The following is a 542,712-nucleotide window of genomic DNA, read 5'->3' as shown; positions in this document are numbered from 1 at the left end:
ATACAAGGTAGCCAGGCCCCTTAGAACGAAAAGGCCCAGTGAAGTTTCGGAGATGCTCGATGATATTTACAAAGCCGGACCTTTGCGTTATCCGAGTATATTCCAATGAGACAACGGCTCTGAATTCAAATCAGACGTGACAAAGCTGTTAGAATCCAAAGGTGTTGAGATAAAGCGGGAAACTACAAAGTACCATCACACGTTCACGGCGTTCGTCGAATCGTATAATAAGGTGCTCGCAGAAAGATTGTTCAAGCCTCAAGATGTACAAGAGCTGGTCACTGATGAACAACATAGTACATGGGTTAAACACCTGTACAATATCGTGAAAATCATGAACAATAGTAAGACGGCTATGATAGATATAAAACCTTCAAAGGCCATTAAACTAGATGACGTACCACTTGCGAAAAGCGAGGAATATCCTGAGGAAAAGCCTTCACGCGACGATGGCCTATACTTGTATCTCCTACAACCCGGCGAGGAACATGGGGATTCGAAAAGACGTGCAACTGATGCCTATTGGAGTAAGAAAACATACAGGCTCGATCGTATCGTAACCGGTACATGCCTCCTATATTATTTGAGAGATAGGCCCTCGCGCAGTTTCGTTTCAGAGGAATTAATGTTAAATCCCGAGGACGTCGATAATACCCCCAGACCATGTGAAAGAATGGTAATATTTCACGATTTTTTGTGTGTTATGAACACACAAAACATATACACATTATGACATATCGATATCATACAACCCTTCGAATAACTCGCGCGTAGCATCATCTGGTAAGGTGAAATGATTGCGCCATGAGTTTTCTATACCAAGCTTATCATCCCTGAACCTATTCCATGTATGTACGGCGTTGGGATCGTCACATATTGGATGCCTCTCTATCATATCAGGATACATCTCCCGTAGGGTGCGGACTTGATCATTTAATGATCTACGTTGGCAACGAATTATATAGTGGGAATGTTGGACTTTTTTCCCACATTCATTAGGGTTATTTTTGTCTATCACGCAAATTACATTATCATAGGGATAACCTGGAGGTACATATCTATCACGAAGCCCCGCATTTTCCAATATTCGGAGATCAAGCTGATGTTCTCTCTCATGAAGATCCTCAATTGATACTTGTGAGCGTAATCTTCCATACTACAATGGTTGCGGATGGTATCCGAGGTGTCCTTTCTATATTCTAATGCCTGGACTACTTCCTTAGCCCGAATCCAAGGGCGGCTGTTGATAGTTACGGTATGTAGCTGAGTATTATTAAATTCAACAAGACAAGACATTTTTTATTTTAAACAATGGTTCCAACCAGGGTCCAGATCATTAGGACAGACATGAATCCGAAAACATACATGGTGTTCCTATGGATCCTTTCTCTCTCCAGAACATCACGAAGCTCTTCCTGGAGGGCCTCTAATTGAGATTCCAGATAATGAATGCAATCCATTTCTTTATGACAATTTTCCAATTGCCTTTCTAAGGTTCTGATATATGACATATTTATTCTAGAACAGTCCAAGCCCTGGGATGCTCAAGCCTGATCCAGAGACATGCGTGCTTGGACTTTTTGAGTTGATTCTTTATAGGCTCCCAGTCGTTAATTATGTTGGTTTCTTCATCCACCAGCTTCAAATCAGATCGTTCGTGTGGGTACCAGAGAAACAACTGCTTTTTCTGTCGTCTTAAATTCTTCGGTAGTGCCGTGTAACTCTGAGTTATGATCCACAACGAGTGCTTCTTGTGCCGACCGCTGATTGCGAGTTCAAGTAAGGGTTGCCTAAGTTTATCCAGGTCTTCGTTTGCAATGATATCGTCTGCGATGAAGAGCGTTCTCTCACCGGCGAGGATATTCGACAATCGCTCTAGCCAATCGAACAGATTATCTCGTGGCTCTATCAAAAAAAACAAAATCACCCCCCCCCCCCCCCCCCCCAAATCGATGGTCTTTCCAGATAGGTGGTGTTCCATTTTATGGTTGGGCACAAAACTACTATGTTTTCAAAATGTCCCCGATACTCGTTCTCGAGCAAGTCCAGTACTCTTTGCGTTTTTCCGCATCCCGTCGGTCCTGTGAATATTGTAGTGCATGGATCTCTAACAATACCAAGAGTCATTTTATTCTTCGTATATACCACGTGGTATATACGAAATTTGCATGTGCTTACTTAGGTGGCATCATGGAACGCTTATACCAGCCTTGTTTTATCGCATAGTCATCGAACAAGATCGCACCAGTCATATATCCAGCGAGCTTTAGTCCATCCTCTAGATCCATCTTCGCACCTGGTCGAGAAACACCTAATGCTTTTTTGGCACCCAGTGCCAAGACGATGGTGTAGGATACTAGTCTGACAGACTTCCACAGGGAATGTATAAATTCCTTTTGATACTCTTTACTGCTCATCCTTTATTGTATTAGCGCATGTGAAAAATATCAATCTCTGGCTGGGCTTAGGGTTTTGAAGATTTTTGCTGAACCACTGGTGGAGGCTGGGTACCCGCGGGCTTTTTGCGGAAAATATAATATGCCCCTCCAACACAGGCGAGTATAGCAACGATGCCTCCACCAATGTATACACCATTGTTTGACTATACAGAACTGGTTTTGACTGGAGGTTGTACAGCACCCTCTTGTTGCCTTAGTTCTTCCTTTCTCTTCTTCATCAGTGCAGCTAACTTGTGACCTTAAGCGACCCTCCCAGGATGCTTTACTGGTTTTGTTATTACCCTCTCTTGCGGTTTTTCAGTGCTCATTTCTTTATAAGACGCGAGACTTATAAAATCTTCTTTATGATGGAAGGCTTGTATCATTCACCAATTCCCTCGATTCGGGGGAACCCTGTTTAGACATCTGCGTGTGGTTAATCGTATGGGCAGCTACCAACAGAGGCGCGAGGAATCGACCAAAGGCTGTGTACAGGACTATACCCAAGTCAGTCATGTTCTCCCTAACAATAGGATCGTTTTCTAAATCATGACGAAGAGTCTCGGGACTATCAAGCGGTACAACATTACTTATTACTTTCGTATGTAGGTTTATCGCGTAACTTTGTAGGGCTCTGGCAGTCTTCTGCCCCTTCTCCACCAGCTCGCGTTCAGTAAAATCATTATAAATTTTCTCAAGAACCTCAGGTGATGCCTTATCGATGAACGCCTCAGTATATTGAAGGTGTTGCTTTAACTTTCGAGCATCTTTGAGAGCTTGGTGCTTATCTATAGGTTGATCAAAAGCCTCTGCTGGTGTATCTACAACATCATCGAATATTTCAGATAATGAAGACATACTATTTATTATCCGGCGGTACCTATAGAGGAAGGTAAGTATTAAGATGTATGGGAGCAATATCGCGATCAGTAGTAATACATCCTCAATTTTTTTTTCTTCAACCGATAATGACCTCTGGCCAGTGAACTGATTTGATCTGCTTGTACTACCCGCTTATCATCAGCTCTATTCAGAGCAATTTTTGTGACTTCCTGGGTGTATATATCGTGACCTTTGTTTTGTATACAACGCCAACTCTTGTTTATGTCGATGCCTTCTTTCAGACAGTGCTGATAATCTTCGAAGGTGATACATTTTTTGGTCACGGCCCTCTTCACGCCCTTGGCCTTACGACCTCCGCCCTCTTTCGTTAAGGCTTTATAGGCGTAGGCCTTAGGTATCAATGTGATGAAATGTGTTATAATTTTGCCGCCTAGCTCATCTTTCATTAAGCCGACGACTTTCTTGTTTTTGCCGATTGGGAGAGGTCTGTTGTCATCTTTGCTATAGGCACTTGTGTCAAAACGTGTCTCTACATCATCGGCAATATCGCAATAAAAGTCCTCCGTTCTGATGTGATAGACGAAGGAATCGGTATCCATATAGCAAATCAGCAGCTTGCTGCCGTACTTTGGCTTCATATAGTCGTAGTGGAACTCATACATGACGGTTTTTGATTTATCCAAGATAGCTTAACCAATATACACGGGCTTGTTCATTTTGATTCCCGTTCTACCCATTTCAACACCCATGAGGTTCTCACTGAAATATTTTCCGCCTCTGAAATTTGGCTGCATTACTAACTTCGTATAGGAAGCTTCATTCGTAACTAGCTTGATGTTGCGATGGTTCCTGATATTCTCCATAGTTTTCTCAAAGACCTAGAGGTTCATCAGCTTGTAAAAGTCCTTCTCAAAGTCGTTCTTGGCGGCAGTTCTCAGCCTCATGTTATGGTCTATATATGGCTTAAGCCAGGCACTATGTTTGAATTGAATAGCATGGTGGACCTTTTTAAGCTCGAGTCCGTGTTTCAAGGCTTGATTTAAGGCTGCGATATGTACCACGTATTTCCGCTTATTTTCGAGATTTGGTATTAGTTTCTCGACACTGTGAACCACCCCTTTCGCTCCGGCAGGAAGGGGAGTTCGTTGTGCTTGTCGTGTACGCTCTTTGGGTAATCGATATCAACCTCCAGGAGGTACCCATGCTTGTTATCAGATACCAGCTTCTCGATCTTCTTTTTATTGATTACCTCTACATTTGATATCCATTTGAAGCCATGGGTTGGAAGGGGCTGCTGCATTGCCCAACCGTATAAATTGTTGGCGTCAAGGTACTGCAAATAGGATGACTCAATCTCCGGGTCGTATTGGTCCCCCATGTACCTGTTGTTGGCTTTGGCATATCGATATACAGCCTGGGTTATACCACCTTGAATACCCTTTTCAAACATCAGGAGCATGTCAGGATCCGTTAAGAGCTCCAGCTTGATCTCGGTGTATTTCAACGCTGCTTTCCAGGCCAAGCCTGGTGCGGAATAAAAATGAGCAGGATCGAGTTTGCATTGATCCAAGCACACTCCTCGAAAAGTCTTAAACACGTCGGCTAGTAGCAGGACGTCTGTAGTGAGGTACATATCATGATAGTCACCCATGGTAGTCTCAGTACCCTTCGGAGTGATGAAATACCAAACTTTTTAAGCATGTTCGTAGTCGTTGTCACTGATTCCTTTCATGTTCAGCTTGCTATAGAAAGCCTCCCTGGGAGGTAGATCAGTCTCCTCGAATCGTCGCCAACCATTCATGTATTCGTAGGGATAGGGACATCAGTCTGAAGAAATCATCACCGTCTATGAACCTTGCCATGGCCGGTACGTTTGCCTTTACCTGATCCTTGTTTAACATCTTCGTGGTATCAGAGTTGCGATTTTTGCACCAAAAGCTTGCTACATACTCATCATCGATGTTCTTAAATTCCAAGCATGTATCAGCGCACTGCAGGCATTTCATGCCTGCCGTGTTCGTACCAATAAGGTTACTTGCCAATTTCTCCAAGCTTGATGCATGAACCGACAACTATCGATGAAACTGATATCGATCTTCTTGTACGTTTCGCCGTTGCCATATCCCATGCCTGCAATGGGTACGGTGATTTTTACATTGAAGCTGATGTACTTCTCGGTATTCTCGGCAATACAACCTATATCCTGGGTGTCATATTTTTTGTCCAATTCACGGATGAATAAGTGCGCGTCATAGCCACTTAAATTGTGAAATATCACGGGTACGTGATTGGGTATCTTATACTTGAGGTTACATGTGTTATGGGCGGGACCTCTGCAGATCCCTGTGTAATGGCAGTGGTCTCGAACTTTGCGGTTCTTCGGATCATATGGCTTCATGCATATGTGACAGGTCTAAGCAGAATCATATGCATTTTTCTGCTCCTCCGTCAGTTCCGTCATGGGCTTCTGGGGAAACAGCGAGTAAAAACTTTTTACCTGGTCTTCCAGGTGCTGAACGAAGAGCTCTACACACCCCTCACCCCTGCACTTGTATAGCGGATCAGGGACCTCTCCATAAGAAAATGTTGATTATGTGGCCCACCCGCATGGTATATGTTTATTCAGCGTCTTAGTCTTCGTATCCCGAGCATTCTCTTTCATCGGTATCAGCAAGCTTTCAAAGTATGCGTATATCACGAACGGAACCATAAATTGCTGCTGACCACCTTGGTAGTAAACCCACTTTTCCTTTTCACTTGGCATCGTGATTTTGACCGCTTCGTTATCTTTACAGTAGGTATAGTGGTTATCCCGAGATTCTATCGTTTGGAACCCCTGCAAGCAACTCAGACAAAAATGCATTTTCCCAAGATTCTTCGATACCTTGCTACCCAATAATCTCGAAATATTTTTGATGGTTGTATAATGATTTTTCTTATTATCGGTAAGCAATAGTAGATTAGCCTGCTTCTCTCTTTCATTAAATGTTGATCGCCGCAAGATAATAAAACTCTTCCCTGTTGTATATAGAACGTTCATGGCAATGTCGGGATTGTTTCTTTCAAATTTGATGATATCTTCGATGGATGTTGGAAACTCTATATTCTGCCAGTTGTATCGATCCGCATAAGACCGCAGCTTGCTTATGCGTTCTGGATTATATTTTATTTCCTCATGATGCAGCGCTGCTATGATACTCCACTTGAAACACTCTTCATCATTGTTCTGTGGATTAATGGTAGCCTTCTTAGTGGCTATCCACTTTGGTGCTTCAATGTATGAGGAGCCTCTCGTAAGCTTGAGCTTGTGGAAGTCCACGTCAGGATGTAGGATGCAGCCGATGCTAAACCCAGATTTGGGTAATGCGGGATTTTCTACATGTGTTCTGATTTGGGTAAACATCGTTTCCATCAATTCATCCACGATGGTGCCTTGAAATATTGATATCATATTGCTGTGGAATACCTTTTCTTCTTCTATAAACTCGTTAGTACCATTGATTGACTTTTTCCATAGGATCCAGAGGTAGCACTGGATTTTCGCAGATCCCATGTCTTCCACTTGGTCTTCAATGAGTGTTTTTACATTTGATCGAACCATGCCCAGGTATCCATCAATATCTGTTCCATCAATACCAGCTATACGATAACTCTTGAATGTTTTGTGAAATGCATTTTTATGCTCCTGAGGCGTAAAATCTTGGTTCGGTTGCTCTGAAGCATGGTCCTCCCTCGCTTCTTCCTCGACCTTGCCAACCAGTGTCTTCTTAGCACCATCATATAGTGAAAGTATTCGTGTTTTTATCGATTTAAATGTTTCCCTTATTGGTTTCTTGATACTATCTGGTACATGTGATAGTAGCCACTCTGACCACTCTCACAGCTTACTATTAACTACTGGACGAGTCCTCGTCAGCTTCTGGCGTTCAAACTCGTTCATTTCCTCAAACGTAGGAATATAAGGCTCTATCTTGCTTCTAATAGGTCGGGATCAAAAATATCCATGGCTTGTGGTGAGAATGGGGTAGACTCCGTGCTTTTGGGGATTTTTGAGTTCATTGAAGAGAAATGTTTTACACTTGTGTTTCCAGAGACGTGTTTCGAATGGAAGAAAAGTTATCGGAGGAAAGAGAATAAATTTTACTGCTAAGTGACCATAGATTTCACTGTAGGTTTCAAGCCCTTTTATATGAAATCAGTTGTGTTTACCGTGGGAGGTAATCTTCGAACGCCAGACTGGCCTGTCGTTAAACAGTCCGTAGAATTGATCACTGCGTGCGACCTAAGAACTATTGACACCGTGACATAGTCCATCCCGTCTAAAGACAGAGGTGTTTTAAGTTGGATAAGAACATGCATAATGGCTGCTAAAGAGCGCTGAAAAAGGATCTTTCGCTTTCCTTCTCTCTAAGTTTAATTTAGCTGCGTATAATTGTTTTTTAGTCTGTTGCTGTATGACTTTCGTGATTTTGTCCTTTTTTCAATTTCGTTAGCGATATAATTAGCTAGCTAGCTTCTTCGGCTGTGTCTATGACATTTGTCGGGCGTTTGACTTTTAGAGAAAAACCCCTTTTATTTACCTCTCTACTAAAGAAAACGGATTCGTTATCAATGAAATGACTTGATACACCATGATGTTTAAAACATTTTTTAATAGATATATAGCTAGCTATATATTTGCTAGCTATATATTAACTTTTTACAGTCAGGGTGTAAACACCTCTAGCTAATTAGGCAGCATGACCTCATTTAGGTATAGGAATTGTAGCTGGATATTTACAGTGGCACCGTTTTAATTGTGCAATTGCATAGAAAATTGGTATATATTCAAATGGACATTATTTAAAATCTATTAATGGTAGGGCTTTGAAATTTTGGTCATAGTCAGATAAATAAGTGGACTTCATGAAAATTATATTACTTTTCAAAATAGCTGACTCTCCTAGCAACAAGGCCAAATACCATAGTAACAGGAAAAGACACATTTTTAGTGTTTTTAGATAGATGTTGTGTTTAACAGAGCATTTTATTGTTTCTGAAAGTGAATTTCTCTTTTGATATGAATCACTTCAATAAACTCATATTCAATTGATTTATTGTAACATTATATGTCTCAATCATGTCAACCTCAGAGGCGTCATTATTTATTTCATAATTTCCTGCCCTCTGTCACGTTTAAAATAAACCTGTTCGTTTAGTAATTTTTTGTGGGACAGGTTGTCCTTTCTAGTCGAACCATTTAACTTTGTTGTTGAATCGTTGGAATTAGGAAATAATTGTTTGAGTCAGTCGTGCATTTTTTAAATTTAGGTGAGATGCAATGAAACGGCATATTTCATTCTATGCTAGTGATTCCGTTTTGTACTTTAAGCGACAAAGTTCAAGAAAAATCTAATTTGTTAAGTCAAACTTACATAGTTCCTTAATTTCACCCTGCAATAACTTTTCCTTGCTGAATACACCTAAACAATTTGCCATTTTTTGCCCACTTTCACCAATAAATATTTTTTCAAGCCACTTTTCACTGACTTGGTTCTCGTTTTTGTTCATATTTTCGAAATGCTCTGACAACATTATTGATTTGAGTTTCTTTTTTTTCGATTTTGCGGTTTAAATTTTTGAGCATATACATTAATGCACTATTCCTATTAGAGCACTATTTTCAGCCAGTTCTAATAGAATTTTAAAAATGGCTAATTTCTGTTGATAATGGCCATTCTTCAGATGAGAATAATCTTAATTTATCACCGTCATCTTGTTTTTCCTTTGCTGGTGAGCTGCTAATAAGTGGAGTTCCAATGTTCAACACTATTGAGGAAATTGCCATATTTTTTTGACAAATTTAATGGCATGTATATGTAAACATTTCCTAAAATATGCTAACCATTCTCACTGAATATATTCTCTTTTAGAAAAATAAGTGGCCATGTTAAAAATAATCAGAGTAACCTACATAGCGAATGTCAAATGAATAATATTATATGAAATGTTTTAATAAATACAGTACAGTCTGAATGTATAAACTACCGCGGACGCGAAAGTTGCATGAATAGTTACACAGAACAATAGCATTGCGTGAGCTTTTGTTTTCTTAAGAAAATAATTGCCTCGCTGATAAACAATGACCCCACTTGATCGATTGTTTAATCACAATATGTTGCAAGATCAATTTTAGCAATCTATTTTGCGCAAACTCTTTTGAAATTTTTAATTGCAGTAATTAAACATTTTTTTAGATCGCGTTTTAAAAGTTTAAAAACGAAAAGTGGGGATAGAAATGTTTTTTTAGATCGCATTTTAAAAGTTTATAAACGAAAAGCGGCGATAGAAATGTTTTTTTTAAATTGCATTTTAGAAGTTTAAAATCAAAAAGCGGCGATAGAATGTTTTTTAAGTCGCATTATAAAAGTTTCAAATCGAAAAGCAGCGAAAGAAGTGTTTTTTTAAATCGCATTTTAAAAGTTTAAAATCAAAAAGCGGCAATAGAAATGTTATTTTAGATCGCATTTTAAAAGTATGTATATAAGCGAAAAGCGGCATTTAATAGTTATGAACAATGCTTCTTGTATGTTTCTTAAATTAAACACGCTGGAATCTTTTTAAGTAATTAAGTTAACAATACATTCTCGCGCAATGTATTATAAAACTTGGTGAAAGATTTTTATTATTTAATTACTTCACGCTAATACTTAAGGGAATAGCTTATAAATACATTTACACAATGCATCTTGCTATTACAAGAAATATAATTGCTCCGATATTTCTTCGCAAGCGCTTTATTTTTTAACACGCCAATATAAACTTGCTAAATACTTAAGGGATTTAATTATAACAGAAGACAAACGTCCTCCATGCAAAGGTTAACATTAGCGTGTACGCGGTAGATTACATTCAGACTGTACTGTATGTTGAAATTGGGACATATTCTGATTGACTATTATTTACAAATAAAAATCTAATAACAGTAGTTTAGTTAGGCGAGGTGATATAGTTTAATTAGGCGACCTGCAGTCTAACTAGGCGAATGAAAACTTACTGTTGTAAATACGTTGAAATCATCGGGTTTCGCACTACAATTTTTATGTGAATCAAATCTGTCTAATTTGCAGCCAATTTTGACCAATTATCGTCTTATTTACATCGCGCATTGGCAAATTTATGGCCCCAACCTCATGTGGCAATCTTTGTTGTTTTAAAAATGTGCTTCAGCCATCCATACCACAGGATGTGAGAGTCAAATAGAAACGTTACATAACAAACAAAGTAATTGTTACCCATCCATCAAAACAACAACATTATTTTTAAATTATTGCTTAATTTACTATTGTCACCTAAATAGGTGACACTTAACCTAATTAGCTTATATATTTCATTTTAACATAATTCTTACCTCAAACTCCTCAAACATATCGAGGCACAAATGACAATTTTGGAATCATGGTTGCGTACGGTATCCATTCTAAAAAAAGATTTTTTTGATTTTTTTTTGGAGTGTGTGAAAAGCTATTAAATATTGTCATGTCTTAACTAGGTTACATGGCCTAACTAGTCTACCATGAGTTGCCTAACTAGGTGGTGTGCCCTAATTAGCCTACCCTCAACTAATCAGTTTATCTTGTTTAAGTTATCAGTTACATGATTTCAGCGATTTTGTTTTTACAGTATTATGGTACTTTTTTTTACGTCCATGCACCAATATTTACAAAATATAACCTTGAATTTTATATACCCCTGAAATTCACTTTCTGCTCCTTAAGGGCCAAAAAATATACCATGTCATAAATTGAAAGTTATTAATTTGTCACAACAAGTTTTCAGTCTAAATTTTTAAATAAAACGGAGTGTGCCTGCAGTATATAATCTACGATTATACAGAGTTATATGTGCATGACTTTTACAAAGGTGTTTGTGATTACTGTTGGTAAACACTTCTATACCACTAGAGAATGTTCGGCTCACGCAGGTCTTTTTAATAAACAATGTAATGTTGAAATTTATTCTGATGCTTCTTTTAACCCTTTCATCATGATGTCTTATCAGCGATTTCTCCATCTGATCCACCACTTGGGTACTAAAGAAAAATTATATTTCTGGGGTATTGGCAGGGCTTCGGAGTCTCAGTTCCTTGATTTCTACTATAAATTCTCAAAACAGAACAAAAAAATATTATCAAAATCATATTTGGTTTAATATATTAACATTCCAAAACAGAGTTCAGACCAAGAAAAATTTATGCAAATAGATTGATGAAATTCTTCATTTTGTCCAACTTATTGGGTCACATTCCCCGCAACTATAGAAAGCTGCTGAATGGGCAGAAGATTAAAGGCTATCAAAAGCCTGTCATGTTTGCTATGCTTGTGGTTTGCAAACTGTCATGGGAAAACCTCTGAAAACGCCTGTATGTAATTCATGCCCTTTGGAAGCTGGATTGCCATTTGCATAGTTGTGGATAGTTCTTTGTTATGCAGTATTTTTATACCTGAATATGCTGACCGATACATGACTATGGCTACATTTTCTAGTCTTTCAAGGTAATAAAAAAAGAAGATTTCACCTTATGGTGTTTCTTATGGTGTCATTGTGCAACACGTGATCCACAATTATTTTTTGAAAGCTGAAAATTTTACAGTTTTTGGAAGAACAGCTTGGTTTGCAATAAAAAATTTCGGGGTAAACTTGTATAAGCCCTTTATGTTTACTCACAAAATTTAATTGCAAACCAACAAGCAAATTCCAAGTTATGGGATCATCAAAAAATTAAAAGGCCTGGGACAAGCAAGTGAGTGTGATTTTGGCAAAAAAATGTTACATCAATTCACAATGCCTTAACAGGTCAAAAATTACTGATGAAAGAAAATGTCAAAATTTGCTATTACTCAAATATGACATCATAATTTATGCAGCATAAGTAAATCTGAAATTCTATAAAAAATTACTGACACAAAATGATTGATTAGAAAGGCTGAAATGTTATTTTTATCTTCAGCTCTGTCTCATCATTTTCTTCTTTTTTCTTTGTATACAGGCATATCAATAAGGGGAGAGTGATCGCACTTGTCCACGCGAAACTCACCCAATTCTGTGAAATAGGAAACTAGCTGAGCCATTAATTTATCCCCCAATTCCGCAAAAGGTTTGTCTGGCTGAGCAATATCAATTCATCTCACATGGAAATCAATGTTATCTTTTCTTATTATTTTCAGTTAAAAATAACCAAATGATATAATTGAGATAAGTTAAAATAGACAACAAAGATTTTGTAATAAAATATGCGTTTAAAGAAATTATTCTATTTATTCAGGTTGCTCGCCCAGTCTAAATTTTTGTGACCTTGGGTGAGCGATTTGTTATTGGGTGTTATTTTCTTATTGATAGGCTTGCGATATTGTATTTTTTCTTTTTTCTCAAACATTCAGCTAGTTGATCAGTTATAACTATAGGAAAAAGTGGGGAAAAAAGTTCGAAATTATCAGGAGTTTTACTTAAAAAATGCGAGGAATGTCAGGAAAATCGAGGTATACCTTTGAGTGGACACCACCCATCATCTCCTGACCTTTTGACTATTACTGATTTTGCAGTACGTGTATAATTGTGACTATGTTCACACATTGCGGATAGATGTCGTTTCAAAATGATTTTTGTTGCAGGTAGGCCTCGCATTCACACGTTTTGAAGCTATCCAGTATGCGAAACAAAATGATTCCTTTCTGCTATAAAAAGTGAAATGATCCCAGTCTTCTGTTTTTCAAAAAACATGTTCACACATCATTTCAGAACAAAACAATTTCTAAATAAACCTATCCGCAGTGGTTTATTTAAATTACCTTTGTTATAAATTTGAAAAAGTGTAAGCCAACACAATTATCCCTTGTATGGAATAAGATTTTAAACTGAAAATATGCAGAAAATATGTTGTAAAAATTATAAAGGAACTTTGTGGAAACATAATAATAATTGTATAAGTAATCCTGCACATTATCTTCCCAAGTGCTGCAAAGATGATGGCGTTTTATAGTGTACAATGTACAACTTTCCTTAATTTTATGTGCTTTGTTTTACATAATTTTTTTTTTTTTTAGATAATATATGTAAAATGGGTGAAAGTGCATTTGATGAAGAGTTTTTATTTTCGAATTTTGACTCTGCTAATGAAGATGATACAACCGACCATCCAGGTGGAGGTTTGAAATCTTGTACAGCGACAATGACTAAAGAATTAGGAACGTCTGATAATACAGGTGCTCAAGATAAATACATATCGGAGCTTGAAGAACAAAATGCGAAATTAAAGTCTATCATCAAAAGAATGCTCGGTCCACAAATGTTTTCTCGGAGTGAGAGTATTTTGCCTCCTGCTTTAAATGAAGATGGTGAAATTGATTTAATTCAGAAGTTGGAAGACGACATTCATTCAAAACCGTTTGCTATTGTCATGTTTCTAAACAACGATGTCTCAACTGTACATCGTAAGGAGATTGACGAAATGATGAAAAATGTCAGCGAAAAGCCTGCCACACAAGAGGTCCTAATGGCTCAAAAGTTGCAGGCCCAAAACTCAGCCGTGCCTGTCAAAGCTTTTACTGCAAATTACAAAGGCAGAAGGTGCAATCCTTCAAAAAACAAAGACGCAGAAGATCCCTACATATTGTGTGCATGCCAATATTTTAAAAGTTTTTTTATCGATCGCATGGGTGCACCGTTATTAGAAAATAATCCAGGTGTTACTGATCTTTGGGATGTGCCTTTGTATCAGCAAATATTTTTAAAGGCATTGCCTATTCTTGAAGAAGCATTGAATGTCCGCGTCAAGCAAATAAAACAATGTTTTAACTGTGGCGGTGAACACCATTTGAACGATTGCACCCTACCAAAGGACATGCAACGAATTAACCTGAGCCGAAAGCAACACAGTGCCAGCAAGTTTAATTCTCCAGGTCGCGATTCCCGATACCACATTAACGATGAGGACGTTGATGAACGCTTTAAGCATTTTAAACCAGGACAGATCAGTGTTGGTTTAGAGGAGGCTCTTGGCATTTCCCTGGATACTCAGCTGCCACCTTATATATACATGATGAGAAAGTTAGGTTACCCACCTGGCTGGTTAAAGCCATCTGATGAGGGGTTAAAAATGTATGGTGCGGAAGGTAATATTATTGAAGAGCCTGGCATTGAAGAAGGTGAAATAAAACCCATAAATATACCAGATGTTGTAAACTATCCTGGTTTCAATGCAGCGATGCCTGAAGGTATATGTAGATTATAGTTGCTTGAGGTTGATGTTATGAAATCTCAGTATGTAGACAAGGTCTATGGAAACGAGATTTACTCTGAAGTCACACTTTGCTCTTTTGAAATGTTTTTAAAATCTCTTCGTTCCTAAGATATTTAGATTCAGAGATTTTTTGTCTGACCATATCACATCATTATTGATGACGCTAACATTTAGACGCGACAAACTTTCGATTGATTCTGAATATCGGCAAAAAAATTTCGGTCAACTTTTTGGCCGAAAGATGTCGCACCGAAACGTTCTGATTAATAAACAACGTTTTATCCAACCATATAAAATTTTTTTCCATGTTAAAGTCTATGTCACTAAATTTTGTGATCTTTGGCGCCTTACGCAAAATTTAGTTCATAATAATTCGTGGCAATTCTCTTGATTTTTTTTGTTTTATGCTGCCGCGAAATATTTAATCTTGTCGATAGGTTTAAGATGAGGAGTGGACTATTTATTGCAAATGGCGCTACGCAGTAAATAGTTATTTGCTTATTTCCTTAAAATTTTTAACGAAATTCTAGAGCATGACAGTATTCAAACTTTTCAGTCATATTTAAAGTGTACTATGTTTTCGCTATCCGCGCAAATCAATTCTTGTGGAAATGTACTTGTAAATATAATCTTTTTCGGTAATTAAGTTTGTTAGCTAATTTGACTTGCTGTTTGGTCCACATCTCATTATACAAATCACAAATCAATTTTAGCATTTTTAATTGATGGAGATGTCATTTTTTTGTCTGCTGTTTAGCTATCATACTAGCCAGGCGCTAAATCCAAAAAATTAACATAACACATTTTGTTTCTTCCAAGTTCAAACGAATGCAGGTGCAAAATTTGGTTTTGTTTTTAAATGGGAGTTTTTTTTTTATTTTGCAGGTGTACAAGACGTGTCGCGTGACATGGGAATGCCACCATTTCAACCAGAAAGCGCCGATCTCGATATAGCAAGAAAACGTGCGAAAATCCTTGGCTACTCCGAAAGAGAACCTCTCGCTAAACGATTAAAATATGATGACGCTCTAGATATGGAAGTTGAAAACGAGAATGGATATTTCGCCAACGGTAAGCCGCCGTTGCCGCTTATTGAAGTGACGGCCGACACGATAAAGCCACCGTCACCGGAAAATACGCTAGTATCGGAGGATGTTATCATTAAGGCAGAGCCTGTCGATGATGACGCAATTAACGCCGAAAATGGTACAATTGCTACGTCATCAAGCGAGAAAGACAATGAGAGTAAGAAAGATACAACCACTCCTGCCCGACGTACTAGTGTGAGCAACATAGATGAAACGACGTATCGGCATTGGTTCATGCATCCGCCGTTGACAAGTGTCGGTATTACGTACGTCATGTATACTCCTCCACCGACGTGCAAAGGTGTTGTTGATTTCAATAATTTACCAAAGAATCCTATATTAGATTTGGACAGAGAGCCTTGGAGGACTGCAAGCGCTAGTTGGTACGATCCCTTATATGGTGATCTTGCCGCTCCTACTGGTACTTATGACTCCATCAGGACATTACTCAAAGAAACAAAACGAGAAAAGCGAAAACCTTTGATATAGTGTATTCCATATTTTTGTATTTTTTTTAACCCAAAACAGTATTGTTATAATTTATCTGCTTCTTGAATTTAGTTAGTCTTTAACATTTTTTTCCAGTACTTTCTTTTTACACATAATCTACTGAAGTGCGTCTGTTTCAACAGAAAAAGTATGCAGAAGAATGTCGGCGTCTCGATGTTCTCTAATTTCATGTAAATAGCCGGGGTACATGAAACATGAAAACATGAAGAAGAAAAAACTTTTACAATTTTAATTTAAATAAAGAACACTCAAAACAGCCCGTTGTTAATACCAGGTTGTACGCTTATTACAGGTAAACCGTGTCACACATGAGTAAAAGGCGTAATACCATTTTTCAAAACAACTTTATCACAACCATTTAAACACAGGAAACATCGTTAGCCCATCGTTACTCTGTCCGGCTAAAAAAATTACTTTGCGAAGTTTTCATGGCAGTAATAAAATGTGTAGTTACCGAAATATATTTAGCATCATAAAAATTATTAAATAAGAAATTTGTTGTAGCTAGCTAAAAACTGCATTTGGCTACTTTCACTTTTTAGCCAGAGGTAGCTCAAAAGAGCTAGCTAGCTACACACAATAAATATTGATATACTAAACTAAATAAAAACTTTAAAAGAATGAGAATAAATACAGCTAGCTAGCTTCAGCAGAATACTGCCTCGGAATCTACGTTCCTATTAAAATCCTAAAGTTGGTTTGTTTAAGATTTATAGCTACATGGCCAGAAAACTTAATAACATATACATGAGAATGCGTTAACCCTGGCATTCTTTTAAGGTGAAGCTAAGTGCTTTAAAGAAAATGGGAAAAGGTGGAGAAAAGATTAAGTGTGTAAAACCAATCTGTACTCGTGGCCTCGTGTTTGCGATATTTTGGTTATTTTCATGGACGCCCCGGTCAAAAATTAAACGCAATGTTGCGTAAACACGTGAAACGAATGAGGTTTCTGCTAGGTTAATGAAATTAAAGTCCGGCGCAAAAAAGCTTAATACTCAGGAATGATGCTCCGGAGGAATGGTTGGAGTGGCTAGGTTGAAAATGTCGACTTTTTGCAGTGACGAAATTCATGGCAAAAAGATGTATCAAAAGTTTGGTAGGACGATGAAAAAGTTACGAAAAAAACAAATGCTATGATTGTTTTAGCATTGGTCAGGCGTGGTTAGAGGGAAGCAGCTATGCGCAGCACCATTTTGCGTGACAGACAGACGTACCCGGATATTATAATATAGATAATGTAACGACTCGGACGTTTATTAAATTTCTGAGATTTTGAGAGGGCGTTTATTGTAGACAGGCGTTAAATGCAGACGAGACTCTCCCTCAGCATCCAAAATTATCAGAAAGAGAAAAAGTCATGGGGATAAGGTTGATTCTGCTCATGTTATTTTATGGAATAAAGAATTCTTATTTCTTGCCGAACATGAACAAAAATTGTTTTCCTGTAATAAGGTAAAATGAAAAATCATACGGGAAAATTATTTTACGTTATTTAACAATTACAAGCAAGCTAAAGTAAAAAAAATTACGGCCGACAAAAAATTAGGCCAAACTCCCAGGCGCCTACTGCTGAATTAGTTCGGTCAATTCCTTGCCTCGTCGTTACAATGATACAATTAAGTGTTATCACTAGATAGTTTTTGTATTTTATTCCTTTTTTTTGCGGCCTTTTAACGCCTGAACACTCCATATTACGCCATGATATAAAATGCCCTTACACAGCTTTCCACAATATTGTATATTTTTTTCAGTTTTAGCATGTTACAACAGCTTCAGTTGTATAATTGTTTGAGGATGTGTAAGCATTCTTCAACCTCGTGCCCAGAGCGTTTTCCCATTTTAATGAATTTTATAGCGGCAAAATTCATTGTGGCCCACTCTGTATTAACGGCTTAGGAGGCACCCCAGTGGGCACTTCAACATTGAATCGACGTTAAAAAGACGTCGTGTGCCCGCTGAGACAAGACCCTGCAGACGAGGTTGAGCATTCTTTGAAATACACTTCTGTCCACGTTTGATGTGAAACAAGAGCAAGAACTATCCATTATGACCGAGGCATCAAAAGTTAAAAAATTTATTTTAGAATTGTCGAAATAAAATGTTCATAAAATTTTAATAAAGAAACGGATGATTTAAAATTGTGAAATTGAAAAATTAAATGCGGCTTGAGTGTAACTAGTACGCAAAGCTTAAGCACCGTTTAAACTAGGCACTAATTAACGCTACTAAAGCTAAATAAACGCTAGAACTATTTTCTGTGGAATTTTCCTTCTTTATATTTTATATTTGATAAGGGTGGAGTAGAGTTGAGTTGTGGGGTAAAGTCCTTTGATGTATGGCGCTAGTTAGCGCCATAGATCAAACCCAGTAAACACGAGACGTCTTAAACACGTCTTAAAAACGTCTTTTGAAGACCAGATGAGACGTCTCTAAGACGTCTTTGACCCGTCTAAAAGCGTAACGCCTAAATACGTCTTTGAGATACGTAAATAAGACGTCTTTTGCGACGTGTTAAAGACGTTTTAAAGACGTTTTTGAGACGTTCCCGTAGGTACCAAAACGTCTTAAAAACGTCTTTAATTTAGCCTCTTTTAAAAGTTATACAGTCAAGCCAGGCCTGCTTCAAATAATTTCAGCCCTTGCGTATTAGGAATTTAGTAATCTTAATTCTAATGGAGATGTGACAAACCAAAACAAAAAAAAGGGTTAAGAAAACGATGATGAAGAACTTAATAGAAACTTGATATTTATATCATTTATATAAATAAACAGTTTAATAAGAATAAAATAATATCACATACAAGCTTTTTTATAAGCAACAACAACGAAAACAAATGCATTATATACTTTCGGAAACTTTTCTTGTTCTAAAAGATGAATGTTCAATGAGCAACAGATAAGCAACAATCGAGCATTTGAAGCTGTTTTGCTTATAAAAAAGCGTGCATGTAAACACAAACTATACAGTGTAATACAACAAAATTATAATTGTTGACCATGAACAATAACAGTTAGTATCTTTGAAGTTTGTCTTGAACAACAGCGTCGATTTATTTTCGCCAATCACTAACACTTCGGTCTGAGCTCTGCTTGTAAAATATATCTGTGCACATATTGTGCACGTTGGATAATGTGTTTATTCTTTGAAGATATATTCCAAACAACCCTTTAATAAAATGAATTTCAGTAACTACACCAATATATAAAGTAGCTACTGTTTTTTTTTCAAGAACAAACTTAAGAGGTCTAAAACTTTAGAACATGTGCAATTAAAGGGGAAGGGATAGTGAAGCTAAAACTAAGCATTTAAAGTATTATTTTCCCAAGTATTGATGAAAGCTCCCCTTGATTTCAAACCGGCTTAAAATAAGTGGTAAGCATAATCTTCCGCGTGAGGATCAAAAATCGCGAGAAAGTACAAAAAATATCTAAGATACTTACTTTTAATCAGCAAAATATTTTCTTTATTGTCCATTCATATCTCGGATAAATACAGCCTTTTTTGCTTTAGTATTTACTTGTTGTGTTATGGAGCAAATTATTCTTTTTTGTTGAAAAGTAAACATCAAATGCATCATTTGTTGAAATAGAACGATGTTCCTTACAAGTTTATTCTATGCGGTCTTTCGAACGGTGTTTTCATTGTAAAATGTATCCTTTTTTGGACAAATTTAATTCGAATTTTTGGCTACCTCTGTATAAAAAATTCTGAAATATCAAAAACGTTTATTTCTACGCCAATTATTGCAAATGGGCAAAGAAATAACGTAGTTATTTGTTTCTTGTGAAATTATCTTTAAAACGAAAAGAAATGATGACATTCATTTCGAACGAGATTATACTTGTCTTACAGAGACCAAATAAAGACGTCTTTGAGACGTTTATTCCCAACGTGATTTTACTGGTCTTACAGAAACCAAATGAAGACGTCTTTGAGGCGTTTCTTTCGAACGAGATTTACTGGTCTTACAGAGACCAAATAAAGACGTCTTTGAGACGTTTCTTTAAAACGAGATATAACTGGTCTAACGGAGACCAAATAAAGACGACTTTAAGACGTTTCTTTAAAACGAGATATAACTGGTCTAACGGAGACCAAATAAAAACGTCTTTAAGACGTTTCTTTTGAACGAGATTTTACTCGTATTATAAACACGTCTTTAAGACGTCTTTTTCTGGTCGAGAGACGTCCGAACGAGCTAGAGACGAGAAAAGACGTCTTTAAGACGTCTTTGTGTTTACTGGGAAGGACTGTTTTTATAATTGAGAATGTTTTTTTAGAAAATTTTCACATTCTGAAAACATTTATGGTTTGTAGAACTATTTGGTTGTAATTATAAAATGATTATTCAATGAAATAGCAAAAGTATTTCTATTAACCAATTTTTTTATTTTTGTTGTTAGATTTAAAAGGGCGACAAGCATAAACAGCATTTATTGGCAAATTTTAATTTTCTCGGATTTTAACAAAAAACATGCTTCTCCTGCCTCATTTCTCTGATTCTGATTTAATAATTTCTTTTTAATCTGCTTATCATCCAACAGCGAACACAGCAGACCAAGATGGTTTAACCTTGTCTCCAGAGCTGTTTGAGATAAACCTGGTCCTAATTCTTAAACAGTGACAATGTTGATTTTAAAGATCAGACCAACTGGCTTGATCTGATTTTACATGACAAAAAAGCCCTGAACAAAGACTAAGAATATTTTTATATTGAAAATATTCATATAGAGTTGATAAATTGCATATCTTTCTTCAATATGATGCCATTTTTTGTGTGTATTAACAAAAATGATTAAACAAGAACTTGAAAACATTAAATAATGTGACGAAAACTTTTTTTATAATTTTATACTACTAAACTAGGATTCCGACTTTATCATTCAAAACTGGTATTATGTTGTGGAAAAGGGATTTAAAACATGATATTGTTGTTGGCCATGACAGGTATTTTTTAAGTTCAAAGAAGTTTAAACGAAGGTTATAAAATGCAGTTACTACTATAGTCCGTGAAATATTCACGCTGAAACTAATTGTAAACAATAAAGATGGGCGACACTGTGCACACATGTTTTGTATCAGAAAAAAGTATTTAAAGAATACAATTTGGCAAGAAACTTTTATGGCTTCAATTAGTTTTAACTACTTTATTCGGAGAAACTTTCGCGAGAAAAACTTTTGCGAATTTTGCGTTTTTTGGCCTTTTTGCGAAACTTTGCCTCGCTAAACTTTCAAAAATGGCCATTCGCGAAAGTTTATTCAGTACAAACTTTCTAAATTGTCGATTCGCGAAAGTTTATCCACTAAAATTTAAAAAAAAATTGCTGGTTTTAAAAGTTATTTTTTGACTCGCCCTCCCCATAAAAGATAGAGACAACTGACGCTGGGAACGAGATTGGAATAAACTTAGAAATAAACAAAAGCGATGATGTTTCAAATGTATGTATGGCTTTTAACCGAGTTACTGGCGAAGAAGACGATGACGACGATGCGTGGGAGCTGGAACAAGACGAGCCTAGAAATGTGTTTTATCTGTTTTGTGATTTTGACGATGAACCCATTTTGTATAGAGTTTTTACATACCATTAGAAGGAAAATTACATCGTTAAAAAACACTTTTCTATCATAGAAAATATAGGTTACTTTTTTTATAAGAACATAAAAAATCACGAATCGCGAAAGTTTATCTCGCCAAAACTTTTCAATTTCAGATTTCGCAAAAGTTTATCCGGGAAAATTTTTTAGTTTGTGGTTCGCAAAAATTTATCTAAAAAATTTCGCAAGTTTTTGGACTCGCAAAAGTTTCTCCGAATAAAGTAGTTAACTCTCAGTCCAAATGTACTAGCATGTAACTACGTGCTACATGCTCATGGTGTGGTGATCGTTGTTTGAATATTTTATAATCCGAGTTAAATATATAAAATATAAAAGAAAATATATATATATATATATAATTTTTCAAGTTATTACAGTTTGAATATTTGTGTTGAAAATGTATAATTTTCCTCAAAATTGATGTAATCATGCTAATAGTCCCTCTCCGCAGGCATATTCGATGCGTAGTTTAGATAGAAAGCGTGTAAATTGCGCTAGTCAAACTTTTGAACAAGTCTGCTCTACGGAATAATCCACGTCAGGCCCCACAAAGGCCCTGAAATTGGAGAAATGGCCATGTTGGCGTCAGCAACAATTAGCGTATTTTAAAAGTTGAATTTAACTAAATAAACTGAGATCTTAAGTCCGCTGTAAACGTTGACAAGTTCAAATTTTGTGGATGTAATATAGAAACAACCCTAATAACTACTTTTGGGGACGAGCTTCAAAATGAGTTCACTTTGTGAATAAATTTTGTCAGCAATTGTAGTTACATGAAAGACAGGAATGTATATTACAATACCGCTATTTTTTTGAATCAACATGCATGACAAACAAAAGTCCTGCTTCGAGAGCTATGCACAAGTGAAATATCGTTTTATTTATTATCCGTTTAAAGTCGTTTTATTTCTATTTTTACTTTATAGAGAAGTAATTTGACTATTGTGCACAACCTCGCTCCCAGGGCATTTTGCCTTGTATAACGGCTCAGGGACCACAATACCCTGGGGATGAGGATGTATTGTTCAGTAATATTTTAAACAGGACTGAAGTTTTACTTACCACCACCTAAATCTGTGAAAGGATCACTGTAATTTCTCAATATATAGCGATACCACATAAATCTAGAAACAAAAAACTTTTTTTTTTTTTTTTTTTTTTTTCACTTTTAATGTGTTATTGACAAATTATAAATAAGCAAAGTAGATACAATGTGACTGATTAGGTCCCCTTTAAAAACATTTTGAGTTCAGTGGCGTATCCACAAGGGAATATTCTACATTAAATCACTCGTTTGTTAATGACGTAGGGGCAGTCATAACATTGAGTGCTGTTGGTAATTCGATACCCATCATCATTTCCACTCCTTGCAATACTCTATTCACTGGATTTGCGCGTATGGCATCCATTGTTTGATTTTTAAACATCTCCGCCATTTTTCTTTCATGAGGCTTCACTTTGAATCTTTCCATTGCATCATAATCCAGTATAGCAAACTCCGCTTGTCGGATTTTCAGCAATGCGTCTACTGTTTGATCTAAATTAAAAACAAATTTGGTTAGTGAATGTAACAAAAATATATATTCGTTTTTTGTAGCGCAGGGACAGAATGCTAGAAGATGCAGTTACATTAGAAACGACTGAACAGCTAAAATATGACGGGGCAAGGTCTTGCTGTTACAGCTGACTTTAGTATGTGAACCAAAAAGACCATCCCAAAGACTAAGCAAAAAGTTTGCGCAGTTTAAAATTTACGTCTGTGACATCAACCTGTGCAGCGATTACTAGGTCCTATTGTCCAAGGTAAATTGCCTATGGATGGGATGAAAAAGTAAAGTTTCAAAATCAATTGTTTTCTCCGCCAAATAGACCTTAGAACAGCGGCTTTTGTCTCATGAATTTATAAAGAGCAATGATTGAAAAATTCTCGGATTTTATTAATATTAGCAAAAGTAGTTATCGGAATTCTTATGTTTTTGGCTTATTCTCCCATCAAAATTATTTGGTTTTTTGTTGGATTTTTACAAAGTGATGCCCATTCCAGATAAACTGTCGTTAAAGTCCCGAAGCTTAATAGAATCCTACCATTTAGAGCTAAGACATTTGGTTTTATCCCTAAGTAAAACCTTTACACATCGTACTGCTGTAGCTACGTGAAAGTGCGTGAAAGTGCATTCTTAGAGAAACACAAACCTGCTTAATAACACATAGACTACTTACTCTTAAGGAACTTCATGATCGCTCTTGCGTTGTTAACACTTGGATCATCGTATGTTACTGATATATGTCCTGGCAGAGCTGTATTATTTAGGAATTCAGCAGCTGTATATGGTGTAGCTGACATCCTACCCACTGGTCGATAGATGCCATCGAAATTTATTTGACTTTGCTGTTGTCTAAGCCACCAAATCTTGTCCACCATGCCATGATGCATGAAGAATTCTGGAACTGTAGCAGATTGGAAGCTGCACATTGTGCCTCCTATTGATAAACATAGAAAACTTGTTAATACAAAAGAGATGTCCGTAGCGCTAGAAACACAGTATAGAAACAGTGGATACTAACACATGATAACGACACAAAGTATGCAGTCTTGTAAGATAAAGAAAAATACATTGATCAAAAATTATTCAGATGTTTCATAACTTTTTATGTTTGTTTTCTGTTCCTGACCTGAAGGTAGACTTTTGTCTGGAACGGAATTAAATTAAGACATTTGTAAAAACCTACCGATCAAACAGTGAACAGTGTCGTGCATATTTACTCTGACAAAAATTTCGAAATCGGGGAATGGAGCATCAGAAGCCAGTAAGCTTTGGACAATATGTGCATTAGGAGTACGTCCTCTTAAATCTCTGCGCAAACATTCTCCATTTGGTATTCTCCAGCCCCCAAGTTGACCAAACTTGCCATTCATAACACAGTTCGTTATACTAGCAGCAAAGTATTAAATCATTAGAATTTTGGAATAAAATTTCGTAGACTAGTATTTTACAAGTACACATACAATCTACGTAAAAAGTAGAGGTTAAAATTCGAAAATTGTCCGATCAGTAATAATTTAATTTCGATAGTAGACACACGCTTTAAAAGTTCTGAAATTCACTTGTTAATGCTTATACAGTTAATTAACAACTAAGGTTCTTTGGTTAGATCTAACATTTTAAAAACACTGATTATTGATGACGTCAATATTTTTTAAATTTCCAAGTTTTGGTCTATGTAAACACTTTTATTACATAGTTCATATTATCCCTAAGCATATTTTATTGTGATTAAGAATGTCATAAAACTTAGGATCAGTCCTAAATTACAAATAGTGTTTCATATATACGGAAACAATTTTTGTCAGAAACAATACACAAGATAACGATTTCTGAAGAATTAAAAAAAGAACACAAAAAGTTAAATAAACACGAAAAGGTTATTACCTATCAGATCGTCCTCCCAATCCATCAGGTCTATTTCCAAACAAATACATTGGATTAAAAGGGTCATGTGACATCAAGCTCCAATCCCAATATGGTACTGTGACACGGCAGTCGATTTCTTTTAACATGTTTTCCAAAATAAGTATGAACCAGCGATGCCATGGAAAGAATTGTGAAGCCTCGTGAATTCCATCAAAGAAATGCCTATGTTAGAAATAGATATTCTGTTTTTTTAGATCTATAAAAACGCGTTATTTTCACAAAAAATAAAAAAAAAAAAATAAAAAAAAATAAGGATTTTCGATAATATCTCTCAAATGAAAATTCAGTGTTTTTATTGCGATCTATTGTTATACTTAACTTGTTTTAAAATTAACAAAATATCTTTTTTCCTTTCTGCACTGAAACACCCACCGAGAAAAAAATAACACTGGCACCAACCTGGAATGGATGTTGATAAAGTTCTCGTATCGCACTCTGTAGGCTGGATCGCTTGTTAGTTTAATGTACGTATCAATAAATCTTGTTCTGTCTTTCACCGTCATTGAATTGGCTTCTTCTCGTACACGCTGGCAATGTACAATGTGACCGTTGACACATTGACATCGGCGATGACATACGTCATGCCAAGAACTTGAGCTAGAACCATTACAATATAAGTAATAAGCTATAAAGGAAAAGAAGAAATGGTAAGAGAAACAATTATTGCGGTCATATTTACATGGTATATATTTTTATCATTAAATATTATAACCTCACCATTACTTTTCTTATATGCTCGTAAAACCTTTTTCAACTTAATTTTAGGTATACATAATTTTTTTAAAGTCTATCCGCGATGCAATTATTTCACTTTTATCAAGACTGATGTAGCTATCTTCTTTAAGTTAATTTTTATAAGTCGCTTTTACAACAATTACCTTATAGGGAGAATGTTTAATATTTTCCGCAATATAATTTCTTACCAGCTGGCAAAAGATTATTCACCCACTTCCATGCTTCATAAGATTCAAAGGCGAAATGATATTGCTGATTGTTGTTTCCACTGGAAGATTTAATTTTATCAATGTTGTCCCCATGTACTGTCTTTCCGTTACTGAATACAAACCTCTTAACATTATGAGTTTCCAATCTATCTACTACTGAGTTTAGAAGCACGCGATCAGCATCGTTTCCTACCACCCCATTGGTTACTGCCACTAAAACTCTTTTTGTGTTTGGACGCGTAAAGGTAGAGTTGCTAAGAAATAGTTCTTCTGCTCTTGCTAAAGCTTTTCCGAGAAATGCAGAACTATTTCCTGCATAAGATGTGCTAAAAATAAAAAGAACGTGAATTACATGGGATTGTCAGTGTTATTAAGACAATTCGAATACAAGAAATTGTCAGGACAAAACTGCTTTACCTTGCTTTGAGTATTGACAACTGTATTCCTATTCTGTTAGTGTACGTATCAAACGTAAAATGTGTTTTAACTTGACTGCTGAAAGTGATTAGCCCCACTCGAGTTGTTCCTGGTGAAACACTGAAAAAGTCGAGGAATTTCTTTAACAACCTCATCGACATAACATAATCCAGCTTTCCAATGCATGCTGATTCATCGACTACAAACAACAGATCAATTGGTGGTGGCAACACTAAAAATGAAGTTATTGGAAATCACGTTATAAAAAGCGGTCGGGTGGTTTGATTTTATTATTATTATTATTTATAACAAAATGTAAACAAAAAAAAAACATTTAAGAGTACATAACACTTTTCTTTAAACGAAAAGCATCTAATGTAACATTCGAGTCCCATTAAAAGCCAGTTTATATGATAACGCCAGAGCGAGGTGATAAACAAAGACATTTCTATTAAGACTTGGTAAATACAGTAAATTGCTATATACATACCTTCGCTACGGCTTCGTAACCCAAGATTGAGAAAATTTGCTTTAACATCTTTCATTAAATTTTCATACGGGTTTTCGCCGGCTTGTAAACCTAGAACGACAACAATAATAAAGTAAATTCAATATGTTGTCAAGGGAACAGCTTGTTGGTTTGGTTAAAAAAAGGTAAAGTTTGTCTTAAACTGAAGACGCACGGTTTATTCTTTGATCAAAATAAACACTTAAGTCTACTTTTTTTTGGTTAAATAAAATACATTTTCTAAACAATTTGAAAGTACCGAGTTCCTAAGGAGAATTAACGTAGCTAGCTGATAATATTTTCGCGCAAATTTTTTGCACTTCTTTCTCCTTTCGATTTTTCACCAGCTGTGTAAGTAAATCTTTACCTTGTCAGATCAAAGAAAATGATGATGTAATATTACAAAAATAGAAGATGAAAATATACTTCATAACTCCATCACTTAATAAGTAGCAAACTTTTATAACATTTAATTACTTCAAGGATGAATTCATATCCTTTCTATAATTAAGTAATTCCATTAAGTAATTACATTCATTAACCCAGCTTTGATCTTTAATTAAAAATACACAAATTAATTATGGTAAACAAGGTGCTACAGAAATTGGTTGTATCATTGTAATTTTTTTTTACTGATCGGTCTATCTGCAAAAAACTAACTGATTCAATGACAATGTGGGTGATAGCTATTTAAATCAATTAATAGTAGACCGCGTTGTAGCTTGGACAACAGCTAGTTAACAATAACATATAGAAACTGCCTAAATGCAGTTAAAAGACGTAATGTGGAGTATGCTAATGAAGGTTTGTTTCTAAAGGTAAAAACCCTACATGGTTTTAAAGTTTACATCGGAAATGAATTATCTGTTAGCTTTTTTTATTTTTTTTCAGCTTTAAGACCTCTGTAAAGCAGTTGACAATTTGTTGGGTTATTTGCGTGTTGCTTGAACTTAAAATCTGTATTCTCCCACGTATGGTATAATTGATTTTCTGGTATTTTTGGTTTCGGTAGAATATGATCCATATACGAATCTCAACTCTTAATAATTATTTCTCCTTTTTTTGCACATAGGCTGAGACAAAGACAAAGACACAATCAACTTAAAAATATGCATCAAAAAATTATAATAAAATATTCCATTGTAGTTTTTCTTGCCAAAACATACCATTCACAGCCAAAATGAGATCAAGTTTCCAGACTTATTTTGACTGTGCAAAGAATATATCTTTGTAAAAATTTGTTAACTGCATTTTCATATTGTCTATGCTGACAAGAATCTCATAACTTAAAAAAAACCCACAAAGCTACAATAATATAAGGCAGTATATTATCATAGTAAAATAAAGCTATTGCATACACACGAAGACAAAACAGAAAGTAAATTATCAACTCACCAGCAAACAAACAGGCCAAAAATATAATTGTCCACATTGTCTTGACCAACAGATGATAGAGCTGAATCAAAGATCAAAAGTAATATATATATTTTATGTGTATAAGCAGCCAGCTGCTTTTTTTGTATTTAAGCAATGTAATATCATTACGATCTTGTTTGGCCATTTTATACAGACCCTTTTAACGTGGGTTGACATTATGTAACAGCCTATAATTTCAGTAATCGTTGAAAAATTTAATAATTAGGTATAAACGACCTCGTGCTCTTCTCATTAGTTGCATAATTAGAAAATAGTTAAATTTCCTTGTTTTGTCAGATAACAATAACATCTTGTTGTTTTGTTTTCAGGTGTATATGTATTTGTTGGGTGTTTTTTTTCAATTATTGGCAAACATGTAGAATGACCTGTTTTGATTGATTCCAGCTATCAGAAGCGGTTTATCCATTGTGTTTTCCTACCATAAATATATATTTATACATATATCGTTCGAATTTTATTACAGTTTTTGTCAAATTGCAGTAATGGCTATGGAGCGTAAATCTCTCATGTCGGCCTTGATATTTTGCATGGAATTGGATATTGTATGAATTAAAAAGGTGATCGTAAAATAAACAATTTGTAACTGTTTCGATAAGTTTCTAAAATAATCTATTGATAGCCTGAAGTCGTTTTAGGTATTTCAGAGTTTTAAAAAGTAGGTTCTTTCCCATGATAGCATGTACGTTATTACTGACTGCTAGTAATAGCTAACTCTTTTTCTAATACCCAAAAACAAAGGGACTTAGATGTATGGACAAAAAAGCTATACTTTTTTCAGTTTGGCTCAAAAGTTAAATCAAAAACATTTAAACAAAAAAAGAAAGATATGAACTGCCTAAGAACTTAACCCTATTATACCTGAGCTTTTTTGGCCCTTGTAACCTGCGGGGGGGGGGGCACAAAGTGCCCGCGAGCCATAAATCCTGAATCACTTGTGTTTAAGTGATGAAACTTGGCTCAATTGGAGAATGTCTTAGTACAAACTCAATCCAGGTAAAAAAGTAATTTGATGACGTCATTGGGATCCGAAATGACGTCAATTTGCTGGATCGATATTTCCTTCAAATTTGGTCCGCTTTTTGTCCCGAGTAACCATATATCACCTTAGCAACACCTTGGTTACCTCTTAGTAACCAACATACATGTAAACAATTATATAACCAATACAACATCTTATAACATTCTTACATGAATGTCAACGGTTTTCAAGATTCCAAAAAAATTTACCCCCGTCCAAAAAAGCAATACCCCCAGCAAAGTACAAAATGTTTTCAAATTTTTTTTTATCAGAAGCAATAATAAAAGTTAGGAATAGTCACAAAATTTTAGCACTTAATCACATGCGTATCTAAAGTTGTGCCTAGTCCTCCCCTCCACCCCCCCCCCCCCCCCCTTCCCCCGGTATAATAGGGTTAAACATGTTTTCACTTTTAAATAATTTTCTTTTAAGTAACCATTGAACGTCAAAATAAAACAAAACAGGAAAAGAAGGTCATAGCAAGTAGTCGACATACGATAAAAAAGTTATGGAAATCATTTACCAATAATCTTTAATTAGAACAGTTATTCTTTGTTATTTGAACTATTTTCCAGTTCACTTTTGTCTATTATAAAATGTGTACAACGAATTCATGTATTACCTCAATGTGTTCACTCAATGGAAATCCTTAAACTCTAAAGCACATCTGTGTGCTAACTATCATGATACTGTGCCTACCACATCACGCTCCATCAAATAAAACGTGATTTGGAAGTACTGAGTGGAAGTTAATGTGAAACTTTATTTTTATTTTTGTTAGCTCTGCTTCGACTATTAGTTCTTATCGACCCAAGTAATACATTAAAGAATAACAAGGAAGATCCAAATAATATTCATAGTTTTACCCTGGAGACAGATTTTTGTGGCTCTGTGGAAAGGTATAATGTAAGCAAAAAATAAAATAAATAGTAATTCATCTCTACAAAACAGTAAGGTGGGAAATTCACTTATCTTTCTTTTAAGATATTTTTATAAATAAAATTTCATGCTATAAAGTTACGAGCATTGCCCTGCTTAACATTATACTGAAGCGTAATCACGGACTAATCATTTCAATCAACAGGGTAGTAGCTGCAAACAATGGAGTGTTGGAAATATGATACTTCCGGTGATTCTTTTTATGGATTGACACTTCTTTTTTATTAGATAAAAAAATTAATCCATTCATGTCATTGTTACAAAATTTCGGAGTAAGCAAACAAATTTAACTTGTTATCGTAGGATATCCTGATTATCAATTAGATTGCTTTGTCGTATCGTTCTTTTGCAACTGCATCGTTAAAGTGTTTTTGTTTCAAAATACTTTATATCCTCCCTAAAAAATTCAGCTATAAATAATTTTTTAAGGCGACGTAAGTTTGGTCCGACTAAAATTAAGGCAAACAAAATTTAACGTTAGGAAAGTAATTTATTTCAAACTCTTTTTTTCATGCGTCAATGAAGTAATGGGTTCAAAGAAAGTCAACCTTAAAGCGTTCAGTATGTGCGCTAATTGGACTTAATTCTTAAACGTCTAATGGAGACGTCGATGACTAATTAACGCACTTGCTCTGGCGCATGTAAATATAAAAAAAATTATATTTTAACGAAAATCAGCGTGAACGCACTTTTGTATAAAGAAGATGGTTATATTCTCCGTACTGTCCTTGCTTTACAAGAAAATCCCGATCCTAAAATCTGGTCCGTTTTCTTTTTTGGTTTTCCATCTTCTTTTAATTCGCTTTATGAAAATCCATAATGTCCTCCTCGATGTTGTTGGACGTATTTTATCAATGAAATGAATTAAATTAGCGTTAATTTTACTTATAATGGCAACGTCTTCGCGCTTAGCTAATACTCGATATCATTAACCCCTAAAGTCAGAAATAAGCGCGAAAAAAAACAGCCTTAGTGAATTTCCAGAGAGTGACAAAAATTTAGGCCGGCCAAAAATTGCTAGTCGATTAAATTTTGAGCTGACTTTGATTTTGGCAATAAGATACTAAAATAATCATGAGTCGGCATCACATGCATTGTTTTTTTAATAGAAACTGACAATACAGTGAAAACTGCATATAGTAGACAGCTGTTATCTGACACCTTCCTACAACGGACGTCGGTTTAACCTACCTTACCCTTAAAACTAACCTTTGTATAGCGGACACGGCCAACAACGGGTCGTATAAAACAATTCCTGCAAGGAAAACAAATTAAGTTTATCCATAATTTACTTAGGACAAATTTAAAATGTAAAATCGTCTTCGATAAAGAAAGCAGAATTCTAAACTAATTTGTAAACTTTGGGCTTTTTACTCTTTTTTAATGCACAATAGCATACTTACAATATATAATGTCAAAGCGAACCCTAGACACACTCATTTTGTAATTAATTTAAATATTGTACCCTGGTACCCAAGTGCGGGTTTTTGAAACTAGATAAGTCAGTAAAAACCTATACGAGATCCGATGGTGTCCGCTACAGAAATGTTTCGTTTCAAAATTCTGACCAAACTTATTTTTTTTTCTTTTAAAAATTATACTACTTCATCTACAATGTTTTCGCAAGCAAATAGGTTAGGTACACATCTACCAGCAGCACTTTCCAAAAACGCGTCTAACACACAATGGTCAATGCGAGGGCTCCTGGAGGCTTGTAAAATAGAAGAATATAACCATGCGTACACCAGCAAGAAGTAGATTGTACAAATTTACTTGCAGGGTAATGCTTCACACTACACTATATCTAGTTTGTATAGATATTGTATGACACTCGCTGTACCTGTCTAGACTCGTGAGACAAATAATTTACCTTAGAAATTTGCCTGATACAGTTCGGCTTTTATTTATAAATGATTTCGCTATGTTATTGATATGAATTTTATGCTTTAGTAATTCGCAAAAAAGCCTATAGCTAGGGCGCAAGAGTTATTATACAGTATTCTTTTCAATTAACGGACACTCTAAAAGGCGGATACTAGCGGACACTTTGTCCATGCACCGGTCGTTTTTTGGTCAAAGTTTCATATAAAACTTTCTAATTAGCGGACACTCAATTAGCGGACACTCTGATTAGCGGACAATTTTTTTGCACGGAATGGCAACTGTAGGCTTTTTTCTCTCCAATTAGCGGACAGTGCAAAAAATTAGCGAGCAGCATACACAAATAATGAAAACAAGAAATGTCGGCTTTTACAGCCTCCCTTTTCTTCACAAGCCAGTCAATCAACTTTTGTTGTCCATAAAACTTATATATAACTGGTATTTCCAGACCATATTTACTTCCACGATTAACCCTCTTTCCACAAACCTTAGCTGTAATCGAAGTGTTTGGGACTTTCAAGAACATGAAACATCTTTTTGATATGTTTTGTGGCATGTGTCCAACAATGCTTTCGTTTTGTAAAAAATCAGTTCTTATTGATAGATAAATAAACTTGAAAGATTTCAATATAGAAGAAAGAACTTCTTTATTCTCATTTAAAGACAGACTTGAAATTATTCGAGTCAAGAACTTAGCAACAATCTATTAAAAAATTTTTCTCCAAGTAAAGTTTTTTTAAAAAATCTTTTCGTTAATTTAGTTGATATTGTGATGTTGATATTTGTTTGCTATTTTTAAAAAAAGTTACATTACGTTCAATTTACTTGTTTTCTTCTTTTTTCGTGTCCAGCACGGTACCCGCTAATTTTTTAAGTTACACATTTCGTAAACAAAATCGCATTTTCTTCAAAATTTGAGCTTAGATTGCAAAACTTTCCAAAAGCCGGACACCTCTAATTAGCGGACACTTTGTTCATGCACCAACGGTGTCCGCTAATTAGAGAGAATACTGTATTCAGAAAGAAGAGGACACTTAGAACGGACGGACCGTCCGCTTTGTGGAAATCCATCTAAAGAAGGATTTCCACAAAGCGTTTGAGGGATAGTATTCAGAATGCTTATAACCTATTTTTCTAACCCCCAAACGGCTTAGGTCTTCATCTTCGTTAGCTAAAACTATCCCAACATCTATATCTTCTCTCCCTAAATCGAGAAATTAGGCCAGGCAATCCAAGCTCAGTTAACGTATCTAAAAGAGTCGTTTTGGGGTGATTATTTTGCTAACTTAGCTCGCTAATAGTTTGTCACCTACCATTTTTAGATCTCTGTGTATATTTTTCTTGAATTAATTTTCATCGAATGTATCCTAGTCGAATCGAATGAAATTATTGAATAATCGAATGAGTTTATCGCACTAGGAAACAAGTTTATAGCATAATCCAACACACAAATATAATCGGATGAATTTACCGTATAACCACACAGGTTCATTGAATAATGCAATAGCCTTTTCACATAATCGCACTGATTTATCAAATATGCGTTCACATAAGCCCGTGTCGCGTAGAATGTTTTCACGAGGAGCGACATTTTGCTTTTCGTTTTTTTTTCGCGTTTATTTATTCCAACCCCCTGGCTGCATAAATTATAATTTGTTAAAATAACAATGAAATATAATTATATGTGACGTTCTGGTTATATAATAATTAAGCCCGCATGGTCTGTGATAAAATTTCTAGCGCTCTTTCTCTTCTTTGCAAAAGTCTTCACAAAAAAGCTTCGGAAGAATTTTTTCATACGCAAGTTAGTCTCCAGTCCGTTTGTTTGTTTTAATTGTACAAGGGTGGAAGGCTATGTTTTAAGTTTATCTAGTTAGGCATCTTTGCGACAAACCTAATTATGTTACCAGGGGGTGGGTAAAATTGACAAACTCTGATTTTTTAAAAAAAGCAGCAATGAACCCTCTCCTTTCTTATTATCTTTTGTGAAAACATAACTTTGTTAATGTACAATACGTAGATAATTGTAGTATGAAACAAAATAGAAGTTTCGATGCCTATATCTCCCACGAGAAGGCAATCTGGTTAATCTCTCGCACGAAACTAAAGGCCGGTTTCCACTCATTCGCTTTAGTCGCGCGACTCTAGCAAATAGATATCTGAGCATGCGCAAAATCTATTTTTGAACATTTACGCAACCTTCTGTTGGTCGCGCGAATGGTCGCCAGAAGTTCAAACTTTTTGAACTACCAAGCGAATAAAAAATATTTCAACTAATCAGAAGCCGCTATTTATTAAGAATTCAAAACATTGAAATCATAATGGCAGATTTGCCGAAAAAGAATTCTCTATCAAATAGTCGCATGTCATTTACAAGCAGGTGGTATTCTGCTTTTGTTTTCCTCTCCAAACAAATCTTGCGCACCCAAAATCGTCTGGCTTACTTCTTCTTAGCATATTTTTGTCTGAATCGTCTTCTCAAAAGCAAAATAATTATAATTTGCCTTCCAGTAAAAGCCACCTGCATTTATAATTTAGAAAAATACTTTATTGCGTGTTTGACGTGCTTGTTCCGATATTCAGCCATTTTTGTTTATGTTTGTTGTCAAGTTGAAACTACATTGCTTGGTCGCGCTATTCGCGCGGCTCATTCGCGCTACCAAAGAATTTCAACTTATCAGAAAGTAGAACGTTTTTGCGATAACGACGCGAAAATACAGCGTTTTTATCTTGGAAATTCTCTATTTACGTTGATTATTTAAAAAAAGTTGCGAAGTGTATCAACTTTGAAGTGCATTTTGTCAGGGGTAAGGTTTTTCTATTTTTTCTAATTTTTGTTGTTTCCACTTTGCAAAGGATAGTATTTTAATATTCACGAGTGTCAAACGCATTTTTGGTTGTTAAATATTTTTTGAGAGGTCAATTTGTCAAAAATAGGTTATTTTAGCCCGTTTTAACTATGTTTTGATAGTGCATTTGCCAGGGCAATTTCTTTTTAGTTTTTAATAGGTTTAGATTTTCTACAGAGCTTACGTGCTATATTAATGGAATCATTGACTGTCAGTGAAAAAATGTAAAGTATTTTTAAGAAAATGCACCTCAAAGAAAATATAAATCTGATTTATATTTTCATATATTTTCACATGCGAAGTCGTTCTACCGTAAGAAAACACCCTGTTTTTCGATTTTATTGGAATAATGCATCCTGTAATGCTCTGACAGGGCTACTTTTTCCAGGAATTTATTTTAAATTTGTGTATTATTTGATTTTGAGTTTAATTGCAGCTCATTTTAATATTATAAAAGCCCAGGTTTTCAGGGGGGGGGGGGCGGTTTCTCCCCCCCCCCTGACGGTTTTTTTTTAATAACTCCTGATTGCTTTCTTATATGGCTATGATACTTACTGAGTTTCAACATTTATCTATTAGACACCTGCATGCTAAATTTTTAGGTCCCATACCTTTCAGAGGCTTTGATATTGGCCATTACTCGAAACTATCCCTAAAATCTCTATGAAATCTTTATAATGGGGAAAATATAATAACTCCTGTTAGGATTATCCTTAAACTTGAAACTTGCAGCACAACTTTTTTTCATCAAGAAGAATCATTTTAATTAATTTTGACACGTAATTTCACCCGAAAATCGAAAAAAAAACGGGTTTTCGGACAATTTTTGGCAATTTTTTATCCGATCCATGTAAAAACCGTAAGATATGTTAAAAAATTTTATTTATTTTTCAGAAACTTCAAACAGAATGTAAAAATTCGCTCTAGAACAAAAGTAATTATATTTTAAGCAGATAGTGGCATTTTTAACAATTTTCAAGCTTCTGATGACAGAAAATGTGCTGATGCAAGCAAAAATTTATTGCCGCCATTTTATTCCTTTTATGACGTACTATAAGTGTGCCTAGTTTGATTCAATTTGAACAATCCTATGAAAAGTTATTGAGGAATCAGCCCCCCCCCCCCCCCCCCTCCGGTCATAGTATGTTCTAAAAAACCCGGACCGAATAGGGTTAAACAATTAATTTTTCTCTTGGATATGTGTCTCAAAAACAAAAACACCTGCTAAAGTGAGCTTTGTTCCAAGTCAGATTCAAGGACTGGTTGTTCTTTAACATAGGATAAAAAGATACACCTTATGAAATAATTCGTTAATGAAATATTCTTATCCTTAACTTTAAACCCGCATAACTTATGACCACAAATTGTTTATAAATTCGGGGGAAAAAATGATATATTTAATCTTTCGTCAATGAGATTAAATTTTAAGTTCATGCACAATATAGTTAATTTGCCACTTAAATCGCCTTTTCGTAAAATGTCTCAGAAAAGGACACTTTTTACCAAAGTTGAAAAAGAACACCGACTTATATATTCCTGACATAACTTACACCAATATTAGAAGGAACTGTTCAAGTATTAAAATATTGGAATACCTTGACGTACCTTTTAGTTCACTATAGTTGTCACTGTTTCATACCAACTGTGGTATTAGACCCACAAGCATGATTTTTTGTGTGCGTGATTGCGTTTGGTACACTACTTCTGTTCACTTTTGTTTAATTGGGAATAATAATAATAATAAAAATAAGATTACAACGTTGTGGTTATTCTCACTTAAAAGCTCGAGAGAGAAATGCAAGCCTGCCAAAAGGAGTTTCTACGAAAAAATAAAACGTTTGTCGAATTTCATTTGCTTATTAGAAATATGTCGTGTAGTTAGTACATTTCAAAAGAGGTAAACTTGAAGGACAGATATTATTAGTAAAAGCACCCAGTGAAATATAAAACTTGAAACGCTTTAATTGGTTCATATTTTGTAGTTTGTTCGACATGCTATAAATGTTGAAACAAAATTTAAGTACAATCTATCTCGCTGAGAAATAATTTTGCATCACAAAGTGCACAGTGTCAATTTAAAAAGCATTTCGCTTAAGCATTTTGCTGAATGATATCGCCTTACTTTTTTACACCAGTATTTTCGAAGCAAAAGTCAGCAGATACGTGACTCATTACAATTCCGCATGAATCTAGCTGAAAATATTCCGTTGGAGTTATTGACGAAAAAAACCCCAGGCGATATTGAATTTGTATTTGGTTCATGTAATAACGTCATGAAATTTGTTAAGCAACTTTTTAATCATTCAAAGAGAACAGACGTCAAAAATTATCCTAATGTCAATTCAACCTGTTGCCAATTTAAACAATGCCTAATGGGTGCCATGTAAACAATGTTTGTAAAAGAAAATAGCAAATGAAAACATTAATGCGGGAGGCTGTAAATTTCATTATGTAATACTAGACGTTAGCCCGTGGAAAATCCACGGGTTCGCCGTCCTTTTTATATCGCATTGCGTGCTTCCCGCTATTGCGTAATACTGATTGATCTTGATTTTGTTAGCTCGCGTTTTTGAAAATATAAGTATGTATATATTAGTGGACAATAATCTTAAGATTAAAAATACATTATGATATTCTGTTTAATGTATTCCTTTATAGTTTGCTTGAAGAGAAGTGTTAAAATACAGAATAAAACTGTTTGATTCATAAAAGAAAAGTGCTTTTAAATTGAAAGAATGGCAAGAAAGCCATGGAGGGTCATCGTAATAAAGGAACAACAATTTTTAGTTTTTCTTGCATACTTTTTTTTCTATATATATTATGTTATGTAACTTTATCACTAAATATTAATAAACAAATATGTACAAACGTAACTTCAATTTTGTTGGGCATTTAATACAACAACAAAAAACTATATTTTCTTTTATCTCGAAGCAACCTCCATCAATGAAGTTAAGAAGAAAAACGCCATGACGTCACTTTATTATTTATGATGACGTCAGCGTCAGTACAAGGCACAATCGAAATGCTTAGAATTTCATTGTCCTTTTTAAAAGCCGTCGATTTTAACACGTCCGAAGTTAGCAATGAGAACACATTCTTGGACGGCTTTCGAGCGCCAATGAAATTCGTGTCAATCACGAATTGAACCATACGCCATCTCAATATAGATTATGCTAACGCTAAATTTGTTTTTCGCAACTCTAATGGCGTTGTCTCTTTGAAGTTACAACACGGCTTCTTGTGATGTTCATGCGTTTGATGTGTAGTTTAAACGAAGCATGCTCTATTTGACTTTTGTTTATCACGAAGAACACGTGATTCTATCGCTCATGCGATTGGTTGAAAATTGCTCGGGGTTATTACTATTATCTAGAAGCAAATCTTCTGTTTCGATGTGTTTAGTTTTGCTAGCATCGCACTCGCTAGTTTCTTTCTTCCACTTCATACGACGATTTTGATACCAAGTTTTTACCTAAGTTAAGATTTTATCTGTAAGCATACCATATTATACAAAACAGACTTGTTTACAACGAGAATAAATTCAATTCATTAAGAGGTTTATTCAAGTTTATATACCTAGTCTTGGTCCCAAGGTGTTATTGCGCATTTACACCTGTTTGAAAGGTAAAGTAGCTTATGCTTTGCTTATGAAAGCCAGAAAAAAGAAATCGTATTTCGCTACAACATTTAACATGTCAACAAGAGCTTTTGTTTCTATATGACATAATGTGAAATTAAAGGCAATCACCTTGAAAAAATCACCTTTCGGATGTATGCAAATGTCATAACTAGTATACCTGTGTTTGATTCAATCCCAGTCTGTCTGCTAACTTGGTTCGTTGTGGAGTTGATAAATATTTATGTTCACTGAATTCTCGTTCTAGAATCAAAAGTTGAAGTTCGGAAAACACTGTACGTGGTTTTCGACATTTGCGCCCACTTGCTGTGCGAAGAGTGGATTTCAACCGGAAGTAAATAGGAAGCTGATTTAATGAAGGATTGTTACCTATGAGGAAAGAAGATAGGATTAGCATGACACAAATAAACAATCGTATATTGATAAAGTAATAAAATCTTCATCCAAAATAAAATCCATAAGGAATAAATTCAGCAAAACTTTTGCGAATATGTAAGATATGGCCAAATTTCCAAAAGTTTATTGTAGCGAAATTTTGTATCAACATCAATTCGCGCCTTATGCTGGTGAAAGTTTCTATACTTTGTAAACAAGTTGTTGTTTTTTAATTCTTTCGCTATTAAAAATACGGAGACAGAAAATGTTATATTCTTAATAAAGGATAAAAAACGAAATCTGCGGTGCATGTTTAAACATAGAAAAAGGGAAAGTAATCCCTAAAAGATTTTGAAAATTTTCCAATTTTTTCTAAATAGTCTTTATTGTAACGCCCTTTAGCTAATAATTTCTAGTCTTTTTATTTTGCATAGGTAAATATTGAAATTGAAACGACGACATCAGTAGAATGAAAACGAAAGAAAACAAAACGAAACTAACAAGCAGAGCGATAAAAAAACTTCTTAAAAAAATGAAAAATTGTAGCATTAAAGTCAGGCCTTAAGACTTTATAAAGCTCGTTTTAAACATAAAACTAATCAAAGCAGGCTTGACACGCTTCAGCTGAAACAAGTCACAGTTTTAACTCCAAATTACCTATTTTCCGATGCTTATTTTTAAATTTGTTAAAGTGTGAATACTTTGATTTACAACAAACAAAAAGAATTTATTTGTGTGGATGTATACTGTGTTATCCATCTCATGAGAAACATTCTTGTCACTTTTCGATCTTAAATTCGAGGGTAAATCTATTAAAAAAATGACAATTATATTCTTGATGGGTATTTTTCCATCTGGTGATGTGTTGTATTCCCTGATTTTATAGTTTTTTCTACGAACTTATAGACAATGTACCATAACATTAAAGTAAGGATAACAACCTATTTATTAGTAGCAATAAAATCTCAAGAACACCGATTCACGTATTCGTTCCACACTTGACCGGAAGTCAACTAACATTAAGTGAAAGTTAATTTCTCACGGATTGTAAAAGTCACAACGTTTGTCCCATGCAATGACAAATTCTTTTTTTGTTATCACGCTTTAGGACATAATGGTGGGACTAGTTACAGTAATAATTTTAAAAATGGTGTTTAAAACGTGCTCGCACGTAATTTTTAAAAATAATAATTTAAAATTAAGAACTTAGATTTTATTTTAAGTTAAACGCATGGAAGTATTAACAACTATTGGCGTAGCAGAAAATTAATTTGTAAAATAGTTAAAATCATTTCAGATTGTGAAAATAATTTGACTTCTGGAATCCATATGTCACCAGCCTTTTTTGTGCCTGGCCACATTAGCTTATATTTTGCATTGTTTTGAAATTATTTATTACTTCTGCTGCCTTGTGTATTTTTTAAGCAAGTTTTATTATTCCTTCGACAAATCGTGAAATTTTAATTAGGCAACGCATGAAAGTTATTCAACCTCTTTGGTAAAACCTGTTTTTCTTACAGATTTTGCCAATGGGTAATTTGTTTGTAACTTAAATTAAGAAGTTGTACGTAATTGACAAGGCGTGAAACGAATGTTTCTCATCTCAGGAGAGGAGGTTATGCAATAGCTGACGCTGGTTAAAATTAGAAAGGGTCAAAACTGTCAAAGTAGCTATATTACCTCAAGTAGAAACTTACGTCCTATGGCAAACCTTTTCCAGCATTCAGATCCAGCATAAGAATGCAAATAAAGCGACTTTGCGTTTCTAAATCGCAAATTAAAAGGTCTACCTTAATGGTAATAACTTTCGCAGCTACTTAATTTCACGGGTCAAAAAATATCGTATCTAGCGGATATTAATTCTCGCGGATGAATGTTTAAAAGGATAACGAGTAGCTATTAATTTTTGCGAGTTGGAGATAATATTAAATACTTGCAAAAGACTTTCAAACATTCACAAAAAAAAATTACACTTCTAATTGTTATGGGTATTTTGGAGAAAAGCTATGAGACAAGTCAGACAAAAGAGACCAGATTTTTATAAGAATCAGAAATTCTTTACTAAGTTCTATAGTAGGCAGAAAAGCATTTGCAAAATCATATATATTAGGATTTGATAATCTCGACATTATGCTTTAAACTTTAGCACCGTCTAAATTATCGCGTGTTGGCATTAGAGCTTGTTTTCAATTATTTTACAAACAAGTTTTTCGACAATTAATGTAGGTGGAATTAATAACCCAAGTAAATTAACAGGCGATAACAAATTAAAATAGTTAAAAGAACGGAGTATTAGCTATCTATAACGAAAGGGTGTTTTTCGCGTTACTTTTCATGATTTTGTGAAAGCCAGCGTATTTTTCACAATTTTTCAGATGACTAAACATTCTCATAGCTTGTCTGGAACGTTTTGTGATTTTACTATTAAGAAAAACATTCCATGATAACGCTCGCATATTTTATGCGAGTAACTATCGTAGAACGACAATATATATGTTACGGGGAATAATGAAATGGGAATCACGTGTTTTCCCAGATATCATGTATATTGGTTAGGGTAAGGGTTATTATGCGTAATAACTGCTCAATTTGCGTAATTCATAAGTTTACCACCATGACCAACACATAAGTTCTAAGAGACAGTTTAAAAATCTTTTCTCTTTAGATTTAATTTTGTTATTGTTAGTTATTGTTTTGTGACATCGAAAGTATATGTTCATTCTACTAAGCCCAGCCCCCTTTTAATAAACTGCCACCCTCATGGTTTCATGTCTGACAAAAAAAGCCCCTGGTAGCTTAATGAGTTTTTACAATCAAGTCTTATCAATTAAAATCATCTCGCCTAAAGAAAAATTTAATGTCATGCAAATATTATATCAGGCAGACAGAAGAAATGTTTATTATTAGGTCAATTATCGTCGGCTTAAATTTCCACTTTTTTGAAAGTCACTAGTCCTACACCATGAATGCAAATACAGAAATTTTAAACAAACTGTGTAACTCTTGGTATTTTGCTCTATCTTTCTGAAAAAGAAAATTGGATTTAATCTGACGTTTCTATTAGAAAGAGTAGTGTCTAAAGCTTATTTCAGACTTACACACTTTGAGTTACGGAGTCTGATTAATTTTACCAATTTTTCTATATCTACCTATAGTACCATTAGTCTATTTTTCCAGACACTTTCTAAGACTAAGTACCACCCTATCATTTCCTACACTCACAATAACAACAATCGCTTTTTGTGAGGATAAAATGAAATCATTTATAGCTACCTTAGCAAACCTATGTCCTACATGATATAAATAAAACCTTACATACTATAGCAGCTTTAAAACACACAGGAGTGTATTTAATGTCTGCATACATTTACATACATAATGAGGTCAATAAAATCTCATATCTCTTTTATTATGTTGAAAATAGACAGACTTTATATATATATACAATATATATATAAAAACAGAAAGTATTATTTCTTATTTTTTAGAGCCTCTTCGATTATCTACTATATCTTTTTATGTGAAAGATAAACAAAAACTAACTCTGACTAAAACAAAATAATAATAGCCATATATTATTTATTTATTTATACTATTTATTTCTTCTTTCAGTGCAAGTAAATAACTCACTGGAAGTGCTAATCCTAATATATATTCAAAGGGATAAACACAGAGGAGGGTGAATGTAAGTAAAGTGTTTAGCTAGACAGATACGCTTAAGAAATTGTAAAAGAAACATCTCCAACTACAACAACATAAACAACAACAACAACAATAACAATAATTATTAAAACTTGAACAACACCGTAGAAATAGTACACCATAATGACAACCCGTATTTTTAACGTGCCTTGCGTATAGATCCATAGTGTATAGTCTAATACTTGGTGCCTGTCTGCCAGCCAAAGGTGCCAGCTGCCGACATGTCAATTCACGTGCATTTTTCAACATGTCAATTCACGTGGACTTGATTATCCGACATGTGGATTTTTCCACGGGCTTGTAGCGAGTTTCTTAAATTTACACAAACATTTTCTGAAACGTTCTTATTAATATGCTCTTTTGAAGAAAAAAGGCATTTGTTGCCTGTATAAATATTTAAGGATCAAAGGCAGAATTAATAAAAAAAAAAGATTTTCTATTTTCATTCAGAGTGTACTTAGACATTTTTCTTTCTCCCGCAATTGAAAGTAGTTAATGTTAAGAAAATTTCAGATTTTAGAAATTCCTAGCAGAATATTAAATCACGAACTCTTGATATACCATACCTTCGTATTCTCGTTCACCAATGCAACCATGCGTTAAATTTCCATTTTGAAAAGCTGCATAAGATTGATCTATAGGGTACACATTACCATATGGCTGCGTTGGACCACCCTTATTCTGCAGTAAGATATCCTCAATTCGAAAGGAAGGCGATGGTCTATCTGAAGGTGTGGTAGGGCTGTAAGGTGATATTCCTCCATTCTGATACTCCTGGAGATGATTTCCTTGATATTGAAGATGTTGCTGAAATTGTTGATATTCCGGTTGCATATGATAACTAAACTCTGGTTGACAATACATCATCAGTTTTTTTTATTTGATTTATTTGCTTTTAACAATCTTTTAATAATTACTATTTAATTCGTTTCAACTCAATAGGAATCAGTTTTGATAATGATGTAGTTAATGTGTTAACTTGCATATAATACCTTTTCTTCTCCTTTATATTTTTCACTTCTTTTCCTAAATCGCGTTTGTCAATAAATGACTTAATTACTTTTAGATGAAACGGGAAAATGACATTCTATAAATATCGCTTTCTTTTTTAAACATTAATTATTTGCGATCAATAAGTCAATAAAAATATTCCTCTGTTGACTTTACAATAAAACAAAAAGATTAACACGGCTTACAAAATGACTTGATGTTTATTTGATGTCAGCAGAGGGCCTATTTTCTCATAAGTAAGCTTAAACTCGCCAACCAAAACCTGCAACTTTTAGCATTCAATGATATAGCTATTTTCAACCGCCGAAACATCGTGCAAAGTTAGATAACATGTTTCAACAAAAATAGATGCATTCTACTGTCAAGAAAGTTATATTTGACAAACAAAAGTAAAGAGAAAGGTCATGGATGACAGTTTGCGTGTAATTTTTTCGTTTCGTAGACAAACAAAAGCGTACGGATCAAAAGAAAAAGAAAGAATACTCAATGAAAAGATATAATAGTTTGTTTATTTACCAAGAGTTAAACGTCATTATTTTCAGTATTGATGGACTGATATCTTTTTGAGAACTGACAGTCGATTATGTTTGTTATAAATTAACGTTTCTTTAGCATTTATCATGAGGCAGAAATTATAATTCAATACACATGCGTTTGTAAATGTTTACTAAATTCCCGCGTCAATCATTTTAAAATACTTTTATAAGCAATCAGGTATAGTAATTAGGCTTAAAACACCAAATAAATTTATGCTTGACCGATTTGAATAATTGAAATCAACATGAAATTGATTACTTCCATTGAACAATGGGATTAAATATAAAAAAAATTGATAGGCAGCTCTCCCTATACGATATTACATGTGGAATAGAAGCAGTTCTTTATCAATTATGTTTATAAAAACGTGTGAAAAAAACTCATGGCTTTGTTAGTCTTGCATCATAAAGGTTTGAAAACATTCTATAGTTCCCTAGAAAACTTTTCTTGCTATCGTTGGCAAGACCGAAAAATACTAACATCAAGGGCCCAGTCAAGCATGCTTAACCTCATGTCAGAAAACTAAAAATTTAGATGGAGACAGTATTTCAGGAATTTCAATTATGCGCTTAAAATCTTAAAGACCAGTGTTATGACCATGTGTCGATATTTTTTTCTGTTTAGTGTTTCTTCTCTATGAATCAATATGCACTGAATAAATTATAGTAATACGACGAGTCAGTCCGTCTGTCTGCGACAAGCGAAGTAGAATTTTATTGGATACTAATTTAAATTTACCGTAACGAGCGCTTTCATATAAGTTATTGTACGGTAAAGTCACAGGCAATTAACGTTTTCTATTTCGTTCAAAAGTTTTAATTGATTATTGATTATCCAAACATGGACAAAACAGTCAAACTGTCAATGCTCTGCAGCCGGCAGGCTGCAAAGTCGCTACATGTGCACACAAGTAGACCAGGCACAGAGCGTTGAAAAGTTGCTAGTTACATTCTTTAGCACGCCCGCACACCTATAAAATTCACGTCGGGGACTACGAAGGCCCCGAAATTCGTGATTAATGGCCTTGCTGATGTCAGCAACAATTAGCACATTTTAAGAAATTTGACAAGTTCAAGATGTGTGAATCTAATATAGAATGAGCCTACGCAATTACTTGTGGTGGTGAACTGCAAAATTTGTTGTCTGGTCCCAATATATTGTGACCACGATTGTAGTTTGTTAATACAACGAGTCCGTTCATCTGTGACCGGCAAAGTTAATTATATTTAAAACCACAGGAAAAGTAACTGCTTTGTTGTCACGGGCAATTAAATATTCTTATTGTTGTTGTCGATTTCGTTAAAAAAGTTTGATTTTATTTTACAAAAAAACCTGTGTGAAAAGAAGCACATAAAATTTTAGGTAGATTTTTCCGCGGGTTTATATTACTAGTCGATAATTACTATGTACCATGTGAATACAATTGTTGTAACTTAGATTGTAACCTAAGGTGATATCAGATGCTATATTTTCTTACTTCTCTAACACAAGCTTTTGTCCATGCACAGTTACGGGCACGGGCTTGTGCGTATAGGAGGTTTATTCAGGGTTGAGTTGGCAAAAAATAAAAGTCTAAAATTTCAAAATTTTCTACTGTCGCGTAAGCCTCAACTGAGGTAGGACCTTAAAATATAAAGAAACAGACGGCTTATATTGAATTTCGCTGCCACGTTTTAAACTTCTCAATATTTAGAATCGTCTTAGGACTAAGTTATTAAAGGTCATTCTCTTGAATCATGCTGATTGTGGCTGACGTTAACCCGTGGAAGAATCCACGGGGTCGCCCGTCCTTTATCTATCGAAATTTGTGTTTCCGTAACAGAGACACAGACCAACAGACCCACGAATAGACAGACGGAATACGGCAATTATTAAAGAGATATAATTAAACCTGACTATAGCGCATACTTAAAGATAACCGTAGTTAACTTTCTATCTACATAGATCTTTTGGTTTGAGAATATATTCGGCTTTTGTTTATTGAAAAACTTCATTGTGTAAAAAACGTGATAAAGACAAGTTCACATTTCAAATGGCAAAATTCTGCTAAAAGACACTTTCACAATATATTTCCTTGCATGCATCTTATCTTTTATTATAATAGAAGAACCGAACCTTAGCAATCCTTTCGAACTTAGTGACGACGTAAACGTCCCCAACTCTGCGCCAAAAGAACCGACAATTGACGTGGAAATGGCCATTTACTCAGACAAAAATTTAGTTAGAGGAAAAAGATTTTGTGATATCGAATTTTTTTTCATTCTATTTCCCGTCTTCAACCTCATTCTTAAAATAATAGACCCCTTCATATACTAGCCTCCTTGTAATTGTAACTCCCCCTCTCCCCCTCAGAGATGTCTTTAATTAATAGAAGACTGATTTTATATCAGAAGAAATATGGTGAATCAGATTTTTTTTAAACGCTTTTAAGTTATATTTAGACCCAAGTGGTTATTACTATCCAAATATTTGGTTAATATATTTGGAAAGCCGTTCAATTTTTATTTTAGTTAGAGACCATTAAGTTTGTCGTCTTTTAAATTCAACTCTTTTTGGTTCGTCCTATCCTATGTACATTTACGTTAACAATAAATTTTTCATCAAATATACGTATTACCGTACCATAACCTTTCCTTTTACCCTGATTAACCTCATATGCTATATTTTATATGGCCTTGTTTTCAACTTTTATTCGAAATTATGGGATTTTGCTCGAAAAGGCCTCAAAGCTCCGAAAGTTTATACTGTGTCTTTTATATTTAACAGTATTTGACAAGTGTCAGTTCTATCATTGGACTTTTAACGGCAGAGAAAAATCTCTATAAGAATACGTGTCTACTATAAAATGAAGACTTGACATTCTTTTCTGCTTTATTAGAGGTCTTACAACAGAAGGACAGCGCCCTATATCCGAAAAAGAAAGTATTATTACTATTTCTTTGTGTATTTTTTTTTCAGTTTTGATACAGCCATAGTTTTTTTCATGTCGTCACTTTCGTTTAATTTTTCGTAATCAATTTTAGCGCGCTTTTTCTATAAAAGGGTTTTATGAAAAGTTATTAACAACGCCGTTGTAAAAAGCACCGTTCTTGTTTGGAATATTCCCTATTGTGAAGATGGGAAGTTGGAAATATATGTGCTTTCATGATATAAATTACTTAATTCGTCCATCGTTAAGCTTTTTGTAATAGACAGATATCGGATAACAAAACAAACAACCTTCTATGTTACAAAGTTATGACAACGTCATTGACATATGACGGTGTCTTTTCAAAATACTATATCTCATACTTGAGTACAGAAAATTCAGTTTTAAATTTGTCCAGTAAAGATATAATACTGTTCTGTCAATTACACAGTCGCACTTGCATTTTCAACTAATCAGAAATTTTCTCATGACGTAAAAAAATATGGATCGGATCAAATTGTTAACATCTCACACTATACTTAGGCCGTATTTAGTCAAAGTAATTTGAAAAAAATGTCAGACGTTTTTTTATTTTGGAAGGATAGTTTAATAAGAACGTACGTGAGCCTTGACATTTATAACCAATATTTACACCCAGATCTCGGTATAGTTACGGGAAATAGCAAAAGACGCTTCTTTGTTTAATGGTGTCATGCGTAAAGAGTAAACAAATTTTAAGAATTATGTACAGGGTACAAATTCGCTACATCAACGAAATATGTACATATAAAATTTGGAGAATTTGGACATTATTAAGAGAGGGATTTTACAGCACAGTGTCAAATATTGTTACCCTGGTAACCATATTCGGCCGACGTTTGACTTTTATTGTTTTACTCACATTTTTGTCCTTAAACAATCTGTTGATCTTCTAGTTTTGGAAATAATTAGGGGGCGTTATATGCGTTTTACTGGATTTGTGACGAGCTATTTACCTGTACTACGTGCCCGAACTCGATGTTTCTCAACGGTTTGCCTGTAGTGAGGGCTCAAACTGACGTGCGACGTTACTGTCATAGTGGCTTAGCTTTTTTGTCGTCTCTCCTAATTCTTGTTCATTTTGGAAAAATTTAAGCCGAGAAGCTCCCTTGTCAAAAAAGTGAACCTTTGATAGCTGTGTATGGAATGACCAATTTTCACTGTCCGATTAGCAGCAGCTACTATGGAGCCTTTCAAAACAATGCAATAAAAAATAATGGACTGTTTTATTTTAAAAAAAAAAAGTTGAGAAAATTAACCCTATAAACACCATTGCTGCCAAAACTCTTAGAAAAAATAATTAGCCCTTTTATATATTACTATTGTGTGGTCGGAAAAAAGGGTTTATTTAGGGGCCGGAGTATTGGAGTTAAATTAGATAAATTTAATTATTGAAGCTATAAGTAATATATGGCAAAGATTTATTTCACACATTCGTAGAAATGTGTGATTTTGTATGGGCTGCGTTCTGTCATGGTGGTAACGAAAAGTTGAAAGGGGCGCAAATAGTATCAAAATCAAAGCCACCACAAACCGCGCGCGCGTAAGTAGACATTTCTATGATTCTCAACCGACCGTCCAATCACATCAATTTTACTCGACTGACCACTGGCATGCAGCACGCATTCATCTCCAGCGAAGGAATCGATTGGGGAGAAAGAAGTTTCCTCATTGAGAAGAATTTAATGCTACCTGAAGCACCCATTAAATTCTGAAGCACCCATTAAATTTATTTGATATACTTGAAAATACTCTGACCGTACTTGTTGAATATTATAATCATTAGCTAGTGTTATTGTCTTGTGTTGCTATTGTTGCACACTTCCCTTCTGTCTGTTACAAACGCAATCAACGTTTATATATACGATTAGCTATATTTCACTTGTTTGGTGTTAAGTTCGTAAATACAGTGGTTACTTGGTTAATCATACAATCATTGATATCTGCGAAAATGACAACTGCACAGGCCTATCACCGGGTATGTATGGGTATTTTCTATTGTAACCATAGAAACGATAACAAGCATGACAACTGTAATAGGAACTTCTTATTTGAAATTTACTTAAGAATTTTTGATCATTCATTGTATTTTTATTTGAAATATTTTTTGTTTTGTTTCCTGATAGTAGATTGTTACTGCAATTTGTTGATATGTGCATCAAAATTGCTATTGCTTTGCTGTGGAGATGTGGAAACTAGTCCCGGACCTACTTTTTTCATCAAGTCTGTTATTGGTTTATTTAATCAAGGTGATCCCAGGTTTGGTGAAACTGCTGGTGTACAGTGTATGTGCAATTCCCTATCAGCTATTTGTTGGTCAACCATAAAAAAAATTTCAATTTGGAAGGGATTTGACTTGGACAGCATTTTAGAATATGGAAATATTAATTTCAAAAAGTTAGGGTTGAATCGGTCAATAGAGTTCCAAGAGTTACCTTCAGTATTAGAGATTGCAGCTTTCAATGTTGATATCACCTACCTTGCCAGATTTTCAGTGTTGTTAAGTGATGATGATTATTTTGAAGCTCATAAGATAATGCCTCCATGCACAATCGGTAGTGGATTAATTTTCAATACATGTGGTTATAGCTCAGCGATTATATGGGATAAAAATTTCATTTATCTATTTGATCCTCATAGTAGAGATCAAGAAGGCCAATGCTGCCAAAACGGTTTTTCAGTTCTTTTGAAGTTTAAAAGTTTTTGTCAGGTACATAAGTATATAAGTGACTTTTATAGAGATAATTCCAATGATTTCAGAAATACCCAATGTGATATCCAGTATGTGCAAATCTTGATTAACGGAAATGTGGTGAAAGAGGTAAAGATTTTTCTCGAAAGGTTTCGTGGAAATCTACGAAAGCGTAAATGTATTGAGCTCTCTGAAAGTGCTTCTGATAGAACATCCCCAAGTTATGCATCTATGTTGAAGAAAACGCGAGTTAAATATCAAAATAAAATAGGCACCCAAGAGCATGATGCCATGTTAAAACAGCAACGAGATAAATATCAAAGCGAAATGGGCACCCAAGAGCACAAATCCAAATTGAAACAGAAGCGAGATTCACAACGAGATAAATATCAAAGCAAAATAGGTAGTCCTGAACATCTGAAAAAGTTAAAGCGAAATTGTGATTTCCATCAAATACAAAAATCTCAGGGAATGAGCACGTTGAAAAGAATTGAAAATTTTAAAAAGGCTATAAAAGAAGGACCAGTATTTATATGTATTGTATGCAATCGTTGTCTTTATAGAAAATCTGTAGTTGTCTTTTATAATGATAATTACAAAATTGACACAACTGACCTTGTATGTTATGTTTCAAGCAGTGATGGGAGTGCTTATATTTGTTTGACTTGCCATAAGAAGTTGCTGAAATCTGAAATTCCTGCACAGGCTGTTTGTAACAAGTTAGACATGTTTGATTCTCCTGATGAATTAGAAACACTTAATAGGTTGGAAAAGACCATTATTGCTAGACGAATATTGTTCAAAAAGATAACAATTATGCCGAAAAGTCAATCTCCCAAGCTAAAAGGAACTATTTGCAATGTCCCTATTAATTGTCAAACTATTGTTGGTACACTTCCACATGGAGGTGACAGTAACGGTATAGTTATGATTAAATTGAAGCGTAAACTTTCATTTCGTGGACATGTATATTTTGAAGCTGTCAACCCACAGTCTGTGAAATTGGCTTTGCTTTACTTGAAACAGAACAACCCATTGTATTCTGATATAACCATTGATGAAAGCTTGATTCCGTCTTCACTGGTAGATATACGTGACCCTGTAGAAACAGAATGTACTTCAGAAAGCAATGATCATGAACTTGAAGAAGTTGAAAATCCACTAAATGCTCATAGGTTTAATGCAAATGAAAGTATGATGTTGTCAAATGTACCACAAGCCGAGGATATTAGCATAGCACCAGGAGAAGGTGAAATACCATTTTCAATGATGAATGATCAATTTTGTGAGGAATTAGCCCATCCTTATCTTTTCCCAACTGGTAAGTTTGGCTACAAAGTTGAACGTGATATCAAGCTTAGTCCAACAAAGTATTTTAATCAGCGGCTGTTGAATTATAAACAAAAATTTGCCTCAAACTCTGATTACATTTTTTATGTGTTGTCCACTCTGCAACAACTCAATATGAGTAGTCAAATCAATATTGCTGTGAAAAAGGTTAAGACAGATTCTCTCACAGCTGGTATGTTGTCCAAAAATTTCTCTGAAACAGTGCAGTCTTGTATTGCTGAAGATAAAGGTTTTCAATTTATGAGTCCTATCAAAGGTACCCCAGCATATTGGTAGCGATTTCTCTCGGAAGTTCTAGCAATGGTTAAGAAACTCGGTCTCCCAACATTTTTTATGACATTGACCTGTGCGGATTTAAGATGGAATGAATTGATTTCTATCATAGCAAAATTGAATAGTGAGAATCTGACTGATGAGGAAATAATCAACCTAACATACTTTGAAAGATGTAGATTTTTGAACTTGAATCCTGTTCTACTTGCCAGGCATTTTCAGTATCGTGTTGAGCTTTTTTTTAAGGAAATTGTAGTTGATGGACCTCTTGGTAAGGTTAAATACTGTGCAATTCGTGTAGAGTTTCAGATTCGTGGAAGTCCTCATATTCATTCTTTTTTGTGGGTGTTGAATGCTCCTGTTTTGACTGAAAACAATATTGATAAATACATACAATTCGTAGATGCAATTATTAAAGCATATGTACCAGATCGTGAACATGAACGTGAATTATTTGACTTAGTAAGAACTTATCAGGTGCACTATCATTCTAAGTCTTGTCGAAAGTATACAAATGAAACATGTCGGTATCATTTTGGTCTTTTTTTTTCCGAAAGGACTATTGTTGCTTTGCCACTGTCAAAAGATATAGATCCAGATGAACGTAGTGAAATTTTGAAGAATAAGGAAGTCATATTAAATAAGGTTAAAGACTATATTGACACAAAGTTGAATCCAAAAAAGAAAAATATTTTGAATCCCAATCAAGAGAATTTCGAGATTACTCCAACAATATCAGAAATATTAGATGAACTTGATATTCCAGAAAGTGAATACTATAATGCTTTGAGTATTTCTAACGATAACGACTTTCAACTTTATTTGAAGAGGCCGCCTGATTCGTGTTTCATAAATAATTACTTTGATGAAGGTCTTCTAGCATGGGAAGCAAATATTGATATTCAACCTGTCTTCAACCACTACAAGGCTGTGACATATATGTGTGCATATTTCTCAAAATGTGAAGATGAGACTTCTCAGGCCATGAAACAAGCAGCGAAAGAAGCTTTCAATTCAAATAAATCCTATACTGAGCAAATGAAATTAATTGCACAGGTTTTCACTACAAAAAGGGAATGTTCTGTTCAAGAAGCTGTATATTTAATAATGCCAGAACTTTGGCTCAGGAAAACATTTCCAAAAGTTGTATTTTCCAACACCAACCTCCCAGAAAAGCGCTATAGAATGTGTCGCAGTAAACATGAAATTGATAAACTTCCTGAAGATAGTACTGACATATTTAAAAGAAATATGCTAGATCGGTATGTCGATAGACCCAACCCAACATTTGCAAAAGGAAAATATGCCATTCTTGATCAATTTTGCTACGCACAATTTCTTGCAAATTATTACCTTGCTGGAAGGTTTGATGATGAAAATGATAGCCAGCCAACTGTATTACGTGATGACAACATAGAAAGGAACATATATAACAAATTGGTTCCCTGCAATATTGCCATTAATGTCATCCAATGAAAAATTGAAGTGTCGTAAAGTTAAACAAGTGTTACGATTATATACACCAAATAAACATAAATACCCTGAGTTATATGCACATCATTTGCTAATGTTATACTATCCATTTCGAAATGAATGTGACTTGAAATCTGCTTCTGGTAGTTATGTTGAAAAACTCAACGAACCTGGTGTATTATCAATCATAAATGAACATAAGCAAACATTTGAGCCATTTAGTGATCTAATTGACACTGCCTTATCAAACTTGCGTACAGACTTGCTTACAAATCAAGATGCTTTTACTGCTCATGAAAATGATGAAGTTCAAGATGAAATGATTGAAACAATAGATGAGATTGTGGATGATGAAAATGTTGTTGCAGATGCTGTACTTTTTGACAGTGAAATCAATGTTTCAACAAATAGTTCAAAATTCCTGAGCGATGCAGAATTGAATCCCATGATTTCATCCTTGAATTACAAACAAAGACAAGTGTTCGATTTAGTATATGACTGGGCTTGCAGGTATATAAAAAACTTATCGGCAATAAGAAAAGTAGAAGTTACACCATTGTATATTTTTTTGACTGGCGCTGGTGGCTGCGGAAAGTCACATCTAATTAAAACCATATATCGAACAATGTCCAAGGTACTTTCATATAAATCTAAGGACCTGAACAAACCCAAAGTTTTTCTTGTGGCTCCTACTGGTGTTGCTGCAATTAATAACCGATTAAGTTGCAGAATTTCAAAAGGAAAGCAAATTTCAAAAATAATGCTGCAACCGACATTCAAATAAGCAGAGGAACGAAAATTCAAGTTGAAAAAGCATCTTTTCCTCACTGCAAGCTTTCGAATCTATTTCACCAAAACTTAAAATTAAAGACATCAAGTTGAATTCGTATGATCGGCAAGAAGTTACTGTCATAGGATACATTGACAAAAAAGGTAAATTAAATTTACATGCGAGTAAGCTATGCCTCATTTTGCCTGCTCGACAACTGAACAAGTGAAGACCACACCCACACAAAGTTGCATGAAAATTGTATCAATTAAGAACACAACCTCTCCTCCTTTTCCCCCACTTGAAAATCCATTGTCAGCGTATTATTATTGTTATATAGATTGCTACGAAAGAAACTTCAGAGAAGGATCTTCACGGAAGATGGAAGTGTACTTATTCGACGAATCCGATGTAATTCCATTGACCTTATGGAATGACTTTATAGATAGTGTCAAAACTGGACCATACCAAATTTCCAATGCAATCGTTCGTGTATTACATGATGATGACAAGGTGCTCGCTACGGGTCCGGAAACAATATTCGAAGTAACAACAACAAAAATTCATTTTGAAACCTGCGCCAAAGTTATATCGCCAAGCAAAGTTTCCTCTTACTGATGTTGCGATTGTCAACCGACAACTCAAATGTCACAAGTGTGGTAAGGACTTTAATCACCTTACTCCCGACTGCGAATTTGTAAAATGCGTATGCTGTGTTATTTCACGTTCTTCGCAACTGAAGGTGAACCGCATAGCTAAGGTCACTACCCAGGATAATAAGGAGGAAATCACAATATTCCAACCACAGCTCTTCGAGTATGCGCTAAAGTACAAGCTTGATGGAAATAACGAGGAAGCTTTGACAATTGCTCTTTTAAAAGATTCCGAGACATCCTTCATAATTGACAGACATAATATCTGTATTTGTTTTTTGTAAACTTTTCCATATGTTGACAGGGTGTTGAAAAAAACTACCCAAGAACGAACGCATTTTTAATTTTTGTTATTTTTATAGTTACTTTGGTATATTATTTGTAAGCTACCATTGTATGTTCTATTAAAAAATAGTGCGTAGCGACTTCATAGACAGTGTCAAATCTGGTCATACCAAATTTCAAATTTTGATCGTTCGTGTATTTGTATTTCTCTTTTATTAACTTTATATTATTTGCAAGCTACCATTTTACTTCAGTATATTATTTGCAAGCTACCATTTTATGTTTGAAAAATAGTATGCAGGTCATGCACAAAAATAAAATCTTGTTGATTGTTTTTTTCTGAAAATTTTGTCACGGTAAGGGGCTGTTTATATGAGCCCGTTTGGCGGGTTGGCTCGCTTACCGAGATCTCACACTTTCCCTATTTTCCTTATACTTTATTTCATTTGTTTATGTTCAACCAGGCTGGCTCGGTAGGCGGGATCTCATTTCTCACAACCGAACCCCCTCCCTCCCCCTGTAAGCGAGATGAACTTTTTCTCATATAAACACTTCATTCAGCTCACTTGCTGGGCCAGAAATTTCATGCCTACGTAATCAATTTCTTCTGTTATTAATATTTCAGTTATAGCTTCTGTGTTGTTTAATATTTTTATTGTTCTAAGATTATCAGAGCCCGCCTACAGGACAGGTTTTTTCACCACAATTTAAAAACCAGCCCGGCAAGTGAGTCAGCTCATTTACCGAGCCATCCCACCTCCATATAAACAGACCCTTAAGAGAACATTTGGTAATAAGAGTCGAATTTACTACATTGAAAACAACCTTGAACCCAGGGTAATTTTTTCCTGAAAATTGCTTCATAAGTGTGAATCAGAGGCTTAACACATTGGTACTCAAATATTTCGTTTATTTCAAATCAGCTGAGCACAAGGACGAAAATAGGTAGCTTTTAGACTTTTAGATTCACCCTCTGATTTGTTTACCAGACTAGTTTGCGGAAATATTTTTTAAATCGGTTGTTTTGTAAGCTGCGCTGGTTGAGCCAAACTCAAACAAATTTTTGAGCACAATGTTGAATTCTAGTTTTAAGCCCGTGGATTCAATTCACTTTGTCACTATATTTGGGAGTTTGAAACATAGTGTCTTGTGGTTGCACAACAGTAGATTTTAAGTTGATTATTCGGCATTTTTTTGTTTGTTTGTTTTTTCATGTATTTTTTATTACATAGTTCACTCAACCTCGATCCCAGGACGTGTTGACAAAAAAAAGCCTACTTCCTTCAGGTAAGAAGTCATGAGAACGAGATTGGTAGTTCTCTGACAAACGATAATAAACCTTTAGATAAGTGGGCGGGGATCACGACAGAAAATGTCCAAATGGGGAAAAATTTTTAAAGTTATCAATGAACAAATTTTTTTTTGATCTGAAGGTCCATATCTCCCACTACTGCTTTCTTTTTCATGTTATTTGTGATCAGTTTATATGGCCGGAAAAAACAAATACCCCTATGAATAGAATATTGTTCAAGTGGAGTATGCTTTGTGGAAACCAGTATATATCGCGAGGATGGAGAATTGAAACATTCTGATTGGTTACAGTGTCTAAAAATTATGGGTACTGGGGACAAAGTTGAATGATATCTCTATATCGAACCATCCACCTGGCATTATAACTTTCGAAGTGAGCGCACATATTTTCACACACTCCACCTAAATATTTTCACACCCTAATACAGAACGACAGCTGTTGTTTTTGAACATCTGAGCTTGAAGCATGTTGCAAACAACAATACAAAAGATTTACAAAAAATTGATGCTAACCCCAACCAATGTTGAGAAATCCGAACGCTAGAAGACAAAACATTTTTCTGCCGTCATTTACTGACCACATTCACCGATTGACTGCTTCTATTATATTGTAGTTTTTCTACCCGATTCTCGATTCTCAACAACTTGAGAATTCTGTACAGAAAATTTAACAAGACATAATAGACCCAGAGGAACGCAGTAAAGTCCGGGTCTATCAGTAGGCTATGTTCGAAATGGAGTCAAACAAAAGCAAGCAATGTTTTCGTACGCATGTAGTAAGTAGCAAGTGAAGTAGCAAATGTTTTGTGTGATGAGCCATAACTTTTTCGCAAGGATCTAATCGTGCTATTCAGTTTATATCACATAGCCTAAAACTGCTATATGTGATTTGTGTGAGTGTTCAAACCGCTCCGGTTTCTTGTTGCTTTTCACTCACACCTTGTGTGGGTGAGAACGCAACGAAAGGAACAACAACTGTCAATAACGCGCTATATTAACCAAAAGTTTTTGTTTATGGACGTGTTTTTTCTTGACTGTGCGAAAAAGTTGTAAAATGAAAAATAGCAAAATCACAAAATATTTAATAACTTTGGTTAAAACCGTTATTAGATCAAGAAAACTCACTGGGTTGGAGTTTGTAGAGATACTATTGGTCCTACAAGGTCAATTTTGAAAATTAGGAGTGTGTCGCGATAATATTGGTCATTTTGAGTTTTTGCTCGTGATTTACTCATTTTTTCGAAAAAATAGTAAAATTGTATTTTTAAAGCATCTTTGACATCTTGGAAACCAGTAAAAACTGTGATGAGTAAAATTTATTCAGAAATGAGTAAGTAATGAGCGATTTAGTCACAAGCCTAACTTTTTCGAAAACATGCAATAATCACTCTTAAAACATTATAGCGATTTGAAAATTTGGCAGAATAAATTGTCTGACTATGCTTTTTTCATTCAAATCAAAGTTGGCAACAGAATTAATGAGTACTTCGAGATAAATGTGGTCTTTGAATAAATAATTTTTGGTGAATTATAACTTTGAAATTTTCATTAAATAACAATTTAGAAATTTGGATAAATAATAATTAGGAACATATAATACTTATTTACAATGATAAATTTTCCTTCAAAAGAGTGAATTATGATGTTATTGGTCTTTAAAATTCATAAAATCTAGGTTCAATATCCTACACTAGAAGCGAAAAACAGGACGTAGATAATTTCAATGAAATAATAAGAATCAGTTATACGATTCAATATTCAAATTCGATATAGGGTGTGCAAATCTTTAGTATAGTATTCTGTTTATGACTTATTTAAGAGTAATTTGAGATTAACTTAGTCCAAGGCAAAATTGTAAAAATTTACGATGCTCTTAAAACAAGTTCCACATAGATATCCTTTGGCATACAAAGGCTGTCATGATCAATATCAACGAAAGCTTCAAACACTTCAACAGGATCACAAAGAACATCTCCAGGAACTATGCTGAATCTTTTCAAAGCCATATTGCGAGACCTGTCAGACTTCAGATAGTTTCCTCTCAAGAAACACTCGTCAGAATTAATGGAGTGTCCGTAACGATCCCTCATTACATCGGTTGCAACTCCTTTTTCAATCACTTTAATAAAATAAATTGGCTCACAGGAGTTAAATGAGATTACGGCAATAAAGCATGGAATCGAAACAAATTCAAAAATGTGTTGACCACGATCTTGTTCTTCATCCAGGTAACAGTCATCATCGTTTTCTACGGATTCCTCAACTTTATCCATTTGACTCTCATCAGGACCATCTACTCTCAAACATGCATCAAACTCTAAATTTAAACAGTTACCACAATCACATAAGAATTCTTTCATATATACAGAATTCTCATTAGGCTTGTATTCAAACAGATGCATTGCCATACAACCATCGATCTTCCGTTCAACTCTCGCCATGCGCTTTTTGTCATCTTGCTTTTGACTGACGACTGTGTAACTCATTCTGGGATCTTTCCGGATATCGAGATAGTCACGAATCGCTTGGCTGTCGACAAACCAAACGTCCAAACCAATGATGTCTCGTCTTAATATAGATTTAACTCCGAAGGCGGACATGGCATCAATTAGCCCTTTACCGTGACCTGCTGCTCCGTACAGACGAATTATGCGTACATCGTACTTGTTGGCAAGAGAATGGTATGAATGAAAAGCCCATTTATTTTTATATTGAGTGGGAGCGTTATCGCTTTTAATGATAACTGTTTCATTTCGGATTTCCCAACGATCAGAAATATCCTCAAGGACTTCAAAAACGAAAGATGGGTCGTGAGTTGTATCGTCACTCAAATGATACACAAATTTGTTTACTCCGGGTTCAACAATGGAACAATGTAAGGCGTACTGTTTCCCAGAAAAATGCGCTTCTTGTACCTCGTGTTTGGTTTTGATGGCAATGTTCTCTGAAAAATCCATTGTTTTTTTGCGTATAGCAGCGTTTTTTTGTTGTTTTCTTATTATCGTGTAGCTTTATATAGTATACCCAAAATAATGAAACCAGTAGATATTTATTCTATTCGAATTTCGTGAAATCTCGCATCAAATGAGGGTGTTCATTGTCTTGAAATGATTGTTTTGATTTACTGTATGTTGACAATGTTATAATGTTCGAAATTGACTCGTGTTGTGTGCTCTCCAGCCGTATCTCAGTTATCGAAAAATAGTCACAACTTTTAATATGATTCAATTTATTTTCATCTCTTTCTCTAAGTTTGTGCCTTAATATTTTATACCAAATTTTATTATTGTATATTTTATATTTTAATAAATACATTTTAATTATTTATCATCATAGTGTTGTGTGAGTGTTCAAACCGCTTCAGTTCTTGTTGTTTTTACAGAGACATTAGAAATTCGATTGACAATATTTTATGTTAAAACTTGGACACCATGTGTATGTGTACAAATTAAAACAACATTTTACGACGTTTCGGGTGTCATACACCCATTTTCAAGTAAAATAAAAATGATACAACAGGTCTATATAAACAAGAACGTTGCCATAGATACAAGATATAAACATAATCAATACAATATTTAAGTATAAAGTATGTGTACAATACGAATGTGTGATCAAACCGAACGGTTTTCTTGTTTACATTGCTTTTATGTTCTTACTTTACCCGTGTATAATTTATTGAAACAAAAATCTTTATAAATTAGCAAAGTGGAAACGAAATACAATTTTACAGCGACCGAACAGTGGAGTGGCGCTTTTTAACGGAAACATTTATCTCCTGTAGATAAAATGGTCTTCAAGATCACCGCAAAACTCACCATGACAACTTCATGTTAAGTCAACTTGTTGTAAATGGTTGCGAGAAAAATATCACAGCGAAAACATTATTACATTTTGATGACAATAAGTAGTCGTAGTACTTTTATCTGTCAACCTCGACCCCAGGACCTGTTGTATGGCAAGTCAAACTTAATTATAAAGAAAGTCAACATGTTCGGCGTATTAGATTGCATTACAGCTGTTATTATAAAACTACGTAAAAAAATTAAGGTGTTCGTCTGTAAAAGTTAGAAAAGTAATGCTTTAAAATACTACCTTAATTCCCAGCATTGGTTAGAAAGAGATAACGCCACATGCAGAGAACTGTCAAAATACTAGAGAGTAGTGTTTGAATCATAGAAGAGACGAAGAGGGGCCATTGCCTGCAATACACCAGGAATCTGAGCTTTCAAATATTTTCGCAGGTTAAATTTTTGCATTAAGCAATAATTGAAAATTTATATAAAAAAATCATTCATGATTGTCTAGTGCGTTTAGCCCAGGCTCAAACAAACCTTTTAACGGTGTGACCATAGATTCAAGTTTTTCTAAAGATATTTTGAACGTCATTGACACTGTGAGTGACGAATAAATTTTAGGGAATACTTGGATTCCTGAAAGATTCAAATGTCCACAGACAGGTAAAGCCTGACATTCTTATAAGAGTTTGACTTGAAAGGAAGAGTCTAAAACGTGGTCAGTATAGTTGGCGCAAAATGTACCCATATCTGTTTCCCCGTTCAATCTAACAGGAAAGGTTCTGAAAAATGTCAGAACAGAAATGGTCAAGAAGGCAATGATAATTGCCCTACTTAGGCCGGGACAACCCTAGTTTCCCTATCTGCTAGAACAAAGAATAGCGTAACAACTTCTGCTTCCACAGGTTCCAAGCCTTTTAACAAAACATCTAAATCAATCACATACCCTAGTCATATACCAGGCCCGGCGGAGCAATTTTTAAAGTGAAGGGGCTAAATTATTTAGTGTCAAAGGAGGCCCGATCATGATTGGGGCCAACGGGCTAGGAAACTTTTGGCCCCCTAGGCTAAAACATTCTTCAAATTCCGAAATATTGCGCTCGAAAGCCGTCATAAAATGCAGGAGATTATATATAGAATTATAGAAGCGCCATATTTTATGCAAGATATATTTTCAAAATAAGCAATAGTAACATCGAAGCAAAATAAAGATAATGCAGAGAAAGGTTATAGTATATAACAACTCCCAGTTCTCCTTTGTACATTTTCCGAATACTCACTTTCTGTTGTCGTCCGATTCAACAAATGCGTTTGCAATTTGACGAGGTCTAGTTTGTCAGTCCTATCTTTGTGGAAATTGAGAATCGAGATGGATTTAAAACGAGCTGAAAGCATTGTTGATCTCAAACAGAGCATATGTATATATTGATCAATTAATAATTGATTAAAACACATGATAACCTTATAAAGAAACATCACCTCTTAGCAAAAAAGTGGGGGGAATATAGGTCTGGAATATAGGACAATGAATGTGTATAAATCGGTATTATCGGCCTATCAAAGTCCTATTAGGAGAGTTCCTTGGAAAACTTAAAAAAATCTGCCAACGAATGGCAGGAATGAAAAATCGGTCACCCCACAGTTCACGGTACATTCGACTAGATCTACAAGGGGCAATTATTTACGACGTTCTTAAATGTGGACACTGGAACTGGAAATCCACTTTGAAGAGACACCATTCAAATCATATCATATAAAATCCGGGCGAAATACAGAGAAAACTCCTTCAATAAGCTTTGGAAGAGGAAGAAGCAACAGTCACACCGCCGAAAGTCTGATTCGAACCATGGCTGAAAGCACTAGGAAGTCTTGAATGATCACTTGAGATAAATTCAGCAACTTACGTCCAATGGAGTTCAGATTTTATAGCAGAAAATTTGCGAAATTTTATAGTGCCCCCCACCCTGCCCTACAAAGCTTATTGAAGACATTTTATCATTTTAGGATCGTACAAAGATCGACCAAAAAATAACAGATCATATCAAATATCATACTAAATATTACTCAAGAAGATAAACAACGATTCACGTTTTAGAACATATGTTGTATTAACCTCCTTTGATAAAAAACAAGATTTAATCAGCTAGTCATAACACGGCCAATATTAATAAATACTAGTAACAGTAAGGAGAACTTACCCAGCAGGCACACGACGTCGTACAGACGTCTGTTGCTAGTCGCTGCTACGTTGCGATGTCGGCCACGTCGTTGCAACGTCGCTTCGACGTCGTAATTTCCGACGTCGTATTTTGACCATAAACTGACGTCGATCCAACGTCAGGATTTCCGACGGCGCATATCGACCATAAAACGACGTCGATTCTATGTTAGGTTATCATGTCGGATTTATACTTCAACACGACGATGTAACAACGTCGCACCAACGTAAGATTCGATAACTCTTTCAGGGAAAAAGTATTCTTAAAATTTTCTTAGAAAAATAAAGGGTTTTTGCAAATGCAAGAGCTGACTGACTTTTGGAGATTGTACGAAGGTACTCTTTTATTTTACACATTCGTAGAAATGTGTGATTTGGTATGGGCTGCGTTCTGTCATGGTGGTAACGAAAAGTTGAAAGGGGCGCGAATAGTATCAAAATCAAAGCCACCACAAACCGCGCGCGCGTAAGTAGACATTTCTATGATTCTCAACCGACCGTCCAATCACATCAATTTTACTCGACCGACCACTGGCATGCAGCACGCATTCATCTCCAGCGAAGGAATCGATTGGGGAGAAAGAAGTTTCCTCATTGAGAAGAATTTAGTGCTACCTGAAGCACCCATTAAATTCTGAAGCACCCATTAAATTTATTTGATATACTTGAAAATACTCTGACCGTACTTGTTGAATATTATAATCATTAGCTAGTGTTATTGTCTTGTGCTGCATTTGCTGCGCACTTTGTCTTGTGTTGCTATTGTTGCACACTTCCCTTCTGTCTGTTACCAACGCAATCAACGTTTATAAATACGATTAGCTATATTTCACTTGTTTGGTGTTAAGTTCGTAAATACAGTGGTTACTTGTTTAATCATACAATCATTGATATCTGCGAAAATGACAACTGCACAGGCCTATCACCGGGTATGTATGCGTATTTTCTATTGTAACCATAGAAACGATAACAAGCATGACAACTGTAATAGGAACTTCTTATTTGAAATTTACTTGAGAATTTTTGATCATTCATTGTATTTTTATTTGAAATATTTTTTGTTTTGTTTCCTGATAGTAGATTGTTACTGCAATTTGTTGATATGTGCATCAAAATTGCTATTGCTTTGCTATGGAGATGTGGAAACTAATCCAGGACCTACTTTTTTCATCAAGTCTGTTATTGGTTCATTTAATCAAGGTGATCCCAGGTTTGGTGAGACTGCTGGTGTACATTGTATGTGCAATTCCCTATCAGCTATTTGTTGGTTAACCATAAAAAAAATTTCAATTTGGAAGGGATTTGACTTGGACAGCATTTTAGAATATGGAAATACTAATTTCAAAAAGTTAGGGTTGAATCGGCCAATAGAGTTTCAAGAGTTACCTTCAGTATTAGAGATTGCAGGTTTCAATGTTGATATCACCTACCTTGCCAGATTTTCAGTGTTGTTAAGTGATGATGATTATTTTGAAGCTCATAAGATAATGCCTCCATGCACAATCGGTAATGGATTAATTTTCAATACATGTGGTTATAGCTCAGCGATTATATGGGATAAAAATTTCATTTATCTATTTGATTCTCATAGTAGAGATCAAGAAGGTCAATGCTGCCAAAACGGTTTTTCAGTTCTTTTGAAGTTTAAAAGTTTTTGTCAGGTACATAAGTATATAAGTGACTTTTAAAGAGATAATTCCAATGATTTCAGAAATACCCAATGTGATATCCAGTATGTGCAAATCTTGATTAAGGGAAATGTGGTGAAAGAGGTAAAGATTTTTCTCGAAAGGTTTCGTGGAAATCTACGAAAGCGTAAATGTATTGAGCTCTCTGAAAGTGCTTCTGATAGAACATCCCCAAGTTATGCATCTATGTTGAAGAAAAGGCGAGTTAAATATCAAAATAAAATAGGCACCCAAGAGCATGATGCCATGTTGAAACAGCAACGAGATAAATATCAAAGCGAAATGGGCACCCAAGAGCACAAAGCCAAATTGAAGCAGAAGCGAGATTCACAACGAGATAAATATCAAAGCAAAATAGGTAGTCATGAACATCTGAAAAAATTAAAGTGAAATTGTGATTTCCATCAAATACAAAAATCTCAGGAAATGAGCACGTTGAAAAGAATTGAAAATTTTAAAAAGGCTATAAAAGAAAGACCAGTATTTATATGTATTGTATGCAATCGTTGTCTTTATAGAAAATCTGTAGTTGTCTTTTATAATGATAATTACAAAATTGACACAACTGACCTTGTATGTTATGTTTCAAGCAGTGATGGGAGTGCTTATATTTGTTTGACTTGCCATAAGAAGTTGCTGAAATCTGAAATTCCTGCACAGGCTGTTTGTAACAAGTTAGACATGTTTGATTCTCCTGATGAATTAGAAACACTTAATAGGTTGGAAAAGACCATTATTGCTAGACGAATATTGTTCAAAAAGATAACAAATATGCCGAAAGGTCAATCTCCCAAGCTAAAAGGAACTATTTACAATGTCCCTATTAATTGTCAAACTATTGTTAGTACACTTCCACATGGAGCTGACAGTAACAGTATAGTTATGATTAAATTAAAGCGTAAACTTTCATTTCGTGGACATGTATATTTTGAAGCTGTCAACCCACAGTCTGTGAAATTGGCTTTGCTTTACTTGAAACAGAACAACCCATTGTATTCTGATATAACCATTGATGAAAGCTTGATTCCGTCTTCACTGGTAGATTTACGTGACCCTGTAGAAACAGAATGTACTTCAGAAAACAATGATCATGAACTTGAAGAAGTTGAAAATCCACTAAATGCTCATAGGTTTAATGTAAATGAAAGTATGATGTTGTCAAATGTACCACAAGCCGAGGATATTAGCATAGCACCAGGAGAAGGTGAAATACCATTTTCAATGATGAATGATCAATTTTGTGAGGAATTAGCTCATCCTTATCTTTTCCCAACTGGTAAGTTTGGCTACAAAGTTGAACGTGATATCAAGCTTAGTCCAACAAAGTATTTTAATCAGCGGCTGTTGAATTATAAAGAAAAATTTGCCTCAAACTCTGATTACATTTTTTATGTGTTGTCCACTCTGCAACAACTCAATATGAGTAGTCAAATCAATATTGCTGTGAAAAAGGTTAAGACAGATTCTCTCACGGCTGGTATGTTGTCCAAAAATTTCTCTGAAACAGTGCAGTCTTGTATTGCTGAAGATAAAGGTTTTCAATTTATGAGTCCTATCAAAGGTACCCCAGCATATTGGAAGCGATTTCTCTCGGAAGTTCTAGCAATGGTTAAGCAACTCGGTCTCCCAACATTTTTATGACATTGAGCTGTGCGGATTTAAGATGGAATGAATTGATTTCTATCATAGCAAAATTGAATAGTGAGAATCTGTCTGATGAGGAAATAATCAACCTAACATACTTTGAAAGATGTAGATTTTTATACTTGAATCCTGTTCTACTTGCCAGGCATTTTCAGTATCGTGTTGAGCTTTTTTTTTAAGGAAATTGTAGTTGATGGACCTCTTGGTAAGGTTAAATACTGTGCAATTCGTGTAGAGTTTCAGATTCGTGGAAGTCCTCATATTCATTCCTTTTTGAGGGTGTTGAATGCTCCTGTTTTGACTGAAAACAATATTGATAAATACATACAATTCGTAGATGCAATTATTAAAGCATATGTACCAGATCGTGAACATTAACGTGAATTATTTGACTTTGTAACAACTTATCAGGTGCACTCTCATTCTAAATCTTGTCGAAAGTATACAAATGAAACATGTCGGTATCATTTTGGTCGTTTTTTTTCCGAAAGGACTATTGTTGCTTTGCCACTGTCAAAAGATATAGATCCAGATGAACGTAGTGAAATTTTGAAGAATAAGGAAGTCATATTGAATAAGGTTAAAGACTATATTGACACAAAGTTGAATCCAAAAAAGAAAAATATTTTGAATCCCAATCAAGAGAATTTCGAGATTACTCCAACAATATCAGAAATATTAGATGAACTTGATATTCCAGAAAGTGAATATTATAATGCTTTGAGTATTTCTAACGATAACGACTTTCAACTTTATTTGAAGAGGCCGCCTGATTCGTGTTTCATAAATAATTACTTTGATGAAGGTCTTCTAGCATGGGAAGCAAATATTGATATTCAACCTGTCTTCAACCACTACAAGGCTGTGACATATATGTGTGCATATTTCTCAAAATGTGAAGATGAGACTTCTCAGGCCATGAAACAAGCAGCGAAAGAAGCTTTCAATTCAAATAAATCCTATACTGAGCAAATAAAATTAATTGCAAAGGTTTTCACTACAAAAAGGGAATGTTCTATTCAAGAAGCTGTATATTTAATAATGCCAGAACTTTGGCTCAGGAAAACATTTCCAAAAGTTGTATTTGCCAACACCAACCTCCCAGAAAAGCGCTATAGAATGTGTCGCAGTAAACATGAAATTGATGAACTTCCTGAAGATAGTACTGACATATTTAAAAGAAATATGCTAGATCGGTATGTCGATAGACCCAACCCAACATTTGCAAAAGGAAAATATGCCATTCTTGATCAATTTTGCTACGCACAATTTCTTGCAAATTATTACCTTGCTGGAAGGTTTGATGATGAAAATGATAGCCAGCCAACTGTATTACGTGATGACAACATAGAAAGGAACCATATAACAAATTGGTTCCCTGCAATATTGCCATTAATGTCATCCAATGAAAAATTGAAGTGTCGTAAAGTTAAACAAGCGTTACGATTATATACAATAAACATAAATACCCTGAGTTATATGCACATCATTTGCTAATGTTATACTATCCATTTCGAAATGAATGTGACTTGAAATCTGCTTCTGGTAGTTATGTTGAAAAACTCAACGAACCTGGTGTATTATCAATCATAAATGAACATAAGCAAACATTTGAGCCATTTAGTAATCTAATTGACACTGCCTTATCAAACTTGCGTACAGACTTGCTTACAAATCAAGATGCTTTTACTGCTCATCAAAATGATGAAGTTCAAGATGAAATGATTGAAACAATAGATGAGATTGTGGATGATGAAAATGTTGTTGCAGATGCTGTACTTTTTGACAGTGAAATCAATGTTTCAACAAATAGTTCAGAATTCCTGAGCGATGCAGAATTGAATCCCATGATTTCATCCTTGAATTACAAACAAAGACAAGTGTTCGATTTAGTATATGACTGGGCTTGCAGGTATATAAAAAACTTATCGGCAATAAGAAAAGTAGAAGTTACACCATTGTATATTTTTTTGACTGGCGCTGGTGGCTGCGGAAAGTCACATCTAATTAAAACCATATATCAAGCAATGTCAGGTACTTTTATATAAATCTAAGGACCTGAACAAACCCAAAGTTTTTCTTGTGGCTCCTACTGGTGTTGCTGCAATTAATATCAATGGTACTACTATTCATACAGCTTTTGGAATACCTGTTGGTCATTTTGGAAAGAATTTGCCACGTTTAAATGACAAAAGGAGGAGTACTTTACGGAACAAACTTAGTGAGCTGAAGGCCATTATTGTTGATGAAATTTCTATGGTATCAAACTTGCAGTTATTTTATATTCATCTACGTTTAATTGAAATATTTGCATGTCGTGAAGAGATTCCATTTGCCGGCATTACAGTGATAGCATGTGGTGATTTATATCAACTGCCACCTGTTCAACAACGACCTGTGTATGCTGATTATAAAAGTGACTGGCTCAACTTGGTGCATCTATGGAAGCTTTTCGAATTTGCTGAGCTTACAGAGGTAATGAGACAAAAAGGTGATAATGTATTAATAGATTTATTAAATAATGTGAGAATCGGCAAACTTGATAAAAAAAACGAGGAATTATTGAAGAATAGAGTAATTTCTCCAAATGATTCTGATTATCCTGCAAATGCACTCCATATCTTTGCAGAAAATGCTCCTGCCAAAGTACACAACAATATTATGCTAGAATCTGTTGATGCATTCTGTTTTACTATACAATCCATTGATCAACTTCCAAAGAATGTTGCGAAAGGCATTATTGAAAAAGCATTGAATCGCAATCAAAGTGAAACCGGGGATCTTGCTACTGAATTAAAAATCAAAGTTGGTGCAAGAGTAATGCTTACAGTCAATCTTGATATTGCTGACAGACTGATCAATGGCCAAATAGGTACTGTCAAGCATGTAAAAGCAGACAATGCAAACAAAGTTTCGAAGATATACGTGTTATTTGATGACCCCAAGGCAGGCAACGAGGCCATATTTAAAAGCAATTGTTCAAATAGATGGGTACCAATCGAGAGAGCAGAAGCAAATATCAAACTGAAAACCAGCAAAGATACATCACCTGTAATCAAACGTACTCAGTTCCCACTAATGCTATCGTGGGCATGCACTGTACACAAAGTTCAAGGTTTAACACTGGATAAAGTTGTTATTAGCTTTGATTTGGAGAAGCAGCGTTCATTTAATAATGGCCAGATGTATGTTGCACTAAGCAGAGTTACATCTTTGAATGGTATGTGTTTGACAGGAAAATTTTCTAGGTCTGCTGTCAAATGCAATTCTCGTGCTACTTTGGAGTATGATAGACTACGAAATGAGTGTGTTTTTCAGCAGATTCAAAAATTCTCTGCCCCATCACATGATGTATTATAGCACTGTTGAACACAAGATCGTTATCTCGGCATGCTGTTGACATATCTTTCGATGCAGCGCTTACATTGCATGATATAATATGCCTAACAGAAACACAATTAAATCCTGGCCAAGATACTGAAAGTATCGATAATTATTTGGTAAATTTCAGTCCACTTCATAATTGTAACACTGACAAGTTTCAAAGCATTTCACTTCTTTTCAGAAGAAGCATACATGTACAAAATCATCAGTTTGGTCAAGGTGTTACAATGTTTTCGTTTACTAAGACATCATTTTCAGCTGAGACTTTTAATGCATTGGTTATCTATCGAAAATGTAATGATGCCTTAGAACTTTTTTATGATGCCCTATCTCGCGCAGTTCAAAATACCAATGTACATTTCATTCTTGGAGATTTCAATATCAATGCACAGGCTCAACCACAAAGATTATCAGATGTTATGCATGATTTCACTCAAATTGTTACCGAACCTACCCATTTAGCTGGAGCCACTCTTGATCATGTTTATATAAAGAACAGTGTTGTGTTATCATATGATGTGAAATGTTTTGTAAAATGTGTACACTTTTCTGATCATGATGCTGTCAACTTTAGTATAGCAAAGAAGCTTTTAAGCCTGGTTGCCCACCACATGAACATTGTTGCCTTTATCTCAGTTTCATCTCAGCAGAAGTAAAACTTAGCCCATCCATCGTCCAGCTAAAATCGAATATATTTTCATCGTTAGGCAATGATGATATGTTTTATATTTTTTCAATTTTTCCAGGTTTAATGTTTGTATATATTTATTGCATATTTTTCTTTGTACATGCTATAGCTTTGTAATTTTATTTATGACTATATCTGTATAGTACGTGACTTTGTACTGAGAAAAAGTAAATAAACTATTTTTCAGTCAGTCTGCAATAAGAATGTAAAAATTTTTATAGGCACTAGGAATATATGTTGGTATTGTTAAAGGCTGTGGAATGTCAAAGAGACTAATCGAGAAATGCATCGACTCTGTTGTTTAGAAGTGTTAATTAAGGGTGATGAATATCTGGTGAGTGGTATTCTTTTCACTTTATACACACGTCAAAACGCCAATAATCGGGTGAATGCGCGGAAAGTAAAGTACATACTGTAATAACTCTTACTATCTCATCTCATTTTTTCAGAAATGAACATTATCACGTAAAAAAGAGTGACATCAAGAAATCAAACCAAGTCCACGAACCAGAACTTCATACGAAACTCTTCAATTCAATTGGGAATGAACAGACAGTAAGTTTAATTTCGTGTTTCATTTTTCGGAACTCCTTACTTTTAAAAAATGTATCACTTTCAAGGATATAAGAAATCTAAAAATTGGGCTCTTGAGACGCAAACACGCAAGATAAACGATGTCTATTTTTGATTCATATGCGGTTGTTCTATAAGTAGACTATCACACTCGAAATTTATGGAAGTACTGCAATGTGATTCGTTCCACGATTTGTCTCTCTTTATAGCTTTTTGGAGCATCAATGTAGCTTACAAAATGCATTACTACGTATTGATTTGGAACGAATACGAAATTCAAAAAGAACATTGTTGGTAAGAAATTTTTGCAGATATCGTTTATAACTTTGTTATGGTTTCTGAATAACGTGCAAACTTCAATCGTTTTTAGATGGAGCAATTGCCTAGAAGTACGAATTTCGATACATTTCGATACAATTGATAGCTCGTAATGTTCATTCGCAACGTATAGAAGTGCGAATTTCGATACAACTGATAGCTCGTAATGTTCATTCGCAACGTATAGAAGTGAGAATTTCGATACAACTGATAGCTCGTAATGTTCATTCGCAACGTATAGAAGTGAGAATTTCGATACAACTAATAACTCGTAATGTTCCTTCACAACGTATAGAAGTGGCATTTCGATACAACTGATAGCTCGTAATGTTCATTTGCAACGTATAGAGTTGCGAACTTCGATACAACTGATAGCTCGTAATGTTCATTCGCAACGTATATAAATGCAAATTTCTGTACAACTGATAGCTCGTAATGTTCGTTCGCAACGCATAGAAGAAGTACGAACTTCGATACGATTGATAGGTCGTAATACTATTTCATTCCTAATCTCAGCTCGAAAAAAACTCAACAACTTCTTTTACGAAATGTTCAGTAGAACATAAAGATGATGCTTCCGGAATTAAAAAATCGACCCGTGGAGACCATTGACTTTGTTTTACATTTGTGAATATATAATATACATACACTTCATTTGAACTGTGTCGTTTTGACTGAATGATTGCCCCTTGCAAATTGCTTTGCCAATTGCGAGAGAACCTAAACGATTTTATATTAACAAGTGTGAATAATTACAGGAAAAACCTAGGAATATGAAAGTCTTTTGCCCGCAAACGTGGGAATAAACTTTCGCAGATGACGTCTTTTGATAATTTCGCGGGAATAAATTTTCGCGTGTAACGCATTTCAAAGAATTTTCTCGGCAGAAAAATGGCAAATGTTTTACATTTCTCACTACTTAGTGCGTTATTTGCAACGTAAACAAAACAGCTCTGACACCGGTCTAAGAAGGCGCAGATCACCCTAGTCAGTTCAACCACGGTTCAACTCTAATATAAGGTGCGTCATTCTCCTAACTAGACATGTTTGAAAGTTCCTGTACCCCTCACTTGTCTTTCTACATATACATTGCTTCTACATAGTATCGAGAAAAAAAGAGTTTAGAAAACAAGTTTTCGTACAATTTCCTGATCAGCAAAAAACAGTTTTTTTAGTTATTAGAGTTTCCTCATTTTCTATACCCTTCATCAATCTAATTAGCATAAAATTTAGAAAACCTACTGTGAGATAAATTTCTTTCTGACGAGGAATTTTCCATTTACAGGCAAAAAACACAGTTTCTATTCCCTGGGTCGTTTGTTCTTATCACGTGAGCTCCTCCTTGTGTTCGTAGTCAATTTGTATTCAAGGAGGTATATTCAACACTATATTTGTTTTGATAGTGAAAAGTAGTATAAAGTTGAATTGTAGCTGTTCGCACGAATTCCACTAGGCGAATATTTCGCCTAGTGGAATTCCACCTTTAGCAAGTAGTTCCGAATTTTTCCAGCTGCCACGTTTCATTCTTTATTTTGCCGAAATGCATCCTGGTTGAAAGGTTCTTGAATTTGATTGGTTGGTGTTTTTCTAATTGTGTTGGATTTTTTAAAAAATTCACGCACGCACATGTTCTACTGAAGTGAAGTGCGAAAATGGCTCAAAGAAAAGGTAGTCTTTTTTTTCAGTCAGTTGCCGATATGATTTTTGATTTGATTTTTTAAGGTTAATTCCTTCTCCTTGGATTTAATAAATTTTAAATTTCATTTTTAGGTCAAGGTAGTTCAACAAACAATGGTGGGGGGGGGGGGGGGAATCTTATAAAAAAGGTGAGATATTTTTGCTTTTGGTCACTGCTTTTTCGAAGGATACATCACTTTTCCCTGCTATGGCTATAACGTTTTAACCTCGAATTTTCAGTATTTTATTGTCCTTTTCCCTTTTCTCTCTCAATGTCCCAAAAGGTACAATATTGATTGGTATAAAGTTCTTGTGTCACCAGAATTCTGCCAGAAATTTTTTCTACAAAAAATAAACACGAGAAGATTTCTCATTTTGATACAGTTCTATTCATACAAGTTCACTTATATATTTTATTAAATTCTATCTACATGAATAATGGTGAATGAATAGAAGTTTCTCTTTTTTACAAATAAGAAAAACCTTGTCACTGTTTTCTCTCTTTTCAAGGAACATTTTGCAAAGTTCTAGCCAGCTACCACTTTTAGTAAAATTTCATTTTAAATTTCAAATTAGATGAGAGCTTGACAGCTTACGTTCATGCGGTGTCACCAATTAAGAAAAGCAGAAATGGCAAAGTCGAGTACTTTAATCTAAAGTTGCAGACAGTCTCCAGCACGTATGATTCAGTGATGTACAATAAAGATGTAAAGTCGACGTTAGATGAAGCTCAACAATCAAAATCACCGATTAAGTTGCAGAATTTTAAAAGGAAAGCAAATTTCAAAAATAATGCTGCAACCGACATTCAAATAAGCAGAGGAACAAAAATTCAAGTTCTTGAAAAAGCATCTTTTCCTCACTGCAAGCTTTGAAATCTATTTCACCAAAACTTAAAATTAAAGACATCAAGTTGAATTCGTATGATCGGCAAGAAGTTACTGTCATAGGATACATTGACAAAAAAGGTAAATTAAATTTACATGCGAGTAAGCTATGCCTCATTTTGCCTGCTCGACAACTGAACAAGTGAAGACCACACCCACACAAAGTTGCCTGAAAATTGTATCAATTCTCCCCCACTTGAAAATCCATTGTCAGCGTATTATTATTGTTATATAGATTGCTACGAAACAAACTTCAGAGAAGGATCTTCACGGAAGATGGAAGAGTACTTATTCGACGAATCCGATGTAATTTCATTGACCTTATGGAATGACTTTATAGATAGTGTCAAAACTGGACCATACCAAATTTCCAATGCAATCGTTCGTGTATTACATGATGATGACAAGGTGCACGCTACGGGTCCGGAAACAATATTCGAAGTAACAACAAAAAAATTCATTTTGAAACCTGCGCCAAAGTTATATCGCCAAGCAAAGTTTCCTATTGCTGATGTTGTGATTGTCAACCGACAACTCAAATGTCACAAGTGTGGTAAGGACGTTAATCACCTTACTCCCGACTGCGAATTTGTAAAGTGCGTATGCGGTGTTATTTCACGTTCTTCTCAACTGAAGGTGAACCGCATAGCTAAGGTCACTACCCAGGATAATAAGGAGGAAATCACAATACTCCAACCACAGCTCTTCGATTATGCGCTGAAGTAGCTTGATGGAAAGAACGAGGAAGCTTTGACAATTGCTCTTTTAAAAGATTCCGAGACATCCTTCATAATTGACAGACATGATATCTGTATTTGTTTTTTGTAAACTTTTCCATATGTTGACAGGGTGTTGAAAAAAACTACCCAAGAACGAACACATTTTCAATTTTTGTTATTTTCATAGTTACTTTGGTATATTATTTGTAAGCTACCATTGTATGTTCTATTAAAAAATAGTGCGTAGCGACTTCATAGACAGTGTCAAATCTGGTCATACCAAATTTCAAATGTTGATCGTTCGTGTATTTGTATTTCTCTTTTATTAACTTTATATTATTTGCAAGCTACCATTTTACTTCAGTATATTATTTGCAAGCTACCATTTTATGTTTAAAAAATAGTATGCAGGTCATGCACAAAAATAAAATCTTGTTGATTGTTTTTTTCTGAAAATTTTGTCACGGTAAGGGGCTGTTTATATGAGCCCGTTTGGCGGGTTGGCTCGCTTACCGAGATCTCACACTTTCCCTATTTTCCTTATACTTTATTTCATTTGTTTATGTTCAACCAGGCTGGCTCGGTAGGCGGGATCTCATTTCTCACAACCGAACCCCCTCCCTCCCCCTGTAAGCGAGATGAACTTTTTCTCATATAAACACTTCATTCAGCTCACTTGCTGGGCCAGAAATTTCATGCCTACGTAATCAATTTCTTCTGTTATTAATATTTCAGTTATAGCTTCTGTATTGTTTAATATTTTTATTGTTCTAAGATTATCAGAGCCCGCCTACAGGACAGGTTTTTTCACCACAATTTAAAAACCAGCCCGGCAAGTGAGTCAGCTCATTTACCGAGCCATCCCACCTCCATATAAACAGACCCTTAAGAGAACATTTGGTAATAAGAGTCGAATTTACTACATTGAAAACAACCTTGAACCCAGGGTAATTTTTTCCTGAAAATTGCTTCATAAGTGTGAATCAGAGGCTTAACACATTGGTACTCAAATATTTCGTTTATTTCAAATCAGCTGAGCACAAGGACGAAAATAGGTAGCTTTTAGACTTTTAGATTCACCCTCTGATTTGTTTACCAGACTAGTTTGCGGAAATATTTTTTAAATCGGTTGTTTTGTAAGCTGCGCTGGTTGAGCCAAACTCAAACAAATTTTTGAGCACAATGTTGAATTCTAGTTTTAAGCCCGTGGATTCAATTCACTTTGTCACTATATTTGGGAGTTTGAAACATAGTGTCTTGTGGTTGCACAACAGTAGATTTTAAGTTGATTATTCGGCATTTTTTTGTTTGTTTGTTTTTTCATGTATTTTTTATTACATAGTTCACTCAACCTCGATCCCAGGACGTGTTGACAAAAAAAAGCCTACTTCCTTCAGGTAAGAAGTCATGAGAACGAGATTGGTAGTTCTCTGACAAACGATAATAAACCTTTAGATAAGTGGGCGGGGATCACGACAGAAAATGTCCAAATGGGGAAAAATTTTTAAAGTTATCAATGAACAAATTTTTTTTTGATCTGAAGGTCCATATCTCCCACTACTGCTTTCTTTTTCATGTTATTTGTGATCAGTTTATATGGCCGGAAAAAACAAATACCCCTATGAATAGAATATTGTTCAAGTGGAGTATGCTTTGTGGAAACCAGTATATATCGCGAGGATGGAGAATTGAAACATTCTGATTGGTTACAGTGTCTAAAAATTATGGGTACTGGGGACAAAGTTGAATGATATCTCTATATCGAACCATCCACCTGGCATTATAACTTTCGAAGTGAGCGCACATATTTTCACACACTCCACCTAAATATTTTCACACCCTAATACAGAACGACAGCTGTTGTTTTTGAACATCTGAGCTTGAAGCATGTTGCAAACAACAATACAAAAGATTTACAAAAAATTGATGCTAACCCCAACCAATGTTGAGAAATCCGAACGCTAGAAGACAAAACATTTTTCTGCCGTCATTTACTGACCACATTCACCGATTGACTGCTTCTATTATATTGTAGTTTTTCTACCCGATTCTCGATTCTCAACAACTTGAGAATTCTGTACAGAAAATTTAACAAGACATAATAGACCCAGAGGAACGCAGTAAAGTCCGGGTCTATCAGTAGGCTATGTTCGAAATGGAGTCAAACAAAAGCAAGCAATGTTTTCGTACGCATGTAGTAAGTAGCAAGTGAAGTAGCAAATGTTTTGTGTACTGAGCCATAACTTTTTCGCAAGGATCTAATCGTGCTATTCAGTTTATATCACATAGCCTAAAACTGCTATATGTGATTTGTGTGAGTGTTCAAACCGCTCCGGTTTCTTGTTGCTTTTCACTCACACCTTGTGTGGGTGAGAACGCAACGAAAGGAACAACAACTGTCAATAACGCGCTATATTAACCAAAAGTTTTTGTTTATGGACGTGTTTTTTCTTGACTGTGCGAAAAAGTTGTAAAATGAAAAATAGCAAAATCACAAAATATTTAATAACTTTGGTTAAAACCGTTATTAGATCAAGAAAACTCACTGGGTTGGAGTTTGTAGAGATACTATTGGTCCTACAAGGTCAATTTTGAAAATTAGGAGTGTGTCGCGATAATATTGGTCATTTTGAGTTTTTGCTCGTGATTTACTCATTTTTTCGAAAAAATAGTAAAATTGTATTTTTAAAGCATCTTTGACATCTTGGAAACCAGTAAAAACTGTGATGAGTAAAATTTATTCAGAAATGAGTAAGTAATGAGCGATTTAGTCACAAGCCTAACTTTTTCGAAAACATGCAATAATCACTCTTAAAACATTATAGCGATTTGAAAATTTGGCAGAATAAATTGTCTGACTATGCTTTTTTCATTCAAATCAAAGTTGGCAACAGAATTAATGAGTACTTCGAGATAAATGTGGTCTTTGAATAAATAATTTTTGGTGAATTATAACTTTGAAATTTTCATTAAATAACAATTTAGAAATTTGGATAAATAATAATTAGGAACATATAATACTTATTTACAATGATAAATTTTCCTTCAAAAGAGTGAATTATGATGTTATTGGTCTTTAAAATTCATAAAATCTAGGTTCAATATCCTACACTAGAAGCGAAAAACAGGACGTAGATAATTTCAATGAAATAATAAGAATCAGTTATACGATTCAATATTCAAATTCGATATAGGGTGTGCAAATCTTTAGTATAGTATTCTGTTTATGACTTATTTAAGAGTAATTTGAGATTAACTTAGTCCAAGGCAAAATTGTAAAAATTTACGATGCTCTTAAAACAAGTTCCACATAGATATCCTTTGGCATACAAAGGCTGTCATGATCAATATCAACGAAAGCTTCAAACACTTCAACAGGATCACAAAGAACATCTCCAGGAACTATGCTGAATCTTTTCAAAGCCATATTGCGAGACCTGTCAGACTTCAGATAGTTTCCTCTCAAGAAACACTCGTCAGAATTAATGGAGTGTCCGTAACGATCCCTCATTACATCGGTTGCAACTCCTTTTTCAATCACTTTAATAAAATAAATTGGCTCACAGGAGTTAAATGAGATTACGGCAATAAAGCATGGAATCGAAACAAATTCAAAAATGTGTTGACCACGATCTTGTTCTTCATCCAGGTAACAGTCATCATCGTTTTCTACGGATTCCTCAACTTTATCCATTTGACTCTCATCAGGACCATCTACTCTCAAACATGCATCAAACTCTAAATTTAAACAGTTACCACAATCACATAAGAATTCTTTCATATATACAGAATTCTCATTAGGCTTGTATTCAAACAGATGCATTGCCATACAACCATCGATCTTCCGTTCAACTCTCGCCATGCGCTTTTTGTCATCTTGCTTTTGACTGACGACTGTGTAACTCATTCTGGGATCTTTCCGGATATCGAGATAGTCACGAATCGCTTGGCTGTCGACAAACCAAACGTCCAAACCAATGATGTCTCGTCTTAATATAGATTTAACTCCGAAGGCGGACATGGCATCAATTAGCCCTTTACCGTGACCTGCTGCTCCGTACAGACGAATTATGCGTACATCGTACTTGTTGGCAAGAGAATGGTATGAATGAAAAGCCCATTTATTTTTATATTGAGTGGGAGCGTTATCGCTTTTAATGATAACTGTTTCATTTCGGATTTCCCAACGATCAGAAATATCCTCAAGGACTTCAAAAACGAAAGATGGGTCGTGAGTTGTATCGTCACTCAAATGATACACAAATTTGTTTACTCCGGGTTCAACAATGGAACAATGTAAGGCGTACTGTTTCCCAGAAAAATGCGCTTCTTGTACCTCGTGTTTGGTTTTGATGGCAATGTTCTCTGAAAAATCCATTGTTTTTTTGCGTATAGCAGCGTTTTTTTGTTGTTTTCTTATTATCGTGTAGCTTTATATAGTATACCCAAAATAATGAAACCAGTAGATATTTATTCTATTCGAATTTCGTGAAATCTCGCATCAAATGAGGGTGTTCATTGTCTTGAAATGATTGTTTTGATTTACTGTATGTTGACAATGTTATAATGTTCGAAATTGACTCGTGTTGTGTGCTCTCCAGCCGTATCTCAGTTATCGAAAAATAGTCACAACTTTTAATATGATTCAATTTATTTTCATCTCTTTCTCTAAGTTTGTGCCTTAATATTTTATACCAAATTTTATTATTGTATATTTTATATTTTAATAAATACATTTTAATTATTTATCATCATAGTGTTGTGTGAGTGTTCAAACCGCTTCAGTTCTTGTTGTTTTTACAGAGACATTAGAAATTCGATTGACAATATTTTATGTTAAAACTTGGACACCATGTGTATGTGTACAAATTAAAACAACATTTTACGACGTTTCGGGTGTCATACACCCATTTTCAAGTAAAATAAAAATGATACAACAGGTCTATATAAACAAGAACGTTGCCATAGATACAAGATATAAACATAATCAATACAATATTTAAGTATAAAGTATGTGTACAATACGAATGTGTGATCAAACCGAACGGTTTTCTTGTTTACATTGCTTTTATGTTCTTACTTTACCCGTGTATAATTTATTGAAACAAAAATCTTTATAAATTAGCAAAGTGGAAACGAAATACAATTTTACAGCGACCGAACAGTGGAGTGGCGCTTTTTAACGGAAACATTTATCTCCTGTAGATAAAATGGTCTTCAAGATCACCGCAAAACTCACCATGACAACTTCATGTTAAGTCAACTTGTTGTAAATGGTTGCGAGAAAAATATCACAGCGAAAACATTATTACATTTTGATGACAATAAGTAGTCGTAGTACTTTTATCTGTCAACCTCGACCCCAGGACCTGTTGTATGGCAAGTCAAACTTAATTATAAAGAAAGTCAACATGTTCGGCGTATTAGATTGCATTACAGCTGTTATTATAAAACTACGTAAAAAAATTAAGGTGTTCGTCTGTAAAAGTTAGAAAAGTAATGCTTTAAAATACTACCTTAATTCCCAGCATTGGTTAGAAAGAGATAACGCCACATGCAGAGAACTGTCAAAATACTAGAGAGTAGTGTTTGAATCATAGAAGAGACGAAGAGGGGCCATTGCCTGCAATACACCAGGAATCTGAGCTTTCAAATATTTTCGCAGGTTAAATTTTTGCATTAAGCAATAATTGAAAATTTATATAAAAAAATCATTCATGATTGTCTAGTGCGTTTAGCCCAGGCTCAAACAAACCTTTTAACGGTGTGACCATAGATTCAAGTTTTTCTAAAGATATTTTGAACGTCATTGACACTGTGAGTGACGAATAAATTTTAGGGAATACTTGGATTCCTGAAAGATTCAAATGTCCACAGACAGGTAAAGCCTGACATTCTTATAAGAGTTTGACTTGAAAGGAAGAGTCTAAAACGTGGTCAGTATAGTTGGCGCAAAATGTACCCATATCTGTTTCCCCGTTCAATCTAACAGGAAAGGTTCTGAAAAATGTCAGAACAGAAATGGTCAAGAAGGCAATGATAATTGCCCTACTTAGGCCGGGACAACCCTAGTTTCCCTATCTGCTAGAACAAAGAATAGCGTAACAACTTCTGCTTCCACAGGTTCCAAGCCTTTTAACAAAACATCTAAATCAATCACATACCCTAGTCATATACCAGGCCCGGCGGAGCAATTTTTAAAGTGAAGGGGCTAAATTATTTAGTGTCAAAGGAGGCCCGATCATGATTGGGGCCAACGGGCTAGGAAACTTTTGGCCCCCTAGGCTAAAACATTCTTCAAATTCCGAAATATTGCGCTCGAAAGCCGTCATAAAATGCAGGAGATTATATATAGAATTATAGAAGCGCCATATTTTATGTAAGATATATTTTCAAAATAAGCAATAGTGACATCAAAGCAAAATAAAGATAATGCAGAGAAAGGCTATAGTATATAACAACTCCCAGTTCTCCTTTGTACATTTTCCGAATACTCGCTTTCTGTTGTCGTCCGATTGAACAAATGCGTTTGCAATTTGACGAGGTATAGTTTGTCAGTCCTATCTTTGTGGAAATTGATAATCGAGATGGATTAAAAACAAGCTGAAAGCATTGTTGATCTCAAACAGAGCATATGTATATATTGATCAATTAATAATTGATTAAAACACATGATAACCTTATAAAGAAACATCACCTCTTAGCAAAAAAGTGGGGGGAATATAGGTCTGGAATATAGGACAATGAATGTGTATAAATCGGTATTATCGGCCTATCAAATTCCTATTAGGAGAGTTCCTTGGAAAACTTCAAGAAATTTGCCAATGAATGGCAGGAATGAAAAATCGGTCACCCCAGAGTTCACGGTATATTCGACTAGATATACTTTGTACAAGTACAAGGGCAACTATTAACGACGTTCTTAAATGTGGACACTAGAACTAGAAATCCACTTTGAAGAGACACCATTCACATTATATTATACAAAATCCGGGCGAAATACAGAGAAAAATCCTTCAATAAGCTTTGGAAGAGGAAGAAGCAACAGTCACACCGCCGAAAGTCTGATTCGAACCATGGCTGAAAGCACTAGGAAGTCTTGAATGATTACTTGAGATAAATTCAGCAACTTACGTCCAATGGAGTTCAGATTTTATAGCAGAAAATTTGAGAAATTTTATAGTGCCCCCCACCCTGCCCTACAAAGCTTATTGAAGACATTTTATCATTTTAGGATCGTACAAAGATCGACCAAAAAAGTAACAGATCATATCAAATATCATACTAAATATTACTCAAGAAGATAAACAACGATTCACGTTTTAGAACATATGTTGTATTAACCTCCTTTGATAAAAAACAAGAATTAATCAGCTAGTCATAACACGGCCAATATTAATAAATACTAATAACAGTAAGGAGAACTTACCCAGCAGGCACACGACGTCGTACAGACGTCTGTTGCTAGTCGCTGCTACGTTGCGACGGCCACGTCGTTACAACGTCGCTTCGACGTCGTAATTTCCGACGTCGTATTTTGACCATAAACTGACGTCGATCCAACGTAAGGATTTCCGACGTCGCATATCGACGATATAACGACGTCGATTCGATGTTAGGTTATCATGTCGGATTTATACTTTAACACGACGATGTACCAACGTCGCACCAACGTAAGATTCGATAACTCTTTCAGGGAAAAATATTCTTAAAATTTTCTTAGAAAAATAAAGGGTTTTTGCAAATGCAAGAGCTGACTGACTTTTGGAGATTGTACGAGGGTACTCTTTTATTATAATTTTATTTTAAGAGAGAAAGCGTAAAAGTTTCCAGTTCAAATTTGTAATAGATGTGACCAAACCATGTGATAATAATTATGCAATTTGATTTGTTAAAACATCGTACTTTCAAACGCGGAAATATTCGAACGGAAAAGAAGTCGCTTCGAGTTTAAAAATAAACACAACGTTTTTCTCTTTACCAAAGAAAGTTGAAGTTGCAAACGTTTTGAAATATATTTGTTGAAACGACGTGATATATGTGTCCATTTCTTTCGCGCTAAAATCGTTGTGTGTTAATTTCAAGTATTTGTTGTTGGTAAAGTATTGTGGACTCTATTTTTACGAACATATAGAAGAAAAGAAAGAAAGTGGAAATATTTCAAAATATTTTGAGAAGGATCTGACAAGCAGTAAGTTTTTTTACTTCCCTGTGTTACCCTGAATACTTATATGAAATACAGTGTGTACATATTTCAAGTTTTTTTGGTCATTATTTCGCATATGCTATAGAAAACTTTCTGCATTTTTGGTTTATGAAAAAAGCGAAAAAAGGAATTGAGAAGATTCCCGTTTTAAGAAGAAGAAGCCGTAAGTAATTCTAGTTGGCACATCAATTGAAAACTGTAAAATCTGTTTTTCTTAAATATGTTTTTCTTTGAACACCTAGCTTTGCAAATACACAACTTGTCATTTCCCAGAAATTTTCTTATATAAAAAGCGTGTATCTTTGCTCTGTGACAAATTCTACTTGCAATTTATATCACTAGTTAGATCATAATACCTTTATTTTCTTTCAATAGCAAATAGAAGAAAAAGTCGATGAAAAGTCGTTTCGATAATGAAGACGCACGTGAAAAGTGCAGAGGTGATGAATAATGTTTATGCATGAGAACATAAAGTTATTGTAAATATTTATGAATTATCAAATGCCTTCTGATACTAGTGTAATTTAACGATTATAAAAAAAACAATTTTAAAAATCACTTTTTGTTTTAAAGAACCTCTTTGTTACGTTTGTTAACATCGCAGCTAAGTCGCTGTAACGTCGGTTAACTTCGCAGTTATACGTCTGTAAAAGGTCGGTAGACGTCTATACAACGTAGCCACGACGTCGATAGGACGTTGTGCTCTGACGTCTACAGACGTCGAAGTCCGACGTCTACGCGACTTTCCATTCTGACGTTGAGCGGACATCGTACCGACGTAAAACTCGACGTCGCTACGACGTCTCTGCGATGTTGGTGTCAACTCTATCTCGACAATAAATGTAGTCCTTTACCAGCTAAATAAGTTTAAAGAAACAAGTAAAAAATAAATAAATAAATAAGATTGTTTAAGAACCAAAGTAAAAAGCTGTGAATATTGAATAATTAATTAAATTCTCAATTAAATCATTTGTACTGTTAAATTAAGTTCGGGGCAGGTGTACAATCCGTTATATAAGAAATTGTGCTCGAGTAGGTGCGAAAGAACACGATTGAAAACACGTTCAAGTAAGGTAAGACCAACTACAATCCTGTTTATAACTTTTTGGGTTTTTTATCGTCATTTCTCGAAATTGCGAAACAGTGTTACATATCAAACGCTCTGTAGCTTTTATACTGCTCACGTAAGTTCTGCTCATGTAGATGTGTAGATCAGATACACAATGCTAAAAATTTAAGTAAAAAAAAGTATGCATTATGGAACAAGTGCCGACCCGCTCCGCAAAATTAGTAAAATAGATCATGCTGACGTCAACAACAATCAGCATAGTAAAAAGTTTGAGTCTAACCGAATAACTTAAGATCAGTTTCTGAACATTGACAAGTGATTTATAAAGATATAAAGTGCGTTTGTCATCGAAAGGGCCAAAACGCATTCATACGATTCATTCGTACAATATCTGAAGTTTGATATGTATTCTGATAACCGAGATTATAAGAATATAAAGGCTGAGATTTGCCAACACCAAGAACACAACACCAATGATATCCAGGGCGCATTAATTTTTCAAGCTGCCTTTTATTTCTATTCAGGTTTACACCTGTTAACAAACCATTCGTTCTCGAGACAAGACCTCTTTAAAAGAACTCTGGGGCTGAGCATACCAATCATTCTCAGTTAAGAACATATCTAAAAACAATTTAGTCTCAATATAATTAATTTACAAAATCTTTTTTGCGCCCGTTCAGCAGACACAAGTTGAACACATTGTTTACTGTAACATCAAGTGGATACTTGATGTTAAAATTAATTCTTTCACAAAACATAGGCGTATTGATTATTACAAGTTTAATGTTTTTTCAACAAACCCCTTTTGGACTTTGAACCTGACCATTATACCTCAAAATCAAAATGGTGCAATTAAATCGTCATATACTTTGCGCAACATATAAAGAGATTTTTAAAAATAAATTGCGGTACATTTATAAATATTGCATATTCTCAATTTCTTTTGAAGAAATATTTATTTTATTATCTTCTCAACAATGTTTGGCGAAAAACTACATCTGCAGATAAGTTTGGTTTGGTTAATTTCAGTGATAGCACATTGCAAGACCGTTTCGCCCCATTTTCCCCTCATTTACGCTTGTTTCACAGTAAGGGGGTTAAGTGAGATCAACAGGCACGTTTAGGCTTTAGCACTATAAATCGCTTAAAAATCAATTAAAAAACCCAGAAATACGCAAGCTATAAGTTTTCAATCAGCATGTATTTTCGAACGTTGGAGCCTCAATTATTATGTATTTTTGCACTTAGCGGAATATTACAGGTAACTCAAACACTGGATAACTCGAATTTTATTTTCTTGAACCATTTTTCTGGGTCCCTTGAATTTTCGTTAATATCTTCTTCTAAAAGAACTCCAGTTAACTCGAACTTGGATAACTCGAACATTTGTTTACTGGACTCATTTTTCTCCCCCCTCCCCCCCCCCCCCCCCCCTGTGGCTAATCTCGTCGGACAATTCCATGTTGAAAATAATTCAATTTAGGAGAAACTTGCACCTTTTCCCGCTGTTGCCCACCTCTTGAAAAAATTGTCTTAAGTTAAAGACAACAAGGAACTAACCAGCTTAACCCTAGTGCAACAGAAACTTTATTTTTCAACTAGAAATGTGTTTTATAATAGACACAAAAAAACAATTATGTATCTTGATATTGATAATGCTTTATTTTTCTCAAGAAATAATTCTTTTAAATACACGACCAATATCTGTCACCAAAAGCAAATATAGATAACTGTTGAAATCTTATCATAGAATTCAAAACATCGAGAAAAGAGTAGTATAAATTTGGGAGTTAAACAAAAATAAAAGTTACCTTTTGAACACGAATTAATTACAAAATTTACTATTTTGAATTATTTTATATAAACTTTTTCTAGTTATTTTCGTCATGGGTGCAGCACTGGGCTCACTTGCTCAAAGCAAAAGCACAAGTTTTAAAGCATCGAGAAAACGGTTACCATTTAGCAAGGATGAGATTCATCTGCTTCGCGAACAATGGACAGTGATGATGAACGACGTGAATGCAAATGGGATCATGTTATTCACAGCGTAAGTATGATATCCTAACAATTCTCTATTACTTCTCCATGAAATTTTTGGATAGAAATGGACACTTCCACAACCACTACCACCGCTGTACTTTTGTTTATAAAACCAAGCGCAGTAATCTGTATATAATGAAATGTTATTATAACTTGTGATCCAACTCTCCGCCTTTAAACTAAAAATGATAGCTGCGTCTAACGGCAGGCAAATTTCCGTGATCATTTCTGACCCTGATCATTTCCGTGATCATTTCTCGTGTAATATTACTATAATCATTTTATTGTCATACGGTATTCCGTTCAGAAGATTTATAAGGGGAGACAGATGATACCGAGTCCTAAAGATCCCTGCACTAATAGGAATTAAAAAACTCTTAGTGTTTATTAGAATATTTGTTTTACTAGATTCAAACATTTTCATGGTCGCTGTTTATTTCTTGTTATAACTCTGCTACACATGCATATGCATATAGCTGTATTAATTTTTCCAAAAAAAATTAACTTAATGTTCAACTACAAAAATGTAAGCTGTGTTTCTTTAGGTTGTTTTCTATCAATGGCGCTTTAATGACAAAATTCTCGTTCTCCGATGCATACAGATTTGACGGTAAAAAGACTTATGATGACGAAAGGTTGTTGCAGCATGTTAATGGAGTTTTTCGTACGTTTGATATTATCATAACTTCGTTACTAAACGGAACTTACTATGATCAGTTAAAGATGATGCAAAGCATTGGTAACGTTCATTGCAAGAATAACGTAAAGCTGCTTCATTTGCAGGTATTCTTTCTCATTCCTCGTATTCGCTCCTACATTAGCCAATGCGCAAATAAAATCTGATCAATCCAATTTATCTTTCTTGTTGAATTCCCTTTACATCCTTGTTTCTTGTTATTTTAAGTTACAGTATACCTCAAATGGTTACAGTTGAATTAAAATTCTCCTAAAATCTCCTAAATTTTGTATGTATTTCTTCCGCCAAGCGAAGAAATCTCCCAAAAAGTAGATAAATCCCTTCTTAATTCTTCTAAATATTCTTTAAAAAAGTAGGTGTAAAATTATTGGGAAACTTGCATTTAGTTTAAGTTTAATCTGTTGATACATTAAACACGTTACTTTTAAGTCGAATCTGTTCATATTTAATACACGTCAATATGAGCATGTATTTTCTTTTTTGAAAAATACGTGCTTTCATAAATCTGCTTAAAGTAGAGTATTGTCGGTACAACTTAACACGTCTGAAATTATGATTTTTTACAGAACTAGGTAAAACATTTTATTTGAAAAACATTTAGAAGATAATTCTTCTGAAGCATAAAACTAAATTTTAAGTCACATTATTTTTGTTAGTTATGGACAACATAGTTATAAAATAGTAGGCACCTAAAACATAACCATTTATTCTAGGATTTCAAAAAAGCACTCCTTCAAACTATATCAAAAGAATTAAAAGGCGATTTTGATGACAGAGCTTTGCAAGCTTGGTCAAGGCTAACTGATGATATTATTGATCATATGGAACTGAATCCGATAGAAAATGAAGATCAGGAAGCATGTAACACATCGGATGTACTAAACCACAGCATTAACGTACTTAGACAATAATAATGACATTGTAACGTATACTTCTTGATAGTGGACGATACGTGTTGATCGCACCGTTGTGTTATGAGAAATTTGCAAAGAGCATATGAACGCATGTTCGAAGTAATCACGACCATAATTATGGAAGCAATTTTATACAATACAAACGTTTTTGAGAAGCTGTAGAACCTGCGTATTCCTTATTGATGTAATAAATTATTGATTTTTTAGAAACGCCTATTAAATTTAATTCATGAGAGACGGCCTTCATAGGTTGTTTTGTAATATTTAAAATGGGAAACCTTTCATATCTAGTGTTATGACACAGAACTATGCGTAAAAAATGTATTTTGCAGTAATTATAAATAATTTCTGCGAAAGACATGTTTTTATATCGGACGCTCGTTGTTGTGCTGCAGCAATAAAGGAATAAATACCCTATTATATTTTTAACAAGACATTTTTTTCTTTTTTACAGCTTGGTTAAAATAGGGAAAAACACAAAAATATACAGCTAAAAGTCTACAAATATTTGCCTTATGAAAAAACACCCTTTGCGAAATAGATAACTCTTTCCGCGTTAAATTTTCACATTTACACATTTTCTATCAACACATGAAAGTATAAAGTGCGCGTTTTGTTTTCTTCTTTCCACAGACACAAAAATACAACTAGTACGGGTTAAAAATTGCATGTAAAAATGCCATGTTGAACTGAACTGATCTAACAATATATTTACCTCTTGTATTTTATAGATTAAAACATTCAAAGGGGCTACGGAATGGCTGTTGGTTTTCGACTTTAGTGACTTACACGAAAGTCGAGCTGATGGCAGTGAAAAACAAAAATGGCTATTTTTTATGTATGTAATTTACAGACTCGAACATATAGATATATCTAAAATTTTTATCTTCTCCAGCCTTGAGTCTTGCTGAAATATTTCTTTGTAGTACACTTTTCGAAAAAAAAAATATTGAACCAGCGAGCAAAATGCACTGGTCTGTTCATTGCGCAAAACGCGTTTGCCGGATTTTTAATATGTGCGCGGGATATACGGAATGTGAGCATTATAACCGGTTCGAAGCCCCTTTAATAAAACTGATAAAAAATAGAAATAATACGTTTGTTGGTTCAATGGACGATCTTTATCCAATGGCAAGAAAAGGCAGCTAGCCATAATGTTCTTCTTAAATAGAAATTTTCGCTTGCGAACCAAGGGGATAATATTATAATGCTTTACCAATGTTTACATTTTCGCCGTTTCTGATCGGCTCCGAGAAAACAAATTACGCAGCTACCATATTTTTTTGATTTTATTGTTGTTCTCGGCATTTGATTGGCGCTGCGTCTTTTAAACTTGCGGACCAAGCTTCAGCAGTTTATAGCTGAAACTTTGTCATATGGCTAAGAAAAGAGTTTGGGGCAACATGTATGCACTAGATACGTATATATAATTATTATTCGTAATAAGCCATGGGATGAATGCTACAAACTATGTCTACCTTAATGTAGTACCTTATCTATAAATCATGTTATTCACACAAAACCTTAGGTCAAACAAATTTTTGAGGTGGTTTTTGGCACATTACGTCGAAGTAAAGCTCTCTTGGATGTTAAGGAAAACGTGATTTTAAAAGTTATATTGATACAGTTCTCATAAGCCAAAAAATACGTTTCAGAAACGTGTCAATGTGCTGCCCCACCTGATTTTCTATGAAAACCATGTCTTTATCACAGGCCTATTACGTCCGAACAGCTACGTGTGAGCCATTATGTTTACCACCATTAAAAAGAACATAAAATTTGCTGACCAGCGGTGGGTCACTTTTTATCAGACTATAAAAAACAACTGAGAAACAGCTTATCAAAGTTACATTTCTGCACTCGCACCTTATTATCATCGAGCAGGGCTTTAGTTTTGTATTAGCGAAAAACGACATTATGAAATATCCCATTATAAAATATCTCAACAAATATCACGTCCGGATAGTTTGATTTGGGAGCCTAAGTTTTTTTTTATTATCTTGCTTCCAAGATGCCTCACAGTCAATTTGTAGTTTATATATAACATGGAATGTAACAATGAAACTTTTCTTGGGTATTGTTTAACTCCCTCTTCAACTGTTCGGAAAGTTTGCTTTCATAGTAACAACTATATGCTGACCTTAGCATTTTTGTGTCAAATGCAAGAAATTGGCCTTCGTTTTGACAAACAAACAAAAAAATTGCTTTGGAAATATGTCCCGTTGCTTTTAAGCGAATACGTCAAGCTTATGCAAAAGCTTGTAAGGAGTCAATAACTTTCGTACAAAGTCTAACAGATACATGTCTTCAGGAGTTATTTATTTTAATACTCTTTAATTTTATTTACTCTTTCATTTTATTGGAATTACATGTAATGATTACAGAAGGCGCAAATTAGGAAAGTGAAAGTTCCCAATTTCTCTGGTTGAAAACAGACTTACAATAATTAACTAATTAATATTAGAAGAAAGATTTAGTGTTGCGCTACGGGTGCAGTAATAGAAAATATGACGAACTCCCAATGCCATTTCGGCAAAGTACACGCAATGTGGAGAAGAAAATTATAAATCTGAAGTAGTTTTAGTGCTTCATTTCATACACACGTGTGAACAAGTGTTTACATCGCGAATAATTAGTCCGGTTAAAGAAAAGGGTCATTTTAACATGACCCCGTGACTGGCAAAAAAATTCACACAGAAGGAAAATAATACAATGTAAAGACTTGTATTATTTTGCGTAATGGCAGCGTTTTACATTCCCACTTAAAAATAAAAGTTCAAAGTAATTGTGAAGATCGCGTGGACGTTGTTGTGTTTCAGAAACATCGGAAAGATGGCAGCCGAGGAGTGTGTTTATTGTTCCATTGCATCTCATATGGTTGCACAGGTAAGGAAAAAAAGAACACGAATAGCTAAACGGCAGTATTTTAGTGAATATCTTGTATTCCACACTGAGGAATGGCATATATCGTTCGATGACAGATTAAACGCGCTTTATGGCTCGTTTCCATATCAGAGCAAATCCCGTAAGATTAGAGATTGTGTGCGCACGGAGTAGCGAAAAATTTTGTGGGCTTTAGGCTTTGTTTTGCCATTCTTGTGGTAAACTATTTATTTGCTTTTGCTCTTTCTTTTCAGATGCAAACATTTTGATCTTTTAAAGTATCCTGGTTAATTAGCCTGTGGGAAAATCCAGTTGTTCCGGGAAGCGAATAGAGATATATTTTAATGTCGTCCTCAATGATTCAATTTACTAACGTTTTATTTCACAAATTAATCTATTGACTCTTAATTAAAAAAATGGCTAGCATCACGTGCTTTCCACAAACGGTTTAGAAGATATCGACATATCAGGTTTTTGACATCGTCATCAACCCGTCGGGTTTTAAAACAAGTGCATCGATTAGCCTTGCAAAATTGCCTTGATTTTGGTGGCCTCGAATTATCCACGCAGGAGATGAAATCATTTATTTAAATCTATTTTCCAGCTATTAGGCCTTTAACTTAAAAGTCCAAATACCTAACTTTGAATTTCTTTATTTTTACGTTAAAATGAAAGAAGTTAAAATTAAAAAAGCACTTAGCGATAACAATTCAAGAGAGGAAGAAATATTAAACATGCGCAAGAGATCAGTAACAAATTACATTCGACACCATATGATTATTCTTCCATCAATGACAACTCTGTTTCTTGTTAACTTTGCTTTAATTTCTTTCTTGTTTCTCACAGTAAGTTATCAAGTGAGAAATAAATGACGAAAAAACAGCCTTTGTCTAAATATTATTTTTCCTTTAACACATAGCATTCTATTTATAGGGGATTTAAGCACCTCTACATTGGACTTTGTAATAAAAACACTGAACATCAAGGTTAATCGATCGATGGTTTAAAAGTACAGTATACAAATTGGAATGTGTATCAATTTGCTTGCAAATTATCTTGCATAATTAAGTCATTTTCATAATAACTTTTAAGACTTAAACTAAGCTTACTAATGAACTGTCAACTGTAATAACTTTACACAATTATCTATATTTTTAAATTTTTCTGTATGATTTTCGATATGATGAATAAGAGGTCAGAATATAAAAGTTTTAGTCAAATTTGTTAACTTTCAAATATATTACGTCACGGTGATTTTATAATTAGCGCATACAATGCAATTATTACCCAATTAAAACATTACACCCCTCAAATAAGAATTTTGTATCTTAAAGTCTGTCTGTCTGTCTGTCGCAATAGCGAGAAGCACGCAATGTGGTATAAAAAGGACGGGCGGACCCGTGGATTTTCCACGGGCTAACAACTAGTAATTAAATAATTTCTTCACGATTTATTGAAATTTAATCGTGCTATCGAAGCTAGGTTGCATAAACTTTCGCTTATTCCTCAAATTCAAATCAGTCAGGACCTGTAAAGGGGAATGTAATGCATGCTTTCTGCCAATATGCTTTGTAATAACTTCAGCGTCCTGTTATCACTTTTAAATAGGTTCAGCACAGTAAGAAAATATTTGGTATGACACCAAGTCTGTTGTGATGGTAACTTATCAGTTAACTGATAGATGCCCAGAAAAAACGAATAAATAAAGTAAATATAAAGTATACTCTTCAATTAGTGGATACCATCGGTGTATGACCAAAGTGTCCGCTAATTGGAAATGTCCGCCCTTTGGAAAGTTATACATTTTAAGTCGCAAATTAGAAAATAAAGTCGATTTTTGTATCACAAAGAAAAAATCACAAATGATAACTTAATATTAACATAATTATAACGAACCAAACTTTCAATCTTTACAGATCTTTAAGTCTTTCACACAAATTTATTTGTTGCTTTCTTGGATGATAAAGTGACGACATTAAAAGTAAGCTGGACACAAAATGTTTGCACATAAATCGATTGCAACGCTTTTTTTCTTAATCCACCATTTTGGCCCTTTTTAGGTTGGGAAGTATAACGTCATTGTATTGTTTTAAACACAATATTCCGCAAAAATGCTAACAGATATTTGTACCAACTTTGTGTTGTACCATTCATCACTTTCGCAGTGGTGAATTTTTTATCCCTACCTCGTACCCCGGCCACTCTTCAGAGCGTCCAAAAAGCACGAACTGAAAGGGTTAATGCGCTACGCAAAGAAAAGCAAAAATTGATTGTTAAAAGAATAAAGTCGGTGACTAAAGTCGAATAGAGGCGGTGGCCAATTTGACTGAGTCAAAATTTGGTCACTTTTTATTGACTTCTTTACTACTACGCTATAAGAAATAACCTGGAATATCCTTTTTAACACTTCCAAATTCATTTTTAGCCCTGGTATAATTTGATAATATAGGAGATTTAACGGGGTGCAGGTTTGGAATATTAAATTACGGATGTAGCTTACAAACGTTCAGAAAATATCAATATTGTGGTTTTGTTTACAAAATTTTTGTTTTATCGGAAATAAGAAAGGTTAGGTTTTGATGTTGCTAAGTTACGAAGCCAAAAAGATGTACACTTAGGCTTTTTCACGTAAACATGGTTTTTCTTAATTTATCAAGGCTCTTCTACGCCTATGATATTTTGATGCGACGGAGGAGGAACAACTTTATAAGCAGAGAAGCGTCGTTTTCGTAAATAGGGGGTTTTTTATTCGAGTTATGAAATGTAGCTAATCTAATTTCCACAGAAATCTAAAAATAAAAAAAAACAAAAAAATACACTGCCACAGCAAAAAAAAATAAAAAAAATGGGTGCACATTTTAACAAAAAAGTTGAATAGAGAGGTAATTCTAAATCAGAAGTATTAAGGCAAGTATAGCTATTGGCATATTTTTTAAGGTTGTTTCTGAATGCTTGATGAAAGACTTTTTTGATGGTGTTATTTTCGTGAGATGGTAATTTTTCAAAAAGAAAATATAATAAAATAAACACACACCAATTTTTTTTCACCCTACGTTTTAAAATGGCTTCTTTTTCCGAACGCATGGTCGCAGACTTCTCGTTTTCGCACCATTATATTTAGCATAAATTAAATTCAAAAAGGTTCCCGGTTTTTTTTTCTAATAACGTCGTTATGAAATTATTTGTAATTATATATAATCATTCAAAAAAACGCATATTTTTTTCTTTCTGTCGTCATAATTCGCTAATCAGTAATTGATACAAAAAAATCCGGGAACCTTTTGTGCATAATTTATTCAGCTTTTCATTACCGAAAATTTGAATGAGCCAATAGGAAGCTTTCGGAAAAAGAGAGCACAAACGTAAAGGCATGTATGCGAAAATTTACTAACGAGATATTTGTTTTTAAAGATTTTCGTAGGTGTTATAAAAATGTGTGAACTGAGTATGCAGAAAGATGATAGAAGTGCGAACTTTTTCTTTATGCTAAATATGCTTGTACGCGTTCAGAATTATTAATAGACAGAAGTCAGGTTTACAAGAGACAGCTCATATGCATATTCCTTAACTTTGATTTTTTTTAATTCGATAGTGAAAGTAAACTATCTAAAAAATATTATTATGCATATTTTCATACGGGAGTTCCATATTATGCATAATGTTTACAAAAATATGCTCAACTCATTTTGCACATATTTTTTCAAAGGGGTGAAGGATATAACACCTCTAAAAAGGCTTTTCCAGAAAAAAGGGATGTTCCAAATATTTTCATAGAATATAAAATATGTCATTGAAAAGAGATTTTTTTTTCTGTATGTCATAAATTTTTTGCAAAAAACCTAAAAAAAAAATTGTTTCCTTTACCTTAAGAAGAAAGCCTATTTGAAAAAATGGAACTTATTCTGCATATTGTCTTCCTCCACAAACGTTGACACAAATTTTTCAAAAATTATCCTCTTTGCTATATACCTAATAGCTAGTGTCCTCAACTTGTCCGTAAAACGATTTTTATATGCTCCAGGTTTTATGGTTAGCTATAGCTAGGACAGTTAAAATTCTTTAAAAATCACCTTACGTTTCAGTTCTGTAACTCCCTCGCTAGCAACTCCCTTAATAATTTTTTAGTCTCTCCCTGATTAAAAATCACCCAAAACAACCACCCTGCACCAGGGCTATTACGCAGCGTATATCCAAATATCATCGTAGAAGGGGCCTGTGAATTTTTCACTAGACAGATATAACTTTAAAATATCGCGTAACCAAACTGTATGCCCGTATTAAAGTACTAATATAGGCCATATGATTCAAATATGAAAATGCAAGAATTACGAGGTACGCGACCAGTTAGACAGGTGGGACCATAGGTAATACGCGTAAGACAAAATCTCTATACATAAATGAAACATTGATGCGGAAGTGACAAGAATTTATTTGTCATGCAACATCTCCTTTGTCGCTTTGTTATACAACACGTGCTTCCATTGAACTCGTAAAAGCAAATGTTATACAAAAGTTCATCAACTTATGTGACCGCAGTATATCAGGGGAAGAAATGTGGTGAGGTGATATTAGATTGTATAGATTAGGAAATATGGAACACAAACGAGTCCTGTTAATTGTATTCCATAGTGGTATTTGGGTGTTTTTTATATGCACTAAAGATGGTAGTTTTACTGAAAAGCTTCTACCTTTTAGCTTGCTTTTTTTTGTTTATTCTCCACCCAATTCTGTAAATGCTATGTAGGAAACCGTACTGCCATATCTAACAGTTATAATACACTCTTTTTTCTGACAAGTTGAAATGTTCCAAGTACGATAAAAATAAAAAATAAGCCATAAAAAGGGAATTAGTGCAAGCACGCAAATCCTACCATGAGACACGCTATTCTACATATGATAAAGATAAAGTGCTATTACTAACGTTTCCTAATATGTTCAATTTAGTAAGAACGCAACTAAAACAATCTTCTAACATAAAAACGAAAACTTGAAGTCACATAGTTTTGCGTAAACATCAGCACAGGAGTTACCATCATTATTGTCCAGATACGCGTCAAACAAAGTTTCAGCATAGTGCAGCCTTAATTCTTGTCCTTTAAATACTGCATGGCTTGATGAGTTGAATATCAAGAAAGGAGAAAATGCATTGTATCCTGGTATGGAGTGATAACCGTGTTTTATATGAAAACTTGGGTTGGGGTAGATGAAGTTGTTATCAAAATCGGTAATGGCCACACCCACACTGTCTCTGTTGTCATAATTTGTTAATTCATCGCACCCCCAGTAGGTCAGATTCAATCCTGCAAGACATGTCACACCGCTTCCACCTACACGTTGCAATTTTATTCCGGACAAAACTCCATTATTTGGTACATGAAACGTTCCGAATTGGTTTGCAAATGCCCCAAAACAGACGTTTCGCTTTAACAAAATCCAATTTTCTATAAGAACATTAAAATTGTTGTTATTATCCACCTCATATCAGTATGACGTTTCATTTGGCTGTGTCAAGGTATTGAAGCTTAACAGAAGTAATAGCAGAAGTGAAAAAGTATAGAGTGAAAAGATCTCAAATAAATCCACAAACCTTTACATTCACATCTGTATCCTTTGGGATCATTTGTATTCACACATTGTCCATAATAACAGAATGCTTTTGTTGAACATGTGCCGATCTGTAATTTTAAAATAAAGTAAGTAAAAGAATCAAAATGAGTGTAAGTTAGAAAGCATTAAATCAAGTCAACTATCAATAATTAAAATGAATGTTTTGCTTGTGTTTATATTGCTTACATTTTATATATATTTGCTGAAGCTTCACCTATTTTATTATAACAATTACTAGTCGATAACACCCGTTGAAAAATCCACTTAGACAAAAGAACAATCGGTTGTTTAACCCTATTCGGTCCGGGGGGGGGGGCGGATTCCGCCCCCCCCTGACGGTTTTTTTTAATAACTCCTGATTGCTTTGTTATATGGCTATGATACTTACTGAGTTTCAACATTTATCAATTTCCCGATTTTGTCGGATTTTACCCGAAAATCGGAAAAACCCGGATTTTTGGCAATTTTTCATCCGATCCATGTAAAAACCGGAAGATATGTTAAATAACTTTTATTTAGCTTTCAGAAACTTCAAACAGAATGTAAAAATTCGCTCTAGAACAAAAGTAATTATATTTTAAGCAGATAGTGGCATTTTTAACAATTTTCAAGCTTTTGATGACGTCACAGAAAATGTGCTGACGCAAGCAAATATTTTTTGGCGCCATTTTGTTCCTTTTTTGACGTACTATAAGTGTGCCAAGTTTGATTCAATTTGAACAACCCTATGAAAAGTTATTGAGGGGGGGGCGGAATCCGCCCCCCCCCCGGTCATAGTATGTTCGAAAAACCCCGGACCGAATAGGGTTAAGATGTTCTGCTGACGTCGCAGTGCATATACAAAAACAAATTTGGCGAAGATTACTTGATTCGTTGCCTGTAATGAGTAGAGGTTGAGACGCTGATCAAAATATTGTATAGGGTCTATGTTTTCGACGAACGCGAATTTTTAACTGCAAATAGTTATTGTGTTTTATGTTTAAGTATTTATTCCTTTTAGGATCACAAACTTAGATGATTTCCCTTATCATTTTGAAGTTATTTGTGTTATTGCTCTCAAAACTACTATTGTTATATATCCATACCCATACGTGGGGGAGGCTGAAATCTTTTCAGATATGTAGTTTTTTAAGCTGAACACAACTAATACTGAGAAGCATGCTTTCTTTTTATTATGATTGTGATAATTTTATCCTAAATATTTATTCACAAAATTAATTAATCGTGTTATTAAAAAATTGACTTAAGTGTCGCTTTTTATTATTGAATTTCAATGAGGTAGTATGATAGCAACACCGTGAAATATGATTCACTCTTTTTACCCTAAAAAACACACCATTTAGGCATTGCAAGTCGTTACAACGTTGCAATGGTGGAACGTCGTTGTGATTTTTATTTGCAACCTTCATACCGAGTTCGTACAATGTTGCACAGCGATGTGGTGACAAGCTTGAAACAACGCCGAGCTTCGTTAAATATTAAAGTAATTTAGGTGTTTGTTTTGTGTGCAAATCACAATATAAGTAACCATAGCTATATAACAATATAAATTATGTATATTACACCTAGCTAAATTATTTACACGTTTAATTATATTGTTATATAGCTATGGTTATGGTATTATGCGATAATAAATTGCATATACACCCAAACTCGAATTGGTGGAGCTTTATAACAATACACATAACAATATGTGTTTATCATATAACCCTTAGTGTAATTTTCATGTTTTTCAACACTACATTTGTACTAATGATAAAAATACTGTTCGAACAGCCTTTAATTACTGTAAATGCTTATTATTACTTATTTTTTTATAATGAATAATGAATTCTAAAATAAAAAATGGAATCTCTACAATGAGGTAACGGTGTTAACGGCGCTAGAAATCTTGAAACTACAAATAAAAAAGTGCGATATAATTTTATCTACTTTGATGTGACGGGCAAACTTTCGTCGATTTTCTCACGGCTTAACGACTAGTATGAAATATCAACCTTAAGTAAATGTTAGTTTTCCAGGTACAATGTGAATATCTTTGGTTGGCTTCCTTACGTATTTCACGTAACAGTACTTTGGTGCATTGCTGTAGGAAGGAAATATGTATTTGAGCCACAAATATTTACCAAATAATCTTCACGTACCCTTTTATAGCTGGTGATTGATTCCCTTTGTTTCAATGTTTGCATTTCTCCATCTTTATCAGGTGCGTCTTTTTTAACAAACCAACAATCTCCCAATCTCTTCTCTTTATTTTTCAGCCTGAACATGGGGTTGTCACACTCCTTATCTCTCTCACATTCCAACAAACAACTTACCTCAGTTGTCTGTTTTAAATATTTCGTTACACCACCATCAGGGAGTTTGTCATCTCGAGTATACAAACCAGCCCTAACAAAGTTTATTTGAAACACAGCAACAGTAATCTTTAAAACATTTAAAGTCATTTCTTCCTTTGTTAAAATTATTAATTTCAGTTTTGAATAGTAAAAAAAAATTAAGCGACTTGTTATGATAAATTTTTCCCGTTCTAAACCTTATTATAAAATGTGGCCACAGAAATTAAATTTGTTTCATTGTTGTACAATAACCCATAGTTTATTTATGATAACCTTTCAGCCTCAAATTAACAAGATCTCCCCATAAAATCATGTATGATGAAAAATATAGAATTAGCTTTTATTAATTCAAATTGGAAGGTTATCCAAACTCGCTCCCAGAGCTCTTCTAAGCCTATAATATTCTGACTGGACGGCTCTGTAATAGCCCTGCCAGGCTGATGATATATGGGTTTTGATTGGATGCGCCTTTTGAATAGAAACGGCGAACCTGTTAATTTCTCTCACATATTTTTTATTTTGTTTCCATGGTTGTCAGGCGAAATAAAGCTTTTGCAGCGCCTCCGTCAATAAACGCGTGCTGGACCAAACTTCCTGTCGCCACTTCTAATGTCTTAAGCTCCAATGTAGAGCTGTTTTTTTCTTGTAACTTGCAGGTTTATGGTATTAGAAAACGACAAAAATGGATGTTTGGTGAAATGGATTATACACGCGGCGTTAGCCAAAGTCGAGAGACTAAGCAAAAAATCAGTACCGCTTTTTTTACAACCCAAACTAACGCCTACAACATGCAAAAGTGACAAACCACAGACGGAGTTATAGGGAAAGGTTTTACTTATAATTCTGCCTGTTAAAATTTATGTCAGAGTATACGTAGACAAAACCGAATTTATTTATTTCCAACAATGATTTATAGACACGTGTTTTTAAATATATAAGCAACATTTTAAATATTTCAATAGTTACCGAGAATTTCCTCGTTCTGAAATTCATTTAAATTGACGTGACGTTCACTGCACTGTCAGATCTGCTTTCTCAGGATTTCTAAATCACGAATCCAAATAAGTACCCAAAACGACAAGTTAAATTAAAATCGGCAAGTTTACAAACACAGCATCGGGTAATCAGTCAATAACATGATCATTCTTCCAGCTTAGGTCCGCAATCTCATTTTTGTCTGTATCTGCTTTGCGTACGGCTCTTTTGTGCTCTTACACACGTCGTTTGAACATTCGTTTAGTTTCACCGACATAAACAGCATTACAATTCTTACATGGGATTTCGTAGACAATATTACATTAACTCTCTAGACATATTTTGCCTTTTGGATGCGACAGTATGCTTCGTAGCATGTTTTTAGATTGAAACACTGGCTTTATTTTATGATCTTTCAATACCAAACGAAGCATGTTACTTGTCTCTGGTATATATGGCATACACACTGTAGCTACTGGTTCATTTTCTGCATAATCCCCATAACTGTTCTTATCATTCGTCGTTCGGCACTTTTATCATTTGGTCGTAATGATCACCTGACACGTATATTCCCTTCAATTCCTGTCATTCTATTCCGCAGATTACTTCTTCGGAGTAGTATGAATGAATATAATTTAAGTATTAACAATTTTGAACGTCAGTATTCTCTATATTTAAAATAAGTAATAGTAAATTATAAAACTATGTATCTTTCCAATTAATATAGACTCGTCGATAAGGCCGGTGGAGAAATCCACTTAGGCAGAAGGACAATGGGAAAATAGGTTCTTTTAGATGTTTTTGACGTCAGCAGTGCATATACAAAAAAATTGGCAAAGATTACTTTATTCATTGCCCGTGTAATGAGTGGAGGTCGAGACGTTGACCGAATTAATGTATAGAATTATATGTTTTCATATGTTTTCCTGACGTCAGCAAAGACCCCCAAAAGCACAAAAAAATTTTTTAGGAACTTGTATACCCGTTGCCTGTATCATGTATCTTTGACGAACGGTTGCAGAGATGTTGGAGTTTAAAGGTTTTTTGATGACGTCATTAACCCGTCCATTCCAAAGCAGATTTGTGAAACCAGCTTTGGGAAACTTACCTAACTTGGCCGCAGGTGGTCCATAATTACCCACACAGTAAAAAGACACTGACGTCACAACCTCGTTTCCAAGTTAATTGGCCTCAAAGTTTTAAGTGCACTGTAATGGCTTTAATAATTAAAGTTAAGATATTGACGTAAAAGTAGTGATATTAACGTCGCGCCGTAACGGCAGAAAATTTAACATTTAAGACATAACTTTTTTGGCTATATCAAGGGAAAATGAACACATCCACCTTGCCTGTTACACAGACAGACACATTCTCCGTATTTTTATAAGAGATTTTATTTTAGTATTTTAATTAAATTTCCAGAAGTATAAAACATAGATGTAATTTTAAAAAAACGCGGCTAATAATGATAATGGTACGTTGTTGTAGTATCAATCCTCCATTCAGCTTCCCATAATATAGCGATGAAACTCCAAATCCATCAACAGTTGTGTACCCACAACTTATTTATGTCCTTTTTTTAGCGTACAAAGAAACCATACCAAAAAGTTACGATAAAAAGAAAGATGAAAAAGGCGATAAAGATTACACATCACCTGAGGTTTTAGTGGCTACGCATTGGATAGAGAAGTATCTCAAGTGTACCCCAAAAGGGTATTTTGATGCCGCATCAGGATAGAAGAAAGAAATTTCTTGCACTAAATGTAAAATAATGATGACAGTATAGCAATAATAACATGACATTATTATTCTTGGTATTTTTTAAGATGGCAGTAATCTTTTTTTAACTGCATTATTTACTTAGTGTTTTATGAATATTACAATTTTTAAAGAAACCTGGTCCATAATACGTATAAAAATAAATTTAGTCTAAATTCATACAGTGTTACACCTTGAAAAAATTATCCAACGTTACAGTAAACAGAGTAAAGGCATGTTGCCACAGGATGTGACATATATTTGGTCTAACGTCATTGTGGTAAACACTTCACTATTTGGTTAACCAAGTAATGTAGTTCATGAAAAAATGACGACATAAGAAAGATAAAACTATCCAATTTTGTCATTTTTTTTGGAGAAAGACATAATCATCTAAACTTGTTGTAGTTACTTAAAACTTGAAGTACTCAAGTGTTGCATCCTTTTAACAGTGAAAGCAGCAATAAATCCTAAGCTTCCTCGTGATTTTTATTACACTTCACAGAAGTGAGGCAATGGCTGAGTCAAAATGTGCTCCAGATATAAATTGAACTTATAAACAGATCTTTTTTTTACTGACTCCATTTACTGCAGATTTTTTTTGTCGACTTTATTGGTTACCAATAAAAATGCAGCTACATTAAAAAAGAAGTTTTGTCTTTTCTAAATGAATTTAATAAAGTACATTTCTCTTCAAACAGAGAATATTATTTATCAACCAGAGACTTCAAACATATCATCAATATTCGTTCCAGGACAGGCGTAAACTAATTTTAAGCATATGGTGTATTTATAGACATGGACGCACTGCAGCTTTTGATGACGTCATGGAACAAGTTGACAAAAGAAAAAAAATTACTCCACTATTGTTATTCAGAAGTCATTTGTTTCCTTTTTGCTGTCATATTGTATTCGAAAACTCAGACGCAATTCTGCAGTCATTGTTAGAGTCAAAACAGCCGTTGCCTTTCAAAAATTGGGGAAAAAATTGAGTATGGAAAAGGGTAAAATGGAAAGACCCCACATTTTGTCCGAGATTGTAGTGTAATGCCATCTAAATATTTTAAATAAAATTATGATTTATAAAATTATGATTACAAAATTTGATTGGCTGACAATCTAACCATTTCAAAACGTCCATGTGCCACTGTAAGCATTAATGATATCATCAAACAGTCTTTGTAACTCTAAACACTCCTCGTTAGTGTCATTGCAAATTTTGTAGTCATGTTGTTCTTTCCCATTTGAAGTATTGTTTTGTATATAAACTGTCTGATTTTTCATCTCCGCTGTTTTCAATGTGATATATTTCTTTCTATTCGGAACTGGACTTGTTTTTAAACTATCCCCTACAAAAGCCTTTTCAGTCAATCCAATAACATTTTCGATATAACTAGCAACTTCGGGTGATTTAGAACCTTCAGCAAAGCCTGGTTTGTTTATAACTTTGTCATGTGTTTTTTGTATTGTTGGATCAGCAGAATAAAAGTGATTCAAAAGCTGGTATTTCATTCTTGTTTCGCTGCCTTTAACTTTGAGAGCAGGCCATCGTTTTATATTTTTATTTCCATCAACAAACAAATTAAAGCAATGCTGGATTATAATAAATAAAAGCCATATATCTTTATGATACATTCTGTTTTTTTAACAAATTACTTTGTGTTAAAAAAATGTTTCTCAAGAACTGGTTATTCACGAACTATGTCTTCCTTTTATCCAATTTTATTGATAGGACTTGACAATACTAGTGACGGAAACGTCATTGTGGTTGACATAGTGTTAATTCATGAGAAAAATGATACAAAAGCCAGATTATTGAGATACGTTGATTGTAATGATGGACAGAATTATCCAAGTGTTGAGAAGTTTTAACAATAACAAAGGGATCTATTGCATGACTTTTAGCACATTTAGAAGAATACATAAGAATGACAATGTTAAGCATTCTCGACCCCCAGAGCTCATTGAGATAAAAGGTTCTAATCTCAAAGAGCTCTGGGGACGAGAATTAATGTTAGGTATAATGTCTTCTGTTACTATTAGATCAAAAAAAATCTTCGATGCATCTTTTCAAGAATTTAAACATAAGCAAATCATAAATATATTCTAAGATGTAATATTTGAAAACTCGGGATGTGAAACCAATTTGTCTGATATTTTTTGTAAAAAACTAGTCGGTGGCCCGTGGATACATCCTCGGGTTTGCCCGTCCTTTTTTTATTGCCTTTCGTGTATCTCGCTAGTGCGATTACTATTTGCGTGACAGACAGACGTATACGGGTATTATAATATTGACCAGCCGTTAGCCCGTGGCAAAATTCACGGGTTCGTCCGTCCTTTATATTGACCTGTCGCATCAAAGTGAATAAAAACATATTGCATTTGATATTCGTGTTTCCGTAACATCATTTTTTAACTTACCGGGGGGTCCACGCAGAGACAGAAAGACAGAATACGGGTATTATAATACAGATAGTGTAAGTATTGTCTCAGCAAAAGATGAGAAGTTCTTTTCACTTTCGCAAATGATCATTTCAATGATTTTTTGAGAGCATTAACTTTCGAGTAAAGACATGTATTGATTATTGTATGTTCAAGGGAGGTCTTAAAATTGTGTATACAGTTACCTTAAAATACCATTAACGATGAAAGTTCTACATGACATTGAATCGCTTTAAAGAACAATCTGGATGAAGGTGATATAAAAATAGAAAAAAGAAATCTTACAAATGAATATCTAGAATAAACAAAAGTTTGGAAGAATAATTTTAATATATTTTGTGGTATGAAACTTTTGCGATTAGATTAGATAAACTTTTTGTGCGGCCTAATTTTTCGCAATTTAGGCTAAGTATCGCAAAATGTCAAGAGTTCTTTCACGCAAGTTCCTTCCTTATTCGCTAACTTTAAAAAGTTCTTTTTCACAGAAAAAGCAATGCAGGGTTACAAAAATAATGCCTGTGTTGTAACCCCTACTTTTGCAAGAATATTTTCTAACAACAAACTGCTTAAAAATGACTTTCTTCTTTTCAATTTATTTTTAACATTCGTATGTTTACATAACTCCACAGAAACTCCTTAAGCTTTTCCGTGATTGGTAAAATATTGAAATCTTTAAACCACGTGTAAACATATGGGCGTTCACCTTTAATTTCAATAGCAACAACCAGAAGTTATTTGACGTTACATTGTAGAAAAATAGCCACAGACTTTGCAATCACTAGCCGTCGCTTGTTGTATACATTCCGGTCCTTTAAATTATCCTCTTCCGCTGCGCTATTGTGACACCATTTTGTACAGAGTTATACAAAATACAGGTACAATTAATACAAAGACATAGCGCTTTAGAGTGGTTCGTGCGCAGTCTTAAAATCACAGACAAGCGAGTACTGATAATATATCCTATGTTAACAATCGCCGAGATCCATAATAGCTTTGCAGGCTTTTTTACGTCGATGTTGACATGTTTTTCAAGTTCGTCATAAAAATAAAAGCTTCACGTTATCCACACAAATCTCTGACAAAACGAACTCAGGTAAATAATAGTTTGGGAAGGGGGGCATTTTTAAACATCTATTTAGCTCCATTCTATGATGACTTCTGGTGAACAGTTTCGCTTTTTTGGTCACTTGCGACAGAAACGCCAGAAATGCAAAAGTACACCCAAGTTATTAGACTGCACCCATGAGAGTATCGAATGCTGTACGCTTTATTACAGAGTAAATATATGCATTTGTTTGATGACGAAATAATTGGATTGTATAATTATTAGGTTAAAAAAAGCTGTATAATAAAATTGATCCTTTTTATTGAGAAGTACACTTTAATGGTTCTGTCAAGAATTTATAGCTACCCTCAGTGTCCATAAAATCAGCATTCGCCCAATCTTTAAGTCTGGGATTTTTTAAATGATTCAAAATTCATTAGCGAAAACGTGTGAATACCTTTTTGCAGTTTTTGCTGATAATGACAAAACGTACTGATTGTGTGAAAATAGCTAGGAAAGTTTCTGATACATGGCTTACTATTTTAATTTTATTCCAGGCTTAACTTAGTTCTTATGTAATTGCATATAGTCACGTACAAGGTGCAGGTAGAAATGGTAGTTTGGTGGTTTGGATCTAAGTGTGATTACAAGTTCACATCACATTTACACTTGAAGATCCTGACGTTGACAACGAATGTCATAAACGGTTATGTTTCTCTTTCAACTACAGAATAAACCTAATTCTATTCGTGCCAAGTTGTTGCTGCGCTACGAACAGAAAGAATATAAGCAAAGGGTTATTATTTTTAAAAAAACTACTGCGTAGACATACAAAGACAGGTACGCGCTTTTTCGAAGATAATTTTTTCAAAGAAACTGAGTACTTAGATCTTTGGAATTTTTTATAAACTTCCACTAATGGAACTTATTTTCGCAAAATAATTGAAAGACTTTCTTGTATACTCGAGAATATCGCACTTTTAAACGATCTTGAGTTTTGCTGTAAATTGCAGTTGCTCGTTACGGCTTGTTAAACAAGCACAAATGTAAACTAAAAAAAAGAATGACACTCGCAGGCTAAAAACCAGTGTGATTCATAAAATTATTAAGCTACCTAGACTAGAAAGTTACTGGACAAAAATAACACCCCAGCACAATCTAACCAAAATGAAAGAATCATTTTATTTGACCACGCATTTATCTAGAAGTCTTTTAAAACTCCAGTGTCAAATAATAATTTCTGTATACAATATATGATAAGTATTTAAAACTTTTAATGTGTTTTCTAAGTTCTTGTAGTTATACAGGGCGCCTAAATAAAAATATTTTCCATGGAGTTTATAACGGTGGTTTTGAAACTAACACACTTTCGGATTAGTGTTTTATAAATTGTTAAAAAAAATATTGATTTAATTGAACTACATATCAAAATGTAATTACGTAAAATTTATTGGAAAAACTAAAAAAAAACAAATCATGCTCCAATTATTTGACGCAAAAGAATTATCCTTTTTAATCCTAATAAGATATTTTTTTAAACTACATAAACACTTTTTTATTCAACTTGCCAGTATCAAAATGAACTATCCAACTTTTAATCACTTTGGACCCGTTTTTTTAATTCGTAGAGTTATACCAAATTGTTTGCATTCCAACTTGTGATCGTCATTTGTGATTGACTGTTTTAAAATTTAGATTTTAAATGCCAACATGTTTAGGACAAGCAAATAAAGCCCGCTCTTTTTACACCGTAATCAGTGTCGCGGAAGGATTCCGCGCTAAAGATGTGCGGAATATGTACGATGGGTGAAAACTTGATGCCTGGGTATGAACGAAATGAAGTGAAAATTTGAATTTTTGCACGGTGTAGTGACTTACCTCATCTATTTTAATCTTACCCTTTACATCACTGTCTCAAAAAGCACAAAATGATATATTAATTAAAAATCGCAATATTAACAGATTTTTGTAAATATTAACCCCCGTACACATTGTGGCCCGTTCCTTTGATAAGTGCAACATAATATTCCAGCCAAAGCAGCATGTTTGATGGACGATCACATGTATTGGTTGCCATTATGAAGGTTTCTATTTTCAGAAATTAGTAACATACAGTTGAAGGAAACTAGTACTTCAGACAGTGGGATGAGTCTTTCTTGCGTCAGATGTAGTTACCTTTCACTTGTGTGCACACCTTTGAACGTTTAAGGTGTATTGATAGGATTGCATCTGTTCTGCGCAGGATGCAACAACAGTCTCTGAAACCTGTGATGCTTTTACACCAGATAAAATTTCTCTTTCATCTTTTTTCGCAAAATTGCTATGACGGGATAACGATAGTTTGTAATCTGTATTTTTACTTTATTTACCCTATCCAAGATGGCGCAAAAGTGTGAATTCTATTCGCAGATAAAAAATACAAAAATTCCTAAAAAATGTCACATGTTAATTCAATAAATAGTTAGAAAAAGGTGCAAAGAAAAGTGGTATTGAATATTTCTCTAGCGAATAATCTTGTGTTAACGTTTGTTTATTTTCCCGCTTCTGTTTGTTTTTTTTCTCTCCTCGCGCAAAAAAATGAGCAGTACTTTCGAAAAGGAAGGAAGCTAAAAATGACATGTCATGTTGACTTAGACGTTAATGTAAACAAAAAGCAGCAAGAAAAAACACGAATAAATATTTCAGAAGAATTTAACTGTTATCATATGAAGGGATTATAATCTATACGTCAAAACGTTGTTACTTGTGACAGCCTGCCAAAATTATCAACATATTATAAAACACAGATAACAACATTTTTGCGCTTTTTATAAGCACTAATGAGTTAGCTTAAATGTATTCTACCCATCACTTCCAAGTGTTGTGAATTACTCCAGTAAACTGAGCTTCAAAATTTCACAGCATTTTGAAGCCTTTAGAAAGTTCTTGAACATTTTCTTGGAACTTTTTACTACTAAAAGTCTGGAATACTATAATTTTATTTTAAATTTTTGACAAGCTTTGCAGTGGACGCAATCATGCGAATAATGATTAGAAAAATCTTTAAAAACTGCTCCATCCAATAAACTATGCTAGTATTTCGTTGAAAAGCACTTTTAAAGATATAAAATAGGAGGTCAAGCCTAAAAATGTCGGAATGTTCTAGAAGGATTCTGGATAATATCTCTAGATAAACAACACCATAGTTCTTAGATTTTTATGAGGAAGCGGAGTTTCTCATCTGATACTTACGGAGCCAATGTACTCACATAAACTACATAAAATAACCTAATAGTATTTTTTTTCCTAGACACCGCGGTACATGGGGCAAGGGGTCGAGGGTCACTCTGCTTAAGAAGTAACAATATGTGGTTTAAATTCGGGCTTAGATCACAATTTACAATTCACCCATCACTTGTCTAATTAATATGAAATTGTTTTTTCTCTGTTTTTTTTTTATGCATCTGTATTTTTACACATCTTTACATCTACCTTTCAGTAACGCATTAAAATAATGCTCAGTTTCCGGTAACTAAATAAATAGCGACTAGTGGTTTGAAAGTGGTTCAAAAAATTTCGCAATGAGGCACGTAACTGTATCGGAGACTAAATCTATGGGGAAATATTGCTATTTTGTAAATTGCATCTTTGAATGAGTAGGAATAAAAACACTTCTAGATCTTTCAAGAGGTTACATCACTGTTTTTGTTTCTGTTCCGTATTGGTAAGTTTGTCTGACGTAGCAAATAAACACATGACAGTGGCGATAAAAATATGAATGTGCAATATTTAACACTAGAATATTGTCAAGATTATTTAACAATGCCATTCATTGATCAGAAGTCTTCATATCTGATACCATTTTCTGTGGCTACATCTAACTAAAGCGACTGACTTCAAACTATACACCTCGCCTCGAAGATAAGCTTGATCACGTGGTTTAAGTGGTGTGATGCTGTGGTTTTTCAACGATTCTTTTTCGAAATCTTCTGTTTTAACCCGAATCTAGACTGGACGATATTTGCAACCATTTCTGTGACGAAAAGTAGAAACCAATTCAACTTTTCCTCATGACGAAAATCGCGACCAATCAAATTCGAGTATTGATAACGATTGACGTAAAAATCGTCCCGTGAAGATTCGCCTTTACGACACCCTTAATATTAGTTGTGGTAACTTCGTACCACAAAAACTGTCGTCAGTATAAGCTGGTGAACAAGGAGCCCGTATAATAGTATCGTTGTCATAACTTTTGGCATAAAAAGAAAAAAAAACGCCGTTAGCTGTTTTTAAACCCTCAAATATTTATAAATAATTTCTTTTTCTCACCGTCCTCGAAAATCAGTTCAACAGTCGAAAGTGCAACACAAAGTGTTAGCAACAATCTATTGATTTTGGATGTAACGATCTTGTAATCAATAGGACGGATTAATTAAAATGAAAACAACAAGTCATTCGGCTTAATGTTATTTAAAAGAACTTGCCAATATCCAATGTAGTCGTGCAGTTGTGTTATTGACAATGTCAACTCAGAAGAGTGAACAAGTCTTCGGCACGTGATAGGATGTATTGTTTTTAAAAATATTGACGTCACTAAGGAAAACTGTTTAAAAATCAGGGGGTTGTCATTGAGTTGTGGACAGATATAAAAGGGATGTAAAAATAATTAAAAAAGGAAATCAAAGATATCAACTACAGAACTAATAAGAAACTAAAAAAAAATTGGGTTGATAATATGTACAAGATGAAGAATGTTGGACAACAATATTTATTTTTAATTCTTTTAAATCACACCTGGATGCATGCGGATACTTTTGTTATTCGAAATAACGAACACCAGTACACTACCTCTAAAACAATTACAACTAAACTCTTTAATTTCTTGAAGAGTACAAATGACATCATAAATCTGCCATCGTACGAAAGAACAGAAGTTATGAAGGAACACGCAGAAGAAGGAGCTGTAGATAACTCAGCACCATCATCTGCCCTACCTTCCTTAGACACACTGGTAAGGAAGGAAATTACGAGTACGTTATGTAAAGGCTGCGCATATAGTAAACAAGACGCGAGTTATACACCGACCTTAAGGATGACTACAAGTCTCAAAGCGGGAGTAAAACGTGAGCGTGAGGAAAGTTCATATGATGGCTATAATTTTGAACTGTGCAACGACACTTCTGAGGAGTGCTTTGAGTTACAAAGCCTGTTTGATGAAGTCATTGATGCGTACAGTGGCATTATAACTGACGCTCGTGACGATTCTCCCAACTCACAATTGAGATGGATATAAACTCATTACATCATAAATAGTAATTTATTTATTGACTGCTTGTAAAAATATGTCCATATGTATATTTAATATACCATATTTTCTTTTGAAGCTTAAATATTAAAAAAGAGGTTTTGCTTTGACACCAAGTTCGCAGAAAATACAGAGCACCACTGCATATACGGGTTAGAAAAAAAAAGCTTGTTGTACAATGCTTTCACTTGTGCGATTGCGAAATATATAGGATGGACCAAATTATCTTACGCAGGCTCACGGATGGATTTATTACTTTATTATTTTTTAATTATTTATTTATCTTATTTTGTGCACTGGAAAACATTTTTTATTGTACCCTGCACATTTCATTAGATTTCAAACAAATATAATAACTTTCTCAATGGGCACTAAGAAAAAAGGAATACTCCTAGAGGGCACCAAAAGAAAGCTAGCCAAGCTGATTAAACCTACAAGAAAGAAAACGCTGAAAAAATAATTGTATAGTTTTTATTCTGCTGTTGTTTTTTATATCTTAAACCTCTACAATTTGGAAACTATTTCGTAGCGTGCTTTAACTCAAATCATCAGTCCTATCACTTTTTATATTCGTGGAAAAATTCAAAATGTCTCGGAAACGAAATGATTTCCAATTAAGCGATAAATAATAATTAACACGGAGTCGGGTTATTATCCAAAGCATGGTGACGTATTTAAAATGTGACAACATCTAAATGAGAGACCGTCCAAGTGTCACGATTATCTACATCCCCGTCTCAAGGATCTCTTTACTCGTAAATTAATCAAAAAGACAAAAAGTCCTGGGATCAAGGTTTACGTAACTATATTTTGCGTTTATGATGTTAGTTAATTAGGTACGCGAGAATATTACATTTGTAACTGTCCAGTAAATATTTGTGTAGGGCTTCTTTTGCAACGTCCATGTTTTTGTTCTATCTTCGTTACACTGGTTACCGTTCTATATTTAGTTCATTACCTTTGTAGGCGTGGTTTTGTACTCAATGTCGGTGGAGACAAGAACGTCAACAATGTTAAGACTTCCCGTACATGCGAAAATGTCATGGAAGTTTTTAACAGCCGGAACCAACAAAGTTTTATCCTAAACTTATCACGGTATTATCCTACAAACATCAAAATCGATCCAAACCAATTTTTTTTTTCTGGACATCTTTCACACGACAAAAATAATAAATGTCCTGGTAATTAGGTTGATCAGCTTCGCGGCTTTATTTCATTAATAGATTACACAGACAAGATCCATCAAAAGGGTGGTGAATTTGTAGTGTATTGTCATTTACATTTTTCAGGGGGGAATATGATTTAAACTACAAGTTCGTGATTTTGTAGCCTGTCACGGAAAAAAGTTCCTTTGTATCAACCGACAATAACGAGTAAACATATTTTCACCGTTAATTTGATGACGTAATTACATGACATGCTCTTCTCGAAAAGGACTATGGTAAAAAAAATTTCAGACTTTATATGACTTAACGTTGTCACTAGTTCACCCTTTGGTGTATGTTATGGTACAGCCTAGTCCCAAAGGGATTCTTTCTATATGACTGTAAGATCGTAATGACATTGGTTTTTTTTATCTTAAGACAAACTTTAGCAGGATGCGTTATGTTGTACATTTTTCTAAAACACTAACTTTGTTTTTCATTGCTCCGGGCCTGATTTCTGCATTTTGTTGGTCAGACGCATGAGAGTTGTAATAATAGTTTATTGTGTTTAATTTTAAGAAGTAAGATAAGTGGATTTTTCTGAAAAGACTTTTTTAGCTCTATTTAGTCAAGGCATATTTGTTTTTGCGCAATGAACTAACCATAGTTAGCAAATAAAAACACATTTTCTCAGTTTTTAAAGACAAATATGAGTTTCGTGTACAAATAATTTTTTTGCTTCATTTTGCCAAAAGATGCTACAGATGGATTTCACATTTTCGGCTTTAATTATTTTCTTTTCAAAATAACTGTAACAATAGCCATCGGTGAATTTACTATAGATGTCTCAATGAGTTTTGAGGGGAATACTTCAAAATTTTAAAAGTAAAGCATATTTTTTTACAGTAAATCCTCGATTAAGCAGGGCTTACTTAATACTATTTTTTTTTTAGTGATATTTTATTCAAAATGATACCATGTTGCTATGATTGGTAACCAATCCCCAAAATGTCCCAGAAGTAGCGTTTGCAGTGGAAAAAATATAGATTTGTGTTACTATTGCACCTTGACACATATCTCTTATAGACGCAGATATAAAATGAGCGGAATTACCCTGTGAACAAGGTTAATGGTAACAAATAAAATTAGAAATTTTTTGGTACACGCGCAGGTAAAAACCAAAACGATTTTTTAAAAAATCCAGAATATATTTGCTTTATTTTGTAGCTAGTATTACAACAAGAAGCACGGTAAATTTGAATTTGTTAGACGGAATACCCTACCCTAAGTGAGTTTGGCCAGCGCTCAAAATAGTGAAATGCGCAGAAAATGCATTAAAAATTTATACTAAATTAACGAGTTTTTAAGCGGCTAGAGAACTCTATAAAATGTACGCACTAAAATTCCTGAGTTTTAAGGTTACCAGAGTTCACGATCGTAAGTAAATCTTTCCCTTCCTGCTTACACGGATTTAACGTTTTTTATAGAACCCAGTTGATAACAACTTTGAGGCAGATGTTTTGCCGAATAAGTTATAAGAACAATTACAGTACACTCCCGATAACTCGAACCCCCAATAACTAGATTTTCCAGTAACTCGAACTATTTTTGAATTCCCGTTGAACCTTCACTAATACTTTCTCGCAAAAATCACTCGATAACTCGAACCCCCAATAACTCGAACATTCGTTAAGTCGAACCATTTTTCCTGTCACCTGGACAGAAATTCCCCCGATAAACTCGAACTTCAGAGAAAAAATGAAAACAATCTTAGTAAAAAGTAACTACTTTTCTTTCAATAATATAAGTTGTTCTTCCAAAATTGACAAAAACTTTTTCTCCTGTAAATTGTAAAATGCACGGAACTAGTAAACCCTCGCCATCGCCAAGGTTTATTCTTTTTCCAGTTACTTTAGTTGTGCAACTCGCTGGAGAATGACTTCGTAAGAAATAAAATATGGTCTTTCCGAAACGCCCTGACTTTCCTTTTTTTTAAATGTCCAACTGTAGTTCCATTACTAATTTTTAAACGAACTGCGTACTTATCAACAGGATTTTCCGGCTCGCATTGGTTTCCAAGTATTCACCCAACTCTGGTGTCCATATCTCTTTATACATGGATCAGGCAGTTATACGCTCTTTGAAAGCTTATTATAAGTCTTTAGTATTGCAAAGGCTCGCTGAGCTATTGATAAAGGAAAAGGTCTTTCCGTCTTTTCGATTTTAGACGCCATGAAAATGCTCCATCTTGCATGGCATAAAGTGAAAACCTCCACCGTCGTTAATTGTTTGAAAAGCAGGAATTTCGAAAAATCAGCAGGCATCTGCCCAGTCTGATGACGATGACCCTTTTAAATACCTTTAAAATCAGATTAAAAAACTTGGTGATTTTTACCCTCCAGATACAACAGTTGAAGATATCATTTCTGCAGACCAAAACGTGAGAAGTACAGAACCTTTACTATCAGATGAAGAGTTCATAGAAGAGGTGATGAATGCAGGGAATGGAGATGATGGTGATGAGGATGATGATGATAAGGATGTTCTGTTGGACCCAGTTTGCCCAAAAGTTAGTGATATTCAGGAGGCATTGCAAGTGCTACATGACTACATGCCCTTCACTCTATGCGGTGAAGATATTCAACAAAAGCTCAATGCAATCTCAATTTTAATTGACAGAGACGTTACCGCTACAATGAAACAGAGCTACATTAGAACTTTTTTTCAGTGATGTATAACTATGACTGCATACTTTTCTTGTTAGAACATAAAAGAAAAAAACTTTTAATAACTCGAACTATTTTCACTTATCGGCCGAAGTCCGAGTTATCGAAATTTTTTTTGGTCCCTTAGAGGTTCGAGTTAGCGGGAGTGTACTGTATTATAAAATAATTATTTCTGCCTTATATTACCACACATATGTTTTTTCAATTTTTGAAGAACACGAAAAAACATTTAAAGTTAAAAAAATGTAAAAAATAAACACACCCAGTCTCACTTGAAATTTAAACGTTCAAAAAAAAAAAACGTTTAAACAAAAACATGTATTTGTTGTAATATGTGGATAGCAGATTTTCAACAACCTCACCTCCATATGCCTCTTTATAGCGTAGCGTTTTTTGGAGCCTTAGTCGGTTTGTTTAAATACATGATAAGTTACGTAGAAGATTTGTTCAATACATGTGAACGAAATACTGAAGTTATCAGCAATTGCAAAAGTGCAACCTCAAGCAGCTTCTTCTGCTTCTATATCTGGATACAGGCATAAATTCCATTATTATTTTTGAACAATGGTATTTTAGACATGTTTCAACCAGTAGAAGAATTTAATTTGCACAAAATTGACTGGAGCCTTGTGTAATTGAAGGATATGTAACGATGTGAGAGAATAGTGTAGTCCTTTCCGGTGAAAATAGGAAGTTTTATAATTTGATAAACGTTGTTAGGTTTAAAAAATGGAATATGAATTTTCAAAAATTGTCACCGACGAACTTACGAAAGAAAGAAAGCATCAAAACTTATGATGACATATCAACTGCTTCGACAAGCCAGCAAGTTTAGTCAAAGGTGTCCAGGGAAAGGAATGTATTCTATTTAAACAAGCTAAAAGATGTGACGACACCATTATCACAACATGAAGGAAAATTGAATGAAATTGCAATGTCGTCAACCTAGTGCTTTTTAGCTGGTTAACAACTCTACCATAAATATGTCGACAGTATTTATCTACGTTATTGATGGATCATTTAAAAAGTTTCACTCATTTGTACATGGTGGCAAACAAAATTCGATTAAGCATGCATAGTCATGTGATGTTGGTGGTTTTGTAAATATTCCTCCCTTATTGCAGTAGGTATTCAGAGATATACGATGCAAACCTCGCCTAATTCCCCTGATTACTGAATCAAATGATTTTCAACGTCCAGTAGTTACAGGCGCAGAGCAAGCTAGAGCAGATTTAAGTGATTAAAGTTTTTGGGAAGGAGGACAACGAGCATTCTTAGATGTAAGGCTACCCTAAGTCATCGACGCCAAACAATGTCATCCTTATTTGCTTCAAAAGAAAAAGAGAAAAATGGGCTTACAACAGACGCATCATAGATGTCAATCACGGGACGTTTACACCATTGATATTCAGCATCAACGGTGATATGTGTCGATACAAGTGTTTTTGGATCCAGACTAGCCGACATGATCGCAGAAAAAGGAGATGAAACAAAGGGAATAGTAGTGGCTTGACTGGTAAGCAAAATATCGTTTGGTTTAGTGCGTTCGGCAATTATATGGTTGCAAAAGTTATACTGTCTTTGTGGGATGACGACATCATCTTCATAACGAACGAGTTGGCTATTATCCGTAAAAATTGAAATGTTAAATCATTATTCTAGTTTTTGTTGTGTCGTTATGTAATGTCAACTAACAATCAAAAATGCAAAATGCCCTGGGAACGAGGTTGATGCAAAGCAGAACGAAAAAAACAATTTCGTTACGTTTGCCTTAAGTGACTAACTTAAGGCAAACGGAATTGGTAGAATAGACAAAAGGTTGTGTTTAAGTAGAAACCTGCCTTAATTGCGCCCCGCCGAAGGGGCGCACATTTAGTGGACCGCGGGTATATAGTGTTTGTTTTATGTATGGGAGAAGTTTTTTTCTTACTCTCAACTTCGCGGGGGAACTTCGGCTCGAACATCCAACCTAGGTTTGATATAACACAACCTGTGTGTTTGGTACCATCAAGACAAAAATAACACTGATCGAGCAAAACTTATCTTGTCTCGGTTTCTTTGTTGTCTCTGAAGATTTGACTGCCATAAAAAATATTAATCGAGATTCTTTTGTTATGTTAATTTAAAGCTTTGTAATATTGTCTCGTTTAATATGCTTAAATGTCACTGCAGCCCACGTGAATTTATCTTCAAGAAAAGGTTTGTTTTTCTTTGTCCAAGTTGTTTCGAAACTTCTTAACAGTAAGTAGAAGGATTACTTATATTTTATATGAAATTAAACTCAGAACGGTTTATGGCGTTGATCCAAAGGCCGCAATTTATAAATGCATCACAATTTAAAGTCAATCAAGAACAGAACATTCCGTGTATGGCCATGACTAAAACTGCTTGCATTTTGTTGGTCTTCCCTTCCCGATGGTCTGGCTTGTCGTAATAGCTTTAATGATGTAGCTAGGGAGCTAAATACTTATTTTTAAATTCTTGCATTTTATAAGTTAATAGTCGTAAAACTACTCTCACTTGTACTACAGCTATCAAGCTAGAACTGCACAAAATAGTGCTTTCATTAGAGTCCCTTTTTTCAGAAGCAACAAAAAACTTTTATCCTGCCCTGTGTAATTTTATCAACGAGGGTGCTGATAAGCCACATACACCGTATAAAGTATAGGCGTTTTGGGTGAGTAAAATAACTTCTAAAGGAACCTTTGTGAGGCTGCTATCATGTATATTCTTGCGGTCAGAATGTTCTCCCTCGTTGCTATCCGATGGAGAACAAAGTGGACTTTTCACGGTCAAACCTTCAAAGTAGCAACCTTACTTAAACAGAATTTACAAGTAAAACGTCGTTAAAATGTCGCAAAATGGCAAAAATTAAGCAGTATCTAAAACATATTAAAGATTTGACTATAAAAAAAAAAATAATTCCTTGAAAAATCCAGTATTGTATTTATGAAGATTTCACCACAAAAACATTAATTACGGCATTTGTACCCCATTTCATAATGGCTGCCCGTGATTGGTTGACACGAATCAGACCGCAAGAATATATATAAAAAGATATTTGTTGAATCATGAAAAAATATTGTTGTTCATTGCACGGAACAGTCAAGTTGAACTGATAAATTAACCATTAACATAACATAGTTAGCCCTTGCAGTACAACTAGACGCTACCCACAGTATGTTACAGGTTTCTTTGTTTTCTTCCCTTTTTTATGTTTTTTCTTGAAATTATAAATGATGTTGTTGATTTATCAAATCTGACAAATTTATTAATTGAGTGTCTACCCTTTTTTGTATCAACTTGTTCAATTCAATTCGAAAACAATGACCAATCAATTTCCTCGATAATAAACAATCAAATTTGTAAAATTCAATAAATCAATTTCAACAAAATAAGTCCTGTATTGTCCACAGGTTTGAAAATCTTGTATCGCCTGCTTAATATTATACTTGTTTAACAATGATATCAAAGCCAGCTTGACTAAATTTATATATATATATTTAAATATATAGTATACCTTTTGTGTATCACATGGCATTGATTTGTATCTTTTTAATAAATTCTAACTTTAAATCAGATAAGTAGACAATAATTAAACAACCTAGTATTAATTCAGTTCTGGTAAAATTGTATTCTTCTTTCTCAATTTTAAATATACTTTCTTTTTCAGATCATGTTATGAAACCATGCACCATCAGCAGTTTCGAAAAATCTTCAACGAGAGAAATTTTTAAGGATTTTATTGGTAACTTAACAGAGTAATAATTCATTGAAATTGAAATTGTTCAGAAGTTATTATATATATTCGAATCGTGAAGTTCATACATAGCAATCCTGCATCCTGGAATTTTCGAGATCAGTTATAAAAAAATCCAGTTAAAGTTTTAACTATTGTTTTAGAATATATACTATATATATGTAAAAAAAAAATTATTTTTTATTTATCAAGTTGTATTTTACGCAATAATAATTGAGAATTAGGATACTTATGATGTGTTTATATACCCCATTGTTCTCCGTTTTAAAGTCTACTTCAAATTTCAGAATCTTTTAGGCTAATGACGGAAATCTTCAAGTCGCAGGGCTTCTTATTTAAAAATTTTCCCCTGGGCAATAAGCTTATTCACAAGCCTCTATGCAATTCCGTACTGCATTTCTATCATATTCGTCATATTTGGCGGAAAATGTTTCAGCAGAATAGCTTTCAGACACAATTTGTTATTACAGCACAAGAATTTTTGGAGTTTGGATAAGTCATAAATGTATGCGTAAGTCTTTTGAACGAATTTTAACCAAAAATCAAAAGCAATGATTACGTGAAATTACACAACAAGAAGGCTAGAGGCGTTTAAAGTGTACATATATTTAATCAAGATCTAACTTTATAGATAGAGCCTTAGCCAAATGTGAAAATAACGAAAATAATAAGTTCTAACACTGCAGTTTTTATAGATTTCAAACGTCCACCATTTTCCATTTTAATTTTAAATCCCGTTCTAAATTTGAATGTTTGAAATCGTTATTAGTAATTCGGGGCGCATTAGTGGTAACTATGGCTAGTAATAGTTGGAGAGTCAAAACTCTACTATTCTTATTCATAATGATGATAACGAAATGTTGGGGAGACTGAGATTGAGGTTGTCTCTTCGTCTACCGTTGAAGAAAACAAAAACAAAAAACGAAAACAAGTCGCGGGAAAAGATGGCGGGAAATATTGTAATGAACCAAAGTCCTATCTTTTCTCTTTCTTTTTTAAATCTAATTTGAGATTCAGTGGAAGTATTTCTAAAGTCTATTTTAAGATTAAAATGGTTGCAATATTCAGTGACTTGTCTCAGATGTTGCTAGTAGCTGCTTAAAACACCACCATATACCTTTTTTTCTGTTGCTCAAGAAACAGATGGGACATTTTAGGATAACTTGATGAAGAAGCGAATTACAAAAGAGAATCTGTGGTGCACATATGGGGATAAAAAATTTTTAATAAAAAATTCTCCTTCCTGTCCTGCCTTTCATAATAGGTTTGTTTGGTATTTAATGTATTTTATATTACAAGGATAACAATAGAGTAAAAGTTTCATAACCCCACGGCATAAAAATTTTCTCATCTGTGATCTACCCCAATGATGCTTAGGCAAAATCATAAAGTTGACTAGCAGGAATTGCCATATCTGCACTGGAGTCTTTGTTTAATCTCATGATAAGCAGTATAAGGTAACACATACATAGTGTTCCGTTAAGCTGGCAAATGTTGCGTATATAAGGGCTTTTTGGAGAAGAGTGTTCCTGGATTCTTGCTTCTGAAAGCAGCTGTGCCCTGCGTATTATAATATAGTCATATTTGTATTTGTAAAGCAATTCTATTTTGTAAGTATATAATATGTATATTTAAAGAGTGTCAAAATGGCCATAACCGAGCCTTAAAGTATTGCCCAGGAATCTGTGATATGCAGTAATTCAATCTTATTCGTATTTTATAAACTAAAATAAACAATTTCCAATAGTGTCATAATATTATTTTTGATGACGTCTAGACAGAGTATTTTTCCTTTAAATTTATCGCTGCCACTGCTTTTTTCAAGAATAACAAATTGTGACAGGATGGCAGTTCCAAATTTTGAAATTTATTTTAAAATTTGCAATTTATTAGAAAGTGAACTATACACCCCAAAACATGTGACCTAAACCCATTTCATAGCAAATTTTAAATGAATAAGAATTTGCTAATACCTCCAACCACATTGATAAAATTGCCCTGTGGGATTTAAAGGCTCCTAGTTTTAACTTCTGGAGTACACCCTGATAATGAGGGTTTCTAATGGTATACTTCCTTAATGTCTAGACAGAATATTTCTTTTGTCACCACTTTTGGTAGATCTTGAGGACATAAGCCCAGTACTACCTGAAACTCAATCATCTGTTTAACTGACTTTATGGTGTTTATATTTATGCTTTTTAAAAAAAGAAAAGAATAGAAAATTATGGATAGTTTATTGGATGTTTATGCTGTTCTTGACTTAAATGAGGCACCAAAAAAACTGAAATCGTATGTATATTATACTTGTTTTTTTTCAACTTGATTTATAGTTTTGATTTTAACATGAACCATTTTCTTTGCACTAGCATTGTTTTGTGTAACACAAAGTAGGTCGACAGGGAGAGTAGATTTCCTGTTTTTTGTGGATATGCTGATATATATATATATATGTTACAATAATTCCTGAGATTGGTTTGTTATATATTTGATTTACTTTTTTGTACTCACAACATTATTTTGTTGGCAACAAAATAATGTTGTGAGTACACTGTAAGCGATAAATATCTATGCAAGCTAACACCTTTACGTAATAGTAATTATCATAAGTTTATTACTGCTGAAAAGTTGCCATTGAAACCTGTTTCACTTGAAAAAGCTGTAATATTCTTTTACTTTATACTAATACATTGTTGTTTTTTATATTTCAGATTTAAAAGCGCTGACGAATTCTATTATTACTTTGCACCACCTCTTCCACCTATTATTGTTTTATTTATTGCATCAAAATCTATACAATGTGAAAATTTTACGTATGATGTTAACCTGGTCTTTGATAACACTGTGGACGACAAACTTATTGGGACTTTAAGTGAAAAACAACTGTCACTCACTTGGAATGGGGTGTGGTCAAAAAAGGAAATGGAATGTTCTGAAAGAATCTTGAAGTCTGTAGGTTCCTTTACAATCTCATTATTTGTGTTGTAAAATTTTCAAGGAGTTACTACTAATGAACAAAAGTGTTCTATTAATTTAGGATCGTGTATTAAAACTGATGGTATCAAACAATTGTGAAAGACATGATGATGAGGGGTTTTCATCACAAGATGTTGATGAGATAAATAACACAAAGGCTTCTGTAACTGATGAACTTATAAAAACTGTTAACATATTTGAAGAAGAATTCAAAGAAAACCAGAAGGCAATCAAAAAATTGCACGCATGTTCACCAGAAAAGAAATCAATTAAACATTTTTTTAAAAGTAAAGGGAATGAGAAAGAAAATAGAAAAAAGGATAAAAACAACATTTTTGACTTTGAAACATCGCCTGAAAAAGGCGATAAGGATTGCATTAGAAAATCCAAACTTGTTATGAGAACATATGGTAAAAGAAATAGCCCGTTCACAAGGTATTATATTTTATGTAGATTTAATTGATTTTCTTCAAATAACTTTTAAAAATTTGAAATTGTGAGCCTTTAGTAATCACATTGGAGCTATGTCCCCAAAAAGTTCTTAAAGTATTTTTCTTTACCTGTTAATATTTTAAATTAATTTGGTTGCAATTATACATCTCGAATCGTTTTTTTCTTTGTGCATTTAATTTTCTTGCACCAAACTTTAGCACACTCATTAAAAGTAATTTCATTTTTTGATTAATTTTTTATGAATTTTAAATCAAACTTAAAATCCCATTATCCCACTTTTGCACACATATTGTAAAGATCTTTTCGCGCACATCAAGATTTCCAGTAGCTAAATTCGCAAAGAATTGTATTTTCATCAGCACATTTGTGTGAAAATTAAGATGCAAAGAAATTTTATAAGTTAAATTATAAGATCAACTAATGCACCTTAACATTCTTTTTTGCTATTTTCAAATCTTAGTAACCGATGCGGTTACTAAGATTTGAAATAATGCACAACCATAATTCAAATTCGTTAATTTGAACGCTGCCTCCGTAGAGTGTACGTTTTTTTTTCACAAGGGTGTTTTCCTAATGATATTTTTTATTTATATAATTTTCAGTTTTTCACACGAATCAAAGAAACAATGTAAAGTGACACCTAAAGAGAACTCTAAGATTTCTAAAATTTTAAAATCACCTAATACAAACACAAAGTCACCAACAACATCAAAGTTATCTCAACTTTTTCACAATCATGGTAAGTATAGCATTGTCAATTTTACTACAACTTAAGAAATTAAACCAAATATGCTTATTTTTAGAAGTATTTTGTGATAAGTGCGTAATGATTACCTTATCTGACCAATAGACCATTTTCTGGGTGATATAATGTTTTTATTTTGCGTTAAGGAAAAACCGTCATTCCTGCAAATAGAAATTTTCAGCAACATATCACAAATTAAATAAATCCATTTATAAAGATATTTAATTTTTGAAAATTGGTGAAACGTTTTTTAAAAAAGAGAATATAGTTCTATTTCTATTAATTTATTTGTCTTTTGGATTGTGTACTTCCATAAAATCTATAAGAATTTAATAAATTTTACCCCATATAGTCCTGCTTTTAAAATACAAGAAGTTGTGCGCATTTATAAAATTCCTTCATAGCTACACTAGCTTAGCTAGCTGTAGAATCCGATAATAAAATTTTGAGTTAATTCAGTTAATTCATAACGCTTCACCGATCCAAAAAAACCAAATTGCTGCACATATGCTATATAATTTGATTGTGTTTGTCTATTTAGCACCATCTTGTCGTTGGGGTCATGCATTTTGTTCAATCGGTGACGACAAAGCTGTTGTACTAGGTGGGCAGGGACCATGTCAGCAAATGTGCGCCGATTCCCTTTGGCTCTTAAATATGAGTACGTACTATGTAGTTCAATCTCGTCCAATGTATGGACATATATACCATATTTCTCCCCCAATGGACATATACTCCGTGTTTGATGCTGCTCACAACTGACTAAAGACATTTTTCTCACTGTTTTATTTGTTACTGTTATTAAGAACATCTACAGTAAACTGCGCGGTAGTGAATTCTTTACTTTACATAGTTCCCTTACATTTCTCTAGTTCAATTTTTATAGGGTTATAAGCTATATAGAGTATATGCGTTACCATGCTAATACACAATACAACAATTTTTCTGCAATTTATTTTAGAGAGCGGCTGCTGGACAAAAAAAACTACTGATAATCCATCTATTGACCGTAGGGTAGGGCACAGTGCTTGTTATGATGATTCAGCAAAACTGTTGTATGTATATGGTGGGTCAAAACACAAGAAATGGTATAATGACGTGCACACTCTTGATGTCAATACATGGACATGGACTAAGGTCGAGGTAATTCATTACTACAGCTGCAGTTTTTAACGCATGGACTTAAAGTAGTTGAAGGTTAGGTTAACAGAATTTAATTTAATAAAATTAGCTTAAATACTACAAGCGAAATGATGTGTCTTGGATGTGTCGAAAAAATTTAAAAAAGTTTGACAACGTTTTAGGTTACGTATGGTTTTTCTTATCGGAAAAAAAAGTTAGCTGAAAAAAATCAGTAAAAGTGTTTACTTAGTAAATTCTTTAGTCACCTGCACAAACTCAGGTTTGTCACGCCTTCTCAAAACTCCTCAATACTTCTTAATTTTTAAAGTCCTAAATTTTCTATAATAGCAGATTTTTCAACATAATGTACAGCTATAATTTCTTCTTCAGTCATTCCATCTTCTCAAATACACCGTCATCCTATCAAAGAAATTTCAAAAATTTTCATCAAAAGTCCTCAGATCTTCTTAAATTTGATTCTATAAAATGAGTGGCAACTCTGAAGGTTAGCCACTTTTTACCGACTAATCATTGAATATATACTTGAGCTTATAAATTGTAAAGTATATGAAAAAAGAAATCGCTACTGAAATATAAACTGAAAATTTATATACTCGTATTTCGAAGGGGTTTGGTTCTTAATACGTTCATAAAAAGGAAAAAAATTGCCAGCAAAAGTCAATTCTGTAAAACGGTTAGAATTTTGTTCGTTAAAAATTGGGTCATTTTTTACCGTTTTATTTTTTACTGGTAGAGGCGAATAGTTAAAAAAATTCGACAACTTTTTCCTAAGCGGAAGCTTATCTTTTAACAGTAACACGGTGGCAGTAGTGGAAGTACTGAACCGATTAAAAATTTAAATATGGCTCCAACTCTTCTCTACATGCGCTAAAAATAACGAAATTAATCCTTTTTTTAGACAATAGGGAAAGCACCAACCCGTGCGTATCATTCTTGTTCCAGTTTTTATGAAGAACTTTTAATATTTGGTGGCGTTTTCCCAAATCCTGATCCAAAACCTGATGGATGTAGCAATGAATTGATCATTTTTGATAAAGGTGAACAGTGGCTAATTAGATACGCTCAAATGTACTAATTTTTGCGATTTTGGACAGTTTCGAGAAGCTACGTTTATGCTAATATTTTTTCCTCTTGGTCACTTCCCTGATCTTTTTACGGATTTTTTGCGCGTAAAAAATAAAATATCAAGTTATATATATATTTATTTCTGAAGAAATTTTTGAATCTCGCAGAAATCAGTCTCCGCAGATGTTAACATGAATTTTTGTGAACGGAGTATTTTTACCAATTTTCGCCTAAATGTTACTTATTTATTAACCAGCTTTTCTGCAAACTTCTACCTAATACAAACGTGTGGAGGTAAAGAAAACGCGAATTTTAACAGGAACAACAAATTTTGCGTAAAAGACTTTAGTGAATTAAAATTAGGCATAAGTTTTTAAATTTGGTTTAGTTTAAATTAAACATCAAATCTATGTGATCTTTTTTCTTTACTGAAGTTAAATTAACCTTTTGTAACGTCCACTACAAATTCCCGCTAAATCAGCTTTTTTGTGTTCATTTTCTCTTTATTTCGCATTTCAGTTAATAAAAGTTGGTACACACCGATTGTGACAGGAGACATACCAAGAGCGAGGTCTGGGTAAGTACAAAATGTTTGCGTTTGTCGAAAACTTGAAAAGTGCTGTTATTTTATTATCTTATCAATACTTGAAATAAACTGGGTGTATATTGAGAATAACTATCATTTTGATGAGCTGTAATTCCAATTTTTTTGCTCTATTTCCAATAAAATTGTTTGGAGTAAACCATGCGAAAAACTCTCTTCCTGTCTGATAAACGTACAAACCAGCTTGCATGATTTCACAAACTGTTTATACGCAAGCTGATGGAAAATCATGTGCTAGAAATCTAAAAAATGCTCTTTCTGCAAATCTCCATTTCTTCTTTGTAGGCATTCCGCATGCATTATTGATAAGAAATTATTTATATTTGGTGGATGGGATGCTCCTAATTGCTACAATGATATGCATATGCTAGATCTTGGTAAAATCTGTTTTGCTATAATTTTTATTAATACTCACAGCTTTCCAACTTGCTGATACCCTGAATAAAGTTTATAATGTAACTGTTACGTTGTTTGTATACTGCATACAACTTAAATGTCCGAAGGTCCAAGAAAATGTTTGGGTAACCAAATTTTGGCAAAATTGTAACAAATAGTTAAACTTTGCCAAAAATGTTTAAATTATTTGGAGTTCGAGTTTTTAAAATTAAACTGTGCAGTAATGACGCATTTTTATTCAGAATGGTCAGTATTACCTTAAAATATTACCCCCTGTTTACGCCTTCAGCGCACGTCACATCGTAAATTTGATTTTCTATAGATACGCACGCTAGATCTCGGACGGTAACTAATAGCGCAATATCCCCAATTTTGCCAAATTTTTTTCTGCTAATTTATGTAAGAATAAGGCGGTTAGGGTGCATCCGTCAGAATTAATGAGTACACATCGCGATGAATTAAACTCCCTTATTAATATCGCAAATTTTTTGTATAGGTATAATGCAGTTTAGCAAACTTGCATGCACAGGACAAGTACCTTCACCAAGAACATGGCACTCTACAACTCTTCTGACAAGCTGCAAATCTCTTTGTGTATATGGTGGTTATGATGGAGAGAAAACACTTAACGACGTGTTCATCTTTAACCAAAGTAAGCATTTTGTTCATATGGCATATCGAAAAATTAATAATCAGCATTACAATGGCGGTGGCCCACGTACTAATTTTGCGTTTTCTAATCTTTTAAAATTACGTTCTCATCTCAATGCTCCAGGCAAAAGATTAACTAGAATAGTTAGAGCTAGCCATCTTTGCTTATGTGCACTTTTTTTATACCGAGGTACAAGCATTTTAGTAGCGCTACCCAAAATTGCTCTTATGGACAGTAGCCAATTTATATTGGTTGGCGGACAACCAATCCTTGCCGAAATGTAGACAAATCCTTTCAGAATAGCCACACAAAGAGACAAAACAAATGAACACAACCCATAAGACACTGTACGATCATACTAAACAATTGCGTCATGGATTTTATATTTAGACGCTAGTGTATGGTTGAAGCATTCTGATCAGATACTCGCTTCTAAAACAGGGCATGCAGCTGTTTTAAAGACTCACCAAAGTGAAGATAAAGATAAAATACTTGTATTTGGCGGGGGTGATAATAACGGAGAATTTTTTGATGAACTCGTTGAAGTGGCATTGTAAATATTATTGCATTTGCTATGGATTTTTATCATGCAAGGATTGCACTGGTGAAAGTGCAATCCTTGAATGATATTGCTTTACCATACCATTTTAACTTTGTAAAATTATTTTTATTCATTTTTAATTATTCATACTGAATGTTCTGAAAATTTCTAAGAGCATACTCTTGTTTTTTTTGTTTGTTTATTGTTGTCAAGGAAAAGGTTATAATATTCAATTCAGCGGATTCAATGATGGATACATTTTTTTTAACCATTGGGAGGAAACTGAAAACAGCTTGTGTCCCAGGTTTCCCTGTAGCTTTTTTTTTTGTCCAAGAGCGTTGTTAGGAAAGTAAAACAATCTAGGGTGTTCACTCCCGTTTGTGTGGTATTCAAGCCTGATGATCATGCCTTTAATATTTAAAATGGCTGAAGTACATTGTTGCTCACATATCTTTTAAATTCCAAAATGTAAACATAAACACCAAAATTTATTTTCTGATGTGTATGTTAAAAAAATAAGAACATCCATAGGTTTTTCTACATTTAAGTTTTCTATGAAAACACTTGCTTTTGTTACTTCTTGTTGCTAAATACAAATTACAATATATTGGTTTCCAATGGCAACTCATTTATTAATTGATTCATTTATAACTTCAATAACATAAATTTTTATTACTCAGACTATAAATTAAATTTATAAGGTATAGAAATATTGACAAATAGAAACATCTTTAAAAAAAATTGCAATTTTTTTACTTTATTTGTACAAATTTTCACGTGGGTTTATATCGAAGAGGCAAAATGTTTTTTTAGCGCGCAATTAATTTAGCGATAGCAAAGGAAAAACAAATTTTGAGGTAAACTTATTTTTGCGATTTAAGACGGAAATCATCAATTTCTTTTGATTTTTTCTTCCCCAAAATTTGTACGAATAAGTTATTGCGTATAAAAGCCAAAAACACTTTCGCTTTGTAATTTTTTTATTGGCCTTTTAGAACAAATCTTTAGTTGGGAATTGTGGTGTTGGTCTTCTTACTTGTGTTTTGTGGTCTTAGAATTATTTATGAGAAATATTTGTAAATTGTGAATTTAAAACCCTGATTTTGTAATCAGCATTTTTTTGATTACATTGAATGATTCATGGTCATCTAATAGCCTATTCATTTTCTATGGTAGAGAAAATTAAAAATTATTATAATTTTCAAATATTTATACAGTATATCTACTTCAGTGCGTGAAACAAAACTGCTCTCAACCACAGGGGTTTTCTAATGACCGTAGCAACAAATCTGTATTAGTTTTAACTACCTTCTATACTCACAGTGGAGGTTAAGATTTCTTTTATATTGACAAGTAAGAAAATGTAGAAATATTTTTTTAACAAGTTACATATTGGCATGCGTACAGAAATTTGTAACAAAAACTTGCCACTGTAAATGATGGGAAAGTTATTTGAAAAATTCAACAGGTTTAAAAGGATAACGCCGGAAAGAAAAGTTTCAACCCTTTCCGCTAGTGGTAGAAGACAATCATTGAACAAGTCAGCTCGACTGACACGAGTTATATCTGATATTAGCGCTTTTCAAAATCAAACAAAGCTTGAGTTACAGGAAGGTTTAAAGAAGAACGCTAAAGAACTAGCCTGGTTTTTTAGTTTATTTGTTGTTTACGTTCTATTCGGTGCTTTCGTGTTTTTTTATATTGAAGAATGTTCTGGTGCATCGATGGCTGATGATGGCAGCACACCGTCTCTTTACGATAAATTGACAAACCCTGGATTTAAATCGCTAAAATCAACATGTTGGTCTTTATTTCGAGAATCTCTTAAAGCTCAAAATATAGATCCAAGTAATTCATCATGGACTATAAATAGTACAGCTTATTTATCATTTTCTGTAGTCTGTGAAACGTTAATAAACGCTTCTATAAATCCAATTGAGACATCCGGTTTGGAACGAACTTGCGTGGTAGATGAATTCCAAATATTAAAGTATGCTGAATTCACAATCTTTACCCTGCTCACGATTGGTAAGGATTTGAAATTTTTAATTTTTGTGAATATCACAGTGTGTTCCCATATACAATTCCCCGAATTATTCGTCATTTTACTGACGTGCTGAGATGTAAAATTTTAAGATTGTCCTTTGCACAAGCACATGAAACCAAGTAGTATAATCTTCATTTGTCCTAAATGAAGATTATACTACCTGAAAAATTAAACAAAAAGACTAAAACATCACGACCTTACTCGGTAAATGAACCTGTACTATATATTTGTATCGCTTCTAAAAAAGTTATACAAAGTTAATCAAGTTATTGAATTTCCGCCCTCGAAGGCGTAGGAAATTCTTTAAAACCGCCGTTTTTTTCTTTCGGAGCATTTTTTGAGAAAAAATCGACCCTGGGATTTTACGTTCCTCTAAGAGGAGGATAGTATTGGTATAACTGACTAACTAGCTAACCCTTTCTCAAATGGTCAATGGCGACTCAGATTTAAACTTCGTACCGTTCTATTATCAACACTCCTTCAAATGTATCTATTTATAATACTTGAAATTTATATTTATAATTTATGTCGAAATTTATATCTCGTTAACCTTTGCAAACGGTGTGAAATGTTAACATATACAGGGTTTGCCAACATTAGGCATACATGTTTTATATAAGAATAGTGTGTGTGACCTCAGCCTCGATAAGCTTTTACGTTTAAGCTTTGTTTTATTGGTATGCTTATTACTCGTTGATTTCAATTTAATTATTTTTACATAGATAATTCAAGGAAGATGGGCATAAAATTTCGAGATACTAGACGAATTTTTTGTTTAGAGGGAAACTGATTTTGTTTTTTTTATCATTTATTACATTTTTTTTACATAGTTTTTGTTTAATCAAATTTTATGCTAAAAATTAGATTTTGTTCAGTCAAATCCTTGCTAAACTCCGCCCTAAAAATGCTTATGAACATTATGCTTGTAAAAGAAGATGCATGTAAGCTTCTTATGAGGCTAAAATAAGAGTTTCATAGCATGCTAAGACCGAGAGAAAAAAGGCAGAGGTGTGTGGAATATGCCAGTGGAATACAATGTTCCAGCGCTCACGTCGAGTCTCTTGCTTGACCTGCTTCAATTGGTCATGGTCAAAATATTATTTACATGTGGTTTAACTCGAGCATCATTACACATTTCTTTTAGCGGTGTTGTCGTAATGATGCGTGTCTAAAAAAATTACGTCGTAACAAATCATCTTTTCTTACGACGAGAAGTACTTTAAAAAGTAAACGGTGTTCCACGTTCACACTGAAAGCATGGATGGCGTTTTAACCTTCCTTCTTCTTGCATTACAGAAGCATTGCTTACTAAGAACATGACCTTCCTCTTTTTCTGTGCTTCATGTTTAACCTTTGTACATTTTTTATTGTACTAGTACACGCGATTTTTCAATTCATTCTATTGAAAACCTTCCTACTATGATATATATCCTCCTCCCCAAACCAAAAAAACAAACAAACACGTTCCAGTTTAGACCAAACGTTTAAACTTGACACGAAATAATGATATCGAGCATGTAAATAGAATTTCATGACATGTAAATACGAAAAACAAATACATTTTAGTACTATTCTTCTAAAAATTTCTCAGCTATTTGCATCCAAACTTTTTGATTTGGGAGACTCTGTTTGAAACTTATCGAGGAAGTGTCCTAAAACACTGAAATCCACAAACTTGTTCTACAAATTTTTTCTCAAATTTCTCAACATTCATCTGCGAATAATCACTTATCGGTGATGCATTTTCATCTTTTAATGGTTGTTCGTGTTAAATAGTGTATTGATGTTGCTGCATCAGATATGCAATTAATTTTTTGTTTGTTTAACTCTATTTGGTCCGTGGTTATTATGACAGGGGGCGGATTCCATCCCCCTCCCCTCCTCAAACTTGGCACACTTTTAGTACTTCACAAAAGGAATAAAATTGCGGCAATAAGTTTTTGCCTGTGTTTTTACATTCTGTTTAAAGTTTCTGAAAGCCACATAATAGTTATTTAACATATTTTCCGGTTTTTCCAGATCATATGAAAAGTTGCCAAAAATTGCCCGAAAATCTGTTTATTTCCGACTTTCAGGTAAAATCCGAAAATCGGGAAATCGGAATAATCATGTCCCCACAACATGTAGAGGGATTCTACTTGAAGAAAGTTGTGTTGTAAGTTTAAGTCCTAAGGATAATCCTAACAAGGAGTTAAAATAAGGTTTTCATAGAAATTTCAGGGGTAGTTTTGAGTAATAGCCAAAATCAAAACCTTTGGTAAGGACCTAAAAATTTGAAATGCAGATGTCTAAATAGATAAATGTTGAAACTCAGTAAGTACCATAGCCAACAACATAGCATATAAAACCGTCAGGGTGGAATCCGCCCCCCGGACTGAATAGGGATAAGACGGCGTGTCTTGATGACAGTTTAAACCATTTATATGATCTTTCCTGGAATCCTTGCTCTTTTTAATAACTAATTTTAATAACTAGTTTTAGTCAAAACTGCGTTTTGAGCCTGCAAATACCTTTATACTTAAAAAAATAAAGGTCGGGCTTAAAACATTCTGTGTAAATCAGACATTAAATAACCAGAATTTTTATAGAGTTTTTCCGTGGATATAGTACAGGAGTATGTTGTTTTATCTATACACGTATGAAAAATTAGGCCTAACATAAAATATTTACGTAAACCTCACCCGTTGGTCATTTAGCCTAAGCAAGACATCCTGATAATGACGTTAGATATTTTCTATATATATTTTTTCTTTTACGGAACTTCTTACTTTCTTCTTTGCATTTTGAAAATAGTTATAATAACCGCAACGCAATTTTTACTTAAAGGAGGCTCAGTTGTAGTTTGGGACGGATCCTTCTTTACAGTCAATTATCAATTTACAGCGCTACCAGGCAGATGCACTAACGGTAGTATGACTATTTTTCCTTCAGGGTATGGCAACACAACACCAGTGACAATTCTCGGAAGGTATCTTTTGATCCTGTACTCAATCATTGGTGTCCCTATTGCTGTTACAATGTATAGTGTCGCTGGCAAGCTTTTAGTTCAAGTTTTCACAGTCATGACCCGCAAGCTTGACGAAAGTCTTGGTTTGGAGTATACAGAAAAAGTAGTTCGAATCAAAGTCCTGGCTGTGTCTCTCTGTGCAATGTTTTTAATTATTTTAATTGGTTGTGGTATCACAACACGTAATGATATGGAAAATTTATCATTTCACAGTAGCATGTACTTCTGGTTTGTCAGTTTGACAACAATAGGGTATGGTGATATACATTTCGACCGAAATAAACATCTACAGTCTCCTCATCTGTTATTATTATCAGCTGGAAATTTATTATTTGGGCTTGGTATTGTAGCAGCTATTATAGAATCCTTTGCTTTGGCGCTTGAAAAAGTTGACCTAGCCAGCATCGACGTAAATGGAGACAGCCAAGACAATGTAAATGAAGCTCCCACAAAACAATATAAGAACATAATAAAAATAGCCAGAAATACCAACATGGTTGCTAATTCTGTCGCTAGTGGTGCCATTGCGTTGGACCTCCCCAATAACAGTGCAAACGGGGGCCAACGCCTAAGTACTGTCAGTAACGTACTTTTACAAAACGGATACGCATATGAAAACTCCCCTTCCGCTTCTTTAGGCATCATTGAAGAAAATGAACCACTGAATGATGACTTAGAAATTGTTAATTTTAGAGACAGCGGTTTTAATTCTTCGGTGAATGGTAGTATACAGAGATTTGAAAATGCCGAGAAAGAAAGGTAGCGAAATATTCACGTAAAAATGTCCTTAGTAATTTTGTAATATAATATAATTTTTATTATTGATACTTATTTTAACTTTCGAATTCTTTCGGGTTAATTCTTTCTCAAAATAAACAGACGTCGATCATTACTTTTTTTAATGGTATTAATTTTCGCGGTAGATATTTTCGCTAATGAAGTAAAAAAGAGTTACCTTTTCTCAATAAAACATTGACCTTTCAATTTAACGAATCCTTTGTTCTGATTTTGGCACCTGCGCTCCAGAATTAAAGATTTATATCGCGGGTAATGGGCCTATAATTTGACGAATTTGCATAAACTCGCGAAAAACAAGAAGGTTGGCACCATTAAGGTATAAAAAGCTCATCTTGTCGCCAGTACGCTTGTACGTGCCGAGTAATGGAAACGAAGTAAGTGAAGTCATTAATTCACCAGACCTATCGTCAATGGTTTTGCTAAGTAGCAAATAATCTGACAGAAAGAAGAAAGGCGAGAATCAAAATTCTAAGTAAGAAAAATCAACATAAATTTTCTGTCAATAAATAGCAATTTTCGCCAGCGGATGTATAGTTACATTTGAAAATAAAAAAACTTTCTGTTCAAACTTAGAACTTTGACAGTCCAAAAAGTGTCCCTTCTTCTCAAACTGGTTCTCCCATTAATAAAGAAACCCTGGGATCCTCCTCCTTAATTTGCCCATATTCATTGAATAAGTTTCTGCAAATTTACGAGTCCGTCTTATATAAACAAATAGGTGCATTTTGCACGTCGCTCACACTAAGCGAAATGTTGCTTTTATGCAAATCAAATCGATATTTTAGACCAATCTCCATCCCAGGGCCGTTGTATCTTTTTTCACATCTGACACCGATACGTGAGCACTAAAAATCAGTGATTTTGAAAACGCTCTTGTCTCGTTTGTCTGAAAATTCTAAATAACAAGCCACGAGTAAATGAGCTTCACTTTCGTTCTCAGTGTCTAGATTTTATCATGTTTGATTAAAAAGGAACTTTTTCCAGTACAAATTTATTTCTCAAAAACTTCAACGTTTGAAAGAAAGTATCTTTTACACTGAATAGTTTAAAAATGTCTACAAATTTTGCTTGTAGCCAAAACAAGTCGTATTATTTAAGACTTTATTGAAGGATAAGAACGTGCTGGATTTAAGAAATTAATCATTTTCTTTTTAGCTATGTATGTAGCTAGCTATACTAGTTGAATTGTTCCCAATCAAAAATTAAATAATATTATTTTGGTCATCAGCTCTTCTGGTTAGTTTGCTCAATAAAACATCTAAAATCTTAACATATTTTAAATCAAAAGGAAAAATATTTATACTTCATAACCACGTATTTCTATACAAATATTTCTATTTGTAATGTGATTCATGCAGTTTTAACTGGTTTCGCATGCAAAGTTACTTACCTATAGCTAACTAGCTGTGCCAGCTTTGTATACTTTATAGCCAGCTAGCTAGATATCTATCTAAATCAGCTGTGAAAATTCTTAATCATTGAACTGTGAACCCTAAACCCAACTGGGTTAAGAGGAAAATACAATTGTGAACCAATCTGGAACATACCTTAACAGGTATAGACTTAATTCAATATGTCGGAGGTGGTAAATGAAAAATAAACGTATCCTTTCCTCCCTGTCACTTGCCGTGAAGAAAACCACCTAAGTACTCCTCACTTTTCCTGTTGCTGTTGCAGACATTGACAAGGATGGGCTGTTTTTGTTTGTTTATAATGAACTTGCATTGAGATTTCACAGAATAGGTCTGTCTTATATGGTTTTTTAAGTTTTATCACTGAGTTTAGGTTCATCTGTTTCATCTCAATGATAAACAGAGGTAGTTCACTTTTCTCAGCTTTAAAAAACTGAAAGAAAGGTTTGGTAAAAAACTTTTATATGTCTCTTACATTTTCCTCACCATTTTAGTTAGTGAATGCTGAATCGATCGGAATTCACTAACAGTCAAATTAAAAAGTCTTTTGACAAAGTGTGGTATAGAATACGCATATGTTTGGAACAGCCTTTATATTCCGATTGTTGAATCTTACTACTTAGCCTGGTTGCCCCAGTATGTTAGTAGTTCCAGGCTAACCCCAACATATATATACAGCTTTGTGCACGCGCAAGATTATATATTTTGAACAAGAGTTTTTTCTTTTGATCAGGTCTTTTATTTAACCCCGTCCCCAGGGCACTTTTTTTATCTATCCGAAAATCAGACGGTGACTTGAAAAAACACAACACGCGCTGGGAAGGAGGTTGGTATTTTATTGCATTAAATTTTAAAAACTAAACATAATTCAGGACTACATCAACCTCGTCCCCAGGACCTCTTTTCGCTTTTTTGATATCGGGGATGGCGCTTCATCCCCGATATCAAAAAAGCAAAAAGAGGTCCTGGGGACGAGGTTGGGACTACATATAATTTACGTTTTTAACGTTTGGTCCTCATAGTATTTTATAAAGTCGTTTGTTAAATGTTAATAGGATCGCTATAGATGTATTGTTGCTCTTGAAAATGTTTTGGGGGAGAGGGCTGATCATACCCAAAGGATTTTTAGGTTTTGCGGCAAATCTTATTCACAGCTTTGTGTGCAGACTTCTTTATGATTGCGCGACAGCCTAAATGTTTAACTTAAGGATATTGTAAAACCAAAGCATTCCTATGGTGTCATAATTTTTTATTTATTTATTTTTTAATTTGTATTTACTGAAGCTGCAATGCTAAAAAATCTTCAGACCTTGATCATTCATCCAGTGACATTTTTCCGTACTATTGCTTTCGTTGCGGAAATTGTGGACGCCCCCTGGTCTCCTTGTTTTATTTTAGGTGGGTTTTCAACATGTGAATTAGAAATTCGTTGGACCCGAATTATAATTTTCGCTTGCGAAATGTATGTATCTATGTATCTGTCGGAATGAAAAAAATTTACATATGTTTTTCGTTTTTACAGTCAAATAGTAACTGGAGCAAGTAGAAGACATATCTTGACTTATCATCAAGCCTCACATATAGTTGAGATGCATTAAAGAGAGTAATTTACAATAGATTAAAGAAAAATATTTACAATACCTCTAGAGTTGTAAAAAAATACAAAAATGTAATACTAAAAATATCGCGAATAATCTAAATCATTAAATAACAAGAAAATGCGTCAACAAGCAATTAGATTTTTCGTCTTCATCTAAGATTGTGTTTTATAATAATGGCCCACGAAAAGATAGTGAGTATCTACTGGTCACTAGTAAGGTTTTTGAAATGTAAATTGAATATCTTGTGTGATATACCTGTGTTTCATTTTTAAAACAGTTTCTAGAAATAAGGCCTTGGGTGCAATGCCATACTTGATTTTACATAAACAACAGGACCTGATGTATGTTCCGTTTATAATGATTCGGCTGTGACAGGTTTTCTTCTTATAATTGCTAAAACAAAAGTACTTTGTAAATCGGGAGTCTCCCACAAAATTCGGCAATAAAATCTAACATGAGGCTGAAATGTACTTATTTTTCGAGCCTTTTTAGCCTTTTTTTTCTTATTTTGTTTCTAGTATTAGAACACAACTTTAAATTCAGTTTCATGTTGTTAAAAAAATAAATAAAAAACCGCGTGCCGTCAGAAAACATAAAATTTTTGTATGTGTGGTTCGGATTTTTTAGTAAGGAATGCGGGGATATACTCTTTTGAATATTTTATAAAAAAACGTGGTTTATGCACCAACCTCGTCTTCGTATAATCCTGGAAACGAAGTTGGCTAAGCACGAAATCATTGAAGTAAATCACCCGTTTGTCTAGAAAATAAATGAATCATTCCGTCTATATCAAGCTATTATAATGATAAAACAATACAGTACAATAAAATTTAAAATTACGTCTCAGAACGGGGGTTAAAGTATAAGAATAATTGGTGGATTGTAAGTGGATTGACGGGGGTTATGGGGTAAATCATTTTTAAAAAAATACGAAACTGAACTATTAAAAATGTTTGAAAATAAATTTACAACCTAATGTATATACATTTTACATTTTTTCTTTTGGTAGCACAAGAAAAAGCTACATAAAAAAATAAGTGGTTACATATGTATAGAAAAACAACTCCCTGAATATTGATTTCGTGTTGTAAACGCTGAACATGCCAACTCACCGGTTATCATAGCAAGTAACATGATCGCGGCGATCGTTATGCATGCTTCAACGTTTTCGCTAGCCGCTGAAAGAATCGTAGCGCAAACAAATTATTTTTAACAAAACCTATGGTTTTTCTTTAAAAATAATTATTTAAACGTTGTAGTTAGGGAAATGTACTTGAAATATGGCAGAAAGTAAAGCAGGAAATACAGAAGAAAGTGTAAAAGAAAGTATAAAAGAAGAAGAAAAAACTTTGCCAAGTTTTGTTTACAAAAACGATACTCCGATCTCACCGCCAAACGTTAGCGCAGATGGAGCTTCCGAATCCGTGAATGATGAGGAAACGCCAGTGGTTCAGAGCGACGAAAGTGTGAGTAATAATTATCAGGATGTCGAAGAATTAGAAGAGTTGCTCATCAAAGAAGTACAGTCAAATAGATGTATTTGGGATATAAAAGCAAAAACGTACAGTCATGGCCAGACCAGACAACAAGCATGGCTAGAGATAGCGAGAAAACTCGGGGAAGATGGTATAGCTATATTTTTTCTAACTTTTTTAAATATTTTTTATTGTGTGTGTCCTGGGAGGTTTTTACAATTTCCGCAATTCGTCTAGCATGCAACCCATATAGCTGGGAGTTTTCTTGAGTGTATCAAGGGGTAATTTCAAACACTTCTGATGTGTTTAACTAAATCCTTTGATCCAAGCTGTATATGGTTCATTTTAATCTGCTCCAAAGTTTGTCTATTTTGGTAGGTAGCAAATATAAACATTCAAAAAAAACATTTATGCTCCAAAATTTGTGAAATAATTTTAAAAAAGACATTAATTATTTTGAATCTTGTGTTTCTATGTCTGAATTTTTGTTTTGATTGTCCTTCTTTTTAATTAACAGAATAAACATGCATCATGTAAACAAATCTGCAAACTTTTTAAATGTTGGCAAGTTACTATGTAACCATAATCATAATTTTTCTTACAACTATGATGTAAGGTTAACCTTATTTAGTCCAAGCTTCTTGAGTGCTCTAAACCCAAATTACTATTAAATTAAATTACTGCATACTGGCTACTCATAAATAAAATATGACTGGGATTGTTAACCCCTTTATTAACAAAGCTTGTATAGATTTACTGGCATTGTATTATGCAATTGATAAGCCTTTTATTAAAATGATGGAATATTACGTTTAAGACCACCCTGCAATGGGCGTGTAATAGAATAATGACCACTAATACTTTCTAGTACATCATAGTTTTTGGTTAATATTGAACTGAATTCTGATAAGCTGTATGGACTGGGAGAATCATTTCCCCGAATTTAGGTCCACATTATGGGTGAAGAACCAAATATATTTCCAATTTTTTTATATGTGGTTTAAAGGCCACGCAGTAGAAATTACTGAGGTCACCTACTCATTCCCAAGTTATTTAGCCCTCAAATTTTAAGTGCACTGTAATGGCTTCATTATATAATTTAAGTTAAGATATTGACGTTAGGGTAGTGATATTGACATTCCACCGTAATGTCAGAAAATTTAACATTTGAGACATAAGTTTTTCCACTTTGCGTGTTACAGACACACGCACACACACACAGTCTCTGTATTATTATAGAAATAAATGTAAACAAAAGTTTTTTAAAATATATATAATAAAAAAAAAAATTGGTTTTATGATGTTGCATGTGTTGCCATGATGACTTTTTGGTTAACAGGCAATCAGAAAAAAAATTGGAACTATTTTCTTTAACCCTTACTCTCAGGTCCTAAACAAACGGACCCCTTCCTCAAACTTTTTTTAGAGGGAAATTTTTCTCCCCCTACCCCTACTATTATTTGAACCTATATTGCAACTTAAGATTAATAAGTAATATCTTTTGGATGCCTGACTAGTACTGTATATACATATATCTATATATATATTTCTCATTTTTTGGTCTAAATACAAATCTCCAACATGTTTTGACTAACTTCTAACACAGTCAGAAAATCTAATATATAAAATCTCCGCAATTATTTGTCAAAGATTCATGGTCCTCTACATTTTCCTGATCAGCCTTCCAAGATCTGAATGATAAAGGCAACAGGTTGGCAAATTATTAGAAAAATAATTTTCGTCTTTTTGCAGGTCTTTGCTGACGTCAGCAAAGTTTTAAAACCTTTATATCTTCTTAGGCATAACCCAAAAGCACATGATTCTATACATTATTTTGATGAGAGTTTTAAGTTCTACGTAATAAAGGCAAATGGTAAACAAAGATTTTTTGTGTGCTGACGGGTCCTTGCAAATGTCATCAAAATTGAAGTGATGCTTCTTTTTCCATTGTTCTCCTTTTTTTTCATGGGCCCCATCGACTAGTGTAGTACATAATAATTGGCTAGACCAAATTGTGAAAACTATTTAAATTTACCCTCGCAAACTTTAAAACCATGGGAATGTGAATGCTTGGTTATAATAAATTAGTGTATAGACAAAGTGACTATTAATTTTTGTTATTATTGTTGTCATTTCTGGGTGGCAGTAACCCTTTTAATATTTGATTTTTTTCACATAACTAGTTATTTTCAAAATATGTATATACAACACTCTTGCTACAATTTTATAGCTATATTATATAATCTATTATCTCTCACTACAAATATTCATTTTCAGTGATTTCTTTCTAAACCGTTTCAAATAATTATTTTCCCCAAATAAATATATGTATAGTTCCAGTGCTTCGTAAATCACAACATTAAATGGTTAATAACTTAAAGGGAACCCGAGGTATAAAATGATGTTCGACTATAGAGCTTAAAAAGTTAGCTAACAAGTCTTTTCAAATTTTTTAAAAAGCTCTTAATATTATCAAGATATTCACATTTAAAGAATTTCAGATTTAATTATGCTGCATGAATTATTTTTCTTTCATCAGTAATCTTAGACCTGTTAAGGGGTGTGTATTCAAACTTTATCAATGCATAGATATTATAAAGGTTAATTGATTGACATTATTTTTTTTTTGACAAAATGACACTTTGTGCTCGCCCCAGGCCTCCTAATTTTTTGCTGACGAACTCATAACTTGGGATCTACATGTCGGTTAGCAATCAAATTTTGTGAGTAAGCATATAGGGCTTATACAAGCTTACCCACAAAATTTGATTGCAAACCAAGTTGCAGATCCTGAGTTATTGAGTCGTCAGCAAAAAAATAAGAGGCCTGGGATGGGCAAGCGAGTGTCATTTTGGCCAAAAAAATTATGGTAATCAATTAACAAGGGATTTTTTCATTCCTTTTTTTAAATATTTATAAAGTTTTATTTTAAATGCTTCACAGACTGCATTTTAAACATTTTGAAAGTATCAATTGTGCATGCAAAATAGTATAAATATAATCCAATTTATAGTGAGGTAGAATGTAGCAAGAAATTCAGGCGTATATCACTGTATATAATACTGTGCAAAATAATTCTTTAAAAAACGTAACTGGAAATATTTTGTTATTCTTTCCGGATCCTAATAGTTATAGACTGTTTGCTGCCCTTAAAAAGAATCCACTAGAAACAAAATCGAATGTGCGTGGAACTTCCAGATTTAAACCTAGCATAGAAGCTTGCGGAGTTATAATGTGCACTTGTAATCAGATAAAACAAACTGAGTATCCTTTCATTGTGCACTTCGCGTGTTTTTGCGACCTCGATCCCAGGGTTTATAAAAAGAGAACCAGCCCTGGGGTCAAGGTGGTGTTGGGGAATCATCGCTTTGGAAAATAAGGGGTGCATATGTATCAGCTTTGAAAGAACAACTGTCGTATCACGGTAAACAAGGGCGGTAAGTAGTTGCAACTATATACTACTAATATCTATGCATTGATAAAGTTTGAATGCACACCCCTTAACAGGTTTAAAATTACTGATGAAAGAAAATGTCTAGATTTGCTATTACTGAAATATGACATCATAATTCATGCAGCATAATTAAATTTGAAATTCTTTAAATGTGAATATCTTGATAAAGAAATGAGCTTTTTAAAAAATTTGAAAAGAATTATTAGCTAACTTTTTAAGCTCTATAATATAAGTCCAACATCATTTTATACCTCGGGTTCCCTTTAAAAAATCTTTGCACTACTGCAAACATGTTTCGTATATATATATATATAAGGGGCACATCAATAATAAGGTGTGCCAAAATATTTTTTCTCTTGATATATTTTTTCAACCATGTTTCATACATCAGAGGATCACCCAAAAATTTTCAAATAGGCAAAAGCGTATTTAGGAAACATATGAATGAGCCAAAAAAAACCTGCAAACCCTTTCAATGTGATTAAATCAAAGTTCATTAAACAGAAATTGATGAAAAATCCTGTGGTTGTAAAAAGTTGGAGTTCGTAAAAGCTGATTTTTTTTTTATTATTATTATATATACATCTTTAACTGGACATTTCTGCTGATTCGGCAACTTGGATGAGAAGTCAAAGTCTTTTTCATAAGGTTTATTCTCCAGAAATAGTTAGAAGATTTGTATATATAAATGAAACAATGAGTTTATAATGCAGTAATAATATTGTAAGTTGCAGTTATTTTGGGTCAATTATTTAAAGTGAATTATCCTATAGGTGGAAATTTTTTCTAAATGACTACAATGATGACTGATGTCATAGCTTTAAAGAAGCTTACATGCTGTCAATGTGTATAATATGATTTTGACTAAAGAACTCTTGTATATGTAGCTACAGTTTTTTTTTTTTTTGAAAACTTTGGAGATTTTCTGAAAATTAGTAGGAGCAGACCCTATATTTAGCAGAAGCTCCTTCAGTATACTAAGTCCCTTTTTTTTAATTTTCCTAATTAAAGGTTAACAATTACTTGTCTGCATGTTTGGTTCAAATATTTACGAATCTGGATGAAAATTCTGACCTCGAATTAAGCTTTTACCTGAATATTCATTTTGAGGGCAAAAACTACTTTTTATTTCATCGCTAATAATTTATGTCAGGTTTTTGTCATTGGGAAATTCTTCATTTTCCCTTAAAATTTTGTCAAAATCTCCGAAGATATGGAATGTTTTTAGTGTTTTCTTCTAAAATTTAATGTCTAAATCTCATAAATTTTCAAACAAATCTCCTAAAATTGCAAAACTCTTAAGTTGTGATCACCCTGATACAGAACGGAATTGCACATTGTACATAGGTACAAGGTAAATTCCCTGTCTTGTGTGGTAGTTTTCACAGTGTTAACATGAAAAACAATCCATATAAACACAATGCTATTCAAATTTCAATAAGGTAAAACCAATTTAAAATCTCGCTTGAAATCTTTTAAATGCTATAAAGACTGTTGTGGTAAACTTTCGTGACTTACGGTATTTTCAATTTTCGACGAAGTAACAAATAATTTTGCAGTTATAAGCCTGACTATTGAGTTTTTATAAACAAATTCATTTCATAAAATTTTATATTTTGGAAGCCAAGTATTACTGAAGTCTGATTAAAACCTCATAAGTTAGAAAGTAAAACAAATAACGTAAAGGTAAACATAACATCTTCAGTTTATTTGTTGTTTTTAACTTATGACATTCTAATCAGACTTCATTAATACTTGTAATTCTTGTGCGTTCTAATTGTTTGCGTTTGTTTAATTTAACATAAACATTTAAAACGCTCAAATATATTGTTCGATATAGTTAAATAAAGCAATTTGACAAATTTCGGTATTAGTGATATAGACGTGCTCCCTTGTGAAACACTTTCACAATTTTATACTTATAACCTTTAAACAATATGGTTCATCACTAATCTAATCCTTTTTGCAAATAAAAATAATTTTCTGCACGATATGTGCATTTTATTTTTGATGTTAAAATTGACTAAATTTTAGGGTTCTTATATACCGAATGATTTAATAAAATCCATGTTTGTGGCTCTACAACATTAGATTTTCTAGGTTTGAACTGACTCATAATTCGTTGTTGTTTTTACCCTCAGCTTCAATCCTGGTCATTTTCAAACTGCACAAAGCCTTCTCAATCCTTCAATAATATTAGCTAACCTTTATACGGAACTGCTTCACATTTTTTTAGAACACCTACTGCGAAAGAAATGGAAAAACTTGCGGGACACGTTAATAAAGTGTTTAAAGAAAAGAACAATGATAGCGCGTTCCGGGCTTAGTGGACATAGTAAATTGCCGAATTGCAAATTTTTTAAAGAGTTGTCTTTTTTATGCGAAATTCTGCCCTTTCCAGCAGTTACGCAAGATCTTGGTAAACCTTTATTTAGCGCTAAACACGTCACGCCGGTAAATACAGTAAATTCAACCAACTTGGTGTCGATATGTCCGCCAGTGCACACCAGTGCGCAGGTGATTCTTAAGAATCCGTGTGTCACGAGTAGTAAAGTGTTGAAAAGACTAGCTCCGCTTCCCACCATCAGTGTTTATAGCAGCCCTTCAGACGTTCCCACTAAGAAGGCTTTCACAGGGTACGATGAAACGCCTGACGCTTTATTTTGTCGTAGTTTAATACCGACATTAAAAAACTTATCACCGAGATCGAATAGATTGGCAAAGATGGAAATCCAAAAAATAATGTTCAAGTACGAGTTTGGTGAAGAATGCAGCACATGAGTTGTTAGTTTTGATTTAAACAGAGACTTCAAAAGATGTGCATGGCTACGGCATATATGTTAATGTAGACATAATATTGACACTTCAGACATCGAGGAACCCATTTTATTGTATTTTATATTCACATATTGCTCAACTTAGAGGGCTTATTTTTTGTAATTTTATCTGTATATGTCAGTGCGAGAATAGGAATAGTACAGGGATAATAAAATAGTATAAAGCACGTTACTAATTGATGCAAGATTTTTCGCAGCAGGTTGTCTCGCAAGTCTTTGATTTAACCTTGTTAGTTGAAGAATTATCTTTTTAACGTCGACACCGCGAATGCCAAAGTGTTAACAAAGCAGACGGTAACATTCTTCTTTGTCAAAATATTGAATTAGAAAAGCTAAAGTGTAAATATAGCAACAAATGGTAGCGGCGTTAAAAATTAGTCTATCGTATCTGTGTTTCAATAAACAGGCTAAAATATATCGTAAAAGTCTTAATTTTTGCGAGGGTTTAATTTTACGAATAGCGCTACCAAAGCATTATGGGATGCCGGGAGCACAAACAAATTTAAACAGTATGGAAAGTGACTGCAGACGTTTGTGTGTACTGTCGACATCACACAATGCTTCACTCCGCGCTATTATCGAGCAAACGTTATTTTCCTGAAATCAAACACTAAGGAGAATGTATTGTTTGCAAAAATGTTCGTGAGTTTTAAATTAGGCGATAAGCCGTCTCTGAAAAATTTAACGAATTTAAAACTTTCGAAAATTAAGACTTTTTTAAGGTAATTTAATAAGCAGTAAATTTATTGAAAGAGGTACTTGTAAGCAAAAGCAAATATGATGCTTAATTAAAACACAGTCGATGCTACACCGGATCTCCGTTGCAAGAGTACCCTGAGTTAAACGCAAGATCTGATATAATGTAAAAAATAAACAGGTTTACAATATTCCGTATAAACAACTTTCTTTTAAATATGTAGTGCCTTTCTGTTTTAAAATATAAATAATATCCTTATACATACCTACTTTTAACAGAAGACTCGTGTAAGAAAATATATTAAATAAATATGTAATAACCAGTGTCTTTTCGTGAATTGATACTAGTTCACTTAGTCTTTGCCAGGCCAAGTTTAATATTGTAAGGAACATCCATATCTTCTAGAAGCAGGACGTTCTCTTCTAGCTTTTCGGTAGCTAGCTATTACTGATGCAATTCGCCACGATTCAACAATTAAAGATAACCGTCGAACACGTCAGGTGTTGCGGTTCAGTGTCACCTGTTTATCATCTTCCGCAAAATGGACTTTCAAATTAGCGCTACCTTTGACCTTTTTAATTCTGGTGAAATAAGTCGTGGATAGTTTTACCCCATGATAATTTTTAATTGTTAGCGATGTGAATCGCTACTATGTTTGTTTTTTAATTTGGTCGATGAAATTGCTCCAGACTGTTAAGCAAATGTTATCTGAGGTACCATGAGGACGCATTCATGCAGTATGATTTTTCTGAGAGAGTAGATTTTTCTTGTTTTTCATGCATTCATGTAACGAAATTAAGTGCTGCGAAGTCAGGTACTCAGTGCTTTAACGTAGAGGTGAAAACCGATGTGAATGATTACACAACGATTCGTGTTGTGTCAAATTCAAACAGCCTCTTAGTGTACCACTAACGATGTCAGCATGGATTAATGAAAAGCAAGAAAAGTCTACTTTGAGAACTCCCCCGCGGTGCAATTTGATAAAAAGAAAGTTCTTTGATTTGTAAAAAGTAAGGAAATAATGAAAAAAAACGTAAATAACTTTTATTGACTGATTGTGGAGCTGTTGGCGATGACATAAACAGCAGAGATTGTGAACAAGCACCAGGAGATAGCATATTGTCCGTTGAAACATATCGCTTTACCGGTGTTGTTATTTTGATAAAACACAAAAGGAAAACTCTCACATTATTTTTTTTCCACCACATTTTCAACACACAAGAACAAAAAATAGAGATTCTGCATTCGCTACCACCGGATGAGTATAACCACGACAAAACTTATACGTTATCCGCTGACACCTGCTACCTGTCTGATAGCTTTGTTATATTTATTAGTATAACATTAACAACCTTTATAAAATCAAATAAAGAGAGAATACAATACTGTAGAAAAATATTTTTCAACGTCAGAAACTCAAGTTCGGGCGAATTTGCAGTTAAGAAATTTTTAGCGCAGTATGAACAAAAATACAACAAATCTTAAATTGTATTTTAAGGTGACAATAAACCTTTAAGTTGACTTCCATGGCAACAGTGTATATATACGACTGAGGAACGATCCTGTAAAATGATTTGTTTAATAATATAAAAATAAACTTAGACTGACAGTCCATGTCTTTCCTTAAACTTTCACTTAAAATTTAGTAGAAAATAAATATCAGATTATGTAAGGAAAAAGCTCTGAGAACAAGATGATTAGTTCCTTATCCAAAATGAAAATGTCTAAACATTGAAAATATTTTTGGGTAAAGTCCAAGCTCCAAGCACAGCACAAAAAGCCCTGGGTAGGAGATTAGGTAAAAGGAATAATATCACATATAGGTTTATTATTGAAATCAATCAAATCATATTTTATTTATTTTCTTCATATCCATTCGATAAAAAGACCTGTTTACAATGTGTAGGAAGGTGAGCCAATTTTATATTGACATGAATACGTAAATTCATCACTTCATACATCTGTAATGGCAGAATCGTAATTCAGTCGAATTGCTTATTTGAAAGTAAAATCAACTGTAAGCGGAATTATTACACGATTTGGCAATAACATTTTCTTTGGTTTGTGAGAAGAATAAAAACACAAAATTTAAACTATTCGAAGCCACTATATACTTTGGCAGCAATGGGGAAGAAAAGCTTTTTTCAAAACCGCGGGAGATTTTCTAAGAAATCCAGTAGAACACCGCGTTTGCGACTTACGAAAGTTATCACCGAAATGCACGAGTTTCAAAATCGTACGGAAAACGAGCTAGTGATCGGAATAAAAACGGAAGCTCGCGAGCTAGCTTGGTTTTTCGGTTTATTTGTCGTCTACGTTCTATTCGGTGCTTTCGTGTTTTTTTATATTGAAGAATGTTCTGGTGCGTCGATGGTTGATGATGGCAGCACACCGTCTCTTTACGATAAATTGACATGGGCAGATTTCAAACATATGAATAAGACTTGTTATATGCTTTACACAGAATCTCTGATTAGTCTAACCAACTTTACATCCACCAGTAACGCAACTCTCTGGAGCAACACAAGTTATAATAGGTTCATTGTCACTTGTTCTGAACTATTAACATCATCTCTACGTCCCATTGTTGCATCAGGTTACCATAGAAATTGCGTAGCAGATGAATTTCAAATATTAAAATATGCAGAATTTACTATTTTTACTCTCCTTACAGTTGGTAAGTATTATTCGCTTGCTGGTGTTATTTCTTTGCTTGTTGTTGTTGTTGTTGTTGTTGTTGTTGTTGTTGTTGTTGTTTTTATTGTTGCAACTCATGTAATTAAATCCGCACCCTTATCCCCAGGGTTTTGTCACCGTTAATACGGAAAAATGCCTTGGGAACGAGGTTATTTACTAAAGAATCTGTCGCACAAGAGATCGATGTCAGATAAATTATAAAAAATAACAAACTTTTGGACCTGAAAATTATAACTAATTTTCCGCAGGATTTTACTGCTCTTTTACAGTACCAAAAAACACAAAAAATAAGCCATTTACCATGATTTATAATCCCTCATCTATCACCAAAATTGTTGGAGTAATTGCAATACTCGCGATTTAGTCATTTTTGGGGTTGTAGAGTCCGAAGACATTTTTTTATTGCGAAGATTTTTTCTAAAACATATGAATACGTCACTGGGAACTGCATGACCTTTCTTAAACCCCACTTCCATATGTATACGTGGTAACAGACATATGTACCAACTTTAGTTGCCACGCGAATGTATTTTGAATGATAACCAAGCGATGCGAAATAGCAAATATGAAAGACAAAGGTTAACAAAATACTTTAAAGATTGAATCATGAAGGTCTGAGTTTAGATTTCCGATGTATTAGCAGAAAATCATTATTTTCATCGTGCTAACCATGTATCTGTTTTGCATTGATACTCACAAGTTAAAAGAGTTTACTACGCTGACTTTTTTAATTTTCCCTAGTTTTTATTCCCTCCTACAGTTGTAAAAAATTCACTTTTTCCGGAATAAATTTTGAAAAAAAATTATTAAAAATTTAAAGCATGCTCTATTTGAAATAAAAACGGATGAGAAATAATCATATATGCAATTGCAATGGAGTCACATAAATTTTCTTCTTTTATAACAATTTCAAAACAAACAAGAAGCCCTGGGGGCTCTAAGAATTTCCGCTCGCTACCAAAATATTTGATGATAACCTACTAATTCGTTGTGTTATCGTGCCAAACATTCGAAGAGTTTTGGTGCATGAAGCTCTGAAGATAAAGCACACAAGTGACATTATATGTTATAACAACCGCAAACAAAACGCAATGTTTCATAATAAACTCACATTTTAAAAGAAATTTCTAACAAAAAATACAGCCTATCATTCGTGGTTGAAAGTCTTGCGGTTGAGACGTTTATGGTCTTAAACGGCATTTAGTTGACAAAAAATCAAAAATTTGATGTGAACAACATTTTCAGCATACTTTCTTTATTAACTGTGCCAATTTTTGTCGAAAATAAAGTAGTTTTAATTTTTGGACAAATTTTGGCCTAGAATGACATTTAAGGTGACAAAAAAACAAAACTTTGATGTCACCATCATGTTCAGCATACTTTGTTTGTTTACTGTGCCAAATTTTGTTGAAAATAAAGTAGTTTTAATTTTTGCACCAATATTGGCCTAAAATGAAATTTAAGGTGACAAGAAACCAAAATTTTGATGTCACCATCATGTTCAGCATACTTTTTTGTTAACTGTGCCAATTCTTGTCAAAAATAAAGTAGTTTTAATTTTTGGACCAATTTTCGCCTAGAATGACATTTAGGTAACAAGAAATCAAAATTTTGATGTCACCATCATGTTCAGCATACCTTGTTTAGTGTGCCAAATTTTGTCCAATTTTGGCCTGAAACATCATTTAGATGATTTCCCAGTACTTAGGGAGCTTGGGTACGAAGTTTTAATCTGTGACGTTTAATTGACCATTTGTGACAGGTTAGTTAGTCAGTTCAATAAGGTTCAATACTATCCTCCTCTCAGATGAACGTGAAATCCCATGGTCGATTTTTTCTCAAAAAATGCTCCGAAAGAAAAAAACGACGGTTTTAAAGAATTTCCTACGCCTTCGGGCGCGGAAATTCAATTATAAACACACAATCTTTGGGTCCTTTGTACCCTTTTATTGTTTCCGGCAAATACAGTTTGTTAATAAAAAAAAAATCGGTAAAATTGTGATCAGTAAAAAATAATTAGGCAACTGAGCTAACTGGTCACGGTTTACCGACTCTTTTTACCGCAAAATAGTAGCTATTCTCCATTAAATCGCCGTAGAAGCGAATGTTACGAGCCGTTGCTTCGATAATCAAACAAAATATATTTATCACATCTCTCTAAATCTTTCTGCTTTCATTTTAGGTTACGGTAACACAACGCCAGTGACAATAATTGGACGGTATATTTTGGTGTTTTATGCGATCATTGGTGTCCCTATTGCTGTTACAATGTATAGTGTCGCTGGCAAACTTTTAGTTCAAGTTTTTACAGTGCTAATCAAGTCTATTGATCGTAAGATTTTAAAACAAGAGTCTGGCCAGAATGTTCTTCGAATAAAAGTATTATTCGCAACTCTCTTGGCAATGACAATAACTTTATTATTAGGGTGCTTAATCACAACACAAGACAACATGGAAAACTGGTCATTTCACACTAGCATTTATTTTTGGTTTATAAGCACAACAACTATAGGTTTCGGCGACATTCATTTTGATCGTAATAAACATCTTCAATCGCCTCACTTCTTAATGTTAGCGGCTGCTAATCTGCTGTTCGGTCTTGGCATTGTGGCTGCTGTTATTGAAGCTTTTGCGTTGGCACTTGAGCGACACGGAGAAGGAATAGGGGCTGAACTAGCGGGACAGAACGTAGAAGATGCATCACTAAGAGGAAGAAGCCGAAATCTTCCGCATTTGCTTAGGATTATAAAAGATACTGATTTTATTGCTAAGACTGTTATGGTAGGAGGCCTCGCACTTGAAATTAATTCTCGAGGAAGATCAGCACGACCTAAAATTAGCCAAGCTTTAACAGTTGGTGGATTCGTGTACGACAATAGCCTGAAAGAGTTGCCTTACGAAATCGATTTGAGCAGTATAGAAGAAGATACTCATGCGGATAAAAGTACCAGCAGTAGCAGCAGTAACACAAGTTATCTTCATGTACAAATAGATACTTAATAAACTACAGATTAGTGCAGTTTGTTTGTTCGTTTTAAAATTGTTGTATTAATGCCTGCATAAATATTCTTATTTTAATATATTGCACCCGTGATTATTACCATGTGTTTGTGGGCGGTGCTTTCCCCGTTCCTATTTCTTACTTGTTGTTTTGAAAACAATTCGTTGGCGTAGCATTGTCACAAAAAAAGAGAATAGTCACGCTAATGAAATACCATCTAAAAGTCTCCTCAGATTCAATACTATCAACAAAAGAACAACCATTGATCAACAGTAGTAATGATTACAAACTTTAGTATTCAAACTTGTTGTTTGCATTACACGTGCACCTAAAAGAAGACTGAGCACTAAAGAACATCAATTGTGTAAGTTGCCTTATACGGCCGGAGTTACCAGACTTTTTTTTCATATAGCTGCAGGAAAAAAAATGAGTTCAAGCCAAGAAGACTTTGTTCGTTTACGCTTCGTTGGAAAAGAATTTCTCGAAGAAAATTTTGATCCGCAATAAAATGCTAATGTACGTATTAGCAACAACGCTACTTCGGTTGGGAAAAAAAAGGTGTAACTCTAAACTGCAAAAGATATTGCTTCCTAGTAATTGATTCATAGCGATCGGGATAATAAATTTATGTTTAGGCGAATAAATTTACTTAAACGTTGAAATTAAAACCATTTGCACTTACTACTTATTAGGATCACGGTTGCAAAAAAAAACTATAATAAAAAGTGGTGAAAATGATGGTTTTATGCTTCTAGAAGAAATGGAAAAGGAAGGCCTTTTTATTAGTAGCAATAATTAATGCCTCGAAGTCAGTAAAAACATGGCAAACCAAAATAATTTACGTCGCGCAGTGCAAAAAGTAGAATTCAATTACATTGTCATTCTCCTAGCATCCGTATAGCTTTTCCACACTGGTTCATCTGTGAAATGTGTGAACTTTATTCTGTTTGATCTCAAGCATACATTATGCCTTCATTGCTTGGTTTTGTTGAAATAAGCCCACCTCACTTGCTTCTAAAAAAAATTATTTGAAAGTTTTTGAGAACTAAAGAAAATCAGGTAATGAAACTAATTAAGAAAGAAATTATTTCTTTTCGTTATTGTTTTAATGTGTAAAGATTTCAACCAATATTCAGTATCCTAGTTTTCATCTTATTTACGTATGTTGCTACGAAGTTTTGGAAATATAATATTTGATTTTGCGCACAAGTATAACGGACAGCTTACAGTCGGAGACTTACGTAAGTACGAAAAGTTATCATACAAAGTTGATCAGAGTATGAAGATGATACGAAAGCTATAAAAGATCGCTGAGAAAGAGAACACCGTTGAGCTATCGTCCGATGAGGAGAAAATAGTAGGAAGTTTGTAAAAAAAAAATTGTGTTTTTATGCTTTGGGGGCTTATATATTATAAAAAAGGCAACAAATTAACACTACATTTAATTACCGGTCATTAATATAACGCGAATTTCATGACTCGTTAATTTCATGGAACAAGGTAATAACGTCTGAGAAAGTTCAATGTTTTATTAATTTTGAATTGGTAATACCAAAAAATACATATTAGCATTTGAATAATTCAGTTTTTACGCTTATAAAATTTACTCTCCTGTAAGAAGATTTTTTGAAAATGCTGATGGTGGATGTTTTGATAACAGGTGATCGAAAAAAAAAAAGCGTTTCAAAAATGTGAAATAAGAATACAATTTTACCATAAACTGAAATAATACCAGGTTACTTTATTATTGTCTCTTCAACCTCTCTTTACCTCTTTGATTTAACAAGTCAAATTTTTGGACTTGAAAAATCGATGGCCCTTTTCGGGAGACTATTTAAAATAGGGAAGTAAGACTTTTTTTTTAAGGAAATTGTGATTTCCCGCCAAACAGGAACAAATTTTAAAACTGTTCTTTTTTTGAGATGTATACATTTTCAAGTTGTAAAAACTGCAGGAGTTTTTGTAAAGGGGTTAGAGATTTTTAAAAATCGAGAATTTTCTAACAAATCTCTGGGGGAGTTTAAGAAAGTTCTTCTAGAAAATTAGGCACTCTGGAAGGACTGGTAATTAACCTGTTAACATGATAGTTAGCCGATGCAGAATAATTATAACTTTTGAGCAGATATATATATATACATTAAATTGGTAGAGATTAAAATGAAGGATCATTTTTGACTTTTGAGAAAATAGAAATTTCTGAGGTTAAATGTTTTAGCCTGGACACAAACAGTCTGTGCTATCTCTATCTATCTAAAATAAGGGATACTAAGGGATCCATTTTATCTTATATAAGAAAAACTACATTATAACGCAACATCAATCTCAACATAACAGAACCTTTAAAACCAAGAGGGCTTTTTACTCCTTAGATTTTAAATATTTTTATAGTGTCACTTAGCAACATGTAACTTTATAACATTGAAGTTATATCCTATCACCTTTTTTATCAATGTGATATTGAAAAGTAATGAAATGACTTATTCATATCAATTGAGATGTGTAGAGAACTGAATTACAAATTGATCAATCATCCAATGGTAAATAAATCAACAAACGATTTGAACTTGTGAAACAAAACTACTTCCTTTGCCGAAGGTACGTTCCGTGGTCATGAATTATTCAATTAACTATTATGAGAAGAAACAATCTCGTTTTTTTTTATCGTGACATGACAGAAGTAAAAATTAAGAGCACATATTTTTATTAGTAGTAAAATAAAATGAGAAATGAGCAAAAAAAAATGGACAGAACCTCTAATTCTAATCAAGCATCTCTAGATTCTCATCGCGTGTCACGAGTTTTATCGGAGATGCGCGAGTACGAGCACAGAACACGTAAAGAATTAATAGCAAGCATCAAAGAGCAGGCCAAAGAACTTGGTTTCTTCTTCACTTTATTTCTTGTTTATGTTTTATTCGGAGCGATTGTGTTCTTTTATGTTGAAGAATGCTCAGGAGCATCAATGGCACAGGATGGAAGCACACCATCTTTAGAAGACACAGAGACTGCTGTTAAGTTTAAAAATTTGACTAGTACTTGTAGCACCTTGTATTACATACTGCATAATCAATCACACGCGGATCAAAAGAACATAACACAGTTCATAGCTGAATGCAAACCAATAGTACAATCTAGCGCTTCTCCTTTTGTAACGAAAGGCTACACCACTTCTTGTAAAGTAGATGAATTCCAAATGCTCAAATATGCTGAATATTGCATTTTTACGTTATTAACTGTCGGTAAGTATGTCTGTATTGTTATGCTTTGATACTGGTTCAAAACTTTATCATTTTACGTTGGATTACTGAACACAAATTGAAAATAATCTTCCTTTAAATGAGGTTAAAAAACATCTTAAGGTCAACATTGCGTTAAATGACGAATTCTTATTCAACCAGGCAATGTTTTTTTACAATATTAAAACAATGCTATGGACAGTAAAACATGGTTAATGGCAAAGTATAATGATATGTGTAGGTTTGTCTGACTTAAAACTGATTCGTTTTATCCGTTATGGATATTTCCATTCCATCCAAGTGTGTTCGTGTAACGACATTTACCTTTAGGTTACGGTAACACGACACCTGTCACCGTCATTGGTAGGTACATCATGATTATGTATGCGATATTTGGTGTACCTATTGCAGTATCAATGTACAGTGTAGCCGGGAAACTTTTGGTACAGATTTTTACTTTTTTGGTCCGATTTTCTGAGCATAAAGTCCTCGGACGACCATCCAGTGAAAAAACCCTCCAAGTAAAAGTTCTGCTCGTCAGTATCTTTACAATGATCGGCATCATGCTACTGGGAAGTTCTATCGCTATGAGAGATGACATGGAAAATTGGACTTTTAGTACTAGCATATATTTTTGGTTCGTAAGTTTGACCACGATTGGATACGGGGATATCCACTTTAATCGGTTGAAGCATTTGGAATCGATACACTTTCTTTTGATTTCGGCTGGAAATCTGCTATTTGGTTTAGGAATTTCTGCAGCAATTATCGAATCCTTTGCATTGGCGTTAGAAAAACGGGAAGATCTTGTTTTAAATGACGATGGCGACCCTGAAGATGTCAATGATGAAATGGAAAGCGTGGAAACCAGTGTTTCAAGTGAAAACATGCTAGATAATAGCACCATGATTACCCTGGTGACAGCAATCGATTCAGAAGATACATTTGAAAGTCATATGCAAGACGATGATGAAATTGATGAAATTATAGAAAATCAGTATGCAAGACTTGCGGAGGAGGGTGCCAGTGAAGAAAAAACCAGTGAGAAGATATCTGACGGAAGGAACATAACAAGGAAGAGGGTTTCTTGGAAGGATGAAAGTAACAAAGAGCTTCCCTCATCAAGAAATGAAGATACTACTATTCAAGAATTTTATCCATCTATGGAATAAAGGGCTAAATGATTGCGGTATCTTCGGAAAATGCAGTGTGCAGTAATCTGAAATTACTGGGAGGTAAAACAAAACATAGTCCTGGTAAATGTCGAAGCATAAGTTAAACATTACAAAGGTAACATATGCTTTAGCTAAATATATAGAATAAAAGCCTTGTTTGGAGAAGTGAACTTCTGGAAAAGGAAATTGCTTTCAAATTTAGGCTAACTAAGAAATATATATCCTAAACGGTTTAGACTTTGTTGTAATCCAGCTAGCATTGTAATATTTGTAAAGACACTATACATAGTTGCACTGGAATGAATTAAAAAAATATTTTTTATCCAGATAAATTGAACTGGATAGTGTATATATTTATGGAAAGCAGTAACTATAAAAACAGGGTTTTTCTTGCTGACTAAAAAGGAATGCCACTTTTGTAATTTAACATAGCGATACTGTTTCGTCAGAAATGAGATTTAGCATATTTTAAATCACATTCCCAGGTTGAGGTGTCGTAGACAGCACAAAAAAGGCTTTATTTTAGGAGGAAAGTGGAGATGGAAGTAGAACCATTGTCCAATACAGCATTAAAAAAATCAAAAACACTGTCGACATGTAAAAATAATGAAACATGTTGAATAAGATCGCCGGTATGCATGATGCCAAAAATCTAATAATTCGATTGGTCGACATCTCATTTTAAGGGGGCATCTCAATTTGTTGGGAAAGCCATTATTAAAATGGTAAACAAAACAATGTAAACAAACAAAAAACGAACATGGATGGCGCGAACATGTTTTGTGAATTAAAACTATAGTTCAAATAAAATGTTTCAAATTAAAAAAAAAAACAGCTTTAAAAATATTTTATCTGTAACTAAAATTTTTTCCATTTTTGTGCAATATAAAATGCCAAGACCTTGGACGTGGCCCTTGTTTCTAGGCTTCTTTTGCCTAGAGCTGGTATAACAACAGTCAAATTCATTATACTTTTTCACCTTTTTCTCCAGCCTTTCTATTCCAACATCAAAACCATACAGTGACGCTAATATAAATTCTTAACTTGTTGTAACTAAATATTTAAGCTGGGGCTTTAAATTCTAACCGCAGCAGACGTAGCATTGCAAAAACATTGAAAAAGGAGAAAAAAGCATACCTTTAAATGGCGTAATCAAGCGCAGCGCTTCTCAGCAGTGATAGTAAGACTTTGGTGTGCTTGTTTGAGGGTGCGCTTATCCACGGGTGTGCTTATTATCGAGTATAAAAAATGCAAGGGAAAGTAAAAGATTAAATGAATAATATTTTCCAACCATGTGTATTGCCCTATAAAGTTCATATAAAGTACAAAGTAAAATTGCTCTGTATGCTCTAAAATGTCTCTTTTCTTTTATCTTCGTCAGTTGTTGAATCATCAGAAATATCCGACATGATATTGTCTTGTTGAAATAAAGTCAAGAGTTAAGCACCCATGCGTAAGCCTTTTCCGTGAATGAAAACTTGATATGTCTCAAAGAAGAAAAATCACAGCGACAATACAATTAAAGTTATGGAAAACACGAAAAGAAACAGAAGAAAGGTTTATATTGTGAAACAGGTAAAATGATAAAAGAGTGGCGAATTTTGTGGATGGAAGCAGTCATTACTGGTGAAAAGTGTTGTACTCCTTAAGCCATTTAGGTTTCTGGAGGAAGAATTAAATTTCCGCGTATAAATTACATATATGTTACAAAAAATTGAAAAAACTATATTCGTAACAAAAATAAAAAAAAAAAATCTTAAAATAAAGTAAAATAAAATAAGTATTTTAAGTGAAACAAAACCTTATTTTTTTTCAATTTAATTGTTTTCGATATCTCATTCCTCTAAAGCCGCTTATATAAAGGGGCGCTTATAAACGGTAATAAACTTTGGAGTAAAATTTGGTGTGCTTTAATACAGGTGCGCTTAACCGAGTACGCTTGATTACGGCATTTTACGGCATTTTACGTTTTGGTGCATGTTTATGATACTTTCTGAGTTAAAAATAAAACTACTAGAGACATAGATGCCAATTTTTAGGCCCGTATCTTTGATGAACTTTAGTTATTGGTCATTACTCAAAACTACTCCCGTAATCTTTTATGAGATCTTTATACTTGAGAAAGTAGAAACATTTTGTTAGAATTACCCTTAACACTTAAAATTCACGTCATTTTTTTATTCCATCCGAGGGAATCACTTTATTAACTTTGCGCACGTGATTAATCTGTTTTTCCTATTTTTTCCGATTTTATCCGAAAATTGAAGTCATCGGATTTTCGCCTGTCGTAATATCCCGGATATCGTTATTTCGTTCATCCGGAGCATAAAGTAGCAATTCTGCTACCATTTTGAACAAATAGGACAATTATTATAGAGACTAGTCATTAGCCTGTGAAAAAATTCACGTAAATTGTTTTCTTCGCATTTGTTAATTTTCCCGTGTCTGTAATATCAGTCATTAGCCTGTGACAGAATTCACGGGTCCGCCAGGCCTCAGGTTTTTCCCTGCGTAGAATCGCTATTTTGTGCAATTTGTATCACGACATCACTCACTTCCTGTGACAGACAAAATACGGCTATTTTATTGAGACAGTACAGTAAGTAATAAACGTACCTGGTCAAGGCACAGAAATCAAAGAGATTATACTGGTATTTAAAGAGAAACACGTTTATACAAAATTAATGTTTTATCGAATAGCTACCTTCTAAAAAAAGAAAACGCGCTAGAAGAGGTGATAATTGAATATAAGGTAAGTTCTGTAAGGTTTATCAAACACTGTCAAACATTGGTGCCACATTGTATCTGAAGAACAAGACAACACAGCAAAAGGCAAGAAAACACTGCTTTTAAAAAGTACATAGGTTTGTTGAATGTCTGGTTAGTAACAAGTGTAGGCTTGTAAGAACTTTGGGAGGGGAGCAATCGCCTAAAAGTAACTTAAGATTCTAAGGTCAGCAATATTTAGACTCTGGTAAGCTATGGTACTAAGTAAAATTGGCATCAAATCTCTCCAGTTCTTTCAAAACTAATAAAAATGAAAAATAATTTTTTTTGAAAATCTTTAAACGGTTAAAATCTTTACTTTAAATTGGGTAGCTCGTTTGAGTTTAATTTCTCAAACTTTTTTCATCACAAAATGTTTTATGATTTAAACTCATCAAATCTGGAAATGTGGCTTGACGAGTATTCACATTCAGGTTTGATGATCATTAAAGATGCTACAAATTGCATCTTTTTTTTTGTTACCTTATTCTACCTGGAAAAATACAAGTGCGACATGCTTACTACTTTGTAGATATTTTGTCCCATTTTCTTTTATTTAACGCCTATAGCAAAGTCAAAAGGCGAAAGCATGTTTTGTATTTAACCCTTTCGTGGAAGTATGTCAGAAGAGCGTGACAGTTCTTAAATTCGCGAAACGGTAAGTTGCTTAATAACAACCACAACAATATCACATTCATCAATGTACTATAAAAATGACAGAGAATGTGGAGTAGATATATATTACTAATTAAACCTGCGAATTATGGTTCCCAAGTGAATTGGATGGGACTAGAATCCACGACTTCTGACTTGCCGGACTCCACAGAAACTGCGACTGCGCTGTAACAGTGCTCGTGAGAGGGAGAAACAATAGAAATTACACAATCATTATAATCGATGGTTCGAAAATGCTTGGTGTTCCATGTTAACCGAATATATCACATCAACCAAAAAGTCTCAGATAATAAACTTCAAAGTTGCAGGACATATTATTGCGCATAGTTCCCGGATAACTTTCCCGCATAGTGCTCTGTAAAAAGTACTAGTTTTACCATTGTCGACAAAAAAACATGCAAATGTTACAACGTCTAACGGTTAAAGAAGCTTGGTGAAAAAAAATAAGAAATAAAACAAGATTGTTTGTTTGTTTTTTTCGCGCTATTTCGAAGTACATGGGAAATCGTTTCTTCATGATATTATTTAAAGTTTAATTTCTTTTTGGAGAAAGACCTTTACAGCCTGAAAACGAAAGTGGCAAAAATGAATACATTATTTAAGTGCTAATGCTTATATAAGCATCATTTATCTCTTTAATAATAGCCGTATTTTGTCTGTCTGTCTGCGGAAACCGCGTCCTGTTGCAGAAACACGAAATGCGATATATAAAGGACGGGCGACCCCGTGGATTTTCCCACGGGTTAACGGCTAGTCTATATTATAATGCCCGTATACGTCTGTCTGTCACGCAAAATGGTAGCTTAGCTGCGCAATAGCGAGAAGCACGCAATGCGGTATAAAAAGGACGGGCGGACCCGTGGATTTTCCACGGGCTAACGACTAGTTCGCGGAAGAATGTTTACTGAACAGCTTAAAAATATACTATTGTTCGAAATTGCAGAACAAAGAAACAATAGTATGTTACAGAACTTTTACTTCTTCCCAAAAAAAACTTTAAGCCTAAAGGCATATTTTTGTAGTTTACTTAAAAACCAACCAACTTAAAAGCACATATGTCCAGCCAACCTCTACGACGTACGTAGTAACGTAAAAGCAGATACAATTCTCTGAGACAAAATAGACATCATCTCCATATAGTTTCCCTCTAGGCCTGTTTTACCTAAAAATACTCCTTCTTCTTGATCTTCGTGAAAAGAAGTTTGTTGTTACTTGTTTTCGGCCTCAGATAATAAGCTGGGAAGAAGATAGCTATGGAAAAGTATATTTCTGGCTAAGCAGAATTTTAATACCAGTGTCTGAGCAAGATAAGTAGAATTTATTTTTCGAAAGTGCTTTCCAAATGGGAAGACATAACATTGTGTATGCGCATATCCCTTGATAAATTAAATAAAATTTAACAAAAAAATCTAAACATGGCATTGATATAAGCATGACGTCGCCATTTTAAACGATTTTTCCCAATACGTTATTGCTCTCACATTTTTAAGGTTATAAGTTATAGATGAGAAAGTTACACTTATCGCCGAAACGTTGTCCACGACTTTACTACCACACAACCTGATCTTATTTGAGTATGAAAAAGATTATAAACGTGACAAATTTAGGAATCCGTTATCCCCCGTAATCACTGAGGTAATTTTTTATCGTCACGAAGATGAGGCGACACTGTATCATATGTTCGCTCTAAGGATTTGAAGCATAAATAGTTCACATAACATCCAAAGTTATGACTTCACAATCTGTAAATTTAACGGCATACCAACTTTGATACCAGGGTTACTACTTTTATTAGGAAACGAAAGAGAGAAGACCTGTGAACGAAATTGTCTACATGCCTGTGTGAGTGACACAATTATAAGACTTGTTTACCTTTCCTTTGACATAAATAATTTGTTTTACGTGTAAAAACGGATATAGACATGTATTACAATCAAAAAAGCTGATTGAATTTCTTTTTATCGAAAGTCGAATCGTTTAAGAGCTTTCCTATCGATTTTAATATAATTCATTTCCCTGCTTGATGTTCTAAGTTGTCTTATATTCAGACGAACAAAAATTATTTTTGTGCAAAGTTGTCCAGTTCTCATATAATCATAGAATCAATCATGTATTTACGATACTATTTTGACGGAAAATTTAAAGCCTTTAAATCAGAATAATTTAAGGATATCAAATGGAGAGATTTGCAACTAAATAAACATGTATTATGATAACAATAAATCAATTCAATAAGAAATTAAACCACCATGTTCACACGTGTGTGTAAACTGCAGAATGCAATAAGTATCGCGCTGTCGCCGAAATGTAAACACTGACTCTTTATAAATAGCTGATCAGATTAAACGGGATGTTTTAAATCGATTTGCACTGGCACAGACAGGATATGGTAAAAACTGTTAAGTCGGCTTTGTGGAAGATTGTAAAAGATTTACAAACAAAAGACAACATAGAAATAGAATTGAAGTATGCCAAACAATATTCTTCTATTCCTTACGGTTATATTCAGTTAAAAGCGTCACGTCAGTAACAACTGCGAATATTTTTGGAGACAAACTGTACGTGAGCGGTGTACGAAAAGAGCGATACGATAAGATCCTGGTACTCATCAATACAAACACAACCTCGTGTGGAGACCAACAACCTATGTAAATAGAAAAGAATGAGTTCCTTCTTGATCAAAAACTTACTCAACCCAGATAAACTTTCAGTAAACAAGAAAACTGCTGAGCATAATGACATGCGCTATGGATTACGTGAGAGAATTTCAAACGCGCCACCGCCGAGGAATGCACATATGTCATCAAAACTTGTTGTGGCAGACATTTTGAAATATCTGAGAAGACATCATATTGTTTACAACCATCAACGATACCAAAGTAGCGTGGATCTGAGTGAAACAAAGGAGATGCAATCTAACGCTTGCAAATGCGATGTGTGTTCGTGCTCGGTTTGCTATGAGTGGTACGTGAAGTGGGAGAAGTATTATTCTCTTCCACGACATGGTTTTTCGATACAACAATCGTGTGTCACCAGTGGTATGCATGCTTAACCCTGTTTATTTTGTGGTGTGTGTGTGGGGATGGGGGAGGAGGGGCGGGTGGTTATTTTACTACCCCTATCGGTTTATTTTTAGTAACTTCTGTTTTATATGAGATATCAGCCAGAATTTTTTTCACTTAGACTCTTTCGCTATTGACGTCTGCAAAAACAATAAAGTTAGCCTTTTTGATGTCCAATCACTTATTCTATTCTGCTTACTTACTGTGACAATTTTTTTAGTCACATCGCAAAAATACCACTTAAAATGCATTCTCACCTTATCTTTTCCAAAAAGTTCTTGCTTTTAAAAAAAAATATCTGTGAACGAGATTATACAGTTTGTAATGTCAATTTTTAGAATCTATCCCTCAGTTTTCACCACCACCAACACAATCATCAAGGTTATCAAAACCCTATGGACTCTATTTCCCATACCCTAGGGGACTTAACGAACCGGATTGTAATACAAACGGTTTTCGTAGAAGACACAGGACGATTTTCTCTGATGAGCAGCTTGAACTGTTGGAAAGAATGTTCAGCCAAACACACTATCCCGACGTACTGATGCGCGAAAAAATTGCACAGATAATAAATTTAACAGAAGAAAAAGTCGAGGTAAGTTAATACAAAAAAAATTATTTTTAAACAAAACCAACGAGTCAATTAGTTTAAGACACTTCCAAAATAGAATCAAATCTATCCGAAAGATAGCCAAAAAAGAATTTAGTGCACTGTCTACACAATTAGAAAAGTTTAAGATCGAAAAAATAGTGGTATTATAATGAAACTAGCTGTAAATCCGTGGAAACATCCACGGGATCGCCCGTCCTTTATATATTGCATTTCTTTTTTCACATTACGGTAAAATATTATTTGGGAGAATATTTTTTCCACTTTAAGTTCTTTCTACATTCTTGACATCGTTACTCTAAATTTACTTTTTTCCCTGTTTTTAATTGGATCATACTTAACCGAACGTTATAGAATTGTTTGTTTATATTTTACCGAATCTTTTGACATTGTTTAATAAAACAAAGTCGATTAATAATCGAAAATGAAAACGATATTTTATATCTTCAATGGTAATTGTAAGATTTGACTACTTTTTATAGGCTATTGTTGTACACAATAAGAATTATAAGCGCTCCAACGTGTTAATCTGTTTACAGCGTACAAATCACCAGCCGCTATCTTTCTTTTAAGAGAGAATTTTAACTCTAAAATCTCTTTCAATATGTTACAACTTAACTAATTCTTCAGTCGGTTGATAAATAAAAACCACCGCAAAAAGGTGCTACCATTTTAAATATTACAATAATTTTGAATAGCTGATTATTAAAATCAGAGGGAGAAGGGGTGTAATTTAAAGGAACATGATTATTTCGTAAAAGTTGTGTGAAAATTATTACTAGCCACCGTTATTTTTACATTTTTTTTTCTACACGAAATTCATAGTTATTATCGACAGAGATCGAGTATAAAAAAAAACAATATTAAAAAAAAAAATTAATAAAATCCAAATTACTTTTGCTTTACCATTGACCTAAAACCAACTCCGAAAAGATCTGGTTTTTATTTTGTTTTCAATAAAGCGATAAGAAAAAATGGGTTACCGTGCGTTTATCTTCGTGGGTTTTAATGCTGAACTTTGCTCCTGAAAAAGAATCGAGCTGCTTTCATTTCCTATTTTCTGAATCGCATTTAGACGATAAAAATTCGATCGGTATAAATTATTCACGTTTCTTTTTACTTCTTTATGCTTTCCCCGCCAAACAATCAACTTTTCGCTCTCTCAAAGCACGTTTGCTGTACCCAATTTTTCATCATACAATAAAAGCATACTAAATTGGCAAGTAAACTAAAATTAAAAACTACTCTTTTAGGTATGGTTCAAAAACAGACGAGCGCGGTGGAGAAAACAAAAGAAAGAAGTTCACGAAACTGAAAAATACAAACGTCAATTTTTAAAAAAATCTGACACAGGCGTTCTAAATTTGGACGGCGAAAGTACGTTATCGCCGTCAACTCCATGCAAAATATTAGGAACATTCATGCCGACACGTTCCAGAAATTATGTTGGCGTGAGAAAAGACAGCGAAGATGTGACAAAAATAAACACGAACGTTTAAACTGGTTTCCAATATGTTTAATATATATTATAAACTAATATTTGTATATATTTACTTCATAAAAGGATTAACCAAAATCGTTTGTTAGTTCCTATAGACCATGAACGTCTGATGGACATTGGATGTATATCTACTCCTCGTTTTATAGAGCTATTTTTTTAATGCCTATTGTGTGGACGTGACAAAACCATGTCGTCATAAGAGAAGATACATTTTATAAAATAAACTTTAATCTATGATTCTCCCATTCTCGTTTCCAGGGCTCGTAAACCTGAAGAGAGTTATCAAAAGATCTGAGGATGAGAATGGATTCAAGGTGACTCAATCCCTTCTAATTACTTTTAGGTTTAAAAAAAGCACATCCTGTCAAAAAATTTTTTTTAGTATTACTGATTACACGCATTTTTGTGTCGTCTTCTCGCATGTTTTCTTGCCACCTTGTTCAAGAATTTCTTGGTTACAATCTTGGTTCTTTTAAAGAAATTTCCGCCACGTGATTAAAACGTTTCAATATTTTGTCAAGTCAATTTCTTTAAATAGTTTTCCGGGGATAGCTATTTTGTTGACAGTATTATCTGAAACATAATGAGATTTTCTAGTATTATTTCAAATCAAAACCTTCAAAACTGTCTAATTCGTTTCAATTCCACCTTATACATTGTATTTGTTGTAATTATTGTTTATTTATCACTTAGAGGTATTAAGATTGCATTCTTGATTAAGTCTATTTTGCAGACCAGAATATGTGTAATTTACAGACCATATTTTTAGAAATTAAACGTACTGATTACTATTAAATTCTCCTAACATAAAAGTTTTCCTTTTTCTTTTTTTGCATTTTTATCAAAGAGTCCGGTTATCTGTACGACTCTATTAGAATAATATTACTGATATATTAACTTGATAATAGAATTGGAGGAATAATTGAACAGATTTTTACTGTTCAAAACCATTTTCTTCCAGCCATAAAGTCCAAAGATATGTACCGTTATTTGCAAATCGTATAAAATAACGTCCAGTATCATTAACGTGACCAAAGTATAATTTTTTATCATCATAATCTTTCATAATACATTGAAGTTTTTTTGTACTAGGTGTCATGCGTCAACCATTCATGGAGCCTGAAATCTTTAGTGTGGGAGGGTATAAAGGGTAAAAAAACATTGCTTATAGGGGATGGGGGGGGGGGGTAATACACTGTGCTGAAGTGAAAGAAGCGGAGTTACCTGAAACTACCCATCGTCTGTCACGAATAGGAGACAGAATTTTTTCAATTAGTTTTTGAAATAACAGCTTTTCTTTCCATTTTAATACCATTATCATATTTTATAAACCCAGCCCTTCCATCTTTTTGCACGTACTAGCATTTAATGTTTTAAAAAGGTTTGTTATTTGCTCTAAAATACATTTTAAACAATTAATAAATTTGACAAAACCACTCCCTTTCCTTTTGCCTTATTCTTAAATTTAATGAAGGACTGGGCAAAAATTCAGAAAGCTTAGAACGAGCTAGTTGGACAAAATATTTATTAAAAAAAATTGGTGAAAATTTGGGAATTTGGGTAAAGGAAGGGGGGGGTAAAGAAATGATATTTGCGGCGAATGCTTTTCATATTTCATGAAAGATAGAAAACATTATTTGTAAATTATTTAATAGTGTTTAAAAATATCGTTGAGAAAAACGTTATAGTGTGGGAATGTGAACAAGAAATGTTAGAACTTTCTTTTTTTTCAAAATCGTTTACGTACAACATTAGGATATTACACACAAAAAATAAACAACAGGTCTTTCACACGGTTTTGTTAGTCTTGGCTCGTATTATTCTCAATTGAATGTAATATTATTTTGAAACAATACTCTGGCATCTATTCGCACTTTTCGTGAAGGTTTTGTGGTCGCAAGGTTTTTGATCTTATAAGCAGTGCTGTGAAATTTGCCGAAACCATTGATGCTCATGTTCGGTGCAGTTAAAACATTCATCCAAGATTAGAAGATGTTGTATGCCAAATTTGTTATGGCTTGAATGTCTTTTCACGCAGGAATAAAGTGATCTGTAACAAAAGTATACTTCCCTGTTTAAAAACCGGGATTTGTCTTGATTGCAACTCAGAAATTATAACCTTGTTAATTCGCTTATTTTTTCCTGCCTTTGCTTTTCACTGCCGTTTTAATGCACCTATGTAAAAGAGTACAGAACTGATAGAGTTTCGTGTGCTACAAAAGAAACCGTTTATAATTTATAATTACGATAATGACGAAAGTATCACAACAAATATTTAGGGAGATTAAAATATCTGTCTGTGTTCTCTCGTGATACCCCTCAGTTCCGAGTGTCTTTTGATGATTCAAACTCGAAAATTTAATGACGTTATTCCCTTTGACGTCAAATTATGTTGCTAAATAATTTCCATATGGTGCCGTATTAATTAGGCGTCACAAGGCTCGCGTAATTATCTTATTCAATATGTGAGGTCAAGCACAACGTTTCAGAGCGCACGACGAAAATGAAGAAAAGGAAATGAACTTGACAACCGCTAAAGTTAAACTTTTATCAAAGCGGAAGGAAAGATTGCATTTTCGTTCTTTATATATCTTTAGCACAACTAACAGGTTTCGTAAATATACTTATACCATCGTGAAATCCACTCATTTCGAATACTTTATCTTGCTAACTGTTATAACAAGTTGCATTTTACTTGTGGCGCAAGGTCCAAATCATTCTACAACAAACCTAAATGACCCGTATATCATTAGCAACCTTGTTTTAAATGGTATCTTTGCCGTTGAAGCAATTTTAAAAATAATAGCCTATGGATTTGTGCTACACAGAGATGCATATCTTCGGAGCAGTTGGAATGTCTTTGACTTTATTGTTGTTGTTAGTGGTATGTAGCTATTGTGTCGAGCATTTGTTTTCTTTTTTGTTATATTTGTTATATTTCAGTCTGGCGAGAATGTTTATTGGTGTCTATATAATTCCCTGTCGTTCGATTATTTTCAATTCTATTCTGTTGATACGTAAATTAGGGAGACTTTGTGTAATACTTTACGAAGAAATATTCTGTGTGGGATTTGCTGCTCGTTTTAAAACACTAACATACGGCCAAAGTATAATCTCGTAAGAGCAAGCCTTCACCTTACCAGTTGAAAGTCATTCTATTGTGCGACCTATCATAAAGTATGGTAACCAAAGCCTAATGACAAGCACTACAGGAAAACTTAAATCATACTTTTTTCCAGGATCAATTTCGGACGTGTTAGTTTTATCTGAAAATGTTGATAAATCGTTCAGTTTAAAGTTCTTGCGGTTATTTCGGATACTGCGACCGTTAAGACTCATCTCAAAATCGGAAAATTTGAAAGTAGTTCTGGACACAATCATCAAATCCTTCGCACATGTCATCCATGTCTTGATGTTTATGCTCCTCATTATACTTCTGTATGCAATCAGTGGTATTGAACTTTTTGGAGGTAATATATTTATGTTTGAGGCTCTATTTAGTTTGTTTACCTTTAGAAAATAATGACCAGTTGAACGCAAAACTATTCTATTAACAGGTATGCTACATACAGCTTGCTTTAACAACACATCTGGAAATCTTATCGAACCTTTAACAATATGCAAGTCATCGGTCAGTTGTTCACAGTTTGGAAATGCATCTTGCGAGGAAAAGTGGCCTGGTATCGAAGGTGGTTTGACATCTTTTGATGGCATCGAATTAGCGATGCTGACGGTACTTCAAGTTGTAACAATGGAAGATTGGGTGTTTATTCTGTATAAGGTATACAAAAAGTTTTATAAAACGTATACAAACATTTTCTTCCTTTAGGATCTATATTTCCAAAAAATTTTTAACGGTAGTTTGAGCGCCTTAATTAATAATGGTAAAATAATTGGCAAACTGCTCCCCAACCTTCTCTTTCTAATACAAGGCAATATCAGGACGGACTCTGTGTGGAACATAAACATGTTATTACCGCTAAACAAATAAAACATTAAGACGCCATGTTATTGTTTATTGTTTTTGTTTTTAAACATTGAGTCAAGACAGATTTAATAACCCATCCTATACAACAGCCCCTTTTGAAACAGCACTGAAACGCAACGCCGCCTAGTGTATAGGATTAATCTCGATCCAAATAAAATCAAGGATTTCTTTCGCACTGTTAAATCTTCAATCCTACAAAGCCTTTTTTGTTTCAGCTGAACGTTGTAATATCACCAATAATCACGTGGACATATTTTGTCTCGCTTATTTTGTTTGGTAGTTACTTTGCTGTCGATTTACTAATGGGCGTATTGGGTAATCAATACCTGCGGACAAAACAGTTTATCAAAAATGTAAACAATTTGAAGAGAATCGAAGAAAAAAGAAATTCGGAGGTTTTAGGTAAGTTCTTTTGTCAGTAGAATTCTACTGCTGAAGAATCTTTATGGTCGTCTTAAATTAACAAAGGAATGACATGTTTTTCTTTGTTGTGTAAACCAACAAAGGAAATAGGTTAAATGTTTGTTTATTTCATTCTAAATTTTAGTGTACGTTTCTACCACATGCACAATTTTTTATATATCAGAAATTTTGCACCTACGCCGGCCTATAATGTTACATTATAATAAGACAATTTCTACAGATGAGTTGCGAAAGTTTACAAATTTCGCGCGTATCCGCAAGAAAAGATGGACCACATAGGCGAAATTGACTATTTACGCTAATTTATAGATTTTTTGGAAATGAGATTAAAAATGCATTTTTTTTTCTCAACCATTATTTTCTCTGCGGAAAAACAGACATTATTTAATTCTTTTTTCTTTACTTAATATTTTTGATTTTCGCGGTCTGTTTTATTTATTTATTTTTTGCTTGTACATATGCGTGCACTGTCCATTGTTCTCGATGCAACATCAAAACATTACGTCACGCCGCAATTCACTTATTAGTTATAACTCTATTAGCTACTTACAGAACATACTACGACTCAAAAAATGTTTTCTACGTTTTCCGCTATTGTTAGTTTGACCACGTTTAGCGTTGTCAAATCAACTAAAAATATATATTGGGGTCACTACGACTTCATGTAAATACCGCTTGCCTTAAGTACAAAGAATGCAAAAATTATGTATGAGTAAATTTGGTTATTATTTTATTTTTTAGACAACGCAATCAGTTTAACGTTCAAGAATGAGCAGCAAAATGACCTGCCACCGCCTACTCGTCAATTGGACATCCAGCATCGCTACCTGTCAACATTGGTTCCTTTGTATTATAGAGCCAAAAAGTTCTGCGTAAAACTCATACAATTGAAGCATTTCTTTTGGGTTGTGACGTTTATTATTGGCATCGATGTAGTAGTGAGTACTACGTACGCCCACATACCAAACAATCCAGACAATGACATCTCTTACATATTCATCAAGGTAGTAATATTCATCGCGTACTTTGCAGAAGGGCTGGTAATTTTTCTTGCAAATGGACCAAAGAAGTCAATGCGGAATGGATACTTTCTGTTCAACTCTGTCATCTTTGTTATCAGCGTTGTCGAGTTGTTGATTTATCTCATTTCACGCTATTTTTACATTGGTTTAAGTGTGATTAGAGCAGTTGGTTTAATCCAAGTATTCCGTCAAACTAGATTCTGGGATCAGCTGTCGGCTATAATTTCATCTTTTGTTGACTCCATTAAAGGGGTCAGTGGATTGGCAGGTTTACTATCCGTAGTTTTAACAAATTACGCGTTGCTTGGAAACCAGCTTTTTGGAAGACCAGACCTAGCGAGAGATAGTGTTGGAACATTCGATAATTTTGGTAGTTCATTACTATTGTCTTTTGTTTTACTGACTGGAGATAACTGGACCACCATCATGGTCGAGAATATGATGTTGTCGTCAAGTCTGGCGCACAAAATTGTAACAGTGATATTTTTTTTATCCTTCGTCGTGGTTGGTAACTTCATACTGATGAATGTGTTTCTTGGAATTATTGTGGATAATTTGGCAAGTGATTTGGAAGAACATGATACCGACGAACCTAAAAAGGTCTCAATAAAAATGGTCGCATGGATTACAACTTTCCTAAACGGAACAAAAGACAAGGTGTCGTCAGGGGAAAACGTCAAAGGAATGTTATGTTGTACACAAGATACTAGTGAAACAAATCATACGAAATCTGATCAGGAAGAAGTGTCAAGCCCACCTACGACAAGCTCTAGTCAAAATTGCGTCGAGAAGAAAAAAGTGCACTTTGATATAAACTCGATAGAAAAACCCAAAATGTCCACAGGAAGAGTAAAAAGACAGAGTTTCGCAATGCGCATGGAAATTGAGAGAAGGGCTCGTGTACGAGCACTGTCACTTTTGCTCGATCCAGAAATTGCAAACCCAATGCCACAGCACAAATCATTGTTTTTATTTAGCGGGCGTAACAAATTTCGAAAGAGCGTATTTGCTATTGTTACAAGTTCAAACTTCACCATACTGGTTTGCTTTGCTGTTGTTTTGAGCAGTTGCGTGATGGCATTCGATGACCCGTTGAATGAAGACAAGCAAGTTATGAAGATCATGGAAATATTTGAGTATGTTTTCACAGGTTTGTAATATTTTTTTTTTTTTGCTCTTAGACATTTCAGGACAAAGTGGTCGGACTATTGCACTTGTAATAGAATTGCCATATCAAGCCACAACCAATAGTAAAACAACAAATACTGGAAATTTTATAAATTGTAGTATCTTGTCATGTAGTACCACCATATGTTTTAGCATTCTTTGTTGTGGAAATAATACTGAAATCGATAGCATATGGCTTTTTGTGTGGACACAGAAACTGCTTCTTACGTGATCCAATGAATGTCGTCGACGCAATTGTTGTTGCCTTCTCCTTGGTCAACATAGGACTTACAGTTGGTGGATACGAAAATCACGTCCATTTAAGAATTCTACGTGTTGTGCGTTTGGTGCGAATATTAAAGATATCGTTGCAACTGAAACGGGTGATCAATTGTTTAATCAGTAGCGTACAGAAGATTGGCTATTTTTTGGTTTTGTATGTGCTGGTTCTTTTCGTGTATTCTGTTGTGGGTATGTTGGTTTTACTTTATCTAGGTTGTTTTTTTACTAAGCACGTAAAGAATTTTTTAAAACTGGCATGTGAAAGTAAGTAAGGGTAACAATTCTCACTTACATTACACTGACTCACAAGATTTTCTAGTAAAGAAAAAACCAACAGGTGTTTGTTAAAAAAAATTGCATTGAAATATTTTTATAGGTGTACATTTGTACCGTGGTGCACTTGGCACGTGTTCTGAACTTTCGATCACTCAAAGAACGGTCTGCGAGAACCAAAATGGCACATGGAGAGCCAGTCAGTTAGCTTTTGACAACATTGGTGATGGAATGTCCACTTTGTTTGTTATTAGTACTATGGATGATTGGTTTCTGTTTTTACAAAAATTAATGAAAATCGAAAACAATATGGACATAGTTGCTATTACCTACATGATCTCATTTATTCTGATTATCAGTTTCGTTATGTTGAACGTGCTAATCGGTTTTGTTATTGTTGTGTTCCATAAAGAGAAGGAAAAAGAAGAAAAGTATAAAGTGCTTGACCGATCATCTAAAGAATGCTTGCTTGCCGCATTGTCAGAGAATCCATTGTCTCAAGATATATTTAAAAATAATCCTTTTAGGCAGACTTTGAACAAGTTTGTCAGCACCAATTGGTTTCAGGGAGTCACTTTTGGATTAATTGTGCTAAATACGATCTTCCTCATGACAAAAAGATATCAACAAGGGGAGACTTTAACGTTGGTACAACATTATGCAAACATTGGGTTCACTTTTTTCTTCACTGTTGAAATAGTGATCAAGTTAATGGCTATGTCATTCAAAACATTTATCAAAGACGAATGGAACGTGTTTGATATTGTTGTTATCGTTGGAAGCTGGATCGATATTGTGTTAAGTGAATTAAACGTCCCATTTTTAAACTTAAGCTTGTTGAGATTGTTTAGAGCTGCTCGTTTGGCAAAAATTGTTGGAAAGGGTGGAAACCTGCGACAGTTGTTCGCAACATTTCTCAAATCAATTCGAAGCGTGCCATCGATAGCTTTTCTGCTAGCAGTGATTTTGTACTTATACGCAATACTAGGAATGGAGGTAGGTAGACTAGCTTCCTAAGTTAAATTCTATATTTTTGTATACTTCTTGAAAATGTTGATAAAATAATTACATTTATAATGATAACAAACCCAGGCTCATATTAATGGGGAACGCATGTGTTTTTTGGGTACTTAAGTTTATTTAAAACGGATATAACTCGTACCACTCTTTAAAACCTAAATTCTACCTTAAAGTCTTTAACAGTCAAATATTAATTGGTAACGTTATGCAGTTAGATTAAACACTTAGAATTCCTGTGTTTCTTTTAGCTATTTGGAAACATACGCTTGGATTCTGAAACAGCCATCAACAAAGATACAAACTTCCAAACATTTCTTAGCGCAATAACAGTGTTAATCCGTGTCACGACACTTGATGCCTGGCATGAGATCATGTTAGTGTGTGCAGACACCATAGCAGAAAATTGTCAAAACAAACCCGGAAATTGCGGCTCGTACGTCAGTTATCCTTACTTTGTATCCTTTGTTTTCATTTGTTCGTATATTATGACAAACTTATTTCTGGCAGTTATTATGGAGAACTTTGTTTATCTCACCAACGACAAGGCGACAGTTGATGTACGTCATATTCAAAGATTTACAGATGCTTGGAGCAGGTACGACAAAACCGGAAGTGGAAAAATAACAGTAGATAAGGTGATTTTATTGTTGCGAGCTTTGGATCCTCCCTTGGGTGTCGGGTGTCTTTGTCCACCGCGTGTGGTGTATGGTTATCTCTTACGCCTAAAAATACCTATTGAAAGAAATAACATTGTGAAGTTTAAAGAGTTACTGTTAACGTTGTTACTACATTCGTTAAAGTTAAAGGGCTCCAATGAATCGATACAGGAAGATATGCAAGAGCTATGGCCTGGCATTGATGATGAGTTTTTAGATAGGCTATTACCAGTTTATTATGACCCAAGAACTTACAACAAATGGGAAAACAGATTTTATGAAATATGTGCTGTAAATGTCATTTCGGAATATTATAAAGTTTATCGAAGCAAGCGTAATGAAATCCGGTTAAAGAAAGATCATCAAATTCAAGTTGGGGAAAGTGTCTTAAAGTGTTCGTCATCTTTTCACTTACATAACCATACTACAAGAATGGAAGAGAATAAAGATGCATTTATAAATGTACTTCGTAGTTGTAGATCCTTTTAACAAATTTTAAGAGTAACTGGATTTTTAGTTTGTTTATTCATGTGTTCGTTTGTTTGCTTGTCCAACTGCCCCTCCTTTTTCTTCACCCTAAACTAAATTTTACCCGATCTTCAATAAAGCGCGCGGAGCTTAATGCATGTCAACGCACTATTTCATACATTTACTGTGTATAATTTCGTCTGCGTTCGTCGCGGTGCAATTTGTTGTGTATCGGTGCAATTACAAATTTAAAATGACGATTTTGAGCGGCAGCGCTCGTTCGACTGGCCACTGTGTAACAGTGTATTTGCTAAGCAAAGTATATACTCTTTATATTAATAAAATAGAGAGAAAAAATTATTAATTGCCAGAAAATAGTCAGGCAGGTAGAAATAAAAAAAGGAAAATTAAAACAAGTAAAAGTTTTGAAACGGGAGCTCTCTGCTTTTTATGCAAGAAATTAAACCACTCAACCACTTGCACCTTCGAGCTAAATTTAGAACTTTAAAGCGTTGTTTTTTCTTTTTTTTAAATCTCCATTTTTGAAAAAAAATTATTGGAACTTCTATCAAGGTTGATTTAAATAATGCTCAAATGTAGGTGATAGCTATCTCATCTGACACCAGAATCATCCAAAAATTCAAATCAATTCTGCCTGTCCGTTTTTTTCATGCTATCTTCCGCGAGTCAATTCGCAGAATCATACAGCCGAGGGAACAGACATACAAGGGTGGTTACGCAGCGTTGATTGTATGTTGTATACTGCGCCTAAAAATTGTTCCACTCTGTGGTGTTTGGTTTCCACAATCCCCTGAAACTTGCATGTCACATTTCATTCTAATTTTTTGTAATCTAATACCTAAAGAGTTAGGAAAGACCACGTCTACATTTCCCGACCCCGAACTTTCCAGGATATTTAAAGTTGGCATACTGTGACAACTGACAACTAGTTCTCCATTCTCAGCTATCTTGTAATGATTCGAATGTGTGATTAAACTGGATAGATTTTCTTGTTCTGATTTTAACGCTGATCCATCTTGGCGTTAATTTATCGATGTTTTCGGTCGAAATTTTTTATGTGACTACGTTACAGAAAGTTTATCCATTTATTGATATCTATATATTATACCCTTATTCCGCGTATTTTACGTTTCAAAATGGTAGCTTATCTTTGTTTGATTTTTTCGCATTTAGAATAATCCAGGGGATTATTAAAGCGAAAACCCTTGTTAAAAAACACCTTTAAGCATTAGTAATAACTCCTGTCTAAGTAAATTTCATTACTTTATGTTAACAGGCGGACAAAAATGCACTAAATAGCGATGCGGAAAATATGTACGACGTACAATCGGAGAAGTCTATATATTGTAATGTTCGCTGTCTGTGTGAACCAAATATGGTAGATGTGAGTTGCGATGAGCGAATTCTCGTGTATTTTCACAGTTTGTAAGTATATGACATGCATTATCTCGCTACCTTTTTTTAATTTCTATTGTATATTTTACCGCATATTGCAACTTTAAAGCGATATATGTTCTTTGTTACTACTTGAACGTAAGTTTTTTTATTTTCGAATGTGAATTGAACCATAAAAGGAATTTCAAATTGTTAGAGCCATATATACATGCACATAAAATCTTGAGCATGATTTTTTTGCATAGTCTTCTACCGTACGCTTTTGTTTATTGTTACGCTTCAATGTTCTTAAACGCTAAAGAAGGAAACTGGTCAAGACCTTTGTTCGAAACATTGCGAATGAAATATAATCCTCAAAATGATGGAAACTTGATGTATAGTTTAAATTTAAAGATGGCAGCCGAAAAATAAGAAGAAAGTTGTATATAACTTATGCTGGCAGATTATTACAACTTCGTATAAAACAAAACAGGATAAAATAAAATTGTAAAATATAAAACAATAAATATATCAAACAATAATTAATTAGGTGAAACATGACTTGGGATACAAGGTGGGGCAGTGTAAGTTCAAATCAGCGTAGGGAAAAGAAAAGAAAAGAACATATTTCTCAGAGACAGTTTCTTATCAACTCCAGTGATAACGACAGTGATGACGAAGAGTGGATACAGCAGTTAGAAAGGGATTACGGTAAACGACAGCTCAAGAAAACGAAATGGACAAGACTTGAGAAGTTATTACTAGCGGCACTCGGTTGTACGCTCATATTTGTGTCTGTTTTACTAACCGCTATGTTTTACTCGCGGTATAAACATGGTGAGACTTTACTCGAATTTACTTTAGGAGGACAGAAATTTTGCAACGAAAAGGGCTGCGTTGAAGCTAGTCATAGAGTTTTTACTTACATGAGTGACGCTTTGGACCCATGCGATAGTTTTTATGATCACGCGTGCGGCTCGTGGCTAAAAAACGAGATACTTCCACCGACACATACAAAATGGACAAGTTTTGGACAAGCGTCGGATCATAACCAACGCAAACTTAAAAGTATATTAGATCGTTTGGAAAAGGGTGCAGAAAATAGTCTCGCTTTACGAAAGGTACGACAGTACTATAAAGCTTGTCTAAGAAAAGACTTCATCGAATCTCACGGCAACGAAACATTGATAGCACTAATTAATGACGTTGGTTCGTGGTCCATAACAAATAGATCAACGTGGAATGAAGAACAATGGAATTTTGATCATTCTTTATCGAAGATTCATCATTTAAAGAGCATGCCTTTATTTTATATGTACGTTGCGCCCGATGACAAGAACTCTAGCAGAAACGTTATTCAGGTAAACACATTAAAATTATTGGAAACCATGCGTAAAGCCATAGTTCAATCTCCAACATATGTCGAGTGGACATTTTCAGCATTATCAAAATATAGCTTCGAGTTTTGCGTTATGTATGTGATATAACTGTTCCGTTTTCTGGAAAAATTTTAGATTGAACAATCCGGTGTTACACTATCAGATGAAAGCATATATAAGAGATCAGCTGAAGATAAGGTTAGCTAATCTACTGCTCGCCTTCAGTGTTAGCAAAGTATTTCAATATGATGTGTTATGTAACCCTTTATAAAATTACATTATTTTTTTCTGAAAGGTATGAAATTGACGCTGATTTTTTTACTTACTGCTCTCACTATAAAATAATGGTAAGCTGTATTCACAAGCTGGTAGAAAATTCCACGAGGGTCGCCCGACGTGCACATATCCAACATCACCATTTCAAATATCCTTCTTATTGGGAGGGGGGTGATTATCATGATTGCAGGCGCTTAAAAGCGATGTTTTTCTAAGTGACTAACTCTGTATTTTTGTTAAGATTGTGAAGGCATACAAGAAACTCATGATGAACGTTGGTCTTCTGCTTGGCGCTGAGAAGGAGAGCACAAAGAAGCAAATGGATGAAATCTTCGAGTTTGAGAAGAAACTTTCGGAGATATACGAAGACAGAGAGAGACTTCAACAAGCTGATCAAATCTATCACAAGATGAATATTGAAGAATTGCAACGTTTGTGTCCTGCTGTGAGTTAGAATGTTTACTTTGTCAATTTTTATTCTTTGGTAAAAGTAGTTCATTGTCCTTCGTTTTGCACAAAATATTTTATTTTGTGTTAACAAAATTATAGAGATTGCCTTGTATACTCCATTATATGTGCTATATCTATGAAGCTTGTACAGAAATGAATATTTTCAACTTGTAAGTGGCTTTAACGCTTTATAATACTGGGTTCATTTTTTTAAGGGGTCTGATAATTTACTTATTATAATAAGAAAAAAAATGGCGGCATCCAAAAATGGGTCAACTTTACAGCTAAAAATAGAGTTATCCAAACATTTTTTGAGAAAAACAAAATTACAAAAACTTAAATAAACCTTTCATGAAAGTGAAAATATAAAGACAAATTCCCTTTTATAAGGATAAAGATGATTCCATAGAGCTTGAAAACCAGATACTTTAAAGAGGTTAGTGTCTGGGGGTTCAAGTAACAGTGTCAATGCGGTCTCCAAAGACTCACTACGATGCTTCGTTCCTTCTTGTGAGAATATTTGTTGCTTCTTCTTGCTAATTCGACATGTAGTGGTTATATAATAGCTGAAAATCCGCCAGAAAACACATTCAAAGAGACAGCATATGCGCCCACGAGCACCAGACCTAAAAGCGACCGCTCTAACAATTACAAGGGCCGTTTTTATCCGCACAAATTACTGCTATAAAATAGGCCGTGTTTTACCCGCCGTGTTAAAAACCATACTTTAAAATAGAAAATAATTGTTGTTGATGTTATTATTTAAGTTAGTAAATGGCGTCACCTTTTGATAATTTTAAGAAAAAAGTAACTACAGGCTACAAATAGTTTATTGGAAATCACATAACAATAAACAAGAGGATGTTACTCCGTCAAATAATGTCATCCGAACATTTTGACGTCATAGAGACGTCACAGTTAATTCGCCATTATGTCATAATGGTATAATGATTATTTTTTCCAGAAAACTGACTCATACAGTTCATCAACAAATCAAAAAATAAATAAATAAATAATAGAACAAAAAATAATTTAAGATGAACAGCTAACTCCAGCAGCGACCATAAAATTTGCAAAAATGTGCGCGACATCTCAATCACGGGGAAAAAATGGGGGGCTGGCGAAACCCACTAACAACTATGAACTACGAGTGAATGTTTTCTGCCTAGCAATGGCATAAAATGATATTCAATTGAGAATGCTGAAAACTTTAGTGGCACTTTTTTAAGATATTTATTGCACAAGTATATTTATGTGCACAAATAGAAAACAGGTTTTGCAGAAGAAATGCTAGAAAGACTTCTAACTTCTTGTTGCATGATTGTCACATAAAAACAAACCAACCAATAAATTTTGTCTTCACTTTTAGATTCCCTGGCTGGATTATCTGAACAGCATGTTTACAGCGCCTGTTAAATCTAGTGAACCGGTTATTGTGTATACGCCAAACTATTTTAAAAACATGTCAGATCTTGTTATACGAACAGAAAGAAGGTATGCACTTCATGTAAATGGCCACACCCACATGTGGCGTGAGAGTATATTCAGACAATGAAATGTTTTTAGAAAGTCAGATCGGGTAAACGTTTTTCCAGTTATATTTTTTGAAAGGTGTTATACACAAACATGTATAAGAACATGCATGCATAAAAATGTGATGGCAGATAGCAATAAAGTATAACCAACTTAGAGTTTGATGTTGTTAAATTCATTTTACCTGTTTTTTTTAAAGAATCATTGCAAATTATATGGTATGGCATCTGATCAAGCCCATTCTACCCTTGCTTTCCCAACAATACCGCAGTGCTGCGATTGAACTGGCTTCTAAGGAGACTGGGATGCAGGGAGGCCAAGATAGTTGGAAGAACTGCGTAACAAAAACAGATTCTGTGCTTGGATTTGCGACTGGATATTTGTTTGTTAGAGAAATGGAAAATGAAGGCAAATACATGAAACACGAGGTATTAATTGGATGATGATAATTAATTGTTATTATCCTATTATTCTCCCCTCTCCCCTCTCCCCCATTCCACCTCCTCCAAACCCCCCTTCCCCCTCCCCATTCCCCCTCCCCACTCCCCAATCCCCCCTCCCCCTCCCCCTCCCCACTCCCCCAATCTCTCCTCCAACTCCCCTAATTCCAAGGTTGGATTTTGAAGGCGAACCGCTGCTTTAGTCCCATAATCGCTCCATATTTTACGAAAAAAAATAACATTTAAAAATGATTTCAGGTTAACGAAATGTTACAGACGATAAAGGAAGAATTCATTTCAAATTTACATTCAGTAAAATGGATGGATGACGTTACAAAGAAACGTGCAGTACAAAAGGTATGTGCCGGTTATATTATATCTCTATGGTTACATAAAACCTCCGTGTTTGACGGGTGCTCACTTTCGGTTAATGTGGTAACTTATGACGCAGGAGCAAAATTTTTGCTTTCTGTAAAGTAGGCCCTGGTGATATGAATTTATAGATTTGAATTATTACTCCTAGGCGCTTGTATAAGACTTTTTACTGAGCGTCTTCGATACTTTTCTGTATCTTTATTATAATACCCGTATGCGTCTGTCTGTCACGCAAAATGGTACTGCAAGTAGCGAGACGCACAAATTGCGGTTTCCACGGGGTCGCCGACTATACTTCTAAATTTATTTTTCTAATGTTTTATTTCATATCTCTGTGTTATAATTTTCGTAATCACTTAAAAAGTTCCTGAAATTGAAACATGGACCACTTTTTGTCTTACCTTTATCTTTTTGTGTTAGGCAACCTCAATTATCAACATGATTGGTTATCCAGAATGGGTCAAATCAATTGAAAAGTTAGACAAATATTACGATGGTGTAAGTTTTTTTGCAGAAACCTCCTTATCGTTTAGCTTTGTCATTGCTTTTTTATGAACAAAGTCCAAATTTTACCTAAATACGAAATTGCAGCAGCTTTCTACGTTGCAAATTATTTCCATTAGGAAAAGTTGGGAAAATTTAACTATTGAGTTTTTTTTATCCATAGCTCGAAATATCTGACAATCCATTATCAAATTTCTTAAATGCAAGACAGTTCTACCATGAAAAGACAATGCAGAGGAGAGGAAAAGCCGTACAAAGGGACGAGTAAGCACTCGCATGTTTTGTGTTGGATATACGACATCTCTTTATTTATTTTTCATTAATCTTGCTAAAAAACCTCCTCCTTGTTTTAGGTGGCATATGGCACCCACTGAAGTTAATGCCTACTACAATTCACCAAATAATTATATAGGTAGGTCATTCATGCGTTTATTCGGTACCGTAACTTTGCGTTTATTAAATTTTTAACCATTTTTACGAACTTTATACTATGCCCCAAAATTTTTGTGATATGCAGATAAATATCGAAACGTAGTACATTCTAATATCAAAGTGATTAACCTATGCAAAGAGTTTATATTTAAAGTCCGTATCATGGAACAAATCGCTCAACGGCCCGGAAGGGTTTGAAAACTTGGGGAATTGGGTCGTGCTGACAAGCAACCTAGGAAACTTGTGGAATGGAGCCGTGCTGACAAACAACCTAGGATCCTTAGTCCTAATTCCCCTGTGAATATTAATATGTGAGTTTGCTAAGTTCGGAGTGTATGTTACACGCATGGAAACGACGTTCTCAATTGCTTGTGATAACGAACTTTCAAATTTTAGCACAGAAAAAAAATGCAGCTAAAGCGTTTTTACCTTACTGAAGCCTACAGCCGCGTCCTTCATAACAGCTTCTGAGGAAAAATGGCCATGTACTTAACGTGTCTGGTAGTTTTTTTCCTAATGGAGATATATATGGTTAAATAACGCTCAAAGATTTCTGGTTGTTGTTCTTATGTTCGCTTTCGAAGAAACTCTGTTGTTAATTTGAATAGTTAAACTGAAATAAGAACGAATTTCAAAAGGGGGTTGTCTAATTTTATCTTCGACTCTAATTTGGTCTGACCATCCTTCAACAATTGTTAGGTCGTTTGTTTTGTTATCACAAGCGTGATCTCGACTCCACCACTATTCCATTTGTTTTCTTTTTCTTTTCTCAGGAAGAGATAAGCTAAAAAAAATCAGCCATGTGTTGTAAGCAACGCAACAGGAATTACAGCGTTTGGTTAGATTTGCGGTATATTCTTTTAAGCTTTCAGTTCCATTCTTTGAAATAATTCATGTTAGCTATATCAGCCTGGAAAAGGGAACCATCTTTGTACTTTTGAATGCAACAAACAGAATACTAAATCTAAAGAAAAATAAATATGGGAATCTTTGTTCGCCTCTGCGGCACGATCCTGCAGCTTGAGTTTTTCTCTTTAAAAAATCGATGTAACTTTAAACAGATGGCATGTTTTTTCTTAGCCTACATGATATCTTATCGTTTTTATTTCATTATCTCTGCTTTTAAACCTACCTTAAAACCTTTTTTTCAACGTTTTCTTAGTTTATAAATAATTTCAATTTATTTATTTTGATATCATAATTCCCTAAACATATTTAATGAGTTATTTAAACGTAAAAAATCTGTGTCTTTTCCGACAATGTTTTACGTCATAGGGCATTGTCGTAAACTGCCCTTCAGATTTAAATCACTAAAAATATTTTCATGGCAATGCACGCGATGAATTTTTTTCAAAGTCTTCCTGATTTGCTTGCTAAAATCATACGGCATTAAAAAACATATGAAAGCTGCTTTAATCTCTATCTTTGTCAAAATGTCAAATTTATTTTAGTATGTGTTTTGTGGTAAAAATTTTTTACGGCAGTCTTAAATATAGCGGCTTGATTACCACAAATCACGCGACGAAAACTAACGGTAGCCCGTTGATAAATCCACGTGTTCGCCCGTCCTTTATATATCGCATTTCGTGTGTGTCTTGCACGACGTTTTTCTTGTGGACAGACAGGCAGAATACCGCTATTATTAATATAAAGACAATACAAGCACATCCTCAGTAGGGGTACACTTGCTGACGTCATCACTAAGATTATGTTTCCTCTTTCATGATTGACAGCGTTGTGTGAAATTTATAAATAATAAACTTTTTATAACTCCCTCAAATGGAATTTCTTATTTCTTGAATATTAAAAAATACATATTGGGATTACTAATTTGATTTAGGCGGTGTTTTATTGGAATAACAGATGTCAGACTTGTGAACATCTGGGTCCTTTGATGTATTTTTTAGATTTGACTTTACCAGATAAAATCACGGAAAACGAATTTAAGTACTAATTTAATAAACCCTTGAAACCCTCCGATGAAAAAAGAATGAAATGAAATTACTAGCAATAAATTTAAAACCACCAACTGAATACTATAATATACCCTTAATTATTTTTTATTTATATATTTTATGTTTTTATTTGATTTCAGCATTTCCTGCTGGGATCCTTCAGCCACCATTCTTTGACCATGGCTACCCGATGTGAGTTTTTTAATAATGTTTGCACAATGTGGCACGCCCATATCTTCTTTACTACTGCATGTCCCAAGATAACATTTATAATTTTAAAAAAAGGTGCAAAAATGCTCAGGGAGATCTTAATTCTATTTCGAACTATTTACTCAATAATGAGTTTAGATAAATTTGAAATCAAATAAAATAGTTCATGGAAAATACCGTTTCCCACTTCTGTTTCATAAAACGTTAAATTTGTAAACACTTTCCAGTTGAGCATAAAAAATTAGTTCCTTCTTTGTGATTTTTAACTAAATTCAACCTCAATCAGTTTAAATATTTAGACGTTTTTAAAGCTATTATTTACTTCTCCTACCACTGCTGGATTTCAAACAGGGATCCAAAAATTGAAAAGGTGTAATAAATCATCCATTCTTCACTGTTTTAATATAAACATGCTCTGTTTTTTCTTTTGTTCTCTGTTGTCCTGCCGATGTGGAATTTCAGGTTCCACATAATAAGCTTGCAATTTCAGAGAAGTGTAGGTATCTATTGCATAAGGAAATTTACTGATGAGACTCTTCTTCCAAATATTGATAAACTTAATGATGCCTGATATTCTTTCAGATCTGTAAACTTTGGATCATTAGGGTTTGTAATGGGACATGAATTGACTCACGGATTTGATTCGCAAGGTAATTTTATGGTTATGGATTACTAATCTTCGATAAAAAACGTTACATTAAATTTTAGAGAGAAAAAATTCTCGCTTTTTATTCTATACTTTTAAGACATCAAACGTTCAATCTTTCAGTTTTACCCACTGTTAAAATTTTTCAAGCTTGCGTGCTTTCTCACGAAATGTAATATAGAAATAGATCAAATAAATTAATTCGAAAGTGAATTTGATGAAATTTGATGAAAAGACTCCAACTACCATGTTTTTAGGACGACATTATGATCAATTTGGTAATATGATAAAATGGTGGACCAACGCAACAACAAAAGCATTTTTAAATCGAACGAAGTGTTTAGAAAACCAATATTCAGCGTTTGGAAGCAAAGTAAATTCTTGTTATATACTTCATCAAAAATAAGTCACGCTGGTAATTTTGTCTTCTCTTTGACTACCATGGCAACATATAGGGAAATGTAGCTTCCATCCTTAAGAAACCTCGAGAATCTAAAACCAATAAACTATGACTACGTAAAAATATGCAACATCATAAACACAAGCTTTCTCGACGCTATTGTATATTAAATATTGCATGTTTTATATTTCCTATGCTGACATTGATCAATGGCATTACTTGAACGAATCGAAATTGCATATGTTTTTTACCTTTTTGTATTTTAGACGAGAGCAAAGCAAACATTAGCTGAAAACATTGCAGATAATGGAGGATTGAAAATTGCATATAATGTAAGTCTGATATAATTAAGGAGTGAAATGTACGTGATACCTTCTCCCTGTTTTATTATTTCGAGACTTTTTATTTGTAGGCGTTCAAAGCAACAGAATACCTCCATGGTGCGGATAAACTTCTTCCTGGATTCAAACTTACTCCAGATCAGCTATTCTTCTTGGGTTTTGCACAGGTAGCTCCTTTGACGATGTATTGGAGAGAATAATTGAAAGTTGAAATTAGTTTAGGTCGCAAAAAAATCGCTGCTTTACTTGATTTGGGTTGAAAAGGAAATTCTGATTTAACTGCGATCGTTAATTAAATCAATAATTCCATACATAAACATCTATGAAAGATGGACTTCTAACCAACTAGGAGATCATGCATTCCCTTAATTTCTGTTTAAACGCCTGAATACTTTAATTTTTTAAAGATAACACAGAAGCTGTTGGCAAGTAGGTATAGATGTACCTACTTACCAACAGCTTACATTTCAAGTTTTATGTTCAATAACGCAAGTTGAAACAATGTAACAATTGCACGATTTCTTATAGGAATAGTGTTTTCCATTTCGATATGAATATTAACTTTTGGGCAAAAATTATTCTCATATTTTCTTGTGCTAAAAGGGCACAATTAAAAGATCTGATGTTGCAAACTGTTGTCAAACTGTTGTGTGCTACCTCATTCATTTGAGAGACAAGTGGATTTTAAAGAGAGGGGGGGGGGGGGGGGGAATAATATTATAAATAAAACTTGTTGTTTTTTGCTATCAGCAAGCAAGACAATTTTAAAATGAGCATATTCTTAACTTTTTTGTCTGATTTTATCTTAATTTTTAGTATAGAGTATATTCTTATAAAAAAGCGTGCATTTCTTATGTATAAAAGAGTATTGCCATCATATTCTTCATTCTATCTTGTTATTATTCGCAGCACAAATATTTCAGCTGCAAAATGTGTTTAAATTTGTAGAATAGATAAATTGACAATGATTTTTATTGTTTTTTAGACATGGTGCACATTGGCCACACAAGAGAAAAAAGAACAGTCTGCTCAATTAAGTATCCATAGCAACGAAAAAACAAGGTTTGTCTCTTATATTGTGCTTTACTATCCTCCACTCTTTATTGTACTGGTCGATATGAAAGACTTTTATGCTCTATATGCGTTACGTAAGAAATATAAGGCTGTTAGGAATAATCTAACTGGATACCACATCAATAGAGATTTTATTATTGGCTAAAGGCCAGTTTCATTTGGAGTTGTTGGCTGTAGTGTTTAGCATTCAGTATTAAAGCATGGTAGCTGAATTTATTTTGTTTTGTTTTTTGTGATTCAGCACCAACGTTTTGAGTTTGCCAACTATAGTCAAAAATACTTTATTGAAAACCGCTTTTAAATTTTGCTTGCTAAGTGAAACCAAACAAGAGGAAATTAAAGATAATGGCTCAGGCTTGTGTTTAACTGGTTTTCTGTCCTCTAAAGCTTTTGTTTATACCAAAAAATCGTTTTGTAGAGTGGATGTCGTGCTATCAAACTCCAAAGAATTTGCTAAAGCCTACAACTGCCCGGTTGGCAGCAAAATGAACCCTGCGGAGAAGTGCAATATATGGTAACAGAAGAATGTCCTCGCAAGGCTTATAATGCTCTGAAGAAACTTGATATTTGTGCACATATTTATAAAATGTAGATTTGTAGTTTTAAAAAATTGTACCAGTAACGAGAAAGTAACGTATTTGCAACGTAATAGGATATTGTATTTATTTTTTTATTATTTAAAATGTAGCAACTTAACATCGCTTACTCTTTCACCTCTCTCCAAATGGCTATTATCATCATATCAACATTTTTAAGATGGCATAGATAGACACTGGAAGAAATTTACCAACCAGACGGAGAAAAATATAATTCTTAAAAAGGATAAAATAAAATATAATAAGAGATTAAATAAAACCACCAAGAATTAAAAATAAATATAAGAAGGGGAAATTTGGAGCACGTACTGAATCATAATATTGATTACTGGGGTTGTGACGTCAGAGATTATTATTGTTGGAAACAAAAGATCATGTTTAATGCTTTATTGGGAACTAATTAGCTAAATTGATAAACATTTTGGGAGGACCAGTGCGCAAATTAAATTTTGTGATGCATTTAAAAGAATGATTGATAAAAAAATTTATATAGTCAACGTGTTGATGTCAACGACTTTTAGTTATAGTCAGTACATCCACAGTCGATAACAAGTTATTAGTAGCTAGTTAATACTCTTAATTGTAAAAATTGGATCTGGCATACTTATAGCATCACACTCTCATCTCTAGTAGTCTGAAAATACATTTCAAATTTGTAATCTTGTTTTGTCTATTGCGATGACAATGCTATTTAGAAGAGGGTTAATCGTCTCCTTAACTGTGGACAAAGAGACTAACGAAATAAACTTGCTTTGAATTATCACAGGAAATTATACGTAATCCAACGTTAGATTTTTAAATTAATCAACAATGAAGAACTACTAAATGTAAAGTGCTTAGCGCCATACACGATAAACAATTTATATAAAAAGTATGAAGCATTAGACTACTCATATAATATCTGAACAGACAAATTCTCCATCGCGTCAGTTGGAATGCTTCAAGGATTAAAATTACATTCTGTTGACAAATTTCCTTACTCTTTGGTAATCCAGTATTGCAATTGAATTTCTCTACTCTTCAAGTTTTACACATGACGAATACCGCCGCGTTATGAAGGAGTTAATCTTTCATTCATATAAATTTGATCGATTTGCTAGAGTATACAATGTGCTGCCAATCTCTCTGCTCACGGGCTTTTTATACTTTTTTTTTTAATTTGCGAACTCAGTATAAAAATAAAGAAGGACTGGGAATGAGATTGGAAGAATTCTTTGGCTATAAACACATTTAACAGCAAGAAGTCTCGTTTCGTTTCTTAATTTTTATTACTGTTGAAGAAAATGTGAAAATGTTCTTCTGGTTTCTCCAACCTCGTCTTTATTAACGATTAAAATGTTTTTTAAAAGCTTAATTACAGTTATGAAAGTTTGAGGAAGAAAGTTTAAACATTTACCAGCAGTGAGTGGAGTAATTTTCTGGGCTAAAAGTCACGCAACTCCGAATATTGTGTTTCTATGGTTGTTTTTAAAGTAGATGTAAATAAGACCTGCAATGCTGCATAAAAAGTTGTGAGACAAGTCGCCCAACATTAGCCCTGATGTTGCATTGATTCCCTGGGAACGAGGTTCTACTATTTACTGTCGTGCATAAGTTCTGAATGTTAGCTTTTAGAAGAAAAAAAAGAAGAGGAAAACTTGAGTGTATTTTTTGTCTAATAGTGTCAAGTCTACCTTAAAATTAAAATAGATGTGCCACCTTTTTTATACTCTTAAAAATGTTGTATTTATAACAAATTTTATTTATATCTTCATTGCATCATCTGATAATATTTCTTGTAAACGCATGAAATTCAGTTCAGTAATAAAATTCTTTAAAAATTGTATACGAAAGATAACCAACACGAATGGTGTATAAATCATTGGGCGTCATGAGTCACGTAGCGATAAGTGGCGATAATGTTGGTTGATAATCGCGCTCGTTTTATATTCACACATGTCACGTAAAAATGGCAATCTTTTTTTTAATCATAGTTTCATTTTGTGAAACTTTGTTTTTTTGTTACTGTAAGATTTTATATTTAAAAAAGTGAAATTAGAGGTTAACTTTTGTTTTGTTTTTTCTTCTGATCATACATTAAGTAACTCCGCTACAGCCGTCCAATTTACGTTACTGGTAGCAATTCGTTCAAAATAATGAAGTAACCAGGTTAGCCATAAAATGAAAATAACATCTAACTTGTATTAGATTAGCTGAATTTAATACGTCTGATATTTATCTTGGTGAAATCAAGCTGTGAGGAAGATTTGTGTGTAATTTAGACACTCCCTCTTTCTTATCACTCAGCAGGGAAGGCGAAAAGATAACGCTAGCTTCTCATCCACTAGTGGGAAGAACAAAGAAAGTAACTTGAAATAAACTTGATTGTTTATATTCTAAAAACGAAAACAAACAAACAAAAGAAGAATGTTATTATTATATAAAATGCGTCTCAAATTATGATAAAGAAGTTTTTGTGAGGAAAAAGGAAAATGAAGACAACGAAACGTTGGAATCCCACAATGTTTATGAACTGAATGAAAAACTCATAATTATGAGTGGAAAACAAAAATATTTATGAAATAAAGAGTTTATAAAATATGCATGCGTAGATGTTCCGTTCTCATTGATTTAAAGAAATGATTTAAAGTTGTTTATCAAAAATATTTCAATCCCCGTCGACTATTAAAATATTTAAATTTCCAGGTAAATACAGTAGTTCGGTGAATTACAATGGTTCGGCAAATTACAATGTTTCAGAAAATAATCGCTTTAATAGTATGCTTGACAATTTAATTCAAGTTAAAATTTCGACTTCTTTTAAACCAACTCACCAATAGATCTTGCACAATAAAACTTGTATCAACTAGGATTTCACCCGCACTAAAACCTGTATCAACCAGGATTTCACTCGCACTAAAACCTGTATCAACCAGGGTTTCACCCGCACTAAAACCTGTATCAACCAGGGTTTCACCCGCACTAAAACCTGTATCAACCAGAATTTCACTCGCACTAAAACCTGTATCGACCAGGGTTTCACTCGTAAAAAACCTGTATCAACCAGCATCTCACTCGCACCAAAACCTGTATAAACCAGGCTTTTACACGCACTAAAACCTGTATAAACCAGGCTTTTACACGCACTAAAACCTGTATAAACCAGGGTTTCATTATTTTTCATCATTTTTCGCATTTGCTCAATCATGTTAAGTATCCGCAGATTCTCTTAACAATTATTTAAGAAGACATTTAAACATTATTCGAGGCACGAAAATCACGATTCTTACAAAAACCGTGCGTAGCGAATGATGGTATTATGATGAGCAGGAATAACTTCAAACAGACACATTCTTCGGGATGATATCATGATTACACTGTGACTGAAAAGAGGAAATTGCAGATTAGTACCCCTACACAAGACGCATATAGTTTGTTTCAATAAAACAAAGAATTTCAAATCAAGAACAAAAAACAGAACTGTCAAAAAAACAAATGTGGGAAGTTTTTCACGGTTGTATTTTTGAAATTTCTGTTAACTGCACATGCGCATGTTACTACTCCGTTTGAATCACGTGCATGAAATCAGATGTATTGTTATCAGCTTTCCGATCAAAGTTATGTTACTAAGTCAATTAGCTCAATAATACCCTACTGAGAGCTTACTCCTTCTCTTTGAGAAGTTGAAGGAAAAAATTGACAGTTACTAAAATTGAAGATTTTTTAGCTGTCATGAAATGCGTGAGGGCAACCTCGATCCCAGGACTTGTACTAAAGTTAAATAAATAGTATTAAACGAGAGAGTTAGTGGAAGGTAAAATTTTATCATGGAAGATCTTTTAAAATTAATTGCTGTTTTCAGGGAAATATTGATTTGATGTAAACGTTTTTTTATAAAAAATATACTGTACAAGATCATACAAGATGAAGTTTAACAGAACGTTAAGAGTATCCTAAGAATATGCTTATTTAGAAATTTCGCTTTAATGATTATGAACGTTTGGTTTTTATTTTGTTAACTCAAAATGAACTTGCGTCCTATCATTGATGTCAAATGCTTTTTCTTGGATTTTATTTGAAGTATTACAAAATGTAGCTATCTGTCTAAACAACAGTACCTTTGAATTTTTTTACTTAAGCTTGCATTCTCACATCTTTCTATCTTAACTGTTAAGAATATACCAGGATGGTTTTTTGCGCAAAAGTTTAGCATATTCTCCTTATTATTCTTTTATATTGTCTTGCTAGAAGTTAGAAGGTGTGCTTGTGCTCGGTTACTTTAATTTTCATTCGTAGTAAACAAGGTAGTGATGAAAACAAAACACTAAAGGGATTGGAAACGAGATGGCTCTAAAACAATAGGTGCTGAATTTCCAAGTTGTGTTTATTTATTTATTTTGGTAAAAACATTTCTCTACTTACATGTCTTATTTTTTACCAGAAACCAAGCCAGCTAAACTTCTACAATGCTCTGCTATTGTGTGGAATAATACCAGGCTTTTAATTAAATGTATAAAAAGAATAATTGGATGTTATACAAAAAAAATGAGATCCCAGCTCGTTCGTTGAAATTATTATGAGATATATAAAAAGCGAAATAAGAAGTCGCCTCCCTCGAGGAAACGAATACACGGTGTGATCGCAGTTTGACTTGATTAGCTCATCTGCTTGACTTGATTAATTCACTTATTTCAAAATAACATCCTGCAGTGAGAGCTATTGGGGTCACTAATTTTAAAACATAGCCTCCACTGTCTTAAGGTTACCATTTTTGACACTACGTTGCTACCTAAAGGCTTTTTAAATCTGGATCAGCTACGATTGTAATCCATAGATACCACGTCAATTTGTTAAGGAAGGGGAAAGGGCTGGCCATCTAGTTTTATAACACTAGCAACAACTGTCTCCGGTGGTATAAGACATTGATAATCCAACATTGATATAAGTTAACTATTTTACTTATCAGTGCAGACGGTTTGTACCTACCCCTGCTGAGGAAAGGCTGGGCTGAATATTAATAAAATTTATCTCCATCTATTGTATTTCTTTTAAAATTTCTTAAAAGGATTAGTGTTCTTTATGCGATGAAGTTAATGCTTCTTATCATCCTTTGATTGATGACAGTTTAAGAATCGCTATTAAAGGATAAATTTGATGGCTTCTCAACGTATTACCAATCAAATGCAGTTAGCGTAAGGTAGGCGATTACTTGTTTACATTTTAACAGGACGGTTTGACCAGCATTGAGTTCACTGGATTACCTTTCACATTTTCAGATTTTTTTCTTGATAGGGGGAAAAGAATGTCTTCAATTTCGTTAAAGTATAGAAAAGTGAAAAAGCATCTGAAATAAACATTAAACAGTTTTTAAGTATCTTTTTGCGCATATCGCCTAAAGTATACATGTTGCATATCTATAGATACATAAATATAATACATATCAGACTTATATATAAATATATATAAATACTTAAACCACGTATATATATATATATATATATATACATACTTACACGACGTAGATATATATATATATACATATATAAGACAAACGATAATCGCCACCTCTTTTTTTAAGCTGTCGATGATTTCAGCCCTCGTATTAAAAGCAGGAAAGATATTAGGCGCCAATTTTTCTCATCAATGGATCAGCTGATATTGCTAGCTCATAATCATATAAATTTCTATACAAGTCTAATATCAGCAGAAACACGTTGAAATAGAGATGTTTATTTTGATACAGATTTGTATTGTAAGCGCACACAAAGTGCAATTAGCGAAAGGAAAGGGAGGGTGTGGATTTTAGTTCAAGTGAGACATACACAGACGTGATGTAAGAGCGAAAATAATGGGTAGATTTAACACGTCTGCTTCTAATAGCCTGTATCATGATATTAGATTATTTGTTTATTTGTTTATTTATTATTTATTTATCCATATTTTTTTTATTTTTTTTATTTTTCATGCCTTTTTTTAAATAATCAAATGTGTTTACTGGAGAATCACTCATTTCGTTATGTTGGAGATTGCGGGAAAAAATCGAAAGAATAGTCAAATATGTCAATAGGAAGAATTATGTAAAGTCACATCTTGCACTTATGAGTAATGTTGTTTTTTTCTCTTCTTCTGTTTTTTTTTTCTTTTTCTAAAAAGGAAAAGAAACAACAATGATCTTTAAAATGTTTTTATGTAAACACTTTGAGGCGTCTTGTATTTGATATTTTATGCATGAAATTTCGATCTAATTCCGTGTATTTAATTCTAAACTTAAATTTTAGTTTTCAAATAATTTTTATCACTTTTGGGAGCAACACTATGTCAGTCGGATGTGTCCTCAACTAATGGAACAATATTCTGCACCTTTATTGAGCACGTCTACAGTAAATTTTAAAGCGATAACTACTCAAGAGAAGTCCACGAGAGAAATAGTACACCAAGAAATGAGAGACGTATCAGCATTTGAAATACTTCATAAACGTCAAACACAGTATAGACAAGATCCTAACATGGGACCAATATGGTGTACTGGTTCATGTTGTAACGCGCATGCGTGTAAACCGTCATTAGGTATTTTGTATTATTTTTTCTTATACTAGCTATCATTCGCAGTGACAGTTAGAACATATTCTTTTGTGTGATTAGCAATCAATCTTGACAAACTTCAATTAGTAAGAATTAAGATATGATAAAGTGTTTATACAAATCTTTTTTTTAATTGTCATTTGAGTTTGATACCGCACGATAAGAAAACTGTCAATTTCTGTTGTTGTTGTTTGTGTTGTTGATGCGTTGAATTGAGTAAGAAAAATTTAGGTTCTAAAGTTCTTTAAAAAAGAAGGAGTTACCACAATTTTAGTCATCCATTTAGGATGACAGAAAAAAAGCATCTTTTGCGTTGATTTTAAAATTTGAAATCATTTTTTGTTTAGTAACACGTCACCCGTCAAATACAAACCATTCAATAACGTCATTAACATCACCGACAGTAAACAGTCGAATTTTACCAACGCTCTCGTCATATTCTGTTTCGCACTCACCACCCTTTCAACCAATAGCAAAATCTTTATGTATGCCACATTTATGTTCAACCACGCCGTCTGGTGGCAGTTTACCCTTTTCAGCTGAGCAAATATCAAAAGTATGCGAGACTCTGGAAGAATGCGGCGATGTGGATCGACTTTCAAGATTTTTATGGTCGCTTCCCAACAACCCCGAAGTGCGCAATTTAATTAATTCGAACGAGACTATTTTACGGTCGCGAGCAGTCGTCGCTTTTCATAACAGTCATTTTCACGAGCTTTATTATATATTAGAACATTTTCGATTTAACAAGAAATCTCACAGTAAGCTCCAAGCTATATGGTTGGAAGCGCACTACTTAGAAGCAGAAAGACTGAGGGGTCGTTCTCTTGGACCTGTCGATAAGTATCGTGTCAGGAAGAGGTTTCCTTTACCACGTACAATATGGGATGGTGAACAGAAAACTCACTGTTTTAAAGAACGTACCAGAAAACTACTGAGAGAGTTCTACCTACAAGATCCATACCCAAGCCCATCAAAGAAACGAGATTTAGCTGACGCAACCCGTCTGACGCCCACCCAAGTTGGGAATTGGTTCAAAAACAGAAGACAAAGAGATAGAGCAGCTGCCGCTAAAAACAAGTAGGTTGTGTTTCAGAAATTTCAGTAGTGTGCCATGAGTTGGGTTGGGGGTCATGTGTTGAGTTGTATGTCATGTGTTGGGTTGGGTTTCATAGGTTGAGTTGAGTGTGTCTTGAGCATGTGTCAAAATTACTTTTTAGCCACTTGACCACCGCAAATAAGTAGAAAAAATACTTTAGGATGAGGATGAATTTGTAGCACTTCTTTGCCTAAATGCCTTTTGATATTTATACCAGAAAAACTTTAAGTGTAATGCGGTTTGTTCTCTAAGTATTAATTTTGTAGCTAGTTTTTCGAAATGTTGTAAAATTTTGTGAATTTTTCTTTCAATACAGGTCACAGAGAAGACAGCTTAATTCATCATCAAATGTTTCCTACGAAGATGATGATAGCGATATTGATGAAATTTTAGATGAAGCAGCATCCGATAGTGAGGAAGGAGATCCGCGGGCTAAAAACACGGTAAACGAAGAAAAATCGAAGCAAAAATCAAGTTTTATGGTTTCAAACATTTTGCAGAAAGACGATACAGATGGTGAAATAAAACTGAAAAATTACTTTGAGAAACATTTAGGTGGTTTCTTATACAGCAGGTAGCAAATATAACCGGTGCAGCGACCGGTGCAGCAAACGAAACTAAAAACAGGGTTTTTACACCAGGTAGTAAATAAAACTAGAAAATCCAGGTGTTACAAACATATAGTAGTATATTTATACGAAAGTTTGGGACGTGTTGATAAAATAGTAATCAAAATCCATAGATATATAAACAATATTCGAAATTATAATTTAATTTAGCATTCTTGGTATTTTTTTATAGCTAGTCTGTCTTCTGTTTCCTTAAACTTACACTTCGTATTTCAAATATAATCAAAAGTTTATTTTTTTCACTTGATAGCTAAATTCTATTTGTCATAAGAAAACGATCGAGCTCCTCTTTGCGATTGTGACACTTCACATGTGCAATGTTTGGCGGGAAAAGACAACGAAACAAACATTACACAGAACGCTCAAAAATAAACGAAAACGTAAAATTTTATAAATAGAAAACGGAAAAGAAGGATTTTTTCAACGCGCTAATAAATTAGTACTAATACCTTTAAACTCCTCATTACACGCTTTTGTATAAGAATATCAGGCTGGAATTTTATGTTGGAAACAATAGGTCGCCTTCGCTAGAGGAAAAAAAAGTTGTTTTCCTTTCTTCCGTTATCAGGACCACAGTAAAATTCTGTCTGCGCATGCTCAAAATATGACATGTTATAAGAATTAAATCTTTCTCTATGCTTGGACGACTGATTTTTACTATTCTCCTTGTATATACTTGCTATTAGAAACTCATTTTCTGTAAAAAGAACTCTTAGTAGAAAGAAATATTGTAGATAAATATTCATAAACAAATAATATAAATATATAAAGCCTGCTGGAAAATCTAAAGATTAATGCTTCCCTTCAACTTCATCCCCTCTTTATTTGCAGCTACTATTCTTGGTGCATTTTTACTTTTAGAACCTTGTCTCCAGGTCTCTTTCGTAGCTGAAACGATCAAAACAAGTATTAGAACGCAAGCAAGCATGTCAACCTCAACCCCGCGACCTTTCTGATAAATTATCCTTTTTCGTCTTCAACGGAGACTTTAAGAATAGTAAATCCAGCTGATTTTTTTTTTAAAATGTGGAAATTTACAAAATAATAGGATATTCTTTATAAGAGAGGTTGCAGTTTTTTTTTTTTACTCCTGTACTGTCACTTTTCAAGATAGTAAAATTCTTTACAACAGAGAAGTATTTGCTATGTTAAAAGATTATAAAATTAGTACTCATCAACCCAAATCCTTCCCTCTTAGAGAGAATAATATTAAACCTAGGCTTTTTGGTATGATGTAGTACCAAGGGGAGAGAGCGGGGGTGAGAATAAAGGTGTTCGCTGGCCGTATACCCTGAACTACTCATGCTTGAGGCATGACATCTGAAAAAGTTATAAAAGCTTATACAAACTTATTCCTGAAGTAGAAAACTAATTTGATGATAACATACGGATTAGAAATGACGTCACATATTTTTTCTAAATATTTATTTTTATTTTTCACGTGTTGGTTATGCTTTGACCTCGTTTCTTGGTTGACTCAACATCTAAATATAAAGAAAAAAAATTTAAAAAAAGTTTTATTCAAAAATAGTAATAATGACGTCTTTTCGGTGGATCGCTATATCCTTCAAATATGGTCTGCATTATATTCACAGCATATTACCTTAACAACACCTTGGTAAACAAAACACACACACGCTTAGGTGGATATCAGCCATTTTCGAGAATCGAGACAAATTATCGAAGTGAAGTTCAAATTTTTTCGTCAACATTTATCTCAAGATTTTTTCATCTTCACTTCTTTAACTTTCGCTAGTTTTGTGTCAGCCTCCATTCAACTCGCAGTGTGAAATAATGTAGGCCAATGCTACAAAGAAGGATAATTTCATCAAAGTCAGTTTCATACCTTGGTTTGAGTCAAATCTGTTAGAAATTGTTTTTTCCCATAAACTGTGAGAATTCAATACAGTTTAACAAAAATTACTGCATCAGAAGCCAAATATTGGTAATGTATTTTTATTTATTGATTTTCTTTGGGATATCATATCATTTTTTAAAATATTCTTTTTGCGCTAATTTAACAGTTAACCCTGACAAAACTTGAACACATGTTTCTTCCAAAACATAACGGTATTTTGCTGATAAATTCACTATGGAAAATACAGCAGGGATAAATTTTTCACTCCGATCCTCGTGCTGAATAAAACTTATTGTTATGGAAATTTTAAATGTTCAATATTTATTAAGTACGATTTATCTCGGAACCAAAAAAATAAAAAACTCTTCGTCACAACGGAAATTTTAGATCACACAATTACAAACAGAGATAACGCATGATCTACAAACTCTCCAGTTAACGAGTTAACTGTCGAGTTACAATGTTTTGATATTTTACTTAAGATTTTCGGACATAGCAACGTAATGAAGGCAACAATGTGAATGATTTTCTTTCCAAGAATGATGACACCTAAAAAAAACTCTTTGTATGAAGCACAAAAGGAGCGTGGAAATGTAAATCAAACAGGTTCTCAACTCCATCAACTTATTACTAGTGCGTATTTGATGTCTTGAAAAGTCCGCAGCGATTAATTTTTTTTTTTGTAAAAAAACGAGACAACTATACCTTCACTTAAAAATTCAAAAAAATGTTTTGTAACGTTTGCTTGAATGAGAATTAATTATTAGTACGTGATAATGGATATCAGTTTCGGCATCACATGAAACAAAATAGTATTAAAATAAGAAAAAGTTATTCATCTCTCCATTTGAAAACAAGGTTATCAATATATTAATTCTTATCAAGGCTTGATTGAGTAACGGATTTTAAATGTCTTATCCGTCAAATGTCATTTGATATGACAGAACGCGATCATCACATTTTCTGTCCATATTATTATAAGTATATATATCTTTAAAAGGTTTGGTTTTATAAAAAAAAAATTGCTTCGTTGCTTATAATTTTTATAATTTGACATTAAATATTTTAAAATATTGTCGATAAAAAAAAAAAATAATAATAATACGCAAGAAATTATTATAGTATTAAAATTTATTTTGGATCCCTACTGACATTATTGCAACATCCTGGAACAAACAAACAAACAAACAAACAAACAAGTCTTAATTTTCTACAAAATTTTGTCTTAATACGAGAGTCCAAAAGGATCAGCTCATAATTAAGCTCCCGCTGACTCGAGATGAACTTTATCTTAACATACCAGCAATGATAAGAATGCAATCAATCTCTTCCCCAGGTCTTTTTACGAGAACAAAACTACTGTTTTCAAAGCACCTTTCCATAGAAAAGAATGGTAACAGTAAGGAAAGTCGAAACCACAGTAAGGCAAAGACAAGGAGGCTGTAGTAATATGATGGCTAATTAAAATGATGAGACAGTCTGCCCATTCAAGGGGCCTGGGTTCTGATTTCTCATCAAGAGTATACGGTTATCTTGTTTGGTTATCTGATGGGTTCCAGCTGTGTCATTGATAGCCTTTTATAATCCGCTCATACCGTTATCTAAATATTCCCAGCGGAAAATCTAAAACTTTATTTATTGTAAATTTATTTATTTATTTATTTAATTTGCAGTTCTAACTTTGTGTTGAGTTTTTGTTTTTGTTTTTATTCTTGACCCAAGTCTCATAATTTCCAGTCAATGGTCATGTCTAGTTTAGCTTCAAATTTTTTTTATAAATGAATTTTAATATCTCCATATGTACTATAGCCCAATTACATGGTTTCCGTTAAATTCTATTTAGATTAGGGACAATAATGTTAAACATCGTATCTGATTTTAAAAGAAGGCGGGGACAGTAATTTACAGACAATGAAATGGGAGGGAATTATACTAGTGGTTATCCAAAAATATTTGTTCCTATATTATCTCACCAAGCCATGTATGTATGGTCATCTTTCCATTGTCTATCTGTTCCACACAGAAAAACTTTAATTTTGAAAATCATCGATGACATATTTTTTAACCATGGGAATGTGAAAGGGTTGAACAATTTATCAGACACTAACAACTGTTTTTAGCGACACCATTTGGTTTATTAATTTCTTGATTAGCAACAACAAAAATCAAAACGTCTCTGCTTCTTGTATATCTATATAGCACTGACTTGATAACCTGGACCTTGCTTTAAACCAACCCCTTATACAACTCCAACTCGATTGCCTACATTCCCATGGGCATGGCATTGTGGATACAATAACTTTTTTTAAATCTAATTTGTATTTTGCTGCGTCAGCTTATTTTCCAGCTTATTCCGCTTTTTCCACCTTTGACTAAAACGAATAATTCTATTGCCGTTCTGTTTACTCGCAAAAATAAAAATAAAATTAAACCAGAAAATCTATCTAAAGTTTATCTACTTTTTATATTTACAATGTTTATTTGACACTCAATTGATTGAATGGCATCTTTTGTTCACCTGGAAACGAAGCATGTAAACATTTTACAAAATAGAACCTCTATAGAACAGTAGTTGCGTACGCGGATAATTAAAGTTTGTAACACCTCATTATAGCATTGAATCTTTTGCAATACACGAGGTCGTATCCCGCAGTGAATCATACAAGGCGATTAAAGGGGAAAAGATATCACTTTCGTGAGCCGGTTTTGAAGGAGGGTCTACTATTGTCCATACACTTAAAACTAAACTTAAACGGATTAGAAGAGATAAGTTTATATCATCTCCTCCCACCATGAGGTTCATCCTTCATCATGATATTGTGATCCCTCATAGCAAATTAGAATCTATTGTGAAACAATTTGTGATTTTGTATAACTTTTAAATAAAGGGTATTAAATTACAAATAACATATAATTTTTGGTCGACCTCTGATAATAGTTGCACTGGCGGTCCATAAATATATGATTTTGGAGAAAGGGATATTTTATATTTATTTAATTACAACATATGTATCTTTTTATCAAGGCTCTTGCATAAATTGCATTGGTTGGCGATAAAAAATACGCAGGACATTTGATAAAAGCGCGGATCATAATATATAACGCGAGTGAGAAGAAAAAATGCGGTCTGCAAGTTATCATTAACAACCTTTTTATTTCCTATATTCGCCGTCCAATTTGCTTTGTGGAATTTCCTCTCAAGAAAATGTGACTCTTCTCGGCCCCCTAAACCATATCAATAAAGTATTTTCGTTAAAAATGGATCACTATCATCGATACCACGTCACTGAAAAACATTTCGAAAGAAAGTTTGAATCAACTTTATAGCTGTCTGTGGGTAGACAGAAAACAATGACACTCTAATATTTTTATTATTCTAATAAGTTTTTAATTGGATACCGATTTCTGTCAATGTGTTTGAATGTCTGAATGTTCAACTGTAAACAGTCTAGTTATGCCTTAACTCTTATCTTCTTTTTGTCTATTTGAGGTTTAATTTAAACAATTTTCTAACTTTAATAGCATTTTTATATAATCTTTACGGTTTTAGTTCCAATTTATTATTGTATATCAGTTATAGAATCAGACGAAGCCACCAACAGTGACATTTTCAAATTAAAACAACTACGTTGCATATTTTTCTTTCTAAATAATAAGAACCGGTTTAAAGTTAATCATTAAGAAATATTCCATGATGATGGTAAATTGTCAAAATTTTAATTAGCCAGCAGCGGGCGACCACTCATATTTCAGCTTGAAATAGCTCCTTAACGGCAGATTGCTATAAAAACAAATATCAATCTCACCGCTAGGACTATTATTGCGTGTAAGGATATACTAACGACACCACTAAGAGTTCCGAAGGTCTGGAGTAAAGGTTGATGCTTTTCTTATCATTTTGTTATCGTCTGTAACATTTCACTTTATTGGTAACGCACCAAACTTCATTGCATTGTAATATGTAAGATATTTATTCGAAATCGACTGCATTCGACGAAATCCATCGTATATCGCCCGCTTAAAACAGCGTCGTAAAAATGGTGATGGGCGGTCGCCTTAATCTCCCTCTTTCCCCAAATAACTTTTTTAAAAATGAATTTTTGACAAAAAAGAACATAATACCTTGGGACCCTTGGGACCAATCTGTTGCACCGATTTTATTAAATGTCAATGCGGTTTCTGATAATGTAAAGATAGCTAATTTTCAAAATCTTTCCCGGACAAAACCATGCTTTGTTTGGAGACTATAAATTTGAAATTTTCGTCAGGTTTAATTCGATACTATAAAAACTGAGAAGCCCTGGGGAGAAAGTTGATCCAACTGACTGATTTAATTTTACGAGGACTCTTTCTATCGTTTTGCTGAGAAAGTCAGGTTTAGAGGTATGAAAATGGAAGGTATAAAAATAAATATATAAAATATATGAAGAAAGAGCTATTGGCGTTAAACTCGTTCTTTAGACGCTATTGTGAGTTTTGCAGGATAAAAAAACTTTGGTTTAAAACATGAATGATCTGTGATAGTTTTATGTCAATATGAATGATCTGTGATAGTTTTATGTCAATATGACGACATTTTGTTAATTAATTGCGTCATTAACGTAGCTACGAGAATTAAACCCTATTTAAACTAGCAGGATTCGATTTTATTTCACTACGAACTCATTTTATTCAATTTTTGGCAGAGATTTTTGCGATGAAATAAAAAGCGAAATTTAAAGCAAAAATTTTTGTTAGAGACGATGCTTTTTTACAAAAATTAACTATCGCGAGCTTTAACAGGGGAAGACAGTTTTTTTACAGGGAGTCAAAATAGTCTGCACAAAAGTTTAACGGTAAAAATAACCTAATAGCATAGATATTTTGTAGAAAAAAGATGCTTAGTCATGCTCAATATTGTCATTAAATATTTTATAGGTGTTTTCAGTAACCTTGATTACCAACGAATAATTAAATAGCTCCGTATGATTTTTTATTCATCTGTTGATTATATATATTTTGATAGTGGTTAACGATTTCAAATTTTAAAAGCATAAAATATTTTTCCTTTTAATCTTAGCAAGGGGCAAGAAATTAATAAGAAGGGCGCAATAAAAACAAGACTAAAAATGAAGTCTGTTATAATATTCTTAGTTAGCTTCCTAATTGTAATCCTTTGCATTTCAAACGACAACAAAATCGACGATGATATTGATGTGGAGGAAATTACTGATGACGAAATCGACGATTTGAAAGATGACGAGGATGAAGTTGATGAAGTTAATGACGAAAAAGATCGTCCAAAACGGTCGCCAGTAACAAGTACCCGCCGTCGAGGAATGCCTGACACTAGACGAAGAGTTACACCTGCAACCACTAGAAGAAGAGCAGCTAGTGGAAATGGAGGTACTCAAGCTCCCCAACCTACGCAAGCATCAAAAGAAAACTCCCTGGTACATTTCTACAGCAGAATTCTCTTGTTATTCGGGTCGCTTGTTGCTTTTGGCTTCGGAGCAAATCTATTTGGAGCTGTATAATGCACATGTTTACCTCTTACTGCACTTAAGTTTTATTCGTTTGTACATTTGTTTATTATGAAACTTTTCATGAAGACTAGCTATTACATATTTGTTTAGTACATAATCCTAACCAATGAAATTGTTAACTTTGACCATTTTCGTATACTTGTACAGTCCCCATATGTTGTCATAATTAATCTTGGCACTTTTGATTGCAAATATAAATTACAGAAATTTTTAATTTCATTTAATTAAGCTTTTTTATATTAAAGCAACACGGTATGATAACTTTTCTAATTTGACGCGTAAATAAAATTTACTTGTCCAAAAAATTTTCGCCCCATGAATTCGCCAAAGAATTACAGCAAAACTGCAACATACTTTTTTGCGGGAAAAACCTAATTTGCGTTCTTGGTTGGCTTTTTTTCGCTCAGTTATTACATTGTCTGTTCTATTTTGGGAATTTGGGTCTTAATTCTGGCTGATCTTCTGGGTTGTTGTTTTTTAAACATTATTTTTTGTCATTTCCATATAGCATTACATAGGTGAAACACCATGGGAAAAGGAAAGATATTCGACAAGACTAAAATGGGACATTTGTTGCATCTTTTCCTTCGTTCTTTTCCATTCTGCTTTCATACCCAAAACTCAACGACACAATATTTTGTTTTTATTGGTCACGTTTTAAGGTCATATAATTAGTTTTGGGGATTTACTCACCTCAAATAACTTTTGTATGTCTTTATGTATGTCTATGTTGATAAAGCTCGACAGAAATATTGTATATCACGAAAGAAATTAATTGGTGGAGATAAAAATATGCTAACATCAGCAATTTTCCTATGACTTCAACCTCAACGAAATACTTTTTGATTTATTACCTTGCAATAACTAAACTATTTTGTTTTTACGTATAGTGAGTAATACCACGGACGTTGAATTTGTTTAGTTTATAGTTTCCTATGTTTTTCTTAGTAAAAAACTATTTTAAACATGCAGAAAATGATTAGAACATACTGAAAAATTGTTGTGCTATACAGTACTACTGCGATATACACAGGTGTCTCACGCATCGTTGATTTGAAGCCATATCTGCAACCTCTTCTACAGAAACACAGAAAAAAGCGACCAAATTTTGTTTACGACATTTTTCATTGATTTATCTTAAATTTAAATGCGATAAACCAATATAATTTGATAGGTACATCAAAGAGTATAATTTCATGTATGTTAAACGTGGATGAAGAAACAAAGCTAAAGATGACTCGATATGTCCTTATGTGAGTTTGCTTTAATTATACAATATCGGGGATAAAAAAACAGGAAATAGCGACGTGGTTTCTCTCAATCTTTAAAGGTCGGTGACTATAGTGTTCATCCTGCCTATTTAACTTCTGAGTATTACTTTCTCCTAACTCACTACAACCCAACGAAGATTTTTTAAGAACATTAAATAAATTATTATCTAGCAAGGAAGTAAGGGGGAGGGGGATCCCTAGTACCCCGCACCTCGGTGCTGCAATGATGTCAGTAAATACATCGCGGCTGTAACAAACTCCTAAGAAGTTTGCTGAAAAATCGATGCAGCTGCTTGTTAATTTGCTGGCAAGGAAATCTGTATTAAGTATAATTTTTCTGTTTCACCTAATAATATGTTGACAACAAATAACATCGACAAAGACAAGACAAATATGTAGACTGAAAAAACATTTTTATTGGATAATTTATTTCCAAATTGCATAGCTGAATTTGTTTTATTGAAATAACTACCTACTTAGCAATTTTTGTTGTTTGCAATTTCAAAAGCAAATGCCACTAGAACATCAGGAAATGTTGAGAATAACCATAGGTAAGGGGGCTAAATAGTCAATCTTCACTTATTGTAAGTCATAAAGTCACAAAAAATATATTTTTCCACAAGTTTTTCATTAAAAAAGTGAACGACGCGCTTTTTTGAAATATATGGCAAAGCATTGTTGCTACGCTAAACTGATTGAGAAAGATGACGCAATGGAAGAATAAAACGGGGGGGGGGGGGGGGGGGAGTTTTAGTCGTTTTATTAAAAAACTAAAATGTAGATTAGAATTGATATGTTCTCTTTAAAAACAATATAATTTAATTTATAAACAATAAAATTTGTTTTTATATCTAATAAATAATTTTATCAAAGAAACAGAACTTTTATAAAGATGAATAGACAAAATAATGTGTCTAAACTATACAGTATCCCTAACTATTACCCCACTGTTGAGTATTCTCGAATGTTTACGTTTATTCGAACGTTTTTGGAAAATTTAATTGATTTTTTTTTCACGTGACCAGTCTATATGACGCCGTATTAGCCGACATCTAAACAAAACAAAACAAGAAAGTTAATATAAAGTGGTAGAAAAAATGTCAATTACTCCTTGTTTTCGTCTGGTAGACGATTTAAATAAAATAGACGAATTCATTCGGTAAGAAAAACATAGATTGGAAAGTTTTTGGATGCAAATGTCCCCGAAGTTTATGTAGCCCAACACAGTGGTCACAAAAATATTGATTCGTTAAGAAATTACAAATCAGCTAGTACCACCGTTACAAAATGTCAAACATCTCGGGCTCAAATAATAACCGACTTGACGTACACAACCAATCGACAGCTCTTAATATTTCCAGTTCCACGCAGTCTTCCACCCTCTCTTCATTTTCTTTCGGAGGAAATTTTAACAATTGTACATTTAATTTTAATACGAACACTCCACCAGCAAAACGACAAAGAATTGAATTTTAAAACTGTTTTGAAATATTCTATTTTTAAAAGTTGTATTGTATTGTTTCTTTTTAAATAAATTGTGGATCAAATGTCTGTGTACATTCGAAATATAAAGAAAGTTACGTGGTTTCCATCTAAGTCTTGTTTTTGGTAAAGAACCCTGGACTCTAAAACTTTTTTTTTCATTAATAGTTATTATGAAATAATCAGACCTCTGTCACTCGCATGGACCTCACTGCGTTCGGTCCATGACGTCATGACCTCTATCTGTATAATAATGCGCCAGTTCCGTGTTTTTGTGACAGACAAAGTTGATATCGTCATTTTCCTTTGATCTTACCGAAATTTTCTTTGAAGTAACCGAAAAATGCATGTCTAATATGTTAAATTTTCTGACGTTACGGTGCGACCTCAATAACACTACTTTAACGTCAATATCCTATATTAAATTAATGAAGCCGTTACAGTGCACTTAAAACTTTGAGGCCAAATAACTTGGAAACGAGGTGGTGACGTCAATGATTTTTTACCGCGTGGGTAACTAGGGACCACCTGGGACCAATTTGGGTAAGTTTCCCAAACCTGGGCCCTTGAATCCGTTTCGGAATGGACGGGTTGATGACGTCATCACGAAACCTACAAACCCTAATATCTCTGCAACCGTTTGTCAAAAGTTCATGTTCCTACACATTTTCTTGATCAGCATTTCAAGATCTATAAATGCATCTATGAATGCAACGGGTGTACGAATTTGTGAAGAATTTTTTTTTGGAACATTTGGTAGGGACTTTGCTGACGTCAGCAAAATTCTTATACCCTATATCTCCTTAGACGTTTGTCAAAAACATACTATACATTATTTTGATCAGCGTTTCAACCTCTACACATTACAGGAAACAAATGACAAAATTTCACCAATTTTCTTTTTGTATATGCACTGCTGACGTTAGCAAAAAATCTAAAGCAACCTATATTTTCATTGTTCTTCTGCGTCTTAGTGGATTTTTCCACGGGCTTTATCGACTAGTCTATATAATAATACGCTTAGTGTGTCTGTGTGTCTGTGACAGGCAAAGTGGATGTCTTCATTTTCCTTTGATGTTGCCGAAAAATGCAACTCTAATATGTCAAATTTTCTGACGTTACGGCGCGACGAAAATAACACTACTTTGACGTCAATATCCTATATTAAATTAATGAAGCCATCACAGTGCACCTAAAACTTTGAGGCCAAATAACTAGGAAACGAGGTGGTGACGTCAATGATTTTTCACCGCGTGGGTAACTAGGGACCACCTAGGACCAGTTTGGGTTATTTTCCCAAACCTGGGTCCCCGAATCCGTTTCGGAATGGACGGGTTGATGACGTCATCAAAAAATCTTCAAACCTTAATATCTCTGAAACTGTTTGTCAAAAGTACATAATCCTATACATTTTCTTGATCAGCTTTTCAAGATCTATACAATGAAGACATTAGATATATAAAATTCTGGAAAAAAATCTTATGTGTGATTGCGGGTCTTTGCTGACATCAGCCAAATTTTCAAACCCTTATATTTCCTTATACGTTCGTCGAAAACCCATGATCCTATACATTTTTCTCATGAGGGTTTTAGCCTCTACACATTACAGGCAACCAATAAACTAAACTTCGCTAATTCTTTTTTGTATCTGCACTGCTGACGTCAGCAAAAAGTCTAAAATAATCAATTTTTACATTGTCCTCCTGCCTAAGTGGATTTTTCCACGGGCTTTATCGACTAGTCTCTTATAATAATACGGAGCTTCTGTCTGTGACTTTTGCAAAGTGGATAAAATTTCTTTGATAAAGTCTATAAAACATCGCCTATAAATTTGTTCTGTAAATTAGCAAACTTTGACGTTAAAGCAATATTGACGTCAAAGGAAATATATTAAGATTAGTGAAGCCATTGCATTGCACTTTTAAATTTAAGGCTTAATAACATGGAAACGGGTGAAAATAACTGACGTCATCTCCTGCGTGGGTAACTAGGGACCACCTAGGACCAATTTGGGTAAGTTTCCCGAACCTGGGTCCACAAATCCGTTTCGGAATGGGTGGGTTGATGACGTCATCAAAAAACCTTTAAACCCTAATATCTCTGCAACCGTTTGTCAAAAGTACATAATCCTATACATTTTCTTGATCAGCGTTTCAAGATCTATACAATAGAGGCAACAGGTATACAAATTTCTAAAAAAAATTTATCGGTTTTGACGGGCCATTGCTGACGTCAGCAAAATCTTTAAATCCTTATATCTCATTAACATCAAAATTTTTATCCTGCTTTAGTGGATTTTCCACAGGCTTTATCGACTAGTATTTCTATATTTCCCCGTATAGACCGGCTAAACGGCTAATAAGCTATTAGTAGTCACGCCAATTATAAAACTGCATTCTATAAAGTAGAACCAATTCTTTTTCTTTCTTTCTAGTTCCTCTTCCTGCTGTGCTATTTCTATGCTTTTTGGTGGTACTACTGATAGTACTAGCAATACTATATTTTACTGTTCTAAAGAAGGATCTATGTCTACACATGGAGGGAAGTGGAGATGTAGAGGAAGGTAAGAACTTAAATGTTATTAAGATTCCATGTTCACTTATAGAAGCACAATACCGTCATTTCTGTCTCCTTCTAAAACATTTTTTAAAAATCGGGTATTAAGGAAACACAGCGCTCGACGATATATTGTCTTGTTTATAGCTAATTGTTTAAAAACAGCCTTAAAAGGTATATGTTGTAATGACCAATACTTTCTCAGTATTGAATGTTTCTTTGTGTTATCTTGATGTGTCTTAGTATTTAGACTTTTTTAACATAAAGAAAATATGACAACAAATCATTTTGCGTGTTTTCTTTTCTGTTGCTACCATATTGGTATTTTAACTAGTGATCAAAATCAAGTCAGTGAATAATTCATTAATCTGCTTCATGTTTAATATTTGATGAGGCGGTTTTATGGTTATGTTGACAAAAATCCACAATTTTATGATGAAAGCTTAATCAATATATGTTTCAAAAAGCTTTTACAAATTTTTTTGCTGTTGATCCAGAACTCTTTACATCCTATTATTATAAACATTTGTTTGTAGGAGAAGATGTCATAGAAACAGGCACAGTGGACACCTCTGCAGAAGATGGGAAAGTACTCCCAGCCGGAAGGAGTACACCAACGTCAGTTGCAGTGGATGGGACAGATGGAGCGAAAGATGGAGAAGGTGGAGAAAATGGAGAAAATGAAGGCGGAGTTCCTACAGTGGAAACCTCTCCTGAAGGTCCCCCAGCAGAACTATCTACTGAAGATCACCTAACTGAACCATCTCTGGAAGATGCTCCACCAGAACTAAATCTCAATTCCCCAGCTAATGCAACATTACCAGGAACTCCAAGTGATAGAATGACTTTAGCTCCTCCTGCTCCTTCAGTTGCGGGTGTAGGAGATAGTGTATCTACTGCAGGTGACCCAGTTGACTTCATCGAATCCGAAGAACCGGAATCGTTGTGCATTGCAGGAAAAATTTTGATTCAATTTACATATATGCCTGCCGCAAATAAAATAAATTTAACAGTTATACGTGCTAGTGATATACCTCCAGTGGAACGTGGGGGTGCCGATAATATACAAGTACATTTATGTGTACTACCAATGAGAAAACAAAGATACAGAACTAAAGCTGTTCCAGCGAGTAAAGGTGTCATTAATATGACTTTCTCATTTATACATATGACTCCAGATCTAGTTGAGAGATGTGCTATTCGTCTTCGTGTTTACAGTACTCAAAGATTTAGCAAAAGATTGATAGGTGAAGTCAAAGTATCGTTAGCTCAAATTGATTTGACAAGTCCCTTAGCAGACGAACAAATTTGGAAAAACCTTTCACCAAAAGGTCTTGTGGTAAGTCAATTTTTAAAAGCTCTTTATAAACTGTTTTTTGCAAACGATAACATTTTCAGGAATTTAAAAAAAGGAGAAACGAGGAATTATTTAAATGTTTATATGAAAATGACGACCTTTATGACGTCACACGCGGTTCACATATTTCAAGCTCTTTTATATCAGACCAACTTGTTTTTTTGCGGTTTTTCGAGATTTTTATCGGGATAGACGACAAAATGAAATTACATTTGCTTTTGGAACTGCTAAAGTTAACAAGACCTTACCAAAATGAAAATAATTTTGTTGTTGTGCTATCCTCCATCTCGGTAAGATAGAAGTTAAAACATCAAAAGTCTGGTAAAACTAAAGTGGCTGTAATAACAGTCTGTGTATTTGGCATTTATATAGGCTTTATATTATGGCATTGACGAAGAGGACGAACCAGACATTGACGACTGGTGACATGACTTGACAGCTAACATACGGAGGTCCACGACCAGTTGCTAGTCCTGGCAATGATGCAGATGCTGGCGTCTGACTAATAAATGCACTTTGACTTTCTTATATTTACTAAATAATGATTTTATTGTAATTATAACACTATAACCCATTTAAATCGAGGCTTAGAATATTTTAGCTATAACATATTCCAAGGGCACTTTGTGGATACCACTTACACCGAGCATAATGTGTAGTGGGATATAACATATAAGTACTTGTGCAATAGAATATTGACCATGAACTTGAATTTGTGTCAGCTACAGAAAACAAATAATAAAAATAAGTACGCGCTTTTACTGTCATTCAAATTAAAATACTGACTTACTCAGGAGTACCGAATAACAGTGTTGTAGGGGGATAAACATTGGTTTAGAAAATGTTGAAAATTAATAATTGGGGGTTAAAACAATTATTGTGGGCGGAAAGTTAGGGTTTGGAAAATAGAATGGATGGACAAATGGATATTTGGAGAAAAGGACTTTATTCAGTTCTATTTAACTGGATAAAGGCCTTTTCTCACTGTCACTGCAGCGCACCGTCTTTTTAATTCTCTTCTTCGTGCTTTTTTTATTCGAAAACGCTGTTTCAATATAATTACAGGCAAAAGTTAATTGGCTGGATGTTTGGAAAAAGTTATTTACTGCTGTAATTATCTCAAAATGTTTATCAAGACACTTCCCTATAAAACATTCACCGCAAAAATCTGATTGGACGAGCATTTAAAGATGCTACAAAACGGCCCAAAGATCTCCGTCATTAATGCTGCTCTCCTCGCACATTCTGAATAAAATTGTATAATAACGAGACCGCTCAGAATATCTAGGTACAAGAAATATACCCACTTTATTGCAACAATATAGACAACCTGTTAATAAATAATTATTTTTTTATGATTTGCTACATTTTTGAAGGCGAATTATACATATCGTGTATATACTTTTCAGTAGACTTTTTTAAACTACGGTCTGCGGAAATATAATCTGTACCAGTAATATCGCAAGTTTGTTTTGGTGAGGAAGCAAGGACAAAACATAGCGTTAAGAACGGAATTAGTACCTCCAACAATATTTTAAAGTCATCGTAGTTGTCTTAACTGGCTTTACAGACAATCATTTAGTATTTTTCTGTGCAGAATAAAGAATAAATTATATCTAGCTAGCTAGCTGGATCAAAAAAGTTTAAGTCTATTTTGTTATTTTTGTTAAAGTTTTTGCAACATGTAACCGTTCCTAGAATTCGTTGAGATTTCTTTAACGATGAAAAAGTAAAATTGACTCAGCAAACGTACATATTATGAATGTATACGGTAGAAATTCCTTCATAGATTATAAGAATACTAGTCGTAAGCCGTGGAAAAATCCATCTTTGGCTCACAAAAGGTGTGAGTATGATAATATAGACTAGTGGTTCGTGGATAAATCCATGGGTCCGCCAGTTTTTTATATATCGAATTCCGTGTGCAACCGTGGTACCATTTGCGTAGAGACAGACAATACATTAAAAATAAATACTTTTATAAAGACTAGCCGTGAGGCCATCAGTCGAAACAGAAAATTAAACCACGCAAAATGTAGAATAAAAAAATTAAAATAGAGAGAGGGTAGGTCATAGAGTTTAAGTTACGCGCAATCATTTTGAACAGACAGAATACGGCATTTACTGTTGAGACTAGCCGGTGTACTTGGTGTCAAACACCAGGTTAAGCCACAAGCAACTGTGTGCATTGATCCAGGTGGAGGGCTTTAATACAGATACAGTATGGCGGAAATCGAGGGAAGTGCGCACACCATTTTAATGTTTTGGATATATCATATTTTATAAAAAAAATAACTCACTAGCAACTTTACCTGAGCCAACCCTACATTTTGCAACCTGTTGTTACCGCATCATAGCAAAAACAAACCGTGACGCACATCTGTGTAATACCCTTCTAATACACAGAAAAACAGCCCATCATTAACCCGGAATAAGTTTTTGTAAAAGTCTTATGTTTAACAAAATAATTTCAGAGTAAAAATAAAAACCCTGTGGTCTTATTAAATCAGTAAACTTTAGACCTCTGCCAACGTTTACAATACAGTGAAAGGCGTAGCTCCCAAACTATATTTAGTATAAGAAAGATTTAAAGTTTTTGTTGAAGCCAACTGTATTTAGCTACTTTACCATTTTGGCTAGAGGTTGCTAAGAGGTAGATATAGCTACAGCCCACAGTTGTAGTTTAGTAAAAATCAGATTGGTAACAGAAAATAAATTAATTCTGGCTAGGATGAATATACCAAATTGAAAGAACCTTAAAAGAATAGCAATTAAATAAGGCTATCTAGCTCGCTTTAGAATGCCCTCTTAAAATATACATTTGCAGCCAAACACTCAATATTGGTTTTGTTAAAGATTAAAATGTGGCTAGAAAACGTGATTATATCTTAACATGTAAAAAACATATAAAAAATATTACAGACATAATAAGCTATCAAAAGATACAACGGTCAACAAAAGAAACCTACCGGCCTCAACACCACAGCGTTCAAAATTGCGTTGTGGCACTGACTAAACGCGGGCAATAAAAAAATCAATAAAAATATATCGCATTTGCTATTTGTAGTTTGAAGTTTTTGTTAGTGCTTAAGCTTAATTCGATTTTGGCTGACAGACAGACAACGGCTATTATCCACCCTCACGTACATAGAGAATATTGACGTTGGCTGTCTTTTTTTATGCGTGAATAAATTGTATGAATTATCAGGAAAGAGAAGATTTACAATTTTTATAAATTTGGCATAAAATATTCTTAGGGGCTGTTCATATGAGAAATATTTCCTCGGGAACCGGGTGAATATTTCAGCATGATTTGTTGGTAACAAACTTTTAACAAAATTTAGTTACGTTCATATGATAAAAAACATTTACCCGCCTACCAAGATCTCGGGTGCGCATAATCGAGATCTTGGTAAGCGGGTAATGCAATTTCCCATATAAACAGAAGTTTCCTCGGTAGGCGAGAAAATTAATGTCGATTCGGTATAATTTTAAAACTTAACAATAGATTCTTATAACAATAAACAATAGAAACTTATCACATAGTATTTTCTCACCCGAGGAAAAGTTTTCTAGCCCATGCCATTTGAACAAAAAGTAAAAATTGTATCATGCTGAAATATTTTCCGCTAACCGAGGAAATATTTCCCGTATAAACAACCCCTCAGACATAGTAATTGAGGTTACTATTTCACAGTTGTTACCTTTTCTTTTACAAACAAATTCTACCCTTAAGATATTTGAATTACATTAAACGAAGTAGTATTTACTAAATTTTCACGTTTTTTTGGAGAAATTTATAATCAGGCATATGCTTCAGCAAGACGCGCAATTTACTTAAGGGGGGGGGGGGTTCACGAAGCAAATTGAGCGGCGAATTCGGCGTATCTGAGCATGCGCAGTTCGATGCAAAATCAAAACAAACAAAATTGCGCATGCTCAGATACAATTCGCCGTCGAATACGCTGTTCAATTCGCTTCGTGAAAATCCCCCTTTAGATAATACTTTTCGTCTGGTTTACATAAAACAACATCATGTGGATTAACGGTGCACACTGCAGGAGGCAAAATGTGGTTACTTTTAGATTCAAACAAAAAATTAAATTTAAGGACGTGTTAGGAAAGAAATTAATTTTAAAATTATAATATTTACTGCAGTTGGTTTAACTTTGACGTCTCAAATGCCACGTCAATTTTTGCCACGTTTAATTTAAATGCATCTGTACAAATTTGGCACATAACGTTAGGGGTAGGTTGTTTTCTCAGTTTGACTGCAAGCAATGATTAATAAAAGCGCGATTGTAACTCTCACGAATGTCTGAAAGAAATTTTTTTTAAGACGAGAGGTTCATATCGTCAGGAATTTATAATATTGCAAGTCAGTAGCTCTAAAATTAATAAACCTTGCCGTTACAAGTGCGCTTCGCTCCCACAACGCAATGTAAGTTCGTGTAAATCTCGCATTATCTGGTGCTAAATATTACACAAAAAAAAGAAATGTGCAAAGTAAAACTGCATCATCAGACATCAAAATATCGCTTTGTGTACAACAGCATGCTTCATACTTATACTATGCCATGTTTCTATTCACGCTTATGGTGTCGATGGATAGCGGCGTGGTGGCCTCAGTGTTAGATAAGAATATTAGGGATATTTAGTTACCACAAATGCGAAATTTACTTCATGGTAAAGGAGAGGAAATAGATAAACACTTTCTCAGTAGCTGGAGAACACAACATTGCTGCTTTATTATACTTTCTAACAATCTATAAATGTTCATAGGATGATACTGTTGGTCCATCATACAATCTAAGTGAGTTATCAAGTGCTGCGAGTTTTGGAGATGTTACATCGGAACCAGAGTTGCTAGTCAACTTACATTATGTAGATTTGGTTGGTCGTCTAACGGTGGAGGTTATAAGAGCTGCAAACCTAAAAAAGAATAACATGCTACTCGCTCCGGGTGCGCTTTTCTTGACACATTTTGTTTTTAATCCACTGTAGAATCTTTTAAGAGTTTGTTTAATTCAATTGGCTTTCGCCTACTACTCCTGTATGTTAAATTCTTCTTTAGATACATTCGTGAAAATTAAAGTCGTCTCTGGCAAAGGTAAGAAGATTGGAAAGAGCAAAACTTCCTTAAGAAATCAATCATCGGATCCTGAATTCAATGAAACATTTGTTTATCCAATGTCACCAGAGGATTTGAAACAGGCCACAATGATGTTTACCGTTTTTGCTGTTGGAAGACGAAGAAGAAAGAAAAGAACAATTATTGGATGGTTTGCATTCGGACTGAACACTTCAGGAACATGTGAGGCAAATCACTGGAAAGAAATGATACAAAATCCAGATTGTGATGTATGTCATTGGCAAGCTCTACAAACAGCTGGATAGTTAGCACGTATAACTGTCGAATTTATTTTATTTGTTTGGTTATTATTTATATCTTTTGTCTTAGAGTTAAAATATTATATTGTAGGGTGTTAAAAGGTTTTTCCTAACGTACACTTTTTGTGTACATTTGTGCTTGGATAAATTAGTGTACAAATATGATAGTGTTATTCATTGAACATGTATATATATTTTCTAATTTTTTATTTTGATTTTTCTGCTAATGACTTTTACTTTTTTTATAATTGAAAATAATAACGCAACATCTTAAAAATTATAAGAAGTTTTTTTTAATTCGCGATTTAGTAGCTGAAAGTAAAAACGACGTATATCCGACTGATAATAAATACTGTGAAATAAAGACGTCTGCAGATATTTGAAAGGCATGTTACGGGAGAAGAAGCCGCAATTTATTCAATGAGAGAAGTTACTAATGTAGTTTTACTTACCGACGCTTTCAGTTCTATGAATTTATCTGCAGTTTTACCCAATATCCTAGTTATACCCGCAGTATTATCAGACCACTAGTCGATGATCCCGTGGAAAAATCCACCTCACCTTTTGACGACCACAGGACATCCGGTTACCCGACCGCGAAGAGAAGAGAAGAGAAGAGAAGAGAAGAGAAGAGAAGAGAAGAGAAGAGAAGAGAAGAGAAGAGAAGAGAAGAGAAGAGAAGAGAAGAGAAGAGAAGAGAAGAGAAGAGAAGAGAAGAGAAGAGAAGAGAAGAGAAGAGAAGAGAAGAGGAGAGAAGAGAAGAGAAGAGAAGAGAAGAGAAGAGAAGAGAAGAGAAGAGAAGAGAAGAGAAGAGAAGAGAAGAGAAGAGAAGAGAAGAGAAGAGAAGAGAAGAGAAGAGAAGAGAAGAGAAGAGAAGAGAAGAGAAGAGAAGAGAAGAGAAGAGAAGAGAAGAAGAGAAGAGAAGAGAAGAGAAGAGAAGAGGAGAGAAGAGGAGAGAAGAGAAGAGGAGAGAAAAAAGAGGAGAGAAGAGAAGAGAAGAGAAGAGAAGAGAAGAGAAGAGAAGAGAAGAGGAGAGAAGAGAAGAGAAGAGAAGAGAAGAGAAGAGAAGAGAAGAGAAGAGAAGAGGAGAGAAGAGAAGAGAAGAGAAGAGAAGAGAAGAGAAGAGAAGAGAAGAGAAGAGAAGAGAAGAGAAGAGAAGAGAAGAGAAGAGAAGAGAAGAGAAGAGAAGAGAAGAGAAGAGAAGAGGAGAGAAGAGAAGAGAAGAGAAGAGAAGAGAAGAGAAGAGAAGAGAGAAGAGAAGAGAAGAGAATAACATGTGAAGAATAATAGAATGTGGTAATAAGCCTTTCCTTCAAGGATAAATACAGATATAGCAAATGTTCTTTTCTCTTCCTTGTAAGTAGCATGAGCAAACAGAAAGCTGTTATTGTGTTCGCCTTACAGGTAATCCGTCAGGTTTTAACTGATTGCTTAAAGCGATTATATCCTCGCAAAATACAATAATGTAACTTATTTTTCAAGTAATCGAAGCAAGATACGCATTCGGCTGATTGGACATACTTGAATACAACTTTTCCACACATTTCTAATTCAATTCTATTCGTGCGGTTCAGACGAACAAAAGCCACGAGAAAGCTGGAAATCAGTCATTCTCCTCCCGTTAATTGAACTATGATGTTAGAAAGCTAGTCTTATCAACGTTGCAATCACCGACTGGTGGCCTTGTAGTAGAGCGTTCTCTTTCAATGCAGGTTCAAAATCCGGTTGAGTCATGTCAGAGATTATAAAAGTGTAAATCCATCCTTTCTGCTCAACATTCAGCATGAGAATTGGATTGACATCACAGGCGGTTGTCTAGTTAAGCGATTGCTATGCTTGCACGACTTTCGTAGACCAAATGGGAGCTTTAAATGCACTAGGACCCCCTTCGCGGGACCCTCGTTGATAGCAGTACCAATAGGAACTGAAAAGGTCATCCTGGGTAAAAGATTTTGATAATAATAATAATAATCGAGCGTGCTATGGATACTAAACTGCGGCGTTTATTAAAGAGCGGCGTTTAAAGATTTGAAGTTTTCTCAATCAAGTAATTAAAAACATGCAGAAAATGATGAGCATATTCTTATATTGAGATGTACAGAGCTACTGTGATAAACGCAGGTGTCGCACGCATCATTGGTTTTAAGCCACACTGTATTTATAATATTTTCTTGCAAGAACAACATGGAGGAAAAGGAGAAAGATTTTTTGTAAAGTTTGTTTAGATGTACGAATTTTAGTTTTTAGTTTTAGTTTTTTACAGACAAAGCAGAAAGAAGATTTTTTAAAAAAAAGATATTAAATTGTGTAGTATAACTTTGTGCATAGTTAACGTGGATGAAGAAACAAAGCTAAAGATGACTCGATATGTCCTTATGTAAGATTCTTTCTCATCGTTTTGTAATGAATTGCGTTTGCAAAGCATCCCGTTTGTAAAGAAAGATTTAGTGTTTGTTCAAAACTTAGGACACACCCATATTTGCAAATGGATAAGAAGTGTACATTTTTGTATCTACAGTGCAAATATTTCTTTCTCTTTTAGTTCCTGTTCTTGCTATACTATCGATATGCCTTTTGCTGGTACTAGTGATAGTTCTAGTGATACTATATTTCACAGTGTTCAAAAAGAACCTTTGTTGCCCGACAAAGGAAGAAGGTAAGTTCTTTAGGTTTAATTAAATCAAACAGTAGACGCTCTCAATATGTGCGCCGAGCATTACACATCATAATGTATAGAAAACCCACGATCTGTGGGAACCTATTATAATACCACGATAAGCTGCAACTTTTGTCAAAAAATCTGTAGATGAAACCGCAAATTTCTAAGTTTTTACTGACAGTGCTACCATTTTCAAATTTATGAATTCGTAATGCAGTGTGGGAAAATAAAGGTATTTTAGGCGGCAAAGGTTACTTACATTGGTAATGAAATCTCAATAATGGTGCATTTACAAGTAGAAATGAACAAGTAATTGATTGCTTAGAATTTTAAGAGTTATTTTAGCTATAAGGAGCAGGAAAGTTTTGCAACTAAGCTAGCTAGGCCTACATATAAATAAATTGAGTTGCATTACATCTAATACCCTTATCATGTTTGAATATTTAATTAAAAAGAAACACCATGTATAGTGGCTGGTTATATGGGCGTATTACTAACTACTGCAGATACATAAAGTATATAAAAGGTAGAGACATAAATTTTCAACTATTTCCTTTTGCAAGGCAACTTTCAACAATAAATTTGATAAAAAAGCACGCAACCATAACTTGAAATTTGAAATAAAATTAAAACTTCACACCCCAAGAATTTCCTGCTGTTAAGGAGCTTTTTACCGTATATATCTTGACAGAAATGTTTTAAAATATTATACACAAGAATATATAAAGAGAAATTGAGCAGATGGTGTTGCAACAACTTTCACAAACAAGAGCTAACTCAGTCATAATTAAATGGCTTCTTTTTTAAAACTACAAATTTAAAGAAACTTTGTAGTGGTAACATGGATTCATAGCTTATTTCAGACTTATTCTTGCCAAATGCATTTTATCGACTCTGTTGCAACATTTGAATTTTCGGCAGGCTAAGAACTTGTTTATAATGTAATACTCGATGGCTGTCTGCGAGCCAGACGGTAGCTTCAAGTACTAATGAACGAATTCTTGTATAACTAGTATAATATATCACTTGCATATATTTACTTAGGAAAACAAATTAATACTTGGTTTTTAACGAATATTAGTGCGCCTATTAAGAACATAATTTAACACAAAAGCATGTGGAACCCAATTTCGGCAATTTATTAGAACCTGAAACATGTTTTACAGCTGTTAACAAACACTAGGCCTGAGTGAGTGACACGTGAAACATGATCCGTAATAATATTTTTTATACATTGCTGCTTTAAAAATGCATCTTTGTTGATGACATGTCAGAATGACTGTCACTCCAACCAATTGGGGACAAAGCAGTAGTAATGCTTGACGTAATGTCGTAATGTTATTTCTTAAAATATTAAAATCAGCCAATTTGTATTTTGTGGTCCTTCTTTTCTTGCCTGTCAGGATGTGCACATAAAACTTTGTAAACATCCGCATCTCACCATCTTAAGGTTTTTTTGAATTCGCCCTAAGTTCTTCTAAAAAATCACTTGATAAGGCATATCTTCATAGTTTAAATATTTACTTCTCGGTGTGACAGTACTTGAGTGAGTAAACAGTAGAATTCAAAAGGAAAAAATGAGCATTTGAAAATGAAAGTTTTTAAATAATGATAGGTGTTTTTCTTTATTTTATGCCTGTTTGCACAATTATTTTTAAATTATTTTTTAAAAATAATTATTTAAAATGATCGTATATTTAAGCCATACTGTTTTTTTAACAAACCTTTTTATTACTCGCCTGGAAGGTGTATACGTTGTTGTATGATATATACATTTTTATAATTTTTAATTTCACCTTGCTACTTTTAAATATTAAACACAGATGAATTTGTTCACATTAAATTTTTTAATTTATTGAGTTCAACAATTTCATAGTTTTTGCATAATTGTAGTTCTGATTTTAGTATTATTTAGTGCATAATTCATAAAATGTTCCCGCAACAATTAGTTGTGCGAAACTGGATAAAACGAATAACTAGTTCCACGACAATTTTTTTCATTACAAAATCAATCATGAAATTAAAGATCATCAATGATCATATAGCATCAGTTTTGGTCTTTACGTCGCCTGCTTTCCAGGACTTACAATATTAGACCTCTCGTATTTAATTTCTTCGATGTTTCGCATTGTCTTCCTTTCTAATTTCAGCTCAATTTTTTACTCTCAAAATAATACATTATACTGATTATGCTACACTTTACTGCAAATAAAATTGTGTCTCTCTGTCTGTAGTCGTGCTAAGATAAAATATTGTACACACGTTGTACACATCTCCTTCATTACAACTTTATCCTTTGAAATGCATTTTGGTTTCTTTTTTGTATATTACATGCTTAATTACATACCAGTAACATCCATTGTATGTTATATTCTATATATCTCCTTTATATACAACATTTTCTTTTCCAATAATGTACACCACTTTTTCTCATATGTTTCCAACTATATCAATATAAATAATACTGGAGCGATTTCCCATCAGTTATTAAAAGTCGCATTAGATAGAAAGTTTATTATTTCCAAATCAATATCACTTTAAGTTGTGTATATTAAAAAAGTAGTTGATATCTTTTTTATGTTAGCATGGGGATAAAAAGAATTGGTAGATTTTTTGATAAACGGGAAGCCCTGTATAATTCTTTTATATAATTTTTTTTACAGGGGAGCCAATTGTAAATCCGCCGCAGGATGGTACACAGACGAATCCTGCAGGACCCGATCAACCACAAATTTCGGTGGATGGGACAGATGGAGCAACAGGTGGGGGAGGTGGAGGAAATGGAGGTGGACTTCCTCCAGTCGTAGGAGGTGGTGTTGATCCTCAACCAGGATCGACAACTATCACCGCTTTAGTCAATGCAACATTGCCAGGAACTCCAAGTGATAGAATGACTTTAGCTCCTCCTGCTCCTTCAGTTGCAGGTGCAGGAGATAGCGTATCTACAGCAGGTGACCCAGTTGGTTTTGATCCGGAAGAAGCAGAACCATTGTGTGTCGCAGGAAAAATTTTGATTCAATTTACATATATGCCTGCCGCAAATAAAATAAATTTAACAGTTATACGTGCTAGTGATATACCTCCAGTGGAACGTGGGGGTGCCGATTATATACAAGTACATTTATGTGTATTACCAATGAGAAAACAAAGATACAGAACTAAAGCTGTTCCAGCGAGTAAAGGTGTCATTAATATGACTTTCTCATTTATACATATGACTCCAGATCTAGTTGAGAAATGTGCTATTCGTCTTCGTGTTTACAGTACTCAAAGATTTAGCAAAAGATTGATAGGTGAAGTCAAAGTATCGTTAGCTCAAATTGATTTGACAAGTCCTTTAGCAGACGAACAAATTTGGAAAAACCTTTCACCAAAAGGTCTTGTGGTAAGTTCCCATAATTTATTCGACATTTCTTCTTACTAATAATATTCAAGTTTGCCTATATGCTGGGCATGCACGCAATATTTTTTACATTGTATCGTTTGAAATTTGCAAAAACTAGAAGATGTCTTAAATAGCTTCTTTTTCAACCTAAAATTTTATGAACGTAACTTTAATCTAAAACGGGTTTTTAACAGACGTGCATATTTTAAATATATAGGCATCTGTTGTGTTTTTATGCATCTGTTGTATTTATTTATAAGTGGGTATCGTGGTATGAAGACACACATAATTTGACTAAGTAAACAAGTTAAATTGGAGTAGAGCTAAACTTGCATTGCCTACCTACTGCTTGATAGCAAGCTGAATTAGATTGCCAGGCAGTATGTTAGCAATGCGCAAAGTAGGACCACTTCAGTTTCATTAAACCATTTATATTCCCTCGTCATAATCGGACTTCAGATCGGGGCGGAGAATTTTCAGTAAAGAATGAACACACAGATGTGCCATGATAAGGCTTAACCCATAAATGTAAAGTTATGCATGTTGGTTTTTGTCCAAGCTCTTACCATTATAACAAGACATTTTGTTTCTACATAGGCTTTATTTTATGGAATTGACGAAGAGGACGAACCGGACATTGACGACTGGTAACACAGTATGAAAAGACAAACAATTGACATATTTATTTTGCTGTAGATAACAGACTTACATAGTTTCACGAGGAGTTGCAACTCCTGGCAATGATGCAGGTGCTGGCGTCTGATCATTTAGTATTTTTTTAAAAATGTTTTTTATTTTAAATTATGAGTACGACTCAGTTTTATTCACTATACCGGATGGATTATAGAACTTAATCTACAACATGCGCGTTTTCAAATATGAAGATAATTTATTCATTGCAGTGTTAACAGCTTCAAATTTTACACCCAATCTCATGATTAGTTCCTTCAATGCTACTCTTGGTAACTTAGTTGGGAGTAAGGTGCGTTGGTAAGTTTTAAGAAAAAAATCTGTTACGGAGGGTCAGAGGGTGTTAATAAATTGAAATCGATGGATTTCCACTACAAGGTCTAAAATAGGGGAGAGGGTCAGTAATAACTTGAGGTGCTTTTTTAATATATTTTTTTGTCTGAAAGTTATATTACTTGTTGCGTAACATGTAATTTTTTGTCTTTAATTTCCTAATTCTAGCGAACTCATTTTTTCAACGTGAATGAGTAGGGTTCTTATACGGGTATTGTAAATTTCTTGATTTTTCTAAGATGAAGGGGCTTTGATAAATGGGTGGTGAAATTTGTGTCACACCACCCCCGTCTCTCTTTCTTACAATTAGATTACCAAGAGTATTATTTAAAAATCAGCTAACCCAATAGAATGAAGAAATTATTTGATAAGTAATGACTATTTCCTTACTATACGTATGTATGCATAGCTGTAATTAAATTATTAAAACTACTTATTTAATGTAAAAAAATACTGTGTTATTTACATTATGCATTAGTTAAACAATATTTACACAATATCACTGCATTTCAACATAAGGCAAAGAGAACACACGGTCCCACCTGACTATGGCGACACCAGATGATCTCAAAGAAAGTATTTGCTAATACAAAGGCTTTTTTTCTCCTTGAAGACATATAGTGTAGGTGAAAAAAATGTTTGAATCAATTAGTTTTCATTGTCATCCGCAACTGTAGTGTTCTAATACCTGACCGATCAACTATGTGACACACACGAATTCTTATATTAAAATATACCGCCATATTTATTTCGTCTCCACGTTCTATATCTACAATTCTCACGGTCGCCGATTATATACAAATACTACATCCTCTTCTTTCTTGATCGAATCCTTCATTACGTCATCGTGTTGTTCATCAATCGAACGTCGTCGTGTTGCTCATCAATCGAACGTCATCGTGTTGTTGATTCATCGTACGTCATCGTGTTGTTGATTCATCGAACGTCATCGTGTTGTTGATTCATCGAACGTCATCGTGTTGTTGATTCATCGAACGTCGTCGTTCCACATAATAAAACATAAACCATCACATGAGTAAATACATGATTAACTTCTTTGAAAAGCGTTTTTTTATTTCACATGCTTCTTATTTACATGTTCGCAAAGCGTGATTAACAAAAGGTGTGAACATAATGTGTGAACTTCTTCATAAATGTTTTGTGTCCAGTATCACTGAATACTGTCCAAATTTCGTGTAACATAAGTTCTGTTATCAACGTCACGTGTTTCTATTGTTTCTTCTTACTTCGTGAAAGATATGATTTCCAAGGATGACTTTTAGTTTGTAAACACTTCTTCTCGTTGTGCTGCTGATGTGTTTCTAGTTTGGTTTCTGGAGTTTTGTCTTCAGTCACTGTTCGTGTTCGCATGTCCAAAATATTTTCTTCATCTGGAACAACTTCATCTGGAACAACATCATCTGGAACAACAGGTATTATTTTAGCAATTCTTCTTGTGTTAGACGTTTGGCAGTTTGTTTGTGTGCACACAGCTTCACTGTCAGAACTAACTAAGCAATCTAGGCCTACTAGTGGAACAGCAATTGTGATGAATTCGCCATTGTATCCTGTGTTGTTGCTTTTCTCAGTCTCTTTAGCTATTTTCTTTTCTCTGTTGTTGTTTTTACTTTCTGTCTTCTCATGTTTCTCTCTGTGTATATCTTCTGTTTGATTCTTCTCTACTTCCTCCTTCCTTTGTAAATATTTTCTTAGATGTACCTTGTTCCTCATGTATCTTCTTCCTTGTGCGTCTTCAATTAACGCACTCTTTTCGTATGATTTGATTACTGTGAATGGTTTAGGTATCCAATTTGTCGATAGTTTGTCTTTCCTCATCATATTTCTCGCTAATACGCTGTCACGTACATTGATGTGATGTTCTTGTACTGTTTTTCTGTTGGTATCAGCATATTCTTTTGTTTTTCTCTTATTTCTTCTGTCTGTTTCGTCAAGTTTCAAATTTTCTGACAAAAACTTGGAATATACAGGAATTTATTTCTGATGTTTCTACCAAACATGACAGTAGCTGGAGGTGTGTTGGTTGTTGCATGAGGTGTAGTTCTGTAGAGTAGGAGAAATTTGTCCAGTTCCTTTCTCCAATCTTTTCCGGCTGCATGAGCACATTGATTTGCTTTTTTCAATGATCTGTTAAATCTTTCAACCTCTCCATTTGCCCATGGTGAATATGGCGTGGTGCTGTGATGTTCAATTCCATTTTCCTTTAGGTAACTCTTAAATTCTTGGGAGATCATTTGTTTCCCATTGTCGGCAATTAACTTCATTGGATATCCAAATAACTTGAATGTTTTATCTAGACCTTTGATAACATGGTCAGTGTCAATCTTTTTTGTTTGTATAACGACAGGATATCTGGATCTGTAGTCTATCAGCACGATTAAGTAGTCCATTGTTGGATATGGACCTTGTATATCAAGTGCTAAGGTATGCCAACTTGTAGGTGGAATTTCAGTCGATTGGGTATGTGTTGGTCTAACTACTGCTGAACTTGTTGCTTGACATGACATACAAGTTCTGATCATTTCTTCAATCTCTTTATCTATCCCAGGCCACCATACTTTTCCTCGTAGAAGTCCTTTGGTTTTGACTATACCAAGGTGATGCTCATGTGCGCTATCTAAGATTCTCTTTCTGAGAGTCTTCGGGATGACTAAACGGTTGCCCTTTAGCACTAAGTTGTCTTTTACTACTAGTTCATTTCGGCAGAGATAGTATTGTTTCATTTCAGGATATTTATTCCATTTCTTCAGTTTAATGTTTACTCTGAGCTTTGCCAATTCCTCGTCTGTTGCAGAATCATCAGCAATTTCTTTTATCGTGACTGCAATTGGCGTAGCATCGATGATTATCGTGTTGACATAATGTTCTGCTTCGTTAGTAAAGTAGTCACTTGTTCTAGGTGCTTCTAAAGGAGACCTGGAGAGAACATCTGATGCGTTGGTTGCTCCTGGTTCATATACAACTTTAAACTTGTATGTAATTTTAATACCCATCGTTGTATACGTGGTGTGGGATTCCCTCTTGATGATAAGATTTTCTCCAGTGGTTTGTGGTCTGTGATAACTGTGAAGTCACGATCGTATAGGTGGTAATGGAATTTTTGTATTCCCCACAACACTGCAAGACTTTCTTGCTCTGTTTGAGAATATCTTTGTTCAGTTTCATTTAAACCTTTAGATGCATATGCTGTTGGCTTGAAGGTGTTGTTCCTTTGCTTCTGTGTCAAAATAGCTCCCAGTCCTATGGGTGATGCATCTACAATTATTTTTGTATCAGCATATGGTTGATAATAGGCCATAACTCGCGAGTTAGTTAGTTCTTTCTTTAACTTGACAAATGAGTTTTCTTGAGCTTCATTCCATTGAAATTCTACATTTTTCTTTGTGAGCTTTCGTAGAGGCTCTGTAAGATCAGCATAATGATGAATGAACTGGGAACAGTAATTAACTAGTCCCAGAAAACTTCTTACTTCTGTGGCATTTGTAGGTCGTTTGGTTTGATTCACAGCATCCACTTTAGATTTATCAGGAAATATTCCTTTGTCGGTCAGTCTGTATCCAGAGAATGTGAGCTCAACTCATTTGCTTGAGTTGACTCGCAGTCCATTGTCGTAGAGTGTTTTCAGTAATTTGTCCAGTCTTGTTGCAGTTTCATCTATGCTTTTTCCCCATAACAGGATATCATCCGAAATTGATTTTGCTCCATCACATCCTGCAATACATTGCTCAATTGTTTTCTGAAATTGTTCAAATGCAGAATTAGCTCCATAGATGAGTCGTTTTGATTGATAACAGCCTTTGTGAATTATAAAGGAGGTAATGTGTCTAGAACTGTCATCAAGCTCTATTTGATGATAACCTTCTCTTAGATCAAGCTTGCAAAAATATTTTGCGTCATTGAGTTCCGGTAGTATCTCATCTAACTTCGGAATTTGATGTCTCTCTCTTATTATAGCTTCGTTTGCTCTTCGCATGTCAATACATAGTCTTATTTTCCCATTTGCTTTGGGTACCACCACTATTGGGTTTATCCAACTAGTTGGTCCATTTACTTTTTCTATGCAGTCATTTTTAACTAATCTGTCTATTTCATCTGATACTGTCTGTCTAGTATGGTATGGCAATCTTCTCACTGGTTGCTGGACTGGTGTGATTGACTCGTCAATGTGAAGTTTAAGCTGGAAATTCTTGAGTTTCCCCATTCCACTGAAAACTTTCTTGTGTCTATCTAAAACTTCTTGTATCTTTGGGTGTAGGACCTCTGAATTACTTGTTTTATCTGTGATGATTTTCTCTGCATTAGACAGTAGCATTTGTACAGGTGTTGTGTCCATGTTATTAATAGATTCAACATTTGGTGGGCCAATTCTGATAAGATCTAGTATCTTCGCACTTTTTAATCCTAATAATGCTCCTCCATCACCTTCGACAACATAGTACTTCAGTTTTGCTATTTTCCCATATGAAGACCTGGTGTTTGCCTTGAATGTTCCTCTGACTTTCAATGGTGTTTTTCCTTGATAAGGATATATTTTTGTAGAACATTTTTCTAGTTTCGGTGCAGGAACAATCTTTTTGAATGTTTTTGAATCCAAAATATTTAAGGTTGATCCACTGTCGACAAGGATTGTTATTGGTGATTCTTGAACCTCTATCTCGAACAATGGTTTATCTTTCGACTTGATGCAGAATACATAACAATCATCTTCGTCACTTGAGTTTGACTCTTCTTCACTTGCATTGTCTTCTGTGGTTCTAACTTTGTGTTTCTGTCTGTCTAATTTTGTTTTACAGCATTTTGCAAAGTGTCCAATGAGACTGCATTTCTTGCATGTTTTCCCTTTTGTTATTCTACAATCTTTGCTAGAGTGTGACGTCATACCACATCTACCACAGGGGTTATTGTTGTAGAACTTTTTTGCTGTCTCTGCTATCGTCACTCTTATTATAGACTTTCTTCCCATTGTTTTTGTTGTAATTTCGTTTGTTTCCGAAATGATTCCTTTTCATCATGGTGTTTACTTCACCTACACTTGATGCGTTTTCTTCAATTTTCTTTGTTTGACTTGCTGACTGTTCTAGAGCTCTTCCTATTCTTAAAAGTTTCTCTAGATTCAAGTCTGTTTCCTGAAGTAACCTTTTGCGAAATTTTGAAGATCGACATTTTGCGATGACTTGATCTCTGATCTCATCATCCAGATTTGTGTACTCACAGTATTGTGCTAACTTCCTCGGTCTGGTAACAAATGCATCAACTGATTCTCCACTTTCTTGCTTTGCTTCGTGGAAAATAATTCTTTCATATGGTACATTCTTCTTGACATTGAATTGATCGTTCAACTTTGTCAATGCTTGTTGAAATGTTGTGGCTTCATCTGAATTGGGTAAAGTGTCAAAGATTTGCTGTACTTCCTCTCCTGCCATGTGCAGAAGTGTGGCTCTTTTTTGACCATCATTTACGATCCCAGACGCCTCAATAAAGTAACTAAAACTCTTTCTCCACTTTTCCCACCGCTGTGCTAAGGTCGATGGCTCCCCTTTTGGGTCAAACTGTCTTAATGCTGGCAACTGTACTGGTATTGCAGCTGTAGCCATTCTGATTTTGACTTTTTATGCTTTTGTTTCGATAACTAATTCTATTAAAACTTGCCTGAACTCGGATCCTCTGCTCGTCCGCAAATTTGTAGTGTTCTAATACCCAGCTGACTAAGATGAACCTAGATTAGTCTGACCGATCAACTATGTGACACACACGAATTCTTATATTAAAATATACTTCCATATTTATTTCGTCTCCACGTTCTATATCTACAATTCTCACGGTCGCCGATTATATACAAATACTACAGCTAATTCTATTAAAACTTGCCTGAACTCGGATCCTCTGCTCGTCCGCAAATTTGTAGTGTTCTAATACCCAGCTGACTAAGATGAACCTAGATTAGTCTGACCGATCAACTATGTGACACACACCAATTCTTATATTAAAATATACTTCCATATTTATTTCGTCTCCACGTTCTATATCTACAATTCTCACGGTCGCCGATTATATACAAATACTACAGCAACACAGAACACTTTTTCCAGTATGAATCTAGGATAAGATTTTTTAAAGGGGATTATAATGTGGACTTTCTACAACGAATGTTTTCGAGCTATCTGCAACAAAATGTTTAGAATGCAAACCATATCCGGATTCCTTGAATTTAGACGGATCAATTTTGAAGCCAACAGTTCCGGTGATCATGTTTGTTTGAAAGAGTAAATCGATGTAGCCGAATTATTTTAGAAGAAAAAAAATTCCCTGATATTGTCCACGAACTACGACATCACAACTAGTTTTATATACTAATTAAGGTTCGAAAATTCTTCAAAAAAATCAATTTATTAAGAAAGATATATAAAACTTTTACATCAATAGAAAGCTGTGAATGAATATTTTATGTTTTTTTTCTCTAAAGTTATTAATGTTTCAGTTTATTTAAATGGTAAAAGACACATCTTTTTTTACGGAAAACTAAAATATTTAATACGTTGTTAGGGTTTTCACGAAATAAAATTATGTAATGCTATAAAACTAGTTTATTGTAGAATATTATAACGATATAGAAATTGAACGTGTAAAGAGTCAACTAAAGGAGGCGATGCGAAGGATATAATCACTGAGAGAAACTTGACAGCTACATAACACAAGAAACCTGATTTTTAAGAAAACCCGTATATTTACAATGATAAAAGATGCTGAAACAGACAAAGAGACTGAGAAAAAGGGTAGAAATTTAAAAGAATACGCTATATACAATTTACAAAACAAAAATAATAACAACTCCACGGAAAGAGTCAGGAATTTTAGTGAATTAGATACCAAACATCGTGTGGAAAAAACTGTTACATTTAGGGTAATATTTAAGAATATCTGTTTTCCTAAATAACTCAATTAGCACTGCATAAAGAGAAAAATTTTACCGCGTTTACTTTTAGCTGCAAATATATGTGAAAAGCTAGCTGCAAATTAGCGGGACAGAAATAGAAGCAGACAATTATTTTTTAAAACATTCTCTATATAATTCTACCAAGCAATCTTTTTTTTTTATTTCACCTTATGTCCATGATTATTTACAAAATTTAGCATAAAATTCACTTGAGACATTATTAGTTTAGATTACAGTAGACTCGTGGTTGTTTGGACAGACACTCATTTGAACTTTCCAATTAATCAAATCTTTTTTCATTACCAGTGGATTTTCTTAAAAAAGTTTAACTTAAAATCTTTCAGTTATTTAGACCTTCAGTTTTTCGAACTTTCGTTTAACTGAACCGATTTTTGAACCCCGTAAATTTGAGTCAGGAGTCTCTTATACTAATTTGTAATCTTAAATTTAGCAATATCATCAAAATGAGACCATTCACATTTCTTTATTCTCTAGTTCGCATAGTTTTTAAGGGTTTTTCTTTCGGATTTATTTTCTTTTCTTAAAGAAGAACGTGTTAAAATTCCGTATCGTGTCATCTTTTTCGTTAATATCCAAAGAGGCTCGTTTCCATAACCATATTGTATGTTAGATACAATATGGTTACCGATAATTGATAATCAATTTTGTTTTAACAAAAACAAACTGCAGGTTCATTAGCTTAATCTGTCTCGATAATGTTACTTTTAAATTAGAATGATGTTCCCGATCCATCATACAATCTGAGTGAGTTATCAAGTGCTGCAAGTTTTGGCGATGTTACATCGGTACCAGAGTTGCTAGTCAGCTTACATTATGTGGATTTGGTTGGTCGACTAACAGTGGAAGTTATAAGAGCTGCAAACTTGAACATTAAAAACAACCCTGTTTTACCTGGTAAGCAGCAAATAAGAAAGTTTACTTGAATAAACTTCTGTTCTCTTTTCCTTTAGGGAATACCTTTTGCTTATATTTATATGTCCTTGCTTTGTTATCAGATACATTCGTGAAAATTAAGGTTGTCTCTGGTGAAGGCAAAAAGATTGGAAAAAGCAAAACTTCCTTAAGAAATCAATCTTCGGATCCTGAATTCAATGAAACATTTGTTTATCCAATGTCACCAGAGGATTTGAAACAGGCCACAATGATGTTTACCGTTTTTGCTGTTGGAAGACGAAGAAGAAAGAAAAGAACAATTATTGGATGGTTTGCATTCGGACTGAACACTTCAGGAACATGTGAGACAAATCACTGGAAAGAAATGATACAAAATCCAGATTGTGATGTATGTCATTGGCAAGCTCTACAAACAGCTGGATAGTTAGCACGTATAACTGTCGAATTTATTTTATTTGTTTTTATTTTTTATATGTACAATTCCTGGAACGTGAACACAGCTATTTCAAAATATTGACTGTATTTCAAGTAACAAAATTTACAGTTTTACACGACTTGTGTTTCCAGGGCACGTTTTATGCCGTTTTTTTTAATTTTTTTGTAAAATTATGTATAAATAGTTTTGTTGTAACATATTACTTATTTTTTATGCTTATGTAAATATATTGAATTACAGTGCCATTGATTAATTCTTTATTTCCACCTTTCAGATTTTTTTATTAAAAGATACAGTAACTGAACCTCTGTGAATAAATTAACGCCTGCGTAGGAGTGTTAATAAACATACAAACTATTTCCACAATATAATAAGATCTAACGTGTACAACAAACGGACTTTGAGTTTTAAATTCTACTGTGTTTGTGAACTGAAAAAATTATTTGCTAGAGCTCTTTTTAAGCCTTTTCTTAAAATTACCGGGGGGATGAAGAGCAACTTCACACTCAGTGCATGGCAGACAACATGGTATATGGTTATTTTTATACTAGGTTTAGTCGGTAACGGTATTGTCATTTTTGTTATCATGAAATCAAAAACTATCCAACGTGATGCACCATTTAATATCTATTTGCTAGCCCTGGCAATCATTGATATGTTGATCTCAATCATATGTGTTCCAACATACGCGCTATCAACGGATGCGTTTTTACATCCATCAGGAGAATATGGTGAAGTACTATGCAAATTAGTAACGGGCTATACCATACCATTCTGGCTTTTAGATGTCTCGGTATTTTTGCTAGTTGCTATAGCAGTTGAAAGACGTAAAGCGATAATCGATTCTTTCTCCACGTTGCAATACCGATCAATAAAGTTAACTTTGTCATATGTGGGAATAGCTTTGTTGATGGGAATTTTAACGCAGGCACCCACTTACTATGGTGCGCATTACGAATCACGTAATGCTACAGTTGGCAACGCATGCAAATATGACTGCGGAAGCACAACCATGGACATACTGCATTACAGTGCTTTCACATTGGAATGTATTGTTCCATCTATAGTGCTCTTTATATGCTTTCGACACATCAAAAAGCATTTGACAAAATTTGAAGGAGAATTACATCATTCTATACCAGATTACTATAAAGCCAAAAATAAAAAATTCATTCCAAATATTGCACATAAAAAGGACACCATAGGAACATTCAAGATAATCGTTATTGTGTTTTTGGTATGTGTCGCCCTGAACGAGATTACTTATGTATTGTTAGAACCCGTATTGAACATTACTAGCCTTCAATGGAACTCAAGTTTGTATCAGGTTACTGTGATGCTACGCTTCTCAAACTCATGTCTTAATCCTATCTTATACAGTTTTCGAAGCAAGTCTTTTCGTAAGAAAGTTCGTGATGTTTTCAACGATATGACGTTGATAAAAATGTTAAAAATACGAAAAGAGAATCAGATTAATATGTATACCAAATTTTCTAATGTAATATAAAAATAACAAAACGAAGATGTGGTAATTTGGAACGCATATATAATCACAGGTTCTGTATACAGTTGACTCCCTCTAATTCAAATCTCTATAATTCGAATCCTTCTATAATTCGAACAAGTGCTCACTCACCGTCAATTTTCCTTAAGAACTCTTATAAAAACTTTCTACAATTCGAATTTCTATAATTCGAAACTTTCTCTAATTCAAACAGTTTTTTAGTTCCCTCATTACGATTCTCTCCCTTATTCGAATTTTAGAGTGTAAACAGGACTTTGACAAATTCGAATTAGGGAGAGACAACTTTAGTTTTGAAAAACATATCGCCTGAACTAGAAGTTAGCACAAAGATACCGTGATTTTGTTTAAACATGGCAGCTTTGTTTTCTATATAAATTTTTCAATTGCTGGCCGAATAATCGTGCTAATTTTTGTGCATTATTAAAGTTTTTTTATTTGCACAAAGCAAGTACGTTCTGTGCAGAATTAACAAAACAATATTGAACTTTACGTTATACCTATTTCAAGTGATAGATTTAAAAACAGCGCATGCAAATTCACTTGTTGCATGGGTTGTTTGTCTACGCGGAAGTTTCACTAAACAACTCGCATAGTTGGGTTGAATGTAGTCCTTGGAGTTAAACATGAGAGGGAAGATTAATTCATTTAAAAATAATCCTTTTACTGTAAAAGTTAATAGCTTTGTTTCGTCCCCAATGATGAAAACGCTGCAATGTTCTACTTTTAGACTGTCTTTCCAATGTACTTAATAAACATAAAAAAATCAGAAGGCAAAATCAAAAACTTTAAAATTTGGCTAGAAAACGGCACATTTAGGTGAAAAAAAAGCTCAATAGAAACTCACAACATAAAAAGCCTCCATTAACAATGATAGTTTGATAAAAGTAGAGCTAGTTGAATTTGGATCACTTAATTCCCCAAAACAATAACTTAAACACTGAAAGGAAAGTGTAGGCAGTAAGGGGAAAATTAATGAAAGCCTGAATTTTAAAAAGTAGATAATCAGCAATCCTTGCAGAGTTCCGAAATAATTGCTCATTTATTATATGTAGGAATATCTACTTATCTCTTTAATAATAGCCGTATTCTATTCAAAAGAACAGCTTTATTTTGGAAAATTCCCTCAGAACCCGATTTTTACAAATTTTGTTTTGGTTGTACGTAGCTTAGTTTCAAAATCACATTTTGCTTTGCAAGTGATGATGTGAGGCTTTCTAAGTCTCCTTTCCATCTTTTTCTCTTTGTCAATTTTTTTCTCTTCTATATACTTTGTACCTACAGGAATATTTTTTCCTGTATATTTTCAAATGTTAAAACGAATAATATATCATCACATTTTCTAGCCATGTATACATCTTAAACAAAACAATTTAAAAAAAATTTGACTACAAACGTTGAATACCGAGGCAGCATCTTGTTGAAGTCAACTATTCTTATATATTCCTATCCTTTTAACGTTTTTATTTGTCTTGTTATATTATTATTATTATTTTTTTATGTTAAAGTTGTGAATATGTAGCTAGCTCTTTTATTAGCTATCTCTGGGCTTAAGAGTAAAAGTAGCAAAATGCAGTTTGGCTAAAAAAATCTTTATCAATAATTCTTATGCTAAGTACCTTTTAATACTGTCATGAAAATTTAAACTAAAATTACTGAGTAGACGTGGTAGCTAGGCTGTTTCCTGTGTTTTTATTTAAACCAAAAGTTGCGATTTAGGTTTTTATGGAAAAGGTATTAAGAATTTTTCCGTGTTTTTTTTCTTTAAACTGGAGTTGTGTTAAAGTTTTTTCAAAAAAGGGTATTACGCCTATACGCATGTGCAACATGGTTTGCCTGTTCTAAATCCTCCGCCCGGTGTTAACAATAAACTTTCCTGTGTTTTTATTTAAGCCGAAGTTGTGATAAAGTTTTTTGGGAAAAAGTAATACATCTTAAAGCTGGGCAACACGGTTTATCTGTGTATACTGAGAAGTCAGCCCGCTATAACGATTAAGTTTTGAATTTTCGCTGGAACTCATTCTGTAAAAGAATTTTTTTTCGCATGATGGGGTAACAACAGGTTGTAAACTGTGGGCTTTTTTTCAGCTAGAGTTGCGAGACAGTTATTTTTTTAAAAAATATGTTACACCCGAAACCTGTAATGGTGGGTCCGCTTCACTCGGTATACCGTACTAAACTGCTTGTGGCTTAACACCGGCGTATTGAGGTGAGCTAGTCTATATCACCATACGTCTGTCTGTCACGTAAAATGGTAACCACAGTAGCGAGACACACAAAATGCGGTAAATAAAGAACGGGTGAACCCGTAGAATTATCTGCGGGCCAACGACTATAATTTAATTTTTTTGAACGTAATAGATACATTTAAACTCACACTAGCTGTTGGTTCAAATTATTGGAAGAACTAAAGATTTTCAAATAGCACAAATATTGCTTGGGTACACCGGGTAGATAGTCACACTTTTTTTATCTAGCTATGAAAAGCTGGACACGCTGTGTGTTTATTGTAGATACAAAATTTTCACAATTATGAGTTAAAATGCTCCATTTATTGCCTATTAAAAGGTGTAACCCTTCTAATGCATTACACCACTGAATTAATTTATGTCTTGTTATCTAATTTATGCGCTCATGAGGATGATGATGAAAGAAATAATACTTATATTTATTTATATTTTAATAAATATGATGTCCAAATGTCAAGAATTAAATACATAAATAAAGACAAATTGGCACCCAGTTTCTCAAGGTAGTTTTTGATTCAGCGCCCCCTTTTATCAGCTTATTCGAGGGGGGCGCTTAATAAGTACTGGGGGCTTAATCGGATCATTACGGTATGGTTAAATCCAGGATGTACTGAAGATAGTGGTAGATATTGAACAGCTCACCACTGTGATATATTATCTCAAGAGTTTCAACACTAATTATAAAGCAATGAACATAAAAAAAGAACAAAAAAGTCTAAACCGAGTATATAGTTTATGTATAACATCCCATAACTTCGGTAAAAACTAAAATATTGGGTATGATATGGTTTCAGATTGGTTTGGTGAAATTGAGCCAAAAATAGTTCTATTATTGTCATACTTTCTAAGTTTCAGAATTTAGCCCCTTTTCAGAGACGCCCAAAAGCCGTTTTTAACAGCATATCAATTTTGATTAAGGTACAGGTTCAGAAAATTTTAAAAACTATTATAACCTCAGAAATGGGTCAGATAAGATCCAACCTAGAATTATGCCAGTAAACGAAAAATTTAGTTCGAATTCGTAGACAACTTTTCAAGTTCTTTCATATGCAATTAACTTTATTTTTCGCGGGAGGTAACCTTTAAAACAGTAATATATATTGAATCGACAAAACAGATCACATGTGGACTTGTCGATTTTAATTTTCAAACCAGCATAATGCTTTTTGATAAAATTTGTGGATTATTTATGTTTTAAACAAAAAAACCTTGTTTTTGTATATCTGTAAGGCGTTTTAAAAACATGTCATTTGGAAAAGTGAAGGCAGAATTTATAAGTAATAGGTGGTTTTTTAGAAATGTTGAGGCCACAAAATGTAAAAGCAAAGCTTTAAAGCCTTTTTCACCCAATATAATATACGAATTTAGTTTCAGTTAACTATTGTTTAAATAAATTTTGTGTAAAAAAAAATAAAAAAGCAACTTTGGGATTCATACAGCAAAATTTTAGTCATCATATAAAAGCAGTAATGCAGACACAGATATAAACTTACAGTAGATGAATATTCTAAAGTTCAGTCAAAATGAATAAAAAATGTAAATGTTAAAATGAAGTTAAATTCCTGCCTACCTACTTTCAGTCAGGCACCTAAAATGACACGTCCATTTGAAAATTATGTAGCTATACTTGCACCTTAGAAAACCAACGAAGTGCTATGGTCAGGTGGGGTAATCATTACCAATTTCCAAGTTTTGCCTACTAGCTACAAGTTTTGCAAACCAAGGCTTGCTAGCCAGTCAATTCAGTAAAATACAGATAACTAAATTGCTTGAATTTCTTCAAGTAAACAGCAGCCTAAATAACATGATGGTATATTTATACATTTAGAAAACAATCAAGGGCAATATGCGAGCAGTTTGTGTGTTGCGTATGAGAGGAATCAAAACAAACTCGCCGCACGTATCTGTTACGTAAATCGCCGAGCTCGCTTAGCTCTGCAAGGTTGTATATAAAACTTTGGCTAATTGAGACTAATCTCATTAAATATTACACACAGAAAAACTGTGTATTGGAGGGTCACGTGACGAGGCTTCCTCCAGGTTCATGTTCGTATCGGCGTCCCGGGGTCAGAAAAGATACAAGACGCCCTGGGGACGAGGTTAAATATCTGCTTAAGTGTTTATTCGTCGCTTAGTTTTGCATAGATATCTGCGCAAGATCTACCACTGTTGTTATCGAGGTTGGTACCAAACAAAGCTTCGCCATAATGTAATCTTATCTCCTGTCTTTTATGAACAGCGTGATTTGGTGCATTGAAAACCACGTATGGAGAGTTGGCGCCGTATCCTGGTATGAAAGAGAAACCATTTCCCTTATCATATTCCATAGAGGGGTAAAGTTTTTTGTTTTGATCATCTGTTATAACAACGCCAATATTTTCCACGGTGAAAGGAGGGCTACCAAAATCACATCCCCACTTTGTTAATGCAATGGCACCGCATGTTACACCGATTCCACCAACATGTACCAATTTTATTCCAGTCATAATTCCATTGTGGGGTATTTCAAATGTCCCAAATTCGCCCGCCTTTGCTCCAAAGCAGACATTGCGTTGTAAAACAATCCATTCACCTAAGAAATATTTTATAAATATTATTGAATGTTTACTGCAGTATTTATATAAACGTAGAATCCTAAGGCTTTCAATGAACATAATTTATTTTTTTGTTTTTAGCTTCTTTGTGTATGCTTTATATTATATTATTTTTTGTTAAATACTTAGCTAACACTAATTTATCCAATTTTAACTACAGTAATTCCTCTTTTTAGCCCCCTTCCTCTATTTTTAATTAGCCCCCCCCCCCCTCACAAAAAAATGAAAAATAAATAAATAAAGTAAAAGTAGTCAAAGAAATTTGATATTATTCGTTGATTTAACGTCATATACAACGATATCCATATGCTGCAGCTTTAAATCAAATTATTATATGCATCGAATATGGTGCTTGTACTGGCTTACTATATCGGCTGCAGAGTGTATCTGACGATGTAAATGATAGCGTGGATCTGTTTGACGTCCCAGAAGAAGAGCGGTGCATGGAAGACGTAGAACTTCTTCTGTTAAATAATGATGATGATAAAACAGATGAAGTTAACATGATGTATTAATGTGAAAAATAGATATTGTGTGTAAAATTCTATTATTTATTTAGCCCCCTCTTCTGAGATTGTTAGTAGATTACTTTTTTTAAAGAAAACATATAATTTTCTTGAAGCATGTACGTCCTATTGCATCAACTTAAACACTTAAGTGCTATACACAGCGTGTATATACCTGTACCAAGAGCCGCAGCCGTCATACAAAACCATGTCTTCTAGCTAGTCTCTTATATTAATACCCGTTTCCGTCTGTTTAAAACGGTCTTTCTTTCAACCGTACAAGTGTACGAGATGGCGAAGTGGAAAAATATGTGGATTTTTTTACAGGCAAACGATTAGCGTACTTAAAAATTTACTTAGTTTGGTCAACTCAAGGAGTTTATTCCATATAATGATCTTTTAAGGCCTTATGTCAGCCGAAATTAGCAGAAAATCCTCCTGATGGTAAACATTCGTGCAGTCCAACTGTTTTTACTATACCTATTAGCAATCCACTAGGATAGCACTATATTTTCAATGCTCACACAATCTCTCCTAGAAAACATCTGGACACAAGACTTCGTTTAGACGTCGAATTTAAATATAGTCTTAACATGTTATATGTTTATATAGTTTATATTCTTGTCTAGTGTGAGTTTGGAGTATCAACCTAACACCGTGCTTTTTTGTTTAAGTGTAGCACTTGGGGAAGGGGGCATATCCGTGAGCTATAAATCCAGAACTACTTATGTGTAAGTGATAAAACTTGGCATACTTGTAGAAAGTGATTTTTTTTGATGACATCATTGGGGTTAGAAATGACGTCACACATGCCTAAAATAGAAGGGTTTTCCCAAATTTTTTAATTCTTAATGGCCTCATTCACTAAATAGCAAAAAGTTGATTTTATTTAAAAAAAAATGAATTTCAATGGTGTCATTGAGATTAAAATTGACGTCATATTTCTACGGAATTTTCTTATCTTAAAAAAAAAAAAAAAAAAATTCTTATCTTAACGATAAAGGTAAAGAAATTCGTTTTTCCAGAAATATTTATTTTTATGACATTGATCTCGGCACATGTTTAGAATATGACATTTATAGACGTTCAAAATAAGAAAATAACATAATGGGATCAGAAATAACGTCATTTCGCTGGATCGATATTTCCTTTAAATCTGGTCTGTATATTATACACATGACTAGTCGATTAGGCCCGTGGAAAAATCCACTTAGGCAGAAAAACAATTGAAAAGTTCTGTCATTTGAATTTTGATGACATCAGCAAATATTTCAGTATATTGAATATGCCTTTTACTAAAAAAAATAATCTGAAAATGCATAAAAAGAAAGTATATAAGTCATAATTTAACAAAAAAGTTCTTAAAATCTAACACAAAATATCAAATGTCAAATCGCATGAAATCCTCCCAACAAAACTTCAGACAAAATATGAAAAACAACGGCGTGCAAGGTGTAAAATCTAGTTAGTAGAAAGTTACAACATTGACAGTCACAACCCAGACAGTTACGACAACAATAATAATAATGTCAGAAATAACACATATCTCAAATATATATGTATACATCTTATTATGTGATTATGTTGAAAACCTTCAATATTTTAATCTGAAATGTCGAAAAGAAAGGCTTGCAACAGTAAACACAGATCTATGAAATAAGTTCTTTAAGCATTTTAAACATTGTCTTTTCCCTAAATGCTTATACAACAATACAACCTGAACAATATCAAAAAGCCAAACTTAAACAAACACAAAACACCTAAAAACAAAAAGTTAAACTTTGAAAAATCATTTATTCGGTTGCATACCATCCTCTCCCGCAAAAATATGCACAAAATGTAAAAATTAACCGGTTAACAAAACAATTTTTTGTCTAATGATCTGTACTGACTTTACCAAACATTTTAACCTGAAATGTCGAAAAAGCAATGAGCAAGGAGTAAATTTCAAATCAACAAAAATCATTATTTTGAAAACATTGTATATATATATGGTCCTTCCTCACAAAAGTTTACAATAAATGTAGAACACAAAGGTTTATGAGGAGCAAATCAAAATATGAACAAAAATCAGTTCAATTGGCATGTTCTATATTGTCTTCAGCCATAAAATCTTCCACAAAATTGATATGAAACCCATCAAATTCAACTCAGAAAAAGCAGTCATTTAAGTGCATACAAAAATACAACTTGTAGAATATCAAATTATTATTTTTAGTATATATATACTTGCATATGGTCCTCCCTCACAACAGTTGAATTTTTGCACTAAATTTGCAACACAAAATACAAATTCTAAATAATTCCTATGGTTTTCCTTTTCCTTTCCTTTCCTTTTCCTTTTAAGTTTAATCAAAATATAAAAGATGAGAGGTGAACGACAAAATCAAAGTTTGCAGAATTTAATTATTTTGGTATATATATGTCTATTGATATATGCCCTTTATAACAATATTTCAATCCAAAATGTGAAAAAGAAAAACAGTTTGCAACAAAATCAGTTATTCTGATGATATTGCATACACTTTTTCTCCACAAAAGTGTAAAAAAAGAATGGTTGTAGGAAATACTTCTGATTCAACAAAAATCAGTATTTGCATCTTGTACTCATTAAATATTACCCAAAATTTCAAAAAACTGTGATTTGGAACGCATCAAATTTATAAATAGAGAGGGATCAGTCATTTCGGTATGTTGCCCGGTAAGAATTTATACAAAATATAAAAAAAAAACAGGTTTTTTCGGTGTTGTACTCCCTCAAAAAAGTTGAAACTTTTCTTAATTGAGACAAAATGCCATAAACAAAAACATTTTAGTCAGAACATCTAGAACAACAAAAATCACTACACTTAAGGTACCAGAATTACTACATGTTAAATAAAAATCGTTTCGTCATATTGCATGTAACCGATGTATATAAGTTTAGTTACACAAAATGTGAAAAATACATTATTTGCATACACAAATTGTGAAAAATACATTATTTGCTTAAAAACAGTCCTTAAACTCTTCTTAAATAATATGTAATACTTTTTTAAAAGTTGTTGTGGCTTGTTAATTTAAGCTTAAAATGTCAATTAAAATAAGTTACAGTCACATTCTTAGCAAAGACCACTAAGATTAGCTTACATGTAAAAAGCAACATAAAACTGAAGCTAACATAAGGTAGCTACAGCAGCTAATAGCTGGTCACTTAAATATAAACTGGAGACTTAGCTAGGTATAAAGAACATGGCTACATATTTATAAATTCCTAGCTACCTAGCTAGTTGTTGTTGGTGTGGTTGATGCTAGCTAACAAACATGTCTCGCATCAATAATATCATCAAAACTTTAAAAAACATAAACAAACCTTTCTATACTTCATTTATATACCATGCCCCTTTTTAAATGCTTTTGTAAAGATTTATTTTGAAGGCAAGAGAAGACAAATGCTTAAAAAGGACAGCCATCTTTTTTGCAAACACAATTTCCGTTACTTTGTGCTAGAACTTCATTTAACAAACCACACAAAACTCGCGGCTTTTCACGACAAAGAAGACATATTTTTTTCGGCAACATCAAAGATTTTTTTCGGCAACATCAAAGGAAAATGACGATATCAACTTTGCCTGTCACTGACAGACGGACACACTCTCCGTATTATTATAAGAGATCTATATATCTCCTTAACAACACCTTAGTAACCTGGTGGTAAAAATACATGTAAAAAATAATTAAATAACCAGTACAAGATGTTACAACACTCACAAAGACATATCAACACTTCTTAAAATTGAAACTATTATTGAAATCAGTTTTTAAAAAAAAAACGTGATGATGCTGTTAAGGGTTTTACAATGCACAGTGTTATCATATATACAATATATACTATTGAAACTAAAAAGTGTAGCTAGTTCTTCAAAGTAATTACCTTTGGAGTGACATCTATATCCTTTCGAATCACAGGTATCCACGCATCTTCCATATCTGCATGGATTTCTTTCTTTACAGACACGACCCAACTAAATTAAAATAAATGCAATAATGTAGTACCATCGTTTATTTACATTTACTGAAATGTTAAACATGAACTTTATATTAAAATATACATGTAAAGTATAGAAAAATATAAAGTTTATTAAAACATGGTAAATTTTCTATTTTTTCTTTCTCATTTTCCTTTGTCCAAATTTATTGATAAATTGTTTGTTTTTTCCTCCCTTATTTTTCTCTATATCACTAATACACGTTGTCTGTTTTTCACACAGACTACAACAACTAACTTTTTAATGGTCTAAAAAATACCCTTTAAGTATTTTATGTTTCCCTAGCATAAAGGCATATTAAGGCAAAGCCAAATATTTATTTATGTGAATTGCTTTATGAATTTCATTGCAGCAAAAGTTACTCACATTTTGTTCATTATTGTTAGTTTCATAATGTATCCATCCAATGGTCTTCTGCAGAACAGTTCCGTTGTCAGCGCTAGTGGAATGGTGTATTCGGCATTTTGAATGATCAAACATGTAGCTGAATGATTTGCACTTTGGATATTGCATGCATGTGATTGAGCAGTGATTAAGATCGATATTCTCAACCAATGAATATGTTGTGTTTGAAAGCAAAACATTTTCATATACTGCATCAAAGAGACCATAAAGTTTGTTGCAAGCATACAATCGTAGGATGTCTCCTTTAACCGTAGACGCTTTGCAAAAAAATATGGCCATAAGATTCCATAAGAACAGCATTGTATCTTTATTTTCCTGTTTGTTTCTTTTCCTTTTTAGCTATTTTGAATTTAGCGTACAGTGCTGCTAACGTTTGTGTTTAAACTAAAATCTATTTTTAATAAAAAATTACAATTGGTGTTTTTCACTAAATTCTAAAGAGATTATTGATGATTTTAAATTTTTTATTCCAATTGGATCTGCTATTTACAAAGTTTACATTGCCATGGTCGATACCAGCAAAACACTGTAAATTTTAAAAATGGTGAATAAGCCCTATGCAAATGTACATATTAAAAAAAAAAATCATTTATGTAAAGAAAAGACGAAATACGTGAATGTCGTACTTCTAGCCAAAAAATAAAACATACGGTTACATTTATAGCAACTTTGCAGAAACAGCATTCCTCAGTCGGCGAGAGGTGCTTTATTGTCGAGTTTATCAAACGGTACGAAACTAGATGAAGCTGCTATGTGTAGGTCTGAATATGAAATAAGGCGGAATATGAATATGGGCGGAATATGAAATAGGGCGGAATGGAATGGCAAATCGAAGAGATAGCGAAACTCAAATTGCGAAGTGAAAACGGAATAAAATTTTAAAGATGCAAAAATGCGCACTGGCTGTTAAAATTTCTTATTAGGGGACCGTCGAGTTCGCCATTGTGTGAATTCGCCCCTATCTTCTGCAACACTGATTGAGATTTTAATGGAAGTCTTATATAATACAGCTATATTTCTGCTGCACATTGGATTGTAATCGTAGCTGATTTTAAATTTTAATCACTTTAAAACAAAATATAACTCAGTGAAGCCACCTGCTTTAACATTGATTATGCGATATCTCTATATTAATAATACCCGTATTTTCTCTGTGCGTAAAAAAGTCGTGCTACGATAGCACGAAATAGCAAACGCAAATATATATTTATAAATTTTGTTTTGTGAATTCGAGTGGTAATATATGGACGGCCGGACCCGTGGATGATAAAAAATACGTATTAATGTTGCAGTGACTTCCTTTACAAGTAGCTACACGTAATCAACCTCGTCTCCAGGGTGTTGTGGCCCCTGAGCCGTTATTTTAACTTCATCAACAAGGCAAAATGCCCTGGGAACGAGGTTGACACTTAATACCATCATGGGAGAATATTTCCGAATGTTGATAAAGTTTCAAAATTACAGCCACGCAAACTTTTTAGATAGAAACTTTTTAAAATAGCCATCCGCAAAAATTTCTGTACAAACTTTTCAAATGATCTATTTGTTCAGCAGTCTCTCATAATCACTTTTTATCTTCCAGGTAACTTCAACTGTTCCATTGGTTATTTTGTGACGAAAATGTAAAAACGAAAAAAAATGTTTATTATCTGAAAGACATAACCTTTTTTTTCAGAGAAAAATTTTAAACATTTTAAACACGAAAGCTTTTTTACTATTTTAGCAAATCGAATCAAAAAATCACGAAGCCTCGCAAATTCGTAAAAAAAATATTTTTATTAAATTTTACCAGTGACAAAATTAGTGCGATCTCCAATAGCTAGTCAGGTTGTCCATCTGTCATATTTTTGTTCAAGAAAAGTGGATATTTTTATTCAAAGCTATAGCTTAAGCGCACGTGTAGATCTTAACATCTATAAAAGGCAATATTGTGAAAGCATAAAACAATTCTCTCACTCTATTTACAGAGCAAAATTTTGTTGCAACAGATAAAGGACATATTGTTTAATATCATCATTATTGAGCCACCTTGAACAGCTTATAGATTCCTTTTTGTTAACTCTCTTAATCTGTTAAGCGGAAAAAAATAAGATTTCTAAAGTTTTAATGTACAAGCTAGGAGTCCAATCTAGCAAAAGATAACGTTTAGTCAAGAAAAATCATAATTTATCTACTTGCTTCTCGAAATGCGTGAAGTGGTGCTTCTGTTGGTAATATGCAGCATTGGTTGTGTGACGTCTTATGGTAGTTTTGAGAAGTCGGAAAGCTCTGCTAAGGAATTTCTCCAAGAAGTTTTAGAGGATTTCACAGAGGAAAAAAACAGCTTGGTAGAAGCATTGCTTAACCGTGAACTTCTCAGATTCAACCGATATATAAAAATATTAAAGCGAGAAAAAAATTCAAATAATAGAAAAAGAAGCACTATGAAATCGAACCCAAAAGGTATTGTTATACCACGACCTGGGAAGAAGGAATTGGTTCCCGATCAACCCGAAAAAATAAAACAAAACGTGCAAGACGAGCCAAACAGATGGTCACGTGAAACCACAATTAAACACGCAGGCACCGCAAAACAAATTAGAAACATTCTGAAAATGTTACGGCAACTTTAAGACATTGTAGATGCCCGCAACAAAGAAAAACAACTACTAAAGTCTTGCCAAAACTTTTGTTGAATAACTGGTAACTTTTACTGGTAACATATTTGTATTAAAAAAGATGTTGATAGATTATTGGAAATCTCTCTCTTTCATGTACACAAATAAGGTCAGATGGAAGTATGTGAATCCAAATATCTTAAAAGCGATGAAATAATTGTAAAAAAAAAACTCTACAGGACTTGACAAACAAGCATTTATCTCGATTCCAGGGCCCGTAGCGTTCATGATAAGAGGATGAAACGCATTCTTATATTAAAAACGCTACATCTGAAATAAAGATTGACAAGCTTTTTTGCTTTTTTAGTATATTCTAAATCACCATCGCGTGATAATTTAGTTTCTATTATTTTAAATTCGTAGACTCTACATATCTCTTCGTGTTTCACAAAAGAGAGAATTCTCGAGAAGGCGGTCTGATTTTGAATTAAGTTACTTTGCCGGATGTTCAATTTTATTTTTCTTCATTTTTTTTCCATTTTTTTCTTATATATTATATATATATACATTTTTTTGTTTTCTTTAAAAACAAAGAAGCATATGTAGCATAAAATTGCATATGAGAGGAAACGATAACCAGAGTCTTTAACAAGGACACGAACGGAGGTTCAGCACAAAAGGTGATAATAGATTAAATCTAAAAGTTGAATTAGTCGGCATATATGAAATACTCTGGGTAACAATAAACTTTATCTCGCGCTCAGCATGTTCACATGTTTAAAGCAGATGACAGGGTAGAAGTTCTCAGCGGCTGTACCATCCTGTTTTGTACTTTTTTAACCTGTTTCTCACAGTGAACAGACAAGCTAAATATTACTGATATTTACGTTTTCAGAGAGGGTCAAAATATATAAGAAGACAACCTATATAAATGTGTGCATACTTTTATGGCTTCATTACAGAATTCGTGATGAAATTAAGCAGTAGAAATACCACAAAAAAAGCTCAAAAATGTACAGGCGCCAATTTCGTTTCAACACTTCTTTGTTAAAAAAAAGGTCGCAATAGTATGAAAAACAGTACTTATTAAGAATTTATTGCAGTAAACTGCATCTTTCCATATGTAAAGATTAATTAAAATATGAACAGAGAAAACAAAGACGTTGGATTAATCCGCCGCAAGTCGTGGCGGACACTATAAAAATCAACCTCGTTCTTACAGATCTTCTGCGCTTGTGATGCGTCCGTGAGAATATTATATCAGTAGAAGAACTCTGGGCTAATGTTGTATGAAACTGTGAACTAAACGTTTCTACTTAGCTTTCAACATGAGAATAGGATTGAGCAATTGCTGTGCTTGCACGGTTTCCGTACCTCAAATAGACGCTTTAAATGCACTAACATCCCCTTCTCAGCACTTTAATTGATAAAAGTAGCAATAGGAACTGAAAAGACTATCCTAGCTAAACAATCTTGAGAAATAACCAGGTAGTCCCTTTACGCATCCGTGCACTTTTAGCTAATAACCTGACTTCCACTAATTGTAAGTATAAAAAGCTATATTCTCAACACACGTATACCGTGTTCATTATTTACAATGTTGTACATTGTTTAACCATATTCTGTCCGTGGTTTTCCGCACATATTATGACTGGGGGAGGGGGCGCGCGGAGTCAAAATACCACTGTGTTGTTAAAATGCAATGCATGCAACACATTTTTTTCAGAAGCAACACATTTTGGTTAAGGTTCGATGTGCTGTATTTTGCAGGCTTGACTGTTGTAAGCGTGAACTTTGTTCAATTTCAGGACATGCTCAAGCATTAAAATACTTTAGGGCACAAAATTTTCGAAGTTTCGCGGTCGGATTCAAAAAACCGCGAAATTAAAATGCCGTTAAAAATACATTTTTGGCCTAGAAAAACCTATTTTTTAAGGCCCAAGAAAAAATACATCGAAAGCCGTTCAGTTTTAGAATATTTTAACGGAAAAAAATTTGGGCTGTAGCATAAAATTTTTGCAAGGCCAAATCAGTATGCATCGAAATTAATAAAAAAGCGAAATATAATATTCCTTGCTTTTTCTATCCTTTTCTTCTCGTTTTTCTTTTTCGGTAGTGTTTTAAAAAAAGTTCTTATGTCCTTTGTTCCCTTGCACTGGCTTCATCATTTTCTTTGTTTGTCTCTTTGGCAATATATCCGACCAACCATATGACAACAAGCGATGGGAAGAAGGTCACACTCAATGGATGGAAAGAAGCAAGATAAGGCAGCATACGAGACATGCTACGACAACCTTCCCGGATGGGGTCCGTTTGTAGATTTCGCCCCTTGGATGTCAGAGGTAAAATCTGAAACTGATATCTGGCCATTCTTGGAAATGACAGACAACGAGCGACAACTCCTGAGATATGGCCCTCACGCATTCAATGATGACAGTGATAACAAAGATGACAAGGTTTTTGAGCCACAACGAAACTTTACCTACGCATTTGCTGAATTTACAGAATAGTTACTATAGATGCATATAATTCTTTGCTTTTATTTCTGGGTTAACTAATTGCGACACATGCAAAGCAAAAAAATCTGAATCGAGAGATTATAATGTCGCGAAATCCATGTTTTTTCTTAAACCGCGAAATAAAAATGCCGCTAATTCCGTAATCATGCTGCAACCGCAAAAGTAAAATTTTTGGAGAAGGTTCTTAAAGTCGATCTTACTTAATCTTGAATCTTCAAACAACAAATTAATAAGTCAACAGTCTCCTTCAATTGTATATTGGTGAATGAAGAATCCACATCAAAGCCACCCATGCAAAAAGTTTTTTTTACTTAGTTGTTCTTATTTGATTCTTAAAAAGGCGATAAACAATACGCTTTGTCGAATTCGACCAATTTGATCATCATGATTTTCTTCATTAACTTGGTATTCAACATTTTTTTAAACGCGTTTAACATTTTACTTTTTTCGATTTTTTGAAATGTTAGTTATGTTAATTAATGCTAATTATATGTGACTAAGTTAGAAATTTCTAATAGTGATCTTAATGCAAGCAAATATTTTTAGTAGCTACAAGACAAACGATTGGCGTTTGTATGTCAGAGTGTCTAGGTGGAAATAATAATAAACTAGTCGTTAGCCCGTGGAAAAATCCACGGGTTCGCCCGTCCTTTTTATACCGCATTGCGTGCGTCTCGCTACATGCGCAGCTAAGCTACCATTTTGCGTGACAGACGGACGGACGGACGGACGGACAGACAGACGTATACGGGTATTATAATATAGATAAGGACGCTTAATTTATATAAATATACATTTTATATGCAGTTGTAAATAATAATATGAATATACAATAACATTTATTAGCATATAATACTCAACAACAAGGGGCTTGGTGAAAAGGTTCAATGCCTTCTACTTGCTCCAGCCATTTAATTATAAACGATACGCGAGCTTTGATTATAGGCGAAATATCTATCTATCGTGATTTTCTTCATTCACTTGATATTCGGTATTTTAAAATTTCAACATTTCACTTTTTTCGATTTATCGAAAGTACCTCTACCGTTTAGCTTCTTCAAATTACATCAAATTTCAGGCCCGGCGGAAGCAGTGCAAAGTTCATGCGGCGGTAGCGAGCGCTGTAAGCCTTCCAGTGGGGGGTTTTAGCGGGCAAAGCCCCCTTAGAAATTTTTTTAGCCTATTTACGAGGCTAAATTGGTTTAAAATGTAACGATTAGTAGTGTATATTACATTGCGCATAAAGAAGAGACTTCAAATGAAACTATAATTTTGAAATTTGAGGAATGCCTGCCTATATACGGTTAAAGTTTGAGATACAAAAGCATCATTGATTATATTTCAAATACATCGGACAAACATCTCCCTATATTCCTCCAGAAAATAGGAATTCACTCAATTTATGCATAGATAGCAAGCTATTTTTAATTGAAATTTCTATTTTGAAAATGAAAATACAAAACTACCGTGCAGATTGTCCGCAAAAAAGCGGAATGTTTTGAGTTGATCGAAAACATCGCCTAATCTATACATCTTTATTTTCTTTTATGAAAGAATTTGCAATTCAATTTGACATTAAAAAGTGATTAAATTAACAATTGCACGTCTTTGAGTATCAAACTTTGTGACCAGACAGGTTTTTTAATTTTGAACTGTGGCATATGTTAACACTTTCGAGTAACCCATGTCGTTCCGTTTTTTTTCCGGACACCCTATATATAAACTAAACACTAAAATGATTGCTAAAAAGATACTTGTGTTTTTTTTGTTTTTACAAGAACGTTTGCTTTTCTTTTGTCAGTTTCTTGAAATTTACCGAAAATTGAAAGACGGTGCTCGGATCCACTCACAAATATATTAGCAACATCAACGAGATCTAACGCATCAGTTCGATCTTTCTGTACGTGTAACATCATGATATGATTCAGACATTTTTGGGTCATTGTACTTTGCATGTACATTTTGGCAAGGCGCAGTGCACTAAACGACCGTTCACTTGTGGCATTTGTCGCTGGGCAAACCAGAATTAATTTTGCGAGACGAAATACTTCAGAGAAAAGTGTTTTTTTTTTTGCCAAATGAAGACTTTTCAAATACTTCACCAGTGAAATTTACATCTGAAGTAATTTTGGGAAAGTCTTCCTCGAACATTGTTAACTGTGACTTCAAAAGAGATCCATCGAAATCGCTGTTGTAAAACTGTAGTACCTCCTCCAACTCGGTAGAGAACGGCCGTTTTCTGGCAGCTTTGAGAATAAGCTCTTGCAACGCAGCATATTTTCGATAATCTTCTTGGTTGAATCTTTCTTTGATGCAATTCACAACATGATCCAGGGCTTCGTAATAGTGCTTGCGGTAGAGATTTTTTGGTTTATCAATTTGAGTTGGCTTGGCAGGTCCACAAACTTTTCGGAGCACCGCGTTTTCTTGAAAGTTTCGGTCCATTTAAGCTGACATTCTCCCAGAAAAGATCAAAATTTTCCTCGCTTCTCAACTTTTCCAATACTTTGATAGTCAAATTGGCACAATCTTGACCCTGTACAGCTGATAGAGTAGAACTTTGAAGTGTTTTACTTAAATTGTCACTATGAGACAAGATAAGTTCTCCCAAATAAACACCAAAAACATAGCGGAATGTTCTCATGTAAGCATCAACACCCCGGATGCGAGCTTCCATTTTGATATCTGAACAATTATTAACAGCCCACTCCCAAAGTGTCCTTATTGCTCAATATGCTTCCTAAGGATTTGGCACGAACTGTCCAGCGAGTTTGACATAACAACGTTGTAGTTTCAATTCGATTCTCGTCGGAGTTGATGGTTACAGCTTCCTTCTTGATGGCATCAAGTTTGGCGTCTCTCTTTGGTGATTTTTTAATCAGCTTTGTAATTTCAAATGTCGTTTCGAGAGCATCCTTCATCACTTTACTGTTCTTTATTGCGTCACCTACTGTTAAGTGGAGTGAGTGTGTGTAGCAACGAGTAAATAAAGCTTTCTCCTCCATGTCTTTGATCTCCTTTGCGACTCCAGATTTCTTTCCCTTCATTGTCGAACATCCATCACGACATTGGCTACGGCATTTGTTCAAAGAAACGTTCATACGCAGCAATATATCTTTAATCACGGCAACGATAGTATCAGCATTGGTGACCTTTAATAAATGCAGTCCAATGAGTTCTTCATGGGCATTCAAATTGTCATCTACCAACCTTATGCATAAAACAAGTTGTTCAGTGTTCGATACATCCGCTGTTTCATCGACCATAACTGCAAAAAACTCTACGTACTTCCAAATTTACGATCTGGAAAACGAAACTGTTTAGGTTGATTCGGATTTTCGCCAATTTCTGGAACGCCTTCAAACTTTCTTTTCGCTATGATTAAAAAATTAAATTCACATTCACATAATTAAGTTTTTACTTCACCATCAACAAGCGAACAAACGTCCACGAACAAAACAAACGAAAGTGTTTTTTTTTGAATGCAATCCAATGATTTCCCATTTATCCTTTTGTTTTATTATTTTTTTTACAATATGCTCTGGCCTCAAATAAATAGCCTTTATAAATTTATTATTTTGTTATAACTTTTGTATATTTCCTATTTCTGAAGCAGATGATAATTTCACCATTTTTCAATTTCTTGTTCATATGTCTTTTTGAAACGAAATTCTTTGATATACCGACAAACCCCTAACAACCCCTTGTGATTTGTTTAAATAACGCGCATTTTATGTGTTGTGTAAAAGAAAAATATTGAAAATGAATTTCCAAAATAAAATTTTGTCAATATATTTATACTCCTATAAAGTGAAAAAAACATATCTTGGCAGCAAAAAAGTCCTGCGGCCAAAGCCGGCGTTGCCGTAATGCTTCTGCCGGGCCTGAATTTGATCAGATCAGATGTACAATGTATTTGCTGTTTACATATTTTAAATCAACAATTAAATTTGACAAAATTGATGATGTATCGCCTGCTTTTTTATTGACTAAATTGTGGACTAATTTAAAGTGTTCAAAACTTGCTCAATAATATTACCTTTATTTTATAATAGTAGCTAGCGTAGTAGCCAGTGATTGTCTAGTAATATACATAGCAAGCTAGTGTGTATTTTCAAGTAAACATGCATAGGTACACGATGTATTGTGTGTGAGGGGGGATAATTACACAGACAAACCTATAATATGATGGGTTAAAAAAGTAAAAACAAACAAGTTAAAATAAAGAAAAAGCTTTTTGGTATAAAACCATCGTCAGTGCATATAAAATGTTACTATGGTACAATTATTCAGTCAGTATATACAAAATAAATAGCATATTGGTACTAATAGATCAAACAAATTTTTTTGCTTTATTTTAACTTGTTTTTTTTTTACTTTTTTAACCCATCAATTTTCATGGCGAATCATACCAAAACCTATAATACTACACAGAGAAGAATTTTAAAGACGTCTCCTGATTAACCTACTTATGTAGGTCACACCTCCTCCCATGTCAGCTTACCCTGGCCTGTATATTTATACGACTATATATATATAAAGTTTTTGTAAATGCTAACTATTATTGAACATTAAGCCTTTCTTCATCAAGATTTGGATAAAAAAATTGCCATACTTATAGTTATTTACAGTTAATTTCGACCCAATATTATCAGAAAACTGTAAATTAATTTTAATCTTACCGTTGGTAAGATTAAAAGATAAGATGGACTGAGTTCTAATTAGCGCTGAAAAATGGACTGAGTTCTAATTAGCGCTGAAACGTAACATCGATGCGCGCAGCTCCATTTAGCCAGGGCCTGCTTTCAGACTGGTTTTTGTGACTAGACAAACAAATGGGTAAATGCAAAAACTGCGGAGGACGATTTTAAGAATGTGTGAAAGCATTCTGGACTCTGTATTAAGGGCAGAAAAGTCACTGGTATTTTTATTGTTGCTCAACTAATTATAGTAAAAAAAAAATAATCAAAAGTAATTAAAACATTGTCTTTCCTGACTTGGCGTTTACGGCTTTCACATTAACTACTCCATTTAGCACCGGGCTAAGTAAACCCGACACACGACCTACAACAAAAAGTAATACTGCTTCATAGCTGTACCGACACAAAAAGCCCGACATTCCCCCACTCAATCACCCAAACTCTCATTATCCTAGCAATCATAATGTGCCATAATAATAATAATATTCCACATTACCGTAATGATAATCCTTATTAATATAGAGATTTATATTTTTCCTGTAGATAAGCTATAACCAACGTAATATGGCATAATATTTTGCATAACTGTAACAATACTCTCTATCGCTGTATAAGTATTACCCCTGTAGGTAGGCCTTAACCAATACAATCACACATAATATTGTAAATAATTGTAATATTACTTTATCGCTAAAAGATGCACAATTCTATGTGAATCTAGTATTATCAACCTCGACCCTATCTTTTCTGACATCATCGGTACATCAAAGAAAGGGATGACTACGTACTAAAAGCTACGATGGGAAGGTCTGCTATAGGCTACAGAACTATCGTTGAGTTAGTATGTATAACTATTTTCAGTTTGTGAAAGTAAAAACGCAAGACTGAAATATCTCGATTATTGTCTAATGTCGTTACGAATTTATTGGAAACACATGATGTACAGAGAAGCGATAAAAAGGATCCACGAGAACGTCGCACAACAATCATTTAGACACGAACCTTTATTTGATTTAAGTGTAAAATTCGAATAGACAATCCCTTTACATAAAATAACGGTGGGTGTTAATTATGAAAGGGGCGTTAAATAGAGAGGGGCGTTTATTACGGTTTTTGATGTTTTAGGGTTGGCGTTATTGGAGAAGGGGCGTTAAATAGAGAGAATATGGTATACTTTATCGGTTAAAATTTCGTCGTGACGAAAGTAACGAAATTTGAAGAAAAAAAATTGTCACTTTTCACCAGCGAAATTTTATAACCGACGAAATGTTTTGACCGACAAAACTTTATAACCGACTAAAAATTTTGACCGACGAGCCATAAAAATGAGTTATTAGGAGGAAAGATAAAAAAACTAAAATTTCAAAAAACATAAGTAAGTTTTCTCTAAGAAAGCGAAGAATGTCTTGAAAATGAAGAAAAAAACACTTCTATTATTATTGATAAGCATTTGTTTTGTCAAATATAAGTAAAAAAACTAAGAAACTGTTTTCTTCTGAAAGGGAATTAAAACTTTTCGTCGGTTAAAAGTGACGAAATTTTATAACCGACGAAAAATTTTGACCGACGAAATTTTAACCGATAAGAGGTACATAAATTAACTTGTACTTTTAGATAACAGCATGGCCAGCGAGTGACAGGTTGGCTTAGCCGGCTGGCTGTACTTTGATTCATATCCCATAAATGTTTCTTTATTTCCAATTAAGCCAGAAAATTAACGTTCTACATAGCTTTAGCTGTAAGTAAGAAAGCAGAGTTTCAATGCTTTTTGTCATGCAATGTTGCCATGCAAGTTTTCCACCCACAAAAATGATTGATAGCCAGCTATCTTTCCATTGGCCTGTTTATTTGCCAGTAGTAGTAGTAGACAGTAGTAGTAGTATTTATTTGCTGCTATATAGATTGTATATACAGTTTATATAATAATTGAACCATCCTTTTAGCTACATGAAATATTTATTATACGACCAAAAAACTTTTTTTAATTTCCATGTGTTGAAATATCTCTCCTAGACATCAGCATGACCCAAATTTAAGTTTAAAAGTGATTTATTTTATTTCCTTGCATTCTGGAATAAAGCTAACCCAGTTTTTTATGTATTGTGCAGGAAATGGCATCCAGAGGAAAAAGTGAGACCGAAAAGTTAAAACATAACTTGGAAGAACAACTAGATCGACTTGTGAATCAGCTCAGTGATTTGGAAGAATGTAAAGAAGACCTTGATGATGGCGAATATGAAGAAACAAAAAAAGAAACACTGGAACAACTTCGTGAGTTTGATGCATCATTAAAAAAGATGATGGCTGGAGACATGACCTTGGTTGACCAGTTTAACGGTATGCAACTGGCAATACAAGCTGCTATTTCTGAAGCATTTAAAACCCCAGAAGTCATACGAATGTTTGCGAAAAAGCAGCCTGATCAGTTAAGGCAAAAACTAGCTCAAATGCAAAGAGATGTTAGTTTGGGAAAACTGACTAATGCATCGTATTGCCAACAAGGTGTAGAGATTTTAACTGCACTGAAAAAACTTGGTGAAACTTTAACACCGACTGAGGTTGAATTTATGCAAAAGAACTCTAATGAAGCTTTGAGCAAGTTTGAGAAAGTTACTGACAATGTTGGCAGCGACAAAGTTTTAAAAATGGCTGGAAGTGAGGTGAAACAAAGTCAAAACTGATCACTATACAACTCAAAGATTTCTTTTTTTGTAACTAAACATTTATGCTCTTTAAATTAATCTATCTAAATTATAAATCATTTAAATTACAATATATAGTACTGTGATCACACTTTTTATTTAATTATACCTTGTTCATTTTTTTGGCAGGACATAAATACAAGAGACATTATCATCATTATCATTAACAGGACAAAATGTTTTGGCTGTTCTGTTAATTGAGATTTATGATTTTTTGAAGGTTTCCATCAATTTTTTAGTGTTTCCTTGTCAGTTTTAACAAAAACTAAGTCAAAGATTTTAAAAATAAGATTGTAATATTACAATACAACTAGTCGGTAGCCAGTGGAAAAGTCCACAGGTTGCCCGTTCATTTTATATCGCATTGTGTGCGTCTACTTGCGGTACCATTCTGCGTGACAGACAGACGCATACGGGTATTATGATATAGATATTTTTTAATAAAGCACATATCATTTTTGTAACTGAAGGATACAATGTTTATTAGCATGTTAAATTTAAGCCATTTCTTGTCATGGTTAGGCCGTCTTTCTAATTCAATTTTTTTTCCTTTAGCAAAATATTGCTACATGATATGTTATTTACGTGCTTGCTTTGTTAACACATCAGCAATAGCAGAGTTCTGAAGTGAATTAGAAAAGCTGCCATTTAAAAAATTCAAAAACAAACAGCAAACAAACAAACTGCTATAATCAGTCAACTAGGGAAACCTCAGAATAATGATCCATGAGTGAAAAAAAATGTAATTCTATAAACTGAGCAGCATGTTGGCTTTGTAGAAATTTTCTTGTGCCTTTTTTTTTACTTACGATGTAAACAAATTTTTGTTGTAATGTTATAATTGTATTTTTTGTGCACTATTATTATGATTTTTTGTCAGGCAATACTTTTTTTCTTGCTTAAAAATAAATACTTATTAAGTTTCTTCTAAACTTTTATTTTTGTTTACTGATTTTTTTCCTGCCCAGTTTAAAAAGTGCAAATTATTTAGAAAATCATTAAGAGCCGAAAATAAGCAATCATCAATTGGTTTCTTGAAAAAAGATTAACACAGGCTAAAAAATTAAAAATCACCCTTTTTTAAGATTTTTCTTTTTAACAAGTTTTGAATATTTAGTGCTTTTTCAATTTCAAGTAAATCCTTATCTCTGCTTAAAACACTAACTAAACCTCTCTAAATTAATTAACAAGCCATATATGTTATATTTTGTTTGTCAGCTTCACCACCTTCCATAAGCAATAAGAAAAATGCTTTTGCATAAATTTTATTTTTCAGAATTTACCTCTTTTGAAAAAACAATTTGAAATTTGAAAAAGAAATGCATTGAGCTATATTTATGACTATGATAGTCTGTGAGTTAAAAAACTTTATTTTGGATCTTGTTTATTTTTTGCTTGTAAGATAGCCATTTCTCTTCAGACCAACTACTATTTATCTTGAAAATTACCTCTAGATTATGTCTGTAAATTGTGTGATTTTTGTTTTAGATATTTTGTACAATGGGTTTAAGAATTATTCTACAACATTCTGTATGGCGCCCTTTTCTTTCCAATATTTCAATAGTCACTACACAAAATTTATTACAAAAAACTATTGTTACAAAAGTTGATAACAAGGTTGGTCAAGAAGTTTATAATGAGGATATAACGGACTTGCCTGTTCAAAACCATGAAAAAGAAAAGACTTTTCAAGAACTTCTTGATGATTCTCGATTAATAAAATTTGGAAGACCTGCTGGAAAATGTGCCATTGGAAAAGTAGTTGAAGTCTGCAATGATGATTTATATATTGATTTTGGTGCAAAATTTGAGGCTGTTGTGAAACGACCTAAACATAATGAAGAATTTTATGTAAAAGGATCTAAAGTTCGTCTGATATTGAATAAGTTTGAAATGACAGGTGCATTTCTTGGTGATAAAAGACACATTACTTTATGCGAAGCAGATGCAGTGTTGCTTGGACCTTATAATGAAGTTTCTGAGTCTGTTTTATAGTAACTATCTTCCTTGGTTTGTGCATGCTCATTTTGTATTACCGTGTTTGAATAAAAACTCCTGGTGAACAACAACAGTGAGCACCCTTTAGACGAGGTACTTATTTAAATAAGGGGCAGAGTGCATAAATATTTTTAAATAAATATAGACAAAGACATTATGTTATATATATGTTATATTGATTTTAGTATGTTTTATAATAAATGCTGATTTACGTTACATTTCATCTGAAAACTTGATTGTATATGGTATTTTTTTCTCGAGTTCTTGAGTCAAATAAGGAACCCCTGCCTATCCCTTCTGAATAAGTTCTCTCTCTTTTTCTTTGGGATTAAATTTTTAAAATACAACCTATAGGCACTTATATTTAGTTGTTTATATATATATTACCTACATAAAAATATATGAATGGTCTGAATTGTAACTTTTGGTAGGAACAAAGTTTTTATGCATTACTGTATTTTGTTAGTTATTAGGTCAAACTAAGGTAATGACAAAAATATGTTCATTCATACTCAATGTAGGGTAATTTATGCATGGCATTTCCCAGCATTTTTGGTTCTAAATTATTTTTTTCTTACAGGAGCTCTTTATGTTCATACCTATAAGTTTGTATTTTAAGAAAAATGTGTTATTTTTAAAATGTATAAGTTACCTAGAGCATAAATGAGTGTAAGAATCTTAGAAGATTAGCAAAATGGGCAACACCCAAAATCTAATTTGTTGCTTGCAATGAGATCTGGTGAAAAAAACCATGATATTTGAACAACAGGATAGCTTATTTTTTGCATGTTGATGAGTGTAATGTTTTTAATCATATATAGGTTCTGATTTAAGTGTATGATAAGCATAATGGTGTGGCTTAGTTCTCCAGATAGTCATTTTGTCATTTTAAAAATTCATGTGATGAGCTTTTTGATAAAGTTTTCCCCAGAAGAGGATTATGAAAACGAATAATGTCTCAACGTTTATTAACATATTTTAAAATCATATTTTTCTAAAAAAAAATGTATAAGTTGTAGAATACTTGAGTTTTTAATCTTTCAAACACATAAAAAATCATCAGGGTATTAGCTAGTCTTTATTTTTACTGACAGAAAGGCAATTTTCAATTTAAAATACGCTGACTTTTCCAATCAAACATTTTTTCCAATGACTTTTTAATTATTTCTCAGAATCTACCTGACAATTTCTTATACTTTATTTGTCGAGCACGCACCAAGCATACGTAAAAAATAAAGACCAATGCTTGCACATTTGGTAAAAACAAGTGAGTTAAAGAACTAAAAATAGCAGGCCAGTTAAAAACAAGATAATGACTGACTGATGTTAAGAAGAATTAACATTGGGAGGGCTGTAGCTAACGCCCTGACCATCAAAGTAGCTGAATTTTCTTGTCCTTTCCAAAAAATATAAAGCTCTAATCAGAATAATTACATGTACAGGTGTTTTTTTTTTTTTTACATTTTTACTTTTGATTCATATTAGCTGCTATGACACTTTGTTTATTATTATATATCATCAAGTGATGTAAATGCAAGCATACAAACTCTTTCATTTTTCCTCACACAATAATGGTAAAGTTAAAGAACTTGATGTGACAATAACAGAGGTAAGAATATTTTGTATGCATGTCTCGTTATTGAAAAATATCTTCAGTTTTATAAACCAAATTTGGTCAAGAATGACTTGCAATTACATGTGCGTGTTTCTATTCCCACACACACTCCTAAAGCTAGCTTTGCTTTAGCTTTAATAAGCACTGAAAAATAATATTTAAAATTTGTTTAAAAAAATATCTAAGTGATGTAAAAAATGGAAAATGCGTTTGGTGTATACCATTATTACTACAAATCAGTTTCACCTAATGAAGAGGTACATACTGGTTTAATACCAGGTAAATTGCAAAATAAGGCTTCACAAGTTGAAATTGACAAAAAATGGTACAATGAAGCCGACATTTGAAGTATTTTTAGCTATTTAAAGAAAAGCTTCTTTTGATTTATTAAAAAAGGTTCATGTTTTAGTGAAGAGTATAAAACCTTTTAAAAGATTATGTTTTATTTGTGTTCTGGTTACATGCAACAGACGTTTTCAAACCTCCCTTTTTTTCGATCACCTGATTGTACATTGTTACTCATTCATCAAAGAAGTTTGTTAACAAATTAAAAAAGAAATGTTGCACAATTTTTCTTGCTGTTACCTTTTATCTGTATTACAATACCTGTATATGTCTGTCTGTTTGTCACGCAAAATGGTACCACAAGTAGTGGGACGCGACAATGTGGTATAAAAGTGATGGCCACCCACTAGTTTTTAAAATTATTGCAATGCACAAAAACAAAGATATTTTTAACAGTTGTTGAGTGGAACAATACAAAGTATAAAGAATGTTTTTGTTTTTGAATTTTCGTTGCTATTCTTGTCACTGCTCGAAAACCTGTTAAAACCGTTGGTCTCTGAAGAACTAGCAAAAACATCTATAAAAAATGACTGAATTATTAGGCAACCTCCATCCAACGAAAATTCAATGTCATCATTTCCATCGTTAGACTGATTGAAATTATTGTCAATGTTATCAGTAATTCCAGCCTTTCTGGAACCATTCTTTTTTTTTTTTTTACAGTAATTGGAGACACTTCAGCATGGGTGACTCTTTTTATTTTCCAATTAGTGGTGAAGATACAATTTTTTTCGTTATCCACTTTTCCCAGCTCTCTTAAATTTTCGTTTTATATGCCCTGCTGACTGAAATATCTTGTATGTATTTCATTTTTTAAAATCAATTTTACAATAGTTATAAACTAAATTTAAATAGACTATACAAAGAAAAAATAATAATTATAATATTAAAAAGTATGAGGCTCAACAATTTAGAGAGTTCAAGTTCAAATTTTGCATGAAAATAAACCCCTACCATAAACAAATCGTTCAAGACATAGATTTTGTCGACATGAATGGTAACATCATTTGCTATACTTCATTGGTGTTCGTAAATAACACTTGTGGATATGATTGATGCAATTATTTATGACACGTCCATAGAACATTCATATCAAATGGACAGTAGGAGAAAGAGAAAGAATGAGAGTATTGAATATCACTCTCTTTTTATTGTCTGAAGGGGCAGATCCACTGAAGTATATTTACTTTCCTACTTGCTACAAATGTTCCCAACTACCTTATTGATTTTCATTAAAATAACTAAAACATTTTTATGAAATCAATTATGCACTATTGGTAAATCAATAAGTAATATATTTTTAACATGTTTTAAGGTATCATTGCAATCATGTAACAAATTATCATTTGCAAAATTACAAAGTTCGGAAAATTAAATAACCAGAACAAATTGTTTATGAAAATATTGAAAAAGGTGGACCAAGAATAGATTCTTGGGGAACTCCAGCAAGAAGGGAGGGAGGAGTGTTAAAACAAGTGTTGAAATAAGTGTTGAATGAATAAAACACAATGCAAATTTAGCAAAGCTTTAGGCATGAAGTTTTGCAATGAGGAGAATATGATTAATCATATCAAACGCCTCTGAAAGATTCATCAGAACAGCACCAACAACACCCTTTTTTCTAACACACTCTTTCATTTTTTGATTATTCTGGGTGCATACTGGGTGTTGGAACCTTTTCTAAACCCTACAAGACAGGGATTAAGCTTATTAGACATAAGAGCATTTACTTGGCACAGGACTGATTTTTAAAAAAAATTTGACAGATCTATAGTTTTGTTTCTCACTGCGATCACACATTTTATATATAGAAATAAACCCAGCAAATTTTAATTCATTTTGGAAAAAATTATTCAAGTCAAATATTGATGATAAAAGTTAAATAAGGTGTTAAAATATCATTAATGGGATAGGAATTCTGCAATGGCTGTTTTCTACTCATTTCTCAAACATTTTGCAGACATTTGCATTTAGATGAGTACTGGAACAATCTAACATGAGCATGGAATATGCTAAACTTTACCTGCCTCAATTTTATACATTTAGTATCATCCCAGCATATTTTGTGACAGTGAAGCTAACGGGACACGGCAACAATTTTCATGCAATTGCAGCAAAAAAATTATTTTGTTGCAATCGCATGAAAATGTTTCACTGTGTCCCCACATCAAATATCCTCATTCTGCAACATTTTTCGCTCAAAATTTTTGTTGCTGCAACAAAAAAAAATTCAAATCAATTTGAATTTTTTTTTTGGTTGCTGCAACAAAATTTTCATGTTGCAATGAGGATCAAGAAATTTCTCATGTCCCCGCACTTTGAGGAGAATTTTTGCAACATTTTTTAATTTAACCAATCAAATTCGTTTAAAAACAAATCAAAACAAAAGTTTTTCAATCACAACAAATTAGAAAAGACTAGACAAGACTTCCACATGGCGGAAGATCAAGCGAAGCAAAAACCTTCGGAAAAAGAAAAAATGAACTTATTAAATTTTATACCGAAAACAAATCGTTGTAACCATGGCCTTGTCCAAATAGATCGTTTGGATTGTTTTTTCTTTGTTTCTTCTTCATCCAGAAGAAGTGTAATAGAAGCGATTATTATACTTCGATTAACTGAGACGGCCATCATTAATCACTGTCACACTTGTTTTGCTTTCATTTTCATAAATTTGGTTTCATGTGCTGGAACTCGTGCGACACGGAAACATCTTTGCATGCGATTGCAACAAAATTTTTTGTTGTTGTAATCACATAAAAATTGTTGCCGTGTCCCCATAGCTTGAATCACAACATCCTTCAGTAAATCTTTTTTTCATCGGTTTGAGTTCGGTACCTGCTTATAAACAATAAAAAGAATAGACAGGGATATAGTGTTAAAAAATGTTTTGATAATTCATCTCCAGATTTCCTTAAACTTTACACAACTTAAAAATTGACTTCACAAAGCACTGTATAAATACGAAACAATAGTTTGTGGAAAAATTAAACGACAATTACAGTGCCGATCGCAAGTAAGTATACACGAGTATTTAACTACAGTACGAGTAATTTCTTTCGTGGGTATTCCACAAGTACGCGACGAGTATAATGAGTATGCCAAAAAATATTCGCACATTTTTACTACTGTATACACACAGTACTCGCTAGCAGACAAATGTGAGCTATTGATAAAAATTATGCTACAACGAATTCCTGTTCCTTATCTTATACTCGCACACATACTCACAAATCATTCACTTATTGTACTCGCATGCGCAAGAGGCTATACTCGAGGGTATGGAGTAGTATACTCGCCGATTACTCGTACTTGTCTTGCACTGTACTCTGCATTTAGTGCACCGTACTTGTATACTTGTGTATAGTTACTCGCAATCTGCACTGTAGACTATAACTCCTTAAAAACGAATTAATGATGGGTTAGAGCAGAGATTAGAGATAGTTGTCGAAGAACACATCTAAAGACTAAATTTTAAATTTTTATTTTTGATGATATTTTGTCAAAAACAACAAAATAACAACTGCCGCCCTGTCTTTTTTATATCTTACTATCTTCTCAGTCCACCACATATGCTGTGTGAGTTGCACAATGTCTGCTCTGTTTCATTCTGCATAATTGTGTAAAGTTGTTAGCACTATAAATGGACGAAAAGCAACACACAAAATGATTCTGTTAAAAAAAAGAAACATTGACTTTTCTTTTAGCAGTAAGTGTGTAAACTTTAATTTTACAATCAATGACAAAAAATATAAAACTTTTTATATAACCTGCACATTATAGGAATTTGTTGGAAATCGTAAAAATCAACTTCCGACTCACATTTTTATGCTGGAGGATAGGTTAATGTGTGAAAAGATGGGTAATGTGCAAGGTTTTTTTTTTAAGTGAACCTTACTATAAAAATATTAAGAATCAGCTTTTATCAATTTAGCTTTAAACAAAACAAATCAAAAAATAATAGCAAACTGTAGAAAACCATAGGAGTATATTAATTTTCCTCTTACCTGTTTAACCTATTTTGAGTTTACTCGTAAATACATTGTTTACTTGGTTTTTCAGGTTATAGATCCTCAGTATGGTTTGTTTACATGGCCATCTGCACCTGTATTGGCACAATTTATTTTTCATAATCAACATCTAGTGACGAAAAAGAATGTATTAGAGGTATGATCTTTAGTTTCACATTTGGACAGCAAATGTATCTCCACAAAGGAATGTGTTAAAGATGTCGAAGATATAAAATACTTTTTTTGAAATTTTCCTTTTACGCAACTGCCCACAATCCTTTAAAATTTTATTGTTAAAATTTGCTAATGTTAAAAGTTAATTTTGTGGGTGATTGAAAAAGCAAGGCATGTGACATTAAAAGTTTATTTTGCAATAAATTTCATGGACCCCAACATGTCCTTGTCTTTGACAATTCTGAAATTTTAAGAATACTTTGGAAATAATGCTAGGGCTTGATAATAAGATACCAATTACATCTTATTTTAGTTATGTACTGAAATTTAATTCTGTGTCATTTAAAACTGATGCTAAATTTTATGAAAACAGCGCTTAAAAATTGTGGCAGCATATGAACTTATCCATGGAGCACCAATGAAAAGATAAATGTAAACAATAATCTGTCCTTTATATTTCCTATTTATTTGGAGGTAGAAGATAAAGTACATCATAATGCTTGAATATAAGCCAAAAACATTTTTTACAAATTGTAATTTTTATAGAGTATTTGCGGTAAAGTACTATGGCTAACTGTAAGAGAATGGAGAACTGATTAATTGACAGGTATTATAAACTTCTGCCAGATAACAGTTCAGAATTACCAAGGTTGACAAAGTTAAGTTCTCCAGTATGAGAGAACTGTTAAACTAATGTTAGGATGTGATTAGCTAATTTTAAAGAGATCTTTTTTCCCTTAATTCTCTCACTGAACTTTGTAGCAGGCTAGCTACTGGCACATGTTTATGCTAGCTTTTAAAGGACTTGTTATTGGTTTTTGGAAGATCCTCGATGCTTTCATCCTTATTTAAACATATCAAGATGTTCCTAATGTCACTTGATAATATCTGTTGGATATTTTTTGAGGCGTGCCTATCGACTGTTGTTACAGGTCATAACATTTATCTAGATAATCCTTCTATGGTTTGGCCTTTTTTTGCTGACAAGGTCACAATTTTATCATCATTTCTCAATTTGGATAGTGTGATTCGTTTCTGTTTCGTCATGTTGTCCTTTTGGAGTTTTGCGTTTTGTAGACTGGCTGCTTCCTCCTTTGACAATACTTTATTTGCCTGTTCCACACTTAACAATTTCTTCAGTTAGTAAACTTATTAGAGTCAGACAATAATTTATCCCTTTTGTTAAGAACATAAGCCACTTTGATATTATTGGAAGTATTTTCTATTTTGCAGAATATTTCTCGCCATGTAATTCCGATGAATCCACTCCTGCAACTACTGGTAACTTGCACGCAGTGGTATTCTCCAACTCCTCTTCGTTTTCACTTTGCAAATAATGTAGTTGTGATGACAACATAAAGAAAATCTAAGATAATTTGAATATCTTTCTTCTAACAATCCCACCTTAACCAACATGGACGGCTTCATATTGCTGTTTAATAACTTTAAAAATATTACCACTTATCAGATATATTGTCACCCTCATTTCGGAAAGCGAATATGCAGAAGTTAATTAATTAATTGATGTGATCCGTTTGATTGATTTCGATCCTCTAATTATCTCCTCAAGTAATAAATAGCCAAGGATGATTTCTATCATTGCCTGTCTATGAACAATAACTCGCTTCTTCATAAAATGATAATATTTATATTTTTCAATGACAATAACTAAATGAATAAGTCGTAATATTTTTAATGGCTGGCTTACTTTTTTATGGTCTGTCTTCTAGGTAATTAAATCTGAATTTCAGGAACACTTGGAACTCATAAGTGAGACAGATTGAAGACTTAGTACTGAAAGAAGCAGCCCATTATCATGTCTGCATGATATGCATATGAATGTCCCTACAAATATACAATGCTTGTTAATATTATATATTTAGATTGGATGTGGAACAGCACTAGCTGGTGTTGTTGCAGCTAAGTTGGGAGCAAATGTTACACTATCTGATGCTAAAAACTGTCGTAATTGTTTGGAAAATTGTAGAAAGTGTTGTCTGAAGAATGACCTTATAGATGTGAAGATTATTCCAATCACTTGGGGAAATGTCACAGAAGATATTTTGCATTTAAACAATGTTGATATTATTGTGGGTTCAGATTGCTTCTATGACAAAAAAGGTTCAAATTATTTAAAGTTTTAAAATTCACCATTTTGTAGTTCAAGGTCTTAACAAACTTTTGTCTGAAACAAAAAGAGCATGTTGATATTTGACACTACCTTTTTTATTAAAAATTTCTAAAAAAGATTGACAGGGATAGTGACGTCTAGTCGCCTTTCACCGAGACCACAAAGTTTGGAATACTAAAACGTCCTCATAATCTCATTTTCAAGTACGTTGCACTGTACACCCAAAATTGTTCATACATTTTTAAGCATGTGATTCTAAATACTCTCACTGTTTAGCAGTTGTTGTGGTTTAAAAATACTATAAAAATTAGCAGTACTAGTAAAAACTGAAAAGCTCATTACTTTCTTATATTTTATTATTCCCCTTTTTAGATTTTGAAGACATCCTCTTTACAATTTCTTTTCTCTTGGAACGAAACCCAAATGCAGTATTTTGGACAACATACCAATTAAGAAAGTAATCTTTCCTTTTCTTTTAAATGTAATTTTTGTAAGACTTGAATTCAACTTTTGAGTGTTTTTTGATAAAAATAAAAGTTAGGAATTTTTTTTTAGTAAATGCACACAAGTATAACTTGAAGTCACGCAAACTCATTTTGATATACATGCTTCTCCTGCTTAAATGTTTATTGATATACTGTTATTGACAAAATTTTGCATAACATTTTACTTCGTCAGCAATTGGAATTTGCTGCAAATTTATTCTTATTTTTTGTTTTTTATCAAGCGTGTCATTTTTATGATTCCAAAGAATTGACGTTTTTAGTTGCAATTATTCCATTGAAGAGTTGTTGATGAAATGGAACCTAAGTAGTCGATCAATACCTCTGGAGGATTTTCATGCAGATGGTGAATATGTTGGTGGTGTTGACATGTCTTCAAATCATGTAATTCAAATGTTCGAGATATGTCGATCGTAATTTGTAAAATTATGCTGCATGAGTATTGTGGTATGCAAAATAAATAGTGCTATATTGTTGATATTATTTCTGTCAACAAATGTCATTTATAGACTTATCTTGATAAATTAAATATGTAATAAATATTTGTGCTACAATATTTTACAGCAACAAATACGTGGGATAATTTGATTTTTTATTCTTTTCATTTGAATTTAATGAAGTGTGAATGCATATCCCTTGACAGATTAAAAACTACTGGTGGCTAAAAATGTAAGGATTTTCTGCATGACATTATTTATATAGAATTATCCATAATTATCTTTGAAATCTTAAACTGCAATGACCACATCACTTCTACTTCGTTCTCACCTCAGGATCCTTTTAGTTTGTATAGTTTGTTTTTAACAAGAGAAGGTTCAAAAGTAAAAGAATGATTTTGCAGTCTACATTTGACACGAATATTTGACACTAAACAAAAAATTATTTTATCCAGGTCTAAAAAGTTCAATTTCTCAGCTTGTTTCTATTAATAAAAAAAATACGATTGTATTTTTCCTAATTTGTTACAGCATGTTTTTTACATTTTTTTTGAAACTAACATATGAGATGTTGAACATTTCATAACATCAATTTGTTGACTTTGCATCTATATTGCAATGCTCGCTGTCTATCTATGAGCCGAAGATGACAGCTATAAGTAGCAATTGGGAAATTTGCATGAATTATTCGGATGGAAAAAATTCTAATGACTTGACCTAGTTGTACATTTTTTATTATCATGCAACCCCTATTTCATTTTGACAAGATATATAAAAACAAAATACTTCATAATGGATATAAACGAGATGAAATCAATTTTAAAAGACTTTTTGTTGCAACATCACAAAAATGACACGTTAGAAATGTTGCTAGCCGATGAACTTGACAAGCATTATTCTATTCATGTAAATGCACTGGAACTATTTGATAACAATATGGTTGCCTCTGCACAACTTTTAAGAGCACCTCTGGAATCATTTCAAGCATTTGATATGGCATTACATTTGACACAGGAAACTGTTTTACAAGAGTACGGGGGTAATCAAACGGAATTAGCAGTGAAAAGAAATTGTCATGTTAGACTGTCAAATCTTCCAATTTGTCCAGAGCTTACAAGAGATAGGATCCCGAAGTGTGAAGATGTTTCATCCTTTCTTGCTGTGACAGGTATATATATATATTTATTCAAAAGTGTATTTGTTGATTTATTTGTTTTTTTGGTTGTTGGTTGATTGAGCGTTATGTTTGTTTGTTGATTGACTTGTTTAAAAAAGAAACGTCTGCATTAGCAAGAATTTACGACCTTTGAAAGACAACAACTTGTCAATTTAAATTTGAATAATCAGTCCTGCTCTAGCATGTTACGCTGTTAACAAAGCTAAGTGTGCCAAAAAAAGCCAGGTGTATTTGTTAGTTTCATTAACTTAATAATATTAGTAGTGTGCATTCCTGAATTTCGACTTCTAGTTCTTTGTGTTGTAGCTATGAAGCTGTGTGTAATAAATAACCGATGCAGAAAAATGATAATTTCTGATCCATACAGTAAAAAAAAAAAAAAAACAATTCAACAATACAGGTAAGAGAAAAAGAATCATACAACACACAACACAGGTCCCCAGTAAAAAAACATACAATTCATTCTATAACCTATTAATATATTTAGATACGATTTATATACCAGAATATTATTCCAACATTTGGCGTGCATGATGTATATTTTATAGATTGAAATTACTTACGTAATTTCAAGTTAACTTTGTTCTTGTTAGAATCTATGTCCGTTATTATTGCCACTCTGTTATATTGACTATTTTTCATATTCTGATATCAAAGTACCATTTCACACAACTGCTTTGTAGGGACAGTCATCAGATGTACTGTGGCAAAACTGCTTGAATATGAGCGCCAGTACATGTGCAACAAATGTCGTCACGTTTTTCATGTACATGCAGACTTTGAGCAAGGTTACCAGTTTGGAAAATCATTGTCATGTCCATCTCCCGAAGTTTGCACGTCTCAAAAGTTTACAGTTCTGGAGGATAACACAAAACGAGCTGGTTCAAAATGTAAGGACTATCAAGAGGTCAAAATCCAAGAACAGGTAAATACTTTAACTTTAGATACAGCTTTTTTAATTCGCTTCTGCACACAGCAAAAGTCTATTGATTCTCATTTTACATTCTACTACTTTCAAACTTAAGTCAAAATAATACCACATGATGAATCATTATTTAGAAAAATAATGTTTAAAAATACCTTGTACAAATTCTTTGACATTTCAAATTAAAATAATTTAATGATGCTAAATCTGTGTTATCTTCGTAAAACTAAACGTGAGTACTAGACAAAAAATTGAAAAGCTGTGGATTAAATGTTCATAAAATTACAGAAAAGAAATAAGGTGATATGATATTCCTTTTTATATACTAAGGTGCAAAAATTGGATGTTGGTAACATTCCTCGCTCAATGTGGGTAATTTTAGAGGACGATCTTGTTGATGCATGCAAACCAGGTGATGAGATTACTGTTTGTGGCGTTATATTAAGAAGATGGAAAAATGTTTATCTAGATGTAAGTACAGCTCAATCACATTGAATATGTTTTAGTTAACTTATTAATATTTACTATGATAATACGACTACCATTTGTCATTAGATAAGTATTGTCATGACAGCTAGTATTTTTTCACCTCGTCATTAGTGGAGCCCCATCTTGAGTATCGCACGTGAAAATGCAAAAAAAAGAACTATTATTTTAGTTGCTTTTTTCTTTTACATTGACACATTGCCATAAGTAAAAACCTTATGACTGTATTAAAACAATTTATGTTTAAAGGGAAATAATAATCATTTTTAAATTATTAACTTAACTATTGTCGTTTTTTATTACGTCGTAGACTAAATGTGAGATTGAATTAGTTGTCAAAGTCAACTCTGTCACCATTAACAATGACCAAAGATCATCTGTCTTCATCACAGATCAATTAAAAAACGAATTTCAATCTTTCTGGAAGAAACAGATGTTATGTCCACTACAAGGCCGCAACAAAATTTTAGCATCGTTTTGCCCCCAAGTGTTTGGCTTGTACATAGTTAAATTGGCAGTGGCTCTTGTTTTGATAGGTGGTGTACAAAGAACGAAAGAAAATGGAACCAGAATTCGAGGAGAATCTCATTTACTTCTAGTCGGTGACCCAGGTAATTTCAGCATTTTTGGGTGGGTGAGACATTTTTGGGTGGATAAATTAGCTGTAGAAATTGGTATCAAATGAAACAGTATAATTTGGATTTTTTATTGTGTATTGAAGTCTATAATTGTCTAGCCTATTGCATAATGTCGGATGTCCAAAAAACACTGAAAGTGCTAGTTATCTCAGAGCAACTTTGTTTACAAACTGGAATCAAATTTTAGTTGCCCTAATGATTTGTCTATGAAGAATATGTTACGTTTAGGTTTTTCCGTTTCTTCAGGTACTGGCAAATCGCAATTCCTGAAATATGCATCTAAATTGATACCACGTTCAGTGTTAACAACAGGCATTGGATCGACAAGTGCCGGGTTAACTGTAACTGCAGTTAAAGATGGTGGAGAGTGGCAGCTTGAGGCTGGAGCACTTGTCTTAGCGGATGGTGGTGTGTGTTGCATTGATGAATTTAACAGTATCAGAGAGCATGACAGAGCAAGTATGCTGGTGTATTGTTGTTACTCTAACTGATCAACAAAGTTGTTTTGGTTCAAATGGTTTACGAACGCAAACCTTTACGAGAGGTTTTCTTCTTTATATTTCATCTTATCATCCATTACCTTTTTTGACAGGTATACATGAAGCAATGGAGCAGCAAACAATCAGTGTTGCTAAAGCAGGCCTTGTCTGCAAACTAAAAACAAGGACGACTATTTTAGCGGCTACGAATCCTAAAGGAAAATATGACCGAAACGAATCTGTTAGTGTTAACGTTGCTTTGGCAAGCCCTCTATTGAGTCGATTCGATATTGTGTTGGTTTTACTTGATTATCAAAATGAGGAATGGGATAAGTAAGTTATCATTGTGTTGTCATACGATTTAAAAAATTTAATCAAAACTATTTTTCAGGCTACTTATGTTGGGCCTAAAATAACTTACATAGGAAGCAAATATAGAGACACCATTGTTATCTTTGTATCAGAGTTCTGTGTTGACAAGCATAGTACCCACTCAATTGTTGTTGCATACCAAGTAAACTGGTTTAGGATCAAAGCTGGCATTTGGGTTATGCTAGTTTAAGTCTGTGACCAAAGTGCTGAGTGAAGGAGTGACCAGATTACGAAAGTAGAGAATCTTTCATAAAATCAAGACCCTGGCCTCTCATTTTAGATTAGAATCAGCACTCTGTAGGCAACAGAGTGCGCCCTGTATCGCACTCTGTTTTCACTATAAAAAAGAATGAAAAAATATTTAGAACTATTTTTTTCCCTATATTTTGGAAGGTTTGCCATATTTGTAACACATTGTTTGCAAGAATTACTTGGTCCCTTCAACATTACGGCTTGGCAGTGAGTTTACCTCCTGCTGCAATATGCTATGACTTTCCAGATTTTTTTGTAGATGTAACGTAGATAGGTTTACCTAAACTGGAACTAGGTCTAATGTAATTGATGTATGAAGTTACAACGATCCTTTGCAGTGAGCAGAATTCCATCTATCTCGCCGAAACTGCAGACATCAGTATTTTTTACTTTATTTTTGTCATTTAATTATGAACGTTAAGAAAGCTAGTACTGATTTTGAAAATTATGGAATACTGTGAATGCTAGTTTTCAATTAGTTTTAAATCTACTTTATAGGATTGTTTCAGACTTTATTTTGTTAAAAAAGAAGCCAGAAAATGGGGTGATATTAGAATCTGGACTTTGGAGCATGGAAAAAATGCAGGCATATATAAGTTACGTAAAATGTTTAAAACCTGCACTTAATGAAGATAGTATACGGTATGTTTACTTCTATTGCAAGTATTGTGTTATGTACAACTAGTTCTGCAACTGACATCACGTTTCTCTAATATATCATAGATTTTATCATATACTTACATCTGCCTTTTAGCATCCTTCAAAGTTATTATCAGGTGCAACGTGCAGCTGATGCAAGGAATGCAGCACGTACAACCATTCGTTTGTTAGAGAGTATGATCAGAATTGCTGAAGCACATGCACGGTTAATGTTACGCAATGAAGTCACAATACAAGATGCTATTGTTACTGTGTGTATAATAGAATCCTCGATGCAAAACACTGCCTTGTTGACTGGTGTTATTAATCCCCTGCATAAATCTTTTCCATTGGTATGTTCAATTTCTTTAAAATTTACAATGGTTTTTATTGTTCGACAGAATACCCAAGTAATTTTTAATTATTTGAAAATAGTTTAGCTACATTTCGTATTTGTTTTAGCCAAATCACACTGAAAATTTAAGTTTCTTTTTTTGTTTTAATGGTTGAAGTTCTGTATGGGAAGTCGTCATAGAGCTGTTAAGTGAAGTACTGTTAGTTTTAACATATGTCTTTTTGTTGTTGCTATCATGTTACATAGCCAGCAGATTTTGCATTATTATTTTTCTCACAGGATACTGATGATGAGTACCATAAGCAGGCTCAAGTGGTTTTAAAAATGTTAAACCTTGTTGATATATTAGAAAAAGTGGAAAAAGACGAGAAAGAGAGAAAGATGCGATTGTTGAATAATGGTGGAAGTGACACGTTACTGGAACATGAAGTGTGTCTAAAACAAAAGGAAAACAATGTATCTGGTGTGTTGAATTCCACGATAGATTTTATTGTTAACAACACCCAAAAAAAAGAATTAGAACAATCTAAAACACAAAGTTTAAAATCAAAAATTGAAACTAACAGGACTAACTCTCAGCATCAAGATAAGGCCCCTGCTTTAAGCGTTAAATCAGACGTTTTTCAAATTACCAATCACTTGAAAGAAAAAAACAAACAACCACCTATTGAAATAACAAAAAACAACTTGATCGATATGTTTCAATTGGAAGATGATAATCTTTTTGGTCAAGTGGTATCAAATACTACGCAAGCATGGAAAACTACCGTTAGTAAAGCAAATCGATTTTCTGAAAGAGCACCAAAATCGATGGGACGGTCAATATTCGAGACAGGGGAGAACTTTGATGATCTAGACTTTTTAGATTCGATTTCAAATGATAGCCAAAGTGCTCTACATACTCCAAATAAACTTCCTGATACTAAAACTACTATCAACTTAAATTTAAATGCCACTAGTAAAGTTGCACGTAAGAGGAAAGGTGGTGAGGTACCTCCTGAGAAGGTTCTTGCTTCTCCCAACAAAGAAATCGGTAATTCATCGAAACAGACTAAATCTTCTACTGTAGACCACAATCATAGAAATAATAGCGCAGCCACACAGGCTGAATATTCTGGGACAGTGGATAATAATAAACACAAAGAAAGGTCTGCTTCAATTAAGGAAAATACCCTTAGTCAGTTAAAACGATTCCAGTTCAGGAAAAGTTCTTAGTTAGTGTATTTTGAGGTTGTTTTTTATATTTTAGTGATGCTATATTATTTATGTTTTATGTTTAAATAATTATACAGCTTTTTTCTTTCTATGGAAGATATTTTATACATGTGAGCGATTCTTGTCAAACATATACGAGTATCAATTAAAAAAATCATTTATTTTTTTCACAAATTTTTAAACACCAGCAATGTCATTTTATTTATATATCGTTTTTATATTTCTTTGTTTACATCTTCATGTAGAATTTCACAAACATTGTCAATCCAAGCTCTATCTGATTAATCAACAGGATAATAATTTTTTGCAGATAACACGTGGTGTAAACTGAGTGGTTTCACGACCTTATCATCTAATAAGTGATGTTCAACTTTTTAGGGCTGACCTACTAAATTAAAATATTAGCCTACGAGCAGAAGACACAGTAACATTTTCTTGTTTCAGCTTGATGGCAGGTAAAGGTTTGATGACGAATTAATCAACAACTTCTCTAGTAATGTGATTATGTTGGTTTTTCTCTCGAAATTTTTTTTTTTAAAGCGCATGGTGACCACTGCCCTGGAATGTCCTGGAATTTAGTTTTTCTCCTGAAATGTCCTGGAATGTCCTGGACTTTTCTTCTTTTTTAAAGATTTTCCTGGAATGTCCTGGAATTTAGTTTGAAGGCTGCATATTAAATTTTTAAGGATCATCAAATTCTTTTTTTAGGCTTTCTTGCTTGATTTCTAGTTTTATCATTGTTTTAGTATTTATCTACCATGGTATATCTATGTTATATTTCACTTGACCTTACCTAACAATTAAGTTTCTTATAGTTTACTTTTTATTTCTGTTTAGAACTAGACTAAGAGAGATTACGAATGATATAATAATGCCAAAGGAAATCAAAATTTTTAGACGACTGGCTAAAAGATCCGAATTACAAGAGCTGGCTTTCAAAAAAATGAAGGCTTTGGAAGATGAAAATACTGCTCGAAAGATATTGCGTCACAAATATGGGCGAAGCAGCTATCAAAAGTCATAAAAAAAGTAAAAAACACACTGAAAGAGAACCTTATTCTTATCTTCTCCCTTTTGTTACTGGTACCAAAATGTAACAGATTCTTCCAAGTTAACATCCTCTTCTGAGCCAACATCCTCTTCTGAGCCAACATCCTCTGATAAAGCAAGTTCCTCAACTAAACCCTGTCAAGGTACTTTAGATTCCATGTTTGAGAGAGATCAAATATTATTTGCAGAAATCCGCTGGGCTATGAAGGTAGTCCAGGCTAACTTTTCCCAACGCTCTTGTGATGGACTCAGTGAACTTTTTCATGTGATGTTTCCTGACAGCCAAATAGCTGAAAAAGTTTCTTGCGGAAGAACCAAAAGTGGCTATCTCATTAACCATGGTCTTGCTCCATATTTCTTAGAAGTCTTGATAGAAGAAGTCAAGAAATCACCTACATATTCGTTATCCTTTGATGAAAGTTTAAACAAAAAGCTACAAAAGGGACAAATGGATATTTTGGTCAGATATTGGGGTAATGAGAAAGATATTTCCATAACAAGGAACATCACTCAGATTTCATGGGTGGTTCAAATGCAGAGCAAATACTCGAATCTTGAATGGGTCCAAATCTCTTGATCCAAGTCTTATGCAAATATCTTCAGATGGACCAAATGTCAACATAAAGTTTCTTATTTTATTTTCTGAAAAACGTGATGATGAACTAGCAGGTCTAGTGAATATCGGAACATGTGGCCTGCATACTGTGCATGGAAGCTTGAAAAATGGCATCAAGAAGTCTGGTTGGGAAATGGGAAAGGTGCTGAAAGCTATGTCAAAGTTGTTAGATGAATCACCTGCCAGAAGGGATCTGTTGACAGAAAAGTTGACAGAAAAAAACATTTATCCACTGCCTTATTGTGGTCACAGGTGGTGTGAAGATGAAAACTGTGCAAATCGAGCAGACACCATATGGCCTGAATTTGTGAAGTTCATCAAACATCTAAATGGTCTTATAAAGTCCAGACAGCCACAGAGGAAATCATTTGCAGCTCTTCAAAAAGCAGTTAAAGATCTCTTGATGCCTACAAAACTCCAGTTGGTAGAGTTCATCGCTTCAAAGCTTAACACATTTCTGAGAGGTTTTCAAACGGATCAACCAATGGTTCCATTCCTATGTGATGTCCTTAAGGAGCTTCTTACTTAAATTATGAAAATGTTTATTCTAACAGGTAAGATCTGGTACAATATACAACAACAAAAGCTATAAATGACAGATACTATGAAAGACAACTCACTAATACTATTTATTTAAAGGATAGATCGAGACAGATCTACAGTACGTCTACAACAACATCTACTTCTACATTGACTTGTGTAAAAGTTACTGTACTGGACTGGTAAATGCCGTTTGTTTATCCTTTATATATTACACTTTTCTTATTTTGCTTGAGAATTGATTATTTATTTAACACCGATCTTTCCTTGCCATTTTTGATTTTTTAATTGATACCTTCAGATACCATCAAAAAGGCTGATACAACAATGAAACTTTTAAAGATCGATGTCTCGGATAAGAACATACATAAGCCCTCTGAAACGATTGATGTTGGTATGGGTGCACAACTTCACATCTCACAATTTTGGAGAAGCAGTGATTTTAAAGGAAGTTCCCTTCGAAACTTTCATCAAGAAACTGTTCTGCTCTTATCCAGTGTGACCAGTCACATGGTAGAGAAATGCCCCCTGAGACACATGATCATTCGATGCTGCAGTTCAATCAATCTCAACAGGCTGGCCATTAGGGATGAAAGAGAAGTTTCAAAGTTAAGGTTTTCCAAGATGTTAGAAAAGTTGCTAATGATGCTAAAGAACAGTTCTCAAAGCTCATTGATGATGTTGTACCTGAACACCAGGAAAAGTTTCTCTCATTTGAAAAGTTTGATCAAAGGCTAGATACATTCTTTGCCCAGTTTCTAAAAACAAAAGGTTTCGAGTCTCTATGGAGTATTTTTAAGCTCGTATTCTGCCTGTATTAAGCTCAAAGAAATACACGACTGTACTTTATCTGTTGTCCTGGAATGCCCTGGAATTTTTTATTTTTTTTTTAATTTTGTCCTGAAATGTCCTGGGTTTTAATTTAAAATGTCCTGGAAAAAAAAGGTAAAATGTCCTGGAATGTCCTGGAATTTGAAAGTTTTTTTGAGTGGTGACCATAAAGCGTTGGTATGATTCGCCATGAAAATTGATGGGTTAAAAAAGTAAAAACAAACAAGTTAAAATAAAGGAAAAGCTTTTTACTTTTTTAACCCATCTTTCTTATTAAGTTTGCCTAATAAGATTCTGATGTACGTTCTTTGATGTAAACCATCACAAACTCGTGAATCTACCAGTCATCTTAATGACTTTTCCAAATTTCTTTTATAACTCATTGCTATCTTATACAAAGATTTTGCTTATGGGAATCATATTCAAAAAGTCTTCTTCTTTGTGCGTGTAAACATGTGAAACCATCATGTGATTCAGTTTGTTGTCTTTTACTGGTTGTATTTGTGGCTCACATCACAAGGAGATGTTTTGCTATCTTATGTTCTGCTATCTTCATGAATTAAGCGTCTGCTGCGTATGTTAGCAGCTCGAAAAATTATTGTTTGAAAATTTATTGGAGTGAGTGGGAGGGGAGTTAGGCGCCCCCCTGCCCATGTCTTTCGGCATTACTAATTGCACTCTTTGCATGTTTGTAAGTTCAACGTGGTACCATTACGCTTGCTTTTTTTATTATTTTTTAGCTGCCATTATAAATTTATGCTGGAATAACAAAACTATTAACTAAGAAGGAGTGAATACGTTTCTAATCATTATTTTGTCTTTTCACTATGGTGGCCGATGAGTGAAAAGCCAAAAAAATATCATATAGAAAGAACAAAAAAACGTATTGGCCGAACTGTGCCAAACAAAAAAAAGAAGCAATATTGCTACATTCTAATTGCATAAAAAAAATTTATTGGACAAACTTTGCTATAATGGCAACCTGTATAGTTCAGCAAACCAAAATCCTTTTTGTAGACTCACATTTTGATTGTGATATTTATAAATGACTTTAAACTCGATCCTGCGACCCGTTGTATCTCTTTTTATATCTGACGACAAGACAAACATTTTCGTCCAAAAAATTTGTTTTACTTAAATTTGGCTTCAGCCACCATTATCATTTTCAGAGACCTTAAACAATGCTTATGAAACGCATTTTTATCTTCGCACATCGATATTTTGCAAATTTGTTCTAGTACTGTACAGAATGTATAAGCCATACATTAGTATGCCCTAGGATACACTTATATATATAGAATACGCCTTCAACAGAATAACGGTGTCTGGACGGGCCATCAAATCTGTACATAAACAACACATGAAGAAAAAAGTTGTTTGTATCTTCAAAAAATAAAGAAATACAATAAAATGAATTATAATGTAACAAGGACACCTTGACTAAACGAGTCACTGGAGGTGAAATAGAAAACTACACTTATTGTTATAGACCAGACGGTGCATTTCATTAAGTCGTTAGCGAATAAATTTTGTGAAAAATTGAGCTTCTTTAAAAATGAAAGATTGGACTATTTTTTCTAATGTATTACAAACTTACATGTAGCCTTGAGAAGCTTTGATATACAATCGGAAAAATATAATAACTCTTGTTAGGATTATCCTTAAAACTTGAAACTTACAACACAACTTTGTTTCACTAAGTAGAATCCTTCTGCCTTTTGTGGACACGTGATCAATCCGATTTCCCGAATTTTACCCGAAAATCCGTTTTTTCCGATTTTTTGCAATTTTTTATGCGAATTATGTAAAAACCTGAAAATATGTGAAATAACTTTTATTTAACTTTCAGAAACTTCAAACAGAATGGGCAGATTCCAATATTCATTACAAATATGATTTTTGATGAAGGTTTAAATAGCTGTTTCAAAGAAATTTCCTGTATATTACATAACTTAGTCATCCATGAATTGATCTTGAGACGCAACTTTAGGATCAAACATAGTGTATCCACATTCTTAAATGTCAAGCACAATCACCTTTTCGGATTTAACATAGAGTGACGTGAAAAGCATTCATCTTTTTGGCATATGATTTTATTTTTATTGCCACAAATTTCCCGGTTGTTGTTTACATATTTTTCAAACAAACTATTAACAAAATCTTCAATCATTAATGAATCACATACCCAAGTAGGCAGAATTAAATTTTACACACTCTCCAAACTTGTTATTTGGTGCTCTTTATTTGCTAGTTTTTTATTAAATTTCTCTGATGGACTATGCATTTGCATTTGTTTTCTAGCATGTCTCTTTCTTGGTTTAAATATCGTTTTAAAATGTTGATAGTCTCATTCAAAACTTTCAGTGGCATTTAGGTACGGTTGCATTTTTCAAATTCAAATTTATTTACAGTCACAAAAGGTATGTTATTCTCCATGATTGCTTTCATATTAGCCCTAATTCCTTTCTCTTTTTCACCAGGTAAAATATTTGTAAAGAAACTATTAACAATCTGTTCGTCAATGAACTTGTTTTTGTCTCGCTTATCTAATTCTTTATCCAATAGAATATATCTATCCAATATTTTACTTTTTTTGCTGTTTTGATTTTTTTCCCATGCAACAATGGAATATTTTATATGTGAGGACAGACAACAGAATTCGTGCTTTTCTAATAAAAGTATGGAATGGTGAAAGAGGTTGCTGCTGATACTCTCTGTGTGTGGTGGGATGTGATGTGGTAGTGTTAACTAATGTGTTATGGGTTGTTCTGCTGGTAACGAGGGATGCAGAAGCAGAATGCATTAGTCTTTGTGTTCTTTGGGACATGTTCTTGACACTTCTTCGTTCTTTAGTTTTAGATAACTATTACCTAACTACCACCTATATGTTTTCTTTAGGAACACCAGACACAGACATGTTTTCGTAATCGAAGCTAAAGCCTTGGAATGAGGACCCGATAAGCAAAACTGAACAACTTAAGGACCTAAACTCGTGTCCTTTAGCTGACTAAGTATATAAAAATATTTGACTTCAGTGGATTGAATCTGTAAAATATTTGACTTCAGTTGACTGAATCTATAAAATGTTTTACTGAATATATAAATAACATTGAATATGGAATCTAAAATATGGAATACTTTTTATACGTTTTTTTTTTCTTAGCATTTTACGGTTAATTTTATCTTGCGTGTGAATATTTTCTGTTTTACTTTTTGTGAACAATCTGAAATACTCGAGCAAAAACTCAGGTTTCTCTTCTCAGGGAATGTTGTCATCGCCTATTCAACTTCTAACTTTAGTGTCTTGCTTACCCCATTATATGTCGCGCCTCAAAAAATACAAATAGTAGTGATACATGCTTTTTACAAGAATTTTAAAAAATCTAACCAGGCTGGTCTTTATTCTTATATCTAAACAATCAACCTATTGTTTTTACATTGAATCCAAGTCTGATATTCTTACAAAAGAAAGAAGCGTGTAGGTGTTCTCTCAAAGTACAAGCTTATAAGGATTGACATACAAAAACATTTGTGCTGATCTTATGTTTAAGCTGTTTTTCTGTTCCTGCTACCGTAACTTTATTTTTATTAACACTAAATTGTAATTATTTACAGTTGTTTATATTTATTTATAAATGTTATTTATATATTTGTTCTCTTTAAAATTTGAAATATGTACAAAATGATAGAAGTAAATAAAAGGGTCCCCTGGAGATTAACTACGTGCAGGAGGTTTTAGTATCGCATTTGTGTCGTGCGAACAAGACTGGTAACGACAGTGCAGTGGACTCTACATTTCAAACTTGCTAGAAACAGGAAAATTTTATCCAGGCTGGGATAGGATGTAGGAAAAGATAAAGGCAAGGGACTAAATATTAGGGATATATTCGCGATAGAGAGTGTTGGAGATGAAGAGTCGATCCAGTCGATAACATTGTTGTTAAAACTGTTTTAAACTGGTTGGTATTTTTGTAATTCCAGGTATTAAATCAGCATCACCGTCAAACCAATGAAGGTCTGGTAATAACGGTTTTCGTAAATTTTCTTGAGCATGATTTATAATATTTCCATCAATGACTCCAGCTACGTCCATTTGTGCCACATAAAATGGTAGACCATTAATGATGCTCATTCCACAGCCAAGTTTTGTAGCTCCTGCCCAAATTAGTTGTTGAAAACAGCCTACCTTTTTATCGTTCATGGATTTAAATGTTTTCCAGTCGTAATTTTTTTCTTGATCATGCCACGTCTTAATAACAGCTTTCCAAGATGGAAATATATTCCCCCACGCCCAACACTCGCCTCCTAATCCGCTTTTGGCCCAACTCGAACTGTCCAGCTTTCCGATGTCAGCCCATTGTTGTGCTTGTGTTGCTAGGTCGTGGTCATACCTAAGTGTGCTAACATTGTGATTTAGACGATATTTGTTATGAAATACCAAACATTCGTCTTGGCAAGTTGGACCACACATGCAATTTATGAGCTGAATGCAGTACAATAACAACAACTGTAGTAAAACTATCATTTTTCTTTCTTTTACGATGCTGTTGCTTTTCTTGCAAAGTTTATCTTGAAAGTCGCTATTTTGATAGCCGCAGCTTATCTAAGAAGGATTTATAATTTCTGCACGCGTGAATGAGTTTTATAACACATTGCGCATGGGTTACGCACCCAACCGTACCTTAGTGTGCACAAAAATGCAACCAAGCGGTAACACAAGAGTTTTTATTAAAATAATACAATTGATGATTTTTGGTAATAAAACGGCATTTTTCAAAAAAAGTTAGCTTCTAATGTAATTGTGGGGGTTTAAAAACAAGTCTAACATTTCGTTGGTCCTGTAATTTCCCTCTCTTCATTAGACATTACAAAACACTGTTAATTTTCTTTAATTCCAATCTTTCTCTTGAAAGAGAAATATTTATATAGATCGGTCTGTTTTATCGTCGTCTCTGACTTTCATCACCAAATATAACAAATGCTGTTTTCACTCAACAAAACAAAAACAAAATTGCGCAAGTTTCGCAAAATCAAAAATGCTATCTTACTTATGGTAAAATACGCGGATTAATAATTCGTTTAAATTTCGCGCAACAATAGTGGACCTATTCGCGCAGTTTTGAATTTGCCAGTAGTGAAATAACTGAAAGGAGAAAGAACATACGCAGTTTTCATCAAGTTGACTATTTTTAACTATTGTCACAATCAAAAGGAGAAAAAAAGCTCTAGGGTCGAGACCGTCTTCATTTAATCGTTATTTTAAATTTACAATTAACTAGTTGGTGGCCCGTGGATAAATCCACGAGTTCGCCCGTCCTTTATTTACACCGCATTGCGCGTGTCTCGCATTGCGGTTACCATTTTCTGCAACGACAGACGTATACGGGTATTATATTATAGTTTTCGCAAATTTTTAGAGAACTTTTTTTATAGAACTGTGGAATTGCGGAAGCGACTGCTCTAATTCATTGGATTAACAACAGGCTCTTGCTTGTGGTTTTATTTTTTTTTCGAAAATAACATTAGGCCTGATGACGATGTTGTGCTGTGCGGATAACCTGGTACTTAAAAACTCAACCTGGTGAAAGAAATCTGTCTATAATCCTGGACATAATTGCTGAGACAAACTCAAATATAGACAAAAGCGTCAAACGATCACTGAACACACGTAAAACAGACAGACAGCGTTTACCAGACGCATTCTTGAACCTCCATGCACAAGGAAATAATTCATCTCATGTCTCACGAAAGGCCACGAAATTCAAAAAAAAAATCACAAATAATTACCATATTATAAGAGTTTGGGATTAACCAAATAATTCTAATCATAGGTCATTGACAAGACGCTCATAATGCGTGAATCTGTAAACTGCATGACAAAACTAATTATAAAGCTTGCTTTTAAAACATAATAAAGCATACTTTTTTTACATAAATACGCGTAAATTAATCTACGCAAGATTTTAAGTTCGCGATTTTGCAAATCAAATTTTTGATATTTCTTAGATTTCGCGTGAATTTATTTTCGCGAATGACCAACTAGCACATGATCTGCATGATTGTTTCTACACAATTTTTTTCTATGAATACTAAAGTCATTATTTCTTTTTTGTTCTAAAAAAATAGACCGATTGTTTTTAACCTGAAATCCAGGTGGTGTCAAAAGTTGGCGAGAACATATTTTCGCGAATGGCAACAGTTGCAATTAAAGCTTTTTGCAAAAAGCTAAAAATTTCCGAAATCAGGGAATTTAATTCTCGGCAAAATCCAATCATTTAGGTAAGGTAAGCATAAAAGAAAACAGCCATTAGGCGGGATTGAGAATTGAACTTCAGAAAAGATATTGGGGTGTGCTTTTTGCTACATGCTACTAAAATGCATTAAATTAATACTAACGCCCTTTAATAAGTAGCTTTCACTAATAATCACTATAAACGGCTTGCTACGATATAAGCTTCCATCTAATAAAACTCCAGTAATCGCCGACATCTAGAAACGCCTCACTTTACTATACGCCTTTCCCATTAAACGTCTATATAGGCTAAACATCACCCTCAAAGACTGTTACCTTCTAATAAACACACCTTTTTAATACTTGCTACCATTTAATAACACCCTTTACAATAACCTCCATCCTTTAATAAACACCCAACTCCTGTAAAAAACGTCTATTTTCCAATCATTGTCGCACCACCAATACACACAAGAGAAAGTATTTTGAGCTATAAACTTTTTTACAGCTTTTAGTGCGAAAAAAATGCAATGAAAAGATAGATAAGCAATCGTACCCAAAATAAAAATAAATGTATAAATGACAACGTGACATGGCTGCGACACTGTAATGCTGGTTTTTAGAAATTCTTATTTTTGTGAATATATATTGGACCTTTTCTTGTCAAATGCTTTCAAAAGTCTTTAAACAATTTTTGTGGATACAGGTGGAAGTTTAAGTTGCTGTTGTCATAGCAACAATTTTTATACTTGTGAATATTTTCTTAGAAGAGCAAACTGAGCTGTTATAAAATCGTTTTCTAAAGATTAAGTTTAAGATGATTTGAATAAAAATGTAACTTTTTTGTATTTGACGTCAAATATATATGACGCGACTATGAACCTCATTGCACACAACAGGAAGTAAAGAACAATGTCAGGGGTAAGTTTTTTACGATTTTTTTATAAACATAGTCAAGGGGGATTTTTTTAAGGATATGCTAAGGATATTGCCCTGCCTTGGTGAATCCTTTTGGTGTGTTTTTTTTTGTTGTGTTAGAGATATTTTTATAGACACAGCCAACTCCTTATACACAAAAGGCTCTATCAACACTAATATACAGTTGTACTTGTGCGATTATACATTTAGGTAGCATATCCGAGCCTGATTTCAAATTTTTACTTGCTAACTCGCTTAAAAATGTTTTGCCTTGGTGTCGTCTTAAGGTTTTAACATATTATCGATCGTTAAACAAGACATATTGCAGTTTGCGAGTACCAACTTTTCTTGTCCTTACGTTGCGAAGTAATATTTCATAATCTAGGTTAGTATAATCATTGAAGAAGCTCCTGGTCAAGAATTCGAAGACAATAGCGAAGAGGATGGCGAAATTAATGAAGAAAAAGTAGAAGAAGAAGTGTCTACTGATGAAGTGGAGGAGAGTGCAACGGTTGCGAGTAGTGATGATGAGTACGACACAGACATTGAAATCGAAGGTACGAGGGATCATTTTTGGATGCTCTTTAAATTATTTTGTTGAAAGAAATGTTCTCGAAAAGCAACATTTACAAACTTTGTTAAGCAAACTTTTCGCAGAATAGCACAACTTCTTATGTTCCGCAAAAATAGCTGTAACCCGACATTCAAATCGTAAATTAACTTTTAAACAAATAAATAATGTTTTTACAGAACAAAAAATTAAACGAATTTCTGCTAATAATTCTGCAAGAATAAACTGCGTATTAGCCTTTTTCAATTTTTTGTGGAAAGAAACGCAAAAGCCTTTTTTTTTCTTTTCATTTTTCCATAAAAAGAAGATACGTGGAGTCAATTTTGCGCATGCTAAAGTTTTGCAGCAAATCTTTATGACTATCCAAAAATTCCTTAAAACGGGACTTTAAGAATGTAGGGATATATATGTTTATTGTAGATAAAAGAGAGACTTACGACGCAACCGGTCGACGAACATATTTTCAAGCATGCACGAAGTTTACCACTACTCCTGTATCCTCCTTTCTGAAGCATATGAGTAAAACAGAACTCAACTTGCAGTATAGAGGTGTTGGATCAAATGGTGCGAAAGCCATATCAGCAGCTCTTGTTGTATGTTATACTTGCAAGTTCAGTGCTATCCTCTATGCTCGAAGTTATGTTCCTTAAAATTGGACTGACTGGATTGATGTAGCTAAGGTAGCTACATCAATCCAGTTGTTATGTTTTTTATCGAAGTTTCTAGCCAAGCATAATGGGTATCCAACTTTTTGTTTGTTTATTTTGTTTGTTTTGTAGGCTAATACCGTGACATTGAAGCTGAACTTAATGGAAAATTTCATCGGTCCAGACGGCGCAAAAGCAGTTAGTGAAATGTTAAAAGAGAATTGCTATATAACAGAACTTGTAAGTTATACTTGTAGGTTATAGGTTTATCGTGCGAATTCGGTGAGTTAAAGGTTAAGTTCCTACTTTAGCACTCATGTAGTCACATCAGTAAACTAACACTATTTAACCAAAGGGCAATCTAGTTACCACAATGACATATGCATCTTAATGTTAATCTTAATGTAATAATGTTACATTTTGACTAGAAAATATCTTGGAGAGCGTGGGTGGGCGGGGCAATTACTTGTCTTATGCATCTATTAACATTACTTTGTATTCAGACAACGTGCAGTCCTATTTTAGAATCTTTCAGCAAACAATATCGGACCAGAAGGATGTCGACGCGTCTGCGACATGCTACAACAAAATATCAATCTTCGAAAAGTCGACATATCCAGAAATAAATTTGGCGACAATGTTGGACAGTATCTCGCTGAAGCTTTCAAGGTAGAAAAGATTTTAGCTACCATGACTTGGCATTCTTCGTGACATCGACTGGAATCTTTCGCTTATCCTTTTCTGCATAAATGATTTGTAAATGATTGACATGTATTATTGTATGAATTTTTACTTTCTATTTTAACGTAAAAAAACAGGAAAAGTTGTATTCTATTACTTTGCAGAACTGTTAACTAGTACAGTAAAAATTGCGTTGAATTCCGAATATTAAGTAGGATTTTACCTTATTTAACCAAAAAACTTAAACAAAACTAACTTGTGTTTTCTAAAATATTTAGAACAACTTTCAAGTTACCTGGTTGGACTTAAGTGACAACGACTTAAGTGAAAAAGCAGGAGCAGCATTGGGACCTGGCGTTAGTAAGTATGAACACGATTTTGTTAGTTATGTTGATTTGAAAATTTATGCATTCCGCGTATTACGTCGTTGTTCAGCGTAAGAAGAAACGCTTCTTTGTGATCTTTACAAGGATCTGCTTACGGCAATGTTCCGATGCTTTGCCATAAAAAGCGTTTGAAAACATTACAGAATTGCTGGAAATAACAAATACTCAGTTTGAATAATCTTTAGAAAAAATGATATCCCTCTTTATTCATGCAACTTTTTTAGATGCTAATGACGCAATGGAATATTTAAATTTAAGCTGGAATCAACTACGTAGGAGAGCAACTCAAGAAATTGCTGCCGGATTAAGGGTAACGGAGAATAGTCCTCCAATTATGTATATAATATTAAAAGATAGTGGATCAGTAGATTCTCGTTCCCATGGCGTCCTGCTTAGAGGCCTTATTGTAAAACTATGTAAACTACGACTTTCGTCATCAAGGAAAAATCTCCTACCATTTGGTTGTAGTATACAGTTAACAATTAGCCTGTACGAAGTAATAATAACGTTTTTGTTTCTAGGCTAATTGTACTTTGAAGTGTTTGGATTTATCTTGGAATGGATTTTCAAACGAAGGGGTGATTGGTATTGGTGACGCATTGAAAGCAAATAATACATTAACCGAACTAGATATCAGGTTTTGTATATTTGAAACTTTACATGGATAGTAACGCTTAAGCATACGTGAGAATTACTTGTGAAGTCTAGCGATTAGCTTAGTTGTATAGTTGTTGTGTATCTGAGGTGGACAATTTTGAGCATTATGATGCATGTTGTTATTGAATGTATGTTTCATCTAGTAACAACCGCATTGGAGTGGATGGAGCCATTATACTTGCAAAAGGTTTAGATGGAAACAATACTTTGGAAATACTAAAGGTGACTGTGTGTATTTTAATAAAGATGAAAAAATGACTCCATTAAGATTCTACTCGCTTTAAGGTCGGTTTCCATTAACATAAAATGTGTCGAGCAACTGTTGTACAGCAGTCACAAAGTTTATTGAAAGCACAAGAGATATTGCACAATAAAAGTTGTCGGATTTTAATGGAAACTAAGCTTTAGGATCGTAGGATTGCAATCAAAAATATTGCTGCATTGTATAAAAAAGTGAAATATAATTCATAGTCTGTTTGTGTTTAGTTGGATGGAAATCCGATCACGTGCAAGGGTGCGCTTGCCTTGCTTGCCTCAGTTAATGACAACTCAGACAGTGCAATCAAAGAACTATGCATGAGGGTAAGCGAGAATTGATGATTCTTTATATGATTGTCTTTCTGCTGCTGTGGTGTCTCAACTTTTCACGTAAAATCTGGTTAACAAATGTCCTCTTTTACGTAAAAATATAAAGGTAGCGTCAACAATCTTAAACGACAAAACAACATACCATCAAGTGGGACAGTGGCCAGTGGCACGGATATTTCTGCTAACCGTCCGAGTTGTCAGAAAGAGGAAAAGAGCCCAGGGGAGGTTGAGGTGGCGCTTGTTTGTAAAAAGCGCTTATGGAGACTTGTTGTGAATTAAACATAGTTTATCTTTTTCAGCAAGAATTTACTGTGTTTTGTAGGGTGTGTTCGTCCATGAAGATTTTATTCAATTATATGAACAAGTTAAAACATCCAAAGATGTAACTGTCTATGCAGCATTTCGTGCGGCGTCACCATTGCAGAAGTTACAGCAGTTTGTAAAAGTAAACAAAGACGACTGGTTAGCTGCTTTTACAGACTATGATGAAAACAGCATATATAGAGTTAGACCTGAGGAGTTTGTTCTTGGCCTACAGGTACAAATAACTATCAATACGCTGATTTGACAATAAAATAATCCATTCAACAAAATATACGTCGACCTCCTACTTTCTATAATAACAAAATGTACAACGTCGGTCAATCATATGTCACGTTGATCTAACGTGTGCAACTTTGGTCTAACACGTGCAATGTTGATTACGCAACTTTAACGTTGAGCAATTGTGTGGAATGTTGGTAAACGTGTTTGGGCACATTTGTTTATGTCTGACAAGGAATTTACTCAAAAACTACCTTTTGTGTTCTGAAATTGACATGTTTTTGTTTCAACTCCGGGCTGGAGTCTTGCATAGACAATTTATCCTTTAGAAACTCGGATTTGAATTCATACTTGAAGAAAAAATTGGACTACTTGGAAAACTGAGTAAAGATTCACACGGTCGCATTAAATATAGGTAGGTAGCCATCTTGTCGACAGAAAAATAATGACACAAAAGCGCGGTGCACTCAGCTAAAAAAATATTTTGTATCAGGAAAGTTAACGTTAAAAAGTTTGGGCATACTGATAAGGACAGGTTTTTATCATAAAGTGGTTAAAGTTTTTATTTTACACATGTTGTTTTTATTTCGTAGGGATGCTCTTCTTGGATTCGCAAAAGAACAACAAGCAACATAATCTTTCATGTCATATTTAAAGAAGAAGAAAAACGTCTATTATTTTTGAGTTGTTTTGTAGCTCACACCACCTCCAGGAACAAACCTTTGCTGCACTCACAATTTCTATATTTCAATTACCTTTAAGGAAAGAAATTTCCGCAAGAAATGTTCGCGAATTAAGGGTGCGAAAATTGCGGATTTCGCAGAAGAAATATTCGCAAGTGAAGGCTACAAGAAAATATTCCGAACAGCAAATGTAGATATTTGTCAAAATTAGAGGACATTTTTTATCTTTTCATTCTCAAAAGTAGGTTTCAGAAAATTTATTTGAGAAAATGTTAATTAATTTAATTTTTAATTTGTTTCGAGGAAAAAATTTTCGCGATTTCAGAATTATTAGTAATTTTCGCAGAATTTATTTTTGCGAAATAGGGCAAAACTTACGCGAATTTTTTTTTTCTTTAAGTCGGGTTCACACCAGTGCAAAAAACGTTATTGTGATGCTAATTCGCATGTCATTCGTATGAATAAGAATTATGTTTTTTTGGTGTAAATAGTTCCCTTATTCGCATGTTATGTTCTTCGCATGTTATTCGTACGAATTAGATAAAAAATAGCATGTGAAATAGCATGTAAAATAATTGATCGGCTCTTCACAATAAAGATTTTGTAAATACGGAATTACACGAGTTACTAAAAACCGGTAGAATAAGAGAGACGGCTACTAAGCCACATGTTGTTAATCCACTGAGCGTTAGTCTGTCCAAAAATAAGAAGAGACTTATTCTTCACCTGAGACATGTCAACAAACACGCGTACAAACAAAAAAACACGTTCGATGATTGAGGAAAATGGTTTCATGTTTAATATTGACATAAAACAAGGCTATTATCACATAGAAATTTCTCCAGAGGATCGGATTTTCTTGGGTGACAAATGGCGAAAAAAGGTATTTTGTGTTTACAGTCCTGCGGTTTGGTCTCTCTTCTACCTCCTTTATTTCACAAAAACAATGCGAGGCCTTGGTTGCAGCTCTACCAATTACAGTTGTGTTACATACTTAATCTGACAATTCTTATCCTAAAATCGAAATCGCATTCTACGCTATTCAGTATTTTCACAATCTGATAGGCTACAACAATCCCTGCGACTACATTTTACCAAGACAATTACGGTTGCACATTTGCACGAATTACATATCCTTTACAAACTTAGAACTTTTAATATCTTTCTCTTAGGATTCTGTGGCTTTTTTAGATTTTCGAAAGTAATCTGAAAAGATGTGACGTTATTTACAAAAAAAGCTTTATGAAACTGTTCGTAGAGAAGATAAAAGCAGATGTCTACAGAGAATAACAATGGTGGTACATCAGTGCTTGCGTAAATGAGATTTGCATAGTGCATAATTTGAGTATATGGAACATGTACATGCTGAGCCCGATTCCTATCTGTTTAGAGAGGTCACAGTTGCATCAAAGAACAAATTCGGAAGCTTTAAAAAGAGGAATAGCCCAATCAGCTACACATCAACCAGAGAAAATGCACTCGGTGCACTGGCATTAATTGGATTGGATAGAACAAGATTCGGACTTCATAGCTTAATGCTGAAGGAGCGGCAAATGCAGACTTCCAAGACCGCCTTTTTAAACGACATGGTAGATGGCGTTTAGAGACAGCCAAATATGGTTATGTGAAGGACAAAGGTTATTTTTGGTTGTGGGCAGCGACAAAAAATAATTGAATTTATTTTCGTAGGTATGGCCAAGGCTGTTCGTCTGTCTATAATATAAGCGGTTTTGTTTTGAATATTTTATGTTATTGATACAATCAGTGTTTATTTAACGGTACTTGTGTATTATCTATAAACTAGGCGATGGCTCGTTGAAAAATGCGTGACAGACAGACAGATGTATACGGGTATTATAATATAGATAAAATATAAAATATATACCGATATAAGTTTATAATAAGGTTATAATTTATAACTATATCTTAGTACCCATATAATTTCTCATATGTTTAAATTATCAGGGGCGGCGCCACTATTTCCAAAGTGGGGGGGGGGGGGGGGGCTTAGGCATAGTGGTAGATTTTGGGATTTTAGTGACAATCAACGAGCGAAGCAAGTTGCCGAAACAGCTGGGGTCCAGGGGCGAAAGCTCTGGAAGCCAACGCATATTTAGAGTCCTAAAACACGTAAAATGGCTATATTTAGCGAGATAGCCTGCAGATTCTCTGGTTGGATAACATCAATTTTCATGCAGTGATAGAGACACTTATTGGCAGAAAATAAAAAATTATTACTTAGCAAAAAAGTGGGGGTCTCAAGCCCCCCCCCCCCCCAGCCTCCCCAGTGACGCCGCTCCTGATTATGGTCATAACTACCATGAAATGTAATATTATACACGTGTATCTCAGCCTTTTAATAAATGGTGACATCAAGTTTTCTTTCTTTTTTAATGGTGGTGCACGAAGTTCTAATTTCAAAAAATGCTTCGGTTGGGATGGTTCCAATCACAGGCACCCGATAAATTTTAAGCAAAAAAACAAAAAATATGGTGGTGCACACGTGTCTCCAAATGAAATTTTAATCAGGGGTTGATGATAAACAGATGCGCCATGCCACGATGAGTCAAGACAAGTGTCCCTTTCTTACTTTTTGACAGAAACGCGACAAACGCATCGTCATCGCAGTGGTTCACATCGAACAAAGTCGACATACACATCCAACGACTGCTTTTTGTGAAACCGATACGTTTTCGGTAGATCGTACTTTAGTTCTGCAACAACTTCCACATTGCAATTCCATTCTTCGGCTTTCTTTATTACATAATCTCTCGTGCTTGTTTTATGAAGCGAATACACAACATCTTGGGCCACATTCACTGCTTGTTGCAAAAAGAACATATCTATACCTGAAAGGATGAAAGAAAGAAACCTTTGCAAAAATTGGTACTAAAAACACTGTAAGATGAAAGAAGATTAGCTAATATAATCTCGGTTTACAACTCCCTCCCTTGTTTAAAAAGAAATCGAGAAAGACTTTAGTTCATAAATTAATGGGAACGCAAATGATTGAACATACAATACAAAGAATGAAAGGCTGATACAAAATCCTGCTACACTTATTACTGTGATGTGAGGTCGTGCTAGGTATCCGGCAACATAAAGTATTTAAATATCTCAGACTATTTAAGATTTTTCAAAAAATTTTCGAACTCGTTTTCATGACTGTAACATGGCAACTGGCAGGTTAATGACGTCACAATATTTTCTTAGTCAGCGCTTAGAGCGCTGCACAACACAAGCAATGAGTAAAAAAAATTCTGAATGTTTTTTTTGTATAAGGACGACGTCATAAAAATTCAAATGAAAGTTCTCTTTTATTATCATTCAGCCTGGTGAACTTTTCCAAGAGCTTTATCAACAAGTTAATATATAATCTTCAAATTAAGATAAAATAATAAGGTATAGTTTAAAAGTTTTTATTCAGAAAGTTGTATTCAAACCTTTGTTATTTTTTGTGCCGAATGGAGGATTCATTACAACCGTGTCAATCATTCTTCGTGACGATAAATATGAGAAGAGTTGTTTGTTTGATAGAACATCGCATTGAAGCAGTTGTATGTTTGAGGTTAACTCGAATTCTTCGATGTTTTCTGCAGCTAACTCTAATGCATCATCATCAATGTCAAAACCAAATGTTTGTGAGGATTCTAGCATCCCGCAACCTGTCAACGAAAAATTAGAACTATATATTATAGATAATATTGTTTGAAAAACATGTATGAAAACAAAATTTGAATAGTGGTCAATAAAAACATTTTTGATAATGGTGCTTTTTCAAATTTAGCTTAAGTATTTGTTACAATGAAATTGCTTTTTTCGTCCAGATTATTGTAAAACAACCTTGTCTGTTAAAAAAAATCCCTCAGTTAGCCCAACATCACAGCCTTCTTATGCAATATTAAATGACTTTTATTGGTTTTTTCAAGTTCTTCTGCAAATTGAAACACGATCGAAATTTCCCTTGTTTTCAAATTATTCTGCAAATCCTGAAGCTCAGCTTAACAAAAAATTAAGAAATCTTTTCGTGTAGTTTTTATATTGTAGAAGATTTATGTAAAGGGAGTAAGGGGGGGGGGGGGGGGGGGATATAAAATCTATAAGGTCCACTTTAGTCTAAACAAGGTTGTTTCATGTGCAATGGTATATTTCTGTCTTCATTGATGCATTTTCTAACAGATTTCAAATTTGACCCGAGTGTGTGTATGCCCTAAAAAAAAAGAAAAATCAACTTTTACCTACAGATAACATTCCACATCCACAGCCAAAATCAGCCACCATTTTATTGCATATGTCATCAAAAGTTTGATCCATTGTATAAATCATGTGTGCTGCAATATGTGGTGAAGTAACATACTGCTCCAATTTAATTTTTGGGTTTTCAAACCCATCTACTTGTTGTAGGTAGCCTTCTAATTCTTTTAATTTCATCACTAAAAACAAAAAAAAAACGCAACCTTTCAACACAAACTACAAAAATTGACACCTGTTTTTTACAAACAACTCTAACAAATTACACATGGAAAACAATACTTAACAACTTTCTAATTTATGTTGGCACTCGACAATTGCAGACACAAATATTGACGTCTAAGTAAAGAAGTCAGGCAAATAACACATCACAACGGCAATTTGTTGCTGATGCATACATATTTCAATAAGAAAGGCTGAACTTGACACACAATTATGATTTCATCTGCATAGAGAAAAACAGGCTTAAAGTTGCTATATAAATAGTTGCTTTACAAAAACGTCAATAACAACAATTATAAAAGATCTCACAACAATAATTTTGTTTACAAAATATATCACCAATCAAATTTATTTTACTGCAATAACTGGAACAAGAAGCATACGGAAAAAAAATGTATTCCCCCCTAACACCACATGTAACATGTATCACATTGAAAAATGGCCCCTCACTTCTCTTTTCTTAAAAAAACACTTCTCTTCTTTGTCAAAACACTTTTCTTCTTTTCTCAAAATCTTCTTTTCCGTTCAAAACACTTGTCTTCCAAAGTGAGAAACTCTTCTCTTCCATGATCTCAAAAAATCCCTAGACCCAATTCTGGTCTGAAATTTGACCTGGATTTTGATAACTCACGTTTTGGAATAAATGACCACCCTCATGCTCAGGGATTTTTGCCTTTTCGAAATATAACAGATGACAGCAAAAAATTCCTGTGGACAAGGGTGAATAAATAGCATACCGGCTCCTGGCCATGAAAAAGTGTTCTTAGTAATTAATAACTCTCCAAAATTTATGTGTAATGGACTATGTACTTCAGATAAAAATACATTGTGGTATTCAGTTTCAGACATTTCAATACACACTTTTTTATAAGAATAAATTCTAACCAGGATGTCATTATTCTTATTTTTTTAACCTAAAATTCCAGCCTGATATTCACATAAAGCACATTTCTTATAAAAAAAGCATGTGATTTGCTTGGTGGACACTACCATGACTTGGAGGACTCTTGGCAGCCATTATTTTACTATTTGTGTCTATTGATGAATAAAATTAATTATTCTGCTGAATTGATTTGTGATATTATTTTATTCATGCACATGCCTCTGTACCTGCTGCAATAAGCTGTTGGCAAATTGAGCATGTGTTCACAAAGTATACTTCTTCTGTTGCAAAAAGTGAAAAAATATACAGATCATGGGTGTAAAATTGCAGACCAGAAATTTAAATTTAGTTGTTAAGGGAAAGTTTAAGGCGACATGAAGAGAAGTGCAAAAAAGTGTCAAAATGAAGAAGAGAAGTGATAATACAGAAGAGAAATGTTTGAATCATAGAAGAGAAGTGTTATAAAATTGGAAGAGAAGTGAGCCATATGGGGACATTGTACAATGTATGCATAAAAACTTGTCGAGAATTTATAAAATTAATAATAAATTTTACAGTGCAGCAGTTACTTGTATTTCGACTAATATGGTTGGTCTCGCTAATTCAGCACAAACACAATATCTTGTTCCTTTACTTGATGGATCAACCCATGCATTCCAAACAGCATTCATTTTCTGGAAATCCTCCTTTATGTCTTTCAACCAGATGCGTGCCTCTAAAATATTCGACTTGTTTGTGCCAGCAGTTTCAAGAAGAGAATCAATTTTTTGTAAAGTTTGTTTTGTTTGCTCAGTGATGTCACTCTTACTTAGTTTGTCGATTACTGCAACTTGTCCAGAAAGATAAACTTTCCCGTCATGGATGACTATTTTACTTGCTCGAGGATCTTCAGTTTCCATACGCTGTATTCTCCTAGACTTTTTCTTGTCATGCAAGAAAAGGCAATATAAGCCAAGAGTGCTAATACTACCAATAACTCCTCCAACAACAGATGCCAAAAAAAGTTTGTTATCCATCTTTATCTATATAAATACTAGAATAATCAATAATACCTGAAATTCTGTGATGTTCATAAGGTATCTTAATTATTTTCAATACTTGATTTTACTGGGAAATAAACATAAATATTTCATCTTTCTATTCAATTTGAACACAATAAGAGAAATTAAAAAAAAACATGGCAAACTCAAACATAAACTGGTAAACTCATATGGGTCTTCTAAGAGGGTTGAATAGTTTGAAAAAAGGGAGTTCTTTTTTTAGCTAGAGTGCAGCCTTCGCCTACTTACGATTAGAACTTAAAAAAATTCTAATATGTTGCAAATTTTGTACTAATATCTTATAATGTTTTCGATATAAACAAGAACCTTTTACTCAAAAAATACTCCTTTATAAAAAAAATTTGTTATACAACAAAAAATCCTGTTGTCTTAAATTATCTAGCTGTTATAATTTACATTGTTGTTTGGGTCTATTTGATATTTGAAATTCCTGATACACACTTAAACCTACGAAAACTGCTGTTTACCAGAACATTTAGAAGAACATCAATACAATCTCTTTAGAAGCTGTGTGAGGTAATTTTTTCTTCTTTTTAATGGTCTTGGTTCTTGAAAAAACTTCTTAAAAATCAGATGGAATGATTGACGGGAAGCTGCAGAGGTTTACTCTGTACCACAAAAAAAAGTGGGGATAAACTTTTGGGGCGAAAATGAAGCAGTAGTGACTATAAACAAAATGCACTAGTTATTTTCAAAGCTGTTGGAGATTGGTAGTAGCCACTATGATTTTTGCGTACACCCTAACAAATAAAAAGGCTGTAAAAATTTATCTTGACAAATCAAAATTTAAAGTTCCCTAGTTTGTGAAGTACCAAGTAAAACTTGGTGTTTTGGTTTTATAAAATTTTGGCATGGGTACTAGCATGTACAGAGGAATCTGTGTACTCATGGTTTGATACTTTCGAACAATTTCTCAAGAAAAAAAAGCATATTTTCAGATAGTTCAATCTTCAACTGTGACAAATAAGGCTTTTCATTTAAGTCAGGCAGTACAATGAAATGACAGAATTTTCAGGTGACAAGCAGCAACAATACATCGGTTACAAGTCTCCCAGGCATAATATGCAGTACCCAATCGAGTGAGAATCTACCCCTGATCGGATAAGACTTACTTAAATTGGGTCAGTATTCTTCTTGCTTAAAATTACTATAAAAAAGTACAGGCTTCTGACAAAATTACTATAAATTTTGTTAACATGAAATCATAAACTTATTTTGCACCGATTCACTAATTAAAAAATATCCCATACTGTAAGTCAGGAGTGTATTTTTCAGTGCAGATTTTTTTCTCCTTCTTGGAAATTCCTTACATTAAATGAAAGCATTGTATAGGAAATTTATTTATGTCAGGTTGTAATCCAGAAATATAAAATAAGGGGCACTATATCCCAAATGGAAATTTGATCAAGGTGGTCTTAGGTATTCTCGGATCTGAGTTAACAAGCTTAAAATATTTCAATTCAGCATCAAAATTTATAAAAACATGCAAGTTTTTATGTTTAAACACTAAGTAAAGTACCAAACATTTGATGATTTTTAAAGAAATGACCACGCAAATCAACTGCAGTGAAGATGTTTAACTGCAGTTAAATATTATGGCCAAACTCCTACTAAATTTAAAAATTTTAAGATACAATGAATCATTTTCTAATGATCATATGGTATTTAAAATTTTCCATCTTATATAATTTTTTCTGATAAATCCATACATATCTGCTATTTGTTTTCTGTTTTCTTTTTTAAAATTTGATAGTGCTAACCCTGATCCGAGAATTATTGGAATCTTATAGATGAATTCTGTTGTGTACATTTTCAGCAGTAAGCTCTTTCAGCTTTGGCATTTAGGTATTCTTTGGCATTTAGGTATTATTTTATCACTAGGAAATTTAAAAAAACCAAAAAAATTCGTTCAAGCTCTTTTGTTTTTAGATAGATAGATAGATCTATCTAAAAACGAAAGAGCTTGAACGAATTTTTTGGCGCCGTAGATTAGTGGTTATAGCTCTCGTACTCTGTGCGGGAGACCGGGGGTTCGATTCCTCTTGACGGCGATTCAACATGGGCGAGTGAATGTTACCATAGCCCCGGGTTAACCCAAGCCATGTGAGGGAAATTGGGAAGATGGCACACTGTGTGGGCCATTGGATGTTGCCGGGAGTTGTCTAGTAGAGCGCAGGCTCTAATTGGGTCTGCATAGCTCAAAATGAGCATTAAATACTCTAGGACTCTCCATCTACGCCATGGCCTCCCCTGGAAATAATAGACAGGGTATATCCCTCGATATTTGTGAGGCTAGCCATGTAAAATATGCACATCTATCTATCTATCTTTGCATGACAGGAAAAAGATGGGGGCACTAGGTGAAGCAAAGTTATTATCAGCCCATTTCTTCACGCAAAGGCATTCTTAGGACTTTAGCTAAATGAATTCAAATAAATCAGAGGGGGTCAATCTGCATTCAATAGTTTATAACCTCAACAATGTTTCTGTGATAAGAAATCCACAGGAAAAGACCTCCCTTCACCAAATCCTAACATCTTTTTTCATGCCACGCAAATTCGAGAGCCAAAGAGCTTAACGCCTGAGAAGTAAACAAATGTCACGTTGTAATCCATGTATTCCTTCACAACGTGTATAAGATGGGGTAGAAGCCCCATATTTTGCAGTGAATATAATAATTTCCTCTAATAAATTGGAAAATTTTGGATAAAATCCAATTGGGTAGCCATTTAACAGCTACAGCAAACGCTGGATTACACCCTGTATATATATTATATATATATATATAAATCTTTTAGAACACATAAAATTAATCTTGTTCGTCAAAAGGGGTTACTGCATCCGTAAAGCTTACCATGAAAAAACGAAAGAGCTTGAACGAATTTTTTTGGTTTTTTTAAATTTCCTAGTGATAAAATTATAGTTCCTCATAAAAAAATCGTGAAAAACACCTGTTAATTTTTGTAGTACTTACCGTTATTAGCAAATTTAGCAGGAAAACAACAAATTGAAAATCAAATTCTGGACTTTTTTAAGGTGAGTCAAGCGAAGTTTCTGAGGTCTCGCGTGCAGAATCGCGTATAGGATTTATGAATTAACCTCACTTTCGGCTCCGCAGATATCAATGAAATTTACAGACCGTAATAAAAGCTTTTAATTTCTGAAAATACTTTTAAATTTTACATTTTAAATATAAAATAATTTACTAAAAAAATAATAAAGATTGAGCCTAAAATTTTCTATTCTATTCTACAACCCTTTTATTTTTGGTAGAAAATTATATTTATCAGTTTGATATATTTTGGTCCTCAATAAATAAAAACACTGATTGTGAGTGAATTACGGTCACAGTTTTGTATCTCAAATTTTCAGCCTTCTGATTGGCTAGAGATGCAGTACGGGTTGTGGTGTACGTAACGTCCGTGAAAGTAAAAAGGCAAACAAAGATGGCAGAAAAGATGTAGCGTATCTGCAAAATTCCACTGGCATCAGGCACAAAAAACGCGAAGTAAGCCGTCTATAGCTAACACACCTGAAGATAGGAATGTAAGCCTTTGTTATTATCGCCTTTAGCTATAACTTTCGAAGTTGATGAAGCTAAATGTGTCGAGAACTGACTAGCCCAATCAACTTCCAGCACCTTCAAATGGCCCACATCCTCACATCAGTTAGGTTAACCTATCATCATCATCATCATTCTTGGCTTAACGTCCGTTTTCCATGCTAGCATGGGTTGGACGAGGTATATTAATGACCCTCTTCCAATCTGATCTAGACTGTGTTAGATCTAAACTCAACTTCTGCTGTATCAAGTCTGTCCTTATAACCTCCTGCCAAGTCTTTCTCAGTCTGCCTCTGGGCTTTGCCCCAGGAACTATCAAGTCTCCACACTTTCTTACCCAATTATCCTCCTCCATTCTTTCCAAGAGCCCCAGCCAATTCAATCTTCTTATCTGGATAACATCTTTAATTCTACGGATACTTATCCTGCTTCTTAGCTCATCTGAACTCTTTCTGTCTCTCAGACTGGCGTTACACATCCACCTAACCATTCTTATATCATTCCTTTTTAAAAGGTCAAGATCTTCCTGCTTCACTGCCCATGCCTCACTACCATACAACATAACACTTCTTACACAGGGCAATGGTAATATTTACTTACACATATGGAATCAACGCCAATATATATCTATATCCATCGACAGCAAAAAGTAATACCAACATCTTGTGGATAGTTCATGTGTATGAAATCTGTACAATAAATGAATTTCCAAAATTACTCAAAATTTATGAATTTTTGTACACACGCTATTTAGTAGGTAAAAAAGCGAAACCACAGAGGGCTAAATGAAATGTAAATCGTAGATTTTTTAGAGGCAAGATCTAAAAGGCACTGGAATTAATCTTTTTAGTAAATAGTTTTTTTTTGATTTATTTCTATGATTACTTCAATTTTTTGCTTTTATGTGTTTATTGTGCTTAATGCGAAATCAAAATAATGAGTTGCACAGAAAGTCATTTAAACAATATATACTCTATTTAATTTTTGGACTACTTATTATTATTGAGATACAAAAGGGTAGAATCTGAACCGAATAAAGGAAAAAAAGTTTTTGGAACCTAGGGGTCATGGACCTGATCCTCACATTATATAGGATAACCTCTATTTGCACATCAATAATTTATATTTTGTTATTTTTGTTTTAGTCTAACATCAGGCACCAGTAGGTATGTGTGAATATGCAGTTCGTGATGGAATTTATTGATTACAACCCGATTGTAAGAAAAACAACCGATTAAAACGTTATGATGGAAGAACAGCAAAATAGCATATTATAAACATGAAAGTCGTTTTTGTTCTATGGTAATAGTTGTTGTGATTGTTATAAATATATATATATAAAAATGAGTAAAATTTGAAAAACCAGAAAAAGACGATTGCTGTAATAATATCTCCTATATAATTTGAAAAAAGTCCGTCTGGGTGTGAGGCAAGGTAAATTATATTTTCTACAATTTTCTTTGCCTAAAGAAACATCTTCTAAAACTATGTTCTGTATTTTGAAACTTCTTTAATTGTCTAAAACAAATCACATGATAAAAGGAAATAATTTCATTAGCTGGGAATTTTGGCAGTTTTACCCTAATTTAAATTTGCTAAAGGTTTTTTAAAATGGACTCTTATTATACGAATTTATGTTTTGCGTTTGAATGACGTTTTTATATGTCGAATATCCCAAATAGAAATTACTATCTGCAAGGAATCTTTTTACTCCTTGATGGTTACTCATGTTTCTAATCAAATATTGGTAGAGCTTAGAGATATTTTATAATTTTGTTGTTTTGTACAACCTATACTCAATTTATTTTGTTTTGTAATTATCTAAAAAATAGAAAGTAACGAGCTAACTATTGAAGACTGTTTACTTTTTGTTCTCATTTTCTTGTAATTTGAGTTATTGTCGTGAGTTTTGTGAAAAATAATACCTTAAAATTTTGTTTTATGGTAAAGAAATATTGTACACGAATTCGTTTTTTTATTCTTAACACCAGCAGGTTTAATGTAGTTATATTTCCGTTTATTAATTCGACCTGTTATCCCCTTTCACAGATATAGTTATTTTTTTAATTTCATAGTTAGTAAGTTAAGTATGGACGCCATAAGTACGGATGAAGTAGAATATAATGCAATGCTGACATCATTAGAAGAAGTTCCAGAGGTGTTAGTTAAAGACATGGAGGTTGCTTCCAATGTTATTATTGACAGTGGTTTAGAAGATACTAATTTCAGTATCACGTCAACAGATCTTGCCAACTCGTGTAGGTGATTAATATACTGTCAACTCCCGAAACTCTAAACAACTCGAAATTTTATGACCTCCAACACTAGCGTCGTTATCATGAGTATTCCTTAAAGATAATACTTACCCGTTAACTCTGACCTCGGGTACCTTGCAAACCGCTCTTAAGCCTACTCTTAGTTATAATGTTCAGTAAATCGAACTGTTCACTGAGGAAGGTAAAATTTACTAAAACGACGAAAAGAAATTATTGTAAACATTTTAAGTGTTAACTTTTCGGTTGGATATAATATATTACATACTTACGCAAAGTTAGTACGCTTTAAGATTATCATGCTAAACTGTATCAAGAATGCATTACCATACATAAAATTGAAGTATGTCCCACTCGACAGTAAAAAGATTAGAGTTAGAGGGAGTTGACTGTAGTTTACATTTTCTTCAAAGGAAGCAATATATATATAAATATTTTTCATATTTTCCCACTTCATATCTTGCGACTAAAAGATGGCAGATTTAAGAATGTTGATACATATTGTCAGTAATGTTAACCCATCGTTCACTACTTTGCTAACGTGATAACAGCTAAACTTTGCGTTGTCACCATATTAAAAGAATTACTGAGTATTGTGTTCTATATCATATTTACCTTGTCATATTTAGCCTATTCAGTGGAGGCAGAGACAGATAAAAAGAAAATCGCATTGGCAAATTTAAATAAATGCCACGAAGCGTTAGATTTGGAGACTTCAATAACAACGGCAATGCTTTCATCTTGTTTTAAAGCGAGCAACGCGATAATAAAAGCAGAGGACACTTGCTTGACAATGACAGCATCTGGTTATTATGATGATGTGTTTTATTGCTCTGTTTTGCAAATAGAAGTAGAGTTTATGTGTGCCGCCTTTTTGAATCTGGTGGATTTCAAGGGTATTTTCATAACGAAGGGCAGTGTTTTATTCAGCAACGCTTAGGTTTAACGAATGACCTGTTACCCTACCATGTCTATACAATGGATGATGTCAACATGGAAAAAATCAGATCTATAAAATTATACCAAACAATGCGCAATTCTGGTAATTCGTATTAAGTAATCGTTATTATAATCTGGTAGAAGAGTGTTTTAAATTTAAGCTAGAATAAAAGAAAGTTGCAAGGCTTTTTTTATTTCCCAATCCATTTTAGAAGTTGATGTATCGCTGCAGTTTCTGCGTATCTTGGACGAATGTGCTTTTCTTAACGCATCATACTTTCCAATAACCAAGTTGCGATTGCTTTGTCAGATTATTGAAATTAGAAACAAACTTTTGCTCTCGTAAATTATAATTTAAAGAGCCGTATCTTTATTTCTTTAGAAAATTGCAACGAAAAAAAGAAGAATGTAACTTCAAGGAATATAAAAGGCAACAAAAATAGTTTTTACAATACTATGAGCTCGATTATGCCAACCATACAATCAGAAAAAGTGAAATGTCTATTTGTTTTTGGTATTACGTTGCACAACAGCCAAAAGTTTGAGGCAAATGAAAATAAAATTGAGAATCGGTACGTATGTAACCTTGCGCGCATGCGATGAAATGATTATACTGAATTATCCTTCTGTTTCCTATTATTTCTGTGTTTTTTTTTTTGTATTTTAGTCACGTTATATGCGATAATAAAGAAATTTGTTCAACACTCCAACCTCAAATTGTCAAATATCGTTCCAAGTCAACATTTTCACAAAGCATACGGAGATGTCTCCTTCAGCAATATCCCTCTGTGATTTCTCTGAACGATCAGTTTTCTATTATTTCATCTTTATCAAACCACCATCGGTGGGACTGGCCTGCTAGTTCCTTACAATTGAAGTATGAACAACGGTTTTCCACATCTATGAAGTACTATCCCGGGTCACCAAGAAACCGGATCATACAAGCATGGTGTTACAGAAATGACCCAGGAAATATAATTGACGCGTGCCTGAACAATTTGTTCGGTTCCAAATGCGAAATTCCGTATTCAAAAAAGAGGTCTGGAGAACCTTATCGGAAACGATATCCTGTTGCAGTAAGGTCAAAACAAGCGGCAACTATAACACCAGCCATTTATCCAAACTTGGCAGATGATTGCGGAACAAATCTTTATAAATATTTCTGTGGTGAATTATTCCGTCATAACCGTCTTCACTAGAGATTAAGAAACGAAAATAAACAAGTTGTTGCTATGGGTGGTTACGACATCTACAGTGGAGACTTTATGGTAACCTTTTCTTTCTCTTAACGTTCAAATTAATTTCAATTTGTTTAAATTTAGCTGTTTTCAACTCTCTATGTAATCGCTATGTACATTTTTCAGCTTCTTGCAATCATTACATAACAATATACGCCAGACATAGACGGACGGTAACAACAGACACGGTTACGAGCTATTAATTTTTTTCCAACTTTTATTTATACTGATTTTTTGCCTTAAAATGTTCTCCATCTATAAATAACATTTTAATGTCCGTTATATTTCTCGAATTTTTAGAATTATGAATACGTTCATGTTACTGCGGTAAAAACGGAAACGACACCGATAATTACATGCCAATGTAAAATCTTTAGTACGTTGCAAGCCTCAATCGATGTTGATCATGGACATTATGCAAATGCGAGAGAGAGGGTCACGTGTTGCCATTGTCGCTTAATGAAGGAATTAATGATATTTGTAGATTTTGACGGTTTAAACGAATCAGCGATTATTCCAGAACATATTAACAAACAGGTGTGTTTTGTTATATTCATTTGTAACTACATTTGTAAGAAATACCGGACAAATTATTGGGTAGCATAAGGGGTCAAATTTTGAAAATAATCTCCTTAATTAACTATATGTGTTGTGTCAATAAGAAACTCTGACAGAAAGGGTTGTTATAAATCTGTGTAAGTCTGTTTTAATTTTTTTTATTTTAAATCTTAGATTGTTCTGGAAGCTCTTGAATGTACGAACGATCAAGTCATTTCACTTCCCGCCAAAACAGGCGTTAAACGTTTTTCTATTGTTGCAGATCAAGTTGAATTTGTTACAGTGTGTAATGTTGACAAGACTCACAAACAAATCGCAACATGTCACTCAACTCAATGTCGTTTATCAAAGAACCAATCAACAAAACGAAATGTAAGAAATTTAACTGATTGTTCATCACTTTGTCAACATCTTAAATTACTAAAAGAAAGTTTTGACGAAGTGCCAACGAGGATGGAGATGGATATCGAGGTTGATGATGGTAACTATGGTGATAGCAGTGATGAAGATGATACTTTACCCTCTGAAAAGGTTGTTAGTTTTACTTATTACAGCCAAACCTATGTACTTATAAAAGCATACTTAAAAAATAATTTTTTGAGGAAACAAAGCAACGTTAAAAATTGAGAAAAAAGTAAAAAAAAAAATCCTTTAAAGTTTAAGCTTGACTTTAGAAAGTAAACATTTTTTGTCAGAATTATTTTGAATCTATGGACATTCGGCATTTTACACACATCTTTTCTTCGTAGTGGGAAGATATATTTGATGTTGCATGTGGGTTATGGACCTTTGGCAAGAATTGTCCTTCTACTCAAATTGTTGATTCCAATCCAGATTCAAACAACTTAAGTATACAATTCTATCAACGAAGTAGAATAGATATTAAAGAACCAGAAGCTTTCCCATTGTTCGTTCCTAGTGCTAATGGAACGTGTACTTGCCAGGTAAATGTTTCAACCATTTAGAAAAACTATTACTCTCTTAGAATTAGTTGATTAAGGTTAATATGTTTTGATACTTAGGCCGGATGGACGTCTGACGAAAATCCAGATGGTCTATTGGAAGAAGTCGGAAAGACTACGCTGTTTTTAAGCTTAGGTAAAAGATTATCAATTTTGAGAAGCCTTTTTCCAAAACGAAGCCATTTTCCATCAAAATAGCCAGATTTACCAATCCAATCTTTTTAGGCGCCGTAGGAGCAAAAGTCTGGAAAAGAAAATGTCTTCAAGGTACATGCATAAGATCATGGGCTGGAGAGGATGAGTGTATATTCAGGCTTTCCGCTCACACGTGTGCCGGATATGAAATTGGTTGGATGTTTGTTGATGCTGTAAATAGCGGAAAACAAACATTTTCAGGATTTACCATGTCCATGAATAAAACGTACAAGCGCCTGTTTCCGACAGGCAAATCTTTTATGTCCAGTCGATCTTTATTGCGTGGTGGTTTGCATGGGCATCGCATATGAAAATCGACTTTCGTATGTCCTGCTCTTGGTGCGGCGGAAAATGCAATTCACTTGCTTGTGATGGAACGAAAATTGGATTAAATTTTAAACAAGCATTTGTTTCACCCATTGAACGCTCCAACGAATCTGAAATTTTGGAAACGAAACTGAGACGATTGGATCGGTGCTTTATTCCCACATCCATGAACAACACTGCAGCATTTTGCAAATTGGCGCGAGACACTTTTCAACAAATGTGTCGATTTATAATTGATGGGGATTATAACCAGATTTCGTCACTTATGTTCAAAGAATATGTGCAGTTACTTGATGATCGAGTTGTACCTTTTATTTCTCGCGTTTTTAACATACAACAGGAAGGTATAGATCGAAACGAACAACTGGCCGCCGCCAAGTTGTTATAGATGCTGTTTACTGATTGTTCCGTTGATGTCATATGTCCTATCGCTTTAGCAAAAAAGCTGAACAGTTTTTTTAGCACTAGCAGTATGGACACTTTGGCGTTTGCCGAAGATGTTAAGACATATTGTCCTGAGATGGCATGGTTAATGATACAATCATTCCTCGTTCATAATGGGACGATTCCCGAGGACACGCTTAGCTTTTTCGTACACGTATGCGAGCGTGTAAAATCTATACATTCTTTTAATACTCCACCTGCACCAACTCAGAAATTAGAAGGTACTTATAACCCGGCGAAGTACGGTCGAGCGTACTACTTTACTGAGAATGGAGAGCAAATAAGAAAAATGCGAAGTTTTTCCATGGATAAAAGGGAAATAAAAGACACCGCAAATGATGACACCCCAGATGTTAGATGTCGGAAGGTGTACCCGGACGTGTCAAAAAAGGGACAACATATCTTTTTTGTGGTTTTGTCCTTATCATGGTCACTGTCTTGGGTTTCACATTATAACAGGAAGTGAAGGAAGAAAAGACGCACTGGCATCATTGTATACCCATTTGGAAAAAGGGCCCAAAACCAGTTTTTACGATTTTGCTTGTGGCTTAAGCGAGTACGCCAAAAATCGAGAATCTGGGTATTTTCAAGACACGCGTTTTTTTCATGACGTGCTCCACGGATTCAGCCATAAATGCTCTCAAGCCTACAACAGTAGCAGGTTAAGTGGAATGAACTCACCGAACACAAGTATCTGTGAACAATTTAACAGCTTTCTGCAAGGAATTAAAGCCTCGGCAAAATTAATGGGACAAGCGCATTTTACGTTTTACGTTCAATTCTTCATACACCAGTGGAACATTAAAGTTTTTAATAGTAGCCGGACTAGAATGAAGATTGGTTACTACGGTGCGTTTGAGTAGACACTGACTAAGAAGATTGTGCAAAACGATATAAAGTAACATTATCAGGTTACAAAAGTGATAAGCCTAAAATCTATTATTAAATATGGTGCGTGATTTTATATAGAAGCCTGAATATTTACAAAAGTAAAAAGTATCCACGTATATTATAATACAATCACTGTACTGGGGCTTCTATCATTGTTTGTTTCATAATTTTGTTGACATAATATCTAACTGTCATGAAATTGTTATTGTCACTGATCTTATCGCCTTGTTCACACTAAGGAGCTAACATCGTTACGACTTTACCAAGATATGTAGTGTGTGTAGGTGTAAAAGGTGTTAATAACTTTTTCTATATATAATGTCAAAGTTCAGGTAACAAAGCTCTTGATATTTAACACAGACTTCTTACTGACTTCAATCAAAGCTGTGTTTAAATACTTAATAAATTCTATTTGAAAATCTGCCTTAGGAATAGAAAAGAAGTGCTTTCAATAAAATTATTTTATATACATAAAATAAAGCAAATATGTTTTTGGTTTACATATATACATGCTTGACTGCATTGGAACAAACATTAATTTAAGTTTTTATAAGTTTCATGTCTAGCTTTTTCATATTCAGTGTTCATGCTGCTACCGAGTATAAGATATATAACAAATAAAAAAATATATATAACTAAGGTAACATATTGTCTTCCTCTATGACCATAGAATGTGCTGCTAAATTTGTATGCCAATCTTTTCGTAGATCCATTTCATGTCTCATTATTCACATCGCAAATGTCATTTCTTCCCAAGCTATATAAATAAGGAAAATATATTATCTAATAATAAATACACAGTTTTACATTGTCAATCACCAAATATGTAAATAATTATTGTGGCGCCGTAGGTTAGTGGTTTTAACTCTCACAATTTGTGTGGGAGACTGGGGCTCAATTTCTCTTGGTAGCGATTTAATTTTGGCAAGAAAATGTTATCACAACTCAAGCCATGTGAGGGAAATTGGGGCATGGCTGCTTTTCCTAAAGTAGGAACCAGCAGTAACCAGCAGTATTTTGAAGTAACCAACAGAGAACCAGCAGTTTTTTAATTAACCACAAGAGAACGTTTAGTTAAGTAGATAAAAACGAAATGAATGCAACTACCGCTTCGAATGCGCAACATGTTACAATGTATACAACAGTTCATGACACGTTTTTTCTGAAATGTTTATGTCTGGTGGGAGTCAGGCTTTATGCAACAGTTGATTAAAAGGGTGAAGGCTTTTTTTAAAAAAGTCTGCGTAACTCAAAATGAGCATTAAATAGATAGATAGATGTGCATATTTTACATGGCTAGCCTCACAAATATCGAGGGATATACCCTGTCTATTATTTCCAGGAGGGGCCATGGCTTAGATGGGGAGTCCTCGAGTATAGTAGTCCTCAAGCCCACGCTCTACCAGACAACTCCTGGCAACATCCAACGGCCCACACAGTGTGCCATCTCTCCAAATTCCCTCGCATGGCTTGGGTTAACCCGGGCCTATGGTAACATTCACTTGCCCATGTTGAATCGCTGTCAAGAGGAATCGAAGCCCGGCCTCCCGCACAGCTATAACCACTAATCTACGGCACCACAAATACTTTAGGACTCCGCATCTATATTACTTCCAGGCCTTTCCTGGAGAAGTAATAGACAGGGTATATCCCTTAAATTTGTGAGGCAAACCATGTAAAATAAGCGCATTTATCTAGTAGGATTAAGTAACACTCATACTTAATAACACCTATGTGTACAAAGTACATGTCCTTTTGAAGTGCATTAGAAAGGCTTTGGAGTACTCTACACTAGAGTGCGTATCATCAGTGAGTGCTGATATTGTAGCTGCAGAGCTACAATAGCACTGATGGCAACATAGCAGCTACATTTTTATGCAAATTGCCATTAAGCTAGCCAAAAGAAAAAGGAAAGTTGGGTTACTATACCCTGTATTGTGTCATCAGCTAGGCTAGAGTAAAGCTAGCTAGCTATAGATTTTGTGTTGTAATTACCTCAACAAAAAATGTTTAGCTACCAAAAAAGGTAAAAAGTAAAGGTACATACATCCTGTTGTATATAGTTAGCATTCCTTGTGACTCCCATAATATTCAGTTTTTTCAGCAAGAACGTTTAAAATCCGAGCCAGAACTGCCTTTACATTCTGCTGCAGCTGTCGCGCCATTATTTTTTCCTAGACGAAAACATTTGCCTTATATGGACACAATTTCACCATATATGGGACAAATCTTGAGATACGAAACTGTGACTGTAACGGTGTGTTGTTGAGATTTGCGGCATCAATCGAGTTGGAGAAAGAGAACGGGTGATGAGGATTATTGTTTGACGGATCCTACCCTGTGTGTTGTTTTCTGTACTTTGGCTAACTAGTATGCCACTCTCTCTTTTGGGATTATTACGCATAAATATATGTATTTAGCTATCAATTTTTATTTGTTTATTTGCCAGTTGTTGTATATAGCTAGGTAGCTAGCTAGCTAGAAAAGAAAAAAAAGAAAAAAAAAAGAAAAAAAGCTAGCTAGAAAAAAAATTTGCTAGAAAAGATTTTTCTAGCAAATTTAATTTTCAAGTTTAATCAGTGAGCAGAGCTCAAGAAAAGAGATGCAAAGAAATAGCTTTACTTCGTTGAGAAAGATGCATATCTGTAGAGCTGTATGTGTAGCCATCTATTCTAAACTAGACTAACAATTTCTTTCTTCATAAACATATATATATGCAGAAATTTTTAAACTTGTGATAAATGAATAAGTTGTCAGGTGATACAGCTTATAAACATATTTTTAAGGTAATAAAGTTTGTAGAGCAACAGTGGAAAAGTTTATTTCTTAAACATGTACAGATTACACACAAAATTTTGTGTGTAATCTTTGCTACAAGCCATACTGTTTCAGTTGTGCCTTAACCTATCAGTAAGAGCCACATTTACACAGGAGATTTTTCAGGCAGTAGTAACAAATTTTAAGAAAGTATTGTAGTAGAAGCTCTGGTACCCAAATCTTATCATTTGGCGGTTCAGGTTCTTAATTGCCACAAGAATTTTTACTTGTCAAGCTTTTTCTATCGCACTGCTCATCTATGAAAATTTTGACCACATAGTTTTTTTTCTTGAATACGATTTGAAGTGTAATGTCAATCGTCATCTTTCTCTGTCTCTATAGTCCTTTTTTTCTACATATAGCCTCTTGCCTAGTAGTGACATTGGCCTTACATGAAGCGACCTATATTTAAGAAGATGATATTTTTATTACAAGAAGTAAAACATTTTTGGCATAGTTACTGCATTCTGTTTGGCAGTATACAATCAATCAATAAGCTAGGATGGTTTTAATCTTGAAGCAACTTTTAATGCTCAGCTTTGTACTTTAGCAACTACAAAAATTTTTTTTTTGATGTTTTGGCTTAACCAGTTTATTTTATCACGTTTCTGGTGCTAAAATTCAAAAAAGAACTAATACATGAATTATTATGTAAAATTGCAATTTTCGTGGTTATCATAAAAGCTTGTGTGCTTTTTGTAAAACACTGCATTCAGAATTTAATGGTGATGTTGCTGCTTTCAGCTTGGAAAAAGTAGAGTAAATTTGGTCGTGAACACAGTCATAAAAGTTTATGGAATGAGTGACAGTAAAAATAAAATTGCTGCTGTCTTGCAACTTCTTAAAATTAAAAATTATAATTAAATATAAACATATTGGCAACAATTTATTTGGTCAAAAAAAATGAATAATTATAATGGTTGAGGGTGTTGCAACAAGTGTATAGGGGTTTTCTTTCTGTAAGAAATTGTGCAACAAAAACATGCAAAATAATTATTTAACAGGCCTGGTTTCTTACACAGTTGATTTCCAGCATTAAAAAATAGAATAAATATAATGAAGGAGAGTTACACAAGTAATAAAACTTGCTGTGTATTCTCTTTTAGCTAATTATTACATTTTTCAACCGCCTCTTTTAAAAAGTTTTTGTCAGCTTCTAGTATAGTAAGAAACTTCTTTATCTGTGTACCCACCACATCCCACATTTTTGTTTGAGGTTATAAAACAAAGATGAACTAACTTTTAAGTATAGATGGTTTTAAGCAATATTTAGTGCTGAGATTATTTATAAATAAGCAACTTTGAGTGCTGGAATAAACTGTATTTGATTATTAAAAAGTGCAAGGAGGCGTTACATCAGATTTGCGAATCATTTACCAAAATAACAACACAAAAATGCTTATACAAGCAACTGTTTTTCGTCACTAGTGACAGTTACTCTTCCATTTATTTTATTTTATTTAGCCTTAAATTTCTTATTTTTAGTTTAGTGTAAAGAAAGTACTTGTTGTGTGTTTTTACATTTAGAGTTGCTTCTATTATACTTTGTTTTTCTGTTGCTTAAAAATCTTAAATCTTTTCAATTTTCTTAGAAAATAGTCGCCTTAAATCTTCTAAAAATATTATTTCAGAAAATATGATGATTTCTTCGAAAAAAAAGTTAAAATTCTCATGGAAATCCTTAAATCTACTTAAAATTAAAACACTTATTTAAAGAAGTATAAACAAAATAAAAAAATATATCTAAAAAGATTGTCTATTTTAAAACTGGTGTTTTGTGCTATTGGTAGTATATAGCTTTCTTTAGTAAAAAAAAATCTTGGAATTGAGCTTTTCTCAATTCCAAGATTGTCAACATAAAAAACTGCACTATAATAATATTGTTAACAAAATAATTTTGTTGGGTAATCTTTCTGGTTCAATTTGAGTTAGGATTTTCTTATGCTTTAGATTGTTTAGTGCTTTCGGAGTTCACAAGTATAATATACCATATGACGTTATATAATAATATTTGTTGTTATTTTTCAGAATATTCAATTACATATCAACATCAGAATCAAGCCAGTGCAATTGCATTTCCAACAATACAGATTTCTTTTGTATATATATATCATACTTTTTCCATATGTTGTTGATAATTCCAAAATGTGAAAAGAAACACTGTCATGAGTTCACCCACAAATTCTGATGATTTTCTGAAGAGTCCTCTTGTAATATGGGTAAGTAGAATTTTTGATCTATACAGACTAGACGTTGTAAAATTTAAAATAAATTTTTTAGTGCATCTCATAGATGTTAATGAGCATCAAAATGTATATAAATACCTTATATAATAGAGAAAGAAACTGATGTGATCATTAGTGAATGTTCATTTATGCATTAGGGGATGCAAGGCACACTTCAAAATTAACCTTTTTAAATAGAGAAATAAAAATATGTTGCTATATGGTAAAATATTTGACATATAAGTTTAACAGTGCATAGTATAGGTTTAATGTATATGGTTTTTATGTATATGGTTTGCAATCTTAGCCTTTTTAATTCAATTTTTTTTGGCTCAGCAATAATTTGCCAATGTCATATGTTATATCATGTTACTGCTTTGTTAACATGTCGACCTTCGCGTTGGTAATTGCGGATTGTCTGTTTAAATTAGAAAGGCTGAACTTCATAAAAGAAATGCTGAACTTAAATTTTAACATTTAAGTTGTTTTTTTTCAATGAAAAGGATATGCTGCACTCATTGCATCGTACTAAAACTTTCTGACATGTTATGTTGATGTTTTAGATTCAATCTTATTTGGATGCTCCAATAACATCAAATGTAGATTTATCAAATGGCGTTCTACTTAACAAAGTTTTAACACTTATGTAAGCACTAAAAATGACATTTCTTCTGTTTTTTTCAAATGTTTTTCTGTTTCTATAGTTCACCTTATGTGCACTTCCATTTTCTGCAATTCTTCTTATTAGATATTATCTGTTCTTTCAGTGACCCAACTGTATTCAGTGGTCTACGTCTCCAGAATGCTGGTATTAATGATATCACTTCGAGGGCACATAACCTAGCAGAAATTTTACATAGCATTAAAAGATTTTATTTGGTATGTTCTTTAATTTTCCCTCTGCTGTGTAAGTAAAACATGAAATTTTCATTTCATACAGGTTTTTATACAGGTTTAAGGATTGTTTTTTTCTTGACTGGAAAAATAAGCATTTTTGTTTGGATATAGTCACTTGTATGTAATTCTTTGTTCAGTTTTTTATAGGCCCACTTATATGTATTTTCTGTCACAGTTGGCAATCGCCAAAACAAATGCTATAGGTTTAACTTTGGTTCATAGTCAGTTGCTGACATGACAACAAAAAAAATGAAAAGGCTGCATCAGATGTGTTAAACCATTTTTTATTTTATTTACATCATGTTTAATTTTGTGATTAAATAAATCTGTTTGACAAATTATATTGATTGGACATTATACAAAAATCTTTTTGAAAAATATGGTGTTATTTTCATTACTTTTATGTATAAATGTAGTGATATGTATAAACGTAGTGATTTATCTGTAACTTAGAATTGCAAGCGTAAGTTTAAACTGTAATCACCAAAAAACTAGAGTGGTTGTTATTTTGTTTCATATATTAGATTTTCTATATGCTGGCAATGTTACTTAACTAAAAGTATTTCTTGCTATCATGAAGTACTTTTTTCAAAGAGGGACTCATTTTGCAATAATTTATTTTTTACACAACCAAATTGTGTTAGATTCCCTTGACAGGATTGTCATCTTGTTGTCAATGACTAAGCTGATGTGTGTAAACTTTGAAACATCTGTTACCACAGAATATCTTTTAATATTTGTTAATTTTTTATGTCCACATCTTTTTTATGATGTTTGTTTATCATTTAAGCCAATACCAATACTTCGTAATTTCAGAGGAGGTGTAAATGTGAGAAAAAATCAATTATGTATCTATTGATGTTTCTAATCAAATTTTAATTTTACTGATATAGGTTTTGTCATTACTATTGATTACGTTTTATCATGCTTCAAGAAGATTTTATTAATAATACATGAATATCCATGAAGCCTCCTCCCAGTAAATTGCTCTTTTGGAATGTTTCACTTGTTGCTACTAAAAAAGAACATTTGCCATTGCAGAAGTCTGAAATTGTTTTCAAATGTTCTTATTAAACATTTTGCAACTGTGTGTATCTCTCTCTGGTCCACACAGTTCTTCATACAGATGTATTATTCTTGAATTCTTACATAAAAATTTAAACAAGATTCTTAAAAAGTAGACCTTAGAATATCCAAGCAATCATTGTTAAAAAAATGAAACGTTGATGGACTTATTTTGTTCTAGCATACAGCATGTACAGCTGTAACCATTTCTAAAGAGTTAATATTAATTATTAAACAAGGATACACTTTATTTTGTTTTGATTCTATTTGAGACTGTTGTTAAAAATTATAATTACACAGAAGCCCCACATGTACTGTTTTTGTTAGCACTAATTTGATAAAAGATAAAAAGACAAAAGCTTTAATGCCTGTGGAATTATTTGTTTCATTGTTGCACCTAGGAGATGAAAAAGATTTACTAATTATGTTTTTATACTTTTTTCAATCAAAGTAATTCCCATATGGAAATTTTTCCTAAAAAAATAAGTTACTTGAATTGCAAGATTTTTGAGCCTATTTTTAAACCTCTCCTTTTTTGTTTTAAAATTTCTATTATGATTGAACAGTGACGAAAGTCTTAATGTTCATCTGCTCGCTAGCATAGTCAAGTCTGATCGATTGCAATTTGAATGTTGTAACCCAATGTTTCTTTGAACTGATCTAAACATATATTTTAAAGCAAAAAAGCTAACTGCGTTATGTTATCTATCTAGGTTAGTCAATGCTTTGGTCTAGTTCCTTTTCTGAAGGCTATCAGACTAATGTGCATCCTTGTAAAACTTCAAAAAAATGTTTATTGTAAAATAAACAATATGATTGTTGGCATGACTCAAATGAGAAAAAATGTCCTTTTATATTCAAAGTGTCTGTTGAATTTTCAATACCTTGGGACCTCGGAAAATTTGACACAAAAAAAAAATTTACGTAACTCTTAATGGGTGGCAATGCAAATATGGTCAACATTATGGCAAAAACCTTAAAATCATCAAAAAACTAGGGAAAAATTGTTATATAATTGTTTTCACGCAATAAAATTTTTTACATGGTTGACTGAACATCATAAATTACTTTGGCAAATGTGGTGAAATTTGGGATGCATGGAAGTAGAGTTTTAAGCAGGACACCTTTTCTTATCAATTGACTTAACAGGGTTGTCACGAAAAGTTGTTTGGACTAAAAGGTGCATTCTTTCAAATTAATAAACCTTTCAGCATTATTTTTTCCAACTTTATTGACATATATTACTTCCTTTCCAATGAAACAAATTACTTTTATTTAATTCTTTTTCTAATGTCTGTTAGTTAAAAAAAACCTTTAGCTTGATGTTTTACAACTCGTTTTCTAGGAGAAACTTCAACAGATAGTTGTTTTGAAGATTCCAGATATTTTGATGCTAGCGAAAGAACCAAACAATGGTAAGGTTATGGAGGAGGTTATGGAAAATCTTTCAGCTCTTTCACATGAATGAATTGTTTAACACCTGTTTGAAATGCATCACATATTTCTTAATATGCGATGCATTTCAAATATCTTGTAGTTTAATTTAGTTTGAGGTGTCGTGCAGCATATTTTTCGACTGGGCCCAAGTTTTTGCCTGGACTAAAATCTCAGTAAAATCTTGAATAATTTTCTGTGTGTCCTTACACCTCTGGATGAAAGACAGGGCTATGATTTCACCCTGAGCCTAAAATTAATAATATTGTGCCCAAACTGATTTTTTTCATCATTTTAATGGCAAATATAAAATCACAGCTTATTGTGGGCTAAATCAAAAACGGAAATCGAACCTGTGGTATAGGCTTAAAAACAAAAAATACTGCAGGCTGTATTTGGTAAAAACTGTTACTTTTGTGAAACATAAGAAATATAAGAATGCAAAAATATTAATAGACTTATTCAAATCAAACTCTCTTGTAGAATTAAGTCACTCTGAAATGAGTACGATCTTATTGTTGATTCTTGGTTGTGCAATACAGGTATGTTAGTTTTTAAGTATGTTGAAAAAACTTTTATTCTTTATGACCAAAGATAATGTTGTTTTATCATATCAATGCTTTAGTTTGGCTAATTAAAAGTGGACATCGTTTCTGAAAATTCCTTAAAACCCCTAGAAAGTTAAAAAAATCTGTAAATCTCATTTCAAATACTTTTTCTTAATATGTTTTTTTTTTTCAGGCCCCTTTTTTTCTAGTTGTTAGATTATGTTTTTTGTTTTTTTCTCTTTTAAATTTCTTTGTTGTCAAACCTTCCTTCGCAAAAGAGTCGGAAAAGCTTTTGAAATTCTGCTTAGGAAAGTTCTCAAATTTTACCACACTTTTCAATTTCCTAAATACAATAAAAATGCTCTTAAAGTTGAAAATAATGTTGAAATAGAATCCTTTGAGAGTTGGGAAAATGTTTTTTTCTCTGACCAGGTAATTTTATATTGGTATAAAAACCAACCCAAACACAATCCGCGTTTTTCGAATTCAAATGAAAAGCAATGTTCAGGCTGCAAGCTTTTTGACAATTTTTTATCAAAGAAAGGTTTTTCAGCTTTGTACAGAAGGTTTCTAAGATGATGTTTGGATTTCTTACACCCACCTCCTGGTTTTCAGATTTGTTGCCTAACCCTGGACAGGAAACAAACATTTTTAAGTGCTAATACTATGTTCAATGCTAAAAATATACCATTTGGTTTTTAGTGTGAAAAGAAAGAGGAATTCATTGAGCATATTAAAGAATTAACTGTTGATGTTCAACGTGGTTTAGTTGCATCTATCCAAGAGGTATTATTTTCGCTCTTTCATATTGGCAATAAGTCTCTTTGTAAAGTGTTTTACATACCTGCTTGTCTTCTTAGATAACAGAAAATTCTGAAAATGTGATACCCTATCGTGCCAGTGAGTTACCAGAGCTTTCCCAAGAGTAAGTGTATGCTTTATTTAAGCCTGTCTAATGACCCTGAACATGTATGCCATGACTATATGGGATTTATAAGATTTGAATGATTTTCTTAATGGCTTTTTTCAAAAGCGATACAAATCAGTGTGTAATCCAGCGTTCTCAGATTATATTCACTACAAAATATGGGACCTTTAGCCCATTTTATGCAAGTGGTGAAGGAATAAGATTTCAATAATGCCTAATAAAACCTTGATGAAATTCCTATTTGGGATTGAGCCTTCCCTATTTTATATTTCTGGATTACACCCTGCAAATAGCTGTGTCAGCCTTCCTCCCTTTTTCCTGGTCTTTTTCACCAAACAATTGTAAAACTTGCCATTCATCAGTAACATTAAGATGTACCATCATTACAATCTCCAATTATACCAACAACTGATGGTAAATGCTCCTCTTTATAAAATTAATACATGAAAAACAGAAAGTGCATGTTACTATTGTGTGATGGTTACCTAGTATGATTGTTAGTCTATATTGTTCTCGAAAATTACTGCTTCAACAAAAATTGGTGCACAGTAAACAAAAAAAGACCCCACACATAACCTTGTATTATTTTTGACTAAAATTGAACCAAGTATTAAATTTCTATTTCCAATTTATATTTATAAAATTCTGGATGTTTAAGCCTGTTTGACTTTTTTATATTATCAACTGGCATATCGATAAACTTAACTAAAGTACAAAATTTATTGCATCAATATTCCTTAATATTTTTTAGGGATCTTGTTAATCTCTCTGAAAGTTTGTATTATCAGTTGCAAAATGTTTTAGAACAAAGAGATGATTATGTTGAGGTAAACAACTTTTTTTCTTATACAAAATTTCAAATAAAAATTATTTTAGGTGTTAAACTCTAATACAAATCCACTATTATAGCTATAGTCAGTTCTAGTAAGTGCTCATTGATATGCAGTAGAGATACTTAATTTGATTTGTTCAAGTTAGCAGCCACAAATATAAAATGAGGATGATTTAACTAATTCTAACTTTGATGTGGATAAGGACAGACACATTGATATTATTGTTGAACTTCTGTCTTCCAGGCCCTGTAAACAAATGCTCATCTTGTCAAAAAAAATTATAATTTAAAAAAATATTAAAAATTATTATATTGAAAAGAAAAATTATTGTCTGAAGAGAGCTTAATGTGATGATTTCATGGAATTTGATAAGAAATTATAATTAACGATAACTATTTATTGATAATCAGATGAAAACATTTTTGCTAAATAGAAATGGATTTGCAATAAGGCCATGCGGCCCTGTCCAGACCAAACTTATTTAGATATGCTTCTTTTGGACGCATTGGTTGCGTTGGGGAAAAGCTATGGGATTATTATTTATATTATGACCAGTGGGAAAAATGTTTGAGGGAAGTTAGATAGCTAGCTGTTGCTTTTGGAATAATTTAGTTGTGGTTGTTTAATTTGCCAACCTTGCAGTTGGGGAAGAGGATGTAATAAGTTAATTTACATGTAGATATGGGGGTATTTTTTGTTTTTGTGTCACTTAAAGCCCTGTTACACAAGCCACACAACATACAATACACTAGTGGAAAGAACAAGTCCTGTTTCATCTAAGTACGTTAGATTCTTTTCAGTAATGTGCCAGGAGTTATGCTTGACCACAGATTTCTTTATATTACACAAAACTGCTGCAGTATCAAAAATATCATATTTAGACACTTTGACACAATATAGCTAGCTTGCACAACTAATTTTCCCACACCAGTTAAATTATAACTTTTTTTTAAAGCTTAATTTTTGTTAACTATAAAATTATCATGTATCTTGAAAAGAGTATTATACATTTTAGGATTAATTGTTTCATTCCTAACGTTTTTTTGTAAGAAGTTTTTTTTCTATAAAGCGCACATCATTCTATATAACAGCAAATGACAGTTCACTTAAGCAATACTTGTGTGACATGTTCTTAAAGCTTGATTGCTACAAAAACAACTGGTCGAACTCAGACGAAAGACCTTGAAAAGTTGTCTAGGAGAAATCTTTGTTATTTTTTTGAAAGATTTTTATTGTTTCTCAAGATATACAGGCTTTTTCAGGAACATTTTAGCACATGCAGCATAAAGCACATGCTGAGTGTCTTAGATGTACCACATTGGTCAGCCTCTTATAAAATTTGGCATTTTGCATGTGCTTTAAAGAGGGAATAAACTTTGACAAAAAATTTTTTTTCCAGGTAAACAAATCCTTTTATTAGTTTTTGATTAGCTGTTTGCTTTAACAATTTTCTTTATACAATAATATGAATACAAATGTTGATGTATTCATTTTAGCTTCTACAGGATTAAAATGTTTGAATTATTACTTTTTTCTAGTTGCTAACATGTGGGTAGAAGTGGTACCTTTTTTATCTACCATAAGAAAGAAAGTGTTTGCAGAAGAAACTTGAACCTTTTGGATAATTCTTAAAAGTTTGTTCTTACATTCCCATGTTTATGAAAACATAAAAAAAACACGAGGTTTAATTGTCAGGAAAATTAGTAACAATTTCTGAGAAAACAAAATTAAAGATTGATTTTCTGATGAATTTAGAGAGTTAAAAACATGTACAATTAATTTTTCTTATGTGTTCATGAATATTAAAATTTAGTAGCTAAAGTAAAATTTTATAGATAAGAAATTTATTAAAATCAACTATTGGTAACACTCAATGCTAAAATTTTTAAAAATAAGCAACTTAGAGTGCTGGGCCTAGAGCTTGTTAAAAAAGTGTATACTTAACTTTTATCTTCAATAAGGTTGAAAGCCTTTCTTATTTTTCTTTACTGGGTTTGTGTCTCCTCAATTTTTGCACAACTCAAACTTATATGTATATTATAAAAGAAAAAATTGCCAATGCCCCAAACCCTTCCTGGTTTTGTTGCCAAGTTTGTTTAGGATAGAAAGTGACACAGACTCTTTCTTTGCAACATGAACTACATGAAAGCACATCCCCTGTTAAACTCTTTGGTTCACTGGTTTGATAACAAACTTTGTTTTTAACAAAAAGTGCTACAGTTTCTTCAAGTAAGAACTACAACAAGCGCGAGTCTTATGAAAGTAAACAACACACAAACAATCCACATGCTCAACCAAAATTGACACCACCTTGCCTTATTCTCTAGATACATGATCTTGTAAAAAATAATGCTGACTAATTCTAAAAATCCAGGTAGTTAACTAGCTAAACTTACTTGATCATTTGAATCTTTTATTTTCTTTCTTTACCTAGAAAATAACCATCTGTTCCCCAAAGTCTCTGAATCGATACATAGTTCCATTCCAAAATAGCTATATAGCTAGTTGTATTTATGCAGTGATGAATTTGTAAGAGATATAATATTAAATTTGGTGATATAATATTACATATAGTTAGCGATAATGTCTAATAGCTATTTAAATTTATTGATTGTTAGCGTTAGTGATGTAACACTTCAAGTAAGTAAAAATTATTGCAATATACTTTGTTATCAAATTTCCTGGAATTGTCACAAGAGACAATTATTTTTCAGAGCTTGCTGATTTTACATATCCTAAGAAGGAAATTTAGCATGCTTGTTATTTGTAGGCAATGCTGGATCTTGCTCTTGTTCATGAAACTGGGGAAGAGATGGATGTTGTTGAGGTATAAGTTTATATCATTCTTATTTTTAGAAAACAGAATATTTCTTTGAAATAATTAGCAATTGCATTGTATTAATTATTCTAGGAGTCACCAAGATTTCGTCCCCGTAATCCACTAAGTCCCCGTACCAGTTTTAGATCAACTAATATCTTACAAGCTAATCGACAGAGAATGCAAACCATACAATCAGAACTGTAAGTCTGGTTTTATTTAGTTATTATATTTCATTTGCTTAATAACTGACTGTAAATATAAATGGTATAAAGAGTCTATAAATTTTGCACTACTATTGTAGAGACGACCGACATGCTTTAGTTGCAGAGCTGAAAGAAGAACTTGAACAGATGAAGTTACAGCTTGATAATATCAGATTGGAGGTAAGATATTTTCTTATTTGTTATTTCTTTGTGTGTTTACTTTTTTACAGCATTTTTTTTTTTGTCTTTTTCTAGAATAAAGAATTAGTGAATGAGGCTGGTTGGGCAAAGTCATACAGAGATGAACTTGATATTGTTAAAGTGCAGGTAACTTTTCCTTTGGCAGTTTCAACAGAAAGACCTCTTCATAAAACAAGACATTTCTTTTCAAAAACAAGTTTTGTAGTAAAAAATTAGAATCTAAACAGTTTGTTACCAATGATATACAGGCAAATAATAAAGGTTTCTCATGAATGTTTTGATATTGGGTTTGTTTATGCTACTTGCAAGATAAGAGTCCATTCTGGCTAGACAATTAACTGTGCGATTATCCACAACATAAAATAAAAGAAACTTAAATAATTTAAACTGACACTTTTCTTATTCTGTCTTTTTTTACCTGGCATTAATATTAGCCTTACTAAGTTTGAGATACCATGTCTTAAGTAATACTGTAATGCATTTTTTCTGTAAATGCTAATATACTATGTCTTGGAAACTGTGGTTAAGAGAGTGTGATGGCCTCAGAGTGTCAATACAGTGAGATGTTCCCTGACAAATATGTCAGGTCAAAAAAAAAAGTTCATAAAACCCTCTGACTTAGTAGCAGGAAATCAATCATCAGACAGCATTTTTTAGAAATTACAAAAAAATTACCAAATTATAAATTCAGTTGAGAGACAAGGTCTGTATATGCAATGTAAATCCAATATTCAGGTGTACACAATTTTTGAACCTCCAAAGAAAAATTTGTTTGATGTTTTCTGTATTTTGAATATTTTTCACTTCATTTTTTGTAGTTGGAAAACACCACTAAAATTCAAAATGAAAATACAAAGTTGAAAGAAAAAGTCAGAGATATGGAATTCTACAAGAAAAGTTACTTGGTAAGTTTCTGCAACAGTTGTGTGTTGTGTGTTTTTTGTTGTTTTTTTAATTTAATGACATGTCTGTGTGCTGAATGTTTTAACTTTTCTAACTGCAGGAAATAAAAGAACAGTCAGATGTACTTTATGAATCCAAACTTGTATTGGAAGAAAAAGTTGCTGGTTCTAATTCTAAAATGTCTCGATTTGGTGAGAAAGATTTATGTTCTGTATAATTCAGATCTTTTGTACATGTTTTGCATCATTAGCAACATACCAATAAGGAACCTTTGTTTGTTATTTTTATATTTTAAAACTCTTGAATGAAAGGGACGTTTTTTCGGATGTCCTTTTGTGAACATTCTTTCTGACAACCTTTTTTATATGGTTGCCCTTTTTTCTGATCACATGATTTTGTAACAAAGTTTTTCCTTTCCTCAGCTCACCTAGAGGAAGAAAACAACAGATTATATGCTCAAGTAAAACTTCTAATGGAAGAGCGACAGGAAGATCAAAATAAAATACGTGATTTGGTGGATGAAGTGGCAAAACTAAGTATTGAAAAACAAGAGAGGTTTGTTAATTTCTTGTCCTGTTAAATATTGCAACTACATTGCCATTTTAAGAAATTTATCCTAACTGGTCCTATACATATTGGGTAAGTTTGAGAAAAATGTGTTGAATTTAGTTTTTCCCAATTATGGTTCAAAACTGTAACCATAGATGGAGATTCCTCCTGATGACACTAACAAGCTGTCTTATTTATTTATTTATTTTTTATTGTAATATGTATCCTCAATTCTGTAGAGCTTAAAGTGCTGGTTAAAAAATGTATAAAATCATGTCCTTTCAATTAACTACTGCAGAAGGTAAAGGATCTTAGTCAATAACTTGTAGGTTCAGAAGCCATCGTGTTGGCTTTGTTTAAAGAACTTAAAGGAATTTTAGTTCCATGTGAACTCTAGTTACCTAATGCAGGAACAAAACATCGTTTTTCTGTACCTCTTGTAAGGATATTGGGTCTCAGTGGAATACATTAAAAAATTGATGTCAATAACTAATCAACATCCTCTTATAATATGAAGCAGTAAAGGAAACACGTTTAAAGTTTGCGAAAACTAAAGTGACAATGTCTTTGCTCTAGGCTAATTAAAAATCAAATAGTATAAATAATCACTATTTTTTCAGCTTGTCTGCGTGTTCAGTTATGAATGCCGAATTAGATGGATTAAAAATGCAAAAACAAGATGATGGTATGTTTTTTAATTTTTTTTTAAATTGACTTATCTTATTACACATAAAATAACTAGTCAACTAACTAATGCGAATTTGCCTTTCGAAAATATAATTATATGATTTCGGGATAATCTTTTTAATTTTTAACCCATGGGAAAGTCATTAAGGAGATCTATGAACATTTCAAATTAGAAAAGGGGGGAAGCATCATCAAGGCGAGATGGAAGGCAGCTGGTATCACAGACACTTTGAAGGAGACTTGCCAACAAAACTAAAATTTGATTAGTTTAAACCCCTTTACTGTATTATAATGTTATATCAGGAAAATAATGATTGCCTATACGTACCCAATTACTGTTGTTCTTTCTTTGCCTTAAATTCATCTAATTTAGAGAAAGGGAATTAAATGTTTGCTTTGTTAAATTTGCGTTAATGACCAGATACAATACTGAAATTTATAAATTTCTGTTAATTTCATGTATCATAATTGATCCCACTTTATTAAGTTGACTACTTATTTTCATGTAATAAGGTATCACAACCTTTCTTTTTTTTCGTTTTTACACCCCTTTCTTTAGTATTAATTTTTTGATTTTGTTTTGTAGGCTTAAACGTGCCTTTGCTTTTGGAATATAATCAGTCTACGTAAGTATTTTGTTGCTTCTTATATGTTTTTATACCTGAATGTTTTCTAATGTAACATATATTCTACTAAATAAACACTTTAGCATTTGGCAAATGTTTTTTTAAAACTTATGTGTGATTTTTCATTCACAGGTCAACAGACATCATGAGACTGGAACGAGAAAATAAACACTTATCAGACTTAGTTGAGAATTTACGAAATACCACAATTGATACTAGATTGCAAGAGTTGCAAAACGATAATACAAACCTTTCAGCCAGCATTGTTGATTATAAAAACATGATAACGAAATTAACTAAGGTAGGCATAACAATAATTGTTGTTGTTGTTTCCATTGTAGTTGTGGTAGAATTAATGTTGAAGCATTAGTTTTGTATCTTGAAGAAGACATTTTTTCACTCGCTTTGCAAGCCTTGAACAGGTGTTTACATGTGGTTCTGAGTTAATGCAAAACACATGACGCTAAAGTTATTCGTTTTGTTTAAACTCACAAGTTTTTTATTTGTTTTTACGTGCTTGCCACAACTTTCTTCTTCTCCAGTGCTGTCTCAACTTTTGCTTGATAAATTAATGCAACAACGTACATACCAAGTAACATAACTATAAACTAATGAAACAAACTCCTTATGTACAAACACCGGTCCTATTGTCTTCTTGTCGCATGTTATTTCCTAAAATAGTGGTTTTTCTTTTTTCTTTTCAAGACCATGGCTTACCCTTTTCTAAGTAAAGTTGTTCAAAAAACAAATGGAATTTTCTTTATTGGAGCTGTCATTGTGGTTTTAAATGCCACTAATACTATAAATTTAGTTTCAATGATTATTTTGGAAAAAAGTGAAATTCTGTAGCAGGCAGGAAGACAAAAATGGACATTGACACACTAACACGCTTTTAACATATTCTTATGAACATGACAGGAAGACAATAATACCTACCAGAAAATGATTTATTTACTTAACATTTTGTTTGGTAATTGTACAGTTTAACAACAAAGTATTTATTTTTGCTTTCAGCAGTGGTAACAATTTACATTAAGATGTAGTGAATAGTTGTATTCTTATAATGATACTTTTTAAAATATTGTTTTTATGGACATTGATTTTTAGTCTGTGGTTGAGCTGAATATATGTAGTATGACTTACGTTATGTGTATAGCAAACTATATTTTTTTAAGTTTAGCGAGTTAACTTTAACAGAACGTCTTTTTAGAATAAATAAAAGTCTAGAAATGTTAATTGTCTTGTTTTGTATCAGTTGTTATATTTTCCACATTATATCAGTCTTGTAAATAAAATAGTCTGTTTTGCCCATTGAAACTAACTTTTCTGTTGGTACTCTTAATTTCTGGGGAAAAAAAATTCACTTTTATTCTCAAGCCTGTCGCTTATATTTTTTATTTAAAAATGTCTGATGCACAGAAGTTTATAATTGTCATTTGATGTTGTTATAATTGTCTTCCAGTATTTGTATATATTATACAGATAGTCTAATGAAATATAATATTTTATATATTCAGTATTATTGTCTTCTTGTGGTTCATACAATACTTTGACATTATGACAATTGACATTAACATTGCTAACTTTAAACGGTTATTAATGAATAGATCTTTTGATTTTCAAAGCCATATAATTTTGATGGTGTATGTCTAAGCCATAAGTTTGCTCAACAATTGATATCTGAATGTCGCATTTGAAAGGTTTCATATTACTAGTATTTGTCCGTTTTCATCTTCATTTTGTGCAACCATTTTTACCGAACCTTTGCTCAGGCTTGTTATTCTTTCAAACTCCATTAACTGGATCAATTGTTATTTGGCTGTTTCCTTCCTAAAATATTATTGCTCAGGCATCCATTTTAGACGTATACATGCACTTGTTTTTTTCTTTCACTAGGCTTTGTTAACTGCAGATGGAAAGACATCAAAATATAAAGTAAAGATTAACTTTTATAATGCTATGGTGTTTTTTAACATTCGCACACAACACAGCACCCTAAATTATAATGCACCTAACATTTAGTTTGTTTTTTATAATGAGATTTAAAATTTAAAAAAGTGTTGCATTTGTAGACTTTAAAAAAAAGACAACCAAAAAAGACTGATTGTAACTTAAACGCTGTTAATACCTTGCTTTATTTCACTAAATGTAGCGACAAATTTAATTAATGTCATTTCCTTAAATTCCCAATTAAGAAGTAAACTTAATTTTAAGGTGCGAGTAAATGCTATTGTAGTTTAAGTGTTAAAGTTGCTGTTAATTTGCTTTTAGATTATTTTATTTTTATATAATACATACACTTTACCCAATATTTAATTCTTATACATTCAGTAAAAAGTATTTTAAAATCAATTTTACATGAAAAATTATTATTCAACACAAATTCGTTTAATTTTGATATTTTAAATTATATATAAAACTAGCTGTAAGCCCATACACATAAATTAGCTTGCCACTACCTGCAGTTTTGGCTCACAGACAGACACAAGCAGTATAATATAGATAATATTACTTCATTAATTTATTTAAATTCAATTTTTTCATAAATTATTATTTGACAATAACTGGCTTCATTCAATGTTTTAAATTACACAGATTATTGCTTAGTTAATTTTAAATTGATTGCTACAAAATTAAACTCCTAATACTAACACTTAAACACAAAGATTAATCCACCATAACCTTGCCAAGTTGTGTCTTAATAAATAATGTTTTTTCTTTTAGAGTCTTCTTTCAGAGCGAAATAACAACCATGAGTTAGGGATGGTGATTGGATCACAGAAGGATAACATCAAAAATCTCCAGGGCACCCTTACGAAGCGTTCTTCTGAGTTAGAACAAACAAATGCCGAATTAGAAAGCTTAGCGAGTGAATTGGCTGTGAAAGGAGTAGTAGTGGATGCTTCTGTTTTAAAGGACGCACTGTAGGTTTTATTTTTTTTTATATGAAGTAATTCCAGTTAGAATAACTACCTCCCATACACATATCGATAATTGTAATTTTACTTAAAAATTTAGATTCAAAAAATGTTTAAAAGTTCAGCTGTATGCTATAGTTACCCATTATGTCTAACTGTATTTTCTGTGTTTTGCATGTATGCATTATTTTTGGTTTTCTTTATAACAACTGTTTATTATATAAAACCATCAAATTTAATTTACTAAAACTCTGATTAAATTCTTTTATTTCTTGACTTCAACAATTTTGTTTTTGTTAGTTCAAATGATGAAGTTTTAAATTCGCAATATATTTCTGGTGATAAAATAGCTGCTGTAAATGGAAAAAAACCTTCAACTATTGTCTCTCTGGAAAAGCAGTAAGTAACGCTAAATTTGTTTAAACGCGATTGAAGTTGGATATCCATCTTGACTTGTTGCTACGTGAAAATAATAAAAATCCAATAAAATAATTGAAAAATCCACTTAATCAGGAAAGTAGACATTTACAGAAATAAAATTTTGAAGATACCAGCAATGAAGACATTACAGTGCAGTTACAAGTTAGAGGCCAAATAACTTGAAAACAGTTGGAAATAACTGATGCCATTTTTCAGTTTGATCAAAAACCTTTTAAACCTCAACATTTCTGTAACTGTTTGTTAAAACCACATGTTCTTATACATTATTTTGATTGGAGATTTCAAGCTTATTATGAATGGCTGACTGATGATGTCCTCAAAAATCCTACAATCTCCTATCTTTTCATTTATCTTTCGCCTGAGTGTATTTTTTTATGGCTCTTACAACTAGTTAGATACATATTTTCGAATATGAAGACAACTGATTTTCATGTTTTTAACAGAGTAAAAGAAGCAAAAGCATGTAATGTAAAGTTGCAGGAAGATCTAGCAATGAAATTGAAAGATGTTACAACCTTAGAATCTAAGTAAGTACAGTGTTAACTTTTAGTTGCCAATTTCAGCAGCGTTGCAAAATGTTAGAATAATAATCATTCTGTTACAATACGGGTTTTAAAAGTGCTCTTGGCAACCAAATTTTTATGTACAGAAAACAAACACTTAAATTGTGTCCATATATTTTTTATGCCCTTCTTTTGCATCCTTTGTATTTTTCTGATGTAATATTTTTTTTATTTTTTTCACAGTTCGATCTTACTAAGTGAACAATTGGATTTTAATTTATGAGTTACCCCTAAGAATTGTTTCAGAAACACCGGTAATACCTGATGGAACTGGAACACTATTTTCTGGAAAATTTTGCAGCCTAAAGTGTATAACTTCCTTATAGAATGATTAGTTCAAAGTGAGTAACTGTGCTCACAAGATGTACTCAAGAAGGGGACACAAAAAACTTATGCTAAATAATGTGAATAAACATTAAGGCGGGTTTCCAATCAAATTAATGTGGTTTAATCGTTCGATGGCAACGTTTTAATTCAAACCCAGCCTCGATCGATGGCGATTTATTCAAATTTATTTCGAAACAATAACACAAATTTGATATGAAATAAGGATATTGAGCATGTACTTAAAATTATATGTCATGAAATTCTAAGTACATGCTCAATATCCTTATATATTATAAATATAATATAAATATTTTTGTTTATCGTATTTATATATACTAGTCGTTAGCCCGTGGAAGATCCATGGGTTCACCCGTCCTTTTTATACTGCATTGCAGACTTCTCGCTATTGCGCAGCTAAGCTACCATTTTGTGTGACAGACAGACAGACATATACAGGTATTATAATATAGATAATATATAAATACGATAAAAAAAAAAATTCATACTAGTCTTCTAAAATTTGCCACCATAGTTTTTGCTTCTAAATTTTCGAGGAAGGGTCCCAAGACACTGAAATCCACAAACTTATTCTACAAATATTGTCTTAAATTTCTCAACATTCATCTGCAAATGATCACTTATTTGTAATACATTTTAATCTTTTAACGCTTGTTCGTGTTAAATATTTTATTGATGATGGTGCATCAAATATGCCATTAAATTTTCACTCAGTTTTTTCCACTTCTCAGTAAAATTCATTTCTTAGTTGGTTTGTTTACATCACATGGGTATTAATCAATCTGATTGGATGAATTTCAATCGATTCACAAAATGTTCTATTTTTAGTAACATCGATACGATCGATGTCGATCTATTTGACCACATTCGTTTGAGTGGAAACCCACCTTTAGTATGGTGGTGGTATTATGACATTGACTGATAAAAATTGTGAACTTTGCTTCTCTTCATCCACAATTCTGATTCTCTGTATGTAGGGTGAAACAGGTTGAAACATATGGAAAGAAGGTCGAGGAACAACTACAACAACGAGAGAAAGATATTGATGAGCTTGAGAGGAGGTTAGAAGAAGTAAATGTAGTAGCAATTGTTACAATGTCTAAAGTACGACTGGGAGTTACGTACCTTTTTTTCTTCAGGTTTGAAAACAAAAAAACTGAAAATAAGACACTTTCACAAAATGCTGTCATTCATAAAGACAAAATTTCTGCTCTTGAAGAAAGGTATTTATTATTCAGTTTTAATTAAATGTGCCATCAGTTCTAATTTATTTTGTGATTAGAAATTCCTCAGTGGTATCTCAACTTCAAATCTTGCAAACATGTGATTTGAATAAAATGTTCATAAATACGATCTGTATTTATGAGATAAGCTGCAATAAAGACCAATATTTCTCAAATGTTTAAAGATTGTGTTTTCATTATGGAAATTATTATTTTGTAAACCTAGAGACTAAATATTTAAATAGGAATTAATAAAGAAAAACAAAAATAAGTGTTTTTAATAATCTCAAAATATAGTCAAACAGTGCGGCTAATTCTGAATTTAGTCACCACAAGTGACCATATTGGTTGTTTTTATATTAGAGTCACACATTTTGAACTTGTCAAAGTTCAATTGTCAATGCTAACAACGGACTTAGACTTCGAACCCTAAGTTTTTTAGTTTAATCCATACTCTTGAAACATGCTGATTGTTGTTGACAGCAACACAACTATTTTTCCTGAATTTTGTAACCTTTGGTGTCGCAACGTGGAATATTTCGTTGTGCCAGCAGGCTAAAGAATTGCACTAGAGAAATTTACCCACTCTACCTGGCCTACGTGTGTACAAAAGTAGAGACTTTGCAGCCTGCTGGCTGCAGAATAGTGACCAGTTCACCCTTTACCCCATGCTTGAAAAATAATGGAAAAGGCTGCCTTCGCTTTCATTAGTTTTGTTGATGATTGTAGATATTTCATGCACTGTTAAGTTATGATCAATTGTCAAACCTAAATTTTTAAACTTTTTTTTATTTTAGGGTCGAACACCTAATGAGCTCAGCCAGCGAGGACACCAAAAAAATAAATAAATCACTGGAACAAAAACTTCAAAGGATTAGTGAACTGGAAACAAAGTACGTTTACAAAGCCTTCACAATGTTTATAGACAATGAATATTCCTGACATATTTGAGTATATTTAAAATTTAGATCAAATGTATTTAATAGGACTATCAGTGTGATTATTCATAAATTCATGAGGCTGTAAAGCTTTTGCAGATTTTAATTTTTCTCCAATAAAACGTGCATGTTTTTGTCTAGGAAGCGAACAACGAAAAGTTTTCGAATATACAAGTGTAAAAAACAATTCTTTAACTCTATTTTTCATTAATTTAAACACAACAGAAAATGACACGCGAGCTCCCTCTTACACTAACATATAGAGAAAAAACAGTACATGTAATATGAAGTTTATGTGTTAGGCACAGTGTCTCTTTTAATAATAAAAACAAAAATGAGAATATCTTTCTCTGAATAAAACAAACATTTGTCGTTTATATTTTAGCCTAACAGTGTGAAGTAAAACTATATACACAGTCTACTTTTAATACCCTTATTATCTGTAGCAAAAAATGTTTTAAAATTCTTAAACTTTTCTTGTTCAGACTCTTCCAAGTGGAAGAAGTTGCAAAAGATCATCAAAGGACTGAAGAACAATTAAAAAAGAAATTGGAACAAAATGAGAAACTGCAAAAAACTGTTGAACATCATGAAGAGGAAAAGAGATCTCTAGAACTACAGTATGCTATTTTTTTGTGTGTGTGAAATGTATACAGATTATTTATGAATGCAGAAATTGAATTGAAATCGTGTTGTTTTGAAAAAAAGTTCAAAGGAAGTGTAAAACTTGAATGTTAAACTATGGTTTTAATCTATTTTACCTATGAAATTAATATATGTATTGTCTATCAAGAAACTTAATTATTGTTTTCTTTTTTAGATTTGAAAAAGCGAAGAGTAGCTGTATGAAATTAGAACATTGTGTTAAATTGAAAGATGAAAGAATCGCTAGTCTCGAGTCAAAGTAGGTTTTATTACACACAAATTAATGAGACCATCTAATACATTTGTGGTGATGCTGTGCATGCTTTGAAATACCAAAGATGCTTACAGTGACAAAAGTCACTGTAAACATCTGAAAAGTATTTCATTAAATGTTTGAATCTCAAGGAAAAGGATAGGATAAACAGTGGAAAATTATTTTTGCAGTGAAGTATATGATGTGATTGTAATTTTTAGTGTGGATAAACTTAGTGAAAATGCTAACAACAAACAGAGTGAACGAATTGACTTGTTGATGCAATCTTTGAATACCAGAGCAAGTGATATTGCAGAACTGGAAAACAAGTATAATCTCTTTATTCTTAAGTACATGAACTATAATAATGACAAGAAGGTTTTCTGTCATTTATTTTGTAGTTATTTATTTTTACTATTTTCAGACTACTCTACCAACGTTTTTAAGTATGTTTTTTATGATAAGCACTTAGTTATAAAGTAAAAAAGCTTGTTTGTATTACTGCACTGCGTCTTATTAAAAATTTCGGTGGAAACAACTTTATATTTTTTTTCAAATAGTTTTATTTCATTGTGTTCCTTTAGAGTTGAGGAGCTGATTCGTCTCAACAATAAACTAAAAACATCAAACCGTTCGAAAAATGACCAGGTACAAAAACTAGAAGACAGGTGGGATTTTGCTTATTCGTTTTCATTAAGTCTGAAGTTACTTTACAAGTAAAGACAAGCTGTTTTAGTCAGTCTGTTTATCCTTTGCAACGAATAATGTTAAATTCGTTAGTTTAATTAGTTAGACTTTTTGCTTATAGAATATTGAATATGTGTAGAAAAACATTACTGCCAAATATTTAAATAAAACAAGGCTTAAATTAATGTTTTTATAATTAGAATATCTGAGCTGGAGGGACAACTTGATGGCAAAAATTCTCAACAGGTACAAGACGACCGCATCAAGGTATTAAATAAACAGTTAACTGAACGAGAAGGACAAATTGATGAGCTTGAAGTAAAGTAAGTATTTGGTCAGCTCTTGACCCAATTGACGATTTAATTTTCTATATCCTCCAAATTTTACACAAAAACTATATTAACAACCTTAGGTTAGATGAGGCAAACAACACCTCAAGTAAATTGTATCGAACGATACAACACCGCGATGAGAAAATCTTGGAACTGGAACAAAAGTAAGTTTTTGCATAACCAACAGCAAGTTATAGCGGTGTTATAGTGGTGTAATTAAAAGAATGCAGAGCAAGAATGACAATTTTTTTATGTTAATCAATTTATCTCTATATTTTGGTACATAAGTTATTGCCATACCCCCTAACAGGTACGAGTTGCCAATGACCAAAAATATCAAGATTTTTTATTGCTGAGAAATATGGCATGATTATTAGCATAATTAAATCTTAAAATCTTTAAAATGCAGAAATATCTTAAGAACAGAAAAAAATTTAAAACGACATGTTAAACAAAATTTTTAACCTTAACAACATAACTTTTGCATCATTCTTTATTCTGCTGTCACCAAGATGTTTAATGGTCAAAAATAATGAAAGGATCGAAGCAAGACAATTCTTGCAATGTGTGAAAATATGTAATGATGAAACAATTTATTTCCAAAAAGGCTTCAAGAAGTGGACGAGTTGGCACATCAACACGAGCTTTTATCACAAAGGCTGGATGATCGATCAAAAAAAATCTTAGATTTAGAGATGCAGTAAGTTATTCTAAGTCCTATGGCATATTTGGATGTATATTGAGTCCCAGTGATATACATTGCAACGCTAATGACCGTCTCTCTTTTAGGCTTGACAAGTTCCAAAATGATAACAACAAGTTAACTCGAACGCTTGCTCAAAAAGAAGAGGAATATGCTACTGCTACAAAAAGGTAAACTAACAGTTCTTGTGTAGGAGAAATAGTTGGAGTCACTGACTACTTAAAGTGGCTTTTGTTTGGATTCTCAATGCTAAGGACCCATCTATTATTATGCTCTGTTAAGTGTCTGGATTTAGCAAGTGAGCAATGCATTCTGATTGGCTTAACACTCTTAATGACGGCCCAATATGAAGCCATATTACCCATCGTCACAACAATGGTAGCTTAAAATGTAAACAAGCACGAGAAACGAATTTCAAGAAGCATTGGAAATGATTTTATATCTAATGCCTACAATAAATTAACCGATTAAAAACATATTACAGTGAAATCTCTCTATAGCGTACACCGTCGAGACCTTACAAATAGAGAGAGGTGTTTGCTACGTAGAAGTTCTTTCCAAATTGCTTCGAAAACCTGCTAGGGGGTGTTAGGGTATAGTAAAATCGACCAAGCGTGCCAATAGGCTAAGTTAGGGAGAAAAAGACGCCTAAAACAATATATATCATGAATAGGTTATATTGCATTCAAAAAAGTGAAGTAGAATCAGACTTACAAAAGTATACTTTTGGCTTTGCGCAGACAATTTAATATTTTGAACTTTAACATATTGTTTTAAGTAAAATATAGACAGACTTCTTACAAGATTTGTTTTATATGACCCATTGTTGTACGTGTCCATCATAAAGAGGTCACTTTTAGGCGGTAGGGTTTTAAAACCTTGAAACGAAGTCTGCCATAACGAAGTGTCCACTATGAACCGTTAGCTACATAAAGGTTTTGTTATTCCTTAGAAACGTGTCCATTGTAAAGAATGTCTGTTATATGGAGATTTCACTGTATGCAACAAAGTATCCAGATTTTTCAAAATAGCTAGTTAACTACCAAGCTAGTTAGATTGCATATGAAAAACGATGACGAGTTATATTTAAAATAATAATTACAGAATGATGAATTTAGAATAACTTCTTAGTTACTCAGTCAGTATAAGAATCATCGAAGCCCATGTTATTTTTGGCTGGCTAGTCAAAAAATTTACTTCAATATTCGCTGTAACTAAACTTAAAGCTGCCATTCAACCTTGGGCAATATTTTACAATATTTATACCTTATAGCCTTGGTACATTAGAAGCTTCCATAACTGATCAAAGTAGCTTAAGTAAATTAATCCAGCTCAAAGATACGAAAATTCAATCGCTAAACGGTACCTTGGACGAAAAAGACGAGGAGATTTTTGACCTGAGAGAAAGGTAAGTAAAATTATTGAGCGTATGACATATCAAAAAGATTAAACAAAATCGTTTGAAAATATTTTGATTGACTTTTTTGGTTGATCCTGCTGCTGTCATTAGTATTGCCATGTTTTTATGCTAAGATATAAATAAACCTAAAGGTATGAATAAAGTCATTAATATACCCCGTTCAACCATGCATGGTAAACAAACCATAAGCCAGAAATAATGATGATATCTCTAGCCGCATAATGCACTTCTTTCCTTTATCACAATGTTATGCTGCGTGCGACTAACCAATATATATTTTGCATGATTTTCAAGACTCTCCAGCATTAAAAATTTTGTTAATTTTTTTAAAAAAATGTCAACATTTGAAATATGCTTCAGAAAGTTAGGGCTAGCAGAATGAAGTCTTTTTTAAAGAAAATTAATTTTTGCAAATTTTGTGAGATTTTCTCAATTTCATTAGTTCTAAAACAGCTTCATTGCAGTTAGGGTGCTTGTAACTTGCTCAGCAAATTACTGTTCGATGAATTAAAACATCGTCTTTAGGTTATCTGATTGTGACAGAGATTTGAAGAAATTAACACATACATTAAAACTACGAGAAGAAAAGCTGGCTCACATGGAGAAGAGTTTTGATAAATTGAAAGAGTTAGAAGGGAAAAATGCAAAATTGTCATCAACTATTGAGCAAAAAGACAATAAGATATGTAACCTTGAAAACAGGTAAATCTTAATTTTGTTTTCTACAAACGTCTTTTAATTCTCAACTTGCATACAATGCTACATCAACGGATTGCAAGGCTCTTGGTATTTTTGATTCTAAATGCTTGAAATAAAATACTGTTTCCAATCAGATCGCTACAAGCTTAATACATGTTACTGTTGTTTATTTGTGTGTTGTTGTTTTCTTTTGCAGTCTTGATCAATTAAATGAGTTTAGTCGTTCAAATAATCGGTTAAAAGAAAACCTTCATGCTAAAGATGAGAAAATTAACACTCTTGAGCAGAGGTATGTACAATCATTAATGTGGTTCCCAACTCAGGTGGCTAACCATAAAAACTTGTGATTATATATGCTCCTGATTCTGTGGAGGATCAATGGTCAAAGTGATTAACTATCTATAATTTTATTAATAAAGTTTTTAATGGAACAGCATAATAACATTTCGTGTTTTGAATTGTATAGGATCGATGATCTGCAAGAAGCTGTAAAAATGAATGAGCGGTTGAATCAACAAGTGAAACAGAAAGAAGAACGAATTGTCTTGCTACAAGAAAGGTAAAATCCTGATAAAAGTTTTTTGGCAATTTAATTTTTATTGTTCCTGCATGTAATCATTCTTTCGAATATTATTAAGTAACTAACATCAGTTGTATGTCGCAAAGGATAGTCCATATAATTAGAGTGTTGCTCTCACTTTTCTTTTATTTAACACCCAATTAATTACAATAACCTCATGCGTGTGTTTAGAGTGGAGGCTTTAGAATCTCAAGTTCATAAGTTAGAACAACAGCGAGATAAAACTAAACAGACCGCCGAATCTGAAATTCAAAAGCTCAGTGCACAGTAAGATATTTCAATCACATCATCGTAAACGTGTTTTGTAGTGTGGTGTTGTTAACTGTTTCATTAATTTATACTTTTTTCATGTCATTAATTTAAACGAGTATCCAGTTATGATTTGAATCTCCATAATTTCTGTATAATTTTTTTATAAAAAAATATTTACTTAATGTATTTGAAAGTAGATAAACAACAAGATGAATAGTCATTTAATTCAAAGACTGATTAACCTTTTTTACGCGTATATATTGGCCTTATCCTATGTAAAATCATTCGCTAAACATCTTGCACATTTTATTTTTTGGTATTGCAAACAAGTGTGGAAAATAAACACAACTGAAAACTTAGCACAAACTAACTAAGCAAATTTTGCCTCATTTGTGAACCGTCATTGCCTCTTATTTTATTGACTGCCTATTTTGTATACCCAATGTTGGCTTATGCTAACTGTACAGATCATAAAACACTATATTTCTTATTTAGAAACCTGGAGCTCAGTGAAGTTAAAGTGAAAAGACAAATGAGTATAATGAGAAGAGAGAAGAAGATTGTTAATTTGGAAACAAAGTAGGAGTGGTTTTGTGTGTCAGAAATAAAACTTTCTATGGACCTACATCCAAATATTAAATGGATAACAGCGATTGCTTCACTTCTTCTAACCCTTAGAGAAAAAATATTTTTTTAAATTTTCAATGCTCTTTCTTCTCTTAGACTAAATGAGTATGCTTCAGAAAAAGAGGAGAAAGAAAGCAGAATTCAAGATTTGCAAGCAAAGTATGTTTTTCTTGATGTTTGATGTAAACAACCTGAAGCATAACTGAATGATTGTGTGTGTGAGAGAGAGAGTGAATGAATGAATGAATGAATGAGTTTATACTCTTGGATGTGTTATAAAGCGATTATTATTATCTTTTCTAGACTGGAAGGTACAATGTCTCAGCTTGGATTAAGGACTGGTGATAAAGACAAAAAATTGTTTGAGATGGAACAAAGGTTTGAATAAATTTTGCTCTTTAGCTGGTAATGAGATTTCAAATGGCAATCATGGACGTACTTTTACATGGTGTAAATAGATTGTGCACCAATTGAAAGAGCAATAAGCAGTATCATTCCAATTAATTAAATGCACTGCAAAGTTAAAATATGATTTTTTCTAAGAACTAGTTAATATATGCAGAAAATTTGAGCATAAAAGTGCAGTATTCTTGGCATGGTAAAGCTTTTATTAAGCAAAATAAAACCCCTCCAATAATTTATATATATCCGTACTTGTAACGCCATTAAAATGTCGAGTTTTCTCATTATCTGCTTAAAATATTCATGCTTTTTTTTTAGGGTAAAAGAACTGCAAGAAACGTACCGTGAAAATCAAAAGTTGTCTCGTGCGTTAACCGAAAAACAAGAAGAGTTAGCAACCATTAAGAAACAGTTAGAAGAGTTTGACGTGAACAACACTAAAACATTACACCAATTGGTTGACAAAGAGGAGAATGTGCGAGAATTGCAGGAACGGCTGGAGGAGACACTAGCTTTGAATAACCGTTTAAATCATAGCGTGAGAAAACAAGAAGAGAAGTTTAAAGCGCTGGAATGTAACTTGCAACAGAACGAAATGAATTTGGAGAAACTGTCTGTTGAAGTTGAAACGAAAGACCGTACCATAGAAAGGAACAAAGAAAGGTATTGTTCACTCGCATGGTTTTATGCTGGTGTTTACAGAAATTTACACATGTTGCCATTATTAGAACTTCAGCCGTTTTTCGATTACAATTATGTTGACTCTTCCTTGCGGAGTTTTTGTTTTTTACTTAAACCAAATTCCAGATATGATCATGAAAATGTCCTAATTTTAATTTCTTTTTTGCTGTCATAATTTATTTCGTTATTATTATTTCATTTTTTTCCTGCAGGCAAGAAGAACTGCAAAAACAACTTTTAGCCAAAGAACAAGAAATCATAGACTTGGATAAACAGTACGTTTAAATAACTTTTGACTGTGAAACATGCTTCATGGTTTGTAGCTGTCGTGTACATCCACAATAATCTTGCTTTTCACAGTTTACCTCTTCAGCTAACTTTCGTCTAGAATATCAACCTTGCAGACTGGAGAAGTTGAGAGAAATCGATTGGTACTTTCAATAAAAGAGAAAGAATCAATTATAACAGACTTACAAGAGAAGTAAGTGTTGGGAATAGTAGTTTGTAATCTTCAAGAAGCTGAAGGATAGCAGGGGATTAGAATTAAGAAAACATAAACCTTTTGCAATTTGAGTGACACTGTTTGAACTTCCAAGCTGTTGTTTTTATACTTTCAGTAGATGAGATACCAGGAGGAATTAGACTTGTTTGTCTGTCATCTTTTCTTAAAAAGCAAGATTTTTCTATTGGTTTTTATATGTTGGTTTATGTCATCAAGATAAATACGTATATATAAATCTATTAAATTCCAGGATTTGAGGATAATATTTTTAAAGATTTGTAATTAAGCTCATACTGTGCTAAAATACTATTGGTGTTTGACTAAACTCTATTTTTTACTTTGAGTTTTTGTCAACACCATCAAAGTTTGTTTAAATGGCACTCTTACTTTATTTGGATTTTGCATTTATTTCACCTTATACTAGGGTACAAGCTATTCCCAGAAACAAAAATGAAGAAATCATTAAAGCTCTTCGGCAAAAGGAAACTGAAGTGGAAGCATTACAGAAGAAGTAGGTTATTGCTTCAACTTGTTTTGTTTTGTTACTATTTTTAAGGAGGATTGTACTTGCTCAAACTTTTCATGTATGTACTTGTCTGTGACGTGATGAAAACCTGCTTTGTAAATAGTTGTTATAGATTTATATATATTTTGCAGAACAAACGATCACGCTAGTGAAAGACATAAAACCAAATTACAACTGCAAGAAAAAGATGGAGTCATAGCTGATCTGGAAAGAAGGTGAGAATTCAAATAAAGGACTTTGTCATATCGTCAGTTTCTAGAGCTGCTGTTGTTTTAAAGAAAAAGTAAAAAATTTAAATCCGCAAGTTCGCTATTTATTTAAGTTTCACGTCACCTCTTGTATACGTTGTCCACGAATAAAAGAGACAAGAAAGGAGAGTAATGGAGTTTGATTGTAGTTTGTTTGTTTTTTTCGTTGTCCCTATACATTGCGATGAATTTAAAACAAAGTCCTCAATTACGTGGATAACAAGCACGTCCAATGTTATCAAGATAGCTCGTGATACGTGAAGCTTTAAAAAAAGCGACAGTGACAGTTTAAAGTGATACAGAGACTTACAGATGCCGGTTACTACTTCTTATTTAGCAGTTGAGAGGGTGTCATAACTATTTCTAGTCTTCTTTTTCTGATTAGAATTGAAGAGCTTCAACTCACTGTCTCTGGTAGTGACAAATTAAACAACGTAGTGAAAGAGAAGAACAATCAGATAACACTCCTGCGACAAAGTTTAGACGAACTGCAAAGCCATACTGCACAGGTTGAAACAAGGTAAGGTATAGAATAAAGTTTAGTTTTTCGCTTTTCATATATTCTAATCTTCAAAATATCACGTGGTCGACCAATCAGAGAGAAAAAACATATTAAACCTTGGTCATAGCATATTTCGTAGAAAAATGCAATATGTCTTACCTACAAAGGCGACACCTACCTCCTGATTATCTTTATTTATATTGAGAAGTAAATTTATATTTATCGGAAGATTTCTATATAAGGTTTTTTGTGTTTATATAGAGTGGAACAGTTATCATCTGATCAAACGAAAGCCACGCATGCCATCAACCAAAAAGAGGAAAGGTTGCGTGTGCTGAAAAGTCAGTTGGAAGAGTATGTCAACAAAAACCATGGGTTGACTAACGATTTGCAGATGAAAGTCGAAGAATTAAAGTCCTTGAAGAAAAGGTATGCTTCTGTCTCGATGATGCAGTTTTAGATCTCGTCTAGATCATACAGCTTCACTTGTCTCGATCACCCAAATTTTATCTCGTCTTGATTATTCGGTTTAGAATGTCATTTCGACTACACAGTTACATACCTTCCCCATGTACATATTTTGTCAATTACTTTTTTTACTTTGTATTCCATTTTGTGTGATAGTTTGGTGGAGATGACGGCGAGAAATAAGGATTTAGAAGAGGTATGTATAATATGTGTGAGAGCCTTCGCCTTTCGTGCGAAAGGTCTTGGCTTTAAACGTTGACTGAGTCATACCAGAGACTAAAAATAGTGTGAATCGATTCTTAGCATGAAGGTTTAGCATGAAAATAGGAGTAATATCTAAGGCAGTTGCCTAGTTCAGCGATTGCTGTGCTTGCACGGCTTTAGTAGCTCAAATGAGAGCTTTAAATACACTAGGACCCCTTTTGCAGGACCCTCGTTGATAACAGTACCATTAGGAACTAAAGGGGCTACCCAATAATTTTTGTCAATCAATTTACTTTCTAGGACATCAATATGTTGGAAAAGGATTTGGAGGAATTAAAGAAAACTGGAAGCTTAAAAAATATAACAAATATTACAGAAAAGATACAATTAACTAAAAGAGCTAGGTAGTTAATTTTTTTTTCTTATCTGATTTTCCCTTGTCATATCGTTGTGTTTGCTTTTTCCTGACTTAAATATTGTTAATTACTAAAACTTAATGATGTAATAAATACAAAGGTAAAACTATTTTCTTTCTGAATTGCCGCAACTTTTTACTAATATTTATATGCTACATTATGTAAAAAAATTTATATGATAGCAAAAAGAGTGCTTGATGTTTGAAAGAATAGGCAGTTACTTTTTTTTGTTACATGCCAAATGAATGCAGTTTTATAGCTACTTCGGCAACATGCATGTATCAAATTCTTACCAATTTACGACCAACTGCTTTATAAATATCTAACTAGTTTGTGTGATACTTTTTATGTTTTTGTTATGTAGGACTGAGCTTCACATTCAGCGTGGACCACCTAAGAAGCTTACTCAACAAGCACAAAAAATTGAAATAAAGATGTAAGTACAGACAAATTAAGATTGGAGAACTGTTACTTCGATGCTCGTGAGAATGTACATATTTTACCATGAACTTAAATTTGAACATGCTCCCATGTGGCAGTGAGATAAATCTTTTATCTCTAAAAAATGTAAATCTAAAAAAATATATAAAGCTTCATGCTATTTTTTGAAATTCAGGTCTCCAAATAATTACGAAGATGGTCACACCCGAGAAACAATAGACAAGTTACAGGAAGGAAATGATTTGCTGGAGAAACAGGTATACGAGTTGTCGCAGCTTGCAACTTGTGCGTACACATCTTATAGTTGACCAACCAATACCACAATGTCCAGTTCATACTTTGTTCGCCAACTCTTGTAATACTTGAAGTTATTGTAACGTTTATTTTAATAAGTCTTCTTTAAAACCGACCAAAATATGAAACCAGTTTAGTACAAGTTTCATCTTCTCTTAAAGGACTAAGTTAAAAAAAAAGAAAAAAATGGCTCACCAGATCCTTTTTGAAAAGAATCTGTGTTAATGTAATTTTATGCTGGTGTTATTTGAAATGAAATGAGACAAGCCTCTGTATGTTTGAACCATTCACGTATTTTTTTCTTAGAAATCTCAACTTACAGATCAGATAAAGAGTTTGTCTTCTCAGAATGCTGCACTGCTAAGCAAGAACGAGACATTAAAGAGTGATTACGACCTTCTCAAAAGTGACTATGAAGGGATACAACAAGAAATGAACGAGGCAAGAGAGCATTTCCAAGAACTCGATGTTTCGGCTACAAAAATAGCTCACAGATGCGAGGTATGATGATCGTCGGTTGAAGTGATTTGTGTTTTGCTTGGTTTAGAATTTTTTCAAGACCCTGTCTTCACTTTGTGTTTAAACTGGGAACTCGACTTTCTTTTCTCACACGTGAATGCACAATTTGATTGTACTGTACTCCAACATTTCAAGTAACTATTTACGAACACATTGCTAAATTTGCGAGTATTTCAAAGGTAACACTTTTTTGTTCACTTTTTTGTGTTTTTAAAGGTGTTAGTTCAACTAAACGCCACACTGGAGGAAGAAAACAAGGCGCTTATGGATCAAGTCAACAAATTGTTAGCGCAGGTATGCTATCATGTTTCATTACATACATTTTAGGCCGAGAAAAGTTGATTTTTTGTTTGCTGTACTCCAGCCTCAATAATTTTTTTAGCTTTTTTTTTTTTTTTGGGGGGGGGGGCATTTTATGAACAAAAAAATCAAATACAATAATTTTTAATTATTTTTTGCCACAATCCATGTAATTGCAAATTGCCCTTTAATTTCATCTTTTCTAGCTCCTTGCACATCTAAGTAGCCATGTTATGAAATTTTAAAATGGGTATTTTTTTGTGATGCTGTATGAGAATAATAATTAAAAGACAAGATACTGAAATGAGTGCAGTAACAAACAGCTGCAACCTGTTTTCACTTCTTATTTAATGCACGAGTGTATTCTGTAAAATAAAAAGAGCTGGGTGACTGTCTTGATGCTTTAACTCTTTTTTTATATCCAGGACGTTGGAAGGTTTATATCAGAAATCGACGAATTTTCAATATCTTCGCAACCACTTGTTTAAGGATACTAAGTCTTGTGCAAAAACGGAAAAAGAAAAATTACAGCAGTTAAAAATTTTTTTTGTGTAAATCCGTACGTTTTGCATAAAGTACGACTTTAAAAAATTAAATAATGGCAATGATACATCGACAGGGAATATTAAGACCTACTTTTATGATTAAAAAAATTGGATAATGTCTACATAAAATGTGTGTCACGTTTGTGACCCACATATGATATGACACATTAATATTTAAAATGCGCGAAAGAATTTCATGAAATATCTCTCCCCATTTCACAAAAAGCCATCATGGCGATGTGAACATTAATAATGATAATGTTAAATTCTGTTGCGGGACACTATAAAAAAGTCACCAAATCTCGGTTCAAATTTTCCATATAAAGCAGCTTTCGAAACAACAAGCAGGTTAATTTAACCTAGCCGGATATGCAACTGTAGCGACAGACTGTGGATGCAATCTGAATTGACTTTAAAGAATGTCTTTTTCAAATATATCTTGATGGGATTCTTATAAAATTTTCTCGACATTTGCGTTAAATTTTCATGAAACTCAACATTTGCATTATTTCAAATCCAAGATACTCAATTAAATAAATACAATAATAAAAACAAATCAATGTGTAGACGGCAGCTTGCAACTATATGCTAGTTTATTTATCTGGTTTTTATTCACTTTAGAATCAAGAGTTGCTAATGACAACACTCCATTCACGGGACCAATACATAGATGAAGAAAGAACGTTCACGTTAGTTAAAACTTCTGCTTTTTTTTAATGATAAACAGCTCTATTTTTTGGTTTAAAACTTCGGTAAATTGTGTTTAAAAAAAGCAAGTAAAAATGTTACAACGATGAGTTCGCAGTTTGTTTACTGTACAATGAGCGCCAGTTATTTTTCGTCGTGCACCTGCTCGTTTGTTGTATGTAGTTTGAGACTTTTTTCCCCTTTCAGTGATCACATTTACGAGCTGGAACGTGAGAGAGAGAAACTTTCTGAAAAAGTGTTTGCCGCTGAGAAAGCTTTACAGGAGTCTGGTAACAAAAAGTAAGTATAGAATTGTTTTATTCTCCAATATCTTTTTTCCCTGCGCGTGAATATTATTGTGCGTTTTGTTTTCTAAACTCGGGTGATATGGAAAACACAAGCTATGAATGGAATTTTAATGTCCTTTTGGTCCACGTTAATGTTTCGTTTATGTTCTTCTATAGACATGTTTGGAACAATGTTTCTTGATAGTAAACTTTCCTCACAGAAAAACATATAATTCCTTATCTTGCCATCACTTCAGACCATTTGATAACCAGAAAAATGTCTGGCTGCGAACACCGTAGTTGCTTACTGTAGCTGCCACTATTAACCTGAAAAACATTAAAAATTTGACGCTTAGCCTTAAGCGGTTATTTTTGTTATCTTTTTTTTACCAATCCAGATAGCACGCTTTAAGATCTTTACCGTAATTCGTTCTGTTGTTTTAAAACGTTTTGTAATACACAGTACGACAGTCGCATGTTATTGATTCCATTTTGAATTTTGTATTCATTTTTTTAGGAAGGGTGTGTTATGGAGAGGAACAAGAAAAATCTTGAAAAAAGCAGGCTTAGCTAAGGTAAACTATTAACAATTAAGACAGTCTTTCATATATAGAATTAGAACTCCTTAGTCTTGTGACTTGTTTAATCTTGAAGTCCTGGGTGGCTGTAATACGGGGATTATTGTATCGGCCATGCCTGAATGTTAGTATTCTCTCCGCCATTAATTGTATATCCAAAAATGTGTGCTGGACCGACGATCACTTCGTTGATTGCGCCGCGAGTATCAGTTGTGTCGCGAGTATCAGTTTTGTTGAAATATGGTTTCTATCGATCTGCTAGCATTCTGTACTGCATGATGCTTATAAAATATTTATTTACGTGCAGAAAAAAGATAGCAATGTGTCTGGAACTTTATCTCCGGAGTATGACAGCAATATGTTCTCCGATTCAAGTACGAGTCCTACTTCCACACCAAGTAGACCAAAATTCACCTCGTATGATTCTGTGCAACCGTCGTCGGTGCGAAGCCCTGTAGGTCCTATTCGCGGTTTGTTATCTCGCAGTCGTCAAGATATCTCGCAAATCGATAACAGTGTGGTGATGAGGAGACCGGCTGCTCTAACATACAGTGGATCTTCTGCTAGTGACACTGCAAATCGACACGCTGCTTTCAACAAGACTAGACCAAAATCTGAGTTCCGTCCCTCGTTCTCAGGTGCTGATTACGAGAGTCCAGTTTCAACTCGCCGTCAGCTACATCGTCCGCGCAGCATGGAGAATATTAGAGCACAAGAGTCAGTGGATACTGAAGATGATTGTGACATCATTCCACTGGATAAAAAAGAGCAACCATTACTGGATAGAAAGAGTAGTTTGCCAATTGAGAGAAAGGATAGTACACTGTCTAGAGGTATGTGATGAATCGATAGTCATGATGGAAAGTCACTATTATAAACACAAGTCTGCTACTAACACTCAGCATTAGAAATCATATCCTATATTTTAACGATTTTTCTTCTTTAGTTTCTCAAAAGCGAGCGGTGGCAAGTAACCCCAACAGTACCTCTTCTACGCCAACTAGTTCGCGCAAATCGAGTGGACCGAACACACCCATACAAAAAGTTCGAGTGACTCAAATGACAACTGCACAGGTGATGAAAGCCTCGCCAGAGACCGTTACAGTGGTAAATTAGTATTGTTGTTTGTTTTTTTAAATTTTTTTTTGTTTTCTTTTTGTTGTTATTTTGACGTAACAGGCCTTTAAATTTGATTTTAAACTTTTGAAACTTTTTTAACATAATTGTAAATGTTCAACTTAAATTGAAGTAACTCTTTTAACGCTTCTTAGGATTATATTGCTCGTCAAGCGTTGGATTTCTCACCTCGTTCCAATCGAAAACAACCACGTGCTTCCACTTTTACGTCCACACCTGTTCCGCGTGATCAAAAATCTCGTAACGGCGATTTTGTAGAGCCTTTGGTGCTCAGCAGAAATAACAGCTTACGTACAGGACGAAGAAGATCCGATCAGAATAGGTCGTTTGATTCTACTGATGATAGTAGAAGCATCACCTCCGGAGGCTCATTGTCCCACCGCTCGAATGAGGAAGTACGTCGGCTTAATCGATCGGAGAGCTTTTCGCCACCAGCTTCAAATGCCCCGTTCGGGACTCGGGAACAAAGATCGTCTTTTAGGAGGTATGAAATTGAGCAGATGGAGCCTAGAGTTCTCCCGAGTACTCGTGGTTCAGATAGCGATGAAGAAACAACGGCTCCACCTCGACCACCAAGGTCTAGTTTGGTGGAGCTTACTGCGCAGCGGTTCGGTGAACGCGCTGCAGTGAAAAAATATGAAACGGGTAGTATTCCATCGCAAGACAAAACAAGTGATTTGAAAAGAACAGATTCAGAGAGGAAGAAAAATCCAAGTTGGTATGAATACGGAAGTGTGTAAATTATTTAAAAAGAAATGGATTGGTATGTTTGTTAACGTGGTGCGAACAGATAGAAAAAGCTCGTAGTTAGTTTTTAAAGTAGTACAGCATTCAATAAGTTGTGTGTGTTTGTCTTTTTGTAAATGATGTCAGGGACAGAGTGGTAGATTTTTTACTTGCACATATATATATATATACATGCACCGTAGATTTTGTAGTACACAAATCTTGCTTGCACTCCAAATCCTCTTCAAAGTGTTTATATTGGAAGTTTTTAGTTGAGCTAGAGAATATTGGTTTATTGGTTATATATTATTTGTTTCTTTTATACTTTTTGGATATCCACTATGCTGGAGCATTAATTCTCGGATTTGTAGAAGTTTGTCAAATTGTTTACATTTGAGTTTTCGTTCGTCTTGAACAGGGCGAACAAATGAATGCACTTCCAGTGTTTTTTAGCAAGTTTTTATTATAACCAAAACAAGGCAAAAGTATTGGTTTTGCTGATCAAAAAAGAATTTAAATCCGCTGAATGGTTCTAATGTTTTTGCATTAATTGTCCTTATGTATTTTGTTTGTTTGTTTGTTTTTTGTTTTTTGATGCAGATACTTCGACAAAATTTTCAAAAATAATTTATCACGTGATCGTTTATAATTTGTGTAGATAGCCTGCTGTAAGTTATTGCTAGACCTTCTGGTAAAAAAAATGTGCTTAATATATTGATATGAAAACAAAATATTTCCTTGTCGGCTTTTTTAATATACTAAATTCTCAAAAATGACTTTTTTCTTTGTGTAGACCAACTCCCCTTTTATTGGAAAATAATTTATTATGGGTTATCTTTCACAACTTTTTGTTAAGTCCCGGGATTCTTAAAAAAGCGCCTTTTCTTAAAGAGATTCCTAAACAATCCACTTAGGCAGAAGAACAAAAAAAAATTTAAAAAGAGGTTGGTAAAACCTGGAATATTTAAAAAAAATGATTTAGTCATGGAAACGGGACTGATAACCATTCTAGTAAGATAGGCAAAATACGGCGCTAAACCAAATAGCTCAGAAGAAACGTGTGCTCCTTCAAGCTCCATCCTTCAAGTGTCACGTGGGGGATTGAGTGAAACAGACTTCTAAGGTTCCTGACAGGAAAGCTAATTCGGAATTTCCAAGACGAAATATGCTGCAAAAACGAGGTAAAACTGGCAATTTCTCGGCAGAATAACTCAAAAGCGAAAAATGGTTTCACTGAAATTTAGATGATATTAAAGCCCACAACAATAAGAAATTGTATAGCACGGGTGCTTTACAATACACCGTTCCCGAGACCATGAGTCATACTTTTTTTAAACTCGTAAAATATGAAAACCATATTTGAATTCAGCATAGTTTGTTTAATTTATGTGTAAAAGTTTAACTTGATACGCCAACAGAAATTGCTATTTTGAGGAGATATATATGCAGTTAAAGTCTTCTTAATGCTCAAGTTACCATGTCCCGCCTCGTTTTTAAAAAGAGATTGGACATGCCACAAATCTTTAAATTAGGGTAGCAGGTTGTTTACTTGCTGCATTGTTTCGATATTTTCTTTGTTTATGACATTTTTGATAAGGAATTCAAATCTGTTGTCCGTTTTTCATAAAACTCAACAGAAAAAGTTGCGGCACACCAAAAGAATAAGTCTCGGGAAAGGAGTATTTCTTATGTTGTTAAAAAACGCGTTTAAAGATTTACCTTTTGAAATTTTAAAAAAGATGTATAAGTATCACATTTTGGCCTGTCTCTACAAAAGATGCCCAATGTAGAAGTTTGAATGACAAGATAACCCTGACGAATAAGTTTGAAGGATACGAGGATGGAAAATGGTTGCAATTGACTTTTATTGCTGTTGTTGGTTGCGACCAGTGCCAGATTACACCATCGAATCTGAAATTTATCATGCGCTACTAACACTGTATTTTGAGAAGAAATTGGTGCTTGAAAAAGGGCGGAACAACCTCGCGAATGAAAACAAAAGCATTTCAGTAACCTCATAGCGTTTTTTGCAATGTTGGAAAAAATAAGTTTTTACTTAGCTCTTCTTAACCTCCATTACAATACATTTACAACAACAAAATAAAATTCACACAACATGCAATATGAACCCCGGCGAGAGAGAGAGTGAAAACTCGATCGTCATTAGAAGAAGAAAAAAACTTTGTATTCTACTATATTGCTTATAGGGCACTGATAATTTTTTATATCATTGTATCATTTAATTGTATAATTTGGTGAAGATGGTTTCGTGGGTATTCTAATGCCTAACAATTTCATCAAAAAGTTTCATCAAATTCTGTTGTGATTGTGAGTTAAAATGTTATCGACTACAAAAGCTATTCATATTTTTTTAACAGTTTTCTTAACAGTCTCTACTTTCGTGTTGTCTTTACTCACACTCTTCTTCGTTTCGCTTTCAGTTTGTGTCGATCTTCCGAAACAGCCTTTAAGCCATTGCTCTGCTTCTCGTCCAAATCTTCCTTTAAGCCATTGTTCCATTTCACGACCAAATCTTCCCTTTAGCCATTGTTCTGCTTCGCGTCCAAATCTTCCTTTGAGCCATTGGTCAACTTCTTTTTTATTATATTCTTCTACTTCTTTGCCATAGCGACCCCGTCGAAGAGGTAATGTCTCTCTTTTATTTCCTATCATATTTCTGTGCTGTCCATTGCTTTCGGCTCGTCCAAATCGACCTATTCGTACAAAAAGTGTCAATTGACTATGACAATTTGGTTTTTCGTTATTTTTTAATAAAATACATTTAAGTAAAGTTACCTTTCAACCATTGACTGCTAGCTACATCATTTCCAAATCCTTTTAAGATCTCTGCGTCAGATTCCCTTCCGAATCGCCCTTTTAACCATTGTTCTATTTCTCGGCCAAATCTACCTTTAAGCCATTGTTCATTCTCTCGGCCAAATCTTCCTTTTAGCCATTGCTCATTCTCTCGGCCAAATCTTCCTTTTAGCCATTGCTCATTCTCTCGACCAAATCTCCCTTTTAGCCATTGATCATTCTCTCGACCAAATCTCCCTTTTAGCCATTGCTCATTTTCTCGACCAAATCTCCCTTTTAGCCATTGCTCATTTTCTCGACCAAAGCGACCTTTTAACCACTGTTCTGCTTCACGTCCAAAGCGACCTTTTAACCACTGTTCAGCTTCACGTCCAAAGCGTCCTTTTAACCACTGTTCAGCTTCACGTCCAAATCTCCCCTTGAGCCACTGCTCACTTTCTCTTCCAAAACGCCCTTTCAGCCATTGATCACTTTCCCTACCGAAACGTCCCTTTAACCATTGCTCCGCTTCTCTTCCAAATCGTCCTTTTAACCATTGATCAGCTTCCCTTCCAAAACGCCCTTTTAGCCATTGATCCAACTCTTTTGGCTCAGTGGCGTGAGAATTTTCTTCTGCACTTATTATATCATCGAGAAGGCTAGCTAATTTTGTTTCTTCGTTGTGAGATTCTTTTTTCTGTAGTTTACCTGTATCTTTCGCTGTTACGTATGACGTGATAAATATGACCGCAAACACCATCGCCTTTGAAGCCATGATTAACATTTATCTACAGAAATAAAATATTCACTTCGTTAGGAAGAATGATCATTATTTATACTTTGAATTCAGAAGTGTAGAAAAAACTAAACGGTGCCAATGCATGTTAGAAGTTTTAAAAGATCGTATAAAACAGCAAACTTCTTGAACTTTTTTATTGCATGAGCAACATATTGTGTATGTTATCCTCCAGATATGTTATACCAAAGACTATGGAAGTGTTTAATTGTTATGCATGATGAGGTTTTATATTGAAGTAAAGATGCATTGCAGTAAAGATGAACATGTATACTCACATCCTTCGAGGATAGTAAACCCTTCTCTCTTGACTTGCTCTATGCTGAGTGAATATATTAGGGTCATAATTTATATAAGGCGAAAATGTATAATAAAAAAATTGATTGTTTTATCCAATTAGTCCCTGTCTTTTCATCTTTTCATTTTCTTATTTGACAAACAAAAGAGAGGGAAAGTGTGCAGATGTTTTTTGAAGTTGAATTAATTAGTTGAACTGACTCTATCTATTGATCAGAATAAATTACACTTTTTTTGATTTTCCTGTTTTTCAACATGCTGATTTTTGTTTATGATATGTTATCGCTTGAAGTTCATTCTCCTCGAAAGTCTCACGTAGATGGTATTTCCTTGTTTCTTTATAAAACTTCATAATTTATAAAGTTAGCTTGAAACATCATTAATTCGAAACATCGACTTTGGGAGTGCTTTCTTTAAAAAGAAACACACTTGTAGTGAAACAATTCTGATTCAGTCCAATTTTTAAAAAAATAAAAAAGTATTTTTAATAATAGTTTAAGCGTGCAACTCAAAGTTTCAAAAGGACTTTAATATACAGCTTTAAACTTAACGCTAAACTATTGTTTTTACGATTATGTCATGTTGTTCAATGTTGTTGGGGAAATTGGTTAAAAATGCTGAATTTCTGTAACATTTTGTCTTAAACCCCTCTTTGTGAACTGTCTTATAAGAAACCGGTAAAAAGTCTACTATCACACGACTTGCTAAAATAATATACCATTTTGCATTAATGGACAAGAGTGCAAAGCGCACAACATGTCAAGCTTCTTGTTGATATTATACTTTCAGCAAATCATGGAGATCTCATGAATTGCGTTTTTTCTTTCTTTCTGCAAAAAGTGGAGACGTTTCTTTCCTGCTACATCGCTGTCGAATTTACATTTGCTTTGAATATAATCGACTATCAGAAAAATATCGTTTTTAAAAAAAATAGCAAATTCGCCCATATCTAAATTTAGTTTTTACTTAAAAAATGGTTTCATTATTTTACGAGCGTAAAAATTGAAAACTCGATTTCCGCAAATATTTAGACAGCATTTTAGATAACTGCATTAAAATTTCAATGATGTATAAGCTTAAATTAGCAGGACAAAATATTTTACTTACCAGATGATAATTTTCTCAAAGTAAAAGTTAATAGAGTGCCAGCACTCACGCAGCAACGACTTCTTGTCAATATATTCACACAGTGTTCCGCCCCAAAAATTACTTCTGCTAAAATAAAGATGTATTTTTATATAATATCTAAAATTGGTACGGAACGGAAACAAAAAAGGGAGGTCTTGTTATCATAGCAAGGTGAAATGTTTCATCTTCTACACGGATAATTAAATTTGCACAATGACTTTTTTTGTTATGGTAATGAAGTCCATTGTAGCAGAGGAGTAATGGAATTACATTGCAGATGGCTGAACTAATTAAAACATTTCAGCTCGTCAAAATTTCTCTTTTTTATCCATTCCTATTTCATAGTTTAATTTGTTTTGTTTTGTTTTTTAAAAAACAAAGAAGTTTATTTTAACTTTTTGTTTTTCACAATTTCCGTCTTTATTGGATTCTCGCTGTATCTTTTTAACGTGTATATATTTCGTTTAGGATATGAAGTTTGGCTCGCTTTTTGTTATTCTTTTTATTTAAATAAACAATTGACTTTAGGATTTCTCACCATGGAGTAAACATAAGGTCCCAGCATTGCATATCTTTAAAACCGAATGGAAAAGAGAGATTACGTAGTACGGTCAAATACAAAGTTTAACAGTTGATGCGAACAAAACAAAATTATATCACTTTTATACGCATAACTGATTTCATTATGTTCAGCGGGAAAATTCTACCATCACAGAATTTAAGCCGTTGCAATTCTAAAACAGTGGAATAGTTGAATGGACAGTCGTAATTACTTCAGAAATTGATTAAGGTAAATCAAACTCTTTACTTGAATTCCCCAAAGTTAAAAAATCAAATATTTAACACATGTTTTTTCATCATTGAACAACGTAATTTTATTTTCAGAATTGGCTTTAATTCTTGAGTAAAATGAAGTTGATTCGTTTCCATGACAGAAACCGTTAAAATTATATATGAAACAAAAGCTGGATCAAAAAATGACGATGGAGGAACTTTGACGTTTAAATAACGATTTGTCTATGACCTTTATACCTTTGCATTTTCGAGAGAAAAAAAGAACAGCAAAAAAAACCTATTCAAATTTTCCAGAACATAAAAATGTCTGAATTCGATTTAAGTGTTTGCAAAAGGACTCTTCTAAAACTTAACCGGTTTTGAAACATTCCGGAATTTGGAGCGTATTTGGGAAAATTCAACTTTTGAAAATTTCGAAATTTTCCCCCACTTGTTGTTGATAATTAATCCCAAATAGTTGATTAACTCGTGGAAACATCCACTTGATTAGATAGGTAAACATTTAGGGATAATCGCAGTTTTTGTTCTTAACTGAAAGCTTGAAAGATCAGGCTTGACTTGACTCATATTTGAAAAAAATAAACAAAACTTAAGCCGGATTTATGTGGCTTAAACCTGATTAAGTTCAGTATTTTTGTTATTATTAAAGACACCTGCGATGAAAAAAAAAAGAATTATAAAAACTAGCTGGTAAGAAAAAAAAGATATTTCATGAACTTGATATAATTTTTCACATCCTTTAAAAAAAGAAATTCAATTTGTGATCCGAATGAAGAAAATCAATTAGTTTACAACCTCATCCCCAGGACTTATTGATAGATCTTACGAAAATTGACTTGTATGTGTTAATAGTGGCAGTAACGGCAACGTGAGCATCACCAATTTTTAGTTTAGTCTTTTTGTTACTCAAATTTTTCCAAACTCTGGATTGTTGCCTACAAATGTTTCACCCTATAGAAGTATTCCCTCTATACTGCGGGCATTTCTATAAAATGGACATTCTGTGAAGCAGAAATTGACCTTAACAAAACAGAATTTTTGTCCACTTCTTTCCAAACATTTTTTTTATAGCAGGCGTGGTTGAATAGTACAAGCTTTTCAATCCTTACCTGACTGTTTTTATTTCCCGAGCCTTTGTTTAAATTTGGAATTTAGCATAGAATTTAATTATTTGTTCAATTTTCAAAGTCTTACAACAACGCCCTGCATTCTTCAATAGAAGTCTTACAACAACGCCCTGCATTCCTCAATAGAAGTCTTACAACAACGCCCTGCATTCTTCTGTTGGGTGGAAATGCAAATCAGAAACCAGGAATAAACTCGTGCGAAGTCAACAATGTGATTAATCATTTATCATCATTAATCATGGCATATATTTTTTGAATGAATAAATCGGAAATTATAGTCTTACGGGCCAAAGGGAGTCCAAGTTTATGTTTTAAGCATTTTAACAGCGGTTGGTTAAACTTTTTCCACTGGATAAACTATTCAAACTCTCACGTAAAACATTTTAAGTAGCAGACAAGATATTTAGCGAAAATCTTTACTAAGATCTCATTATAAGAGACATGCAAAATAGCGATGGGCCTTTTGGACAAAATATTTTCTTTATCGGACTGCTAAATTTGAGAATTCGGACTTGATTTTGACAGATTTCTTTGATGTACTTAGAAGTACAATATTTGATTGTTTATATTCCCCATATTCTCTCACCATGTTGTTAAAAAAAGTTATTGCTTGTAAAGTCATTGTTTAGTCTTCTCTACACACTAACAAAACATCAACGCGAAGAAAACAAGAAAAGGCTAATTATTACTTCTGCAGCGTCAATTTTTTTCAAGAAAAATATTGCAAAAATGAATATTTTAGATTAGTTCAGATTAACGCGTGCCTCCACCTATAAATTTTTTAAAAAGCAGCTTTCTTTAATTATAGCGAAGATCTTTCTCATATACCGTGTTTTATCTGTAAAGTTTTGACATTTATAAAAAATTCTGTTAATAAAAATATCAGGAGAACGTGATAACAACGTAAATATTCCATTTTAGCTTTATTTTTTTGCACATATGACATCAACAACAAGATAAAAATTGTAGACAGCGCCAATCATTGATCGGCTCTTCAAGTTCCGTGGCACGAAAAGCTAAAAAATCATTTCAGCACGCCCCTAATTTTAAGCGTTCGTCACGAAAACCCAAAAAGCATTTTAACACTCCCACATGTTAGACTTTCATAGCACGAAAGCTGTTGAGAAGTATTTCATTTCAATATTAATAACATCCGTATTTTGTCTCGCAAAATAGTACCGCCGTAGCGAAGAAGCGGCAAGCAATAATGTGAGGGTCGAAATATGTGCAACGGCGAATAATATCGTCCATTTTATGATCCCCCTAAATCTTATTTAGACCAGCGAGATGAATTCATCTCAATTACCTAAGTCACGAGATGAAAAGATGATGATGACGATGATGACGAAAAATTTAGTACTAAAAATATCCGAAGATGGCGAATAATTGGGCAAGCAACAATTAAGATCGACGAAAATTTAGACTCACTTTGTTTCGGTCGATACTTCTGTATAAGCTACAGTTTTAGCATTACTATTATTTACCCAGAATAGCCTCTGCAGTTCCCAAGACGGAGGTTAAGCAAAATTTTAAGTATTTTGTGAAGCGACAAATTTGTGACGCATTGAGTTTGTGAAGCGTTGAGTTTGTGAAGCGTCGAGTTTGTTTATCGGGGACACCTATAGCAGAAACTATTTGAGTTCCCAAGGTACACGGCAGAGTGGTATCACTGTTATCCTGCTTCATACAAAAACAACCCTTCCTTCATTATTATCCAAGAAAATAAATGAAGCAATACTTGCTTTTTAGGGTGTAGAAAAAGTACCTAATTTATTTCGTGCTTTTAGAATACACAATAATAACACATTATAACGGAGAAAATGCATATATTCAGTAGGTCGTAATTGTTCAAAGACAACACAATTAAAATTGAAAGAAGGTATAAATCGAGGATTGGAAGTCGAGGATTGAAATTCTGTGATCCTTAAAAAACGACGCGTTATATAACCCAATTATTAAAAAACTTTGGTGTTCCCAGACTGAGAAAATAAAATGATTCCGTTTAAGCTACATATAATATATCTTGTGAAACATAAATTTGCACAAAGTAAATTAGATTAAGAAAATACATTTCATTAAGATTTGTTCGTCGCCTTTTTCATGACGTCAACTACTCGTTATAATTCTCATTCTCTCGTGCCTTGTCGTGGCGTTTCATGTGATCAGCGCTTCATTCCTGCTACAACTGGCGTTTTGATTCTGACACTCTTTGGTGTTTTAACGAAACTCACTTTAGAGGATAAAACATTTTCTGCAGTTACATTAGAAGGTCGAGACATGTCATAAACGGATTCTCTTTCTTTTAAATAATTCTAGAAGAGACAGATCGACATTCAGACTAACTTATTGCTAAAAAAAAGGTGCACAAACTAACAGTCTTACCTTTATCAGGTCCAATTTCTGTGAAAGGTTCAGAGAAGATGCTATATTTCTTTGATCGCATTGAAGAGATAAATTCTCAATAGCTAATGTTATTTCTGCTTTTGTTTCACTCTAAAGCAAAACAAACAAATCCGTAAGAAACCATGACCTAATGCGCATGCGTGAACAAAACTCGAATAAATACATAAAGAAAACAATGTTAGGAAGATTTTTTCATCTTAAATCTGTTGTTAAATGTACAACACTAAACTGTTTTTTTTTACTGTCATTACATGCTTAGCAAAAAAAATATTCCTGAAAAAAAACAACGATGGAACTGCAACTATGTTACATCAACAATTAAAAGAATGCTTACGCGCATTTTGAAACATAACATTACCCAGTAATGTAAACCTTACGTGGTTTAGGTATCTTTGGCGCTTCTTCGATGTAATCGTTTCTAACTTTGCATTTCTCTGTATAAGTCTCTCCAACTTGTTTTTCGACTCTGCAAGTTCTTTGTTACACAACTAAAATAAAAACAACAACGGTTAAACACAAGAAAATTTTTCGCAACGTGAAGTTTTAGTTATAAATGAAGTCTTTCTATGCAACTTGATTTCATTTTAGAAAGATTTTTGGAATTGCATTAGCCATCCTTGAAAATTGAACGATAGGTGTCATAGCGACGTCAGTTTGGCGTTTAGCATACGTATTCTTTTGAGCGGTGAGTCACCACTAATAATAGAAAAACCAAATTATTGAGTTTTGAAAAATGTCCAGGTAGCAGCAGTAAGAATAAAGAGACAATTTTTAATTTAATTAGACGTTTTTCAACAATATTGGCTCAATTTTTAGTGCCTCTCCATATTTTATATTTTTAACTGACATGAAAGTGTCAATGCATATTGACGATACCAAAACACAATAGGATTTTGCACAAAAGTTGTACTTACCAGTAAATTTTGTGATTGTTGTAAAGATAAACCTTGATATTCCTTGACACATGATTCTAACTAAGATATAAAATATTGAAATAATATAAAATCATTGTAAACCCTTCTACTTTATATGTTTGGCGATTTGTAGTGTGTTTAGAAAGTTGCACGATAAATGAGCATTTTCAAGTTCATCATTTTCTAAAACATGCGATTCGCGAAAATTCATCTAGCTGAATTCTACTAAAAAATCACATTCTTGAAAATATATTTACACCCTCATTTAAAAGTTTTTCATTTAAATTCTCGTATTTTTAGTACTGGGAACGTTTTTCTGAAAACATTTTCTCTGAGTAAAATACCATCGTTCGATGTATAGACAGATAAAGTTTTTTAATGCATGAACTAACAATTACTAATTTGTTACTACTAAACATAAGCTGACAAACCTTGATCTTCTATCTAGTCTGGAACTCATAATCTCGCCGAATAATCTGTTTAAATATCTTTAACAATCGTTTACTGTAAATATAAAACACATAAAATAAATGGAAATAACAGAGTTCTATTATCGTTTCTCACATCATGATAACAAAACGTAAAGGAATCAATATAGCAACACTCTGGACTTCTCCTTTTCCTTTCCCTTAACAATACACCATCAAGGTCTAACACAACACAAAACAAAATGCCAAACTGTTTGGCTACTACGATTAGCAAGCTACCCTGATTAACAACCGCTAAACAATATAAACGTAGGATCACAAAAAATATTAACAGCGATCTATATTACATTATATCAGTTATATAAATAATGAAAGTTATATGAAACAAGAACAGTCCCAAAGGACAAGAGCTACTTCCATAGTCACTTTGAGAAATGCTGAGCGTCTTTCTTTCATGGAAACTTAGGAGGTCTGCTTAAAATTTATGAAAAATGGCAAAAAGTTCAAGCCCATTGTTTGTTGCCGTGAAGAATGTGTGCGCTTTTAAAAGGTAAGGTAAGCTTCCAAAACAAGATTTAAGTACAAGCGTTCCTAACCTGTGATTGCAAATTGTTTCTTTTGTTTGAAAGGTGAATATTCGCTTCTTCCAAAGTTTGATATCTCATCATTAACGCTGTTAACATATTGTCTGTTGCTTCAACATAATCTAACAATTAAAACGCAATGCTTTCATCAACCGTATTCTTTGTAAACCTTTTCACTAACGAAGTGAACAGCGATTATGAAAACGACAGCACAATCAAAATGAAAATATTTAGAAGCTTAACAGATAGTTTAATTGTATCCATTTTAGAACTAACTTAGGCTTAACATGGTGGTAAATGTCCAACTCCATTTCATCTGATTAGCATCCAACATGGAAATACAACGCTAATAATTAACCAAGACGTTAGAAACAACAAAAGCCAGATTTAAAGTAAGATATCATTTCGATTGAAGTTTGATTAAAAAACCGAATTTTCCATATGATTACGTATTCAGTTTCATGCCATATTCTCTTATAAAAAAAAAGCTTGTAAAATCCCTTTATGGCGACAACGCATAAACATCAAAGATAAAAAAAATCGTTGAAGGAATGTTGCATGAAAATATTTTAAAAGTATTAAGAAAGTGAAGGACTTTCCAGGACCTGGATTACAACTTCGTAACGCTGCAAAACCCTGCCCATCTATATTATGCAAATTTAAGTGGTATTAAGTACTTTCATGTTAAAATACATATATGCGTACTTAGTGCGACGTAACGTATGGTGGGTTGGAAGAAGGATATCAATCACGGATTTGATACTAAGAATTTAGGTTTATACAGACAGTTTGTTTATTTGAAAATTTTTTTGTAACAAATTATGCTTGAGGTTATCATCCGTGAAAAAAAACAAGCTGATTTTATATAAAGAGCTTCCCTCATACGAAATTAACTTGATTTTTAAAAAACTGGTGAACTGATAGATGTAAATGAAACTGAAAACAACCATACTTTCTGGCAGTACATCGATAACTGAACACAAATACTTCTCGAATATCGCATATCTTCGAAGTTTGTCCTTTAATTTTTCTGTTCTAAAAAAAAAAAGAATCGGGCTTGTAATCCAAGAAAGAAACATGGCAAAAAATAATTTCTAACATACTTAATGTTAATTGGAAGGTTAAGTCAGGTAAGGAGTTTTTAAATTGAAAAATGCTATATAGAGCTTTTATCCATTTTAAAATTAAAATCATTGTTTGGTAAATCACTTAGTTACACAGATTACAGTTACAGATTATCACATTCAGCATTTTTGATGCTTATCCTCACCAGCGCTTATACTGGGGAGGGGAGCGAAGAAGGGGGATTTTAACTCAGCTTTTCATTAAATCATTTTCGACATCTTATTTGTGTTATTAAGTAGTCCATTAAAAAAATCCTGATCTTTTTAGCACTATTACTTACCTTATGCATTGTCCAAATTGGTGTTATGAAGGGTAGTACGTAAGAACCTTTAATAGCCAACTAAATATACTCATAAACCAACATCTCATGAATTTAAATTAATCCGTGTTGAAAATTTGTAAAATTGATGACATCATGAAAAAATAGCTGAAACCAAACATTTTTTAACCCACTCCTCATTCGAATGAAATGCTATGCTACTATTATTATTATTGTTATTATTATTATTACTAAGCCACTTTAATGTTGGGAACACTGTTATCAATTTGAGACCTGTGTTCGGAATGTATATATCACGTATACACTGGCAATGTCCAATTTCCCTGGCATAGGTTGACCCGTAGTCGTGGTCCGAACCACGGACCTTGTGAGCGAACTACATCACTAACAGCCTAAAAGGCCACACTATGTTCCTTCTAAGTTTTATCAACAAAGCTTAAGCCATTTAAAAGTTATAGGGTGAATAAATCGGGGGGTTTTGATGGGGGATTTCTTACAAAAAAAGGATAATGTCAACAGGGTTAAGACTCATTTTACTAATCTCGAGTGTATATCATACCTTAAAACCAAAACATTTAGTTCCTTTTCTAACTTCCCATGTTCTTCTTGTTTCGTTATTTTCAATTTCTGTTCTTTTTGAAGCTTCAGTGCAGCTCTTTGTCGTTTAGCATCGTTTTCTTCTATAAACTTACTAAATTTATCCATTCTATCTTTTAGCTAAAAAACAACAGCAGCATATTTGTTGAATGACTAATTTAAGGGGGTCTAGAAAAAAAGGTGGAAAATTTTAGTTTTATAAAAAAAATATTTTAAGCCCTGGGTGGTGCTGTTATTTTGCTTAAAAAAAAAAATTGATCTGTTCAAGAGTTATAGCACATTTAGTGTAAGTTGTTGATTTCACTTTTCCCTAGCAACGCCCTTAGCGACCAGGTAAACTGATTTATTTCTCCTTTATATAACAATAGCAGTGCCACAATTAATGCCAATTGAAAAGGTTATATCTCCTATGTATCCCGGGTCTTAACGTCATACTTTGTAACATCGTATGTCAGTTAAAACCGTTTGTTTACCAGCCAGCAAGCTAGCTTCTACGGTGGCCCACAAGTGTCACGGAAATTAAAAAACTCCACGGCAAATAAAGAAAGTCCACAGCAAATAAACAAAGTCCACGGCAAATAAAGAAAGTCCACAGCAAATAAAGAAAGTCCACGGCAAATAAAAGTCCACGGCAAATAAAGAAAGTCCACGGCAAATAAAGAAAGTCCACGGCAAATAAAGAAAGTTCACGGCAAATAAACAAAGTCCACGGCAAATAAACAAAGTCCACGCAAATAAAGAAAGTGCACGGCAAATAAAGAAAGTCCACGGCAAATAAAGAAATTTTACGGCAAATAAAGAAAGTTCACAGCAAATAAAGAAAGTTCACGGCAAATAAAGAAATTTCACGGCAAATAAAGAAAGTTCGCAGCAAATAAAGAAATTTCACGGCAAATAAAGAAACTCTGAAAAATCAAATTGATTAAACAAAACAATAAGGTGACTTTGGCGCCTATTTCAGGCTGCACGTGCTGTCTATTGTTGACCCTGTTGGGTTGTTGGTAGGGTGAGGTAGATGTTCACAGAGCTTATTTGTCTTGTGTTGAGAGGCATTAAACCGTGTTTACTTATTCAAGATATGTTATCCTCATCAGGTATGACTTACTTTTAGAAAATGCAGGTTTTTGAGAAATTCCTGCTAGGCTGTATCGCAACGAATGTTTTATATTTTTAGAAGAGTCCACAGAGGACGCCATTTTCGATGAAGAAAATGTAATCAAATATTATTACCACTGTGGTTTTGAGTATGCACAAATCGTTCTCTTACTTGAGAGGAAACACAACTGCATCATAAGCAAAACCCGCTTCTAAGATGCCTTAAAAGTTATGGGCTGTGTAGACGTAATCGCAATGTTGTTAACTCACATCAAAGAATTGAACAAAGAATACGGGAGATTGTTTACGGTCCAGGGTCATGTGGTGGTTATCGTACTGTTTGGCATAGTCTACAAATGGAAGGATGGGATATACCAAGATGTGTTGTATCTAAATTGCTACGTGAGTTGGACAACGAAGGTACTGAATTCAGAAAATCCCACCGTCTTATAGGAGGAAATATTCGAATCCTGGCCCAAACTTCGCCCGTCACATTGACGGATATGATAAACTGAAGCCATATGGTTCCCCCATTCATGGTGCTATCGATGGTTTTAGCAGAAAAATATTATGGTTAAACGTAACAAAATCTAACAATTCGCCAGATAATATAGCATCGATTTTCGTTGATTGCGTTAATAAAAATAAAGGATGTCCAGTTGAACTGATCACCGATTTGGGGACAGAGAACTGTATTCAGCCGCAATTCAAACATTTTTCGTGCCAATCCCGAGTCCCATAGGTACGTCCCGTCTTCAAGAAATCAACGCATTGAATCTCGGTGGTCTCATTCCAGCAAAACACGATCAATTTGGTGGAAGAATTGCTGACATGGAGGCCAATGGAGACCTGGATTTAAGTGACGAATGTTTATGGTATTCGTTTTCTGCATTATTGCAAAAACAACTCAATGATGTTACTGCACACTGGAATACTTATAGAATTATAAAATCTCGACATGACACTGTATCTGGCCGTCCTGATTCAATCTATTATCTTCCAGAGCAATTTGGAGGCATGGAGATGAAATTAGCAGCATCGAATAATCAAATCTCAAATGCACTAGGAGATGTCAAAATGAACGAGGAGGAAAATAACTACACAGATTACTTCAAGTATTTGAGTTTCTAGTTGTGTATTGAAACTTAATAATGCGTATAGCTCAAACTGGGTATGCATAATTTCAACAAAATACAACAGAAAATGATCAGATAAATCGAAAAAAGTGTTAAAAGGTATGAAAAAGATGCTCAAAATAAAAAAATATAAAAATGATAGTAAAAAAAGTCCCATTAGATATTAATGGACATTAAAAAGACTGGCCAGCAAGACTAAACAAACAAACAAACATAAAATATGAAAAAATATAAAATCTGTCTTTAGACACTGTATAAGCTTTCTCCTGTTACCAAACAAAAGGGTTCAACGTGTATGCGTCGTAAATTTTGTTTAGGCGAAAACATAAGTATGAATATAACTTGCAGTTTTTAACATATAAACGATATACCTGTGAAAATTTCTACTTAAATTTGAACAGGCATAAGTGGTATTACCTTAAATATAAATACACAAATTTTTATTCTCTAGAAAAAGATTGACCATAAGAAAAACCTGCAATAAATATCTTCTTGAATTGAACAGGATTTTTTATATGGGCTATAGGAAATGTTATTTCTCGGCTACATGAGCGAACAGTCGTATAGCAAACTTGATGCTTAGGATTTCTAACAAAACATTCATGGCCAAATATAACTTTGATAAAATAAATTGCTGACATCGACAGGCTTATGCTCCTGTCCAGTGATCCAGGAAAGTATTGTTCTGGCCGTAATGGAAACGTTTTCATACAGAACTTTATCAATTCTATCATCTTGGGCTCTGTCATCTTTGATTCTATCACCCTTCCAAGCGATAGGTACATCAGAAACAACTAAATCATTTGTCTCAACTTCTGTCAGAAAATCTTGAAACAAATCATTAAACATTTCCTCACCTTGCCTCTTAGTGGTCTGATCTTCCGCATATTGTGGGCGAAGAATTGATACAATGTAATTCCTATCAATGATATTGTCAGATTTGAATACAAATAAGGACTTGAAAATAGTAGGAAACTGCTTCATGTACTGGTATACATTGAATAGTTCCAATTCCTTAGAAAATTCTTCTAAATAACGCATTGACAGTACTGACAAGTATTGTTCCAATAATTTGATCAGAGTTATGTTGATTAATAAGGCCAGTATACCCATGTTCAATGATAACATCAGTAAAATTTGTTGGAACAGTTTTCAAAGATGACAACATCTCTTTTTCTGCATCAGTTAAATGATTTTCTATTGACAGGTTTTCCCTTTTGAGGTCAAGATCTAATATCATTGAAAAGACATTAGAGTGAAGAAAACATGGCGGTGATGCACCATGAGCTAAATTATATGCTGCCAACTGTCCACAAGCTACAAAATTGCCATTTTGAACATGCAACATGGAATCAACTGGAGCTCCATTAGGGAAAATGTTAATTGCAATTTCATGCATAGCACTAGAGAGAAACACTTTTGATAAAGCACCTTCATCAATGCCAACCTCTCCAGCAAAATGAATCATCAAGCAAAACTTTGCAAGAAAGAAGAAAAAAAATTCACTGAAAACATTCATACACACCGCCAAATCAAAGCACTCCTGATCTACAAACCCCAAATACTACTCCAAATTCGTGTTCTGCAAGTGCTAGAAAGTTATCCCCTTTAAAAAAAAAAAGACTGTATATAATGTCAACTATCGACTATTTAATGTTTGTTAATTTTTCCATTTTGAGCAAAATCATAGAAAGTCTCGCTTGTCCGGAATGTAGTTGTGCTATTACAAGTGTTGACAATTTGTCCTCACGAATGGGTTTTGCACATCAATTGGAAGTATGTTGCAGTGTGTTCGAGTGCAGGAAAACATTTTATACATCTAATGTGTGTAGCAAATTTGATGACAACAAAAACGATGCACAAGGAAGGAAAACATTTGAGGCCAATAGTCGTATGGTAATTAGTTTCCGAGAAATTGGACAAGCACATAATACAATGAAAAATTTTAGTCGCTGTATGAATTTACACTGCATATCAGACACTCCATTTAAAAAATTGCAAGCAGATGTATCCATGGCATTGACAAGGCTGCTAAGAAAAGTATGAAACGTGCTGCAAATGAGATGGTACAAGTTTGCGAGGAAAGCGACCCACCGCGCAAGTGCGTCAAAATTGATGGAGCGTGGCAGCGTCGTGGACATGCTTCCCTGAATGGATTTGTCGTTGGTGTTGTAGATGATAAATGCTTAGACTATGAAGCATTGACAAAATTTTGTATGGGTTGCAGAATGTGGGAAAATAAGAAAAATTCTCAAGATACAATGCTTGGAAAGCATCACATGTGTGCAATATCAACCACACACAGTCCTCTGGAGCAATGGAAGCAGCAGTATTTGGGCGTTCAATAAAAAAGAACAACATTATATATTCTTACTACCTTGGACATGGTGACACTTCGTCTTTTAATCAAGTGGTAAAGTCTGATCCTTATAGAGAATATGGGTTCGTACCTGAAAAGTTGGAATGTGTTGGTCACACCCAAAAGCGAATGGGTACCTGCCTACGAAACTTGGTGAAAAGCCATAAAGGAACAGCAACTCCTCTTAGTGGAAGAAAAAAATTGACGAAAAGTGTTATCAACAGTATGCAGATTTGGTATGGTCTAGCAATAAGGAATAATACTAACAACATTTATGCCATAAGAAAAGCAATTTAGGCAATTTTATTGATTTTGTACTCATAATGATAGTACCTGCTGCAAATATTGGTATGACAAACAACATGGTACATCTAAATATAAGGATAATATCAATATAGACATTTGGATATCTGATCTACTGAGGCCTATATTTACTGCACTTTCTGATGAGTCTTGTCTAAGTGTTTGCATGGTCAAACCCAAAACACGAATGAGAGTTTCAATGCTGTTGCATGGACTCGCTGTCCTAAAATCATTTTTATGGGCAAACAAACTTTAGAAATGGCAATAAACTCTGCAGTGTTACATTATAATGATGGCACTGAAGGTGTTAAAAATGTGTTGAAATCTTTTGAGATATCAGGAATGGTGACAGACTCAAAATCTAATGAGTACAACATTGAACGCATTCAGCGCCAGGAGGTTGAATCAGGCGAAAAATTCAAAAAAAAAGAAGAAAAACCCTTAGAAAAATAAAAAAGGACATGCTGATAAAGAAACTCAAAATGAAAAGCCATCATATATACCAGGAGAGTTTGACTAAGCTAATTCATAATTGCGTGTTTAGAAATTTCATATTTTAGCGGAATTTTTGAGCGCAATTGTTTTGAAATTTTCACAGTATCTTTAACATCATAGAAGAGATCATTTAACGAAGAATCACCATGTATAAACATTATATATTATGAAAATCTAACTATTTACTTTTTCAAACATGAGTTTATTTATTAATGATGAATAAATTATGCATAAATTAAAATTCATTATGAAATTAAAATTTATTTTTCGTTAAATGATAGAATGATATATAACCAGCAAACCTTGAAAAAGTCATGTAAATACCTATAGTAAATTTAAAGATATCGTGTTTCAAAGTTTCCTTACTTTTGAGCAAAGTTATGCCGTAAACCGGGGCTATTGAGGCAAATTTCCGCAGAAATTTTTTTTCAAATTTTTTAGCTGTATTTATCAATTAAACGCCAGATAATATAGCATCGATTTTCGTTGATTGCGTTAATAAAAATAAAGGATGTCCAGTTGAACTGATCACCGATTTGGGGACAGAGAACTGTATTCAGCCGCAATTCAAACATTTTTCGTGCCAATCCCGAGTCCCATAGGTACGTCCCGTCTTCAAGAAATCAACGCATTGAATCTCGGTGGTCTCATTCCAGCAAAACACGATCAATTTGGTGGAAGAATTGCTGACATGGAGGCCAATGGAGACCTGGATTTAAGTGACGAATGTTTATGGTATTCGTTTTCTGCATTATTGCAAAAACAACTCAATGATGTTACTGCACACTGGAATACTTATAGAATTATAAAATCTCGACATGACACTGTATCTGGCCGTCCTGATTCAATCTATTATCTTCCAGAGCAATTTGGAGGCATGGAGATGAAATTAGCAGCATCGAATAATCAAATCTCAAATGCACTAGGAGATGTCAAAATGAACGAGGAGGAAAATAACTACACAGATTACTTCAAGTATTTGAGTTTCTAGTTGTGTATTGAAACTTAATAATGCGTATAGCTCAAACTGGGTATGCATAATTTCAACAAAATACAACAGAAAATGATCAGATAAATCGAAAAAAGTGTTAAAAGGTATGAAAAAGATGCTCAAAATAAAAAAATATAAAAATGATAGTAAAAAAAGTCCCATTAGATATTAATGGACATTAAAAAGACTGGCCAGCAAGACTAAACAAACAAACAAACATAAAATATGAAAAAATATAAAATCTGTCTTTAGACACTGTATAAGCTTTCTCCTGTTACCAAACAAAAGGGTTCAACGTGTATGCGTCGTAAATTTTGTTTAGGCGAAAACATAAGTATGAATATAACTTGCAGTTTTTAACATATAAACGATATACCTGTGAAAATTTCTACTTAAATTTGAACAGGCATAAGTGGTATTACCTTAAATATAAATACACAAATTTTTATTCTCTAGAAAAAGATTGACCATAAGAAAAACCTGCAATAAATATCTTCTTGAATTGAACAGGATTTTTTATATGGGCTATAGGAAATGTTATTTCTCGGCTACATGAGCGAACAGTCGTATAGCAAACTTGATGCTTAGGATTTCTAACAAAACATTCATGGCCAAATATAACTTTGATAAAATAAATTGCTGACATCGACAGGCTTATGCTCCTGTCCAGTGATCCAGGAAAGTATTGTTCTGGCCGTAATGGAAACGTTTTCATACAGAACTTTATCAATTCTATCATCTTGGGCTCTGTCATCTTTGATTCTATCACCCTTCCAAGCGATAGGTACATCAGAAACAACTAAATCATTTGTCTCAACTTCTGTCAGAAAATCTTGAAACAAATCATTAAACATTTCCTCACCTTGCCTCTTAGTGGTCTGATCTTCCGCATATTGTGGGCGAAGAATTGATACAATGTAATTCCTATCAATGATATTGTCAGATTTGAATACAAATAAGGACTTGAAAATAGTAGGAAACTGCTTCATGTACTGGTATACATTGAATAGTTCCAATTCCTTAGAAAATTCTTCTAAATAACGCATTGACAGTACTGACAAGTATTGTTCCAATAATTTGATCAGAGTTATGTTGATTAATAAGGCCAGTATACCCATGTTCAATGATAACATCAGTAAAATTTGTTGGAACAGTTTTCAAAGATGACAACATCTCTTTTTCTGCATCAGTTAAATGATTTTCTATTGACAGGTTTTCCCTTTTGAGGTCAAGATCTAATATCATTGAAAAGACATTAGAGTGAAGAAAACATGGCGGTGATGCACCATGAGCTAAATTATATGCTGCCAACTGTCCACAAGCTACAAAATTGCCATTTTGAACATGCAACATGGAATCAACTGGAGCTCCATTAGGGAAAATGTTAATTGCAATTTCATGCATAGCACTAGAGAGAAACACTTTTGATAAAGCACCTTCATCAATGCCAACCTCTCCAGCAAAATGAATCATCAAGCAAAACTTTGCAAGAAAGAAGAAAAAAAATTCACTGAAAACATTCATACACACCGCCAAATCAAAGCACTCCTGATCTACAAACCCCAAATACTACTCCAAATTCGTGTTCTGCAAGTGCTAGAAAGTTATCCCCTTTAAAAAAAAAAAGACTGTATATAATGTCAACTATCGACTATTTAATGTTTGTTAATTTTTCCATTTTGAGCAAAATCATAGAAAGTCTCGCTTGTCCGGAATGTAGTTGTGCTATTACAAGTGTTGACAATTTGTCCTCACGAATGGGTTTTGCACATCAATTGGAAGTATGTTGCAGTGTGTGCGAGTGCAGGAAAACATTTTATACATCTAATGTGTGTAGCAAATTTGATGACAACAAAAACGATGCACAAGGAAGGAAAACATTTGAGGCCAATAGTCGTATGGTAATTAGTTTCCGAGAAATTGGACAAGCACATAATACAATGAAAAATTTTAGTCGCTGTATGAATTTACACTGCATATCAGACACTCCATTTAAAAAATTGCAAGCAGATGTATCCATGGCATTGACAAGGCTGCTAAGAAAAGTATGAAACGTGCTGCAAATGAGATGGTACAAGTTTGCGAGGAAAGCGACCCACCGCGCAAGTGCGTCAAAATTGATGGAGCGTGGCAGCGTCGTGGACATGCTTCCCTGAATGGATTTGTCGTTGGTGTTGTAGATGATAAATGCTTAGACTATGAAGCATTGACAAAATTTTGTATGGGTTGCAGAATGTGGGAAAATAAGAAAAATTCTCAAGATACAATGCTTGGAAAGCATCACATGTGTGCAATATCAACCACACACAGTCCTCTGGAGCAATGGAAGCAGCAGTATTTGGGCGTTCAATAAAAAAGAACAACATTATATATTCTTACTACCTTGGACATGGTGACACTTCGTCTTTTAATCAAGTGGTAAAGTCTGATCCTTATAGAGAATATGGGTTCGTACCTGAAAAGTTGGAATGTGTTGGTCACACCCAAAAGCGAATGGGTACCTGCCTACGAAACTTGGTGAAAAGCCATAAAGGAACAGCAACTCCTCTTAGTGGAAGAAAAAAATTGACGAAAAGTGTTATCAACAGTATGCAGATTTGGTATGGTCTAGCAATAAGGAATAATACTAACAACATTTATGCCATAAGAAAAGCAATTTAGGCAATTTTATTGATTTTGTACTCATAATGATAGTACCTGCTGCAAATATTGGTATGACAAACAACATGGTACATCTAAATATAAGGATAATATCAATATAGACATTTGGATATCTGATCTACTGAGGCCTATATTTACTGCACTTTCTGATGAGTCTTGTCTAAGTGTTTGCATGGTCAAACCCAAAACACGAATGAGAGTTTCAATGCTGTTGCATGGACTCGCTGTCCCAAAATCATTTTTATGGGCAAACAAACTTTAGAAATGGCAATAAACTCTGCAGTGTTACATTATAATGATGGCACTGAAGGTGTTAAAAATGTGTTGAAATCTTTTGAGATATCAGGAATGGTGACAGACTCAAAATCTAATGAGTACAACATTGAACGCATTCAGCGCCAGGAGGTTGAATCAGGCGAAAAATTCAAAAAAAAAGAAGAAAAACCCTTAGAAAAATAAAAAAGGACATGCTGATAAAGAAACTCAAAATGAAAAGCCATCATATATACCAGGAGAGTTTGACTAAGCTAATTCATAATTGCGTGTTTAGAAATTTCATATTTTAGCGGAATTTTTGAGCGCAATTGTTTTGAAATTTTCACAGTATCTTTAACATCATAGAAGAGATCATTTAACGAAGAATCACCATGTATAAACATTATATATTATGAAAATCTAACTATTTACTTTTTCAAACATGAGTTTATTTATTAATGATGAATAAATTATGCATAAATTAAAATTCATTATGAAATTAAAATTTATTTTTCGTTAAATGATAGAATGATATATAACCAGCAAACCTTGAAAAAGTCATGTAAATACCTATAGTAAATTTAAAGATATCGTGTTTCAAAGTTTCCTTACTTTTGAGCAAAGTTATGCCGTAAACCGGGGCTATTGAGGCAAATTTCCGCAGAAATTTTTTTTCAAATTTTTTAGCTGTATTTATCAATTAAATATATTTTATAGGCCAACAGATCTTTTTGCATGGAAAATAGTTTTTTTCCAGACCTCCCCCCTTGATTGACAAGTGACAACAGGTCGAAAATAAAAATAAGACAGACTTGGTGCTATTTAAAAAGTTTGCTTTAAAGACAATGTATGGTAAAAAAAAATTTTATTCTGAGTTTTTAACAAACACCAATGTTATTGAAGATATTATTTTGGTTTGTCTGTTCAGTATTCATGTTACTGTGGAAAGTTTATCATTTCTTGAACATGATAGTTTAGTAGGCAACGTTTCGGGAGATCCTTCTCCCATCATCGGGAAAAGTAAAATGATGTTGAGCATGCATTCATATAATTGCAGAGGATAGAAATTCATAAAAATTAACCAATCAGAAACGAGCTGATAATTACATATCGCATATCAAGTCCTATACGTAGATTGAACTTACATTGTGATAAACCACAAAAAGATTCTTCTTATTTACAAGTAAAAACAAGTAAAGACAAGATTAATAATTAGTAGATGGCAACTTCTTTTTCCAATCTATATTGTCCAAAATAAACACAACAAATAATTAAGAAATACTGTGTGTCTATTGTCAACTGATGTCTATTTTGAACGAAATTGACAAATTGACATTTTCCCACTTTATTAAATAATAAAATATCCTTTTTTGGCAAAAAACGTAATTAATTTTACGGCATATTTTGTCTCTGTTATTCAGTTTATTGTACTTTCTGAAGTTTCTGTAGTAGACATGTTGCAGTATGGAGCAACCATCTTTTAAGATTTGTTTTTAAATTATTACCATTTAAGAAATTTTTCCACATTAGGCCAAAAAATATTTATATTTGAAATATATCTGTATATGTTGAAATATTTCTACTCACTCTTGTATAGGCAGAAAAAGAAAAGCATTTGAGTGGGAAATTAGAAATTACCAATATGCATGATCAGAAAGTTTTCTTCTTGAACTTTCTCAATCAGAATGTGGCATGGAATTAACTCCTAAAGCTTTAATTAACATTGCCTTTTTAAAAAATTACCTAAGAACAAAACACAAAATCAATTTGGTTTTTCATTCAAAAATCCTACTCTGAAAAGAGTTTAGTACTGAGGAACTGAGAATCAAACATTTAACTTTCTTTGATTACTAAGAATAGAAATTAAGAGAAAACATGTGCCTGACTTATAATGACTTATAATCATATGGCATATATATATCTGTACAAGCTAATGTTATCACTTAATTTATCAATCAATGATACCAAACTTTATCAGGAACTTACAGCTTGCTGTTTTAACCTTAATCTCTCTTTTTGTATACCACATTCATCCATTCTTTTTCTAAATTCAAACTTCTTTTCAAGAAACTCCCTATCTACATCTGCAACATCTGCTTGCCGCTTGAGTAGCAAAGTCTTTTGAAGTGTATTGTATCCAAGTTCCACAAGTTTACTGGCTTTCTATCAAAACAACAATAAAACACATTATATTTTTATCATGATTCAGTAGGGTAGTGAAGAACCTTGGTGTAAAATGATTGTGAGAGAATGTATAAGACATGGATGCTAAATATGCAAGAGGACCAGTATATTAAGTCTGTAAAACGTTACCTTAAAAAAGCAAGACTGGCTCTTCCTGCAATGTTTGCATAAACATATATTTCAGGTGTACAGGTGTAGCCACAAAAATATTCCATTAGTTGGAAATTACTGAACTCCTGTACCTTACCAAAATGAAAATTGTTGTATTTTATTTTTACTTATCAAAACACAATAAAAAACTTCTCCATAATAGTAGCCACAGTTATGTTCAAACTGGTGTGTGCACTACAAATCAATTGGCAAATTGATGTACACCCTCTGTACACAAAAATTATTACTTACTTATTTACTTATAGCAACCAAATAATTTTAGTATAATATAATATGTTTTAGCTTGGAATTAGTTGTACCACAGACTAAATGTCATGATGATACTTCTATTTTATTCACCATAAACTTCAGATAGTTTAAACTTCTTATTTACTATATTTCCACCAAAAAACTACGTCATGTAAATTAAAATACTTTGTCAACCTGTAGGTAAGCTAGGTAACCTGCAAGTAAGTAACCATTTCTTGATTTTCAAAATGGTTAATGTCTTTAGCAAAGTATATTTATATATGGCATATAGCAAAATTGTACAAGTGTACAAGTGTATTAAAAAAAAAATTGTTTTAAACACCAACCTCTTTCACAACAGGAATTTTTTTAATGTTGAGTGCCTTGCTTTCTTCCTCTTCATCCTCCCTGTAAACATCAAAAAATGACTTTTTTTACTGAGCATTATTCAAAAACAAAATCAATTATCAGCTTACCTTAACTGAGTGACAAAAACTCTTTTTCGATCGGGCGCCAGTTCCAACTCATAATGAGTAATATTTCCAGACATTTTAATTTATGTTTATACCATATACTCTAAAAAATTAATCAAAATAGATTTATTGCAAAAAGGTTCAAAAAATTAGTCTGCAAAAAATAAGTTGCATCCAGTATGGTGTCCAAAATGCTGCACATTAGTGACTTTCAGGCAAATAAGAATGGTAAAGGTTGGTCTTTATATATGATAACATAATACAATGTTGCTAATAATATGTTGGTTGCTGTCAGGGGATGTTTTAAAAAAGTCTGGAAAAATACTAGATTCTAGATCTAATCCAGCATTAAACAATCAAATATAGTCCAAATTAAATTTTTGAGAAATTATGTGATGTGTTGCACTTAATTTTTCACAAGAAAGATCACATGTGTGTTTTGATAATGCTTAAATATGTAGAAAACAAATGAGGCATTCAATTCTTTTGAAAATGATTTAATAGGGACCTGATACTAGTCTTTCATAAGCAAACTGATTTGAAAAAACTCAGGAAGTTACAACATATTGTATGTTGTGGTTAAATCTGTACAATATATTGTACAAGTATATACAATTGTGCACAAGTAATTGTGTACGCTAGAAACTATTCTTAATAAGACAAGCTCTTGAGTTCCATTCTGAATTAAAGTAAAAATATTCAAGATAGTGTATACTGTCTATAACGCATAAATGTCTGAATTATGTGATGTTCTTCAATCTTCTTTCTTGCAATCTATCTCTGTTGGCTTGGTCACTGCATTGAGTCTAGAATCTATTACAATACCTATATTTCACCAGTACTAAAACTTTTGCAATTAACAAAATAGGCAGCCTTAACAAAGTTAAGTGTTGTATCTTCAGTCATTCAAAGATTACGTTACGTTTTCAAGAAACATTTTTTGTCATTGTGCTATTTGTTAATTTATTTTCTTGATGACTATCGGCCAGAAGCCAGTTAACTCTTTTTGTCTATGGTCTTAAGTTAGTAGGTACTGTATCACAACTATACATCTTAAACATAAAAATAGGCTTTACAAGTAATTACACTGGGTCTCACATTAAAAATAATAATAATAATTATAATAATAAAATAATAAAATCACAAAAACCTAACAAAAACCTAATCAGTTATTTCAACTGGAGACCACTGAAACAAAAAGAGAACAAAAAACTAACTTACTAAACAGAGGAACCACCTACAACGATCTACAACGACCTAAAACCATCTACAACGATCTACAATGAGCTAAAAACCATCTACAACGGCCTAAAACCATCTACAACGACCTAGAACCAACACATTATATATACATTTGTTGGGGACTTTGTTTTTCATCATGGTGTTGTTGTGACCCAACTACAGACAGCGGCCTAACTTTGGACGCAGGACTGGCCTGTCTTTAGACAGTACAGCCCATCACAAGACGGGTCGGTGCGTTCGCAGTTGGGATGGCCCATCTATTGACGGGCCTGGCCCAACTTTGGACAAATGTATGCAAATTTGTCCTGAGTTGGTACAGGCCCAACTATTGACGAAGGAATCCCCCGCTTTTAAAAACCGGATGGGACAAACTCAACTGTACACAAAGAACTCTTGCAATTTTAGAAAATGTGTCATAAGATGGGACAGGCCTAACTATTGACAAACAATTTCCATGCTTTTAAAGGCTAAAAGCTTTAAAGACTTCAGAACTGCCTTTGTAGACCACTCCTGAAAATAATTGAAAGGGTGTGTTGCTCGAAACTGGTGAGACTCATCACATAAAATATATATTAACACATTTCTTTTAGTCATAGTCATAAGTCTCTTTTTCTTTAATATAAAACAAAATATCTCAGCTAGCTATATACAAAAATATGCCAAAAAAACGTGCAGCAGTTCAGTTTTTTCATTTCATCGGAGTTAGTTTACGTTAAATACAAGGTCTTGATGTGTGCAAAATTTTTCTAACGCCATGTCGCAAGTTGTTCAAGAGATGGACCACTGTGTCAAAAAATGGCCTGTCCCATCTTTAGTGTTCTAAGTTGGGTCAGAATAGTGTCTTTGCAAGCAGCCATGTTTTGAATTAAATGACCTTCTACGTATTATTATGTAGTACTTATATGTAATACCTATATTCAATAAAACATAAACGGAACCTACATAGTTTGAATATATAGTATTTGTTATTTTTAGAAAGAAAAAAATTGCAAAAATTGGCAGAGTAAAAATGTAAACCTCTATATATTATATAGCTCAACAAACAAAATTACGAATATGAGGTGATACACAAAGTTGAAGCTTATCTCGGACCTACATGGGACAAACAAACTGCAAAAAAACAGTGCAAAAAAGTTTTTGTTTTCTTTTTCAAAATTTGATAATGTTAACCCAGATCCGAGAATATATACATGCTGGCCGACTGTGGACTGCCTAAACTCCCCTTGGTTGAAGTAATAGTCTAAATTATTTAGTGACAGTGTTGACAAAGGCTTATAGCTAACTATGTGTCTTTGTTGCCCCTACTTCTACTCTCAAAACATTTTAAAATTTTAATTCCTGTCTGAGGTTAAGTAAAGCTAGCCGTACCTAACAGCCGCACCTTAGCCGTACCTAAGAAAATTCGTAATTAGCAGCTCTGTGTAAGACCACTTGCTTCTAAGCTTAAATTTCGTCTTTTAGGTGAATATCTATGCCGATAAAAATGATGCAAAATGGAGCACTCCATCGTCGAGCCCCAGTAACCCCCAGGGATTCCTTAATGATGAAATACCGATAATAATATATCTTACATGTATTATAATTTTTTAAAATGATTTTAATACAAATACAAAAGAGATTTTTAAAATTGAATGTATGAAAAACATTAGTAAAGTAAGATTGAACATTATTACGCTGCGGACAATATTAGAGCTAGCGCTAAAAGTGACTACAGCTGGCTAAATTTAAATACGGTTGCCAAAATAAGGTACGGCTAGATAATATTAAGGTACGGCTGGGTCTTATCATATAAGAAACAATTTCAAATGCTAAAAACGTTCAATAAAAACGAAATTATGTTAGGTACGGCTAGCCAAAATAAGGTACGGCTGGAAAATATTAAGGTACGGCTGGGTCCTATCATATAAGAAACAACTTTAAATGCTACAAATGTTCAATAAAAACGAAATTATGTTAGGTACGGCTAGCCAAAATAAGGTACGGCTGGACCATATTAAGTTACGGCTGGACCCTATCATATAAGAAACAACTTCAAAAGCTAAAAACGTTCAATAAAAACAAAATTAAGTTAGGTACGGCTAACCAAAATAAGGTACGGCTGGACAATATTAAGGTACGGCTGGGACCTATCATATAAGAAACAACTTCAAATGCTAAAAACGTTCAATAAAAACGATTTTAAATTGTTTGGCAATTGGGTTAAGAGTCACACTGACTGACTTTAAACAGAACTGGCCTGTATCTATCCCAGCTACCTCTAAATCACTCTTTACGACCTTTGATTTTATCGACATCTTTCTTTTACAGTTGTTAGCGTTTCGATATATTGCATCAAGATCGGATAGATCTGTTACAGATTTGGTTCTAGAAATGGAAACGTTAGAGAATGTAAGCAATCAATCTGACACTGATAGTGATATTTATTAAAATATAATTATATATTATCGTGTTCGTATTTGTTAAAACATTTTGTTTCTTAGGTAATATTTAACAGCCATACTTTAATTTTGATCAATGGTAGCCGTACCTAACCTAATTTTGTTTTATGGAACATTTGTAGCATTTAAAGATGTTTCTTATACGATAGGACCTAGCCGTACCTTAATATTTTCCAGCCGTACCTTATTTTAGCTAGCCGTGCCTAACCTAATCTCGTTTTTATGGAACAATTTTAGCATTTGAAGATGTTTCTTATACGATAGGACCTAGCCGTACCTTAATATGGTCTAGCCGTACCTTATTTTAGCTAGCCGTACCTAACCTAATTTCGTTTTTATGGAACATTTGTAGCATTTGAAGATGTTTCTTATACGATAGGACCTAGCCGTACCTTAATATGGTCCAGCCGTAACTTATTTTAGCTAGTCGTACCTAACCTAATTTCGTTTTTATGGAACATTTGTAGCATTTGAAGATGTTTCTTATACGATAGGACCCAGCCGTACCTAATATTTCCCAGCCGTACCTTATTTTAGCTAGCCGTACCTAACCTAATTTCGTTTTTATGGAACATTTGTAGCATTTGAAGATGTTTCTTATACGATAGGACCTAGCCGTACCTTAATATGGTCCAGCCGTACCTTATTTTAGCTAGTCGTACCTAACCTAATTTCGTTTTTATGGAACATTTGTAGCATTTGAAGATGTTTCTTATACGATAGGACCCAGCCGTACCTTAATATTTCCCAGCCGTACCTTATTTTAGCTAGCCGTACCTAACCTAATTTCGTTTTTATGGAACAATTTGAGCATTTGAAAATGTTTCTTATACGATAGGACCTAGCCGTACCTTAATATGGTCCAGCCGTACCTTATTTTAGCTATCCGTACTTAACTTAATTTCGTTTTTATTGTACATATTTTAGCCTTTAAAGTTGTTTCTTATATGATAGGACCCAACCGTAAAATATATGTTGTCTTATAATTTTCATATTTTTCCTCTCTTTTCCTTACCTATCCCCTTTATTTTACTTTACTTGATAAGTCGCATTGAAGTTCACCGATCGTACTAACCACCTTTTTATTGCCAGCCGTACTTAATTTACGGATATATACGGATCGGATAGATCTGTTACAGATTTGGTTCTAGAAATGGAAACGTTAGAGAATGTAAGCAATCAATCTGACACTGATAGTGATATTTATTAAAATATATTTATGGAACATTTGTAGCATTTGAAGATGTTTCTTATACGATAGGACCTAGCCGTACCTTAATATGGTCCAGCCGTACCTTATTTTAGCTAGTCGTACCTAACCTAATTTCGTTTTTATGGAACATTTGTAGCATTTGAAGATGTTTCTTATACGATAGGACCCAGCCGTACCTTAATATTTCCCAGCCGTACCTTATTTTAGCTAGCCGTACCTAACCTAATTTCGTTTTTATGGAACAATTTGAGCATTTGAAGATGTTTCTTATACGATAGGACCTAGCCGTACCTTAATATGGTCCAGCCGTACCTTATTTTAGCTAGCCGTACTTAACTTAATTTCGTTTTTATTGTACATATTTTAGCCTTTAAAGTTGTTTCTTATATGATAGGACCCAACCGTAAAATATATGTTGTCTTATAATTTTCATATTTTTCCTCTCTTTTCCTTACCTATCCCCTTTATTTTACTTTACTTGATAAGTCGCATTGAAGTTCACCGCTCGTACTAACCACCTTTTTATTGCCAGCCGTACTTAATTTGTCGATTTGGGAATCACCTTCCCGCGCTCTCCCCCGTATGGTTTCTATAAGAGCAAGATGTTTCGTTAACATTTTTCGTATTTTGCGGGTTTATTGGCGATTGAGAAACAGAAATTCAGTGACACAACAAATTTACCACTACGATTAGCTCAGTTTTTTCCATTAAAATACATTACCTCACCTTAAAAAGAAAAGTGTAGTTACGTACGGCTAAGGTACGGCTTAGGTACGGCTGTTAGGTACGGCTAGCTTTACCAAGCCCTGTCTGATCCGCAGGGTGATTTACAGTTAGCTATATCAAAATGGCTAAAACATTTTTTTATATACTAGTAAGCCAACAAAATAAGAGAACATACTATTCAAGCAAATTTTCAGCAAAGGTAGCTATAGCTCACTACACAAAAAATTTCCTTCAGCTTTCACACGTTAAACCAGCCGCCATTTATTTTTGTTTACTCGTTTCGAGGCTGATCACATTGATCTTTTATGGAGCGCATAAAGAAAAAAAATTAAAAAAGGTATAAATATTTTAATCGAAAAACAAAAGACCTGAAAATCAACCTCACCCCCCCCCCCCGGCCTATCGCGTCCTGATGTCAAAAAAAAAATACAAGATGCCCTGAGGAGGAGGTTGCCAGAAATGCAAAAAAATCCACAAAATTTAACAATTTAACAAAACACCTCCTCATTGTCAAATATTCGAATTTTTTTCATTACGCCCTTTTTTTTACCTCTCCTCCCGATGATGGCTTAGGTTTTCCCGCGCATGTTTCCTATCACCGCATGATGGACTAAAAACTTAATAAAACTAATCAAATTAGAAAAAGATGTATTTGCATTGGTTATCAATAGCAATCATCATAGTCGACCACGTATTGGTAACACATTAACCATCTCGTCCCCAGAATAGCTCGGGGAACGAGATTGAACACATTAATACAATCCAGGCAAAGTTTTCTTAGCACTCCCAGACCTAAAACTTATGAAACAGTGTATATTTATCTCGTTAAAAGTCTTCCTACAACTACAAATAAAATACAACTAACTTATAAAAACGTTTTTCGTAAAAATATAAACAACGCTCCACGGTTTGTTGTGGAACCAATATATACAAAGGTGAGTTTTACAAATAACCTCACAAGAGGCTTCTCACAAAATTATACAGAAAAGCCATGGTTATCCCTGCATATTATATCTGTCTTTTTTTCTGTCGCATAGCAAGAAAGTTTTTTCCGAGGTTGTACCCTGTGTTCAGGTTAAAAAAGGCTGTCTTTTCGATGGCAAATTAAATTCTGGTAGTTTACTTTGTGAACATAATCTTAGACGCCTTATCTCTTGGATGATGTATACATGCAACTTCGTTCCAAATCTTATTAACTTTACTTTTACCTTGGTGGACTTCAAGATGTAACAACAAACTCAAAAAGAAACAACCGCGCTATTCACAAATAAAGCTTGATTATTTGTAGTTGCACTCCTCCCATTTATGAAGACATGTAGTATTCATTTCTTCGTCTTGCTGTTTCCCACATTACATAAAACTTAAATTTTTATCTGCCAGTTGCATTCAATATTATCTACCTTCTTATCAACCCTCTTTACACCTGCCCTAATTCCGCTATTTCCAACAGACCTACTAACGTAGAGTTTTCTTATGAGGTGTAAAGTGAGCATGCCGCTCGCTTAAAAAAATGCCTTATTCCAGGAAATTAACGAGGTACAGGAGAATTTTAAGAATTTAATTAAACGCGATTTACGTCAACTGACTTTACAAAAAAGCATATTAAATCATCTTTTTTGAGGGGTCATTAACAACCACTTTCTCTTGCTTTCTTCAAAACCTTTGCAACACTGACAATTGGTCAGGACAATACTAATTTTATTTTTGGGTCACAAACAAGGAAAACAAAATAGGCCTGTGTAGGAGAGCTTTGTATTGCTATTATTAGAAAAAAATATTTTTAAATTTAATTATTAGTTTTAAATTAACTAGAAACTTTTTTAAGTTCTGGATATTTAATTTTAAGCCTCGTTTATTTCCTGCAATAAGGTAGATGATGCGCAATCCGAATGAAAAATTTCAGTCCCATGTCAATCAATAATTTTGTTTGCGGAACACTGTTCTTTGTATGTAATTACATACAAAGAACAGTGTTCCGCAAAATTATAAATTATAAGCACGCTTTTTGCCAGATTTGCGTCAGCACAAAAATTTTAAAAATATTTGTAACTTCACATATATATGACCGTGTTTATGAGCTTCGCGATTTTGCTATGTTGCGTTTTTTGTCAACCTCGATCCCAGTGCTTGTTGCACAGGCCCTGGGATCGAGGTTGATTTTTTGTTTGTTTCTTGCTTTTTTAATATTTTTTTTTATTTTGGCGCACCATCTCCGCGAATGACAAACCTGATTGGTTGATAAAAATTTGGCGCGATGAAGCAAAAACAAGGCTGACGGAATTCGTAAGTATAATATTGAAAGTGGGGATTTTGTTGAAAATGGCGACTTTGGCGGTAATTTTTTTTTATATTTTTACTATTTGATAAGCCCATGAAAAACCCAATTAGACATAAGAACAATGGGAAAATATAGTTTGTTATAGGAGTCCTTATGACATTAACAGTGGATATACAAAAAAGCATTAACATTCTAGCTAGCTAGCGTATACTGTCCTAATTACGTGATTATCTAAACAAACAGCTCTTGAGACGATCTGGTAACGCTCCTCACCACAAAACTTATGGTCTTGACTATAGATAAGTTTCAATGTTTACGTTTTTACGGGATTCTTGTGCATGTTGAAGAAACTACATACAAGCTGTATTCTAATTTCAAGATCAAAAGATGCCTCTACTTAAAAATAAAGTTTAGAATGGACTGGTCCATGGCTCACCGCCTGTATTATTTTCCAGACAATTTGCGTAAGAGGTCTGGGTATTATAAACAACATGCGTCATGATGCAAGTTGTCTATAAGCTATAACTAAAAAAAACTTTATAAACATGCCAGTAAACAAGGTTAGCATTTGTGCTGGCAGTCAGGGAAAACAGCCAAATTAGGTTATGTAACCTAATTAAGCCATGCTGATAGCCTAATTAGGATATGAAATCATATTTTTAACTTTTGCAAAAAAAATACGCACATTCTCGTCCATATTACTTGTTGTTTTGATTCTTACCAATGCTGCGCCTAACTCATCAAAATTTCAACAAAAAATAACGACGGGTAGACAAAATATTTATTTCCTGCGAGAATGACCTAATTAGCTTAACTCAACTAACATACCTCTCCTCCTGACTTTTCAAATTCCAGTTCTGCAAAAAATACTAAACCAAAATCTTTTTTGTCCTGTTTGAATGATCTTAATAACTTTTACGAGACTGTACAAGAAAATATGGGTGTCAAGGGTGTCAATTGTAGGTACTATGATGCAGACGAATTTACATTATTAAAGTTAGACAACATGAAAGCTCCTTCTTTTTTTTGCATGAATATAGCATCTCTAAGTCTGCATTTTGATGAGATTTAAGCTCTTCTCCAAAACCTTGAATTTGCTTTCGATATCACTGATATAACTGAAACAAAATTTCATCCCAAGTAATGTTTTACTTTCAAATTATACAATTGGGCACACTCCATGTGATGGAGAAAAAGGGGGAGCATTACTTTATGTATCCAACAGTCTTAATTATACCACTCTTGTTAATCTAGATAAGCTTGCCTATAGGTCACTTGAAGTAGAATCTAAATTTGTTGAAGTCGTTCGCAAAAACCTAAAAAATGTTGTAGGTTGTATCTACAGACATCTAAAAATGCCTGTTGAGATCTTCAACAATAATATTTTAATATAATATAAAAATATGTTTTAATATAATATAAAATCTCTAACACTAATGGGTGACTTCCACATTGATATTATGCAAGTAAATACTAATACTCATGTAACAATTTTCAAGATCAAAAGATGCCTCTACTTAAAAATAAAGTTTAGAATGGACTGGTCCATGGCTCACCGCCTGTATTATTTTCCAGACAATTTGCGTAAGAGGTCTGGGTATTATAAACAACATGCGTCATGATGCAAGTTGTCTATAAGCTATAACTAAAAAAAACTTTATAAACATGCCAGTAAACAAGGTTAGCATTTGTGCTGGCAGTCAGGGAAAACAGCCAAATTAGGTTATGTAACCTAATTAAGCCATGCTGATAGCCTAATTAGGATATGAAATCATATTTTTAACTTTTGCAAAAAAAATACGCACATTCTCGTCCATATTACTTGTTGTTTTGATTCTTACCAATGCTGCGCCTAACTCATCAAAATTTCAACGAAAAATAACGACGGGTAGACAAAATATTTATTTCCTGCGAGAATGACCTAATTAGCTTAACTCAACTAACATACCTCTCCTCCTGACTTTTCAAATTCCAGTTCTGCAAAAAATACTAAACCAAAATCTTTTTTGTCCTGTTTGAATGATCTTAATAACTTTTACGAGACTGTACAAGAAAATATGGGTGTCAAGGGTGTCAATTGTAGGTACTATGATGCAGACGAATTTACATTATTAAAGTTAGACAACATGAAAGCTCCTTCTTTTTTTTGCATGAATATAGCATCTCTAAGTCTGCATTTTGATGAGATTTAAGCTCTTCTCCAAAACCTTGAATTTGCTTTCGATATCACTGATATAACTGAAACAAAATTTCATCCCAAGTAATGTTTTACTTTCAAATTATACAATTGGGCACACTCCATGTGATGGAGAAAAAGGGGGAGCATTACTTTATGTATCCAACAGTCTTAATTATACCACTCTTGTTAATCTAGATAAGCTTGCCTATAGGTCACTTGAAGTAGAATCTAAATTTGTTGAAGTCGTTCGCAAAAACCTAAAAAATGTTGTAGGTTGTATCTACAGACATCTAAAAATGCCTGTTGAGATCTTCAACAATAATATTTTAATATAATATAAAAATATGTTTTAATATAATATAAAATCTCTAACACTAATGGGTGACTTCCACATTGATATTATGCAAGTAAATACTAATACTCATGTAACAAATTTCTTAGATATTATTAATTCATTTGGACTTTTTCCTCATATCGTCTTGCCTACTCGAGTGACTGAGTCAAGTTAAACTATCATAGATAATATTTTCACTACCCTTGATGAATTGAACACTATTTCTGGTAATGTTATAACATGCATCTCTGACCACTTGCCTCAGTTCCTTATTATCAATGGAACTAAATGAAAAGTCTAAGCCACAAAAACTGAAAGTGGTCTAAATTTAACGAAACCAATTTCTTAAATGATGTCTCTGCATTAAATTGAGAAAATGTACTTTGTCCAGGTGATAAAGATGTAAACACATCTTTTAATAATTTCTTCAAAGCCATTGAGGACATTTTGGATATCCATGTTCCATATAAAACTATATCAACAAAATCAAAAACTAAACCACAAAATCCTTGGGTGACCAAAGGTATTCTAAAATCCATGAAAATCTGCTTATAAATCTTTTTTGTGTGCAAAATACTCTATCATTATGGGTAACATCCAAGAATGACATAAAAGTTATCGTCATAGGATTGTATCTTCGATCTTCGTGTCGAACCAGTAAGAAGAATTACTATTCTAATTATTTCAAAGAAACATCCGGAATATTGGTAACATTTGGAAAGGTATAAGGTCCTTAATCACTTCTAGTAGTCACAATGAATCTAATTTAATCTCACTAAACATTAATAAATCTATAAGCACAGATCCCCTAACTGTAGCCAATACTTGCAACAACTTTTTTTCTTCTGTGGCAACAAACCTTCGCAAGAAAATTCCACACACACCTAAAAACTTTAATCAGTTTCTAATAAACAGTGTACCCAACTCAATGTTCCTGTCACCCACCACTCCAGAGGCGATGTTGAAATATTTATCTACTATAAACTCTAAAAACTCCAGTGGTCCATCAAGTATTCCTTATAATATTTGGAGTCTTATTAAAAATGAAATTGCTTGTCCCTTATCTAAAATTATTAATCTCTCATTTACCTTAGGTGTTTTTCCAACTCAACTTACTCAAGTTACTAAAGTCATCCCTATTTAAAAGAAAGAATCTAAAACTTGACTGCACAAACTATAGACCAATCTCATTGTTATCAAATATTGACAAACTTTTTGAGAAACTGATTCATGATAGACTTTAAGCTCCTTAACAAAAACAAGGTCCTATACTCACAACATTTTGGTGCCAGAAAAATTCATTCCACTTCACAAACCTTATTTAACATGATTTAAAAAAATTGCAGACAACCTAGACAAAGGTAACTATTTTTGTGGAATTTTTGTACATCTCCAAAAAGCTTTTGATACTGTTCACCATAAAATCTTATTGAAAAAACTGTTTCATTATGGCGTTAAAGGTAATGTCCTTAATTTATTAAAATCCTATCTTTCTAACTGTGATCAGTTTGTCTCCATTAAAGGTATTTTCTCAAATAAGGTATTTATGAAGCATGGTGTTCCTCAAGACTCTGTACTTGGCCCACTTTTTTTCCTGCTCTATAATAATGACTTACATGAAGCAATAAAATTTTCCTTAGCAGCCCTTAAAATTAGTGTCATCATTCGCCGTAATTGACTACGTAAAAATGAAGATACCGTAGTTGCGTTGGCAAAAAAATGCTGACGTAATTTTGTTGTGAAATTTTTAAATAACAATAATTTTGGTTTTGTTTAAACTACTCTCACTCCTTGTGACTACAAAATAATTACATTCGATTTTCAGTAAGTTAGGCCATTATCACTAACTAAAATCATTCAGGCTGCAGAAATACTGTGGTGTCATTTAATTTTTAATAATAATCGAAAAAATTGTATATCGTATTAAAAAAAAGTCCAGAAGTTCTTTCTCCCACATGACACGGCAGGCAATAAGTTTGTAAGAAGAGATGTTCTGCGAAGACTCTTGTCAATTGGGTCTCTTGTACAGTTTTGCTTCATGTTAAACTGTGCCGGTGACAAGCACTTTTAAAGCATGTCACTGGCGACTTCTGCAATATACAACCTAATGATGCCTTAACCTAAGGAGTTCATCTTGAGACATAAAAAGCCAGTTGGCAGTGAATTATTAACTTAACAAAGTTCACCATCTGGAAGGTATGTCACTTGTACTCCATTCCCATTTATCATCGTCTTAGGAGATCAATGCATCAAATTTATGAGAGGTCTAGCCCTAATAAAAAAGGGAATGACGAAAGTTATTGCAAGCTGAAAAATTTGACTACAAAAAAATATTGCCGACGCAAATCAGTTGAAATGTATCTCACATTGGCAGTTTTATTGCCAATGTAAAAAATTCTAATTTTAAGGACTGCCTAGTTCATCACTTTGCTGACAATACAAGTTTGCTGCATTTTAATCCTTCATTGAAATTCCTTTTCAAAAAAATCAATGTTGATCTTAGATTCCTCTGGCGCTGGCTCAGTGCTAACAAAATATCTAGTAAATGCTAGTAAAACGGAACATATACTCTTTAGACATCTTTCTAAAGCTATTAACTGTGAAGTTAAGCTTTCTATTGGTGGTCAAAAGGTTTTTCCTAGTGAAACTATAAAATATCTTGGTGTACTGCTTGAGATCCCAGATTAATTCAGTTGCAACCAAACTGAAAAAGGTTAATGGAATCATTGCAAAAATAAGACATAATGTGCTGATAGATGTTCTTCTGTCAGTTTTTAATGCTCTTTTCCATTCAAATCTAAATTATTTCCCCCAAGTCTGGTATTAGTCCATAAGTTTGCATGTGAACTGAATCACTGTCCTTTAAAATTCTGCATTACATCTTATGAACTTCGCCAACCATGGAACAAGTGCAAACCAGTATTTAAAGATTAGGCATCCTTAAATTCCAGCTACTGTAAAACTACAAAATTTATTATTTATTTATAATTTATTTCACAACATCTACCTGTTTCTCTGATTCAATTAACTTCTCTCACTCTCATAATACTCGTGCTAACAGCCTTGGCCTTATAAATTTGCTTGATGTTCGTACTTGTGCATTTGGTTTAAAATCCATTAGACATCAAAGTGTCCTATCATGGTTTAGTTTTCAGAATGCCTTACTTGAAATAAGACTTTTGGATCTCCCCTTGCATAGACTTAGTACAAGTTTCACTGTCGGTGAAAATGGTAATATGGTACATCAAGAACGTGAGGCTCAGGATATCATGTCATAGCCAGCCATTGTCAGTGAAAAGAGAAAAGTTACAGAGAAAGGTGAAATCACCTAAGAATAAGGAATAAGACATTCACATAATTTGTCGGTAAATGCTAGCTAGCTAGAGATGAAGAAAATAGATGGGATCATTCAGCAAAGACCAACCAGTTTAATTTGCTTACTCGTTGTTTTATAGACAACTTTCATTTTGAAAACAACGGGTATGTGCACATTTTTGTGTATGTGAAAAAAGTAGCACTCACACAGAGTAAAATAACTGTTAATGATGATAAGGATTTTTGGGTGGCATATGATCCAAGAGGAACTGGAATTAATTTTAAACTATATTCTTCTAATTCTTTTTAAAAAATTTTACTAATTATAGTGAATATTTTTTTTGGATGGATTTCTTTGATTACTGTGGTATGTTGTTTATAATTTCCATCTACAGAAATGCTTTTCGCATGTGCAAAAAAACCACTACTTTTGTTTTGTGAAAAGGTGAAAATAACTAACGTCATCTTATGCATAGGTAACTAGGGACCACCTTTGACCAAAGTGGAACCAATTTTGTTAAACCACACATTTTAAAACAGACAGGTTGATTATGTCATCAAAAACCATCTCTTAAACTGTTTATCAAAAGCACTTATATATAGGATATATACATTTTCTTGATCAGCATTTCGTGCTATGCATTAGATGATGACATGCCAATATTTACAAACAGTTAAACAGATACCAACAGTTATTACACCCTACTGACCATCATTTCGCATGTTTGAACAATTTTTTGAAACTGTGAGAAGGAATAAATCATGCATGTGATTGATCCATTTTTTTTTTGTTTTGTTTTGTTTTTGTTTTGTTTGTTTTTTTTGTTTTTTTTTTGCAAATTGTATTAATACACTACAAACTTTATTCTTTTCGTCTATTCTTTTTTTAAGGAAATCGACATGAATACCACTCCACTCGATGAAGTAACCAAGCCAAAAAAAAATAACAAAAGGCTTTCTGTTGAAAGAATTTATCAGAAAAAAACACAATTAGAACATATTATACACCGCCCAGACTCATATATTGGATCTCCTGAACCATGTAGCCAAAGCATGTGGGTTTGGGATAAAGAAAAACAAGTGATCGTTTCCAGGAATATCACCTACACACCAGGCTTCTACAAAATCTTTGATGAAGTTATTGGTATGTATTCTGCATCTCTGCCTGAAGCTATTATAGATTCTATTAGATTCTAACAATTGATATCCATAGTTAAAATAAAACAATTCAATATTTGCATCTGACCAGCTGTGTAATTCAGGGTTTTTTGAATGATTTGTTTTAATGATTTTTTTTCTTGTGAAGAATAAAACAGTGCTTACAGTCAAACTATTAAAGACAGTGACTCAGGCAAGAAGAAAAAAAGTGAACATAATTCTTGTATAATAACTAAAAGCCATTAGCAAGTGCTTAAAAAATAGTGATGCGACTGCTTTAACGAAGAACAAATAGAAAAACCTACATATTGTTTTCAAAACATTCTTACGTATCATGAAAACAACATGCCAGAAGGTTTTTTTAAATTTTTGCATTTTATTATGTCCAAATTTTGTTCCTAAAAAGTCATAATAACATTAACAGTTGCCGCCATTATCAAACAAAAGCCAATTTGTTTTGTACATATTTTGTTGATTTGTGACATCACACAACAATGGATGCGGATTCAGTCACTTCTTTGTCTTCTCAGAGTTATTTAAATTTTTCGCAAGGTTTGAGTAATAAAGAAACCAGTTAAATTCTAGCAGAAAAACATCCTCATAGAAAAAATAGTTTTAAGTATTTTGACAGAATTTAAAAACAGTGTTAAACAATAAATAAAAATTTTTAGACTGTTTTTGTTTTGCTTTGCTTTCACAAAATTACTTCCAGTGTACTTCATTAAGCATAATCATTGAACTATTGTTTTCAAAACTAGCAGATTATAGCACCAACAATAATTTCCTTATTAATTCATATAATCGGTAATACAAACAGACGGTAGAACAGATGGCAGGTATGAGCATCGTCAAACCGTTATCCAGCTATCACATCACAAGGTAGATAACACTAGGTTGAGGATGGCTAGTGTAAATGTTGGTACTCTGAGAGGTAGAACAGGTGAAGTAGTTGAAATGTTACAACGTAGTTCTGTTGATATGTGTTGTGTTCAGGAAGTCAGCTGGTGAGGAGCTTCAGTAAGATTTGTGGAAGGTATAAGGAGGGCAAGGTATAAGTTTTTTGGATTGGTAATAGTGATGGATATGAAGAAGTTGGTATATTCGTTGCAGAGAAGTGGGTAGAAAAAGTAATAGATGTTATGCGTGTTAATAGTCGTATTATAGTGATAAAGTTTTTGATCGGTAATAGGATTGGTCACAATGGTCATGTTGGGAAGTTATCCGAAGGTTATAGAGGTGTGCATGAAGGCTATGAATTTGGGAGCAGAAATAAGGAAGGGGAGAAATTGCTTGAGTTTGGAATGGCAACGGGCATGGTGGTTCACAACACATCATTCAGTAAGAGACAGAGTAGGCTGATAACATATGAGTCAGGTGGTTGTGAGACACAAATAGATTACTTCCTGGTTAAAAAGTCAGACAAGAAAGTGGTAAAGGACCGTGGGAAGAGTGTGTTTCCCAGCATAGGTTGCTGGTTTGTGATATTATCTTAAAGAGTGTTAAAGAAGCCAAAGGAAAGTACAGGCCCCACCGTAAAGTCTGGAAGCTGAAGGAAGAGATTGTAGCAAGACAATTTATTGCAAAACTTCAGCAGTTAGCCCGCAATGGTCAATGTGATGGTGACAATGTTGAAAGTACTTGGACTACTTTAAAGAATTGTCTTCTAGAAGCTTCTGATGATACCTGTGGGTGGACGAAAGGACCAGCTAAACATAGACCAACCTGGTGGTGGAATAATGAGATTGACCAGTGTATAAAGAAAAAGAGGAAACTTTGGAAAGAGCGGAAGTCAGGTGGTAGTAAAAATATTTACTTAGAAGCTAAGTGTCGTGCTCGTACAGCAGTGTATAAGGCAAAATCAGAAGCAGAGAGAAACAGATTTGCAGATGTGTTAAGAAGGGAAGACTAGCGCAATGAGGTACTCAGGATAGCAAAGCAAATGAAGAAGACTAATCAAGATGTTGTAGGTGAGAAGTGTATACGTAATGATGGTGTTTTGGCTAGCACAGAGGAGGAAAAAAGGGTAACTTGGAAGATTTATTATCAGAGGTTGCTTAACACTGAGTTTGGTTGAGATGAGGATAATTTGTCTGATGATGATGTTGTAGAAGGGCCAGCTATGCAGATCAAGAATGGGTAGTGGAGGCTATTAGGAAATTGAAGATTGGCAAGGCTGCAGGAGTATCAGGTATTGTTGCAGAGATGGTAAAAGCATCTGGATATGTTGGAGCTGAGCTTATTACAAGTCTTGCTAATCAGATTATAAAGGATGGTGCTATTCCGAGTGAGTGGCAGTTGAGTGTAATAGTGAATTGTTTCAAGGGCAAGGGTGATGCATTAGAAAGGGGTAACTATAGAGGTTTAAAATTGGTTGATCAAGTAATTAAAGTTATTGAAAGAGTGATTGATAAGTTACAATTTGGTTTTGTTCCAGGGCGTAGCACTACAGATGCAATATTTTTACTCAGACAGCTTCAGGAAAAGTATTTGGAAAAGAGAAAGAATCTCTATTTTGCCTTTGTAGATTTAGAGAAAGCTTTTGATAGAGTGCCACGTAAAGTTATTTGGTGGGCTATGAGAAAATTAGGTGTGGATAAGTGGCTAGTTATGATGGTACAGTCTATGAACAGCAATGCTAGAAGTCGTGTCAGGATTAACGATTCCCTTAGTGATGAATTTAGTGTAAATATTGGTGTATATCAGGGTTCTGTACTTGTCCTTTGTTGTTTGTTCTAGTCTTAGAAGTGCTGTCGATGGAGTTCAGAACAGGTTGTCCATGGGAGTTGTTGTATGCAGATGATTTGGTTCTCATAGCAGAGTCGATGGAAGAATTAGTTGAAAAGTTTGAGAAGTGGAAGAAAGGACTAGAAGAGAAAGGGATAAGGGTGAACACAGCAAAGTCTGAAGTCATGATTAGTAGCATTGCAGCCAAGTGTGACCTGGTAGTTAGAAAGTGGCCTTGTGGAGTTTGCAGGAAATGGGTTGGTAGTAACTTTTTTTGTCAGACTTGCAAGCATTGGGTACATAAGAAGTGCAGTAGTATTGTTGGAAGGTTAAGAGCTGACATTCAGTTTGTATGCAAGCGTTGCAAAGGTGAAATTATAGAGAATGAAGTATTTCCAGCTTCAATGATGTACAACAGTGGCTCGTTAGAGATAGTTGAGAACTTCTGTTACTTGGTGATATATTGGACAGTGAAGAGGGTGTTGAAAGAAGTGTTACTTGCAGGATAGGTTCTGCTTGGGAAAAGTTCAGAGAGTTGTTGACTAGCAGAGTCTTGTCAATTGAGTTAAAAGGTGGTTGTATGAGGCCTGTGTAAGAAGTGTTATGTTGTACGGTAGTGAGACATGGGCAGTGAAGCAGGAAGATCTTGACCGTTCAGAAAGGAATGATATGAGAATGGTTAGGTGGATGTGTAACGCCAGTCTGAGAGACAGAAAGTTCAGATGAGTTAAGAAGCAGGCTAATTATCCTTAGAATTAAAGATGTTATCCACATATGAAGATTGTATTGGCTGGGGCACTTGGAATGAATGGAGGAGGATAATTTGGTAAGAAAGTGTAGAGACTTAATAGTTCCTGGGGCAAAGCCCAGAGGCAGACTGAGAAAGACTTGGCAGGAGGTTATAAGGACAGACTTAATACAGAGGAAGTTGAGTTTAGATCTAACACAGTCTAGGTCAGATTGGAAGAGGGTCATTAATATACTCTGTCCAACCCATGCTAGCATGGAAAACGGACGTTAAGCCGAGAATGATGATGATGAAATGATACATTTTTTAACTAATAAACTTGTGTCCAAAATTTCATTTATGACAGTGAAACATTATTTTATTCTGCGAAAGATATTTGTTTCAAAACATGATAAATAAAATTACTTTTACACAATCATAAGACACAGTTTATTCTGTTTAGCGTTCCCTCACTTTGTTCATTTAGAATGCATTTGTTGACATCCTCGCAGAATTATGTCACACAAGTTAGTAATTTACCAAGCAGAAAGGCCTCATAGACACTATCATGGCAGCAACTGTAGTACTACTTTGACCTTAAATATCTTGAGAACCAAAACTCACAATATAAAAAAATTAACACAGTTTATATTCACTTTATAATAAACATTTTGAGCAGAAGTTGTTGTCAACCGTTACTTCTCCTTCAAATGGTAGTGTTTGTGTATTAAATATTGCCTGGTGACATCAATTATGGCTGCAGTAGAATGATGGCTGTCTTAGAGGTGGCTTGCAAGGCAAGTTTGATTAACACTTATGGAGCAATTTATTAAGAATTAATGATCCAGTTTTCATAAACTCTTATCGAACATATTTGGATGGTTTGTGTGTTTTTAAGGAGAATGTAAGCTTGTTGCTTGAAACAAAATAAACAAACTTTTTTATTATTCTGGTAAACTTCAGACGTTATGAGTCCAAAGAGCTCAAAGGGCTAAGAAAGGCTTTTAATAAATAGTTGTTGTGGCTGTATTTTCTTTTATCACACATTGGCCAGAGATCAAAATTCTTTTATTTTGGTTTTGAAGCTTGCGCATTGAAAAATTGAAAAAAATGCACCATTGTGAAGTTTTATTTTATTTCAATTTTTTTTTTTTTTTTTAAGTTGTGAAAAACTATGTAACAATTTATATCACATTTTAGTGAATGCTGCTGATAATAAACAAAGAGATTCCAGGATGAATAGCATTAAAATTACTATTGATCAGTAAGTTTTGTTTCTCTCTCCCTACTTCTACTGTTATAAAATAGGAAAGAAAAAATTTTTTTTCTCAAGACAAATTTATTTAGTACTTTATTCAGGTAAATGTCAACCCTCTGAATTAGCCAGAATGTTCAAAATTTTGCTGTCGTGAAAGATTTTAACAATGGCAAAACAAACTAATTAATTTTATTGCGGAGACTGGACATGCCCTTAGCTCGTTTCAAACTTTCGTCAGACAAAACGTTTGATAGATTTCCGTCTTGGTCGGACACCCTCATTTTCAGGTCTCAAAAATATTGAATAGTCCTGGTCCTTTTAATCAAGCCTATCATAGCCAACCTGATCATCCTAGCTAATTCAGTGACTCCTGACTTAGTTAAAAGAACTACAAGACATGAATCTCTTTTGCCTGGCCCCTTTGTCATTGGTAACCAGGTCTTCACAAGAAATCCAGCCATGCAGTTCTTAAATAATGCGAAGCTGAACGCCGACGGAGCATGGATGAAGCAAGTCCGCAAAACTGCACCTACAGGCGGAAAAGACAATTTATCATGGATTTAATTGTAGATAATTTTTTCATTTGACAAAACAATTGGAAACCATAGCATGTCCAAATTTAATGGATTTTTTTTCTTTATGCTGGAAGTGTTATTCAAACAATTTTAAAAACGAAACCAACATGCGGTAAAATTTTTTTTTCTGTATTATGAAAATTACAGTATAGTCATGCATGTAGAAAAGGAAGTTAAGATTAAGAGAGTCGCTATACGTAGACGCTCGATCATCGTGTTTGGGATTCACAATGTAAAACGTCCCCCACTTTTCTACCGCACAATGAATGTGCAACATCGCACGCGTTACTTGATTCAAATATTTCTGAAAAAGACTGATGCGTGGTATGATCTAACAAAGACTTGTTTGACGAAATAAATAAGATTACAAGATAACAAGATTAGTAAGTTGGAAAGAATACTTTATTATTGTGCAGTCTATAAACCACTACGGCAAAATTTTGTCGTTGTGGAGGTCGACCACGACGGCATTCGCGACGGCAAAAGCTAAACGCCGTTGTGGATTCAGAGAGCTGTAAATGTTCATAGTGGCCTTTCAAAGGTGGGGCTTATTTGCCAAGAATAAGTTTGAGGGTGCAGATTTTTTCAAGGGTAATTTGAAATGCGGTCGCTAAATGCTGAACAAAATATTAATTAAATGTGGCCTAGGGTTTGGGAATTATTGGGAAATAAGTATTGGGAATATTGGGAAATAAGTCAAGTATTTAGGATAGTTAATGGTATTTTCTGTGTGGGAATGTGAATGTTTTTGTGGGACATATCATTTTAAAATAGTACAAATGTTAAGGATGTTTTGATTAAGAGAACCTCATAGAGCAATATAGATTGATATTGACACACTAACGTTAACCCATCCCATTGCCAGACTAGTCTTGAAAATTGCTACGGCAACCTGATCCTGGACAGGTTCTGAAAATTTACTAGGACCGCCTTGAATGGCACTTGTGCCTGCCCTGTGGCGTTAAAACTAACAAGATCAATGTTTTTTACACTGGAATAATTTTTCTCTCATTTTTACCTGATCTGACAGTTTTTGTTTTGTTTACCATAAATTATGCAAATTTCATTACCAAAATAACTCCCCCGTTATTGATAGGCCTGCACTATACTAGTTAGTCCAGAGACAACCTTTTTTGAATCAATTTTGTATCAAGCATTGTCAGATGACCATCTGGCAGTCTTCTGACAATGGTTGGTATAAACCATCGTATAAATTGAGTTGGTATAAAATTCTCGTTTCAGAGAGAAAAATATAATCAGTGTTTGGAACAATGGCAAAGGAATTCCAATTGAGATGCACAAAGAAGAAAAGTGTTACGTACCGACTTTGATATTTGGTCACTTGCTTACCTCCAGTAATTATGATGATTCTGAAAAGAAAGTTGTTGGTGGCAGAAATGGATTTGGTGCAAAACTATGCAATATATTTAGCACAAAATTTACTGTTGAAACTGCCAACGGAGGAAAGAAATTTAAACAGGTTTGAGTATTTAACAAGTTTCATATGTGTAAACAAAATATTTTGTCTGTTGTAAGAGAAAGGATTTCTACTGTGCATAAGGTCTGTTTGCTTGTTTTTTAAAAATTGTTTTGCTACTTCCTGAGAGATTCTCATTAGAAATTCCTAATGACATATTCACTTTTTGTTAAAAGTTAATGTAGCCCCAGATATTGTTTTTTAATTATTTGTTTTTCTACCACCTTGATGGCCCCTTCGACCTTCTTTGTTAAAAATTTCAAACTCGCTCCAGTCATTTTCCATGGCACGTGACCCTATTGATCGCACCGCTCAGATTAATGACTTTCATCTGCGGGAATTAATGACTTTATAGCCAAAACAATTTGATGAAGTTAAAATCAATCTGTGTACGAATGATTTGCAACACTTGGTAAAATTATTTTGACAGTTTTGATATATACAATCTTGTTTTAGGCGTTTTAAATATTTTACTAAGGTAAGTAGTACTTTAATATTGTTGAAAAATTGTGTTTTTTAAACAAGTACCTGACCCGAAGTATGCCAAGGATGATCAAATTTTAATTTGTAACTGTTGTTTTTTTTAATGCGTGAGTAAAAAAGAATTAAAAAAACACTCTCCACTGGCCTCTTCCTTTTTCTATATAAATATTTTTTTCTTTTTCTTTTTGTCAGACATGGACCAAAAACATGACAAAACCTGGAGAGTTCAAAATTGTTGATTATTCTGGCACTGATTTCACTTGCATTACATTTTCACCAGATCTGGAAAAATTTAAAATGCAAAGTTTGGATGATGACTCAGTTGCTTTGCTAATGAGACGTGCATATGACATGGCTGGTGTGTGTAGAGGTGTACATGTAACTCTTAATGGGGAAAAGATAAAGGTAAAATATCATGGGTAGTGATTTTACTTTGTTGGGTAGCTCGTTTTGTGTCAATTAGACAGTTTCGATGTTTGTTGCATTTTTCAATACTTGATCTATAGTTTCGTAACGTGTGCAAGAAGGTAATTGCATGGGTTATATTTGTCACTGGTAAAGTTACTTTTCCTCAACAAAGTATTTCTCTATCACTCATTTTACTGTAAGGAAATACTCTAATCAATACTATTCTTGTAATCAATATCATTTATCTTACAAAGTACAACTTGATATGTTTTCAGATTAAAACGTTTAAAGAATATGTCGAACTGTATTTAAAAGGTGCCGCATTGAAAAAAAACTCAGATGAAGAGATTCCACGAGTTGTACATGAAATTGTTAATCCACGTTGGGAGATCTGTGTTACTGTTAGTGACAGTGGATTTCAACAAGCCAGCTTTGTTAACAGTATTGCTACCACAAAGGTAAAAAGAAAATGTGCAAACATTTTCTATCATGGTTTTAACACAATGCCTAATCTTTATATTTTTAATGGAAACCTAGCATAACTATGGATTATTGGTTTTTATGGGTGAGACAGGGGGTTTTAAATCTACTTTTCATGTTGACTTTTTTGTAACTATTTGGACAATTCTTTGGACAATAAAACATATTTTTAACTTGATATTTCACTTATTTATTTCTGTTTTTAATGTAACCCTAAATTCCACATTTATGTAGTGTAAATCTATTAACTTAGGGAGGAACACATATCAATTATCTGTTGGACCAGATGTGTGAAAAATTGATTGCTACTGTGAAGAAAAAGACAGGAAAGGGTGGCTTGGAAATTAAGCCTTTTCAGATCAAATCTCATTTATGGGTGTTTGCAAATACTCTTATTGAAAATCCTACTTTTGATTCTCAAACAAAAGAAAATATGACATTGCGTAAGGAAAGGTTTGGTTCAAAATGTGAATTATCACCAAAATATATTAAGCAGGTTGGCTGATAAATTTTTTTATATTTAATATTTTAGTGTTGTATTGAACTTTAAATTCTTAACCTGTTGTTATATATTCTTTAAGGTTCAAGATTGTGGTGTTCTAGACAACATTATGTCATGGGTGAAATTTAAAACTGAAGCACAACTAAACAAAAAGACTTATGCAACAAAACATAGCAGATTAAGAGGGATTCCAAAACTTGATGATGCAAACAATGCTGGCACAAAAAATTCACGTGATTGTACTTTGATTGTAACTGAAGGAGACTCAGCCAAGGCTTTAGCAATGGCAGGTCTCGGTGTTGTTGGACGAGATAAATATGGTGTTTTCCCGTTGCGTGGTAAACTTTTGAATGTTCGGGATGCAACCCACAAATCGGTATGTATCTATAGAAAGTGCCCACAATTTTATTAACGACATATAGTCATTAAAACAAAGAAAGTGATGGATATGAATATATTTGTGTGCTTTTTTTAAAAAAAATACTGAGAGTTAAATTTTTTAGTTCAATTGTATTGTTTAGTTCAATTTATTTCTTCCTGTTTGGAAACTCCTTTGAGCAAATAAAATACATCGTCTTTTATGGAGTATGGATTTGTTTTTTAGAACCTATATAGAGGTAAATTCAGATGACTTTGATAGCAATCTGATCTTGTTATTTTATATGTCTAAATCTTTAAAACTCTTCTCAGCTTAATATATGACAGCCTTTTAGTTTGGTTCTTGTATTCTGTATGCCTTTAGATTATGGATAATGCTGAGATTGGAAATTTACTTAAAATTATTGGATTGCAATTTGGAAAAAAATATGAAACTGAAAGTGACATGAAATCTTTAAGATATGGCCATTTAATGATAATGGCGGATCAAGATGTTGACGGATCGCATATTAAAGGACTTGTAATTAATTTTATACATGCCAATTGGCCAAGCTTACTGAAGTTACCGTTTTTGGAGGAGTTTATTACACCTATTGTTAAGGTATCAAAAATATTTCTTATCTAATCAAAATATTACGAAATAGCCAGCCCTCCTAGAATGCCCTAGATTTATTTATTTATTTATTTATTTTTTACTTTGGGTTTACCCTTCCAATTTTTTTTTGTCATGGATTTTGAAGCATTTTGTTTAAGAGGTGAAAATTTGGTGACTTTTTATTTTTTTTAGTTAACTTCAGTAAATGTTCCACAATTTTTGCCTTATTTTAAGGTTATGAAATATGTGATGATGCCATCTTAGACAAAATAAGGCATCCATTTTTTTTTTATTTCAGTCCTAAAATCGTTTGAGATGAGTTTTGTCCCTTTTTTCAGATCATTCAAGACTTGTACTAAAATTCAGCATGTCAATATACAAAGTATTTATATTGTATGTCAGTTTTAAATGTGCTTTAAGTCGCAACTTTTTTTCTTTTTCCTAGAAATTCAAATTTTTTCAGACCTAGATTTTATGCGTTGATTTATACACCTATTATTTTTTTTTATCATCTAATGTCTTTTTTAGGTGACAAAAGGAAGTCAGTCTATATCCTTGTTTAGTATTCCAGAATTTGAAGAATGGAAATCGAATACACCTAACTTTAAATCATGGCGTATAAAGTACTACAAAGGTTTGGGAACTTCAACCAGCAAAGAAGGAAAGGAGTATTTTTCCAACATGCAAAGGCATCGAATTGTATTTGAATATGATGGTCCATCAAACGATCAAGCATTGGTTATGGTAAATACATATTTTCGTACCTGTTAGCCAATGCCGATTAAAATGTGTGATAAAACAGAAACATAAAGTTTGGTTTCCATCTAGCGCTAATGAGCAGTCATTAGCGAGAGAATGATAAGCGGCAAATTTTTCTTTAGTAGAATCTAATAAAAAATTATCCGCTTGCTAGCGGTAACTTTTTTGCGAGCGATACCTAGCCTACCTAAATATTCAATTTTCTTCAGTCTTTTTCATATTCATTTCAAGTCTTTTTTTTTCGAAAGTGAACAATATTTTTATATATATTTCATATCTTAAATAGAGAAGTTTTATTGTAATAAAGTGTTTTTTGTGAAAAAATAAGAAGACAAGCTCTCAGTATACAAGAAAACGAAGTGTAAGTGCTTATCTTGCGCATATAGGCTCACGCAACCTTGTTGTTGTTTTTTCAATCAAAGGCGTCACCACTGTGAGCAAATGTTCAAAACAGTTTGGATTCATACTCATGTACCTGTATAATGAAAAGAAGTCATCAATTAAAACCTTCCACTTTTTTTTCTCTAACATATACTTTTTACCTGTAAAAATATTCTTTATCGCCGAGCTGTAGTTCCCTGACAAGATTATTGAAAACTCACTGCTCATCTCTTTTTGTAAATACCACAAGCCCAAAAACGATGTTTTCTCTTTTTCTTTTTCTCTTTATCAAAAATAAAAATCTTCTTCCTATGAATCCATGCTTTCAACTGAATCTTCAAAAATTTGAAGTTAAATAAACATAAGATTAACAATAATTACCGTTAGCTATAACTACGTGGAAACATAAAAAGTTACTGCTAGTTACTGTTCAAAAAAAGTTACTGCTTGTTAGCGCTACTTACCGCTATTTAGCGCTGGGTGGAAACCAAGCTTAACATAAGCTCCACTAAACTGAAAAACACTTGTAAATAAGGATTATTTATTAATGAGATAAAAATGTTTCACGGTTATAACGAGAAGTGGCAACATGGAAAGAAAGCAGCAGTTAAAATTTGCTTGTTGCACTCCACAACTTGTCTCATTGCAGCGCATGAAATTATGCTAACAGCAACATAAATTTGTGTAGTTTAAGATTTTAGATCTAACCAAATAACCTATGTTTAAATTGTAAAATTTGATAAATATAAAATCTGTGCATCTAATAAAGAAATAGCATGAACATTGCAATTTTAGGCTTTCAGCAAGAAGTGTATAAATGACCGAAAAAACTGGCTAAATAACAACATGGAGGAAAGGCGTTTGCGAAAGGAGGCTGGCCTTCCAGAGGCTTACTTGTATGATAAGGGCACTCATTCTGTGACGTATCGAGATTTTGTAAATAAAGAATTGGTGTTGTTTTCAAATTACGATAATGAAAGGTCCATTCCATCATTAGTGGATGGTAGGTGTACCTGTGCTAACGATAACTGTGAAATTTAGACATTGTGGACAAATAATTTTGGTAATTTAAAATACTTTTTCATTAGGTTTGAAGCCTGGCCAACGAAAAGTTTTATACACATGTATGAAGAGGAATGATAAGCATGAAGTGAAAGTGGCGCAGCTGGCTGGTTCAATTGCTGAGCTTTCTGCATACCATCATGGTGAGGTAATGTTGCTTCAAATGTAACTTTTGGTTGTTGAGAATGTTTGAAAATCTTAAGAAAGTATGAATGTTTATTCTGTGTTGTCTATTTTGCTACTACTGATTTTATTTTAGATGAGTTTAATGGGAACAATTATAAATTTGGCGCAAAATTTTGTGGGTAGTAACAATCTAAACATATTAGTTCCACATGGACAGTTTGGTACAAGAAACCTGGGAGGCAAAGATAGTGCTTCTCCTCGTTATATTTGTACAATGATGAGTTCCTTGACAAGACTGTTATTTCCAGTCCCTGACGACAACGTCTTAACATTTCTGTATGAAGATAATTTAAAAATCGAACCTGAATGGTATTGTCCTATTATCCCAATGTGTTTGGTAAATGGTGCAGATGGTATTGGCACAGGTTACGCCACAAAAATACCCAATTTTGATGTGCGTGAAATTGTTGAAAATGTGAAAAGGATGATTGCTGGAGAAGAGCCACAAGAAATGGTACCTGATTTGCGGTTTTGTCAGCATTCTCTTAATATTTTATTTTTCAGCAGTCTTTCACTGTTTTTTCTTCAGAAGTTTTCCCTACTGTCCTAAATTTTGAACTAATTTGTTAGAAAGTTTGCTATTTTTGTCCAGTTAATTTTGAGTGCTTAATTTTTAAAGTCGAAGTATTTTGCCAGTGCATGATTGTGCTCAGTAACCCTCACTTTCTATATTATGAAATGTTTTTCAGATTCCTTCATACAAAAACTTTCTTGGAGAAATAAATTCCTCAGAGCCTGGTAAATACACCTGTTCTGGTAGCATTAATGTGATTGATGAAACTACAATCGAAATAACTGAATTACCTATCAAAACGTGGACACAGTCGTATAAAGAGCAGGTTATGGATGTTTACTTGTATGGAAATGAAAAGATTAAATCTTGTATCACGTGAGTTGTTGATGATTTAAATTTAATGGTATAATTACCAAGCTGTCGTTTTAATGTTGAACTAAACAAGTAGATGTTAAATTCTATCCAGTCCTTAATTTAAGCACTCTACAAATTAGCACTCTTGTTGATAAGTACCCCTTACGAATATCTTAAAATTGCATAGGATGCTTATTTTGTCATTATGTTCGCTATATGATCCAGTCAGTATGTTTTCATTATCTTATTCATAAGAGAACAGAATCTTTCGAAATGCTCAATGTTTTAGTGTTGTGATCGGTTATATCATTCATTAATAAAAAATTATGCTGTCTTTTCGTGATTTATCTTTACTGTGTACTTATTTTAGTGATTACAAAGAATATCATACCGATACTACTGTTAAATTCGTTGTCACAATGACAGAAGAACAACTTTCACAAGCTGAACGTGAAGGTCTTCACAAAAAATTTAAACTAGAATCATCTTTGCATACCACATCCATGGTAAACTATTTCTATAATAAATTTCTCGGTTTGATATCAGAATCTGAGGCCCAAGTCATAGGTAGTGTTGACTGCTAAGTAGCAAAATATTTGATTGAATTCTACAATCCTGGCCAAAATTGGTTGAGAAAAGGCCCAACACATGTGGATTTATTATCTTTTTTTGTTTCTGTGGTCCCATATGTAGAGATTCTCTGTTTTGTTGACATAAACTAGGCGTGCAGGTTTTCACTTATATAATACTAGCTAGTTTCCAGTCCCCCTCTCCCCCATTTCAATGTTGAAGTCATTGTCACAGTTTAAAAAATGCAGCTGGTCACTCAACCCACAGCCAGCCATTGGCTTCAACATTGAAATGCGGGGAGAGGGGGGGGGGATTGCATCTTTGTTTATCTTATATTGCATTGGAAATTTTATCAACAATTTTGGCCAGGATTGTAGATATAATATAAGCTTTTAACATTTTTGTTCTAATAAAAATCTAAATAATCTAATAAAATCCAATGAAAACAAAAGACTAAGTTTTATTAGAATATCGTGCAAAATAGTTGGACAAGTAAAGAGAATGTCAGAAACTAAAGATTTGAGTGGGCACCCTGGTGTTTTGTTAACTAAAAATATCTCAGTACTAGTCGTTAACCCAAGGGACAATTCTAAGGGTTTCTTTCTTCATTTATATATCGCAATTCGTGTATTCGTAGCAGAACTTTTTTTTATGCAAAAAGAGACAATGCGGATATTATTTTTATAGAGCGATTACCCGTATTGTGTCTCTGTGCGAGAAAACACAAAATAGAAAATGCAATATATTTTTATCCACTTTGTTATTAAATTTCAGTGACGGTTGCAGAAGACCTGCAGACACGCAGATTCTTCTGGGGTCTAACAATCTCTATATTAATAGCTGTATTTTGTCTTCTGGCCCAACCGGGTGATGCTAAATTACGCACGAAATCTTTAAACTACAAATCACATGCGTTATATTTTTTATCAACTTTTTTACGAGAGGCTAATTCCCGTGGATTTTTTACTGACTGACGACTAGTCTCCTAAATAATAGCCATATTTTGTGTCTGCTGAATATAGTAGCTTGTATTCTGTGATCTTTAAGCAATTTTTTTAATTGGTATTGTTCACTTCATGCTAACAGACAGACAAGAATGCACGAAATAGCGATGTGGAAAATAAGTGCGCCAGGCGAAACTATGGCGATCCGCAGATTCTTTCACAGACTAACGACAACTATAATGTGCCTCATTGTCTGTCCAAGTTGACGCCTTGCCCTCTTAGCTTCTATACTATGTTACTTACTTCTTATATAACAAAAACGTGTGCTACATTTTTATCTTAGATCCTGTTTGATGAGTACGGGTGTTTAAAGAAATACGATAGCCCTATTGATATTTTAAAGGCGTATTATAAAGTCCGTTTAACTAAATACCAAGAAAGAAAGGAGTTCTTGTTGGGAATGCTGGAAGCAGAATGTGCAAAGTTAGAAAACCAAGCACGATTCATTTTGGAAAAGATAGATGGAAAAGTTGTTATAGGTAAAATTCCTTTTGTGTGGTAATATCGAGTAGCAGGGTTTGTAACATCTGAGAAATGGGGGAAAACACTATATCTGAGAAATGGGGGAAAACACTATATCTGCAGTCTGGGATGTCAGACAAAAAAATCACACAAATATAATAACTATAATTTTTAGTAATCACTGGTCCATAAGGCCCATGGAAAAATTAACTAGGCAGCGAAAAATGGAAAAAAGGACTGTCACTTGAATTCTAATGACGTCAATACACAAAAAAAGTTACCCGTTGCCTCTATTGCAGAGCTTGAAAGGCTGAACAATATAATGTGTGGGTTCAAATGTTTTCGACAAACGCCTAAGGGGATATTAGGGTTTTGAATTTTGCTGACAACAGAAAGACCCGTCAAATTACCAAATTTTTATCGTATAATTCTTGAAACGCTGATTAAGAAAATTTATAAGATCATGTACTTTTGTCACCAGTTACAGAGATGTTAGGGTTCAAAGGTTTTTTGATGACGTCATCAACTCGTGTATTCTAAAAGGGTTTGGGGACCCAGGTTTGGCGAACTTACCCAATTTAGTCCAAGGTTATCTCTAGTTACTCACACGGTGAAAAATGACTGATGTGATCAACTTGTTTTTAAGTTATTTGGCCTCAAAGTTGTAACAGCATTGCAATGGCTTCATTGATTTAAATTAAGGTATTGACGTCGATTAATATTATTTGAGTCATAACTTTTTCGGTGACATCAACACACTTAGTCTATTAGTATAAGGTGACTAGTAGATAAGACCAGTGGAGAAATTCACTTAGGCAGAAGGGCAATGGGAAAGATCTGTTATATAAATTTTAATGACGTTAGCAAATATTTCAGTATATTGCATACTGTCCTTTACCAAAACAAAAATAATCTGAAAATGTAAAAAAAAGAACTTTTGCAATTCCTAATTTAACAAAACTGTTCTTTAAGTCTGTCAAATGTCAAATCGGATTAAACCCTACCCACAAAACCTTACACAAATTATAAAACAACAGCTTCAAAGGTGTAAAATGTAGATGATGGAAAGTTACAACATCGACAATAATAACACTGATAGTTGCAACACCGACTACAACACCGATAATAACAACGTCAGAAATAGCGCATCTCAAATGTGTAAAACTTGCGAATTATGTTAAAAAAACCTATAGTGTTTTAATGTGCAAGAGTAAGCACAAATCAACAAAAATAAATTCTTTCGCTTTTTAAATATTGTCTTTTCCCTAAAAGATCATAAAAAAATATATAAGAAAGCTCCAGCGAGCATAAAAATTAAACGTCTAAAAAATTCCTATGAATTCTAACCTACTTCAAACTCTCGCTTTCAACGTCCACTTTAATAGCTTCTAACTTTACTTTTGTATTTCTACTTTTAACCTTTTTATCTTATTAACTCAATTTTACTTCTACGCTTCGACTTTCTTTGCTTTCACTTTTGCGTTTTTTTCATGACGTAGTAATCGTTACATTTGATTAACGTTCAAAATAAAGACGTTATTATATTAGCAAATCAAGTACCGTTATTTTGATTACGTGATGTAAACAAAGTAAACCCGCGGTGTTTTTTCTGGCAAATTGAACATACATTTTTCGGGGACTTTAGGGGAAAATGAAGATAACCTAATGTTCGGCGATAATTTTTTAAGTACATTAATTTTCTCGTGCTTCAAGTAACAATTTTACGGAAAGTTAAAATTTATTTATTTTACTAAGGTGCTACTTATATAAATTATAAATGTGGGAAATAGTAATACCGATCGATAAAATTAGTACTGATGCAATTCAATGGTCAAGAATGAAAAAAACCCAACACGGCTTAAAACTTCACTCACCAAATGAAACCCACGCCAAATTGTTCCTCTTTTAGGTATATGCATTCTTAAAAATATCCTACCCGTTCTAAAACTTTGAAGATTTGTTATAAGTTGCTTCGACATTTAGAAAACCGTAGCAAGCGTGACGTTGTGACGACATTAGTTGAGAGAGGTTTCCGATCGGATCCGGTTAAGGCTTGGAAAACTCAAATCAATCGGAACGAAATGAACGACGATGAAAGTGATGCACCGGCTACTGATATTGCCAGTTCAACGTCCACGTCAAGTGGTGGCCCAGATTTTGCTTATTTACTGTCCATGGCTATTATGAGTCTGTCAAAAGAGAAGAAAGAGGAGCTATTGCGACAAAGAGATCTAAAGGTAACAACGACATTGTGATTTGTGTTTTTTATATGCTGTATTGTTTATATCGCTTTAAAAACCTAATGTTACGTATCTCCGATGGCCCCGTCCCCCAAATTTTCCTTATTTGGCCATTTCCTTAGCACCTTCGTTTGCAATATCTGCGATTACGAAGTTAACATTCATATTCCGTGGACAAAAATATCGCGTGCTTTTAGTTTGAACTTGTGTTTTATCGGTTATCGTGCATTTAGAAAGAAGAATTAGAAATGTTGCGACAGAAAACACCGAGTGACCTGTGGATGGATGATTTGAATGTTTTTACGGAAGAACTCGAAGTATGTTGAGATTACACATAGAATTGGATAATGTTTTTAGTTTAAATTTGTAATTTCTTTTTTTTACTTATTCAATTAGGATACTTCAGACAATCAAAAAACTTTTACTTATTAAATGATCTTTCTTCAAAGCAGAACTACTTTGTTAACACGTAAAATGTCAAACTCTTTTTTTATTATTCCATCGTGTTTTAGAGAGTGGAAGAACAAGAAAGAGCGGACGAAAAATTGTCAGCAGAATTATCAAAAAAAGGCCATTCCTCCAAATCTGCTCGTGGAAAAACCTCCAAACCCAAAAAAGCAGTTGCAAGCAAGGATATCAAGAAAGCGTTCGAGAAGAAGAAAACTGAATCATCCAAGGAAACTGTTAAGAAAGTGAAGGAGGCGTTTGACTTTGAAAGTGACACAAAGAGCGATACAGCAAGTGTGGCGAGTGTTGAAAGTGGAAGTCAAGAAGTCGAGGTTCTGTCGTTAGCTGATCGACTAAAAAAAAGTATGGTGTTTTCTTCATCTTGTGTCTTAATAGCGTTATGTGACGTTAACAACGCAAAATAAGTCTGATACACTTGATATCCGTGAAGTTGATATTCAATGTTGTTTTTCTTAGATCTTGGTGGAGGTAAAAAGAAGCAGAGTACTTTAAGTTTTGACAAACCGAAAAAGAAAAAGCCAGCAAAAGTGGAATTGTCTGATAGCGAGGATGAAATCGAGGCTTTTAGCGACGACGATGTTGAAAATTTACCGAAAAGGGAAACCCGCAAAAGAAACGAAAAAAAGGTGTTTGTTATAAGAAGTTTTATAAATATTTTTGTCAATGTTAAACCTACTTTTTAATTGTTTTGAGATGGTTATTTTGAAACTAAACAGGTGGGGAAGAAGTGCTATAGGGTTGGCAACATTTCTAGAACCTTTTGGAAATGTCAAAATTACTATTCTAGAAATACATCGAAAGCAGTGATGAGGACGAAAGTAAACATGACGAAGATGATGATGGCGAAGATGACAGTTTTAATCCCGAAAATGATAGTGACAATGACAGCGATTTTACTACAAGTAAATCCACCAAACGTCCATTGGTTGAGAGTGAGGACTCCGACAATTCGGATGTGGCGGCAACACGTGCTTTAATAGAAAAGCTGTCGCCCATGAAAAAGAAGCAAGCTACTGAAGCTAGCACCAAACTTCCTAAACAAGCGCCGAAGAAAAAATTATTGAGTGATGAACACGCTACCGGCTCTTCAGATGAACCTATCACTCTAAAGGACTCTCCAGTGAAGGACACCAAAAAAGCTACTAAGGGAAAAGGAAAGGGGAAAGCTGCAGCTGCTAAAACGAAAAAAGAAGACCCAAAACAGGCTAAGATAAATTTTGGGAAAGGGAAATCAGACGAGGAAAAAAAAAAGGTGAAATACTTATATCTACATAAAGAACATTCCATAATAAAGTACCACAGTAAATCATCATTTCATTAAAATATAACATTTAATTTTAGTCTCCTGTAAAGCCTTCAAAATCTGTCGCCAAGAGACCATTGTCGGTCAGTGATGATGATTCAGACGAGGACGTAAAAGTAACAAAACCAAAAGCGAAGAAGGCGCCATCCAAATCAAAGGTATGATGCAAGATATGCTTTTGTTGTGACCCAAAAACTTTTGTGTTCACTTTAAGATGGCTATAAAAGTTTCTTTTTTTTTTCATGAAATTCAGGCCGCAGCTAAACCTAAAAAAGCACGCAAGAAATTTATGGGTAACGATGATGATGACGATGATGAATCATTCACAGCTGATCCACATGAATCCAACTTAGTTGACGCCCCTAAACCACGTCCACGCACCGGCGGAAGAAATGCTGCGAAGAAAACTTATAAATTCAGTTCCGATGAAGACGACGATGATGACGATGACTTTTGTTTGTAAATTGACAGCCGGTCATTAAGATATCCTTTTCAAATTTGAGCACGGTTATGATACCCATATATTATATATGGTTATGAACATTTCACTTATACTGTTTTAAAAAAAATTGCTTTTAGCCTAAAAATATTTTACAATATTGTAAATAGCATTTTAAAAACTGTAGATATTTCAATATCCAAGGGAAAGGGAAAAATGTTTGAAGGTTTCAGTGGTTGTAACTGTCTTTGTTGTAAAAAAAACTTAAAGAGTTGTTTCGTGAAAATGTTAACATTTTTTATATTGATGGTCATCTGTATCATAGGCCTGTTATTCTGTGTGTACTAACCTTTCGAAACTATTCTATGCTGTTTGTAGGTGCTTTAATTTTTATGTCCAATACTTTTATCTTTTTCAAGTCTTGTTGCACTGTATATATATCACCATTATTGAAAAACATGTATGCAACTTTTTTTTGTTTTTTCTTTAGCCGTATGCTTACGGGCGCCACCACACTGGCTAAAAATGATCGTTTTTTTAGAAATCGTTTTTCTTGCAACGGCTATCTGCCTAAGGGGACATCCATTGAGGATGTCCGCATAGTTTTATCGACCCCTCCCATGTTCTTAACAGACCCCTCCACTTGTCCATGCGGACACAAATTGTGATATTGTAGGTAAAAGCAGAAAAATTCCACTAAGAATTTTTTATTCAAAAAGCTCATCTAAATGGATGACAAAACTTCTTGTATAGTGCTCTATTCTCTCTAAAAAGATAAGTAAACAAGATAGCTGCACAGTTATGAAGCTGTGGAACCAATGTTAAAACGGAGCTGGGTTTTTTTTTTGTTACTGAGGATACACAAAGCCCATTTCTAATCATCAACGTATTGCACACAAATAAAAACTCAAGCCTCGCTTGCCTAGCATTTGCAACAGGTAATGCTAGACTAATTACTAAAAATTGCTTTTATTACTTTTCAGAAACGCAAGGCTGAAATATAATGAATTACAAAAGTTACATCATTTTTTTAAGTTTATAAGGTTTCTAATAAAAGTTAAAAGTTGTACCAGTAAAAGCATGTTTGAATAACACAATATCCCTGCATAAGAGCTAGTTTATGTCAATAAAATATGTACAGCATCAAGAAAACACTTTAAAGCATGCAAGATAAGAAACTCATTAAAGCAACAAAAGGTTGACTTTGCAATTTAGGTAGCAGAACTAATGCTTAGTGCTTGTTTTACAGAGGAAAAATTAAACAGGGTGGCTAAATTGTAGAACCCTCCTGTTTAGTCACTGAGCAGTGAGCTTAATAATAATATGCATATTTTATTTAAACTGATAGCCGAATTGTTATTTTGTGCCAAGGACGCCTGAAAAAGGATGACAGGGAGATATACCATGGGCGAAAATCTAAAGATATCTGCGATAGTCAACCGTTGTTTTATGGGTTGAAGGCTAGTCCAATAGAACACCCTTTGAAATTTCTACAAATCTGAGCAATTTCAGACTGGTTCCGTTGTTACGTGGTGTTGTATATATTCCCAAGATCTTTTGTGCAAATTGACAGACAAAATAAGCATGCGATAAACCGTAGACCAGCCAGCCTATTACAAACTTTAATTTTCAGTGAAGGCATCTTAATTTGATCTTAAAATTAAAATCTAGTTTTTGCATGCAGATTATAATTTACATTATACATCAGTGAAAAAATGCTACCAGATACTTTTTAACCATAACTTGACCTGTCAGGGTGAACTGATAATTAGCCTTTAAATTTAGTTAGCCATTACAGGATAATTGTACGATACATGCAGTAAAATGAGCTGCTTGTGCGGCTAATTATACGGTAGAGATCTGATTTGCTCAAATTTCTGTACTTTTCTTCGATATCGATATTCTAATAGTCATCTACCTAGTTCCATAGCATGTTATGCTTCAATTAAAAGCAAAAAAAAGAACAAGAAACGACTGCGCGTGAAAGATATTTATTTTTAAACTCATAACGGCTAATTAACTGTCTAAATGCAGACTTTGTTGGCACTGCATGGCCTCAGCTTCATCACAACAAACATGACGGCTGTTACTGTATAAAGCGTGGACTAACTGTCCTGTCACATGCTAATTATCAGTTCTCCCTGAATGTTAACTTACTTCTTCTATAGTCTGGCCCATTTTATAATCTTTCGATTTTTCAGATTTTATGCACAAGCGTGGAAATTCCGTCAAAACATAAACATCGAAGCTCGTTTATACCACTAGGATAAAATATTTTATTCTATTGATGTATGAAAAAAGCATCATAGCCAAAATTTGTAGGATTATTATTACAAAAGCTGTATATGCTTCCCTACTACTTTGTGGCTAGCTTCAGGTTGGTAAAAAACAACAAGTAACAATGGCTAGCCCAAAATGGACTTATACCAAACTAAATGGAAACTTGAGAGAAAAGCACAAAATAGCTATCTGTATGTATATATTGTCATCACTTACTACGTAGCTGGTCTGCTATATACGTCCGTGATAGCCAAAATAATAAAAAACATTTTACTAAGATTTACATAGGTGTGATAGTATAGAAAACGTACGAAGCATTTACAGGGCAAGAAGAGATCTTTTTCAAACCTGAGCTATGCAGCTTTACAATGGCAAATTAAACGTCAATTTTACTAACCGCGTCCGAGGTACGCATATCCTGAATTAAATCCCAGAAGATCAGGATTTTGTTCAAGCTTTCAGTCGAAACTAGAAGCTGTGTGTTCCACAGCTAATTAATCAGATACTTTCTCTAAAAAGCTAAAAAGACAACTAAATCAACAAAAAAGAGAATTTAAGGGATGTCTGCTTACAGCCGAACAACCTTCATCAACCACCTTTCCAACTATGTTAAAAGGGTTGTGTCTAAGTTTTGTGGATACAGTCGCTTGGGAATCATCAAATCTCTCCCACTTGATACAAAACTACATCGGATGAAAAGACGCAAAATTTTGTTGCTAGCACTGTATCATATACAAAAATACACCTGATGGAAAGACAAAGAACTTACATGATGATTCTTTGTAAATGAATACGAAGAAACAAAACAAAAAGTGTTGGAAAAAGATTTAGGGTGAGAAAAATTTATCGCCAAAGAGAAGAACAAGACGCACATCAATAAATTGTACAATAACTGTGTTTTGCGAAGAAGGAATAACTTTAGAAAACAAATTACATTCTTTTTCACCTGTTCTATGTTCTTATTTAGAATTAATATTTTAAATTTATTGTTATGATGCCGGCTTGCTTTTAAAGTTAACCTTTTTATATTTATTGCTTTCTTCTTCACTTTCTATAAATCGCAATAAGCAGATGTCGTCATCGGTTTTAATCCCCACTGACACAAAAATTCATTGCCCTAAAAAAAGAAAGAGATAAAAGATCATCGCCATAGGGGAAACTAAGCTTTAAAGAGTTTTTTTGTGAAATACTTTACTTGTGGATCGACTAAAAGAAGACGGTATTTCTAAGATTCAAGACTCATTTCCTATTTAGCTGGCGAGTATATTCGCGGATAAAAGCACCTTTCTGACTGTTGACTCGAAAGACCCAAAAGTGGCATCTGCTAACGATTGCTCAGCAATAAATACCGACGGAAAAGCATTCTAAATAATTACAAAATGGTTGCTAGGGCATTGCTGCAGGGTATTATTTCTTTGGCCATCTCAACCGAAGTTTCTCATACACGCTACTTGCCAACACAGTCCTTAGGAAAATTTGATGGAAATTTTAGAAGTCAATTATTACAAAAAATTCCCTATTTTTTCAGGGAGAACAACCTAATTTTTCAACCTGTGGCTGGCAAGTTACTCTTTTTTTCTCAAATTAGCGGACACAATCATTTGCCTAATTGGTATCCCCCCTTTTTAGTAACTTACAGGGCTGCGTCACGGGCAGCATAACGGCGGAGAAGCAGTGCGAAAGTAAACAGCCCGCTTTGCGTTTTTTTAATTCTTTTTTATGACTTGTGTGTTTTTGTTTTCATTTTGAATAATATTTTTCAGAAATGCATTCTACAACTCCAATATCAACCTGGTGATTCGATCCTTGTAGTAAGGAAATTTTAAGTTGCCCTTTATTTCTTTGTTTTGTGTTGCTTTCATTCGTGTGATATGGCTGGTGGTATGCAATCAATGATGACAAATGCACAAATCAATTTTTCAACACATAAGGGTGAAGATATTTTTATTGTTTTCATGATTGTTATCACCAATTTTTAATAATTATTTAACCCAGAGGAGAGTACACTTAATTTTTTTAAAAGTATTGTGTTCTGACAACCGGCTGCTGGGAGGAAACAATACACAAGTTCACAGTTATAGCAAACCTTTTTTCTTTTATTGAGAATTGAAAAAAGGAAGTAAACTGGAAAGCTGTAACATGAAGAAAAGTGAAGTATATATATTTTTTGTGAAGTATTTTAAAAAGAAAAGCTACTGTTCCGACCGATATTGTCCGGTCGACCCATGTTGCCCGAAAAACGGCAACAACCCATATTAGCCAGAACCCAGATAAAGTAAATATATACATTTTTATCTCTTGATTAATTTTCAGAAAATATATCCTGTGTCAGTGCGAACTGTTGGACCCTGAATAAGACCATTTAATGAAATTTAGAAGGTGGCGCAAATCTCATCCTCATCTAAACCTTTTCAGACAAAATGGGCACACAAGTATCTCCTACCCATATAGTCCTAAGCCTTTTAGGACAACATGGGGTGACATATAGCCTCTACCCATATTGTCCTAAACTTTTTCGGACAACATTGGCAGGCATATAGCCTTTACCCATATTTATATGTCATATGTTTAGGACAAACCTTCTAGCTCAACATGGGCAGGCACAAATCCAATAAAAAACACAAAACAGTGCAAGTTTTTGAATGAATAAAATGCAGGTATATATTATTAATTGTTGAATTTAAAATTGGCTTCAAATAAAGCTTAAAATGCAGTCCAATGAAATTAACCAATACTAAACGTTGTAAAAAGATTATGCCTTTGTTTAGCAATTCCTACTTGGTATTTAAGCCCCATGTCAAAAAATAAATTGTGTTCTATATCTTTTCTTTGCTGGACAAAACATAATATGTACTTACAAAAACATCTCTATAATAGCCATCAAACAATCAAAATGATTCAGACAGGATTTGAACCTGGATTTCCCTGTTAACAGGGCATCCTACCAATTGGATGACTGAATCGTAAGTCAAAATTATCAGACATACAAACTAAACTTACATTTTTTGTGATTACTTCGTGGAAAATAACTCTGAAAAGATTTTTTGTTTATTATATATACAAAATCTTTTGGTGATCACCCCTGAGTGTGTACTTACTTTATGGATGGTCCCTCCTCTATACCAGTCAGGGAAAACTTGATTTAATTGTAGATAAAACCTGTTGTGGGGAATTTCTGTCACGGGGGATCGATAACGGGGATTTCACTGATCAGGTAAATCATTTATTCTGTAAATTACGATTGGTAAAAAGTTATTTGACAAAATGGGGAGTTCACTTCGACGAGCCAACATTCCTTCGAGTGAAATATGGAAACGGTAACAGTTCGTTAAAGCTACATTTTTGATACTTTTTGTGACAGAAGATCGGTTTTTCCAACGTAATAAATAAAGGTCGGTTTTCAGGTCGACATTGCCGAGTACCGACCTAGATGCACAGGGCTGTTTGTTATCTTCCATCCAAAGCAAGTGTTCTTGAAACTGCAGTCGGTTCTAGTTCTTTACATTTCTAATTGAATCAGGACAAAAACGAAGAATATAATGTTGAAATTTGATCTTTTAAAGACACACAACATATCCATTAAGTCATATCTTAAAATTATATGCAGGCAGTTAATCTCTACAATAATAAAAGTATTTCTTCTGTCTGTTTATAATAGTAGTTTATATTTCTGTGATTCTGCAATTTTTGTTAGAAACCCTGGGGTTGTTAAATTTAAAACCAAGTAATATTCAACATCCAAGGCGCAATGATGCACAAAATAGTGTACAGCAAAACATGAGGATCGTGGATTCTTGGAAGAATCCAAGGCTAACAATTAGTATTTTACATAAGATTACAGAAGTCCTTTTATTGCCCCTAAACTTGGAGGCCAGATGGGCAACTAATGAACCACATGGGATTCAAATCCCCAAACTGGGTTACCCAATCTGTTTCAGAATGGATGGGTTAAAAAATGTCATAAAAACCTTTAAAAACTTAAATGGAACTCGAGGTATAAAATGATGTTGGAATTATATTATTGAGCTTAAAAAGTTGGTTAACAATTTTTTTTTTAATTTTCGAAAGATCTTTTTGTTCTCAAGATATTCAGGTTTAAAAAATTTTAGATTTAATTATGCTGCATAGATTATGATGTCCTATTTAAGTAATATCAATTAATTTTCTTCATCACTAATTTTAGACCTGTTAAGGGATGTTAAGTAATGTAAATATTTTGCCAAAATGGCACTTTTTTGCTCGTCCTAGGTCTCTTAATTTTTTGCTGACGATAAATAACATGTTCTAAACCATTTGCAAAAGTACATTATTTTGACCAGTATCTCAAAATCTGCACAGTCTTCGTCTTCCCTGTCTTTTTATTTAAATTTTATTTCTGCAATTATTATATAGCCTGAATTAAGGTAATTACTCCAAAGGTCAACAATCCATTACATATCTTTGTTTTTAATTTCTTTAATTAGTCAATCAAATATATCTTATTTTTCAGTATTTTCCCAATGGCTTTAAAAATTTTTTTTAATTGTACACATCTTTTTATGTACCACGAGCGTGTCATGAATATGATATTTCTTCAAAACCTTGTAGGTGCGACGTGTGTATTCCGTTACTTCCTATTACCTTACTGTGCAATATCAGTAGTAATTAAAACAAAGGATAAATTCTGATTAAAATTAATTATTATCATTGCTTGGAAAATCTGACCAAACCATGTTGTCATAGCTGGTAAAAACAAGGACGAGCCAGTAGGCTAATTAGGCAACATTGTTGTATTTTCAGTCTCTTGAAAATGCTAAATGCACACATTACTATAATATATTTATTTTTATCGAATTTTGATGGTTGTAGCAACCCTCCTCTCCTGTCTAGAAGAAACTGGTAAGTGAGTGGTAAGCATTTTGTTAATGATCTTATCGGACTTCATTAAATATATATGCAATCATTTATTCTTTATGTCAATAAGAATGTGCATATTTGTAATTTTTCATTCTACATTTTGCACATTTCATGAATTCTCATTTAGAAACTTCAATTCCGCAATCTTTTACTACTAACAATATCTTTCATTAAGGTGAAGAATCTGTACCGTTCTCCAAAGCATAATTTTTGACACACACTCCTTCTTTCTGCATTATAGCTTTTCTAATTTTGTGCTACTTATTCCAGGACATTAATGACGCACAAAATTAATAATAACGAAATTAACGCGAAAGATCGTATAACAACTTATAAAAAAGAATTTAATGACTTACAAAAAACATTAAAAAGCGTAAATCAGGAGATATATTTATCTTTAATTTGAGAACAGGTTCATTGACAACCAGTTTCTCTTATTTTCTTCAAAAAATCTGCCATATCAGATTTCCCAGAACTTGACTTAATAGATTTGGTGAGTGAACTATATCAGGACAATACTAATTTTTCAGCGTCAATCTAAATTAGAAGGAGAGCAAATTATGCATGTATGTAAGCTGTGCATTGAAGGGTTTTAAATTAACTAATTATTTTCTTTGCTACCTTGATATTTACGTCATACTTTAATAAGTGGCATTTAATTAACACAATTTTGAAAATTTCCGTCAATTTTGTACCCTGTCAATTTCCTGGAATAAGATAATTTTTAGATTTTTGTACATGCAAGTTTCGAATGCAAGAGACTTATAATAAGTCTCAAGTAGATATGATATATGAATAAAGTCTCACGTTTATATGCGCTAATAGATAGAGAAAGGGGGAGACCAAAGAGTACTTGAGCAAACAAAGGAAGATAGATGTTAAATTTAAGCAAACATTTCTTATAATGCTCACCATCTGTTTGTAAGTGGTAAGAGGAGAATTTCCATGAATTGCTGGGACGCTATTTATGGTGTTTATTTCTTTACATAATTCTGTTGTATGGAATGTATGTTATTAATTCTTTTTCTTCCTTAGAATTTAAATGTATACTTAAAATGATGGATGAAGATGAAGACGTAATTTTAAGCCATTCACCACTTGATAAATACTTGCAAGAAGTAACAGATTTTGATTTTTCTAAATTTCACTTGGAAAATGATCTTTGCTCAGTTCAAGAAGAGTTAAGTAATAATTCTAAAGATAGTTCATATTTGCCATTAAGACTTAAGGAAAAGCTCTTGCAAAAGCAGTTGCATTGCAAAGAATTACTTCAATGTTGCCATTTGCTGTTAAATGTTTCTGGATTAACAGAAGAGGATGAAAGTTTGTTGATGGAGTTAAAAGAAGAGTTGAAAAAGGATCTTTGTAGTTCCGAGCATACATCAAAAAGCAATAATAAAAGTTTCTATTTAGACACCACATGGATATTTTTAGGACTTCTTATTGCAATTTTTACCATTGCCACTGCTTATCTGAGTAGATCTGGACGTTATGAGGATCTGTTTGCAATATTTATGGTTTGTGTAATCATTGTACTTACTACATGGTACTACGTGAAAGACATCAAAAATTTACCAAACAAAATAAAAACTAGAGTTGAAAGGTTTGAAAAAGACGTAAATTTTTACAATAAGCTTCTGGATAAAATTGTTGTGCATTTAAAAGAGGTCGAAGTTATCAACCAAGGTTATGGTGCTTTTAAATCTTCCATATTGTTTACCAAAAGTAAAGGTAAAACTTGTGCAAAACTTCGCACTTGTACTGTAGATAGTCTGGTGTCTTTGTTTACGCAGATTCGGTCATACCAAAGAATAATACTGCAGCAGCCAGACTGCGATTTTCCCTTCGACTACAAGGAAGAATACCTTGCTACGATGCCATTAGATGCATTCTCTGAATTGCTTTATCCCATTGTAGACAACAATCATATAGATTCGGCTCTTGTTCCAATTGATAGAATAAAAACGTTAATATGTTTGTTTCGAGCGCAGCTCAGTGAATTCATTTACAGAGTTATTGTGAGCTTTTATATTGCATATCGTCGATCGAAATCCATTGATTTAAATGTTGCTTATGAGTTGGTATATTCCATGGAAGATATAAATAAAAATTTATCGGAAACCATGAATGTTTTGGATGCAATTTTCAAAATGTCTTTAAAAGCTGTTTATCAACGAAAAATATGTCAGACCCATGCTACACAACAGAAGCACACTGTCAACACTTTGTTGCATTCTTCCCAAGTTCATCTTCATTCTGCTCAGTCTCGAATTGATGAAATAAAGCAGGTCTGCGAGAACAAACCTACACAAGAAAATGTTGAACGATTAGAGCTGATAAAAAGTTTAATAATCCAATATAATATAGCACTGGATAATTCAAAATCATGTGTTGAAGATGTGTTGGAATCTTTTTTACCTAAGCAGGATAAGATGAAGCCAGAAACAAACTTCAATGAAATCGGTGCAACACACACCGATCAAGTGAATTACGTGATGTTTGAGAAACGAGCAGAAGATGGTGATGTCTTGCTGGAAGGCGAGAGCGAGCATGCCAATGTAACAATCAAAAATGACGACGCAAACATTGTAGATGTTGAAAAGATATCGAAGGAACATCGTCAAAGCAGAAGATTGATGAAAGAGTTGAGATCCATCTTGGCTGTTAAAGAGTCTCCCATTGGGTTGGTATCGTTTCCGCTGTGCAAAATAGCAAGTGAAGAATTACAAACAGACTCTGACGATGAATACACGTGTGGCAAAGATGTTGAAAAGATGTATCTTAATGAACAAAAATCAATAAAGCGGCATTATGATTATTTGCCTGATAATGATGCTGATGATAGTGACGAAAATCATACTTTTCAGCAAGATGTGATTAGGATAGGTCTGCCCGTACAATTTTTGAATCTTTCTTCTCGACATGATATAGTGGAAGAGACGTACGGTAGCACTGATGATGAAAATGAAAACGCAGAACAACAGATGGAGCAACGAATGGAAAAAGTTGGAATCGAATCAGAAATATAATACAATTATGCGTAATATTAAATCAAAAATGTCTGCCCTTTTATTTATGCGAGCCTAACCACAACCTGTAACCTATGACAACGTATAATCATTGAAAGATTCCTTTTTTAAACCCACAAGCATATCTTTAGCGGCCTGTTTATTCTTCCTTCCTTTTAACTTATGACGAAAATTGAGAATCTGTAAAAAACCTTAAGCAAAGGTTAACTTATTTATTTTGATTCTATTGAGGCATGTATGGCAACTGTAACCGTACTGTGCAAACATTGTTTCCACGAACCACCTAAAAACTTTAAACTGATTTCTGTTTGTATATTTATTGTGCTATGTTTAGATTAAAAGTATAAACATGGATCGAAACAAAAGTAAGGTGACAGCAGCACGTGGTACACTGGACACGTTGATGGAAATCTCGAATCTACTGAACACAGGACTTGACTCTGAAACGTTGGCCATCTGTATTAAACTTTGCGAAGCTGGTGTCAATCCTGAAGCGCTGGCTGCTGTTTTAAAAGAACTACGAAGAGAAAGTGCAGCTCTTCAATCACAGGAATAAACAGGCAGAATATAGTTTTATCGTTTTGAAAAGAAAAAGGGGTCTGTGATGGTCCTGAAAAATACAAAAACGTTCCAAGACCTTCCATGATGGAAACAAATTATATAATAGACTTGTATATTAAACTTTGTACTTGCCCGACCATAAATGATAAATTTTCGTACGCAACACTTCACAAAATATATTTATAATTGTTGATATGTACTACTATTTTTCTAAGTAGCGTTACATAAAAATTAAAATTGGATTCCAATTTTCATAATCATTTAAAAATGATGATATCGTTTGCCACAATTATGTTATCGTAACTCTTTTATTGTGTAGCTGAAACAAGGGCGACTGTTGCGAAACATTGAAAAAACCTTAAAGTTAGACTAAAAGACATTGGATATCCATCATTCTGTGAGGAGAACAGAGCCTTAATTTTTGGAACTATAAATGTTTCCAAAACATTCTGTGTAGTTATGAATATGATACCTTGCCTCTAAATACCCCATTGTGTTCGAAGACTTTTAAAAGTATGCATATGTCCCACACAAAACCAATCTCTGGTTCTTGTGACTATGCTTTATTATAAACAGATAATCACATGGTCTATATTGGTGTGTGTTACCACATAATAATATCAGGATTCATAAATGGGTGTGCCTCACCGTAATGATAATAACTCATATTAATATCAAGTAATAATAAATACACAGCTCACCTACATGCATCTGTCCGAATTTTTGGCTGACGTGGGTAGCCCGACATCCCTATTTTTAAAAAAAACGCCTGTTGGAATAAGAATAAACCATTGCTCCCACAGCGGGAAAAAAACCTTTCAACTCTCGTAGCCAAATGGTTGTTCTAGGAAAGCGTGTAGCTACAATCTTGGACAAAAGTAGACGAAGGTAGTTTTTCCTCGTTTTTTAAATATGGACAAAAGCATTAAACGGTCAATTCTCTACAGTCGACAGACTGCAGATTTGCTACTTTTATGCACAGGTAAGCCAGCCAGACAGCGTTGAAAAAGTTGCTAGTCACTTTCTCTAGCACGCCCACACACCGAAGTAATCCACCGAAGGTCGTCCGCCCCCAACATTGAAGTGATAATTTTTGTAGCAATATAAACGTATTTCCCGCGTATTATTTTTTCCTCCCAAAACTGACATCTCTATGGCGGACACGTTCAACAATGGGTTATATAAAACAACTATTGTCTATATTTTACTTAAAACAATATATTACAAGTTTAAAATATTAAATCGTCTGCGCCAAGACAAAGCAGAATCTGAAAGTTTTTTGCGAAGACTGATTTACTTGCAACTTGTCCTGGGATCGAAGTTGGGTTTCGCGGTTCGATCCTTAAAACCGCGAATTAAAAATGCCGCAAAAATTTAATTTCGTCATCAACCGCGAAATTAAAAATCCGATGTAAAATTGTTTTCTGAACAGAAAGTGATATGTACACGCGAGACTAGATTCGTACATATACATACATACATGGTATTTGATATATCAAATAATAATGAAATTTTCATGACGCGAATCTTTTATGCAAAAAGTATAACTTAAGACCTCTATGTTAGTTGTAGCAAACACCTTTTTTAGCAGAAACTTTTGTAAGGTCTCGATGGTGTTCGCTACCGAGAGATTTCACTGGTAACTAATTTTCACGAACTACTTAAGGTTGACGCAAACCGATCCGACTTTTCATTCGACTTGAAATTTTTCCATGCTGGATGAAAGTTGACGTTTTCGAACGATTCGATGGATTTTCGAAGGCGTGAAGATATTTCTAATATATATTTAAAGTCCACTATGTCCGTCCGAAACATTTCCCTAAAATCTAATCTATTTTCCACCTTTAACTCTTAAATGATATTTTTAAAATACCCCTTTTTTTCACGCTTCTTCATCCAACTTCTTGTTTTTCCTCTGCATTATTTTTCATCATCAGAATCTGCCAGCTCGTTTAATACTTTATTTGGACAAACTTTTGTGAGAGAAACTTTCGCGATAAAAAAAATCGCGAAATTTTTTGGATAAACTTTCGCGAATGAAGAAATTCGAAAAATTTCGCGAGATTAACTTTTGCGAATAAAGAAACCCGCAAATTTTTGCGAGATAAACTTTCGCGAACAAGGATTTTTCAGTTAGAAAAAACTTCTTAGCATAATCGTCACTTTTTCTAGCCATAATATAAACCTTCAAAAACTCTTATATTTTACAAAGATATTTCGTCATGAAAATCGTCAAATAGATCGAATGCATTGGGATGATGTTCTTCAGGCTCCCATGCTTCCTCCTCATCTTCGTAATCTTCGTTGATATCTCTCTGGCTGCGAAATGAATTAAACTGTTCCTGGAGTAGCAACTGAAAATGTTATAAATTTTCTTTCTCGAGTCGAAATAAGATTTCTAAGATTTTGTGCGTTTTTGGTGAAAAATGATAAAATAGATTACTGGATAAACTTTTGCGAATGAAGAAATTTTCGCGAGATCAATTTTCGCGAAAATGGCGAAAAATCGCAAATTCGCGAAAGTTTCTCTCGCGAAAGTTTCTCCAATTAAAGTACTCTTTTGTGCTTAATTGTAGGGGGGGGGGGGGGGGGTAAAATTGTACTTTTTCGAATTTTTCACCCCTAAAATCATTTTATAATGACCCCCCCCCATTTTATCGAATTTTGAGAATGAGACCCACCTTCTCATTTTATTATCACCCCCATAATAAGTTTGTTGGATATCACAAAGCAGCATCTTTTCTTATAATCAAAACACAACTCTCTTTTGGAAAAAATCTCAAGAACAAATACTATTTACAGGTGAAAAATAACAAATATCAACAAAATGTCAGCACAGTTTATTTCTTAAACATGCCAAAAGCTGTTATCTTTATTTTTAGTTGTTTCACTAGTGTTGTTTATTTATAGTTAGTCGTTTTATCCCCCCTCCCCCCCTCATTTTACAGAAAATTTCGTAATACCCCATTAGGTCATTATATTATGACCCCACACTTTAAGAAATTTTCCCCGGAGTACCCACCCCACCCCCTGCTTATTCGACACCCCCTACAATTAAGCACAAAAGCCTAAAATTACCGTTGCGAGGAAAGTGCTGTCCTACATTTTGAAATTCAAATTACTAAACTCACGTATCGGATGAAAGATGTGTCACAAACGAGAATTTTGATTTCATTTGACATTTAAATTTTTATCCAACATTCAATCCGACCTTCCCATATGCAAGTCGGATGAAAAGTCTCTTTTTGTTCCTTCAAGTCGAAGGGAGGTCTGGGACGAGAAATGCCTTTCCCCCTAGTCGTCACCCTCGGCTTACCGTAATTTTTTACCACAACAAATACACGCGGTTCCAGAGAAAGTTCTTGTTTCACAGGTCGTCAAACTGTTCATGGAGAACACAAAGTCGTTGTATCAAAGGGAACATCATTTTTTGTTGGTAAAACACACTTTTGTACATAATGGCATATGTTTCTTCTTAAGTAAATTTTCTAACTGCTCTTTTTGGATTGAGGTAAGATGATGTAGTGTAGTGGGAACCAGGGAGTTATCACTCATTTCAGTTTGTTTTGTGAGAGGTAGGGGAGCGGGTCATTCAGATTTCAAAAGTCTGTAACGCCAAAACACTGTTTTACATTCTAAAGTGCAAAAAGTCGTTGAGAAAAATTTTGAAAAAAGATTTTTAAACATTTATCTTGACCATTTATTCAGCAAAAGAAAGTGTCACTAAAAAAAAAACGACCCACCGACAAAAACACAAAATTACTCTGTGGCAAGTTGAGTATGGACATCTGCTAAATTGGTGGCTGGTTAAAAGGGTGCTGACTTGCCAAAAATGCCTGTATGTATAAGGGCAAGAACTTTTTGAATAAATTTGTACTTTTTGTCCGAAACTCGCCTGAATTAACAACTAAACACTACTGATTAAACGCATGCATGCCAGTCCATACATGCCATTTTTTCTTCTGTTGCAATGAGCATTCAACACTTACAACATCCTCCTCCTCCACCACCACCAGCACAACAACAGATCTTCAACACGACGTAGTCAACCATCATCCACCACCCAATATTGTGTCTCTCCGTTGCGAGCTAGCTGCCAGTGAAACATTGCCAACAAAGACCACCTATGCCGTCAGATATAGCAGAATGCCAAGCTTTCTTGCAAAATCTGCTAACAGCATCTTCCGCTTTTTTCGTTCCTACTCAATCCGCTTTTCGCTCTTTACCTTCTCGATTATTTTGCTAAACCTTTTCAAAGCAAACATGTTGTTTGTTTTTGTCCCTGTTTGTCACACTTGTTAGTAATTTACCAAAAGAGTTTCTCATCTACAGTGTTATGCATTAACAGCTAATTAAAAACAAATTTACAATACAACAAACTGCAAACACAAAAGACAAGAACCAACACTGATTGAGCACATACAGTCAGTCAAAAATTTATTTAGCCCTATTAGTCTCATAGCAAGCAAATCACTGTTTTTTTATTTTTCAATAAAATCATTTTGTTACTTGTTAAGGTATGACTTCTGGCTCAAACTTTCAAAATGTTGAATCAAATTTGAAAATACCTAATTGGTGGGCTATAAGAAAATTAGGTGTGGATGAGTGGCTAGTTAAGATGGTACAGTCTATGTACATCAATGCTAAAAGTCCTGTTAGGATTACTGATTCACTTAGTGATGAATTTACAGTAGTGTAAATTTTGGTGTATGTACATCAGGTACTTAGTCCTTTGTTGTTTGTTTTAGTCTTAGAAGTGCTGTTGATAGAGTCTAAAACAGGTTGTCCGTGGGAGTCATTGTGTGCAGATGATTTGGTTCTCATAGTGGATTTAATGGAGGTAAGCAGTAGGTTGTATGAGGCCTGTTTACGAAGTGTTATGTTGTTCGGTAGTGAAACATGGGGAGCGAAGCATGAAGATCTTGACCCTTTAGAAATATGGTTAGGTGGATGTGTAATGCCAGTCTGAGAGACAGAGAGAGATCAGATGAGCTAAGAAGCAGGCTAGGTAATTGTTAAGATTCTTCTTGATGTCACAAACTCTTTTGTTTTAACACGGTCCAAAAGTCCACACTTTGGGGGCTTCAAAAGTTGATTGGTTTTATGCCAGAAAAAATAGGAATCAAGAGCAATAAAATCAGCAAAATGCAGCAATATGTAGTTTGGCTAATGTAAAAAACCAAAGTACTATGGCAGAGCACATTGAAGGAGAGTCCTGTTACCTAGCTGATGCATTTGTTACTTAAAACTTACCTAACAAAGTAAGCCAAATGTACTTTAATTGCTTTGGGTTCCAGAATATGAACACAAATTGATAGACGCAATGTATTTCTATTGGAATGAGTAGATACAACACATTCAGTATGCGTAGACTATTTATGCTTTGTCATATGCACAAATATATAATGTATATCCTGCGCGTCAGGATGTGCATTATAGGCAACTTCATGCCCTGAGCTTCAGGTGCATGAGACAGGTGAGATGCACTGAGCGTCAGATGCATCGACATGTCCTGAGCATCAGGCACATGCTAATTATGGTGTTTTTCTTCCATACCCTTAGCGTCAGGTATATGAGAGATGCCCTGAACGTCAGGGGCTTCAATATGCGGCGCCGTAGATTAGTGGTTATAGCTTTCGTACTCTGTGCGGGAGACCGGGGTTCGATTCCTCTTGACGGCGATTCAACATGGGCGAGTGAATGTTACCATAGCCCCGGGTTAACCCAAGCCATGTGAGGGAAATTGGGGAGATGGCACACTGTGTGAACCGTTGGATGTTGCCGGGAGTTGTCTAGTAGAGCGTGGGCCCTACTAATTGGGTCTGCGTAGCTCAAAAATGAGCATTAAATACTCTAGGACTCTCCATCTAAGCCATGGCCCCTCCTGGAAATAATAGACAGGGTATATCCCTCGATATTTGTGAGGCTAGCCATGTAAAATATGCACATCTATCTATCTATCTATCTATCTATCTGCTCTGAGCGTCAGACGCATGTTTCCTATTTACATAATGACTACACTAGAGATGCCCTGAGCGTCAGGTGCATCGGCATGTCCTGAGCATCAGGCACATGCTAATTACTGGTGTTTTTATTCATACCCTGAGCATCAGGTGTATGAGAGATGCCCTGAGCGTCAGGGGCTTTATCATACCCTGAGCGTCAGGCACATGTTTCGACGCCCCAAGCTTCAGACGCATTGACATGTTCTGAGCGCTTCTACATGCTAATTACTGGTGCAATGTTTCTACAATGACTTTTATCAATACATTACTTGCCTAAACAGCTGACGAAGGAGGCCCAACACACCCACCATATAAATTTCAGGCTCCCTATGGACTTGTTGTTTTACCTCTGGACTAAAACCCTAACATAACATGAGCCAAGCAATGAGGCAGAAGCAATGATATTCATTCATGATATTTCGATTTCGACTCAATTCCATTGCACTACGGTGATGAATTGAGTTGGTATCCCATCCACCATTCCTAGGCGTGTTGATGACATAAAATAAAGAAAAATAGGTGAAGAAAATCAATTTATAAAAAAGGTGGGAGGGTGGGTAACTGTAAGCTGTAATTCGCATCTGAAGAACTTGTGCAGTGTGGGATGTTGGATTCTTATATGCAACCATTAATAATCAAGACCTGGGTAGGGTCCGGTTCCTTTGCAGGCAAGTGAGACTAATAACCCTGGCAATCTTTATGATTAGGTCTATAGATAGAAACCACCCTCACTGTGCCAGGCTCTACATGACATGTTCAATGACTACGGTAAATCTAATGTATTTTAACCACAATGCTATAAAGAAATGTATTTCTGTCAGCGCAATTAACATGAGCAAAACTTGCAGTTTAGTTCCATTTTTACTTTTTATTCCTCAAAGCATGCAACAAGGGTAAAAAAAGTTATGAAGATCAGGTGAAACTGGTAGCATGCAGGTACACAATGACAACTTAAAGTCTTTGTTCGATGTTGCCAAGAATTAACTTTTGGGAGAGCATTTGAGACAAAGAATTTTACACATTTTTTCTCTGAATGCCACCACCACAGGCCATTAGCTAAAAAATTTGCATATAAATTCCCATGTTGTGTGTAAGCACCTCAATATTGAATTTCCGGGTAACACCCTGTGTTACATTAAGTGTTAATAACTTCAAGTAGTTGATGTAGATTTACATCCTCTTTTCTCATTTCTCAAGGTCTTCCTACATACATAATCCCACTTGCTTGTAAATAGTTGTGTATGAAACAAGTGTGGAAAACAATATTAGCATTTAACTTTAAACAAAATTGTGCAAAATGCTATTTGTCATATTTCAAGATTTGTACATAATGTTAGGGGCAATAATAATGATAAGAATAGCAATATAAATTTTGTGTGTTATCAAGCTTCATAGGCAATTTTGATGTGAAAAACAGATGCCTTCATAGTAATTTATTGCTGTGCCTGTGAAAATGGGTTTGCATTTTTTATGAGTTTTTATGTATTAAGAACTGATATGTGATTTCTTTTAGATTGATGAAAAGTATGCCATTTCAACTGAAGTTCAAGTCATCAAAAACGAAGACTGTAGTAATTGGTTTGGGATGTCTAAATATGACGTATAAATATTCATTTATTCCTTTTATCTTGTATGTACATAGGGAGGACAAGCAGACAATGTGTAATCAGAAAAAACATTTTTGAATTAAAATGACCCATTAAATAATAATTTAATGAAATTTCTCAGGACAATTAACTTAAGGCTGTATCATATGAAATCTGAAATCCCTACTTGTACGTATATAGACTTTATCCCTCGCACTCTCTGCAAATATGAACACATAATGCAGCTGTACGAGAACTTGTTTGTATTTGTAATAATACTAAATCAGCTTTAGCAACTCTAAAAAAGTGTCAACTCTAAAACTCAGGTAGTTATTATTTTTACACATTTAGTATTTGTTAGCTAAATACTGTCCAAAATTAACCAATACCATCTCAAAGTGAAAAACAATTATATATGGAAAGCAAACGTAAAAAAGAAACAAATATGAAATAAGCCAAAATTATGAAACGAATCATGAATAAAATATAAAAAAATGCAAATTGCTTTAACACATTTTTTTAAAGCACAATTTTTTTTCAACCTTGTTTCAACATTGTGTTTTTTTTTAATGTTCATATTAGGATAGCTCTTAACTAGCTTGCAACACAAAATAAGTTGCTTTGACATTTAAGTAAAGTTTCTCAGAACCTTACAAAAACAACAGAGTGTCCACTCAGAAAAATTAGGAATTTTATATTTAAATGGTCAATCAGAACAGTTTTGACCAAATTATTGGCAAGGATTAATTTTTGAAACTGTTATTAAGAGAAATTTCAGAAATGTCAGGAATGGCAGGAAAATATTGAGTTAATATTGAGTGAATACCATGAGCAGCGCCTGATTAACTTCTTTAATAATATTATTTAATAATTACAATAAGTATATTTTAGTCTTGTACAATTTTCAAAGTTGACAGCAGTTAAAATACAGCAGTTAATTTTGTAGTACTTTTTTTTTTAACCAGTTAAAGAAAAAATGTCACATTTTTTTCTTCCAAAAATTTGTTTACTGCTGTGACCAACCAATGTTATGGATAAATTGCTAAAATCCCTTCAGTTAAAGCAGTGCTATAATAAACAGGCATTTCAGTAGGCAAAAAGACCCTTCCCAAAGCTCCAAAAAACCTAAAATTTGGACCTAAAATATTGATTTCTTCTAAAATTGTTTATGTTGACATCATTGTTTTTTTCAAATAGTAACTTTTTTTGTTTTTTGACAAAAATTGACCATTTCTTCACCATGCAACATGACTAATAAACTATACTTCCATAATTACCACAATTCCAAATGAACAGCCTCCTTGGCATTCAAAAAAAGGCTTGGTTATTAGTATTATCTTTATTTTCTCCTGAATTTTGGCACAATATCCTAAAATATGATATAGTTTTTATTCTTTTTTGGTGTTTTCACCTACAATTTGAGCTTGGAATCTAAATTCTTTTTAAATCTCATAAAATTATAAATTTTTAAATCTGAGTCCACCCTGCTTTTGTTCTCATTGAAAACAAGCTTCTTTTTGTGTGTATATGTAAATTATATTTCAGTCAATTCTCAATATTCTTCATCAATATATCGTGCAACGAATTTTCAAGACATTAACCACTTTAAATGACTTGCAAATATTTGAAGGTTTGTAATCTATATTTTAATGCCTATATACGTCTGTCTGTCACGCAGAATGGTATCTCAAGTAACGAGCGGCACGCAATGCAGTATAAAAAGAATGGGAGCAACTAGTTGATTTTATCAGCGATTATTTCAACGAAGGTTGCTACCAGTTTTCATAGTTCCAAAAGTAAAATTGAAATTTTTTATTATGTTTGTGATCAATGCGTGATCCTTTAAGCTGCAGGGTTTGAGAGGCCTTTAACAGCCTGGGGTCCATTGAAAATACTGGATTTTTCAACTCTTTTACAAGTCCTGGAAAGAAGATTTGTTAAAAAAAAACCCTCAAAATCTCTCACGTTTTTAAGGTTACTTTAGAAACCAAATTCACATAACGTTTTAATCACCACTAGATTTCACTTTTTTCAGAGAATGACATTCTTGTGGCATTGAAGTTTTACAGTTATGGGACCAAAGACTTGGTTTTGTTGCGTAAAGAGCAGGTATGCGCTTATTAAGATATACATTCATAGAAAGCTAACTTTTACAATCTAAAGTAAGTTGCTAGAAAATGATTAAATGCAGTGACGATATATCCTGTTTATTGTTGTCTTCCATCGAATCAAAAAGTAAAAAAAGGAAAGGAATATTGTACAGTATTGTAAACTAACTGTAATTGCTTCACAGAAAAAAGAGAGGGTTGCAGAAAAATGTACATGTATATACTTCTAAAAGCTCTGAAATATTATGTATATGCTTCAACAGAGTTACTTGCTCTTAGAATTCAGCTAAAATTTATACAATTATACAAAATTTTGTGAGTTTTTCCTTGCCAGAGCTAGAATTTCTTTTTTCAGTACAGTACTGTCGATTATTGCCATAAATTATTACCATATAGTCATGTGATAGTAAACTACAATGTTACACATAACACACTAATTTCATTTATTTTTGCTTCATAGTTACTTAAGATGGGATTAAAGATACCACACACAGAGGATTCAGGTACTGTATATAAATTATTCACAAAATCAAGTTTTTTATTTTCATCTTCTTTTCAATCACCAAAGTGTGGCCATTGTTGTCTTATATTTTAGATGGCCATTATGGAAGTTTTATTTTATATCCTGAAAAACTCACTGTAATTGTTGCAATGAAGAAATACATGAGTGATTTTCAGAATGTCACACTGGTATGAACTATATTTTTAGACAGAAAATTTTGCTCTTGATAAAATAATTTTTTCTTTTACAATAAAAACATTTTGTTTTTTTGATTCACATTACTTGATCAGCATAAAGTGATTTGCGTAAGCTGTAAAATGAGTATCAAAGCTTCTTTGATTGACTTAAATATGCTTAAAATCCTTCAATTAATTAAGAATTAAACACAAATCAAAGCCTACACCAGTACAAACTGGTTACTCATTGTCCGAACTGGCAACGACAGATTATACATTACCTGTCATGTGTCTATTTCTTCATGTTTATCACTATAGTCCAACACAGAAGCTTCTAACATTCCCAACAGTGATAACTCACCTGACAGGAAGTCAATACTGGAGAAAATGTAAGATAGGTTTAATTGCTGGTGTACAGTAATTGTTATTAGATTTTTTTCGCAAAGATTAAATTTCATAAATTTACCCAAATTATTGATATTCTATGTTTTGTAGCATTTGCGAATTTTTTTGTTGTCTTACTACGCACTACAAGCATAATACTGTCTGACAATGCGTTTGAAACACTTACCATACAACATTTGGACTATTGCGCAAAATATTTATTTATTACATAATGAAAATCCAATCTCCACGATATGACACGATGGTACACAATATGTGCGCTTTAAAACATTTTTCAGGTCGTAAAGCTAGTCCTTAACTTTTGGTTCTACTTTTTATACAAAACATGTTACATTTCCAATTAGAACTTTTTAAATTTCATGCCCAATGGCTGTAAACAAATCAGACAATATGCCTAATGAAAACAAAACTGTTGTGAAACAAAATATCCGAAAGTGTTGCAATAAATTGTGACATAGCATTTGTACGAAAAAGAAAATTGGTAATTGGATACCAAACTTTACATCAAATACAATTAAATCTAATACCTTTTCGATGCGTGGTAAGTAAAAATTACTCCATTAAGAATTAGATTTAAAATTTCTGGTACCAGGACAACATATTTTTGTAAGTAACCAGTCCTCAGGCTTAGAGGCTTCACATTTTTGAATTTGAAATCTTTTAGTAGGATTTTAAGAAATACAACTTCATACAACAGAAGAAAGAAGTAATGTTTTTGAGTCACTCACATTAATAGAAGTTGCGGTACTGTGCTTCGTACTATTTTAAACGCCCAAAAATCTGTACAAACATTTAAATGTTGTGTCATAACCATAATTCAAAACTCAAAAAAAGTCTTAAAATGTTTTTTTGAGAAAAAGTTTTGTGGCTGAAATTATTAAAAAAACAAATTCCAGGCTAAACTAAATGATCATGTTTCTCATAAAAGAGGTTATGTTTTCCTCCAATTCGAAGCACACAAGATTTTCAAGAGCAAAAAAAATTAAAAGTTATTTCGCTGACGTGAGACTATCGGTAGAATATTGGAAATTTTGCTAGACGGCCTGCGACAGGAACCAGTTGAAGTCTTTATTTTAGTGACTGAACTTTAACGTGAAGAAAAATTGTCATGTTGAGTTACATACTTGACTATTCGTTGGTTGAAAATGGTAATGTAACAATTTAACGTTTATTTTAAGACGTTCCGTAACAGATGATGGTCCAAGTAATGAGTCTTTCAAGCATCCAATCAAATGTAACGCAGGTTCTAGTAACAGTGCAAACTCTGATTCTCTAGAAAGTTTAAAACTAAAGCTTGAAATATACAAAAGAAAAAAGCCTACACCAATACGTGGAACTGAAAGAAATAAGTCTTTAAGAGAGAAGGAATGTTCTGAACAATCAACCGAAAATGTATTTGATACACATAAACCAAAATCTAAAGGGTATTCCTTCCGTGTAAGAAAACACGACGCTTCTATACTTGAGCTGGCGGGTATAGAACGCGAGGAAAACAATGCAAAAGAAAACTTGATACCTACTCCTGGAAGCGAGAATTCTATTGGTTCGAAAAATAACTCACAATTAAGCAGTGCGGAACCTCGTGGTGTGGAAGCGCATGCGCGTGAGGAGAGTACTAGTGACGAGTTTCAAAAAAATGTTCAATTAAAAAGCGCTCAGCCAAGAAAAAGAAAAAGACAAAAAAGATTGACCTTGCAAAAAAGCAAGAAAAGACAGCTTACAAACAATAAGTCACGCCCTTCTGAAAGCAAATCACAGGATGCAGATGAGACGCAAGATTTTAATCGAAAAGAACCACTTATGACAATGGAAAAGCTGTTGAGTAAGAAAAAAAAGAGCTTGGACAATTTACCAGTTGTTGAACTTGATGATATGTCGTATTTGGAGACTGATGTCGATGAAAAGGAGAATGTTGCGCAACAGAACAAAAGGTATATATGTTCCGCACGTGTTTGTGTAATTCTTACACTTTTAAGAAGTGTCGGCGTGTCACGTAAAACGTATTCTTTTTAAATTTCCCGCGGCACTTATTACCCATTTTTTATCGGTTTATTTCCAATAACACGATAAATATCGCCTAAAAATTTAAAAACTTTTTCCCTATTACGAAAAGCTGTGGAAAGTTTTATTCTGTGTGGAATTTTTTGTCCGAGCTAACTAGAAAAAGTTTGAAAATCCTTTTTCTGAAAAATAATTTTTTTTTCGTTTAAACCCTTCTAACATAGGGTTTTATAAAAAAAGACATATTTGCTCCAATAAGTTAAGTTAGGAGGATATAAATTCATAAGACTCGGCCGGCAACAAAATTTCAACGACGAGAAATGAAAAAAATCGTAATTTAAAATAAAGGTGATGATGCCAGCATTAATTCTTTGTTGTCAAATCCCATCTTCTACATTGGTCGGTTAAGCTTTATAGTCATAGCATTTTCATTCAATAATGTAAAATGGCAAAATTACAATTTTAATTGGAGAAACTATCGCGAGAGAAACTTTCGCGAATTCGCGATTTTTTGCCATTTTCGCGAAAGTTTATCTCGCGAAAATGTGCGGGTTTCTTCATTCGCGAAAGTTTATCCAGTAAGCTATTTTATCATTTTTTACCAAAAACACACAAAATACTTAGAAATCTTATTTCAAGAAAGAAAACTTGAAAGAAAAATCCTTGTTCGCAAAAGTTAATCTCGCAAAAATTTATGGGTTTTTTCATTCGCGAAAGTTAATCTCGCAAAATTTTCCAAATTTCTTCATTCGCGAAAGTTTATCCAAAAATTTCGCGATTTTTTTTCTCGCGAAAGTTTCTCCAATTAAAGTACCTTTGTGTTCGTGTTACGTTAACTTTCATTATTATCAGCTCGATTTTCTTCTAGTAAAATCCACGCCTTGACTCTTAAAGAAATAGGCGATCTCGTGTCTTTGTTAGATGATGACATCAAAAACATTTTTACTGGAAATGTAAGTAAGGCTTTACCTCTTAGTCTTGTTCTTCACTCTGACCTATTTTGTAATTTTGAAACTTTGATCAATTTTGCCCTCTATTGCAGTTATCATCCGGCTAAAAAAATGAATATTTGTTTTCAGATATTCAAATTTTCAACTTGGTAATTTTTTATTAATTTTGAATCTCTTGGTGAAAGTTAGGGCAAATCAGGATAAAACAATATGTTTTTATTTTTTAAGGTCCTCAAATCCTAAAAATTGTGCCAAATTTAGCAAAAAAAATTGATTCACGGTGTGGAGTTTTAACATGCTAAAGATTTTATCTCAGCTAAGTTGTGTATATTTGTGTAAGAGACGAGTACCTATGTGGTTGGTTACTCTCACTTTCTAAAAACTCTCTTCGGAACAACCACCCTGTTCAGTCACTCTTTTACAGTGATTTTTCTATAGAAAAGTTTTATTGTTTATATTTTTTAATTAATTTATAATTTAATAAAACTAAATTTTGCTAGAGCTACATTTCGCGGTTTAGAGTGTCTTATAAAATTTTATTCCTGCGAAATGAAGAATACCGATCACCTGCAAAATTTTAGATGTGGAAAGTGGATGCAATTCAAAAAATACAGGACGAGTGTGATGACGAAGAAGAAGGCAGGAATTAACATCTTTTATTTAAAAAATACAATATTAATGAGTATTTTGTTTTGTTTCCTCAAAATTCAATTTCCATAATTTTATTTTCCTTTTCTGAGAGATTCGCAAAAATTTAAAAATGCACGTAATTAACCTCAAAATCTAATTACTTTCCTAGTTTAGGCCCTTTAAAGTAAACCGTCCGAACGTTTCCTTATAGAGTCTCCTGATGGAGAAAAAGGTCATAAATTTACAGAAAACTTTGTTCATTGTAGAGTTTTATTTTGAACTGTGCGTTGTAGATGTATCAATTTCCTTTAGACGCAATGTGAGAGACACGATCAATTTAAAAAAGGTGGGAAAGAAAAAGGTAGTGATGATTTTGACAGTTTTTATGTCCACTTTGCCTATATTTTATGTAACCACTTTGCTTAAAGTTTCCATTTGACATTATAAAGTATATTTTGCTTGTGTGTTGTTAATTTGTGTGATGTTGATAGAAAAAAATTAACGTTCTTTCTTCCGTCCACGAAGATCATCTTAGGACGCCACTTAATATTCTCTTTCGCTCTACAGGTTGTTTGAACATGCAAGTCGCTTTTGGTTTGTTTACAGAAAAACAAGTTGACGTCGTTCTTCAACACCTCATGAAAATGTTCTGTACGTCACATGGAAAGGTAAAACTGTTGCGTCTTCTTCTTTTTCACATGTTTCTAAATAAGAAATGTAAGTAAGTAACGGGAAGTTTAATGTCCTTGGAGATTCTATCCCAACAACTGGCCCTTCCTCGCCTCGAACCGTAAATATGTTACATTCCCGCCAGAGATACGTACATTATTGCTCAACTTTTAAATAAGCCGGTTTGCTGTCAGGAAATAAAACCAATGGGCTGACAACACTGCATTTAAAGTGCGCGTAGTGGAGACTAAAACTAAAACCTTATTATAACAAGCTGACTGTTCTCCCACTCACCATCTCCGCCAAATCTTGTACTGTATAAAGTAGTGTGTGAATTACAACAGTTCCAGCTGCCCTAACGCATATTGCGTCAGAAGATCTTCGTCACTTCATTAATAAGCTTTTTTTCGCGAGATATTTTTGTAATTTCGGCCATTGTAGTTTTATTTTTCCACCTTTACTTTTTAGTATTTTGATTATGTGATGAAGGTTTTATTGCCAGAAACGATGGCTATGATTTATGGAAATATTGCAAACATTTCGAGAGAAGAGGTAAGCTTGTTGTCAAATTCAGAAGTCATACAAAATACGATATGAAAATCTGTTGCCTTCTCTACTAGAGGTTGTGTTACTTCAAGAAAAGAAAGTGTTTGCGGTAAAAACTTCTGCGGTTTTTGGAAAATTTGCAAAAATTTTCTCGCAAAGTGTACCAATTAGAAAATGGTCTCTAAGAATTCCGCTGCTATAGGAAAAAATGTATAAGACTAGTCTAATTGTAAAGTAGAACAACTATTTTCCCAAAAATGCGAAAATTTTGCAGTAAAGCTGAACTTCAAAAGTTTCTTTGGAAAACAATCTTCACCCTTTAAGTTGTATTTATACTTAAATACAATCATTGATTTATTTTTTAGGCTGATCGCATTATTATGGGAATATAGAATGGTAACAAGAGTATATGAAATGTAAATATGTAAATGCTTTGATAAAAACCGAAAATATGCAACACTGTTCTGCTTTTTATTTTCTCTAGGTGGCAAATGTTTTGTCTGATAATGCAACTAAAGAAGCATAGGGGCTTGGAAGTGTAGAAAAAGCGGAAGGGGGAGAGAGTATTCAGCTGCCAGCAGACATCTTCTAAAATATATAAATAAAAGCATTCTTGTCCCCAGGGTCGCTAGAGCCCTGAGCCGTTATTACGGAATTAAAAAGGCAAAATGCCCTGAACACGAGGGAAGAGATAAATTAATTCAAAGGTAGAAACTTTCGCAAGTTGCCCGATTATCGCGAATTTATGGGCATAACAAAAAAGATGAACTATGTATTATAAACTTCCGCGATTTATGGAAATCATGTTTTTCGCGAAATATTTCGCAAAGTTTTTTTTCGCGAATGAACATTTTAAGGTTTTTTTGAAGAATGGTTGTCACGAATTTAGTATTATCTGGAAATCTTCATTTATTTTACGCCTATTTATTTAGATTAATCAAATTTGCTCATATCACAGAGGCTGGCCATTATTTTTATCAACTACAAAAAAGAAAAGTTACTGAGAAAAACTAGAGAAAAATCCTTACTTGAAAGTTTCGCGAAGCGAATAAATCGTTTCTAGTAATTTCGTGGTTATTTATTTTCGCGAATATGAATAAAATTTGCGAAATTTGAAAATTAATTGACTTAAGGTAACATTTTTAAAGAACATGCAAACTAGGGACAAAAAAAAGATAAAGCAAAACTTAACAAAAAATGTTAAAGAAAAAAGTGAATGGTCTGTAAAGAAGTTTGTCACTTTGTGAGAATTTGGTCAATAGTTGCGGCGTTTTTTTGTCTTACAACTAAAGGAAAAAAATGTATGACAAATTTGTTCAACTTACTGCCGAGATATTCTTTTGTTTCAAAGATTAGTTAAACATTCTTTTAAATTTATAAAATTCTGTCAAATAAACGAAGCTATCAAAACCAACTTTTTACCTTTTCATTACTTTTCACTTTAAACAACTTTGAGAAAGTCAAATCGCAGTTTTGAATGTCTGCATGAGATTAGTAACATACTTCGCTTTGCCATAATTTGGTAAGAAAAAAATTTGGAACAAGCACTTGACGTAGATTAAAGGAGCGAATCGAAAATTGTAAATGTTATTCTTGACAATCATACTCAGAAATAAAAGACGTGTTCATTCAGCATCGATCATTTTACAAAAATTTACTTAATCAAAATAATTGGCTAATTTTTTTAATTTGGCGTATACCGTAAATGATCGATTAAGCCCCCACTCCCGAATAACGTCCATCCCGAATAAGCCCGCTCCCCCAAAACCCATTTTGACAAATAAGCCCCCACTCCCGAATACTACTATAAACAATTGATTAAATGGTATTTATTTCGCAGGTTGAGGTATTAATAACACTCGTGGTTATAATATCCAATTCAAAGTTAGGGGGTTTTTCTTTCTTTTCTTTTCCCACTTGTTGAACAATATATTTCCGAATATCTTGCTCCCTGTCAAAGCAAAATACTTTGCTGGAACAACAAGTCCGACTTCCCTTTTTTCTCTTTCCAACCATTATATAAAGATCGATTAGTGTTTGTTTTTACTATTAAAATCGTTATTTTTAGCACACTAGATTTTTGCATAATTTTATAAGCCCCCCTCCCATTTACCCCCTCCCCTACCGAATAAGCCCCCTCCCTCAAAACCCATTTTGGCAAATAAACCCCCGGGGACTTAATCGATCATTTACGGTAGTCAAATATTTTAAATTTAGCATGGATTTGCCGTCAACATGTGTCTTATCTCTGTAATGATTTTACCCTAATAAATATGAATAACAGCGCAGAATTAGACCAATGTCATGTCCATTATGCATTTGCCGTGATAAAATCCATAGTTTAAATCTCAAATCGTTTTAAAAAAAATTAACTGAAAACTTTGTATATTCAGGCAGCTATTTGTTAAAAATTGGTGAATTCAAAATACAAATAAACCTCATCTAAGGATTTACAGAAATCAGTCAGTAAAAGTGCTAACCCCCAAAAAGAAGAAAGTCTGTAGCAATAGGATTTACAGCCCTTGTATTTTCTTCTTCTTCTGGTGGTATAGGACATGAGTGTGAGAAATTTTTTCACGCCTGTCCTAACTATTATCTGAAAAAACATGGATACATGAAACAAATTTCCATAGACATCAACATCACCGTCAGCTACGTGATTGCTTTAATTGTTTAACGCTATCAAGTAGTTAAGAAGTAACATACATCAAGTTGAACAGTTATTCTAATTCTATGTGTCGTGTCAAAAGAAGAAATAGAGTATATTTTTACCTCACCTCACCTGTCTTGTCTTTTCGACTTTCTTGAAGTTTTTTGTCGATTTTCGAACAAAACCTGGTCTCGCAGTAAACGATACTTCGTTAGTCAATGCAAATAAAGAAGTCTAATTCAGGGGAATATAAAAATGCGAAGAAATTCATGTATGAACGTATCAAAGCTGGTTTCGTGTAATGAATGCACGAATGTGTTCATTTTTTTTCTTTGGAGGCAACAAAGGAAGGCTAAATGACTCAATTTTCAAGAAAACAATACCGCGTTTTTATCACTCACCAAATTAAATATACGATAAATTAAACAAGATTTTCGAATCGCCAAAATTAACCCTAAAAATGCCATTTTAGCTCACTATCAAATTTTCCCACATTATTTTGCAAACTATTTAAGCATATTTTTTCACTCTGGACAAAATTCCCATAACTTGTTTTTACGTTTCAAAGAGACTCATCCAATTTTAATGTTTTGTCTTCAACAATAATGCACAGTTTTTGTCTAATTGAGTAATCTGGAATAGACTATATTACAAAAGTACGCACACTTACCTCAATGGTATTGGTTTTCTCGAGGATAAATAATTTCGCAGGTCAAAAAATAATTTGCTATCAATGGATATCAATGCAAAAATTTTTACCGGTATTCATTTTCAGTAATGATTTAATGGTAGAAAAATATTCGATAACGTTTTCATACGTTATCGAATATTTTTCTTGGTCGTTTTTTTATGATTTTGGCGACATCTTTTTTTTTTCTTTGCGTAAATGAAAATCCGCGAAAATTCGTACCAGCTAAAATTGGTACCATTAAGCAAGGGTATTAATGTAAGATTCATATACAGCGAAGGTTAAAAATATCGTGCTTATATGCTGAAATAAAAAAAACAGCTTGATAATCTATATCAATTCAACGAGCTCTTTCAACAATGCAAACACATTTTAACAGACACTGTAACAGATGATAACAAACATTACGAACTAAAAGAAAAAACTATTAATCATCTTCGCTATCCGTGTCTGCTGCCAGTAATACAGCATTGACTGTCTTGTTAGCTTCCTTCTCGTCGCTCCCAAAAAAAATGACACTCTTTTTAGTTCTGTTAGGAGGAGGTGTACTCATCAGCACTTCGTTCTCCTCATCGACCGTTAAATCAATTTTACTAACGTCTTTTGATTGAGTATTATTTCTCAGGATGGAAGTGTTCAACTGCGAGAAAGGTTTTGCTAGATTTTGTCTTTTTCTTTGTGTGGAATTGTGTTCGGGGCTTTTAAGCATGTCTTTGTAAGGAAAGGAGTCTGTAAAGAAATCATTCCCAATATTTTCAGTTGTATTGTCGACAGTGCTAATTTTCGCCCGTTTAGATTTATTGCAAACTATTTCTTCTTCATTCGGAACAGTTTGTTCGGGGCTTTTGCTTATAAGTTTTTCATGTTTTTTTTTTCTAAGATTATTGTCGTTACTAATTGTGTTAGACTTGTGCTTTTGCGAAGAAAATTTTTCCTGCGTTTGTTTCGTGTTGGTAGCGTCCGTTGCAAGTTGACTCTGTTGGGTTTGTGATTCGTTTTCAGAGAGTGTCGCCATTACGAAATTTCCTTCGTACAACTCATCATTGTCCAACGCAAACACAATAGGTTTGCCAGAGTGTTCAAAATGAATAGCTAATGGTTGGTTAACAAATTCACTAAAAGCTAAAATAGCTCGCAGTTCTTTTAAACAAAAAGTCACTTGAGTGTCTATCCCAATTTGGAAGTTGTCGAACTCTTCTGGTACTAAAGTCATTTCTGTATGAACAACTTTTGTAGGGTCCGGTTCATCATCAACAAAATTGCGTACTTTTACAGCCTGCGGGCAAACAGACATCGAGATCTCTTCGCAGCTGTTCGGAAAATTCATCACAGTGTCTAGTAAAACTTTTGACTGTGCTATGATAAGATTTGGGCAAAGTTCCTTCGAAAACACAGCCTGCAAACTTTCACACTCTTGAAAGGTCAAATTGTGTGTTTTCGTGATACCATGTCTGCAATATAACGTGAATACCAGTCTACATTCGTTCGGTTGAAAGGTGATCTTGCACTGTTCCACAGTCTTCTCTATAGTAGGTAATGACTTGAATATCGCTAAACAAGATTTCATTGTGAGTTTACATTTCAGTACTTCTGCAGGGTTCGAGTTTTCAATGTCTTCACAACCTTGGTCGTACTCGTGAAAAAACGCTCTGGAAAAAACAAAACATGCGTATGCTGATCGAGAAGAATTGACAGTGCGTAAAGCTAAACCGTCTTTTAAAGCTTCGAAAAACAATTCGTCACCGATACGTGACAAGCAATGTATTGATCGACCAAATAACTTTACGCATCGTCCTGGTAAAATGCACTTCATGTTTTTATGTTAACTTTTATTTGGTTTAATAACTAAAAGAAGAAATAGTAACAATTTTTAGCGCGAATAAAGCAAAATGATGAATTAAAAGCACAGCAACGACAACAGAGTGGTATAAAAAAGTAACAAAGCAACACAGGAGCGAAAAAGCATAAATAAATTAATTCGAGTTAAAAAATTTTGTTCAGCTACTTCAATCAAATACTTATAGACAATCAAAGTGTAAAATTATAATTTTGATTTCAAAAAACTTTCACTTTTTGAGAGCATAATTTTATTCTCCATCTTGCTCAGCAGGTCACTTAAAGAGACTTTAAAGAAATGAACATTTGTTGAGTGAGTACCATTATTAGAAAAAAAAAGACAGTGGTAAATAAAGATTATAATAAATTATAATCGAAACTTTAAATAAAAAGATATATATTATTCTTTAAGTCTATGCTAAAAAAATCTACAATATATCTGGTTAAAAATCTAACACACTAGAGAAACCCTTCAATTTTATGATTAAAAAAAAAAAACCACATTTTTGAAAAAACTTTTGAATTTAGTTTGTTTCTTAACTATTATAGAGTTGGTCTGAAAATTTATAGACCTGACATTTTTTAAAAAATTAAGTAATTAAGTTAAAAGGTGAAAATACCTATAATCTCAGTCTCGTGTTTCTTAAGATTGTTTTTCTTGTAAAAAAATTGTGTAGTATATACAATGTTAAAAATAAAGCCTAATATTATAATATCAATTGTTATATTCACGTTGTTATTCAAAGCAACTAATTCTGTGATACTACACATCCAAACTTTTCTGTGTAGAGCATCAACGAGATGTCCTTAGCCAGTGGAAAAACCTAGGGGTTTTGGCATTGTACATGTTTCAGTCATCAAATTTATGCCCAGCGTACATATTCCACGTATATCTCTATTATATGCATTTCTAACACAACGCGATTTAACTACCACTTTGAACAGAATACAGCTATAAAGAAGATAATAAAATGTTCTCCACTGAATAACTTCATGAACAAGATAGTGTACAATTTCAGTCTCAAATTAGAACATAACGAAAACATTAATGGAAATTAAAATGTGCGACAAATATATATTAATATATATTTGTCGAATAAATATATATTTTACTATTGTTTTGACAAATCATCGGCGTCCATTAACAAACCTTCATGCTGAGCATGCAAGTCGTCACGAATCATAAGCTCCTTGACAAGTTCTTTATTTTTCAAAGATATATAGTTATGTAGGTCATCAATTATCTCTTGAAGCTCATTTATTGATTTTAAATTCAAAGATTTAATATCCCTGAAATTTGAATGATCAGATGCCAGCAGTTTCTTTTTTTCATGCTCCTCGTGAATTTCCAAAGACTTTAAAATTCGAGTTGATTCTTCCACGGGTTCCAAGGAGTCAGGACTGCGATTTAAAGATGTGTCTGTAACTCTTTCAATGTTTATATCGATAATGTCAAATGAATTTTCATCAGATGCGTCATTAACTACTTCAACTTCAGGTAAATTTTTATCACTTTCGTAACTTTCAACAAATGTTAATTTTAAGTCATGATCTACAGCTAGTCTTGATGGCAGGTTAGTAAAATCTTGGTTGCTACCTTCACTATTGGTTCTTTGTTTTTGTTTTAAAACATTGTCAATACTTAACCAGTCAGTGGTTGGATAAGGTAGTGGTTCTGTATAATAGGCTTCATCATAAGTAAAATCGTCAGAAAACATCTGTTCTGGATCAGGTTGTAACCTATGAGCGTCACAACAAAAACATATAGCCTTCGTGTCTTTGTAATAAGAATACAATTCTGGATAATCTTCCTGACAAGAACAGCAAATGTGGTTTTTTGGAAGTTCACTTTGGCGTTCGTGTTCTCGCCAAGCTCTTTGAATAATCATTGCTTTAGCATTTAGCAATCTAGATTTGTTACAACGGACTACATTGTCATCTTTTAATTCCTGTTCAATTCTGTAATTCTCTATGATTATTTCTCCCTCTTCTACCTGTTGTTTTTGTTGGTTTTTAAAGTCCTTTTCCTCAGAAAGAACAGTTTCATACAGAACATTAATGTATTTTTTCCTCCCAAGGTAACCACGGAAAACTTTCTGTATTTTTACGGCTGCTAATTCTTTTTTTTCCAAACTTATTAACACTCCATGGAATGCAGGTTCTTTTAAACCCTGCAAAACATTATTATTCCTTGATTTTCTTTCTTCTTTCATTTTCTGCATATCTGGTAATTTAAAAGTTAAATCAATGTTTCTTTCGTGCCATGCCGATTCTAATTCCACATATGTTTCTTTATTTGATGTAGCACCATTCATTTTATGTTGCTTTACATTATTTTAACTATCTAAAACAGGAAACAAACCACTTCACTTTCCCAATATTGTAAGTATCTAAGGGAAAGACATGGGTGAAAACAGACTTTTCGATCAATTTTCATGCAATAAAGTAGAAACTGAAAAAAATCATTTTTTACATAAGTTTATACAGCAAAATGTATGTTAACAAACTAACTAATGCAAACAAATTTAACAACTTTTTTGTGCAGACCTAAAGTTACGGTGTTATCAGGCAAGAGATAAGAAAACGAGTGACATTTTAGGATAATTTTTCACATTTACCTAATTTACCTGTATTATTACTGCCTTCCATAACTAATTAGCGTAATTTTATATAATATACATAATTCATGTAAAAAAAGGAAAAAATGGATGAAAAGTATTTCGAATTACATTAAAATAATATCAGGGTTTTTGCCAAGTGCTAGAGAGTACAATATGTTTATTTGATCGTCTTAAGAAATGTTAAAAAAAAAATTTGGTTAAATAAAAATCTAAAAGTGTAGGAGTTTGTATGAGGAAATATATTTTCAGGTAGTTTTATATGTCATTGTAGGAGATTTGTCATTCTGTATGAGATTGTATGATTTTGTATGAGGGTGGGCACCCTGGTATGTGGTGGAACTTGCACTGCGACTTATTTTTAAAAACTTTTGAGAGTTTTGTTACAATTAAACATTCATTATTAAAAATTAAGTATAAAATATTCTTGGTAACCCTATGAATTAACAAGAATGTGATAATATTGATGTTACTGTTATAAAGAAGGCTTTGACAGCAAAGAAGAAATTATCTGTTTTAACGACTTTTATTGCAAAGTTAACAATAAAAAATACAACATTCTATTTGCAATGTATAACACTTTTACTCTCAACTAGGACTGTATCTATACTACATTAATTTTGAATACATATCCTTTTACAGGTCTAAAACTAAACATCATTTTTTACCACAGGATCATCCCTTTAATCAATTAAAAGGGATGATAATCGAGAAAAACTGTACTCAGTACTACATTGACTTTGTGTTCATAAATTAGGGTAAATAGCGAATTTGACCTATACAACCCTTTCTTTCCTTCCCTGTCTGGATGTGCTACACATATACGATTTTAATAAATTAAAAACTCATCTATTAGTCTGCAATCACAAATATGTTTGATTTGGGTCACCTATCTACCCTAACTTAAAAAAACATCTTAAGGGTGGAAATCTTAAATAATAATGTTTACAAATTGAATATCCTCTGCTTTCTATTCCTCTTTTTTACAATCACTAAGGGCAGCTTCATCACAACACCTCACAACCTACAAACAATGTGGATTTCATTCCTACAATGACCACTAGAATACATGGAAACTTTGTTATTAAACTGCTTGCACTTGTACAAGGCCGTCCTCAAAAAATGTTTTTGTCCAGTTACTTGAAAACATTTTTTGAGGACAGCCTACCCCGGGCTTTAGTTTGTAATTATTTATTGCATCACAGGATTGATTTAAAGGAGACAATTGATAACAAGTTGTGTTTAAAATGTTTATTATAGTGTGAATATGAACAGGGTTAATTTTTTTATATTTGTGAGCTTTCGTTCTCAAGATATTATAGTTCAAAGTAGTCACCACCCTTACAATGCGAATGTGGATTTTCTAAAGGTTAATTTACTAACTTTTGTGACACGAGATGTAAACAAACGCAGTGTTAATGAAAGAAGCGAGGGAATGATAAATGAATTAACTGTATCTTATGTGATTGTCTTAGAGTTATATTTTCATATCACACGACATGCATACATATCAGGCAACATCTCAGTGTCAACCTATTTTTCCCTGTTAGATGGACAATTTCTAATTAAAAATACTATGCCACTTTATGAGCAAGCATTTTTTTAATGACTTATACTAGTTTTTTTCTATAAATGGTATAAAATGTTAGCACAGATCATTATTTAAAATTGGATTCGATATTAGCTAAAAATAGGTTTTTTACATTTTCTTAAAATTTATTTGTTTCTTTTTTATAGATGAATTAATTGTCTTGGTTACTCAGTAAAAACACACTTATCGAGAATATTGCATTATGGCACATTTTTAGACAACATCATACGCATGGAACGCAATTTGTAAATTTGGGAAATGGATCGGGATACCAGGTAAGAAGATAATTGAGTAAGGCAGGACAGATAACGCATGCTGGTAGTAATCATAACAAGGTAATCACACCAAAATGCTTGCCCGAGGCAAAGAGGGTAATTTCCTAAGATATGCACGTTTTGGTTGCCCCTCACAAGGTTACATCCTCATGGATCATAATACTGTGAATGGTTTCCAAGTCATGACCCAGATCTCTTCGTGCATGAATTTACATACTCATTTCCTCCATTCATGATGTACAACATTTCACAACTAATTTCTACATTTATCTATCACTAATTATTTAATTGATTAATAATTTAATTTATTAATTATAAACTTACTTAATAATTTATTCTCATGCATGAAGAATATTTATTTCTCTTTCCACTTCAATCATGAAGGTACACTTGCACTTCACTTTAAACTGATAATCACATAAGGTGTCTTCTGCACCCAATAAACATGTGCTATCAATAATCATGAGCTAAAGGTAGAATGCACAAACTGGTCCAGTATCGACCCAGCGTGTGTAATAATGTCAGGATTCATAAAAGGGTGTGCCTCACTGTAATAACAATAAGTGATAATAATATCAAGTAATAATATGATACACAAGCCTCACACACGCATCTGTCCAATGTTTTATGGCTGACTTAGGAAGCCCGACATCCCCAAATTTCCCCAAATTAGTGTGGCTATTTTGTAGGAAAAAGTCAGTCATTAAGAGTACCAGCTTATATGCGTCAACGTTATACATGCATACAAAAAAGCCTAGATACACGTAAAACTTTACAATAGCTATAGAAAGCAAATAACAGTCTATAGCCAAAATAAACACAAGGTACTTGACATATATAAAATCCATATTACAACACAAATTGTGTACGTAAACCACAGGACCTAGTCTAGAAATTATAATTACAGTAAATAACAAATATCACTCTTTGAACTTTTGATAGTCATGTAAAAGTATTGTAAGGTGAGAAGCTAAACTCAGATGGGGACAAGTGATATTGCGATCAAAATTGGTTTTAGAAGGGCAAACATATTCCGAAACTCTTAAAGGACCAAAGAAGGCAAACAAAATATCGCCACAAAGCTTTGTCAAAAATTGTTGATAAATTTTAGCATTTCTTGTAGGTGGGAGGGCATGATTGGCAGTCTCTGGCAGCCTAAAGCATTCTCAGTTCGCAGTGTACCCCTCATTACCTAGTACAATTTTCCCATGTCAGATATCTTTTCGGAAAATCCACAGATTAGACTTAAGTACTGTATCCCGCACAAGTACACTTTAATAGTGGCATACTTGACCCACATTGACATAAAAGTTACATGGAGCTGAAGGTCTGTATAAATAATAACCTGGTTATCAAACCACTTCTCACCCCACGAATGTACCGCTATAACAACCGCAAGTAATTCAAGAAAGGTAATGCTGTAATTGTTGGTGTTGTGAAAAGGGATGAAAAACCATTTCCCATTGTATAAACCGCCTAAACCACTCATGGAGGCATCCGTAAACATGTTTAAACTTCCTGATGTAAGGAATGTTGTTTGGATGACTGCCATCCCGTTCTAACTAGGTGAGAAATTTAGCCACCACTCAATGTTCTTGCAGGATTCCGATGTATTGGAAATGTGATGGTAAAGGCTACTTACAGTAGTAGAAAGGTCAATTAACCTGCCCTAAAAAATGCGACTACATTTGACAACTTTGCATGAAAAAGACAACAATTCTATGAGTGATAGTGGCTTTTTTTTGTGCATTTTTTCTTTCCCCCTCACACTCTTAACAAGGACAAAAAAGCATCAAATTTGTCCTCAGGTAAAAGTATAACGAATTCAGTGGTATCAATTTCAATGCCTAAATAGGTCAGGACGCGGGATGGACCACCAATGTTTTTGGGGGCTAAAGGAACTCCTAAGTAGTTAAAGACCTTTTAAATTAAAGTGATGATATTTTTGAGGAATTACCTTTAATAAAGTGATCTAGATAATGAAGTAGCCACCAAATGACAGCAAGGTAGTGAAGAATCTAGTGAAGTAGGTCCGCAAAGTGATTAAAAGTAAACGGTGACGATCCACCGAAGGGAAGAACAACATCAAAAAAATATCTGCCATGCCATTTGTAACCAAGGAGGTGCCATTCATTTGCGTGAACTGGGCATAACCGGAAGGCATATCAATGCATTGTCAAATGATGAATATGTAACTGAATAAGAGTCCTTAGAAATACCATTGTTAACTAATTATTAATCCTTGTGATGATGAAAGGTCTGAAAATACCTGGATGGAACCATCTTTTTTTTTAGTCGCTGCACCCAATGGGAAGCAATGAAAACTTGGAAGAGAAGGGTAATCAAATGGGCCAACTGTATGTCTTCTATTCAACTCTTTTAAAATAGCCTCATCAACTTTGCTTGCATGTACCATAGAGGATTTGGGAAAAGTTGTCCATGTTCATACCCAAGTTTAAACCCATGGCAGGGAATTCCATGAGACGCGTACGATCGCATGCGCACGCGCCCACACACGCGCAACAGCTATTCAGGCGTGCGATTCAACGCACGCGCTAATTACGCTCTTTACTCGCGTTGAATAAAAAAATTAACGAAGGACTTATAAAAGTTGATTTTCTACAGCGTAGTTAATGTCGCCGCTTCAGGCTATGCTTTAAGCATTTAACTATTAAAAACTGTATTCCAATAATCAATCGTTTTACATAGACAGCTTTAACTGTATCATTAAAAACAGTTTATAACCACTTGTGGTTAAATTAAATTTTTTTTAAAAAGTTAATTAAATGCCGTGTTTTTTCCCTGTGTTTAAATTAAATGTGTTTTTTTCTGCCTATGTGAAATTAAATGTGTGTTGAACATTTTATTTCAAAATTGAATTTAATTTAAAATAAAACCTCAATAAAGAAAAAATGACTCCCATTTTTACCATTGTTATAGATAATAGATAACCTACGTAGAAAATATAACCCTTGGAACAAGGTTGGGGATAAATAGCACTACAAACAAAATGGCAGACCATTGCAATAAGTGCAACGTGTAGCACGTGTCAGCGTCTCTTTGTGACTTCCTACAACGAACCAAGGTGTTTTGTTAATATATTTAGCACTTTTACACCACTTAAAGAACACTCATGGGACTGATAAGAGTGAAATAAACCAGAAAAAAAATCGGAAAAACGCACGCGCAAATTTTCTAAAGTAGATTTACGCGTGCGATGTGTAGCACGCGTGTTTTTTTCTTTGTAGAATTCCCTGCCATGGCTAAAGCCAGAAAGGATAAAGTTGACCGGATTGGGATATGAAACTAATAATTTACCCAACAATAAGACATTTACAGGAGTGGAAACCAAGGACTTAATCGGAAAAAAATTATTGTGCACTTGGCTGAGAGGGCCTAAATGAGCAACGGTGCCATGGGTGGCTTTAAAAACAGTGGGGGCACTTGTGTGGAAAGGGGCATTTATTACAACATGACATGTCTCTATTGAACAGCCAGCACACCCTGGGATATGATGGAAATCTGACCCTGTGGAAGCCGCTTGCAGGAGGATACTGTGAAGCATTCCAAAACTCTGGGACTAACCCACCTGCACTGGAAAACCGGAGGCAATTTGTAGCAAAATGTGCACTCTGACCACAACTGAAACATGTGGAAGAAGTTCATGTGGAGGTGGGGGTTAAAGAGGCATACAACTTAAAGGTAACAATGGAGCCCCTCTCAAGTGTTGGTTAACGAGTAAATCTTCAAGTCGGTCCCATCTCCACAAAGAATCATTAGCTAACTGCAGCCGATGCAGTTTGTCGAAGGCACACACGGCGGAGAAGACATATTGGTTAGCAAACTGGGTGACTAGAGTTTGATAGGTGACCAGCTATGTGGCAAGATGTGGAAAAAAATAAATAAGATAACGTAGATAGTTGCTCCATGCCAGGAACCAAGAGGCAGACCTACCCGAGACATAGTTGAATCATGTTTAAGAAAAATTATGCTGCTAGGCTATTAAGTGTAAATAAGGTTCTCATCCTTGTCAAAAAATTTCATTGTTTGTGCTTATGTTTGATATTCAAGTTATAATGTAGATTGGTAAACTTCAGAAAAAAGAATTCTTTTTAAAGGATGCCCTCTTACGGTTGAACACCCATACATTATGAAAGCAAAAGTTTGTTGGGATAGAAATTGACACAAATTATTTCTTCGTAACAAGAACTATACATGTCAACCCAAAATTGCATATGCAGATAACAGAGAAAAGTAATGATAATTTTTCCAGAAAAACTAAAAAAAAAAACTTTTTTTTAGGCAAATTTTTTGTGTGTCTAAAATGGTGCCATTATGTTTTTTAAAATTCAAATATGTCACTTTCTAGCATTTATTGATGCAAAAAATCAGAAAAAAGGGAAAGGCTTTGGCGTACAGATAGACCCTATTTAATATAGCTATTGATAATCTAATGGTTATTACTCTTGTACTTTGTGTGGGAGACTGGTTCGATTCTCCTTCGGTGATTGTTACCATGTGAACGAAATTGGGGAGATGGCATACTACGTGGATTGTTGGATGTTGCAGGGAGTTGTTTGGCAGGGCGCGGACCCTAATTGAGTCTGCATATAGCTCAAAATGAGCATCAAATACTCTAGAACTCCCCATCTAAGCCATGGCCCCTCTTGAAAATAATAAACAGGGTATATCCCCCCAGTATTTCTGAAGCTAGCCATGCAAAATATGCACATCTACAGGCCTTGCCATGAGTCGCAAGCAATTGCTCGCGCCCACGTAGTGCTCACGTAAATGCTCGTTACCCAAGCATTCTATTGCTCGCGTAAATATTAACATTTTGAGATAAGTGTAAACGATTTTCTCAAGAATTGATTGGTCAAGTGAAATTCCTGCACAAATGCTCAACCTGAAACTGAAAAGATATTTGGCGTGATTATTTTCCACCCATTATGCAAAAGTTCATTCGCCATTTTGTAAAACGCGTGCGATACGGGCATTAAGGTTAATCTTTGTTGCGCATTCATTTTGCAGTAGAAAAGTGGGGGACGTTTTAAATTGTAAACCCCAAACACGATGATCGAGCGTCTACTGGTATAGCGACTCTCTCAATCTTAACTTCCTTTTCTACATGTCCGAAATAGTATGCATGACTATACTGTCGTTTTCATAAATTTATTGTTTATTTTCAGCAAATAGAAAAAAATATGCTTCATTTTCAAATTAAAAAAAAATCTTTATCTGAATGGTTTAAATAAAACTTCAGGTACATAAAATTTATGCAGAAAAAAAAATTATACCGCACGTGGGTTTCGTTTTTAAAATTGTTTGAATAACAGTTGCGGCATAAAGAAAATAATCCATTAAATTTGGATGCTATGGGTTCCAATTGTTTCGTCAAATGAAGAAATTATCTACAATTAAATCCATGATAAATTGTCTGTTCTGCCTGTAAGTGCAGTTTTGCAGACTTGCGTCATCCGTGCTCCGTCGGCGTTCACCTCCGCATTAGTTAAGAACTCCATGGCTGGATTTCTTGTGTAAGACCTGGTTACCAACAACGAAGGGGCCAGGCAAAAGAGATTTATGTCTATGTAGTTTTTTAACTAAGTCAGGAGTCTGTGAATTAGCTAGGATGGTCAGGTTGGCTATGAATAGGCTTGCTCATGGATTTCAAGGACCAGGACAATTCAATAATTCTGAGATCTCAAAGTGTCCGACCAAGACGGAAATCTATCAGACGTTTTAACCGACGAAAGTTCTAAGCGAGCCACAGACATGTCCGACCAAACTGGAAGTGTGACAGGCATTTTAATCACACGGCTGAAACGATTTAGGTGAGTGACAAGGCGCATGCCTCTCCTGAAAAAGATGCCCTGAGAGACTAAATGTAAAGCTTTTTTAGCGAAAAAATATGGCTAGCAAAATTGTGGACACTCTGGCGCGAGCAATTAAATGCTCGGGAGGTTATTTGCTCAGGGCAAGGCCTGATCTATCTATATATCATCTTTTAATAATAGAGAAGTGACCAAAGTGAAAAAGTACACAACCTGAAGGGTTAAATTTTTTGATTTGCTAATAAGTGTCTGCGAAACAAATGTTTATTTTTGCTCAATAGTAATATTATAAAGATTTTGCAAAGTCAGACTTTTTTTGGACCTTTATAAAACACCTTGTTATTACTGGAAAAGGGTTCTTTGTTGGGTAAAGATATGATGAAAATGAACGACAAACAGCATATATATTGTAGATAAAATGGAAATTTTTAAACAAAGAACTAAAATTTTGGAAAAAAAGAAATTTTATAAGGACTCTCAAGCATATGCAGCCAGTGCATAAAAACTGTCATATAATTTTTCTTGGCCTAACTTCAAAACCAGGGGTTTAGTTAATGAAAGTACTACCCATAATGCTGTACTGGCATCACCACATTGCTTGAAATTATTTGCAGACCTGTCTTCAAACACAACAAAAATTCAGAACAGAGATAACATTTGCAGCTAAAAAGAAAGAAGTACAGGAAGATCTTCTTTCACTGTAGATTTTATATTTTCTTAATGTCATCAGCCCCTTTCCCCTTTTATAGCCATAGTCTGTTAAAAAAAGAAAATCATTGTAGACCGCAGCAAACAAAAATATTAAGCAACTGTTGTATAACAGTCACTGTCATGACTTTATTGGGAATACATGTTGTACAACAAAGTGTCACAAGATATGTTGCACAATAACTGTTCTAATAATAACAAACCAAGTTTATTACGGCGCGGCCTATAACTGCATCAAGAGAGAAAAAGAGAGGTTTCTCTCTGCATTGCATGCTTAAATGATCACAAATAATCTAAGTTACAAAGTTAACATATTTAACACTTAGGGATTCATCAACTTGGTATGCCTACAGGTTAAGGTTAAGCTTGTAAAACAGAAAGAGTGTACCTAAAAAGTAAGTTCTTAAAAAAGCCTGTTTTTGTTTATATGTCGCCTCCTGAAATCCTCCACTGTAACTACATCACATGTAAAAAATGCACCAAACTACATCTTCCAGTTATTATGGCAATGACTTCATTTAGCACCGGGCTAAGTGGTCCCGACACACGACGTACAACATAAATTGCACCCTTCATACTTTATCGACATAAAAAATCCAACGGACGTTCATTCACAGTACTCCAACCAAATGGACCCGACAGATGAACCCTCATTGTCCGACATCCACTCTATCGCTACATAACAAATACATATTTTTTCTGTCAATGATCCATAACCAACGTAATATCGCATAATACTGCATAATACCTTCATAATCCATAAAAAATACATATTTTTTTCTGTCGATGGCCATAACCAACGTAATATCGCATAATACTGCATCATACCTTCATAATCCATTACAATTACATAATTTTTCTGTCGATGGCCATACCAACGTAATATCGCATAATACTGCATAATACCTTCATAATACTATCTATCGCTTCATAACAAATACATATTTTTTCTGTCATTAATCCACAACCAACGTAATATCGCATAATACTGCATCATACCTTCATAATCTATTAGAAATACATAATTTTTCTGTCGATGGCCATACCAACATAATATCGCATAATACTGCATAATACCTTCATAATACTATCTATCGCTTCATAACAAATACATATTTTTTCTGTCAATAATCCACAACCAACGTAATATCGCATAATACTGCATCATACCTTCATATTCGATTAAAAATACAAATTTTTTCTGTCGATGGCCATACCAACGTAATATCGCATAATACTGCATAATACCTTCATAATACTATCTATCGCTTCATAACAAATACATATTTTTTCTGTCATTAATCCACAACCAACGTAATATCGCATAATACTGCATCATACCTTCATAATCTATTAGAAATACATAATTTTTCTGTCGATGGCCATACCAACATAATATCGCATAATACTGCATAATACCTTCATAATACTATCTATCGCTTCATAACAAATACATATTTTTTCTGTCAATAATCCACAACCAACGTAATATCGCATAATACTGCATCATACCTTCATATTCGATTAAAAATACAAATTTTTTCTGTCGATGGCCATACCAACGTAATATCGCATAATACTGCATAATACTCTCTATCGTTCCATAACAAATACATATTTTTTCTGTCGATGGCAGTAAAATCATCAGCGTATGCAACCTCTTTCAGCGTGTGCGTTTATTTGAATGTGTACTGAAAGATGCTTTCAACAATGGTATGATTCCAATAACATACGAAGCCATCGACGTCGTATCGCCCTGTGTGGTGCCTTCCCCGAAAGAATCTCCTTTCCGCTTATCACGAATAAACGTGAAGGTACAGCATAACAGTTGTTGATGAACGTAGCAATCATTGGGCATAACTTCGAAATGTTATGCAGCATTACCTTTCTATTAATTGAGTTAAAGGCATTCTCAGCATAGATTAGAAGAACAGCCTCAGTATCATCGTTGTCGAAAATGTCATGCATCGCATGGACGACTGCTTCAACACCAGCATTTTGACCAGTGCAAATTGTAACGAACCTGCTGCTTTAAATACGTCATTTCTAGATATGTTTATCACAATTTTCCCAACTATTCTGCGAAGCACGTACAATATGCTGATTGAATTACCCCAACCTAATAGCGCCGTCACATGAACCCTTATTATCCGACATCTTCACAACACAAGCATATCTCCCTGTAGATAGACCATAACCAACATTATATGGCATGATATTCCACATAACCCTAAGAACACTCTCCATCGCTACATTTACTTAACAGATGCATATTTTCCCCGTAGATAGGCAATAACCAACGTAATATGACATAATATGTCGCATAACTTTAATAATAACTCTTTATCGCTACATAACAAATGCATATTTTTCAAATGCATATGTGTATAGTACTATGCCAAATTACGTTGATTATGTCCTATTTATGGGGAAAATGTCTATCTGTATGTAATTATTTATTTTTTTGCTGTCTCGAACTTTTTTTGGACCCTTTAGTTATTGCAATCTCTTGTAGGCAAAATCACGTTCTACATCTCGAGCTCCGAAACGAAGAGTATCTTGGACAAGTTGAGTAATGGCCGCGACAATAACACAACGATAAATGCACTTTCTAAAGCCATTTAATTAAACATTTGCACAATTGCTTATTTAGATAACCAAAATTCTCATAAATCTAAACAACATCTTCCCGAGGACTTTTTGTCTTTCACCGGCGTTGCGCTTGTAGAGACAACATATCCTGGGATCGAGGCTGAAATCTAAACTTTTAAAAATTATTCTGTCTGTCTGTCTGTCTGTCTGTCTGTCTGTCTGTCTGTCTGTCTGTCTGTCTGTCTGTCTGTCTGTCTGTCTGTCTGTCTGTCTGTCTGTCTGTCTGTCTGTCTGTCTGTCTGTCTGTCTGTCTGTCTGTCTGTCTGTCTGTCTGTCTGTCTGTCTGTCTGTCTGTCTGTCTGTCTGTCTGTCTGTCTGTCTGTCTGTCTGTCTGTCTGTCTGTCTGTCTGTCTGTCTGTCTGTCTGTCTGTCTGTCTGTCTGTCTGTCTGTCTGTCTGTCTGTCTGTCTGTCTGTCTGTCTGTCTGTCTGTCTGTCTGTCTGTCTGTCTGTCTGTCTGTCTGTCTGTCTGTCTGTCTGTCTGTCTGTCTGTCTGTCTGTCTGTCTGTCTGTCTGTCTGTCTGTCTGTCTGTCTGTCTGTCTGTCTGTCTGTCTGTCTGTCTGTCTGTCTGTCTGTCTGTCTGTCTGTCTGTCTGTCTGTCTGTCTAATTTACCAAACTGTAAGTTTAAAATAAAATTAACGTCAAAGAAAAGTATGTTAACATAAGTGAAGCCATTACAGTGCACTTAAAACTTTGAGGCCAAATAACTTGGAAGCGAGGTGGTGACGTCAATGATTTTTCACCGCGTGGGTAATTAGGGACCACCTAGGACCAATAGATCGAGCTATAACTGGAAAAAATGCAAATTATTAGACACGAACGAAGATATAACCAGACGTAAAGGTCTAGCAATTGATGCAATAAACAAAATTAAAGATATCCTAAATAATAAGAAAGTAACGATCAAAATGAAAATGAAAACATTTGATACCTACGTCACGCCAATATTCCTCTACAATGCAGAAATATGGACACTCAACAAGAAAAAAGAACTTGTGATTGATGTATTTCAACGCAAACTTGTACGAACGAATATGTTGAATGTAAAATAGCCGAAAACAATTACAAACGACAAATTGTATCAAAAACAGGAATGAAAAAGTGGAGTCAAATGATTAAAAACAGAAGAATGAGATGGTTAGGACATGTTATAAGGCTACCGGATAACACACCTGTCAAATTGGCCCTTGACTATGCTGAAGAACAGTATGAAAGACCACGTGGAAGACCTATTTCGACATGGCTTTTCATGATGAAGAAACAACTCAGGGAAGAGCATGGCTTCTTTTGGAAAGAGGTATAAACATTGGCTACCGAGACGTATGGCAGAAATATATATATATATACATATATAAAAGAAAACTATATGCACGCATGATGTAAATTTATTTTACGGAACAATGCTTTATGATGATGATGGGACCTTTTTGGGTAAGTTTACAAAACCTGGGTCCCCGAATCAGTTTGGGAATGGACGGGACGGAATGGACGGAAAAACTTTAAAACCCAATATCTCTGCATTTGTCAAAATACATAATCCTATACATTTTCTTGATCAGCGTTTTAAGATCTATATGATGAAGGCAATGGGTGTACAAATCTCTAAAGAAGACGTCAGCAAAAATTTAAAACCTTTATATCTCCTTATGCGTTCATCGAAAACATATGATCCTATACATTATTTTGATCAGCGTTTCAATCTCTACACATTATAGGCAAAGGACAAACTAAATGTCGCAAAGAACGTTTTGTATATGCACTGCTGACGTCAGCAAAACCTAAGTCCTATGTCCACTCATTGACAAGTTCAAGATGTGGGAATCTAATATAGAATGACCCTACGCAATTATTTGTGGTGGCAACCTTCGAAATTCATTGTCTTGTCTCAACATATTGTGACCACCATTGTTGTATTTTAATATTATATCCTCCCTTAACACAACAAAGCAGAGACTTATCATCACCCCATTTTTTTGTTCTATTTCATAAACTTTTTGTCAGTCTTTGATTCTAGCATTAAGAAAGATTTCTTCCTTGAAACCTATAAGTGGGATGTTGCAGTGATAGTTTACAGTGGGTAATATGTAGTCTGTTTTGTTGATTAATAATCACAATTAAGCAATTAGGCATACTAGCCGGCAATATGCGCTTAGTTTAACGAGTTACCAGGCTAAAAGTTCTACGCGAAAAATGTAAACACACTCACGCAAAATTTAGTTAAATTAAAGATGGCGGATTAGTAAACACAACTAAACACAAACAGATAAAATAAATCTTCAACTGTTTAAACTCAAATTTTACTTTTAAATGACGTTGTAAAACCAAAGAATTTTATAAAAATCCAAATTAAATGTTAGTTAGCTATTTATCCTGTGCTGACTTTGTTCAGAAAGGAAATTGTTTAGTTATATATAGGCACTAAACATATATACACAGGAAAGGCTGAGTTGGCTTGGCTTTGGGATGGAGGGATGTAGTAGTCCGTATTACACACATTTTGTGTTGCTTAGAGAATTCTTTTATTATGTGTAAAATTGGCTAGTTACATGTCCTTCTTATGTTTTATTTAGGACATTGCTGTTTAAGAATTAGATTTCTGTGTGTTGAGTGTGATTAAGAAAAATGTCATTTAGACAATGTTTTTTACTACAATGACTGAACCCTTTTTGTCGTGCTTTATACCACAAAATACCACATGTCTTTTAAATTAACTGCAGTATTTAAATTAATATTTTATATATAGTCAAAGAAATTATTTATTTTCATATATACTAGTTAACATAGGTATTTCATTGCTTTATTTTTTTCTTATAATTTGTTAATTTTTTCTAATTTTGACCATATGCATATATTTGTCGCCAATATATTTATAAAAGTTTTGGCGTATGTACAGATAATGTTAGCTTTTAAATATGCTGTTAAACCGTAGAATTAGTATACAAATTCAACATCTAATAAAGCTTAAATAAGTGAATCATAGGATAACTATGTTGTGCTGTATTTTGAATGCTATTATACGCCTTTTATTCCCTAGTCATATTGTGGTTTGTATTTTCATAGAAGAAGTAACTTGAAATTTCGCTTTGCTAATTAAACTATGTTTATTTAACGGAAATATAGCATGCTTTCATCTAAGGTATAGTTTAATTCACCTGCAATCATATTGAAATGTATACAATCACAATAAGCAGTGGGAACATTGATTTGATACCATTTCTGGCAGCATATTTAAAAAGGATTGATTATCTGAGTAAAAACATGTGTTTCCTTCATCAATTTTTGGTTTAAAAAAATTAAAGGTTGTCACACATATTTGCTTTTTGGCACTAAATAAAGATGTGAATTTTGGCTTATGTGTGTGAATTTTGAAATATTTTTTTTAACAGTGATTTGCCTTTTAAGTAGGATGTAATTGACACCTTATTAGGAGATTAGTTTATTTATACTGTGTCAACATATTTAAAAGTTTTTCCTGACCGTATACCTGTTGAAGAAAATTTGATTAGCTAGTCATGAATGTGAATCTCAAATTTTATGTGAGTGATTATAATATGGTGACTAGAACTATGACTTGTATAAATTTTAGCCAGTCATAAATATGAGATCTATCTCCAACAAGTGAGTCCCCCAAGTCAGCAACCCCTCCCGGATCTTCTGAGTGAGCTATTGATTAGTGATTTATAATTATTGTTTACATGAATTCATAAACTTATGCTTATTCACCAATCAAAAAATTGTCACATTCGTCCAGTGCAATGGCTACTTTTATTACAACATGTATATACGTATTTTTTGTTTCCATGGCCAAGGTACTTGTAAACAGGAGCGTTTGTGTAATACACTCAATCATAAAAGTGGGTCATACTACTGCATAATGATGCAAAACTTGTTTAGGTGGTCTAAACTAAAGAATGACTGTTGTGTCCCAATTTTAGTGTGTTTGCATATTTGTTCATTTATGTTGAAATTTAAGTCTACATTTTTGTTTGTTGTTTCAAATTGCATGCCGCATAAGTGATATTGTCTTTACACATGGCATTAAGGCCTGAAGCAGCATGTCCTGTGCTGTTTCAAGCGTGTGTGGAGATGTGAGTAACTGGTACAAAGTAATTGGTTCCTATTCAACCACTTTTTTGTATATTATATATTACTTTTATGGACATTTCTCCCCCTTCCCCCTCTACACTTGATTTTTGTTTCTAAGATGGCCAAGAAGTTTTGAAAGAAATTGAAAGCTGGTAAAAATAAACAAAAATAACTAACAGTTTGGATTTTTTTGCCGTTACAAAAAGTTTGAATTAGAAAGGCTATCTGAAGCAAAAACAGAATTACTTTTTAATGCTATCTTAGTGTATATACCTTATATTATCTCCTCAACCATGATATTTCTCTTTGCAAAATGATTACAGCAGCAAACTTGAAGCGAACATAAAAAACGTGAAAGAGTCTAAGTTGTTTTATGAACTTACTGTATGATGTGTTTATCTCTGAGTTTTTTTATCATGATGAAACAAAGTTTGTTTGGCATGGAGATAAATCATTAAAAAAAGGCTTATCTACCATAAATTTAAAGAATTTTTAAAAAAGTTTTGAACACAGCAGAGGGTGTGTCATACTGGTTAAGCAAGCAGTTGTGCATCTTTTAATGCATTGTTTTCAGTTGTTGAATATACTGTTAACTTGCTGTTTGTATGAGATATCGATAAAAATTTTATATTTGCATTTTACAGTGCACCCATTATAATGTAATATGCTTTTTTTTATTTTATGCTGTGTTTTGTATGACATTTTAACATCTTTCATGTTTTATAGTTAGTAAAATTATTTGCTCCCCTTTTACTACACTTGATTTTTGAAACAATGATCTCATAAATAGTATTCTACAGAAATATATTTTGTTTGTGACTAGTAGATTGGAAATAGTTTTGTATTAATAAAACTTATTACTCATTTTAAATAAACAACATAAAACAAAGAGATAAGTGTCTATATTATTGACAGGATAGCAATACATTTAATGTTTACAGCTTAGGTTCTGTATGTCTCTAGTATTGTATCAAAGGAACATCAATAAGCATTTTAATTAAATGTTATACTATTTAATTAACTTTCAGTGATCTTTTATTACTTTTTTAATTAGTGTCTGATTATCTTTTTGATTGATGACACCATCTTTCTCCTTATGTTAATGAGGTTGTCATATGGTTTATTAAAATATGCGGAAATTTTTTTCAATTTTGTATGAAATATCAAAGGAAAGATAAAACTTGTTGTTTCGTAGAAAGTTTTTGATCTTATCAATACACCTATATATCATATTAAATTATTGCAACAAAGTGATATTTTGTTTTTGTAAATCTCATTATGGTGAATTAACTTTCGAATGCTGATACCTTGTTTCTGTTTTTAGTTTTAAATCCTTCAGCTAAAGACTGAAAATATTAATCTTTCTGTTAGATGGCTGCTAGTGACATTGTGTCACCTCAAGTATGGAAAGTGTCAACAAAACTTTGTGAACCTTGTATAGATGGACAATATGATAAGTGCAGGTGTGATGAAGAACAACCAATGAAGCAAGATATTTACCAACTATATAAAGAGCTTTCTAGTGATAGTCTAGATCAGTGTTACGATACTCCAAAAAGAAAACACTTACACAGCGCGTGTAGTGATTATGCATTTGATAATGAATTTGAAGATAAATATGTTAATGTTGAAAATGCAAGATATTTACCACCTTCAACTACAGATTGGGACAGCATCGATTCCGTGCTAGAAAATGAACTTAATTTAGTGGAAGTGCCAGAGCAAGATATTGAAAAAACACCATTAAGTCAAAGATTGTCACGAAGTTTTCATATGCAAATGGTATTTGTAGATAGCGATGAAAGTGATAAGGACAGTATACCTGATGTAGAAGTTTATTATGATGACGATATTGAGTATTTAAAAAGACGTGGATCACAGGGAAATGATTTTGTGGATAGTGAAAGAAACATAGATTCTCGTGATTCTGGTTATGTCACAGACTTGAGTATAGAACGTGTCACTGACACTCAAACTAGACGTCGTTCCTTGGAACCTGTTGAAGCTTCTACTCGAATATTAGCTTCCTTAAAGTTACATGAAGAGCACGAAATTCAGAAAAAAAAAGAACTTGTGGAACAAAAAAGGAAAGAGGAAGACTATATGACTGAGATCCATCGTAAAAATGTTCATGAATTAAGACAAATAAAAGAAATATTAGAAATGCGTGTAGCTAAGATTAATGCTGAACTAGTAATTGAATTACAAAATCGCGATGAATTAAATTCCCATCACGAGGCATTGCTAATGGATGCTGATGACTTGGCAGAAGCTTGTAGTAACCCAAATACCCCCACAAAAAGTTCTGCACCCGCATCCAACTCTGTTTGCTTGAAAACAAAAAGTAAAAGAGGCTTTTTTTGGAGAAAATAATTTAGAGAAATAATTTAATTTCAGTATATTTACGTGTTGCATTTATCTATGATGTAATTGTTTTTGTTGTTTCTCTCGTTTATTTTAAAAATTAGAAATGTATTGAACCATTAAAAAGGCTCAGCTGAAAGTGAGGATATGTAGCTTTGTCTCAATTTCTGAGAAAATTCATTATTATATAGTCTGGCTATATTTTTTTCCATTAAATCAGGCTTTCTGAGTAACACAATACTGTCTGTTAACACTGCTAATAAAGTTTACTTTAAGAAATTTTGTACTTGTGGCAATTGTTTTTTGCTTAAAAAGTAATAATTATTAGTAACATATTATTTTTAGTCAATTTTTATATCAGCATTCTTTTTATGGAATTTGTTAGAAGAGAAATGAAACGTTATAAGTAATAGATACAGCATATACAAATCTATAAATTTAAATTTTTAAAAAATATCATTAAACATATTATAAAAAATTATATTATATATTAAATATTTATGATTTCTGTATCTAAATTTATTATGAAGATGTCAGCAGTTCTTTAGAATTTGAGTATTTTTTAAGGTAATATTGCACTAATTTTTTTTAAACTTAAAAGGATACATTTCCGTTCACAAGAATAAAATTATTTATTCTTTACAAATTTATTGCAACTCCAGTTACTGCAAAGCAATCAATTTTGAGTATTGTAACAAACCTTTTGAAATTCATGTAAACAATCCTAGGAACACTGAGCTACATCCCAAATTTTACTCATTGAAATAGATAATAAAAGGTAAGTAATATTAGTTGGATTAAGTTGAAAATATTTTAAGGTGCCAATCAAGTGACACTAAACTTAAAATTTATATTTTTTGCAAAGGTAAACACCACAATTATTCAATTCACCATACAGTGTACGTAATTAATTTTTTTCTCAAATTATACAGCAATGTGAATTCCTTTGATCAGTACCTATAATTTTGGGTATGGTAATCAGTGCAAATTAATTTAATGTCAATATCTGCTTAAAACTGTGTGCTTTAGGGAAGGAGTTTCCCTTATTATAATTTCATTGACAATTTTTTCAGGTAAAGTTTTTTTGTATTTAAATATCATCCACAATGATATCACAGTCAAAAAGAAAGTTGTCGGGTTTTATCATCTTGATCAAATTACAAAAGCCAGTGAATTATATATTTATGTACTGTTCAATATCATTTCTTTGAACAAACCTTTCCAATAAATATTTAAACATATTTCTCTTTTTTATAATCTCTCAATGAATCATCAATTTTTCTATTTCATTGCATTAATTTTTAAAATCCGCTTAGAAGCAGCTGGTATTTTTTTACAACCCTTACACTACTTTCTTTTCACAGGAGGAGGGTGAGGTGATTTAGTACTTCTTAGTGTGGGAGGTCTATACTGGTTTAGTTGAAGTTTTACAATAAAAATACTAACCAAGAGGTCTGCTTGGAAAAGTCTGGAAAATACGAATAACAAAAAAATCAGAATTCCACTAGCATCTTAAAATCGTTTTTAATTAATAAACATTGTAATAGTTTCAATTAACCTTATATTCTAGTTTTCTAAAGTGCTCATGTTATTAAAAAAAACAGTTTCTATTTAACTTTGTTGTAACAAATTTGGCTTTTGTTGAAGTGTAAACATCCTTTCAGGCGTCTTTATTTGTTAAAAATTATTTTTTGATGAATATTTATTAGTAATAAAATAGTACAAATACACAAACAAGCAATACAATATTAAAAATTGCATACACTTTAAACGATATGTATTGAAATATTATTCCTCAAATTCAATTGGTCAAAAAATTTATGTATCAAAAGAATGGAGAACAAACATTACAGTGTATCACAAAAACAAAATGTAAAAAAATATGTTCCAAAAAAAAATTCTAAAAATTCAAAATTCACCCTGAGTTGTACATATTGTTGTCCAAGTTAATAATCAATCCTATAAGTTATAAATGTTGTCCTAGAATTCCTTGCTTGTATATATATCATTAATTTTTCAGAGTTCTCATGACACTTCTGAACTATTACATATTACTTACAAATATTTAGTTGGTTAAGGTATCTTTTTGCAGCTCAAAGTATTTGTTGTTCTTTAAAATCAGATATATATGAATTCCTAAAAAATGCTTTTATGAATCGAGACCATACCTAAGTAAACAAATTAAGTGTAAAACAAATATATATTTTAGAAACTGGTTGTATTCAAAGCAAGTATTCTTCTGCAGAAACTAAAAATCGTAACATTCCAAACTGAATAAAAAACCTTTGTTTCCTAATTTATAAAAAATGTAAAAGTGTTGATAATGTTTTGGAGTGGTGTTTATTTTTATTTAGAAAATGAAAAATAATGTATTATAAACCATCACAGCCACCGATGTATCCTTGTTGGAATAATTCATTAAATTGTATTATCCACTTAAAACATAAAATGTAGCAAGCATGAAAGGAGACGATGATGATATAGATACACAAATCAAGCTTGAATTGGATGCATTAGATGAAGCTAGTCTTGCCAGTGAGCCATCTGATGAACAATTTGAGTGTAATTATGAGGAAAACGATTACTTTGATTCGTCATTATCTCAATATTTATCGCTGATCAAACACAATGAAAGGAATGCAGAAGAAAAAGTTTTGATTGCCCAGGATGTTATTGATGCTTTAGACAAAGGTATTTGTTTCACTATATTATATTAGTATACTAAGTAGCAACAGTAAATTAGAAATGAAAAAAGATTTAAATACTTTGCAATAAATTTCATGTTAAAGTTATCCTTAATGGGCTCAGTAAATAACATCAAAGACAAAGACGAAATTAATTCTGTGTTTATGCCAGTTAATTAAATGAGTGGAATATGCTGGGCATTATAGATAAACTTCATGAAAAAATTAGGCTTCTTTGTGAAAAACTATGTAAAAACATGCCTAAGTCGCTCAATCGCAGAATTCCTGTGAAATCTCAATAGTTTAAGGATTAACATGCAAATTTATAGTTTAACAAGACAACAATATGAGAGAAGTTTAGCCACTTCATAAAAAAAGCTTGTTGTGCTACCGTCCTGTGACATCACAAATTAACAAAATAGTAACAAAACACAATGAAGATATTCTTTTTTAAGCAGCAAAAAATTAAAATTTCTTTCCAGCATGCCTAATCTTCAATTATTCGTTACTTTTCTAATTTATGTTTTAACAAATCTTAAAACAAAAATGAGAAAGTGATCTCCAGCCTTGTTAGTTTCGTTTTCAAAAATTTAGTTAACTGCTGATGATTCATTTTTACCAGATGTTCTGAAATCTACAATGAGAAAATGGTATTTGCTCGGACCAATCTAATTTTCACAGGCTAGTGCTTAAATAATCTGGCTTCTACTTTCCTTCCATTTCTTAAGACTTTAATAGAAAAAATTTACTAATATGCAATTTGTATGAGTACACAAAAATTTAGAGTGCGAAAATTAAAGGGTGTTAAATTAAAAGCAGAACAAAATATTAAGGATTGAGAATGCTTTTATCAACCACTCAAAATCTTGGTTATTAAATTTAGTTCTTACTTTCTGTCCCAGTGTCGCTGGATACCGATCAGTTATTAGAAAAAAAACTAAGAGAAACCCTGCATGATGACTATGGAGACAAACTGATAAATATTCACGCTGAGGTATTATGTTTTATACATTTGTAAGTGGAAACACTGTTTTTACTAGAAACTTGTTGTCTGTCATTTACTACTTTTATTAATTCATACCTTCTTGATCAAGATCTTCTGCGTGCTAGTTTCTGCAACCTAGAAGAGAATTTTCATCAAAATAACTTAGCAAATTTTTTTTTCACAAGAATTTTTGGCACAGAAAATTAATTCAAAAATACCATTTCTAATTAAAAAATACTAAAGAATTTGCTCTACATTAATAGCAAACTAACATTGATTTCAATGGTAGACAACCTAAAGGCTAAAATAAACGGTAAGTTTAAATGAACCGTTTAGTTGTAAGAAAAAAACTTATAAGTTTCGTTGCAGGTAATACACCTGTCTACACGTTAAGTTAAAATGTATAAGTTTTTTTAAAAAAACTCTTTTTACAAAGAATACCAAAAAACACGTAAAATATTTCGTTGCGGGTATTGTTATAGCAGCAGCGGGGTAAATGTTAAAAGAAAAAAAGAGGTTATGATTAGAAATTGAAAAATATGCTCAAATCTTTAGTTTAAACAATAGCTCATTAATCATTCTGTTAATTTCAATAGAGAAAACTTAGCTAAAGTTGAACATGTCCAACTTTTAAAAAAACTTATAAAACCAAAAAACATATTTGCTGTGTACACGGTAAGTTTTTTTATCTTACATTTAAACGGTCTGTTTAAACTTACCGTGCATGTTAGCCTTAATACCATAATATATTAATAATAGGTGTAAATGAAAACTAAAAACATGGCAATGAGAAAACCTGAATAATAAAAAAGAGCAAAAAAAAGGAAAATGAATACATGTGCTTAAGCGTAAACATAATCTTGAATTCCACTTTCAATGTTTTTATTACATGATCAATTCAATGTGCTTCTTTATTGGCTTTCAGTAAAATAAAAATAAAACATAATAAAAATTAGCTATACAGACACAATTTTTCGTTTTTTTCCAGATTTGCAAGAATAGCTATCATATAGTTGATGCCATACTGGAGAGCGTGAATTTTATTTAAACAAAGTTGTGTGTACTCATTATTTAGCCAACCTCTACTAATTGTCCTATAAAAGTTAGTTTAGTGTAATGTTAGTGTAAAAGTGATGACATTTCAGATGTTACATGTTGAATGTCAATACAAGTTTTCTAAGTAATATATTTGAAAAAACAAACAAAGCAAAACGTCTGTTATTGATATGTCATTAGGAAGAATATCAAACCTTGAACAAAGTAATTTATCCACTGATTAATTTTAAGACTGTATGAACTAAATACTTATCCAACTTCGTAATATTTCTTTTTCGTGAAAATTATAGAGACAAGCACAAATGCACTAAATTAAGTATATATAAAGTAAAAAACATTCTAAAAGTGCAAATCCACCTAGTCAACAAAAAAAATGCTCAAATGTTCTTAGTCTTACAGAAAGCTCAATATTCTGGCAACTAAAAAATAATAATGAATGTTGTTACTTCAGATGTAAAATTAGGACTCTGTATCCCAGATTCTCCAAAAAGTCACAAAAAATGTCTACTTCTTTCTTATGATATGTAGTATCCATTTGGTTATAAGCATACATTTTACACATATATCTTTCGTTTCTTTTTTTTCTTAGGTTGCCATCGATTTAGAGAAAATTGAACTTCAAGATGAAAAGAACATGAAATTAAAGGTTGATGATAAAACTCCTCTGGCTCTTGATATTATTAGACCTGGTATGATGATAACATGAATAATTTTCAGAGATTTCCAAAGAATTAAATCATTTAGCATTTCACACTTGTCATGTTTCAAAAGAAAGGGCAATTCTAAATTACCCTAAAATCTCCAAAGGAAACCCTAATAAAATAAAAATTTTATATCATGATTAAATAAAGCTACGGCCATAAAATTCAGGATACTGTAAATTAAAAAGAGGCTTACACGATTCAAGGATTCCATTGGGTTTTTTTTAGTTTTTTTTTCTTTATTTCTTTATTTAGACTTGGTTTACATGTATAGAAAAAAAACTAATTTACACCAACTATTGAAAAGTAAAAAACAAAAACACTAACACTGACAATATATTCTTGTGTTTCGTATCATTGCTTTAAACATGTTCAAAGAGGATACATTTCTTATGGACACTGCCAAGATTCCATGCCTGTGCCCCTCTAACGTGGAAAGAGTTTGATTCTTAAAAATTGCAGACCTTTGGGTTTCTAACACTGACTCCTTTCTTGAGCTTATAAAAATAGGACACTTTATCAAACATAGACCACATTAAGCTAGCTAAATGTAGTTTAAAATTTTGGACACTTCTATAACAAAATAACAAGGATTTTTCCAGTGAATTAATTCTTGATTCAATCGAGTCAAATAGTTTAAGTCAATAAGAGAGAAGTCACTGTGTATCACTGATAATGCCTGACTGTATGTACACGTGAGGAGTTGATGAGAACATTTATTACAAAACATCCACCCAAGAGGACAATAGTTAAATTGCTAAAAATATATATGCGTTAAATAAATGAGTGACTTGTAGCAGATTTGGAAAAGCTTTTTGTGAAACATTTTTGCAGTTTGACACTAGAATTCAGAATATCAACTGTTTCTACGGAAGAAGATATACTTTCAGGTTAGTGTTGTGGAATGATTAACTGAAATTTTTTAGGATTTGCAACCATTCCATTCTGACCAAACCATTTAATAATACTCTTTACATCAACATTCAACTTTCTAATTGCATTATCTATAGCTTTATCAAAGACATACAGTGTGTTGTAATCTGCAATGTTACAAAGGGAAGAATGAGAAACAATAAAACATATGTTGTTGATGAAAATATTAAACAAAATAGGGCCTAGTACAGAACCTTGAGGAATTCCTGAAAGCACCTTAAGCCAATCACAAAAAGGACTTCATGTTTTTACCCTTTGCTTTCTATTTTTTAGATAAGAATAAAGAAATCTAACGCTATCAATGCCTAGACCATACGCTTCAAGCTCAGCAATCAATAGGTCTTGAAAAATGAGATCAAAAGCTTTTGACAGACTCCTTTCCAGAGTTGTCCAAGTAACTTTCCCAACTTCACAGCATATTGAGCAAAGCATTTTGAGGACTGTAACCCTTTCTAAATCCACAGAAAACTTTAGTTGGTTTGCGTTAAGTCGCTCGAACACCTTTAACAAGGCTGGTAGCAAACTAGCAGGTCTATAATTGCACTTTTCCATCGACGAGCCTTTTTTGTGGCTGTCTTGGACGCAATCCAAACTTGCATTATTGTCCATCTTAAGCAGTGTAATTTTCATTCCACAATATCTATATATATATAATCCTCATTCAACAGAAAGAAACTTCTGACAGAACATTGAAAGCTAAATGAAAATTGACATGTGATTGCCTGTGTTTTTATTTATCTTAAGTTCACAAAAGTTCGATTTTGATTGCACACAAAAAGTGAGACTAATAAACATTAATTTCTTAAAAGTAAAAAGAGAAGTGACAATTTTTTATTGATGCCTACAGCTTTGATCTCTTCATAATGATATAGTTTATCCTGCATGTTTTTCTGTACCAATTACAAAAGCCACTATTTAGTACTTCATCGAATGCAAACAGACTTTTATGGTAATCCGTATAGAATTTACGAATGCAATTTAAGGAGACCATAAACTTATGAGGAATAAATATGAATAAAATTAAAATTTCTCCTTTTTGCAATTGAACTCTATATATCATGGTTTGTATGGTGTCATTTGCGTACTGGTGTTAGAAAAGACTGCTGAGATTAGACTTGATTTTTAAGAAGAAAATTTTGACAGTTATATTTTAACCATGTTGAAGAATAATTGAGTTAAAATTAGTAATCTAATGTTAGTCAAATATAGTGTTCTCGTTCTGCTTTTAAAGAAGCAAGAGTAAAACCTTCAAAACAAGGTTTTTACTTGATCAACAACAAATCATTAGGGCAATAATTATAGCAATTTGTTTCATTGAAACAAAGCTGTATTGATTTGTAGCTAATCAGCATGGGTTTTTCGAGGAGGCTTTGTTAGTTGCAGTAAGTGTATAAATGCTTTAAGGTTTTTTTACTGTTATGCATTTTTTTTTTTGCAATGAACCAAGCTTCTAAGGGTTGAGATTAAAACTTGAGTGTTATAGCTTAATCCTACTTATTCTAAGAAGCAACCTACAAGAGTTCTTTAAGAAATACCATCTTCTAAAATATGAAAAGCAACTTCTTGGCACTTATAAATTGAATTCAGAATTTGGAGGTTGAAATTATTATTGAAGTTGATTTTAAAAAATGTGTATAATTAGGCTCAGTATAAAATAGAGTCCTCTTTAAAAATATCAGTTCTCACTAAAAAATGCCTAACTTTTAACTAAAAAGTCCTGTCTTCACTATGAAATATGAATTTTTCGTGCATGCCTAATTTTTAGATTTCAAAATAGAATAAGTCCTAAAATACCTATTGTTTCATCTGACAGTCGATGTCATTTGCATATGGCTACTGTAAATTTACATTGTTGTGTGATGTTACCATTAAGGGAGCAATAATTAGATGGTGATGTGGCAAGAACGTTAGAGAATAAAGTAAACGAACTCTATTTATTCTTATTGTATTATAAGAATGTTCTTTTAGTTATGAAAATGTAACTAAAATAATAAACTATGAAACTTAGATTTTAAGATGACGCACGAAGTTGTCTGTTTTTCTACAAGAAAAAGGAAAGCAACCAAGATGTTTATTTATTCTTTGTACCCTTGTCTCCTACTTGAAGCTTCTCTCTCTCGCTTCGGATTAATGTACATGCACATTTTTTATTCTCAAAAAAACATTGTATTGCAATGTTAATCAAGTTATAACTACTCTCAAAATTTGAGGTTTTATTTGTTTTTATACATTAAAAATAATAATAAAGAAAGATTATTCAAAAGAGATGAATAAAATAGGTAACTTGATGATTTGTAACTGTAAAATGATTAGCTTTATCACTTTGGAAACAACAAGGCTAGGAGTATGTACAAAATTGTAGGTCTTTGACTTCCTTTGAGGACTATTTTCAATTTTTTTTGTAATTTGTAGCAACCACGGTTCTCTTCCAGTTCCCCGCAAGGGTAACTTCACCAATTGGGATGTTTTCCTCAATAACTCAACCACCAAGGAGAAAAAAATAAAAAAATATTTGGAATGTTAAAGAGCTTTATTGAATTTTAAAGATAATTATGTTATAACTAAGTTATTACTAAATGCTTGAATTAAAATCATAAAAAAACATTTTTTGATGAGTATTCTCCCTTAAATAAACTTGATTAGCTTAAAATTAAGCAAAACCAAACTGATTGGTTTAGAAAACAAATGCTGCTTATTATTTTAGTTTTATATGATGCTGCAGACATTGAGAAGTTTATAATAACAAGTTTTTTACCAAGTTTTTTTAACATTGATTCTGAAAACATTGATAAAAAATTTTTTTTATTATTTTCATCAATTCTATCTTTTAATGTTCCTACCGCATAGGGTTTCAAAAAAAATTAAAATAAATAATGTTACGTAAATACGAACATCATGGAGTCTTAAGGCCCTAATTCTGTTTTATTACATTTACACAAAATTTGTTTAAACTAGCCATCTTATAGAGGGAATTTTAAGGGGGTTTCCAAAATTGGCCGCAAAAAGCATTGAGGTAGTGGCCACTTTACACAGTAACCTTTGTACCAGAAAATGCATTGCGGGGATCAATCAATAATGGTCGTGATAGAGATGGCTGTCCATCTTGTAAAGGAGAACAAGAAAGGCTGCTTATTCTATGTCATTTAATTCTGTTTTTTGATTTTGTTATTTTGTTGTGTTTTTGTCTAAATTTTAGATGTGCTCGAGGAAACCAGGGAGATAGAAGAAGCAGCACTGGCTAAACTAATTGAATTGCAAAAAAGTCAACTTGAACAAGAAAAACAACGACAGTAAACTTTAAATTGTTCTTATACTGCTCTATTGAATAAGCCTTGTTTTTAATTTTGAATTTTAAATCTTTCAACTGAAGTTACGTAGCGTGCACTGATGCGTTTTTGTAAACTTTGTGGTAAGGACGTCAACTTCCTGATGTCTGAAGGTGACTTTCTTATAGGATGGCTAGGAAAAAGAAATGCAATGAAGATAAAGAATTTCAAAAACTTATTCAAGAAAAAAGAGAGGCTAAGCAGAATGAATTAAAGAAGCTTCAAGAGAGGTTGAAATTAGAACAACAGGTTGATATTTATATATATTTATTGTTTATTATTTAATGTTTCTGTTTGTAACAAATTTATGGACCAAGTGTTCTTATTACTATTACTAATCGATAAGCCTGTGAAAAGTCACTTAGGCAGAAGAACAATGTAAAAGACAGGAGTTTTAAGAATTTTAATGTCGTAGGAAATGCATATATACAAGAAATTATTTTAGAAATTTATTATATCCCGTAGTATTTACTGATAGGACCTTGAAACTGAATAAAATAGTGTATTTGACGTCAGTTAAGAAGATTTATTAAGATTTAAAGGTTTATATATTGCGTTATTAAGTCATCGGTTCCAAATTGAGTGGGTTGACCGACCCAAATTTAGGAAATTGGTTTCATTTTTGCTCCCATGTTATCCCTGGTTATCCCCCTTAGGAGGTGACATCAGTTATTTCGACCTTTCTCAAGTTTTTTGCGTCAAAGTACATTGTAATGGCTTCATTAATTCAAGTTACTGTCACAAACAAATGAAAGTAGTAAAACCCTAAAAATAGATTGTTTCAGGTATAGAGATATCTCTTTTAATAATACCTCTATGTTTCAGGTAATACGAAATATCCTTTCTCCTAAAGTGTGCTATAATTAATTGTTTTTTTTCCTTTTTTTATATAAAAATTATACTAATCGTGAATTTTTACCTTTTTTAAATTTTTCCTAATTTTTTAAATGTTTTGGTCATAACATAATAGAAATTTGTTATCAATTCTTTTTTTTTTAATTTACTTGTAAATTTATTTATCTTTGACCCTAAGTTAGAAATGCATTACAAGTTTGGAACGTAGCTGTGTATTAAGTGTAACCGTTTAACTAGCGAATGATTTCCCAATTAGCTGGAATAAATCCTCGCTTTAGGTTTTTGACTCTATCTCATAGTGGTCATTTTAAATTTTCATTTCTTAGCTGCTGTTTTTTTACCCACAAAAGATGAATGTAAATAAAAATTAGTTGAATCACCTATGAATGACTACACCTTGAATATAAAACTCAAAATACAGTACACCTTAAATAATTATATTGCCTGTGGAGACTAACAGAAGTTATGCAAACATTTTCTAAAAATGAAAGTTTATTATTTTGAGTTAACCACGTGTAAAAACTGGAAGTTTTAGGAAATTAACAAATAAAAGAGCCGTTTCGTTTGGATGAAAACTTGCTTTCATTATTTTATTTTACTATGCAATGCCATGGCTAGATGCAAAATATAAGAAATAAAATAATTGCTTTTTAACATTTTTTTAGACATTAACCAATACCTTGGAGAAGGATCTTGCAGTTGAAGAAACTCGCATTCAGAATTTCCAAAATTCATTGCAGGTAGTTTCTGATTTCGCTGTTTGTCTCATTTAATCAGCTTTCTCTGTAGATTATTACATTCGATTTTTATCTTTTTAGGAGGTAATTGAAAATAATCTGCAGCTGGAAAAGGAACGTTTAAAGTCATTACAAGTAAAGGTGTATTAAAAAAAAAATTATTGGGCTAACAAGTAGTTAATTCTTATGTATCAATGTATTTTTTTGCTCTTTTAGGATGAATTTGATAGAAACGATCACCAGAGAAAACAAAGTGGCGCCATTTTAGTTCAAAAGCATTTCAGGAGATATATGTACGAAAATCTTTTTTGTACTATCTATAGTTCAGCGGTACTGTTTTGTGAAGCTTTGTAGAAGTTACAACACGGTTCTTATGTTTGGGTTTCCAACTTTTTCTATATTTTTGTCAATAATGGGTTTATGGTTTATTATATGTTATGGTTCAAAAACAATTATTAGAAAGGTTTTTTCAAAATACAAATTAATCAAAGTTGAAACACTACGATATGGATATATGTACAACTTTTTACAGTGTTTAAGATCAATCAAATCACTGTTTAAAAGAACACATAACAATCTTAAAGTATCAGTTTAAACTGAAAAATGATTGTTTTGAAACACAGGTTGTAACCACCTGTAATATGATTCAGAATGCTCACAATCTTGTTGGAGTAATGATATTTTATTATCATACTTAATATTTAGAGCGCAGAGGTTATATGGACCAGAACTAGATATCATTAAAAGGAAAAGACTGCAGAAGGAAGAAGAAAAACGAGAACTGCAACGAAAAGACGAAAAGAGAAAGAAAATTGAAGAGGAATGTCAACGAATAGAAAAAATCAGAAGCAAACAGGAAAGACTTAAGAAAGAAAAGGTGGTGAAAAAATTTGAAAGAGGGAAAACATATACTGAACAAAAAATAATTGTTAGGAGAGAAATTGAGAAAGCCTGTACGAAAGATGTCAGTAATGTCAATGTAATCTCTGCCAGGGAAAAATATTGTTGTGTCGATACATACATACCAACCAGTTGTGAAGCACAAGCAAAAGATTGTATTGATATTTTAAACAAAAGAGAAGAAGAGATTGGGAGACAAGATGGATGTAAACTAGGTGAAGATGGATGTAAACTAGGTGAAGATGGATGTAAACTAGGTGAAGATGGATGTAAACTAGGTGAAGATGGATGTAAACTAGATGAAGATGGATGTAAACTAGGTGAAGATGGAAGTAAACTAGGTGAAGATGGATGTAAACTAGGTGAAGATGGATGTAAACTAGGTGAAGATGGAAGTAAACTAGGTGAAGATGGAAGTAAACTAGGTGAAGATGGATGTAAACTAGGTGAAGATGGATGTAAACTAGGTGAAGATGGATGTAAACTAGGTGAAGATGGATGTAAACTAGGTGAAGATGGAAGTAAACTAGGTGAAGATGGATGTAAACTAGGTGAAGATGGATGTAAACTAGGTGAAGATGGATGTAAACTAGGTGAAGATGGAAGTAAACTAGGTGAAGATGGATGTAAACTTGGTGAAGATGGATGTAAACTAGGTGAAGATGGATGTAAACTAGGTGAAGATGGATGTAAACTAGGTGAAGATGGAAGTAAACTAGGTGAAGATGGATGTAAACTAGGTGAAGATGGATGTAAACTAGGTGAAGATGGATGTAAACTAGGTGAAGATGGATGTAAACTAGGTGAAGATGGATGTAAACTAGGTGAAGATGGAAGTAAACTAGGTGAAGATGGAAGTAAACTAGGTGAAGATGGATGTAAACTAGGTGAAGATGGAAGTAAACTAGGTGAAGATGGAAGTAAACTAGATGAAGATGGGTGTAAACTAGGTGAAGATGGATGTAAACTAGGTGAAGATGGATGTAAACTAGGTGAAGATGGATGTAAACTAGGTGAAGATGGAAGTAAACTAGGTGAAGATGGATGTAAACTAGGTGAAGGTGGATGTAAACTAGGTGAAGATGGATGTAAAAGCAACAGTAGTAACTTGGACATGCAAGGTGAAGCTATCGACTGTTATGATAGATGTAACAATTCATTGTGTCTTAATTTAGAAGTAGAAAAAACAGGCTCTTCTGTCAATGAAAGTAATTCTTTGAACATTATTTCTCCAGATATGTCTACTTGTTTTGTAAATGAGATCATTGCATGCAAGGAAAGCGATGACACAAACTTACCTTCAAAACATGAAGATGAAACGATACCCGAGAAAAAATACGTTAGTATGCAGTACTGTTTAGATACTACTTGTAATTGCTCAAACACAGGGGATGTTGGAAATATTACAATTAAAAATAGTGAAATTCAAAATGATGTTATTCAAGCACATTGTACTGAAAAAAATAAACTTGCAGAAGACATTTATATGTCCCGGTACGTCGTAGACAAGAATGCTATCCTTGAAAAAGTAAATGTTCCTCCTTCAGCACAGAAAGGTTGCATAAATTCGGTCAAAGAAAAGTCTCAAGTTGAAACGGATGATCCAAAAGTGACTGCAAGCAAAGAAATAAACAATTACAAAATCATTCAAGAAAATAGAGATGCGGAGAAACATTTAAACATTACCTCAAAAAATACCAAGGAAAGTGACACGTGTCTAAGTAGTTTTCAAGATTCGACATCAAAAGAGGAAATTTCATGTGATATTGACGAAGTTCCCGTCCTGTCACAAATAAAGCATATATTTCATAATTGGATTACTTTTACCTCAGGCATTAGGTATCTTGATGTTATATTTTTATTATAAATTAAAAGTGTTGTGACAACGAATTATTGATAGGTTTTTTTGTTTTAGAACATTGTACGGGATAAATTATGCTGACACGAACTTTAGTGAATTAGTAAGTTTTTGTTGTTGTTGTCGTTGTTGTTATTATTGTTTTTGTTGTTGTTGTCGTTGTTGTTGTTGTTGTTGTTTATTCTTATGCAGGTTATGCTCATACGTCTTGTTTCCTTTTTATTTGCAGAAAAATTTGCAAGTTGTCAAGAAGGAAAATGCATTTAGTATCACAAATCATGAAGAACTGAGATGCTTAGTTCTAAAAAACTCAAAACCGCCATCTTTAAGTGATCTTCACGAAAGTAAACATTTGCAGTTTTTACAACTACAGGTAAATAATATAAATCTGCCAATGATTTCTTTTTAACGTGGAATCATTGTTTATCACCTATTCACTTGAAGCAGATTTTTGATATGATACTCAGGTTTCCTGGTAATTTTATAGATTTGATGAGAAGCTGAAAAAGCTATAAATATTGAAACATTTTTACGTTAGGGAAAACAACAAGAAATATTTGAGGTTATAACAACGGCAACGATTTAGTGCAAACTGGATATTTAGTGCATGTAATGCTTTAAGGGTATTGCATTATTTGAACGTTTGGTGTCTAAGCCTACCACAGAGCATTTTATTAAAATGCTTACATCAGAACCCTGAATTGTTTATTTTGTATAATCTATGCTATGAGAAGCAAAATTAAGATTGTAGTATCAGCTCAGTTGTCATTGGCTTTTCTGCATATCGTTTAGAATTGCCAGCTGACATCACTTTCTGCATTCTTTAAACAACTCACCATTCTTAATTTACAAAACAACAATCTGTCAAGTGTTCGACAATTTGAAGAATTGTCATCTCTTGTGTCATTAAATTTATCAGACAATGTCATAAGTCGCATAAGTAAGTTTTAAATACTGATTTAATGTTGTTTTTCGAAGAGTAGATGTTAATGTCATGCAGTTTTGTGACCAGCAATTTTGTCAACCTACACCGTCGGCATTTTGCTGTATTTAAATTTAAAACTATCCAAAAGAGATAGTGCAAAGTATATTTCCAAAGAGTATTTGGTGCAGATTGGCATTGCCACTAACAAATTCGCCAGGTATTCCCAATACAAGTAGATGAGTAGGTACTGACTTAAAGCCTTTACAGGTAGGTGTTTAGTTTGGCAAGGCCGGATAAACCTGAATTTCAGAGGCTGAATTTGTAGTACCTTTGAGGGATAAGAACGACTAAGTAAGAGCTGGTATTGATTATGTCATTGCTTGCGTTTCCCTGTGTTATTGATTATACTCTTCCTCTGTTCCTTTTTTAGGCGGTTTAAGAAATTGTTGCAAATTGCAGTATCTGAATGTAAACAACAATCAAATCGTATCGATGAAGGTACATTGTTTGTTTGTTGTTGTTGACAGTGTTTTTGTTTTATACTTTGCTTTTTATTTGCTTACTTTCTTATTTTTTATTTAATTTCTGCAACTTTTTGACAATCTGTAAACCCAGGTGATATTTGATAGCCACTAAATTCGCTAGGATGTTTTTTTGACAAGAATGTTTATTGATAGTTACATAATTGTGTTACCTGATACGTTATTAGGTTCTCTTTTTATTATGCCTTCTACTTTACTGCTTCCAAAAAAAGTCCACGCTGTATGTGTCGGAGTTCTATTTCATATTTTGGTTGACATCAAGGTTTTTTTTCCGTTTTAGGGTCTACAGTATTTAAAACATTTAAATGTTTTATCTTGTAAGAATAATATTATCTCCAGTGTGGATGAAATACAGCACTGCTTATTGTTGAGAGAAGTTGACTTCTCTGCAAACAGTGTGACGAAGGTAGTTTCTGATTTGTGATATCAAATATATAAAAAGCAATCTTTTTTGTAACAATTCCTATCTTATACTGTAATAGCTACCTGCTTTCTTAAACAACGTATTGATGTACAAGTTGATATTAGATGACAACAACGTCGCTTCAATAGACAATATTAAAGAGTATTGGTTACCTCACCTTACCGTATTATCTGTTGCTGGTAACAGGTGAGTATTATGAAATTTCTTAGTTTTTTAATTTTTTAATTTTAAGATTAAAATGTGCTTCGTTGTATATGTTCTTGGAATTTCAAGAATAGTTCACCATGAGCGAAAAGTTATAACCCTCCCGAACTTAGATAGATTTTTGTGTATAAGTATTTCTTTGTTTTTTTATTATTAGGTTTTTGTATTTATTGTCTTGCAGTAATTTTCAAGTGAAATACTTGTTTAAATCACAGTAAAGTTTAAAACACCATTCATTCATTCATTCATTCATTTACATATTCATTCATCCGCTCATTCATTCATTCATTCATCCTTTAATTAGTTAATTAATTCATTGATTTTCTTGTTTTTAGCATTCAAAACCTGCCTTCTCTTGAAAACCTTATCCTGTTAAAAGTCATAAATCTAAAGAACAATTTGATATCTGACGCAAATGTATTCTATTCATTAAAACAATGCTGTTTGTTGGAACGCCTGTGTATCGAAGGAAATCCTGTAATAAGTACACCAAATATAAAGTATGTGTTTTTCCCTATTTTCACATGGACTTCAAAAATTAACTATCCCCCCCCTTCTTCCTTTGTTCGCTTAAGTTAGATATGGCCATGCACCTGTTCGTTTAATAGCACGTATATTTGTGACTTTAATACCCTTTTTTCTATGTTTACACTTTCCAAAACTTTCCAAAATATGTCCAAACTTTCACATCTGGCGCGATAAAATTTAATGGATTTTTATTCTTAGGCTGACAATATTTAACATACTGATTTGGTTAAAATATGTAGATAACGAAAAACTTGATATAAACGAGGTAAGCGCATTTTGCTGGGGTAATTTAATAGAAGGGGGCAAAACCCTTTTAGCATTGTTTTGTTCCGAAAGGAAAGAGTAGCAACATAATAATGTTTTTTATATAAGCAATTAAAATTCCAAAATGAGGCTTAAGGATGCTTATGGAAAGTAGTTTTTCAGCCTCAAAATATGCTTAGGTTATGCATTATGGTTAAAAGATTTATTAGAATATGCTTATGAAAAACACTTGGTCAGGCTCAAAATATGCTTATTTGAAAAAGAATATATTGAATTTTATTAATTCTTAATAAGTCTTTGTATTTTGTGAGTAATACTGGTGTACGAAAATTTTTAAACTGTATTGTTGTCACACCTCACGAAACAACAAAACATTAAAACTTGCCAACATTTTCTTAGGCTTCACATAATGCTTAGTATATGCTTAAAGTATAACTACATTTAAACCTACGGATGCTTATAAATGTCATGCTTATAAAAACAACAACATGTATTCTTAAGAAACATAATGACGTCATAGCAAAATAACGTCAGCATATTTTTTTTTATTCCTATCGATTAATTTTTTCTTCTGCTATACTATATTCCTGCTTATAGTTTCATCAACATGACTTACATTATTTACGTTATTTGTTACAAAAAATCGCAGTTTGGATGGAATAGAGTTAAGGAAACCTAGAAGGCCATGTCAACTGTTACTTGTGTTTTAGGTGACAAACATCAATTCATCTTTCACTGCTGGGTGTGTGGAAGAGACGGTAGCTTACACTGCTTTAAAAAAACAACTCGATACAGTGTATGTTTGAATGTTTTTTTAAAAGATTTTAAAACGCTTTCCGTTGTTTGTGTTATTTTTAAATTATTTTATTCTGGTTCGACATTTTTTCTTATTGTAGCTTGACAGAAGTAGATGCGGAAGAAAACATCGAAGAAAATTTTCCAAAACAAGTAATTTGAGTTTATGCTAATTGAGGAGATTGAGGCTTTTTTCTGTCAGGAAATTGAATTTTTCAGAGCCAATCAGAAAAATAAATTCCCCAAAATTTGATTCATCGCAAAAACATGTTTCGCAATTTTTAAAAGTATATTGAATCACAAAAACATTCGGAAAACTTGACGATGATAATATTTCACTTAACCTTTTATTTTGCTATCATTTAGTGCAGTTATATGCTTTTAGTACTATTAAAGACATTTTTAATACCCTTCCAATCACAAACATTATGTTCCACATTTTTTTAATGAGAGCCTACAATCGCAACAAATAAGTTCTGCATATAAAACCTTCCGCTGAAATTTTATTTTGAGGCCACTTTATCACAAAATAAGTTTTTCCCTAGAAAAAATTCTAAATGCAACCTTACAACACACGTCTTTCATACGGTAGGTCACTCTATGGAAAGAGTTGGATAGGCTCTCAGTGTCGCGCTGGAACGTACATCGTGCGTTAAATAAACAAAAAGAAGATAACGAAGCAACCGAGTTGTAAGTTTGAACTGCAAAAAAATCATACGTTTAAAACGCTAAACTAAATGTTTTGTTTTTTATTTTCTCTTATTATCTTTCTAGGATCGTCACTGAAGGCAAAACAGGACTGGCTGAAGTATCTCGAATAGAACAGCATCCCCTTGTTGTACACAATAAGCAGGTAAAATTGTTGTAGATATCGACGGATGCTTAAACTTTCAGATAATAATTACAGCTAGTGTTAGCGTAAAACGATTATTCAATTTTCTGTTTTTAGTTGAAAAACGCACAAATTGAGAAAGAAGAGAAAAAAGAAAAAGCCGCTACTAAAATTCAGGTAATATAACTTAATCGTTGTGACGAATTATTACAAAGTTAACAAAATTATGAATGTATAGTTGCGGGAATATATTTGATAATGTAATCGCTTTTAAATTTGAGTTTGTAAAACGCGTGTTTTACACCTGTAAAAAGTACTGAGTGAGTAATTATGAAAAAGTTTAAATAATAATCAAAATACTTGCTTAATACAGACTGTTCATTATATACCACCATGTGCAGAAATATTTGATAGCAAATGCATTTTTTATTTAGACTGCTTATCGTAGTCACAGGGTTCGTCAAGCTTATTTGTCATTTCTGAACTCGCTATATGCAAAAGAGGAAGATGTTTCGCATTATAGTGAGTTTGATTACGAAGAAGAAATCAACCTTGATGAATTTGAGTTGGACGATCATATGTTGGAATGGAAAGTACCTGCAACTCCACATGCACCTGTAAGGTATGTGAAATATTCTTCTTCTTGTCAAAGAATATTTTTTTTAATTACTCAGTTTAGAGTGAGATAGTTTAAATGATACACATTTCTCAATTTTCCATCTACGCTAAAATTGATCTACCTTAAAGCAGTGATCAAGAAATTATTGCAAATTTAAAAAAAATATCGGTTTATTGATCTCATTCTAAACCAAAGACAGCCATTTGCGAAAATCAATTCTTGAAATGAATATTTTACTCCAGTTGTCTTTCGTTTGTTGCTAGTGTTTGTATTTTTTTTATTTGCGAAAATTAATTTCTCGCGAAAGCTTTGTAAACACTTGATTGGCAAAATAAAATAGAAATTTGCCAGTTGCTTGTTTCTAGCACTTTTGGTAAGTCTTCTGTCAAATAGCAAGTGAGACCATAAGAATGAAGTTGCTTATACAAGTGAGACCATAAGAATGAAGTTGCTTATATAAAACCGTGCACAACAATTTTGTGGTTATCTACCGGGGTAATATAAAACAGTATCATCTCAAATATCAAAGAGTTGTATCTGATCTGTTTTAGTGATTTAGTTTCGCCACATATAAGAAGTGGGTCGGTTACAAAACTCCAGGTAAGAACACTTTTGTGTATCATGTACTTTTGTGTGGTGTGAATTTGGAGAAACAGTCTAATGAATGACAAAAACACCGCTCTTTTTTGTGACTCAAACTATAATGACTATATGGTTCCAATCCATCAGATTGTTTAAAGAATATCAACCACTCTGTGATTGATGGAGATATAACAATTACATAATGTCCCTGCATATATTATTATCTCCCAATTAACTTCCAATGCTGGAGGAGCTGTATGCATGGGCCCTTCTATAACTTCAAAAGAAAGAATCTACTTGCTGCTATTATTAACACGCTTATCACACATCAGAAATCTATTCCAAGAAGACATCTCAAACGCATTTCTTGTTTGAATTTTGTCGCGGCCTCATCAAAGAGTTTTAACTTTGGAAATTAACAATCTATATTATAATACCCGTCTGTCTGTCTGTCTGTCTGTCTGTCTGTCTGTCTGTCTGTCTGTCTGTCTGTCTGTCTGTCTGTCTGTCTGTCTGTCTGTCTGTCTGTCTGTCTGTCTGTCTGTCTGTCTGTCTGTCTGTCTGTCTGTCTGTCTGTCTGTCTGTCTGTCTGTCTAAACTAAACTAAAAGACGCTTCAACTTCATACTTGTTCAGGTGGAAGAAGCATGGAACACACCTGTTTCTTTGAAGACAAACTTGATGACATCTGATGAATCGTCCATGCCGACCATCAGTCCTGAAAGTGATCGCTCTTCAGTCGGTAGTACGCGTAGAACTGAACATATAAGTGAAGAATGGTAAGAAGGCTTAACTTTTGAAATGTTAGCCGAACATTTTGCAGGCTGTTCTGTTAAATTTGTAAAATTAAATTCTATAAAGTGTGGCTTACGTTCTTCAAGTTCAAATTTTATTATAATCATATTTAAATTACACGAAATGCAACTTCTGTTCATTTGTTGAACATTATCCGCGAAAGTAAGAAACCTTGATATTTTGTAATCAAATTAATTTATTAATTGATCTTTTATTAATAGTTTTTGACGTAACGTGAAATTCTAAAAATAACAACTCTTTCTGTTCTGATTGGCTAATATATTGGTTTTATTTTAGGGGGTTTCACAATGAGGTCACTGCAGAACTGATGTTAAAACGTGCAAAGAAAATGGGTGTTGGTAAAAAGAAAAAAGTATTAAGTATGTACCCAGTTGTATCTTGTCGCTCGTAAAAGAATAAAATAATTTTTAAGAGAATTTAATGTCTGGGATGTCTATTTGTAAAGTTCTCTTTTCATAACATGCGTCGTCCCCTCTTTTCGTACCAGTTCTTACTTGTACAAATAGATTATAACCGTATTTCCCCCGGCTGCTTATTAACTTTTTTCGAAATTTGGTGCTGCGGCTATTAAGGGGTAGTGTAAATAAAATATTTTTTTTTCAGAAACACTACAAATTTTCAAAGGTACTCGTTTTATACACTAATGTTATGGCTTTTATTTAAAAAAATCTATATTTAAAACAATATACCTAAATTCTAGTAACTTCCCGGGCGCTCATTTGATAACATGAAAAGAATTTGTTATTTTTCAATAACAGCCCGTCCATTTATGAAATGATTTTTGAACTTCACCCCTTTTGTGGTAAAGGTTTAACACATATCATATCTGCTTTTAACGGTAAAATATTTAGTTTGTGTCCACAAATATTTTCAACTCGTGTCAAAGTCAAGTATCAAATGACTTAACAGTCAATCTTAACAAAACAGCTGCGCATGTAATAGGCGTTTTTAATTCTATTTTCTTAACAAATATTTTTAGATTCAGACCAAAGGTATCAACTTTTTATGAAGAACAAAGATTCATTTATTGGACCTGTTACAACACATAGAAAACAAGGCGTTGGAAAACAAAGCTACTTTCAAGGTGAGTAGTACCTTGCGCGCTATTACGATCAGTTTCACAAACAAAACACAAAGGTCTTAAACAAAAAAACATGCAGTGTCCTAGCTTAAACATGTTGAATCTTGCAATGAATTTTATGAAATGATATTTATTTTTGATATCTTTTCCGTGTTTTCTTTAGTACATGGCTCTCCCACTCCACTGTTTCGTCAATATGAAAGTAAACAGATGACATATAGGTTTGTTATTTAAAATTAACCTTTGCATTTTTATTTATTTTTTGTGGTCTTTATTTTGATATTTCAAATTATCAAGTCTAGTTTATCCAGTCTAGTCATAGAGGTCTAGTTTATCCAGTCTAGTTTGGCCAATTCAAAATAGCAGAGTATTAACCACCACTTATCCTGTTAAACGGTGTTTACTTTTCAAATAATTGTAGTAAAAAACCTAACGCTGCCTCTCCTATGCAACGCTGTAAAAATCTACGTCATCAAAGCTAAGACAGAAATGCTTACTCAGAATTAATGTTTTTGCCATTGCAAAACATTTTCAAAAGACATACATTTTGATCTTAACACAATTTTTTTGCGTTTAGTTGGGTGTGCGATCAAGCAGTACTACATCAAGAAAGAGCAAACGAACTTTTTGGAGACGAGAAAAAAAATGTTTCCGAAGTCTTAACCTCTCGTAGTGCAAAGGAATCCATTAAAAGGTTTGCTATCAACGAATACTTAGTTGCTGCATAAAAGTGGATCTTTACCCAGTTAAGTCTAAAAACATGGGTGTGGCAACCTGCAAATGATCACATGAAAGGATGTTGCCAGCAGTTTCTACCAAAGCTAGTCTTGTTTAGATTTTCAGATAAAATAAGAAAATAACTTTCGAGTATAATCGTAAATTTTGGCAAACAATCATGAAACAGTCAAAAGAGAATTTTGAGTAAAAATGCTGTGCAAACCGTCATTGATGTGCAAAAGTTCAAATAGCATGCAATCCTTGTACACAAAAATTCTGTTATGCTGGTATTTCTTGAAAAAAACTATCCTTTCCAGCCTTTCATCTCGTTTTATCCGTTTAGAGTTGGAAGTGAGCCGATCTTTTTACCACAGCTCGACCCTGCTGTAATTGCAGGCAGAACAGTACCGCTAGTGGTAAGTTAATTTCTCTAAAATCTACTTTGACGCCATAATATTCCTGCAAAAAAAGCTGCTTTCGTCTGTTTAAAGAGATACTGAATAACAGTGGGTTTCCACAGAACCTTGAAAACCTGGGTGTCCATTGTGAGTTTCAAATAAGTCGCACAAAGCAACATATTTGATGAACTTTGCATAGCTCTGTATTAGCAGAAGATTTTTGTTGATAAAAAATTCCTTAAAATGGATTTTTACAATGGTCAGGAATATTTCTGTTTGGTCCGGGAGAAGTCAGGAAAAAGTATAAATGCTTTATCATGGCACATCCGTGTCTCCATCCTCTGCTGAGAATGGTTCACCCGATCGCATCTCGGAGTATAGTCAGTGTACAGCAGACTCTCTAAGTAACGGACACTCCAAAAGGCGGACAATTCTGATTAGGAACAGATTTCATGACACGAGGCGAATTCTAATCATAGCTTTACAGAAAATTCTCCATGATATTTTAAAAATTTGAAAATGGAACAATTCGCCTCGTTTTCTGTTCTTTATGACTTTTTTAACTACAACTTTATTAAAATGGTACTGAAGCTGGATTTCAAGTCTATATACTTCATGGTTTACTGTATTACTGTTATATGTTTTTGTCTGGAACAATTCAAAAACTCCACAAAAACATATATCAATAATAAGCTTTTTTGCAGCAATGGTGTCCGCTAATTGAAAAGTAGAGCTACTTTGTTATTTGCTAAACCCATAGTGGCGTGGCTTTGTCTGTGACACCCAGTGCTTGGGACTGCGGATTGAATTCCAATTGCTGCCAGGAAATATGTTAGCCATTTAAAAAGTAAGCCTTACTTTAATTTCAAGGAATTGTGTTTATTTGTGGCCATAGATTTCGAATGCAAAACTTACATAGGTTAAAACGTCACACGTGTTTTAAGTCCTGATGGAACGTTGGTTGCCACACCCTGGACCGTTTGAAGATAAAATATTTACTTGAGGAGCTTATAAGCTTCATAATTTCAACATGTTGGTTTCAGACAAATTTAAAAACATAATAATTGTCTAACGGTTACGATCGAACATGTGTAGTTGGAAATATAATTTCTTGCTAAGGTACTTTTTAGTCAAGTCTGAAATACACTAAGCTTCATTGTGGCTGCTGTGTAGCTAGACTTTAATATTTTTTTCGCGAGGTTGTTTTTTTTAAGTTATTGTGAATATTAAAAAAATGTTTTAGCAATCTGAAGTTCATAACCCGAAACCACCATCAAAGCGATCATCATCTGGATCAAGTAAGATTATGTTCTGTATTGTCTTTTATTTCGTACAGAGCTTTTCTGCCCGTTCTATGTATGGCATTCCAAAGTCACATTAATAGAGTTAACTTAAGATAACAAGTGTTATCTTAAGATAACTGTATTAATGTGATTTTGGAACGCGTGAATATTCACATTAATGTCCTGATTGTGAGATTTCAATTCGACGAGAAGTGGCCAATAAAAAGCATCCGCACCACGAACCCTTGATCCATTAGCAGGCTTGACCCTGCGTACAAACAGACGAAATAATGCAGGAGATAAGGTATAGACAAATACCAATTTACGGATTAAAAAGTTTATCGAATTTAATTCCTATCTAGCTGTTAAAATTGTTTTTGTTTGGTTTAATGTCGTAGGGATTAATTGAACAAAAGAAATTATTTCTCAACACTGAATCATTACTATGCCGCACAAACAACCATCACACGCAACGATAATTAATTGATTCAGTAAGCGCAATATCCTTTTTCAAAAAATATATTTCGCGTGAATTCACTGGAAATGAAAACACAGGCAACCTGTCGATACCCCTTCCTTACAAAAATCGTGCAAAGATTTTGATCTAAGGATGTCTGTAGATTTTTTTACTTTGGCAATGGTTACTATCTACCTATCTTAACCTAAAAAAAAGAAAAGTAGATATAGTTAAACACACTGAAGAACCTAGAAAACGCTATGGCAGCCAGTACTGTATCTAATCTCAGCTAGTGGCTTTTCACCAAACTTATTTTGCAATCACATGTACTTATCTGAGACCAGGTGTACACTTTTTGTTAGGAAAGTCAGAAATTATCAGCAATTTCAAAAATAATATCGGTAAAAAAGTCAGAAATATCATCATTTTGTTATATAAGTAAAATGTCAAAAATGCTCCGAAGAAATTTTTTACAGTCTATTAGCGATATTCTTACAATGAAATTTACATTGTTGGGGTAATTTAGTTTTTTGAAAATGTGACATTTTGGCCAAAGATAGCCAACAATTGGAGAAACTAGTCGGTCGCCCGTGGATAAATCCACGGGTTCGCCCGTCCCTTATTTACCGCATTTCGTGTCTCGCTACCGTGGTTACCATTTTGCGTGACAGACAGACGTTTACGGTATTATAATATAGAACCAGCCGGGAAACCCGCCGGAATGAGCCACAAGTAGTTGTTGTTGAACGCCCTAAAGAGCGCTTAAAAAAACTGCAAACTGTGCGACACGGTCAGGTGGAGCGCTTTAGTACAGGTATGCAGTATGTCGTAAATCAAGTGAAGCGCATTCACCATTATAGTGTTGCGACTGTAACATATTTTTCAAAAAATAACTTTTCCGTTGAAATAAAAACACAGTTTACAACCGTTGTGACTCCGTCATAGTAAAAACAATCGGTCAATATTATTTTATTTTGCGGAATAAGTTTTTGTAAAAATTAAAAAATTAATCGTGATACCGGGCTAGAAACAGTTCATTGCAACACAGGGCTGACTGGTTAGTCCAGGTAAACAGTGTTGCACATTCGTACGTAGGCGTGATCCCAAGAAAGTTTAAAATAATTGTCACAGTGGACTAACCCCTTAGTATAGGTCATCGCACATGCGCATAGGCGTAACAGCCTTTTTTAAAAAAAAACAGTCTGTTGATAACACTGGGCTAAGCGCTTAGTACAGTTAAACAGAGTTGAACAGGCGTATAGGAGTAATACCTTTTCCCAAAAAAAACTTTATTGCAACTTTGGTTTAAATAAAAACACAGGGAACAGCCTGTCGTTACCCGTCCAGCTAAAACAATCGCTTAGCCATTTTATCTGCAGAAAAAGATTTCAGTAAAATATGTAAAAGTTGTAGCTAGCTACCTAGCTAACTGCATTTAGCATAAGAATTATTGCTTAAGAATATTGTTGTAACCAAACTGCATTTTATACTTTCACTTTTTAAGGAGCTAGCTGCCACAGCCTCAACATATAAATAAATGTTGGCTAGCTAGCTAGCTAGCTAACTAGCTAACCTTCTTTGTTCCTAGCCAAACATCCTAAAACTAGTGCGTTTAAGATCTGTATGTGGCCAAAAAAAGTGACAATATATTTATCCTAAAATTGAAAACAAACAGAAAACAAATATTACAAAAATATAAAGCTTTCAGAAGACAAAAAGGTCAAACAAACCTCATAGCCTGACCATACACGAACATTTTTAAAATAAAAATGGCCTTCGTTCATTCAGCCGCGAAAATCTTGGATCGTTTTTATATGTATGTTAACAATGAAAGTGAATTTTAAGCGCAGATGATTGAAAATGGCGTAGATTAACGATGTACTTTTCATCAAGATCTAATATTCCTTCGGTATAGGTCAGAAAAGCAAAAAAACTTGCAGTCTGTTTGAGAACTTTCTTGCGGATTTAAGATACCGGGTTTGATCCTTCCAATAAAATGAAATTCTGCAAAAAAAAGCCTAACCTAGAATAAGCTCACATGTAAGTAACTGACCTAGCTACTGCTTGACAACCATTAACAGCCATTTTGTTCAGTTATATATCAAATTTTAAAAACGTTTACGTTTTACAACGAAGCCACAATTAAAATCAGTAGTAGAATTTTTTTTTATCTATCGAAAATATGCGTGTTTTAGGAAAGGTTAAGTAAAGGATAGACAATATTTTTCATGCTATTCAACATAATTAACTTGATTAATTTATCTTTATAATAATTTTATAGTTAACGCTCGAAGACATGTGTTGGGTAGCGAATCTAAGTCACATTCGGCGCCGCATCAAAGAACATCAGATGGACGAAACGAGAAGGAGTTACGATGGAAACAAATGGCCTACAGATAACTGATATGCGTAGAAACTTTCGCGGGCAGTAACTTTCGCAAATTTACGTCACGAAATTTTCAAAATCAGCGATTCGAAAAGTTTATGAAAAAAATTAGAGTAAAAATATTTTGAGATTCAACTCCTGAAATTTCAATGTTAACTTTCAGTAATTTACGAAAGTTAGTGCTCGAGAACAATTTATGTTTGCACAATCTTATGACTTATCGCGAAAGTTCGTAGTCAATTCTGCCTAGTCTAATTGTTGCGCGGTCTAAAAAAAGGGCCATGCACAGATATAGGTACCTAATTTCGCAAAATTGCTTTTTTAGTAAGTTAGTTACTTCGTTGGATCAATTTTTGTAGACTTTTCGCGAATTCGCTATTTTAAAAACTCTCATTGTTTACATTTTACGCGAATACTTGGGGTAAGTTACCGAAATTTTACACTCGAGAAAATTAATGTGCTTTGTAAATATTGTATATTTGAATCGGTGTTTTTTTTATTTTTTTTTGCTAAATAAATGATGTTCCCATATTCCTGTTTCAAGTCTTCTTAAATTAAATAACAAAAATATAAAAACAGCTAAATAATTCATTCCAAGTTAGGGCAAAAAATCTGGATGTGGATAGATCCCAATGTAAAAACTCGATCAACCATAATGATGCGACAATGACTGTCGATACTGTTCAGGGATCAAAACATTGCTGCACCGTATGCTGCGTCGCTATCGCTTGATACACGCAACGGTAGTTTATACACCTCTTCGATTGCTTCTTTTAGGATACAGTTCTCAACTAAAAATCCACCTGTTCCTACAACAGCTTCAACTCCATGTTTTTTTAATAATTCTACCGGAAGCATGGTTGATAAGTTTTCAATAATCCCTCTATGTAATGCCCATGTGATTTCCCCCAGCGAACTGTTATAAGTAGTGATATTAGTAGCACTTGCGAGAGAATTGGGTGAATATCTTTCTCCAAATACACAAGGGTCTATTACTAAACAAGTCCGTGTATTAGACTTCGTCTTTCTGAACGTATTTGCTAGGTCTTCAAGTTTCTTAAAAAGGTCTTGCTTTCCCATAGCTGAATTACATTCTAAGTCCAACAACCAAGACTGTACCGTCGAGACAAAATTGTCTAGTACATTTCCACCTAAAAATGATAAGTCCAAATTTATGTTAGATAGGATTGTGGAAAGAAGACCGGTACTCTTCAAGTATGGCAGTTAAACAAAATTTTAAGAAAAAAAACATGTCAAGCAGACCCAGACAAACTTAATATCGCTGTGACAGTGAATTATGGGTACTGACCTGTAAGTGATGCAGCTGTTATTATGACGTCATTATTCTTATAAGGTACGCAATCCAGTGAATGACATTTGTCCCGAATTGCTTTTATAGTGCAAGCGTCATTTTTTAGCATAAACGACAACTGGGAGGATGTACCGATATTTAAGACTAAATAAAAACTTACAAACATACAAAAAAATCTTTCAGGTGAGTATCTTTAGAAAGTGAAAGTCCTGCGAAGTTTTATAATGGGCGACCCGTATATTTTGTTTTTGTTTGTTTGTTAAAAAGCAAGGAGTATATTTAAAACACGATGTGTTTTTAGAGAGACTACAATCATAGACAAAATATAATCAAACAGGACAGCGAATTTTGAATTTAGCCGCCACAGGTGATTACATTGTTTGCTTTTATATTATTCACCCATTTTGAAATTGTTCAACTTCATTGTCAATGTTGACATCGGTCTTTGCATTTCAGATCTTAGGTTGTTTTGCTAAATACATACTCTTAAAACATGCTAGTTGTTGCTGACGTCAAAATTCCGTTGAGCGGACGCGCTGAAAAATGTCAATAATTCATTACCTGGCCTACGTGTGCGCAAATATAGCAACTTTTAGTAGAGGATTGACCGTTCGTGTTTAAAAAATGATGAATAAGCTGTCTATGTTTCATAATTTTGTCCATGATTGTAACTGCGACGACCAAAATTTTGGAAGAGAAGTATCATGAAATAAATATGGGTAAAACCTGGTAGATTTTGATAGAATGAGTCTTTCTGACATAAAGATATAAAAGATTTCAAAGAGCGTACTAGCTTCGTTAGGTGCAGGTGTAGATGAATGTATTGAACACTGCATATCACCGAGCGCTGTATACACAACTGTATCGGTGGCCATGCCATGCAACTTCGTTACCAGACTTCCAGATCGATGACCGACAGAAACAATTCTAGGCAGAAGATGTGCCAATTCTGGTATTCTAAATATGAAGTGTTTTTTAAATTTACAGATAGAATGTGTTCAAATAAACAAATTTTACAGTTCTAAGAAAATAAATTTATAAGACGCACAGCACGCAAATTTTTCCCCAACTGACAGTCCTTTTTTAAATAACGCATAAATAACATCGACGAGATTTCAAAACAAGTGTTCCCACAGTGGGCGTTAAACAAAGATAAAAACAATAGTTATAAGGTGTGTTACGTTTTTGTCCGTTTCCATTCTCCTTGTACAGTGGCCTCGATAAAACGATGCTCGTTATATCTAAGCGTTTGATCTTTCCCTTTCTTAATCCATTTTGCTTATATTTCTTGCGTGTACAATCTCGCACCTTTGGGACGACATTGTTGCTTTATTCGGATTAAAATCGATAATCAACTGTTGGTTATCTGTTTGTTACTAAAAAAAACTACTGGTTCTGTGGTGGTTACTTTAAAATGCTGCTGGTTTTATGGTGGTTACTTTAAAATACTGCTGGTTTTATGGTGCTTACTTTAAAATACTGCTGGTTTTATAGTAGTTACTTTAAAATACTGCTGGTTTTATGATAGTTACTTTAAAATACTGCTGGTTTTATGGTGGTTACTTTAAAATACTGCTGGTTTTATGATAGTTACTTTAAAATACTGCTGGTTTTATGGTGGTTACTTTAAAATACTGCTGGTTTTATGATAGTTACTTCAAAATACTGCTGGTTTTATGATAGTTAATTTAAAAATACTGCTGGTTTTATGGTGGTTAATTTAAAAATACTGCTGGTTTTATGGTGGTTAATTTAAAATACTGCTGGTTTTATGGTGGTTACTTTAAAATACTGCTGGCTCTATGGTAGTTACTTCAAAATACTGCTGGTTTTATGGTGGTTACTTTAAAATACTGCTGGTTCTATGGTAGTTACTTTAAAATACTGCTGGTTTTATGGTGGTTAATTTAAAATACTGCTGGTTTTATTGTAGTTACTTTAAAATACTGCTGGTTTTATGGTAGTTACTTTAAAATACTGCTGGTTTTATGATAGTTACTTTAAAATACTGCTGTTTTTATGGTAGTTACTTTAAAATACTGCTGGTTCTGTGGTAATTAATTTAAAATACTGCTGGTTCTATGGTAGTTACCTGAGAATAGTGCTTGTTCTGTGGTGGTTAATTTAAAATACTGCTGGTTCTATGTTCTTTATTTATAACTATTTATATTTATGTAATACAAAAATCATTTCAAAAAAGTATTCTGTCTCAGAAATATCGAGGATTACAAAGTGATACACTACATGGCACATATTGTTTTAAAGTTTTACATATTAAATGGAGCATGTAAATACAACTGGTTGACAGTCTGTATGCTTTACTCACATTGATGCGATGCGACAAGCTATTTTGGCAGATTATTTATGTAGATTTTCGCAAGAACTTTTTTTGTGGAAGAAAGGAAGACAGCTTAAGAGATATTCAAAACCAAGAGTTACAGTAGTGTCTTTAGGGTAATGTGTGGCGTGAAGATATTAGTGGTCTGTACGAGTGTAAAATTCGCAATTTTTTGATTTGTTTGAGTCAGGTATCTGGTTGTTACAGATGGAATGTCTTTTTGGTCCTCGATTTGCTTAGTTGCCTACTTTGCAACTACACTACCGACATAGTACTGGCATCGTAAACCCTTTAACACTTTGGATCATATTTGCCACTATTGTTTCTGAAAAAACCTCTGGCGCGGTCCAACTGGAAAAATTGTTAATTGTTAAGAAAACTGTGCAGGAGATTAATGTTATTAAAGGCTTGCCGACTTTAGCAACGGTGTGGGTTCTGTTGTCTATCGACGTGTGCTACTTAATTTTTGGACAGAGTGAGATTCGAACCAGCGCACTTCAAACAACCCGGTCTCTAATGACAGCCTCTCTAGGGCTGACACCTTAGATCGCTCGGCCATCCCTTCATGGGAAAAATCATTAATCTAGCTTAGATTTAGCTAACTAATCAATCTTTGTTGACCGTCGCGAATGGTGTAAAGTGTTGGTTTAAAAAGATGTGTAGCTAGCTAGCTCGCTATCAAGAGAACAATGTTCTTTAGTAATAAATTATTAGGCTCAATAACTTTATAACTTTTTAGCTAAAATTCTTTTTAACAAGAATTTTTACAAGTTTTTGTATTGCACACTTACCATGTCACTCGCTGCATTTTTTTAGATAGCCTTTGTAAGACCATCGGCCGGTGCTAGGGTTATTTCTTTTCGCGGTGCTGGTAATTTATGTACAAAAGTCAGTCATCGTTTTCTCCTTGATACATTATTACGAGCTTTTCGGCGCAAAAACATATTTTTTAAAAAAATAAAATAACACAACCAAAACTTCAATGGAACTACCAGGATTTAAAACACCGAAAAAAACAAATAATCCAATCTTCAGAAAAAGTTTAAACAGCTGTATTTTAGAAACATTTTGAAAAAAAACAATGATCCAATTCTGAGAAAAGCTGGTAACGGACGGATAGACGGACGCAGGTCATTTTGTACCAGGTAGGTCCAATAATGAATCAAAATTCAAAAATAAAATCCAAAACAAAAAGGAATAATTTGGCTTACTGTTCTACTTCCCAGCATGCTTTGCTGACGTCAAAATATCCCCAGCTATTCGCGCTATGAGTGGTCATATAAACATATTTTGTTTGTGTTAACAACCAAACTACAAAGTCCATAATTGTACCACACAATGTATATGTATCAGGAAGTTTTTGATTTCTCTTCAACCACAACAATGAAGCAATACCATAGCCAGTTGCTATTTTGCAGAACGACGGACTGCATGGTAGATTTTTCAAGAAATCCTGATGACAACGTTTGTCTTGCCATGTTATAAGACGGCTAACATCAGTAATGGCAGATTGGTACAAACATTTCAATGTTAAGTTTGTGTTACACTTTGGAACATTAACCGGATTCCATAGCACTACGCCATGCATTTGTCCGCATATTCGAATACTAGAGGCTTGGTGACAAGGTATCTTTTCTAAACAGTCATCTAAAGCTTTTAGTATCAGTAAAGGATCTTGTTCATCAAACAGATGTGACATAGGTCGGTTATCCTCGATAATTTTTGCATTGTGAGAACATTTTACGGCACCGAGAACATGCCCATCCTCAACCAAACATGTTTTTACGGAAGTCGTTCCAATGTCTACACCAAGTGTAACCACCATGCTTGTCTAGTATGCTATAACTTAAAGAAACAAACTACAAATCTCTTAGATAATAGATTAAATGTCTTGGTTAGCTTCTCGTTTCAACATAATGAAGATGGTAAGATGCACGATCCTTTTTATAAGAATCAAGGCAACGGAGAAAAAGATTCCTAATTTTAGCCACATTGCTGTTTTTCAACAAAATAGTTTCGAGGCTGGGGGGGGACGTATGTCTGTGTAAGGTTATTAAAGTGCGAATAACAATTTTTTGTTGTCTTTTGAAATGATTTATCATGGAAAACTGAAACATTACCAGTCATAAATTGATATTCTTTACGGAATTATTTTTTCCCTTTCTACAATTTCCCTCATGACACAATTATTAATCTCTTCCCTTCTTTTTTTAAGGTTGACATCTAAACAAAAATTCTACGTGACACAAGGTGAGTTCGTACACCAGTGAATAATCGAGACATTGCTCGTTTACCCCATCAAAATTAAACCTCTAGCGGCGCGACACAAAGCACAGCACGGAAACCTAATAGACAAAGATAGTAAAACATAATTCACATAGAGAATGTGAAAATCAACTGACCTGCATTCTACAACACAAAATTTAATAATTACAATCATGGACAAAATATAATCAAACAATACGACTCATTCTGAGTTTAGCCACAGTTAATTATATTGGTTGTTTCTGTATTAAAGTCGCGCATTTTGAACTTGTTAATATTCACAGCGGACGGTTACATTCAGACTCTTGAAAGATGCTAATTGTCTGACAACGACGTAGATTATTTCGTTGTGCGGGCGCGCTATAGAATACCACTGGTGGATTTTTTACACTCTCTACCTGCGCAACGTGTGCGCAAAAGTAGAGACTTTGCAGTCTGCCGGCTGCAGAGTAGTGACCATTTCACCTTTGTGTTTGAAAAAAGACGAATAAGAACTGTCTTTGTTTTATTAATTTTGTACATGACTGTAAGCACCTTCAAGATTTTATATAGAAGTCACAGATAGCTTTACTTCATTCGGGCTACAGATAAATCAATACTGCCCAACAGCAAAATAGTGTTTCCATTTGCACAAGTAATAATACAAGTAAGACTTTGATTTTCACTGACTGTCAATTTTGGACTTCCGTAAATAACCTGTCTTAGTTAAATGCATGTATAAATCAACTTAAAAGTCTCAATTAACAGCAACTGAGATATATTCTCATTATAATTATTTACAAAAAAGGCGAAAAATAATTCAACTGATGCGTTATGTATCCAACCACAGGATGCAGTTGTGAGCTAGGACAAAACTAAAAACTAAACAAACATCATTCCTAGGTTCCGACATAATTTATAGAGTTTTTCACTTGTGTTAAAGGACTTTGGAAATGATAATTTAAAGCTGGATTTTAAAAATAATGGGAAACATTAAATCAAATAAATGCTGGCAAGCATCGGCTGTTCCAGTTAATGCATGCGCAACATACCATTACAATAACGTATGCTATGAAAACACTTTTCCTAATTTCAAGCCCTTATAGTCTGCTCTCAGCTGAACGAATTGTTGTAACACGCTTTTATCGATGTCAGCCTAAAAAAATTTAAAAAATCCCTTGTATAAATTTTCTTCAACACGGTGACAGTTTCAAATCAATGTTTTTTATAGAAACAAATACACGTCTTTTGTATAAAAAACAATGTTTCTTTATTTGAGGCAAAGATAACACTTCTAAAAACCTGCAAATATTGAGAAAATTAAAAAAGTAAATTTATAGATTGGTTTCTAGCTGGGAAGCATTTTAAAGTTAGAAAACTTAGGGTTAAGTTTTCTAACTTTAAAAGTTAGGGGTGTCTGGCTCTAAACATCCCGAAAGAATTCAAAAATTGTGTTCTTGAAGAGATATGTTTTTCCGCAGGTGATAGCTACTTTCCCATGCTACGAAGTGAAGTAAGGGGATTCAACAATCACTTGCGTAGTAAGGCATAGGGAGTCAACAATCACTCACGTAGTAAAGCATAGGGAGTCAACAATCACTTACGTAGTAAAGTATAGGGAATCAACAATCACTTACGAGTTGTTCGTCACCTCCTACATCTTTTAAATTGTCAGGTTGAACAACTAATAAATTTACCAATGCTAACAACACACTGAACAACTTGTCCAGTAATGGAATCTAAACATGGGATGACTTTAAAATGAAAACGAAGAAACTATGTATAGTTTAAAAGCCCCGCACTGGTCTGACTCACTCACCTTCAATAATTTAATAGTATGTCGATATTCATTAACGTCACAAAGTGCAACCATGGCACCTAGAAATAAACGATTAATTGAAACGTGTAGTAAAACCTCTAGACAGCTTCCAATATAGCTTAGATGGCCAACTAGAACGAAACCATTAAATGTCGAATTCGTACAGAGTTAGAATTAGTCCCATTAAGATGCATATAGCTTCAGTGATGCTAACTTTATTTAGATAAAGAAAAACTTCAAATAGTATATACTTTATCGGCGCTCTTTCATTTCGAATAGCAAAGAATGGTTTTATTACAGACTTCGAAATTCAAAGACTTCCATAACTGTCTAAGAAAATGGACTTCATCACAAATCACTTATTTTGCTAGTTTACCACTCCAAACAAACTTTGTTCGAGGGCTTGATAAGCAGAGTGCTAATATTAGCAAAAATCTTTAGCCTAAAACTTGAAAAATTGTTAGGCGAAGCAACAGTACTAGTTGTTACAATATATCTTGTTTATTTCAATCAATTCAGTTGAAGACTGCAGTAACTTTGATGAGCAGGAAGAGAAAAACTAAAGGTTGCTTTAGTTGCTAGTAAATAAAATATAGAAACACACCCACGTCACTGAAGGTATATTGATACAAGTGATCTAACAGCAATCTGTGAAATCTTGTTCCAAACTCTGTTAACACAACTTCCAGGTTTTTACCGTCCAGTGAATTACGTAGTTCAGGAAGAGCTGACTTCATATACCTGCAGCATTTCGTGCACGCCTAAAGGAAACAACACATAAATACCACCAGTTAAATTTTCGCAAATTAAACTTAATAGCAACAAATCAAAGATCCACTCTTTAAGCAATAGGGAATTATTTACACTATGCAGGATATATTGAAGGTAGTGAAAATGCGGTAACGTCGTCACGTTCAGTCAGTAAAAAATATCAAAGTTAGTTATGGAAGGGAAGAACACTAAAAATGTAAGAACTAAATGGCTAGGTTAATCGTTCATAATATGAACGTTGGATACTATGCTAAAACCACAATGATCGGATCGAGTAACTTCCACCGTGTTTCGATAAAAAATCGCCAGAATTTCCCTTGGTTATTCTCGTTAGCTTTTGATTAACACTATTCTTTGTTATAATCCGAAACTGTAAACCTGTTCGCCGAATCTTTAATGTTTTTAAAAAAGTCCTCAGTTCTTCTCACAACGCACACCTTGAAGTACAGATAATATTTTTAACATCTTTTCACAACATACAGTGGTTTGTGTCACTGCTCCCATTAATTCTTGAGTTTCCGGACGAAAATCAGATTTCTTCTGTTCAGAATTCAATATGAACTTTAGATAATTCACCATACTCTGTAGAATTCTAAAAAGTAGAAAAGATGGCTGTGATTTTGATTTTTGACGATTTTAAATACGAAGAACAATTAAAGCTATATAGATGCTTACAAAAACTCACGATATCGCAAATATTTGAAGTCGTGCTTAGAACGCACGTATTAAAAAATCGGTTTAAAAAGCACGTTTGATATATCAGTATGACTTCCCTGAGGTCGTTGAATATCTCTTTTGAATACTACTGTCTTCTTATAAAGGAAATCAATATCTGAGTAAAATGACGCCCCCTTCGAATAGAAGACGCATCAAAATTCAAAAAAAATAATAAACAATGATCACTTTGGTGTTTTAGATTTTATTTTTAATTACAAGCAAAACATGGTATCTACCTTTCCATTCCTTGGTTAAGTTTCGACTCCAGATTGTCAATCAAAAGCTTTTTCTTTGAAGCACATTCACTGTAAATCGTTGATGAACTAAAACACACAAAATTAAATTTCGACAAAAAACGATGTTGCTAGGAATTTTCGTTAAAATGCGCCGAACTGTTTATATCACAAAATTTCGATAAATTAATTTTGTGTTTTTGATACCATATGAATGAAAAAAATTTTCGTGGAAGAAACTATCGCAAGTCAAATAAAAACTTTCCTAAATGCCTTTGAAATTTTTTTTACGAATTAACTTTGACGATATGTGATGCAGTCGTTTGTTTGTTTATCTAGGGTGCATAATTTCGCAAGTAACAACAGGGCTTTTGTAACCAATCTGTCTCAAAAAATGGTTTAGCCGCATGTAAGACTTATATTCATCGCCCGTGAAGTCATGTACAACCCCTCAAAGTTTAATTTTGTTATATAGATACACCACTAGCTTTCTCTAAAACAGCTTACTTTTAAAAAAGTGGTACGTACGGTATACCAGTTTTCGGATGGATTGGGGAGCCTAAAAGTCATCTTATTTTTACTATTTTTTGTCTCTCAATAAACTGTTAATAACCCCACATCAAACTATAAAGATGAGAGAATGGAAATTCGTTTTTTTACATAATAAAAACTGCAAAATTTAACTTTAGCCGCAACAAATTTTTATAAAAATTATTGGCCGCAATAAACCTTTGCGAATTTAAAGTTACAGTAGATTCCTGCTTATTTGAAACTGTAATTTTTTCGAAATCTCCAGTTATTCGAAAGATTTTCATTCCTCATTAATTTTCAAACCTGATTTCAGCTAAATTTTTGTCAGTTCATTGAACTTCAATTATTCGAATTATCAGTTATCTGAAGCGTCGACCAAATTTTATTCAGCTATTTGAACTTTTTGGGGGCAATTTTTACCTCAACAAACTTTTGAGAAAGGAAAAAAAACTTTCTTTTTTAAAAATACAATATGTACAAAGTAATTTCCTAAAAGTAGGACATTTCTCCATTTCCAGAAAATTGTGACAACCATGGGATTCTCATTTCTTTGTCATCACCTGTATTTATTGACTTTGCTATTTGTTTAAATACGTAAAAAAAATTTGACCTTATCGATAACTGCCCAGCAAGTTAAAATCTTAAAAACGCAGCCGATGAATCAAGGCGTTATCAGTGCATTGAAAGCATTCTATCGTTCTAATGATGTGCAGCGTCAACTTAAGCAAATGATGGGAATCCTAAAATCAACATTCTCGAAGCGATACAAATTTTGGTGAAACCATGAAAATACCGTAATTGTTTCAAGAAGGCATTAACATTAGCTAGCTTAAGAATCGTGGTTTGGTAGACGAAAGCTTCTATGCTGATAAATTTGTTGACATTGATTTTGAGATTTCTACGAGTAAAACAACTATTTTGACCGCTGAAGAAATGTTGAATCCAATCTTAATGACAGTAACGACAACACCGAGGGTGAAGTCAAAAATGACGAACATACTGAAATTCACAATGTGCCACCCACGAGGTCGAACGCTGGTCGCTTTTTGATGAAGATGGTAATGATATAAGAAGAAAACTTAACTTAATAACAAAAAAAAAATGCAAGACATTATTCCGAAAGCAAAAAAGCAAATTCTATTAATCAAACAAAATACTAAAAAAATAATAAAGCTATAAGAAAAAGATTAAGAAGGGGAGAACAGCCCACTTACCCGACATTCCGGAGGACGTAGTCTGTAAAATGTTTTTCAATAAGATGAAAAATTGTGTTGGATTGATAAAGAACATTTAAAAACAACAAATCTGGTGCAACTTTCGGCTCCAGTGGCGGTAAAACTAGAATGGAAGAGAAGTGATTCAACTGAATCTTTCTCCCTGTACACACTTTTAATAAAAACAATCAGAGTACAAACGGAGGAAAAATATTTAGCACGTTCGAGCATACATACATGCATACATACATTGTAAAGTGACTTCAACTGCATACTCGAAATGTTCTTCACCAAGATACTTGAGAAATATTTTAAAAATGCGAAACACGTTATTTGGAAGGTCTGACGGTGATGACAGCTAAAAAAAGTTGGTACGCTTGTGAAGTGAAAAGTGGATGACTTACTTTTATTTACAAGCAAGAGAAGTTATGCTTCAGTGGCGACGCTGAAAACACATACACGGAAATAACCGTAACATTTCAAGTTCTCACTCGTATTGCATATAGGCGATTGCAAAACAATTTTTATTTGTTCAAAATAGGATAAAAAGAAACAAATGTTTGATAACATCCAAAAAGATATCCAGCTTGAAAATGGCAGCACTCCACATAAACGTAAAACCTACGTTCTAAAATTTTTTTTGTAGACACTAACTTTCGTTTATGGTAAAATTGTCGATAACATGACAATGGCTGGTTATATGTGTTTTAGAATTCCATGTATGGTTGGACCGTGTATATTTTTTTTCCTCCAAGAGGTATGTAATGATTATAGCGAGATGTTTTTCACAACTGTTAGGTAACTAATGAATGGTTAACATTTCTACAACAAGAATAATGATTGTGAAACTGACACAAAGATTAAGTTCCACACTTTCTAAAATGTTCAACCTACCATTTCACATCTTCTAATAGCTAGCTTGTTTTCTTGCAGTAAGGTGACAGCTACATCTTGCGACAGAAGAATGTCTTTCAGCGTGTTTTTATCGCGACCTGGTATCTTTCGTTGAAGTTCTTTTAAACTATCTGGCATGTCCGACATAAAACTACAAAAACAAACAAAAAAGAATATACAGTAAAACCTTCAATTAGCGAACAGCCCGAATAGCGGACACATGCAAATCACGGACAAAAAGTTGAAGTCCGGATTAAACTACTATAAAATTCTTATGGAAAACCTCCCAATAGCGGACATTAATAACGGACACTCCCCATTAGCGGACACAGATATATAGTCCCCATTGCATATTCCTAGTGAATACTACCTCCCAGTAGTGGACAGGATAGAAAAACAAAACAAAAAACCACAAGTTTAAGATAACACATTCAAATATTTTTAACATCTAAAACATTTAAATTTTTTGTTTATATTTGAATCAATGTTATTTAAGTTTCTCTTTGCCCATTGAAGGGCTTTCTCGTTGCCATTGAATACAAATTTTAAAGGGGGTTTCTAAGCCAATACCTGCATCTTGGTTAATTCTGTTTCCCGTATCTAGCACTATCATTGTATGATTGGATAAAGAAAGAAACTTTTTAAACGTTAAAGAATATATTAATGGAACGTGGCCAACTACACGAGGTCAAATATGGTTAGAATGTATTACAGCCACTGCATTTTCTTCGTGTATGTAACGTCTTCTCGTTTATAACGAAAGCTTTCATCTCCTATTGATGGCTTTTAAATGTTCAATATCTCTAATTTTCTTGTAAACCTTTATTTTATTACATAAGAACTAAAAGTCTTCTTCTTCTAAATATAGCCTATATTTCTTAACCTTTTTGTCTACAAATGCCTACATAGCTTGATGAAGCCGACAACGCTTAAAATTTGAGTATTTTGACAACACCTCCCAACAGCGGACACCTCCAAATAGCAGACAATTTTGCGAAGACCATAGGGTGTCCGCTATTTGGAGGTTTTACTATATATATATACCAGCTATTAAATTTGCAAAGTTTTCGAAGTCGGCTTGCAATGTACTAAAGCACATCGCGCGATACATATTAACAATCTAAAATAACACGATCGTCATATCTTCTAATATGTTTGAGACTTGTTGTCATATGTTGGATGAAAATAAGTTAAAAATAATTGTGCTCATAATTCTAACAAAAATCACCGGTAAAACTCTTTCGTCAACAAGGAAGACCGTTTTTTTCGTTTAGTACTGGTAAAATGGCTGATTTGCAGATTTGCAAACGTGTCAAATCGTTGGTTTAGTTGCGAAAATCGTGCATTGCAAGAAGCACTACGATTTCATTTGGGTACACAGTATTAAGTTTTGTAGAAATTATTTTAATTACATGTATGGCATGCTTTTTAAAGGTTTAGACTTCGTGATATTTGAACATGAAACTTACTTCTGTTTAATTTCTTTTTTTACGTGACCGATACTGTTGTAAAATCTGTTTAGTGTAGACGCCGACTCCGCTTCTAAGTATTGTAGTTCGTCCCTACAGAAGATAAAAGCAGTAAAACAAATGATCAACCATTTTCCTTATGATTACAGATTATTTGAAACAGAAGTTTCCTAATATAAAATTAAAAAAAACATAAAAAACATTGTAATTAACAGGTGTATTAAAATTTAATCGAAAATATTGGTAATATAGCAAAAATTTCATCCAAAAACTATAAAAAAAAGTATTTGATTAGATGTCAATAAGCATAAGCTTTGAAACAAAAGTATAATATAAAAAAATTAACAAAACATTTTTTTCATTTTTCGGAAAAAAAAAAAGAAAAACTTAATTTGGCATGGACATGAATGGCGAATGAAAAGTCCAAGTTCCATGTTTGAATATAAATTGCTACTCTATATATTTAGTTGAGATATTTTGAATAAAAATACTTACTCTATATATTTGTTGAGATATTTTGAAAACATTGGTTTTGATATACGATCCAGAAAAGTCGAGTCTGATCCGATTCTTAACTCTGACAATTTCTTGTTTATTTCTTTAGATCTAAAATAAAAACATAACGCCGAAGTAAATGAATAGTTGATAGGAATATTACGTTTTAAGCACTCTCTATTCCTCATTTTATAGAAAAAAATTCAGGGACATAGGATATTTTTTTGAGAGGCTAAGGATATTTTATCCTGCTAGGGAAAATCATGGGGATGGGTATACTTAATGAGCTTTTTCAATCCAATAAAGTCCTGAGATACTTAATGTTATAACTCAAGCAGAATTCAGTTTTATACTCTTAATAAACACGAACATATAAGTATTGTACAGTCCTTTAAAAGTATACAACATTCTTCTAATCAAACTCTACATCCCCATACCTTCCATATAATGTTGCTAGCTTCTTCAAATACAGTTCCTCTTCTACTTCTTTTTCAGGTAGTTTCCGGTATATATACCCCTAGCGATTAGATAAAAAAATATCTTAATAATCTTTGTAATTTTAAGTTTTGTTTACTTCTTAGTTTGGAAATCTTCACAGGTATCACACTTTTACCTCATTACATTCTTTTAAAGTATGCCTTAACAGGTTTTTCAGGTTCGCAAAAAATGTACCGATCTTCAGACACATACCAAATATTTTGGACTATGAAATCCAAAGAAATCAAAGAACAACGCAATTAAAACGATTAAAGATGAAAAGAGCAAAAATGTTTTGTATATTTCCGGATCATTTTAATGAGGATTCATTTACTATGAATGGATTCATAATCACAGAGAACGATGTTAAACCACCCATACACATCTCACTCAAAATAATAAGCGCATCGACCAGCAACAGAAGTTCAAACATCTTGGATTTACCTGAAGCACAACGTCCAAAAATCTATCCCTTAACAAATTATGGTCAATCACATCCTCATTAATATCGAGTGCAGAACGTAGTCAGACACCATCACATCTATATTCCAATCAATTATCATCCCAAGGTTCTATATGGCTTAGAAATCACGATTTTTACCCGGAACAAAAACGTATGGATGCACAATGTCGAGTAGTTCTAAAAGCCTTGTTAGGACTATCTAAGCACTCCAAAAACTTTCTTCACAAAATATACGACCTGAAAAATATAACTGATCTTTTAACAAGTCGAAGACTAAACCTGTTATCTCAGCTATTCAGTAAACAGACAACATCAAAATATATTCTGGTTCTACCAGCCAAAGAAGATCGATTCTACTCAGTGGTGAACGACAAGGTCAGCATACATAATTAAAACTACCAATACACTCAACAAGTTAATAGAAAAAAAAGTAGGAAACTACATATCGTGCTGGCATGATTATTACAAAAACAGGAAAGCACTGAAGGACACATTGGAAGCAAACATTTTATAGTTTTATTTTTTACTTTTGTGTTTTATTGAATAAAGGTTGCTTATTTTTAGTCTTAAATTTCTCATCTGACATATTTCTGGTAGAGGGTGTGTTACCCAATTTTTTATTATTTTTGCTTCTTATCTTTGCTTTTTTTTTAATTGTTATTCTATTTCTTTAGTTTATACCATATATATTTATATCACAAAAAAACCAAACACTTTTTTATTTATGTGTTTTTTTATTTAAAACTACTTTATATAAACTGTAGCTAGTACTCTTGTAATTATGGTAATGAAAGAGATTATATTATAAAAGCTTGAAGTCATAGAAAAACACTTACAGCTAACTTTTTGTCAAATATATATTGCACAAATCTGGCCAGAACGTGTTCTGCATTGTGTTCAAAAACTTTGTTGGCAATATCTTGAACTTGTTGACAAGCTGGTAGTACATCGTTGAAAACGTCTTCTTGTTGAAAGAAATCCTGATGAGGAGAGTAAACACTAGCATAAATATAATTTAGAATGATAGGCTGCGATCAAAACTATACTTCAGAATTCTAAATGGTTAATGTTTTTTCCTTTTTTCACTTTTTCAATTGGACTTACGATATTCCCTCAAGAATTTTAAATATGCATTTATAATAACGTCCACTGAAATCAAACAATGACGATACTCACATCCATAGCCATCTTAATTAATTCTTCATAACATAAATGGTAATTCTAAAGACCAAAAAAAGAGCACAAAAACATAAAAGCATGTAGTACAGAAAAATACACAGAGTAACCATAAAAATGAAATTGATACAGCATAAAACTGGCAAACTATTTAAGTTTATTAAGTTGGTGTTCATACTAACTTAGTATAATGAATAGATTAAAGATACAACACTTAACTTTTAAACATCTTTTTTCCAACATCTTTTTACATGTCACATAGTAAGATGGTAAAATTCATCGAATGAATACATTGCACAATGCAATGTTTGGTATTTTAAAGAAACAAATAGCAAGGAATGTTGCCCACCTTAAAAGGTAGTAAGGTTTTTGCACTTTTAGCCATGGTGTCAATGTCGCCTTTTTTATAAGCATTTACAAATTCTCTTTGCAAATCTGACTCTATTGACGAATATTTTTCTAAAGCAGCAACAAAAGAACATAATTAAAACAGTGATATTCAATTTAGCAACATTACAAAAATCAAAATTCTCCAGACAATTTAAATGTACCTTGGATTTTTCTCTGCACTCTCTCAAACCTAAACAAAGGTAACGAAAGTAACTTCATTTGATACAAACAGGAGTGATAATTTTGTTTCCAACTTTCAGGCAAGATTTGAGTGGTCCATCAACTACTCTTTATTTTCCAAGACTATTCCAAGATGTGTATGCAAAATTGCTTAATTATGAAGATAATGCTCAGTAGGTAGTTATAAGTTGGCTGATTAGTTTTACACAGCTAAATTTCCTGATTTTCCCTTATTTTTTGTTTACTTTTTGATGACTTTTAGATCTCTGGCTGCCCTGTGTTATATTAGACCTTCTATTCACACATACATTCTAAAAGTAGCAAAGTAAATGCTAACATTATTATTTTTAATTTAGGTTAGTGATATAATTGAATGATGTATTGTTGCATTTTGTGTTTGAAAACAAATTGAGATTTACTGCAACAGTTTCATGTCAGCAATTACCACAGATGTAAATAATTATACTTGAAAGTGGAGTTCATCACTTGGTCACAGCTTCTAATATTTAGACGTAAACTACTTATGCTCAATCTTCATTATACTATAAGATATTATAGATATTATAAGATGTTATTATTTACTTTTAAGGTAAAATAAAAAAGTCATTACAAGCTTTATAATGCATTGAGTCTTACTTATCTCTGGGAAGTTCATCTGCCACCATCTGCAACTGACAAATAATAGCAGCTGCTTCGTGTAACTAGAATGACCAAAATTCTTTTAATACATTTCGCCTAGCAGCATAGTTTGCAATAAAAAATAAACATTTTACTTCAAGATACCTTGGTTAAAATTTACATCACAACTGTGTTTTACATTATCTATACTCCTAAAACTAACTGCAAGTCTCTGATTTGTCAGGGCATCTTCCTCAAATATAATGCCTCTTATATTTATGCAGAAATAAGACCACCCAACCTCAGGTGAAAAACATTTTTTGAATGTGATCTTGTTTAACATAAATTATATCTTAGTAAAATTACCTTGTTTGAATCCTTAAATATTGGTGAGGTTAAATCTTTACCAGAATGAAATTCATCAAAATATTTCATAACTTGCTCCGTTTCCTGTACACGCTGTCGTGGAATACTGATATTCTCAAGCTGGTCGCCCAAATGAACAACTTTAGTAGCAACAGAATTTATTCGATCATCAAGATCGTAAAACTTCGACATTGTAGTCTAAAAAACAAAGTGAGTTATATATATGCATAAGATTTCTTTAAATTTTTTAACATTGCAGAAATTACTTTAAAAATCCAAAATTCTCCTCCTGCAATAAAAACTAATTTCCCTTCTTTAAAGCAAAGTTAATTCTAAATTTTTCCTAATCTTAGCAAAACACTGTTTAAAAATTCTAGAGATGCTACTGCATTAACTTCCAGCTATGCACCAAAAATCACAACATATACTATTTCAACAATAAAAAATTAGTAATGAACAAAACAAATCAGCAATAGGAAAACACATTTAGGAATTTAAGATCTATAAAAAACAATCACATTTACCTTGTATTGTTTTTCCACATCAGCAGCTTTTTCTTTGTGTATCTGTTCCTGGTCTTGACATACATGTTCAAGTTTTGCAATCTGCCCATCTGTTTGCTCGCTCAACTGTTGAAGAGCTTTAATAGTTTCTAAGAAATGATCTCGCAGTATAACAGGGTCAAACCCTTCCTGTCCGCCTTTTGTCCCACCACCAACAACATTAGCTGAAATACGTTCAACAAAATTTGTGGGGTCGTATGGTTCCTATGAATGGATGAAAGAAGCAACCCAAGATCAGTATAGGAAACAAAAATATAAATTAGTCTAGTTCACTGATCATTTTTGCTTAGTGACAGAAAGTCAACATTGAACTGCCAAAATTCAAAATTCCGTAATCAATAAATTGACGTAAACCATAAAAGGATATCATTTTCAAAACTAGTTGGCAGAAATAAATTTGAAAAGTTTAAAGATTATTTTAGATATATGTTTATTTGCAATGTTTTCCTTGTTCTATCAATTTTCCAATGTTTAGATTAAAAGGGAGGATAATATCCAAGACTGATTAACAAAGACAAATCATTTAAGCCATAATTGTCAGACATTTACCCAGGATGAAAATAATAAATCGATGTTCATTAGTCACATAGTTTATATACAAAAGTTTTATTTGGAAGAAAAAACAAATGATCTAGGTTGTAACTTTACGAATACACTGTGATACATTGTTATACAGGATGTAACCACTTCGGCATTGGAAACACTTTTATTAACGTCTTGGGTTCTGAATTACTAGGTGTACACCAGCATTGCCTACCCAATTTTCCTCACATGGCATGGGTTGATTTGTAGCTGTGGCAAGGACAATAAACATGCCCACCCTGTGAACAGAGCTTGTAATTACGAAGCAATCACCATAACAACTAGGCCACATGTCGTTGACTGATAAAATAATCTTTACAGACAATAAACATTAAAATAAAAAAACCAGCTGCCGTCATCCCAATCATTTAAGGATCAACCCAAAGTAAAACAAATCTGTCTGTTGGTCACCACTTTTTGTTTTGTTATGTTGCAAGAATTCTTTCACAACAAAAATGGATTTTAATTCATAGTTGTACCTCCCATTGACATTAAAAAAGTGTTGTTTCATACTATTCTGCAACAGCAGATATTAAGTAGAGAGCAAGGTATAACATAAAATTTTACTACCCATTAGCACACACTTTAAACTGATTTTGTAGAAAAGCACAACTCTACAACAAAAGTTAATACTGTAAGTTGAAGCATTGACCTAAAACCTTACTATTGGTATATAATCATGACTGTCCCTATTTACTGTTACAAAAATAAATGAAAATTTAATGTGGGAATGTTAGTCACAAATGGAATTCATGACGTGCTCGATTAAAGATAAATCTTCTTAAATTTGCTGACAAATTTATAGCAGACAAATACTTCAGCGTAATGAGAGTCATGAAGTACAGGTTGTATGCTATAACTAAGAAATAATAGTACGTAGACTTAATAATACATTAAATTTCAAAGAGTTGAATTTCCAAATTCATGGTATTGATGACAATATTCTCTCCTTTTTTGTTAAAACTATATTATATATTTGTGACCAAAACAGAGATTAAATGAACACTGTCAAGAACGTAATATTCCTTCAATAACTGTAAACCAAATCAAATAATAAAAAATTTGCAAAGCAAGTTACAAAATAAAAATTATCACTTTCACATGTTCACAAATTTGGTTTCAAAATTTGAATGCTGGTGCGTCAATGTTTTGTAAACGTGTTGGAATTTATATGGACAATTGCAAAGTGCTGATGTGAATTAGACAATGCTGGTGCAAAGTTGTGCATTAAAAAAACATATGTTAGAAGATTTATACACTCCAACGAAAGTCCATGTATCAGGAGTTATCATTTACCTCAAAATCAGAAGCTTTCAAACTTGCAGCCATTGATTTATTTGTGCCTGGAAAAAAATATATAGCATAAAATACTTAACAAAACAATTATTATTTCCCCTTTTTTACTTTATTTATTTCCCTGATCACATCCTTCATAAGGAATGTTTTAATTTTTTTACTTGGTCAGGTAAAAAATAAAAACAGAAAATATTTGCTTTAATGCAATGAAAATTAATATAGGTCGGCATGTACAAGCCGACTTCAATTTAATAAAGGTGGGTTTTCAGGTCGACATTGCCGAGTGCCGACCTAGATTCTCAGGGCTGGAGCCCGCATCGCACACGTAACATCCTTTGCAGGTGCGTTGTCAAACAAAAAAATAGCCATTATAAAAATCGCGTACCCAGAGCAAATTAGGTACGCTATGGAATCGCGTAACATGGTCAACTGGCGTATGCGATTGATCACATAAGCACATATTTACAAATGAGAAGCCTGTAGAATCACAATGAAGCATTAAATTTATTAAAGTTTACTGAAAAAAAAATATTCTTTTTTAGATCCTGAGGCCATAAAGGGGATGTAGATAAAATATAAACATGTCTGAAATTGTCCAAAAAGGGTTTTGGGGCAAATATGAACAACCTATATTTAAAAACATCTTCCTAGGCCATCTGTTTCATGATCCTTAGGTTATAAAGTCAGTAAAGACATTGTTTTAATCCTGAAATGATTCCAGGGTCTGACTAAATCAATGATCTGTGTGAAATTTTCAGGATAATATTGATCTGTCCGAAATTGTCTAAAAGGCTCATTTGGGTTAAATATGGGAAATCTATTTAAAACAAAACATTCAGAGTCATCTGTTTTATGATCTTGGACTGAAACAATTTAAAAATATGATAAATGAAATAATCTTTCGAAGTTGTCCACATTTGCCAGGCTGAATACATACACACAAAGTTCTTGCAGGTTGAAAATTCTAATTTGTCAATCACTCACCAGTGACAAAGTTACGAGTTTTTAATATATAAAAAATATATACAGTACTGCTTAAATGTTACTTTACATGTATGCAGATTTTACAACCTCGAAATGACCTTATGTCTACATAAAGAACATTTGCATATCGTTTTGTTTACACATAATAGTTAATTGCTTTCTATTGTTATCACTGCGTGCATAGCATAATAATAAGATATGATAAGCTATATAGCTTACATGTTAAGCTTACATGTTATATGCAAGCTATATATAGCTTACACTTCTGTTTTAAACAATATATATATATTGTTTAAAACAGTTAACAATATATATATTGTTTAAAACAGTTAACAATCACAAAAGCTATTGACATTTATTTTTAAATGAATGGACACCAACTGCTTTCAATACTTTTTAACCAAGATTAAAAATGGGTTCGTTTTCTGGTTGTTTAAAAACTCCTTGCTATATCTTACTATAATGATCTTCCAATATCTTTTAAGATATCCCAAGACCTTCGCTGATGCAAATATTTCGTAAGATCTTTCCACGAATCTTGAAACTTGAATAATCTTAATTTCCAATTGGAAATATATAGTTAAATATCCAAAGATCTTTTAAACTACAATGTGTCATGGAAAGATCCTTATTAATCTTTCAAGTCATCAACACAAAGATAGATGTGCATATTTTACATGGCTAGTCTCATAAATACTGAGGGATATACCCTGTCTATTATTTCCAGGAGGGGCCATGGCTTAGATGGAGAGTCTTAGAGTGCTTAGAGTAATTTTAAAATCAAAATATATTTCTTTTTTTATTTATTGGCATTGTGATCAAGAAAAAATATGCAAGAGAAAAATGAAATATTGGTCTGATCTAAGGAGATCTGGATAGAATCATACAAGAATTTACAATTACAATAGCAGTACATTATGACCTACAAAATTCATTGGAGTGGTAAAACCTTACAAGAACTTTAGAAGATCTCCCTATTTGGATCTTTTCCTTTAAGAAAGTAAAAAAAAAGCCAGGACAAACACGGACTCTAAAAAAGTGAAAATGTTTGTTCATACTTTAGCAAAAAAATCACTATAGCTCAGCTATGACTTTGTGCGGAAAGAGAAAAACATTTTGTTCCCTTGTTCCACCCAAAGTAGGGCGGCTGCCCAAAGTCGGGCATTATCAAATCATAACCCAAGTAGGACAAAACTATGCAAAGTAAAACAAATTCTTTTTTCAGTTGAAACTGCATTCCTTGCGTCTTAAAATAACTTTAAACTACTTTACTATTTCATTTTCGCCAGCAAAGGTGGAATCTTTAAAATCGCCTGAGCAGATAGAGAGATAGGAGAGATAATTAGAGACAGCGCAGCTAGGCTGGACGCCCGAAACTTATCCAGGCTAAAGCCTAAATCTTCATTTTGACAGATTTTTTTCTGAGAACGAGGATAAAATGAGTTTTAAGGCAGTAAGAATCCTAACCAGTGCAACAAATTGTTTTATTATCCAATGAACAATACCTTATTGTAAAGTTTATATGCTATCGAAAATTAAAGCTCGTGCAGTGTAGCATAATGAAGATCGTCTTATAATGCGCCATCTTTGATGTTATTAACGTTTCCCTTTAATAATTTCGTCATTTCCTTCTGAACAATTTTGCAAGCACGTCGACTAAAGCTATATTCAGCAGAACTGAAATTTAAAGAGGAATTGTTGAGGTTGAATATTTTTGATGAAAGATAATCTTTTACAGTTTATAAAATCGTGACAAGTTTGTTATAAACGAAAAAATAAGGTTATGTAGTCTGAAAATAACCTTTCGTAACTCATTATGTAAAAAAAATTTGCTGCAACCTTTAAAAATATTTTCCAAGCTGTTTTTCAGAGAAAAAGAAAAATCGATAAATTTTCAGCCTTGCCGTTGTTCTTATTTTGTTTTTATTGTTCATGAATTTTCAGGTTTATTATTTTTCTTTTAAAATTGTTCTTATAGAGAAATGAACTTTATGTAAGTTAAGTTAGCTATGATTTTCAGTTACAATAATAATCAAAAATTGAATTTTAAAATTTTAGAGTATTCAATGATTTTGTTCCCCCATATTACTCAGTCCTCTTCAAAGTTCAGTAGTTTTTCAGATTATTGCTAATGGTGGAAATCTTTAAGCCGCAGGGATTCTTGTTTTAGGCCTTAATTTAACGAAAATTCGCTCTTATGAACACATACTTAACCAAAATTTAAACTTTTAATCTGCAACTATTTCGGCAAAAGCATGATCAGAATAGAGTGACATTGTAATATTGACGATTTTTGACTGACTTTGGGCAGGAGTAAAAGCCACCCAAAGTGGAGCATTTTAATACTGACGATTTTCGACCGACTTTGTAGGTTGTACAAAAGAAAAATGCTTAAAAAAGCCAAGAAAAAAATATTTGAAAGAAGCTAAGGACAAAAATGAGAAGAAGTCAAAAATAACATAATACCAAATATAACGCTAGTCAAAATAAAAATAAAAACACAGATACGCGTCATATGACTGCGTTTTACAACCATAAACCGTTCTGAAATTAAAAAAGAGTAAAAAGCTTCACTTGGACGTACAGTAACATGCTTACTCTTTTACTACCAAATAGTAATTCGTCAGCAAAATTCTTCGATAAGAAGGAACCAATAAGTTCTACTGGTGCCGAGCTTTTTAAGCACTTGTCAAGCTGTAGAGCAAATTCTGGGTCTCTCTTTTCAATTTCGTGCATGTTAGCAGCAACCTGAAAAGCACCACCTGATTTAAGATTTAACAGGATATTGTGGTGCGAATCTGCTGATTTTTCCACAATCGTAGAGAGAATTCCGTCCTTAAGGGTCCTTTTAAGAAAATCAGTCCATTCGGTCTCTAACTCATTCTCTTTGTCAGATATTTCGTTCTCTGTAAAAATAGAAATTTAGGAAAAATAATCGAAAGAGGAAATGAAAAATACATATGATACGTTTGATAAATTCACCATTAGCATAGGACGGCAATATATACGTGGTTGCACAAGGTCATCACGCACGGAATCAGGTATGTTTTTAGTAGATTTTGGTAGTAAGCTTAATGACGCTTCTTCATTTTCACTAACAATTAATGAGGCATTAGAGTCACCAACAAACCAAGAAAGTAACATTTGAGATTTTTGATATTCGTCCATTTTATAGTAGGCTTTTAACGACGATTCTTTAAAAGTGAAATGTAAACATTTTATAATAACTTATAACAAAACGTTTACGCAATTTTCTTCGTGGAAATAAAAGCCAGTTCTTAAAATTATGATTATAATTATTACCGGTATGATCTTCTTCCGCGTCAGCTGATGTATTTTCTTGAACATAACTTACAGAAGGCAAGTCACAAGATTGTTGTTCAAGATCATCAGTGTGGCACATACTTTCTCCAAGTCCTCTTTCCTGCGACACTAAAAGCAGAAAAAATACAATAGAATAAGGATCTTGATCTTCATTTTCTACTTCAAAATCCATGGGTTTCGTACTATTAAAGCCATCGGTTGTGTTCACTTAATAAGAAACATTTCGTAAAACATAGAAATACGTAATTTTATGGTAAACATTAAACAGATGGGCATAAAAAAATCAAGACAAATGCTTTATATATAAACTAACCTGTATTTGCATTATGAAGGTTGCTTAAAATTTCTGCAGCTTGAAATATTCTGTCTTCGTCGGCATTATCATCTATACAAACATACTTAAATATAAAAAATGGAACAACCTTTTTTAGTTAACTTGCAATAATAAATTTGATCATAATGTGCCAAAAAATGGGAAATCCGATGTTAAAGAATCAGTTGTACAAAATAAAGCATTTTTAAGTATCTCAGTTCAAGTTATTAAGTATATGTTTTTTTACCTGGCTATTGGTGTAGCACATTTATTCGTTAAACCTCGTAAAATTTGCGTCTTCTGTCCGTCCTTTCGCACTAAAGCGCAAACAAGTAAAACTCATCATTGTGTTGCATGCTTCCTTTAAATTGCACGTGTTAACCAATAAATTTTTTTAACATTATACATCATACCATATAAAGGATACGTATGTGTGTAACCATCTGGTAACACTTCGCGGTTTTGAGCGACCAATCCGTTTTTCATCCCGTCGTGGAAGTATCAGCTTCCATTGTAAAGGAGCTTTGCAGTGTAATGTGACTTGTCCCTAAGTGTAATAGCTATCAGTTCGTTTCTACAAAAAGGAGAAGGTGTGAATATAATATGAAAATGTAAATTTGACATTTTTTAAGCTTGTTAGTTTAAAAATGTAATGTATCTTATTTTTCATGAAAAAAGACCTTCGCTCTAGTTGTCTTTCTTGAAATGGCCACTGTAATTTCCACTGGCAACGAATTTATTGTGATTTGTTTACCGCTACCAGATTCGGCAATGTGGACTGGTAGCAGTGGCGGGAATTTAGGACAGGATATTGGTTTGTTTTTTCTTGTTCCATTACAAAATTGCGAGGTTAGCCTACAGAAACAAACATTATTTTTTATAAAAACAATTTTAAAATTTTATTGTAACTGGTGATTTTAAAAAGAAAACCTACCCTGTTTCAGTATTAATGTCCTAAAAGCAATAGGAAAATCGCTAACGCGCCATTGAAATAATATTTCAATGGCGCGTTAGCGATTTTCGACCACATCTTGTAGATGCCATATGATCATTAAACCAGAAAGGTATTTGATGCTGAATATCTAATGGTGTAATCCCTCGATTTAAAGACGGACAATCTTGCACGCCAGTGACAACCAAAGAAGATGGACAATACAGATTGTCGCAGTATGATGATCTCAATAATTTTAAAAATGGCAGAATATACATCTCTATCATCAAGTTAAATTCCGACCCCTTAGAAATTTATACTGTTACATCTTGGTAATATACCGTGGTCAACAGATACTTGATATTTGGTCTCTCTAAATTCACTTTGGCGAACCAATTTGAGTATGGTGATGGTGGCGCACATCAGGAAACGGTTTGTAACTACACACTATCTACGCGCCAGGATTTGCGGTACCTTTGATTTCTTTCTTAAAAAAAAACACGCAAAACACTATGCTCAAAGTAAGTCGGGATTAATGTAAATGCGCAACTTTAATAAGTTCTAAAGCTTTACGAATAAAGGCTGCTAGTTTAATAGGAGCGTCCTTTTTTATCTTTTCTTAAAACTATCCTTAAAGTATTATTTTAAAACGCCCTCTTCGATTGCGCTTAATTAGGTTTAAAAGCACAAAACTGACCAAAAGGCATTTTTTTGCAATACAGTGGTTTTCTTATGCTTATGGTAAAAGTTTCACTTTATTTCGTCGTAAATTATTTCTTTATTTCTTGCCAATAAAACACTTAAAAAATGCTCTCTTTTTTTTCAATCAGTGCTGTAATTTTTCATACATGCACCAATTAGGGCAAAAACTTTCAAAGTCGGGCGGCTAAAGCAAGACAAATATTTTCGCCCGACTTTGTGTCGGACACCCTCCCCATTGCCTTTTAAACAGCGACGCCAAACCAAAAACCCGGTAAGTCGTCCACGTATTACTTCCTGAATATGAAGGAGATAACATATTCAACATGCGTTAGACCTATGTACTTTCCAAGCCTTCTGGAGATAATGATTTCCTCTTCGCCATATGCCCCGCTTTTAGCACATAATAGCCTAGACTCTATACAACAGTGTAGCATGGCGCGTATTTTCCTGTAGCACACTGTAGTGAGGCTCATCAGTGTCTGTTGTCGAGTGTAGCCGGACCTTTCTTTCCTTGTAGTACAATGTAGTAAAGCGTAATTTTTCGTAGCGATGTGTAGCAGTATTTTATTCTCTGTAGCAGGTCGTAGTAGAGTGTAGTAGCCTGTAGTGGAGCGTAGTAGAATGTAGTAGAGTGTAGTAGCCTGTAGAAGAGCGTATTTCTCTGTAGTAGAGCGTATTTCTCTGTAGTAGAGTGTAGTAGCCTGTAGTAGAGTGTAGTAGCCTGTAGAAGAGCGTATTTCTCTGTAGTAGAGCGTATTTCTCTGTAGTAGAGTGTAGTAGACTGTAGTAGCTTGACGTAGAGTGTAGAAGCTTTTAGTCATAGTCTTTAGAAAAAAAAGTTTTTTTCTATAGACTATGTTGTAGTAGAACGTATTTCTTTGTGTAAAAGCAAATTAGGGATGTATTTCTTCGTAGTAGAGGGTAGTACGGCGTCTCTTTCTGGTGGTTGCAACGTAATTGTCCACTTTTAATTGTGCTGATTCCAAAAAGTAAATGTTACTACGCTGGTAAACCCGCAGTTTTAAATAATTAGTGATATAAAATTAGCTTATCGTGCATTATCGTGTTTTATCGATTTTGTGATTTCCATTGCTTTAAAACCTTTTTATTACGATTGGCATTGTCAGCTATAAAATTGAATATAATACATAAAAACATCTATAACAAAAAAAAATAGTATATTCATAATCTTGAAGACAAATGCGATAAATAAAATATCATCGTATTTTATCCAGTGTGAATCGATAACCTAGAATTAAATGGTTTTTCTTCATGCTTTTACTGCAGGGCCAGTAGAGTTACAGTTAAAGTGATAAATCTTAATTTGAAACGACTTCATTTCACTATCGATAGCCTAAAATCGAACCATATCTCAATTAAAACAACACGATACACTACAGTACAATAAACAAAAACACTGGTATTCACGGAAGTATTTCTATATCAACATCACACTCCTCCATCAAAAAGTCGACTTCGTCCATGTTGTTATCCACATCACCCATTTTCTCACCAGCGCTATCACATTGTTCACTATCTTCATCATTCTATTCGGTCTTACCGTTCTTCAAGCATTTACAAATAGTTGTACGTTGCAGCTCATTCTGCAAACACTTGCCCGTCCTCTTCTTACAACCACTTTTGCACCTACAGCTAATCAGTTCCTCCAACATATCAACTGCACAACCTCCATCCATCCAGCCTATTGCAATACGATCACCGTCTGCCTTCACGTCAGGGCTACCAATATTCATGTAAAGAGATCTTCTCCAAACTTTTTTTTTTTTTTTTTTTTTTTTTTTTTTTTTTCTTTTTTTTTTTAAAGTCGATTATTCACATATTTACAATAGTTTCCAAAAAAAAAGTAATTAAGAAAACTAATCTAAATCGACTAAATTTTTTTTATGTTTACAATTAAATAAAATCATTTTTTTTATATATATAAACAATAATAACAACAAAGTTCTATAAAGGGACCTTACATTCATCACAGTTACATTTAGATCCGTCCCACATTTTAATCATGCTTTTAAAAACTTTAAGGTTGTCACATCGTTTCAAATGTGATGGTAGGTTATTCCAAATCTTTGGTCCCAGGGCTGATAAGCTATTAGTTCCAAAAGTCGCGGTCCTTTTCCTTGAGACTACCAAATTATTTGTATTTTGTTCTCTGACTGTCCTACCGTTATCATTTAAACAAAATATATCTTTCATAAAAAGAGGGCTGCTGTTATTTATAGTTTTAGAGATTTCTATACACAATGACCGTAAGCGATTTACATTCATGTGACTCTTGCTGGAATTTTTAAGTAAATTTTCGTATGTACTTACCGTATCATTATACAGAAATCTTAATGCTCGTTTTTGTATCATTTCGACTTTAGATAAAGATTTAGAAGAAGAAAAATGCCATATAAGGGAACAATAATTGAAATTTGCGTAGATAAAACTTTGAACTAAAATATATTTTGCTTGAAAGGATAAGAAACTTCTAGATCGAAATAAGGCATTTAGTTGGGCTGATGCTTTGCGACACAAATCACTAACGTGTCTGTCAAAATTTAATTTATTGTCTATAGTCACACCTAGTAATTTCACGTTATTTTCACTTTCAATAGTTTTATTTCCTATATTAAATTTTAGACCTAAATTATCTGCCTTATTCTTTGTCAGAATTATCGAGTGAAACTTTTCAGGGTTTGCAATCATTTTATTCTCTTTTAACCAGGAGAGGGCAGTTTTAGCTTCGTTTTCTAAAGTATTTATCAAATTAGGAATAGAATTTGAGAAGTTGGATATTGTGTTATCATCAGCGTAATTATGTAGCTTATATTTTTCTATAAAAAGAAACAAATCATTTATAAATATATTGAATATGATAGGTCCCAAAATAGAACCTTGTGGTACACCAGATAAGATAATTTGAAATAGACTATAGATCCCATTTATTCGAGTGGCTTGCTCTCTATCAGTAAGATAAGATAGAATGAATTGAAGAGACTTATTGTCAAATCCATAAGCAGCTAGTTTCGCAATTAGTAAGTCATGTGGTACACAGTCAAAAGCTTTTGAAAGATCCATCAAGATCGCACCCACCACATAATTCTTATCAAGTTTACTCTTCCATTCCTCTATTAAGCGAATTAGTACTTGTTGGGTACTATAGCATTTCCTATAGGCGGAGAGAAAAATCGACAATTTTGATTCCATATAAGCGGTTATTTGTTCTTTCATAACCCTTTCGTAAAATTTAGAAAAAACATTTAAAACACTGACAGGCCTGTAGTTTGATATTTTAGTTTTATCTTTTCCTCCCTTATCCAATGGCGTTACAGCAGCTCGCTTAGCTTTGCTTGGAAATTTGTTTGAAACTATGCTACTATTTATAGCATCTGTTAGTGGCGTTACTAGGTGCCTTTTTGCTAATTTTACCAGCTTTGATGGTATTGTATCTTCACCTGTTGATACTTTGGTGTTTAAATCATTAAACAGTTTAGAAATTGTATTTTCATCAACTTCTTGGAATGTGAAGTTCTCATTGTTGTTAGAATCATTGATTTCCTTTATTTTAATGATACTTGGATGATTTTCAAAACTATCAACAATTTCTTCAATCATTTTTGACTTATCATTTACATTCTTATATTTTATAGGATTTGGTTTCATGCCACAAGAATTTTCTAAAATATTGATGTAGTATTCGTTGAAAAGTTTGGTTAACTGTTTTTTATCAGTAACTAAACTTTCATTTTGAACGATCGCTATATCTCCTTTGCTTATTCCACTTTTATTTGATATCAAGGGTTTAACAGTTTCCCAAAACGTTTTTTTGGAAATAAAACCTGATTCTGTTACCCTTTTGAAATGGTTTTTGATAGCCTTTTTGCGTAAATTTACACACTTGTTTCTCTGTTTCTTGTACGTGATTTTGTTTTCAGAAGTAGGATTTTTATTGTATTTATTTTTGAACCTAGACCTTGTATATATTGCCTTTTTTAACTCTTTTGTCATAAATGGTGCCTCGTTTCCACGCAGAGTTTTTTGCTTTTGTGGGGCATGCTTTTCTATGATAGATGTGAAAACATTGATGAGGTTTTCATAATTCAGTTCAGGATCTTTACTATTACAAATAAAATTTGCGTTCTCAACATCACGTAAAAAATTGGCTTCATTAAAATTTTTGTAACTTCTGTAAATAATTTTCTTGGATGCTAAGCGTGCTAAATGAGATTTTAAAAATGTTGTTACCATTTGATGATGATCACTTAATCCTGTTTCACATGTTAGTGTGTGTTGAAAACATCTGGGTCTATTTGTAAGAATGACATCTATAGCTGTTCCGTTAGGACCAGCAAAACAGGTTTTGTTTTTGACAAGATTTTCAAGACTAAAAATATCACAGAAATTATTTAAGGTTTCGAAACCAGAATCGTTCGAGTTATGGCAATCGATATTTATATCACCCATAATTATTATGTTTTCGACTTTAGATAGAGCTTTATTTAAAGCTATCTCTAATTCCTCAAAAAAGTTGTTTAAGTTTGAATAATGAGGTGGTCTATAAATACTGATAACTGTCCATTTTTTATTTCTTATCGTTAATTCTGAGCAAATGATTTCATTATTTGTTATACCCAAATCATTAACATGTCTACAGGCTACTCCTTTCTTAACATATTCAATTAACCCTCCTCCATTTTTGTTCCTATCTTTTCTAGTTCTAATTTCATAGTTATTAATATAGAATTGTTCGTTTGGAAAACTCTCATCTAGTTTGGTTTCAGCAAATACAAAATAATCAGGTGAAAATTTTGTCAGAATTTCTCTTGCATCAATTATTTTGTTTCTGAGACTATTAATGTTTAAATAGCCTAAAAGAGGATTGGAAGGGTACTTAATTCGTAATTTATGTATTTCATCTAAAGAACTTTGGTGAGAATTATGTGTCGGATTTTGATCATTTCTATATTGACTCCCAACACATTCATCAGGAATATCAGATTTATTATCATCGCAAACTAGTCCAAGCCTATGGAATACCCCTGCTGATCTAAAAAATTATTTATAAAAGCTATAAAATTTCGTGCTAACATTATCTTACCATTCTCTCGTAAATGTATGCCATCTTTCCATAGGTGTTCTTCTCTGATATTGTTGTGTCTGATGTAGCCATAACCGTGTAGATCGGATCCTTCTCTTAATAGTTTGTTAATACTGTTTATTCTATCAGAGTCGACACGTCTGCTCGTAACCAAGGCAGAGATAAAAACTTTTTCTACTCCGTTACGCACACATTTTTTCCCGATGTCCAGGATCTGTTCGGCAATTTTGTTATCTGACGCTGCATTTAGATGACTTGATAAAAGATTGTTGATTCCTACATGGATAACGACAATATCAGGTTTTTCTTGTTCCAGTGTTGGTTGTACGTAATAATTTAAGTTTTCGACACTTGCTCCTGGGAATATCTTAAATCTCACATTTCCATTTTTTATTTGCTCATTAAATTCTTTCACTCGAATACCTTTTGGTATACTATCGGTCATTATCCGTATCTTCTTAGAATGGTGTACATTTTGATGCTCAAGATTCGTAGCTAATTGATCTCTTTCGGGAAACGGATTGATAACAGGGTTGGGTCTTCGTCTGTGTGTTACATTATTTTTAAAGATATTTGACGAACGAATATGGTTGTTAACATCTACGTGGTGCGTATTTTGACTCTCCTTCGTAAAATTACAATCTTGATCACCCCAACTTTGTTGATTAGAATCGTCATTAACTTCAACTCTTAGGTCGTTAAATCTGTTATGATGTAATTCTTCATTTCTATTAACTTTATTTGTAGAAAACCTTGAGGGACCTTTGATTACGTTGTTCCATTGATTATGCTGTTTAATCGGTTCCACATGTTTACACGTTTCAACTGAATGATCACGTTGATTACTGTTTAAAATTTCGCTAACCAATTTTTTGTAATCCTTTATTTCTTCTTTAAGGAAATCTATTTCACTCCTCAGTTGTTTAATTAAAATATTTGACGAGTTGTCCCCGATCTTGCTCAGTTTATACGAAATAAATTCTTTTAAATCGCAAACCTGTGTTGTCAAACTTTTAAATTTAATAAACTGGCCAAAATTTTTAACTTCTTCCTCGTACAGATATCCACTTTTATCTTCGATTAAATCGTCAACAACATCTTTCTTTTCCTCTGAAAAAGATTCGTCTGTGCTATTTTCTTTCTCCTCTTCTACTTGTTTCACAAATAAATAACTTTCTGTACCATTTCTCTCCGTTTTGTTTAATATATTCTGTTGACATAAATCTTTTAGCGTTTGCTCAATAATTTCAGGATGCAAGTCTTTTGTGTTAGTTACTATGCTGTCATAGTCAGCTTTCTTTTTCCTTCTATGTATTTCTTTAACAGAATTTAAAACAATATTTTCAAACTCCATTTGTCAACAGTTAAACAACAAGTTTTACTAAGTTTTAAAAACACGTCCGCTCCGTCCGCTTGCTAAGAAAGTTGACCAAACAAAAGCCTGGTAGTTCGCACGCTTGACATGCTTTTGCAGAGCATCGAAAGTTAGTGAGAGCAATTCTTCAGAGAACTTTCCTTGCTGGAAAAGCTGTACACGTGCTGAATAATATAAATATTATCATGTCATGAACAAGCGAGTTTATTCTAGGCTACGTTTCGACAGCTACAGCTAATTAGAGGATCGAAATTAACCAATCAGATCACAGCAATTAAAGTAATTAACTTTTTCACAGACCCAGATGGAAGCAATAGATTGATTAAAATCTTTCCTTTTTCTAAAAGTTCGTTTTTTGTTAAGTATGTACCGAACCATTTTTTGCACTTTTTCCTAAATGTTCGCTTTCCGAAGTGCGGGTAACAATATTTCTGGAAGTTGATAGGAAATACTATTGATATGTGTATTTCTGTCTATACTATTTATGGTTTCTTTTACTTTTCTTGCTGTTCAACCAGACTCTCGGTCTATAATATTTTTTTATTGTCCCAGTCAATAACATGATCATTCTTCCAGCTATGGTCCACAATCTCATTTTTGTCTGTATCTGCGTTGAGTACGGCTCTTTTGTGCTCTTGCACACGTTGTTTAAACATTCGTTTTGTTTCACCGACATAAACAGCATCACAATCCTTACATGGGATTTCGTAGACAATATTAGCTACATTGACTCTCTAGACATATTTTTTTTTTCGGATGCGACAGTATACTACGTAGCATGTTTTTAAAGTGAAACACTGGCTTTATTTTATGATCTTTCAATACCCGACGAAGTATGTTAATTGTCCCTGGTATATATGTCATACACACTGTAGCTACTGGTTCATTTTCCGAATCTTCCTTGTCACTGCTCTTATCAGTCCTGTTCCTGATTTTTCTCTCAAACTTTTTAATGATTGTCTCGAGTACCCATTTGCAAGTAACAGATAAGTGGTAATATTTTTAAAACTCTACACGTGCTTCGTTCACTTTTTTCTTCTTATTTCCCTATAAAACACACACATATTCCTCGATTGTCGTAAAGAACTTTTGTCTTGAATTCATCGGACCTGTATTCTATCCACGACAAAGCCAAAAAAGATAAGTTTCACACTTCCTTCTGGTGTTGCCAAACTTCTAGAATATTGGGTTTAGGCTATGGGAGAGTAATTCTCTGAGGTAGATATTGCGATTTTCTGATAACAGTAGTACGCGAGCATATAAACCACGCGTGGGTTCACCATTGCATCGATGGTACTCATGATATTTGAGATGTTTTGTTCATGCCGCTTCTTGAAAGTTAAATCCAGATTTTTTCTTTTACTGTAACAATGGGAAGAATAATGAAATGAAAAATCTTATGAACTTTTGTTTTAATTTACTTTATAAAGCCTTACAGGCTTAGCTTCAACTTCCCATCGATTCTTTACATTTCGTGGAAATGGCTGATTTTCCTGGTTGAGTGAGAAGACAGCGGCACACTTTAGGGTCTCTATTCGCCGTTTGTTCAATGGTCATATCACATGGTACCGAGGAGAAGCCCTAACGACTCTCTTTGTACAGTCCAGTTTCCTTGAATTGCGTGAGATTATTCGACAGAACAAGAATAACTACTATTTTAGTGCTATACTGTGTGATGAAAAGTATTCGGTAAATTATTGATTTTGTTGTTGCATAATCTAGAGTGAAAAATATGGCGGCATTAGCTGCGAACGACGATTAACTTAAAAAGTCATATATTTTGTTCAAATGCGAAACAACTGCGGTATGTCAAATAGACAAATGGCAATCGTGTCGCCAACTCGATATACCAAGCCTAGTAGTCAAACCGACGAGTCAAACATGTAAGTCAAACCAATAAGGTAAACCGACAAAGCAAACTCGCAAGACAGACCACAATGTGAAACTGAGAGTTAAATTGATAGTTAACAAAAAACCGGGTAGTTATCAGTCTAGTGAACGGTTATTACAAATTGCTTACAGACGAAGGCATGGAACGTGCGTTATTTCATGCGCCTATTACGTAAACATTTGAGCATCAACACAATTCGGAACGGAATTTTTTTTTTTTACAGATTCTATTCCGACAGGAGTATGGTTGGTTATTTTTTGCAAAAATCATATTTTTTTCGCATTTAACGAATTATTTTTATATTCAACGAATTATATTTTATTTAACAAATATCACTATTCATACGAATCATACAAATAACATCGTCAAAAATTAAAAAAAGACCAGAAAATTTCGAATTTACGTGTTTAAGAAATGTCTTCTGACATGTGGTAAAAAAAATACCGTTCGGATTCGAGTCAAAAAATATGGAAGTGAAAAATTAACCCAAAGCTGAAGTAAGGAAATACGGACTTCAAAGATGCATTATTTTAGAACTGTCCGTATTACATGAGTCCCGTAATAATTTTTGTAAGGCGGTTCTTTTGTGATCGGTAGTGCGAGATTTCAAGGAAAAAAATTGTGTACGCAAACAATTCACATACAGAAATTTAGATCATAGTACAAAGTTCATAAAATTAGCAAATAAAACCACAGTACATAATTCATTTATTTAGAGGAGGATTGAAAAAGGTTAAAATTTATACTGAGATCATAGTGCAAAGTTTCTTCTGCCATGGTCATTGTATTATAGATATCGCTACTATGTTTCAAGAAAAATCTAATGTTTTAAAGTGCCACTTGAAATGATGTGCAACTGAAGATAAGAAACATATGATATTTTGCTTTTAATCTCTCATATGCCTTGCCCAAGCTAGTATAAAAGGAAATTGGGTCTTTACTATACGTATAAGGAATATGTATATTGTCACGATTTCGGAAATTGGCACTACATCATTTTATTAAAGTTTTCTCCAAATAAGTAAATGCAGTTGTTAGGTATTTTGTTAAAATTGCCAACATAACGTGAATTCAGTAATTTTATATCAGACTTTGAAATATTACTAAATCTTATATTATTAAGAAGTATAATAAAACATTTATCACCTTGCTGACGCATGCTTTCCGTAAGTGAATATAATATAGACGAGCGTTCGATACCATAAATATTTTGTCATTGATTACCACGAAAAAGTTTATAAACATTGTAAAACATAACAACAACAAGACTTGATTTTTTATAGCCTGCTCTGCCTGTGACAAAAAAATGTACAGGTTTAATTTATTTTTTGCAAATAGAATTCATGTATTTGATTTTACTCGCATATTAATGATATCAACACTTGTCTTAGCCGACAGTTTAAAGGGCGTGCTAATTTTTCTGTGGTCGTTACTAACTGTGGGTTTTGAACATTTAATGGCAGGGTTGCTTGATATAACCCTGGCAGCTGATAATTTTCTTCCTCTGTGTTATTGGATTGAATGACAATTTTATAATACGTCTTCACAATTTGATATTTCAAAACAAAGAAAACTGAAACAATATAGCATTTTTGAAAATCTAATAATCGGATTGTTTTTTTAGAAAGCCTAATAACACAAATATCTTGGTTGAGTTCAGCTATGAATTTCCACATGTGTACTCGCTGGGAAGGGCTACAAGTATTTACAAAAACAGTTTTGGGCGAGCACGTATGAATATATGTTACAGCTCCCTGCAATGACAAGCTGCAAGAATTTGCATAAGCTACAGCGTATTAGCGCATTGACTCCTTGACATTTAACTTAAGGTCTTTAACTTCCTGCACAGCCTTACTTAATACTCCAGATGGAAGCAGAAAACATCAGCGGGTTGTAATTGTTAATAAAACAGGAATTGGGGGACGCTATAGGTGAATTTCTATTCCTCTAAGGTTTTTCTTTATTATTTTTTTTGTGGCTATTGTTAGATAGCTAGCTAACTCGGATTAATAAATAAAAGAAACTCAATACAGTTGGCTGAAACGAAATTTTCAAATAATCGAATATTATGTGACCTAGCCATGTCTGCATGTTTTTCCCCTACCAAGTCAGCATGTTTTTCACCTACCTTTTACCATAGCCAACATTTTTGCTGTCAGTTCTAATTTTTAAATTTCTTAAAGTGAAGGTAGAACATAGCTAGCTAATCAGTTAAAGTAAATAAAAAATGTTTTAGGTATTTAGATGACGGCTTTGTGTTTTTATTGTTATTGTGGCTTGATGCAACTATTTATTTATTTAGAATATTTGTACAGGTATCAGTTTTTCGCGAAACTTTCAAAAATGGCCATTCGCGAAAGTTTATCCAGTACAAACTTTCTAAATTGTGGATTCGCGAAAGTTTATCCACTAATATTTAAAAGAAATTTGCTGGTTTTAAAAGCTTTTTCTTGACTCGCCCTCACTTGGCTCGCCCTCCCAATATAAAACTGACGCTGGGAACGAGATTAGAATAAACTTAGAAATAAACAAAAGCGATGATGTTTCAAATGTATATATATGGCTTATAACCGAGTTATTGGCAAAAAGACGATGACGACGATGCGTGGGAGCCGGAAGAAGACGAGCCTAGAAATGTGTTTGATCTGTTTTGTGTTTTTGACGATGAAGCCAGTTTGTAAATAGAAGTTGCATACCATGCATTAGAAAGAAAATTACATCGTTAAAAAACACTTTTCTATCATAAGAAATATAGGCCACTTTTTTATAAGAACATAAAAAATCACGAAAGTTTCTCCGAATAAAGTAGTAAAAAATTAAAATTCAGAAAAATAAAAATAAGTGAATATCTTTTTTTTTTCAAGCCAGCAATTTACATTAAGAACAGTATCGAACCACAATATTTCTTTTAAAATCATTCATTTTTAAACGAAAATAAGCCTTACCAAAAATCCGCGAAAATAAATTACTAGGATTGACTTATTCGCTAAATTAAAATTTTCTACAAGTTTAAGTGCCGTTTTTTCTTCTCTACTTTTCGCAATTAATAAAAGAACAGTGCTTAGAAGTATTATTTCTTCTTTACCTAATTTTTTCATGTTAATAAATTCTTTAAAATTATGTTGACTAAAATGTTGAAGAACATACGTAGTTTCTAACATACCTTGTTTAACATAGTGTAAAAAATTCTTCGTGTTCAGTTGCACAAAAAAGTTACCAAGTCAGTTTTCGAATTCCATGCAGCATTTAAGGTCGGAAAAACATGACAACTTTTGAATTTGGTTTTCGTTGGCACTTCAATTCCTTCTTAGTATACTCCGGTGAACGTGAGAAAATCTCTTTACTTAGTGTGAGCAGATTCCATCCATTTCTTACAAATCTTGTCACAAAGCAACAAATTACCTTAACATTGGATAAAATTTGGCGAATAATAAATTTTAAAAAATTTGGCGGGGATTTAATTTGGCGAATACAAAAAAAATATTTTGGCGGGGATTTATTTTGGCAAACGACAGAAATGAATTTATTATGTTTTGAAAAAATAAGAATAAACGTATATATAAACCATATAAACACAAGGTTTTTTATGGAGTTATCGTCAATAAAGAAAAGTTCATTTTTTTGATAGTAAAACATTTTTCTTTTGTTAATTAAAAAAAAAACGTATTTTTATTTTTTAAATTCGACGAGGATTAACTTGGTGAAGGGCAAATTATGTTAAATTTGGCGAGTATTTAATTTGGCGAATAGTCAGTTATCAAAATTTTGGCGGGTATTTAATTTAATCCTTGCCAAAATTTATGCACTTAAGGTATGTACAAACAAAGTTGGATTTTGTTCCGAAATGGCGGCGACCGCTGATGAAATTATCGCTTTTTGAAAACTGAAATTTAGACAAAAAGAATGTTGTTTCGTGATATGTAAAAATGTTTTTTGACATAATATATGTGATTTTTTCGTTAGTTTTCCTTTAAAGTAAACAAGATAAAATTACATATCTTTCCAAAATCACTGACACGTATATACACAATTACAAGATTACACATGTCTTATAATTATTAAAAATATTTATCGTCAGTTAATATATCGATATGATTAATACCTAACGGAAATAATTATAAGTTGATATTTAACTTAATTGATAATGGCTGTATTAAGATTCCACTGAATCCATTATTTACTGATACAGTACAACGGATAGGATTACAATTCTCTATAGTAAGAACACACATTTTGTCTGTCTCAGCGCAAAATGTTTAGCAGGTGATGTCTGTCAATTTCATAGTTGTGCAAGACACACAACATGCGATATACAAAAGAGAGGCTACTTACAGTAGTTGCAGCTTACAGTCAAATTGTACTCTACTTTATTTGGACTTATATTTTTAGGAGCTGATCACGGTTGTGGTGATATTTTGACTAGAAAAAAGTATTTTAAGTTCTCAATAAATATTTACAAAATTACATGTTATATCACTGATAGTTTGTGTGTGTAATGCTTCCATTATTTGTTCATTCGTGATACATGAACACTGAGAACTGGAAAACCAACTATTTTTACTGCACAGAGAAATTTTTTAAGCCATAAAGCTTTTGGAAAAAACAGGCCATTATTTTACTTTTTCGCAGCCTTGGTGCAGAATATTCCACTTTTCGACTACTGCATACCAACATTCGCATATTTAAAATTAAAAAGTCAAAGTATAACATCGCTACTGTCTCAACTCTGTCCCAAACTACTAGAAATAGCTATTTAAGAAAGCATTACTATGAAAGAAAGATTGTATAGTGTTTACTATGTTAAGAATTGCTTCGTAATAAGTTACAGTTTAACAATTTGCGCTATGCTATGCACAACCACAGATGATTTATCAGCGTTTTGTGGCTTCCTTGGTTTAACCAGCATTTTTAAGTAGGTACCGCCAGTCTGACCTTTGACTAAACGCCCCGGGTTAACACAGAAGCAGCCATCAATATCCTGCAATTAAAATAAAATTAATGTTATCTCAAATGTGCGGCATTTCCAACGAAAGCTGAAGTTGTGATTGCCCTTTCCTGATTGATTCAGGGCGGCATAAAATAGGTTACTTTCCCTCACCTTCATAAAGTACCTCAAATCGGAAGGTACGATCAAAACATCCGGTGTCACTGGCATAAAACAATGGCTTTCAAAACGTTCGTAATCCAAGTTGACATCTTCTGAAGTAGGGTGCAGTGGATAATAGCTAGTGTCATAGAAATAGATACGCATCAATAACTATAAGAAATAAATAGCCCCACACTGGAAGTAGATACACACTGACAGGTTGACTAATTTCTAAAACTGTGACTTTTCTTAGCGCAGAGGCGCTAAAAAAAGTAGGCGCAAAAAATAATATTTAGACTGCTGAGTATGCGCAGTAGGTATAAACGGGTAATACGAATATAATATTAGACGGCTGAGTATGCGCAGTAGGTATAAACGGGTAATACGAATATAATATTTAGACGGCTGAGTATGCGCAGTAGGTATAAACGGGTAATAATAGAGACAACACAAAGAACAAACTCGTGTAGAAGTTAAAGCATGCATAATACGGAGTAACGCACGAAGAGAATTAGCGATCAGGAAATTTTTAATAAGTGCTTCTGAAATTTTAATATTTTTCACTTAACTTTTCGCGAAATAAAAGAATTTTTAAATGATCAAATGAAAAAATATTTATAGCAGTTTGCAGCCTAAATTGCTAAGGAGGTCAAAAACTGTTTGTGTAAATGAACATCTCGGAACGGCATATATCTAGATCACACATTTTGCGTAAATTTACACTACCATTAGGAATCACTTTCTAAAAGCAGGGTACTGCTTAGTAAAACACTCCAAAATGTTGTAAAAAATTGCATCTTCGTTAGTTTTAAAGAACTTAAATGTTTTAATCAATAAAAAAGTAGGAAAAAAAAAACATGACAGGTTATATGAACATAAGAAATGCTGTGATTATCATCCAAAGGCGTTAATATCAAATGTACTGTACGCAAGTAGTTGGCAGTCTTTTCATTGAAAAACTAGAAGACATGCTACAGCAAGTAACATCATTTCGGATTAAATACTACCGCTACGAGTATCTGAGAATAACACACAAAGATGGTTGATACTGCCATGAAAAAATGTTGAAACTGAACAATCTACAGCCACTGTCGTTGGACCAAGTCAACCAATACATTTGCTCTGAAAGAGTCCTACTGTTAAAACACAGTTTAACCCGAAACATTTGTTTGGAATAGAGAAGGATTAGCAATATAAGTTCAAGAGAATAAATCAAATACTAAAATCAGCCAAGATAGAAGCTCGAACAAGTGTGGATAAAGGGGAACTGCAGTATAAATCACTTTTTTCTTTTTTCTTTAATACGTACTCAGAAAAGCATAAGAAATCAAAACTTACTTCACAAACAGACAGGCGCGATTTCATGTAGGACTGGGCCCGATTAAAAATAATAACATCACATCGTGCAGAAAGTTTAAGCGAGCGCAGAGAACGTTCATGTTAAGACCTATAGCTTACATTTAAATTGCTTTTTGTATGTGATTTATGTTTAAATCTTTAAAAAATGGTAAGTTGCTCTGCGTTTCGATGTACCAATCGATCAGAGAAGTGTAAAGAAGTCAGTTTTCACAGAATCCCATTTTATCTAGTGAACGCGGTCAAAGTTTCTCGTTTCTTCTTATTTCATTTTTTGTACTTGTATCCACAGAACACAACCAAAAAACGTTTTGTACATTATATAAAATAAAAACACATGACTATACCAATTTCCAATACAAACACAGACAAAAAGGTTTTTTAGTTACACCTGCATCTTTCGTAACGCTCAAGTAACGAAACTTTTTTGATGGAAGGACCTGCCAGGGGGTAAATGTGCCCATTGTCTTCAATCTTTGTTACTCCTTAAGGCTGCATGTAATGCTGATAATGCAGTTTCAGCTTTGTCAAAACAACCACTTATAAATCAGTAGCATCTACAACGCATTTATGACCTATATTTATAATCATAAGAATGATTTTTATTTATACAATATTAATACCTTATCACGATAAGAACATTGTTCGATCTTTCGATCACGCATTTTAATGGTCCTCCATCACGGAGAAAGTTTCAACGTTACATAAAATTTGTTTGCATTTGTGCGCAAAAAAAAAACGTGCGGAGAAATGATATTGCTGAACTGTGAAATAAAAATAAATTTGCTTGTAAGTAAGAAAGTTTTTTTACTGAAGCAAATGATTAAAGTTTTTTGACGAAAAGAATGTTAAAAAAAAGCGATTAAATATATTTTTTATTTCTTTAAAAAGAAAATATTTTTCTAAGAACGTTACTTTGAGTCAGTAAAAGACACCTCGTCAGTTTGCATCATTATTAATTTCTCCCTTGTGACACACAAGAGGTTCGAAGTCGCATGGCAGTAGCTTTGTAAAGTCTTTTTCATGAAGAGAATTATCCGATTCTAAGTTTTCTAAATTATAATCTTCGTGCTGCTGAGCTCCCGTCTTTCTGCACGATGTGACGTATGCTCATCTATTCGGACCTAGTCCTCTTGACTCTACGCGACCTTACAAATTTATTTGAAATTGAAGATGGTTACCGACTCGATTAAGGTATAAAGAAAGACTTTAAACGATTGTAAAAGGTTTATTTTGACATAATTATGATTGGTTAACCAAAATAACATTTTTTTCAAATATTTTTTTTTACTGGAGTGCCCCTTTAACACTTAAAACACATGATAAATGTGTAACAGGAATGAATTTTTGTTGACCAACAAAAAAAGATTTACTAAACTTTGTAAGCATGTCTACTAATATTAGTAGTAGCTGGTCGAATTGTGAACCTGGGACTACTGCTTATCGTGTCAACTTTCGAGTATATACAGCAGGGGTTAGGTTAACAGCATAGTGAAGCATAGTCAAAATTCTAGTTATCAAATTTGTATAGGGGTTTCCAATAACTCAATTTAATGAAATAAAACCCTAACACATATCAGGTATTATGCAATTTTTTGAAAACTAGTTGTGAGTGTAAACTAGTTGTGAGTGCGGCGTAGGAAAATTTTGTGACGGGCAGACAAACATGAAGAGTAGTAAAAAAGCAATTATATGCATTGATACTATTAAATGTTAACAGAAATTTCGTAAGAATTTTAAAAAACTAATTTTATAAGTTGTTATTTTGGGTTTTACAAGAAAATTTTAATTATTGTTTGATTTTTTCCGTCCATCACAGAAATCAATCACGAAAGTTTCATTATGCCTGACAAAAAAAATTAACTATCTCGAAACAATGCCATGCAAGAAATATTTATCGAGTTAAGTGCCACGATGGCTAATTTCTTTCGATATTGTTGAATCTTAATTTGTCCATCCCTCACGAAACAGCAATTTAAGTTAAAATTGCATTAATTAATATTGCCATAATACTTTGAAAAAATGACATCTGGTCATTGGGGGGTTGTAGTCAATACCCATCATCTCATTATGGTGTCACAACCCCTAGTCTAATAAAAATTCGAAACGATATTAAAGAAATATCAAAAAAAAAATAATTTAAGTAATAAGGAATTACCATTGCTGCATCAAAAGATGATTAGCAAGCCTTCCCAGACGGTCTGAACGAACAGAGCTAAAAAAATATTTTTTAGATTACTTAACACGCCAACAATGGCAATGTCAACTCTTTTTTTTTTTAAACCATAAAGACTGCTCAATATCTTTAAAACAGACACACATTAGCAAATTTTGCCAGGTAAAAGGCATTAAAAGTTAGAAGTTTGGGCTGTTTTTTGCTTACCTTTTAAAAAGTTAATTGCATTTAAGTGGTCACACATACCTGACCTCCTCTGCACCAAGATGAAACAAAATATCAGTTGAAGTGAGTCCGAAACATACATCATTAATCATGATCGTGCAAGGATCTGCCATCATCATTATCTAAAAAAGAAAATACAGCCAAATTGATCATCTAAGGTTTTTTGCGAAGGGAAGCGCAGTCAATTTGGCATTTAAGGTGGCAGTAACACTTTTTTAGCTGTCCAAATAGCTGAATTATTTACTCAGCGTTTTATTTATACTATTTTTTTTTATTATTTCCTAAAAATGTAGGCCTTAATTCATAATAAAATGATTTTAACTTAACACTAAAATTGCTGAGTCAGCAGAAATCTCTATTTAAAAATGTATCATAAGCAAGAAAAAAATCAGCTTCTCAGAGCTCCAACTTTTTACAATCTCGTTATTTTTCATCAGCTTTTGGTTTTAAAGGAACCTTGGGTTAACCCTGTTAAAACGGTGTGCGGATTTTTTTTGTTCATTATTATTACTTTAACAATAGCCTTTTGTTTTTTTCAAAAGATTCTTTGTTAGCATCCCCTGCTGCATCGAACACTGTTAAAAGAAAAATATTACAAATAAAAAGATTTCCGCACACCGTATCATGACTGCATGGTTCACCAAGCATGTCTGAAAAAAACTCGTGCAGTGTAGCATAATGAAGATCCTCTTAAGTTTCTACATAATGCGCCATCTTTGTTGTTATTAACGTTTTTCTTTATAATTACGTCATTTCTTTCTGTACAATTTCGCAAGCGCGTAGACTTAAACTATATTCGGCAGAACTAATAAATTATTCATGGTTTTACTTTAAAGAGAAATTGTTGAGGCTAAATATTTTGGTGAAAGATAATAGTATTTTCGTCATAAAATCGTGACAAGTGTTATAACAGAAAAAAAATGAATATATAGTCTACAAACAATCTTTCGTAACTAATTATGTAAGAAAAAATTTCCGATTTTTAAAAGGGTTACTGCCACCTTAAGCACGTATTATTTTTTTCTACTTTTTTACTATAAAGCAGGAAAAATCAAATTTGAAAAAAATTTTGATGAAATTTGTCATTTTTTAACTGATAAGTATAACCCCTTAGTCCCGGTTATCCTAATTTTTTTTCCTGCTTCCTCTACATTCTTCTTGGAACGAGCTAGCTATTTTGAAGAAATCTGTCTCATTCGAATACACTGTGAAAAAACAAACTGAAAACGTTTTATCGTTGTTCATACGAGTTGTGTAAGTTAAGTAGGTGTTAGGCAATAACATTCAATACGTCACAAAAACAACAAATGATTGGAAAAAATGAATGTTAAATAAGGTTAGTAGTTCGAATAAAGTTTGATATCAGTCTTTTGGTAGAGGCAACCGTTGGCTAAAATTTTCTACTTAAGACACAAGCAGGGAAAGATAGCTTTAACTTGATCTACAGCTTGATAAATGATTTGAGATTTGATTATGCTCTGATACGTACGTTTGTATCTATTTTACAAATTGCGGAACCTGAACAAGACGTTGGCCGTCGTTTGGAAACATAAAAAGTTCTTGCAAAGTTTTAAAACCGCAACATTAGATGTTGGAAGAGAAAGTTTGAATTTGTTACTGTAAAAAGTCTAGGACGTCTTTTTGTATGTTAAGTCTGTTTCTTCATAAGTTAACTCGGAGAAGAAAATATTTAAACCGTAAAAAACAATGTGGTTTTTACTGTGTTAATAATGTGAAGTTCTGAGGAATTAGAAGCAGGCACAGTTCGGTTTGTGACGAAATTAAAAGAACAAGAAAAAAGCTCCAGAAAAACTATGTTGTCCGTTAACGTTTGCTTTGTTCTGATTCATCGCAGCTTTGTTCGATTCATCAAATTTGAAGACGCTGCAATGCAGGCCAATAGCCAGAATGCTCTATGAGCGTACAGGTAACATTTCTAAGGTAACCTTTATTTCTGCTTTGTATGAAAATAAGTTTTTTCACTACGCACGTGTTTGAAATCAATGCATCATAACTTAGCCAGTTTTTTATTCTCCTTCTCCGATTATCTTATATTTTTTGTTAAACATACAGAAAAACGAAAACGAATGCGTATTGTAAATATCTTTTTCAAGGGCTCATTTTTCGCAATCTAATATGTGGCTAGTGCCGAACCAGCACAGATATATTAAAAAGTAAAAAAAGAAGCTCTGGGAGCGAGATTGCCATTTTTTCGACGAACTTCTTTAAAATATTGCTTAAACTGTTTACTATAGCAGATAAAAGTTCTCTCCATATTCGTCATGGAGCATGATGTAAATTTTTCACTTGCACACATAGGGACCTGTTTCTGCTCCGCGTTAAAAAGTAAAATCAAATGAAATAGAAGAAAATAATAGAAGTTCGCTTTGCTCGATAAAACAGTCAGAAACGAAGGCTAAAGGGATTTAGCTGGTATTACATCAAAAAATTAATACTAAGTCTTATTTCTTGTGACAGTGGGTGGCGAGTTTAGCTGGCATTGTATCAGACAAGTTGTTAGGTACGTTCAACCAAAGAATTAAATAACATGTTTACCCACCCTTTTGTTTGGATCATTTTCAAATGGAGGCTGTGGGTAAACAAACTCGTGGAAAACATCACGTTGCGATGGGAGAAACACAACCTTTGTTTTTAAACTAAAATAAAAAAACATCTATCAAAGTTCGTTTTCTACAGGGACAAACATGTCAGCTTTTTAATTTTTTTTTAATGTTAGGAACTCTATTACAATTCTTACTTTTTAACACTGGCAGCGACCTTGTCGCGACAGTGTTCATATAATTCTTCAAATGACTCATCAACATCTCCTTTCTAAAAAATAAAAATAAAATATAGTTTAACATAATTGAGTCCAAAAATAAGTCAACATGTTAACTATCTATAAGTGTCTTAGACCTGAAGTATTCAGAGGAAAGCACTGTCATCATAAAATATAGAGGAGGTCTTAAAGAAAACTACTTAGAAAATCTTGTAGACATTCTAAGTTTTGTTGGCTTGGCCAAAAATAATTAGGTTGGTGACACCATCAAAATTTTATTCAATAACTAAAAATAATGAAATTTGTATTGCAAGGCTGTTTCTCATTACAGCAATATGTTAGCAACAAAAGTTATCTGAGCGGTAATTACAGGGAGGAAAATTCAGAGAGTACAACAGTCATTATTTGTATATCAAACTTTACCTCAATCTTCGGTTGTTTGCTGTCCACAAATGGTCCAAGCTAAAGCAGTAAGGGCAGTTAAACATTTTAATGGAAAAAACAAAATGACGTCAACGTAATTACTTTTGCGACATTTCAAAACTTCGTGGGACCTGACGAGGTTTATTCCAGAACTCCATGTTAAAAAGTGGGACTAACGCATTGGTTAGTATACACACGTATATATAAAAGCTGCAGTTCTGCAAAGTATTGACGAATCAATGCTCTTTAACTAAAATGATCAAAACTGCTGTTGTGCCAATTTTTTGTCACCGGTTGTCGGTCTTTAAAAAGTACTATGGTAATGCAATTACGCAAAAAGGAGTTTTTAAAATTACCATTATTAAGACATCTGGAGCTTCAGTTTCCACTGTATTCAGAAGATCGTCGAGTGGTGTGTATGATAAGGTATTTTCGTCACAAGTAGCATATGGGCCAGATGTTACAAATACAGTGAACTGGCCTGAACACAAAAGCATTTGCATTATTTAACACTAGCCTGTGGAAAATCTACAGAAACTTGTTTGCCGTTAGTCGCAGCTAACATTTTACTCACAGACGTTTATTGTTTATATTGTAGTCTTAGTAAAGCTATTAAAAAATCCACTTTGCTTTGTTTGTCAGCACATAATGAAATGCTCTGCAGGAGTCCAGAATAAAACTACGCACAGTCTTTTTGAACAGACAATGCAGACTAGTTGGTAAACTGTTAAAAATCCACAGGAATTTTTCTGCCGTCCATATTCGCCCGTCCTTAAATTCAGCACTTTTTCGTGTTCCCATAACACGAATGTTTTTCTTGCGCATACTACGGGGTTTTTCTAGCTACCTATAATGACAAAATACCTTCATCAATTTGTAGCTCTTTTTTAGTCGCAGAAAAATATGGCAGTCGATCACCCTAAACGCAGAAAGAAAAGAAATTTGTTATTTGTAATGCTGACTGGCATGTTCACACAGGCTTTAGATTCTAAAAACTTTATGGAAAACTTGAAAACATTTACTCTATCTAATTTTACATGTTTAGAAAACTTTATACTATCTGGAATTTTGCACCTTTCCAAACTTAAAAACCTGTTGTAGAAAAGAAAACCAAATCAAATTTTTCAATTGACATTTACAAATAGATTAAAATTGGAAGGTACATTGGAAAAGTGTTGGAAAATTTTTGAATTGGTATACACTTACTGTGTAGATAGTTGATGGAAATATTCTCTCCCCTGTTTGATTCTTGCCTTGCAGAGCCACTATCTGAAACAAAGTTTAAGAACTTGCAACAACCTAGTCATGAAGCATAATTCAATAAAATTACTTGCAAATCTTGATTTTGCATAAGAAATTGTAAAACCAAGTAAACCGTATACGACTAATAAAAACATATTGTCACATTAATTATGAAATAGCGAGTTGTTTAATTTCCTAACATCAAAACCAGTCTGTTTTAGACTTAACAACAATTAAAAATATAAGAACGTCAAAAATATTCTATTTTAAGGAGATTATAAAGTTTTCTTAATGACGGCATCCAGGCTAGAGTCTGTGTTAATTATCAAATACCTAAACCAAAGAAAACACACACAATAAATAAATAAAAGTACAAAACGTGAGTAGTGTATGTTCTTTAGTCATCACAACAGCAATACCACTAGTAAAAATAATGGAACAAACCTGTCCAGGAAATAGGGAATAATTTTTGACTCGACTTAAATCGATGGGGATCCTTAGGCCACCGGATGTCTCCTTTGAACCTTCCAAAACAATAGACTTGGAGTTGATTCTTCCAACAGAATCACAGCAGATACGTCCACTATAGTAAACATCTTCCTGAAATAAAAAATCACTAATCTCCCTAAATTATGTGTTTAACGAGTCAAAAAATAACAATAAAACAAACATACCAAACACTTAATGCCAGCACTTTCAAATTCATCTAATAGTAGATTCTGTTTCATTTGATTGGACAAGATGTTGATGATTTCGTTTAAAACTATGACAACACAAAGATGAACATGTGTATACACAGGGTGGCCAAAGATTTAAAACTTTAAAATTTCAGGAGGTTTTAACAGTATGTAGGAAGTTTTGGGTCAAATTTAAGGAGAAAACACTAAATAACATTAAAAATCATTCTATATTATTGCAGATTTTGCCAAATTTTGAGGGGAAATGAGGAGATACTGATAATCAAGCCTTCAATTTTTTTAAAATGAAGGCTTGAAAAACTGCAGTAATGAAGACATAATTCATCAGTCCTGATGCAAGAGAAACAAATGCTCAATTTTGGTCACATAACACGCAGTAAAACATAAAAAGGTTACTAATAAAAAATAATGGATATCACCATAAACAATTTTTGTAGATTTTAAGAGGAATCAATATTTTTGATCCAAACTTCAGGTTACGAAGGAGAATTTTAGCAGGGTTTTCATTTGTTTAGGCAATTTCGGAGATATTAGGAGTGGCCACTCTGCTGTAATGAATGCTTGACAAATTATGTTGTTTAGTAAATTGTTTTATAGAAATAATGAAAAAATTCGTTTAGGCCTTACTTATACTTACCATCAGCCTTTTCTTGCAACTTTTGAAACATGTGTTGATAAGTTTTCTTGACATTACAATCGTCGTTGTAATTTTTTATAGTAATCTTTTTTGCACATCCCTTCCAGTTAATATTTGTTTTCTCCGAAATGCCATAACTTGCAACTACGTCTCCTTTTCCAATGCGTGATTCGTATTTTAAGGATGGTGTATTTCTTAAAAGCACAAACAGTGTACATAAATAGTAGTTACTTCCCTGCATATACATTATTTAAAAAAACTGAAGAACAAAACATCACTTTCGTTTTACATCTTAATTATACTTTATTCTTAACAGAATCCATCGACTTTTTAAGTCTTTTATATATAACAACTTATCTACTGATTAGATCATGTTTTCTATATCTTGATGATTAGGTGTAAGTGCATTGCTAATCTCTAACTTATTTAAAGTCAAACAGCCTAATACATCTGTCCCTCTACACCTGCACATTTCTACTGCTAGTTTTACCATGCTATGTTAGAATAAAACCCTTCTATGTTTAGAGGAATGACTGTTTGATGTGATGTATAATTTATACAAACATCTTTATTATTATCATACTCTTTTATTGTTAAAGACTAAAAGGTTTCTTGTTATTTTTTTTAATTTCTTTTTTTTTATTCATTTTTCGCTTAAGGATACTGTAATGATATAAATATAATTTTTTTACAAAATTTTTTTTTTCAAAAATATGTGGAGTTTGATATTCTATACCAACTTCTATATGTATTTTTCAAAAATGTTGATTGGAAGTAAAATAAAAAAGGATTTACTACTTTTGGCCGGCAAACCTCAAACACAGTTTCTTTTGAAAAGCGAACAAAGAAATATGTGTGAGTCTCACTTTGAGCATTCTATAAGTTTTTTCTATATTTATTTTTCAAAAATGTTGATTGGAAGTAGGATAAAAAAGGATTTACTACTTTTGGTCGGCAAACTTCAAACATTTTTCTTTTAACAGAGATTAAATATTTAATGAGTTGTCAGTAGTTCGCTTATAACACCTTCTGCACATCTTTGAATAGGCTATTGTTGTACAGGTCAGGTTGGGAAAAACTCTTTTAGGAGGAATTTTGGATGTTCGTTTTTCACGATGTATACATGACTTAAAATGTCCGAAACTCCCCTCCATGAAGGAGAAACTCAGCAAAACTTTGCACATGTGCTCATCGATACCTGTTGCAAATGACTTGTCACAATTTAAGTACATTTTGGTTATTTAAAGAAAGAGACAGGTTAAAACGCAAAAGGGCGAGCAAAAATCCATTTTTTCACAAATTTTTAAATAAAAAACGAGCAACGCACTTTTTTTGAAAAAATGTGACATGGTACCGTTGCTATGGTTATGCTAAAGAGATTGATAAATTCGACGCAGAAAAAAATAAAACGGAGGGGAGTTTCGGATGTTTTAGTGAAAAACAAAGATGTGGATTTATGGTTACCTGGAAAAAAAATTAAATTCCATATTTATATTATCCTATAGACAATTTAATTTGCTTTTATATTCAATAAATAATTTTGAAGAAAAAAACATCATTTTTGAGAAATAATGAATACACTGAATATTTTGAATCCCTTTAGATACAGAAATAACTTTAAAAGTATCTTATAAATAAAGCGCTTCCCTGAATAAGTCACAATTGATTTTCACATATTCCTTTGTACTCTGGGTGTAACAGTATTAAAGAAAAAACTGTTTTAGAAAAAAGCTTATTTGATAGTTTACTATTTAAACTTATCGCTGAACACATTTACTAAGACTCATTTTTCTTAAAATGTGAATCCTAATGTTACATCTTTATTATTTGGTACATATGGAGATATGACCAATCCATCCAACATAAAAGATGTACAAAAACTGTGTACCAAAACAACTCGAATTTTGTAAGCAAGGCCTAACAATTACAATGACTAACAGTTTGCTGAAGCAGTGTAGGAAGCAAATTAATTTTCAGTGTTTTTTTACGTATGGGAGAGAAAACCCAGGGTCTTAGTTTTAGTGTTTCTATGAACAGGTCACAGGTTTTGGCTGAGGGTGAGATTTTAAACCTTCTAGACGTCATTAAAGTAGATATGTACAGTTAACTCTGAAACATGTTTTAAACAAAATGTGATGTTTATTATAGACATACATTGATGGTGATATTGATGCAGGTGAAAAAGAAGTTATAGGAGTAGAATTCATGCTTGCAATCCGTTTATTAGGAACTCGATCCTCTGGTGTTTCTTTTAAACGTTTCTTTATTGAAGCCTAAAAACAAAAATTACTAACTCCATAAAAATTGACAGTTTAACCAGTTAATCAATGGTCCACACTGAAATGTGATTACTATCATATAAAACAATGAAGTTATAGCCTAATTGCAGGAATTCTTAGCAGACTAAAACATATAACATATGACTGCAGATAAATTGGAATCTCAACAACAGCTATTAATATTCAGGTTGGTGCCTTTCCCTAAACACCCAGTGATCATTGAATTTGCTTGTGTCAGCAAATCTAAACTTTGCTACAGATAAGTAATAGTGGAAAATGGAAATAACTAAAATTTAGAGGTTTTAAGATGAAAGTTCCAAATAGTAATAACTCTACATAATCTACTTTTTTTGTGTTCCAAATTCTAATATATTTGCACTGCCTGAGAAACAGAACATAATGAGGATTCGAATTAGAAATATAAAGTTGGTATGGGAGCACTGTTCTAATGGATTATTTTGTTGCAACTGCCATTATAGAAACATGATACAGATGATCAAAAAACGGGATTAAATGAAGACAGCATTTCAATTTGCATATTGGGAAATACAACCTGCTAATTTCAATTCTAATAATTTAAGGGCATTATAACCTTGTGAATTATATTGCCAGCAGTTTCCTATAATTTTTTGATGGAGATTATTATTTGGAAAATGCACTGTCCACCAATAACATTAAAAGTGCAAAAAATAAGAAAAAGAAATAACAATTAAATAAAAAAAAAAAATAATTTCCCTGACAAATTTCCCTCATATTTTTCTGACATTTTGCCTATATCTTCAAAATTCCTGACATTTCTAACAGAGGGGAACCTTTAGTGAACATTTTATTTTCAACAAGAAACTTTACCAACAGGTAGATGGTGTAGCCATGGAATCTCCTTTGGGTCCAACTTTGGATAATGCGTTTTTGTGCTAGTATGAGAAATAATGGCTTGATAATTGTCCTGACGAATTTAAGCTGCTATATTATGACGTTATGTCAATGATATTTTTGCTTTGTTTCAATCACCTGATCATTTACAACTGTTTCATTCATATATGAATAGATGCCTTCTATATCATTTTCTCTTGAATCCGAAACAATATTAATTTGTGATTTCTAGATATCAACATTACCAGTAAAGAAAATAAATTCATCACTTTGGTTTGTAGAAAAGCCACATTCAGTGGTGTTTACACACACTTTGACAAACATAATCCATGAAATGTATAAGTTCAATATGATTTATACCTTAATCAATTACTGTTATTGTATTTGTTTGAGTTGGTCACTTTTTCATCAAGTTTTGGCTTACAGAATAAATCTTTTGACCCTCAAATTGAAAGAGAGCCTGCTCATTATTCATAATACCTCATTCTATGCCCACATTCTATGCCCATTTTGTTATTCGACTAAATTTTAAATTAATATATTCTTCCAGCTTTATTGCAGTTCTTACATATATAATTATTAAAATTGTAAATCATTAGTTATGTCTTGATAATGGGTGTCGATACCCGAAACGCATTGTTTCCAGTTTAGTTCTTGCTAAAACTAACAAGAGTGCACACCCTTTTTATAGTAGTTAAACTGCGGTAAGTTACCCATTCTAATTGACAAAATTTTATCTGGTAAAAATTTTATTGCCTAGCCAAACAATCTAGGATCAACTTTGATTGTATCATTTTGTGACAGGAAATTTCATAACCTCTACAGAAATTATAACTGGCTTTTGAATAACTTGGCTCCCATTATTTTATAAAATCATATTTCTATATTCTATTTTTAGCTCAGAACTCATTGAGTTAACTGAAATCTCCACTCAGGTGCTTTTTTTTATTTTTGAGCATCTAGTTTGAGCATTTAGTTAAGCGAGGCAGCAATTTAGGCTAGGCACATATTGTTATTTAGTAAGTTATTTAGGATTTCAAAAACAGGTACTTTTTAGAATATAAGGTAGTATAAACAAAAAATGAATACAAACTTGAGAGAATAAAAGATAGAACATTTTTTTGTTTATTTCTACCATTTTAATTACAGTATTTAATTCCCAATTCTTCCAGCAGACAAACATACATCATAGAAAATTGATATATTAAACTAAAACCTACATGTTATGAAATCCAGACTGAGCATTCAATCACAGGGACACTTAATAAAGATTTACAGTGCATACTTTTCTGTCGTTTTGTTGTACGCATGTAAAGAAACAGACAGAAAAAAGATTTAAATCTAATTCCACAATAATGTAACATGTTATTCTACAATGATGTTATATTTCATTTAACAATGAAGTTACAGGCTATTGGGGGACTTTCATATTATATTAAGATATCTGCTACATTTAACAGGATTAAGGGGAGGACCCTTCAAACCCCTAGCTGTGGTTGATCACCCTAAATCACTTATATCATGAGACTATAGTGCATATGGTGAACAAAACATCACATACCTTTCCTTGTGGTGTCGTAGCATAACTGCCAAGCATATCCTCCTCGTCCTGTCTATCTTTTATATTACTTTTAAAAATTAAGCAAAAACAATTGCACATTTTATTGCCGACGTAAAAAAATTCTAATTTTAAGGGCTGCAAATTTTATTTGATAAACTATAATTTCTGGAATTTAATGAGAAAAAAAAATGTAGAAAAATTTTTACAATTTCTTTTTACAAATTTAATTCCAAAAAAATTTTCAAAATGACACTAAGCAATTATTACTTTATATTTATACTTAAACTTATGAAGTGAATTTCCATCGTGCAACCAAACCCAGAATAGAAATAACAATCTACTTGGCTAATAAACGTTTTTGTGCTATGTTAGAAAACAAACATCACCAATCGAATTAACTTTGGCAGGTGCAGAAAAAGAAATTACCAAAAGAATAATTTTTTAACTTTAGCCTTTGCTTAATGAATTGCCAATGTGAAACGCTATGTCAGCAATGGCTAGGTGCCATCATGAATTAGAAAGGCTGTACTTACAAATTTGGCGATTATGCAAAGTGTGACTGCAGGAGCCTGTTGCTGCACATGTAAACATGCACAAAAAAAATGGAAAGGTAACTAAAAAAAGATACACATGACCAATTGTGTTTATATCATACGTTTTTGGTCGGTAGGGAGTGTTTGACTTTCTTGATGTTGGAGTCTTCATATTATGTTTATTGTTTATTTCCTGAAAATTAATTGTATGTACATCAATATCATTATCTCAAAATAAAAGAACCTTAGTTTTTTCAACCTTATAAAATATTTAAGCAGTCCTGAGTTATGGACTGTAAGCACAAACCTGGTTAGTGATTACAGTCTGGTTTGATATTTTGTAAATATTTTAAAACATTTTTAAGGGGTCTTAGGGAAACATGATTCAAATAGGACTTAAAGCATTTAACATTATATAGTAAAGTAAAAATACACGTAACTCAATCAGGGTTTCCTTGGTGGAAAATGGACTTTAAGGCCTTTTAATTGTTGAATGACAACATTAGACTTTTGTCACTGCAAATATTGTTAATGAAAAAGCCTTAGTCTTTAACATTGGATTTAAGGCTTTCTAGATGCAAATAATGTAGATAATTAGGTAGGGAATTTGAAACTGGTGTTAACTCGCTTTTATCACACACAAAACTTTTGTTTTGATGCAGCATATCTTAATATATAGTGGAAACTACTATAATAGGCATTTTTACAAGCAAACAAGGCTGTGATTTAGGTCAAAGTCTTGCTAAGCATGGCTAAGAATATGGAGAGATAAACAACTGAGGCTTAAACCTGAATAATTCAACATGCAATCTGTAAATTAGATCAGGCTGATATTAAAATATTATCATGAGGTTGAAATAAAAAATGAGGTTGTTTATAAGAAAAAGCATGTAGTTTATAGTAAATGACACATTACCTTTTTTTCAAATTCATCTAGTGCCTCTGAACTTATATCCAGTGATGATGTCCCCTTATATGAGAAGTTCACCCAACTTGCAACAATTTCATCACATTGAAGATTATGTTTTTTGCAAAGATCACACACTGAAATTAAAACATAAATACGGTAAAAAATGAAAAAGTATGTACTCTTATACGTATCTAAAATGAAGGTTTCAAAAGAAATTCCAAATGTCACTAAAATGATTGGTAAAACAGGTTTTGCAACTTAAACAGGAAGCTCTGCGAGTTGCAACAATAGTGTTTAAGAGAGATACTAAAAGAACATGAAAAATGAAGAAATTATCTACAAATAAATCCATGATAAAATGTTTGTTCCTCGTGTAAGTGCAGTTTTGCGGACTTGCTTCATCTGTGCTCTGTTGGCGTTCACCTCCGCATTAGTTAAGAACCGCATGGCTGGATTTCTTGTGTAAAACCTGGTTACCAAAGACGAAGGGGCCAGGCAAAAGAGATTCGTGTCTACTTAGTTCTTTTAACAAGTCAGGAGTCAGTGAATTAGCTAGGATGATCAGGTTGGCTATGAATAGGCTTGCTTGTGGATTAAAAGAACCAGGACAATTCAATAATTCTGAGATCTGAAAGTGGGGGGTCCAACCAAGACGAAGATCTATCGGATGTTTTGTCCGACGAAAGTTCGAAACAAGCTACGGACATGTCCAGTCTACCCAATAAATTTAATTAGTTAGTTTTGCCGTCGTTAAAATCTTTCACGACGGAAAAATTTTGCCGTCATGATTTTTATTTTGCCATCGAAGCTGACTTAACGGTGGCAAATTTTTGTTGTCAAACATTTTCATTAATTCAGAGGGCTGGGAATAGGTTCTATTGAGTGAAGTCCATGTGTAAACCTAAAAAATTGAAGCAAGAATTTAACTAAAGATAAACATTCAAGATGGCGGTACTTGAGACTGCTGTTGCGATCACATGTTAAATAGTACCTTTGGTTTAAACACAAAACAAAACAAAATTTATCCCACGATACTCTCTGTATCGTGGGATAAATTAAAGTAGTATTCTTTTCTATTAATTTTTTAATATTTTTTAATAAAAAATATATCCATCTACGGAGTAACTTAGGCAACCTCGTCCTCAAGGATTGTTAAGAACAAGGTTGGGAAAACTCACTTGAGCATCATACCCCACCTAGGTCGACAGGTTACGGATCAGTAATTTTTACAACCTGTTTGTTGAAATAAATTCTTTTAAATTTGAAATAAAAGAAATCATGCACACACCTGCTGCTAATGTCTTATTTTTTTGTTTTATTGCTTAGACGACTAGAATATTGTGTTGAATTATTTTTTTTAAACAAAAACAAACCATTCGTACAAGGATCGATGTGGAAAGTACATTGGTTTTTTAATTTTGTTGCCACAGTATATTAATTGTTTTTGGCTATGAAAGTCATTAATTATAGCGAGTGAAAGTCATTAATTTGTGAGCGCTACTGAAATACTACGTAATAGGGTCACATGCCACTAAAAAAGACTGGAGCTAGTCTAAATATTTAACGAACAAGAAGATCGAAGCGGCCATCAAGGCGGCAAGAAAAACAAATATTTAAAAAACGAAATCAAAAAATCTGGGGTTACATGAACTTTTAACAAAAAGTGAATATGTCATTGGGAATAACTTATGAAAATCCTTCAGGTAAGTCCAGCTTGTAAAAGTACCTCGGGATCCCTTTAAATGAATGGTGTTATTGTGAAGAACGTAAGGTATAGTAGAGAACATTAAAGTCGGCCCCTTTCCTTCATGCTGATACTCTTATGCTTGGCTGGTGCATTACACTGAGACTCGAACGAAAGATGGAAGACCAATTGGAATCAAATATGTTTAGTAATAACCAAAAAAATTGTATATCGTATTAAGGTGACGGTATACCTTTTGAGCATGGTTTTTTAAATCGCGATTGTTTCAGCGATAGTTAATCAAAGTTTATTCATTCATACATCACCAAAAAGCTCTTTCAAGTGGTATTTGAAACTTTTTTACTTGTGAAAAGTACAGAGACATTTTTGAAACACACCCTGCCTTCAAAAAAGTTGTTACTTCATTTACAAAACTACTTCGTTTCCAAATCTCATTCGATGTTTTATAGAATCGTGTAATTATTTAATAATAATTACACGATTCTATTTAATAATAATTATTTTCCATAAGTCCCCATTTTTGATTTATTTTACTTTTTCTAAAAAAGACATTTTTTAACTTATAATTTGATCTTTAAAATGTAATATCTAGAGAATCGTTGATTCTTCGAAAATAAAAAAAAATCGCTTTTAGATAAACACATTGCCTACAGCACAGTAGCACTCTCCCTTGTAGATCTTCTGTAGTTTGTAAAAGAGATTTGAAATGTAATAGATGGTATACGAAAAAAACAACACTACGAAAAAGTGTTTCAAAGATTTTTTAAAATATCACACCTTTCAAGCATACTCATAATGATGGTGATACTTTTACACTTCCGAGGCGATGAATATTCAGAAGGTTGTCTTTTTAAATTTTATTATTCGCGAAGACATGACTGAGAATACCATAGAAATACAACTTTCTAAGTCGTTTAACATTTTTCTGTGACTTGCAGAAACAGAACAGGATTGCATACATACACAAAATGAAAATGCTTTTTTTCAGATGGTCATTTCTTTTCGGAAAGGAAATATAATTTATTTTTAAAAGTTATACCCAAGAGGATCATAAGTGTTAAAACATTCACTCTTAACTCTTATTCATTTAAGGTCTGAAAGACCGATCAGAAAAAAAAGTTAGTTATTTGGATAAAGTCAATATTCCCCTTCAAAAAATAAATAGTTTCACTATTGGGAAGATCGTCGTTTCTTTAGTACAAATGGCTAATAAAAAAACCCCCATTTTTTGATACAATAAAGGTATACTGTCACCTTAAAAAAAAGTCCAGAAGTTCTGTCTCCCACACGGCACAGCAGGCAATAAGTCAGCCCTGCCCTCGGTTTTGTGAGAAGAGATGTTCTGCGAAGACTCTAACAACGGAGTCTCCTGTACCGTTTTGCTTTGCATTGAACTGTGCCTGTGACAAGCATTTTCGAAGCTTGTCACCGGCAACTTCTGCGATATCAACTTAATGATGCCCTGACCTTCAGTTCGTAAATAGCATGTGTACAACTTACTTCCTAATCAGTTTACCTTAAAACATTGAGAGCTAGTTGGGACAGAACTACTAACTTAAGAAGTACACCATCGGAGAGGTAGGTCAATATGACTTGTACTTTATTTCCATTTGTCATAGTCTTAAGGAGATCAAAACAAGGTTAATGACGAAATTTTTTGCCAGCTAAAAAACAAAAAAATATTGTCGACGCAATGCAGACGCAAAACATTTGAAACGTATCTCACGTCAGCAATTTTAATGAAGGTGGGTATTTAGGGACTGCCTCAAAATGTTCGTACGTAGTTCGTATAATTTGTATAAAAAAATTTGTATCGATTTATTAAATCTTTTGATCACTTTATTTTTAATACGAACTTTTTCGTATCATCAAAATTACAAGTTCGTATAAAGTTCGTATCATTTAAAATAAAGTTAGTATGTAGTTCGTATCATTTTTAAAGAAGTTCGTATAAAAATTTGCTTATACGAAGTTCGTTTATTATAATTGGACTTTTATATTTTATATTTATTTTATATTGAAATTTTTTCAACAATTTGAAGTTCGTTTCGTTATACGAACTTCGTTTATTTTAATTAGATTTATTATCTAAGGTCTTTAGGGATCATCTCCACGGCATCATAGAAAGCAAAAACATTGCGGTAGATTGTTTAAAAATCATGAAAACAGGATCGTCGAAAACTGAAAGATCATCGTAGATCGTTTAAAAATCATGAAAACGGGATCGTAGAAAACTAAAAGATCGCCGTAGATCATTTAAAAATCATGAAAACATGATCGTATAAAGCGAAAAGATCGCCATAGATTGTGTAGATTGAACCTATGAACCTTGTATATTTTACTTCTTTTATTTCTGGTTTCATTTAAAGTGTGTATCATTTCTTTTCGTCTTTAAAAAAAATCGTTTAATTCTTTTGTTTCTGGTTTCGTATTGAAATAATTATGCGCAATTACGCCGGTACTTTTGAAGTTTGTTTCAAGATCGTATAGCAATTTACTTTGTTCGTATTATTTCATTTTGTACGATAAAAAAACTTCGTTTAAGTTCGTATCATATATTAAAAAAAGTTCGTATAAACTTCGTTTACATTTTTTATTTTAAACGAAGCACTTCGTATGACATTCGTTTCATGAAACGAAGTACTTCGTAGCGTTCGTATAAGTATACGAAAAAAAACATACAAACATTTTGAGACGATCCCTTAATAGAAATACATTTTAGAGATACATTTTAACACGGAAGAACAATTATGTATTGGGTAAAGCTTGGGTAAGGGATTACTCTAAAATAGCTCAGTTCTGCTTCGCGTGTGATAAAGAGCACGCCTGAATTTCACATAGCGTGTGTGCATGACCAAGACTGATTACATCAACAAAATTTTACAAAACGTTAAATATTTATTTTTATCTCGTCGTAAAATTTTCAGCAACAATCTGGAAAACAAAAAATATATTGCCCAATTTATCTTGTGATTTTTCCGTAGTCATGAGAAAAAATATAATTATAAAACTATATATTTTTTTTAATCGTAAATTTAATGATGCAAAATGATGCAAAAAAAAATGCAAAATTGATGCGTAAATTTAATGATGCAAAATCTTTAAAAGATTTGTTGTTTTTTTACCAACAACACACAAATATTCGAAAAACCTCATTGCTCTCAGGCAATTTACCCCAGCGAGCGCTAAATCGCTCACGTAAATTAATCTGCGATCCACGTGCGATCACAAAAGCTTGTGCAAATTAGTTTGCATGAGTGGTCAATGAAACAAAAAGTTACGACATGCACATGCTTGATCTGTGAAATAAAACTAAAAATAATCCAGTCGTCGCTGATCAAAAATATCAACAAAAATACTTGATCAAGAGCCCTGAAAATTAGAATTTTTTTACGTCGGCAATAAAACAACGTCAGATTCATTTCAACTGATTTGCGTCGGCATTGTGTCGGCAATATTATTTTGTAGTGAAATTGTTCAGCTGGGAATATCTTTCGTCATTCACCTTTTATTAGGGCTAGACCTCTCATAAAGTTGATGCACTGATCTCCTAAGACGATGATAAATGAAAATGGAGTGCAGTCTTATTAACATACCTTCTGGATGGTAAACTTCGTTAGGTTAATAGTTCACTGCCAACTGGTTTTTTATGTTTCTAGATGAACTTATTAGGTTAGGGCATCATTAGGTTCTATATCGCAGAAGTCGCCAGTGACATGCTTCGAAAATGCTTGTCACCGGCACAGTTTAACATGAAGCAAAACTGTAAAGGAGACTCAATTGCTAGAGTCTTCGCAGAACATCTCTTCTCACAAAACCGAGGGCAGGGCTGACTTATTGCCTGCTGTTTCGTGTGGAAAGAACTTCTGGACTTCTTTTTATTACAATATACAATTTTTTCGATTATTATTACGAATCGAAATATTTGTGTTTGCCCTCGCCTGACCGGGTCAGTAACATAGCGGGATGAAATTTTTTTTTCAGTCACCGTTACAAAAAAAATTTCTTTCTGCAGATGCAGGAATGCCAGCCTTAAAACAAAACCAAATAAAAATGAATTTTGTAAAACGTATTAACCACAAGTGCAAAGTTGAACGCGATGATGTGTTGGCAGATTTGCTATATTTTTAAGACTTTATTAACATGTTTTTTCTTTGGTATACATCATGAGAACATTCGTGCGAAAGCTGTATTACGGTACAGGACACCTAACCTCTCCAATGTTCTGGTTATATTTAACTTGCATGGGTGCGCACTCTTCTCGCAGTATTCTCTGTGACGATAAAGGTCGGACTGACTTGTGGCATGGTTCCAAATGGTCTTCCGTCTTTCGTTCGAGTCTCAGTGTAATGCACCAGCCGAGCATAAGAGCGACAGCATGAAGAAAAGGAGCCGACCTTAATGTTCTCTTTACCTCATGTTCTTCATAATAACACAATCGTTCTTCATAAGCTTTGTGTTTTTGGTGGCGCTTATTTAGTAGATTCTCTTAAAATGTGAAAAATATATCGTAGGATCTCTAGAAAATTCTGATAAATAGTCTCTTACGTGAGCGATAAATCGCTGGCGTAAACTTCTTTGCGCATGTGTGGGCGTGTGCGCACGCGTCTCCTGACTAGGCCTGGCTCTATTCTATTTTACCTTTTCTCTTCGCATATGCGGTTATGAGCATAAGAAGTAAATAATAGCAATTGAAGTTTGTTGCGGTATTGCTTCTGAAAATTACAAAAAAAATTATTTTTGCTTATTTTTGTCAACTTGCACTGTTATATTAACTTAATGTATAATTATACTTATACAAAAAAATATTAACAATTTTATGTGACAGAAACGTGACGTGCAGTTGCATTATGTAAAATGATTTCAGACAAAAAAACTAACGAGAAAAAATTAGATAGCCGCTTGTTTAGACACTCAGTTGAGCAGCCTAGTGCCCATGGACTAAGATTTGAATCATTTTTTTGTAAACTACCACAAAAAAAAATCAAATGCATAAAATTTTTTTCTTTAGCCTTCAATTACGTCAATTCAATAGGCGATTTGTTTTATAATACAATCGAATGAGTACAATCAACGTAGCTTAAGTTAATCAGCAGCCGAATAATTTCTTTTTCACGGAAGAAAATCACGCTGGGTCTCCTGGGCAAGATTTTTAAAGTTTCGTGTTAGACTCACGCTACGGAAGTGTTCGAAAATATTTTTGAACTTTTAAGACGAATTTATTATAGCGGAGACGAATTGGGAGGATTTGAGCCAAATTAAGAAAATTCATAGACAAAATAAGACGATTCGTAGACTAATTTGTTTTTAAAATATGATATTTAGAGACAAATTTGTGACTATCAGGAGACGATATGAGTTGAATTAAGATGGTTAAGACACTACAATGTTATCACAAAAAACGTCTCGTATGAAAGAGTTAAGACGAACAAAACAAATTTTTAAGACGATTTAAAATAAGCCGAATTTAGACAAAATTTGTGGACGATCCCTTAGGTGAAATAAATAAATAAATAACTTAAGTTGGTTAATTATCGCGAATTCCGTGAATTTTATTCATATTTTCGAAAATTAATCCTCACAGAATGCATTTATTGGACCTCGTGAAAACAACTTGAAAGTAGCTAGTTAGCAAGAGCATAAAGTATCAGAAAAAAGCCCTGGGCACTAGGTGCCCTTTTATTTATCATATTTGGTAGTTTATGGTCAAGTGTTGAGCATAAAAATCACAACACCTTTGCACCACTGTTGCTGCCTTATCTGGAGTATATAATTCCATAATAACTGCTGGTTCTCTTGTGGTTACTTAAAAAAAAGCTGGTTACTTCATAATACTGGTGGTTCTCTGGTGGTTACTTTAAAATACTGCTAGAAACTGTTGGTTACTGCTGGTTCCTGCTTTTAGTATCTACGTTCTGGGAAACAGTTTCCCATTTGGGAAACTCCATGGTTTCCAATTTGGGTAACCATTACCCTAAACAGGTGGGAAATACAGAATGGTTTCCCAATCAGGAAACCACCAAAAGAGAAAGGAATCTGCGCAAGAGCGGTTAAGCACACTACAAATTTTAAAACACTAGAAAGGGAATATTTTCCTGCAAATTTTCCTCAAAGGAAAAAAAAATTACGATAGCTTCTTTCCGCAATTCCGTAAAATTGTCTTGAGAATGGTTACGGTAACAGTTTCCCAACAGGGAAACCCAAATTAAAATGAAAAAAATTAGTTTAGGAAACGGTTTCCTAATGGGAAACCCTTTCCCTATATGACATGGGAATTTCCCTAGCTATACAACATGGGAAACCGTTTCCCTTTTAGTGTTATCTCCCCCGAACTGTGCAATGAACAGGAGACGAGAGAAGAAAAATATAGCTAGCTAGCTAGCTAAACTTACACTTTTCTAAGACATCAAGATTCCCATCAATATCTATACCAAACTCCCCAAACTCTGAGATTAAACTTTGTTCTAAATCAACATCTCCCATGGTTTAATTCTGTATTCACTGATCATTGACACTGACGAAAGTCAAGATTTGGATAGGATGTTGATGGAACAACGTTATTTCCCGCGCTCTGTACATAGTCTCGCTTGCTCAAAAAAACACTGCACCTAAACCTGTTGACTCCAAGGTGAATGAGATAAAAGACAAGCATAGTGGATGTGTTCATTATTCTCTGAAATCACCGAAGAATCATGTCTTAAATGCTAATCAAAAAATTAAACATCGCAACCTCAATAACATTAATTTAACTATTCGATACAAGGCCCGTGAAAAAATCTACTTAGTCATGTCAAGAGTACTATAGAAACGAGAACCAAACCTTGAATTTTGATGACGTCTGCCAGGCCCCGTCAATACACAAAAAGAATTTTCGTAAATTTGTTTACCTTTTGCCTTTCATTCTATATGCCTTTAAACGCTGACCAAGAAATGTAAAAGGACCGTGTACCTTTGAGGAACGGTTGCGGAGATAATTGAGGTTTAAAGGATTTTTGATCACGTCATCAACCCGCTCATTCCGAAATGGATTTGGAACCCAAGTTTGGGGAAGTTACCCAATTTGATACAAGGTGGGCGCGGTGAAAAATAACTGACGTCACCACCTTGCTTCCAAGTTATTTGCCTTCAAAGTTTTATGTGCATTGCAATAACTTCATTAATTCAAAATTAAGCCATCTGACGTTATGTTAATGTTATTAACGTCGTGCCGTAACCTCGACATATTTAACATTTTAGACATAACTTTTTCGGAGACTTCAAAGAAAAATAAAGACATCCACTATGCCTGTTATAGACACTTCCTATTATTATATAAGACTAGTTGATAAAGATGTGGAAATCCACTTAGGCAGGAGAACAATGGCAAAGAGCGCAGTCACAAGAACGGTTAAAGAGACATTGAGGTTTAAATGCTTTTGTTGAAGTCATCAACCTGTTGGATTCAAAACGGGTGGGTCGAGCCAGCTTTGGAAATTTGGCCTAAATTTGGTCCCAGATGGTCCCTAGTTACCCATGCAGGAGATGACGTCAGTTATTTCTACCCGTTTCCAAGTTATTTAGCTTTAAAGGAGAGGCGAACTGTGCACGGCACGGCTGCGAAATAAAAGCTTATGATGATTGTGTTGATTTTAAAGACCAGACCGACTGGAATAGTCAGTTTTATAAAAAAATCAATTTACACGTTTTAGCCATCATAACAAAAAACATCCTAAAAAAAGACTAAGAATGTTTGAAAATATTTGCAGGGTGGTAAAAATTACAAAAAGCCAACATATTGCGCTTTCGATTTGTTGTTGAATGTTTCCGGTCTGTATATTTATTCAAATTTGGTGCCATCTCATCACAACAAAATTCATCGTTCGAAGCTGGTAGTATTTTGTGGAAAAGGGACTATAAAAATGAAAAAAATATTGTTGTCAGTTATAATAGATATTTATTGAAGTTTAAACAAAGGTTATAAAATGCTTTTATTATTATAGTACGTAAAATATTTTTTGTTATCTTAAGTAAAAGAACTTATTTTTGATGTTTACTGGTAAGTACATCCAAAACCTACTTGTTTTATTTTCATCCTGTACAGCCATAAAGATTTTGCATAGTTATGAAATATAATTTTCTTTCTCTCGCTTAAAGTTTATCTTCTAGCTGCCACAATATAGTTTTTTGTTTGCCTCCCATT

At 33.4% G+C, this 542,712-nt stretch overlaps 37 protein-coding genes and 4 long non-coding RNA genes across 56 annotated transcripts; 25 read left to right on the top strand and 16 right to left on the bottom strand.

The window, feature by feature from the left end:
- Positions 1–13,332: 13,332 nt before the first annotated feature.
- Positions 13,333–16,188, top strand: LOC130657077 (zinc finger CCHC domain-containing protein 8-like). Its single transcript, XM_057460043.1, has 2 exons — positions 13,333–14,533; positions 15,445–16,188. Exons 1-2 carry the CDS (start codon positions 13,378–13,380, stop codon positions 16,134–16,136), a joined length of 1,848 nt encoding a protein of 615 aa, XP_057316026.1. The 5' UTR covers positions 13,333–13,377; the 3' UTR covers positions 16,137–16,188.
- Positions 16,189–22,746: 6,558 nt separating this feature from the next.
- LOC130657825 (uncharacterized) lies at positions 22,747–27,224 on the bottom strand. The gene is made up of 7 exons (XM_057460823.1): positions 26,588–27,224; positions 26,150–26,496; positions 25,545–25,851; positions 25,185–25,388; positions 24,484–24,686; positions 23,974–24,234; positions 22,747–23,290 (listed from the first exon to the last, which is right to left on the bottom strand). Exons 1-7 carry the CDS (start codon positions 26,746–26,748, stop codon positions 23,040–23,042), a joined length of 1,734 nt encoding a protein of 577 aa, XP_057316806.1. The 5' UTR covers positions 26,749–27,224; the 3' UTR covers positions 22,747–23,039.
- Positions 27,225–37,988: 10,764 nt separating this feature from the next.
- On the bottom strand, positions 37,989–44,257 carry LOC130657342 (brain-specific homeobox protein homolog). The gene is made up of 3 exons (XM_057460322.1): positions 43,503–44,257; positions 39,020–39,228; positions 37,989–38,694 (listed from the first exon to the last, which is right to left on the bottom strand). Exons 1-3 carry the CDS (start codon positions 43,801–43,803, stop codon positions 38,524–38,526), a joined length of 681 nt encoding a protein of 226 aa, XP_057316305.1. The 5' UTR covers positions 43,804–44,257; the 3' UTR covers positions 37,989–38,523.
- A 38,754-nt stretch (positions 44,258–83,011) lies between these two features.
- LOC130657587 (neuroglobin-like) lies at positions 83,012–87,179 on the top strand. Its single transcript, XM_057460575.1, has 4 exons — positions 83,012–83,109; positions 84,981–85,152; positions 85,691–85,928; positions 86,556–87,179. Exons 2-4 carry the CDS (start codon positions 84,992–84,994, stop codon positions 86,751–86,753), a joined length of 597 nt encoding a protein of 198 aa, XP_057316558.1. The 5' UTR covers positions 83,012–83,109; positions 84,981–84,991; the 3' UTR covers positions 86,754–87,179.
- Positions 87,180–94,552: 7,373 nt separating this feature from the next.
- On the bottom strand, positions 94,553–95,315 carry LOC130657007 (uncharacterized). The gene is made up of 2 exons (XR_008985046.1): positions 95,227–95,315; positions 94,553–95,080 (listed from the first exon to the last, which is right to left on the bottom strand). It is a non-coding gene; the product is annotated as an uncharacterized LOC130657007 (long non-coding RNA).
- A 12,297-nt stretch (positions 95,316–107,612) lies between these two features.
- Positions 107,613–108,283, bottom strand: LOC130657386 (uncharacterized). The gene is made up of 2 exons (XR_008985129.1): positions 108,114–108,283; positions 107,613–108,033 (listed from the first exon to the last, which is right to left on the bottom strand). It is a non-coding gene; the product is annotated as an uncharacterized LOC130657386 (long non-coding RNA).
- A 10,622-nt stretch (positions 108,284–118,905) lies between these two features.
- Positions 118,906–125,469, top strand: LOC130656826 (uncharacterized). The gene is made up of 11 exons (XM_057459763.1): positions 118,906–119,009; positions 119,429–119,669; positions 119,755–120,128; positions 120,749–120,885; positions 121,433–121,552; positions 121,853–122,034; positions 122,933–123,071; positions 123,619–123,676; positions 123,989–124,080; positions 124,596–124,751; positions 125,142–125,469. Exons 1-11 carry the CDS (start codon positions 118,945–118,947, stop codon positions 125,306–125,308), a joined length of 1,731 nt encoding a protein of 576 aa, XP_057315746.1. The 5' UTR covers positions 118,906–118,944; the 3' UTR covers positions 125,309–125,469.
- Positions 125,470–125,612: 143 nt separating this feature from the next.
- LOC130656827 (uncharacterized) lies at positions 125,613–132,547 on the top strand. The gene is made up of 2 exons (XM_057459764.1): positions 125,613–127,320; positions 130,271–132,547. Exons 1-2 carry the CDS (start codon positions 126,729–126,731, stop codon positions 131,107–131,109), a joined length of 1,431 nt encoding a protein of 476 aa, XP_057315747.1. The 5' UTR covers positions 125,613–126,728; the 3' UTR covers positions 131,110–132,547.
- Positions 132,548–135,295: 2,748 nt separating this feature from the next.
- LOC130656345 (uncharacterized) lies at positions 135,296–142,095 on the top strand. The gene is made up of 2 exons (XM_057459179.1): positions 135,296–135,783; positions 141,323–142,095. Exons 1-2 carry the CDS (start codon positions 135,438–135,440, stop codon positions 141,865–141,867), a joined length of 891 nt encoding a protein of 296 aa, XP_057315162.1. The 5' UTR covers positions 135,296–135,437; the 3' UTR covers positions 141,868–142,095.
- Positions 142,096–143,686: 1,591 nt separating this feature from the next.
- Positions 143,687–153,009, top strand: LOC130657824 (uncharacterized). Its single transcript, XM_057460822.1, has 6 exons — positions 143,687–145,297; positions 147,500–148,315; positions 148,492–148,612; positions 149,495–149,595; positions 151,039–151,557; positions 151,885–153,009. Exons 1-6 carry the CDS (start codon positions 144,745–144,747, stop codon positions 152,724–152,726), a joined length of 2,952 nt encoding a protein of 983 aa, XP_057316805.1. The 5' UTR covers positions 143,687–144,744; the 3' UTR covers positions 152,727–153,009.
- Positions 153,010–157,597: 4,588 nt separating this feature from the next.
- On the top strand, positions 157,598–162,124 carry LOC130656344 (uncharacterized). Its single transcript, XM_057459178.1, has 3 exons — positions 157,598–159,208; positions 159,571–159,827; positions 161,096–162,124. The coding sequence occupies exons 1-3, from the start codon at positions 158,833–158,835 to the stop codon at positions 161,339–161,341; spliced, it is 879 nt and encodes a 292-aa protein (XP_057315161.1). The 5' UTR covers positions 157,598–158,832; the 3' UTR covers positions 161,342–162,124.
- Positions 162,125–163,248: 1,124 nt separating this feature from the next.
- LOC130656343 (voltage-dependent L-type calcium channel subunit alpha-1D-like) lies at positions 163,249–170,682 on the top strand. Its single transcript, XM_057459177.1, has 8 exons — positions 163,249–164,227; positions 164,583–164,813; positions 164,901–165,124; positions 165,547–165,733; positions 166,496–167,926; positions 168,097–168,414; positions 168,602–169,494; positions 169,767–170,682. Exons 1-8 carry the CDS (start codon positions 163,861–163,863, stop codon positions 170,661–170,663), a joined length of 4,548 nt encoding a protein of 1,515 aa, XP_057315160.1. The 5' UTR covers positions 163,249–163,860; the 3' UTR covers positions 170,664–170,682.
- Positions 170,683–172,136: 1,454 nt separating this feature from the next.
- LOC130657399 (endothelin-converting enzyme homolog) lies at positions 172,137–182,748 on the top strand. Its single transcript, XM_057460382.1, has 16 exons — positions 172,137–173,398; positions 173,552–173,614; positions 173,934–174,137; positions 175,512–175,636; positions 175,875–176,103; positions 176,374–176,472; positions 176,911–176,988; positions 177,158–177,258; positions 177,348–177,406; positions 179,522–179,573; positions 180,174–180,241; positions 180,495–180,610; positions 180,904–180,969; positions 181,050–181,145; positions 181,964–182,040; positions 182,471–182,748. The coding sequence occupies exons 1-16, from the start codon at positions 172,595–172,597 to the stop codon at positions 182,568–182,570; spliced, it is 2,337 nt and encodes a 778-aa protein (XP_057316365.1). The 5' UTR covers positions 172,137–172,594; the 3' UTR covers positions 182,571–182,748.
- Positions 182,749–188,174: 5,426 nt separating this feature from the next.
- Positions 188,175–191,339, top strand: LOC130657388 (homeobox protein SIX6-like). 2 transcript variants are annotated; one of them, XM_057460371.1, is made up of 4 exons: positions 188,175–188,729; positions 188,906–189,194; positions 189,557–190,289; positions 190,625–191,339. In XM_057460371.1, exons 2-4 carry the CDS (start codon positions 188,954–188,956, stop codon positions 190,884–190,886), a joined length of 1,236 nt encoding a protein of 411 aa, XP_057316354.1. In that variant the 5' UTR covers positions 188,175–188,729; positions 188,906–188,953; the 3' UTR covers positions 190,887–191,339. The 2 variants fall into 2 exon arrangements, with proteins under 2 accessions (XP_057316354.1, XP_057316353.1); XM_057460370.1 differs by having other exon boundaries at positions 188,175–189,194.
- Positions 191,340–198,663: 7,324 nt separating this feature from the next.
- Positions 198,664–211,025, top strand: LOC130656300 (synaptotagmin-14-like). Its single transcript, XM_057459133.1, has 5 exons — positions 198,664–199,573; positions 203,508–203,636; positions 204,166–204,968; positions 209,769–209,949; positions 210,061–211,025. Exons 1-5 carry the CDS (start codon positions 199,564–199,566, stop codon positions 210,381–210,383), a joined length of 1,446 nt encoding a protein of 481 aa, XP_057315116.1. The 5' UTR covers positions 198,664–199,563; the 3' UTR covers positions 210,384–211,025.
- LOC130656303 (uncharacterized) lies at positions 200,336–201,890 on the bottom strand. The gene is made up of 2 exons (XR_008984894.1): positions 200,922–201,890; positions 200,336–200,643 (listed from the first exon to the last, which is right to left on the bottom strand). It is a non-coding gene; the product is annotated as an uncharacterized LOC130656303 (long non-coding RNA).
- Positions 211,026–212,004: 979 nt separating the features above from the next.
- LOC130656301 (synaptotagmin-14-like) lies at positions 212,005–225,992 on the top strand. Its single transcript, XM_057459134.1, has 5 exons — positions 212,005–212,754; positions 212,920–213,033; positions 215,700–216,421; positions 225,131–225,311; positions 225,413–225,992. The coding sequence occupies exons 1-5, from the start codon at positions 212,745–212,747 to the stop codon at positions 225,733–225,735; spliced, it is 1,350 nt and encodes a 449-aa protein (XP_057315117.1). The 5' UTR covers positions 212,005–212,744; the 3' UTR covers positions 225,736–225,992.
- A 136-nt stretch (positions 225,993–226,128) lies between these two features.
- LOC130656302 (apelin receptor B-like) lies at positions 226,129–227,411 on the top strand. Of its 2 annotated transcripts, XM_057459136.1 has the most exons (2): positions 226,129–226,275; positions 226,386–227,411. In XM_057459136.1, the coding sequence occupies exon 2, from the start codon at positions 226,403–226,405 to the stop codon at positions 227,252–227,254; it is 852 nt and encodes a 283-aa protein (XP_057315119.1). In that variant the 5' UTR covers positions 226,129–226,275; positions 226,386–226,402; the 3' UTR covers positions 227,255–227,411. The 2 variants fall into 2 exon arrangements, with proteins under 2 accessions (XP_057315119.1, XP_057315118.1); XM_057459135.1 differs by having other exon boundaries at positions 226,131–227,401.
- A 1,751-nt stretch (positions 227,412–229,162) lies between these two features.
- Positions 229,163–237,706, bottom strand: LOC130657067 (uncharacterized). Its single transcript, XM_057460033.1, has 3 exons — positions 237,013–237,706; positions 236,532–236,622; positions 229,163–232,090 (listed from the first exon to the last, which is right to left on the bottom strand). The coding sequence occupies exons 1-3, from the start codon at positions 237,349–237,351 to the stop codon at positions 231,639–231,641; spliced, it is 882 nt and encodes a 293-aa protein (XP_057316016.1). The 5' UTR covers positions 237,352–237,706; the 3' UTR covers positions 229,163–231,638.
- Positions 237,707–248,462: 10,756 nt separating this feature from the next.
- LOC130656225 (protein LZIC-like) lies at positions 248,463–250,493 on the top strand. The gene is made up of 2 exons (XM_057459054.1): positions 248,463–248,605; positions 248,976–250,493. The coding sequence occupies exon 2, from the start codon at positions 248,979–248,981 to the stop codon at positions 249,546–249,548; it is 570 nt and encodes a 189-aa protein (XP_057315037.1). The 5' UTR covers positions 248,463–248,605; positions 248,976–248,978; the 3' UTR covers positions 249,549–250,493.
- Positions 250,494–251,030: 537 nt separating this feature from the next.
- Positions 251,031–252,224, top strand: LOC130656226 (28S ribosomal protein S28, mitochondrial-like). The gene has a single exon (XM_057459055.1). It carries the CDS (start codon positions 251,070–251,072, stop codon positions 251,562–251,564), a length of 495 nt encoding a protein of 164 aa, XP_057315038.1. The 5' UTR covers positions 251,031–251,069; the 3' UTR covers positions 251,565–252,224.
- A 597-nt stretch (positions 252,225–252,821) lies between these two features.
- Positions 252,822–260,933, top strand: LOC130656224 (histone-arginine methyltransferase METTL23-like). The gene is made up of 5 exons (XM_057459053.1): positions 252,822–253,176; positions 257,590–257,694; positions 259,595–259,832; positions 260,215–260,299; positions 260,609–260,933. The coding sequence occupies exons 1-5, from the start codon at positions 253,099–253,101 to the stop codon at positions 260,760–260,762; spliced, it is 660 nt and encodes a 219-aa protein (XP_057315036.1). The 5' UTR covers positions 252,822–253,098; the 3' UTR covers positions 260,763–260,933.
- Positions 260,934–261,358: 425 nt separating this feature from the next.
- Positions 261,359–268,251, top strand: LOC130656223 (DNA helicase MCM9-like). Its single transcript, XM_057459052.1, has 9 exons — positions 261,359–261,950; positions 262,643–262,884; positions 263,215–263,355; positions 263,681–263,981; positions 264,255–264,467; positions 264,601–264,820; positions 265,610–265,753; positions 265,866–266,103; positions 266,385–268,251. The coding sequence occupies exons 1-9, from the start codon at positions 261,575–261,577 to the stop codon at positions 267,318–267,320; spliced, it is 2,811 nt and encodes a 936-aa protein (XP_057315035.1). The 5' UTR covers positions 261,359–261,574; the 3' UTR covers positions 267,321–268,251.
- Positions 268,252–268,951: 700 nt separating this feature from the next.
- On the top strand, positions 268,952–271,362 carry LOC130656228 (uncharacterized). 2 transcript variants are annotated; one of them, XR_008984876.1, is made up of 3 exons: positions 268,952–269,540; positions 269,626–269,708; positions 269,828–271,362. XR_008984876.1 is itself a non-coding variant. In XM_057459056.1 (2 exons), exons 1-2 carry the CDS (start codon positions 269,519–269,521, stop codon positions 270,262–270,264), a joined length of 459 nt encoding a protein of 152 aa, XP_057315039.1. In that variant the 5' UTR covers positions 268,952–269,518; the 3' UTR covers positions 270,265–271,362. The 2 variants fall into 2 exon arrangements, 1 of the variants encoding a protein (XP_057315039.1); XM_057459056.1 differs by lacking the exon at positions 269,626–269,708.
- Positions 271,363–277,359: 5,997 nt separating this feature from the next.
- On the top strand, positions 277,360–282,257 carry LOC130656765 (leucine-rich repeat-containing protein 74B-like). Its single transcript, XM_057459681.1, has 13 exons — positions 277,360–277,510; positions 277,893–278,064; positions 278,499–278,671; positions 278,858–278,965; positions 279,251–279,394; positions 279,685–279,766; positions 280,017–280,102; positions 280,314–280,429; positions 280,593–280,671; positions 280,936–281,031; positions 281,360–281,575; positions 281,910–281,995; positions 282,174–282,257. The coding sequence occupies exons 1-13, from the start codon at positions 277,502–277,504 to the stop codon at positions 282,214–282,216; spliced, it is 1,410 nt and encodes a 469-aa protein (XP_057315664.1). The 5' UTR covers positions 277,360–277,501; the 3' UTR covers positions 282,217–282,257.
- A 1,842-nt stretch (positions 282,258–284,099) lies between these two features.
- Positions 284,100–291,807, bottom strand: LOC130657357 (rRNA N6-adenosine-methyltransferase METTL5-like). Its single transcript, XM_057460338.1, has 4 exons — positions 291,655–291,807; positions 286,502–286,696; positions 285,707–285,928; positions 284,100–285,112 (listed from the first exon to the last, which is right to left on the bottom strand). The coding sequence occupies exons 2-4, from the start codon at positions 286,692–286,694 to the stop codon at positions 284,883–284,885; spliced, it is 645 nt and encodes a 214-aa protein (XP_057316321.1). The 5' UTR covers positions 286,695–286,696; positions 291,655–291,807; the 3' UTR covers positions 284,100–284,882.
- A 196-nt stretch (positions 291,808–292,003) lies between these two features.
- On the top strand, positions 292,004–296,995 carry LOC130657356 (uncharacterized). 2 transcript variants are annotated; one of them, XM_057460336.1, is made up of 4 exons: positions 292,004–292,226; positions 293,388–294,500; positions 295,145–296,026; positions 296,122–296,995. In XM_057460336.1, the coding sequence occupies exons 3-4, from the start codon at positions 295,911–295,913 to the stop codon at positions 296,651–296,653; spliced, it is 648 nt and encodes a 215-aa protein (XP_057316319.1). In that variant the 5' UTR covers positions 292,004–292,226; positions 293,388–294,500; positions 295,145–295,910; the 3' UTR covers positions 296,654–296,995. The 2 variants fall into 2 exon arrangements, with proteins under 2 accessions (XP_057316319.1, XP_057316320.1); XM_057460337.1 differs by having other exon boundaries at positions 292,015–292,226; positions 295,145–296,995.
- LOC130657823 (uncharacterized) lies at positions 296,687–298,215 on the top strand. The gene is made up of 4 exons (XM_057460821.1): positions 296,687–296,722; positions 296,993–297,229; positions 297,425–297,781; positions 298,000–298,215. The coding sequence occupies exons 1-4, from the start codon at positions 296,687–296,689 to the stop codon at positions 298,213–298,215; spliced, it is 846 nt and encodes a 281-aa protein (XP_057316804.1).
- Positions 298,216–300,515: 2,300 nt separating this feature from the next.
- LOC130657358 (uncharacterized) lies at positions 300,516–302,583 on the bottom strand. Its single transcript, XR_008985123.1, has 2 exons — positions 302,117–302,583; positions 300,516–300,826 (listed from the first exon to the last, which is right to left on the bottom strand). It is a non-coding gene; the product is annotated as an uncharacterized LOC130657358 (long non-coding RNA).
- A 2,312-nt stretch (positions 302,584–304,895) lies between these two features.
- Positions 304,896–339,668, top strand: LOC130657353 (girdin-like). 3 transcript variants are annotated; one of them, XM_057460331.1, is made up of 60 exons: positions 304,896–305,105; positions 305,675–305,757; positions 305,879–305,990; positions 308,419–308,488; positions 308,991–309,049; positions 309,758–309,841; positions 309,916–309,980; positions 310,735–310,810; positions 313,587–313,643; positions 313,728–313,837; positions 313,939–314,020; positions 314,096–314,167; positions 314,860–314,946; positions 315,045–315,135; positions 315,367–315,499; positions 316,114–316,178; positions 316,767–316,806; positions 316,939–317,107; positions 318,703–318,741; positions 319,531–319,730; positions 320,025–320,123; positions 320,609–320,692; positions 322,051–322,134; positions 322,213–322,296; positions 323,094–323,189; positions 323,720–323,854; positions 324,055–324,138; positions 324,354–324,461; positions 324,717–324,800; positions 325,020–325,142; positions 325,232–325,315; positions 325,759–325,851; positions 325,941–326,024; positions 327,128–327,262; positions 327,800–327,976; positions 328,170–328,262; positions 328,440–328,532; positions 328,725–328,820; positions 329,301–329,384; positions 329,529–329,591; positions 329,736–329,810; positions 330,153–330,497; positions 330,728–330,790; positions 330,904–330,996; positions 331,442–331,528; positions 331,675–331,758; positions 332,177–332,311; positions 332,555–332,722; positions 332,918–332,957; positions 333,266–333,369; positions 333,746–333,817; positions 333,998–334,079; positions 334,423–334,617; positions 334,852–334,929; positions 336,102–336,169; positions 336,375–336,467; positions 336,972–337,029; positions 337,340–337,865; positions 337,979–338,139; positions 338,304–339,668. In XM_057460331.1, exons 1-60 carry the CDS (start codon positions 305,052–305,054, stop codon positions 338,907–338,909), a joined length of 6,864 nt encoding a protein of 2,287 aa, XP_057316314.1. In that variant the 5' UTR covers positions 304,896–305,051; the 3' UTR covers positions 338,910–339,668. The 3 variants fall into 3 exon arrangements, with proteins under 3 accessions (XP_057316314.1, XP_057316315.1, XP_057316316.1); XM_057460332.1 differs by lacking the exon at positions 318,703–318,741; XM_057460333.1 differs by lacking the exon at positions 328,725–328,820.
- Positions 339,669–340,899: 1,231 nt separating this feature from the next.
- LOC130657354 (pol-RFamide neuropeptides-like) lies at positions 340,900–344,048 on the bottom strand. Of its 2 annotated transcripts, none has more exons than XM_057460334.1 (3): positions 343,892–344,048; positions 341,692–342,479; positions 340,900–341,609 (listed from the first exon to the last, which is right to left on the bottom strand). In XM_057460334.1, the coding sequence occupies exons 2-3, from the start codon at positions 342,473–342,475 to the stop codon at positions 341,257–341,259; spliced, it is 1,137 nt and encodes a 378-aa protein (XP_057316317.1). In that variant the 5' UTR covers positions 342,476–342,479; positions 343,892–344,048; the 3' UTR covers positions 340,900–341,256. The 2 variants fall into 2 exon arrangements, with proteins under 2 accessions (XP_057316317.1, XP_057316318.1); XM_057460335.1 differs by lacking the exon at positions 343,892–344,048 and adding an exon at positions 342,766–342,919.
- Positions 344,049–347,640: 3,592 nt separating this feature from the next.
- On the bottom strand, positions 347,641–365,799 carry LOC130657247 (coiled-coil domain-containing protein 42 homolog). Its single transcript, XM_057460223.1, has 11 exons — positions 365,738–365,799; positions 364,520–364,619; positions 364,391–364,451; positions 363,447–363,623; positions 352,128–352,285; positions 351,116–351,198; positions 350,176–350,285; positions 349,152–349,211; positions 348,615–348,725; positions 348,217–348,327; positions 347,641–348,146 (listed from the first exon to the last, which is right to left on the bottom strand). Exons 2-11 carry the CDS (start codon positions 364,591–364,593, stop codon positions 347,997–347,999), a joined length of 1,095 nt encoding a protein of 364 aa, XP_057316206.1. The 5' UTR covers positions 364,594–364,619; positions 365,738–365,799; the 3' UTR covers positions 347,641–347,996.
- A 6,562-nt stretch (positions 365,800–372,361) lies between these two features.
- LOC130657245 (DNA topoisomerase 2-alpha-like) lies at positions 372,362–399,292 on the top strand. Its single transcript, XM_057460222.1, has 23 exons — positions 372,362–372,469; positions 379,133–379,385; positions 384,051–384,114; positions 385,926–386,163; positions 386,836–387,048; positions 387,327–387,509; positions 387,785–388,027; positions 388,113–388,409; positions 388,776–389,012; positions 389,535–389,750; positions 390,942–391,149; positions 391,235–391,356; positions 391,468–391,848; positions 392,084–392,283; positions 392,633–392,768; positions 394,120–394,315; positions 396,282–396,535; positions 396,772–396,855; positions 397,051–397,348; positions 397,463–397,632; positions 397,794–398,258; positions 398,348–398,467; positions 398,563–399,292. Exons 1-23 carry the CDS (start codon positions 372,455–372,457, stop codon positions 398,770–398,772), a joined length of 4,803 nt encoding a protein of 1,600 aa, XP_057316205.1. The 5' UTR covers positions 372,362–372,454; the 3' UTR covers positions 398,773–399,292.
- A 13,464-nt stretch (positions 399,293–412,756) lies between these two features.
- Positions 412,757–425,549, top strand: LOC130656443 (uncharacterized). Of its 2 annotated transcripts, none has more exons than XM_057459298.1 (13): positions 412,757–413,025; positions 417,033–417,119; positions 418,651–418,735; positions 419,141–419,214; positions 419,674–419,716; positions 419,809–419,903; positions 420,210–420,280; positions 421,475–422,227; positions 423,166–423,250; positions 424,190–424,238; positions 424,445–424,545; positions 425,015–425,098; positions 425,458–425,549. In XM_057459298.1, exons 1-13 carry the CDS (start codon positions 412,903–412,905, stop codon positions 425,482–425,484), a joined length of 1,677 nt encoding a protein of 558 aa, XP_057315281.1. In that variant the 5' UTR covers positions 412,757–412,902; the 3' UTR covers positions 425,485–425,549. The 2 variants fall into 2 exon arrangements, with proteins under 2 accessions (XP_057315281.1, XP_057315282.1); XM_057459299.1 differs by having other exon boundaries at positions 412,760–412,950.
- Positions 425,550–428,756: 3,207 nt separating this feature from the next.
- Positions 428,757–430,307, bottom strand: LOC130656445 (cell cycle checkpoint control protein RAD9A-like). Its single transcript, XM_057459300.1, has one exon. The coding sequence runs from the start codon at positions 430,241–430,243 to the stop codon at positions 428,858–428,860; it is 1,386 nt and encodes a 461-aa protein (XP_057315283.1). The 5' UTR covers positions 430,244–430,307; the 3' UTR covers positions 428,757–428,857.
- Positions 430,308–430,422: 115 nt separating this feature from the next.
- Positions 430,423–432,641, bottom strand: LOC130656446 (uncharacterized). The gene is made up of 2 exons (XM_057459301.1): positions 431,417–432,641; positions 430,423–431,218 (listed from the first exon to the last, which is right to left on the bottom strand). Exons 1-2 carry the CDS (start codon positions 432,579–432,581, stop codon positions 431,196–431,198), a joined length of 1,188 nt encoding a protein of 395 aa, XP_057315284.1. The 5' UTR covers positions 432,582–432,641; the 3' UTR covers positions 430,423–431,195.
- A 19,917-nt stretch (positions 432,642–452,558) lies between these two features.
- On the top strand, positions 452,559–477,814 carry LOC130657605 (leucine-rich repeat and IQ domain-containing protein 1-like). Of its 7 annotated transcripts, none has more exons than XR_008985177.1 (33): positions 452,559–453,085; positions 453,981–454,072; positions 455,709–455,808; positions 459,950–460,043; positions 460,208–460,328; positions 461,600–461,674; positions 461,753–461,806; positions 461,888–461,964; positions 462,377–464,410; positions 464,487–464,532; positions 464,659–464,802; positions 465,222–465,369; positions 465,785–465,852; positions 466,177–466,302; positions 466,379–466,506; positions 466,860–467,024; positions 467,251–467,317; positions 468,027–468,112; positions 468,213–468,264; positions 468,704–468,801; positions 468,886–468,964; positions 469,061–469,120; positions 469,378–469,565; positions 470,114–470,162; positions 470,780–470,922; positions 471,236–471,318; positions 471,939–472,043; positions 472,204–472,261; positions 472,618–472,734; positions 473,101–473,173; positions 473,916–474,002; positions 474,399–474,453; positions 477,177–477,261. XR_008985177.1 is itself a non-coding variant. In XM_057460597.1 (33 exons), exons 1-33 carry the CDS (start codon positions 452,854–452,856, stop codon positions 477,293–477,295), a joined length of 5,052 nt encoding a protein of 1,683 aa, XP_057316580.1. In that variant the 5' UTR covers positions 452,560–452,853; the 3' UTR covers positions 477,296–477,814. The 7 variants fall into 7 exon arrangements, 6 of the variants coding, with proteins under 6 accessions (XP_057316580.1, XP_057316578.1, XP_057316579.1 ...); XM_057460597.1 differs by lacking the exon at positions 473,916–474,002 and having other exon boundaries at positions 452,560–453,085; positions 462,377–463,458; positions 463,543–464,410; positions 477,177–477,814; XM_057460595.1 differs by lacking the exon at positions 473,916–474,002 and having other exon boundaries at positions 452,560–453,085; positions 462,377–463,458; positions 463,522–464,410; positions 477,177–477,814.
- LOC130657608 (sedoheptulokinase-like) lies at positions 477,813–483,784 on the bottom strand. Its single transcript, XM_057460600.1, has 4 exons — positions 482,143–483,784; positions 479,384–479,550; positions 478,591–478,737; positions 477,813–478,432 (listed from the first exon to the last, which is right to left on the bottom strand). Exons 1-4 carry the CDS (start codon positions 482,754–482,756, stop codon positions 477,972–477,974), a joined length of 1,389 nt encoding a protein of 462 aa, XP_057316583.1. The 5' UTR covers positions 482,757–483,784; the 3' UTR covers positions 477,813–477,971.
- A 152-nt stretch (positions 483,785–483,936) lies between these two features.
- On the bottom strand, positions 483,937–499,560 carry LOC130657607 (exocyst complex component 5-like). Of its 2 annotated transcripts, none has more exons than XM_057460599.1 (21): positions 499,472–499,559; positions 497,430–497,476; positions 495,513–495,755; positions 494,989–495,186; positions 494,641–494,705; positions 493,986–494,014; positions 493,784–493,893; positions 493,435–493,479; positions 493,095–493,238; positions 491,756–491,835; positions 491,319–491,429; positions 490,824–490,916; positions 489,355–489,505; positions 488,710–488,818; positions 488,461–488,584; positions 486,719–486,805; positions 486,246–486,357; positions 485,599–485,755; positions 484,995–485,053; positions 484,813–484,914; positions 483,937–484,331 (listed from the first exon to the last, which is right to left on the bottom strand). In XM_057460599.1, the coding sequence occupies exons 2-21, from the start codon at positions 497,460–497,462 to the stop codon at positions 484,245–484,247; spliced, it is 2,139 nt and encodes a 712-aa protein (XP_057316582.1). In that variant the 5' UTR covers positions 497,463–497,476; positions 499,472–499,559; the 3' UTR covers positions 483,937–484,244. The 2 variants fall into 2 exon arrangements, 1 of the variants encoding a protein (XP_057316582.1); XR_008985178.1 differs by having other exon boundaries at positions 484,295–484,331; positions 485,603–485,755; positions 499,472–499,560.
- Positions 499,561–500,868: 1,308 nt separating this feature from the next.
- LOC130656128 (uncharacterized) lies at positions 500,869–501,927 on the bottom strand. The gene is made up of 2 exons (XM_057458945.1): positions 501,717–501,927; positions 500,869–501,319 (listed from the first exon to the last, which is right to left on the bottom strand). Exons 1-2 carry the CDS (start codon positions 501,907–501,909, stop codon positions 500,964–500,966), a joined length of 549 nt encoding a protein of 182 aa, XP_057314928.1. The 5' UTR covers positions 501,910–501,927; the 3' UTR covers positions 500,869–500,963.
- A 14,029-nt stretch (positions 501,928–515,956) lies between these two features.
- Positions 515,957–541,177, bottom strand: LOC130656583 (DNA polymerase alpha subunit B-like). The gene is made up of 18 exons (XM_057459472.1): positions 540,926–541,177; positions 532,835–532,962; positions 532,014–532,111; positions 531,386–531,452; positions 528,827–528,945; positions 526,673–526,866; positions 526,012–526,100; positions 525,782–525,937; positions 525,302–525,364; positions 524,960–525,014; positions 524,452–524,576; positions 524,096–524,134; positions 523,652–523,725; positions 523,454–523,550; positions 520,915–521,015; positions 520,651–520,707; positions 517,149–517,275; positions 515,957–517,028 (listed from the first exon to the last, which is right to left on the bottom strand). The coding sequence occupies exons 1-18, from the start codon at positions 541,014–541,016 to the stop codon at positions 516,873–516,875; spliced, it is 1,836 nt and encodes a 611-aa protein (XP_057315455.1). The 5' UTR covers positions 541,017–541,177; the 3' UTR covers positions 515,957–516,872.
- Positions 541,178–542,712: the final 1,535 nt, after the last annotated feature.

Source organism: Hydractinia symbiolongicarpus, chromosome 9 (assembly GCF_029227915.1).
Source record: "Hydractinia symbiolongicarpus strain clone_291-10 chromosome 9, HSymV2.1, whole genome shotgun sequence".
NCBI classification, from domain to species: Eukaryota; Metazoa; Cnidaria; class Hydrozoa; order Anthoathecata; family Hydractiniidae; genus Hydractinia; species Hydractinia symbiolongicarpus.
This window is presented reverse-complemented; position numbering and strand designations above follow the sequence as displayed.

Bases quoted from the DNA above. Each gene is read 5' to 3' on its own strand.
- LOC130657077 (XM_057460043.1), top strand. From the start codon at position 13,378: ATGGGTGAAAGTGCATTTGATGAAGAGTTTTTATTTTCGAATTTTGAC. The intron at 14,534-15,444 runs GTATATGTAGAT...TTTATTTTGCAG, and splicing joins CAATGCAGCGATGCCTGAAG to GTGTACAAGACGTGTCGCGT.
- LOC130657825 (XM_057460823.1), bottom strand. From the start codon at position 26,748: ATGTCGATGAGGTTGTTAAAGAAATTCCTCGACTTTTTCAGTGTTTCA. The intron at 24,687-25,184 runs GTAATAACCTTT...CTTTGCTGCTAG, and splicing joins TTGGGAGGACGATCTGATAG to TATAACGAACTGTGTTATGA. The intron at 24,235-24,483 runs GTAGGTTTTTAC...GTTTATCAATAG, and splicing joins CACTGTTCACTGTTTGATCG to GAGGCACAATGTGCAGCTTC.
- LOC130657342 (XM_057460322.1), bottom strand. From the start codon at position 43,803: ATGATGTATTGTCAACCAGAGTTTAGTTATCATATGCAACCGGAATAT. The intron at 39,229-43,502 runs GTATGGTATATC...CTTTCCTCATAG, and splicing joins TGGTGAACGAGAATACGAAG to GTAACAATCCTTCATTAAAT. The intron at 38,695-39,019 runs GTATACTAGTTA...ATCTTAACTTAG, and splicing joins TGGGATTGAATCAAACACAG to GTAAAAACTTGGTATCAAAA.
- LOC130657587 (XM_057460575.1), top strand. From the start codon at position 84,992: ATGGGTGCAGCACTGGGCTCACTTGCTCAAAGCAAAAGCACAAGTTTT. The intron at 85,153-85,690 runs GTAAGTATGATA...GTGTTTCTTTAG, and splicing joins GGGATCATGTTATTCACAGC to GTTGTTTTCTATCAATGGCG. The intron at 85,929-86,555 runs GTATTCTTTCTC...CATTTATTCTAG, and splicing joins TAAAGCTGCTTCATTTGCAG to GATTTCAAAAAAGCACTCCT.
- LOC130656826 (XM_057459763.1), top strand. From the start codon at position 118,945: ATGGATAGTTTATTGGATGTTTATGCTGTTCTTGACTTAAATGAGGCA. The intron at 120,886-121,432 runs GTAAGTATAGCA...TTGTCTATTTAG, and splicing joins TCAACTTTTTCACAATCATG to CACCATCTTGTCGTTGGGGT. The intron at 121,553-121,852 runs GTACGTACTATG...AATTTATTTTAG, and splicing joins CCTTTGGCTCTTAAATATGA to AGAGCGGCTGCTGGACAAAA.
- LOC130656827 (XM_057459764.1), top strand. From the start codon at position 126,729: ATGATGGGAAAGTTATTTGAAAAATTCAACAGGTTTAAAAGGATAACG. The intron at 127,321-130,270 runs GTAAGGATTTGA...TTTTTCCTTCAG, and splicing joins CTTTACCCTGCTCACGATTG to GGTATGGCAACACAACACCA.
- LOC130656345 (XM_057459179.1), top strand. From the start codon at position 135,438: ATGGCAGAAAGTAAAGCAGGAAATACAGAAGAAAGTGTAAAAGAAAGT. The intron at 135,784-141,322 runs GTATAGCTATAT...ACATTTTTTTAG, and splicing joins GAGAAAACTCGGGGAAGATG to AACACCTACTGCGAAAGAAA.
- LOC130657824 (XM_057460822.1), top strand. From the start codon at position 144,745: ATGGGGAAGAAAAGCTTTTTTCAAAACCGCGGGAGATTTTCTAAGAAA. The intron at 148,613-149,494 runs GTATTCAAACTT...GTTGCTACGAAG, and splicing joins AGTAATGATTACAAACTTTA to TTTTGGAAATATAATATTTG. The intron at 149,596-151,038 runs GTATGAAGATGA...AGTAAAATAAAA, and splicing joins ATCATACAAAGTTGATCAGA to TGAGAAATGAGCAAAAAAAA.
- LOC130656344 (XM_057459178.1), top strand. From the start codon at position 158,833: ATGAGTTCCTTCTTGATCAAAAACTTACTCAACCCAGATAAACTTTCA. The intron at 159,209-159,570 runs GTATGCATGCTT...GTCAATTTTTAG, and splicing joins ACAATCGTGTGTCACCAGTG to AATCTATCCCTCAGTTTTCA. The intron at 159,828-161,095 runs GTAAGTTAATAC...CTACTCTTTTAG, and splicing joins TAACAGAAGAAAAAGTCGAG to GTATGGTTCAAAAACAGACG.
- LOC130656343 (XM_057459177.1), top strand. From the start codon at position 163,861: ATGAACTTGACAACCGCTAAAGTTAAACTTTTATCAAAGCGGAAGGAA. The intron at 164,814-164,900 runs GTAATATATTTA...TTCTATTAACAG, and splicing joins TGGTATTGAACTTTTTGGAG to GTATGCTACATACAGCTTGC. The intron at 165,125-165,546 runs GTATACAAAAAG...TTTTTGTTTCAG, and splicing joins GGGTGTTTATTCTGTATAAG to CTGAACGTTGTAATATCACC.
- LOC130657399 (XM_057460382.1), top strand. From the start codon at position 172,595: ATGACTTGGGATACAAGGTGGGGCAGTGTAAGTTCAAATCAGCGTAGG. The intron at 181,146-181,963 runs GTAGCTCCTTTG...ATTGTTTTTTAG, and splicing joins TCTTCTTGGGTTTTGCACAG to ACATGGTGCACATTGGCCAC. The intron at 182,041-182,470 runs GTTTGTCTCTTA...ATCGTTTTGTAG, and splicing joins CATAGCAACGAAAAAACAAG to AGTGGATGTCGTGCTATCAA.
- LOC130657388 (XM_057460371.1), top strand. From the start codon at position 188,954: ATGTGTCCTCAACTAATGGAACAATATTCTGCACCTTTATTGAGCACG. The intron at 189,195-189,556 runs GTATTTTGTATT...TTTTTTGTTTAG, and splicing joins TGCGTGTAAACCGTCATTAG to TAACACGTCACCCGTCAAAT. The intron at 190,290-190,624 runs GTAGGTTGTGTT...CTTTCAATACAG, and splicing joins GCAGCTGCCGCTAAAAACAA to GTCACAGAGAAGACAGCTTA.
- LOC130656300 (XM_057459133.1), top strand. The intron at 204,969-209,768 runs GTAAGTCAATTT...AAATGTTCATAG, and splicing joins TTTCACCAAAAGGTCTTGTG to GATGATACTGTTGGTCCATC. The intron at 209,950-210,060 runs GTGCGCTTTTCT...ATTCTTCTTTAG, and splicing joins TAACATGCTACTCGCTCCGG to ATACATTCGTGAAAATTAAA.
- LOC130656301 (XM_057459134.1), top strand. The intron at 216,422-225,130 runs GTAAGTTCCCAT...CTTTTAAATTAG, and splicing joins TTTCACCAAAAGGTCTTGTG to AATGATGTTCCCGATCCATC. The intron at 225,312-225,412 runs GTAAGCAGCAAA...CTTTGTTATCAG, and splicing joins AAACAACCCTGTTTTACCTG to ATACATTCGTGAAAATTAAG.
- LOC130656302 (XM_057459135.1), top strand. From the start codon at position 226,235: ATGAAGAGCAACTTCACACTCAGTGCATGGCAGACAACATGGTATATG.
- LOC130657067 (XM_057460033.1), bottom strand. From the start codon at position 237,351: ATGCTGTTCTTATGGAATCTTATGGCCATATTTTTTTGCAAAGCGTCT. The intron at 236,623-237,012 runs GTGAGTAACTTT...ATTTTAATTTAG, and splicing joins CTAACAATAATGAACAAAAT to TTGGGTCGTGTCTGTAAAGA. The intron at 232,091-236,531 runs GTAATTACTTTG...AATATTTCTTAG, and splicing joins ATATAGATGTCACTCCAAAG to GTGAATGGATTGTTTTACAA.
- LOC130656225 (XM_057459054.1), top strand. From the start codon at position 248,979: ATGGCATCCAGAGGAAAAAGTGAGACCGAAAAGTTAAAACATAACTTG.
- LOC130656226 (XM_057459055.1), top strand. From the start codon at position 251,070: ATGGGTTTAAGAATTATTCTACAACATTCTGTATGGCGCCCTTTTCTT.
- LOC130656224 (XM_057459053.1), top strand. From the start codon at position 253,099: ATGCAAGCATACAAACTCTTTCATTTTTCCTCACACAATAATGGTAAA. The intron at 253,177-257,589 runs GTAAGAATATTT...TTGGTTTTTCAG, and splicing joins TTGATGTGACAATAACAGAG to GTTATAGATCCTCAGTATGG. The intron at 260,300-260,608 runs GTAATCTTTCCT...TGACGTTTTTAG, and splicing joins ACAACATACCAATTAAGAAA to TTGCAATTATTCCATTGAAG.
- LOC130656223 (XM_057459052.1), top strand. From the start codon at position 261,575: ATGGATATAAACGAGATGAAATCAATTTTAAAAGACTTTTTGTTGCAA. The intron at 265,754-265,865 runs GTATGTTTACTT...TCTGCCTTTTAG, and splicing joins CTTAATGAAGATAGTATACG to CATCCTTCAAAGTTATTATC. The intron at 266,104-266,384 runs GTATGTTCAATT...TTTTTCTCACAG, and splicing joins TGCATAAATCTTTTCCATTG to GATACTGATGATGAGTACCA.
- LOC130656228 (XM_057459056.1), top strand. From the start codon at position 269,519: ATGAAAATGTTTATTCTAACAG. The intron at 269,541-269,827 runs GTAAGATCTGGT...TGATACCTTCAG, and splicing joins GAAAATGTTTATTCTAACAG to ATACCATCAAAAAGGCTGAT.
- LOC130656765 (XM_057459681.1), top strand. The intron at 280,103-280,313 runs GTAACGGAGAAT...TTTTGTTTCTAG, and splicing joins AAATTGCTGCCGGATTAAGG to GCTAATTGTACTTTGAAGTG. The intron at 281,576-281,909 runs GTACAAATAACT...TTTATCCTTTAG, and splicing joins AGTTTGTTCTTGGCCTACAG to AAACTCGGATTTGAATTCAT.
- LOC130657357 (XM_057460338.1), bottom strand. From the start codon at position 286,694: ATGAAATTAAAAGAATTAGAAGGCTACCTACAACAAGTAGATGGGTTT. The intron at 285,929-286,501 runs GTAAAAGTTGAT...TTTCGTTGACAG, and splicing joins ATGTGGAATGTTATCTGTAG to GTTGCGGGATGCTAGAATCC. The intron at 285,113-285,706 runs GTTTGAATACAA...TCATCCTTTCAG, and splicing joins CGGCACAAAAAATAACAAAG to GTATAGATATGTTCTTTTTG.
- LOC130657356 (XM_057460336.1), top strand. From the start codon at position 295,911: ATGAGCTCGATTATGCCAACCATACAATCAGAAAAAGTGAAATGTCTA. The intron at 296,027-296,121 runs GTACGTATGTAA...TTTGTATTTTAG, and splicing joins GAAAATAAAATTGAGAATCG to TCACGTTATATGCGATAATA.
- LOC130657823 (XM_057460821.1), top strand. From the start codon at position 296,687: ATGGGTGGTTACGACATCTACAGTGGAGACTTTATG. The intron at 296,723-296,992 runs GTAACCTTTTCT...TCGAATTTTTAG, and splicing joins TCTACAGTGGAGACTTTATG to AATTATGAATACGTTCATGT. The intron at 297,230-297,424 runs GTGTGTTTTGTT...TTTAAATCTTAG, and splicing joins CAGAACATATTAACAAACAG to ATTGTTCTGGAAGCTCTTGA.
- LOC130657353 (XM_057460331.1), top strand. From the start codon at position 305,052: ATGAGTTCACCCACAAATTCTGATGATTTTCTGAAGAGTCCTCTTGTA. The intron at 314,168-314,859 runs GTAACTTTTCCT...CATTTTTTGTAG, and splicing joins TTGATATTGTTAAAGTGCAG to TTGGAAAACACCACTAAAAT. The intron at 332,723-332,917 runs GTATGCTTCTGT...TTTGTGTGATAG, and splicing joins TTAAAGTCCTTGAAGAAAAG to TTTGGTGGAGATGACGGCGA.
- LOC130657354 (XM_057460334.1), bottom strand. From the start codon at position 342,475: ATGTTAATCATGGCTTCAAAGGCGATGGTGTTTGCGGTCATATTTATC. The intron at 341,610-341,691 runs GTAACTTTACTT...TTGTACGAATAG, and splicing joins TAGCAGTCAATGGTTGAAAG to GTCGATTTGGACGAGCCGAA.
- LOC130657247 (XM_057460223.1), bottom strand. From the start codon at position 364,593: ATGTCTGGAAATATTACTCATTATGAGTTGGAACTGGCGCCCGATCGA. The intron at 350,286-351,115 runs GTATGGTTGTTT...TTTAATTGTTAG, and splicing joins TATCGATGTACTGCCAGAAA to ATTATGTTGAAGCAACAGAC. The intron at 348,726-349,151 runs GTAAGTACAACT...TTTTTATTTTAG, and splicing joins AACAATCACAAAATTTACTG to TTGTGTAACAAAGAACTTGC.
- LOC130657245 (XM_057460222.1), top strand. The intron at 379,386-384,050 runs GTATGTATTCTG...ATCACATTTTAG, and splicing joins AATCTTTGATGAAGTTATTG to TGAATGCTGCTGATAATAAA. The intron at 398,259-398,347 runs GTGAAATACTTA...ATTTAATTTTAG, and splicing joins CAGACGAGGAAAAAAAAAAG to TCTCCTGTAAAGCCTTCAAA.
- LOC130656443 (XM_057459298.1), top strand. From the start codon at position 412,903: ATGGAGAACACAAAGTCGTTGTATCAAAGGGAACATCATTTTTTGTTG. The intron at 420,281-421,474 runs GTAAGATAGGTT...GTTTATTTTAAG, and splicing joins AAGTCAATACTGGAGAAAAT to ACGTTCCGTAACAGATGATG. The intron at 424,239-424,444 runs GTAGTGATGATT...TTCGCTCTACAG, and splicing joins AAAAGGTGGGAAAGAAAAAG to GTTGTTTGAACATGCAAGTC.
- LOC130656445 (XM_057459300.1), bottom strand. From the start codon at position 430,243: ATGAAGTGCATTTTACCAGGACGATGCGTAAAGTTATTTGGTCGATCA.
- LOC130656446 (XM_057459301.1), bottom strand. From the start codon at position 432,581: ATGAATGGTGCTACATCAAATAAAGAAACATATGTGGAATTAGAATCG. The intron at 431,219-431,416 runs GTTTGTTAATGG...TCTTCTTTATAG, and splicing joins CTTGCATGCTCAGCATGAAG to CTGTATTCTGTTCAAAGTGG.
- LOC130657605 (XM_057460593.1), top strand. From the start codon at position 452,854: ATGAAAGGAGACGATGATGATATAGATACACAAATCAAGCTTGAATTG. The intron at 465,853-466,176 runs GTACATTGTTTG...TTTCCGTTTTAG, and splicing joins ATCAAATCGTATCGATGAAG to GGTCTACAGTATTTAAAACA. The intron at 474,454-477,176 runs GTAAGATTATGT...ATAATTTTATAG, and splicing joins GCGATCATCATCTGGATCAA to TTAACGCTCGAAGACATGTG.
- LOC130657608 (XM_057460600.1), bottom strand. From the start codon at position 482,756: ATGGTGGTTACACTTGGTGTAGACATTGGAACGACTTCCGTAAAAACA. The intron at 479,551-482,142 runs GTAAGCCAAATT...CTTCATATTTAG, and splicing joins GCATGCTGGGAAGTAGAACA to AATACCAGAATTGGCACATC. The intron at 478,738-479,383 runs GTACGCTCTTTG...GTTTTTATTTAG, and splicing joins ACCTGCACCTAACGAAGCTA to TCTTAAATATCGGTACATCC.
- LOC130657607 (XM_057460599.1), bottom strand. From the start codon at position 497,462: ATGGCTGCAAGTTTGAAAGCTTCTGATTTTGAG. The intron at 490,917-491,318 runs GTAAGTATTTTT...TATCTTCTGTAG, and splicing joins TATCTCAACAAATATATAGA to GGACGAACTACAATACTTAG. The intron at 485,756-486,245 runs GTATGTTGTGAA...TGTTTCCTTTAG, and splicing joins GAGCAGTGACACAAACCACT to GCGTGCACGAAATGCTGCAG.
- LOC130656128 (XM_057458945.1), bottom strand. From the start codon at position 501,909: ATGGATTTTGAAGTAGAAAATGAAGATCAAGATCCTTATTCTATTGTA. The intron at 501,320-501,716 runs GTAATAATTATA...CTATTTTTACAG, and splicing joins CGCGGAAGAAGATCATACCG to AGAACGAAATATCTGACAAA.
- LOC130656583 (XM_057459472.1), bottom strand. From the start codon at position 541,016: ATGGGAGATGTTGATTTAGAACAAAGTTTAATCTCAGAGTTTGGGGAG. The intron at 531,453-532,013 runs GTATCTTTTTTT...AATTTTTAAAAG, and splicing joins ATAAACACAATTGGTCATGT to TAATATAAAAGATAGACAGG. The intron at 528,946-531,385 runs GTATGTGATGTT...TTTTGTTTTTAG, and splicing joins CTACGACACCACAAGGAAAG to GCTTCAATAAAGAAACGTTT.